Below are 576716 nucleotides of genomic sequence, written 5' to 3'. Positions count from 1 at the left end.
TGAATTGATTAATCTACATTATCAGCAACGTCGACAATAAAAAATTGCCAACAAATATTTTGGTTGTTGAATAGTCATTTGATCTTATATGACCAAACATAATTTGGTGCTGTAGCAAAAGACTGTAATTCAGCTCTCCTGGAATGAAATTCAAGAGAAGACACATACTCCGCAGCTGAACCTGATGCTGCTGAAATCAGAGTTTAAATGAATATGTAGATATGTGCTGTACACTTTCCTCTCAATAATGAAATAAACGCACAACAAAAAATTACAGAAGTGAGAAAACAGCAGTTAAGAAAGCATCTGATCATAGCAATGTGGATAAGTTTGCATCAGCCTGCAATTGGCAATCCAGTCACGTAACGTTTATTTATATATCGCTTTATACAACAGACTGATTTAAAGCACACAGCTTTACAGTATTAAACAAGAAAAAAACAGTCTCACAGTGTCAATTTGCATAGATTAAAGCTTGATCCAATTATTTATTTATTTATTTTTAATTTCTATTACACTATAAGGTGTTTTAAGAGAGCTAATGTTGGGATAAAAATTATTTATTGAAAATAAAATGTATTAGCACTTTTTATTTTGTTCCATATATGACTTACAAAAGGAGATGTTAAGCAGAATGATGCATCATTCAGTCAGTCGGTTACTTTTTCTCACAGTTAATTAAATGTTGAATGAGAAATCTCACTTTGTTTGCCAAATATATTTAATTGAATTGTAAAGAATTAGTGTAATTGAACGATAGTAACATAATTGTTTGACATTTGACATTCACTTCAAAGCTGAAGTGATTACCTTGTTTTATTTATTAGTTAGAATATTTGTAACCCAGTATCTTAGCTAATTGTAAAAGCAGAATAATAAAACAAAGTCCACTATTTCATTGAAATAGTCAATTAATCGTTGTAATAATAATTAGATATATAATAATCAATTATAAAAATATCATTTGTTGCAGCCCTTTTCTAAAAGTAGTTTGGTCCGTTTCCATCTGTTTTCCTTTAATGGATCCTAAGCCACATTGGAATTTTACTAGTGCTCATATCCAATGTTCAATAAAGTCTTATGAACTTCACAAATGCTCTTTTGCAGATCGCTGCTTTCTCTGCAGACTTGGTGCAGCTGTTGCTTGATTGTAAATGGCAGGTGAGACTCCAGAGGGCATGTAGGTACATAGAGTTTGTATTGTAGGAGCAGCTACACCCACATGCTTTCTTTTTCAAGTGCTCTGATGCGAATAATGCAGCGGTGGTATAAGTAGCCAAAGGCGATGACCTGAATGGATCGTAACAGGGCCCTGACTAGGCACATGCTTACATTTGCAGGGCCAGATCTCAAAGTTAATAGCACTCACATCCCCTCACCGAAACCCCTGCCATGAAACGGGCCACTTTTTACGACTAACTTATGTGCTGTGCTAGGAGTGATTATACAGGAGTGTCAACAAAACATTCACAGTATGTTCCTTATCGAATGAAGTGGAAGACCTGCTCTAAGCAAAATTACGAAAATTGATTCAGAGGTCAATCAAAGTCACAAACTTTTGGGCCGAATGCTAATGTAAGACCTCCACGTCTGAAGTTTGTACGTGTCTGATGGCTATGCACAAGGTAGGTGTCCTTGATACTAACATTGTTCTCCTGTTAGGAATACCATGTTATTTGCTCGCACTATCATTTAGGTTCTTTCGCGAGCATTTCTGTGTGTGCGTTTGTGCGTGGCGAATGCTCCGCTGAGTTAAGAACCACTGTGCGATAATTAGTGTTCAGTGCACACTTCCACTTGAACGAGGATAAGAGGACACCGTGATCATTGTCAGACATTGGAGTTCATTGGAGAGAACACTTTCGATAATGATTTTGAATTACCTTTGTGCTCTCGCTGTTAGTGGACGCAGATATAAAAAAAAAACGACGCCAAGTGGAGATCCAAGTTAAAATAGATGGATGATAGATAGATAGATAGATAGATAGATAGATAGATAGATGGATGGATGGATGGATGGATGGATGGATGGATGGATGGATGGATGGATGGATGGATGGATGGATGGATGGATGGATGGATGGATGGATGGATGGATGGATGGATGGATGGACGGACGGATTATAAATAGAAGACTTAAGAGGGGATGAGAATTTACTTCTTAAAGGAATGACCCATTAACATTCACTTGTCTCGTGCTGAAAACAAACCGATCTCAAGTAAATTCCCTGAAATGTTTGGGATTAACATGAGAGCATCTGATGTAGGTAGCCTGCATAATAGTGCATATTTCACAGCCCTCTCGTGCACCTGCATCACAGTCTTTCACTATGAGAAGGCATCTAAACGTCTGTGTTGTGTCTGCGCTCCACTTATGGTGCTCATCACTTGCCTCGACTCTAATAGCTCCGAACCATTTATGCAATAGCGAAATGGTTGTCCACAGAAAGAATGAAAGCAAGCCAAAGATGCCTGTTAAGTGGAGGGCACTTGAAGACATTTCCTAAAGTACACCTTTGTCCGTGTTTTCTTGGAAGTATAAAAATTGCATGCTTTTTGCCAAATGTCTCCGGTGAGTCATGGCAGAATTTAATGGCTAACGCCTCATTCTGTTCTTTTTCGCTCATGGTGCGATGAGAGGAATGTGAACCGTATTGTTGAAGTGCGCTGTCAAATCAAGTACTTTTGATTCTGAGCGATGTAACCTGTTGAAGACATCCATATATGAACAGAATATTTTTTAGAACCACTCTTGAGAGCATTATACCTTATAAAGCATTTATGCTAATCCAGGCCCTATAGTACTTCTGTTAAACATGAAGTCTTTCATTATTTCTACAGACAAGGAACAGTATGCGAGTTAAAAAAATAAGTATGTTATTTGTGTTTTCTTTGTAGCTAAATTAAAATATATACTAAATTATAATCTGTTTTACATAAGGCAGCCAGATTTATGACTGTATGTAGATTAATGTAGACTTGAAATAAAGATTAAAATGAAAATATGTGACAAAGTCCACATTGTTCATAGGTTGCTCTTTGATAGCTCAGGAGACATCATTGATCCTCAGACATTTCTCATAAAATTCATTACGAAAAATAAAATATGGACACACTTGCGCCAGGACTGGAATTGAGCATCACTGTTCTAGGAGAAACAAATGAGGCATCCCATTTCTGATTTATTTGACAGTTGTGTGGCAGTATCCTGATAAAATTCTGGAGTATAAGTAACAAACTTATTTTTAAATAAAATGAATGTGGTCAGCATAGCTTAGATCATTTGGCCTCGGAGGAATTAGAAATAAATGTTTGGGTTTATGTTGAGATTCCTGAATTTTAATTGCAGACTTTGGTATCTTGTCAAATCTGAGCATAGTCTGATATGTTGTTGAGCTCTCTGGAGGACACTAGGTGAGATTATAAGGTTGCCATATGAGGTTAGCTTGAAGAAATAACTCCGTCATCTAATTTGTAATATGTTTAAAAGCTGTGTCGAAGAAGCATAATGGTTTAAATAATATAACCATTAGAGTATCACCTCTCACCTCGTCTCATATGTTTCTCCCAAAATTCCCAAGGAGAATAGAGAATAGACACAAATGAGACAAGAGTACAGTGTATTGTGTAGCAAAGCTTAGGTAATTTGGTCTTGAATAAATTTGAAGAGAAATGCTTGAGATTATATTGAGAAATATGATTTCATGATTTCAAACGTGCATCTAGAGGAGATAAAGGTATTTCTCTTAGAAGAAACATCTGAGGAGCAGTGAAAAGTGATTTATTTAAAAGTTGTACAGCAGTAAGTTTAAATAATTGAGCTGGTGGTAATACCAAAGATTTAGGTTTGAATCAAGACTTCCATATCCCATCATGCCCTTGAGCAAGGCACAAGCGAGTACGGTTAATCCAGAGGGCGGCTGTGTCTGCAATTAAGGAACTGTGGGCAAGAAGTCGCAAAATGACAGGTAAATACATAAAGTTTCCATTATGCAGCACAATCATTTCACAAAAGGCTCTCATTGTAATGATTAATGTTTAAGATGATCCTAATTTTTCATGTGCCTGTGCAGAACCTCTGTCACTAGTTAGTTCATAAAAATTGCCAGAGGGTTTCCAGATGGAATTGAAAGCTGTATTGCAGCTTGGGAAGTCAGCTACCCAACTTTCAAATGAATCCATGATCATTAAAACATGGCTCTTGCAAATTATAAGTGCCATTTGTATAGAGCGAGGTCTGATGAGTTAATCTAGTCAGGTAGCCATCACAGCTGTCTTCAATAAATGTCTTCAAGCTTAGATTTCATTAAAACTCTAAGATTTAGCATGCTACTTCTCCATCTGCCCTTATACCTTTTCCATCCTGTCAAAAAGTGGGGCAATATTACCATCGTATGCAAATACGTGGCCTGATTTACATTCCTTTTTAATTGGAAAAGAAAAAAAGGTACATATGTGGGAAAAGGAATCATGCATCTGACTCTACTGCAATAGAAACTGCAGTTATTCTGCCGTTGAGACAACAACATAAACAGCAGCTCATATAACACATGCCCTTTAGTTGATATTCACTTCAAATTGTCATCTTTAATAAGGAAAACGAGGACGCAATCAATGGAAGTGCTCCAGCTATGAGAAGCTTTAGTTCCACTTCTTCATTACTGTGAAATGTTCAATAGATTTACACTGACATGATTCCCAAAAACCCAGTTGTCCAAGAGTCAGCTGGATTGTAAATTAGGCGATTTCTGTCATGCTATGGCCCCTGTGCAGCGAGGAGTTACTTCAGTGTCACATGATGCTTCAGAAATCATTCTAATATAAATTAGTAAAATGTTTGGTGCTCATGAAACATTAATTATTATTATAAATGTTGAAATGTAATATTGTATAAACAGTGATTTTTATTTTTTTATTTTTTGATGAATAGAAAGCATTTGTTTGAAATATTATTTTTGTAGCATTATAAATGTTGGGTTTCTAATCCAATTATGTGTGAAAAATATTCTAACTTTTTATAGTTTATGGTTATTTAATTGCATGGCCAGGGTAAATGCATTGTGTTGTGGGATATTTCACAATCACTAAATTAGCCCAGCAGATGTCAATCAATTTCTGACATTTCATCAGCTATTGTGAAGCTTTAAAATAAGACGAACAACTGCAGCTGTAATGTCACTCTATTAATGCAAATGTATTCAAAGCTGTCAGAAGCCAAAATGGCCTCGGAAGTTGTTCCTATTTTTTTTTTCTTCTTCATTAATCTCTTGATGATAAAAAAAAATCTCAATAATTAATTTGACATTTATCTAATTTTCCCAACTAACAATGGCAGAGCTCTATTCATATGCTGCGAAAATGCGTTATGTATTGGTCTCATCCTGAGCAAATTGAATTAGGGCCTGTAAATTAAGTTTAATTAATTAAGATGCTGGTTTTAATGATTGGGCTTTGTGTCCTCTGCATTGCCAGTCATCACTCATTTAGACAAAAGATCCTTCCCTCTCATACCTCCAGACTTACAGTACTCAACATTTAGATCTGGGACTGATTATGAGACTAATGTGTGTTTGCACTGCATTTTATGCACAGAATGGCTTGGTTTAACTGTGTGCATCAAGATTTGCCTCTCTCCCTTCCAAGGGCACACTTTTAAAATTGTATGGGTTTAAAAAAATGAATATTTAACTTCAGTTTCACTGTGGATTTTTATAGTGTCGCTTACCTGATGTTTCTAAAATTTTTCCGAATGTATTTCTGTGATGTTCTTTGTATATTCTGTTATTTTAAATTGTATTATACAGTGTTGGGAAGGTTATTTAGGAAATGTAATAGGTTACCGATTACAAGTTACCTTATTTAAAATGTAATAAGTAAGCTTCTGTAACTATTTTAAATACTTCATTAAAGTACTGTAATGTAGCTGATGAAATTGTGTTACTGATTTTTGATTTTGAAATTTTCAGCACTGGTAGCCGTTTTTATCATATGCCATGGTGGCAGCTCTCAGACAGGTTGTAGCCTATAGCTTTCGTCAGCAGTGTGTGGATTGATATAATTGGCAGACGTGGTATGCTGCTAATTAAACCAAGACAATCTAAAGCATCAGAATAGAACTGCTTTCCTAAACTGCCTTTAAATGGCAGGGGGCATTGTGCACATCAAAACAGGGAAAGCAACTAATTAATATTATTCAGCATATCCTAGCTTTTTAACACATAATATTCAGATGTTACCCCCTTTGAAATTACCATTTTCATAAGTAACTTTAATTACACAATTTTTCTCAGTAACTTTTAACTGATTAGTTACATTCATGTTGTAATTCAATTACATAACTCTGTTACATGTAACTAGTTCCTCTCCAACACTGATATTATATTAGTTTATATCATACTGTATATGTCAAACCTAATTTTTGTAATGGTTGTGGTGTTGTCTGCCCTAGCTTCCTCTAAATCTATTATAAAACGATGTGAAAATTTACTGTAACATTGTAATAGATAATAATGATGTCCTTTAGTATACAGGGTTTAGAGTGATGAGTAATGTGTTGCTACTGCTAACAGATGCTAGCAGTTTAATTCTTAACTAAGTTAACAAAGATTAAACTACAATAGTCTATTTAGAGATGAAACTGATCTGCACTTGAAGTCCTGAACAGGTCAGTAGTCTTGCCTCACTGCTCCACTTGGGTGCTTTCCATCTACTCTCGAGTATCTCGCATTGATTACTGTGACCGAAACCATTTGGCGGAGATGTGAAGTATGCATGAGAGCAGAAGCGTAACGTTGCCAGTCACAACTACTATTTCATGATTTAATGGAGATTTTTTAATTTTTTTTATCCAAAAGCGAATTCGAAAATAATTGTTTTAGTACATTTGACAGGCAATTATATACATAATTAGTTTGGATAGTTAGAACAGATAGTTTGGTTCCAAAACGCGATAAACGCCATTTTAAAAAAAATAAATGAGTTTCTGCCAAAATTAGTATTGTATCTGGTCAATTTTTTTTCTACAGAATACAATATACTGTATCTGCTCAACCAATCACAGTGCACCACTCCATGCGCTCTAGACAGTAATGAATACACCCGGCATCCTAGTTTTCATTATCTACTTTGTGCTTTTTGATAATCAAACAAGGGCTGAACAATAAATCGCATGTGATTGTCATGTGCATCTCATCAGTAAAGCCGGTTCTGTGATTAATAGTACTGGTAAATATCCATGTGCTTTCAGATGTAAACTATTCGGATGCATTTAATGCACAAAGCCGTAGCTCATTGACAAGCTACGCTATGTTGTGTTAATTAGATGAATCACATTTGATTATGAACGCGATATTACATAGCTTGTCAATGTTAGTGTATTTATTAATGCCACTTATGTATTTGTTAATACAGCGCACAGCACTAGTCAACTAAATGAATGTAACATGGCAAAGATGAATGTACTTTTGGAAGTTGAATGTAAGTAAATCTTTAAAATCAAAATCTGGATTTGAATTGTTTTGTTATTATTATTATATATATATATGATGAGTTTGGTTATATCACATAGCCATGTTTAGAAGCCCAAGTAGGCTTCATTTGTGCAGTCAAGAGCCTTATTTCAAGTTCATAGACCAGTCTTTGCTTGAGATTAAATGGTTTAATTTGTAGCATTCTCTGAAGATACTGTGTCCAAGATCACCTTAATGTGGTGGCAGAACCTGGGAGATTTATTAAACCAACAAGACAAGTAACTGCTCCTTCTGGTGAGATAAAACTTCCCGTTCAGTTGAGTTGTAGACTTCAGTCCACTACAGAGACGCAATGTATTTTAATTCTCTGTAAATGAGTCTCTATAAATTCCAGCCCGACAAGTTCAATGATTGAGCAGTGCTCCACTTGGACCTTTTCATTTGCTCTCTGCTACTTTGTTGCTTAACGCAGGATTTGCCATAAGTGGGGAAATGGAGGTATCAACACTCCACAATTAACTTCAGATATTATCAGGGTCAGCTTTCAGATTATGCATGCGGGTGATACTGATAAGTATGAGTTAAAAAGCTAAGAAAAGATGAAAAAAGTGAATGTTGGAACTCAGGGTTCGGAGGAAAGTTATACAAAAGTGGATTCGCACTCATGTTGTTGTTGTTGGCGTAGTTTGTTTTTGTCATTTTCTATTGCTAACCTCAGTGGAACGGTCACTCCATCCGGCGCTAATAAACTCATTATCGCAGAACACGGCATGGATTCATCGTCAGGCATTGAGGCATTGTGTGAATGAGTTTGGCATGCTTTGGAACGAAGAAATTGCATTGAAAAGCTTTGCAAATGAATTAAACTTGCATATAAATGAATGCCTCATCCCAGAGTCAGCCAAGATCTTGCACCAAGCCTGTCACTTGGGCATGTTTAGGGAAATAAATAAACAGGATCTCTGAATTCCTATGTTTTTCAGGCTTGGAGAAGGTCGGCAGGGACTCCACTTACGAGCAAGAGGGAAAGGTGCAGTTTGTGATGGACGCGGTGTATGCCATGGCCTATGCGCTGCACCGCATGCATCGGGACCTCTGCTCGGGATATCCAGGCCTTTGTCCACGCATGAGCAACATAGATGGCAAGGAGCTGCTGGGATACATCAGAAACGTCAGCTTTAATGGTGAGAACATCCGCTATTCTAACACATTATTCTGCGTCTAGGTTTAATTGGACTGCTGAAAAGCACACTTGAACCTCAACCCCAATTGTTTCATTGATTTGCATAATTTTGTAAAAGCCACTTTTGTTCCTAATCAGAAATGTTTGTACTTTGCCCCTGTTGTGTGAAGAGGAAAGTTTGTATACGTTTGTACAATGTCTTAATTAATATTTTTGATTTTATTAAAAAAATGTTAAAGTAAATTTGAAAGATAAAATAAAAATAATAAATAATATAAAATGTATAAACTAAAAAAAAAGAGATTAAAAAGTTTATTGAAATATCGAATTTGTCAGATAATAATTTATCAGAAATTTTAAACTTTGAAATCACACAGCCCTTATTGCATATGCATAATTTAAATAGTTCTTAATTACAATTGATTTATTTATTTTATATTAATTTACTTTAAATAATTATATAAATTTACCACTTTTCTGCTACTTAAAAATGTTAAAGTAAATTATAATAAAATAAAAAAACAAAGAAATTAAAACTTTAGAAATTCAGAAAATTCAACCATGATAACCGTGATTTATTAATTTTATTAAAACCGCCTTTGTCCATCACTTTTATTTAATTGTAATTAGTTCTTAATCATTTATGTTAAGGATTAGGAATCAGCCGGTTCCAATAAAAAATACTGTAATTGAATGATTTTTATGGTGTTTGTTTCCAACGGTCCTGGAATGTCTTCATCTACCGAAAAAAAATTGAAATAATAAAAAATTGCTGAATTTTATAATATAAACATGATGCAAGTCTCGCTTTCAATTGGATGTGATTTTCAAACATGTTATTGTTTTGTGTTTGTGTGTGATAAAAATCTATTTATATCTTTTCATGGCATTTACAGTATGCAAATTCACAGATATTCACAGACACAAAAAAATAATACAATGTGTACTTAAGAGAAATATCAAACACAGCAAAGTTACTTTACCTGATCAATTGAAATATATATTCTAATAACACAGCTAATTTTTGATTTGTTATTTCTGTTCTGTTAATGTGAATAAGGCTTCTAGGAACTGTTCTCCATATAGTGTTCATTCTTTTCTCATTCTTTTCTCTTGAAATGACTGAAATGAATTGTTCACAGAATCTTTGTTTAGTTCTTTGCAGTTGACTTCCGTACGGTCTCTCCACTCTTCTCTTACTCAGTTCTGCATTCTGATACTTCCTGTCTCCCTTACATGAACTCCTCACCTCAGCTCATCCACACACACTCACACACATCTCTTTATAGAAGATATTTTATGCTGACATATTTTGTTGCTTTTTTCAGTTCAACAACAGTTCCTCAGTACAGGTCTCCCTTCTCCTTTAAATCATTTTTGAGTGATCTTCTCCAAAACCACATTTCACACATTTTAAGTGATTTCAGCTCCAATCCCCCCTGCCCCCCTTAACATATATTTTTAGCCTCTTTTTATTGTAGATCAGAGGGATTTATGCATCATTGCTGATGGTGACGTGCCCACTTCCTCTGCTTTCTCATACAGTCTTGCTCCTTGAACTTTTCAAAGCATTTGCACCAGTGTTATATTATAATATGTGAATGAAATTTGAATAACATAGACTGTAAAGTTTAACAGCATGTACCAGCATTCACAACCCCTTTTATCTCTGTAATATGACACATTTGTATGTTAAAAAGTTTACTTGTGGCAACATTATTGTTATGGGTCTTGATCCATTGCAAGACTTTGGATATGAATGACTCATTGCAGGCATGAAAAATAGAATTTTCCCGCGTTCAATTCGCTGCAGAAGTTTAATGATTCCCACTATAGATGTTTTTTTTTTTTTTGTAGAGTCATTTGGTCAAACATTTATGGACACTACTCTATTCTGCTTCATTTACATTTCAATGACTAAAATGAATAAATTAATAGCCTGATTTGACCAGTTTCACATTTGCTTTTGGTACTGAATTCATTTGTACTTTGAAAATAGAACCAATTAATTAAATTACATCAATCAAATTAACAGTATTATTATAGAGATAATACACACACACACACACACACACACACACACATACACACACACACTGTTATAGTATACTGTTATAGTTTGTTAATATTTAGAATTGTAATTTTCTTTTTGTTTTCAATTTTTGTTTATTTCGTTATTTTTGTATTTCAGCCAGGGTTATAGTTAGCTGAGACTAAATTACAATCTAACTAACTCACACACACACACACACACATATATATATATATATATATATATATATATATGTTATTTCAGTGTCATCTTAGAATCAAGATACAATATTTACAATATTTTCTCACCTTTATTTAACCAGGAAAGTACTCGTTGAGATTAAAAATCTCTTTTTCAAGAGTGTCCTGGCCAAGATAGGCAGCAGTACAACCATACATACAACACAGAATACACAATAACATAAGACAACTAAAATAGCAGATACAACAACCACAAATCCTTAGCATATCATGCAGAACAACTACAGCCAGATGTGGCTGTTTCCAAGTCAGTTAATATCCTCTTAAAAGTAACCAATGAGACGAGCTTATTAAGTTTCAAATTTGTCTGTAACTTGTTCCATGCAAAAGGAGCAGCAAAGTTAAACGCCTTTTTCCCCAGCTCAGTTCTAACACTTGGTACAGACAAAAGAACAAGATCCTGGGACCGAAGATTGTAAGTCCCTATGTCTTTTACACTGATGTAGGTCAGAAGGTAGGATGGAAGAAGACCTAAAATAGCCTTATATATAAAAACATACCAGTGTTGAAGTCTCCGTGTTGACAAAGAAGACCATCCAACACGTTCATACAGTTCACAGTGGTGAGTGAGGACTTTAAGACCAGTGATGAACCTCAAAGCTCCATGGTATATAGTATCCAGTGCATGTAAACTTTGAGACGAAGCGTGCATATATAAAACATCACCATAGTCAATAATAGACATAAAAGTACCAGCAACTAACCTCTTTTTAGATTCGAATGAGAGACAGGATTTGATTCTGAAATAAAACCCTAGTTTAAGTTTTAATCTTTTTGCCAGCTGCTGAATATGTGAAGTAAAAGAAAGAGATTCATCTATTAAAATACCGAGATATCTGTATTTAGAAACACATTCAATCTTCTTACCCTGAGAAGTAATGATTGAAGGCAGATTTAATTTAGAATTTGTATTTGAAAAAAGCATTACTTTTGTTTTTTCAGCATTTAAAACAAGTTTCAGATCATAAATGTTTTTTTGAAGCATATTAAAATCAAATTGTAATTGGGAGAGGGCTTGGACTGCTGTAGGTGCTGAGCAATACAGTACAGTGTCATCTGCATAAAAATGAAAATTTCCTTTCACTATGTTATGATTCATGTCATTTATATATAGAATGAAAAGCAGTGGACCCAGAACTGATCCCTGTGGCACGCCTTTTGTTATTTTGTGATAGCTAGAGGTATTTCCCTCTGCCTGCACACACTGAGTTCTGTCTGTAAGGTAATTACCAAACCAACTTACAGTTTGTTCAGAAAGTCCTGCCCTCCACAGTCTGTGCTTAAGCACTGTGTGGTCCACTGTATCAAAAGCCTTAGAAAAGTCAATAAAAAGGGCTGCACAATGCTGCTTTTTATCTATGGATTCAATGAAGTCATTTAAAACCTTAAGAGCTGCAGATGTTGTACTATGCCTTTTTCTAAAACCGGATTGAAAGTCAGATAGAACATTTTTACTGTCAAAAAAATTCTTTAATTGATCACTGACAAGAGACTCTAAAACCTTGGCCAGGACAGACAATTTAGAAATCGGTCTATAGTTATTTAATATAGCAGGGTCACCCCCTTTTAACAGGGGAACCACAAAAGCTGTTTTCCAGATGGACGGAATGAAATTTGTGTTCAAGCACCGATTAAAAATATTAGTTAAAGGCACCGAAATAAAATTAGCTGCTAACTTTAAAAAGTAAGGATCCAATTTGTCAGGGCCTGCAGATTTTGTTGTGTCCAAGTGTTTGAGGGCTTTATCTACGTCTGAAACTGCAATAGGACTAAAACTAAAGCACTGAGTAGAAGGTTCGGAACCAACAGTCTCCACTATAGGTGAACACTTATGTTGAGTATTTAGTGACTCAAATAAAAATCCGGAGGCTATAAAATGTTCATTGAAACAATCAAGAATTTTGGTTTTGTCAGTAATTGTTTTAGAGTCTATCACAACTCTTGAAGGAAGCTCCTGACCTTTACTGTTTTCTGATAGTGATTTGATAGTTTTCCAAAATTTTGATGGGTTATTCAGGTTATGAGTAGTTTGAGAAAGAAAATAATCGGCCTTGGCTTTTCTAATTTTGAGAGTACATGCATTCCGCAGCTGCCTAAAAACCAGCCAGTCAGAGTTCTCATTAGATTTTCTGGCTTTTGCCCATGCCACATTGCGGTCATGGAGGATCTTTGCTAAATCCAGAGAAAACCAAGCATTGTTTCGTCCTTTAACTCTGTATTTCTTTAAAGGAGCGTGCTTATTAATTATATTTACAAAGCCTTCATGAAAGAGATTCCAGGCACTATCAACATCTGCACTGTTATAAATTTTTTCCCAGTCAAAATTAGATAAATCATGAAGAAAGTCTTGTTCTGAGAAGTGCTTCATATTACGCTTGACTATAATACATGGTTTGGTTTTTGATATTTTAGTATTTCTAACTGTAGCTATGACACAGTGGTCACTGATGTCGTTTGCAAATATGGAAGCAGTTGAATACTTATGAGGAACGTTAGTTAAAATTACATCTAATAGAGATGATTTTTCCGGGTTTTTAAAATTTGGCCGTGTGGGACTGTCAACAATCTGGAAGAGATTTAGTGAATCACAATTAGCTCTGAAGTCATCAGATATTGGTTGTAACCAATTCCAATTAAGGTCTCCGAAGGCTACTAATTCCTTAGAGTTAAAATCCGAAAGGAGTTGCATTAAGGAGGGCAGAGCACCGTTAACAGCTGAAGGAGTCCTGTAACAACCAATGACCGTTATACGAAGTGATTTAGAGATTTCAAGTTCCAATGCTAAAAATTCAAACTGTTTAACTAATGATATTGACCGCAATACATTAACATGATACTGATTTTTGATATAGATTGCTACACCCCCACCTCTATTAGGGCGGTCAGTCCTAAAAACATTATAACCGCTTATATTGATTACTTTATCTGAAACCGATTTACTTAACCAGGTTTCAGACAAGACAATTACATCGGAATCTGTAGAGTGAGCCCAGATACGCAACATGTCCATTTTAGGAACAAGACTGCGTACATTCAAGTGAAAGAAACCAAGACCTGATCTTTCTTTAAAATCTGCCGGGGTGTTAAAGCCTATAGGGGTGTCTGGGCCTGGGTTTGGCTGCACATTTCCTGACATCAACAGTAATAAAGCAATTAGACATTTTATCTTAACTGATTTCTTGTACGATTCATTGCTTCTACTTTTAAAATGGGAGTCATCATGGAGCACACAAGAGACAGTGGTAAAATTGTCATATAACGTCATGAGACTAGACAAACAAACCAAGTCAACGGTATCAGAAGGGAAGAATAGGCAACATGTGACATTTAGTGAACAGTCAAATGCACACGTTCCCTTTTGTGATTTACATGACATTGGGAACGCTGGACTGGAATATCCATTCCAGTAATATGTATCCCCAGAGATAGATAAGGACAATGAAAAAATAAAACAGAGAGAGGCAAGGAGCAACCACTTCTTTCTCTCCATATCCATAGCACCACTCAAACATATAAAAGACAAAATATTGCTTAAGAAACAGAACAAAAATAATAAAACAGTTCAGGTCAGCAATGAAGAAGTCCAATATGGGTTATCTGTTTTCTCTGCAGCGACCAATGATGTTACATGTTGTCACTTGTAAACAGGAAGCCCAGTGAATGAAGCAATGCTGCGGGTAAAAGAGTTTAATCAAAACCAGACGTCTCTATAACATCAAGCTATATCTTAAAAACCAGCAGTAAGAACAAAGAAGCACTTTCCTTTATTGTAGGGAGATCAAGCCCATCAAACTCAGTGACACGTCTGCACTCGAGCTCCAGTAGATAAGTAGGCTCCCGGCACCGACCAGTCAGCATGAAACAGATCCTCCAAAAGCAGTGCAGTTCTAGGTAGATTTCCGTGCCAGCTTGGTGGTTCAGACTGTGATTTTATGGATATTGTGTGTTTGCAGACAGCACTGCTAGCGTTAGCACAATGCCAGTACACTGAGGATATTAGACCTGATCGAAACTATACGGATTTGTGTCATCAAACAACCGTCGAGTATGTCCAATACCGACTCTACATTATAGTTATATTGTAAAAAAGCTCATAAAATGATCAATTTGCTATTTTCCCATAAACAAACAAATATCAATCACAGATAGAGAGACATGCTGCCATCTTGGAAGTAGGATATTTAAGTAGGATATTTAAGGTTTCATTAATTTTTTTATCTGTTTTAATATATTTTATTATTATTTCTTATATGGAATTTTACATTTTAAAGTTTTGTTTTCATAATTTGGGCAGAATATTTAATTTGTATTAATATTTTGTTATTTTTTTTACACCGTTTCTGTTTTATCATTTTAATTTTGGTGTTCATTTTAGTTATTTTTGAATTCAAGTTCATATTTATTATTAATAAATGTTTCCTCTGCAACTAACTGAAATATAATAAGTTTTTTATTTTTATTTTTATTTTATTTTGTTAATATTTGTTGTATTTCAAGTTTTTTTGTTTGTTTGTTTGTTTGTTTAAAATAATAGCCCTGCAAATAACTTGATATAATTACATCACTTGCTGATTAATTCATCAAATTAATATCATATCAAAGTTTGCTGAGAATTGAATGCATTATTAAAATAACAATAGTAATTACAATAGCCTAATATATTACATTGGCAGACCTGCACAAACAATTGTGTTGGAATGGACAAGTGCATGCTATTGGCTGGGCTCAGTCACGTGATGCTAAACTGTTGATGTTTACGTCCAGACAGATTCGTGAGTCAAATGTAATGTAATGTGAAATGTTTAATTTGTTTGACAAAATGCATTTCCAATGCAATTTTTGTGTTTTGCATTCATTAACATTCAAAGTGCGTTATATATACGTCTCACATGCATGAGTGTGTGTATTTGTGCACATATCGACCATCATGGGTGTTTAGGATCATTTTATGCACATTTGATGTTTCTATTCTGTGTTTTCATGTATGGAATGCTTGATCAAGGCAGTGAGGGATGTTTTTTTCCTCTGCGAAAGCAAGAGGAAGATTTCTAATCAAGTCAATGATAAAAGCAGCAGATCTGAGATCCAAGTCAAGCATCAACCCCACAAACTTTATCCCAGAGCTATGACGGCTACTGTGGCCAGCGGGCAATTGTCAAGTCAACTGCAACCAGATGCACTTCAGTGACTTCATTTATATGCCTATTTTTAGATATGTGTGTTGAGCAGAGCTACAAAATGGACATGTCTGTCATTATCACACCAAATCGACTGCGTGTATGTTGTGTGTGTTGCATGCTTGTGGTTTAGTGACCAACATATATGCAGGTATAGTTCTCAATTCTTATAGATTTATTCTCAAAAAATAAAAAAATAAAAATAGAGAGAGAACATAAATTTGCCAGTGATGTGAAAAAAAAAGAAATTAAATATATATTAAAAAGTTACCTATATAATATAATTTAATATAATAATTTAATTAATATTTTTGTTGTTGTCCATGTCTTTTTCATATAATTTTATTTTTGGTATTGTATTTGATCCCATATATATATATAAATATAATTATTTTTATTTTTATTTTTTTTTTTCATTGCTAACTTTTTTCTATTGTTAATTTTTTTATTTATCATTTTATTTCTCATGTTATTTTTTTCAGATTTTTTATTTTATTTAGTTTTATTTTTATATTATTTTTAATGCTAATGTTTATATTCTGCTAAGCTTTATTTGTTTATTTATTTATTTTAATTCTCAATCTTTAATTTTTTCTTTATTTTTAATTCTTTTTGTTTTATTTCATATTTTATTTTACTTTTCCTTGTTTAATTTTGTTTACACTTGTTAAAAATCTTTTTTTTCCAGTGTTAACTTTTATTTATTTATTTATTTATTTATTTATTATTATTATTATTGTTATACTTTCAATGCATTTTCCATTGTCTGCTTTTCCAGGTTTATATTGTATTCTTTATTTGTCAATGTGTTTTTGGTTTTGTGTGATGTTTGTGTGTTTTTTTAATTAATTTTTATCAGTTCATTTTAATTTGTTTATTGTTCTTGTTTTGTTTTTATCTTAAATCTCAAATCCCTTATATTTTCTATAGAATATATTCCCTATATGTCCATATCTTTAATTTATTTTACTAAAGGAACCTCAAGTTTCGACTTTTATGTTTGTCAATGTTTTTTATTCCTACTTTAATTGTATCCATATTTACATTGCTTTCCATATTTATTTTATCTAAAATTATTTCCATACTGAAGGAAATTCAAGTCCTGCAACATGACAGAGATGCTGTGAATGCATGCTGTTTTTAAGGTATATAATTAACAAATGTACATTAAGATAGCATTCAACATTTAGGAAGAATAAGAACTCTCTCGAGCTAGTCTTAGTGTCTTAATAGCGAGCGACGGATTAAAGAGCTGACCTGAAAAGATTTGATTTGTGCTTTCATCTCTACTATCGATGTATGGAGCCAAAAGAGTCTCAATAAAGATAAATGCACACACATGATTCATAAATACACACACAGGATAAACAAATGCGCACAAAATTCACAAATGCACAGACAAAATGTAAAAAGCACAGAAGATTCACAAATGCATTACAAATTCAGAAATGCACACAAAATTCAGAAATACATACACAATTCAGAAATGCAAACCACATTTACAAATGCACTCAAAATTCACAAATGCAGAGGACAAGATTCAGAAATGTATTTCTGATGCGCACACACATATATCTTGATTTACAAACTGCCTGGGGTCTGTGAACTTCACTGCATTTGTGTGTGAATTCTGAAACTCCAATCAGCGAACGACTCACTTTCCTCAGCGAACAACTCACTTACCTCAAGCAGCCGGCGACTCACTTTGCGCAGCAGGAGACTCACTTTCCGCAGCCGAAGAGTCACTTTCCTCATCGAACGATTCACTTCCCTCACGCAGCGAGCGACTCGCTTTGCGCAGCAGAAGAGTCACTTTCCTCTCACAGCGGACCACTGACTCTCTCTTCATGTAGGGATTGACCGAATATTATAATTTAAGTTGCTTCTATATTGCATCCAAAAGAATATTTAGATATATTTAAATATTCAAAAAGGTGTAAAACATTTTTTTACTTTCATTTCGGTGTTTTCTTGTGATTGGCTAAAAGAAGGGAGATATCTGATTGGTTGCTGATCATTCCCTGTTTAAAAAAAGGCATTTGTGTGTCGAGCCAAGTCAGGGGAGTCTCAGAATTCACACACAAATGCAGTGAAGTTCACAGACCGCAGGCAGTTTGTAAATCAAGATATATGTGTGTGTGCATCAGAAATACATTTCTGAATCTTGTCCTCTGCATTTGTGAATCTTGAATGCATTTGCAAATGTTGTTTGCATTTCTGAATTGTGTGTGTATTTCAGAATTTTGTGTGCATTTCTGAATTTTGTATGCATTTGTGAATCTTCTGTGCTTTTTACATTTTGTGTGTGCATTTGTAAATTTTGTGCGCATTTGTGTATCCTGTGTGTATTTATGAATCATGTGTGTGCATGTATGAATCATGTGTGTGCATATGTGAATGTAGTGTGTGCATTTATCTTTATTGAGACTCTTATGGCTCCATATCGATTGCCTCTTAGTTTCTCAGCAGCCAAGTGAAAACAGATTATTTAGTAGATGTATAATGGTTGAATAAATGGAGGACAGGGAAAGGACATGTGCGTGTCTGACGTGAGCATGTCGGCATCTAATTGTCTTTATAAAGAGGGGAGAAATCAATACAGAGTTCAATAAATAGTGGATTGTAGGTATCTATTTTTTTTCTTTAATATGTGATGCTTTATCTCAGTCTTGGAGAAGGGCATCACCACTTCACATCAGACAGCTGAATTAATTGAAGAATTAACCTGTCTGACATGAAGGTGCTCTGCTGTCAAAATCTGGCATGGGATCAAGATTATAATCGTTGGCCTGATTCCCATTGCCGAACACTGAGAGGGCATGTTTTTCTGCTGTGTGTGGAGCTGTAATGCTTAACCTGCATTTGAGGTTGTATTGGATATGGAGTTTAAGACTTGTGAAGTAGACAAAGTGTGTCCTCACAGTGTCCTCATTGCTTTCTCTCTCAGCTCACTTCAGCAGTTGTTCATCTGCATATTCTTGATCTCGACTTTGGGCAACTTATGTGTGTAAAGACCAAGCCTCAGGTAGTTCAAATCACATTAGCATAGATGGAAAGCACTCTAACCCAATTTAGTGAACCAGCTCAGATGTTTCGACTTTTGGCAAAAACGAAATGCTAGTGGTGAAGGTTTTTACTAATGTGGTGACAACAGTTGGCTGTGGTCCACGCCTGGTGGACGGTATTGGAGATGCACCGCACAGAGATGATCTTTTATGCTCTCCACATGACTGAATACCCTCCTTGGAGCGAAAACTGTCTTATTTACCATTTACTCAGGCTGTGTTTTAATGGCATGAGCGTTTTGAGCATTCAAATTCTGTTGATTAGGTTAGCACTTCCCGTAAGAGAGCTGGAAAACATACCACTTGAGCTCCATAAAATAGCTATTAGTATGAATCTCCTCTGAGTCCACGAGGTTGTCTAAGGCGTTTCCCTCACATGAAATGAATTGAGATGTAGCAGTTCAAAAGTAGCCTACTTCTGACACATGGCAATCATGTGTCTGGCCCAAATAATCGAGCCTGGGACTCCAGGGGTTTATGGAGCTGTTGATTTATCACATATGCCGTCATGATTCACAGTTTTGATTGATCTTCTGTGCCGAATGCTCATTTGAACTCATTTTGTTGGCCTTTGTTCTTTTTAAATACAGCACACTTGAGCTGATACATTGTTGATGCTGAATATTAGCCACGGTGTGTTATAATGAGATACATCTTCAGGCAGTGCCGAGGAGTGATTCACTCCACTGTGGATGATATTTGCAATGCATGTACTGTGAAAAGTAATGCCGAGATCAAGTTGAAACTTGTGCCTACATGCACACATAAATTATAGTGGAATATCTTGTTCGTTAAAAGTGTGTTCAATGTCTATTGTATGTGCTGCTTTCCACAGGCCACTTTGAATTAGTGCTGTGTTATTTCAAGTCTTGAGAATGAGGTCTAACCTGTGATTAAACCAAGACTTGGCTTAATCAAAACATCTCATCCACCCTTTAATCATTCCTTGTATATTGTCACAGTATTTGTACGAGGTGTTTGGATTGCACAACCGAGAGGCTGCAATCAAGTCAATGATTGGAGAATGGTCAGTGTCCTGCGTCAAGATGAAGAGGCTTACACCAACTTTGTTCTGGATTCATATTTTGCAACAAAAACAGAAGCAATGCACAGATAATATAGTTGAGGGAGAGTGTGTGATCCCTCTTCTGTCTGGGAAACAATTTCAGCACTATCTTGTTTTAAATAACTCTTAAACATTGAATTAAAAATAATATTAATTGTTTTGCATTGTATTCATATATTTGTCACATGTACAGGTGCATCTCAAAAAATTAGAATATCCTGGTAAAGTTCTTTATTTTTTGTAATTTAATAAAAATAAGCAAACTTTCTTATATTCTAGATTCATTGCACACAAACTGAAATATTTCAAGAGTTTTTATCTTAATTCTTATGGTTATGAATTAAATCTTAGGAAAAATGTTAAATTGAGTATCTCAAAAAAGTTGAATATTTTCTCAGATATCAATCAAAACATTTTTTACAAAAACAGGAATGTTCAAGATCTCCAAAGCAGGTTTCCAAATGCAGCGTGGCATTGAGGTGATCAGACTGTGGCACTGCTGAGGCGTTACTGAAGCCCAGGTTACTTTGTTAGTGGCCTTCAACTTCTCTGTATTGTTTGTCAGATGTTACTTATTCTCCTCTTCACAATACCCCATAGGTTCTCTGTGAGGTTCAGGTCAGGTTAGATGGCTGGCCAATCAAGCACAGTAATATCATGGTCCAATATCATGGTTGAAAGTGGTTTTGGCACTGAGGGCAGGTGCTAAAGTCCTGCTGCAAAATGAAATCAGCATCTCCATTAAGCTTGTCAGCAGATGGAAGCATAAAGTGCTCCAAAATCTCCTGGAAGATGGCTGCATTGACTTTGGACTTGATAAAACACAATGGACCGACACCAGCGGACATCTCGGCACCCAAATCATCACTGACTTCAGAAACCTCACACTGGACTTTGGATTGTGTCTCTCTGGTCTTCCTCCAGACCTTGATTTCTAAATTAAATGCTAAATTTACTTTCATTTGAAAAGAGGACTTTGGACCAGCGAGCAACAGTCAAGTTGTTTTTCTCCTTACCCCAGGTGAAATGCTTCTGACATTTTTTTCTGGTTCAGGAGTGGCTTGGTTCTAGGAATGTGACAGCTGTAGTCCTCTTCCTGAAGACGTTTGAGTGTGGTGACTCTTGATGCGATGACTCCGGCTTCATTCCACTCCTTGTGAAGCTCTGCCAAGTTCTTGAATCTTCCCTGACAATCTTCCCAAGGCTGTGGTCATCCCTGTTGCTTGTGCACCTTTTTCTACCAAACGTTTTCCTTCCAGTCAACTTTCTATGAATATATTTTGATACAGCACTCTGTGAACAGCCAGCCCTTTCAGCAATGACCTTCTGTGTCTTACACTCCTTGTGGAGGGTGTTGATGATCGTCTTCTGGACAACTGTCAAGTCAATAGTTTTTCCCATAATTGTGGTTGCATGTTCTAACCCAAGTGGTACCCAGTATTTATACTCCAAATGAATCAAACTAATTGTAGTGAGTTCGTGTGGCAAGGAAGAGGACAAAGGGGTCGGCTGGACTGCTGACGTATTTATTTGACCACAAACTAAACAAAGAACAAAGAAAATCACAACCACCCAAACGGGGACTCTTATTCTGACACTCCGTCAAACTTCCGGTTCACTCCTTCCGGTTCGGGTCAGCAGTCCGTCTCTCTCTCGCTTGCATCCGTTTCTCCCGGCGTTTTATACTCTCTCCACGCCAATTACTAGAACGAGAAACAGGTGATGATAATTTTTGCCCAAACCACTCACTTACCGCTCGTCTCCTGATTCTCTCTCCCGCTACAGACTTCGCTAAACCACGCCCCCCCTGCCACATACCCCCACCGCCCGACTCAGGCCGGGGAGCCATCCGGCCTGCAGCCCCCCCCCCCCCCCATTCCTGGAGAGGAAGTCGGCCACCGCCATCTGAACACCCGGCCTGTGGATCACCTTGAACTTAAAAGGCTGAAGAGCTAGATACCAACGAGTGATCCGCGCGTTGGTATCCTTCATGCGGTGGAGCCACTGCAGCGGAGCGTGGTCCGAACAGAGGGTGAACTCCCGTCCCAGGAGATAATAGCGGAGGGTGAGGACGGCCCATCTGATGGCAAGGCACTCTTTCTCGATGGTGCTGTACTTAGCCTCTCTCTTCGAGAGCTTCCGGCTAATGTACAGCACCGGCCGTTCCTCCCCCTCTATCTCCTGGGACAGGACTGCCCCCAGCCCCCTGTCCGATGCGTCTGTCTGCAACAGAAAAGGGAGAGAAAAATCAGGAGAGTGTAACAGCGGCCCGCCACACAGAGCAGCCTTGACCTGAGTAAAGGCCTGCTGACACGGCTCCGTCCACTGGACCGTATCTGGCACCTCCTTTTTAGTAAGGTCAGTCAAAGGGCTGGTGAGGTCCGAATAATTAGGAATAAACCGTCTATAATATCCCGCCAGCCCCAAGAACTGTCTTACCTCCTTTTTGGTCTTGGGTCGTGGGCAGGTCGCAATAGCGGCAGTCTTATCAATTTGGGGACGCACCTGCCCATGCCCCAAGTGGAAGCCCAGATACCTTACTTCCACACGCCCAATCGCACACTTCTTTGGGTTGGCCGTGAGCCCCGCTCCCCTCAGCGACCTCAGGACAGCCCTCAGATGCTGCATATGCCGCTGCCAGTCATTACTAAATATAATAATATCATCTAGGTAGGCAGCAGCATATGCAGCATGGGGCCGTAGAATCCGATCCATGAGGCGCTGGAAGGTAGCTGGGGCCCCGAACAAGCCAAACGGAAGGGTAACAAATTGGTGTAATCCGAACGGCGTTGTGAAAGCTGTCTTTTCTCTGGACAATGGAGACAAGGGGATCTGCCAATAGCCCTTTGTTAAGTCCAATGTCGAATAAAAGCGAGCCGTGCCTAGCCGATCAAGCAACTCGTCAACCCGCGGCATTGGATACGCGTCGAATTTCGACACAGCATTCACCTTGCGGTAATCTACACAGAATCGGACTGAGCCGTCCGTTTTCGGAACTAAAACTATCGGGCTCGCCCAGTTACTATTAGATTCTTCTATTACCCCCATGTCAAGCATAGCGCCCAATTCAGCCTGAACTACTTGTTTCTTGTGCTCAGGTAAACGATACGGCCGGCTGCGAACTACCACGCCCGGCTCGGTCTCGATATGGTGCTGAATTAGGTTAGTACGGCCCGGCAGGGGCGAGAAGACGTCGGCAAACTCTGCTTGTAATTTCGTTACATCAGTGAGTTGGGACGGCGAGAGGTGGTCTCCACCTGGAGCCAGAGCGAGGGATTGGGGTTTGATATTCGCCTCTGGCCCGAGATCATCCTCTCCGCCAATCACCGTTGCCAACATCACTGATTCCGCCTCATTCCATTTTTTAAGGAGGTTGAGGTGGTATATCTGACGGGACCCGTTCCTATCGGACCGTATTACCTCATAATCGAGATCTCCGACCTGTCGTGCGACCTCAAACGGTCCCTGCCACTTAGCCATTAATTTGGAGCTCGACGTTGGGAGTAATACAAGTACTTTCTCTCCCGGTGCAAATTTGCGTAACCTAGTTCCCCTGTTATACAGCTGGCTCTGGCGGTCCTGGGCTTGTAACAAATTCTCCATGGATAGCCGCCCCAATGTGTGGAGTTTTGTTCTCAAGTCCAGCACATACTGAATTTCGTTTTTGCCCTGAGACGGTCCCTCCTCCCAAGTTTCTCTCAGTACGTCGAGCACCCCCCGGGGCTGGCGTCCATAGAGAAGCTCGAAGGGGGAAAACCCCGTGGAGGCTTGTGGGACCTCTCGCACAGCAAATAACAAGGGCTCTAGCCACCTATCCCAATTTTTGGCGTCTTCGTGAACGAACTTACGAATCATGGATTTAAGTGTGCGATTAAATCGTTCGACCAGGCCGTCGGTTTGTGGGTGATAGACGCTAGTTCGAATCGATTTAATGCCCAACAATCCGTACAGTTCGCGTAGCGTACGTGACATAAACGCCGTGCCCTGATCGGTGAGGATTTCTTTTGGAACCCCCACCCGGGAGATAAGACGAAACAGGGCATCCGCAACACTTTTAGCGGAAATGTTGCGGAGGGCCACCGCTTCAGGATATCGTGTTGCATAATCAACTATGACTAATGCAAAGCGATGTCCTCGTGCCGATCGCTCTAATGGCCCGATGAGGTCCATGCCAATTCTCTCGAAGGGGACCTGCATTAAGGGAAGAGGGCGCAAAGGCGCTTTTGGGGCGGCCGGTGGGTTTACCAATTGACATTCCGGACAAGACGCGCACCACCTGCGCACGTTGTCATGAATGCCCGGCCAAAAGAAGCGGGCCATGAGGCGATTTAGTGTTGCGGCCTGTCCCAAATGGCCCGCCATAGGATTAGAATGAGCCGCCTGGAAAAGCATTTCCCGGCGGCTCTTTGGAATTAACAATTGGGTTGTATTCAATTTTGTCCGAGCGTCTTGGGTCACTCTATACAACCGGTCTTTTAAAATGGCAAAATACGGATAGGAGAGCGGGAGGGCAGGTTGGAGAGACTGGCCATCGATGGCGCGGACCTGTTGAAACGCATGTTTTAGTGTCTCATCCTGAGACTGCTCCAGAGGAAAGTCATCACGCTCCGAGAGAATTAGTCTCCCGATTTCGTTCAGTTCCCCTGAAGCAGACCACAGTGACCCTGGCTCAGTTTCTCCCACCTGTACCCGCACGGCCTCCTTCCGTGCCTTATTTCCCCAAGAGGCATCCGCACATAACGACCCCAATAAAACCGTAAACGCAGGCCAATTCGTTCCCAAAATTACCGGATGCCGGAGGTGGGGACTAACCGCCACCTCTACACTATGCTTTTGTCCCCGGAAATGAATGCTAATTGGGACAACCGGATACTCCACCACATCCCCGTGTACACACCGCACCTTAACCACGCGGCTTGTATCCAATGCCCCCGGTTGAATCAGGCTTTGATGGATTGAGGTTTGGTTACATCCCGAATCCACCAAGGCCGGATATGTACCCCCCTTGATACTCACGGGTATTTGGTACTCGCCAGCCTGACCGGGGGTGACCTGTGGGACATCCGGGACCCGGATCATTGTCCCCACCTCCATCGCTGGACACCTGTCCACGAAATGCTCCGGGTCCCCGCAACGCCAACAGGCCAGCCCAGACCTACCCGCCGCCCCAGTGGCAGGGAGTGGATTGGAGAATTGGCGCGGAGAGAGTGGAGAAAAGGAAGCACTGTCCCCCCCAGCAGGCACAATCCCTGCCCCCCTGGGCGGGGCCCTTGGGCTCCCGAAGTGTCCATGGTCGATCCTGTCCCGCCCCCGGGGCGGGACACGAGGAGGGCCGGGTGGACGGGACCTAGGGAGAGGGACAGGGCGAGAGAGAGAGGGGGGAGAGAGAGAAGGAGAGAGAGAGTTAGCAGGTGGGGGTGCGCCGACCCCTGGGCACGCCACCATGTGGTCCTCCGCCAGATGGATGGCCGAGTCCAGCGACGTGGGGCGGTGGCACTGGACCCACTCGGCCGTCTTCTTGGGAAGCCGAGCGATGAACTGCTCCAGCACCACCAGGTCGACGACATGCTCCACGTCACTTCCCTCGGCCAGTAGCCACTTGCGGCAGGAGTCCCGGAGCTGTTGGGCCATCGCGAAGGGCCGGCCGGCCTCGCCCAAATCCAGGGACCGGAAGCGCTGGCGATGTTGCTCTGGCGACCGGCCGACCCGCTGGATAATGGCCCTCTTGAGGTCGTCGAAGACCAGGAGGTTCGCCACCGGAAGTTGTTGCGCGGCCACCTGGGCCTCACCGGAGAGCAGGGGTATTAGGCGTACCGGCCACTGCTCGCGGGGCCACCCGCAGGCCTCCGCCGACTTTTCGAAGAGCTCCAGGAAGGCCTCCGGATCGTCCTGGGCCCCCATCTTGTGAAGCGGCAGGTGCATGGGGGCGGCGGGCGGCCCGGCGGCCTCGGCGCGAACCTCCCGATCCATCCAGCTCCGGAACCTCTCGCGGTCCTCCTGCTGGGCCTGAACGATGGCCTGGAATCGTCTCTCCTGATCGGTCCTCAGGTCCAGCAGGGCCTGATGTTGTTCTTGGTGCAGGACCGCGAGGGAAGCGATGATATCCGCAAGCGGCGTGGAGGACGGGCTTTGCATGGCGGCGGCGGTCCTTCTTCCTTCCCGGGTTTCGGCACCAGTGTAGTGAGTTCGTGTGGCAAGGAAGAGGACAAAGGGGTCGGCTGGACTGCTGACGTATTTATTTGACCACAAACTAAACAAAGAACAAAGAAAATCACAACCACCCAAACGGGGACTCTTATTCTGACACTCCGTCAAACTTCCGGTTCACTCCTTCCGGTTCGGGTCAGCAGTCCGTCTCTCTCTCGCTTGCATCCGTTTCTCCCGGCGTTTTATACTCTCTCCACGCCAATTACTAGAACGAGAAACAGGTGATGATAATTTTTGCCCAAACCACTCACTTACCGCTCGTCTCCTGATTCTCTCTCCCGCTACAGACTTCGCTAAACCACGCCCCCCCTGCCACACTAATCAAGCTCAAAATGGAATATTCTAATTTTTTGAGATGCCTAACTTTTTCATTTTCCTAAGCTGTAAGTCGTAACCATCAGAATAAAAAAAAAAAAATACTCTTGAAATACTTAAGTTTGTGTGCAATTATTCTAGAATACAAGAAAGTTTGCTATTTTAAATTAAATTACAAAAAATAAAGACCTTTTTCATGATTGACAATTTTTTGAGATGCACCCGTATGTTTCTCTTTAGTTCCTGTCTGCCCTTATTTGGTTCAGTTCCTGTTCTCATTTAGTTAATCATCATTCATTCAGATCACCTGTGTTATAGTATTCATCTTGTTTACATCTTAATTTGTCTGTCCGAATAAGCCCTCAGTTCCCTTTCAGTCGGTCACTCTCGATGCCATGTCGGTGACCGGCGCAAAATGGGAAGCGATATCCCATTTTGCGTCGGTCACCGACGTGGCGTCTCCGTTCCCTCCTTCAGGGAACGAGGGTTAGCATACGTAACAGAGACGTTTCTGTCCATACTTTGTGCTGGATTAATGTTATTTTTTAATAGTCAATGTGTCTTGATGTTTATTAAAAACACCTTCTAGGTCTACTCCTTCTTTGTGCGCCATTACTATAACCACAACCACATGACACTATTCTTGCTTTATTTTTATTAATTACATTTTTTACCTTAAATTGTGTTTTGTTTTATTGTGTTTTGCTTTTGTTTTGCTTTGTTGTAGTGTGTGTTTGTGTTGTTTTCTTGTATTGTATTTTGCTTTTTTTGTATTTGGTGTTTTATTGTGTTATGTTGTATTGTATTTCGCTTTTGTTTGTTTGTGTTTTCTTTGTTTTATGTTATTGTTTTGTTGTACCGTATTGTTTTTGTTTTGTTGTGCTCTTATTTTTCTGTTTTGCTTCTGTTTTTGTGGCATTTGTTGTGTTTTGGTTTTTGTTTTAGTTTGTCATGTAGTTCATTTATTTATTTTGTAGTGGTGTGTTAACTTTTATTGTTGTGTTTGCTGTGATGTTCTGATGTTTTTTTCTTTGTTTCTTTTTTGTATTGTTTTCTTTTGGTGATTTTTTTTTTGCTTTTTTTTTTTTGTTTATTTCATAAACTGATGTTTTTTTAACACCCCCCCCCCTTTTTTTGCAATACAAATGAACAGTTTTTGTCATACCACTACAGTACAATAAATTATGAAAACTGACCATTATCCTTCCACAGTCCCCAGAAATGTCACCTACAGTTTTTAGGAAGAACTTTTATTGTTCACTATTTTATCAGTCACATCACTTCACTTTTGCTCTAACCTTGTCAATGAATTGACTCACTTTGAATCACGCAGATGCACCTTAAAGATACTGTGTGTCCAGAGCGTGTGACTCTAAATTAGTTATCTGATTATTTTGTTGCTGGAGGTGTCTTAGCAGCAAGCAGCATTTCCTGTGGAATCCTCCAGGCCCACTCCACAGCTGACTGCATGCAGGTGTTTTAATAATGCATGATTCCCCATCTCGAGAGATCCTCGTTTGATACAAACTCTCCTTCCTCACGAGCTGCTCCATATGCCATTGAAATTGCTCATCTGAGACGACTACTGTAGGCCCGAGAAAACTCACCAGGGCTCGATAATGATGGAATGATTTTGTATAATAACAGATAACAAATGAAGAAGATCCTCTCATGCTTTGTTAGCAGTTCACTAAGTAGGTTTTTTTTTGTCAGTTTTTTCAGAATATGACCCAGATTTCATTGTTAGCTTATCACTGATTGTACTTTAATCATCTTGTTGATTGATTTTTTTTTTTTTTTTTTTTGCAGAAACACTGATGGTTTTATGTCTTAAGCATTATCTGATATGTTTACGGATTCATCTTGACCATGGGAAATTATGTAGCCTAGAGTGTCTGATTCAGGTTTGCACACGATAGGACAATCATAATGTTGTTTCATCTCTTTGGACAGGAAGTGCCAAGACCCTCGTTGTGTTTAATGAAAATGGAGATGCCCCTGGACGCTACGACATCTATCAGTATCAGATGACAAACAGGTCGGCGGAGTACAGAATCATCGGCCACTGGACGGATCAGCTGCATTTAAATGTAAGGAGTTCATCTACATTTCTTTTCAAGTGTACTTAAATGTTAGAGGCTGCCTGTAAAATAGTTACTTGCTTTGATAATAATGATTATGATGTAGTTGACTGTCAAATTGTTTATTGCAATTGCATTGTACAATTAGTGGTGTTGAATTAACACCTGTAATTCGGAATACATTTTTGCTCCATAGGTGTGAAATTAATTGTGTACTGTGTGTGCTGTCATTGATGATTTAAGGCCGTAATGTATAGAAATGTTTTGCTCAGACTGTTGTTCAGATTTGCCCTGATTTAAAGTCTTGAGAGGTCAACACTAGAACATTTGAGTTGACAGATTTCATAAAATAGGGAAGTATATGATGGTCACAGACTCTACAGACTACGAATGTATCAAAGTCTCTTTAATATCTAAAATCTTTGAAACGCTTCTCGGGCATGCAAGTGCAACTCCTATCTCTTTGAATGAAGACATATCAAGTTCTCCAAAACTGTTTACTAAGCTAAATTTTATATTTGAAATCACCAAAGAAATCTGGCAACAACTGTGTCATAAATGTTGTTTCTTTTGCTCAAATAGTGTTATAAAAAAGCATATTTTTCAGGCTAGATCAGCCAGTGCGTATGCGCAGTCGTAAGCGCATCTCAAAATGCTGACTGTTTCTATAGCAACCAGAACTTCTAACGGCAGCTGCGGTGATGCGCTAACTTTACCGATTAGCGATTGGCTCTTTCATTCAGAAGGCGGGATTTCCTGAAGTCTTTGAATGTATCTAGTCAGAGAATATCTAACATGTTTGATATTTTAAACCGATTTTATAACACATTTTGTTTTCAGTTGTCATGCATCTCTTAGCAACAAGGTGCACATTTAAAACGATTTTAAAGTCTGGTAGTGTGTTTTTCCAGCGTTTACAAAGTCGTAAAGTGTATGATGCATAGCATTTTAAAATCTGTTCAGATTTTAAAAGTCATGTAGTGTATTCCAGCCTTTATACTACTGTGTAAAAGTTTGGGGTCAGTATGATTTTTTATTCAAAAGAAATTAATACTTTTATTGAGCACAAATGCAGTAATATATATATATCTATATATATATAATTTATTTATTTTTTGAACTGTCTATTTATTAAAGAATCCTAAAGAAAAATGTTTCAGTTTCTGTAACTGTTTTTAACATTGATAAAAAATATGAAATATTTATTGTGCGGCAAATTAGCATATTAGAATGATTTCTGAAGGATCATGTGACACGGAAGACTGAAAGTTAATTTGAAAAATATTCAACTAGAAAACAATTCTTTTAAAATGTAATATGATTTTGCAATATTACTGTTTTCACTGTATAAGAATAAGAAATAAAATATTCTAAAACATTAAATAATCATAAAAACCACACATTTTTGAATAGTAGTGTATATTATATTATACAAATATTTATATTAAACAAATAAAATTAATTAACAGTTTGACTTATGTTCTGATTTTGTTTTATTTTCTCTGTCAAACAGGTCATTCCTACTACTGTTGACAAATATTCCATCTTTATATCTTAAATAATAATTAATGTTACTTTCATAATATGTTCCTTTGTTAAATTTGTTTTATTTTATTTTATTTATTTTACCAAACAAATCAATTTGAAGGAATCTGAAAATAAAACTTATACTTTTTGACATTTCCCAGAATAACTCTGACGTTGTTTGTCATCAGATGAATGCCATGCAGTGGGCGAGTGGGGACTCATTTGTGCCGGCGTCTGTATGCAGCCTGCCCTGTCAGACTGGCGAGAGGAAGAAGGTTGTGAAGGGGGTGCTGTGCTGCTGGCACTGCGAGCGATGCGAGGGCTACCATTACCAGGCCAGCGAGTTCACGTGCCAGCTTTGCCCGTATGAGCAACGACCAGATCAAAACCGCACAGGCTGCCAGCCAATCCCCATCATTAAGCTGGAGTGGCACTCGCCGTGGGCTGTAGCACCCGTCTCCATCGCCATCCTTGGAATTCTTGCCACAACCTTTGTGGTGGTGACTTTTGTGCGTCACAACGACACACCAATCGTACGGGCCTCTGGCAGGGAAATGAGTTACGTGCTGCTAACAGGAATTTTCCTATGCTACTTCACCACGTTTCCCATGATAGCGGCACCTGGATTGGCTGTCTGCTCCTTCCGCAGGATCTTTCTGGGTTTGGGCATGTGTTTCAGCTACGCCGCCTTGCTCACCAAGACCAACCGCATCCATCGGATCTTTGAGCAGGGCAAGAGGTCGGTCGCGGCGCCTCGGTTCATCAGCCCTGCCTCCCAGCTAGTCATTACCTTCAGCCTCATCTCGTTTCAGTTAATGGGAGTGTTTGTGTGGTTTGTGGCTGACCCGCCGCACACCTTTGTGGATTACGGTGAGCAGCGCACACAGGACCCTGAAAACGCACGCGGGGTGCTCAAGTGTGACATCTCAGACCTGTCACTCATCTGCTCACTGGGCTATAGCATCCTTTTGATGGTCACGTGCACTGTTTACGCAATCAAGACCAGAGGAGTGCCGGAGACCTTCAATGAGGCCAAGCCCATTGGATTTACCATGTACACCACCTGCATCATCTGGCTGGCCTTCATTCCCATCTTCTTTGGGACCGCACAATCTGCAGAGCGGGTAAGTCACAAACGTTCAAAAGCGTTTTTTTTTTTTCTCTTGTTGCTCACCAAGGCTGCAATTTTCTTTTATCAAAATACAGTAAAATCTTTAATATTTGGAAATTTAAAATAGCTGTTCTCTATTTTAATATATTTTAAAAAGTAATCTATTTCTGTGATGCAAAGCTGAATTTTCAGCATCATTACTCCAGTTTTCAGTCACATGATCCTTCAGAATTTATCCTCTCAATAAATATTTCTTGATGCTATAAATGTTAAATAATAACTTATATGCTACTATATATATATATATATATATATATATATATATATATATATATATATATATATATATATATAAAATCTGGATTCTTTGATGAATAGAAAAATCTTCATTTTAAATATGAATCTTTTGGAACATAATAAATATATTTACTGTTATTTCAATGCATCCTTGCTGAATAGAAGTATTCATTTCTTTAAAAAAGTAACTAATTAACATAGCAATGCCATGAACTTTGCTATATGTTTCAGTAGTGTGACAGTAGTTCAGCTTTTGAGTAACAAACTGAGAAGCAGTGATAAAACACAGAACTATTTTTATATTATATTATATTATATTATTGAACTGTCCTTCTATGTGGAGTTTTGAAAGTCCAATTCTCTCTATTGAATCAGTTATATATTATACAGAAGAGTTGCTTATACAGTGCAGTGCATATTATACAGTGCAGGTGCATCTGTATACAGCATTTTATAATATATATTGCTATTGTCATTACTGTCATTATCTTTCGTTGCATACCTCTCTCTTATTTTTGTGGCAACATCATGAATTCAACAGATGAGGATCGTCTACATCATCTCCTCATTGATTGCTCCGTCAGTACACAGTGAAGAGATGCTTCATTATCAGATAAATGGAGATGATCAAACTTGACCCAGAGTAGAATACAGAATAGTTCTGCTGCTGTTAATGGGCCACGAATAGAATGTGCTTCCTCTGTTGGTCCGGGCCAATGTGGGTCTTATAGCGTTGATGACTTCAGTGGTGGTCTGCAAACTGTAGACTGAACCCTCTGTTCTTTCTGCATCAGGAAGTATTTCTGTCAAGTGCTCATTAGTGCTGCCAAAAGAAGCCAGGATTACAAACACAGTCTTCTCTGCATGTATAATATCTGTGACATGTGTTGAGATTACTGCCTACAAAGATTTGCTGTCAGATATTAATGCCAAGTGTTATGTTAAAGGACAACTTGTGCAAAAACTGAGGATTGAAAGCAATTCTTATTAAGAATTCATCTTGAAGCTCGATAACATGATTTTCTCAAGATATAACATCTGGAGATGGAGTCGAACTTGGAGACCTAACTGCTTTCTGTTAGCATGGATATATATATATATATATATATATATATATATATATATATACACACATACATATTTGTTTTTGTGAAAAGTGGGGACATCCCATAGGCGTAATTGTTTTTATACTGTACAAACTGTATATTCTATGGCCCTACACCAACCCTACACCTAACCCTAACCCTCACAGGAAACTTTGTATAATATAAACGTTTTGAAAAATGGGGACATGGGTTATTTCCTCATAAGTCACCTTCTCCTTGTAATAGCTGTGTCATACTCATGTCATTGTCATACCCATGTCATACAGAGTTGAGTCCTGGTATGTCACAAAAGCAAGAGCACACACACACCCATTCATTTTTTATAGTCTTTATTTATAGTTTACCATGACATTTATATAAAAAATCTTGAAAAATAATCTTTCTCATCTCAACTATTGAACTTTATTGAACGATAAGACATTTCCAAGCATTCTTTCATTTCATGATTGTGTGTTTGGGTTTACAACATTTAGTAACCTTACACTTTTAATAACCTGTATTTTTAGACACCATTGCTGCAAGGTTCTAAATCTACCACTGAGCAGAGAACAGATTTTTGAAGGCAACACACCTGTTAAAAGCCTGTCATATCGAATCCAGTTGTTCATGGAACACTGAATTAGCTCTTGGAGCAATTCAATGTTGTAATTAGCAAAAGGGATTTGAAACACACTGACATTGAACAAACTGCCATTTTCCCACTTAAAATGTCCCCAGCATGTGACATTCATGAGGCTCATTACAATAGATTATCCCTTGGATAGTTTCCCTTGCGAGCAAAATACCTGCCAATCAACTCAATGGTCTGTAAACCATTGTGCCAACCCAGGGGGGCGGGGTTTCAAATTTTATTGAAGCATCCCTGGGCGCCGCCATTGGCTAGCAGACCCCCACCTGCTATTAGCATTCCATTGACTTCCATTCATTTTGACGTCATTTTGACAGTGAATAACTTTACATCTGAGGCGTTTAAAGACTCAATTTGTACATTCATTATTTATAAAGAAACACGAAAATGGATAAAAGGCTCCTTTACCTTGTATCCTACGTTATGGTCCCGTAGAAGCAGGTTTTGTAAAAATAGGCTAACGATTGTGTCATAACCAGCGACTCTCTGTCGCACAGTAGAGAAATTACCGTATGGACAGGAGGAGAAGCTCGCAGGCAATCTTTTACTGTCTATGAGGCTATCGGGGGGACATGGAGGCATGAAGTCAAGGGAGAAGCCCACAGAGAGTCCATAAAAGCAACAGGACAAAATTATTCAACAACGTCTGCAAGATACAGTGGGTGATTCAGATTTCTCTTGGCACAGCGATTAGAAGACTTACAATTGTCAGACAGGTTGCTCACGTGACATCTACGTCATCAAGCTCAGTTTGAGTCTGCGCAGTATGCTCGACCCCCAGGAAGTGCGTGCCTCTTATTGACTTCACTTGTCTCTGTTGAATTCAATGGGGTCGCTGTGTCCATTTCTTTTACCGTCTATGTGCCAGTCTCTTGAAAATGACTAGAGGGGGTCAGCGTTCAAATCCACCTCAATATGTGTTTTGTATGCAGCAAGTGCTAAACCTTTAGGTATCTCCTTTTTTTTTATCCTTGACACTAGAGAGCGTACAATATTTTAGTATGAAATCAAAGTTAATAATTGGCTCAGAGCATGTCATAGGGCAGACTTGAACCTTGGTTATTCGCATGAGCACCAAGACGCAATGCATCTGGACTGCATCACAAATCACCTCACCCTATTAACATTTAGATTGTTTCTTTAAAGGAATAGTTAACCGAAAATGAAATTTTCTTGATTATTTACTCACCCCCAAGCCAACAAAGAGGTGCATGACTTTCATTCTTCAGCCAAAGAGGTATTAATATTAATATAATTTACATAATCCACATGACCCCTGCAGATAAATTATGTTCTTCTCCAGTGAAACGATCAGTAATTTTCCGAAAAAAAAAATACAAATAATAATAATTATTATATATATATATATATATTCTCGCCTTTGTCCAGCTCAGTTTAGTTTATCGCCTCTCACATTTTGGGGAGGTCATGCATGATATAGGCGGCAACATCATTTACAGGGAGAACATGCAAAGACTACATATTGAGATAATTAAAATATAAATTAAAACTTAAATATCAAGGTGTGGTCACAGTTGGTGCTGTTCTGTGAATTTTCACAGGCAAAATACAGCAGGAACAATGCAATATTAAATAGTACAATACAATTACAATAGTAAATATTTCTCTCCGCATTGACCAACTGAAAGCTACTTGGTTTAAAAGTTACTTTCTTAGGGGTACGTGTACACAAAAACAATATACTAAAAATGGCACCAACAAAACATTTGTTTGTTTTTCTTTTAAGTTTTACGCACAGGCGACAATGTTGTCAAAACACAAATACATCTAAAAATCTGTAATAAATATGCATAAATAAAGTCCTGTAGTCTGCCATTTCTATTTTTATTTGTCAAGTACTTGTGTATATATATATATAGCGTAGAAATACACCTGCATGATGTCAGTGTTTTCACAAATGGGTGTTTTATTTTCTCAAGATATACTATATACGATAACTGCATAGTTGTAAAAAAATGTGCTCTTTTTGAATAAGGCTCCCAGAATGCTCTGAGTGAGATCTTACTGCTGCAGCAATTTTTATATTTCCTGTCTCTCAACCAAGGTTGTTGAGACTATTCTCCCAATCCAGAGCTCCCTTTACAAGGAAACTGTATGCCCTGAAGTGGAAGCTTTTTTACTTCTAGGTGCGGAGACCTCCAGCTCGACCCAGTTTACTGCCCAATTGGTACAGTGCTCGAGTTCCTGTAGGCCCGATACTCTGCAGGGTTGGCCAACTTAGCCTTTAAAGTCTACGGGTGGCAAGTCAGTGGCCAGACACCCCCTAGTTATATGTTTCCTCCACAGTGCGCTGAGGCAGGCCTCTGTCCAGAGAAGCTTATTCTAGGCAGTGGATCAGGATGCTTTTTCATAGTCTCGAGTCCTCTGATCTTCCCTCTGCTTTAGGGGTCAGATGAATATGGACCTACCCGCTGTCATCGCCACTCCTGGCTCCTTTCTCTAGCCTCATCTGTGCTCTTCTACACTAGGCAGGGATTTGTAAGTCTGGACAAGTGGGCATACTCATTCCCAAAGCGTTTTCAGACGCAGCTCGAGTTCCTGAAGGGGAACGTCTCCAGGGTACCTATGTAACCATGGTTCCAAAAGGGAACGAGACGATGCTGCATCTCAGTGTCATACTTCCAGCATTCCTGTGAGTGCTTGCTTCATTCCTAGACACCGGTTCCACCGCACATGCTTTTATAGCTTTCTGGTTGCAACATCACCCGCCCATGACGTCTCACCCATCTATTGGACTGATTTTTTGGACTATTTCTGTTGCAGCCTCTTGTTCCCTCCGGGAAACATGGTTACATACATAACCTGGAGATGTTTTTCATTGAGCTAAAGTATAATTTAACCTGATTTTACATAATGTTTTAGATAAGCAAAATAAGCAAATCAAGCTTTTAAGCCGATACATAGTACAAAATGTCAGCTCTCAGCTTTTCCAGTGTTTAATTATCATCTGCTGGATAGCATATCTCATTCAGATTAGCATAAGTGAGTTATGATAAGCTATTTTTACTCAAGTGAGGTGGCTTCAAATACACGAGGGATTAGCAGAACTGCAGAATTTAGCATAAAATCACTCTAGCATTCATTTTGAGAAACAAACACTATGAAAACAAATGTTGTGGTAAACGGCTGGCCCTCAGGGTGGTGTTCAATTAAAACTTACGTATAAAAGGGGAAATTGTTTCCCTCAGATAAGACCATTTTTCATTCCTCCATATGACAAGAGAGTCCAAATGGAATCCAGCGTATTTCCCGTTTCTCTTATCTCTCCCGGGCTTAATTCTTTCACCCCCACCGATGTTAAAAAGATTATTGCAATGAGCAACCGCAATATGATGACACAGATATAAGTATTTTATTGAGGCATGTCTTTCTTATTCACATCTCCTCACTCCGTGCTCATTAAAACTCTGAAAAGTTTCTCTACAACTGCATGGCGTGTAATTTGAACCTTGTGCGCGCCTCCTCATTTCTACTAATTTTCTGCATTAACGGTCCCATTTCTTGTACATTTCTTCATTGAAGGGAACTGATTGTACATTAGCATTGAGTTTGCTTGTGTTAAATGTCCTGGAGTGAGTGAAGGGACTATACCAGTTGGTTTTTCTGTCAGTACCCTCACTTTGCATTGCGGTACAGTTGAATAGAGGGGAACAGATGAAAAGATGAGGAAAGGATGCCTGCCGGGGGTAAGTTAGATGGAGTTAGATGAGTCATCTGCAGTTTTACAGAGATTTTGAATGAGTTCCAGTTTATATACAGTATACTGTAGTTGGTTGTGTTTATTCGTTCACCGCTCACATGCTGTGGCATTGATTTTTAAACCACTTAAGCCCCCCAAAGATCTTTAGTTAAATGGAGTTTACCGCTTCGTATGTTTTTTTGATAGTGTGTTTTCTCTTATCTCCTGCTGTTTTAATGCTTCTGACTGACACTGTGAATTACAATAGGCACAAAATAATATACAAACACTTTTCAGAAAACAGTACACTATAATGATATGCAGTATATCCTTGATGTATTTGGGCAAAGTTTTTTGCAGATATAAAATTAAGCAGCATTCATTATATTTTAATGTTTTTCTGTGGAGACTGCAAGGCTTTGATTTTATGCACCTGTTAGTATGGGTGTAGCTAAAATAAATTAGCATTTATTAATTTGGCAAGTGTTTTTATCCACAGCGACAAACAAAATGAGGAATACTTTGATAAAGTGTTTCTTCCTAGTGGTGCGCTAACATGGGAAGTATTGCAAAGCAAACTTCCAGATTTGATCAGACGAGTACAAATGAGTACTCTACAGATGAAGGTGAGACACTGTAAGAAACAGGACGGTATAAGAAAGGAGAATATTTGTTTTCAAGAGTCAAGCACAAAATGGCAACACTGCTTGTTGATTCTTAGTCAAAAATTAAATGGATGAAATGGAACAACGACAACAAACTACTGGAGATGGCAACAATAACAGATGCCTACGTTGACAACACACTGTGTGAAGGGGTTGAAAGATAAACGCAGCATTTGTATTGCTCATAATAAGCCAATGCGACTGACTGTAGAAGCATTTACTTCAAAGCTGAGGTATTCTTTGGGCTTAAAGGAACACTCCTCTATATGAAGGCTAATTTTCCAACTCCCCTAGAGTTAAACAGATGTGTTATACCGTTTTAGAATCCATAGCCTATTTTTTTTTTAAATAGTGGAGTATTCCTTTAAGAAAGAGTAGACTTTTTTTATGCAGCTAGCACAATGCTAATATGGTAGACCAAAGCTTGCTAATGGTTTACTGAAAACACAAAGAGAGGAAACTGTTTAACTGAACCATTTTTAGCTTCTAGAATCTTCTCAGTTTGTTTCTGCTACACTGTATGATGTGATACACAGTATATGAAGCCCCTAAGGGGACATAGTAATGAGAAAATAATGAGATATATTATATTATATTTCAATGTTTTTGAGTGTTCTGTCCAGAAAATGTTGTGTTCCTCTAAGAACTTTTCCATTCCTCCGAGAACCTTTGTTCCCTTCACAAAACTTTTGCGCTACCCCAAAAAGCAAACCTTTGCGACCCTCTGAGAAACTTTGCATTTCACTAACAAATCTTTTTTGATGGAAATAATATGAACAGAGATTATGCTATTGCGAGGAAACAATGTTTCTTGGGGGAATGCAATACTTTTGCAAGTGAACTCAAAAGCATTGAAATATCATTTTTCCTCCAGTCTCATATTCTTTCCATGTCCCCTTAGGGGCTCCATAGTTATATGACATTTGACATCACATGAAAAAATATCAAAGTCTTTTTGAAAGCAAGTCATTCAGCAGCCATTTAAACAACATCATCAGGCAGCTAGTTCCCCTCCAAAATCTGCTGCTTTAGCTTATATTTTACATGAATGACACTGTTGAAAAGGCCATCTTAAACCAAAGTTACTTTGCTGGTCTTAGCTGGTTTAGGATGATCACAGAGCTTGGCCAAGCTGGTTTGGCTGGTGTTCAGCCAATTTAGCTGGTCGTCAAGATAGTCTCCACATCTGAACATCTGAAAAGTTGCCAAAACCCCTTTAAAACCAGCCATCAGCCTTTTTTTAGCAGAGGGTCAAGCCAAAATACATAACCATTCTAGAGTCTTAGGGCAGTCATGGCCTAATGGTTAGAGAGTCGGACTTGTAACCCAAAGCTTGTGGATTTGAGTCTCAGTACTGGCAGGGATTGTAGGTGGGGTGAGTGAATATCCACTGCTCTCTCACTTCAGAATTACAACTGAGGTGAGACCCTTGAGCAAAGCACCAAACCCCCAACTGCTCTCTGGGCTCCGCAGCAATATGGTTGCCCACTGCTCTGGGTGTGTGTGTGTGTGTTCACTACTGTGTGTGTGCACTTGGATGGGTTAAATGTAGAGCACAAATTCTGAGTATGTGTCACCATATTTGGCCACACGTCATTTCACTTTTTTCTTCACATTAGAAGAAATACTAGAGAATATACAACTCCTTTGCTTGCTTTAATTAAAATGCATGTATTCCTTTGCCAATGCTAGTACAGTATGTGTCACTCCTTCTACTGTCTGGCAGTACTATGGAGACTTGAACAAAAGAGTGGTAGCAGGGTCACAAGGTTAGACCTGAATTAAATTACAACTCAAAGGGAGATTCAGCGAGTACTGTGCACAGTCAAATGTCCTTGACAGGATGGCAGCGCTCTGTTGTCTCGGAGAGACAGTACATGAAATCCTCTGCTGGTGTGTTTACCTCTTTGCCCACATCAGTACTAAGCAGTACAGTTAATATGACTTCAGTCTCATATAAGTAGTAGTAATCACCTCCTGTGGCGCTCTAGATTCCCTTTTCCTTAACCTAAAATCTTACGCTCATTCATTCTAAGCACCCCATTCCTCTTAATAAAAACATGAAGAGCTTTATCATCTGCTTTACCCACAGCAGGCATATGTTATCATTTACTGCTCATTAGCTCACTGATCACACTCTACTCAAGATAAGGAAAGCAGTAATATATTTGTAATTTATCCAACTTAAAGATGTGGGCAAGGATGAATCGACATCTTACTGTAAATTGTCTTGCTCGGGGCATGTGGTTACATCCTAGGTTCAAATTTTGTGAATTTGTAAACATTAGCATTATTGAAATCAGATTTGACTGGAGTGTGCCAAAATGGAGACAGACCTGATCTTGAGGTACATAATTCATCACTTGTTATCTAGGTACCTAGCTATATTAGCATAGAACAAATCCCTAACCCAAATTTCTTGCACAACTCTTCTCGTGCAAGTGATTCAAAAATGAATGATTAATTCTGTGGCTTGTTGGGAACAGGTGTGCCAGTGCCATTTAACAACTTTTTTGAATCTAGTGAACAATAAAACAAAATTCTCATAAGATTTACACTGAAGGAAGATCTTGATCCAGTTCTAGAAATTAGCATCTGGATTCATGAAAATCTTGTTAAGAAGGAAGTTATTATTCAAATTAATTCTAAGAGGTTAGTTATATATAAAATTAAGAATATGAATTCTTAAAAGTTTTTTTTTTTTAATTAAGAAAATAAGAAGTAGAAGTTAAGAATATTTGTAATGTTTAATTTATTCAACCATAGGACCTGAGGGTTTGCTCTTTTAACTAAAACTAACCATGTAGTGCTAAAAACAACCAACTAACACTAAAAACAATTGCCTAACAAATATAGAGCAGTAAGCAAATTAAAACATTCGTTTTGCAGTAGTGGCAAATGTGGACAAGCACCACTCATGTTTTCTTTAAAAAGATGTAAGAAGTCTAGTCACTGTGGCCTTGGTTACATGAGTAAAAGAAGAAAGTCACATCAGAGGTGGAGAAAGTTATTTCACTTTGATGAAAGATTAAGAAACTTTTTTATTGTTTTCTTTAGAGTAGCTCAGGGACCTTTATAAGAAAGAAAATGTGCGTGTGTTACATTAGAACATTTGACGCCAGTACAGCAGTGCTGTTTTGTTCAGTTTTTTACCAATACTCTAACCACTGATATCACCCTCTTCTCTTCTCTAGATGTACATTCAGACGGCCACACTGACCGTCTCTCTGAGCCTGAGTGCGTCAGTGTCTCTGGGGATGCTCTACATGCCCAAAGTCTACATCATTATTTTGCACCCCGAACAGAACGTGCCCAAACACAAGCGCAGCTTTAAGGCCATCGTCACCGCTGCCACCATGACAAACAAGCTCAGTCAGTTGGCCAGTGAACGGCCCAATGGAGAGGTGAAAACCGAACTCTGCGAGAGTGTGGACAATAGCAGTGAGTACAGTTTTATTCTCTATCACGCACACTGTTCATGTTAATATGGCACATGGGTCAATGATGTGATGCAGATTTTTTTTCTTGGTATATAAAAAATGTATGTTTCTGGGGGGGGGGGGTCTTAAAAGTCCCAATTTTTGTAAAGAAAACCTTTTGGCCTAATATTTTATTATCAGCGGTTCTCTTTGACTCCAGACTCTTCATTGTCCACAAGATGTTAAAAGATCCAACACTCCTAGTTTATGGAAATTGAAATTTCATGATTCCAGATGAGCTGAATGTACTTCAAGGTTTCCACTTTAATGAATGACTTTAAATGACTTTAATCATTCATAATTGACTGGATTAGAATTTTGTTCTTAAAAGATAAATCAATAAATACAATTTTTCACTCATAATTTCTACCTGGTAAAATATTTTAGAGCTTGTCATGAGTTTTAATGATTTTTCAAATTTACTTGACCCTGGTTATTCAAAAAAAAAAAAATATTCAAAGATTTTGACTTTTCCCCCCTCAATCTGGGTCAACCACTGTCTCAGATATACATACATACGTTTATTTTTATAAATTATATATTTTTAATTCAAAATACAGAATGACAATGTAAAATATAAATGCTATTTTAACTAGATCATTCATATATTTATGTAGTAAGTAATGTATCAATGGTGCACTTCCCTAAAAACTTTTATATTTATGAATTAATAATTCAACAAACTTGTAAATATACTTTTATTTTGAAATATTTTATCTACAAATGTAAATATTTATGAAAATATGTGTACACGCTAGTATTCAAGCTCTAAAAGTGTTATTACTTAGATGGTTACATTATATTATATTTTTAAGAGTCATTTACAAAAAAAAAAAAAAAAAAGTAGATTTCGTTTTTATTCTTTTCTCTTATATGTCATTGACCCACATATATATTTAACAATATAAACAGTATTTTGACCAGAAATGTAATTTTGTAATAATGGCTTGGTTCACATCTCATATCAAATTATGTCTGAGGGAGTCTGAATTACTGACTGCAAGCTCATGGCAACAGACTGTATTTCAGCAGCCAATGTGGTGTTGAAGGTGCAATAGCTGATTTTTTTGTTATACTGGTTGAAAGTCTCCTCACATCCCGATAGCAATCATAACGTTAAGTGGTTTAAATTTATTTATCTGTATTTTTATATTCTGTGGAAGGCGTGGGACCAAGAAATGTATGTCCAATCAAAATGCTCGGTCCGAGCATTTTAAAAAGCTTTCCTACCTGCCTGTCAACGCATGTATCTGCATACCTCTGCGCACATTGTTCACACATAATACGTCATTAGTGCATTCATGCACGCTGTGCAGACAGAGCTAGAATGGCTGACCAACATCAACAACCCGGTCTTCCTTTTTGGTATTGTAGTACTTTTAAAGTTTTATCGCTGGTTAATGACACATGATGTAGACCAGTGGTTCCCAATTCCAGTGCTCGCTCACATATTTTACATGTCTCGCTTAGCTAACACACTTGAGGGATCATTAATTGGGGCAAAAGCAGCATGCGCAGGTCCACATCTCTGTAAAAATGTACGCAAATGTTCAGACCCTCACTAATGTGCCGTGACCCTTCTGCTAAAGGGCTCTAACACTGGGCCAGTTCATTATAAGAGTCAAATGTGCCATGTATTAAATCAGTAGAGAAATCCCATTTGGAGGACAAACGTTTTGGTGTTTCTCAGTATGTTTAATTTATGTACTGTAAATGCTGCTTTATTCTGTCCATGTTAGTGAACAAAATGAAAATATTCTAATATGTGTTGTTGTCAGTGAGTTATGTACAGGTACTGAATTAATCATTAGTAAAAATATTGTTAGGAACAACTTCAGGTTAAATAAACAATGACAGGATTTTCATTTTTTGGTTCACCCAAATATGACCAAAAATCAGCATGATATTGTTCAAAAACCCTGAACTTTCTTTCTTGTGTGAAACACAAAGGCGAAAGTTTGAATAATGTGCTCTCATTTTATGAAGTTTCACTAAATGGGAACCAGAGATTTCAAGCTTAACAAATGCACCATAAAAGCTGTCCATATTACTAGTACAGTCCTAGTCATGTGGCAGCATTTTACATTAACAGAAATGAATCTTCCTTTTTTGTGAGCTGCTATCTGCTGTGACCAAATCGAGTTGAATTAAAAAACTCATTCAGAATGAAATAAATTAATAATTCAGAGTGGTTTCATTAACTGGTTCAAACAATGCATTGAAAAAGATTCAAAAGAACAATTTGTCCATGAAGTTTTTGTCACACAAAGCTGTCAGAAGACTTGAAATGTATTTTATGACTCATGGGCCAGTTGTACAAATTTTGCTTTAAAAAAAAAATTCATTTTAGAATGCCTGACAGCCATAGTTCTCATTCACTTTTTACTAATATTGTAAAAAAGTGACTGAGATATTCTTAAAAAAAAAATCTATTTTTTTAAAAAAGAAATTCATTTGGATTTGTGACAACATGAGGGTGAACGGTGCCAGAAGTTACAGGTGCATATTTTCTTTTTCTTTTTAATTGAGTGAATTATGTCTAAAATAAGTGTTCATTTAAATTTTATTTACATTTTATTTAATTGCCATGAATTATATTTTTAGAGTGACTTCTTGAGAATGACATGTCACATCCCATTTTTTTTATTTTTTATTTTTGGCAAAAAGCCACAAGATAAAGACATGACAAGAGAATGTTATTACTTTCTCAATTGTCCCTTCCTACTTTTAAATGAAAGCAAGAGAAAAATAATTTTAAATCCATGAAATGAAGTGAAAAAAATATTATTTTGATGATCAAACTGAATTAACTCAGCACAACACAAGTCTCTCATCTCTTGCTGTGATTTTGTGTTTTCTTGTTTACGATACACAGCTGTCTTTTTTAACTGGCTACTTGTTTTTTCAGCACCATCCACAAAAACAACCTACGTCAGCTACACCAATCATGCCATATGAGTGCACATCCAGAAAATGGTTTGGCATGGATCTGGCTGGCTCCGACAAAACAGGATCCAATGACTGAAATCCAAGCATGAGACATCAGTGTTGTTTGTGGACAAGAGGATGGACTCTTGGACTTTTTTTTCCTGGATATTTCATAAGAAAGCCTAGGCAGCCATCCAAAAAAAGGAGACGAAAGCTGGCATTTACGTGGGCAGCCAATAAACAGGACCCTGGCAAAAGGGTAAGAAAATACTGAGTTTAAAGAAACAGAACTATTATTGGAGTCGAACATGTTACATGTTGTTCTAATTGTAAGTATTTTGTGGATGTGAAAATTTTTCATTCTTGTCCCACAGTGTCAGACCGGCATTGGAAAATGTGTTTGTCTCTTGTACTGGCTACTCTGGTCTGTAATCTCGGGTTGTGAGTGTGCAAATGCCATGGTTGAAGCATGCCAATTCATTTTTTTATACAAATAATTTATTTATAATAAAGGAATGTTTTTGAAATGTGGAGGGTTCTTGGGTGTTTGGATGTAACAGAAGAAACATCTTTGGTTCCCAAAGAACCTTTCAGTGAAAAGTTATTTTCTTAGTGTGAAAATATTTTAAAGTTTGAGAACCTTTTTCTACTATAAAGAATCTTTTGTACGTTGGAAAGATTCCATGGATGTTAAACGTGCTTCATGGAACCATCAATGGCAGTAAAGAACAATTAATTTTAATAGTGTAGGGCTTTAACTAAAGATTTTTTTGATGAACGATAAATTGTTGATTATCTGTCATTTTTAAAATTATTTATTTAAAAGCTAAATTTAACAAATATTTCATTCAAATATTTTAGTCAACATTATTGTGCTTAATTTCTATGTTGCACCCTGTCAGTAATCAGTAATGGAATTCATTGTTGATTGTTTAAATCTTATGTTGTATCTAATTTTATCAATTCATTTTCATTAGGCATTAGAGATGTAAAAAATACTCTAAAATCTCATTTGCATATGTGCATATTCAAATTTTGTGCATCTTGATGTAATGTAAATAACATAAAACAGCATTGTTTTTTTAATGTCTAACAGCACTTTTTTTCTCCCATAACACATTGTTTCAGCAGGCTTGGAATATTGCATTTCGCAATATGTTATTTATTTATTATTTAAGCTGGACATTGATGACTGCTTTTATTGTAAAAGAGCAGCAGCGATGTTCTTTAAAATAGTATGTTAGTAATATGGATTTGGAAATGTAAATAATAACAAAATTAGAATATTATTTGAGTTAATTAATTCTACAGTTTGTAGAAGAATATTTGTCATACATGTGTTTTTTGTTCAGGAGAGTCTAGACATTTCCAGGTGAATCTAGCATATAAAACTGCAAAGCTGGCAAGTTGATATAATTTATGAGCTGAATATGAGTAGGTGTACTACAGTATGTTCCAAAAATAGCAAATGTTCTTTTTTTCCAGGGCAATACAAAATGAGTTATTTATTGCTGTACCGTGAAGCATTCCTTGAACCTTAAAGCCTAGTTTATTATGTAAGCAGCTTAGACTGTCCAACTTTCCTTACCCTAGGAAAAGAGGAGAGTGCCTATTAAGTGTTACACACAGCACTTTAAAAAGCCTTAACTGTCCACATAATTTCTTACACTTCCGTCAAAATAAACTTTCACGTCCACTATGCCTCTCACGATGTATTTCCAAGCATAACATTCACTTATAATATAAGACAGATGTTTTCAACCAGAGTGAGATATGGGAAGTAGTTCTATTTTAATTCAACTCTATATTTCCATTTATTTATTTGGCTATCCCATCTATTAAAGTATTTTTTTTCCTAATTCCAAAAAAAAGGAAATTGTGTCTACACCAATTTTTTTTATAATTTAAATTTTGTTGCCTTTGACCATATAAGGTTTATTCATTTACTTATACATATTAATTTGTTTGTTTTACAAACCACTAGTTGAGAATGACTGCAATAAGGTAGGTGTAATTTTTCAAGTTATAATCAATGTATACTAAATAATGATTTTCAAAGTTCTAAATAAAGATTATTGGATAACATTCTACAACTCAAGTCAATTCATCTTTATTTATATAGTGCTATATACAATACAGATTGTCAAAGCAACTTTAAAGTGTTAAAAAAGGAAAAAGGAGTGCTGATAATGCAGGAGGACAATAGAAAACAGTCATTATCAGTTGAAGTTCATCGATAAAAAGTTGATTGTTAATTCAGTGATGTCATTGTCCAGATCAGTTCAGTTATCTTTCAATAGTGTCTGTGCAATCAAGTCAACAATATTACCAGAAATTATGTCCCCAACTAAGCAAGACAAAGGCAACAGAGGCAAAAAAACAAAACTCCATCTGTGACAGAAATTGTGTAAAAACCTTAGGAGAAACCTTGGGGGGCCAGTTCTCATCTGGCCAGATGAAAACAGCATGGTGTGGTTTAATCCAGGCTGCAATGCACGTCAGAATGAGCAGAGGACTCATCTGGTTCTCGAGGTCTTGTACCAATGGAAGATGAGGTCTTCATAGGGGATCTGTCTCTGGGGCTCGTCTAGTTAACGCAAGCTGTGTCCCAATGTGAAGTGCACTGGACTCTAAAGTGTACCTTTTGAAGTGCGATTGCGTCACAGTGATCTGCGGACTCTGAAGTGCGCATTTTAAGTCAGATTGCGTCACAGCATCATGACGTAAGCTGTCCCAATTCAGGATGCACCCTCAGAGGACCGCATTCCAAGGCAGATTGCATCACCTTTACGCGACGAAGGCTGACATAAGTATTTTGAATGCATGTCTTGCTGTATCATATTTTCTAATGTTAAGATTGTAAACCTGTCTTTATATTTTTCATAAGTGTATCCGTTTTCTCTTGTTTTAGGACTATTCGGGAGAAAATTCGCCTGCTGGGGAGAGACTTAAAAAATACAAAGTAAGCAAGTAAATAAAGAGAGTTTTGTTTAAACTAATTGTGCTGTTGTTGTTAACAGGCATGGTTTATTTGCTCTGCCTTAGAAATGCAAGTGTCCTGGGACAGGTGAGGAGAAGCTGGTGGAGCTGCTCAGGGAGGACATCAAATTCCAGAGAGAGACTGAGGAGAAAAGAGCACAGGAGAGCAGGGGAGGAGTTTCTCTTCTTGAGAGAATGCTTAACAAATACATTATTTATTCATAACAAATTGTTCTATACGTTACAGGAAGTACTTTTGATCAACAACATAGCTAAGGTTTAACATCAACAACATCTATTTGGAGCCCAGCCCTGCCTCCATGTGTTCTGGGGTCTTCAGGAGGTCAATATCTTGGTGAATGACCAGTACCTCCTCAGCAACTCGGAGGACAATGCGGTGGACAGTGGAACGAGGCAGATGTCAAACACTCTGGAGACCACTCTGTATGATGTACCACTGGCAGACAGAAGAGAAATACCAGGGTCTGGATTGTGTCACCCAATCACTGTTGCCATTCACTTCTCAGAAGATCCAGCAGCACTGTGTGTCACAGTCATTAAAAAAACCTGTCCAGCGCTGCCACATTCAGCTCTATCCTGCAGTACAGGGGTCTGGTCTAATTTAAGGAAAGAAGGAAAAGAGAAATTGTTTAGAGCTATGACAACACAATTAGTAAAAGTAATATTGAGATACTTTAGCAAAGTACTTTTAGTAACTACTAATACCATATTGGGGGAAAGCTACTAGTAATATTTATGACCTTCGAAGTTTTTGGGTGAACTATGCTTTAAGTAAAAGTATTATCTTGCATACGCTAATATACTTAAGGAATTGAGTGCAAAAGTAAAGGTAGACAGTATTCTATATGTTCTTTTCTCTTCATTTTTGGTCACATGTAAGTGTGAATCTGCAGAGAGAAATGGCCACTCAATCACACCAAAATACACATATGATGGACAGGGATCATAGAGGATTATGAAAATACAGGATTTGACTGGAACTTGCTCTTCATTGCACTATTTCCAGTTTCTGTTTTGTTTTATTTCAAGTATTTATTTATGTTCAAAGTCAATTGTAATTCATTAATGTATTCTGCTAATAACTGTTGTTAGAGCACTGTCATTTTTGGTACAAATTCGCATGTCCTTAAAGCAAAAGTACCTAATTGACACGTCGTTGTTGTTTTTGTGTAAAACCCTAACAGACACTGCAAGATATTGTAATACCAAGCAGATAGAGGAGTAAAAAACAATATTAATAAATAATATATACAAATAATATTAATAATTATATAAATATGTTAATATACAAAAATTAATGAAAATAAACTCTCATTAAAAGGTTATTTATAACATCAATACGGTCCTATATAGCATTTTCAAAGCATGGTTCATTATGGAACCCTATGAAAAGGGTTCTATTTAGCACTAAAAAGGGTTCTGCTATAACGGGTTGACAGAGACGTGAGGCGATCCAGGTGCAAGGCTTTATTGAATGACATGGTCAAAACAGATAAGAATCAAACAACGGCAAACAGAGATATAGAAGGTGAGACTGAAGGGTAATCCGTAACAAGCGTGGGTCAAACGGGCAAGGGGTAAGCAGAGTAAGCAAGACGAGAGGATATCCAGAATACACAGGCAACACAAGTAAACAGGCAAGGCAGGGCAATGACTAGATAATGAAAACTAGACAGGCTCCATGGTGTAGCTATTGCTAGGAGAGAGATAACTGCTAGACAATACTTGGCAACTACAGCAGAGTGAGTGCTATATATGCTGTGTCCAAATTCAGGGTCTGCATCCTCCTTAGGATCCTTCCTACCCGGTTGAAGGAGGAGGGGTCCTCCGATGACCGCAAAAAGCGTAGAAGCGTTAAAAACAGCTTCAATCACTAACAAATTAGCTGTGTGTAAGGGGATATTCACACAGGCAGTAAGGAAGAAGCTAGTTTATGAAAGTAAAAGTTTTTTATTTACATATAAACGTACAAATGTAAAAAAATAATAATATTCTTAACGCTAAAACAAAATGCCTAACTAGACAACCACTGAAAATATATTTTTTTGAAAAGCCAGTTTTTAAAAATCTTCGAAACATCGAAAAGCATATTCCTCTCCCACTCCGTTACCGCTCGCTTCGTCCACCATTACGCTCTTCCGAAAAGAATAATGGGATCGGTAGGACGAGAAAGGATCCACCACACCCGTCCTTCCAATTCGGGGAAAAGGAGGATGTATTTGTGGGCCGCATTTGAAGGATCCTACGAATTTGGACAGCCTTCGTCGCGGCGCTGTGACGTAACATCCTTCAAATGAGTACTCCGAAGGATGTAAACCCTGAATTTGGACACAGATATAGTGTCTTATTGGATGCAGGTGAGTGCGCAATCAGTGCAGTGGAGCATGGGAGATGTAGTCCAGAGTGATGTGTGACAGTCTGTGTGGTGTGAGTGTCAAAATAGTGAGAGAGCGAACTCTTGTGTTCATCGGATGAAAGTCCATGGAATGGATTCATGACATCTGCTATTGTTACAAGCCGAAGAACCTTTATCTGGTACTGTTTACAAAAATGCATCATGTTGTAAAATACCATATTTTTGTAGTGCTGCTGTCCTGTGAGAGAGAGAGAAAAAAGAAAACGTAATACTTCATATTTGTTCGAGAAACTAAACGAATGTACTTCCTTACAGTCCACCTTTGATTATTTTGAAAACGAAAGTATCCACATTTTGTCAGAATGATATAACTATATCAAAGGCTGCATCTGAAGGATTCAGACTGGTCATGAAGAGCACTGTTCAGCTGTCACAGCTGCCACTGAACATTGAGCTGTACTCTGCTCTTTTTTATTATTTTTTTATATTCATATTTTATTATTTTTATAACAAGGCACTGAACCCACAATTGCTCCCGGTGTGTGTATTCCCTGCTCACTGCTGTGTGTGTTCACTTGGATGAGTTAAATGCAGAGCACCAATTCTGAGTATGGGTTACCATACATGGCAAATGTCATAACTTTTCACTTTTTTAGAGGTCGCCTCTAGGTGCTGATTCACCATCTGGACTGGATATGGACTAGATCCAGGTGACTGAAGTGACCATCTGATCTGGAATACGGACTGGATCTGGGTTGCTGCGGTGACCTCAGAATAAGAATACAACAGAATTAAAATAGCATAGATGACATTCTTTTTTAAGATGTAACAAGTACATCGGGTGTTATAATTAATGCAGCCTTACAATCCCTTAACGTATGTGAATTATAGAAAAGTGATAATTTTTTATGTGTATGCCAGGTAAAAGAGATGGGTCTGTAACCTAGATTACCTAGACCTAGACCTAGACTGCATCCCAAACAATACTAGGTAGACTGTTCAAGAGTTTAGGCACTAAATAGGAAAAGGATCTGCCGCCCGCAGTTGTTTTTGATATTCTAGGTATTATCAAAAAGACAAAGTTTCAAAAATGAGACAAAGACAAAGATCGCTATAATGCAATAAGAGTTCATACAAATACTGAGTACCTAAGCAATTCAGGGCTTTACAAGTAGTTAGCAAGATTTAAAAATGTATATGATGTTTAACAGGGAGCCAGTGCAATGTTGACAGAACCATGTATGGTCATACTTCCTGGTTCTAGCAAGAATTTTAGCCATGCGCAGAACAACCACCCAATGAAGCATTATAATCTAACCTTGAGATCATGAACGTATTAATTAACAGCTATGCATTTATCAATGAGAGCATACATGTAGGCATACATGTAGGTAGCAATTTAAATATATTTTTAAGATGGAAAAATGCAGTTTTACAAATGCTACAAATATGACTTTCAAAGGAAAGGTTGCTGTCAAAAAGCACACCTAGGTACCCTGCCCTCATCTCAGAAATTTAACCTGCTGTCATTAAGTCTGCTTTTTTAACTATGCCAACCCTAATTGGTTCACATGCGATGCGGGAGGCAAATTGATCACAGAATCTGATTCTTTAAAGCCTGAGAGCGAAGCGTGAGGGAGAATCTGGGTAAAGCCTTTTTTTTTCTTTATCTGCAGACTTTCTATGGGATCAATTTGCCTGACATTGACCTAGACAAAGAAGTCCCAGAAGGACTTTACTTTCTCCAACAACTGTAAGAGCTTTGCTCTGGTAAGGATATCTCGTTTGTTCATCTTTTCCTTTCTTCCTAAGCTTTCTTCCTTTCCTTTTAATTTATTCAGATCTATACTCTCAATAAGGATGAAGTAATGTGCTTCATTCAGCAATAATAAGCTGCTGCTGCTGTGCTGCCTTTTTCAGGCTCATAATTACGGAAAGTATAGACATTAATGACAACTTGCTATTTCAATTGGCCATTTACAGAGTGTTCTGGCACCATTTTATGAAATAGTGCAGGCAACAAACAAACAAAACATAGTTATGCATCATTAATATTTGGATTGAACAGCAATTTTTATATTCTTATATTAAAGGGGGGGGGGGGGAATGCTCGTTTTCACTCAATATCATGTTAATCTTGAGTACCTATAGAGTAGTACTGCATCCTTCATAACTACAAAAAGTATTTAGTTTTATTATATTCATAAGAGAAAGATAGTCTGTACCGATTTTTCCCGGAAAAACACGAGCGCCTGGAGGCGTGACGTGTGGGCGGAGCTAAAGAATCACGAGCGCCAGTTGCTTTGAGAGCGTTTGGAAGCTGTGACAGCTGTGAAGGCTGAAACTGAACGAGAGCAGCGGCAGCAACGACTCGCTCCGAGCGGGGCTCGAACCCAGGTCTCCGATGGGAGGCGGACGCACTAACAAGGAGGCAGAGATATTTTCAGCAGTTTTACTCACCGCCTGCGGTTCCAACACACAATCGTGACCCTTTTTCATTGGGATTGCATCATCCTTAAGAAAAAAACGATACGCAAATCCGGCGTCAAACTGGGCCTTGTTTTTAAAACAAGCATCTTCGAAATGCAGGGAACAAACACAAACACTTGCACAACTCCGTTGATGCTCTGTAAAAATAAAACTCCATCCACTGGTCCCTTAATGCTGTTTTTTCTTTTGTAATCTGTGCAGGGTTGTCTTGCCCTGGCAACCAAAAACACACTTCTTTTGTGACATTTCGCGACGCTCTCGCTCTGATCAGTGATTGTCTGTGCACAGCCTCTCTCTGCTCTGCTATATGGGAGCCCGCGCTCTTCCGGCAAACGTGCCCTCAGGACCCATATAAGGAAATTCCGCTCCATCTAACGTCACACAGAGCCATACTCGAAAAAAACTTTCCGAAACTTGTGACACACCGGAAGAGGTATTTTTGTAACAGAAATACTCCTTCAAACGTACAACTTAATTTTTGAAACTTTGTCCATGTTTAGCATGGGAATCCAACTCTTTAACAGTGTAAAAAACTCAGTATGCATGAAATAGCATTTCACCCCCCCTTTAAGCTTTGTTCGTCTTCGGAACACAATTTAAGATATTTTGGATGAAAGGAGGCTTGTGACTGTTCCGTTGACTGCCAAGTAAATACACTGTCAAGTTCCAGAGAAGTATGAAAGACATCGTCAGAATAGTCCATCAGTGGTTCAACCGTAATGTTATAAAGCGACGAGAACACTTTTTGTACGCGAAGAAAAAAAATAACAACTTTATTAAACAATTGTCTCCCCTCTCTCTGCATCACCGTAGCACCATTTTGGAGAATATCCGCTGAACGCAAACTGCATACACTCTTCTGTGTCATCCATGACATAAGGATACGTTTTTTACATTTATTTATGCTTTGATTTGAATGAAAACAGCGTATCCGTGGAAAAATATTTCGGCACAGGTGAGCTCTATTGTTAATCTTTCAATGCAATACTACTCAACCTTTGCTGGACAGGCTCCCATCAAAACAAAACTGAGATTTTACATTTGTCTTTATTTCAGAATAACCTTTCCGTTTGTGGTTACATGACTTTCAAAATCTTTCCGAAGTTTCCGAACAAAATCTCTTTATATCACTTCACCTTGGCTGAATCCATTAGTGGACTGCATTGGATTTTAAATGTGTCAGCACGTCTCCATAGTATCAGATCTACCGACTTCAGGGTAAGATTTCACCAAAGTTTACAGATATTTTTTTGTTATTGCAGTTTAGCAAAACTACACATTTTAAAAACAGGGGACAGAAAAATGTACTTCTTATAAAAGCTAATTATTACAACAAAAATATGCTTTACTTGAATATTTTACATTTTATGGGAAGAAATGAAGTCACACCTGAAATGTTTCATAATAAATTACAAATTTTAGAACTTTGCCCAAATGTCAACACAGATAATCTATGAAATATCGGAAAAATTAAGATTACACCCCAGAGAAGAAAAACTACTTGATACTGTTTTTCATGAGCTCAAATCTGAAATGAAAATTTCTACCCTGGACGGAGAGAACATTTGTTTATTTTGTATGTAATAACGCTGTGAGTTCATTGACTTCTGTCACATTGTTTAGAACATTGTGTTTGATGTTTGAAGTACAAAACATGCCCTGAAGGTGTCTGTGTTTTCTCATAAATATATTATTGAAAATGATTCGTTTTATTCTCCTAAGTGCAAACATTTTTTGTTTTCTAAAGGTTGCTAACAGTATTTGAGGTCGCCATCATTACTTGAGGTTTATTTAGTTCTACAGTCATGCCTTCAGTCTGTAATTCATAATGAGCTAAAGACATTGACTTGAAATTCTTCTTAGGGAATAAAGCATTCTCAGTCTGTTCATGAAGGCATTATGCTTTCTTTGGTGGTGAAGAAAGGGGGCACTAATATACTGTATACAAGCATGCAAGTTTTTGTCATATTGCGATATGCATTTAACAATATATTGGAGATGTGATGGTGTGTATAAAGAAAGCGAAATATCAGCAACATACCCATTCAAAAGTCAAAGCAGATTAATGTGAGCTTGTGGTATATTGTAAGAGTTTAAGTGTACTAAATGACTGGAGACATCCCGTGGTCACCATTCACTTTAATTTTATGTAAAAGAGCAACATGAACGTTCTGATAAACATCTCCATTTGTGTTAGGGCTGTAGTACTCGAGTCCGGTCTTGGACTCGAGTCCGGACTCGAGACATTTTTCTGTCGTCTCGGACTTGTCTCGGACTCGTTGAATTTGCACTCGGACTTGTCTCGGACTTGGCCATTGGACTCGCCAAGTCTTCTAGTTGGTCTCGACCGAGTCCAGCAAAAAAATAAAATAAAAAATTTCTCCTTCAAAACAAAACCACATTTGCATGATGTCGCGACTGAAAACCTGTGGAAAACGCTAGGAGCGCCGCTCTCCTTATTTCCAAAGCACTCTGTAATCTACGCTCGCGCTCCAGTGGCGTCTGCTGTTGCTGGGCAACCATGACCCACTCTCCATGATGACGCAGAAGTTTCAGCAAAGAATAAATGGAATTCCAGCACTTAAAATCACTTGCAGTAGCTCTGCTAATAGATTCATTTAAAAAATGGCTATCCTTGTACAACTATGATAATCTGTTTCTCCATCTTGCCTTAGCTTTCAGTATTGTTCCGGGAAAGGATGTGCATAACTAGTGGTGCACTTACTGCAACCTGAAAAGTTTAGATGTTTCTAATTTAATTTTCTACCTGTTAGATTGTGTTTTATTTACGTCTACACCTAGATAGCCTTTTTTTTTTTTTTATCAATGAACGCGTATTAATGTATAGCCTTATGCAACAATTACATATGTAAATTTTAAAAACTTTATATATGACATTACATATTTACATTTTCATGTAACAGCCAGTATTTGTATCTGTAACAATCACAAAATTTTTCCTATCTGCATTCGGATACAACATCGTACAGTTACTTGATAAGACTGTTATGACTTTTTATACATTTTTTCGTAGTTATCACTGAACAAGTATGTCGTGTTAAACTGAAATAATTATTAATTTCTAAAATAATATTTATCATGCAAGCATAGAGATGTCATGACAAACGTTTAGTGATCATTTGAACACGACTGAATCCATTCAATGCACACATTCTCATTACGCAGAACACTTTGAGCGAGTCTTAATGTTAATGAACTTCACTAAACAGATGTGTTTGTTCCGCGCAAACCAGCAAAAGGTAAATATGCAAACATGTAGGACAAGTAGACGATGTATCCGTATGGAAGCTGATTATTAGCCTACTCTTGAGAGAGAACTGATTTGGTTTTTGAGAGACTGAGACGCGCAGCGCGGCTGTTTGATTGGTGAGCTGTGCTTATTCCATTCATTCGTATCATATGGTAGCCTAAGCTTTCAATATTTGCCTTTTGACTTGACTTGACAGACTTTTATTGTCATTCAGTATACAACAAGTGTGTACAGAACAAAATTTCGTTTGCATAGGCCACAGTTTCAGTACAGTGTAAATGTCAATGCAACAAAGTGTTCTAAGTGTTCAACAGTCTGATGGCTTGGGGAAAAAAACTGTTATAGAACCTGGTGGTCCTACACCGCATGCTGCGGAACCTCTTTCCGGAGGCCAGCAGAATAAACAGACCATAATGGGGGTGAGAGGAGTCGCTACAGATTTTTCTGGCCCGAGATGCACAGCGGTTCTCTGCAATGTCCTGAATGGAGGGAAGAGAAGTGCCGATGATTCTCTCTGCTGTCCTCACCACTTTTCTCATATCCTTCTAGTCAGAGGCACTACAGCCTCCACACCACACTGAGATACAGCTGGTCAAGATGCTCTCTATGGTGCTTCTGTAAAATATGGTGAGGATAGGTGGGGGCAGATGGGCTCTTCTCATCCTCCGTAGGAAGTACATCCGCTGCTGTGCCCTCTTCACCAGTGATGCAGTGTTTACAGACCAGGTAAAATCGTTTGTGATAAGCACCCCCAGAAACTTTGTACTGCTAACCACTTTTAAATATATACAAATAATATAACGTGTAGCTATGATGTATTATTATAGGTAAAATTACTCTTGCAACGCTCTGATTTCTGAGAGATAAACAGAGAGGCGACAACAATGCGGTGTTTGATTTGCTCTCTTTTCACTCATAAAGTTTACATTCATTCACTTCTGGCGCTGATGCCCTGGCTCACCTGTTATCTAGCAAACACCAGACTCTGTCAGCTTTAGCCGAGTCTTCAGGCAGAATTATTCCTTGAGCTTTATTCATTTTTAAGCCATTATCCGTGCCATTCCAGGTGTTTTAAGGCCAGTTGGAGCTAAACTTTTCAGGACATTGGCCATCCAGGATGTAGTTTGGAGACCCCTGTCCTACAGAGTTGTTACTTTGCACATGCTTTTTGATCATTACAAATAATAATGTAAAATGATTTTCTTAGAATAGGAGATATGCTTTCTCTCGCATCACAAACATTATCATTAGTTAAGTATGTGGTCTTGAAGAGGACCCTTTTTTCTTTCATTTGGACTTGGTCTTGGACTTGGACTCGAAATTTTTGGACTTGGACTTGACTTGGACTCGAACCTCTTTGGACTCGGTCTTGACTCGGTCTCGACTAGTCCTGGACTTGGACTTGACTTGGACTCGACAAAGCCGGACTTGACTACAGCTCTAATTTGTGTTACACAAAAAGAAAGTCATACAGGTTTTCGGGCAAATTACACTTCTTCCAATTAGTTTATGTGTAAGTGAATACAAATATGAGATGTATATGCACACACCACTAAATATGCAAACAATACATAGAGAAGCATGCAGGCTATATTGTTTTCCCTGTTTGAGTTAGGACTGTAATTATCACTGTTTAGTCCCTGTAGACTGACAGTAAATGCGGCCTGGAGTGCTTGAATTAATGATTCTCAAAGCGGTGTCATGGCTAGATATCAGGTTTTCAGCTTTATCTTAGAGTGCTAAAGAAATGTCCTTTGAAATTCTGTCTCACTTTGGAATGCTGATGTGTTATGACTTCATAAACTTTTAAACTTTAGTTTTGGAGTTTTCGACGGTGCCAAATAATGTGGGTTATTTATCCGTTATCCGTTTCCCACCATGTATGCGCACTCACTTATCTCAAATGGCAATGACAAAATGAACCTTGCCGTTTTTAGAACCTAAATTGCCACACATTTATGGCCAGAGGAATTTGTTTGCACTAATTTGTCAACGTCGCCGTAGAGCAGGGACCATGTTGTCCCCATAAAGCAACCTAGGGTTAAGTTGCTTGCACAAGCACACAACAGTGACTATGTATCCCCACTTATGGGACTGAAATGTTTAAACTTTTGCTTACCAACCCAGATTTTCATCCACTAGCCCATAGTATTTGTTCCACGAAAATCATTGATTTTTTTCATTTAAAGCTGCCCGATGAAACAGAGCACGGTGCGGGACAAGATGCTGGTGCGAGTAGAGGAACTTGTGTGTCCGGGATGCGGGAGAATGAATCATGGGACTCCCACAAAATAGAAATATCTAAACATAAAATATCTAAAACAAATAAATTCTTATTCATCTATTTCACAAAAACAACATTAAATAAAATATAAATGATTAACAGGTGCAAACGTATTCAGAGTTTATATTTAGGCTATAACACGTATTTGCAGCTTTGAGCAATGCAGTGCTGAAATTTGCCTGCTCACAGATACTCTCATTATAAAACACTAATTTAAGACATTATGAAAGATTCAGTATATATTTATTGTGTTATAACAGAGATTTATGAGATTGCATTGAACTGAGATGTCTTTTAGAGAGAATAAATGCAGGGCTTTTTGCTGGCATTCTGCCATATATATAAACCATGCAAGCAGCAGCCACTTGCTTTAGTTAAAAATAAGTGTTCTGTGAATGCTGATGCTTTAATAAAAAATATTTATCAGGAGCTTGTTTGCTAGGATTTCATAAATGTCAAGTAACGTAACTAATTACTTTTGAAATAAAGTAATCAGAACATTAACGTGATTACTTTTAAAAGGAGTAATCAAGTAATTTGATTACATTTTCAGAGTAACTTGCCCAACACTGGTTATGTGGGTGGATTATTGCATTTGTCTAAACAAAAACAGACAGGATTATTGAACATGCACCTCATTCTCTGCCAGCAGGAAGCACTTTTGGAACATCAGAAATACGTCGGTATCCCCGGGAAATGTCTGTAAACAAAGCAGCGCTGACCATAAATGCTACTAAATCAGATAAAATTAAAATGCCACCAAAACAGGCAGGTAGACAGGCAGTTCCATTCAGAGATAGATTCATATAAAAACTTGAATTACGGAGCATGAGTAAAATATAGCCTATATTGAGGAGGAAATTCCACTGTTACCAGCAAAAGCCTGTGTGCCAAAGGCTGTCTAATTATAAACTTTCAAATACACTTATTTTAGTTATTTTAACTACAAATTTAAATGAAAAAGAAAAAATAATGAAATGGAAAATATGACTATACAAATGTACAAATAAGGACATTTTTAAAAAAGATAAATAAAGCAGCACAAGGCACATGGCAGATAAAGTGCAAACCAGTGAAATAAACAAATAGTGCAGATAAAATGATCATAGTGCAAAAGAGCTTATTCAGTCTGATTAAAGTGACAAAAAGCTTAGAGAGCTGTCAGAAGAGGTAGTTGAATCAGATCAGTTCGCTGAATGAGGTAGCGTGCAGACCAATCCTGTACAAAGTGATTGGTGCAGGTCACAGTGTGTTAGTGGGAGGGGGGAGTGGAAGGACCTGGGAATGTGCATTGATCCTGCTGAGGGATCTCCTCACGCTGTCCAGGGACAGCATTACCACATGGTCGCCTGTGCAGTGGTGATGTTTTGTGCCTCAAAGCGAGCAAAGAAGGCATTCAGCTCATTCAGCAGGGAGATGGTGCTGTCACAGGTCCGTGGTGGGTCTTGTAGTCCATAATGGTGTGTATCCCCTGCTACAGGCTCAGAGTGTTTCTGCTGTCACTGAGTTGATGGGCTATCCTCCTGGAGTACTGTCTTTTAGTCTAGATGCAGCATTGTGAGCCTTCAGGAGTCTGCAGACTCATCCATGGCTCCTGGTTGGCCCGGACAGTGATGGGCTTTGTGGGTGATGTAGGCAGTGACAGTCTCTGAGTACTCTTGGAGGTCCGTGGTGTTATTGTATGTGGCAGCCTGCTTAAACATATTCCAGTCAGTGGTGGTAAAACAGTCTTGAGCCACGTTTACACTGTCGAGCTTTAAGCGGGTGTGCTAGTACGTGCCAGGGCCAGTCAAAATTGTGTATTTATTTAGTAACATATTTTGTCTGTCATAAGTCTTGTCTCGAGAGTTTATCTCCACATAGCCTATCATAAAAATATAATAATATTTTTTGTTCGGGGGCATTTATAAAAATAGAGATATTATCATTCATTCTAAATGCGATGTATAGGCGATTGTGGTTACAAATAAACAGAAACAGACTCGACTGAATAAGCATGCTATTTTCATAAGCATTAAAAATAAATAAATAAATAAAATAGAAATACATTTATTTCTGTGTGATTAATTTTGAGTCCTGATAAATCAATTCATTATGCTCAATGTATCACTTATTCTATAGTAAAACATCGATGCTTTTGAATTTAAATATTTAACAAAGCATGCAAACAAACAGCTGCTTTTATTATGTTCATTTTGTGATCGCGCTAGTTCCAGTGACTTATTTCTTAGTTTTCTGATAACTTCTCTTTATTAGTGAAATGATGGGGATGCATGACGTTGTTTATGAGAGGCGTGTAAAGGGCGGGTTTTAGTGAAGCGGAGCTTCAGGCTCGTCTGTGGAAACGTTGTGCTATTCTGGCCTCGGTGCTACTGGCCCGAGGCTATTAGTCCCGCCCTGCCCATTTTAAGCCCTGGCTCGCAATGGCCCGACAGTGGAAATGCGGCTTTGGAGTACATTTGATGACCCTTCTGGCCACACTTGTATCTGTTTGTGAAATGGTTTGGTGACTTTAACGAGAGGTCTATATACAGGCATTAGCATGACAATGATGTGGGAACGAGGTAAGGGAAGGGTAAGGCCTTGTGAGCTCCTCTCTGGGTGGTGTAAACAAAGTCAAGAGTGTTGTTTCCCCCATGTCGGAAAGTCTTTGTGTTGGTGTATTTTTGGGAACACACTCTTCAAGTCTGCATGGCTGAAATCCCCAGCTAAGATGAGAAAAACATCAGGGTGGGGTATCTGCTGCTCTCTGATGTGCTGGTACAGTTCATTTAGTGTCTCGCTCCTGTCGCTGTTGTTAGTGCTGGGAGGAATGTATACAGCAAAGAGCAGTATGGCCCTATATTCCCTCGGTAGATAAACTGGCGGCACTTAATAATCATAAACTCAAGTGAACAGTGATTGAAGACCACAAAAGCATCGTGGCACCATGCATCATTGATGTTAACACAAAGTATGCCACCACGGGTCTTACCTCCCTCAATGACAACTCTGTCCGCTCGATAGCATGTTAGCTGGTCAAGCTGAGCCATGTTTCCATGAACACATAAACACAACAGTCCCTTACAGTACTCTGAGTTGAGAGTAGTAGAGTGTACATTAGCCAGTCAATGGTGGGGATTGCTGGCTTTGTGTGTTAGCTGTTAGCCTTGCTCGGATACCTCCGCATTTACCCCTCTTCTGCATCCTATCACACCGATTGTGGTGCCTCAGCTGTGGCCAAAGACTGTGATCCCGCAGCTCTTCGTCGTGTGCGGAGTTTAACCCTCTGGAGTTGATTCCCACGTATACGCATTATGAGGCATCTTCTCCTGATAACCCCGAAAATAATCTTTCAGTTTGAAAGACTTTCAGTTTTGATTGTACAGATAAGAGCAATACCTCAATCAAATCTGTAGGAGTAAGGGTCTACTTTTATTTGTATCCACACATAATAACAACAAAACTCTGTACATTTATAAAATAAAGAAAACAACAAGGTGTGCTGTCTGCAGCCTTGGTCTGCGATGATCTTCATTTAGAAACGTGTCAAACAACGTGATGTCCGTCTTTCACGTCTCCCTTCATTATATGTAATGCGACCACGCCCACGCGTTGAATGTGGTATTGATATTTAATTTTTCCACCTGAATTTTGTAATAAAGTTGACATAATTTGTAAGATGAGACTGCTCATTAAGTGCATTACAAATGTAGTGGCTGATGAAATCTTCCTACTGAGCTGAGATTGTGACATTCACAAGCTGCTGACCAGGCCTTCATCGATTCTGACACGTTTGTGAGGAAAAAAATATCTCAAGATCTTGCCAGAGGGATTGCTAGATAATTTATTGATTAAGATGACCTTGGTCGCAACCTCTTGAAAGTGCATGTGTTTTTACAAAACAAGCCATGGCTATATTGATCTGACTGGAGCTGGGGAGTTTCCTCTCTGAGATTTGCAAAAGATAGCTAGTCCATGAAAAGAAAGTGCAAACAACTGGCTTGAAGTTAATTATTTTCAGCAAGAAGATAATTGAGACCAGGCTTGAAATAACCAAACTATGTGCTGAATAAAGATAACGTTGCATTCAGAACAGCCTGTTTGTGCCCAGGGACATTTTTTTAATTGGAAGAATGGACTAATACTAAAGTAACAAGACTACTAGTTGACCATTAATGGTCTGTTACTATAGGTCAAATGCTATGAACTTCCCTTTTCACTAGAATCACTGTATGTGCAATGCGATCTCATGAATAATAAAATATATTTGAATATAACGTTTGTATGAAAACGTGTGAAAGTGTATGATAGAAAAAACATTTTCATATATTTAAGATACTGAAGCATACTGATAGCATCTACAACAAATTTAGATATATTGATTTTGTTGTTTTTAATCAATGATATTTAACATATTTTAGACTTTGATAACAGTTTATTTGTATATATAAGTTATTGAAAGATGATTGAAGATTTTGTGCAGAGTGTTCCTGCCAGACCTGAAACTCAAACCCGCAACCTTCAAATTACAAGTCAGATTCTCTAACCATTAAGTAGGGATGTCAAATTTCGATTATTTCCATGATCGATCGTCGTTTAAATTAACGATCAATTAATCGATTAATCGTTAACCATAATACTGCAAAATGCGTCTATTGCAGGCACGCAGTCAGCGGTATGACAGGATGTGCAAAAGCCACACACACACACAAAACGCTTTCTCACTTGAATTAAAGAGGTTTTAGTCTGAATAAAATGCTTGTAGCAGGATTATAAAATGAATAGATGCGATTATGATCATTTGATAAAATGAAGAGAGCGCGCCATACTTTTGAGGTCATTTTACTTTGTTGACAGTTTCCAATCCCGCACGGAGAACGCTGAACGCGCATCTTTAAATGGTTTTGTGGTGCTCGTTGTTGTATTTTAAAGCACAATTGCAATGTTTTCAACTGACATTATTGTATAAAATTATCCGAAATGTGGAGCGCGTGTGACTGCGCTGCACATTAAGTGAACTACATCGGCGCTGCTGCACCAAAACACAGTTGCTCACATTAATTTGATCCTGCTGGATTCTGTCCTAGAAAATGTCAGATTTTTAAAAATCCGGCATACAGCGCATTAGATCGTGACAGTGCATGCGTGCAGACGAGGATGAGCGAGCGCGGCTTTGGCTAGATTTATTTGGAGGTTATTGCTCATGTCTCATTCGGCACAAATCGAAATGTTTCCATATTCGCAATGTATTTGAATGTTAAACTATTATTTATAATGTAAACTAGGCTTGTACTTAACACGCATTCGCATATAGACGGAAAAGATGATCCTCTTCATATGAGCAAAAACGTCCTTGGCATAACAGCAGAGTGGACCGGTATACTACGGTCTATTTAAACTGAATGCTCCAGGAATGTGTCGGTCACAGCGCCTATTAATCGCTGTTTTGAATCCAGCAATTATTTATTTAGAAATGATAAGATCTGATTATGACAAGTGTGGTATAAAAGCTTTGTTTATTAGAGGAATAATAGGTTAACTGGAAAATGTTAGATCGCGACCATGCTTTTGGACCCCATAGTCTTCATTTACGCGGCTTTGTTCTGGTTTGCCGGTTGGTCACGAATTTCCACAAATTCAGTATATTTAGGCATTGTTTCTTTTCCTAAATCTTCATAGTCTAACCCTCTAATTTCCCAGGTTTATTTTATTATCTTTCGCTTTTAATAACTGTTTTCGCATCTCTTACTGTGGTAAACATGGGAAGGGAAATTAAAGATTTCATGAATTATGAATTGGTTCGATTTATTAATTTGTTCCCTTATTTCACTTAAATCATGGGTTATTTAGGGAACAAAATTAATGAAACATGGACAATTGCCACATTAATAATTCGTAGGAATGAATTAACAAGTTGTAGGAATGAATAGACTACCTGTCCTGTCACTGTGTCCCGCAGCCCTGCAAAGCGCACGATATAAAACAGTTATCTGATGAAATGATTAGTAACTACATTTCTATTGCATTTAATGTTGAAGAACTTTTATGTTGTTTCTATTTTAATGTACTTTAAAGTTTAAATCACATTAAAAGCTTAATTTGTACATTGTGAATGAATGATGATGCTTTTATATATCGTCACCGTCACTCACAGCCGCTCGCACGTGTTGAGTGCGCATGAGCCGCACGCAGCCCAACATTGAATCGGTTAACCGACCATCGATAGCCTTAATCGATTGCATCTCTTATCGACAATTAATCGATCATCGATTAATCGTTGACATCCCTACCATTAAGCCATGAAGTATAAGAGGGCCCCAACTGAACATGTCACCAACTTAGATGTCTGAAGGAGATATGGAAAAGGCATGGAAAAGGGACACAGAGTCTCTCAAATTCCCCTTCTAGGGGACTCACACTGCATCCTCTAGGGGACACAATGGGGAACGAAATGGCAACTATGCCCGGTCTTGGCACCTGCCTGTCCACCTGGTGAGGAGAACCAAGGAAGTGACAGACATACACCTTACCTTTCCTCAGAAAGGGGCCAAGCCACTGACTACAGGGGACAACTGTTTAAAAACCCTAGTAAGGGGAGTAGTCACTGAGCTATAAAACAGTCATACTCAGACAGCTATCTGCCAAAGATTCTAACTGAGGATTGCCAAGACACACAGAATGTGGGCTATCTACTTAACACCCTAACAGGATAAACAGCACAGGCAAGGGGCTCCAGAAGATCACTACTTAACCTTTTCAGTGGTGAGTTAAAAATATCTAGCGGTCCCCAGGATTTCTAGTCAGCATCATTTTGGACACAGATGAAAGTAGATCACATGAAAGCTCTAATTACAGATGAGGTCACCATGAAATACAGCATGAATCAAGCAGTGTTTATTCCCCTAATACACTGGTGAAAAAAATAAATGGTGTATAAACTATTTTTAACCAGAAATTGCTAAACTGCACAAACAGTTCCAAATAATATACTGAATTAAATGTTAAATTTGGAAGAAGAAAAATAGAATAGAATATAATTTTATTGTAAAACATACTCAAGTAAACATTGTTTTATTTAATACTTTGAAAAATACTTTTTATAAACATTATATTTTTAGATTTACATGTATACACTTCATATAAATCATGACTTACAAGTTTTTGCACTTAAATGATTTTTTTACATGCTGAATTTATTATTATTAATATTATAATTATAAATAATTAATAATATTTGTGCAATGTAACTGTTATTCAGCTAAATTTCAAAGCTAGAGTCCTTTTCAAGAATCACTTTCTTTGCATTTTGGTTTCAGGTGCTAACTCATGCTCTGAGAAATGCGAAAAAAGCAAAGTCCCTTCTCTTTCTTTCCTTATATGCAGCCCAATGCACATAGATATTTTGGGGAGGGAACAGAATAGTTGTCCCTTGTGTCTACTGGAAACAGAGTGAGGTGATATGATATCTCCTGCTGTGAGACGCACAGACCTGGGAGATCAGGATTATATCATAGCTGTGGGCCATTGCTTCCGAGTTTGCACAATCCTATAAGAAGGTTGTTTAGTCTACTATTACCAGCTATCTCCTTAAAGTCATAAGCTCTATTACAGAATCTAATGAGCTGCCTCTGTAGGCAGCATTTTGACACAAAGGCTGTTTCAAAAAGTGGCCAATTTAATTATGTTGTCTGCTATGATACCTTATTTCAGTCTCATTAAAGGCACCTCACATGTATTTTTTTTGTGGATAAGGTAAATCCCATAATGCACTGTGATAAATTCTGGATATAAGTATTTTAAGAAATATTGAATAATGTAAGGGATAAACTGTATATGGCCTACTGTTTTTATTTATTTATTTGTTTGTTTGTAAGTGAAATAGTATATTTTAGTAATAGTATATATTATATTTCTAAATTTCACATGATATATATATTATTATTATTATTATTACAAATAAACATTTTATTTTATTCACCAAGGACACATCAATTTGGTCAAATGTAACTGTAATGTATTATATTTATTTTAAATACATGCTGTTTGTTTGAACTTTCTATTCATCAAAGAATCCTTAAATGTATCACAAAAATATTAAGCAGCAAAAACTGTTTTTGATAATGACAATATAACCATTATTAATAATCGGAGCACTAATAATAATTGTTTTTAATTGAGCAGCAAATCAGCATGTTACAATTGCTGAAAAGGACGCTTTACCATCATAAACTACATTTTAAAATATAATAAAATAGAAATCAGTTACTTTTAATTGTAATAATATTGTGCAATATTACTGTTTTTATTGTATTTTCGATTAAATAAATGCATGTCAGTATGAGAGACCTCTTATAAAACCTTTGACTGCTAGCGCTACTAGCTGCTAATGAAAAATATAATTAAAAAATAAATAAATAAACAAATAACATTGACTATATTATACCCAACCTATATGGTTTTCTACATCAATAGCACAGTCTACTCTGATCTGTACTTTTTAGTGAACTTAACTGGGTCCACTTTTCCTCTTCAGCCCCAATGACAACATACTTCTTAATTGCCTTACCTCGGTTTGGGTCAGCAGAGTTCTTTAAATCTTACTACAATTGGGGAGGTTTTGAACTGAAGGAGGTCAGGCATAAAAGCACCCTGCTGAAGGATGAAATGAAGATTCGGCCTTTGAAGACCCTATAGATATAATGACCAATACTAGCTACCAGCTAGGATAAGCTCAGCCAGGCTGAAATATTTGCATGTTCATTTTTTTATCAATTTGGTTTCAGTGACATATTCACCTCAGCTTCACACCTGAGGTGTTTGTGTCTCACTTTGATGTATAAACACACTACTGATTCATAAATGGAAAAGCAGGAGACTTTGGATATGCAGTCTAGGTTATGAATAAGAAGCTGATGCTTATGGCAGAACTAGGTCATTTTTCCCTTTCCTCTGCTTTCAAACTCTTTTGTATGGTTTCAGTTTAGCTTTCTTTTAAATTTGGGGAGACCAGGACCTCTCTTGTTGGAGACTCAAACATTTTCAGTTGGAATTGTTTTCATGGCAGATGCTGGGTTTGAATATGGTCTGTGATGATTATTTCAAGATGATGCATAAGACGCAAAGCCAAGAAGTGCCAATGAGAACTGAATGCCAATGATCATGTACTGAAAAGACAAACAAATTCAGTGATCGGTTGGAGCCTTTGTACTTTTCCCCATAATTTAATCAAGGTGCATTTTTAAAAAGATGCTTTGGCTTAGTGTTAAGGTTAATGGAGAAAGATGTTATTTGCAGTCAGATCGTATAGTTACTACCAGCAGGGATTATTAGGGCCATACTAACCACTCAGACCTTGGCCTATTGGTGCCATCGAAGTCAAGACAGGGAGGTTGTGATCTATGTTTTGTTCACACACGTGAAGACAAAAGCAGGTGTGCAATGAGGGCCTGCTACAGTAAACCCAAAGGCATGACTCTTTTACACTTTTTAAGGTTGCACAACAAATATTTTGAGCCAGCTTTGTCCTTGCAGTCAGTGCACACATTATACCAATCTTTTAGGGGGTTTTATATTCAAAAGGAAGTTGGTTTTCAAAAATGCCTGGATGGCAATGCCAAGTTAGTACCTATAATTTGTAATTAATTAATTTATAATTTTTTTGTTGTATTTGCAACATGCAGCCAACAAGTGCAGGAAAATGATTAGGAAGCTATTTGTCCACAAGAAGGTGAGAATGTGTAATATTTGGGATGATTTTTTTAAATTAAAGAGTCCATGAAATCAAAAAGGGAGATTTTTTTTTTTTGTGAAAAAGTGCTTGTCTGTTAGTTTTGAGAACCTATAAAAACAAAATGGTTAAAACATACTTCAAAGTATCTATGTTCAGCAGTAGAAAAAAAATGTAATGACAGTAAGTAAAAATTTGAAGGGTATTTTTAACCCTTTTGTTGTGATTTAGACGTTCTGATCTAGAGAGGATTTGTTTTTTTTTTCTGAAAATGCAAATTAATGTTATCACATTGCACGGATTTTATTTATACATATAGAAATCCCATCTTGTCACACTTGGTTGTCCTGAGTCAAAATGATCAGCAAAAAAAAAAAATGCTTATACATTTCTTGTTATGCAATATTATTACTAAATACTGGATTTAGTCTTTTTATCAACTTGTTCTCTTTCAATTAGCACAGGTTTTGGATTTCTTTTTTAAATTGATTGATTGTCTCCCCCACTGATCTGAGTTTATGCACTTCAAATATATCCACAAATAATGCATTCACTCAAAAACAAAAAGTGCATAAGTTAAGATCAATGAGGCCTATGAGTAATCAATTCCAAATCATAATACAAAACCTGTGCTAACTGAAAGAACACAAGCTGAAAAAAAAAAAGATATTTGTTCAAATCCTCAAGTGTGCTTGTCTTATCAATCACTAGTTCCTATCAGCAGAGAACTGATTGCTGATCTATACTGCTGTATGGTGCATTAGTGCATGTTGATATTGATGCAACCGAACAACACATGTGGATGTTAGCCATTATTTGCCAAAAGCTGTGCATGAGATAAACAACAGATGGCCACGTTTGTATGCAGTCGCGCCTCACTTGTTTTATTTACCATTGAACACACCCCCGATCATCAGACTGTGCTTCCATAAAGTATTTATTCTCTCCTGAATGGTAAAGATGCACAACAAATTGTCCTCTAAAGACAGGGAGTTGGCATGTGGCAGTTCAAATGACATCCTGTTTATCTGTCTGCATTGCGAGTGTGAAGCTCAGTGCTTGGTAGAGGGACAGAACTGCTGTGATAAGCTGTTGAGGATGAAAGCGATTGGATGGTGCAGGTTTGGAATAGCTATCAATGATGGCATGGAATGGTTACAAGCCAGGTTTTTACTGTGTTGATATACTGTATTTAACATTGAAAAGGGTGAGATATGATGTACCGACATGCTTCTGAGTGCATGATAACATAAATTAATTCAAGTAAGTGAATGTTAAGGAGATAAAATGTATAAAAATACACTTATGAACTTACAAAGATGGTGGGATTTAATATATAGCTAAAGAATAGAATATCAGACTTGAATTTGGGCTCTTGGGCTGGTTAGTAACCACATAGCAACCGCCCATATCACCATAGTAACTGCATAGCAATGTACTAAAAGCTACTTGTGAACACATCTCAAAGTATCATGGTTAAATCTACTCTGAACATATTAGCAAACTCATAACAATGTGAGTTTGGAACATGTTAGCAACCTCAGAGCAGCAAACTACAATCTACACTAAACATTAACAACCGTAACATGCTAAAATCTATTCCGAACATATTAGCAACCTCATACCAAAGAGCTAAAATCTACACTACGTTAGCAACCTCACAGTATCACGTTAATATCGACTCCGAACATGTTAGCAAACCTCACCTTAGCAATGTGGTTAAAATCAACACAGAACACATTAGCAACGTCATAGAAACATGCCAAAATGCACTTTGAACACATTAGCAAACTTGTAGTAACGTGTTCAAAATCAGCACTGTATTTTTGTGTCAAATTATTGCTGTTAATTTATGTGTTGAAAAATAATAATAACCTGTACAAAACAACAATTTTGTTCTACTGTGTTTTTTGACTGGTAACTGGAGCGGGTCAAAACATGCGGTTCAATTTTTCATTCTTGTCATGACTGACAGGACTGTCTCAGGAACAGCACCAGGCCGGATAATCTTTCAAACCCTTGCTCACTTCCTGCCAGACAAGCTCGAGACCCAAAACAGTGGCAGTGAATGAGACAAATTGGACAACCAGCTGGGCTTCAAGAGAGCAGGATGTGTGTGTTGAAGAGAGGACAGCTGGGGAGGTACGCATGAAACTGGCAGCAGGGAATGTCATGAACTTGATTGGAGTGATAATTTCTTCCTTCATACCACAACATCCTGAATTCACATGGGATACATACCAATACAAACCACAGTATTTCTGTATAAACAGCAATTTATGTAATTGGAAATGATTTCAGCACATTTGTGTTCCTCCTCCAAACAAGCATCTAAATGGAAAAATTGATTATGGAAAATGCACAAATCAGATGATATTGGAAAGCACATTGGATGTTGTTGTTTATAAATGTCTCATTTGAACAACAGCTGAGCTAGGGCAGGAAATCCTCACTCAGCAACTATTCCAACCAATCACAAGGTCCAATCAGCATCTGACCAATCAGATTTGAGGATTAATTAAACTTCAAATTCCTGCTTAAAATAAGACAAATAAAAGTTGCTACAAAGTATATAAGTGTATTTCACCCAAAAATGGCAAACATTTACTCTCTCAAGTTGTTTGAAACCGTCATTGTCACATTATTAAGAATAAATTCTGCAGGAGACACGGTACAATTCTAAAACAGTGAATCTGTTCTGCCATATTAAGGATGTCCCACAGAGCACAAGGGCTCATTAACCAGACTCAGAATTCTTGAGGTGTAAGCTGCAGCCTTCTCATATTGGCCAGTGAGAGTCCCATGTGTAAGTATATGATGTTAAAAGTGGTTTATGGAGTAAAGAGAGGAAAACTGTTCATATGAAGAGCGCTTTATCTCTGAGGAGCAAGAGGACTACTCATGTGAGAAACATGACAATGTGTCTTTCTCTCCTTTTCCCTTCGTTTTCTAAAAATGATCCTTCTAACCTTCATGGAATTTGAAAGCTAGCCAGCGTAATTTAATCAATTTGCATTTATAATGGCGGAAAGCGGCTTTGATCTTAAAAGTGAGCAAGTCATGAGGTGCTCAGTGTTATTGTTGCTTGACTGAAGAATTCTGGTCTAGACACATAACATTAATGATATCAAAGCTTAAAGGTCCCATTTTTCGCACTTTTTTTGAAGCTTTGATTGTGTTTACAGTGTGCAATATAACATGTGTTCATGTTTCGCGTGTAAAAAAACAGTATTTTTCACACAATTCACCTATCTGTATACCGCTGTTTTCACTTTTCATAAAAACGGGCTGATGACTTCCTGAAGTCCCTCCTTCAGAAACACGTAACGAGTTCTGATTGGGCCAGTGGTTCCTTTGTTGTGATTCGACACCAGCTGAGCACAGGCTGCCCTGGAAACGCAATTGGAGAACGCGATTGGGCTAGTTTTGAGAAGCAAGTGGGCAGGAGCATGTGCTGGAGATGTACTTATAATCACAGGAGTGTTTTTACTGACGAGATGCGCATGAAAATCGCATTAGTTTTTTTGCACAGCCCTAACATCTAGTTAACAAAGCTAAACAGCGTTGCCCTTTGTGTAATAAGTTACAGAAACAGCACCAATTTAAATAGTAAAATACACTTACTGGTTGTGGTCCATAAACAACGCCTTCTCCAGACAAAGAGGGAACTGCTCCATCTTTCAAGAATAATCTTTGTGCGAATCCGGCATTAAACTGATTGAGATTGAGGAAGTTGTCCTCAGCAAAATGTGCTGCACATAGTTTTACATGTGGATTATAATTTTCGGGAACCATAAATTGTAACCATTAATCTCCAAGTACAGCGTCCCTGGCAAGGCCAAACAAAGATGATTGGACTCCGAGATAAAAAAAATGAAAGCGTTTCAACGACATGGGAAACACAAACACAGCTCTTCTTCTTCTCCGTCGGAGCGCAACAAGACCACGCCCCCTTTTTTGTGTATTCATGTGGGCAGAGGTTAGTCAAAAAACTGTTTTAGTGACGTCATTACTGCAGGAACAAGAGGGATGTAGTCCAAAAGGGTCGTTTTTTTATAGGCAAATTCTGTTAAATAAAATATCTCGCTTGGCATTGAACTTTGAGCTTTAGAATTTTACAGATATTATCTATACTCTAACAACAATATTACACACTAACTAAAGTTTAAAACATGGGATCACGAAGAAGGGGAACCTTTAAAAAAAAAAAATAATAATTCACACCCTGTTCATGATATGAATAACCGCTCTCTTCATTTTAGGAGGCAAGCACAGAAGGTTTTGTTATTGAAGGTTTTGGAGGGTTTTTTTTCCCTATTGTTTTGTTAACACTCCATGGATCTTCACTAGATTCCTCAGTTCATTTTCAGACTGCTGGTTAAAAGTTATTAAAAGACTTTTGATACCTCAAATTGTTTGCATGTAAAACATTGAAAATGTAATTGAGCTGAGGATGTATATTACGGCTGTCACTTTTAGTTCGAAAATCGATTGCACAATCGATCTGACCAACCAAAAAAAGTTTTGAAAATGAAAATGGGGAATCGATTTTAACCTAATATGTACACTGTTAATTTTAAAAGAATTAAACAATTTAAAAAAAAATGTAACAAAACTCACAAACAAGCAGAAAAAAATAAAGAATTCCGAAAGTGCAGTATGCATTGCAAAAGCTAGACAAAAAATACCAGCAATTTTACGCGCCTACAAGACCCAGTGACGTCGAAAGCGACCGCTCTGCGTTCACACCAAACGCGAATAGAGCGTCTGGCACGAATCATTTCAATGTTAAGGTCAGTTTCATAGTCAACGCATCTGTACGCATACGCATCCCCGAGGCTACGCATCGTTACGCTTCGGCCGCCATTATGCGTCGGTGAGTAGCCAAATGTGTCGTCCTAGTTTTTGATACGCAACACGCCGATGCACGCAATACTATGCATTGTCGGTGGGGGCGACATTGCAAGTATTGTACATTAATTCAAGTATACTGTGTTTACAGTAGAAGAAGGTTTTAATACAATGGCGGGCGAAGAGGAAAAATTATGCGAACTTATACATATTCATCCACATTTATCCCTGCGTTGCCTTTGTTGCCGCTGATGTAAAATCAGCAACAGAATACTCTCCTCTTCAGTTGCCATTGTGATCTGAATATCAAGGGACCCGACTCTACTAATATCACCCGACTCTACTACCCCCTGTTGTGTGAGCGGTGTATTGCATACATACAACACTCGTGACGCTTGCGTCCACTGTTTAGACTATGAAAGGGAGCGCACCGCTCGCGTTGACTATGAAACGGCCCTAAGTCAATGCAAAGGTGCGTTTACATGCGTCTGGAGGTCTCACGGCGCGAATGAGGCGTTTAGCGTGGCGCAGAAGACATTACAGTAGATTCTGAGTTATGAAAAGGACCGTTGCAAGCTGACAGCGACCGGCTTTTGTGGTGGAAAATTGGCAGTAATAACCCCACCTTGCGCAGCTGTACCCGAGTGTCCATTGGACATCAGGGCGGTCGGAGCGCGTATTCTCAACAGCTGGACATACAGTGAATAAAAAACGCTCTGCTCTGGACCCCGAAAATGTTGATCGACTTGTTTTCCTGTCCAATAAATTTGTAATGGTGTCGGTTACGTTCAATAAAAAAACACACATGGCCTGTTCTTAAGTCCATTTAAAGCTTCATTTTTTGAACAGTTGTTTGAAATGGATTGAATCATTATTTAAAATAATCTGGGAGATTTTTGAATTGCCTAAATCATAAATGCAGCCGGGTTGAAGCCTGCACTGATGTTTTTCTTTTGTTATGGCAGCCGTCCCCTCTGCACATATATTTTTTGCTCTTTGCTGTTTGTTATTCTGCACGAAAAAATTTTCGCTAGTAAAGGCTTAGCATAATCTTCAAAGTGAAAACCTTTTTAACCTTGCAATCTAAAATCTTTTTTTTTTTAGGCAGTGATGAAACAATTCCAATAAAAAGGTTTGAAAGAGTTTTGGTAGTAAAATGCTCATGTCTTAGGACTGTTTTACATACTATATGCTTTATGGTTAATTTTCAACACGTTCTTTGTCAGCTTCTGAGAGTGTTCTGGGGGCGCAGCACAACACTGCTCACATGTTCAGTGTGATATCGGCCTACAATTAAACTGGAAATGCAGAATGTGTGAGATGATGATCGTTTCTTTTCATTGAAAGACTTGGAGAGATTTTATCATCATTATTGCAACACACGTATTTGATTCACTTAAGACAGAACTTATTCACTTATACTATGTATTGTATATTCCGTACACAACTCTCCATGGTGTTTCCTAATGCTAATGAGTCCTAATATTTGTTTGAAACGGTTGCCCAGTTTTGATTGGTTGAACATCATTCTAATATGACACATCATTCATCTTTCTAGCAGTTTATCTTTTGCTGACGCATCAGGCTTCCAAACTGTTTCAAATAATTATGTTAAGAGCTTCAGTTCAGATAAATCTTGCACAAACGTTTCCTTGTACAACTGAGAACTTTTGTATTTTAGACCTGATGAGTATTCATTTTGTCATGTTTTTGCAGACCTTGGCTTTGATGTAATTTTTTTGTGCTTCTTTATCCATCATTTAAACCTGTGTAACCTTTTTACCACAGGGCACTTGGGAGAATTTGAAGATAAATGAAGACCCAGAGACATTTCAAGCTCTTGAGCACTATTGACTATAGATGATCCTTACATTAAAATGGGGCTTGAATGAGCTCATGTATTTCAATATCATATATAGAGAGGAAGAGAGACAGAATGGCATATGAGATGAGGTCTATTCTCACCCAAGGTAAAACTAATGGAAGCTGTTTTAAAGTTTGAAATGTTCTTAAATGGGGAAGTCGTACACTAGTGGTTAGGGAGTTTGACTCCTAACCCTAAGGTTGTGGGTTTGAGTCTCAGGCCGGCAATACCATGACTGAGGTGCCCTTGAGCAAGGCACCGATCCCCAACTGCTACCCATAAATGGCTGCCATCTGCTCCGGGTGTGTGTTCATGGTGTGAGTGTTCACTGCTGTGTGTGCACACTTTGGATGGGTTAAATGTAGAGCACAAATTCTGAGTATGGGTCACCATACTTGGCTGTATGTCACTTCACTTCACTATATGATGATCATTCTGTAATGGACCACATACAGATTTTTAGACCGCTGTGTATTCCTTCAATCAGCAATGGAGCTTTAGTTCCCCATGAAGAGATCACCTCAGGCAACCCCAAAACCAAAAGGTACATTGCTTTGAATGTAAAGGAGATGTGAGGTATAAAATCAGTCTTGAGCTTTTTCTTTAAATGTGAACACAAGAGGCACGAATTATTTTCAAACAGGTTAACTCCCCCATAACCCAGTTGATAACCCCGCCCCCAAACCCACACCATTGGTTGAGCTAGTGTAGCTATGCTGAACTAGACGGAAAAACAAACAGAGAAATGTATTGAAAACACCACAGAGACACTCTGTGCCCAAATATGTCTACTTTAAGTCTACTTCCCTACTATATATTACGTGAAAAACAGTAGTCTGACCAAATTCATAGTATTCATAAAACAGTAGGCAAAAAGTACCTGGATGACCTACTGTACTACTTCTTCCAACATTCAGAAGTGCACATCCAACAGACAACTTAATATCCCATGAGGCCTTGTTGTGAATGGCAGTGAAGCGATTCAACTGACACTGTAAGTCACATAACCTTTATTTATATAGTGCTTTAAACAAAATACATTGCGTCAAAGCACTGAACAACATTCATTTGGAAAACAGTATCTCAATAATGCAAAATGATAGTTAAAGGCAGTTCATCATTGAATTCAGTTATGTCATCTCTGTTCAGTTTAAATAGTTAAATAACAATGACAACACTGCAACTGTACATCTAAACTACATCCATACTATAAAGAACACATCAACTGTCACAAAATAAGTTCTTCATCAACTGTAGTACCTACTCATACAGTATATGCATTTTTGCATCTACAGTGTTTATACTTCTTGAGGAAATCAACCTACGTATAGTTATCCCAGCATATTACACTGTGAAAGGGAAACTTATTTTCATTTTAAAAAGGAAAGAAAGATGAGAGCTAATGTTAATTAGTGCAGCTTGCTTGCTTGTTTTCGCATCAGTCTTCACATTACCCAGAATCACACACCAAACATCATACGTTTTGATTATAATAAATGACTTCTTGTCTGCGCTTTGTGTTAGATCTAACTGTGCACTGGTACAGATATCCCGCGCTTGTCTGCCTTGCACTGCACCAAGAACCATTGTGAGCATGAGGAGAATACATTTGCATGAAATTAAACAATTGGAGGACAGATCAAAACATATTGCACTACAAGCGGTTAATGTGCGGTTATTACTTTCAAGAGGGTGGGAGGAGGATGGGGGGCACATGGCTATGCTTTTAATTTGAATGAGACTGATTAAGTTTCCATAAAATAAATTAAATGGCTTGTTTAATCATCTGTGCAGGGAGAACGTATCCATCACTGTCATCCCAGATGGTATTCAAACGTCACAGTAATAATTACAGATGCTGTACTTTACACAATAACATGAACCTTAGCTTACAGTGCTTAAAGTCAACATAAAATCACTTTCACAAAACCGAAGAGGTCAATAATATTTGAAGAAAGCAACCCACAGTCACTGGAAAAAAGTGCCTGTGGTGGCATTTCTGCAAAGTTATATTACACTGTTTCTTTTCAGTTTCATCTGAAACAGAGTCTGTCCATGATTTATCATGTTGGTTGTTGAATGCATCACGTGAGTTTGGAAATGGAATGTCCAGTGAGTGGCACTAAAATATTAATGCCCTATTGTATTTGAGAAAAAAAAAAAAGTCTAACCAACAGTGTTAAAAAAGCGTTTCACTGCTTGCATCACAAGTTCATTGCTGTACAAGTTGCGCCACCAAGCAAGTTTACCTCATCAGAAAAGTCACACATATATGGAACTGGTTGTATAATGCAAATCTCAAGTGTATTAGTTTACAGATCATACATCATACACAACGATGTCAGATGAACAAGAAAGTTGTTTCAGAGGTGGAGAAAGTGATTGCATTTTAACGAAAGATTGCTAAGACAGTTCTTGGAAATTCAGAATCGGACAAAGAATGTCAATATATATTTGATTTGATTTCACATTGACTTGAGTCATGATAAATAAGATACACAAAAATGGACAAAAAGCCATGGTGAAGCCAATTAAACCTTTTTTGGGGTGATATTAGGCATACTGCAGACCTCGCATTCATGATTACCACAGTCAAACAATATTATCCATGATGATATCTTCAGCATATTGTGATAAAACAGATTTATAGACACTGAATGTCATTAAAGCCCAACAACGTCTCACATGGAGAGCGCAAGTTAATTTTCCTTTGCAAATCGTGCAATAATGAAGTAGTCAGAGATCTTATGTTCCTGAGAGTGATGCTTCATATTGAGTCTGTCTAATGGGCTCCTGTTGCTGTGGAAACAACATTCGTTTTATCTGGATGAATGGAGTTCCATTGGTTAGTAAGTCCACCAACACCAAGAGAGAGGTTTTACAAAAAAAATAACAATAATAACAAAAGACAAATATGAATAAGGAATTGCAAGGTTGAATTCTTTTCTGCCTCACTAGCTAAGGCCAATGAAATATGTCAAAACAGGACTATAAAGCAAGAGCTACAAACTGAAAAAGACAAGGACAAAGAAAACAAGAAAAACAAGAACCTATTGAGCCATAAACGTCAAACAAATATAAAGCGCTACATGTGTCTATTTTTCAGAACCACTTTGTCGCCGGAGCAAAGGTGAGTGAATGTGTGGCCAGGGGTAAAACAGGTTTTATTTCAGAAATGAAAGGATAAAAGAGTATTTACTTTCTTTTTGTTCAGTACGCAGTCGTTTGAAGTTTCTCAAATCTCTGATGGGTCAACGGTAGTAAATCATTATCTGCTGCATAGGGTTATTTAATTGTTTAAATGTTTCTGTCGAATACAGGTTTGAGCAAAAGAAATACAGCTTGTGAGTCATTCATACATTAGGAAAATGATAATTCGCAGTCGACTGGCAGACTGTACATTAGCCCTCATATTGAACAGTTGCACAGCAGTTGCATTTGTATGAAATGAGAGTGTGAGTCCACGATTTTACAAGAGACATGATTTAATGCAGTTTCAGGTTGGTTCAAGGCTGGAAATGCATTACACAGAAAATCATGTTCACAGAATCATGTTCTTTATTACATTATTACAGTAAAAGAAGTGTAATGTTCCTTCAAATCTGTCTGGTCTTTAAGAACATTCTCAAAATGTTAGCGCACAAAGTATTGTTTCTACATTGGAATGTTTTTCGGAAACATTTTAGTTGGATGTTTCTAAGTAACATTACCATAATGTTCGCAAAATTATAAAATGGAACACTCCTTTAACCCCTTAAGCAATGAGAAATTATAACAAGCAAATTAAAACAACTTTAAGTGGTGTCTATTGAGGAAGTATTGAATATACATTTTAATCTAAATCCCAATAATGGTATTGTCTTGTTGCGCAAGTTGAATTTTATTTCCTGAAAGAAAAATGTGCTTGCACTGAAGAAAGCAATATTGTGGATAGAGGACTCATACAAACATGCAGCTTTCACTTCACAAGATGTTATAGTTGATGGACTGGAATAGTGTTGATTACTCTACATCTTGGATGACCTGAGGGTCTGTCTGTTTAGCTGATTTTCATTTTTGGGTGAACTACTCATTTAAGAGGCTCAAGCTAATTAAATATGTCTAATATATATATATATACAGTTGCTGGTCATGTAATTAGAATATAATCAAAAAGTTGATTTATTTCACTATTTACATTCAAAAAATGAAACTTGTATATTATATTCATTCATTTCACACAGACTGAAATTTTTCAAATGTTTATTTCTTTTAATTTTGATGTTTATAACTGACAACTAAGGAAATCCCAAATTCAATATCTCAAGAAAATTAGAATATTGTGAAAAGGTTCAATATTGAAGACACCTGGTGCCACACTCTAATCAGCTAATTAACTCAAAACACCTGCAAATAATTTTTATGGTCTCTCAGTCTAGTTCTGTAGGCTACACAATCATAGAGAAGACTGCTGACTTGACAGTTGTCCAAAAGACAACCATTGACACCTTGCACAAGGAGGGCAAGACACAAACGGTCATTGCAAAAGAGGCTGGATGTTCACAGAGCTCTGTGTCCAAGCAGATTAATAGAGACGGGAAGGGAAGGAAAAGATGTGGTAGAAAAAAAAGTGTACAAGCAATAGGTATAACTGGACCCTGGAAAGGATTGTGAAACAAAACCCATCCAAAAATGTGGGTGAGATTCACAAAGAGTGGACTGCACTCTTGAACAACAGACAGCGTCAGAAGCGTCTCGCTTCAAAAAGGACTGGACTGCTGTTGAGTGGTCCACAGTTATGTTCTCTGATTAAAGTAAATTTTGCATTTCGTTTGGAAATCAGGGTCCCAGAGTCTGGAGGAAGAGAGGAGAGGCACACAATCTACGTTGCTTGAGGTCCAGTGTAAAGTTTCCACAGTCAGTGATGGTTTGCGGTGCCATGTCATCTGCTGGTGTTGGTCCACTGTGTTTTCTGAGGTCCAAGTTCAACGCAGCCATTTACCAGGAAGTTTTAGAGCACTTCATGCTTCCTGCTGCTGACCAACTTTATGGAGATGCAGATTTCATTTTCCAACAGGACTTGGCACCTGCACACAGTGCCAAAGCTACCAGTACCTGGTTTAAGGACCATGGTATCCATACAGTAATATCAGTACATTGCTTATTAAAGTGCTGTACAGATAAACATCTGACGGCTTTTAATGATTATATTTCTTGGAAATTCAGGTTATTATGTGAAGGGCATAACAATAGTCAGCTGTACAGGTACATTGTTGCAGGGTCAGTGTGATGGGTTTGGTTCTGCAGGCTTAAGTAACATCAATAATTCAATTGAACGGGGTGAAGAGTTATACATTTTGCAGTGGTTAAACTTTTAGCTCATATAAAATATTTATGAAGCAGTATTTTAGGGTTTGGCTTATAAAGGATTTTCAGAAACCTCCTTAGTGCTTCTCATAAGGGAAAGCCTATCAATTACATTTATGATGAAAGGACTGGGGAATCAACAGGGACCATGAAAAGACTGGAATATATATTTCTATAACCTCTTTTTCTATGGTACATCATCATTAACAGAAATTCTATCATTCTTTTGCAGTGCTTATAGAAAAGAATCACCCCCCCCCCCCCCCTTTAAAATAATCACATTTTGTTGCTTTGCAGCCTGAAATTAAGACAAACACAGTTCTTGTTTTATCCAAGTGAAAGATATAACACCAACATTTGAGAAAAAAAAAAAAAAAAAAACAGAATCAGTTGAGTTGGAAAAAGGATCACCCTGCTGTAGTTCTCAGCCAGTTTCAGGCATGTCTCCAGAGGCGTCGCAGCCCGTTCCTCCTTAGCAAATCTTTCAAGCTCTTCCAGATTTGTTGGTCTCCTGGTGGTGCGCTCCGCAGATTTTCTGTTGGATTTAAGTCTGGGCTTCGTGCAGGCCAGTCAAGGACTTTCACTTTGCTCATTTGGAGGTATTTCTTCACCAGAAATAAGGTATGCTTTGGGTCGCTATCATGCTGGAAGATTGTCTGAGGTTGTCTTTCAAAATCTTCTCACAATCTTCCTTTTTCATGTTTCATTCAACTATGATGAAATTCCCAGTTTCAAACACACTGAGGCCCCGTCGACACGGAGACGCGTTTCTGTGAATACGCACAAATTTTTTATCAGATAGGCGTTTCGTCCACACGCATCCGGCGTATTCGTAAGGTGAAACCGCTATTTTTTGAAACCTGGTCCCAAAGTGGATAAATTTGAAAACGCCGTCTTTGCGTTTTCGTCTGGACGGCTAATCCGTATATTTTCAGAAACGATGACGTCATCAGCCCACATCTCCCCCCTAGTCAGACACCTCTACGTCACGTAACAGCAACAAAAACATGAACAAACACTGAACGATTGTCTTTTTATTAACTAACATTAACACAGATTAATAAATGTATTATTCCATGTTCGATTGTGTACCACGCGCAAGGTTTATGAGCATAGTCCAAGTCTTCTTCTTTGTTTTTAGTGTATCTCTGTGTCAGAATTACAGCGCCACATACTGGTCTGGCATGTATACTACATCATTTTGCGGTTTCGTGTGGACGCGGATATTTCTTGAGACGAGGAAAAAAAAGATTGGATTAGGGTAAACTCCTTCTCCGTGTGGACGGGGCCTGAAACATCCCAACAGCATTAAACTCCTACCACCATGTTTCATTTTGGGGACGTGTTTCTATAGGTTGAGTGACTCAACCTTCTTTCTCCAAACATAGGCAACATCTCTTTGGCCAAAGAGCTCTAGTTTTGTCTTATCTGACCAAAGGGTACATTTCCAGTATGCATCTTTTTTTGCCCTTGGCAAACTTCAGCCTAGCCTGGAGTTATCTCTTTTTCAGAAGTGCAGTTTTTCTCGATTCAGCAACCTTGCAGTCCATTCTTGTGCAGGGTTCTAGACGTCTTCATTGAGACATCAATCCCAAATTATTCACTAGTGTCTTGGCAGTTGTTCTTGGGTCTTTAGAAACCTTTATCACTAGTTTTCTTTACAAAGTTTTTGAAATGTTTTTTTTCCTGCCTCTGCCAGACTTATTTTCCACTGTGTGGGTCTCTTCAGACTTCTTGACACTTGAAAACGCTTTGATGAACATTATTATCCTTCTCCTCCTTTGTGAGCATTAACAACTCTTTATGCCACGATGACAGTACATATTTTTTACTAGTTGTTTTGCATTCCTATTCCCATTCCTCAGCTTAAAGCAAAATTTAAATGCTTCGAGTATAAATTAGTTTAATTAGGCAAGTTAGGTTAATTAAGCAAGTCACTGGACAACAGTGGTTTGTTCCGTACACAATCAAACGGATCATTTCTCAAGGGGACCAATAATATATCAGTTTGATTTGTTTTCTTTTGTTTTTTTGTTTTGATTTTTATCATTATTTAAGAAGTAAGGCTTTATCACTTATATCACTTTTATATAAAAAGCACTTGGGAAATATTTGAAAAAGAACTGAAATTTCATAGGGGGGCTAATCATTTTGTAGAGAGTAGAGAGGTTACAAAGTTTTTCTCTGGATTTACTATGTGTCCACTGACAATATTTCTCCCAGATTCCAAATGAAAATATTGCATTTAAAGCATGTATTATATATGTTTCAAGGTTGCGTGTGGCCTCCTGGTCAGGAATAAAGCATTTCTGAATTACGAGGGGATGTCTTCATGTAATAATTTCAGTAATTATCACAATTAAACATTTTCTCGTTCTGCTATCTTGCTAACGCATTGTACTTGAGATAATGATGAATTTAATAATGCCCTGCATAATTGTATATAATTATCAAAGAATTGAACATAAGAACTGGCGGAATTGACTCCATATGCCATCGATGACAGAAAATCATTCAAACTTCTTCCACCTTTCTAAACCACGTTTGTGTTAAGCTCAAGTATGGCTGATTAAACACCCTCAAACTTCATTGTTTAACTAAAGTGCACCACATTTTATTGTTAATTAGTAGCTGCAAATTAGCATATATTATATGCAAGCAGGTCAAATGGCTGACAAAATTAACATATTGTTTACTCTTCCCGCTTACTGTACATCTGTGTAGTAGTGTTGATTTCTCTCTCTGCATTATTAACGTTATCATTTTTATATGCTCAGAAGTTCTCTAGACTATATATAATTTGTGAAGCTAAACAGTTATATATATTGTAAGTTACACAAATTATATGTTTTACAAAAATAGCTGTGGGGTATAAAACCCCTGGTTGATGTGTCTAAAGATACTGCAGCCACACAAAAGCCTAGTCTGCATGAAATGGGTCATTATCACACCTTCCTTTCAAAATGGCTCTGATGTAGCAGATAATAACACATTGATTCAAATAAATTTGACAAACTAAATAAATATTGCAAATGCAACTCACTGCTTTCATTGAAGTCCTAATTAGTGCCACTGGAATAAACCATGTGCAGAACATGTAATTTCATAGTTTAATTAGGCTGTCACAGGGATTTGAATTTGCACTGTGAAGCCTATTTTAATGCATGGGGGACAAGGGGACAACATTGTTTAAAATTACTTTCTCAAGTGAAACAAAAAAAAAAGGTTGTGTGTGTGTGTGTGTGTCATATGGCAAGAAAGATAGCTGTACAAACATGTGTGTGTGTGTATCATTGTTATTTTAGTATCACTGATACATATGACTATACTTTTTGAATTATTTTTTAGATTACACTTTACTTTTAGTTAGTTTTAGTATTTTTTTTTTTGTTATTTTTTGTAGTTATTTGTTTTATAGTTTTAGCAATTTCTATTTATTACCTTTAGTTCATTTAGTTTGAGTTGTTTTAGAAAAGGTCTGAAATGAGAAATTTGTCCTACAATCGGATAAATTTAATTTTATATATAACATTTAATTTTATTTCACTTAACTTTTGTTTTATTTCAAGTAATGAAAATGTTTTATGGTCTGAGATTTACAGTAGTTGTGTCTATATCATTTCATACACTTTTATTTATTAGTTTATTTTTTGTTATGTTAAACTTCAAAACTAAATTTAAGTTTTAAAATATTTTATTTCAATGAATTTTATTATGGTTTTAGTTTTGGCATTGACTTTATAGTTTTAATACATTTTTATGTATTATTTTTTGTTTATTTAGGTTCAGTTATTTGAGTATTCAAGTTCAATTAGAAATGTTGCCTGAAATAAGTGTATGTTTTTAATATTTTATATTATTTAACATTTATTTTATTTTGTAACATTGGTTCCTCTTCGGGAACTCGAGCTGCACTCTGAATATCATGTGTAATCTGTCTTATGGAAGAGCGTGACTGTCATGATTCTGCCCTCGTGTCCTTGATTTTCCCTAGTCTTGAGGCAGGATCATGACAGATGCGTGTTTTGTGTACAAGCACATGGCCTTGTCTTTGGGCCATGTGCTTGTGTTGTCTCGTTCCCTTGCCCCGCCCCCCTTGTTATCCTAGTCTTGTCGTGATTGTCCTATCTGTGCCACCTGTTGTGTCTTGATTAGTTCCCCTATTTAGATCTCCTAGTGTGCTCTGTCTTTTGTCGGTTCATTGTTTCCTCAAACTGTTCCACATATTTGTTGCTTCCTGTCAGCCTCGTGAGTGAGTTAATCCTTGTCATCCCTGAAGAAGTCTTTGTAATACTGTGAGTGTTTGTTTATAGTTAGTGTTTAGTGTCTTTATCTGGTCAGCCCAGTCTTGTTTGGTTATTTAGTCTTTACCCTAGCTATTGTTTTCCCCCTCGTGGGTTTTGTTTTCCCCTTTTGTCATCAATAAACCCTTCGTGTTGAGAATCCTGTCTGCACTTGAGTTCCCCCCTTACCAAACCCTGACAGAATGAACCGACAAAAGACAGAGCACACTAGGAGATCTAAATAGGGGAACTAATCAAGACACGACAGGTGGCACAGATAGGACAATCACGACAAGACTAGGATAACAAGGGGGGCGGGGCAAGGGAACGAGACAACACAAGCACATGGCCCAAAGACAAGGCCATGTGCTTGTACACAAAACATGGGTCTGTCATGATCCTGCCTCAAGACTAGGGAAAATCAAGGACACGAGGGCAGAATCATGACAGTGACGTCACAGGCGGGGTGACATAAGCGACCAGGAAGCTATAAAGGCATGTACCGTGCAGCCGGCATCAGCTTCGCGTTTTTCAGCAAGCACTCTGTGTGTGCATTTCATTCTGTCTTGTCAGTCTTATTTATTGTTGTTTGTCACTATTAGCTCCTCAAAGAGTAAGCAATAGTCAAAGAGTAAAGATAAGAAGAGACATCTGAAAAGCGAATCTAGATTGCATTTCAGATTGTGTGTTCCTCGCTACATCACAAGTGGGGATACACACAGTCTGGGCCCCGTCTGCCTGAGATCAAAGCACGCTGTTTCGGCTCTTGAGATGGACCAATTGCTAGTATTCTATGGTCCCCCCAAAAGGGGCTTTTCTGCATCTAAGCAGACTATTGGTCGTTGGATAATCGAGACTGTCAATGCCACCTATGAGTCCTCTGGTCTTCCCCCGCTGTCGGGAGCCAAGGCTCACTCTACTCGGGGTATGGCGGCCTCCAAGACCTTCCTAGTAGGTGTGTCCATTCTGGACATCTGCAACGCTGAACCTTTGTAAGATTCTATGGCCTAGATATGCCAGTCACTCCAGGTGCTTCAGTTTTTTCGTCCTAAGCTGTGCTCTTTGGATACACACTAAGCAGGGATTTGGTAGTCTGGCAGCATGGACACCTCATTCCCCATAGCGTTTTCCGATGCAGCTCGAGTCCCCAAAGAGGAACATCTCTAGGTCACGGATGTAGCCATGGTTCCTCGAGGGAATGAGATTACAGTTACATGCGTAACCTTTGGGTTTTGTTTCATGTTTATTGTTTTCATTTGTTTTATTGCACAGTCCGGTCAGCGAGAGTTGCCGCTTACAGTCAGAGGTGAAACTGAAAATGGAGACGTCAAGTTGAACACTTTCTGCTCCCTGTAGTGATGCTTACGCAGTGTTTGCATACTCCATCACAAGTGAATTAAATGAAATATTTGTCAAATACACAGATGTTTCAGAAACATTTTCATGAAACAGAAACACTTTTCATATACTGCTTAATACCGCACCATCTGTTCAAAAATAAAGTTCAACATAAACATATACTATTTTAATACAAATAAAGTGCGTCTATATACACTTTTATCAGTGTTTTTTCATAAAGGTGAGTCAATATAACATTGCGACCACAGTAAAAGATATTTTACTGTTACTGTATACTTCTCAGCGCTGACAGATGCCTGGTTCTCCGGGCTCATTATGACCCTGTCCACCATTTAGTTAAATCCCATAAAACATGTGGCATTTCAGGAAAGAGCTGGAGGCAAAACCTCTGTCCAGGGCCTGTTTAAAATAGGTCTCCAAGGCCTCTTAGTGTTGATGCTGTTAGGAAACCCAGGACATGCCATGTGGTCGTGGCATGCGCGTAGGTTTGGTCTCAGCTTTGGTGGGGACACCCCCATACCCATAGGCTGAAGTTTGCCAAGGGAAACTTTGAGAAAAAAAGATGCATACTGGAAATGTACCCTTTGGTCAGATAAGACAAAACTAGAGCTCTTTTGCCAAAGAGATGTTGCCTATGTTTGGAGAAAGAAGGTTGAGGCACTCAACCTATAGAAACACGTCCCCACAATGAAACATGGTGGTAGGAGTTTAATGCTGTTGGGATGTTTCAGGCCCCGTCCACACGGAGAAGGAGTTTACCCTAATCCGATCTTTTTTTTCCTCGTCTCAAGAAATATCCGCGTCCACACGAAACCGCAAAATTATGTAGTATACATGCCAGACCAGTATGTGGTGCTGTAATTCTGACACAGAGATACACTAAAAACAGAGAATAAGACTTGGACTATGCTCATAAACCTTGCGCGTGGTACACAATCGAACATGGAATAATACATTTATTAATCTGTGTTAATGTTAGTTAATAAAAAGACAATCGTTCAGTGTTTGTTCATGTTTTTGTTGCTGTTACGTGACGTAGAGGTGTCTGACTAGGGGGGAGACGTGGGCTGATGACGTCATCGTTTCTGAAAATATACGGATTAGCCGTCCAGACGAAAATGCAAATACGGCGTTTTCAAATTTATCCACTTTGGGACCCGGTTTCACCTTACGAATGCACAGTGGACGAAACGCCTATCCCATAAAACATTTGTGCGTATTCACAGAAATGCGTCTCTGTGTGGACGGGGCCTCAGTGTGTTTGAAACTGGGAATTTCATCTTAGTTGAATGAAACATGAAAAAGGAAGAATACTATCACCAGTTAATACTATTTTCCACAGAAAATGCATTTGAAAGCCTGGTCAGTCACTACTGCTAGTTTATTTTTGTGGCGAGCTAGTTATTTTGCCTACTTACACTCTGACTCTCCTTTATGAAAAAGCTTCTTATGTCCCTTTTCTTCTTCTTGGGTGGCATCTACAAAGTACAAAAAGGGGCAAAAAAAACCCCGGAATATTAAAATGTTTTTACTCTGGCTTTTGTATGTGGCAGAGAGACAGCCCTTGTAACTTACCATCGGCATCGTCAACATGTGTGCGCACACAAACCACCCGCTCGCTGCTAGTGCAAGCACAAAAGTAGTCCCGGCCCGCACGTGTAGCCTGTCAGATACCCCGCCGCCAATCAAATTACGGCGTTTCTTGTCGTACTATCGTCGTCCTGGCCGTTAGAATCGATCCAAATAGCAGTGCAAAGATCCAAATAGCAGTTCAAAGGAGCTTGCTAAATATTGGTGGGGACAAATTTGTCATCTCAAAATATTGATAGGGACTAGTACATAGCGTCCCCCCCTAAACCTACGCCCATGGTTCGTGGAGTGACCCAAAATGACAAACTCTTCATTTATATTGTTTTTCGAGTATAGGACCTAAGGTCTGTCAGGTATTTTAATGTAAGTGGCAAGCTTTTATGTAGCCTTATTTTGCATATTTTTGAGTTATTCACCAGAGAGAGAATAACTCCTTCGGCTAATTGCTGTAACTGGAAGAATTTAAAGAAATTTCAACTCCTATATCACATTTATGTCAGACTCCACAAACCCTAACTCACATGTTCATTCTTTTCCTGAAAATGGCCCCTCGACACCCAGTAAAGAACATTCACCTGACAATTTTTATTGAATCATAAGTGAAAAGAAATTACTGGGGAATTCCTTGTCAACTGCATGTCTAAATAATCTAGCATTTGAGAAGAGAAAGCCCTATTTGCAAAAAAGACCAGGTGATATGCTGACATCTGTCCTTGTAAGGAACATCTATTTCCTCTGCGTTTTAATGCTACACATTAAAATGGGACAAACGAGGTTTAGTTAACACATAAGGTGTTTTTGTTTTCCACTGTGCTGTTTTTTTAATAGTTTTTATTTATCAAGTGACTTCCAGTGGGTGAGGTGAATACCACTGGGCCATAAAACCAGTCTTACCTTGTTAATAGTTATTACTATGTCCTTGCTGCAGTGGTAACCAGAGGTAGCCTGGTCTCTATCAGGTTGTTAGTTGTGGCTTCACATGCCAGCACCCAGTCCAGTTGTTGGATGAGGAGTCTGTTGGATTATTTGTTAAATATTAGTCCATGTGTTATAGCCTTATTTCCTTTAATGTCTCTTTTTAAAGAGTTTAGATGACACATTCATGTTGTCTTGCATATCGCTGCAATTTGAAAATGTACATCTTTCATTTAGCATGCATGCCTTGTCACAAAAAGGTGTAAATTACTAACACATCTGATGAAAAATTGAATTAGTGCTCTGGTAAAGTCTCTGGTTTGCACATTATTTTTGTCTCATTAATGGCAGCCCCTTGTGTCCATATCTAATAGGATAATTGTCCTGAGTCAGTCAAGGCTGCCAAGAATCTGATAGCATGCACTTATATAATCATAATTTAGTATTGAGCAGGCCGACATCCTGGAGTAAGATCTTTGAGAATATTGGCTCACTCATACCGGTATCCTGTCATAAGATCCTGTGGGATACAGAGGAACTTGAATTGGTATAAAGCAGGTGGGATGCTGGAGGGCGGGTGCTTCCTGGCTGACATTTTATAGGATTTCACAGTATCTTTTTGAGTTTCAATGCATCCATGCCAGGAAAGTAACCAGAGGTGCTATCATAGAGCAGTTTTAGAACAGGACTCAATTCTCCACGGTGATGTGCCAACAAATGCACTAAAACATGGTTAAATATGGAGATTCCTCAGAACAGATGAGCCTTAGATAAGTTACCTACATAATCATAAACAGATGAATTTGCCTGCATGTCTGAACTGATTGCACTGTATTTTATGTAACCTAAATTTGTCATGATTCTGCCCTCATGTCTTTGATTTTCCTCTAGTCTTGAGGCAGGATCATGACTGGCCCATGTTTTGTGTACAAGCACATGGCCTTGTCTTTGGGCAATGTGCTTGTGTTGTCTCATTTCCTTGCCCCGCCCCCCTTGTTATCCTAGTCTTGGTCATTATTGCTTTACCTGTGTCACCTGTTATGTTATGATTAGTCTCCCTATTTCTACCCCCTTGTGTTCACTGTCCTGCGCGGTTCATTGTTACACATTGAAGAGACGTTGTGAGTCCTGTGATTTGTTTTTCTGTCGTTAGAGTTCCAGAGTGAAGTGTCTTTTGTTTATTGTTTGTTTCTAGTCTTGTTAAGTTGCTTGTCTTTGCCCTAGTTGTTTTCCCTCTCGTGGGTTTTGTTTTCCATGTGCATCCTGTCTACGCTTGAGTTCATCCTTAACCTCCACGTGACAAAATTGACTGCAATGTCTTAAATTCATTAAAAATAAATTTTTAAATAATTTTCAAAGTTTTTAAATTCCTTGTTTTATTTTTGTGATTATTATTTTACTTTTATGTAAAGCACGTTGAAATACCATTGTGTACGAAATGTGCTATATAAATAAACTTGCCTTGCATTTGCTAACTGCATTGAGGCGTCTATTTATGATACATAAGATGCATTAAATGCCCCTGCAATCTCGGTAGACATTAATCGGAGACTAAGTTAAGTGATAAATGTTTACTGAAGTGCATTAAGTTAAGCGCAAATTATATTATTTCAGTTTGATGGCTCATGTAATATCGCTACCATTGACATTAATGGCAGCCGTTGTTCTGCATAAATGTCAGTGTATATCAACTCAATTACTTAAAGGCCAACAATCATCACAACTAAGCAACCTTTGCCTCGCCACTGATTTGGATAAAATAAAGTGAACTCTCTTTCTCTCTCTCTTTCTCAATTAAATTCAGTTACATTAAATTCAATTTGTGCCTTATTGGCATGGCAATTGTTACAATGTATTGCCAAAGCATCATCTCTCTCTCTCTCTTTCTCCGATTGTCATTATTGTTTAGTGTATGCCTGCATCTGTGCTGAATGTGCCTGAGTAGTTGATTTCTCTAACATTAGCTTTTGTGGTTTTTACACTCAAATATGTTCATTTAAACATGATAGAGGGCTGTAAATGTGTGGAAGGGTTGTTTGTCCAGGCCAGGGATATTTTAGTTATGCAGTGCTCCTATCTTTGGCCATTTTTACATAAGCACCCTAGGCTTGCAAGTCTACAACCAATTTTTGACTATCACAAAGAAGTTAAAAATAATGTATAAAAAACACAAGGCAACCAACTGCATTCAGCGAAACTTTTTATTATATTCCTTAAATGGGTAGTCGTCATTGAGACTCATTCAACCTCCTACAGGGAGAGAAAGATTGCAGAAAGACTAAAAACGTTAAAACACTGAAATGAATGGCTTTCAGTGCTGGAAGTGGAACTATTGGTTGTTTGGAACTAGTGGCTGCTCCATGACATGCTTTGCTTCCACATTCCTCAGTTCCTATGGAAGCCTATGGGAGTGTCGCAGTTTCTCAACGGCTCTGATATATTCCAAATTAGGTTGTATTAGCCAATCAGAGAAATGGAAAGCACTTGTCAATCATTTTAGCCATTTGGGTTTGCTGACATTGGGTTGAGTGATGTCTTTGGTAAGTACGCTTTATAATTTAAAAACACTAAAGACATTTTTAGCATTTTTACCTAAAATAAGCATATAAAGAATTTTAATACTGGATATTCCATTAATGTAATTAAACCTTTTGGTATTATAACAGTGTCTAGGCTTTATTTCATCCTCAAAAACATTTAATGGAAAAAAAAATCACTTGATTTGCAATAGATTGCCAGATTGGGTGTCATAACTTTGAAATATGTTTATACTTTTTATTTGTAGCATTTAGTAGAAAGTTAACTAGTTATCCATAAATGCATAATGAGTTATTGTGAAATAATCTGTACTTTAAGTTCAGCCAAGTGAAAATTACCCCATGATTTAGCTACTCATCCTCAAGCCATCCTATTGGATATGACTTTACTCTTTCAGACAAATACAATCGGAGTTATATATTTATATATATATAAATGTCCTGGACATTCCAAGCTTTATAATGGCAGTGAATGGGGGTTGAGATTCTGAAGGCCAAAAAAGTGCATCCATCCATCATAAAAAGTTCTCCACATGGCTCAGTGGTATGCGCGTTCACGAGAGAGTGGCGTTCCAGTGGATGAACTAGACATAGTGTAAGCTCCAGTGTGAAGTGACAAACATGGAAACGCAGAGGAGAGAGCAAAACAAAACCGGTGTCACAAATTAGAAATCCTAAGTGAGGATATGTAAAGCAAAATGTTGTAGGATTTCAATATAGACCAAGAGGAGAATGTTTTTCCTTTGCTGTAAACAAAACTTGGTTCTCACGAGACTAGCATATTCTCACCGGAACTTACGCTACGCCTACATCCTCCGCCCCATCCACTGGAACACCATTCTCAAATAAACATGAGTACGACAGTTAATGGAAGCAACAGTTTATGGTCTATAAAGTTTTAAATATGGATATTTTTCTTACACAAACGCATCGCTTCACTTCAGTAAGTCAAGGTTGAGAAATTTTAATGATGGATGGATGCGCTTTTTTGGGCTTCAAAATCTCGACCTCCATTCACTGCCATAATAAAGCTTGGAAGTGGACATTTTTAAATGTAACTCTAATTGTATTTATCTGCAAGAAGTAAGTCTTGTACATATAGGATGGCTTGAGGGTGAGTAAATCATGGAGTAATCATCATTTTTGGATGAACTATCCCTTTAATACCTATGCAGAGTTTCCTGTTCACTATTTGTCCAGTGTTTTCTTATTTAAAGATCATAACTTTTGTACAAATTTGGATTTTTTTATTTTATTTTGTATTCTATTTCAGATCAATGGATATCTAAATAGAAAGTATCAACAACATTAACTACAGTTTGTTACTGATCAGATGGATCTGCCTGACTAAGTAGGTGTTTTTTGGCAAGACTTCACTAGAACTCAATTGTTTCAGTAAATATTTCAGTAAAGGCAAACAGGTTTCTTTTGTCCAGCAAGCATGATCAGATTAGGTGATGTGTTACTGTGATGTTTGTGGTATAAAATGGTGTATTTACTTTGTGTGAGTGTTTCGAGGTTCTGATTTTGGAAAAGCAAGGGGGAAAAATAACGTGATGTCTGGGCTAATTAATTCTTGTTTGCAGTTGAGAAATCCCTTCGGGAATTAATTAGACACACAATGTATTGATTTTTCTTTCTTTTTCCTGAATTCTGTGCTTTTAACGGTAAAGCCTAATTCACTTTGTGCATGCTTAGTTCCTTTCCATTCCACTTTGGAGGTTTCAATTTCCTTTTTGAGTACCTGGGAGAAATGTGTAGGAATATTTATAAGTGCTAAAAAAACATCACTACGTTTCATCCTGATGCCCTGTGTAAGGATGTCTTCCGTACACCGAGTGAGGCGAATAGCACATCTAGATCAAAATGTGGAAGAAATATATCCGCAGTGCCAAGCCATCTAACTGCAAACATCAGTTCAGTCATCGCTGATTGTCATGCTTCTTTAGCTCTGAATGAAGGTGAGGAGACACATGACAGAGTTAATTTCATCTCTTTTAAACAACTCAAAATATATTAAGTTTACTAAGATCTGGTGGTCAGTATACATGTACACCGATTTGTAAAATTGATTGATGATTCCCAAGTTGTGACTATTCAGTGACATCTGAATGCTCACAGATTTACTAGACATATATTAAATTTAAAATTAACATACACAGATATTTTATTATTATTATTATTATTATTATTATTATATGTTTAGATATATTATTAATACTAATAATTTGCCACAATTGAAATTGGTCACAAATGTATTAGACAAATAAAATTATCAAAATGAACAATATTTAAGATTATATAATAATAACTTTATATATATATTGGTCTCCGTATAATTGTTACATAATATAAAAAGTTAAATAATTATAAAACAAAAAAAAAGATACATAGTTTGGGTGATATTACAAATGTTATATGCTTAATTTATAGTTATTTACAGTTATTGGACCACCTGTAGTTATCTTCTGGTGTTGATTATCTGCCAGTTTTTACATGTTGAACTGCATCTGCATGAACTACAGGTACATCATAGTTTTGAAAAAACTTATCAAGCCTGACAGATCTTTAATTTCTATGTAACAGCTTAAATTTTAAATCAGTTTACACATTTTTAATTTTCTTAAGGTTGCATGTTGAGGAAGTGGCGTAACTACTTGTAACTATAGCTATTCAGTTCTTAAGCGTTATTTCCTCTGAATAGAGTAGTTCACAAAGGTCCTGTGATATCCTGCTCACAGAAAGATGGCATTGAAATGCTTAGAGCAAAGATCAGAGGTGAGTTTCACCATTTGAATTTGAATTAAAAGCAATTTTTAAGCAACGACACTTACTGGCATTCACACCTCGCATGACTGTTTTTAAAGCAGCTCTGCCGCTTTGGGTTTTAAAAGATTTGTATAGAAAAATCTGCCATCCAGACTGCATGGATTTTCTCCATTAAAATGTTAACTAATACACCGCCACTGAATTTGATGCTGTTGGTGTATCTAGCGAAAAGAGGCACAATATGGGGCCAATTTGATTGCCTGGAGAGGCTTGTTTTTCAGACACTCACTCGTGTCTGTGATTTTTAGCTCTCAGCCCTGCAGATTTTGAGTCTTAAAATGAAAGCTGTAGCCGGTCTCACTCTGTCCTTTGCTGTTTTCTCTCTCTTTCTCAGAGGAGGACCCCCTTCAGAGAACCACTGAATATACATCAATCAACATCATTTTCTTTGGCACATTGGCCAAGGACTTCTCCCAGTCTGCCAGACAAGGGGTAAACTTCTATAAAGCCTTCAAATATTCATTTGAGTATTGGGGAAGTATATGTAGATGTACATATTTTTCAAGGCTTCAGGCTGTAAAACAGATGTAGGAGGAGGTCTGGGTGATACAGCTAAAGCAGATCTTGATGTTTCATGTCAACGTTTGTGTATTTGCTCTATTGGCTCACTTTTTTTCCCATCATTTTAACCCAACAACCTTTTTTTTTTTTTTTTTTTTTTTTTTTTTTTTGTTATGTTCCATAACTGTTAATATGTATGCAGTAAATGCCAATATTTATCTACAAATATTTTGAATCAAACATTTTAATACAGTTCATGACAAATGGCAAAAAAGTTTCTTATGCAAAAAGAAAAAACAAAAAACAGATTAATTTTGATTCTGTGCTTGTTCTGTCCAAATGCTCTTGAGGCAAAGCTGTCTAATGATGCTTATTATTCAAATAAAAAGGCATTTAAATCAGTATGAATATATACAAGTGTTTAATTCAAGATTCAAAATGCAGTTAGAAAGTTTTTTTTATAAAAATAAAGTCTCCATGCTGTTTTCACAAAATTGTAATTTATATGCAGCAGTTTAATGATCTATGTCTGAATGTGTGTGTGTATATATATATATATATATTTATATATATATTGTGACCAAAGCATTTTAATACATGTGCCACGCAAAGACTTACATGAAAAACTGTGAATAAGCTTATAAATTGATTGCTTTTAAAAATCTCTGTCCTAATTCTCTCGAGACAAAGATCACTAAATCTTCTATATAAAATAATTTAATCCAAGAAGCAAAATGCAGTCATTTTTGTTCAAAGTAACAACAAGGCATGTTTCCATGCTGTTTTTTCACTGAAACTGATCACACTCATGTGCACCAAAATACCGATATATATAAATGTCAGTACTTATTTACAAATATTTTGGCTAAAACATAAGGATAAAAAATGTTCTCAAGGATAAAAAATATTGCTAAGTCCAATGATTAGTAATAATTATAATAATTTGTCTAATGATGCTTAAGAGCCAAATAAAAAGTGCATTAAAATCATTATAGTTAGCAAAATCATTATGAATATACATCTGTAACATTTCAGTTAACTGCATTTTAAATTACTGCCACAGTTTATATTTTTGAAGCATTTTTTTTTTTGGAAAAATATAAACAAAGATTTTGGTGGTGTGACTTGGCACAACAATTTATCAACAAAATCCCACCATAATCGATTATGAAAATGATCAACAATGAACATGTGGCCTGTACCATGAATCCGGATTAGCCGGTTAGTCAAACAAGTTTCAGTTTAGTTTGCACGAATCCTGGGTTTTAGATACCATGAAAATTGTACACAGGAATTGTGTTCAAATTCCTCATTCTTCAATCTCAACCTTTAGCAAATGAGTTTTGAATCTCACTGAGTGAATCACACTTGCTCTGAGTTTCCAAGGCATGTTATTGGCTGTTCGCTTACTAATGTCACACATTTATGTGCACACACTCCACAAAACAAAAATAATGGTACCAACAGAGTTGGATTGGAGTGGTTTGGTTTTGTCACCTCGAAACTAATCCTGTAACTCTGAATTTGTTCAACTACCATCATGGTACAGGCCCCTGGTTATCGATTAATCTCTTCTGCACTTTATACACTAAAATCTGTATGTCACTCAACTGAGCGTCTGTTGGAAAAGTGCACAAGAAAAGTTGTCAAACATAAGAATAAGAAAAAAACATTTATAATAATAATAATACAATTATTTTTATACAATTGTTTGTTAAATAAAATAAATAATCAAAAGATTAATTTGTTATGAAAATAATTAATATTTGCCCCCTTGTGGTTATAATTCTGCACTTTAACACAGTAATTTCCAAGCATGATGTGGCAAATCACACCTCATCCATTTTAATAGGAGATTTGTCAAAATAATTTGGAACTGTGACAAATGATGCATGACAAGACAATTTTGTCAGGTTTCTTTTTTCTTTTCTTTTTTTCTTTTTTTTCACATTGTGTTAAGTAGCCTTGCCCACACTAACATGTTGTTGTTCTTAAATCTTGAAATCTTTTAAGGCTGCAGCTGGTTAATATACAAAGTAAGGCTACGGGTTCATAACCCCCCCCCCCCCCCCCCCCAAAAAAAAGCATAATCAAGAGCTACTACAATTGTTAATTTCTATAAGCATCTTCTAAGTGAATAACCAGTTTAAAAAGTTAATTTACAGTTAGAAATATTAAATATTCTCTTAAATACTGCTTATAAAGTAAATATATGTTTGTTTATAGAAGTAGATTTGTTTTTAATAGTATCAAAAAGAAGTGTAAAGAATCCAACTCCATAAAATCCCTGTCATATCTATGCAGCAGGTATTTCTGCCTGAGTCCAAAACACTGCAGTTGCGGAGCCTGTATTTTCCACCTTTCTCCTCCAGCAACACAAAGGTCACAGCTCCACACTGACAAACAATGGCTTTGAGAGAAAAAAACGGTTTTGAGAGGTGTGCCTTCAGTCAAATCTCTGCCATTACTCACCAAGCATCCTACTTTGTGTCACCCGCAAAATTATCTGTTGCTTGCTGAAAAAAAAAAGTGCTTTGTCATCACTCATATTTCAAGGAATGGTTTAAACTTCTGTTCTGAATCTTTCTGTTCTCAAAGATCAAAGGTCATGTACAACAGCAGTCGTTTCATTGTACAACAGCAACAAAAACTTATTTTTGTACTGCAGCATATAAACAATTTTTTTGACAAAACTACTTTTACTTTTCTTTGTTGTTGCCAGGATCTTTTTGGAAGACTGATTATAAAACTGTCATTTGGCATGGGTAACAGCGATTCTTAAAACAATGGCACAAGATAAAGCTTTGAATTGATGAGCTACTATGCTACTTGGCAGCTTCTATATAATGATAGGGCTTAACATTATCTGTCAAATCTTTGAATATCTGTGAGCAAGGATTAAGCTCTTAGATAAATTCTGTAAGTCAGCTTCATTTATCCAGAAGTCTGAATTGCTGAAAGCTAAAAATGGTCACAAGTTTGAAGATGTTCGTAAAGATTAAGGAAAGAGATGCCATTTGATTGGTTATTCCTTTCAACTCAAGGTCGTTGTTAGTGGTGTTTGCCATGGTATGAATGGCTGTTACTATCATTCATACTTAGGGTAGACATAACACATCATGAAACTATTACTTTTTTTCCCCCAATTGCTTCCAGTTGTGTGTGTTTGATAGGTATGTCCCTCAGCCAGGGGCGTAGCAGCCATTTTAAAAGTGGGGGGGACAGCTGTATGGTGATTTGACCCAAAGCTGATGTTCATAATAAATTCTAAATAGAATACCAATTGGCATTTTACTTTTTCAAATTTGGGAACATGACATGATAGCTTACAGGAACCTATTTTTGTTAAATCATACTCAAAATTTAAAAATACTGCAAGGACTTTGAGACCAATGGGAGACCATCTATAATTTTTTTTATTTTTTATGAAATAAAGATATTTTATGATATTTACAATATTTCAGTTGCACTACATTTGAACAATAACTTTTTTTTTTAACAGTTGGACAAAAACAGGTGTTAAATGAGTATACAGATTACATCTACAGTAATTTTATACAAACATACATTTTATGAAAAATATGAGACAGATGATCTGTGAAAAAATCAAGCTCCTCTGGCTCCTCCCAGTGCTCCTATTGCCATTTGCAGAAATACATCACTCCCGGTAAAAAACAACCAATCAGAGCTGCGGTCCGTAACTTTGTGTGTTTTCAAAATGTAGAAAAATGTATATAATAAGCGAGTACACCATGAATCCATTTTCCAAACCGTGTTTTTAGCTTGTCCTGAATCACTAGGGTGCACCTATAATAAGTGTTTATATTCGGACTATTTTAGATTGCTTCGGGGGTACCGCGGCGGAGTAACCCAGTACATTTGTGATTCTTCATAGACATAAACAGAGAGAAGTAGTTCCGGCTATGATGTTCTTCCGCAAGACGCAAGCAGTTCTGTTTATTAACCGCTAGAGCGTCAAAAGTTCCCTACCGCAGATTTAAGATAGTCAATCTGCTTTTTTTTATACAAATCTCACCTGTACACATTCTGGAGAGGTTGAGCAACTGACCCCTCTCTCTGCCAGTGACATCACAGCCTGCCTTTCCTACAGACTAGTTAGGACATAAAGTAACAGTTATGAATTAAAAGAATAAAATTTGATAATGTATTTTAAGATATTTGTTGCAAAACAAATATGATTTATTGTAAAATTATAATTTTACTCCGCGAGCAGCACGTAGACAAACAAAAGACAGCAGAAACCAATAATATTGTTACGTCTTATTTAGCAGACGCTTTTATCCAAAGTGACAATTAGGAGAGCATTTAACACACTGAATCCGGCGCGACGTGACGGGGTCCATACGGGTTCAATAGGTTAAATCATAACATGAAAACTTTATCGCGCGATTCGTGTCATCGCGACATACTGTAACATACTTACAGTGTGTGTTTGAAAAAAGGATGTAATCGTCCTTTGCTTTTTTCTGGGGTGCATTTTATCCCAGACGGCCTAATAGCAAAGTGAACGAACGAACGAAAATTCAGAAGAGCAACAAGAGATTTGAAGCTCATAGCAGACACACCCAGGAGATGATTCGCTCTGTGATTGGCTGAATGTTACTTCACTCAAATCTAAGTAACAAATCAGAGAACACTACAGGAAATATTCACGCTGGATCCTAAAAAAAAAAAAAAAAAAAAAAAAAATTAGCAGGGGTCAGAATCACCTGTTTCTAAAAGTGCGGGGGACGTCCCCCCCGGTTGCTACGCCCCTGCCCTCAGCTGTCCCCGTCCCAGGGTCCCACCAGTTCAGAGGTGCTGTATGCATTTCTTTAAATGACAGATCTCTCCCACTCTCCCAGTTTATCCCTCAGAGATCAAGGAGATTGTTTATCTAAATTGGCTTCTGTCTACTTGTCTCTGTCTGGTTGTGTGACTGGTTGTTCCTTCACTTGAGTACAGCGTCCTTTTTAATTTGCAAACTTCTTTTAAATTAGCTTGAGCCAGATCTAGTGCAGATCAAACAGCCTTTCCCCTCTAAAGGTTCAGGTCAGTGAATTTTCTTCATTTCAGCGAGGCTGTTATAGGCTCTTCCATTGTTATTTGAGCCAGAGGACAGATGACTTTCTAAATGACTTCAGGACCACTTTCGAAATAGATGTCAAAACAAAGAGAAAAACTCTAACGGATATCAGAATAGTTGAACTTTTCTCTCAGTGTATGTCACGGCAGAGACTTCTTCGAGGTAAGTTTCTACATTATTCTTTGCACTTTAGTGATCGAATAATATTTTAGAGGCAACCAAAACAAAACTGCGACCTTGGCTTGTACTGCTGACCGTGAACAATGAGGCTTGCTCTCTGCAGTGTTGGCATGAGATTATTTATCCCAGTTTTAGAATGCATCTGAAACAAACCAGTTATTGCCAAACTGCTCTCTTATGGTGCAGAACCATACTAACTTCATGCAGTTTGCCTATATACATTTTAGTTCATTGATCACGGCTTGGATTGTGACATGTCCTTGTGATAAAGTGGCAAAAATCAATCTATGGCACACTCAGTTGGCTTATTGAAGTATCCGTGTTTAGAAAAGTGGATAGAACGTAAACACCCATTCAGTGTAATCAGTGGAGGGAATTGTGCATCATGTACGAAAGGTGAACGATTGATCCTGGATCGATGCTCAGTGAGGCTGCAACTCCTATATATATATACTGACTTGTAGATTTTCTAGACATTTCTTAGACAAAAGCAGAAAACCTTTACTTAAATGATGTTTTTACAGCCAAAATTGTCACCAAAATAAAGAAAGTTGAGAATTATTTGTTTAATGAAATCAGAACATTCTGTAAGTGATTGTAAAAGGTTGATCCATTAGTGTGGCTACTTGTCTTTAGCAGTACAAGCAGTACTTTAAGACTTCTTTATATTTGGTCAATTGGCATAGTCACAAGCATATCACTCATGCTAGAGAGCAAAGGCATGATGTGGTTAACACCAATGGGAACGAATATAGTGGTCACATGATCTGCCTCCTGATAGGATTGGATACTGTAGTTGAATAGGAATGCTAGTGAGCAACAGCACAGCAACTTGCCAACCTCCAATGACTAAAGAGCTGTCGGTGTGAACACACCTTAAATGTTAAACATTGCAAAAAACATTGGTCAAATATAGTTCTAACATCGAATGAATGTTTTGGTGGCGTGTACAGTATTACAGTGATTTCTGTAGCGTCAGTCATTCTAAATTGTAAGGCTCTTGTTGACTGCCTCTGTCTCTTCCCATATCCTCCCAGGCTGAGATGTGGACTGGACACCTTTGTTATATAGATATGCAATATTATGTTGCCCATTTGTTGGAAAATGTGGTTTATAAGAGAAAACTTGGGTACACTTCCTGCAAGAAAGCCTGTACAAAAGCAGTAATCTCATTTGATCAGCCTACACCAAGTGTCCTCGGTGACGCTGTTACTATTAATGTCTGTTAGAACAGTCCAGCACAGGAGACCCACGTACCCACTCCAGCACCTTTAATGATGAATGATGTGTCAGGTAGGACTCTTGTGGGCACATCTTCTCATGGCTTACTTGGGAGGCGTTCACTCCTCTTCAGTCTATTGATTGCGTTTGCTGATCTCTGAAATCTGAATCTTGCCCTGCCTGTATCCGTTGCAAAAACCACCAAAATGTCCTCTCCAACTGATTGTCTTATAACGACTTTTGAAACATATAATCTCTAGAGCTTCTGGCAACATTTCTGCCGTCATCCTTTCTATTAATATTTAAACAGGAGCAGGGCTTTTAGGGTACTTTTTGAAGCTCCAGGTTCTTTCTTTTACTTTTTTGTTAATGTGTAGTTGTTCCCATGACAGTTGAATGACAAAAAAAAACAAAAAAAACCTTATTTGACACCTTCAATACACGATTAAAAGCACAATGAATCATTGTTGTTATTGTACAACTACAGTACATATTCGGTTCATTATTTCAACAGTTTAAATCAGTCGCTGATGTATGAATGTTAGTTTTTGTTTTAAGCAGAAAGCCGTTTTTGTTTGGCTCTCAGCATAATGGGTCTTTTGAACATGTACTGTCAAGAACACAGGTGGGTGGACTGAACTGAGTTTTCAAAAGAGGAAACGGCGTGTTGCTGGCTATTCAAGTTCTTGACGCTAGAGCTTCTGTTCAGCCATGTCCCCTACTGAATTCCTTCATTGTGTGTCTGTAATTAGGATACATAAAAAATCGATCTAATTACTTTCTTTACTATGAAGTTTCAGGGAATTGTTATCTTTAGTTTAAGATCTTGAGTTCTTCATATCGTTCCGCTGTATGTGCTGCCTCTCCTATACTGTGACAATGCAAAACAACAGGCTTATCCATCACCTGTTGGCCATGATGTTGATAAAGCATCTCTTCAGCCACAAACGATCAGTTAGATTGACAGAAAGAAAGATATCCCAATACATAATCTGCACTTACTTACAGATAAAGACCAAGGTCTTTGTAGACAGTTGGAGGATTTGCAATGAGATATATTTACGCCTGTGCCATCTCTTATTTATGATTTTTGCATGGATAAATGTTATTTCGTAGTGTCCATATCTGAGATAATATAAAAGTTTACTTTTGGACATTTGGCCTCCACTTTGCAGTTTATTCTTGCTAAGAACCACTAGTTTAGATATGTCTGAAAAAGATGCAAAGCATCTAACAGGTTGTTTCAAATCAGAAATTGATAAAGAATGCATTAGTATGGTATTCAATAATCAAAATATGAGTAAAATGCACTGATAACAAAAATGTTGAAGGAAATTACTGTTTTTGTATATGATAACGTAATACCCAGTGACCAGAAATGCAATTTATCTGCTAAAGATTGCATTGAGTCAGAATATTTCCCCACCATTATCAATATCCTGGGTCTTATCATCTCTAATATTGTGTGAAATTGTTTAAGCTCAGTGTTGAGGAGGGAGAAAAGGCGAATAAAGCCAGCCATTTGGATTAAGTGGTCTGAGAGAGATAGCTTTATGAGAGAGGAGAGAGAAGGCCAAATCAATACGGCTGTCACGGTGGACGAGGGCCTTCATTGTTGGCGTCTGCACACACACACTTTTTTGACTTCAACTTACAACATGTATAACTCACCCTATAGGTCTAGTGTGGCACACATTGAAGGAGACATAATCTATTACAAACCAGTGGGAAGTTCCATTTTAATGGCAATGAATTTGTGCTAGTTTGACTTTTTGTTCATCTTTTTATGTTGCATCAAGTTTAAAGGCCTATTTTAGTCTGTACTAGTGTTGCTGACATTGGTTATAGGGTGCTGGAATCTCTTGAGGCATCTCTAGGAACAACTCTTTCACCTCTTGGTTTTCCCTGTCTGTCTTGTGAAATTGTCTGTCGCATGCTTTTTGTGCCATTTGCATCATCTGAGTCCCAGGCCAGTTGCCAAATGCACTTGTGTCATCTCACTTATAAACTGGGGAATGGATGCCTCATGCAATAATAATAGAGATTTTAATAATAGAGAGAGAGTAGTGCCAGACGCCTGCATGTGTACAATATGGAGGACAAGAATCACTTTTACTTCAGGATTTATGAACTCCTTTATATTAAGTATAAAAATTCAGGACATAATTTTTCCTAAACCATTTGAACTACCTCTGAGTGTGCGTCTTGTTGAGAAGAGGTGAGCTATTATATTTCTTAGAGACATAAAACAGTTGAATAAATTAAACTGAAGGTGGGACCTGAGCCATTGGACCAGAATTTCATAAGCTCTCATGTACATTTGGTTTTAAGATTCATTTTGGTCGATTCCATAACAGGTGGTAATATGGATGTCAAACCCAGCTCCTCTGACCACTTGTGATCGGATTTCGAGCAATGGGTGTCCGATCTGATTAAAACATCCTAAATGCTTGAGCACCTGGAGCATGGCTTGAGCTGATGCAGTATACTGTGACACCCTGCCTCTATACACATGACTATCAATTATTCATAGTGAGAGAGAAATCAAGCACCTGGGTTAACTTAACTCCCAGACAGCCCCTGCCTGTAATCGCTTCAGACGGCCAGCATATGACACTTATCCACTGAGGATGTGTGTGTAAGAGGATGTGACTGAAATATGACTGTCATGGCTTTTTTATTTGTTTTGATGGCATCACAGGACATTTGTTCTGCAATAGGCTGAGACTAAATGTATGCAGTATGCAAATTCAACGAATCTGTGGGTTGCCTGCACCCTTAAAATATCATTGTTTTATTGGCATGGATGGTTCCATGAGGAATCTTTAGCATTCATGAAATCTTTCCATTGAACAAAATGTTCTTTATAGTGAAAAAAAGGTTTTTTTTAATATATATATATATATATATATATATATATATATATATATATATATATATATATATATATATATATGCAGTATTTGCTGACAAAACGCAGCATGTCTTTAAAAAGAGAAGCAAGCGCTGCAGAGTTACAGACTCTTCCAGAAATCTGCACAGCTAGTCTGTTTTTTAGAGGCTTGGGAGCCCATATTCATCCGAAATAAAAAACACAATACTTTTAGAAAGCAATAATAGATCATAATGCTCCTAAAGGAAAATTACAGGTGAAAGGCAAAAGGTTTGTGTTATCCAGTTACACACATTAACAAAGCTCTGGGTAATGGGATTTTCCATATAAGATAAGAGAGTTGAGGAACGTTACAGTTTTCCTGCTGCCCTTGCCGATACCGTCAGAGGAGTTTCACACCAGCTACAGCCCACCTGTGCCGAGCAGCCCGCTGTGTAACCATCCGTGCAGTGAACGTGAGTAGGAGAATATCAAGTATATGTAGATTGGTCTTCACTGATAGTTTCATGTTCTGAGCCATTTCTCAAGGAAAATGTTGCAAGCCTAATGTGCTGTAGGAATAGTTAAGCCAAAAACGAACTCATTGTCACGTCATTCTGAAACTATGACTTTTTCTGTGAAGATATAATTTCTCCTACACTCTTAGAAATAAAGGTTTTTATTTTCACATGTGGTCCATTGAAGAACCTGGAATCATTCCATTCCACAAAAGGTTTTTTATAGTGGATAAAGGTTTTAGATTATGAAAATGTTCTTCACACCAAGGAAAAATTTTGAAATTGTTACTGAAATAAAGTTCTTTGAGGACACAAAAATGGCTTTTCTGTGGAGCTTCTCTGTGAAAACCACCTTTTGGAACCTTTATTGAGCATAGAAGCTCTTTTTCCATATAATGAAAGTGAATTAGGAAGGGGCTTACAAATACCAAAATGATACCACAGAAGTATCATAAAAGTGGTTCATTCATGCACTGAGTTCCAATCATATCTTTGTCTGAGAAATGCACTTATACATCATATAGACTTAAATGGTACATCAACGCCATTTGGTTTTAATTGCATGTTCTGACCAATCACTGTTGACATTGATGATGAAACATATTTCAGTGAATACTTCTTAAATTTGGTCTGTTTGTTGTCATATGACTTGGGTGTTCTTGTAAAAGAATAATTAGTAACACTTTAGTTTAGGGACCAACTCTCACTCTTAACTAGTTACTTAGCTTGCATATTACTAGCATATTGGCTATTTATTAGTTCTTATGAAGCACATATTAATGCCTTATTCTGCATGTCCATATTTTAGATTCCTTAATTCCTTAAACTTACTATTAATAAGCAGCAAATTAGGAGTTTACTGTGGCAAAAGTTGTAGTTCACGAATGATGGAGGCACAGACTAGTATTGTGATATTCAGTTCTTGTCTGATTGTTTGTCCAGAGAAAGAAAGCACTGGTATATTGCCTGTTTGTGTTGCTGGATGTGATCATTGCTTTCAATGGATGCTGCCATATTTCTTCAAGGCCATTTTTATCATTCCAAGTTCTCTTTTTAGCTCCAATCTCATACCCCGGTTGCAGTCGTCAGCTTATTCTCAAGCAAGATGGTATAATGTGTAGAATCGAATTTGCACTCATGGAAAACAAACTCGTTTTTTTTATGTGCTATACCCACATTGTTCTGTTTATGGAATAAGTCTGTTTCAATCAAATATTGATGCTGAATAATTGATGCCAGCATTCAGTTTGTTTTGTTTGCACCTTCATAATGCCTTTTTAAGATGTGTAGAAGCCCTGTCTAGTGCCTGTGTCGCATCCAACCAGTTCTTGTGAATGCCAACACTTCGGCTGACTTTAAATCTCTGTACAAACAGTGCCTGGGGTGGTGAATTCAGGGGAAACAAAGACATAGCTTTTGCGCGATACCTCAAAGATTACATCAAAAGCATACAGCTCCCAGATTGTAAATGCAGAGCAGGAATCTGACTCTTATCGGTTTAGAGGTGTTTTGATATCATATCCTCTTCTTGTCTCTTAAAGACCATAATATGAAGACATTCATTAAGTGATTCCAGCTTTAGCTGTCTTCATGTGGCTCCGAGTGATCTCAAGGGACCAATATTTATTTTCTTACCATCTTACTGTAATGTTGAGACTCTGTTGCTCAACACTGATGCCATAGCGCCCCCTACTGATCTGATCATTGAACACCCATTAACATTTATTAATGTAGCAGACAATAGAATAACTCTAGAGTAGAGATGAAAGAAATTGTGAATCGATTTGTATTATATATATATATATATATATATATATATATATATATATATATATATATATATATATATTTGCTCTATATTTGTATTTCTTTCGGAATGGTTTAATATCTTGGTTGATATATCAGTTTGGAGAGGGTTGCAAATCCATTTCTGAGGTTCTTGGGCTCTGTTGAACTGCAGTGTTAACACAAAATGTAGAAAAGTAGTTTTCACCAGTGTTCAGTGACTAGGAAAAATGGACTTAATGGAAGAATAGAAAACCAGAAACCACATCAACACTGAATGACCTCCATGAACTTTGGGATCATATTCCAAGGACAGATGAGTTAAAAACTTTTTTCAGAGTAGACAAGTTGTCTTACAGTATATCTGGATTCTGGAGATCTGTAAATGTGAAACATATAGTAAACCATATTGGTGCTGCTTTGGGACCTTGATGACTTCTTATTGTTGAAGGAGGCGTGAGTTTTGCTTTATATGAGACTATTCTGAAGGATATTGTCCGAATATCTGTGCTCAAGCTTTAGTGTAATTGATTGATGCCAGACAACGATCCAAAACATGAACACTTTTCTATGTCTGAATGGCTAAAAAGAAACAAAATTAGTTTTAGGGTTGTCAGTTAAAGTCCTGACTTGAATCCTGTTGTGGCAGGATCTGAAAAAAAGCTGTTGTACTTGAAGACCTACCAAAAACAGATCTGCAAGGCAACTTGAACTTCTGTGTTCATCAGTCTTTAGGATTGAAAAAAGCTAAAGTTGTAATGAAAACATCTTAATGTTTGTGTTTGTATTTGTGTTCAGCCAGGAATATTCCAGAGGCTGTAGGTTGGTGGCACCTCTTTTGGTTTCATCTGTATGTGCTTATGTTTCCTTCTAGTCTTGCCAAATGATGAAGAAACAGGTATAGATATATTACTAGGCTTAAGATCTCCTCAAAGCATTTCTGCAACAGATGCATAAAAAGATAAATACGTTTTAATGATGAAATAATGTCATTGTTATTTCAGATGCAGATGTAGACACAGGTCCTCCTTTTACAGGTAAAACTAGTCATGTCTTATTCTACAGTAAAAGTAAAAAGTAAATCCACAATGTTGGATTCATATTTGGAGAAACAGCTATGGGAAACATGCACGTGCAAACCACTAAGCCACGGCTCTGACAAACTCTACTGTAAATAGTGTTATTGTAACATGTCTATAATGATTGTTCAGCACAGACATGTGAGCACAACACAGGCGGCTCACACTGGCCTGAGTGAAGTGCACCACAAAACTGCTGTCGTGTCACATCCGAGCTCGGTTGAACAAATACAAGCCTCAGCAGTTACACGAGTGCCTGAAACTCTTCTGCTTCAACTGTAAAACGATGTGAGTCTGACACTTTACACAACCCGCTCTTGACTCTCATTCATGGAAATAACTTTTTTTTATATATTGCTTATTGTTTACTCTTTTTTTAATTGTTTAACACTCATTATTTAAAGACAAATATTTAAATACAATTACATTTGTGATCTGTACTGGTTCTAGGGGGATTTTTAATTCATGGGTTTCAGTTTGATCTTAGATAATAATAAAAAAAGTTTCACTCAGACATGAGCCTCAGATTTATTATACTAGATTTGCTATATGTTTTATTTGCCACCTGGTGGCTATTAAGTTGAATATCTTTTTTTTTTTTTTTTTTATATATAACATACACAGCTTCACCTAATCTCATGTTAATCTTGAGAACCTATAGAGTAGTACTGCATCCATCATATATCCAAAAAAAATACAGCTTTCCGAAGAATCCGAGTTCCTGGAGCCGTCACTGAAATGACCAGAACACACAAACGCACTTGCTGCACTCCGTTGCTGCCCCCGGAAAACACAAACTGCATCCACTATTCGTGTAACTATTCCTGGGTTCCTTTGGAAGCTGAACACTGAAAACTTCCCCTTTTTTTTTTTATGGTATGTGACAGGAAAGATGTTCCCGATGACAGCAATGTTGCTAAAGTGTGGTCCTCTTGCACTTCATCAGCAAGTTCTAGAGATCCTGGCAGAACCATCTCAATGCACATATCCAGACACATGGTGGGGGGAAACACTCACATGCAGCTGATATTCGTTGAAGCTATCTCTGACCAAAAAGAGAAGCATTTTTATATTTACACAAATAATGCACTGTATCTACAGAGACAACGCTGAATGAGATTTGCATGATATCACGGGAATACAAAAACCTGGTTCCCGTGAGATCAGTGAATGGCTAGAAGACTGTTCTGGATCTCACAGCTCCCTTCCTGTTCTCTGGAGACAAAAGATATTATGGGTAAGAGGACAGGCCTACCTCATACATTGCAAAATCCCCTGTTGTTCAACATGTACATCTCTTATCACAAAAACAGCTTATGACAAACCCCAGGGAAGGATACGATCACGTCTGTATGTAGTTAAATGGATATTTGTGTGTGTCACTCTAAGGTGTAAGCAATGCCCTCTGAACACATTTCAAAACCTGTGTTTATAGGAGTTGCAGAAGGTGCTTTTAAAAAAATTAATAATTACATCATTCAATTTGACTATTTATGGTTATATTTTACCTGAGATGTAGAATTTGTATTTCTTAATTTATTTTGGATCGAACACAGTATCGCTGAGTTTTGTTTATGGTTTTAATTTAAATTTTAGCCAAATATAATAACCCTGTATTGAGTAAAAGTACATTATATTATAATTAAATATATATAGACTAAGAACAATTTTGTAGGTGCCACTCTAAATATAATGTTTCTATGTGCTAACATTCTTTATCACTTATTCACACAGAAAAATTACATTAATTATTAAATATTACAACATTTCTTTTTTTTTCTTTAATTATTTTATCTAATAAAAAAAGGGGAAAAGTGGTCACAAACAAGGACTTCAAAATCTGTGGATAGAGTCAAAATAATATGTCATGTGCATTTTCAAAAAATCCGACCCAGGCAGTGTTTCCTTTAAGGGTTTTTTTTTTTTTTTTTACTGACTTTGTAGAAGAGCGTTCATGGCTGGACCTTTGCCTCTCAGTCTACACAGTAAAGGACAACAACAGAAAAAAAAAGTTTGCTATCGTATCACTAACACAGAAAGAAGAATAGAGCAATGACATCATAGACGGCCACCTTCGATGAACAAGAAAAAAAAAAGAGTTGTTAGAAATGTTTTATGGAGCGAGTTTTGTGTCGTCTGAAGTGAAGAAACTGGTGAGCATCGACAGCCAGTGGTTGCTGCTAGAGACACATTGCAGGTTTTTATTAGTCCTCTAGGTGGCGCATTCACTGTGTTGTATCTGTGAAAGCGGCACCTCCCTGACAGAGCTTCATATCACAGAGCTGCACCAGGAGCCCATGAACGCCACTCAAGGAGAGATGCTGGAAGCTCCTGGCCCTATCATATACAAAACGAAACGCTAGTAAATATTTATGGGGTTCCTCATAACTAGTTTTTAATTGTTTGGTTAGTCACTTGTTTGAGCAAGTATTTCCTTTTTTTTTTTCCATCACAATTTTGCTGTTATAATATTACTCCTGGGATTAAAAAATGGAAACTGGAGATGTTCATCTAAACGAGAGACCAGCGAACGGGAAGAAGCTTGATGCTTGTTCTACAGCTTTGCCTTAACAATACTGGAATTATCCGAATTTTGATATTTTCCCAATGGAAATGCAATATTTAACTGTAGTATTTAGTTTGTTCGTTTGTTGTGAACTCTCAGTAGTTCTCGCGCTTAGCAATAATACGACATATTTCACGTCAAAGAACGCTTCATCATATAAAGTGCGTGAAATCAATACAGACGGACATGAACGACCAGTAACTTTAAATGAAATCAGTTATGGAACGGGTAAGAAACCCAAAGACGTGCTTTCATCGACCAGGACTACGATCAACTTAACGTCTGTGAATAGGAGCTATAAAACAATGGTAGGAGCGTTTTACAGGCAAAAGGATGAAATTACTTATCAAATGGACAAAAACAGGAAAACAAAATCATTTCTGAGGAAAATGAAAGGCGAAATTCGCGTAAACCGTCGTTATCGTCGACAGGAAAGAGTGACGGCGCGAAATGAGTCTGACTGGAATCGAACTATAAATGAATTTGAGCGCGTGGCGTCAATGCCGAAGCCTGTAGCGCAGATCCAGCCCACAGACTTTCCCACTGAGATCACGTCTATCCCTGAATGGGGCACCTCACCTGTGGAGGACTATGAGGAAGTCTTCACCCCGTTAATTCCCTTTAATACACAGTCAAAAACTCCAGGGGTTAAGAATCCTTTTTACCCCGTGACAGGTGAATCGTACGGTGCATATGCTGTCATGTGCATCTCCATCCTCATATTCACTGTGGGAATTGTTGGGAATATAGCAATCATGTGCATAGTGTGTCACAATTACTACATGAGAAGCATTTCAAACTCTTTGCTGGCCAACCTCGCCCTGTGGGATTTTGTCATCCTGTTTTTCTGCTTGCCACTTGTTGTATTCCATGAACTCACTAAGGACTGGCTCCTTGGGGAATTCTCCTGTAAAATCATTCCATACCTTGAGGTAAAACTGGTTGGTCACTTTTCATGGATGACTGAAATGCAGTCGTGTGTAATTGATGTGTGATATTCTTGTTATTAGACCTACAATGTGAAAATGAATATGCTAATGTTAGAGCAAGATGTAGGCTATTGATTCTGGTGAATGCATCTCATCTGCCTCATTCGTAAATGTACCTTTTAGCTTGTATTGTGTATCTGCATCAAAAGTGATAGCTTGATGTCGTTTAAATTGGAAATGAAAGAACATTTATGCCAGAGACACTTCTAGGTGTCAGCTAGTACCAAAGTGCAGTACTCAAGGGAGACGTTAAAGATTCCTTCAAATGTCTTTTCTGCTAAACCATAATGTGTTATTAGTCAAGTAAGTTGCAATGTACATATTGACTTAAACAACTTGAGCTTAGCACAATTTTTTGTCAAACTGTTTCTCTGCCATGAGTCATGACAGTTGTTAACCTGAAAGAGAAACTGAAAAATATATTTACACCAATACAGCTATAGCACCTTTTGTGGCAATGCTGAGATTGCAACACACTTGTACTGTGTTATTTCAGTCAACTGAAATAGTTTTGTTTACTTGGGTAAAAGCTAAAATGTTCAGTATGTGTCAAGTATTGGTTTTGCGCCAACTTCTTAACTTTGTGATTTGGCCTCTTAACAGACTTCTTAGGTCAAACAGCCTTAACTGCATTTTGTACACGTTCAAACTGCTAAACATATGACTTTGTTCTCATATAACATTTTTTATATTTTTTTGCAACATTCTTAAGCCAGGAAAAATATTCAGAGCTGATTTGTTGGCATTTTAAATTAACAAGAAGGCTATATGTGTGAAAGTGGATATGTAGATGACTGGATTTCAATGGGAAAAAAGTGTAGGTCAGAACAGACATCTTGGTGGTGTTTTGTCTTCCCAAGTAAGGGGGAGTGTCTCCTCTACAGACACAAAGAGATAGTGGTATTGCCCCTGGGGCAGCATTCAGAATGTATCATGTGTTTCTGAGGAATTGACCTGATTGGTACAATAGTTGTGGCTTTAATCTCCTGACACTACAGAATGCCAGACCTACACCCCAGATTCAGAACAACCCACTAACTTGATCAAAATGCTTCAACCTAATAATGAAGTTGATGGCCTTGAATTGAAAGGCTGTGGTTTTGATGCACATCTAGTGGGATTGAATTTCCTTTTTGTTCCAATGGCGCAGGTGTTCAATACAAGTTACTCTCAATCGACAGCCATTGTGGCTTAATGTTGATTACTAATTCATTAGTAACTTGTTGCTTGTTCCTTAGTATACTTGTACCATATTTTAGAGGATTCAAAAGCAGAAATGTTTATAATTTTATGAAAGCACATAAAATGAATGATTCTGTTAATTTATTTATTTAAAACATATGTGTAGTATTTGAGCTATATGCTTGTTCTTGACATTTAAGGTGTTACTGTATGCTGACATTTACATTTACACATTTAGCAGGCACTTTTATCCAGAGCAGCTTACATTGCATCCAAGGGACACATTTGTTACCTTCCCTGGGAATCAAACCCATTTCCTTAGTGTTGCTAGTGCCATGTTCTAGTGAACTTTTTTTTTGTGCAATAAAATCATGTTAATGCACATATTATTTATGTCTTGTGACTATACTATTGTCTGTTTAAAAGTTTATGAATTGGCCAGATTCACTCCCATTGTAAGTGCATTACTGTAAAGCCCAGATTACCTTTTTTTTAATGCATACATGTGACAAATGTTGTCATCAGAATATTATACTGTACACGCACTGCCAGTTTTGGTCGCACATGTGCATTGACTTGGTTTTGCATTAATCAGTTGTTCCAAAAGAGGCAACACTGACCCGGGCCGCTGATTCACAATAGAAAATGAAGCTAAAGAGCTTAAACAACAATAAAATAGGAGTCTGTAATAAAAACACTTGCCTGCATTGACAAGGGCTTGCGTAAGGGGGTTGTGAGATAGCAGCTACTTTAGCTTAAAAGAGTACTAAGATATATTTTTTTATTTTATTTTTTATTTTTTTGGTCATAACTTCTGGAGAAAAATAGAGCAGGCACTGGAAAAATATGAAGCTCTGTATAGCGCATGTATCGACTGCCTGCATTCACGTACACCTCAAATAGAGTATACTTTGAAAGGCTGCTCGTTCAGCTGTACAAAAATGAAGTATACTTTAGGTTTAACCCAGATTTTTGTATTGTCAATCAAGTCATAATTTACTCACACTTAAGTTGTTCCAAACCTGTATGAGTAATAATGTTTACTTGAGTGTTATGTTATGAGTAGTAACGGTATACTATGTTGATTTCCATAGTATATATATATATTTTTTACATTCAGTGGCTACAGTCAATTGCTTGATTACCAATATTCTTCAAGACATATTCTTTTTTGCTTATCAGAAGAAAGAAACTCATACAGGTTTGGAACAACTTGAGGGTGAGAGAATGATGACAGTGAACTATCCAGTAGAACTGTAATTAATGTTAATAGCACTTGGAATGTTCCTTGGTCTACCTTTTGTCCAGTTTTTTCAGTGAATGGATTTTCTAAAAGTTTATTTATAATGACCACGCATCTCCTTTACCTTGCAGGTGGCGTCTTTAGGAGTAACTACCTTCACTCTTTGTGCTTTGTGCATTGACCGTTTCCGTGCCGCGAGCAACGTCCAGCTGTACTACGAGATGATCGAGAACTGCATCTCCACTGCAGCCAAGCTAACCGTGATCTGGCTTGGTGCTCTGCTCCTCGCCCTGCCCGAGCTCCTCATCCGGCAACTGGTGAGAGAGGAGCGCGAGCCTCCAGAGGTGATACCGTGCGAACATTGTGTAATCCGAATCTCCACGGCTCTCCCGGACACGCTTTATGTGCTCGGACTCACCTACAACAGCGCTCGCCTATGGTGGTACTTTGGCTGCTACTTCTGCCTGCCCACCCTCTTCACCATCATCAGTTCGGTGGTAACCGCACGCAAAATCCGCAAGGCTGAGCGAACCAGCGTCCGAGGCAACCGCAAGCAGATCCAACTGGAAAGCCAAATGAACTGCATCGTGGTTGCTTTGGCTATACTGTACGGCTTTTGCATCATTCCGGAGAACATCAGCAACATCGTATCAGTGTACATGGCTACTGGCGTGCCACGGCGCACGCTAGATATCTTGCATCTGGTGAGTCAGATGATGCTGTTCTTCAAGTCCGCAGTTACACCTGTCCTGCTTCTGGTGCTCTGTCGGCCCTTCAGCAAAGCCTTCCTGGACTGCTGCTGCTGCTGTTTTGAGGAGTGCGGCCCACCAAAGTCCTCCGAGCCCAACAGTGATGGCAACGATCAGGACGGCACCACCGAGCTGGAGCTGTCACCCTACAGCACTGTAGCCCGCAGGGATCCATCTACCTTCCCAATAGCGGGAACGCACTGCTAAAGTTGTACCTTAAGGGCTAAACATTACCAAGGGCTTCGATTTATTTGGAATAAAAAAGTTGAGAGATATTGTTTTCACAGGCTGTGCAATTTTGTGCCGTTTCTGTTTTTACTCGACTTTGTTTTGGGAGAGATGCCCACAAACTGGATATTTTATCTTGTGAAAATAGGGACAAAGAGCCACACATTTATCACAGGCCACATGGTCTTAAAGATGCAACTGCCTATTGATGTTTACAAAAGAAGACGTGTACCATGAGTAATTTCTTGAAAGTTTATAGGAAGTCTAAAATAATTCTAAATTATACGTTTTCTTATACAATATATTTTTTCCCCATTTTAGTTTGGTTTATTTGGGTTTTTGTTCAAAGTGTCTTTGAACAAAAAAAGAGGCTTATGGATGGTAATAGAAAATGGTTGTTCGTAGTATGTTTTGGTGTTGTGGAAATTGGCGGCGAACTTGTGACGCTCTTCAGCCACTGGAAAGCACTGAAGAAGCTGTTTAGCCAAGACATGTCACTTTAATAAAAAATAAAAATAAAATAAAAAAAGCAACAACAAATTGGTAGCTCTTAAGAATTGTTTTTTCTTTTTTAATGTACAGATATTTTAGATAAACAAAAAAAAATTATGAAGTGGACTTTTACTGAAGACTTTTGAGAATTTTTTATTTTTATTCAGTTTGTGATGGTAAATTGAAGACTTGAATCCTAACAAATCAGTTTTCCTCCAGTGGTAAGTTCACAGGCCTGTGGGTCATCAATGGAATACAGTATTTTCCTAGCACACAGAGGCTATTGTTTAATGCTGTAGCTAGTTAAACATTAGGCATTCATACACAAGCGGATTCCATGACCTCATGGACAGAAGTGCGGACTGGATTGGGAACGTGGGGAAAGATGTAGGAAGCCTGTTTGGTTTAACAGGACAGCTGGAGTTTCGTTATTGTGGTCTGGTTGCTTACTGGCCATTTAGTGTAAAAGGAAAGTTGTACTTTTGCACTGCTTGAGGAATAAGCCCATCTCTTTTACTATACATTTAAGCTTACCACCAAAACCTGGTGAGCCACTTTGCTGGATGCTTCCTACACAGCTTGCTTGGATGGCAGCATCATAACAGAAATTAAATCTCAAGTGAGGGATTTTGGGAAGAATGCTTTCTGATGGATAATGTGACACTGAAGACTGGAGTTACTTTCTTCTGTGGAAGACAAAAGATATTTAGAAAAAATTACCAATGTTTTGGACCCCATTGACTGAATGGACAAAAACATTAGAATTTTTTTTATTCTTTTGTATTGCACGGAAGAGAGCCATAGAAGTTTGGAACAATGCAAATTTCCAGCATTGTCTCCATCTTCTCTTGTACCTTTGAATCGTGACTTTGTGTACCTGATCAAAATATGTTCAGATCATGAAGAAGATTATCTTGAATTTTATTTTAAGGTTCTCTGTTTATTGATGACATTCCCATGCATATTTAAATGGATTGCATCATTCAGACCCACTTCTGCCCAATAAATGATTCATAGGCACAAACAAACAGTCATTCTTTTGAACGGCACGTGTCATATTAATATTTCATGAATGATGAGGACGTCATGCCACTACAATGCATACTTGAGATGTTGTTGGGTCCTGCAAAGACTATATTCATTTTTTGTCTAATTTTTTAACCTTATATTACATATTATTAGGGCATCTCTTAATTTCTTATGCAAGATTTACGATGCCATTTCATTAACTTTGTGAGTTATGCACATCTTCTCAGATAGTGTTTACACTGATGGGAACATTTTTGGGTTTTAGGGCTGGGATTGTGCCCATGCTTATAATGGCTGTCCGGTTTTTGGCATATTTTCTAATTGGATCCATCTGATTGAGTGGATGCCATCCATGGAAATGAGGGGCTTAATTGTCTTGTTATTCCTTTTGTGGAATTCTCCCTCATTTCTAGGTCACCGCCTGTGATGGACGCTTGAATGCATTAATGAGTTCCCTGTAAACTATTCCCTGTGTGTGAGCGGCTCTTGTCTTTGTCACACACACACTGTACTATTTGCAGTCCCCCTCCTCAGCTGCCCTGAATGGGAATTATGTGATTGTTGGCACTGCCAAATTGCTGTTTGTTGTACGAGAACATGAAAACCTTTTAATTTGTTTTTGAAAAATGCAGTTGAGCTGTTTTGACGTTCACACAACGGAACAGCCCATGCACAGTCCCTTCTGTTTCATCAGCAGCAGCATTTGATTGCATTCAAAGGGAAATTGCAACAATTAATGTCAAAGTGAAATTCTGTTATAGCCATTACATTAATAGATCCAGCCTTTTTAATGTAAAATAAATATGATCTTTAGAAATGAGCTAATTAAAATGAACATATCTCACCGAATTTTATATTTTATTGCCTGTTCAAAATTGGATGATTATCCCAGACAAAAATGGGTCCCAAAACCTATGGGATTGTGTAATTGTGCACCACATGACAACGGATGGGAAATGACCTTTGCTCATTGCATAATAATGAGTGTCTTATAAATTTTTAAGCTCCTTTTGTCTCAACTTGGCAAAGTAATTTGCATGATGTTCTGGTGCTTCTCCTGCAATGATCTTAAAGGGGTGGTTTACTGGGTTTTTTCTAGGCTTGATTGTGTTTACGGGGTGCAGTCTAACGTGTGCATGCTTCGTTAAAAAAAAATGCATTATTCTTTACATAAATTACCTTTATTCCACACCTATCTGTTCCTTCTCGGACAAACGTCTCGATTTATTTACTGTTATAATGAAGCCCCTCGCTCAGAAATACACGATGGGCTGAGATCGGTCAGCTGGCTCAGTGTGTTGTGATTCGCTAAACCACCTCAAGTGCGTTTGAACATCCCGCCCCCTCTCATGCTCAGAGTGTGCTCCGGTTGTATTGTAAACAAAGATTGTTTTATTCTGATTAAAGCTTTAATACAGCACAGCAACCGTATGCGCGTCCATGTATAACGCTTCTCATTTCATCTAGAAATAAGTGTATTAATGGAACAGTTTGTTGGAGCTGATCTGACGATCAGGGGTGTGTTTCCCAAAAGTTTCTAACCTGTTAGCAACTTGTTTGGTTGGCAATGGGAAATTGCATTGCAACCAACAAAGTTGCTATCTTAGTTAGCACCTATGGTTTTGGGAAACGCACCCCTGAATGAGAGAGAGAGAGATGCAGAGCAGGGTGACACAAGGAACAGGACTGAGAACCGCTGCTTTAGTACATTGTTTTTGAAACTTGTGAATCCATTAGAATCTTTAGAAGACAGAATCACAATTCATATACAGTATACACAGATTTTCACGGTCACCCCTAGTTTTCTCTTCCTCTTCTCTAAGCAGCAGAACGTGGCCTCGCCTCCTTTGTTGCTTGTTCCAGGGGGCAGGGATTTCGTGATGTAACGGACCCAGGAAAAAGCTTGTTGTAGTCCCTTACCAGACGTTTTTGTAGGCATTAAACTGCCGGAATTGTAAAAGATGATATCTCTGTTTGCATTGAACTTTCAGCGCTGCAACTTTGCAGATATTGTTTGTGATTAGCAACATTACAAACTAACTAATGTTAAAAAAAGTGAAATTGCAATAAACTTTAATCTTAAAGGGGGGGGTGAAATGCTCGTTGTCACTCAATATCCTGTTAATCTTGAGTACCTATATAGTACTGCATCCTTCATAACTCCAAAAAGTCTTTATTTTTATTATATTTATAAGAGAAAGATAGTCTGTACCGATTTTTCCCGGAAAAACACGAGCGTCTAGAGGCGTGATGTGTGGGCGGAGCTAAAGAATCACGAGCGCCAGTAGGCTTTTGAGTTGAGAGCGTTTGGAAGCTGTGACACAGATCCAGAGGCTGAAATTTAACAAGAGCAGCATCAGCAAAGGCGGTATGTTATGTGGTATGTACTGAAACTGTATATATTTGCTTAGCGGTTTTGGAAAATGACTAAGTTCCACCTTATGTCGTCTTTTTTTTTTTTTTTTTTTAAGCTGTACATGTGGAAAGTGCAGTTTGATGACAACATTGCATGTTGTTTACTTGATGTGCTTACGCGCTGATAGCTAAGTTAACAACATAGAGATATTTGAAGCAGTTTTACTCACCGCATGTGGTTCCAACACACGATCGTGACCCTTTTCCGTTGGGACTGCATTATCCTTAAGAAATAAACGATGTGCAATCCGAAATGCAGGGAACAAACAAAAACACTTGCACAACTCCGTTGATGCTCTGTAAAAATAAACTCCATCCACTGGTCCCTTAATGCTGTTTCTTTTTTGGTAATCTGTGCAGGGTTGTCTTGCCCTGGCAACCAAAAACACACTTCTTTTGTGACTTTTCGCGACGCTCTCGCTCTGATCAGGCTGTGCCCAGCCTCTCAGTGCTCTGCTATACGGGAGCGCGCGCTCTTCCGGCAGAAGAGTGCGCACTTAGGACCCATATAAGGAAATTCCGCTCCATCTAACGTCACACAGAGCCATACTCGAAAAAAACTTTCCGAAACTTGTGACAAACCGGAAGAGTTTTTTTGGAACAAATATACTCCTTCAAACATACAACATAATTTTTGAAACTTTGTCCATGTTTAGCATGGGAATCCAACTCTTTAACAGTGTAAAAAACTCAGTATGCATGAAATAGCATTTCACCCCCCCTTTAAGGACCTACCCCTCCACAACAAGGATAGTTATCATCCTTGTTGAGAGTGGTCCTTAAGTCTGTATATATCAACTGAGTAAAAATGTATCATTTATACATTTGTAAAGTATCAAAATTAACTCGTTTTTAATCTTTTCATCTTCACCTCAGTGGATTGGATGGAAAGATGGAAAGATTCAGCCTCTTCAGGCTTGCAGCTCAGCAACATTTCCAAAAAATGGAAGACTTTCAGACATGATTGTAAGAAAACATACTATCGTCTTATCTGAAAAAAATCCAGAGCTCATATGTCAGATTTTTTTTTTTTTTTTTAGCATAGTGGCCTGCAGGACTGAACATGCACCCGGAGTAGATGTTAATCAGCAGCATTCTGAGTCACCAGTTGAACAGCCACCAGATAAAAATACTGTTTTTTAGGTGTTTAGCTATGTAGCGCTAATGCTAATGCTATACAGTACTTGTGCATAAAGCATTTAATAATCAAGAAAAAAATACTGTCAGTGCTCCCAAAGGGAATGTAGATACAGTTCAAGATTGGAAAAATCTGATGTTTCACAGTACAGATATATGGACCCAAGTGTAGGTTAAATGTGCATCAGCGCCCACTAACATAATAGTGCTTTACTGGGTGTATATGAACAATCTCATTATTGTTTTCCTCCCTCATTCTCTCTCTGAAATATAAAACAAATCCCTTTTCAACCATCTCTGTTCTTTAGTACTTGCGTGTCAATTTGGTTGTGGCATAAAAATAAAATAAAAAAAAAAGCTCTGTTTTCTTTAAGATTTGCAAATACAGAAAGTCTTTTTCATGATTGTGTTTTTCATTTTGATTCAGTTTCCATACAGTAGGCTATGTGTGTCTGTAAACCCTCAGGAGCTTCTCGAGGAACTAGAACACTTCGTTTCAGTGAATAAAACACATTCTGACGTGGACTTTTAGCAAAAAAATGTAATTAGCAAAAATTTGCAGAGTTTTCATTTGGACAAAGGAAACTGTTTACATCGCTGTTGCATTTGGGCCAAAAGGGAACAATCACTGCCCTATGTGGACTTTTTATGGCATGTGGGAGAAAGCCAAATGAGCATTACTGGCCTGCGACTCAGTGGTCACAAACAAAAGTACCGCAAGAGACACTGAGGTGTTACAATTCATTTTAGGCATTCAAGGGGCCATAATTCCAATAAACCAGGATGTGAAATATGTTTGCTTCGACACGCATTGATATCCAAAATTGTGACCGCTTTCTCTTCTGAGGAGAATCCATTTAAAAGTTGCCAATTTCCTAGATTTTGCTTGCTTGAGGTATTTTTTTTTCTTTTTTATTGGTTCTTTTAAACTTTTATGATGCAAAATTCTCTTCTTAAATACACCAGAGCTGTTTCCAAATTCCATCAGTGTGATAAAATCACAAAGTGTCTTTCTCAGTTCAGTGGGTGAAAAGATTCCGAATGCCACACACGTTGCAAAGGTCAATTTTATCCATAGCAGGTCTCACATGCTTACACATGTATTGTCGGTTGCAAGATAAACAGGGCAGCTTGCATTGTGGAGTTTCCAGAGGGAACTGTTATGGAAAGACATTAAAGGCGTTACTGCATACAATAAGAATAATAATGGTTTTGTCACTTTGATGGGGTCAGGAGACCTGAGATAAAGCACTTCTTTCCTAAACTGCAAGGTAGAAAAGGCCATGAAAATGTATATTTCCTCTAAGCATTTTGTATAACTCAAAATGTATATGCCTACTTTTGAAATATATATATAGGCAACTTTTTATTTTTCAATGTAATCAAATAAATTAAATTTAAAGAAAACTAATAAAATAATCTTTTAAAAAGTATAGCTAAAAATTACAGGTCTACTTTAGAAATAAATAAATTCAGTACATTTTGTATGATATAAGCAAAAATTAAATATGGATTTTTTTTATTTCTTTATTATTATTATTATTATTATTAACAATACATGTTATCAAAATCATATATTTAGCAAATAGGTGTTGTGACACATAGTCCAAAGGTCTGACATTCCAAATTTTAATTATATCAGAACAACAAAGGTTTGCTGTTTTTCATTGTAAGTAAATAAATAACTTTGTATAACTTGTCAATAACTTATGATAAATTAGATTTTTGGATTCCTGTAAAACCAAAGTAGTTATATTTTCTTCTATAATGCAGTATTTCCACATATATAATAACATGAATGTGTGCTATATAGAATGTCTGTGTTTTTTTATTTTTTTTTATACAGATAATTAAACTGTGATGCACTCTGAATTATGTGGAAGCGGATAGAGGAGGGACAGCTGCTTCTAACTCCTTTAACAAAAAGTCACATGAGGTTGAAGAAGAGGCAAAGGAGTGAAGAAAGTGGAGAGAGAATGATGCTGGATATCACCCATTTGTGCACCAGAACAACTAGGCATTACTTCTGGGCCGTGGCTGACAAATGAATTGAGTAATTGTCGATTGTGGCAGTCCTGTGCTAATGAGATTTAATTCTTGAGCACAGAGCCAATCTCTCCTCATGCATGATGGAGTTTAATTATGTGTATACACATAAATGAGCAAGATGTTTACCAGGATTTACCATGTCTTGGGCATGATGATGTTCTAAATGAACTTCTCATTCACTCACACTGTTGATGCCACTTTCATACCATGTTTCCTACACGCAGAACTTTTAAAGGTATAGTTCACCTTTAAATGCAATTTACTCCATGATTTAGTCACCCTCAAGCCATCCTGGGTGTATATGACTTTCTTCTTTCAGACAAATACAATCTGAGTTATATTAAAAATGTCCTGGCTCTTACAAGCTTTATAATGGCAGTGAATGGCTGTTGAGATTTTGTAGCCCTTCTGAAGCGAAGTGATGCACTGGGGTAAGAAAAATATCCGTCAGTGGGTGGTGCTGGCTTTATAAACGGCCACAAAGAGCTGAATGAGTTGATCTGTGTGAACACTGACAGGCTATTAGTTCTCAGATGCTCCATGTGGCTCACCTGTGCTATAAATCAAAAGAGTAATGATATCAGTATCATCCTAAACAACTAATATTCATCTTCAAATGACTGGAATGCAGTGTTCTGGTAACTGTTCTGGAAACTCAAGTCATTAGTCGATAGTCTGAATGTTTTGATTGGTTATGGGAACCTTTAAGAGAAGAAATAAAATATGAAAGGAGATTTGAGAATGTGGACTTCTCAAATGGAACCGAGAACGTCACACTGGAACTCCCTTAAAGTAGGTCAGCGTTAACCTTGTGTGTGATTAGTCAGAGGTGTTTTAGTCCACCGAAGCCCTCAGACATTTGTATTACAGGGATTATGAATCACATAACCCAAGGGCAAAACACTGACCATATGTCATCATTAATTTGTACGTTAGAGAATAGGTTAAAATTAATGTTACAGAAATGATATCAGGCCATCACAGACCTGCACTTAATTAAATTAATAAATACCTCCTTAACTCATAACGCTGACCCAATCCTTAAATTGGAGTGAGATGACTTTTTCTGAATTAAATTTTAATGTCTCCTTATTTGCTGCAATGTTTTGATCCACATAGGTCAAGGACAGCCTTAAAGGGATAGTTCACGCAAGAAATGTTATGTTTATCAGCTTACCCCCAGGGCATCCAAGATGCAGAAGACTTTGTTTCTTGAGCAGAACACAAACCATTTTTAACTCAAACCGTTGCAGTCTACCAGTCTTATAAAGTAAGTGGATGGGAATCACGGCTAAAACATACAATATAACTAAAAAGAAACATACACAAACAAAACCAAATTACTCTCTGTGGCTCGAGATGATACCTTGTATTTATATAGTTTTTTACCTCTGATTCACGCAATGTCCAAACTGTTAGAACTCTCCTGAGCGCGTCCTCAGCTGTAGGAGCGTGAGGCATCTTCTTGCTTTATAGCGGATCACATACTTATACCGCCACCTATCTCTCAAGTGGACCATCTACTTTTGTGTTTCACAGAGGAAGGTCATAACAGGTTTCGAAAAGCATGAATGTGAGTAAACAATTTTCTTTTTTGGGTGAAATATTCCTTTAATCTCGTGAGATATAGGCTGCATAGTCATGAGGGAATACACGTGTTTTGGGGAGGTTTAGTCTGACAGATGGTCTGAATGTCAGGGTTAAGAATCTATGTAGGTCAACATAAAGGGGAGCCATAAACACTAAAAATCCTTGTTAGAGCAATGACAGCCCCCACTTTGACCTGAGGCACTGATATATTCACAGACATCAGATAAATGTTGCATCAACAGCAAACTGACAATATCTTTTGGCAAAATCCTCAAAAAAGCAACTGTAAGAATGCATTCAAATTGTATCCATTCAACACACACACACACCATTTACCATCATGAGTTATCAGAAATCAAAGGTAGTTTGACTTGTAAATACATTATTGCACAAATTTAATGCATAAAAATATATATTTTTTGTATGCTATAATTTGCATGTTAATTTATAACCAGATATTTCCCAACAGCTGACTTGCATTTTCTCACCACTTCCTTTTAGCTGCATGTTTTCCTTTATTTTGTTGAGTCACTGTTGCAGTCTCTGTTTGGTTACTCAGTAGTAAAAGCTGTCTTTTGTCTGTCCAGGGACGTTTGCATCATGTGACCCCGTAGAAGCAGGGACCAGCCCCCCTTCACAGTCAGAACACTATGCCTGTCACAGGCGGTCACTGCAGGCTCTTTTGTTGATCATGTTGATGTTGCAGTTTCAGCTGAAAACATACATTTGATCTTACTGTATGGCACACACATTATAGATAAAAAAAATAAAAAAAATAAAAATTGGCCTGGGAATTCTACTAGGTTAGAAATATGAGGAGTGAATCGGAAACGTTACTGGTGGTGGCCTGTTCTTTGAGACTTATTTTTTCTTTAAAATACAATTCAGAAATCTCTGGGTAGCTCAAGATTAAAAAAAAACGAATCAATAAACAACTTTGATATCAGTACTAACGTGATTTATATGAGTGGACTAGCTGTATTGCTGTGATGCAACCACACTGCCATCTACAGTAGTATCTGTACAGTAATAATAATAATAACAGTACGAGTTTATATGTTATTCATATTTATAATGTTTTATAATATATTGTTTATTTGAATATTGTGAACATTCATAACTTAAACATTATCATAAAATGTTTCTTAAATTAAAAAAAGTTACAAGTTAAATAAAATAAAGTTAATTAAAATTAAATTTAACCTCTTTCGTATCAATAACCAATCATTGTCAAAGGTGAACTTTTAAGCCAATCAGCCTTTGCTATTAATCGAGTGTGTCATCAAACCTGCGTGTGGTAAACCCATAGGGTAAATCCTACCGATGAAAAGAAACTCTATCAATTTCGATATCGGTTAAATCCAAAATATTAGGATTTCATAATAAATACGGCTACAAGTCAGAAAGCTTAACTCAATAAGGAGCGGAGGATTAAGTGTATCGACACGGTAAGTAAATATTAACTTTTTTTTTTCATAAGAGCGGGCGCGGTCAAAAGTAAATTGAATGGGTCTTGCTTCCGAGATTTGCGGCCGCCATCTTGAACCGGTCGTACTCCTAGTTTCGTTGCGTAGCAGCAGTTAAGATGCCAGAGCACTGTGCAGCATTTTCCTGTTCTAATCGGCGGACCATCGCAAGTACGGCTCGGGATTACTTTTCACAAGTAAGATTTAACATTACTATTATTATTACTACTATTGTTATTTGTGTTTGCCATGTGATTTCAGGAAGTAATGTATATTAACCCTCTGATGGTCTTCGTTGCCTGTCCACACTCGTGTTTTTTGACAATAACATTTAATTTTGTAACAAGATAATATATATATTTTTTTACAAATGTAATTTTACTCTGTTTGTTAATGTTTTTACTCAACATTCGTGCAGTTTTTGGAGGATTTATGATATCTTCTAAATTTCTATAAATAAATAAATATTTATTTAAATAGGCTTTTTACGAAAAAAACCAGCATTTTATGTAAAATTCACTTTATAAAAGACACAGATTTCTAACTTTCATTCATGGGGATAACATGGATAATTTTAAATCATTTAATGTAACATTTATACCCATTTTTGGGAAAATGAAGTTTTAAAATAAAAAAAAAATCACTTTTAACCACTAGATGGCTATAGAGCTCTACTATATGCTATTTGCTAGTTGCTATTTGACTACTTGAAAGATATCTTTTCACAAGTTGGATTCAGTTGGATTAATGTCTAAATATTATAAAATTACAATTATAACAAAAATAAATAATAAAATTTGTCTCATCCTGTCATCTCACTCTCTCTCCCTCTTGGGTGGTTCTGCATTTTGCATGATTTTTTAAAAATAATTATAAGAGAGCAGTTGTCTTATAACCTCACAAGTGTGTGTGTGTGTGTGTGTGAGTGAGATGGAGAGAGAGGGAGAAGTTTGTGTGTGTGTGTGTGTGTGTGTGAGATGGAGAGAGAGAGAGAGAGTGTGAGGGAGAAGTGTGTGTGTGTGTGTGTGTGAGAGAGAGAGAGAGAGAGAACCAGAGAGAGTGTATACGTCACAAATTATAATAAATTGTTTCTTCAACTTATTAAAATATCTTATTTTACTGCAACTATCTGTTTCTGCTTCTCTATCATATTTATAGTGTGTGATTTATAAATATCCTACCTCACATATTTAGATTTTGGGCGTCTGGTCACTTATATATTATATCAGAATATTATATGTCACTGTATGCCTATTATGAATATTAAAATACGCCGAATCATGTGTCCTGTATCATAGCTGCATGAATGACCTTTGCAGCAAAAAACCCGCGTCAAAATCAGTTAGGTATTCAGTGAGATATGATTAATTTAATGCGCTGACAGCTCATTGCACCCGGCAAACAAGTTACACTGAGAGGAGCCGGCGACCGGTCCAAGATGGCGGCTCCACGGCTCGTTCGTGCAAATAGGCAGTAGCGTTCGATGGGGCGTCTATCTATATATGTCTATGGTTTTGCTGCTTGATTTTGCAAACTGATGTGTCTTACCACATTATTTTAATATATTGTCTTAATTATAAACAAACTGGGTTGTAGCTCAAAAAAATATATATTTTTTCCCTACTGTGGCTAATGAAACAGCTTACTTTCGCATTGAAAACATAAGGTGGGTAAAGGCACCTTGGCTTTTGAAGATTTCATATAGAAGCGATCTAGTGTGTATACAATGCAGAGCCAGCGACTCCTAGGGGTTGAAATCTGCAGACTCTTGGATAAAAACCCTAAAGGGATTAAGTGGAGGCGAAATACAGCTGCTTCTCGCTGCTTCTAGGCATGCACCTTAACATTCAGAAGAAGCTTTATGTCAAACCCCAACCCCATGCAGACTACAATGGACCACAGAAAGAAGGAGAAATTTGAAATGTGCTTAAACATAATTTTAAGATAGCTTGAAGATCTTATATATTCACTCAGTTTTTATTGAAGTAATGTAAATGAATTGCTCTATCTAAATACAGTAAATGTATAAATACAGTTTTTTGCGGACACAACATCCATTGCCTTGAAAGAGATTTTTGCTGTAGAGCCGCAGATGTGACATTGGCGATGTAGGGGTTTAAAGTATCAGACTGGTATGTAGACAAGGCTTCACATGAGGTCTGAAAGGAATGAGAATCATTAAAAATAATATAATTTAATCATAATATATATTCATATAATGTAATAAATATATAATTTAATTAAAAAAATTCCAAAAACATATGATTAAAAAAATTTTTTCCCCCACTATGGATCAGGTACTGGGTCTATTAAGCTTTGGAAATACAACATATCGCTGTAATAGTTGTCCATAAAACCTATGCACTATATTCAAAGTCTTCTGAAGACATGTTAAACATTTATGTTTTTCGGTGACAGTCCCATGAGTTGTAGCTTTTCACATTTAATTTGTTTTTGTGTACAATAAATATGGTGTTCATGTTGTGTAAGGTTTGGTATAAAAAACATTACATATTATGGATTTTTTTACCAGTTGTTAGGGTTGTAGTGATACACGTAGTTGTAGTGAAAATGTTAGTACGGGGCTGGTTGCATAAACTGCTTAGACTAGTCTTAAAAAGTTAGCAATCTAATTTGTTTTCTTCTAGACTGGTCATACCTGTTTCAAGTTAGTGACAAAAATGTAGATTGGCTCAATTTTAATTGGCTTCAAATAAATTGAATTGGTCAAACTAGTTCTTAAGGCTTAACATGTGCCGCGTTTCCACCGCTGGAACTGTACCCAGGAACTCAGGACTTTGGGCGAGTACTTGGTGTGTTTCCACCGCAGGAACCAGAATCTAAATAAAGTTCTGGGTAAAAAATTGCCCCTCAGAAAGTCCCTGCTGGCGAGGTAGTACTTTTTCAAAGGTCCAGAACTTTCAGGGGCGGGACTTGGGCACTAAACATCCTGATTGGTTGAGTTCACGCAGAATTGTATTTCAAACACTATTTACTCGTATCATTTTCAAAATATTACAGTTATTGTGTCATGAAATGTAATTTTAAAAGTGTTTCAGGTGAGAATGTAGTTGTTTTAAACTCAAATCTGCAGTTTATTTATAAAGACAGCGGCTATTTAAAAATGTGTTTTGCCGATTTCGGAGACGATCAGCTCCACGCGATCAGCGGGAGCTCAGTGCTAATGTTTACCGATAAGAGCAGTCTCGACTCTGCTTGTCTTTCTGACATTTCCCGCTGGCTCTGATGTCTCTTTATAGTGGTTAAACATAAAAAAATTGTTTGAGGTAAATCTAACAGGTAATCTTTGGTCTTTATTCAAAAGTAAGAAAATTTAAAAGGGGCAATACTGTTTTATATAATATTTAGTTTAATTTGTAATGTAGGCTATATAGGCCTACACATTTCCCTGAACTACATTTCTGCCACTATTAATATATTTAAAGGAAAGCAAAAAGAGGCAGTGGTGTTTGATATCATATTTAATCTTGTTAGAAATATACAGTGAGGGAAATTGCATTAGCCAAGGCTAGCTGACTGATGTTATTAAGTACTCTTGGTTTCGCTTGTAGCAAGAAGAAAATGTAGCTTGCTCAGGTTCCTGTTAAATATTAGCAGAGGTCAATGTTTAAAAACACAATACTGTGCTTGTATGTAACTGGAAAAAGCTTAGTGTATGTATAAAGGATCAATATGTTCTCAGGTTACTTTTAAAAACCATTTCCTTAACAACAATCACCTTAATCAACTTTATATTTAGTGTAATACCAAAACCAATATCACTTTTATGTTTGGATCATTATCTTATTCAAACTGGTAAAAGCAAATGACTTCTGTTTGAGATCAGACCCCTTTGAGACTCTTTAGGTCAAAACCTCTGCCCCAATAATGTAAAGGTGGAGGGGCCATTGGGGCTGCTTTGCTGTCTCAGGGCCCAGACAGCTTGCTATAATTGATGGCAAAATGAATTCCCAAGGTTATTGGGATGTTTTGCAGGAAAATATGATGCCAACTGTCTGCCAGTTGAAGTTCAACAGAAGTTGGGTAATGTGACCACAATAATCCAAAGAGGGAGGCTCGACAATTAATTAATTTAATTAATTCCTTACATTTGTATAGTGCATTTCTGGGCAATCAAATTGTTGAAGAAATCTGGGTTAAGACACAAAGGGTTTTCATAATCTTTCCTGTAAAATACATTTCAAGACAATTCTGACAATGAGAATCAAGACCAGGTTACAATCCTTTATTTGCAGTGCATCGTGAGTCAAGCAACATTTGTCTTCATTGAGTATTTAATTAATGGTATTGCTTAATGTATATAAAATAAAATAAAAATCAAGTAATGAATTACACATTGCTTAAACAACTGATTTTGAGATGAATAAAAAATAAACCTTTGGAAATATATTTGGAGTACTTCAGCACTGAGGTAAAAATACACTGATCAATAATGCTGGCTCTGATAATAGTGTCACATACGAACTACTGTCTACATGCTACAAAATGCTGCATTTTAGAAAAATTTGCATATTGAGTCCAAACGGGTCAGAAAATAGCATTAAAACATGGTCTGATTATCCTTCAACCTGAAATCTGTAGACCTCTATTACAATTTCTAACAAATCGCAGAATCTGCTAATTAAAAGTATTCAATGTACTGAAAGATGTTGAGGTATATTACCTTTCTTTGTTTTCAGTATCAATCATTCTGGCTTCATTCAATCAAGAACAAAAAAAGACACCGTTAAACGTACAATCGTAATGACTTTTGACACATCACAGCATTCTGTAGTTTAGCAAATGCAAACTTACACGTGTAAACATACATCTTCATAATCTTTGGTTTAACACACATTTCAGGAGTTTGGGGGAAAAACAATAAAATGAACTATTTTGTATTTTATAGAAGTTCAACTAGCTTCGATTCTGGTTGTGTCCTCTGAGTTTTCTCATCATTAATATAATGATTATAATGATTTATTCTAGTGTGCAATTTTGATAAAAGCTTAAAATATGATGAAAGATATAATGATTAATTGTTTAAAATGGTATAATGACAAACTTGTCATGCTGGCATTTGTACTGTATTTTATACATTTGAATGGCATGGTATAATGTATTTTACTAATGTACTTTATACAATGTTCAATAAGATGACAACATTAACATCTGAACATGTTTTGTGTATTATATCCGTTTTCCCTTTTTTGAGAATATTATAAACTGAGGCCAATAATATTTTATGATTTAAACCATTAGGCTAAGAATTATTTTCACCCTCTAGCACAAGTCACTTCAGATAATGATTATTTGATATAGTCTAATTCTTTTAAGTTTAGCTACTTGGTATTTAGCTATTTCGACAAATACAACATTTGGCCAGTTTAGATTTTATAGCTTGACATGTGTATATAATAAGTGGATCTTACCTCATTTAGGTAAATTTTGAATACCCAGCGCTCCCTGACTTTGAAGTGCTCTGATAGCAAGTATAGGTTTAAGTGATAAGCTTGCTAATATACTTCACAGGAAGCATCTGGGTGTCAGTGCTTTGTGAAAACAGAATGCATAGATTTAACCTTTCCTGTCAGAAAAAAAATTAAATGACAAGTTAACAATCATCGAGCATTCATTCAGAACTGACTGAAGATTGTGCAAACAAGCCTTACATCTAATCTGCATTAGCATACAGCACCGTTGTACCATTGTTACAATCTTCATTCTTCATTTTATGCAAATCATAAAATAAAAAAAAATGACTGATTGATGATGTGCCATCAAAGTGGCTCTTTATCCACTTTTCATTAAAGGTGAAGTGTGTCATTTTTCTAATGTGAGATTAGAATTTTTCTGGTTGGTCGGTAAGTGTCAGAAGTCTGTCTGAAGGACTTTTATTTTGAAAGTGCTAACTCCTGTTCTCTGTGTTCTCTGTTTACTGACTTTGTGTAACAGTTCAAGGAATATAGTATGCAGAAATTTTAAACCGAGTATTACAATAATTTTCTATCCTGTTCAAATTTTTTCATATTGATTCATTTTAAAACTAATAATTTCTAATTTAGTAAATATTGTGCAAAAATAAAAATTTTAAAGGATTAGTTATTTGGTATCTTTAAATCTAATTCTCATACATATTTATCAGCCATTGCCAACAGTGGCTTAACAAATTATGAGTTTGGGGCGGAGCTATCTGTTTTTTCAACCAATAAAAACAGGAAGATGTTTGGGAAATCTGTTTGAAAATGATTATTGTTGTTTTTTGGCAGTTCCATCTGATGTTAGTGTTGCAGAAAATACACACTTCACCTCTAAATAGAACTGAAGTTCAACAAGAGTAGAAGAGCAGTCAGGATGAAGGCGTTTTGTAAAGGCACAGCACTATCTCTTATGTCTTTGTAGACCTTTGATTCCTCCATTTTCTCCTCCTCTACATCCTCTTTTATCATGTTGTCCTCCTCTGTCTCCTCCGGCTCTATGCTATCACAGCGCTCTCCTTCATACCCCTGGTAACAGTGACAGCGGAACCTGTCAGTCAGCATCTGGCGCTCGTTCTTCGTTTGATCGAGGACGGTCACGGTGAAGGTGCCATTGCGATTAGACAGGATCCGATAGTTGCCGCGGCTCAGGTGCAGGTAGTGTGGTGCCTGTGGGTCTCTACGGACACAGCGGCCATTGTTCTGACACAGTAAGTGGCTACAAATTTCTGCTGCCTGCGTAACGTTAGTGATGTACTGACCCAGTCTATGGTTCAGAAAAGCCTTCACTTTGGAACAGTTGTGCTGGGGGGACACAGGAAGTTACAGTAAGTGAAAATTGTTGAATTAAACTACAGGAAGCTTAATGCAAACTTTGCTTTGTTTAGTAATGCACTCTGTATTGAACCAGAACTCAATGTGAATGTTACATAGTATTATGATTATTTTACCTGGTGTCATTTTGCTACAGAAAAAAAAAATCTATAATGGGTTTTCAATCATTTTTCTGATTCCATGTACCCCAAAATATGTTGGTCTCCTTAATACAGTGGTTCTCAGCCAGTGGGTTTTTATTGAAAAAAATGGTTCTTGTAACTTCTAGAATCACAAAATGAACTGTTTCAAGCAGCTACAATATGTCATAATTACAGCACAAGTGTCTAAATTATCTTAACCTCTATAGGGGCTTTCAAGTCAAAAGTCTTAGAACCACTACTTTACAATGTATCTCCTTGTAAAATTAGCTGTATATTTTGTTATTATTCCGATACACCTGCCTGCAATTTTCAATTCATCATGAACACCTTGATTACCTGGTTTAGGTGTGTGTGTGTGTGCGTGTGTGTGTGTGTGTGTGTGTGTGTGTGTCGGTGTGTGTCGGTGTGTGCGCTTATGAACAAATATCAAAATATTTCAGGTGTTAAAAATCTCACCCTTGAAGAAGTAAGGTTAAGATCTCCCCAAATGACGAATCCTGCAGCACCCAAAGCAGCACTTTCTCCTATTGTATGTATCAAGTCCTTCTGTCAAATGAAAAGAAAAAAAAAATTAATGTAAATATGTATCATTAAAATATTGTTTACTGACAAAGTTTTTTTTTTTTTTTTTTTAAAAAACATTAAATAGTTTTACTGAAATTATTATTATAAGTGTTTGTTTCTGGACCACAAGAGGGAGCTCTTGATTTTATGACTCACAGTTTGTGTGTAAAGTACAGGGGTGTAAGTACACCTGTTCCTGGAGGGCCACAGTCCTGCAGAAGTTATCTCCAACCCCAATTAAACACACCTGAACCAGCTAATCAAGGTCTTCAGGCACACTGAAAACTTCCAGGAAAGTGTTTTGGAGCTGGTTGGGGCTAAACTCTGCAGGACGTTGACCCTCCAGCAATGTAAAATTATGTAAGCGTTATTATCATTATTTGCTTTTGAACATTTAACACATAGAAAATTCAAACTGAGATTTTTCTTTGGGAAGGTCGAAAGCAAATTGTATTGGGGACATGTGCATGATTCCCCAAAGTACATCTTGTTATATTTAGATTTCTGATTGAATATATGTTCCTACCTGGGTCAGAAAAGTCATGGCCTCATCTCTATACCCCAAGCGTGTGTATACAAATGTAGGCAGCTCATAGGGCATTGAGGTAAGGGAGGCCAGTCGCAGAGACTCCAGTACCCTGTTCTGTGAGAAGTGCAGGTTGCGAATGCTGTCCATGTGGCCTTTGCGTATAGCGAGGGCTGGGAAGAAGGCAGTGCTGCTGTTCCACAACCAGAACAGCTGGTCATTACGATGGCTCTCCTGTAGGGGGCATGTGCCACTGTAGTTGTGTGCATGTACATTGTAATTGTGACAGTCAGGGTAGAGATAAAAACCCCAGAGTCCATGTGGACGAGTTTGTGTACCAAGCTTCAGCGTGCCCTGCATGAACTCCATGGCACTCTTCTCGAAGCGCAAGCGTGCCAGCTCTTCCACCTGTTCCTCGGTCACATTAAGGTAGGCCTGTGCAATCAGCTCTTGTGAACGCTGTCTGTAAATTTCTTTCTTGTGCCAGTTACGATTCCACTGTGGCCGCCAGAACTCCCAGTCGATCACAGCCAGGCCCCGGAAATCTTCAGAAGGGATGAAGTGTGCTATGTCTTTTCGGGCTTTGTGAAGATGTGCTTCAAGGCTGCTGTTCTGAGGTAGGCCTCCATTGATGGGAACCCCTTGCTCGTTGTAGAAAGGGTAGTAACCCAGGCGGTTGGCATAGAAGATGGTGACATTCTGGCCCGTGTGGACGGCTCGTGGACTACCGCTGATATGGAAAAGTTCAAGGCTGACATTGATATTGTACTTCAGCGTACACATATCCAGTGGAGCATTCCAGGCTGCCAGGAAAGGCTTGCGGCCCACCAGAGGCAGCTTTGCAGGTTTCTGGCAAAAGGCAGAATGGACCAGGATCAACAGCCAGGAACAGATAATGGCACAGGCTACGGGCACAGTGTGATGTTGCAAGGCCCCACGGGGCACACCGGGCATTCTGCTATGTGACTCAGCACCACCAACTGTCAATCATCCTGTGAGGGACAACAAAGAAGTAAGGTAAGTAGAACACAGGGTTATATAGTGTTTGCACAATAACTGGTACATTTACATTTAGCATTATTTATCCAATATCTATCCATGGTAGATATTTTATCAGTGCATGCACAACTTGAAACCATGAACTTGTTATCCATGATCTGCTGATTTAGCAGCTGGTTGCTCTTAAGTTAAACAATAGTTTAAAGTAAATATAAAATGTCATTCGTAAACAAATTAATTAATGTAGTGGCTGTAGTCAGAGTAAAACGGGATATTCAATTAATCAAGATAAAGGATGGGAGTCTGGACCTGATTTTTTTTATTTATTTTTTTTATTGGGAATTGATTTGGATTTTATACCAGTAATGAGCCAAACATGAATACAATTCAAAATAATACCTAATTAACTATTTGTTAAACAGTAGACACTGCAACCCATATTATTTAAATGAAAAAGTATTTTCAGAGACTAAATTATGAAAAACCTATTAGGACAAATGTTGTTTCTTAAGAATAACATGCACTGAATTGTTTGCAGTACTGAGTATTAAGAATGTACATCAGTTTCTAATTTCATGTTGACTTTAAAAGCTGTCATAAATGCATGTTAAAGCTAATTTTTATTTTATTCTGAGTTCTTAGCAAGGAAAAAGCGATAGTAAAATTTGGCAGTAGCTTGTAAAACTGAAAATTCTGAAAACTTTGAAACTGAATGAACATACAGTATAGACAGTGAAGAAATAAATCAAGACTCAGTAGAAATTGTGTTACATGGTTAAGGTTTTCATCTTTAAGATGGATGTGATGCCCTTTGTACAAAGTCTTAAGCCAAGTTAACTGAGCAAAGTAGGGAGAGGTCAAGCATAAACATAACATTTTGTTCTTCAGCTTGGTTTGATTATGAGTCAAATGTTACTTTGGGGGTTGCAGTCATCAGTCAAACCAGCAGTTAACCACAAGAGTAATGGCCAAATCCAGCCACATACTCTCACCAGTGTGGCGCCCACATAGCCATAATCATAGATGTCCTCGCCACATGCCCTATCTGCATGCTAGAGCATTAAAAGACAAGACCAAGGTAAAGGGTATGCATTTTGTTGCATTAGATATAACCAACTGGCATCTGCAAACAAATACTCTACAAATACTTTTCTAACAACTAACACTTTTCTGAGCTATGCAATGCTTTTTACCAGCTAGTGTCAAGGTGAATTTAAGTAGATGTCTTAAGTCAGATACTCTCAAGAGTCCAAAAACTCATCACTATGTTTTGAATTGGGAAAAATTAGAAAATTGTGGTCCAAATTTGTTTTAAAATGTTACAAGATGTTCTCTATTACTGGATAATCAGGAATTTCGGATTTGTCGTAGAATAAGGCATGGAACCATTCAGTAGTAACCATGGCAGTAACACATGTATTGGAAGGTCATTAATGCCTTAATGTGCTAAATCAGAGGTTGAAATATTAGGTATGTTTTGTGGAATGTTGCGGATTAAGGCAAACTGTGGAGCCCATTGGTGGTTGTGTTATTGAGTGGAAAGAGCCTGGCTGAGAGCGCTGTAGCTCCTTTTTCCCCTAGGACTGGCGCCTGGCCCGTACCATGAGGGGGAAGAATTAAACCACTTCCTGCATAATAAGACCTCTGCCTTGCAGAAAGCTTTACAGATGATCTTCACGGCATTTGTGTATAGAATACATTCAAACACTGATAATGTATAAAAGGCTTTGCTTATAATACTGTAATCCAGAACGGGCTTGTGACAGAGGTTGTTAAAAATGGAGAAGAGGAACTATCCCACATGTGATTATGTCTAAGTATGCAAGAGAATTCAAGTGGGGGGAATGAATAAAACTTTCCACAAAGCTTTAGGGTTAGCTGTCAGTGAAAACACTTTTTCTGAAGAATTGAAGTAATTGTGCCTTTACATTTATATTTATTTATTTATTTATGAGCTTCCTCAAACCCTCAGCCCTCTCTGGCAATAATTAAGAGACGTGGCTTAGTGAGAGTAGTTTTTATAGAAAACTTTTAGGCGACGACTTCAGAGAAACCACAAAAGGCATGGATAATACCTGATGCCTGGATTTCGATGCAACGTCATTCAGTCCCATCCAAATGTGAATTTGATCCAAATTGGAAACATAAATATGACTGAGCCAGATTTACAACAGGAGACGGAAAGGTTTCTTGAATCGCCATAAAGGAACCTCAGGGCTCCTCAGAAGATGTGGGGTTTAATATTTGTGGCTCTGAGGATGACGTGAGGCAAGTGTTTCAATTCAATCATTTGTTTGCCTCAAATGAAATAAGATGACATTCTTTGACATCCAGCTTTCATTGTCATTACTGATATTTTCCATTTGATCTTTTATCAAAGTCACTGGAATCCAAAGATCACACACCGACATCACAGATAAGAGGTCTAATTATTGCTGTGTTTGATGCTTGAATGGTAAACAAAACCTTAAAAAGAGAATCTTAATCACAGTGGAACCCAAACAGAGTTCTACGTCAGTTTAATCTGAGAGCATGTTTTGGTTTGAGATGGCTTGTTTTCTCTTAGGTGGTAAGGATAAGTGATCTCTTCAAGATCAAAGAGTTGTATTTTGGGCACTGCTAAAAACACTAAGCAACTTCTACAGCTACCTTTATGTAATGCTGACAATGAAATGGTATAACAACACTATGCTTTTAACATATACCAAAAGAGGCCTTCACAGGGATCATGGGCTCCGTTGACATTAGAGGCAGTCAATTTCTCCAGCATCATTGGCTGTCACCCAAGAAAAGCTTTTTATTCCGAAGTGTGTAATCTCACTTGATTAAATCACTTCAAAATATTTACAGAGCCACTGTTCAAAGACCTCAATGGTGCTACGCCACATTTCCTGAAAGTAAACTTTAAATTAAACCCTTTGAGGAACATGTATTTGGAATGAGCTAATTAGGTTTTTTTTAATTTGATTTCCTTTGCGGAGAGGTACTGCCATAAAAATTTCCCACTGTTGAAAATCCACTTTAGAATGCATTAATATTAAAATTCTGGTTGACAATTATTTTCATATTTTGACAGATAACCGATAACATCTCTATACTAATTTTATCTAAAAAATGTATTTAATGTATGTGTAAATTTACAAATTCTTACATCTATTTTGTATTAAATATATTTTTACTATATTAAAATGTGTGCGATTTTACACTGTTTTCAATTTAGCCATAATGTTTTGTTTGAAAAACTGACATTTTGAGATTTGGGTTTAACACTGATTTTAAACGGTTAGTGTTTTAAAATATTTACCTTACATAAGCATTAAATGACGGCAAATGTAAAAATAGAGAAATTGAGCATGATTAAATATTCAATGTTGATATCAATACATTTTAAAACCTCTAATATCGACTGATAAAACCAGATGGTACCCAAGTATTGTGCATCCGTATTTAAAGGTCTTTGAAACCCCATGTAAACATCTTTGCCTCTAGTTTCCTATCAAAAGAGGGCAAACATTGATCTTTGATAGCTTTATATTTCCAAGACACCGCATTTAAATATATATCACATTTTTATCAAACTTTGCAATGCTGTAACAGTCATTCAAAAACATTCACTGATGTCCGGAAACAAAGTTTGTGCAGGAAAGAAAACAATGAATTACAGAGTATACTCAACTGAGAACAACAGTCAACAATAAAAAAAAAATGCTATAAGAAGATGGAATGTGCCTACTTTTGTCATGCACTTTGTTTTGAAAATGTGTGCTGATGTCAACAGGGTCATATGAAGTGTGTGTGTGTATATATAAAATTTTGAGTCACAGTAATTAGAGGTCACTCACCTGTTGATCCCACGCCGCTGCTTCAGTCACATATGGCTGATGATGCACTACACACACCTCTCTAAATCTACAGTGCTCTAGCATAGTTTTCTCTGTCTGCTGAAAAGTGTACCCAGTGCTTACTTATATACACAGCCAAGAGAGAGAGAGACAGAGTTTTCTGAGAGGGAGGAGAAAATAACCACAGAGCCACAGCAAGAAAACCACAACACTGCGATTAGAGTAGAGAAGGAGGGAGGGGGGACTCCAGTCTAAATCTCATTGAGTGTGTGTGTATGTGTGTGAAAGGACATTTTCTTGAGTGTGTGTACACATTTGATCCTCCAGACACCCTGCACAGCATCTTACCCTCATCCACATTCAGCATTAGCCAAGTTCATCATCCTCCAATTACCTGGCTGTGTTCACAAGGGATTTTAATACACTAGACGCAACCAGGCCTTGTTGAAGCTCCAGGAGCATTTTTTTCTGCTTGAATTACTGTCCCTTGTGGCCTGTGATTGTCTTGTTTTTGTCTCTTAGTCACTGACTTTTGTTGCTGTTAAGTAGACAATTGCCAATAAATATAACTAGTGGCTGTAAATAAACACAAAACATTATACATACAGGGATTAAATGGGGGTGGGGAAAACTAAAATAGGCACAAAACAAGCAAGCAAGCAAATAAAAAGATTGAAAGAAAGTTTCCTCTTTCTCTTAAAGCCATCATCTATATTTCAATTATGTAAAAAAAAAAAAATATATATATATATATATATATATATATATGGTGATTCCTAAATTCAGCATTTTAATATTGGGAATCGAAATAATTATTTGCCTGAATTCTAATAACAATGCATCCTTAGAGAATGCATTTTCTAAACAGTGGTGGATAAAGCAAAAAATAAATAAATTGGCAATGGAGATAATTATTTGGCTGAATTCTAATAACAATGCATCCTTAGCGAATGCATTTATGTTCACGCATTTAAATTTTTTCCTAAATACACACATGACCCCAGTTTTGGTTGGAAACAGAATACAATCTAACTGCAAATATCCATGGTGTGATCTCTGGAAGCATTAGTTGCATTCCTATGGCAAACCGTTCTAAATTACCATGTGATTGTTATAGTCGCCAAACTTTGTTAGCACATTTTTTTCATAAATAAACAGGGGATGCTGAATATCTTTCTCAAACAAAGTCTGAATTCTCACTGAAACCATTATATCAGGTCTGGAATGGTACTTGGTTTTCTTAAATAAGTGTGACTATTCAGTTGGTGTCTGGAATCATGATAGAAACTTACTAGCTCTTGTAGCAATGTTGTGTTGTTATTCAAGCATGAGGAAGTGAGCTTAATGGAGCAGCTTGTTGACAGCCAACAGTCACCAAGTCATCTACAATGTAAGGCGTTCAGTATAATAACAGGGTCTAGGTCAGTGCGTAGGGGTAGTGGAGGCATGTTGTCTTGGTGTATACAATTTTCAAACTAAAGGCATTGCACTCTTCACTTGTGCATGGTCCCTTTTTTATATTTGGTTTCATAATAAAAGACACCAATAATGATTGGGTCTGTAATGTATAAGACAGTACAGGAAAAATCTAGCAGCAAATCTTAGAAATATACTCTACAATATTGTACTCGCGTTGGTTTCATATGCATTTGAAAACTTGTATACAGTTTTCAAGAAAAGTTTAATTTAATGGCTAATTGAATGATATTAAAAAAAATCACCTCAACCAATTAACAAAAGAGCAATATATTTTAGTTTGGACAGAAAACACCAGCACAATATGGTTTGACCTGGTCTTTATGTGGAAAAGCTAACAAAATCTACTTATTCTGGAAAATAAGTCATCATGACTACCCAGGACCACCAACACACTAAGAAAAGCTACTTTAGATCCATTGGGTGCCGGATGCTGTGTTCTGGATTGACTTTCTGCCACTGTCCGGCCTCCTCATAGTGCAATCAAAGTGAAAATAAATGTATTCAAGATGAGTTTATTCAGCGGCGGGAGATGCGGTGGAGGACGGCTGAGGAGGTTGGCGTGCTTCAATAGAAAACCACATTTCCACAGTTGAGGGAATGGGAACGTTGTGCTGAGCCAGCACTTTGGATCATTGCAGAGTGTGTTCATTTCCCTGACCTCTTGTGCCTCTAACAAACAGAGCAGATCTATTCCTATAGGGTATGACCAGCAGGCTGGTATAGTTTGACTTGCTGTTGTTGTTTTTTTGTGAAGCCAGACAAACAGATCTAAATGTGATTGTAGCTTGGTTTTGATAAGCAGGTTTGCATGTTAAAGGTACAATTTGTAAGATATTTGCAGAAATATATCCCAAAACCACTAGGCTAGTGTTATGTATTTTGTCCAGCTGATTACTAACAATATCTTTAATGTTTTCAACTATTTGCTAAATCATGAGAAAATTCCATAGACAGTAAAAGAAATGGACACAGCGACCCCATTTGATTCAACGGGGACAAGTGAAGTCAATTAGAAGCACGCACCTCCTGGTGGTCGAGTGTACTGCGCAGACTCAAACTAAGCTTGATGACTTAGATGTCACGTGAGCAACCTGTCTGACAATTGTAAGTCTTCTAATCGCTGTGCCAAGAGAAATCTGAATCACCCAATAATAATAATTTTGTCCCGTTGCTTTTATGGATTCTCTTTGGGCTTCTCCCTTGACTTCATGCCTCCACATCCCCCCGATAGCCTCATAGACCTACCAGCTTCTCCTCCTGTCCATACGGTAATTTCTCTACTGTGCGACAGAGAGTCGCAGGTTATGACACAATCGTTAGCCTATTTTTACAAAAACTGCTTCTATGGGGCCATAACGTAAAATACAAGGTAATGGGGCCTTTTATACATTTTTGTGTTTCTTTAGAAATAATGAATAGACCAATGTAAAGTTATTCGCTGTCAAAGCAACGGCAAAATGAATGGGAGTCAATGGAATGCTAACAGCAGGTGGGGGTCCGCTAACCAATGGCGGCGCCCAGGGATGCTTCAATAAAATATGAAACCCTGCCCCCTGGAAAATTCCCATTCTAAACAGTGACACGGGACAGTGCAGTCGCCTGTCAGTGACGTTAGTTACCCATTGTTACCGCCTTTACTGACGTAGAAACCACATGACAACAGCGGAAGTGGTGTCTAGCGTCAAGCAAACCACTAGCTTGCTTCAAGCAATTCCTTATTTACTTCTTGCATGTTTTATGGTGGATTGTGTTACTTTAATTATGGAACATAATTACTGTTTACCATCTGTCGCTGGTTCTGTCGACAAGTACAGCTCCCGGAAACTTAAGCATATGGGCCAACCAAACGACACAATAAGAGTTTGGGACAAGAGGAGAGAAAGAGCGAGGATCAATATCGGTGTTAGATTTTTTTAGATGGAGAGAGCTTCGCGACAAACTTCAACTAGCATCTAACATCTCGCTTGTGTTTTACTCGATAGGTGAGTTGTTTTGTTTCGTATCTTTACAGAAAACGTATGCTATTATAACGATCAACAAAATTAGTGTTATGGGGCATACATGCCAAACGTGGGGCATTGCAACTCTAGACCCGCGTGAGGACTTGTCTGATCCATAGTCTGATCGCGTCTTTGCATTGACTTTGTATGTAATCTACCTGTGCAAATCGTTGAACTCGCGTTTGCTATGTATGCCCAATTATTGTGCTTGAATGTACACGAGTGTATATATTTGTTGAACAAGTGGTAATCGTTTTCATATCATCTGAATAAACCGCAATCAATTAATTTGATAATTTAACGAAGACAACAAATCCCATCATTCCACCCTCCTTCTTAGCGTCATCAAACCACGCGATTGTTATTGTTTTGGTAGTGCGCCCTCTAGTGGCAGGTCCTACAACCTGTACCTTAATCAAACTACAGCTGGCCTCTCTGTTGTGCTAATTTTGATTCTTCAAATATTCAATGAGTTATTTTGTCATGTGTATACTTGAACAGACATGTGAAGACTGTAGCTCGACCAAGGAAAAAAAATGTAGCTTCATAATAACTGCAAGTGTCAACATACTAGTCCAAAAAGTTGCACTTTTTCTAACTATCTGGTCAAACTAAAGATTCAATGTGCTTCACTGGTGAAACCTTCTGTTTTTACACATTTACCTTCTCTTTTTCTGGTCTGGGTTTAATCTTTGTTAGCCTCTTTGTACAGTAAACCCAGTGATGTTTTAACATTGAAAATCTGAATCACCACATATGGCTATTAGATTAGCCTGAATGGTTTGATTTAGATCTAAATGTCTAGCTAATAAAAGGAGATGATCAAATTATGATTCTGCAAAGAGTGTTTGGGTGAATTAAAGCTGGAAAGCTGGGTTAATATTGATGCTGAACGAGTGGGAAGAAACCAGTGAGGTCTAGTCGAGCGCAGTCATCAGATTCCAGACCTCATGGCTGCTTGCCAGACTAAGTGGTCAGGGAGCTGTTTTTTTGGTGGTGTACCATTCAGGAACATACTCTTCAAGTTTCTCCCTCACACATTTGCTTTCTCTCTCCACATAAGAAAGAAAGCTTGCAAATGAGAACTTCGTACCTCAAGTTTTTCTCCTAGACAGCAATAAGTGAAGTAGAGCCACTATTTGATATTTGATTTATCTTTATCTGCTCAAGAGAGATCTAAAAAAGTGTGTCAAACTATTTTAGATGTGTCTGCAATCAAAAGTCAAGTCTTAATTTGCACTTTTTATCAAATCAATCTAAATTTTAAGATTATCTAAGACACTTTCATTCTATAGCTTATTGTCTCAATTGCATCTAATTGTGTCAATTGTAATATTTTGTTCATAATGTATGTAGTCAAGCTATAGTGCATGCTTATTTTAATTAAATTAAAGGAATAAATACACATTTCAAAGTAGTTTGTGCACAGCACTGAAGCCATGTTGTTGGATGAACCCAAGTTACAGTCCTAGGTTTGTAAGTCTGACTTTGCAAAAACTGGACTGATAATATTTCAGTCAAACTAAAGTGCTTGCATGATATTTAAAAAAAATAATTAATGCTGTGTTGTGAAAAAAAATGAACTTAGTGGCAGCTTTTCTTTCATATTGTGACATATTATATCCCAGTGACACGGATGATTGAAAGAAATATAAGAGACTTTGTGCCATCCATCGATTGTTGATTGGACGGAGGCAGATCTGAATGCAAGCTTGAGGTCGAATGTGAAAAAAGAGCTGGGTTTAAGCAGACAAACTGATTGGAAAACCAGCGTACATCACCAGACAGAACGGTGTCATTTCAGTGGTAAATCTGGTTACGATTTTGATTCCAATTTGGGGCCAAATCAAATTTTTTATAATAAGATTTATAACATGCATTTAGAAAAGAGATACATTTTAATTTCATGCACACTTTAAAGTGAATTTAAATGTAAACATGCTGAGTTTATGACCTGAACTCTGAAAGTGCATACTTTAAATAGTAAAATGTTCCTCTGGGAATGGCTGAATAGTATAAATAGAGTATTATCCTTAGAAGATTACAGTGAGAGAGCATAATGTCAGGCCAGTGAAACTGCAAATGTTCATCTGACATTGGCTTGTTACATTGCAGATGGGGAGACACCATGACAACAGTTGTGTTTTAGACATTATGGTTACATCGCATCCAAGATTGGGCTGTGAAACGTGCTAACAAATGGACTGTGTAATGATGATAAAGTGTTTTGTTGTTTTTCCAAGCCTTTCGAAGAGTTTTATTCAGACAGTAAGTACACTATGGTCAACTATAGCAACAATTAGCAATGACTGTGTGTGTATGTGTATGTGTGTGTGTGTGTGTGTGTGTGTGTGTGTGTGTGTGTGTGTGTGTGTGTGTGTGTGTGTGTGTGTGTGTGTGTGTGTGTGTGTGTGTGTGTGTGTTTGTGACATATCAGGACACAACTTTTTTATAATGATATGGGTATGACACAGGTTTTACAAGGAGAGGGTGACTTATGAGGACATAACCCATGTCCCCATTTTTCAAAATGCTTATGAATCATACAGAATGAGTTTTTTTTGTTTTGAGGAAATAAAAATGCACAAAGTTTCCTGTGAGGGTTAGGTGTAGGGTTGGTGTAGGGTGATAGAATATACAGTTTGTACAGTATAAAAACCATTACGCCTATGGGATGTCCCCACTTTTCACAAAAAAAAAAAAGATTACCTGGTTTGTGTGTGTGACACACCACGCTCTTGAAGAGTCATGGTAATGCGTACAGTGGAAATGTGCATGGGCTTATGAAAAATATGCAGTAGTTTTAGTTGGAGCTGTGACATACTGGTTTTTGCATGTGCTGAGGTAGTTTGGGTTTGAATTTGACCTGCACCATGTCATATTACCATTCCATATTTCCATTACAATTCCTGTCTAAACTGTCAAATAATATAAAGGCAAAACAGCCAAAATATAAAGCAGAAAAGTTTGAGTTTTGCACCAGTAACCTCCAAGTTGTAATATATTTATGTTATGATTGCATTAATATTATGATTGGAGTGTGATTATGTGAACACTGAACACCACATGTCCTTTGGTACAAAACCGCATTTCATCATTCAGACTGGGAGGTCCATTTTATTAAACCACAGCTTAGGAAATGCAACCCTACTGTTGATTTAACAGCACTTTTAAGTTTGTTGTATCATGAATCTAGTGTTTGGTTTGCTTGTTCAGATGGGGTAGTCTTTATGGTACAAATTTGCTGAGGATGAAGCGCTGTTTGAATTGCCCGTCTTAAGGGCAAGCAGGCTGGCTTGTGATCTGAACCTCTGCAATAAAAATAAAGATTTTTCCAATGCTCTCAATATGCCTCACAGAGTAGCTTTTGGCACAAGGAATTGAAGCATAATTGTATGGAAATATTTGATTTTCATTCTTCAAAAACATCATTAATGTAAACCAGGTCTCGAGTACAAGTTATGAATCATTTATGGAGTTGTCCTTCTAATGCACTTGGTGATTACTGGAAAACTTGTACAAATAATGTAATACAGATAGATATAACTTATTTTGAGTTTTTCAAAGTGATTTAAGTTGTTGCAAATGGGGAAATATACTTAACTGGACATTTCAAAACCCTTTACATAAGACAATAACTTTCACAGGGATTTTTTGACTCATAAAACCATCAATCAGGACAAATAGGTTTTAAAAAAATTACAAATCAGTAAGGTTAATATTGAAAATGAATGCATGCTCATTTCTTCTGTTTTTACATTTAGATTAATTTTGCCGCCATTTACTGTAACGCTCACTTAAAATCCATCTTTAAAAACAGAATACCAAAATGTGTTTACTGCAGTGACTTCATTTTGGTTTTACAATTTGCACATGAGTCATCTGAAAATACAGGCTCGGTAACATTTGGAACTTTAAAAAACTTTCTGCTTGTCAGCTTGAGTGATTTTGGTGATTTTATTTATTTATTTTTCAGAAGCGTTAAAGCTGAAATGTTTAATTTCTTCGCCGCTAGTGCCACCAAACAAAATTGCAGAACCAGTGACTGTTTTTATTCACATTTCTGAACACTTCTCATCTGACATTGTTTGAACAAACATATAGCCCCGCCCCAAACTCACACTATTGGTTGAGCCTGTTCCTGTATTGGGTTACTAAAACAGAACAATGTTTGACAGACAAAGCAGTGAATCAGACATACCAGCGGCAGAAGCAATAACGGGTGTCGTGGCAAGCGAATAAGGCAAACAGGAAAAGTTCAGGATCGTATTTCAGGTAACGCTGGTTTTGGTAGACGCACAAGAGTGTGATCTGTGAGAAGAGGAACATCTGGCATAGCAGGTAACACTACAGTTCCACAGTGACCAATTAACAGAGCATTTTAATGGCCTCCTATAGTTAGCTTTTAGAAGAACAATGTCAAAGCCATTCACACTCCCTTCTGAGCAACATGTCCAGACAATGAGCTCGTATTTTTAACCATGGGTCATAACAAATGAACCTTTGACTTGTAGAAAAGCAGTATTTTAACAGATGCTGCACTTTTTTTCTAAAGATTTATTCCTGGCCTGTGGCATCAATGAGTTGTGGATTTGACAACATTGTCTAGTTTTGGCAGTGACATAAATTTGGCAAAGTTTGCTGCTTCAGTATATGTAGATTCCCTGAACGCGTTCATATTTTCGCTGAACGCTGAACTGAACAAATCACTTTTCATACGATGAACATGAACGAGAGCAATGCTCACTCTGGCAGGAATGAACAGCACGCGCAGTTCACGTTCAAGCTAATTTGAAAAGTCAGGTTTTACCAGGGCTTAATTTGAGCCGGAACATGTTTCCGTCACCTCCGACATTGGATCCGGCACCTCCTGTGTCACTAAAATTAATTGCAATTAATTGTAAAAAAAAATTACTTTTTGTGTAGTTTTCAATGTTTGTGACACATGACTTGCGCGCTTGTTGTACTAGTTGAGATTGCTGTTAGCCTCGATCATTTCATGCAGGGGAAAAAATGTCAAAAAGACAGGAAAGTTTGCTTAACTTTTTCAAATATGCTGGACAGTCAGATCCCAAACAAGCAAAAATAGTTTCTGCTGATCAAAAAGGAGACCACGGTGAACACAGTAGCCTAGTATCGATATCTCGTTATTTCTACATAATAAGGGGACATTCTAATCTGCATTAAGCCACATTAAGCGTTCTTATAATGGTTTTCTATGGGAGGAAAATGCTTAACCGTTACATAGTTACTGCCGTTCAGAATATGCTGGATTTTTGTCAGTAGACTGATCTTTTCCCTATGAACCTGAATAAACTTTTTTTTTAAAGTCCTGGGTAATTTGGTTCATGCTGGCTAAATGAAAGTTTCACTGAACATACAGTATACCTTGACTGTACCTTGTATTTTCCAATTTCTACATATCATGATTACACATTATTTAAGGGGTAAATATATTCTCTATCTCAACATTATTTTTCTCCTGGCTATAATAATTGTCTCTTGTTTATTGGTACAATAATTTTGATTCGTTTTGGAGTGGCAGTGATTTGCAGCTGCAATGGATGGTAAAGAGGTTCTATTGAGTAAGATAGTGGCCTGTCTTAAAAAGAATTTAACAAATGAACGTGAACTAGTTCGTTTTTAGATATGTGAACTGAACTTTGAGCTCGTTCTTTTTAAGTATGAACTGGCACAACACTGCATGCTGGATATCAGTTACTAGTCCAAATCCTGACTGATGGCGGTCCATTATTGCGTTATTAGTAATCGGAGTTGATCAAAATTTGTGGGCTTCTGCTTGTCTCTTGCTTTTTGAAGACTGACCACTGAGTTGCCTGGCCAAGGATCCAAAATGTCAATTTAATGATCTTCCAGCCACTTCTTTTTCACTCATGCTTTGTGACATGGTGCTCCATCATGCTGAAAAAAAGCATGGATCATCACCAAAATGCATCTGATCACTCTACACAATAATCTAGAAACAATGGGAATGAACACCACAACAGCTTAAGCAGCATATTAACTTTAAATTTAGTTTATTATTAAATACATTTTAATAAATTCAGTTATTCAAGTTTTTATTCTAGAAGTTTACAACTGTAATTTTATTATGATTATTAACAGAGAAAACAGGCCTACTTGAATGAATAACATTTTTACACACAAGTTATTTTAGTGACGATGATGATTAAAAATAAGAATTGTGCAACAATCATTGCACTTTAATAGTACCTGCTTGAATGAATTTTAAAGCTCACTTACAGTAAAAGCTATAAAGACATTAATTTAGTTAATTATAATAATTATAACAGTAAAATAAGGACTGGGCAACAAAAGCATGACACTTTAATCGTGACTGCTTGAAAGAACTTTACTACTGACATATAGGTTTGACTGTTGCAAAAAAGTACTAAAAACATACATTTAAAGTCATTAAATTAACTCTGACCCATTTTTACATAAACAAAGACATATACAGTGGCAGTGGCAACAAATATTTAATGTAATACCTGTCAGTGGGTATAAGATTAATGCATGTGTGGCATATTTTAGCAACCCATGAACTGTTATTAGTGGTGGGAGAGTGGGGTAATGTAGACTGGTAGTTTGTGGAGAAATTATGGAAGGGAAAGATGACCTCACCATTGAGACCTCTTTCTTTCTCCTCTTCTGAGCTGAAGAGCGCATGCTGATATCTGTACTTCAGACTCACTCCTGTCTTTTAAAGACTGAATTGATCAGTCGATTAAAGTTAGAGGTGTGTGCAAATATTTTGTGTCTCTTATTTATGTACTACATCAATACTATAGTATTTTCCAAATACAACGTTAGTGAAGTTTATGTGCTATGGCATTTACAAGAGTTATTATAAAGTGAACTAAAAATTTAGCTGAAACTAAAATTTAAACCATTATAAAGAAGTGTTGCTTAAAACAATAAAATATAAAACCTTTATTGCTAACTTTGATGTTTTTTTTTTCATATTTAATTCTGCACTACAAAAAAAAAAAAAAAGTGACTTTTTTCAAAATATCTAGAAATGTTTTGCCCAAAATTATAGCATTTGAATTCTTAAGGAATGCTTAGCTAAACAATAAGCCTCGAGATCAAGGACAATTTCTTAATGAATGGTTCGGTGTACATTAATCATAGATAATAGGTATGAATATATGACTCGTTTGTCCTGTAGTTTAACCGTGTTATTTTTTTGTCATTCCTGCAGTTAGAAATGTATTCTGTACTTCTCAATGTACTTCTGCTTATTGCAGAATACACAAATACGCACCCACCTGCCTAAACACACTAACTGTACTGCTTTGATGTGGTCCCCATAGAGCACAAACTATGGAAAGGCACCGAATGACCCCACTCTCCCATACATACAGGGATTTTTTTCCCTCTTAACTTCCCGGCAAGGGGTCTGGAGGTGCTTGTGTTGGATTTGTCTGTCCCACCCTAAACTTCAGGAATTCCTCCATCTCTAGATCAGGTTCCAGGTCTGTGTTTGCGAGTGTATCCTTGGCTCGAACCAACAGATGTGAGGTGTGTCTCTGTTAATGCACGTCCTTGCTAGCCGAAAACCTTTCCTCACATTCCCGCTTCTTACGTGCGTAGCGATCCAGGTTCAACAAATAACATCAATTGCATACTATATAAATATTCAAATCCAGCCATGTGTTTTATATAAGATGCAGACTCGGTCTTTGAGTTGGAGCATGTTTGATTTCGGTAAATGTTGATTTAAAATTAAATTAACCCACCAAGTTCCATTTAGTAATGGATGAGATCGGAAAAAATGAAAAAAAAAATACATCTTACTGATTGTTTAGCTTATGTGCAAAACACATCCTCCTCTTCCATTTTTTTTTTTTTTGTGACTCATTTTACCCCAGACAAAATAAACAATGGTCTGCATGCACCACAAAGAAACTTTTTTTTTCCATGTAATGTGCAAAATTTGGATAAAGATGTATTTTTCCAACATCAAAATCTCAGATCCCTTAACCGATGATGGTTGCTACAAAAAAAAATTATAGGACTCTTTTTTCCCAGGTTTGCAAATGTATTGATAGTTTTTTGCTGACAAGCTAAATCACAATCTATGGAGACTTCAGTCCACACTGAGACATTTTGGTCAACCAACTTTGCCTCCCCTTACCAAAAAGTAGTATACTTCAAGTTTATTTTGTTAAGTATACTTAAGTAAAGTTCAAGTATACAAATATCAGTGTTCTAGTAGTATACTTGTAAGTATACCCACTTTCTAGTATATAAAAGTATACTTTTAAATATAACAGTCGCAAACTTTGAGTACACAACTAGTTTACCTCCATGTTTGTAGTTTGTACTACAATAATACTAAAAGTGAACTTATAGGTTTACTGATTTTATAGGTTTAATTATAGGTTTTCTAATTAAATACTTTGTACACTTAGAAGTTTAGTGTCAGTAAACTACTACTTTAGTAGTTTTATACTGCAAGTATACTCATACTCATTTTAAGTGAACTTTACGTCATACTTTAAGTATACTAGTATGTACCTGTTAAGGTTTTAATGTGTATATATTAAATGTATATGAACATACAAAACATACAAAGATCTTCATGCATTCTTTACACTTTAATGTGGGTAAATTTCATACAAATATAAAGAAATAACATTTTGAACAAAAAGCTGAAAAAAGACTATGACTTGGAATCAGAAGGAATAATCAAAACGTAGACGGAGTCGATCAACACCCAAAAACTTGACAGTAATTATTACCTCATCATCAGTCGACATTTTATTCCATAACGTTACAGTTTTGATGCTGTTTCATGTCAGATGATCGTGTTAGTTTACATGTGTTAGTATCTGTTGTTGTGTTTTTTCTTCTTCACTTTTTTTTATTTTTTATTCTGTGCAGATGTGTACTAGCGCCCTCTACTGTATAACAAAGAAAACATGGATTCTAAGAGTATAGATCAAATATATTTAGACTTTTGTAAGTGTTAAGTCAAGTATACTTAAATGTCATTTTAAAGGGATAGTTCACAGAAAAATAAAAATTATGTCATTAATGATTCACCCTCATGATCGTTCCAAACCCGTAAGACCTCCGTTTATCTTTGGAACACAGTTTAAGATATTTTAGATTTAGTCTGAGAGCTTTCTGTTCTTCCATTTAAACTGTGTGTACGGTTTACTGTCCATGTCCAGAAAGGTAAGAAAAACATAATTAAAGTAGTCCATGTGACATCAGAGGGTCAGTTACTTTATTCAGCATTGTCTTCTCCTCCGGATCTGTTGTGAGCGAGTTCAAAACACTGCAGTTTAGTGATATCCGGTTTGCGAACGAATCACTCGATGTACACTGACTGAACTGCTGTTAAGAGAAAACTGAAGATGAACACCGAGCCGAGCCAGATAACGAACGAATGATTGACTCATTCTCGAAACATAAAAAAAAAGTTAACATCATAAGTCATTTGTGGATTAATGCTTATTAGATACGTGAACCATTTCAAACGATTCAGTTCGATTTGGTGCATTGGGTCAAGAAGATCCGGTTACATCGAGTGATTCGTTCACAAACCGGATATCACTAAACTGCAGTGTTTTGAATGCGCTCACAACAGACCCGGAAGAAAATACCTAATTTTCATTTTTGGGTGAACTGTCCCTTTAAGTATATTTCTGAGGAGTACATAAATCCCATTTCTGAGAAGTACATACAAAGTAAACTAAAAGCATACTTTCCCATTTTTAGTTTAAAAGAAGTATACTAATAGCACACTTGAATAAACTTATTTTTCATAAGGGTCATTACACCATTCTGTTATGTCTCATTTCGGGGGAAATAGTTGAGAATATTCACCTCTGTTTTGGTAGGGAAGAAACCATTTGGAGTCCTTTTTAATAATTCCTGACGTTTTTGTGCATATAACACTAAACTCTGAAAACCCAAATGATAACATGAGAGTCTACTTATTACTTAAGATGTGTGTGTGACCGTTCAGCTGGTGTGCCTTAGTTGGCCACCAGATGTCACTGTGTTTGTTTGAGCAAATGGCTTGTTGTGTGTTTGTTGCTGCTCTCCTGTCTCTTGTCTGACCCTGCCTGTCTTAATACCTTGTTATTGTTTGAGTTAGTCCACCTGTGTCTCCCTTATTATCCTCCTCATTTGTTTCCCTATTTATACTCCTTGTGTATGCAGTCCATTGCTGTTTTGTTGTTTAATGTTTAATTCTGAGAGTAATTGTCATATGTGTGTATGTTCCCCTTGCTGTGCCTTGTCTTGGCCTGCCTGCCTGTCTTTCCCCCTAAGGGTAGTTTTTGATAGGTTTTTAATATAATTAAATGCTCATATCATCCTGCATTTGAGTCCTCAACCCATCGCTCTCCAGTTCCCTGATAGAGTCTATGTTTAAAAAGTAAAAGTAGCAAGTAAATCTTGTGCATTTCTGTACCTGTACTTGTATTTTTACATGTAGAAGCCACCGGGGCTAGTCCAGACAGGAACCACTTTGGCAAGTTTACTTGAGTTTATTAAACACAATTTATCTTTGGCGGTATGGTTCCTTATGGGGTCCCCCCCCCCCCCCCCCCCGAACCATGAATTTAGAAATAGATAACAAATAAGACTTTTAATAAGGTCTTTAAAGCAAACGGTGATAATCATGAAGATGTGGCAGTGGGACGCCTGTCCTGGAGCCTGGTTATGAAGATGGGTGTCTCTCAGCAGTGAGGTCCATGCCAGCTAAGTTTTTTGGAAGCCTTTTGCTGTATTCAAACCAAACGCGAATAGAACGTCAAATTCGCATCTACCGCGTCTAGTTTGCCCCTTGAACATTTTGAATGCATTCGCGCATAGAAAGCAAAAGTTTGAAGCAAAATTGACGCGCGTCTGAAGGGGCGGTCACACTAGACTTTAAATGTGCAAAATTATTTCGGACACCGCTGCGAATATGGGCGGGAGCAAGATAAAACGGTCTCTCTTCAATTATCACAATGTGGATTAATATGTGCTTGTACTGTGTCTTTTGCGACGGTGTCGAAAGCATCTTATTATATTTTACTCTCTGTATCTCTCTCTCTATAAATAATATATACACCCTAAGCAATAAAAAATTAAACAACATCCTCATTCAAATGTACCATCTGTTCCTGTTTCAACGGACACTGCGAGCCATGCAGCTGCTTTTTTTATTTTATAATCTTTTAAATATGTGTTATATAAAATAGGACGCTGCGCTACAGCTAAAGTTATATAGCGCTTCCTTCATTTTTGTATTAATGTACAGAGAGGTCACGCAGTGACGTATGGATCTTCTACTGGTCCCACATCTTCAAGTGATGCGAATTCGCAGGTCACAGTTCACCAAACTTGAACTTTGGAACGCAGCGAAATGCGAATTTTTTCGCATGAGTGTGCGTTTCCGGTCTGACGCATTCGCATGCGTATGAATGGAACTCAATGGAACAAAAAGTGCAGTGTGACCGCCCCATGAGGCGAAATCCGCTTCTTGTGGGAGGGGAAAGTGCTAGCAGTTGTCTGTTTGCAAGATGGCTGATGTTGATTGAGCACTCGGGTCTTTTCCATTTTTTCCTGCACACGTCCTCTGAATAAACGCATTATCTTGTTAGCGAAAAGTAGGGTATATTAGGGTGAAAATGGTTGTAAAAAGCAGGAAGGCAGCAGGTCAATAAACGTACGTGACTCAAAAGTTAAATGTGTATTACACACTCTTCCAAGCAGGCTCCTGACTCCTGAGCAGGCTCCTGATTGGTTAACGTGGCGCAAATTGACGCCAAAGTTAAAATTTTTCAACTCGGGCGGCAGATGCGAATTCGCGTCTTCTGCGCCACGCAAAATGCCTCATTCGCGCCACAAGACCTCCAGACGTGCGTAAATGCGCCTTTGCATTGACTTAACATTGAAATCATTCGTGCCAGACACTCTATTCGCATTTGGTGTGAACACAGCATAAGTGATCTGCTAACTTAGTTAGCAACTATGGTTTTTGGAAATGCACCCCTGCATGTTTTTGATTCAGTTAAAATAACCACAGTTCAAAAGAGTAATTTTTTCATGATTCAAACATCATACTGGTTGTTCTATATGCATTTGGTTCAATAAAAAGGAGACATTCATGGAGCTACAGCCCGGGTATACTGTTTATGCTTTATTTTGATTCATTAAAAATAACTGATTTGAAGGAGTCTTTTGCTCATGAATCATAAAAAAAAAAATTCAAAAGAGTCATTTGTTCATAAATCACATGTTACTGGTTGTTCTATATGCTTTTAAATCACTAAAAAGAAAATATTTAAAGGAGTAATTTGTACATGAAAGGAAAAACGGGTACACTGGTCACTCTGTACGGTTCTGATTTGTCAAAAATAACTGGTTTTAGAAGAGTCACTACTGCATGTTTTTGATTCAAGGATAGGAACCAGTTAAAAATAGTCATTTGCTTATGAATCACACACCATAGTTATATTCTCTGTTTTTGATTCACTAAAGAATTTATTTGCAAGAGTGCTTGATATGTGAATTGGACTAAATTGGTTGTGCTGTATGATTGTCTCAGATCCAATCAGATCAGTCTTCTATTTTAAGTATCCGTTTTAACAGAGAAAACGAGGTCACTTTAGATACAGCTACAATTAACTTTATTTCCTTGTCTTTTTTATTAAACAGATACAGTCCAAATCCCCATCTACACAGCACTTTACAGTATCAGACACTTAATAATGAGACACAGACCCAAGAACATGATGACAGACAGACAGGAGAAGTGAAGGGACAGGACCAGCAGTAGTTCTCCCAGGACGCTGTCTCTCGGGTGGGACGGGACAGGTTGTGCTGTCTGAGGCATTTCACAGTAGATTCCTGTCCAGCCCTGGTAACACTGACAGGTGAACTTTTGCTTCATGTCCAGGATATCGTGGTTGTTGAGGTGGCCGCTGACGTGGAAGCGTGGTCCACGGATGCTGCGGTTGAGGCGGATGCTGAAGAAGCGAGGATTGAGGTGCAGGTAGGCCCCAGAGTCCAGGCTCTTACGGATGCATTTGCCGTTCTTCTTGCACAAGGCCTTACTGCACAACTTAGCAGCTGAGGTCACATTGATCACATAGTGACCCAGTGGACCGTCAATGTACTTCTTGACTGTCAGGCAGTTTCTCTGCACAAAGACAAACTAATATTAGATATTATTATTTTATTTATTTATTTATTTATTTATTTATTTATTTATTTATTATTGATGTTGGTTGATGTCATTGTATTGAGTGTAACAGTGCCATATTGTTAACTAAAAAAATTTTATTCAAATAAAATAAAAAATATATATAAATATTAGATTAAAACTTTTCAGAATTAGAAAAGGTAGATCTAAAAATGAATGTTGCCTTGGCGACTTACTGAAATAAAACGTTTAAGTACTAAAGTTACTAAATATATAAATAAATAAAAAACGTATTTAAGTATCATTAATATACTATTACAGCATTCATATTTTAAATTATTTGTCATTTTTATATTTATATTTAGAAATTTTTTGTGGTGTGTTTCTGTCATTTTTATTAGTTTTTTCCTTTTAAAAAAGGTGTCTATATAGTTTTAATACATTTTTATTGTAGTTTTAGTTAAGATAAACAATCAACTTTTTGCATTGGCAATAAGCTGAAATCACATTTATTTTATTTTATTTCAGTTGATGCTTATTTCATTTCAAGTAACAGATGTTTTTTATGGATTTAGTTTTTTTACATTTAGATATTTTTTTCTCATGTAATGCTCATGTAAAGTTAATAATTTAATAACACTGTTAAATGTTATATTTGGAAAATCTGTATGATCTAGAATCTCTAAATTCACTTGTAGCATTTAAAATGATTGATTTTAGTTTTCTTTTTTTTTCTTCTTTTTTTTGTTGTTGATTTGTTAGAAAAAATAATATGAAAGACTGGACATCATCTTCATTTTTCTCATGATAAAGTGTGTTTCTATTGAACTCTACTTGTCCAAGCTCATTTACATGCGAGACAAATAAACATAATTCCCATTATGTCATTAATTGATATGTCCCTTTTGAAGATATGAATTGAGGATAGATAGTTTCCAGAGCTTCAAAGATGTTTAATATGTTAATACCATCAGCTCACACAGATGCTGATCACCTAATATTGTTGGTTATCATGGCTAATGCAATCAATCCAGTCAAGGAGATTTAATGGTTGCATAACATTGTTAGCATGTAGAGAATTATTGATTCATTCATTAAATTTGCTCTGTGTCTGATGTATATCACAGTAGGTAAACTTTTTAAAATAAGAAATTGAAACTGGAGGATCATGTGACACTGAAAGACTGGAGTTATGATGCTGAAAATCCAGCTGTGCATCACAGGAATAAATTACATTTAGGAATATCCTGAAATATGAAACAGTTATTTAAAATTGTAGTAATATTTTACAACATTTCTGTTCTACAATGTGTTTCGATCACATGAATGAAGCCTTGTGCACCAGAGACTATCAACATTTTTTTATAACAATCTTACAAGCCCTGAACTTTTGAACAGAACTGTAGATAATGAGTACCTGAGATCGGGCATATTCAGATGAGCCCCACAGGACCACCCCTGCGGCCCCCAGTGCTGCGCTCTCTCCTATAGTGTGGACCAGGTCACTCTGTTCAAGATTAATACAGTATTTCTTTTTGTTAATGCAGAAAAGCAAGAAATCGAGTTGCAGGCCTGGAGAATACATTTGTTACACAGTTACTATTGCTCTTTTGTAAGATTTGGCATTTGTACATCGGCCGTGAATGATACATCATGTGGCTTACTGAGGAGAGGTGTAAAACTAAACATTTGGTTTTCACCTGGTGGGAAATAAAACAATACAGTACACCCACCTGTATAAAGTTTGGTCTGTAGCTTGTACTATCACAATGAACATATGGAAGCTATCGGTTGTAACCTAAACTAGTCATAATAAGTACATTACGTTGTGATGTACCTCACTGTATAAAGGCGGGTGGTCCCATCAAACCGAAAACACGACTGCAGACCTACTGCAGAGGGAGATTTGGAACATTCCACTCATAACAAGCTGACAGATGAGTGTTAAAGCATATCTCTGGCATTTAAGATGCCGGGGTGAGGGTGATTTAGGGGGGTAAGTGATTAAAACAATGTGTGTTTGACGCCTAACCTGATTTTACCAAGTGAGACATGTTCCTGGGACAACTTCGTTGTTGACCCTGGAACAACATTGTGATTAACCAATCAGATTTGAAGAACCAGTTTATAGATTTTGTGAAGTTTATGCTTAAAATCAGTGTTTGGTGCTTGTACATCAGTGTCATTCATCTATCATTTCCTCTGATTTTAGGGATTACTCATGGTTAAGGTTAGGTTTAGGTGTAGGGATATGGTTAAGAATATATTTTTGGAGTAAAATGTTGTTCCAGGGTCAACAAAATATGTTGACCTAGGAACACATCGGACTTGGCAAAATCAGGACGTGCGTGTTTGACAGGTTCCTCTAGATGGCTGGAAAGAGTGCTAAGTAGTGAGTTGGTAATGAGCAAAGCAACTCAGTACCAGCTTTTTAAAAGACTGTTTTTTTGTTGTTGTTTTTTACCCTTTTTGTTTGTTAGTAGTTCAATTTCTTCATAAGTTTACTTTAGATACATTACAAACTCATCCCCTTTAAAACAAAAACAAAAAGCATATGCTGGTTAGGCGTGTTTCAAAGCATGGCCGCTGATTTGAGCTAGTTAAAGCTGGTCCTGAGCTGGCTATAAGTTGGCATCTAGCTCCTGCATGACCAGCTCATGACCAACTGGACCAGCTTAACCAGCTGTCATGCTTCAAAACATACCTAACCCCCATACTTGCATCCTGCATACTTGTTCCTCTAAGTTGTTATTGTTGTGGTGTGGACTTTTCTCTTCTAGTAAGAATTTAAATTATTAAATCTTCAAGCTTATCGCTACAGTTATTGTTCATAGTGTGAACAGGCCTTTATTTATTCGTAAGTTGATTTCCTGAGTATAAACAGTGTCCCTCTGTGGTATTTTGTTTTGTTTGTTTGAGAATCCCGACCAACTCAGCAAAGCAACATTGGCTCAACCAATGGCGTGCACTTTGGGATGGGGCTACCTGTTTAACTAACCAATGAAAAACAAGGGGAGTGTTTGAAGAAATTAGTTTGATAACGATTATTTTTGCTATTCTGTTTTTGACAGCAGTTGTGTAGATACTATAAACATCACTTTTAATATAATTTAAAGTTTTTCCCCTTCTTAAATGACAGAAAAAGAATTAAAAAAAAGAAATTACAGGAAATTTTTTGAATCCTCAAAATTGGTTGTCCACATTTCTCCATGTTTCAGCAAATCACAGCATATTTTTCAACTCCTGTACCATAGTTCAAACTTAATTATTTACCTTTTGCCCTATATTTAAATGTTTTACTCACCTCTGATAGGACAACAAATGTGTATGCATAGAAGGGTCTGGAATAAACAAAAACAGGCAATGTATAGTCATTCCTAGCAATAGAGGCAATCCGCATGGCCTCCTTGACACGATAGTGCACAAATTTGACAGTATTAGCTGAAGACTTGAGCTCATAGTCGAGATAGATGGAAGGATAGAGGGCTGTACTCTCTTTCCACAGCCACATTAGATGATCATTGCGCACAGGCTCTATATTAGGACACTCTCCTGTGTAACGCAATGGATGCTGCTTGTAGCCATAATTGTAACAGTCAGGAAACAGGTAAAACCCCCAAAGCCCATGTGGTCGTCGACTCTCAGCTAGCACCAGTGTTGAGTTCATGAATGCTTGTCCATCTCTCTCAAAGAGCTCCTTTGCTTCATTCTCTACCTTACTTTGTGGCCAATCAGGATGCAGTTTCCTTGTAAGCTCCTTGGATTTGTTCCGGTAGATGTCCTTCGATCCCCAATTGCGAACCCACTGTGGTCGCCAGTCTTCCCAGTCGATGACACCAAGCCCGTGGAAGTCCTTGAAAGGTATGAGCTTATCGATGTCTGCTCGAGCTTTGCTGAGGTGCTTGCTCAGGCTTTGGTTCTGAGGAAGGCCTCCGTTGATGGGAATGCCAGAGCTGGTGTAGTAAGGATAATATCCCAGGTGACTGTGGTAAAAGATGGTCACGTTGGGGCCGCTCAAGGTTTCGTTGTGGTTTGCAACAATGTCGAAGACGCTAAGGTCCAAATCAACCTTGCAAAAGAGACAGACAAGATATTATTCCCATCGTTTGGACCACACGCAACATTTGCTAGATTATTGACATGTTCAACCTTAAATCGAAGACGGCAGGATTCAGTAGGTGCATTCCACACCACCACAAATGGCCGATGGGGTAACAAAGGTGTCCGGGCGTGCTTCAGCTGATCCGCCCAAGCAACCAGCGATCCACACACTGCCACCACCAGAAAGCCAATCAGAGCCATCACCCAAATTCCCTCGTAGATCACTCAACCCACATGCCACAACCTGAAGAGAAACAGAATATGAAAAATCGCATCACTGCTGAAAAAATTATTACATCATAAGGGTCATTTGGCAAGGATCATCAAAGACATGGTTGAGTGACATACAAGCGAGGGCCATCGAGTGCTCATGTGGTGCTCCAGATTCCACAACACAATGATCCTCTGTATTAAACCCAATTAACTATCCCCTCATTTCAGTGCTCATTCAAGTAGGTTAGGCACACAGTACCACAGTACAGTAGTAATCTAGCAGAACTGGGTATTATTTACTAATTACTATAGTATTTATGAATATTTTGAATTGGCTTTTATTTTTACATTTTCAGTTTACATTTAGATTTTTAGTAATATTTTTATGTGCTTTTTTCACTTTTATTTATTTGTGTATGTCATTTAAATCTATTTAGAATTAATTTATTAAATTTTTAGGTTTCACACATATTAAGGTTAATTTCTCAGTCAATTTATAATTTTCGTTTAAATATTTTTTTTTCAATCAAATATATATATATATATAATTTCAGCTTTACTTCAGTTATTGAAAACTCTTTTAATGGTTTTAGTTAACAATATCAACACTGTCTAGCTGTAAATTACATACATTTCAATAAAAAAATATATATTTTAATGTACACATGTACAATTGTGCTGCCATCTGGCAGTAATAAATTGTTGTGCTTTAGATGATTCTTTGCTTTTTCTTTAACAGACTTTTAAAACTCATACAGATTTTTCCCCTTTCTTCCATCACTCTCAGAAATAAAGGTACAAAATCTGTCACTGGGGAGGTACCTTTTCAAAAGGTACACTATTGTACCTATTAGGTTCTAATATGAACACTTTAAGGTATAAAAATGTACCTTTTGAAAAGGTACCACCCCAGTGACAGCTTTATACCCAAGTTATTTCTGAGAGTATACAAAAATGTAATAGATCAATATATACAATGTATTTGCCTGAAAATTGCTGTTAAGATTTTGCTCAAAGGAGCAGTTTTACCCAACTAAAACAATTTTGTTGACAATGTCTAGATTTACAGGATTTATATAGACCCTTAAATAGCCCCTTGAATATTTAGAAACTTGGTAATTTTGGTTTAGATAACACAAGAAATCACGTTGAATGACATGTCATAAAGTTTTCATATCACTATTTCTATAATTTACAGGAGTATTGGAGTACTTCATTGTTATCTTATTTTTCCTCCTCTCTTGATTTGACATTTGAAAATGACATGTGTATTACATTAAAATTCCTTGCTAATCTCCGTCGGATTCCTCTCGTGGTTACGAGTGTGTACACTCAGGGGGCCTCGTAAAGAAAGCCGTCTTGAATGTGCCTGTTTCGGCTTATTTATTTTTCAAATAATTCTCTAGAATAAGTCTTGTTCAAAGAGAAAATTAAGACGTAGAAAGCATAAATATCAATTCACCATCTGAAGGGTTTCTCCTCAAAATATTTTTCATGGAAAACATCTCCTTCTCGTGGGTTTGTGGGAGTCTGTCAGACAAAATAAAAGGGATGATGTAGTTTACGGTACATGTGGAATATCTGCATTTCCTCTTCCAGTGAGATGGCAGTGAAACTTGCCGATCTAACCAAGAGTAACAACGTGGTGAAGTCACAGAGTCTTTTCATAAACCACAACCATCTGCACTGTCCAACCGCAAAAAAGACCCCCCAAAAAACCCGTCTGAGACATACTAGCACTGCTTTTTCCTCACAGACAGTGCTTGAGGGACAACCAACTGCTTTTTCTTTCTCTTTTTAGAGACTGGACTGACTGAATCCAGATGTCTTTGAAGCTGCACTTAATGCTGCAGCATTGAATTTAAACCTGAAAATAAAGATCAATAAAGGAAATTCTGGCTTTTGCTGCAATTGCAACTACAGTATCTGTTGTAACCTCCTAACTGTGACTTTACATTTCAAAACTGTAAATGTTTCTAACAGTGTAAAGTGTAGCTTTAATCTTAAAATTTTACAATTTGACTCACAATTGGAATTGCGATCTCAAAAAGGCAGTTCCAGTATTATAACTCCCAACTGCAACTTAATCTCACAATGTAACTGTCTCAGAATTTTGAGTTTGTTTCTCTGAATTGTGACTGTCTCAAATTTTGACTTATCTCATAGTGACTATCTCTCACAATTCTGACTTTAAATCTCAAAATGTGACTTATCTCTTCACGACTGTCTCACAGTTGCTGCTTTTTCTTGAAGTTACAGTGTTTCTCCCATCTGTCTTACAAGTCTGAGTTTGTTTCTCATAATTGTAACTTTATATCTCAAATTGCATAAGACTTATCTCATAGTGACTTTATCTCGCTACTTTATTTCTTACAATTTAAATATTAAAACTGTCAAATTATCTCACAATTATGAATATCTCATAATCTAAAACACAATCTAAGAAAAAACTTGTGAAATCTCCAGACTTTCTATATAATTGTGACTCTATGTCTTGCAGTTGCAATATTAAACCTCCCAAATATAACTCTGTCAAGAATTATAACTTTGTTTCACACAATTATGATTTTGTTTCTGATAATTACGATTTTATATCCTACAGTCCGTGTGACCAGAGTTTGACAATATTAAACCTTCCTAATATAACTTTATATCTCACAATTGTTTTCATAACTCTGATTTTGTCCCTCAAAGTGACTTAATATCTCAAATGTGAATTTGTTTCTCATAATTGTGACTTTATATCTCAAATTCAGACTTATCTCGTAAAGGCTGTATCTCACAATTGCTGCTTTACCTCCAGACTTTATATCTTGCAATATAACTTTGTCTCACAATTATTGTTGTGACATTGTATATTTCAATGGGACTACAAAACTCTGAAATCTCACAGCTTTAACCCTACTTTACAATTGTGAATTTATTTCTTATAATTGAGACTTCATATGATTTAATATGGCACAATTATATTTATTTTTTATTTTATTTTATTTTATTTTTATTTTTATTTTTAACCAGCACGCAGGAATAAATACAGTGGTCAGCTGCAATCAGAAAGCCTCATGCTGCAAACCTCTGAATCTTGTGTTCCCTAATTTGAAAAGTAATCTGGAAAAATGGAGACAGAGCAGAAAATAAATGGGGGCAAGCCCTCTGCTAAACCTAAAAGTGCAGAAACATCATGCTGCTTCCAATAATTTGGAAAAGACTGTCATTTCATAGAGATTTTCCAAGATTATTCTTGTAAAGTTTGCTACTGAGTAGTCTTGACCGTAACAAACAAATACTTTCCAAAACATTTCATGATGGCCTGTTTCTCCTATGAATTTGATATTTACCGCCTGTTTGAGCATAAGTGTGTATATGTGGGATACGTTACATGGGGTAAAGGATGAATGACTGCTTTGCTTTGCCTCAACAAGGAACAGAAGAAATGAGTCAGCAGATGAGTCTTTTGCCTGCTGCAGTATGTACAGTATTGTTCAAAATAATAGCAGTACAATGTGACTAACCAGAATAATCAAGGTTTTTCGTATATTTTTTTATTGCTACGTGGCAAACAAGTTACCAGTAGGTTCAGTAGATTCTCAGAAAACAAATGAGACCCAGCATTCATGATATGCACGCTCTTAAGGCTGTGCAATTGGGCAATTAGTTGAATTAGTTGAAAGGGGTGTGTTCAAAAAAATAGCAGTGTGGCATTCAATCACTGAGGTCATCAATTTTGTGAAGAAACAGGTGTGAATCAGGTGGCCCCTATTTAAGGATGAAGCCAACACTTGTTGAACATGCATTTGAAAGCTGAGGAAAATGGGTCGTTCAAGACATTGTTCAGAAGAACAGCGTACTTTGATTAAAAAGTTGATTAGAGAGGGGAAAACCTATAAAGAGGTGCAAAAAATGATAGGCTGTTCAGCTAAAATGATCTCCAATGCCTTAAAATGGAGAGCAAAACCAGAGAGACGTGGAAGAAAACGGAAGACAACCATCAAAATGGATAGAAGAATAACCAGAATGGCAAAGGCTCAGCCAATGATCACCTCCAGGATGATCAAAGACAGTCTGGAGTTACCTGTAAGTACTGTGACAGTTAGAAGACGTCTGTGTGAAGCTAATCTATTTTCAAGAATCCCCCGCAAAGTCCCTCTGTTAAAAAAAAGGCATATGCAGAAGAGGTTACAATTTGCCAAAGAACACATCAACTGGCCTAAAGAGAAATGGAGGAACATTTTGTGGACTGATGAGAGTAAAATTGTTCTTTTTGGGTCCAAGGGCCACAGGCAGTTTGTGAGACGACCCCCAAACTCTGAATTCAAGCCACAGTACACAGTGAAGACAGTGAAGCATGGAGGTGCAAGCATCATGATATGGGCATGTTTCTCCTACTATGGTGTTGGGCCTATTTATCGCATACCAGGGATCATGGATCAGTTTGCATATGTTAAAATACTTGAAGAGGTCATGTTGCCCTATGCTGAAGAGGACATGCCCTTGAAATGGTTGTTTCAACAAGACAATGACCCAAAACACACTAGTAAACGGGCAAAGTCTTGGTTCCAAACCAACAAAATTAATGTTATGGAGTGGCCAGCCCAATCTCCAGACCTTAATCCAATTGAGAACTTGTGGGGTGATATCAAAAATGCTGTTTCTGAAGCAAAACCAAGAAATGAGAATGAATTTCTGGAATGTTGTTAAAGAATCATGGAGTGGAATAACAGCTGAGAGGTGCCACAAGTTGGTTGACTCCATGCCACACAGATGTCAAGCAGTTTTAAAAAACTGTGGTCGTACAACTAAATATTAGTTTAGTGATTCACAGGATTGCTAAATCCCAGAAAAAAAAAATGTTTGTACAAAATAGTTTTGAGTTTGTACAGTCAAAGGTAGACACTGCTATTTTTTTGAACACACCCCTTTCAACTAATTGCCCAATTGCACAGCCTTAAGAGCGTGCATATCATGAATGCTGGGTCTTGATTGATTTCTGACAATCTACTGAACCTACTGGTAACTTGTTTGCCACGTAGCAATAAAAAATATACTAAAAACCTTGATTATTCTGGTTAGTCACATTGTACTGCTATTATTTTGAACAAAACTGTATATGGAAATATGTTTATAACCGCTGTTGGTCAGGTATACATTATAGAAAAAGGCTTGTAGGCAAAGTCCAATGTTAATACCTTTAAGCACCTAAAACGAGTAAAAATTGGCATGTAAAAAAAGCAGAGCATAGTTAACAATAGGTATATATACAGTATATTACAATTGTAATTTTATACCTCCTAACTCTAACTTTATATCTTGCATTGTGACTTTATATCTTTATAATTTTGACTATATCTCTTAGTCGCTACTTTCTTTCTCGCAATTGCAATTGTATAACTCCAAACTGTGAGTTTATGTAGTATCTCGCAATAGCTTTATATCTCACAAGTCACAATTCTGGGTTCCGGGTTCTTATAATGGCTATATTGCGTTTGCTCATCTCTGGCAAACTGTTTACCAGTCACGTTTCACAATCGGCAAAGCAGACTATGTTACGCGATTACCAACACATGGTGGGTAACTCGCAAAGCACAATGTTCCTTCCTCTTTTCCCAGCACGATACCATTAAAAGTATCAAGTTTTTTTAATGTAGCCTATATAAATACACACACACACACACACACACACATACACATGTTTGTTTGCTGTCTCTCTACAGTTGGACGGTTCGCATGAAGCAGGTTGTCCTCACAATGAATACACTGGTGTTGCTGAGGGAAGCAGCTATTGAAAGCCTCTCGAGTCGGTCTGCTGTGAACTTGTCCTGAGTCCAGTCCTAATTAGGAGGAACTTGCTCTACACACACACTTTACCACCAAAAAGCTCTTTTCACTTGCCTTGAACATTTTGGTATTACTTCTGGTCGGTTTCCATGTAAGAGTTTTAATGGTCATTAAGTCCACAACAAATAAGTGATTTCATATGCCAGCTCATTTCCTTTGTGAAGACTTATTATCCAGTGGCATGTTGACGTAATGTTTAATTTTTCAAAAAAAAAGTTGTTTTTAAGAAAGTTTTTTTTAAGCCTATTAATGATTTACATGTACTATAATAGTACCATACATTACTGGTAAAAAATTAGAGATTAAAAACAAAAATTGTTAATTTTCAACCATTCAATTTTTTTATATCAGTGCATTCTTGAAATCAACGAAAGCTGAAGATAATTTGACTTTCATAATAATTTGATTCCCATAACTTTGGTGTCCAAAGGGGGTCCGAAAATTGCAAGTTTTATAAAGCATATAAATATAAGCTTCAGTATCTGCTTTAGGACTTTGAATCCTATATTTTATTGAGCTTTGAATACATAACTGAAAACATGATAAAGACAGATAAACACTCTGCACTAACCTTTAGAGTCTGTTCTCAAAAACGAGATTTCCTCAGCAGCCGCTGGTTTCACATCCAGTGGAATTATCTTGTCTTTATAACGAATATCCAGCCGAGTTGTTTTGTTGTTCAGAGATATCACAGTTATCAGGGTTTGTTGAGTGGCACTGGCATTGGCGCACTCTTGCATTGTTTATTGATTTGGCTCCTCCTCATCAAGCTCCAAAATGAAATCAACTGCAATTAGTGATTACTAACATGCCAAAGCAGTGTGCGTCAAATCCGTTTATATGTATTTTATATATATGTATCTGTTTTATATATTTAAATAATAATAATAATGCATCATGAACAAGGTTCATGTTATTGAGCCATATAAAAAAGAGAGTTTCTAGCCTACAAAACCATCATGTATTGTGGATATGCTGAGCACGGCACTAAGAAACACTTGATATTCGTTCTTGTATTTAAACAGTTGTGAAAACACAATCGTCCTTCTTACAGTAATGCAATCTGATGGTTGTTATGGAGAGTAAATCCACTGCTGTTTCTGTAATGTCAGATAGATTAAGTTTTCAGACACAAATGTTTAGACTGCATGAAAAGGTGGGAGCCAGTATCTCTGGCACTTTCCCGGGACCACCTGCCATTTTCTTCATATCTTCCTAATGCGTATTTTCACACATTCATACAGCATTACTATTTCCTTTCAAATATGATGATAGTTTCTTTTTTCTTCGAGAGGACTTGGTTTGGCATGTCTAAATGTTCAATGGTGCATTCCTGTCAGTATTTATCTGATTTTGTTACCCACATAGGGGAAGCTACAAAGACCGAAGGAAATCCACCTTCTCAGCTCGCAAAACATGAAAATGCATACTTCAACAGTATTTGGTACCACAGACAGATCAAGGACTATGGGTAGGTTGCATATTCTTATGTAACAGTACCGGCCAGGTGGAGCGAGGGATTTGATCTCAGTCAGCAAAGTACAAATACAGTGTGAGGAGGTGTACAGTTACCAGTATATCCCCAGTGTTACATCTGAGAGCTTTGCAGGGAATATATATGGTTGGCCTAGACAGTATCCTCCAGGTCTGGCTCCATTCACAAGCTTGGCCCACTTCCCGAATTCTTCGGCCCACCCTGATGGTCCTATAAAAAAACTATGAACTAGTTTAGACGTCTGTTTCACAGCTTTATGTCTTGGAAAGGACAAAATTTGTGATGGTAGAACATCATAGATGGGGGAAAAAAGGACCAGGTTTCAGTAAATAACCTGATACAAAACAGTTTATTTAAAGGGATAGATCACAAAAAAAAAAAAAAAAATCTGTCATGTAATCATTCTTATGATTACTTTTGTTGTACATAAAATTAGATATTTACATTACATTTATTCATTTAGCTGACGCTTTTATCCAAAGCGAATTTCAATTGCTATGTATGTCAGAGGTCGCACGTCTCTGGCGCAACTAGGGGTTAAGTGTCTTGCTCAGGGACACATTGGTGTCGCACAGTGGATTTAACCCGGGTCTCTCACACCAAAGGCGTGTGTCTTATCCTCTGCGCGAACACCACCAGAATGTGCATATTTAGCAGAATGTGCAAGAATTTCTTAGGACTGAAGCAAAAGGAGACATCTTTAGAAGTAATTTGATCAGTTAATGTAAGAAACAACAAAACTGATTTGAAGTAGGCTAATTAAAATAAAGATCAAATAAAATCAAAATATTCAATAAAATATATATTTTTTTTTTACTTGCAATTGAAATGTTGCCTTGCCAACTTACTAAAAACAAGTAATTTTAAGTTCAAGTACTAAAATTACTAAAACTGAAAAAAAACAAGTTTTTTTTCGAAATTTTTAGGAACAAAAGTTAATAAAAATTAAACTTGAACTAAAATGCAAACTGCTAAAATACAAATAAATGATCATTCAAATATTTAAAAAATTTAAATATTACAATTTAAAACTATAATCCATATCAGAAAGAACTTTGTTGCCAAGTATGTTTGCACATACAAGGAATATGTTCTGGTAAAAAAAAAAGAAGCTTCCAGTGAAGAGACATGTATGTGGTATAAAGATGGAATAGAATAGAATTGTAGAATTGAATAGTGTAGTATAAAATAAATGAAGGTAGTATTGCATATCATTTTATTGAAATGACAGAGTCATTAGAGGTGCAGGTGTTGGTGTACAGGGAGAAGAGCAGTGGATAGAGCACACATCCCTGGGGGGCGCCAGTGCTGATGCTGTGGCTGTTTGACATGAATTTCCTCAGTCTCACAAGCTGTTGCCTCTCTATCAAAAAGCTGGTGATCCATCGACAGGCAGCGCTAGGAACAGAGAGCTGGGCTAGTTTGGTCTGGAGGAATGTTGGGATGATGGTCCACAAACAGGATCATCTCATAAGTCCCTGCTTTATCTAGATGTTGCAAGATGAAGTGCAGTCCCATGTTGACTGCGTGATCCACAGACCTATTTGCTTGATAAGCAGACAGCAGGGGTTCCAGTAATGTCCTTCAGATAAGCCAACACCAGTCTTTCAAATGACTTGACCACAGATAGGGCAACAGGATATAGGAAACTGATATGTAGCACTTCATTGACATCTAGTGCTCAGTTCATTGAACACACTTCACTGTTGTGACAAAAATATTGTGCTTTTTTTTCTCTCCATAGGTTGTGGTAAAAAAATTAAAAATAAAATAAAAAACCAACACAGGATTTAATTACAATTAAAACTGTATGGGCCATAATTCACCAGCTCATTCATGCTAACATTGTGGTTTTGGTATTTATTGTGAATTATCATATTTGAAACATCTTTTATAAGAGTATTCAGCCCCTAGATTTCACAGATTTAACCATACACTGTCCTTTTTCCAAAATGAAGGGGGTTATTTTATGATAATGACTGGCTGACTGTACATTATCCTGCTTATTACTTGTCTGCTTACCATTTCAAAGAAAATGTGGACATGAAATACTGATTTTAAAAATAATTTATTTTATTGGTAGATTATTAATTGTAATACAGTAATAATGAATTGCATTACTATTAAATAATTCATGCATTTTCTATCCTCACTGTATTTGATAAAGTATAGTTTTTTTGTAAACAGTTTTTGTAGTTCATTGTTAACAGGTTTCAAACTGCACAATCAACAAAAAAGATTAATAAATGTAACAGGACAAGCTGGTGTTCAAAATTCATATTGCACCACTCAGTTTCTCTCGGTCTTCCGATTAAGATCTAAAAACGTACCTCATCTTATTCAATCATATGCAGTTAGTACATACAAATTTTCAGTAGTTTCATATAGTTTTCCAACAAAGACCGCAAACCCCTGAATCTGAATTTCAGTCAGTTCAATATCAGTGCCTTTTGGAAAATGAATGAAACATCAGGTTTTCCAATTTGTAATTTTCTGCTGATGTTAAAATGGTTTAGTTGGTATAACTTTGGTATAAATCTTTAAAATCTTTAAAATGCATCTAGTTTCATTCAGTGCCATAGCCATTGATTTAAATTCCAAGGAAATCTAAAATTTGTAAAAATAAATATACATTTAAGAAAAATATCAGTATTTAAAAAAAAAAACAACACCACCTTAAATTAGATCAAATTGCAAGCCAGGTATGAAAATCTTCACCAGGACAAGTCAAGTTACAGAAAGTGACTGGACATGCATAGCTAAAATACATTTCAATTGTTTTTGTCATTGAGAAATCGAAATCTGAGCTTGAGCTCTTGAAGCAGCTTCGACTTTGCAGTTTCCCAGCTGTCTTCCCAGCCTAGAAATAAAAGAAGAAGAACTGTTTACTATGATTATAAATTTTAATAAAATGTAATTTAACATTTATAATGAACTATTTTTAACTACCATTCTAAAGCTGTGGGGTCAGTAATTATAAAAATAAAAGACATTTATTCAGTATGGATGCATTCAATTGATCAAATGTAACAGCAAAGATATTTAATAAAAATAAAAGCTTTTCTTTTTAACTTTCTGTACATCAAGGAAACCTAAAAATCTATCGAGGTTTCCACAAAAATATTAGCAGCACAACTGTTATCGACGTTGATATTAAAAAGAAATGAGCAGCAAATCAGCATATTAAACAGATTTCTGAAGGATCATGTGACACTGAAGACCGCAGTATTGATGCTGGAAATTCAGCTTTGCATCACAGGAATAAATTACATTTTTAAATATATTCAAATAGAAAACAGTTCTTTTACATTTTAATAATATTTCACATTATTACTGATTTACTCTATTTAACCATGAACTGTATTTGATCAAATAAATGCAGCCGTGGTGAGTATAAAATCCTTTTTTGTTTTCAGATGCATTACTAAATCTTACAGACTCCAAACTTTTCAACAGTACTGTATTTACAATGTATATATATATATATATATATATATATATATATATATATATATATATATATATATATATATATATATATATATAAATATAAAAAACATTAAATCTTTATTGAACATGTATTATCTATTGTGTTTATGAGCTCACCTGGACAGCAGCAGGTTAACTGAACAGAGAAAGTAGCCTTTGCTCCGAGCGCCTCTTCTGTGTCCTCAAACACTGGCTTAGGCAGATTCTGCTTTGTAAACCACACATCTAAACAGTTTCTAACAGATGCACTGTTATCTGGTGTAAAAAGTTCAGAATAGAATAATTAAATGATCATTTTCAAATCACGTGCATTAAGAAAGCCAATCTGTCTGGTCTTCAGTGGCTCTGACCTGTCTTTTCCCCCAGGAGACCCAGTATACGTTCACTCAGATGACTTCGAGCTGCTTTCTTGGAGCTTTGGCATGTGCACTTCATCGTATAGTTGCAGAAAGACAGCTGGATAGAGGCCTGTTCCACAGACTTCAGGTCAATGACAGGCTCTTTCTGTCCGGCCCCGTTCAGCATGGAGCTCAGCTGATTCTGCACCTCTTCAGGACTGTCAGCTCCAGGTACTGAAGCATAATCGAAGAGAGGTGATAGTGCACGTAAGGCGTTCTGGAGAGCCCGTAACTTGGCCTCACCTTCTGAGGACCCTAAAAAAGACCGTATTATATTTTAACATTCATACAGATATTACATGTATTCTGTTACATTTCTGCTCCCAGTTAAAAATGGAATATATTGCTTTAAGAAGGGGTGTACAATTAAAATAAATGAATTTGACTGTGTGTCAAGGTTCATGTTTTAAAATATCAACCAAAAAACAAAAACATAATGATATTTATGAATTATGATAAAAATAAGACTACAAATAGAATGGTATTTAAATGGTACAGTATTTTAATGTTATTGAAATAGGTCTCTTCTGGCCAATAAGGCTGCATTTATTTGATAGAAAAAAAAGTTGTAACAGTAATATTATTAAAATATTCTTAAAATGTAAAACTGTTTTCCAGTATATTAAATCTTCAACATCATTACTCTAGTCTGCAGTGTCACATGATCATTCAGAAATCATTTTAATATACTGGTTTATTACTCAAGAAACATTTCTTATTATCAGTGTTCAAAACACTTCATATTTTTGTGGAAACCGTGATATATTTTTAATAGAAAGTTCAAACAAACAGCATTTATCTGAAATAGACATTGTAACATTTCAATGTCTTTGAATTGAATGCATCCTTGGTGAATAAAAGTATTAATTTCTTTCCAAATATAAAATAAAATAAAATAAAATAAATAATTATTCAGAATGGTAGTGTACACTTCTTAAAAGATTTTAGATCTTTATTTAAAAAATAAAGATAAAAGATCTTTATTTTTGACACACTTAATCATCATTGACCCCCAAATTACACTTGTTTCTGTGCTAACTCTTGTTTCTTCAGACGCTCATACTAACCTTCTCCATAATACTTCACATCATAAGTTATGTTTTTAAGTGAGCAATAAAATGGCTTTACAGATCCTTCAACATCTTGCTGAGGATGAATAAGAGACCTCTGTGAAAAGTGCTGCTTCACCAGTGCACTGCACATTTTTTCATCTTGAATTAGACGTAAAGAAATCAGCATTAGTTTAAAAGCATAAATGTATTGGTATATTTATATATGAAGACATAAATATATACCTGTGCTGTGATCCAGAATTCCCACCGCGCAGCCGAATAACAGGTAGACTTTTCGAGTGGCTTCTTTCTTGGTGTCGTAGCCTTGTTTGTTGGCACACGTAAATGTTTCCAGGTTGACTGTCACAGTACATTTGACAATCTGATCATTTCTCATGTTCTGCACGTTCACGTGTGGTGGCTTGAGATTATATACAATCACCAGCTCATCGATTTCTGTGAAATACACAAAGATTTTCAAGTAGATGAGAGAACATTGCAACAACTAACTTAAACTTGTTTTATTTTAACAGTATACCACTAGCACCCCCTACTGGTGTCCCCTGCAACAGCACATCATCTTTCTTCCTACATGCTCCATTACCTGGACAATCAATCCTCTGTGAGGCTGGCGAGCTGGAGACTGAAGGAACAGGAACAAGGATTGTTTCCTGGCCTGATGTCAGCTGCGCTGATGTAGAGATGCTTTCAGGCTTCAGGTCTAATTGGTCTTTTACCGCTTTCTGATTTATAGATGCTACAGAAATAGTCCAGACAAAAAGAAAACCTTACTTTGCAAAATTTGATATGTAATAGAGTAGATACAATGATTTTTCTTTATTTCTTTCAAGTTAAACTAACAGTTTGAAAGCTTTGTGCTCATACCGCTGGTGACAGGCTCTTCACTGGCCTTTGCTTTATTCTCTTCTGTTTCATAGATAGGATTTTTGAGACCCAGCATCTCTAGACGCTCTTTCAGAAAACCTTTGAAGTTCTTCTCAGTGTCTGATATTGGACAGTTGAGGATCCCTGACAGATGCTGCAGAGCAACTTTAGCTGCCTGTTGCTCTGCCTGTTTCTTCTTGGTGGAGCCGTCTAAGAAATGAAAACACATAAATGGATGCACGCCACAATGAAAACTGAGTCATATTTCATCCCAAAATTAAAATAATATATATGACTTTTATATATATAAGGAAGTTATATTTTTGCATAAATATTTTTTTTTTTGGGGGGGGGGCATTATTTTCATGGCAGTTAACCAGATTTCCTTCAAAATTCTCATTATTGTAATGCAAAAGAAAAGGGGAAAAAATTCCATAGAGAGCTCCATCCAGTTAGGGGTGTTTATTTTTATTTTGTATTTTTTCTTGTGATAAAGAAAAGTAAGATCTTAAATTGGATTTAAAACAGACTGCATTTCTTTTGGGCATAATATCATTTTTTATTTGTTATGGGGGTGAAATATTCCCTAGAAATTCACCCAAATAGTGCTAAATAAATGAATGAAATGAAGTTACCTTTGTCATAAAATGTGAAAGGCCCGATGAGTTTGAGCTTGCAGACTGTTGTATTGTCATCTTCCAAAAACTCTTCTGTTGGTTTTTGTAAATCATGTATGTTGAAATATTCCATGATCCCTGTCCTGTATGTCTGACCTGCTGAAGCAAAAATTAAAACCAGGTTATGCTGGTCTGATAACCATTTTAACAAATTCTAACACATTCTTACATATTTGGCTTACAGTAGCACCAAAACAGTATTTTAGGTGTCGAGTGTAGGTGTAACACTTGTCAATATACTGGCATATGACTCAATATGAAATCTTTGAAATCGAACCTAAACTTTTCATACTTTACCTTCTGCTGGAGCAGAGATGTGAAAACGTTCTGACAAAACCTTATAAGCTGCTTCAGTCGCTTCCTCCTTTGAAGAGCATCTATCAGACTCGACTTCTCGGTTGAGATCCACAGTCACTTTACCAAAGAAAGTGATTCCTGAAATATCAAAAATATTTATTTTAATCACATTTCTTTGCTTATTAAATGTTTGATAAAGTGTTTATTTTGTCAGTAGATAAACTACTTTTTCAATCTTTCTTTTTTTCCAGGCTCTTTGTAATTTAAAGGAACCATAGAATGCTTTGATACAATATTTTAAATTGTTATCTGAGAGAGTGTAAGTTAAGTTTCATCTCAAAATACCCCACAGATAATTTTTTATAGCTTGTTGAAATTGTTTTTAGGGTATGAGCCAAAACGTGCTGTTTTTTTGTGTTTGTCCCCTTTAAATGAAATGCTGCTCCTGCCTCCCTTTTCAGACAAGTGCGGAGCTCAGTGTTGCCTAGTTTGCAGTTTTCCCGCAGGTTTAAGCGACCCCAATAACGTGAAATTTAGCCCCCTAAAATGCAAATTTTACAAGGGGGGGAATCCCACCAAAACATGTATTTTACCCCACCAGAATGCAATTTTTACCAGGGGATCCCCCTCAAAACATGATTGGGATAGTTTTGAGTAGCAATTGGGCGGCTTTTGTTTTGAAAACCTGGCAACCCTGGCAGAGCTTCAAGAGCTCATGCTCACTGACATACCAGTGTTACTGTTTAACTGATGGTGACCATGTTACTGACCTCACATTGCTTCCAAATGCAATTTTTAACTACCACATTCCTATCGATTTTTGCACAACTCCAGCGCTGAACTGACCCTAGTTTGTGAGGCAGTCCGGTGTAAAATGTTAGCACAAATGTATAGGACTTTTCCGTTTTTTCCCCCACGACATTTCCTTTGAAAATGAAATTTATTAACCATGTCCTCAGCGGTCTATGGAGACTCCTATGTTTGTTGGTGCATTGCAACACACAACACTTTTAATGGCTCTTTGGCTCTGACATTGTATCTAATAGCAAGAGAACAGTAATGGCAGACCGCAGTTTCTCACTCAAGGCTGTGTCTATACTAATTAGGCAGAGAGCATCACAAATGGGCGGGACTTTCCCCGACTATGTCATCATAGTTGTGAGAAACCTGGAACTGCTGGTGTGGAGAGACTGATTATGAATTATTGGGATTTTAAATCAATGAGAGAGCGGATTTTTACCATTATAGGCTGGTTGTTTTCACAATCTGCAGCCACACAACTGTGTCCAAACACCTTATAAAAGTGATTTTTGCATTCTGTGGCACCTTTAAATCATTTTGAAATCCAAATAAATGAATTGGGCAATAAAAAAAAAATAGATAAGATTGGTGCTGCAATAGCAATTTCTTCCTACATGCTCTTTTACCTGGACATTCACTCCTGGGCGTTTTCCTCTGTGAGGCTGGAGAGCTGGAGTCTGGAGGGTCCGGCTGCACAGGAACAGGAACACGGACTGACTCTCGGCATGAGGGAAATGATGAGATGATTTCAGACTCTGAAGGATCTTTCACTTCCTCCTTACTGATGGATACTGTAGGAGTTATAAGGTCTGAGCTGATGACAATGGGATCTTCACTGGCCTCTGCTTTATTATCAGTGTCGTATACAGGAGTTTTAAGACCCAGCGTCTCTAGACGCTCTTTCAGAAAACCTTTGCAGTTCTTCTCAGTGTCTGATATTGGAGCATAGTTGAGGATTCCTGACAGATGCTGCAGAGCAACTTTAGCTGCCTGTTGCTCTGCCTGTCTCTTCTTGGTGGAACCGTCTAAGAAATGTAAGAAATGCAAACTACATCAACGAACAATAGCTTGGAAATCAGCACAAAACTTTTGTGAGAGAAGATAAATGATGTTTAACAACTGACTAAGAGTAAGAGTGCAGTTACCTTTGTCATAAAAAGTGAAAAGCCCAACAAGTCTGAGCTTGCAGATGGTTGTGTTGTCATCAAAACCTTCCACTGGTTTTGGGAAGCCATTTGTGTTGAAATATTCCATCGTCACTGACTTATATGACTGACCTGTTGCAGTGAGAAAGAAAACCAGGTTTAGGGAGCTATTCCAAAAATCATTTTCATCATAAAATCCTAAATACTTCAGAGGCTATATGTCCAAACAACTTTTTGGACATGTTTTAAACTGGGTAAAATATTGTGAAAATGGGTCAACCTTAAACCTCTTTTAACCTTAAATATTTATCTCTGAGACATACAAAGTGTAAAATTGAAAATAGAAGTAATATGTTAATTGATGAAAATATCTTTTATGTGTTTTGAAAGGCAATAAACTCATTTTCAGATGTACAAACCCGATTCCCAAAAGGTAGGGACACTGTACAAATTGTGAGTAAAAAAGTAATGGAATGATTTACAAATCTCATAAACTTATATTTTATTCACAATAGAATATAGATAACATATCAAATGTTAAAAGTGAGACATTTTGAAATGTCATGCCAAATATTGGCTCATTTTGGATTTCATGAGAGCTACACATTCCAAAAAAGTTGGGACAGGTAGCAATAAGAGGCCGGAAAAGTTAAATGTACATATAAGGAACAGCTGAGGACCAATTTACAACTTATTAGGTCAACTGGCAACATGATTGGGTATAAAAAGAGCCTCAGAGTGGCAGTGTCTCTCAGAAGTCAAGAAGGGCAGAGGATCACCAATTGCCCCAATGTTGTGGCGAAAAATAGTGGAGCAATATCAGAAAGGAGCTTCTCAGAGAAAATTGCAAAGAATTTGAAGTTATCATCATCTACAGTAGTAATATCAACCAAAGATTCAGAGAATCTGGAACAATCTATGTGCTTTAAGGGCAAGGCCAGAAAACCATACTAGAAGAGGGGATGTCACACAGTGGTAAACATGGCCTTGGCCCAACTTTTTTGACATGTGTTGATGCCATGAAATTTTAAATCAACTTTTTTTCCCCATTAAAATCATTTTCAGTTTAATCATTTGATGTGTCATCTATGTTGTATTCTGAATAAAATATTGAAATTTGAAACTTCCACATCATTGCATTGTTTTTATACACATTTTGTACAGTTTGCTAACGTTTTTGGAATCGGTTTTGTATTTGAGGCAATTCTTGCCAATTAAAGAGTTAAAACTGCAAATTCATTGCACAAACCTGAAATGTCTTTATTTCCAACAACAATAAATGCAAACATATTTGTATGTATTTCACTGTAATACATAAATGCATACATAAAGCTCTTATTCATAAAGATTTAAACTAAATATTATTTTAAGGCTTAAAATCGATGAAACACTTAGATGCAAACTGAAATTGTTTGGCTTTCCATTACCTCTTTGATTTGTACTTTACCTTCAACTGGGGCACTGATGCGAAAACTTTCCCATAAAACCTTATAAGCTGCTTCAGTCGCTTCTTCCTTTGAAGAGCATGTATCAGACTCGACTTCTCGGTTGAGATCCACAGTCACTTTACCAAAGAAAGTGATTCCTGAAGGGTCAAAATATAAAATGAACTACTTTATCATACATTGATCTCAGTGTGCAATAGTTCAATTCTACAATTTTTTTGTTATATTTGACCTGAGGAAGATGAAGAGGAGGCATCAGGCTGTATGACTGAGCTTGGTGGTTCATCTGTGCTTTCTTCCTGTAATTTAAGCTGCTCGAGGGCAATGTATGCGACCTCCTGATGTGCAGCCTTTTTGTCATTAAATACTTTTCTCCCAATGAAACTTTGCCCATTCACTGTCACTTTACCTCTGTAACCTGTACAGAGGATGTGAACTTCATATGATTAACTGTTGAATCTAACCTAAACCCTTCTAGAATTGCATCCACTTTTCCTGTATGTCTAAAAAAAAATGTTTTATTTGTTTCTAAACAACTATCATGCAATTAACATTAATTGGATGGATGATGAATTTGTTACCCTGGGATTCTTGGTCCTCTGTAAATTCAGGAAATTTATTATGTGGCCATTTATTTGCCTGACAATATTCATAAAGATGATTCTTGTATCTAACCAGGTTGCCAGGAATAACTGGATCTGTGGATGGAGAAACACAAATGAGACCAAATCTGAATCCAGATGGACTCTTGCAAACTCAAAATGGCTCAAGTTGGGTTAAACTTGTGTCCTTTTTCTTAATAATTTGTTCTGTGTTAAAAACATGAGAAGAGGCTACTTAAGTGTACTTTAAAGTTTAGTTCACCCAAAAGTTTAGTTCACCTTTCGAGGCAAAGAATGAGGTATTTACGTTGCTGTCTATGCTGGGTCAGAAAGCTCTCGGATTTAATCCAAAAATATCTTAATATGTGTTCTGCAGATGAACAAAGGTCTTATGGGTCTGGAACGACATGAGGGTAGGTAATGACAGAGTTTTCATTTTGGGTGATCCATGCCTTTAAAGACAGTACACTTTCATGATTGTTTCACAACTGCAAAACTGCTTTCTGTCAAAATTTAATAAGGTTTGCTTTAAAGTATATTGTTAATTCATTATGTTTTCATTCACTGACTTATTTAAGCACATTACAACATTGCAACTTCATTATTATTAATGTGTAATTACAAATGTATTTAAATATATGGCAAATAAGTTCAATTCTAATTGCATTTAGGGCTGGGCGATATATCTAACGATATGATCACGCGCATCTAGCCAGTAAATCTGGTTCTGTGATTACTGCTAAATCGCCATCACCTGCTTTCAAATGGAGCGGCATTTAATAGACAGAGCCATAGATCACTGACAAGCTATGCAATAATGGAACCAGATTTACTGACTATATGTGCATGATCATATCGTAAGACATATCGCCCAGCCCTAATTGCATTTAATATAATTTAACTTAAATTTTCACACATCTGAAAACATTATTCAGTTCACACTTACAGTAAGTATATTCTTTTAAAGTATATTGCTGTTTTATATAACTGCTTTTAAGCGTATAATAACGTGTTTCTTTCTCACAATGGATCAGGCTCCTCTTAATCATAATCTCAACGTTTTTCAGTTTGTAATTTTTTAATGGGATATTATGTGTCACTAAACTTTCTCTGTGAGTTCACTTTTAAATCAAACATAAAAACGAACGGTATCGTATTCTTCTCAGCTCTCCGTTCTTCATACCATGTGTGACTTTCTCCAGTTCGTCCATTCTGCCTTTCAGTTCGTCGATCTGCTCCTCATGTTTATCTAATTTTTCCTTCATCTCTTTAAGTTTTTGGATTTCAGGACCCAGGTTCTCCAGGAGGTCTTTGTTTTGGTCCAGGAAGTCCATGAGACTCTTCATGTCCTAAACATAAAGTCATGTTTAAGAACAAATGTGAAGCAGTTCACACTTACCTACTTAACTGTTTAATGTTGATCTACTGTACTTTGACATTTTCATCTTGGTTCCCCTCAAAGCGTGAGAAAAAGTCTTCAATCCTGTCTTTAATGGCTTGCTGCTCACGGTCCAGAACTATCTGGCGTTCTTTCATGGTCTGCAGATCCTCCAGCTGGCCATCGACCTCACACGGGGCTTGGTTGAAATTCTTGTCCAAGGTGTTATGAAACTATACAGAAAATCGAAAAACTTTCCAGTTAAGTACTGAATTAAATTATAAATAATGCAATTATATTGAAGGGCAACATTACCCTAATTGTTATTAATAATAATAATAATAATAAAAAACTTCCATAATAACCAAGGTCTTTCCATTAATAATAATAATAATTTTCTATTCACCTGTGTTATCTTCTTTTCCAGGTCTTTCATTTCTGGGATATGAGGTTGGAGTGTCTCGGCCAACTGCAGCACCGTTTTGCGATGCTTTTTCATGTCCTCATTACTCACTTTGAAGTCAGGCGAATGCATCATTTTGTTCCGTACAGTTATTACCTGAATTGTTGAAAAGAAAAAAAGAAAATGTGTTATCTGGCTCAACATGAGAGCTACAGTATTTGACTATCCATACCGATACGGTTGTCATGGACTAAAGCAAGAGATGTTTACAAACATAGAGGTTCTGTATGAAAAAAAAAAAGAGAATTTGAAGGGAAAAACTGGATATTTGCTTTTCAGAATACTTACCTCAACCACAGATTTTCCTGGGATGTTTTTGAAATGTTTACAGGAAGACATTAAGTTCAGGATGGCAGCAATATCAAACTGGTCAAAATTGCGATGTGGTTTGTGCCCACGTGGCATATGTGCCTGTCATAAGAAATATGTGAAGCGTGCAGTCATTAATGTTAAAAATGTAATGCACATGGTTTTTTTAATTGCTGACATATCTAAATATAAACAAAACAATTTAACAGACAGCACTCAGAGGCAACACTCTATTAATGCAATAGTTATGAATTATGACAGCAACTTACTTTGGCAACTTCCCACTTATCTGTTGGCCATAGACGAGGTTGGCAGTTCTCCCAGTGTATACTGTTACCGTTCCCATTATGATTGGCAATGATTTCTTTCTTCCAGTGTTCACACGACTGGCAGACAGGCTGCGGGAAGAAGCGAAGCACAGTTTGAGAGACATGTACAGACACTCCCAGAAACTTTGATCTTAACTGACAGTCTTATGGTGTATTGCCATATTTCCTTTTATGTTTATACTCGTTTTATTTAATGTGGCAATGACATTACTGTCATTATAAATGTATTGTGTTAAGAAGGAATAATAGCATTTAGTAGGCCTATGTAGAAATGTAGCATAAATGCATCTGTATGGCAAACAGATGTTGTCTAAATGTATATATTTTATACAGTAGCCTATTACACTGGGTTCATTTAAAATGATGAAGGCTGTTCCCACTGTGTACTTTGACTTTACATTTTTAGCTAATTTACCTTATTTAACCAAATTTACCTTATTCGCAAGTTTGCAGTCTTTCGTACAGGTCAGACTATGGAGATGAGGTTTGTTTCGAAGAGAGTTGTGATAAGTTTCGGTTTCCTTTTCGATGAAGTCCTGAATGCGGTTCCTCAGTATGTAAAGACTCTCCGTTGTTTTGAGCCAGTTTTTGTAGTTTTCATCACTGAAGCGACTGTAAGACTGTGTGCTGCTCATGGTGTCTGTATAAAGCCGCAGGGATCGATGACTCTTTTGTTACAGTAGCGCTGCGATGTGACTCTACTGTCATCAGCAGGTCAGCTGACTCCTGGAGTTGCCAGATAATCGAAAAATCAACATCGCGCATTAATAAAGCAAAAGGGAATAATAACAACGTATTTGTTGGTATTATTCAGTACCGTGAAAACCGTGGATAATAAAGAAATATAGAATCTCCTTAATATTAGTATTATAAATATATTATATATTATACTAATTAAATATATAATACTAATATTAGTATATATAAATGTTAAATTAAAACGATCTTGTAAATATTTCTCCATTATTTATGTTTGCTGCTTTAAAAATATATCGTCCCAGATGCAGAGTTTATCTTAAAATCTAAATATATTCAATAGGAATACTCATTGTTACGTTTATTATTATCTACAGAGAGTGGAACAAATAAGAACCATTAATTTCTTTATTTCTTTATTCATGCCTTCATTCAAAAGTTAGTAGCTATAGGCGTACAGTTGTGTGAAGAGACCGCAAATGAAACATGACACGTGATATTTGAATAAACAAAAAATCAAGGTAAATATCACTTGCAATAATTTAAGGTAAAATATAATTTAAAAAAATGTGACAACAGTTAATAAAGAGATAAACATAAAAGAGCTGTTAGTCAATATCGCCATCTAGCGCGCGCGCACGCACACACACACACACACACACACACACACACACACATATATATATATATATATATATATACATACATACACACACAAATATATATACAAACAAACACACACACATATTTATATATGTATATTTATTTTACACAAGAAAAAAAATTAACGGTTTTATTTAAGGACAATTCAAGCATGAGTAGTCTAAGAGAGTATATGTCTAAAGTTCTCATCTTGTCTCAGTTTGTGTTGAACATGCAGTAGCAGAGTTTAACAGGAGGCCAGGTGTCCCCTGGCAGGGCTCCGCTTTCAAACAAGATCCTCCATCTGGCTCTTTTTTGCCTCTTCGTTCTTCTTTTTTTTTATCGGTAGGGAAGAACAAGGTGGACTCTTGTCCCTGATGCTGTTACATAATACTGGACAATTGTTAATCAGGCATTAAAAATAAAAGTATATTAAAAGGATGGCTCTACTTCTAGGATCTGTTGCTGGGGTTTATTTATTTATAAAAATGTTCAAAAAATACGAAAGAATAAGAAAACATCCCACACTAGTACAGATAGATAATTCTGTTGTTGTTAAATATATATATAATATAAATACACTATATATATATATATATATATATATATATATAAATAACACACTTATGTGTAGATGTGTGTGTGTGTGTGTGTGTGTGTAGTACTATATCAAAGCGTATCAAATATATCACTATATCAAATATATAATCAGTATAGATATGAGATAAAAGTGTGTGCATTTTTATGGTATTAAAATCTGATGACCATAGTTTTTATATTATTTTCATATTCTAATACCTTTCTATTATTATGTAATTATATATATATATATATATATATATATATATATATATATATATATATATATATATATATATATATATAATATTTTTATTTTATCGTCCAATTTTCCTAATAAATAATTTTAGAATGAATTGTAATATAAAATCAATATCACTTGCAATAAACATATTATATAAAGCAAATAAAAAAATAATATATATATAATTACAAAATTATAAGTGTTATCCTTCCACTAAAAAATATAGTTCCTTATAAAATGTTGCTATGTAACAGCTATGCAGCTGCGCAATAATACAATAAACATGTGTTTCTATCTCGTCATACCTAATACTATATTATGGATTTTAGGCTGTATATTTACCATTCAGAAGCCTGATTAGAAATGATCCGCTTTATGAAACAGTAGCATAGTTATCTTATCTTTAAAACAGAGCGTCAAAATACTGTAATCTCTTCTATCAATGACGGTGCTGTGCTCCACCCTCTGCCTCAGAGGCCCCGCCCATCCCGAGCGCATCCCGTCTGCATTCTGCAGGAGGCACGGGAAAACAGGGATAGACCATCCCAATAAACTAGAGGGGTTTAGTGATAATGGATCACTGTTTTAATTCGCATTCACTCGTGTTCAGACAAAACAACAGAATATTTTTTATTCCAAATGTAGGAATTTATAGCTAAATAACAACACATGGGTTTGTACAGAAAAGCTAACCGCTGGCCCCACCGAATTTCATTCTACCCTTTCCCAAACTGCGCTTTGAACTCTACCGCCCCGCTGCCATGTTGGATTGAAGGATCGTTATTGCTTTAGGAGTTCGGAATGAAAGTTTATATTATGCAGTCTGTCAAAAGTGAACGAGTTAAAGAATAAATAAGCCACAGGAGTTAACGAGTCGCACCTGCATCGCCCGCGCATTGAGGACAACACTACATCGGCTCTACATGTATGCGGAGTTCCTTACGGGATGAACGGATCGCAGGCCATGTTGATCTGTGATTGCACATAAAATAATCTAAAACGAGACAAACGCTCAAGTTCATCCGCCTCGTCCTTCAACATGAGCGGCCACCCGGCCCAGAGGAGGGTGGGAAACGTGGGCTCTCTGCTTCTGACCCCGCATGAGAACGAGTGTCTGTTCAACTACCTGGGCAGGAAATGCATCGTAAGTTATGTTTACTCTCACGGCAGGTCTGTAGTCCTCTAACCGCAGGTTCACATGCAAACCACCCTGCTTTTCTGATATCCAGCGATGCGATGCAAACGAACGCCGATAACTTCACAAGGACAGTTGTGTTTTAACGCGTTTGTGATGCGCATCAGGACGCACTGGGAACATCCTCCTCACTGTCAAGGCAAAATATACTTCTGTTATTGAAGTTAGACGTTGTAGTATAAGCTATTCGTATGATTATGAGTTGGTAGTTATATATTCCATGTGATTTCAGAGAAAATGGCAATAGGCCTCGAGTAAAAGCTGGGTCGTCAAAACCTAGTGAAGCTGCCTACGAAGACAGCATCATAAGTGTATTCTGAGTCAGCCAAATGATGCACGTGCAGATGATGACTAAATATGCTGTCTATGTAGGCAGCTCACTATAGTCTTAGTCTTTGAGTCACAGCTAATGTCTCCACCAAATGTGTCAGTAAACTATCTATCTATGTACATCTATCCTTCTAGCTATCTGTGAAGCTATCAATGTCTATCTGCATGTCTTTCTATCTGTTATTCTATCTGTCACTTCATTTATTTGGTACTAAATATAGCAAGACTCTGTTGTCTGTGTTCAATCTCAAGTAGCTGTCCATTTCTTCTCAAAGTGTTAATACGATTTATTTTATTTTATTTTTCATTTCTGGAAGCACCAAATTTGCATTGAAAGGAAACTTTCAGTTAGTTGTCCCTGCTAAATTAAAACCACACCTACATCCATGATTACATTGTCTAATTTATTTTTAAATTGTCAGAACTGAATACATTTGCTCTTTTCAAGTCTGTCCTACTTGGTGTTCCATAGTTATAATATGTCTTTATATACAAAATATAAATCCAAATGACATTTATGAAGTTATTTAATACACTTTTGTTTAATACACAAGTTTAATACACTTTTGGATCACAGCATTTTTCAGAGAGAAGTTTTAGGAGTGATAAAACAGTATATACATTAATCAACTTAAAGGGATAGTTCACCCAAAAAATGACAATTACCCCATGATTTACTCACTCTGAAGTTATTCTAGTTGTATATGACTTTCTTCTTTCAGACCAATACAATCAGAGTTACATAAAAAAATGTCCTGGCTCTTCCAAGCTTTATAATGGTAGTGAATGGCTGTTGAGATTTTGAAGTCCAATAAAGTGCATAAATCCATAATAAAAATTGTCCCACGCTGCTCCGGGGAGTTAATAAAGGCCTCTTGAAGCAAAGTGATGCATCTGTGTAAGAAATATATCCATATTTAAAACGTTATATACCGTTATCTCTTGCTTCAGCTAACTGTCGTACGCTTGTTCACGAGAGAGTGGCATTTTGAGTACGCCACTCTCATGTATGTTTTAGTTATCAAATTTTAGTGGAAAATGTTCATAGTTATTGTGATGAACTGCATCTCTGCTAGGTCACCTTTGTAAACTTGAACCTAGAAAACACCTTAACACCAGTTAGTTTAAAACAATCTAACGAAAGCTTTTATAGATTCAACTTTTTTTAAACGAGTTAAAACAGATTTCCAAATAATTAAATAAAAATGTCCAAATTCATTTTGGGGCCACTGTATGTAGGGCTGTAGCTATCGAATATTTTAGTAATCGAGTATTCTACCAAAAATACCATCGATTAATCAAGTAATCTGATAAAATTTGTTTTTGCTTAATCATATTGACGCGATATTGATGTGCGCATGCGCAGTAAACCCTGGTAGGAAAATCTGACGGTTAGGATACGATGTCAGGACACCAGACTTTTATTTGGATGGATAGACGTACCTTTACAGTTCTGTGTATGTGATGTGCTAGTTTTACTCAAATCAAACGGTCAAATGCTCATGAAGTGACTGTCAGAGCAGTTCTGGAGATGTAGTTCATGTGTTCACGTCCTTATTTAGTGAGACAGCAGACGCTGAAATTACCGCAAGCGTCACGTGCGCTTCAGTGTGTGCCGGTGCACTCTGGCTGCGTGGCGCGAGCATGGCCGTTTCTGCTGCGTGGAGGCTGCTTCGCGTTTTCTGTGTCTTTACACACCAGAATCGTGCCTGACGCGGCTTAATATTTACAGATAGTAGTCCATATCGTAATTTGATGTAAGTGCAATGACCTATTTTTGATTAATTCATTCAAAATTTGGCCAATTCCATGCCATTCCGTGTTAAACTGTAAATTTCATTTATATGACTGGATTCCACAATTCCCTCCATGTTTTCTGCATCACGGAAATCATAGGGCCCTAGTTGTGGTATGCCAGATCTTTGCAATGGACACACGCCACGACGTTCTCTTTAAGTTTGCCCGCGCCCTTAAATCAAAACACTGCTGACTCCTTGCAGTATGCGATTAGCGCTTGTGTCTCCTTCCACTTTGTGGGTGACGTAAACGCGTTGTCACATAAGATGATTTCATTGCGAAAGAACCTGACGTGAAATTTTAAATAAACTAAAAGCGGCTTCGAGGCAGAGGAATGTGCCTCAATCATTTTTTGTAATCAAGTTACTCGAGTTACTCGAGGAATCGTTTCAGCCCTAACTGTATGTTTCGAGTAAATTTTTTTTACAGTTTTCCTTGCTAGAAACGTCCTGTCTCTTGCCTTAAAAGGAAGTACTTGTTAGAAATGTTTCCTTATTTTTCCAAAATTCCTGTTGCTGCACAATCAGGTGACGAGTTACAATTTAAATACATCATGTTTTTGGTTCCTAATAGATTTCTGATGCATCAACAAGATTTTTTGATTGTAATATACTTTGATTGTCATTGGAAATCAGACTTGAAGTTGCATAAAAATTTTAGAAATGGTTAAGGGAAGGATTAAGATTGGCAAAACAACACAACAACTAGTTTCTGTGTTATGCATTTCATATGAAATCTGATTCACAAAAATGGTATTGTTTCCCATCAGAGCTACTTAAGTTGCTCATCCATGTCTAGGTGGAATCAACATGGATGCGAGCAGTGTCAGTCCAGTAACGGCAGCCAAGAGCCGGACCATAAAGTGGGCTTTCACTGGGAATGACTAAATATGAGACACGTTCTTTGGGGCCAAGCTCCAGCAGTCATGGGTTCATTCATCACTGTGTCCCGAACCGGCACCGAAAACTGAAGGCCGAGCGTGGACCGAGTCCAAATCACACAATAGTGAGGGTGGGTTGTGCGTGATCAGCAGTCTTTGAGGACAGGAAGTGAACTGATCTGCCTCCTATCCATGGAGATTTGAACTTTAATGAATAGAGCTGCTGAGCCAGTGCTGATCCAGAATCAGGTTTCCAAGCAAACCGAACCAAAGTCTGACATCAAGTCATGATCCTTATGAAAGTGGGGGAGATGTATGTCTTTAATGCGTATTTATGTTCTTGGCAATGTCTTAAGCAGACAGGAATGCCGCACGGATGCAGTTAACTAGGAAAAGCTTGGCAAATGTCCATCAGTTACCTCTTTTGGATGTTGTTTTCAGTATTTGTTGAGTGCGATTTAAACCTAGCTGATCGATCAAACGTATTGATTTACATATCAGCATGAGTGTGTTTGGCTGCTTTGAATCCAATGAGTGTGTGTTGTTTATGTCATACGGAAACCCGACTCTTTCTTGAACTTGCTGAACTCTGGATGCAGTAGTCGAAGGTTTAGTGATGTCCTTGAATCACTCGGCCCACCAAGACAAAACAAGTGTTCGTCTTCAAATGCTGAATGTGCAGTCTAGAGCACGAGGAAGCAGTTTTTCATCAGAAGAAATGAAGGGAAGTCTTCATTGATGCTTCTTTTACTGACGTGGCAGGTTCCCAATGAGTGGAGTAGTTACCCAGCATTCTCTTTTCCCTTGCCTCTCTCTCTGTTAAGTGTAGATGTTTTGTTATTACCTTTTTAAGATGAATGAATCCAAAGAATACTGGTTTATTATTTCGAGTCGTCGAAGTTCACAACAATATGTTCAACACTTAACACAACTAGTGTTTCTTTAGATAGTCAGGTTATTTTTTCATTGATTTATTGGAGAAATAATCAGTAGGTAATTGATTAAAAGTCAAAGTTTAAGAAATGTTTGATAAATTTAGACTTTCTATAATTTATTAATCAGTAAAGTATTTCTTCAATTCGATTACTTAGTTTTAAGAACCTTATTTCTTCAAGTGATTATCAATTATTTATTTGTTTATTTTTTAATTCCAGTCAATAAATCAAATTACTTTTACGAAACGTATGTATTCAATTGGTTATTGGTTAATTGATTTTATTAAAAATTTCAAGCATTTAATTAGAATTCTTTCGAGAAACATATTTATTCAACTGATTAATCCAGTTACTTTTATTAATGAGTTAATTTGCTTATTTCTGTTAATCAGATTGCTAATAGTCTAATTTAATTCAGTTGTTAAAAGAAATTCAAAGTTTATAATTCTTTTATAAAATTTTGACTTTATAATCTCTTAAACTCTGAATAATTTATTTTAATCTGATTAGAGAATTCTTTCATTTATGAAACCAATTAAACTACTGAATTGTTTATTGAATTCCTTTAATTTAAATTTTTTTATTGAATTACAAATTATATGATACATTTTTCTAATGCAAACTTTAAATTCAGAATATTTTTGATATTTGTTTAATCCGTTGGTTTATTTGTTCAATTATTCAGGGCTGTTGCAATCCTGCTGATGGACGGTTTCTTAAGTTATTGATGCGTTATTGCGAGGTCTGTATTGATTAGAGACTTCATTCAAATCTTTGTTCAATGGCTTGAATGCTTTCATCAGAAATGTTTCTGTCTAATGAGTGTTAAAGCACAGGACAAGGTTTCTTTGGTCTCCTGTAATTGCTCAGCATACGCCTGCATGTGTGTGAATGCCTGTGTTACTTGTCCATGGAAAATATTTCATCTTCTGTGAGATCTTGGCTGTCCTCCCTATGACAGTATTGCCAAGACACTGGCCTATTTTTCCTTTCGGTAACCCGTGTCCTGAAAAAGTGTTCGAAATGCTGCTTTGGGTCATGTGCGGAAAACGCAGACACTCTTCGATTAAGAGTCCCTGTGGAGAGAGAATAAAATGCCCCATCAAGTGTGTCTCCAAGTACTTTAAATCACTGCAGTATTTGATATCTGCAGAGGCTAGTGTGCAGCAAACAACATCAAGAAGAATTCATACAACGATTTCTATGCATTCTTCGATGTTTACAGTTTGTCCTAGATATTAATATGCAGTTCTGTCCAAAATACATCCCTGAAATTGAAAGGTTTATAAGAGGATGAACATGTCAGTGTTGGTGCATTGCCTTTTTAATTTGAACTTAAATTTAAATTTATGCATTTAGCAGATGCTTTTATCCAAAGTGACTTACAGTGCATTCAGGCTATCAATTTATACCTATCATGTGTTCCCGGGGAATCGAACCCCCAACCCTGCGCTTGCTCTACCAATTGAGCTACAGGAACATAACTTAAGGCAGTATCTAAGATAGTTGTTGTTTTATTATAATATATATATATATATATTTTAATACGTTTTAGGATTGGAAAAACTTTAGAATTTCCATTAATTGACATTTCACAATTATGAATAATTTATAAAGTGTTTTTTTTTTTTTTTTTGTGTATATATATATATATATATTTTTTTTTTTTGCAGTAGTAATTGTTTATATTTTATTCATACTAAAGTCTGTATTTTCTGAAGGGTTTCAAATATTTTTGGATGCTTTGATAGATCAAATTTATCAAAGGAATGATTCACCCAAACTGAAAGTGTTTTTATGTGAACAGATTTGGAGAAATTCAGCATCACATCACTTTCTCTCCAGTGGATCCTCTGCAGTGAATGGGTGCCGTCAGAATGAGAGTCTAAACAGCTGATAAAAACATCACAGAAAAAAAAAAACAATCCATCAAGGTGTTTTAACTTTATGGACTGGAGTGGTGTGGATTAGTTGTGGATTACTGTGATGTATGTGATGTATGAATGATTGGACTCTCATTCTGGTGGCACCCATTCACTGCAATGGCTTCCATTGGTGAGTAATTGACTTAATGCTACATCTCTACAAATCTGATCCGATGAAGAAACAAACTCCCCTAAATCTTGAATGAGCTGAGGTACATTTTCAGCAAAATATTTACATTTTTAGGTGAACTTTTCCCTTAATGAACTATTTTTTGAAAACCATTATCTAAATCTTGCTCTTAATTTTAGGATGATCAATAATTGTGTATTTTGCTTGTTTCATGAAGTTGATGATTATTTTTTTGTCTTTTTGCAGACCTTGTGCTCAGCGGTGGTCCAGGTGTACGGGGCAGACAGGGGCTCGTCCTGGTTCAAGAGGTGCTGTGGTGTGGCCTGTTTGGTCAAAGATAACCCTCAGAGGTCTTATTTTATCCGTGTCTTTGATATCAAGGTGAGTTCTCTGAGATTAAATAAACAGCAAAGATAAGCCGTTAGTGCATGTGCTGTGTAAAATATCTTGTTTCTCATTTTTTCAGGATGGAAAAGCAAAGTTTGAGCAGGAGCTCTACAATAATTTCACAGTCAGTTGTTCGAGAGCCTACTTCATTACCTTTGCCGGAGATGTGAGTTTTTTTTTTTCTTTATATACAGTATTTCACATTGTTGACCATTAGCAAGAAAGCAAACAGAGGAAACTAAACTTAATTTAGTTTGGGTAGTCTCTTTCTTCTAAAACTGCTTTTAGCATTAGGGGCTGTTCACATATCGCACCTAAAAAGTAAAAGTAAAAAGGCAGTTGCGCTCCCGAGGCGTCGGCCATTGCTAAGCTACCATATCCTGCTCTTTCCATGAAGACGCGGAAATTTCAGCAAAGGAAAAATGGATTTGCAGCTCTAAAAATCGCGTGCAGTAGCTCTGCTACTAAATTTATTTTAAAATGGCAATCCATATACAGCTATGATCAGCTGTTCATTAATCTTGGCTGAGCTTTCAACGTTGTTACGGGAAAGGATGAAGCTGATTGGCTAGTTCTTGTCACATGACTCGCGGTGCACTTGCGGCATTCTGAAAAGTTTTTAACTCTATGCGGTGCGGACGCGCCCGGAAAAAACGAGCGCATCGCATATTGTTCGTATTGCGACCACGCCGCTTCCATTATGAGCGCGCATACCGCACGCCTACTTTGGAAATAACAAAATTGAGCATGCAAAAGACGCGATATGTGAACGACCCCTTAGTTAGGATGTGATCTGGCTTTTTTTGATCATATGGTGTGTTTTGCTCTTTAGTCTTGTCAGATGGGCCTCAACTTTGCCAGTGAAGAAGAAGCCAAACGATTTCGGAGTGCACTCAACGAACTCCTCAACAGACGACAGAGGAAAACTGGTAAATGTGCTGGTTCTTATTTCTTTCCTTCGAAGGGATAATAGTTCACCAAAAAATTACAATTAGGCCTTTATTCAGTTACTCACCCATATGTTGTTCCAAGTCCAAGCCATATGACTTCCTTTTTCGGTCCCAAATCTATTTTTCCTTTTTTTATAATAGTTCACCCGAAAATTTGAATGATACATTTTCACTTATCCTCATTACAAACCATAGTACATAATGAGTTTGGCTTTCTTCTTTCTGCACACAGCTGTATATTGTTTAATTTAATTGATTCTTATTTTGATTCTGATATAGCTATAAATTAGGGATGTCCCCGACTAAGGATTTTCATAGCCGAATCGTAATTTTCGAATCTTGCTGATAGTCTAATCATATTTGGGGGTGGAGCAAAATACATTACGAATGTATTTAACTAAGGGAAAATGTGTAACGGAGGCCTCGCAGATTCAAACGAGGTACATAATGTTTTATGTTTTGATTAAAAGATAGTTAACATTAAACGTCAGAGAAACCTTGAGAGTTCCCAGCATTTTTTTTACAACTGTGCAATCTTTATAATGTTATGTGTAAGACAGTCCCAGTAATAGTTATTAATATTCTGCATTGTTGTTTGTCCTTCTCGCAATGCGCGCTGAAGAGATAATCTCCATACTATTATGATGTTTTTAATCCATGCCGGCAAGATGCCTCTCTGTCGGTAACAGATTATAAAAAGTTTAACTTTTCTATAGGGGTGGTTAGACTTTTTTTTTTACGCACGCTAAAATATTTATTTGTAGCGTCTTTCTTTTCATATTCTTATTTACAGCAATTATAATGGGCTGTATATTAAATTATTTGGGTGAAAACCAGTAGTTCTATGTGAAATTAGACATTGAGGACCGCCATATAGCCAAAATTATATCATAACACCTGCGAATATTCGACTGAGAGATTTGGAGTCGAGTCAGGCTCCTCGAATCGAAGCATCAAATCGTTGACTATTTGAAAGCTCCAGTCATCATTCATTGTAATTGCATGGAAAAGAGTGTCTAGCACATTATTTAAAATATCTCCTTTTGTGTTCCACAGTAGAAAGCAAGTCATATGGATTTGTAATAACATGTGGATGAGTTTTAAATTTTTGGGTGAACTTTTCCATCAACACGCACACTTATTAAGCTCGCATTTTCTTGTTAACCTGTTATTTGCTGTTTCCGGCTGCTCATTTGCAGTTGTGTTCATCTCTCCCCGTCTTTCCTCCTGTTCTTCTCAGTCTGTAGCAAGTGTGCTGGTTTTCTCTCCATAGGGTGTGTTGTAAAACCTCCACAGTGGGCCTTTTCTCCTCTTGTCTCTCTTGTAAACGCAGCAGTCTCTCTCCTCACTTCCTGGCTGGGTTCCAGTACTTCCTGCTCTGTTTTGCATGCTGGGCTTTGAAGTTTAGGCTTCTCTCTGTACTAACTGATTTTTAAAGAGGCCTTGGTGCCTTATACGCCTCCTATGTCTGCCTTGCCTGCATCTCTTTACGTTTAATTTGGTTTAATTCTGAACAAACATGTTGGATCACTTCTTGTGTATTTGATTGGATTTGTATACATCATTCAGTTATCTTCTGGGTGTTAAAGGTGAAGTGTGGAATATCTTGTTATTGGTGACACCAGATGGAATTTAAAATAGATGAAATAGATTTTTATTCTCCTTTGTTATTGGAAAATACTGTAAATATTTCAGTATTTTACAGTAATTGCTTCTGCCAGTGAGCAGTTTATTCACACACATGTTATATTTTTATTTTTTTTCTCAGTGAGGATACATCAAATTGATTAAAAGTACAGTGCAAACATGTATAATGTTATTAAAAAATTCTATATTTTAAATAAATGCTCTTCTTTTGAATTCTTTGTTCAAAGAATCATAAAAAAACAAATGCATCAGTTTCCAAAAAAACTAATTATATTTCAAAGGCAGTTGCCTTTACTTTTGTCACTTTTAAAAGCTGTGAAAACATAAATTATGCATTGATTTATTGTTATTAAATTATAGTGTGTGTATGTATATGTATATATGTGTGTGTATATATATATGTGTATATATATATATATATATATATATATATATATATATATATACACTATAAAATACACATAAAATGTGTTTGAGAGCTTTTAAAGATATGAAATTGCTGAACAACTGTCATTGAGATAAAAAGCAAGTCTTTTAACATTTTCACAGTAGAAGAATAGATAAAAACACTTCACCTTTAAGATCAATATTTTAAAATTATTATAAGTATGCATATGAACAAACCACAAATGTTGATGCTAAAAATGTGACGATAAACCTAGGACTGCCAGCTGATTTAAAAAATAAATAAGTAAACCTCAAATAAAACCATTAATTTGTGGATGTTAGTGTATTGTGAAAGGGCACAGAGCTCCGGGCACCTCTTTTTACCATCTTCCCTAACCTGTCTAACTAACCTAATTTAACCATTCCCTTCTCTTTGGGTGACCTACCAGCTCTTTTCCTCTCTGTTACTGACCTCACTAGTCTTTTAACTCGACCTCCACATTTTAACAATGTTAATTTTTGTTTTTGCAGAGAAAAGGCGTGATCCACCAAATGGTATGTGTCCTGGTACTTGCATTCACTCATGAATTTACTCTTAATGTTGTAATAGCTAATCAGTTTTTTTGTTGTTGTTGTTTTTTAAATCCCCATTTGACTGAATTATGCTGAACTACACATACACATAATGTATCTTCCTCAGAAATCAAAACCTATTCTTGTTTGAGCGTCGTCAGGCACAAGCGTATGCACACAAACACACATGACCTAGATGAGAGTAGCGTTCACCCCCTGACTTGAAGCCTGAGGTCAATCTGTGCACTGGGAGCCATATGTATGCCACATGCTCTCCCCAATTCAATTACATCAAAGAGACCATGTTTCCTCCTGTTACTTAGTTAGAATTTCTCATGGATGTTTATTAGGGTTATGGTGCTGGTTTGACATCCCTCAGAAGTTGACGTCCCTTGGTTGCTAGTTTCTAAATTATCTTGTTTGCTCCATGTCAGCAGCCTGTAACAGGAAATGTGTGACGCTACTTGCATATGACTTGCGTCTTATTTATTTTTATTTTATTTTATTATACTTCATTTAAAAAAAAAAAAGAATGCTACAGAAAATATCAAACCAAATTAAGTTGTGTGTATATATATATATATATATATATATATATATATATATATATATATATTATTATATATATATATTTTTTTTTTTATACATTTGTATTTATTGCAGAGTATTTCCTATTGAAGCAATAATTTGGCCCAAATTATATATATTATAATTTCCCAAATTATATGTATATGTATTTATTTTTACAACACACTGAACCAGAATTACTTACTATTGCTAGTCAGATACTGTTTTAATTATGATTTTATGAATAGATTTATATAGAGTTTTTCTAAATACATAATTTGTATTTATAATAATAAAATAAATAATGACATTTATTAATTACAAATACATAAAAAATAAAGTATAATTAAGAGAATTTTTTTTAATTTTCCTCACTTAGAAACACTGTACATTTAAATTGCTATTATAAGTTTGGATTTCTTGTGGTAATTAAATGTGAACTGTAATTTTGAACCATTAAAACATCAAACTGAAGTGTGGAAATAATCCTGAACACTCCTTAAGTCTGCCATTTGTTGACCAAACGGTTAGTCCCGCCCCTTAACTCACACTATTGGTTCAGCAAGTGTTGTAGGCAATTCAGTATTCACAAACAGAGCAGTGTTTTGATAACACCACGTTATTTACTTTTTTAGCATTACCAGCCAGTCAGAATCATTTCCAGTCTGAATTATCATCTGTGACCTTAAATCAACACATTTGTCCTAGTTTTGTTACTGCAGCTCTGGAGGCCAGTTCCAATTATTTTAGTTTTTTTTTTTTTCTCTTTCTCCAATCTGTTCTCATTTGAAATTCACATTCATGATTTATATCTGTTTGTCCAACCATATTGTGCCCTTCTTGACAACATTATGAAGAATGTTGTTCAAAACAGATTTATGCCACACGTCGTACCGTTCTCTAAGAACAGAATGTATTTCTGTTGTGTGTCCACTTGCAGAAAAAAAAAGCAAATGTAATCTTTCTCCAGCACATTTCCTTCCCTTCCGCTTCCTCGTTGTGTAACTAGATTGGTGGCTGATATCTGACTGAGCATGCTCCGTGTGCCTGCTCTATCTCTGATATAAAGGTGTTCTCAGTTTAGCATTGATGACTAGAGAAACGAATCCAAAATTAGGTGCAATTCTCCACTGAAACCTGCGAAACCTCTGTCAAACCAAGTCAAAATCACACTTGTGTATTATAAAAACTCTGTGGCTTTGCCAGCAGTTGAAGACTTACAAGTAATGCTTACAGCAAATTTCAGAGATTAAACTGGATTAGCAGTTCTTTACGTAATGTTCCGCATTCGTCATTTTTCAGGATTTGACTAGCATGAGAGGGATTGGTTTGGTGGGCGGCCAGATCACAAAACACTCACAAGTGGTTTAAAGAGCATCTCTGCTTTGAGGCTACGGTGAAATTAGCTAGCTACCATAGCTTCACGCCTTAATGCTGGGCCACAGATGAGATGATGTTCTGCACGACCTTCCTGTCCGCCCCATCCGAGGAGTTTTTAGAGAGCGTTTCGAGGCCAGACGGGAGCTTGGTGCCCCTGCAGTGCTTGGTGTTGTCAGGGGATGAACTGAACGCACCTATGCCTCGGCCTTGTCTTCATACACTGCTGAAATTCAGCTGCGACAGACCCTCCATCTCTACAGAGGACGTCCTCTCGGGAGGTGCTCTGGGTCACGCTGGAGGTCACCGGAAGCTCTTGGCTCTCGCCCAAGGTAGGGGTTTAGCAGCTCTGCTGTGGCTCCTCACCATTCTAGTGAAGAAGTGAGCGTGTGTTCGCGGATGTGAGGAAAGCATCTCTCGGGGGTCTTCAGAAATACTGACACTAGAGAAGATTCTTGAAACTCTTTAAGGAGTTCGTAGTGTGACGATCTTATTTAGTTTACACTCAACATTTTAAAGTTCTGTCCAGGGGGATTTCATTTAGTTTTATTTGTGCATTTGGTACGAAAAGTTGTTAGTCTACGTAACGTGAATTATTATTATTATTATTATTATTACTGCTCATTGTTAGACATGGTGTGGTTTCTAATCTTCTGGATTAGAGGATAATTTTTTAACAATAATTTGGGACAATTTTTTAATTCTATAAAAATCATCAATATAACTTTTTATTTTATTTCTTAATCATGCACAAATAATAATTACACTACATAAACTTACTATTATTATTATTTAGTCATTATAATGTTTATACATTTTTGACATGTAAACAGATTAAGAAAAACTTAAATATAATGATGATAATTGATTCTACTTAGACATTTTGATACATAAACAGAATTGTATAATAATAATAATAAAATTAAAGCTATTTACTTCATTATTATTATTTAATAATAATTCTTATGCATTTGATGTGAACTTTTTTTATGCACAGTTATTAATATTATTTAACAATAATATCTATATTTATGCATTTATACATCTTTTTTTTTTCAATGCATTAAAAATAAACGTGTGCGTGGATTGCTGTTAGGTAAGAATGGAATAATTAATGTAACAACTGAATTAGGTTAGTTTTCCATTCTGAATACAGAAATTTAAAGGTGTTATGGTGATTAATTTGTTGTTATTATTAAAAGATCATATCGTAGCATCATATAGACGTCGTCCATGGCTCTCTGGTGGAGATTGAAGTCTCCGGCTGTCTTGAAAGCTTGTGGTTTTGGGGAAAGTTTGACACGAAGCCTGTCGTTCCAGCAGCGTTTCTTTCCATGAAAGCTGCTTTTTATCGCCCACATCTTGCTGCGCTGAGAATCATGATGACATTGTATATGTTTCGTGATTCAGAGAGTTTCGCTTTTGGCCGTTTGGTCAGTCAGATATTTGTGTAGTGCGGCCATGTTAATTTGAATGAAACCAATTATTTTTCATTTATTTATCTTATCAGAGCAATCTGTATTAAGTTTTTATTGTACTACTGATACCAGACATTCTTTTTCACATTATTACTATGATATATTTGTTGTTGTTCTTCCCACCCCAGCATCATCTGAACTGTGAATACATGATCTTCCAGGAATGTGTGTGATTCATTCATTGTGCCGCCCCCTCTTCGCTTACACTGGACAGAATCAGCTGTTGTTGAAACACAGACTCCGAGCTCGGCCGGAGACCACTCCTGTCACTCTCACAGGGAAATGTGTGCAACGGGTTGGGGATTCTCAGGCAGCTGCTAATAGGTTTTGTCATGTGTCCAGGACCCACTCTCCTGATGGCAACGGTGGACATCAAGAATCCCGAGATCAACAACAAACTCAATGTGTCCCATAAGAATAACATGTTGCACAGCGGCCTTAACAAGAAGAAGAAGAAGGGCAAGGGCAGTCGGAAGCTGACGAAGGCTGACATTGGGACACCAAGCAACTTTCAGTGAGTCTTTAAGTATAGCAGTTTCAGTACTTCCTGTGTTGGGCAGGAAGTGACATCAGTAATGCATATTAAAATACCATCATGCTGCTAGTTATTTCTAATAAGGCTTTATTTTTATTCTCATGTCTTTTTCTATCTCTGCAACTTGTAATATTTGTAGTTTCTTTTACCATTTACACACAAAATGCTAGTTAATGTTAACAAATTGGACAAAAATGTACTTGGTTGGCTCTCACAGGGTGTAACAACTTTTTAGGATTTTTTCCCCCCTATTTGAAAAACTTGTTTTAAAATATACTATTTATCCGTTTTGCATAGAGTTGGTGTTGTCTTTGGTTTCCATAAACCATATGCCCTATAAGAGTTTTAAGCCTAGAATTAAAAAATCCTGTTAACTAACTTAAAATCATTGTTAGCTTCAAAAGTTCGCATTTAAATATATATGTGTTTAATGTGCTATATTAGTTTCTATGAAACGTATACCTTTAAAGAAATGTAAGGCAAAAGGTAAAAGTAAAAAACAAATCCCTATTAAATTACACCTAAAAACCTTTTTTTTCATTATCATCTAAGAAATGTTTCTTAAAATTAAAAAAAATTGTTTATTTTAGCCTTTAATGTTTTTGTTCCTGTAAACATTCTACTTTTAAAGAAATGTAAGATTAAAGTTTGAAATCCACTTGACTTTAAACTTGTTTGAAATTGATACAATTTTGCATTAATGTCATTTAGCATTATTATTATTATTATTATTATTATAAGTGGTAGTAGTATTTCAATAGTATTACTAAATATTGGATTAAGTCTGTCAGATAGTTTTCTTTTAACACAGTTTTTGTATTTCTTCTTGGAAACTATAGACCGTATGTCTATATTATAGACATTTAGTATTATTGAAATATATTTTATATATTGTGTATATTTTTAATTTAATTTGTAATATTTTTGATCCATTCAAATGTTAGTGAATTTTGTGTCAATTTATTTAATTCTATATTGTTTTTAGTTTTTTAGTTTTTTTTTTTGTGTTTTTTTTGTCAATATAGCTTTAATTTTTACTATTAGATTTTTAACTGCATTACCTATCAGAGAGACCTACAGCCAGTCAGTTTCTAGAGATATAAAAGAAATCAGTTACTAAAGAAATGCCAAACCTGTGCTCATTGAAAGAAAAGTTGATTTAAAAAAAAGAAAGAATGCAAGATTGATTAATAATATAACGTAAGAAGACTATTGTACAAACAAAATCCAAATTTAGGAAGGATTTTCAGCACAGCTCAAGGGTTAAGTTTATTCTCTTTCCTCGTGTTGTGTTTGTTGTTGTTCATGCCAGACTGATTGTGCTTAACGCAATATTTTCCAGGCACATCGGTCATGTAGGATGGGATCCGAACACAGGCTTCGATGTAAGTACACAACAATGACTAGCTCTGTAACCCCTCCAACACACTCACACACTCTCACTGTCATACACACTCTCACATACATATTGAAGAATCTCTCATAGGAAAACAATGCTGACCTGTGTAGTAATGGCATGATGAAATGCCTCAATAGGCTTGTGTTCATGCAGGCTGAAGCATCTGACGCTCGAGTATGCAGTCTGTCGCCCACAACACTACGCAGATTGCTTTTATACACAACAGTGTGCTATCTGTATATTTGCACTGTGTATATCTAAAATCATGTTTGTTATGGAAATAATGGAGATATTGCAACCTGCTGCCTTTTTATGAAGCAATTAGAAATCCAGGATACTGGTGCAATACAATTAGATGCTGTTGTTCTTGACTAACTGGAAAATATGTAAATGCTCTGAAGAAGCCTCATTTTAAGGTTTGCATTTTGCATGCAGCTGGAATGTTGAGCATGACATAATGGATGGATGGTTTGAGCAACGATGGTTAGCATTAGCAGTTTGTCCACAAGGTGACAGGATTGTGCTATATTTGAGAAGCAGCATGAACGCTGGGAAAATGATGTGTGGTGCTTGCAAGGCAGAATTGTTGATTTCTCTTAAGATTTTAATCATCATGATCTTGTTTTAAAATGAAAAAAAAAAAAATCCCCATTAACTGCCATTTTAAAGATTTTTATTTTATTTTATTGTAAAATGTTTTTTTTTAGGTTCTATAAACATACCTTTTAAAGTACATTTAAAATTATAGTTTGAAAATCCCTTTTTAATTTACACTTTTTAATATATATTTTAATTACACTTTTTAATTTAATTATTTCCTTTATGTTTTACTATTAGTTAAGTGTTTAGTTATTGATTTAAAGTAGAAAAATAAGATTTAGGGACTTACACTACTGTTCCTTTTTTTTTTTTTCAAAGTTTATATGAGCATTATACTTTAAAATTTAAGAATTAAATTCCCAATAATTTGCACCCTAAAAGGTTATCTTTAATAAATATTTATGTTTTAATTAATTTAATTTATTTTAGTTTTTTTTTTTTTTTTTTTTTTTGGTTTTTCTAAACATTTTAGCTTTATAGGTAAGATTAAAGTTTGAAAATCATTAAAGGTGCAGTTAACCCAAAAATGAAGTTTTGGTCATCATTACTCATCAAACCTGTATGAGTTTTTTTTTTTTTTGAAGGTTGAATGTTGGTGGCCAAACAGTTGACGGTAGCCATTGATTTCCATGGTATGGAAAAAAAATTACTATGAAAGTCAATGGCTAACGTCAACTGTTTGGCGACCAACATTTCTTCAAAATCTCTTTTGGATGAACTGTCCCTTTAACTTCAGTATTCAAAAACTAACCAGGCAGTGATGATGATATTTGCATACTTAGTTGCGATTTGCTGTCTTACATCTGTTTGCACACTGGAATGTGATTGGCCCTTTTCATTTTGCATCTGTTTACTCATCCCTTGACACATTATCATTAATATCTCTATCTCTCTTTTTCTTCTTCTGTCTATATTTAGTTGTGCTTACTAAGGCAAGCATCACTATTACTATTGCTCATACTTAAGGTTGGTGATCCGCACAACCCTCTAACCCTAAATAAAACATTCTGGACACTTATCTGCACGTTTTTGCTATAGGAATGAATGATACTTTAAATTATTTGGCACAGGCTAAAACAACACGTTTTCTTCAACAAATCTAAAAATTCGAGTTCTGCTTCAAACCTTATCTAATCTTTTGCTGCCTTGCAAGCACTTGTATTCATGTATGAAATGGTTCTAGTAGTAAATAAACAGTTCCGCTGAATTTCAGAACTTCAGTGTTGTTCAATATCTGAATATCTGAAGAAAAAAAGAAAGGTCTCAGGACTTGACCTTTTTGATTTTGCAGTTGAATAATTTGGACCCAGAGCTGAAGAACCTGTTCGACATGTGTGGCATCTCTGAGGCCCAGCTCAAAGACAAGGAGACGTCTAAGGTCATCTACGACTTCATTGAGAAGAAGGGTGGTGTAGAGGCTGTGAAGAATGAGCTGAGGAGACAAGGTGAGATTGATCGTTGTCACCTGCACATCATTACATTCACATGGCAGTCCATCAGCCGTCCGCTGTCATGAGTCTCGCCTTCATCAATAAAAACTGCCCAAAACTTCCCCTAACCACTTCTTTTTCAAGGAATTCTCTGTGCTGAAGCAGCAAAGCCAATATATCCTTCTTTATGACATTTAAATAGTGTGGCTATGACACATTTCTCAGAGGATTTTAGACTGTAGTTGGATGCATATATTATATTTGATAAGTATATGTGGTTTTCCTTCAGGTCCTCCCAGGTGGTGCGGTAGGTAGGATCTAGGATGTGTGTGTTTCTGAGTGAAACCTGATTAGATCTGCATGTGTAAGAGGTCTGAAGCTGTGCAGGTTGGCATGGGTTGTTTTGAATGATATTTTAACACTTAGAGGACAAATTTTAGATGTGGAAGTGTGGTTTTATCTACATGTAACTATAAAAAAGCATCTGTGCACATGTGGATATTTTACATGATTGTTGTAGATCTTTTAAAAACATGTTTGATTGCTTAAAACCATGACTTTTGTTGGTTTTTAGACCCCATGAAATAGATTGACACTTTTTTTCCTGTTTTCTTTTAACTTGTAAGTAAGAATTTCTACTTGGCTGTAGTTGAATGTGTAGTAATAATATATAGAATACATGGTAATGTGTAAAAATATTTTTAACTGTATCTGCAGTATATTCAACCATTAAGGTGACAGTTGGTGTTTTTTGGGGTTTTTTTTCGCTGATGTGTCTCCTCCTTTAGTCTTTAAATGGGATCTGTGTAGCTATTTTAAATAGTAATTTTTTGGTATTGTTTTTTTTTTATTGTTATAGATGACACATGATGCACATATCTGCTAAAAGTAATTTTTCCTCTATCTACAAGTATGCTAGCATACAGATGCTTCAAAGCTAATACCGTAGATAACTTTGGTTTCATGGGGTCTTTAAACCATGCTAATGGTGTGTTCAAGTCCTCATGGGAAGTTTGTTTTTCTGATTTGAGAAGTCGTAATTGCAATGTGAGATGTGTTCAAGTCACTTTGGTTGAAACAAGATAGGAATGTTAAACTATTGTTTCAAACAAAATGAATGAATTTGTGTAGTTTTGCTTTGTTTTTATTTAATTTCTAAAGTTAATATAAATTGAATCATGTAACGGTATTATTGTAAATCATTAATTTCAACAAATCTACCATCACTACATATATCCATTGCATCTGCCATATTTTCTCACTGACACACTCCCAACTCATGTTCATGTACATTAAACTTTATAAATAAGAATTTTCGGTCTTGACTTTGACTCCCCACAGTAGATGAATACATGGAGAGTCTGCATGTTTAATTCCGTTAATGCTAAAAAATATTTTTCTGCTCTTGCAGCACCCCCACCTCCACCCTCCCGGGGCGGCCCACCTCCCCCACCCCCTCCTCACACTTCTGGGCCCCCACCTCCACCACCCCCAGTGCGGGGACGAGGAGCGCCACCACCCCCCTCCACCTTCAAGGGCCCCGACGAGCGCTCCTCCTCCGCCTCCTCCATCCCGGCCTAACATGGGAGCGCCTCCACCGCCTCCTCCCAGCAGAGGGCATCCACCTCCCCCTCCACCTGCCCCCGCCTCCATGCCCCCTCCCCCGCCACCGCCTCCTCCATCCGGAGGAGCCGCCCCACCTCCACCTCCTCCTCCACCGCCGCCTCCTGGACCTCCTCCAGCTCCTGATGTGGACGGAGGCCACAGTGAATCAGTGCCCTCACCCATGGGCGGGAAGTCAGCTCTGCTGGAGCAAATCAAGGAGGGCGCTCAGTTAAAGAAAGTGGAGCAAAACAACAGGCCAGTGTCGTCCACGGGACGGGACGCACTACTCGACCAGATCCGACAGGGCATCCAGCTCAAAACGGTGAGGACCGTAAACGCTAACACAACCTGATGTGTCCCAGACAAAGGTGGAGGACGCCTGCTCACCTGTCAATCATCCTTTGAGTGAAAACTTGAGGAGAATCAAACCGTTTTTGTCACTACATAATTATTCATAGTTTTATAATTTTATTTAAAGGTTTATTGTATCATTTTATTATAAAACATTTGTATATTTGGAAAAAAGTGTGTGTGTGTGTGTGGCACGGTTCGGTGAAAAAAAAACGTTCAGTTCACCACAGACTGTTCGGCACGCGCTGGGACCACGGTTCAACTTAAATCTGACAAAGCATCTGTAATATGATTTGCTATAAATAACACGTAAAACAAACAGGGTTCAGCTAATATATGTTTCTGTTGATGCATGTGCATTCTGGCTTCCCAGACATTACAACAACAGCGATCAGAAAAAGAAAAAAAAAAACCCTGGACAAATCATTCGCTTTAGTTCAATGCTTCAATGTCATTTATTCCGTCATCACCCAGGTGCTCACAGATGAGATCTGAACAGCACACGTTAATATGTGTTCAAACTAAACTCATTTAAGCTTTGCCAGTTTAAACATTTAAGAGCCAGAGGACGCTCAGTGAGAAGATTTGTGATGCGTTCATCTGAAAGCACACAAATATTAAGCTTTCTCTGAAGTATTGTTTAAATGGACAAATTCAGACAAAAATTATATCAAAATGCTTGTCTTAGTAAGTATCCTATAGCAGACATAGCCGGCTGAACGTAGGCCTGCTGTATCAGTGCATTCTCTTAAAGTGACAGTCTTTATATTAATAGAAAAGCAACAATAAAGAAATCACTCACTGCTCTTGATTAAAAAGCTTTTGTAACTTTAATAAAGAATAATATTTAATTTATACAGTCCAACATGCAATGCTGTTTTACATTTGATTACTTTATTCAATTTCTGTACCTAAAAACGTATGCTAGATCTGCCTAAAAAAACAAAAAAACAAAACAAATTAGTTTATTGTTTGTATCTTTACTCTATTGTATTTATTTGTGCTGTTGCTTGTAGTTGGATAGAATATTCTTCTTTTTTCCTTTATTAGAAAGTATAGTTTTTCCATAAACATAGCACGTACCGAAACCATGACTCTAAAACCGTGAAACAAACCGAACCATGAAAAGGTTGAACCGTGCCACCTTGAGAATATATATATATATATATATATATATATAAAGTATTTGAGAAATACTTATTCCCATCATAAAAATGTATATATAAAATTACTGTCACCTTTTGATCAATTGAATGCATCTTTGAGAAAATAAAAATTGGAACAGTAGTGCAAGTCCCCAAATGCTTTCATAATATATCATCTAAATCGTTGTAGCATGCTCTATGAGCGGATGTTTGTTATGGTTGTCTGATAGCTCTCTCTTCTTGGATGTTCAGGTATCAGATAATGACTCAGGACCACCCACCCCTGCTCAGTCAGCAGGTATTGTTGGCGCTCTGATGGAGGTCATGCAAAAGAGGAGCAAAGCCATCCACTCCTCAGGTAAGTGCTTGTCTCACTCTCGCAAACCTTTGTTCAAAACAGGCCACTCATAGCTGCAATGTCTTTTTTTTTCTCCTCACTTGACCCAATGTGGATCCAACGCATTGACGTTACGTTTTAGAGATGATGTAACATGTCAAGTCCAACTAAAAGATTATTTTAGTAACATGACAGATAACATGACTTTTTCCTCTTCATTCCGAAGACACAACATCCCATTTACATCGATGTATTTTTAGCTTTCGTTCACTGACGCAGATAAACACTGATGTGTTGAGGCCACTTTTCATCCTCTAATATTCTTTGGTTCATTCGAGATTGAGCGTGAAAGCCTTTGTCAGTTAGTAATGAGTTATTTACGGTGGTTATGTTTTTTTTGTTTTTTTTTGGGGTCCCTAGATGAAGATGAGGATGATGAGGATGAAGAAGACTTTGAGGATGATGACGAATGGGATGATTAATCCTGCAACAGTAACCCCAACCAGTAGAGTAAATGATACTAAATTGTCACTTCCCCAAATCTTACGCTCATTCTGTGTATGTTTTTTTCTTTTCCAAATCGCTGTATATTTTTGTTGCTTTTTTTTTTCTTTTTTTAAATCTGTGCAATACCTCATGTAATCTGTAAAGTACTGTCATTTATCCTCTGTAAAATAATCTCCTGGAATAACCATGTGAAGTTTAATGCCAGGATTCATGATTTGTTGACCTGAATGTTTTTGTTCCCCTGTGAGTGGGGAAAGGGAGATAAACAGGACGCTCGATGTCCTTATTAATTGTTGATTAATGATTTAGATAACACTATTTTCATACCCTAGTTTTCTGTACCTCCGATTTTCTTATTCAAATCCTAGTTTAGCATTTTTAGATTTGGGTGAGAGGTTCTCCTGTCATAATGAGTATGTCCCCTGTATTGTTTCCCTTGTAAATGTAAACCAGGCTGATATATTGAGGCTATATATATTTTTGCACGAATAACAAAAGGAAATTCACTGCAGGATGAGAACACATTGGCTTTGAATATGATTTCTGTGGTAATCATGATCAGCATAACACTACGTTGCACGTCACAAAGTAGACCGTTCTGAGGTTTTGTTTTCACTTTATTAACAAGAAAATAATATACAGTAGATTCAAACCGGCAGAGTCTTGAGTACAGCTTGCTCCTGAATGTGAAAAACCATCAGTTCACGAATAGAATTTCAGTCATATCAAGCAAAAAAAATGAAAAAGCACTTCACATAAACACACACAATTTAAACTTCCATTTGTTACAAGCTTTTACAGGTCAATGCTTGACTTGACAACTACATTTAAGGTAATGGAAAACCGCAAACCTTTGTGTACAATTAATGCTGGTTTAACAGTATTGTCTGTCTGAATTGAATATGCTGTCCTTGTCCTGTAAGGATAGTGCTGAAGAAATTGTGTAATTGACATCAAATCTTGCAAGAGGGTTGGAATGTGGACTGAAAACACTAAATTCTATACTTAAATAAATGGTAATATTTACAAACCTGAGAGATTGTGCTTTTCTTTTTAGTAACCTGCATTTTTGCTATGCGTGTGTATTCTAACTTCTAGCTTTTCCAACTTCTATAAATACGTCTTGCATACGTGTACATCTTGGGTGGCTGAAATTACTGGATTAAATGGGATGAACCTCAACTAGTTGCATGACGGATACGTTGGAGTCTAAATTATGGCAGTCAGCTTTCAAAGTAAATCAGCTTTATTGTTTTTGGATTTGAAATTTCTCATATAAGTAAGTCATATTTATGTTTCTGAAGGTGTGTAAGGCGTAAAATGAGCTTACACTGTTAAGATCCAGCTATTATAAGCATCTTTGGCACTTTTTTGACACTTTAGAAAGTTAATAAAGTGGGAAGTTGCAGTTAAGGGGCAGTGATGTCTGCTTTATAACTAATTATTTTAACTATTTTTTTTTTAATTCATTTTCATTATCAATATCTGACAATACTGATTGCCGGCGCTTAAACTGACAGTACTTTAAAAAGCCCACAGACAATTATTGCTGACAGCAGACAACATTCGTGAAGACAAATCGTTATCAACACTAGTAAGAACGGATGCATTTAACATTAGTACACAGATCTGTAGCGCTAGTAGGTTACAAAATGAAATTAAATATGCAAACATTCGAACAGTAGTTAAATTTCCACAAAATCATGCTAAAAAAATCATAAGAGCACTAGACAAAGTTAACATCTGAATAGCAATGTTATTAATGAAACCTATAACCGCAATATGTATTGTTGCATGAATAAAATGATCCACCCCTAACTTATAGTAAAGTATGAACAATAAAAATGGTATGGTTTAACATTGTTCATCCCTCCAAAACAGAGAAAACATCTACATGTCTGTCTCTTTTAAAGTATTTAGTGTATATAACAAGTTGTATTTGTAGGGGTTATTAAAACACAATTCTTAAAAATTCTTTCCCACCCCAGACCTCACTCATTTTAAAACCCTGGTAACGGCCATGGTTCAAACTAAGAATTAAGAGACAAGAAAACAAAAGTTTGAATTTGTGTTATTTGTTTTAAAGATTAATTTTATATGAGCCTCTTATAGGCCTACCTCAGGAACGATGATTATTGGTGACCTGCAAGAAAAAAGAAGAAACCGTTATTACAATCGGTTCACATGGTTGGTGTTTACCAAAGCCTTAATTTGGAAGTATCTATACAGTTCAGTAATATTGTTTTGTGAATTACAAATTTGAGCACTGAATTTAAAGACTTACTTATTTTGTCATGTCCTGGACAAATGCTAAATGTCTTACCCTTCGTAGTGTACCAATGCTGCTTCTACGAATAGCTGCCAACAGATTATCACGGGTTGACCCCTGGGTGCCTTCCGGACTCTTTCTTTCATCTTTTCTTCTCCAAACTACTGTTTTTTCATTTTGAAAAATGCTCTTGCCATGGTTGTCCTCTGTGAGTTTGAGTCCTTTATTTGCATTAGTCTGGTTTCGAACAACGCTATCCATGGCTGTTTCTTCTTGTTTCTTGACCATTTCAGCGATTTCTCTAGATGGCACATTATTCACAACTTTTGGTTGACTGTGAGGATGTTTTGGTAAATGAGTAGAGACCAAGTGTTGCTTCCCTTGTGTAGGATCTTTGTCTGTTGAAATCTGGATCTGAAGAGTACTGTCCACAGTATCCCATGTCTTGGATTGTTCCTCACGTCTTTCTAGATTGTCTTGTTCTTTCCTTTGTTGCAGTCGCATTTGCCTCTGGCGGTCCTGGTTGCGGGTTAAAATCCCAGTTGCGCTCATCCTTGGACCAGGTAAGTCAAAGTGGTATCCCAGTTTCAACAGGGTGGTGTTGTCTCTTAGCAATTTGACCATTTCCATCTCCACTTGGCCTCCACAGATGTGCCGCTGGTTGTGGAATCGGAGCTCCACCAGTGTTGTGTTGTACTGAAGTGCACCAGTCAAAGCTAAGATACCTTTGCCTGAAATAAAGTTGGACTCAACATTAAGGTTGGTGATGCTGCAGTTCTTCTTTAGCATTTTGGCCAAGGCAAAAGCTACTTGGTCGTCCGCATGGGTGTTGGCAAGGCTGAAAACCTCAACGTAAGTGTTGGAGATTAATGCATCAGCAAAGCTCACCAAAACATCTTGGGATATGTTCTCAATGTTGTTGAGGTTGACTTCATTCATGGAGGTGTCGTTACTCAAAATGTTTTCCAAGGTCTTAACAATATCAGTGGGGTTACCACTTGGCCTCTCTGGTGTAACGTGATGATGAAGGGCACCTTTATGGATGGCTTTATGTTTTTGACCACTATTACCATGCCTCTTGCAATCTAATCTGGACAAGTCCACAAAATTCCTGTTGCTTGACCTAGCTTCTTTCTCCCCATCTCCCCCTGTTTTGAGCCCCCAATTTTCTTGCTCTCTCTCCTCTTCATTATCCTCAGGCTCTTCACTGCCACATTCCTCTTCGCTCTTATCTGTCTGGCACTCATCCATGCTGTCCTGTGTGTCGCCATAGAAAGGAAAACAAGACTGAGCTCTGGCATACCTCAAACAATGATTTTTAATTAAGAAAGATATCACCAGCTGAGAGAACTGAGACACAAGCAGAGCAATAACTAAGTTCGGTGGAAGCAATGTTGCAGTTACAGTCTTCTACCGAAGTCTCTTTGAAGAAACTGAATTTTAATTTGAAATAGTGTTATTTAATTTGAAACTAGAAATCTATTGTTGACTTCCAGTGTTCTTAAACTTCAACTTAAGCTAACCAGAACTATCCATAACTCAGGGTTGAGATAAACTCTTCAGGATAGTGGCCCTCCCTTAATTATACACTTAAATGAGGGATGACCAATCCTTATGGTGCATTTCATTCATACGTGGAAGTTGGAAATTCCAAGTTCCCAGAAGACACTTTTAACTGGAACACCCTGTTAAGTTGGAGTTCCGACTCGGAATCTCAGAGGAATCACAAAAACTCCAACTTCAGAATCCAATGTGGCTGCTCAGTGCATCAACAGAAGAGAAACAGTAGTAATATATTGTCTGTCTATATCTCAATGAACTCAATAAAGTGGTGCACATGGTATATTCTACTATCCAACCTCTATTTGTGGACATGATACTTTGGTGTTATCTGTGGAAAAATACACATTTTGTTGTGTGTTTTTAATCAACTGGTATTGCTAACAATGGACATGTCCATCTTGATTTTCTGACTTCTCCACTGGTACACAGTCCACTTGGGTGTTTCTGTATAGTTTAGCTCTAGTCTTAATTAAATACACCTGAACCAGGTAATCAATGGCTTCAGGAGTATAGTACTATAGTAAGGTGTGTTGGAGCAGGTAAAAGCTAAACTCTGCAAGGGAGTATTGGGCATGCCTGCCTCAAATGGACTACTCACAGACACTTTAGACTTAATTCTAAATTTAAAGAAATTTTAATCCCTTTATGAAGCTGGAGCCCATCTTGTTCCAAGCTGGGATCCTCCTTGTGGAGACCTCCCAAAGATTGGGACTTATTGTTTACCAAAAAATAAAAAGCCTAACCCCCACACAAATAAATACTACATTTTGCTCTTGGTTTGTGGATATTCCTAAACTTTCAGAATATCTTAAATCTTGAATCTTGTCACTTGAGCGGTACCCTATAAAGGTACACCTTTGTACCTTCATATTGGTACCTTTTAAGGGTACCACCCCAGTGACAATCTCAAGTGTTTGTGTCAAGAAAAAAAATGGAATGCAGCGAGTGCCCCAAAGTTTGGCATATCACTCAATTTCTGTGTGTACTCCCTACCTCGAGCATTCTGTGAGTCTCGTCCTCCCAGTACTTCAGCAGAGCCTCTCGGCAAAAAGTGCCTGTTGGCTGCTTGGCCGTCTGGTCCTCTTGCCTTAACCCAGTGGGTATGTTCGTATCAGGTTCTATTTCAGCCATAACCTTCTCCAGCTCCTGGATTTCTTCATTTGTCAGGGAGGCCAGAAGTTCATCTTCATCGATGTCCTCATACTTGCCAAGCTGTTTGTGGTACCCAAAGTTGCTCATACTTGTAACGCTATGTCTCCTTTGCGAGTATGAACTTTTACGCTGCCTCAATACTTGAAAGTGGGATTAGTGCAGGCATGTGGGTGTGTGTTAGATAGACTGTTAGTCTAATCTAGGAACCCGGTGGAGGAACTTAAGTGGAGGAGGGTACACAACAGAGGATCTACAAATGATGGTGTCTCTCTATGGGGACACCAAGATTAGGTTGCAAGAAGAATGAGAGTTCATTATGGAGTGGTGACACCTGTCAGCAACTGTTGGCCAAAAATGACATAGGAATTGCCCCCTTGGGGATACCACTAAAACTAATCTAATTTGTATTAAGTTACAAGATTCAAGATGCATTAAGATTCTCATGTAACACAGTTAAACCCCAATTAACGGCAACGGTTTTGAAGTTACTGCTGTGTTGTCCAAATACTTTGGTCGGCATAAAATATATATCCATATAGTGTTTGAAAAAAAATAAATATATGTATAATGTATAATTTCTTTTACATCAATCCAACTTGTTGTTCTTCCCAATTACACACTTGATTTATCCTATAATCATGAAAAAAAAATCTCTAAAATGAAAATCTTTACTTTTTTGTAGACGGGACTTATATACTGCTACCCTTTTATGCTCAGCTTGTCCTCCAAAGTATTTGTACAGATACCAGAACACCTCTGGCGCTAAAATCAGTATTTCATATTTGTGCAGTTAGTACTTTCCCAGTTTCTTTTCAAATCCACTAACTGTTGGAACGTTATCAGCATGCAATATTACATTTTGATTAGGAACCAATTATGGTGACGTAAACTTGACATTTCAGGGCCTCCAGAACTAATGATCCAAATCGAATTGAATATGTGTATAGCCTAACAAACATTACTCACTCACCCAACATTGCACTGTCATGATATACTCACATTTTTCGAAAGCTACCAATCTACAAACATCTTTATCAGGTGAAATAATCAAATGTACTTGAACAGGCACAGATAAGTATACAGTAAACAACAAATATGTCTAATGTTTCTGACAGTTTATCACAAGGTTAGGTGGTGAGTTTGTGATAATGCTGAAGTCAAATGTTTCTACTTGACAGGTTGCTGAACATGCTTGTTGATGTTAACAGGGTATAAAGCTATTAATAGATATGACATGTTTTAGTTACTTCAATTGTGATAATGCAGGTTATTCTAGAACCACAGTTTAGCAGCACTGAGGTGAGACATGCAATCTCATTTTCAATGTATGGACACAATAAACACCAGTTGTGTTCAGTATGTTATGTAAAAGTGCTGTATTAAAACGTAAAAGGATGACTTCATAGAACAGGCATCGATCCTGAACATGTTTTTTTTTTTTTTCAGGTACAACATTATTTTATTGCACAAATAGCACCAAGACATTGCTTTTTGGGGCAAAGTCCTTTGGAAGTGATGCAAAATTCACATTAGTGGTCAATGTGAAGTGTTTAAAATACCTAACATTCATATTTTGAAGTGTTTTGAACTCATGATGGACAACTAGCGAAACATCTGGTCATGTCAACCTCATGTTAATTTCTGAATAAAACTCAAAGTGCTTTCTCCTTAACTTTTACCCTGAGAGACCATCACTCCTGATACATGTTTCTTCCATACAAATCATATTCTTTGTACATCAAGTAGCTTTTAAGTCCTGGTGGGAATCCACCCAAGTTAATGAACTTTGGGTTGCCCAGTCTTCGTGGGGTCATCTCTCTCCTGATGACTAGTCTGCACAGGTGTTGCAGTGAACGAGGATTCCCTGGGAAAGTCAAATTTTTGTGATGTTTTGTTATCTTATGCTGTGACATTCATATTTTTGTGAGTAGAGCTAAGTGTCCATGCTAGAATTGTTTAGGCAACTCACCCAACATTTCTGAAATTTCAGTCCACTCCTTATGCCTCTTCAGAACCATTTTCAACTTGGAGCAGATGGGAACATGATTGACATAGTCAAGGAGAACCCGCACAGCTCTTCCAGAAAACTGCACTAGCCATGAGACGCTGATGAAATCACAAAACTAAATGCAACGGAAGATGAAAGTAAGATGTAAGTATAGATACATAGGCTATGCCATATATACAGATGAAAAAAAAAATATTTCAGAGGTAAGTTATCTTAAAATATAGGCCCCATTAGCACTGTAGTGTAAGATACTCCTAATGTCATACAACTAGGGCTCCAAGTGTACGGAAAATCAACTCACAATTGATTTTAAGAGTTTACTGATAGCATACTGCTAAGCTAATTTTATAGCACTTGAAGTAAAATACAAATAAACATTAAGTAAATGTTGGAACATTATAGAGAAATGAATGTAAATTGTGCAGGATACTCTACTCAGGATTGATTTCTTTCCTATTAGATTGGTTTCCTATTAGCATGATGCTAAGCTAATGCTGCAAAAGTAGCATAAAGTAATCTTAGCATAAAAATATAAATATAACTTAAAATAGTCCATTTTACTTGGATTAAAGTTTTTATTGATACTTTTACGTATTGAATGAATATACCCTCACGAAAAAAAATTAAAGGGGGGGTGAAATGCTATTTCATGCATACTGAGTTTTTTACACTGTTAAAGAGTTGGATTCCCATGCTTAACATGGACCAGGTTTCAAAAATTAATTTGTACGTTTGAAGGAGTATTTTTGTTCCAAAAATACTCCTCCCAGTTTGTCACAAGTTTCGGAAAGTTTTTTCAGAGTATGGCTCTGTGTGACGTTAGATGGAGCGGAATTTCCTTATATGGGTCCTAAGGGCACGTCTGCCGGAAGAGCGCGCGCTCCCGTATAGCAGAGCACTGAGAGGCTGAGCACAGACTCACTGATCAGAGCGAGAGCGTCGCGAAATGTCACAGAAGTGTGTTTTTGGTTGCCAGGGCAATACAACCATGCACAGATTACCAAAAAAAAAAAAAAAAAAACTGCATTAAGGGACCAGTGGATGGAGTTTATTTTTACAGAGCATCAACGGAGTTGTGCAAGTGTTTTTGTTTGTTCCCTGCATTTCAAAGATGCCGGATTTGCACATCGTTTATTTCTTAAGGATGATGCAGTCCCAACGAAAAAAGTGTCACGATCGTGTGTTGGAACCACATGCGGTGAGTAAAACAGCTTCTAATATCTCTGTGTTGTTAACTTAGCTATCAGCGTGTAAGCACATCAAGTAAACAACATGCGATGTTGTCATCAAACTGCACTTTCCACATGTACACCTTAAAAAAAAAAAAAAAAAAAAAAAGACGACATAAAGTGGAACTTAGTCATTTTCCAAAACCGCTAAGCAAATATATACAGTTTTATATCTACTCTATAGGTACTCAAGATTAACAGGATATTGAGTGAAAACGAGCATTTCACCCCTCCCTTTAAAATAAATAATCTTATTCTGTTTGCCATCTTGGGTTTTATACATTTGGGAATAAACAACTGGAGTGTGCATAGGTTGGCAACTTACTAGTGTTAAGACTCAGTTGTTGTGATGTGGTTCTGGTTGTTTTTTCGTTTGTTTTTTGTAGGTCCGATCAGTGACTAGTGCTCGACTCGAGTGCACCTGAATCTCATCATGGCACCGTATTTAAACAAAGAATAGCAGTTAGATGCTGCTGCTGCTAAATTGCTGCTTAAGCATTTTGTTATAGTCACGCTCCAGTTTTGATGCTTTTTTTTGTTGTGCGTCCACGCATTTGTTTTGACAACACTCAAAAGTATTCACTTATTCATTCACAGGTGTGACCCTAGGTTTTGGAACAGTGACATTAGCGGGGAACTTACTGGAACCTTCTCACTGGTATGTTCTGATGAGCGACACCATGTTGAGTCATGAGGACAACAGAAGCATTTTTCTGCATCATAACCATTGTTTAACAACAGTCGCATCATCATCTCATCCCTCAAGCAGTATTGTAAGGCAGTGGGAAACACTGTGTCATTGACCTCTGTGAAGTAACAGTTCACATCTGCTTGGCTGGCAAGGAGGATCCTGACAATCTCGTACCTCCCAGCTCTCACTGCCACTAGGAGGCACTGAAGGGGATCCAGATCCGTTTTGGCTCCTGCATTTATCAGCAACTCGGTGCCAGTCACATCTCCATTAGAGACCGCAAAGTACAAAGCGGTCTTTCGCATATCTCCATATTTTTCAGATACATGTGTGTCTAGAAGAGCATTGACATCAAATCCTTGGTCTACCAGGAACTCCATGCATTGAACATGGCCTCCATCTGCAGCTGAATGAATTGGGCTCTGGCCTGTGAGACAGAGGGCTCTCCAAGTGGTTACTGGGATTAACATTCTTAAGGCGCTGTCAAAGAGATCACACAACAAAATGTTTACATTTTCTGAAAAAAAAGGAGAGTGGTGGGAGTAGTTATTCATCAACATTCAATGCATAGATTAGGAAGTCAGTTCAAAAACTCTGTTGGTGAATTCTGATTAGATTTGTTGTGTCAAGGCGAATCATGCAAGGCTAATGCACTAGTCTCTAGTCGGATTTCAATTTCAAGTCCAGTTTAATTTTAGTTAGAGATAAGAATGACGAAACTAGCAAAGGATTGGCATATTACATCAAACTTACAGGTAATGCCCCTTGTACGCTGCACAGTGGATGGGAAGCTGTAAGGAAAGATTAGCGATGTTGGGATCGGCCCCATGTTGAATTAAAAGTTCAATGCAGTCAGGATTGCCAGAGCCAGCAGCATCATATAGCACACTGTCTCCATTTGGTGCCTGAGCATTTACATCGCCCCCTGTTGTTGTGGAGGACATCATGATTTAGTGTTAGTTTACTGGTTTAATGTATATATGTAAATGTATAATGTGTACTATTTTCTTTCTTCTGGAAACATTGGTCAACCAGTATTACCATAGTGAATAAGGATGTCCAGTGCCTCTGCTTGTCCGTACTCCGCAGCAATCCCCATGGGCGTCACTCCATGCTCGTCTGTCTCCAAGACATTTCCTCCATTTTGCAGCAGGAGCGTAAGAATGTCAGTGCAGCCCACCTTGGCTGCCTCATGAATAGCTGTCCAATTTTTAGGGCAGGCTTGGTTAACCGATGCCCCCCGTGAGATAAGTGTAAAGGCGATTTCAAATGAGTCTGTTCTTACAGCTCCAAAACAAAACATAAGAGCTTATTTAAAAAAAGGTTCTGAAGGCACTAAAGAAATTACAAATGCTACCTACCCAATAATAAAGGGGATTCATTTTTGCTGTTGATTCTGTTAGGTGAAGCGCCATTCTCAAGCAGAGTCCTAACAATCTCCACCAGCCCAGCCTGAGTCGCCAAAATCAATGGCGTCTCTCCATCTGCCGTTTCCTCCTCTAAGCTCAACCTGTAAGAACCTTTTCAACCAAACCACTGAGTGTATATCTGACTTGAAACTTGAACTTGATACAGTTAATATTAGTCATTATGTTTTGTTATTTTAGGAATGAAAAAAACAACTGTTATTGGTCCCTTATTAACAACTGTTATGAGTCCCTGAATCATTCACTCAACCAATTAGTTCAAAAAACATTAATTCAAGAACTAAACAAGTGACTTCTATGAGTCTTTGAATCATTCATGTAAATGATTCAGTCATGTGTTTTTCTGAGCCTTTCAATGGTTGATTCTGCTATGGCTTTGAGAAAATGGTCAATGGTCAAAATAACTTGTGATAGTGGTCAAAATAACTTACTCAAAATTAATTTCTTGCTTATTGAAATGTGTAAAACCGAACTCCCTTTTGCAAGTTACTGCAGTGGACTTTCTACTCTAGCTTACCGTAAAGTACCATCTCCAGCACCTGCACAGACTGCTGGACAGCAGCCCTGTGAATTGGGTACCACCCCTTGCTATCCACCTCAGTGAATGCGGCAGGATAGTCCGACAGCTCCTGCAGAGCAAAGAGGTCACCTGTGGGGCCAGATGAAACAATGTTGCACTTAGCAACACAGCTAATTATCCTCATTTAACATAATTCAGCCAAATGAAATGATTCACTTTACAATGCGAGTTTTCCAGTTAACATAATTATTTTACAGCAAGCATAAAATCTGGTTGGAAATTTCACCTCGGAATATTGCATCCAAGATCTTTTGATGTTCCACACTGGATTTATTTGCAGGATAGAAAAAGTGGATTGTAATATAATGTTTATTAAGATATGTTTGCTTTATTTCAAGATTCCCAAAGGGAACTTCTTATCTGAACATCGCACCTTCCGAGAGAGGCGATGTCTTTACACGATTCCTGAATGCTCAGTTGAACTGCAGCATCAAGAAGCTCATCTTCCTCATCTAGGTCATCTAATGGATCCATTTTCCTGGAGGTAAATAAAAGCTTTTATATGAACATGTGGAGAGTAATATAATATTTTTATTTGCATTGTTTGTGATATGTGTTATAAAAGTCTTAACCAAAACCAAATTCTCAGAATTCTTTAATAAGGCACTTTAGTCATACAATGGAAAGGTTGAAGTGACCAGTCAGTTTCTTTAAAGATGCTTCTGCTGTAGTTAAAAGGAATTCACGCAGTCTGTCTTTTTCAAAGAAGTTTGTGAAGTCCTCACAGCCAAAAAGGCAGATTTCAACACTTATACCCAGCTGGAAACCAACTTTGCGTTAGTTTCAAGGAAATGCTGAACTAAGGCATGCACTTCGTCCGTCACTTTCAATGAATCATTCACGCCTCACCGAACAGTAAACAAAAGCTCTAATCTCACCTTGTGAAAACAGTTCCAGTGAAATCACACGTCTCTCACAGCTGTGCCAGTACTTTAGCTGCACCCAATCTGAACTTGAGTGCCTCCCCTTCCCATGCTCAAAACAGCAACAGACACGCATCTAAATTTGGCATTCACATGCTCTGGTCTTTGCCATGCACACCATTAAAGTCAAATGACCACATAATCACTTGATCTTTTTTATGTGCATTAAAATATAGGATTTTAGTAGTTTTTTCAAGTTTATATACCAAATTACTGCAATTCCACCCATTTTCAGTGTTTGTATTCAGTATAAATTTTTATAGCCTTCTATAAATGTAACTGAGCCATAGAGAGTGCAGCTACTGATATACTGTATACAGTGCAGACATAACTTTGCAGCTGGGGGAATCCCAGAGTCACTGCATTATAGCCACCATGTGTTCAATGAATAGCTAGAGCAAATATAAAATCTTGGAAAATCTCAGTGGCTTGAGAAAATGCATCGATTGTCTTAATGTTTAATTTTTTACAAGTCTTGGGCAATGTGTTGGTTTTCGGTCTACTTGGTCAAAAGGAATGAAGGAATAAAAAATGGGACTTTATGAAGTTGGATTATGAAAGAATAACTATGACTGTATGCTTTAAAAATGTATAAAAAAATGCAGGGTGTTATAGAAAAACTGAGGTTTACAATAGAAAGAGTAGGATAATAGAAAACACCTTGAACGGAGAATAAAATATTTTTATTATGACTCAAAAGCATCTAGAAGATGTTTAGAAGATGAAACAAAGAATAAATTACAGCACAGCAGAAGAAACCTTGATAATAGCACACTGACTCTGTCAAACTGACATATGAAAGTGTACTTTATTTAGCATCGCAGACAGTTACAAAATCATTTTAATCACTGTAGGATTCGCCATGTTGCATGAATACAATTAACATTATATTATGCTATTGTGATCTAATACTTAATCTATTCAGCTCAAATTAGTATCCAAACAGTTATGATGTGTACAAAAATTGTTTTATCAATTAATATTTTATAACTGACAATAAGATAATACATTACATGTACAATATATAATATTCAGTGACAGAACATTTCAGACAAGAAAATTTAAATTTATTGTTACATTTGTACTGATCAAGTCAGATCTTATTCCTTGTACAGCAGGTAATTTTTAATCAGAGGTGGAAAAGAATCCATTATGATGGTATTACGGAGTCTTTTAATGGTCATGTGTCTTCTGATTTCCAGACGACAGAGGTGCTTCAGGGATCGTGGGTTGTCTGGAACAAATTCAGAAGCTTTAGTCTGCATTCCCTGAGACTAGAGAAACCATCGATCTGTTGCTAGACAACATCTCACATGCATTTGGTCAGTTTGAGACTGTGAGTTTGCAGACGTTTCTTCATTTGACCCAGAATGAGACTCACGTATATGTCATAAAAAGACCAGCTGAACAGATAAATGATTAACCGTGAACTCACTCAAGATGGTGCATATCTCTGCCCACTCCTTTTGCTTCTCCAGGATGGATATCAGCCGTGAGCAGAGGGGGACGCAGATGACATAGTCCAGCAGGATCAGCACCACTCGTCCAGACAGGCCAACCAGGCAGCACAAACTCATGAAGTCACAGAACTGTGATGCAATGGCAACATAAACATAGCAATTGAAATCCATAATATTCATAATTTAGGTATATAGACACAAAAGTTGCTGCTCCCTGTACCATTTTCTGTTGTCTCCTTGCATTTATAAGTAAACTGAATGCGCTTATTTCCCAATATTAGAGCGAAAGATAAAAAAAGACTCTGGGACACAAAAAAAAAAACCTGATTGGGACATCCCTAGTTCAAACCGAATGTAGTACCTATTCTATGCTGCTATTTGAAAAAGTCAGGACTGTGTCTATGTAGGCTGTGGAACAGAACCTTGTACCCAATAGTAATCATGCCCAAAACTCACAGGTATTTTGTCTTCGCCATCACAGATGACACAACATTGTTCATGTAGATGTATGTCATTCCAAACAACCCCCATGTTGAAATGGAAGTCATGGTGACAGTGGAAACATTTGTCTACATCATATCCATTATTCAGAAGTAATCGGATCATCTCCTCGTCCTTCAGGCAGTATTGTAAGGCAGTGGGAAACACGGTGTTGTTAACCTCAGTGAAGTAACAGTTCACATCTGCTCGGTTGGCCAGGAGAATCCTGACAATCTCGTACATCCCAGCTCTCACCGCAACTAGGAGGCACTGCAGGGGATCCAGATCAGGTTTGGCTCCAGCGTTCAACAGCATCTCTGTGCAAGTTACATCTCCATTTGAGACGGCAAAGTAAAGGGCGCTCCTACGCATGTCGCTGTAGTTGTCAGAGATGGTTTGGTCAAGTTGAGCGTTCACATCAAAACCACTATCAACCAGGAGCTGCAGGCACTGCGCATGACCTCCATCTGCAGCAAAGTGAACTGGACTCTGACCAGACTGTACGAGAGCCTTCTTGCTTGTGACAGATATCAGTATTTTTAATACACTGAAAATGGAATCGGTATGACGCAGGTTAGTATATGTGTGTAGGGTTGTTTTGATCACTTTTACTTTTTACTCTGACTCTTAACAGAGCTTGAACATACTTTTTGGTGAATATCAAATTAATCTTACTTGGAAACTTTATTTCTATGTCAGCATTTATTTTTAATTTTTTCCCCCAAATGCCTTTTTATGTAGATTTCCAAAAATACCATCATAAAACAAAAATGTAATTGTATGTATAAATCTATAATAATCTTACCATAGAGTGAAATGCACACATCTTAAAAACTTTGCCTTCCCCCAAGAAACTTTGTATTTACTCACAAAACTTTTGTGATGAAAATGTAAAAAAAAAATGAGGTGGGAGGAAAAATTTTATATTCTCACTATTGCAAAAGCAATTAAATATGAATTTTCCTCCCATCTTATTTTTTTCCATCACCATTTAGGGGCTCTGTATTTTCCAAAACAGCTAGAATTTCCCCTGTTAATATTATTATATTTATTTTAAGTAATTTAGTCACTGTTACTGATCTTGTTTACCAGAGCTTGAAGTAAAATGTATGAAATTATGTGAAGAATAAAAAGAAGAAAATCAAGCGGAACATCACAAAATGTTACATTATTTCCAGTCAAATTGTAATTTTGTCAAATTGTATAAAACATTTTTAATTATAATTTAATTGTCTGTATTTATAATACACTAAATGCTAGTTCTAATGCAAGCAGTCTGCAATTGTAATCCAAATATATTAAAAATGTGACAATTAAACAGTACATGATCAGAGATGTGGTGTAAATGACACTGTGGTGAGAAATTTCATTAATTAAAAAGAATTAATAAAAATGGATAGAATATCCAGTGATTTATACACACTGTCAGACATTGTTAGTAAACAAATTAAACTAGCGAGAGCATGAAAAAGTGCCAACTGTTAAAAAAAGGTTAAAAAGACCCAACTACCCTCACGTTAATGATATTTTAGTACTTTACACTTACAGGTAGTGGCCCTCGAAGGCTGCACGATGAATAGGAAGATGCCCGGTCAAACTGGGCAAGTTTGGTGAGGCTCCATGTTCAAGCAGAAGATCCACACAGTCTGGGTTTCCAGAACCAGCTGCATCCATCAACACACTTTCACCCTTACAGGACTGCGCATTCACATCAGCTCCTTGTCAAGATGGATGGAATAAAATCAATTACGACAAACCTTGTTTAATCTTGCTCTCATTTGCGAGATCAAAGGTTCTCACCAATATCGATGAGAACTTGGAGGACTTCAAGATTGGCCCATTCTGCTGCTACACTCAGCGGTGTCCCTCCGTTACAATCCCTCACTGACACTTGGCCGCCACGTCTCAGCAGCAGCATTAAGATGTCAACGCATCCCACCTGGGCTGCTTCATGCAGTGCCGTCCACCTCTTAGAACATACCTGATCCACTGCAGCTCCATGTGCAATGAGAGCGTACACCATTTGATAAGATCGGACTCTTACAGCTTGGGCAAAATATAGAAAGCTATAGTTATTATGGAAAGTACAAGCAGTTACCATCAACAGGGCAACTAATCAACAGGTAAGTTGCAATTCACCCAGCAGAAGTGGAGATTCATTTTTGCTGTTGGGGTTATGTGGATGTGCTCCGTGTTCCAAAAGGATCCTGACATTCTCCTCCAGTCCAGCTTGAACTGCTAAAGTCAAGGCAGTCTCTCCATTCCTACCTTTCTCCTCCAAGTTTGGCTTGATGAAGACTGTGGATCATATTATATCAAATATCTCAAATGTAAAGTATATATACAGTCTCAGTAACTTATTCAACCCTTCCATTTCTATCAAAATTGTCCATGTTTAGGACTCACCCAGAATTGTCTCCAGTACTTTCCCTGATGGTTGCATGGCGGCTTGGTGGAGTGGTAGAAATCCTCTACTGTCCACTTCCTTGAAGGCCATGGGAAACTGCCTAAGCTCACGTATGACCGCAGTATCACCTTTTGATCAGAGAACATAAATGGATTACAGATGTAATAGCTTTGTTCTAGACCAAGATTTCCTGTGTCCAATCCAACTTGGTTGTCCAATCCTGCTCCTCGAGGGCCACTTTCCTGCAGAGTTTAGCTCAACCCCAGTTAAACACACCTGAATTAAGGTAATCAAGGACTTCACGATTGTTTGGGAAAGTTGTAGCTGAACTCTACAGAATGTTGGCTCTCCAGGACCAAGTTTGGAAACCCAAGCAATGGGGTTTGTGAGGGACCTTTAGAAAAGTCCTGAGGTTCTCCAGGTGGTTCAGCAAGTGTCGCAATCTGAGGGACCTCAAGTATCTTTTCATGTATATGGTTATAGAACAGAATTTTTTATTTGAATATTGGGCGTTGATCCATTACCTGTCTCGATTGCTGCCAGCAGTTTCGAATTCTCATCACTGGTGAAGCTTCAAGAATACAACAATTTTCTGAGAGAATGTATTGCCTTTTGCTATTTGAACTATTCAGTTTCCATGAAAACATAAACATACAATAACAAAGAACCCATCAATCATTCAAACCAAAGTTTAAGTTTAGAAGATGCTATGTGAACGAACATACCCATTTTTCGATACTGCAAATGCCTCGTGACAAGACTCTTCAATGGTCAGCTGAATGAGATAATCTGTAAATTCATCTTCATCCATCCTGTCCAATATAAAATGCCCATCTAAAAACAAATATGTCCCATGAATCAGAGACCATGTAATAACAGCCTCAATGAAAGTTTGAGCTAATCAGAGCAAAGTCCAGCAAAATTATTTATATTTACAAACATGAACTTTTCAGTAAGCATAGCTGCAGGCTCACCTAGACTCATCAAGGTCAAGATTCTTACCCCCCAAGTGACATGAGCTTTTATATCCAAGCATGACCTGCTTTCATTGCCAATGAAATGCCATGGATTAAATGCCATTCCATTAGATAAAGTCTGTTTCTATTGTAGTCACTTTTAGGCAACACACACCTGATTAAAATATGTTGTCATACTCTTGGAAGTGATATCACATGAGAAAAATAACTTTTATTTACTTATTCTTTTATTATTATTATATAAAGTAGCCTATGATGATGCTATTACAAAGATCAGTTTTGTAAGGGTAATTGACCATAGTCGTTCCAATTTTTAAAGTTAATTTTAAATAAATTGCTAACAATATTAGACATTAATTACTCCTAAACTAAGTCATCCCGTTCAATTACAAACGCTTCCCGAATCGGTTCAACCGAATCTTAAAAAAGAATCGGCTCAAGAGAACAACTCACTCGCGAATCGGATATCAATAGTGGCACCCTGGTTACCATAGCATCGGCCAAACACTTTCAAGTCAGTGTAAACCTGTGCTCGACTGATTTACTTTGAACCTTAATAAACAATTTCGCCGTCAAATTTATTTCAAAATAAATCGTTTTGTGATTGAACTATATGTTTTAAGCGTTTAGGTGTAACAAACTCGCCATGTCAGAGCCGGAGAGTGAAACTGCGAGTCCTGAAGCCAGTTGCGCAGCGGAGCAAGAGAGGATACAAGAAGTGATTCAGACCGAGACTGAAGTTCATGAAGACTACGGTGACGTTGAATCCACGCACGAGATCAAAGTGGACGTCTGTACAGCCCCAGACATGCTTTTACAAGAAGAAAACCTCGCGAAATCAACTAAAGACCAGAGAGACCAAGACGAGATAAACCCACAAGGAAGTGAATCCAACCAGACACTTTCATCCAGTGATCTAGGAAGCTCAACAGCAACTGGTGAAACATCATTTACCTCAATAATACAAACTTACACACATATTGTGCTATTACCATGATTGTCTGGGGCATGGTAACGTTATTCTGGTAATACCAGGTTTTTGTTTGTTTGTTTTTTACAAGGTACCATCCTGTTTTGGTCATGAACCTAATTAAAATACTGTTTTTGGTCATGTACCATGGTAATATTCTAATATTCTTGGAGCAGGGTTATTATTGTTAACTAAACCTAGAACTATTAAAAGCATTTTGTTAATTAAAATAAAGCAGAAATAAAATATATGAAAAACTAAATTGATCTAATATGAATAACGTTACATACGAATTCTTAAGATAAATACAAATTTAAACTGAATAAAAAGTCATTTAAATAGAAATATAAAAAAAGTTTAAAAAAATATATCAAAATTAAAATAAGAAAATCTAAAAATAAATGTTCTTTCAAATAATAATAAAAACTATAATAATATGTAAACAAAACCCAAATAACACAGTTATAGGCACGGTGTTATAGAAATATGGTAGTCATTTAGTACCATAGTAAAACCAACAAACAAAAAAAATTATATTAGCATCCGAAACCATTAGAGTGTTTTGTTTTTGTTTTTTGCAACAAAAAATTTTTTTTATAAATATTAAGCACATTCTCTGTTTCATACCTTAATTCTTTTTCATATGAATATTTATATTTCTAATGCATTTGTGTTTCTTGTTCTTCCAGTTAAAATCTTGCTGATGCCAGAGAGGCACATGATAACGGTGGCCTTCACCATTGGCCTCACGATCCTGGATCTGAAAAAATACTTCAGCTTAGAGCTGAGGGTCCCATCTGACATTATACAAATCACTCTAGACGGTAAGATGCTAAAGATACTTGAAAGTGGCCTTCGTAGGAGAAACTGTGAAACATTCTGACGTTTCTGAGAATAAAAGAACATACTGTACATACTGTAGAGGTGAACTGAGGTAAATTAGGACAATTTTTTTCAGTTGAGCTGACAAAAAATAATCCAAACCTATAATGTTGCCAAAAGCGCATAAAATTCCCGCTGATCATTTTTTGTTATTTATTTCTAGAAAAAAGTGTGGGTGATGACCAGACGCTAATGGACATCGGTGTGCAGCCACATGAGATGATCCAATTTGAGATGAGTTCGCTAGACCCGGAGAATTACCTCCTGAGACCAGTCAAACCACAACAGGAGTACAACATGCCGGATGTCATCACTGTCAGAGTGCAAACAGGTACAAACCAAGTTACAGCTGACTAAAGCATCACAAGGACAGACAAGCCTTTGTGACAAGTCTCTCGCTTGAAGACACAGACTTGTATCAGGACGTGGTGGTAGAGATCGAGAGAGCCACTCAAGGGAAGGCGTTTCTGGGAGGATACCGTAACAAGGTGACCAAAGCAGAGTATCATCATGCTGCTGTACAGACGATGCCCAAGAAGAGGCCTGACAGGGGCGTTGAGATGTTCAGCAGGGATACACAGGTGTGCGCACACATACACACTATAAAATGGATCATTCCAGACTTGGATGCTGATTTCCACTATGAGTGAATGACAACTTACACACTAATAAAACACTTTAAATGGACGGAAATTTTATATCTTTGCCTTAATTTCATTAACACTGAATCGAAGGATCTGTCATTTAGTGGAAGAAAGGCATATAATGCATTTGCATTATAATAAACTTTTAATTATATAAAATATATTTTATATAAAATATGTATTATATATAATATTTCAAAATTTTGTATTGTAATACTATTATAAAAATTTTAATATTATATATTCAAATATTTATAAAAATGTGGTTGAATAAAAATAATCCCTTATATTTTAAAGGGGGGGTGAAATGCTCATTTTCACTCAATATCCTGTTAATCTTGAGTACCTATAGAGTAGTACTGCATCCTTCATAACTCCAAAAAGTATTTAGTTTTATTATATTTATAAGAGAAAAATAGTCTGTGCCGATTTATTTCGGAAAAACACGAGTGGCTGTAGGCGTGACGTGTGGGCGGAGCTTAAGAAACACGAGCGCAAGTAGGCTTTTGCATTGAGAGCGTTTGGAAGTTGTGACATTTCCGTGAGTAAAAAAAAACATAATCCAAAACAAACCATGGCTAACAGTCAGATTCAGCCGTTTATTTATGATCCAGAATCAGATCCCGAGGCTGAAACTGAACGAGAGCAGCAGCAGCAACGACTACAGCAGGACGTCTCTATGTGGTATGTAATGAAACTGTATATATTTGCTTAGCGGTTTTGGAAAATGACTAAGTTCCATTTTATGTCGTCTTTTTGTTTTCTTTAAAAGGTGTACAAGGTTTACTTGATGTGCTTAGTTAGCAACACAGAGATTTTTGAAGCAGTTTTACTCACCGCATGCGGTTCCAACACACGATCGTGACCCTTTTTCGTTGGGATTGCATCATCCTTAAGAAATAAACGATGTGCAAATCCGGCGTCAAACTGGGCCTTGTTTGTAAAACAAGCATCTTCAAAATGCAGGGAACAAACACAAACACTTGCACAACTTCGTCGATGCTCTGTAAAAATCAGTGGTGGACGAAGTACACAAATCAAGTACTTGAGTAAAAGTACAGATACATATGGTAAAATATTACTCCAGTAAAAGTAAAAGTACTCCTTTTTCAATTTTACTCAAGTGAAAGTACAAAAGTACTCAATTTTTTATGTACTTAAGTAAAAAAGTACTGCAAGATAGATGTTTGCAATTTTATATAGGCTACTTAATTGAATTTTATATTAGCACATTTTTTTATAATCCTACTGCTCAAAATACCTTGGATTTTTTCAAAATAACCACTATATGGAGTCAAGATATATTTTTGTTGTTGATATGGACTACGCTGATGAGAGTGATGTTCACTGTGAAGCTTACACTGTGATGTACCTGAGAGAAAACAGAGATGACCATCTGATCTTTACCAGTAAGAACAAAGTATTTTAGGGTTAGTTGTTTTACAGAACATCAAAGTTACAGTACAGACCAAAAGTTTGGACACACCTTCTCATTCAAAGAGTTTTCTTTATTTTCATGACTATGAAAATTGTAGAGTCACACTGAAGGCATCTAGGGCTATTTGACCAAGAAGGAGAGTGATGGGGTGCTGCGCCAGATGACCTGGCCTCCACAGTCACCGGACCTGAACCCAATCGAGATGGTTTAGGGGTGAGCTAGACCGCAGACAGAAGGCAAAAGGGCCAACAAGTGCTAAGCATCTCTCGGGGAACTCCTTCAAGACTGTTGGAAGACCATTTCAGGTGACTACCTCTTGAAGCTCATCAAGAGATCGCCAAGAGTGTGCAAAGCAGTAATCAAAGCAAAAGGTGGATACTTTGAAGAACCTACAATATGACATATTTTCAGTTGTTTCACACTTTTTTGTTATGTATATAATTCCATATATAATTCCACATGTGTTAATTCATAGTTTTGATGCCTTCAGTGTGAATCTACTATTTTCATAGTCATCAAAATAAAGAAAACTCTTTGAATGAGAAGGTGTCTCCAAACTTTTGGTCTGTACTGTAAATATGACATGATAATAAGGCCTGAAGTTAGAAAGAACATTTTAAGGAAAAAAATAATAAAAGAATTTTCATAATGATTTTTTCCTTCTCAAATCTTGTCTGTGGTTTAAAAACACCTATGGCCAAATAGGGTGCATCTCTTCACACTGATAATTACTGTAGTTACCATGTTCTGAACATCACATCCTTTGTTTTCGAACCAGATATATATATATATATATATATATATATATATATATATATATATATATATATATATATATAATTTATAAAAATTACATCAACTTAGCACCAACAAGCTTGTTAGCTAGACAGTTAGCATCAGCTAACAATATTTACTTATTTTCAATACGATGAACATTCATGTCTGTCTACTCGTCTAGTTAATCCAAACAATATACATATGTATAACGTTACTGTCGATAAACAATATAAAAAAAGACGTCACAAAGGACATTTTAATTAAACTGTTAACATTACGGCAGCGGTGAATTTGAACGTGCACAAGTTATTGTATTTAATCTGTGTTATTTTATAGGTTTTTTTGTTGTTGTTTTTTTTTTTACCTAGAATTGATGTGTCTGCATCGTCTGCACTCGAGCATTTGAGTGGGCTTAAATAGATCACTCTTTACAATGGATTTAGTTCCCAAACAACTGACAGTTTTGACCCAAATATGATTTTCAGTTACAATAATTAATCCAAAATTTCGATATTAATAACTTACTTTTAGCAACATCAGATGCACGCGCGCTCACAAGATCTCCCGGTTCTTACTTCTGTAGACTCGCACTAAACGGTTCATTTGAATCAGTGAGTGGTAGACTCCAGAACAGCTGCAATCGGATCATTCTAATTCATAAACGAATTGTTTGGTGTGATTCACGATCCGATTTAAAAGTTTATTTTGAAAAGATTCAGTTCGTTCATGATGAATCAGACACCGCTTCTGTGTGTCGGAGCACATGATATTATAGGGAGTAACGATATGTTTTATGAAATGTAGTGAAGTAAAAAGTACGATTTTATGCTTTGGAATGTAGTGAAGTAAAAGTAAAAGTTGCTCAAAATAAAACTACTCCAGTAAAGTACAGATATTTGAAAAATATTTGTACCTAAGTACAGTAACGAAGTAAAGCTACTCCGTTACTGTCCACCACTGGTAAAAATAAACTCCATCCACTGGTCCCTTAATGCTGTTTTTTTTTTTTTTTTTTGGTAATCTGTGCAGGGTTGTCTTGCCCTGGCAACCAAAAACACACTTCTTTTGTGACATTTCGCGATGCTCTCGCTCTGATCAGTGAATGTCTGTTGTGCTCTCAATGCTCTGCTATACTCTGCTTCCGGCAGACGTGCCCCTCAGCACCCATATAAGGAAATTCCGCTCCATCTAACGTCACACAGAGCCATACTCGAAAAAAACTTTCCGAAACTTGTTACAAACCGGAAGGAGTATTTTTGGAACAAAAATACTCCTTCAAACGTACAATTTAATTTTTGAAACTTTATCCATGTTTAGCATGGGAATCCAACTCTTTAACAGTGTAAAAAACTCAGTATGCATGAAATAGCATTTCACCCCCCCCCCCCCCTTTAACGATGTATACATAGTTTATTGTTTATAAAACACACACACATGCACACAGAGCGAATCTTTAAATAAAAATAAATAAATAAAAATAAATAAAATTGGTTTTTGTCATGATTTATAAAACATTGGTTCACTTTATAATGCCAAGACAATTGGATTTTTTTTTTTTTTTGTATATTATAACATTTTTCCAAAATCACTATATTATTATATTCTTTTATATTCCAAAACAGCTCTTACATATTTTAGTACATTGTTTAGTTATTTATTTATTAACCTTTGGATGAATACAATAAAATACAGGTTCCAATTATGCTATGTTTTTCACAAAATAAATAGAAGCAATATAACACTTTTTAAAATATATTAATAATTTTATTCATAATTTTCTTTTCCCTTTAAACAGACGGTTGAGTTGAAGAACCAGGATCAGCAGTGCTCCAAGAACGCCTCGACTCAGATGACCAAAATCGGCTGCTATGTGTCCAACATGGAGGACAAACTCATCACCCCGGGGACTTACATCACTGCAGGAGAGTATCACAGCAAGAGGCTGAGAGCTGTACGTGTGTTAGGAGCGCTTGAGAGGGAATAGAGTTCATTCTGTGCTTTCAGTGTTCATGACAAATGTTTGTATGTGTTTGTGTGTTTTCCTCAGGTCATTACACTACAGACATATGTCAGGCGTTGGCTAGCCAAGTGTTTCACTGACAGCTTGAGACAGGCTAAAGAGCAGCATCTAGCATGGCTAGAAAATGATAAGAGAAGGAAGAAAGAGGAGAAAGAACAGCAGATCAGAGATGAATACCACCGCAGGATGAATCCAGAGTCAAAGGCAGATTTTGATTTGCTTTATAATGCCTTGAAAAGTGAGTGTTTGTGTAGTAACTAACTACGACTAGCAATGATACTTACATTTGATAACTTAAAGGTGAAGAGTTTATTTTCTGCAACACCAGAATCACCCAATAGAATTGCAAATATTTCTTCCTGAAACTCCATGAATACACAGATAGTCAACATAATAATTATATTTGACTCTGCACATTAAGCTGTATTTTAACCTAGAAATAATATCAGCTTTAACTACATGTTTTAGTAGCATATTACTATCTTGGCTGCGTTCATAACAGTCTTTTACAAGCTTCTGCTTTTTCTAGTCATATTATACTGCATGTGTGTGTGCAGCTTTTTAGTCAATAGTTGGGTTCAGTCAGTTCATGCAAACGAACCGGTTATAATAACTCATTGACTGATTCATTTCAGTCCCTTTACAGACTGTCCTCATTTTGTGAAGAAAAATATATTTAAATACCATGTTTTTACTCTTTTACACTATTGTTCAAAAGTGTGTGGTTAAAAACATTTTTGAAGAAGTTAATATTTTTATTCAGCAAGGATACACTAAAAGGTCAAAAAAAAATGGTCAATTTCAGTGTCAAAGAAATGCTGTTCTTTTGAACTTTCTATTCATGTGTCAGGGTTTCCACGAAAATATTAAGCACAACTCTTTTAGACATTGCTAAGAAAAATGCTGCAAATTAGCACGTTAGTTTGATTTCTGAAGGATCATGTGACGGCTGCTCAAAAACTCAGAATTGCATGACAGATATAAATTACATTTTGAAAATATATTAAATAAGTTATATTAAAATATGATTGTAATAATATTTCCGGTATTATGGTTTGTACTGTATTTTTTATTAAATAAATACCACCTTGGTAAGCTTAAGACTTCTTAAAAAAACAAAACAATCTTACCCTAACTTTTGAATGGTCGTGTATAAAAATTGGATAAATTAGATTCAGTGGTAAATTTTTTCAGATCATTGTTTTAAAAGATTTAGTAATAGAATATCTTTGCTGTAGTTTACTGCCGTACATTGTAGTTGGTTTGAGATGGAGATATATGTGTTGTAGTGTGTGCAATGATTCGGATGTAAGCGAGTGTGATGGTTCTCATTCTTTATCTCTGTGTGTCAGAATGGAGGATAGAGGAAGAGGAACGCATCAGTGTCATCTTATCTGGTGCGGAGAGAAAGGCAGCGCTGTGTTCTCTACTGGAGCAAGAGACACAGTTCATCTCCTCCATCGAAAGGCACAGAATGGCTGCAGGCACGAGGAACCAGGACAAGGCCATACAAGCGTTCCTCAACAAGGTGTTCATCTTTGCTAATCGGCTGGCTCATTAGGAGCATGCAGTTTTGCTTTGGAGCAAAACCTTTTGTTTTTTCACAGTGCAATAAAGGATGCATTTCATTGTTAAGAAAATAGAACATAATTGTCACAATATTACTTTCAATAAATGTAAAATAACTATGTTTGCTTCATGACCCAGACCTTACATTGTAAATAAGTATGGAAAATGTTCTTGAAAGTAAACATTAGTTTATTAATTAGTTTACTACATTTTATATTAGGATAAACATGATATAATATAACCTTATAAATAATATGAATTAATATAAACATCTCTAAGCAAAAAATAAATAAATAATGGTAATGATAGTAATAAAAAGAATGATTGCGAAGATTATTGTGTTTGTCTTCTCCTAAGTGTGCAGAGCCAAAGAAGTGGCGTGCATTTGACGGGAAGGTGACGGAGATGGACACACGGTTTACTATCAGATCCAAAGAGCTGCGAGACCTATACAGTAGCATTACCCAGACTCAGTTCACAAAGGACGAACGTCTGGATGTGCTTCTCACTCTCAAACACACCATAAAGGTAAGCTGTAGTGCAAAATATAAACACTGTCCTAAAAGCATATACTGTTTTTGCTCATCTCATTTCTAAAATGTTATTGTGAACAGGAACATGATTGCAAGCTAACACAGGACATAGTGGACTTGATTGACAGGGAGGTGGACCTGCTGATGAGGGGCGTTAAAAAGAGCAACCTGGAGGGATTGAGGAAGAGGATTGCCACCCTCTTCCTCCAGTACATCAAAACTCCTGCATTCAACCCTCAGGTGTCCAAATTTCTGCGGGTATGTGGCTAAACCAGTGTTGTAGTCAAGACTAGTTCTTTCAAGTCAAGACAGAGACCGGAAGAAGGTTGAGTCCAAGGCAAGACCAAGTCCACATGCTCCCATTGTTATGTCCATGACAAAGAATTATGGTTGCGGTCTTGGTCATCATGTCCATATTTTCAAAGTCATGGTCTGGTTCCTTATTTTAATGATCCTGCTTTTTGAGTCCGAGTCGAAGATCATATTTTCATGGTCTTGGTCATGGTGTTGGTCCTTAAGACTGATTCCAAGACTATGTAGTCATGGTATTAGTCTTGGTCCTTGAGTCCATGTCCAAGAACATATTTTCATGTCTTGACTTGGACTCAAATGAGCCGGTTTCAACTGCAACAATGGGCGAAGTTCACCTTGTACTTCAAAATCACTGTCCGGTTGGCAATGCTGAAATAAAACTTGACAAGTTTCGGTTGGTTACAGTATCTCTCCTTGAAACCAACAATTATTTACCCTGCTCTCCACAGGTGCCTCGGGATCCTGCCGATCTGAAAAAGAGCATTTATTTGTGTCGTGGCTGTAATGAGTATCAGTCATCCACTGACTTTGCTCTGAAGACCAATGCGTCTGCGGTTGGCCTCTGTCGCCGCTGCATGGATTTAGACAACGAGGCCCGTCGGAGAGAAGACTTCTCTCTTTACAAGAACATTCTCAGATGCCTGCGTGACTCTGAGGCCGAGTGCGGCCAAGAAGCCAAAATCACTTACCTGCTGCAGGTAAAGTCTAATCATTCATGATTCATTTCAACTTTATACCAAAACCTTCCTTTTTTCCTCCACTTGTGAGTGACACATCGTCAGCATTGAAACATATGTATCTTTAAAGGTGCAGTATGTAATTTTGTGTTTACATTTAACTGACTGAAATTAGACTATTTAAACAGTTGATACATGTCTTAACACCTACTAGTGTGGAGGTATTATGCCTTTGATTTATTAATTTGTCAAAGACACTATTGGTCATGTGATTTTAAGATGGCCGCCACTATGAGAATAGACCACCCTAATGTAGAATTAAAAAAAAATACAAAATAATTTGAAGTTACTGAAATGACTACAGTTCTCTGTATCTCTGTACATTCTCACGTGAGTCTACATGATTTTAAACATAGTCTTAGTAGTTCTTTTGATTGAGAATACAGGTATAAAATAGCTTTTAGTTGAACAGAACACCAAGTTCATGCTGCGTTGAAGACACTTCCTGTTCTCATTAGGAGCAGGACCTGAGGTACCTGGTGGATGTGCTGTGGGGTGCTCAGTCTGCTTTGAGCGGCTGGAAAGACCTTCATGATTTACTGCTGGTGCGCTGGGAGAAGCATTTGGACTGGAGCCCATGGAACTGCATCCTCCTTACGAAGGACGAGGCAGCTGCACATCTCAAACTGGAGGACACTGAGAAGGTACTGCGGTCATTCTGCTCCGAATGTTTTTCTTCACACTGAAAGAAATGATTAAATGTTCAAACTCAACTCAAGGTATGATATAATATCAAATATTCAGGCATGATTGCATTAATCTAGGTACCAAGTAGAGCTACAGTACCAGCACATTGCAGAATAAAGAAAAATAATTATTGTAGTCATGCTTTAGTCAAAAAATATCAAGGTCAACGATTACATCTGCTAGAACTTTAAAATCATGAATATCAACCGTACACCTGGCAAAGCTCAGTTCTGGAGATGGTGTTAAGATGTAATGCCTATACAGAACACACTTGTCTCTGCCACCACTTGAGAGCAAAACCATTTGTTCCACAGTACGAATGGCTGCTGTTTTCACTTGCAGGCATACGATGTGGTAGTTATCCGTAATGTCAAGCAGAAACACGCATTGGCCAGGAAGTATTTTTCTCAGATCCCTGCGATGGCTGAATGTCTGCAGGACACGAAGATACAGCCTGCTGCCCTCAGCAACCTGCTGGTCTCCAAACCCATCACCAAGGCGACCAAGCAGAATCACTAAGAGGCTACCCACAATCCTGTGGGGCGCTTATGGTCTAATGTATCTTCGGTATTTGTGGACTTCAGACAGTAAAGTATAAAGATCTAAAACCCTCTACAAGATCATTTATTGAATTTGAATATTTTATATGTTAATTAAAACCGGGAGTCTTCTCCACGGCACTGTGCAATTCCATCTGATCATTAAAATCTTTTGCTTCTCTCTGCTTTGTTTTCCATTCATTAGGATCATTCATTAATGCTAATTACTTATCATTCGACAGTAATTGAGGAAGAAGTTTTATGATTTTATTTTTATTTTCAGCTTCATTGGTGTCTTGTAAAATACTAATTGGTAAAAAGTCTAGCGACACTACAATCCTGTTAAAAATGCAGCATTAGCATGCTTTTGAGTTAAGTATAAAGTAAACTGGATGAAAAACATTTCAGATTAGACTGACACAAAAGTAGATTATCCGTCCCTGATTACTCCATACAAGAATGTTTTGGAAAGTTATTTCTGAGAACACTTTAAGAGGTTTTAATTAGGCCTTTGCAAATGATATATAGCCTAGATCTAATCAAGAGGTGAGCAATCTAAGATCTGCAATTACAGGAAAAGGTCAAGAACCTCCTCCAGTGTCTCCTTTTGAACAAATGAGAACGAGACTGTAGACTGCTGATAACGTTTTATTTCTCTTCCTTCATTACCTGGGTTTCTAAGCGGTGCTTAATAAAATGGGTTTAACAGAGATTTGGCTTATGTTCTTTGGCACAGACTCTACCTCTGACATTCTGTGATCCCGTAATGAACATTAATGACACTTATACTTCAAAAATACAATATGATAAAAAAAATTGGTAATTGGTTTTTATCAGGTGACGTCACACTCACGAGAATCAAAGTGCATTATGGGTATCGCTGCTATGTGTAAGTTATCGACATTTTCATAAAGGTAAGTACGATTTTTAAGATATGCTTGTTTTCTATTCTCTGAAGGAGCTAACGTTATATCTACATTGTTTTGGATTATCAATGCTATAACACAACAGAGTAATCTGGTCTTGTTAATACCATCAAATGTCCTGCAATAGTCTTGCACAGGTGTAAAAGACTTGAATTATTTTACTTTACTACTGGTATTTAAATATGGTTTTGGGGGGTTGTATTTCATTAAACTGAATACTTCTACTAAAATACATTTCAAATGAAACTAATATGTGCGTAGAAGAAAACTGACTGCTGTGGCATAAACTCAATGAGGACAGGATGTCAGATAATTTTTTGGTGACAATGATCATAAAGTAAAGTACTATACAGGTATGCCAAACCTTTTATTGCAGACGTTGGTAGCATTGCAAAGAGTAGCAGTGATTATTGACTGTTGTAAGATTTTCACAGAGACACCATTCGTATAAAATTGTGCCCAAATGTCTTCTATTTACAAGCACCACTGCACTATTAAGTATTTGACAGCTCATCTGAGAAGGGTCTGACTGCAGACATGCACATGCACTCTCAGACTGCACTTCTGCAACTTCCGCAAACTTTTCTGTTATGTTTATTTATCTATTTTTAATCTCTCAGCATTTTACAACACTAGCCGGGTGGTTAAAAAAAACAAGAGAAACAAAATTACAATGTCACTTGCAATCGACACAAATCCTGTGTGTTGCCAATGAATATAAGATGCTGTGGTGGTTACATGATTAAAACTTCTTTAGCAATATAACGTACAGGGTCCTATAAGTCACCTGTAGGAGAGAAAGACAAGACCTGCAAATCCTCGGCCACAGAACAGCCAAAAATGATTGCAGTGTGCAAAGTCTCTCATTAAGCGTTAACGCTCATTTTAGGTTTAACCGAATAGTTAAAAAAAAAAAAAGGTAAATATTTTCAGTATTGCATAAACTTATCTCTGAACTACATTTGTTCATCATTTCGTAACAGTTTTATTAGTTTGCACATTTCGTGAAGCTGTCAATGACTGAATGATTGTAGTAATGAATGATTGTGTAAGGTTAGGATAAAGCACGGCAAACTTCAGCTAGTTCTATGCATTGATTTCAGTTCACTATTAGTTATCATTTGAGTGCAACAACTGAAATAAACTTGGATCTGTGGAAAAATTAGATTAATTTTAACTGTAAAAGATTGTAAAAAAAAAAAAAAAACAGATCTAATTTACAGTAAATTGCTGTTATTTGTACAGATTTAGAAGTTAAAAAAAAGAACAAATCAACATATAATTTACAATAAAAATCTGTAAACTGATATTCCCAGAATTCACTGCATGACAATCCACATTGAAAGTATTTTGTTTAAATAATCATGTCTCTTAATGGTTTGTCATGTTTGTTATCAGTTATGTACATGTGGGTTTATGTTACCGCTTCTGTTTTTCTGTATTTTTTAAGAATTTTGGCAATCACAGCTTGTATTAAGGTTCTTTGCTCATGTTCGCCAACTACATTTATTTGATTAAAAATAGTCAAAAAGTAATATTGTGACATGACATAAAAAAAATAAATTCCCTGTGATGTCAGATCTCAATTTCTCTTATCTTCAGTGTAACAAGATCCTTCAGAAATAATTTTAATATGCTGATTTGATGCTCAAGAATCATTTCTTATTATTATGACCATTGAAAATGGTTGTACTGCTTAATGTAGTGTGGAAACCATTATACACATACACTATACATAGAACAGCGTTTATGAAATAGAAATCTTTCGTTACATCATAAATGTCTTTACTGTCATTTTCATTCATTTAATACATTTTCAAATTATATGAATGAAGTATACATTTCTTGAAAAAAAATCATAGTAATCCTAAACATTTAAATAGTATTTTTTTTACATAATAAAAATAATTTAATAAAAACGCCCAGTTAAACCTTTGGAACCTAAAGCTAAAATAGGCCGTTTTCACTCATTTTGGTTTTTTGAGTATAAAATTATAACACAATGTGGTATCTTAAAGTGCAAGGTGTCTTTTTTTCCTGAAAATTATTGACTTTCTGTAAATTACAGTCATTGTACATTAGTGTGTGTGGTGAGCTGGTAAATAGAATTTAAATAGACAAATAAAAAAACAAGAAGAGCCTCCACTCACATTTGGAAAAATGTCTCCACTTGATATTTTCAGTCAATATTTCGACGGAGAGGTCATAAACACCTTGTGTGCAAACAAAAACAAGAATTTGGTGAGAAATCTGGAGAGGGGTAGGAAATTAACATGGGCTGATGTATACCCTGAAGAAATAAGTACGTAGTTCTACATGGGTGTGATGGATCTGCCCAAAATGAGGAAAATTTTCCAGCACTTCCTGGACATTGCAGTGACCAGCAGCTTCATTTTACACAAAGACATGCATGTACACTACACACACACACACACACACACACACACACATACATACATGCACTTTCACACATATACAGATATACAGTAAACACATACACATACACATTCACCTATAGACACAAACCTGCACATACAGTATACACACACACATACATACATGCACTTTCACACATATACAGATATACAGTAAACACATACACATACACACTCACCTATACACACAAACCTGCACATACAGTATACACATTCACACACACAAACATACAGATAAACATATGCACACATGCACCCACGTACACACACCAACACATGCACACGCACCTATACACACATAGATATGTGCATACACAAGCAAACATGAACGCATGCATGCACGCGTGTGCATAGAAACGCGCACATACACCACATAAGTGTGTGAATTATTGGTATTTCGAACTGAAACATGGAGTCTATCTATATCTCACATTTCTCATAGATTCATCAGAAGCAGCATAAACTTCACTTACCAATCAACATCTGGATCAATGCCAGCAGCATACGCCTCCTCAACGTCTGAATACACAGACTCTGGGTCCGAAGAGTCATGCTCAGCCTTATGGAGCCAAAAGAGTCTCAATAAAGATAAGTGCACACACTACATTCACATATGCACACACAGGATTCATACATGCACACACATGATTCATAAATACACACACAGGATACACAAATGTGCACAAAATTTACAAATACACACACACAAAATTTAAAAAGCACAGAAGATTCATAAATGCATACAAAATTCAGAAATGCACACAATATTCAGAAATACACAAACAATTCAGAAATGCAAACAACATTTACAAATGCACTCAAGATTCACAAATGCACAGGACAAGATTCAGAAATGTATTTCTGTTGAACACACACATATATCTTGATTTACAAACTGCTTGCGGTCTGTGAACTTCACTGCATGTGTGTGTGAATTTTGAGACTCCTCTGACTTGGCTCAACACACAAATGCTTTTTTTTTTTAAACATGGAATTATCAGCAACCAATCAGATATCTCCCTTGTTTTAGCCAATCACAAGAACGCACTCCACGTGGGGGATTGTTTACTTATAAGCCAATCACATGAAGGCGTTTACACAGCGCCATATGCCTGTGGTGCAGCATATTATAGCCTACTTACTTATGCAATTGTATGAAAATACAGATGTTTAGATTACAATTCAGTTTTTTTTTTTTTTTTTTATTTAAATGTAAAAATGTCTCAATACATATAGCCCAGTGACTGCAGAAAAAACAGTTAACCATGGATTCATAAATTTGCAATAGGCAATTATTTCATTTTATTGAAATATTTTAATGAAAGTAAAAAAAAAATTGAATATTTAAATATTTTTGAATATTTAAATATATCTAAATATTCTTTTGGATGCAATATAGAAGTCACATTAATTACAATATTCGGTCCCTACATGAAGAGAGAGTCAGTGGTCCGCTGTGAGAGGAAAGTGACTCTCCAGCTGGGCAAAATGGGTCTCCAGCTGCGTGAGGAAAGTGAGTCGTTCGCTTAGGAAAGTGAGTTGATTGCTTTGTGAGGAAAGTGAATCATTCGCTCAACTTCGCTGCGTGAGGAAAGTGTATCGTTCGCTGAGGAAAGTGAGTCGTTCGCCGCGTGACTCGTGAGGAAAGTGAATCGTTCGATGAGGAAAGTGAGTCGTTCGCTGAGGAAAGTGAGTCGTTAGCTGCGTGACTCGTGAGGAAAGTGAATCGTTCGCTGAGGAAAGTGAGTCGTTCGCTGCGAGATGAAAGTGACTCTCCGGCTGCGGAAAGTGAGTCTCCTGTTGCGCAAAGTGGGTGTCCGGCTGCGCAAAGTGGGTCGCCTGCTATGCAAAATGAGTCGCCAGCTGTGTGAGGTAAGTGAGTCATTCGCTGAGGAAAGTGAATTGTTCGCTGAGGAAAGTGAGTCATTCGCTGATTGGCTTATAAGTAAACAATCCCCCACGTGGGGTGCATTCTTGTGATTGGCTAAAACAAGGGAGATATCTGATTGGTTGCAGATCGTTCCCTGTTTAAAAAAATCATAGACAGTAAAAGAAATGGACACAGCGACCCCATTGGAACTCAATTGAGACAAATGAAGCCCAGTTTTAGCGTTTTTTAGCAGTTCCGTTTCTGACGCGCAGACTCAAACGAAGCTTGACGACGTCAGCAACCTGTCTGCCAGATGTAAATCTCCTAGTAGCTGTGCGTGCAAACTGCCATCGTTAATCTTGCAGAGACGGCGAGCTTGAGCGGGGAGTTCTTTGTCGTGAGTGAGCAGGAGTAAGTATTCTGATTAATTATTTTGTATAGTATTTTAAAATGTAATGCCAGTACGCCATATTAAGTTAATTGCATGCGAGCTTCTCCTCCTGTCTGTACGGTAATGCGACAGAGAGCCGAGTGGTTATGACGCAATCGTTAGCCTATTTTTTACAAAAACTGTTTATACGGGGCCATAATGTAACATAGAAGGTAATGGAGCCCTTTATACATTTTCGTGTATCTTTAGAAATAAATAATGGACAAACAGAGTCTTTAAACGCCTCAGATGTAAAGTTATTCGCTGTCAAAGTGACGCCAAAATGAATGGGAGTCAATGGGAATGCTAACGCAAGTGAAGTTCTGCTAAAAGATGGCAGCCCCCACCCGACTTCAACTTCCGCTCGAGTTCCTTGCCCCTTGAAAAAAATGCATTTGTGTGTTGAGCCAAGTCAGAGGAGTCTCAAAATTCACACACAAATGCAGTGAAGTTCACAGACCGCAAGCAGTTTTGTAAATCAAGATATATGTGTTTGTGCATCAGAAATACATTTCTGAATCTTGTCCTGTGCATTTGTGAATCTTGAGTGCATTTGTAAATGTTGTTTTCATTTCTGAATTGTGTTTGTATTTCTGAATTGTGTTTGTATTTCAGAATTTTGTGTGCATTTCTGAATTTTGTATGCATTTGTGAATGTTCTGTGCTTTTTAAATTTTGTGTGTGCATTTGTAAATTTTGTGCACATTTGTGTATCCTGTGTGTGTATTTATGAATCATGTGTGTGCATGTATGAATCCCGTGTGTGCATATGTGAATGTAGTGTGTGCATTTATCTTTATTGAGACTCTTTTGGCTCCATAAGATGAACACTTTACAGTATGTTTTATGAATGTGAGTCATTCTGTTCAAATGCTATTGAGCTTCAAATTATGGCATATTTTACATTTGAGCCCATTCGGTAACGAAAAGTAGCAATTGTTTACATATGATTTACAGTTTCTTTGAATAATTATGAAAAATAAGAATGGTGTGCATTATAGCTGACACCTAGATGAACACTTACAGTGTGTTTTATGAACGTGAGTCATTCTGTTCAAATGCTATTGAGCTTTAAATTTGTGCTTAAGTCCATTCAGTAAAGTAGCAATTGTTTTCCATATGATTTACAGTTTATTTTAATAATTATCAAATAATATAAAATGTGTGCATTATAGTTGACACCTGGATGAACAGTTAACAGTTGTTTTCATGACTGTAAGTCATTCTCCTTGCATGCTATTGACGTTAGAAAAGTGTATAGTAGTTTCGCATGTCACTTTAGAGACGGTCCCTAGATTTTATGACTGGGGCCATCGCCAGTGTTGCCAGATTGGATGGACTATTGCATTCAACAATTATTCACGTTTTGAGAGTTGAGTCACTCTACCACTCTTTAACTTATATTTAGACATTGTGATTACTTGAATATACTGTCAGTCAAAATCAGATACGTTATAACCTGGTTATAACTTATCACACTAAAAAACTTCATCAATAACGTCTGTCTGTTGAGCCCTTGTGATAAGCACGGCTATGAAGTTTTGGTGCAAAACAACTGAGCATCTGTGACAGTGGAATTTGTAGTTAGGGGTTAGGGTGTACCAATTTGAAGTCACAGATAAAAGTTGCAAACTTGTAGATTTGTTTTCCTATTCCACAAACCCAACACAATAGTTACACCACCTCGAAACCTTCACTGCAGGTGCACAAGTCACAAATTAAGAAACTCGTTCACACAATCTGCTACTATTGCTACAGTGAATATTGTCCCAATAAGGTGGCATCCATTTATTAATTTGATTTTAAAAAAATTACAATTTACACTCAATAAGTTAATATTACATACTGTTTTATAATACTGAGGTGCAGATAATTGCCACTATTTGTAATAAGTAATAAACTTAGTGTAAATAGCATCTATCGCTAAGAAAATATGCTGTTAGCATCTATAACACTTAATTAAGCCGCTGCCATAAATAAACAGAACGAATATACAAAAGTAACAATTCCAAACAGGGCGCTTTAAAACCCCAGCTATGGCCATGTGTATAGATCAGTGTAGAAAATTTTCATATATTACAGTTCCTGAAATCTTTGCTCAGATTGTCTCATATTGTATCTATTTGTTTGCTTCTGTTTCTCTAGTTTGATGATTTAACTGGTGCTTACTGTACCGCTCTGTACAGTTCACTGCCCAATGCAAATGGTTACAAAGAAAACAGTCCGGTTACTAATGTTACCTCGGTTCCCTGAGATAAGTGTATGAGCGTTCCGTTGACAGGCTTATTGGGATACTCCTGTTTACTCTGATACTGAAGCCTGATTTGTTCACATTAGTTTAGCTGCACAAACCAATGGCACTTCAATCCACCAAAAGTGGAGGAGCCAACCTCTATATATGTCTGCCATTTCATTAGAATATGGCAGAATAGGTAGACCAGTCTATTCCTGCAGGGCAGGGACGACAAAGTTATAAACCTGGTGAAGGTAGACAGTAATGAGACAGTCAGAATGGTTGGACTGTATATAAGCCACCCACTCGATCACAAATCTCAAGAGCGGTCTGTGATTGGGAGCTATCTAAGAAACAAAGCATCTTTCAGATCCACAGAAGAAGAAAAAAAAGTCCCTGGGGCATATTTGCACGATGATCTGCTGGTTAGTTAGCATCTTTAACGGGGCGATTCATGAGCACATGGTTCAGATGCCTGGGCCCAACCTCTGCCTGGACAATTACTAGGTCGGCTCCTCCACTTCTGGCAGCTTGAAATGCCTTTTGTTCGTGCCACTACACGAACATGAACAAACCAGGCTTCAGTATCAGAGAAAACAGGAGTTTCAACATAAGCGTGTCAATGCAATGGGAGAGACCATTAGAAAGGGAACACTTTTTTTTTGGTGAAATGAAGGTGTTATGATAAACTTGGTGGGCCCTGAGAGCAACATGAGATTGTTAATTGTTTGAACTTCCCATATGTGCATGAATAAAGTAAGTCAGTGGTAAATTTAATTTTCTCTATTATTTTTCCCACCAGTATTGTTCATTTTTTTTTGTAATCTTTGGACATTGGAAAAGGCTTTGCCCTTTATAATGCTCATATTGATATGCTGTGTACTGGATAAAGGAGGTCTTGCTTCTGTCTGTGACAGCACTTCTCCCTGCGCTTATTTTCCCTCTTTTTGGGATCATGAAGTCCTTGCAGCTACACTTTCCTGAACTAGTCACTTTACTCTTGGAGGACAATCCTATGGAAAGCTGATTACTATATTTCTGGACTAATAATGTGACTGACTGACTGACCATCTTTAGGTTGCATCTGTATATTTCAAAGACTTCCACTTGTTGGTTCTTGGTGTCATCTGTCTAGCAACATCCCCTGAGAAATGGGGTCTTCACCGGAGAATTGCCTTTAGACTGGTGGCTGGGCTTGGAGTCAATTCTGGCATGTAAGTCTGATCTATTTGATTAAGATTTGTGATGTGTTGTGATGAATCATAGTAGGATGGAGCAATGCAATGCAAACTGGTTCGCTTGTTTACTGTGAAATGCCTTTAACAGGTTGATGCTCGGGTTCATGGTTGGCTATGCTTTCCCTTTCTATCTGGGTTAGCCTCACCTCAACTGTGGAAATGGTAATGCCAATTGTGGAGGCAGTGATCCAGCAGGTTTTGAATGCAAGTGAAGAGACCAGCAAAGACCACAAGAGGGGCGTTAAATGGCATCTCCGACCCTGCTCTTCAGCTTGAAGGTAAGCTGGTGCAGCTTTCATTTAACATGAGCAATAAATTATAATTTTAACCATTAACCTTTTAGAGCTGTGCAGCATTTCGAGACCCAGTATGACCAGTCTGAGAATTTAAAAAGGTGAACGTGTAAAATTGCAATAAAGGACAAAAAACTTTGAGATGAGAAAAATCTAAATGAGATTTTTATTTTTGTACACTTATAGCATCTTAACAAGAATTATGGTGCCAGTTCAGAGCATGAGGAACCAGAAACTGTTAGGGTCAGTAAAACATACACAATCTGACATTAAAAAGCACAAAATCCTTCTCCTTGCCTTTCCAATAAACTGGGATTTTTTTAAAATATTTCATTAGGCGCCTGCACTTTATAATAGAAAGTACAGGATTCCTCATCCATTGGGGGTCTGACCACATTATCAGGAACATCCACAAACCTTATCTTTAAAGAATACATTTATCAGGGACAGGGAGTTTACAGTTTGGCTTCAACCTAAAGTATGGAACTATTTTAGTTTTAGTTGAATTAGTACGTACTGTTTCCCATTATTTTTAATACTATATATTATATGGTTTGGTCAGTCTATTCTTCTAAACTGTGATTTTTGTGACATTTCCTCAGGTACTGCCCCGAATGCACCATCATTAATTTTGGGAACTGGTTCGTGCTTTGTCTTCTGCATAATTATGCTGATTTTGTAAAGGATATTACTGCATTGGATGTACCTTGGGTCCAAGTGAGTGATTGTTATGTCTTCTGTTTAATAAGTCGTTCCCTGACCCCTCTCCGTTTCTCATTTTTACTCGTCATCTTTGGCTTTCATTTAAATTCATAATTTCAATTCAATGCTGCCATTTGCATTTTTCCCAACTCACCACTTCAGCTTCCTCTACATGTCTTCAATCTTCTACATCCTGGTCTGCATTTCACTCACTCACAACTTCCCATTAGCATCGCTCTAGAATAATCCTGTTTTATCTAGCAGCCTTCTTCATTTCACCCCTGTCAAGAATTTCTTCTATCCCTGATGAAGAATCACTCACAGAACATGGACACACGACGTTTTGACAGAGATGTGATTGTTCTCATGCTGAACTGAAAGGAATTTTTGGCATATGCAGATATTTCAGTCAATTTATCCACTCATCAAAATCAACTACTTGTGTGCATTGTAATAAAAGTGAATGAACTGAACAATAAAAGCATATCTGCTTTTCTATCCATTCCTGGCTTTCGCGCCCATCTGTGCTCCAGACAGCAAACCTTAAAAGGAAAAACACACTGCCAAAGTGCTCCGGGATCTGTACAACTCACTGGGGCCCATAAGGTTGGAACTCTTCTTTTAATTTCAAAGACTTTAAAGCACTTGAAAGTGTGAATTACTTACTTTTTCCCTGACGATTCTCATACATTGATCAATCAATCCTTTCACAAAGCTCATTGTTCTGAAAAGCGAGGTATGCACTGATTGGCTAGCTATCTTGTGCGTTGTAATTTGGTTGAATACCTCAAGAGATATACGGAAGTGTTATGCGCCTTCTCATACTGTGACGCGTGTCCCAGTACGACGAGACAAAACCAATAAAGCCCATTAGAAACTAGGCATTTGTTGCATCCAGTGGGTACATAATTACGATTATAATGACTTATACTTTTTTTTTTTTTACACGTTGCGTATCATGCCGCATAAACATAAAAACCATGTCTGTATTTGTAATTGGAGAAATGACAAACAACAAGCACTACTCTACACTGCTCAAAACTCACATTTGATCACCAGTGGCAAATTCTTTAAATATGAAAACGTACTTACAGACTGTGAGTCAGAAGCACCAGACTGTTTCTTCCAAAGTTGGAACTGCCCCACTTTATAGAAACTGCCTTTGTGCAGGAAACACTCCTCATAAAATGTGCTGCACACATCTGAATATTTGGGTTGAACTGTTCTGGATTTCTAGTTGTGACCTCTTTTGGAAGTCCAAACTAAGTAGTTTCGCTTTTCACAAAGAAACACACAGCGTCTCCACGACATGGCAGCGGTGGCAACAAGAATAAAAGTTACTTCTTCTTTCTTCCCATAAACATTTGGGTGATGTTATGCAAATCTTCCCACACAGTGATGTAGACATGTGTGGGCATGTTTAAATTAGGCATTTTGGGAGGAAGTAAAAAATACCTCTTTGGTTTTGAGACTTTAGTCTTTGCAACTTTAAGGATCTTATCTATTCAGAGCTTGTAACACTCCAAAGAGAAAGGAAAACTTGAAATGTTAAAGTCCATGCAAACTAGAAGTTGCTGCCGACTATACTTTAGTATTGTGACGACATTCCAACTGAAACACAATATTATATAGAGAGCTGGGTTTTATTTTAGCACACCTCCCCATAATACTTTCAAGTCATTTCAAAAACAGAAACTTATACATATACATATACGTTTGTATACAAACTTATGCATGGCAAACAGAAACAATAAGTATTCTGAAATCAGTTAAAAATATGTTTGATAATCCTCGGACTGGACAAAGTCTGTGCCCATCATACACTACACAAATGTCTTGTGACTATTTTTCAGCAGCTACTATTGAGAGAAAATAAGGGGGAAAGTTGTGTAGCGTATTCCAGTGTTTAGAACAATGAGATGAATTCATTTCTGATAATTTCTCTGTAACACTGTTTCTCTGCTGATCCAGCTGGCAGGAAATTATCACCATGATCATCTTCATTCTGATGGCAATTTTGTGGTTTACAAGAAACCCAGGTTTTTAATGCCTGGCTGGTCATCACTGTTTCCTGAGTGAGTGTATTCACATTTATCAACTTCTTTTAATGTAGATATAGGCCTACTACTACACTTCAGATAACGTCATTATTCTATTCAATAATTGCCTTTAGATTTCTAATTTATGCTTTGTATGTTGTTTTCTCTTCAGTTACCCAGGTTACACTATGGATGCCACTGTAGCGCCGTTGCTGGGTTTCACATTCTTCATCACTCCTGCGCACAAACCAAATGCAGAGCACTATGGTATGGCTTGTTCATTTCCTTTGTGCATGCGTGTAAACCTTCCAAATGATTAGAGGCTCACCATCAGCAGTTTTGTTGCTGATTAACATTGTCAATTCTTTTGACGATGGCCTTGATAACTGGAATGACTTCCAGGCCTGTGTGCCATGGGAGATCAGTCTGCTTGTGGGTGGCGGGTCTGCTTTGGCTGAAGGCACAAAGGTACAGTAGGATCATGATTTAATGGAAACCCAACTCTATCTGTGAGAGAGAGAAAAAAATTGTGAATAGAAAAGTACAAGGCCACATTAATAGATTAGTCAATTAATGGTCCATTTTAACATGCCTGGATCCAATTAAACAGGCCAGTCTAATTCACTAGTGACTTTGGACAGGCCTGGACTGCTCAATTGCACCCTTTACTCATAATCTTAAACATTAATTTCCTTTTAAAAGAAATAAATGAAAAGACGGATCACATCAAAGTCTCATAACAGCATGCAGCCCATTAATGTTGAGCAGAGAACAACAATTCCACAGGGCCACTCTCTGTCTGCTTTGGCGCTCCGTTCAAGCTAATTACATGCCTCCATTATGAGACTGGCACTGAAGCACATCGTTTCAGGATAACATGACTCCATAACTCCTTCCTCTTGTCAGTTGGAAAGGCTGGAAACAAGAGTGTCTACTTTTTAATATTCTCCTGGTGTAGGTAGGCTGGGTTGGGTGTTATCATCAATGCTCCAGTCCTGTTTTGATCCAGACACCCAAATGTCATGGCAAGTCCAGTCTTTAAAATCTTCAAAGCAGAAAGGGTGACTACTGTGCTGCATTCTCCATATGCAACATCAGGCTGTTTGGATGCCGTGTCTTGACAAACAGCTAAATTATGACTCCAGTGTCTGTTGACAAGCATACAAAGAGATGGTGGTACATTTATGAAACTGGGTTTGTTTGAGTTCATGAATATCTTGCCTGGACACTTTCACTTACAGTATTGTTCAAAATAATAGCAGTACAATGTGACTAACCAGAATAATCAAGGTTTTTCGTATTTTTTTTATTGCTACGTGGCAAACAAGTTACCAGTAGGTTCAGTAGATTCTCAGAAAACAAATGAGACCCAGCATTCATGATATGCCCGCTCTTAAGGCTGTGCAATTGGGCAATTAGTTGAATTAGTTGAAAGGGATGTGTTCAAAAAAATAGCAGTGTGGCATTCAATCACTGAGGTCATCAATTTTGTGAAGAAACAGGTGTGAATCAGGTGGCCCCTATTTAAGGATGAAGCCAACACTTGTTGAACATGCATTTGAAAGCTGAGGAAATGGGTCGTTCAAGACATTGTTCAGAAGAACAGCGTACTTTGATTAAAAAGTTGATTAGAGAGGGGAAAACCTATAAAGAGGTGCAAAAAATGATAGGCTGTTCAGCTAAAATGATCTCCAATGCCTTAAAATGGAGAGCAAAACCAGAGAGACGTGGAAGAAAACGGAAGACAACCATCAAAATGGATAGAAGAATAACCAGAATGGCAAAGGCTCAGCCAATGATCACCTCCAGGATGATCAAAGACAGTCTGGAGTTACCTGTAAGTACTGTGACAGTTATAAGACGTCTGTGTGAAGCTAATCTATTTTCAAGAATCCCCCGCAAAGTCCCTCTGTTAAAAAAAAGGCATGTGCAGAAGAGGTTACAATTTGCCAAAGAACACATCAACTGGCCTAAAGAGAAATGGAGGAACATTTTGTGGACTGATGAGAGTAAAATTGTTCTTTTTGGGTCCAAGGGCCACAGGCAGTTTGTGAGACGACCCCCAAACTCTGAATTCAAGCCACAGTACACAGTGAAGACAGTGAAGCATGGAGGTGCAAGCATCATGATATGGGCATGTTTCTCCTACTATGGTGTTGGGCCTATTTATCGCATACCAGGGATCATGGATCAGTTTGCATATGTTAAAATACTTGAAGAGGTCATGTTGCCCTATGCTGAAGAGGACATGCCCTTGAAATGGTTGTTTCAACAAGACAATGACCCAAAACACACTAGTAAACGGGCAAAGTCTTGGTTCCAAACCAACAAAATTAATGTTATGGAGTGGCCAGCCCAATCTCCAGACCTTAATCCAATTGAGAACTTGTGGGGTGATATCAAAAATGCTGTTTCTGAAGCAAAACCAAGAAATGTGAATGAATTGTGGAATGTTGTTAAAGAATCATGGAGTGGAATAACAGCTGAGAGGTGCCACAAGTTGGTTGACTCCATGCCACACAGATGTCAAGCAGTTTTAAAAAACTGTGGTCATACAACTAAATATTAGTTTAGTGATTCACAGGATTGCTAAATCCCAGAAAAAAAAAATGTTTGTACAAAATAGTTTTGAGTTTGTACAGTCAAAGGTAGACACTGCTATTTTTTTGAACACACCCCTTTCAACTAATTGCCCAATTGCACAGCCTTAAGAGCGTGCATATCATGAATGCTGGGTCTTGTTTGTTTTCTGACAATCTACTGAACCTACTGGTAACTTGTTTGCCACGTAGCAATAAAAAATATACTAAAAACCTTGATTATTCTGGTTAGTCACATTGTACTGCTATTATTTTGAACAATACTGTACCTTCTGTCTTTCAAAGATGATCTGAATTTTTTTTGGTTTTTACCCGACAGATTTCTGGTCTATCGACTCGGGATGCTGAATTGCTGACTCCCTTGGGAAGTCTTCCTCCTTTAGCCACTGTCAAAACTGCCTGCCTTATTGTCACCTCTATCACAGAGGTGGCCAGCAATGCTGCCACGATGACAGTCTTTTTGCCTATACTGGCGCCCTTGGTATGTCATTTCAATGTAGAATACTACTTTTACTTCACTTTTTTGGGCTGTTGTCATCAGAAACTATCTTTATTAGGCCGAGCCAATTGGAGTCAACCCTCTTCTAACGGCCCTATGTGTGTCCTTTTCATTCCTGCTTCCTCATGCAGTCATCATGTTCTAGCAGGAATTCAAACTGATTTTAATAAATAAAGCTTTGCAATCAGTATCTGTTGCTGTTTAGAGATCAGTAATGCACCTACACAGAAAAAATGTCTTAACAATAATTCCCTCACATTTTCATTAGAGGGAAGGACTGGAAAATAAAACGGTATAATAATTTAAATATATGACACTTTAATGCTGATGTAAAACAAAAGCAGAGGCTCTAATGTGCCATCTGAATGGGCTTGGGGTAATATTTGTTTTCAAAGTGAGGCAGTGATGAGAACTAATTCTCTAAACTCCCACTTTATAAAAATCATGCTTAGATCCTGCAGCCATTGTGATTCAAGGTCACTTTTCAGTTGAGGTAACATCCGCCTGTCTGAAGGGGTCTAATCTGATTATGTATTATTTAATACTTACTTTTTGTATACTTAATTATGGTGCAAGGACTGTTGAGTTTAACAATCTGGAATAGCTTTTCTCTAAGCATTATTGTGAGTCATTGGAGTCATATAATTTCTTCCTGGGTGCACAGGTCAGACAGATGAATATGAACCGTGGTTGGCTTTTATGGTTCAAAATTTTTTCAAATACATACATTTCTATTACTGCGACTATTATTGCGACTGGGTAAGGTGCCTTTATACATTTATGACCTCTGGATATAATTGAGGCAAATCGCCACGTACTGAAACAAGCAGGTGAAGGATAGATAGCTTGTAATGGGTTGTAATGTCTTTCACTTTACTGTTGTTCATACAGTTGATGGAATTTTTTTAAAATAGACTGTACATTTAACCCATGAGTCAACAAATCATAATTGTTGATTTTTCCCTTGAAATTGTAATTGCCATTATTAATTACGATTATCACAATTTACATCGCTGTTTATACCATTGTTTGATGCAACTGCATGCCATATTTTTATATGAAAATAAACAAGCGGAAAACACTCTAACTGAAAAACCTATAGTGCTTTTCTATAGTATTAAGCCTCAAATGTCAAATATACTTATTTTTTCTTCTTTTTTAAATTATAGAAAAAGTAAAAATATGAATTATTTATGATTTATGAAGGTATTATCATTTTATACTGAAACTAAAACTAGGAAAAATCCTTAATATAAAATAGAAAGAAAAAATAAGTGGACTTTGACGATTAATTGCCGCTTTGAATGATTACGTAATTTTGGCTTCCATAATTGTAATCACGATTAGAAATGTAAGTAATTGTGCAGGTCTACTTCAGAAACACCATTTGTCATTTGCTAAAAAATATATATGTCTGTCCTGATTAAGGTTTATTATGTCTTACTTAACAGAACTTAGAAAACTTAGAAAAGCTGTCGTTATGTCTTGAGTTGGATGTGTATCATTAAAATGTATGCACTGTCCCTTAAAGTGACCGCGCTTAAGTTACTAGCTGCTGTAATGTTAATCCAAGAAAAATTAAAGAAAGAAAATCACTGCTCTTGACTGAATTACTTTGTAATTTTAACAAGAATTAATCCTCAGTCAAACCAAAAAATTGGGGAAGCCGTGGCCTAGTGGTTAGAGAGTTTAATTCCTAACCCTAGGGTTGTGGGTTAGAGTCTCAGCCCGGCAATACCATGACTGAGGTGCCCTTGAGCAAGGCACTGAACCCCCAACTGCTTCCTGGGCGCTGCAGCATAAATAGTGGGTAAAGGACACTATAGTTCATTTATTTACACTGTGACATATTATACCCCAAAATTCTTCATACAGTGGAATACCAGTAAAATTTATATAATTTATAAAATAAAACTGGGACCAAAAATTATTCAGACACTTTAACCTGACCATGTTTTGCTCAATTGCTAATGCGATTAATACTATGCAGTGCTGTTGTACATTTGATTATTTGGTTTCTGTATCTGGACACCTACAAACCTGAAAAACTTAAACATTGTGTAAACAGCACAAATAAATAAATAGAATGAACATAACAAATTTTACAATTTCAAACAGGGCCCACTTGTACAACCTGCACTGGGGCCCCGCTGACCCCAGCTTTAGCCCTGCAACAACGGGCTAAATGGGCTAAAATTTGGGGTAAAAAGCGCCCCTGCTGGTGGGGCTAAAGGTGCACAGTAATTAACATGATAATTAATAGATGGCTGACTTTTCCATTTGTTGACCTGACATGGTTAGATTCAGATGGTAAATATATATTATGTTGGGTGTCCATATTATAGATAATCACCACGTGTAGAATGAAACCATAATATTTAAAAACATGATATGAATCATAATAAAATATCCCGTGTTGTTACTACTATATATATTCAAGTATTATTGGATCTCCTTCAATACTTTCAGAATCTTTACTTATTAAAATGATTTTGTTTCTGTATTTTAATATATATATATATATATATATATATATATATATATATATATATATATATATATATATATATATATATATATATATATATATAAACATATTTTAATGACGGTAGATTTATTGAACAAAAATTCTTATTTTTTTTTAAATAAGCAGAAAATAGCACAAACTTTGCTAAAGTGATTGTTTTTAACAAGTATTAACTTAGACATTATAAAAAATAAAAAATAAAAAAACTAAGTGGCACCTCATGCCACTCCATATATTTACAAGATTTTTTTAAACTAAATAAACAACCTTAATGAATGATTTATTAATGCCAGGACTCCATTAATGTCCAATACAACGTAGCCTATTTATTTTTTTAGGCACAGTGAACAGCACATTTTTTCTTAAGGTGGGCCTTTTGCCCCGTTGTACCCTACTACTTGTCTGTGGCATGGATTGGCATTGAATTTTGATAATAAAAATGAACAGGTGCAGTGCTAAATGTATCAATGCTTATTAATAGTGGTGTAAATGTAACATGAAAACATTAAAGTTGCATCGGAATCTGAAGACTACACCTTTAAGAAGGGAACCTCCCACGTGTTGCATGTTGTCCGTGCCACAGGTTGCCTACCTGTCTCGCATAACTGCACTAACCTCCTCACGCTCGCGCTCTCTTCTCAGGAGAGAAATAATGTGGTTCAATCCAGCCTTCTCCGAAACGCTCTCGGATTGACTCCGCCCTTAAAAGTCTCGCGACTGTCACATTTGACATTCTCTCAGGAAAATAAAAAACTCCGCTTTTGTGGTCGAGGTCCTCAGAAACCTCTCGGGTTTCCTCGCTTTTTCCTACAGCTGAGAGGAGTTGTCGCCTCCTGAGTGTCGACAATGCTGGACCCGTCCTCCAGCGATGAATCTGAGGGCGAACTACCACCTGAGGACGAACCGCCCGTTGAAACTGGGAAACCGGTTAAAAAGAGTCCCAAACCTGGAAAGACGTCGGACGCCCCGCGAACCCAAACCAAAGAACCGGTCCCTTCTCCCGCAGAGGCGGACAAAACCGACCAGGAGAGACTTAAGAAAGAAGAAGCTGAGAGGAAAATTAAACTTCAAATTTATGTGTTTGTTTTGAGATGTATCGCCTATCCGTTTAACGCCAAACAGCCCACAGATATGGCTCGCCGTCAGCAGAAGGTGAGTGACCGTTAAACCACATTTAGGAATATTTCGCGCTTTAAATGACTCTCATCTCAAGCCGTTGAATCCGGAATCCAAACCTGTTCTCTAAGGCAAACTTTGGTCTTTTTTTACACCAAGCGCATCGGTCAGGCGCTCAATGTTTGGGTTCAGTAGTTTGCAAACAATTTATTTACATGTTTTAAAGAAGAGGTGTAAGACTGTCAACTGCAAATTCTTTTTAAATGACTGCAAGGTGTTTGTTTACTGTGCTCATTCCTAGCAGCTAGCTGGAGCTTCAAGCTAAATTGCTTATCCATTGATAAAATAGTGCAAGTTAAGGTTAGTATCATCCTTATTTTGCAGATGTTATTAAGTTAGAAAATGTTTAATTGACTTTGTTTTGCAAAAGATAGACTTCTATATTCTCTATCATAATCTTTTGGTTTGTTGATTAAAAATAATTAGTGTTTATTTATTTAAGAATGGGTAGTAAGATTGAGATACTGTAATTGTAAACAATTGAGAAACTTGTTTTATTACCTGTAACCGTTTTTCTACTTTACAATAATAACTGCAATGTGGCAGTCTAATGGAATTCACTCCTACAATTTTACTTAAATGCACTTGAAATATGATGAATGCTAAAAAGGTAGATATTTTACTAATTAATAATAAAAAACAATTAGAAACAAATTCATAACAAGACATTTGCTATATGCATTCTGTAGTAGCTACATGTGTGAGATCTGCACAGGTAAGCTGTGTTTATTTCATTGTTTCACTGTTGATAGGCAAAAAACACATTTAAGCAATTCCTAATAGCATAAATAACAGTATACAGATATGTGAATTATTTATGAGAAAAAAAAAAATAATTAAAATAGCTTTTCTGAATGAAATTCTTTAGAGGAAAATGTATGCTTCATGCCACAAATTGATTTTAAAATGACCAGCAGGATGTAGCGTGACCAATAAAAACCCTAATAATTAACCAGTTTGTTGTCATAATATATGCATCGTGTTTAAAATGTTTTGTTGTCCTGAGGTAACATGATGCAACATCACTGTAAATATACAAAAATATGTTTTTTTTATTATTTTAGGCTCTGTTTGGGGTTCTCAGACTACCACACGGGTAGAACTCTTTGGAAAAACTCTAGACACCCATTTGAAAAAGGCAGTTCAACTTGCAACTTCTTGCAAGAACTCTTAAGATTGTCAACAATTCCCTCAGTAACCCCATCAGAAGAAAAAGGCTTTGAGGCACTTGAAACATATTTTGAACTTCTAAGAGTACACCATTTTTGAGGCACCTTCAGAAGGGTGCCTAGAGGCTCTGAAGAGGGGTCTACCAGTGTGGCAGCCTGAGGAACCCAAATGCTTCCTCAAGTCTTTTCATTTTTATGGTGAATATTGCTCCATGTTGCCTCAGGGTTATAAAGCACTTGTCTTCATTTCACAATTACTTGCAGATGAGATAAAATTAAAGCGGTGACTTTGGGAAGAAATGGTCTTGGTTACACTGCGTAATGTTCATTATAATATCTTTTTTTTTTTTTGGCATGGTACATTGTGCAGAGGGAATAGTTCATCCAGGGATGAAAATAGTCATCATTTGATCACCCTCCATGTTCTAAAACCACAAGTGCTTTCGTTCATCATTGGAATTCAAATTAAGATATTTTTAACATTCATAATATTTGAACACCAATTTACAGTATAGATAATCTACATTTCCAAGCTGTCAGATTGGAGGTGTCACTTGAGGGTGAGTATTGGTGACAAATTTTTCATTTTTGTGTGAACTGTTCCTTTTAAGTACGTAAGAGAACAAGAACTTGAATTGTCACCATTGAACAGCAGTTTTGTTTTGGAATTTTTCTCACCTCGTGGTATAGTCTAAATGTAGAAATACTTCTGAAAACAAGTGCATATGTTATTTTTACCAGCACGCACTCACTACTTCTATCATATACACCTTTTGGAATCAACCTATAAAGTGATTTTAGTTTTTGCTTAATGCATGTAATTATACTTCTAAAGCTGGAAATATCCTGAAAATAAGGATTGATGATAACCTGTTATCAACTTAATTACATTACAATTCCAGGTTACTAATCTCATCTTTGTTTTTGTTCTAAGAATTCACATTAAATATGTCTGAATTTTAATTTTATGCATAGGCTGCCCATTAACAACAGGTGGCAAATGAGAAAATAAAAGCTTTCCCCCAAAATTATGTATTCTTAGTGATTTGTTGAGGAGAACTGTACCTGAGAAAGCTATCTGTTAGCATTCTCATTCAGACTCAGGAAATGATGTCATGATGCTGATGTCACCATAAGTGGCTATCTTGAACTATGACGTGGGCAGCAGAAAGGTAAAACAAATAATTAAGGCATCTGGTACAATATAACAAAATTGCACATCAGATATAGTAACTCCTAAAACAGACGATTTTGAATGGAATTTATTGAGAAAGTTGTTTTTTGCAGCCAGACAATGTAGTTTTGGCATTTACCAACAGGGATTTGTATGGTAGTCTACACTATTTTTATTTTTTATTTAGTTACTTCATAAACTATGCTTGTGTAGATTTCAAGTATAGATGCATTAGAAAAATACCACCTTTCAGTTTAGTTTACTGGAATTTCTCTTCACATTAAGCAAATGTACACTGTAGGTAGAAATAGTAAAAGAAGAATTCCTGGGGATCTGCTGATTTGTACAGTACATTTTTATGTTTACATTAATTGTCAGAAGATTTACAAATTTCACAAATATGAGTCTATATGATCCTCCAAATCATATAGTGCAAAAGCAGAAAAAAAACTGAGTTATATGCATCCAATAAGACCCCATGACCTCCATTTAATTTATAAATATGGCCTATTGTTCAATCAAAATGCTTAAGGGCCCAACCATGGCCTCCCCATAAAAGTCAGAAGACCCAAGTATCACTCTTATTTACACACAAAATCGAGAATAAATAAATTTACCCTTAGTCTTGTTGAATAAATATTCTCAGTTGAAGGCAATCTTGACAGTGGCTAGGGGCAGATTATTGATTTTTCTGTCATGGCTCATAGAAATATCTTTGCTGCTTAAATGAGAAGTTAACCTTCTCGGCTTCCCAGATCTGATCAGGTGATACTCAAGTGTTCCTTGAGGCACTATTTTCCTCCTGGTTATGATGCAGGTAGTGAGAAGATTTCTTTACTGCACTGCATGTGATTAGCCATCCTTCACTTTTGATGTGCCACTTCACATGATAGAAGTCAGGCAGTGTAAGTATGCTGCCGGTTATCCTTTTACAGTCACTAGGGACACATACACACATCTTCTGTCTTTAGAGCTGTCCAGAGTGTCTGAATGACTTTGTTCAAGATCTTACGTGTGTGCTTATAACATATTGAACTTGAAGGCATTGCTCTGCATAATTTTACTGTGCTTCTTTAATCCCAGATACACTGTCAAGAAACACAAAGCCTTTTAGAGTCTGTGCTATGACAAGGTTTCTGATCATGAACAGTCATGCACTAGCATTGTAGTTTTGCCCTCTTTTGTTGTGACTTATCTTACAGTGTCTTTTCTTTCTTACAGTCTTCGTAATAAGTTGCTTTGGGCGCAAGGGAGACATTTATGTGTTTTTCTCAAAGCCACCATGCTGTCAAACCATTTTTTGTGTTATTCAAGTGTATTGCAGAGCTTTTATTTGGAGCACATGCTGAAATTCAGTGCAAATGAACAATGGATTTGAATGTGGGCACTTTGAATGTGTCGTTGAGCCTCATTTGGATTAAAACATGCACAATTATACCACATACAGTTTATAAGAACGCTTTGATTCTGGATTGGCTATTGTGCTAACTAGTGTTGGAAGTTTTTTTTATTTTTTTGCATTTTGGGACAAAGTGAGATTGTAATGACTATTTATATAGTCATATAGCTTATTCCAGGACAATTCTTTAGTGAGATAAGATATATGGGAAAGGGGTAACACACCTCTGAACTGCATTTTTGTATAGAACAAACATATGGCTTTTCCTCAATACAAAATGTCAATACGTTTTTTTAGAGTCCTGTGGGTAGGTGGAAATTTCAGTTTACCAGAACAATGAGTATAATACGTGTTTAAAGAAATATACACATTTTAACTGAAAGATTACTGTTTCACAGTAACAAAGTGTGTCCACATTGAATGTCTCTGCTTCCAATATACAGCAAATTATTTTACAATTATTTAAATAAGTTTACTGATGCTATTGCTAAAACTTTTGGAAAAAAGTTAGTAATTTGTTTCAGCAAGTATTTTATCTGTAATATTCTTTTTTTAAATTTCTTAATTTCTGCATGTTTAGTGATGATTACATGCTCCAGATATCAGCCTACATAAATCTGATGCAAGTGTAGCAAAAATGCAGCTATATTATTCTATTTTAGAGCCCGACTGATATATCATTTTTTTGAATTATTGGACGATATGAGCCAGTGGCAGATATATTGGTATCGGCATATAATGTATGCTGCTGATATGCCATCGATTAGATTTTTTTTTTTCAGAACATAAAATGCAGATAAAAAGCTTGTAAATGGTATAATAATGTAGTTTGCCAGCAGAGTGAGCTCCATTGTTTGCTACCGGTGATCTGGATGAAACGCTATAAAGTTTGTGTATGGAATACCATAGAAACTTTGAACAGCCATATCTCTGTAATGGCAGATCAGCACCAAATAGGTATTATTTTGAATGAGACCACTCCAGCATCGATAGCCCCCGGGGTCCGGGAGTTATGGGCGGTCAGAGTCTGAATGTATCCCCCGGACTTTGTTGGAGATCCGCCACTACGTTTGCGAGGGAAACCAGCCAACCCTTTCACTTCAGTAAGGACGTCTCTTGTTCTGGCAGCAGCATTCAAGCAGTATGTTCACTACTCTTGAGACAAACGTTGTCTTAATGGTAAGTTGCTACCTAATTTGCGCAGTGGTGGCTTGAGTCTGTTGAATGGTGATTTAGCCCTCATTGGTAAGATGCAATGCTATTAAACAGTGGTTCTTAATCCTGTTCCTTGCGACTGTTCTCTTATCACTTCAAAGGTTTGTTCTATTTGACCATACGTGCTTTGCTGACCATAAGTTGACTTACACAGGATATTCTGTCATGATTTCAGTTCGACGCGAACATACTTTACATTCCAAGGGCATTAAAGGGGGGGTGAAATGCTCGTTTTCACTCAATATCCTGTTAATCTTGAGTACATATAGAGTAGTACTGCATCCTTCATAAATCCAAAAAGTCTTTAGTTTTATTATATTCATAAGAGAAAGATAGTCTGTACCGATTTTTGCCGGAAAAACATGACCGACTGGAGGCGTGACGTGTGGGCGGAGCTAAAGAATCACGAGCGCGAATAGGCTTTTGCGTTGAGAGCATGTGGAAGCTGTGACATTACCGTGAGGGAAAACCCATCATCCAAAACAAACCATGGCTTACAGTCAGATTCAGCGTATATTTATGATCCAGAATCAGATCCCAAGGCTGAAACTGAACGAGAGCAGCAGCAGCAACGACGACTCGCTCCGAGCGGGGCTCCAACCCGGGTCTCTGGCATGGGAGGCGGATGTACTAACAAGGAGGCAGAGATATTTGAAGCAGTTTTACTCACCGCCTGCGGTTCCAACACACGATCGTGACCCTTTTTCCTTGGGATTGCATCATCCTTAAGAAATAAACGATACGCAAATCCGTCGTCAAACTGGGCCTTGTGAACAAGCATCTTCGAAATGCAGGGAACAAACAAAAACACTTGCACAACTCCGTTGATGCTCTGTAAAAATAAACTCCATCCACTGGTCCCTTAATGCTGTTTTTTTTTTTTTTGGTAATCTGTGCAGGGTTGTCTTGCCCTGGCAACCAAAAACACACTTCTTTTGTGACTTTTCGCGACGCTCTCGCTCTGATCAGTGAATCGCTCTGATCAGTGAATTGTCTGTGCTGCTCAGCCTCGCTGTATGGGAGCGCGCGCTCTTCCGGGAGAAGTGCGTCAGGACCCATATAAGGAAATTCTGCTCCATCTAACGTCACACAGAGCCATGCTCGAAAAAAACTTTCCGAAACTTGTGACAAACCGGAAGGAGTATTTTTGGAACAGAAATACTCCTTCAAACGTACAACTTAATTTTTGAAACTTTGTCCATGTTTAGCATGGGAATCCAACTCTTTAACAGTGTAAAAAACTCAGTATGCATGAAATAGCATTTCACCCCCCCTTTAAAGAGTTTAAGACGTGAACTTTAATAGTAGGTTATATATTTACAGAGGTATATTCTGTTTAGGGATGGGCGTTTTCCGCAAATATCACATTCGAATATTTGAGCTCACAAAAAACGAATATTCTAATATTCATTTATTTAAATTAAGTTTAATAAGAAAGACGTTATTTTTCAGCAACGTTTATTGTTTCCATCATTTTTGAACAAGCTTATACACAATAAGCTTGAACATTATGCTACATCGTGTTTTGTATCTGAAAACCTTTAACAATGTGTGCAAACAAACAAAAAAGTACAGATTAAAAGCAGAAAAAGAAAAGTGAACAAAGAAAAAACTTAAATAAAGCAGCCTGCAGCAATTAGGCTATTGTACAGAACGTAGCCTACATTTAACTTGGAAACTGGTGGAATCTGGTTGTAATACATGGCTCCAGCAAGAACTGTTCCCACTCGTCTCGGCTGGACTCTCTGTATAATCATCCCTGAAGAACTGGCTCAGCCTTTTCCCATGAGTGGGCATTGCCACATCCTCTTCATCGTTGGTGGTTGCGGCTGCATCTGCGCCACTCTGATAATGAAAATGCTCTGATAATGTTCAAAAACAATTTTTTTTTCTTACTTCTCTCATTTTTTCGTCGAGGAACCTGAGATGTTTGTGCCGAGGGTCTAGGGCGGACACGAGAAGAAGACTTTTCCCTGCATACTCCAAGTTAGCTGTGTTTATTCGTTGCTTGAGATATGCCGCAACAAAGTTCTTGAATTCGTTCTTTTTCTGTGATTCTCCACAGCATATTTCAAGCACTGTAAAAGACCGCAGTTCTTGTTCATTCATTCATTCATTCTTGTTCATCTGTTTGCTTACAGAAATCTTCAAATATGCGGTAGAGAATCACAGAAAGTGACCGAATTAGGTTTTATTGAGTATAAATAAAATACAAGAATACAAAAATACAAAATATAGCAAAATTCGAATATCTTTTTTTTTTTGAATAATTACAGCAGAACGAATATTCGAATGTTCGACTATCCGTGCACACCCCCAATTCTGTTACACTTCTCTAGTAAGTTTTGTTTGTGTGTGAAGACAGTGGCATAGCGCAAATCTTTGAATGAATGTTTCGAATTGAAATAAACTTCAGCTGAATAAAGATGGAATTGAATTTAAATAAAGTGAATAAACTTCAACTTCTTAGTTCAGTGCACTAATACCAGACTCATGTTAGGTAATAAAATGTATTGTTAAATGTCTAAATACCCTGCCTTCATTACATATCTTTGCCACATCAAATCATTATGTGTTTGATCATAAGATTTGAGTGATCATTGCAAAAAATGTGTAGCTTCAGTCTATTCCTTTTATCTGTATGTATCAGAGTGCACTCATTTTCTGAAAGTCATGGCCTTATATGTTGTTATATAACATCTTATGTTATCTTATGTTATCTTATATGTGGCTAATTCTGAAATGTGGAAGGTGTAATAAAGGTGTCAAGATGTGCTTCATCTGTAAATAAAACAGACATCGCTGTAGGCAGTATCGAACATTACTGTCTCATGGAAAAAATACGCTGTCATTAAATTTCAGTTTCAAACTTAATTATTATTCAAATTATTCAAATTATTAATGGAGAGGTGAAGGTAATCTGCCGTTAATCAGATTTTGTGTACTCATTCTTAATGGATTACTCACACGACTAAAAGTGTCAGCGAACTAGAAGGCGCCTCATGCACCTGTTCACGTCCTTGTTAACACATTTCAGGGATCTTCCAGTGATGTCAGTGTGGGAAATGTTTCATATAAAACTGTTGTGTAATAATTCACCCTGATGGTAAACAGTATTATGAAGTCAGAATTCTAATGCTACAACATGTTCAATTGTAACAACACATTTTCATAAAAAGAAACTGAAGAGAAATTGTTTTTCTGTTGTTACAGTTTTAGAGTGATAAAATGACCAGCTTGAGGCAACTTGAGCGATGTGACTACTAATGTGATAGATCCACTATATAGTGGAGCTTATACAGTTACAAACTGCATTTAGTGTGGTCTTTGGTAATTTTGTGCCCATACTACTGTTTAACCTGCAAGCATTTCTATAAGGTAAAGATCTGGGATTTGACATTCCCATTCCGTAACTCTCCATTTGTTTCCTTGAGCCATTCCTTTATGGATTTGATTGAGTGTTTTGAGCCATTGTATTGTTGCAGTCAAAACAGTTCAGCTTCAGCCCTTTGAAATAAGCCCTCACATTCTCCTTATAATGTGAAATTCATGGTTGAATCTTTGATGACATGCTGGTTAGAATCTGATCCAGACTTCTTTGTTTTTTTTTTTTGTCTATTTTGATTATAAAAAAATCACTCATTTTCTTGACAGGTTTCGTGAGAGTCTTAAGTCATTCATCTGCTTGCCAGTATACGACTAAACACTGCATAGCTAAAGCAAAATGAACACCAATCCAAGAGAGGTTATGTTGGATTATATTGATTATATCAAAATCAAATTTAGAATGCTGTTTAAATTCCAATTCAATTGTTAAAATTGAATTGATGTAGTAAACAAGATGCAGATTTGCAGTTAGAATTAAATGTAAGGAAGTAGAAAATTTTTAAGCCAAACATTAGAGACCTTATAGAAAGACAAAGAAATGATTAGATGGAAAGATGGATCTAAGAGCCACAAATAGAAATTAATATGTAGTTTACAGTTGCATCTTATTTAATACTTTTTGTGTGGCAGGGTGCAAGAAAACACCATATCACGTAAATACCTCTTCCTGCCATTCCAGTTCATATTCCACTTCAGTTTTTATGGGGCATGGCCAGTTCACTTCAGACTGAACTAATGGACTGAAAGTTAAATTCTTCATTTCAAAGTTTTGCTCAAACTCTCTGTATAGACTGATTTTTGTAGTAGATTTTGTAGCTTCACCATTTTTAGCATTGACATCTAGGTAAGTATAAAAACCGGAATGGCTACTCATACAGAATGTTTGAATAAAGCTAATATGAGTAGGAGTGTCTGCTGAATAACTAAATCTAAATGTGAATATCTGCCCACTGGGAGACTAATCTCTGTTTATGAGCCAGATTCTTTGCAGATGAGAGCTAGCTTCTGTCCCTGCAAATTGTTTGCTTTCCTGTGCTTTGCTCGGACTGTCAAGTGCGCTGAGGCTTTTTTCTCTAGCTGTCTTGTTCCATTTCTTTCATACCTTTTTCTCTCAGCATCCCTCCCTCTTCCTTTTTTTTCAGTCTCTTTTTGCCTTTTTTCCATTTTTTCATCTGTTCATTGTTTCTCAGTTTTCTGAAGTGAAGCCCCATATGTTTGCACTCATGTGCTCACAGTCATGATAGCTTATCCATTTCTTGATGGCGAACAGCAGCCTGGAAATCACTCATTCCTCCACATATGTCTAATCTCTTGGCACAGTCTTGTGCATAGTTTTTGGCATTTTTTCCTCTTCTGAATAACTATGATTTCGTTTATGTAAGCAGACTTGTCTCTGTTTCTCCACAGGAGATGAGTCCTTGACTCTGGCGGGTGAGATTGGCAGGCGGATGCCTCACTTGAGGCAGAGTCCCATCTTCTTTGTCACATTTTCCTTCCCTTGTCAGTTTTGCTCTCCATGAGATGCATATCTCCACACAGTGTTATGTAAGGCCATCTCCTTGCTGTGCAACGATAGGAAGTCACAGCAAGATTCAGCGGGTGCTTACCATGCTTTGCACCCTGCTCTAGGAGGCATGTTTAGGGCAAGTCCACTAGGACTGTGCGATATGGGGAAAATATCTAATTGCAATTTTTTTGACCAATATTATATTAAAAAAAAAATTCTTACAGTTTCATTACAAAATTCCTTTTTGTTTTTGCATTATTCCAATAGTAATTACTGTTGTTCTATCCAATACAATTCCTATTATAACCCTGAACTCCTTTCAATTGTGTTTTGGGAGAGTTCTATATATATATATATATACACATCACATTACAACACATTTTTTTTTTTAGCAGACAGGATTATAATGGTATAACTAATTCTATAGAATTAACTTAGTTACTAAATTTCACTGGAAATATATTTTTTTATATAAATAAAGAACTGGAAATTATTACATGTTACACTGTATTTGGGATTTTAAGAACAAGTGGAAAATGTTAGCAGGCAGTCAGTCTGAATTTACATTAGTTTTAAACGCCGAGCCAAGCGCGAGTCGACGCAGGTTGTGTGCGTGCGTCGAGCCTCATTCATACTGCCAGATGCGCTCGTGGAGATTTGCGGTGCAGGGCCGCACGGGAATATAACCAAGCATTACGAAACAGGCTGCGTGAGTGAAGCAAGTGTGAACGTGGGATTCGCTCCGCTTGGGGAAGAGAGGAGCGAGTATGAGAAGTATTCAGAGACACAGGCTGTGTGTGCGATCTTCTGAATTGTGAATAGCGAAAATTCAATAAGGGATGCTCTTGATATGCATTGTGACGCAGCTCTTGTAAAATTATCTTTTTTGTTCATTGTCTGTCTCTTCAAAGCTCAAGTTACATAACGTTTTTCTTTAGTGTTAATTTGGCTATTGACCTAACCCTGTTAGGGCTGTCACTTTTTATTCGGTATTCGAATATGCATTCGAACATGACGTGAAATATCCGTAATCGAACTATAAATAAAATATCCGTTTTTTAAAATAGTCACGTACAGTAGATCATACCTGTCAAGTATCCCGTTTTGGCCGGGAAAGTCACGTATTTTACCCTTCTTTCCCGCCGTCCTCCCGTATTAGTATTTTCCCGTAAGTCTCCCGTATTTTTATTATTTATTTTTTTTACCTGCGTTATTAATAAAATAATAATAATAAAAACATTCCCAATCTTAGCTCTGTCACTAGTCTCGCGATAACTCCCACCTGTAGTAGCCTGTCGCGAGGGGTGTGTGAGGTCAGATGACATGAGTTATAACGAGGGAAAAACAACAACAACAAAAGAAAAAACAGAGACGGATGATGGATGCTACAATAGAGAGTGAAGGCACACCTGCCAAAAAACCAAAACCCATGTGTAAATACCGTGATAAATGGGACAGCGAATTTACTTTTTTAAAGAATGCAAAGTCTGCAACAAATTGGTACAACAACTCACTAAAAGAGTAAAAGAAAAGTTATGTGAAATTAAAAGAAAAACTGTTAAAGAAAAGCAATATGAAATGAAAAGAATGTGTGGAATTAAAATAAAATGTAAATGTAAAGACAAGCAATGTTAAATTAACAGAAAATATGCAAATAAGCCTTTAAATAAATGCTCTTCATATATACCCTTTTGTGTTTTAATTTGGGCTATAACACCTGTCTTAAAATGTAAGGGATACTGGAGCTTTGTTGGGGTGGTGGGACTGCTCGCAATGGGCGCTGGAAAATTTCCCTTATTTTCAAATCCAAAACTTGACAGGTATGCAGTAGATATTCTAATAATTCGAATAAATTGCATGATATTCGATATCCGTTTGAATTAGATTTTTCTCAAAAGTGGCAGCCCTAAACCACTCTCTCCTGCTTTCGTGTTTTTTTTTTTTTGTTTGTTTGTTTTTTTAAATGGTGGGTCTTTACACACTTGGTTAGAGCAGTGCTGATTGAGGAGAACGGAGTTGCCCGTACTCTATTGGTTAGTAAGATTGTCACTCAAGGCTGACAGACATGCATATGCTCTGTTACATGTATATGTAATTTCGTGTCCACATCGCAGGCTTTTGCGATTAGCAAAGCACAAAGTCTCAAATCGCGATTTCGATTCGATTTCGATAAATCGCACAGTCTAAAAAAGTGCACTATATAAATGAAGTATTCAAATATTAACTGTTTGTGAGTCTGCAGGTAGGTAATGACCTTGTAGAAATATCAGCTTTGCCAGAATGTTTAGAGAACAGCAGGTGCATAATGAGGCCGTGTGGAGTGGCAACAACTGTGGAATACAATTGTTGTGCTTGCCGAAATCCCTTGCATAGGGTCATTTCATTACCCATCTACCCACATACTTAGCCGCCTCATGAAAAAGGTTTAGGCTTTGCCAGAATCCAAGCAAGAACATTGCAGTGTGGCAAATAGTGCTGCACGATATTGGAAAAAATTTACATTGCGATATTTTATTTTTCTGCGATATGAAATCTAATTTTTTCTTACAAACAAAAATGGGGTGAGCACACTTACATTCTCATTTTAAATGATTTAAACATTGACACCATCGTGTCAATTGATTAATATGCGCCAGGGAGAGAAAGCAAGACAGCGCGCGCGCTCTCTCTCTCTCAGGCCGGTGACAGGTGCAATATTTGAAAATGGATAATTATTAATTTATTTTTTTAATTACATTTATATCTGAATATATGTCAACCTATATAAGCGTCATGAATTAATATTTATCTGTGTACAAAATGACATATAAACATATTTTCCTATTCTATTTTGCCTTTGCGTGTCGCGTCAAAAATAGTCGTCGGTTCTATTTCTATCATGCACGCGTTTTCCGCGTGGCTTGAGCCGCGCCTGAGACGTGTGTCTCACACAGGCAGTCTGCAAGTTCTAACCTGTTAACATGGGAGCCGAATTAAAAACGGACACGCCACGCAGCTGAGACGCTTGCGCCACGCATCTAGTGTGTCACCGGCCACGCGCTCTCTCTCTCGCGCTCTCTGGTCCATACAGTTAATGAATAACGGATCAGCTATGACAGCCTACATCGCACATCCTGCAATGTGACTATTGTGGATTCGTACATCGCGATGCTTAAACAACACATCGTGCAGCCTTAGTGGCAAAAAAGCTTTGCTACTGTATCTGATCTCTATTGAGCTGCATTGTCATCAGTGATTTGTTTGTCCAGTATAAAATCCTATTTGGATATCCCTATGTCAGGTAGTGTTTTATGTGGATTCACAAGAATTTGGTTGATGGGATTCACATATGTTCAAGAATCAAGCCATTATTAGCTGAAATTCTCAATTTCTTTCTTGGTTATTTCACAGTTTAGGCCTATATACTGAATAAATCATGGATAAACAGCTGCAGCCAAAAAGCAAATGCTCATTAATAGGGAAACTGCTCTCAGTACACCTGCTGTCTCAAACCTGAATCTTTCCTACTGGTGGCTACATGTTTTTATGCCTTAAATATAGTGTTAATTTTGTCTGCTATTTTAAATTCAGTCTTGTGCTTCATCCCAATGTGCCTAATATGACCTTAAAGTATGTACTCTTTTGGTGAAAAAAAGAAAACACTTTTGAGTTTGCATAGTCAAGCTTTGGGACTTACTATCATGTCATACAAATGCGCCTTTAATGGACCACACTGTTGCATAGTTACACACACCCTGTCACTGTAAACTGGCCTGTCAGTCATCTTGTCACCGTTAACATCTTCTTCAAAGAAATATAACACGGATAACATTAAGTTTTCTTACCAGGTTAAATGTTGATTATTAGTAACTCAAAACCCTTTATTTAAACCTTAAACGACAGACGTGCACATTGACCATGTTTGTTGTTTTTTATTTATTCATGTTCGTTGTTCGGAACCGAGTCCTTCGCCAAACCACAAGAAATTTAAATTTTAGGCAATATTAGCCATTAGAGTATTCACTAAACTAAAAATCAAAAAATGAGACCAAAATCACAGAGTCTTGTTAGGCTATTTTGATTAGCCCATTTACATTCAGTGCTATTGCTATCATAAAGACTTACCTGTAGGATTTAAAATTCTACATGTCAGATTTATTGTCCAACTATAAATATTTCTATAACAAATTGGAATATGCACTTTCTCCACAGCAGCTCAGTCTGTGTCCTCCGCTATATTTTCATATGTGCTAGTATCAAATCACTGTATATCTATATAAACACTATTGCCTCATATCATGAGGAAAAAATTTATATATCATACAAACTCTATATGCCGCCCAGCCCTAAGTGTTAGTCTTGGCTTGCTGTCAAATGTTCTTTTTAGTTCTCATATTTAGTCAACCTTGTCATGTTTCTTTCAGCTAAATGTCTGAGCATTTTAGTATATGTACTGTATATTAGGGCTGCACAATTAAATTAAATTAAATCGCAAAGGCAATAGATCGCGATTAGGCAGAAGTTGTGGTTGTCATGTGTATTTTCAGTGAAGCGCTCCATCCAGAGGCCAGAGGACGCTCTTGTGTTGTGTTTTTCTTATCATAATAAAGTAATATAATTAATATATAGTATAAAGAAAGTATAATTAAATACCAATAGACATAGCCTTGATCAATACAATGAAATGCTGTGCTCCTTAATTATTCTAAGAAGACCCATCATATTAAAGAAGGATTTATTTTTAAGGAGTGTCTATTTAAACTGAGTGCAAATAGCCTGCCTTGTTGGCTGAAGCTATTTACACTAACTTTACATACCAATGTGTGATTGGTGATAGACAACACTACGAAAGACAACTGACAGTCATTAGCTTCAATGGCGCAGATGGTAAAACGTGTGTCGTGTTCATTTTGACGCGATCGACTTCGGTTCGAATCTACCTTTTGGGTCACTTTTTTTCTCCCATTTCAAATCACATCAGAAAAGCATTTATTTTTAATGAAAATGAGGAATATAAAGTATTTGGTAGGGTTAGGATAGGTGTACGGATGGCTTTATTGTCCCAACAAGGTGTCATCCATTTAATAATTTGAATTAAAATTACAATTTAAACTCAATTAGTTACTATTGTATACTGTTTTACATTTTACTACAATACTGAGGTGCAGATAATTGCCACTATTTGCAATAAGTAGCCAAATTTTCACATAGGGTAAATAGCCTCTATTGCTATTTACACTTCGTAAATAGCCTCTATTGCTATTTACACTTAGTAAATAGCCTCTATTGCTATTTACACTTAGTACAAATAGCCCTGCCTTTCTTTAAACACTCGACTGACGTTATAAAGTAAATTTGGAGTTAAAACGTTATTAAATGTGGTATTTTCACGTGCTCTCAGATGGAGCAGCATTTACTAACATTGCACAGAGCCATAGTTCATTGAGAAGATACGTAAAGCTGTCACTATCCCGTACGATTTCGTCAATTTCATAATCCTACAATTATACCAGCTACAATTATGAACTCGATTTTGCATAGCTTGTCAGAGAACTACAGCTCTGTGTAGTAAATGCAGTTGCACTTTCACCAATAAGCACAAACCAATAGGATAAGAACTCATACACATGGTTTATTTGACCTCATCTAGTGTACTTATATATTATAGCCTATTTAATATATTAATTCATATCAAATACTGAGATAATATAGGCTATTTATGCACTCTCTCTGTCTACATTATGAACAATGGTTAAAAAAATATATATATATAACAGTAAAATTACTAATAGTAATTCCAAATTGCAGTGATGTTTCTCTATAAAAACAACACCGGTTGAGTAAGTACATTTTATTCAGCAAACAACATAGTTGAGATCTTGTGTCTGAACACAGACTGGCTGAATTACACTTTCATTTAAGCTGAACATCTCACATGGAGATCACTAAAACGTTTCCACTATGAAGAGTGTGTGAGTGTGTGTGTGTGTGTGTGTGTGTGTGTGTGTGTGTGTGTGTGTGTGTGTGTGTGTGTCGGTTTCAACTACTGATTGAATAAACGGTGCTTGATTCAGTAGATATTTTTGTGTGAAATTGGGAATGACACCTTATATAAGCGATCATTCTGACTTTCATGCTTTATCCGTCAGTTTTCACTATACTCTGATTCAGTTTTGTATTTTACAGTGCGTGTTTTAAACTGTTTTTATGAACGGTTGTGCCAATAGGCAGATGCTTATTCACTTGCATGTGAGAAACTGTCAATGTCTCATTCAAATGCTGAAATTAATACTCAATTGATACTCAGAATAAATCATTTTTCAATCATTTCAAATATTGTTGCACATATTCAAACTGGGATCATCTCAAAATGGCCAAATGGTCAATAAAGGCTATATATATAGGGATGGGTATCGTTAAGGTTTTTACGGTATTACTACTCTTACCGGTACTGCTTAACGGTCCGGTACTTTAACGGTATTCTTATCGGTACTTTGTGTTGTGTGTGTGTGTGTGTTTTTTTTAAGAATTTGATTTGATTTATTTAATTATATCAAGAAAGCCTTACAGTAAACATAAAAACAAAAAGGCATCAGATACAATCGAGGATAAAAACACAAAGTCCAGGACTTATTTCCATTGTGGTCCTCAATAACAAGTTGAGAACAGAATTAACATTTCAAAATGGAAGGAGTGTTTAAGTCTAACATATAAAGCCACAACAAATGAAAATCTTAGATTGATTCAATATAAATTAATGACTAGAATTTATTATAGTAGAGACAAAATTCATAAGTTTGATGTATCTTCCCCCCCCCACCTGCTTAAAGTGCGGTAGCAGTGATTATCTTACTCATTCATTTTGGTATTGCAAAAAAATAAAGAAAACCTGGTTTGATATTGAGAGATGGCTCTCTAACATCTGTAAGCAGAAATTTGTATTTACACCAGAAGCCTGCTTACTCCAAAATGTAACAAAAATGAAATATCCTATGGGATGGCAATTAATATTTTCCTCATTAGTTTATAAAAAATTGTTGTTACAAAATTGGAAAAACGTAGATACCCCAGGGTTAGATAAATGGAAAAATGTAATGAAGTATTACCTAAATATTGAGAAAGCTCTGTCAGTGGATAAAAATAAACAAAAACAGTTTAATTTTGTGTGGAAACCAATTTTTGATGCTCTGTAATTAGCCCAATGCTAGTTCTGCTTAACTCAAATCTGTATTTTAATTTATAGGTTTGTAAATTTAATATGGTAATACTAACATTTCTTCTTTTTTTTTTTTCTCTCTCTCTTAACAGTTACTCGGAGCACCAGTAGTATAGTGTGTGTGTGTGTGTGTGTGTGTGTGTGTGTGTCTGAATGATTTATTATTATTATTATTATTATTAATGTTAGTGTGACTTGTCCTGTGTGTTGTAACTTATCTGGAATGTCTAAATAGTTGTCTGATGTGTCTTGTCTATTGTCATTTGTCTAATAAAAGAGAAAAGGAAAAAGAAAAGAGAGATGTTTGTATAAAGTGAAGGGGAGTGTTGACCTGACTTGTTGACCAGTCTTGTTGACCTGACTGCTTCTATTGTTCTCATTTGTAAGTCGCTTTGGATAAAAGCGTCTGCTAAATGATTAAATGTAAATGTAAATGTAAATGGAGTGTTCCTTGTGTTAATTTTTCCTTTTTTTTTCTCTCCCCTATTGTATAGAGGTTATTGTTAAGTACTGGTAAACATTTGAATGAACTTGGCTGGAAAACCAGGTTGTTTATTGTACTATCTCTCTGTTTTCTTTGTATTTGCATAATAAAAAACAATTATAAAAAAAAAAAAGAGAACAGAATTAACATTTCTTTATTTTTTTTTACTGTAAAATTAATAATGGGCTTGTCTTGGACCAGAGGTGTTAGGAGGAGTTGTTTGGTTCATAGTAGCTGCAGCTTTAAAAAAATTTATATATATATATATATATATATATATATTATATATATATATATATAAAATAAAAAGGTTGCAAAATGTGGCAATTGGCTATTTTGTAAACTAACTTGAGGTGCTGTGCATTTAAGTTAGCCAAATAAATGTTTACATTTACATACTGATTTTTCCTTATTTAGAATTTTAAAAACAAGAGAAATCAAGAAAATGTTGATTTCATTCTCATTTTCCCCAAAATAAATCAACAGAATTTCTATGTAAGGTTAGCAAACCAGGGAGATTTTACATTTATTTTAAATGACGTGAACGTAGATGGGGCAACAACCAGAGATGAGCTAGCTAGGCAGTCGATACACATAATGCACTTTTGAAAGATGCTTTGACAGATTGCTTGTGTTTCCGCCCTTACATGCAAATATTGTTTTGCACTTATGACAACGAGGGTTGTCAGCATTAACTCTAGTGAAGTATAACCACACTTTTGGTTAAATGTGCACGACAACATTATTAAGCAAAATACATAGTACATTATTTTTTTCCTCCAGTACCGAAAGCAGAACCGATACCATCAGATATATATATATATATATATATATATAATGTATGTATGTATATGTGTGTGTGTGTGTGTATATATATATATATATATATATATATATATATATATAATATTATTATTATTATTATTATTATTTTATTTTTTTACTATTGAATGATTATTTTCAGTCATGTTTCTAGCTAGTTGTGAGACCATCAAAACAAATATGAATTCAAGTCCTTTCCTTGTTTCTCCTTCACACCTAATACAGATTTCTTTGGTCATTGTAATGAAATGAAGTGGAGAGCCTTGAGTATCTAGATCTCAGATTGAGTAAAGAACTGGAAAATCAAGGCTTCATAGAGGGCTTGAGATCTGAGAGAAGAGTGCAGATCAGGAGATTGAGGGGTTGACTTGACCACTTTGAAGAGTGACAGAAGGTCGAGAGTAAGAGGAGAAAGAAGGGTTTGTCAAGGGACTTGGGTCAAAAGCATAATTGCAAGCTCCTTATCTGGGTAACTGTTCTCACACATTTTGCCTGAGGACGCCCCCGGAAGCTCCCTCTTCCCTCCAGCATCACGTTTTGTGTGACTTAGAATAATACCAGAAAGGGGGCTGAAAAAGGAAAGTGAGTAGGAGTGAAGAGATTGAGGAAGCGGATGCTGTTGAATGAGAGGAGGTGAAAGTGAGCAATCAGCCATTAAGGACATCTGTATGCAGATAAATGTGCCTCAGTCACCACCTACACACCCTTGAGAGACAGCATGCCAATATATCACTTCAACGAGTTACAATCTCTCGTACCGAGATGCTGAAAACCAATAAGCAGAGATTTGAATGCTGTCCACTCCAAAAAGGAATAGTGTACCCGGCTACAATGATTACATGTGTCCTGCTGGATTGACTAGACATAAACCCCTCAGTTAGAGTAGATGCTGTATCTAATTAGATTGCAACAAAAACAAGACAGGGTAGAAGTCTGGTTTATTGTCTTAAGGTGCCATCCCGTGTTTTGTTGTCCACTGGAACTGTCGGGATAACTTTGAATATCGACATCTAGGTACACAACACTACAAATTTGAACAGCCCGTACCTCTGTTTCTCACTACATTTTTTACACTTAAGTCAAATTGCACCTTAAAAACAATCAAAGAAGAAAGGGCAGAATCAAGTTTTCTTTCTGAACCCATTTGTGTGAAAAAGTACCTGGATAACAAAAACATAAACACGTGTCAAGCTTTCTGATGGGTTGTATCTGAGCTTCATGGTGTTATTCAAGGTGACTCTATCGCATCAGTCCAACAGACAAGCACAGAACTTTCAGAACACCTTGTTCACTTCCCTCAACAAGCTATGACACATTCTCAAAGCAATTTGAGGGTTCGAAAATGAGCAGAAAGAGCTGAAAACTTGGTGTGGGTGTATACACGTACACACGCAGACAGCATGCAGCTCTTTATCAGTGGTAAGCAGAGAGGAGCTTCAGGGCAAAGTGAGTCGTGACAGACCTGTAGGACAGCGAGCTGCACCGTGGTACCTCTCCCCTGGTGTTACCCACAGCGCCTTCGCTGTGAGTCCCCCATGGGAAAGGACCAGCGAGATCCAAACAAGACACAAGGAATCAGTGTTTTCTCCTTAGCAGATGGTGGAACACAATAGGAAGGGATAAACACTTTGCAAGAAGACTAGATCTTACCTAAAAAAGTAAACTTAAGCTACAGATAAAATGGGTTTGACTTAATGGCAGATGTACTGACACTGTTTGGATTTCTGGGGGAGTTTTCAAGCCAGCTTCAGTGCCAGTCTCAGCACATCATCTCCTGTCGGACTGTTAGTCAAGATAATTTTAGGACTGGCTCTATACCACTTTTTCAGAACCCATCCCGATCTGATACCTGACATTCTGAGTATCGACCGATATGATACCAGCACAGATGTTTTTGTTTTTGTTTTGTTTTTAATCCGTGTAGAATTCCTATACCTCAGTGTGTTCCCCTATTCATAACTTTTTTTTTTGTTAAACAGAACTTACCGCATATAGACAACTTAATTATAAAGAAAAACAACTATACTACTATAAACTAGATTAGTGGATAATTCAGTAGCAAAAGCTACTGTAGAAAAACCATGAGTGCACAATAATTTAGTAAAATCTTTTTTTTTTTTTTTTTTTTGAAAAAAAAAATTAGTGGGGTTAATGTAGCTCAAAATCTGGTAAAATGTTAAATATTGCTATTTGTATTGTTGTAAAGTACATTCATGAAAAACAAGTAATATATTTATATATTAATATACTATAAAATAAATACTTTTTTAAATCTATAGCACAGTAATGATTCAGCAACATATGATAGATAAGACAACCAGAAAGGCTCCTATACCGAGCTGCACAAAGCACTTATCCTGTGCACAGAATTATGCGCTTGAAGCAACACAGAGTCACAGTGCTCCGCATAGTGAAGTTCAAAGCACAAAGGGAAGAGATATTGATGCGTAAGGTATTATATCTGTGTTCATCTGATAGTTTATTGAAGCTTAAGTTTTAAATTTCAGTTACTGTGTGCATTAAGAACAATTCATAGTGCTCTCCACTCCGGTGTTGTGATTTAAGATGCTTTAGAAAGTAACATGCTTTAGAAACGGTACTAAACTCCAGCAAGATAGTCTTATTATTCAAAAAAATTGATCTTTATCTACAGATCATGTATAATAATAGGAACACTGAATCATCTTGTAGACAGTTTCATCGTCCTGACTGTCGTAACAGAGCGCAATGCGCAGTTTGAATGCTGAATGAAGGATTACTGACAACGACTTAATCTGTACTTCACATTGAACTATGGAACTGTATGGTGTTTTATAATGTTTTTGTGCCTTTCATGGAGCTTAATAATAACACAGAATAGTATATACTGAAAATCGGATTTGTATAGGCCTTGTCTGACCGATAGCCGATCCAACAGAAAATGACACTATATCAGAGTAATAACCAAAATTGAGTATCGGATCAGTGCACCTCTAGATGATTTGATGTGACATGACACCAATTTGTGAGTTATGACAGGTAGTACAAACAGTATATACCTGCTTAATAATTACTCATGGTGCTGCTTGTGAAAGGATTCTGGTACTTTCTTTCATGGTTATCCACCCACTACATTCTATCTGTTGAGCTATTTTCATTCAGGCATTTGTGTGGGCTCCTATTGTTTGAGTCTGGTTCTTATTGCTGGCCTGGAGTGCTATTCTGTTTCATGTAGTGTCTCCATCAACTGCAACCTAATTGTGCCACTACTTAAAAAACCTCTCATCTTTGAAAGAATAGCCATGGGGAGATGTTTTCCATTTTTCTTTTATTTTCCATCTTCAATATCATTCAGCCCATCGTTCGTCTTGTCTGAATGTCTGATCTTTGTCTTTGTTCCTTACTGTCTCTTTTTCTCTGTAAACGTCTTCAACTTTCTCTTCGCAAGTCACGCCCACCTATTCTTATTCTGAGTTCTGTCCTACTTGATTTATGAAAAGTCAATATGAAATCAGATTTGACTAGGGGTGCTCCGATCACGATCGGCCGATCGTTAATGCGCATCTCGTCAGTAAAGCCGGTTTTCTAATCAGCGGTTAATTCCATCAGGTGCGTGATTTCACATAGAGCAGCTGTTACTACACAGAGCCATTGTTAACTGAGAAGATGCGCCAAAAAACGCTGAAAATGAAGTGGATTTGCGCATCTTCTCTATTAACAATGGCTCTGTGTAGTAACAGCTGCTCTATGTGAAATTAGCAAATGCATTTGCTCTCATTTTTGCACCCATGGGCGTGCTGGTCTAAAAAAGAGGTGTGTTCAGGCGCATTGCTGGCGCAATGCTATTTTAAGGAGCTAAAAATAGACTGCGCCATAGACCAGCTCAAACCTGGTCTAAAGTGTGGCGCAATGTTTTTTCTTTGTTATTTAAAGAGCGTACACGCTGCTTATTAAACACAGGGATGCACCGCAGCACACAAACATGCCAAATATAAAACAATTTAAGGATTGCAATGCATAATGATTTTTTGTAGGCTAAATAAATAAATTATATAAAACAAATATCTATCTATCTATCTATCTATCTATCTATCTATCTATCTATCTATCTATCTATCTATCTATCTATCTATCTATGCCTACATGTCATATTGGATAGTCATCACATGTATCAGAATGAGGCTATTTTACCGAATTCCTCCGTGTAAATAGAAAATCTGTCATGGCACGAGCGCAACTGGCTCTTAAAAGGAATGGAAGATGAGACTCTGATTGGTTTATTGCATGTTATGTCCAAAAAACACCCATTACTCATTAAGAGAATAGGGACAACCCATTTAGACCATGCGCCCGGGGTGCGCCAACCGTTTCTCCATAGTTAAAAAAGCAAAAGTAGATTTGGACACGACCCGGGATGCGCACCCGGGTTCGACTGAAGTCAGAGTTTGGTTCGTTTGGATGATGTGAACGCTGTCTTCTGATCTCTGATGCGCACCTGCGAACCGTACCCAAATCCGCTTGAAAAGGGTGGGGTACGGTTCAAGTGAACTACAGTACGGTTCGCTGCTGATGTGAACGCAATCATAACAAAGCGTGGAAGTGAACTACTGTTAATTGTGTATTATTTGATAAAAATGTGTGTTTGTGTGCGTGTTTCACTCACTTTTCTGACAAGTTTGACTGACAAGCTGCAAACAGAGAGCTGTATGTCTCATTTCTGTTCGCCTTCGGTGTTCTTCAGATCATTTGCAGTACATTCGTAATACAGACGTCAGTGCCGTTATGTACCGAAGGTTTGTAAACAAAACTAACAATTCAAGTAATGGTGTTACTAAGCAACGGAGTAAACAGCTGCTGGCTTGATGACACAAAGGAACCGCAGTTCGGAACCAAATAACATAATATCATAGACAGTAAAAGAAATGGACACAGCGACCCCATTGGAACTCAACTGAGACAAATGAAGCCCATTTTTTGCGTTTTTTAGCACTTCCGTTTCTGACGCGCAGACTCAAACTAAGCTTGATGACGTAATGGAGCCCTTTATACATTGTCGTTTATCTTTAGAAATAAATAATGTCTTTAAACGCCTCAGTTGTGAAGTTATTCGCTGTCAAAGTGACGCCAAAATGAATCAATGGGTCAATGGGAATGCTAACGCGAGTGAAGTTCTGCTACAAGATGGCAGCACCTGGCCGACTTCAACTTCCGGTCGACTTCCTTGCCGGCTGCATAATATGAACGCAGTCCAGCGGGGGGAGGGGGGAGCAATCAAACTCTGGTGCAGACCAGGCAAGTGAACCAAGTGTGAAAGCACCCTAAGTTTTAGTCACATAGTCATCTGAATTATTGTAGTTTTAGTACATTTATTTGGCTGAAATGGAATGGGTTTAGTTAAATTTCCAAACTAATTATATATTCCTGAAGAAAACATCTATTAACCTAGGTTTGAACATGCAATATTGATGCGGGTTTTACTGCTGTGACACATAACATGCCTTTATAAAAATTATTAAAACCACTTATCATAAAGAAACAAGCTTTATGAGAAGTGCTTAGAATATTCTTCATTTTAAAACTTGATAGCATTAATGATTATTTAAATAAGCATTAATAATCAAAAGTGGCTCATGGTGGCTTTTTAGGAGGAAAGTAGTCTTCTACAATCCACTTTCAACTTTGTAGAAGGATCTGGAACCTCTTTTTCATGGGCCAATCATTTCCCATTAGATAAAATGTTTCTCCCAACATTTATTTTTTTCTTGTTTCACTTCTAAATACATCACACTACAGAGGTTAGAATGGTGTTTCATTTTGGCTTTAATCACCGAGAGGTACCAAATGAAGAGGTCCATTAAACAATGAAAGGAAATGGCTGAATAAACAGCAAGGATTTCCGAAAATTTCCTTCCTGGCCTAAGGTCCCTGAAAGAAAATGGTGCTGTAACTTTCGCTTCGTGAGCAATCATACAGACCTTTCAGAAAGTTTGGTTGTAGCCCTCAAATATTGAGGTTTCCAACACTTTACACCTGAATGTAGGCACGCTATGGTTTGAGTTTCTGTTTGGTGCCATTTGGAAATGCGTTTTCACTAATAGGCTTGCACAAAGGCTTATGGCAGAGACAGGAGCCATCGAGGTTGTTAGCGCTGCGTGTTGTTCTGTGATAAATGTCTGCAGTGTTTCTTCTCCATTAGCTCCCAATGGTGCCGTTGGGAATCACTGTCATATACACACACACACGTTCTTTCCCCACTTTTTATTGCTCTCTTTGTTTCTCTATCTCTCTCTCTTTCTCTTGCTCTGTTTTTGCGTGTTGATCCTGATAGAAATTGCTAGTGGTGGATGTTTGTTTAGGAAAAACTCAATCAAAGGTATACATGAATCTTCACAGACATAACCAAGTGTTTTTGTGACACTGTTTTTAACATGATAAACATGATCATCTGAACCGAAACCTATGTTTTTAGCAGGTATGAGCTGTAATGATGCAGCTCTATTCTGGAAAAAGGGGGCGGGGAGCAGCAGCTCATTTGCATTTAAAGAGACATGCACGAAAAACAGTGTGTTTCTGCTTCCACTCAAAATAGGCATTTTCAAAATGATATAATAAATGATCTGTGGGGTATTTTGAGCTGAAACCTTACAGAAACATTCTGGGGACACCAGAGACTTATATTACATAATGTAGAGAGGGGCATAATATGTCACCTTAATAAAAAAATAGTTGCTGGCAGGATGCTGTCTGTGAGTGTGGGACTTCTATTGAAGTATAATTTTAGAGTCTAACTTCCTAGATGTAATATTACCTCCTTGATCTGATGCTTGTATGGGTTGTTTTGCTTTTAATATTACATACTGGTGTTTCAGGGAAGAGACGCATTGAGGCATGTTTGTTGAAGGAGAGGTGAGTGTGTGTTTGATTAGGAGGAGTGTATGTTTTATCAAGGCTTGTGAGAAGAGTGCCGGCTGACACCTGTTCTCTGATGGCCTTGTGGACTTGCTCACATGAGCCTTATGACACTTGATATGTTGGAATCAATGAAAATGATTGATTAACATTTTTCTCCAAATATTAGCACGATTGCAAATTTGAAATTGATTTGATGAATAGCTCAATAAACAACAAATTAATATTAAGTGACTTACATTTTAGACACAAGTTCATTTTTGCTGTATCCTCTTGAGACCCTGTGGCCTCATATGAGGACATTATATTTTTGTGAATTTCTCTGAAACCATTCATGCCACAGTTTTAAGTCTGGATGTGGGCTTTTCAGAGATACCAAATGATTGGATATTTCACATGACCACTCCCTCTCCTTGGTCATCAAAATGTCTGAAATTAATTTAGTGACACTCGTATGGAAATGTGATAATATTTTGTAGTTATTTAAATCTGTCTAATTTTTTAATTATGTGTCATAAATCAAATCAAAATATGACTTTCTGTTACTAAACAGGGCATTGATTTCATACATGTCCTCACATGAGGACACCGGGTGCCTGAAGCAATATGTTTATGTAATAATGAAAACCAACTAATAAAGGAAAAGGACAGGATACTTTCAACAAATTAATTATAAAAAGACATGAGAATAACTATATATTATAAGAGTTAAGCTTCCTCAGCACAATCTTTTTATTGTGAATTTGTAATAATTGCATCTGTATTTTGATCAAACTTCAAATTATCAATAATCATTCCAAAATACTTAAATTCCTCCACTACATCCACCTGTGTCATTAATGACTACCCTGCAAGTGCAACTGTTTTCTTACTAAGATTGATGATCATCTCTTTAGTTTTTGACACATTCAGATCTGATTTCATCCTATTAGACCACGAAATAAAATCATACAAAACCGAACAATATGAAGAATACCAAAAGTTGTGGGAGTCAGCTTTTCATGGCAGTCTGAAACCTGCTGAATCACCAGCACAATAACATGCATAGCACAATATCGTCTAATTATCTTTATCAACAAAATTCCAGAATTTGCAGAGCTGATAATTCATTATTAGAACCACAAATCACTAAATTTTTGATTTCTGTCCTTCTCCAATGAATTACCTCTTCAGCAACCAGGATGTCCCAGGCTGATTTTACACTTGCTTTTGAAAAAAAGTCTTGTTGACTCTCCAACATAGTATATTTGGCCATAATAGTCATGTTGTAAAAATCTGATTTCTTGGCAACTGTATGACAGTTCTATTCCACTTTTTTGCAGTGTCTTATCAGTATATTCATCATATCATTTGGCTTTGATTTAAAAGGATAGTTCAATCAAAACTGAAAATTACCCCATGATTTAGTCCTGAGGTTAAGACTTTGGTCACCTTTGATTAAAGCTCTAATAGTGTCCGCAACAAAAAACATATTCCAGCTACAATATGTTTGAAGCATGGGTTCTGTTTGTATTAAGAAACAGATGTGTGCTAGAATGCTAATTCAAAGATTTCATGAGGCATAGCTTCAGATGTGCGACATATTCATGCCATCAAATTAAGGATGTCCCGTAGGTTGCTGCAACTCTGTGGGAATATTAGAATTTACAAATGGTTATAAAACGTAGCACATTAATGTCTGTTACTTTTGCCTGGGGACTCACTATGCATTCAACAGGAAGAAAAAAAAAGTCTAAGGTTGCTTTATGCTCTATTACAATGCATCTTGAATTAAAAAAAAAAAAAAAAAAAGTTATTATAATAGTATTTGAAATGACTGATTATGTCTGTTTATTTGATTTTTAATTACAGCAAGACTGTAATATTGTGAAATATTATTCAGATTTAAATCATTTAAATAGTTTTCTATTTTAATATATTTAAAAATTTAATTTATTCTTTTAATGCAAAGTTGAATTTTCAGCATCATTACTCCAGTCTTCAGTGTCCCATGATCTGTCAGAAATCATTCTGATATGCTGATTTGTTGCTCAAGAAACATTTCTAATTATCTGTGTTGAAAACAGTTGTGCTACATGCGGTTTTGTTTTGTTGGACAGTTACCCAACAGTTTCTTCCATTTCCAACACAAGACAAAGTTTCTGCCAAAGCCGGGTTTCAAAATGGCTATCCTGGATGTCAATTTATGATTAGTCATAACTATGATTATGAGTAAGAAAAGCAGTTAATAGTCCTGTTTTTATAAGCAGCCTTCTTTCATTCTCCCTGTGGGTAAATTTGATTGGAAATCACCCCCTCCAAACAACATCAAAGTGTATGACTAATGTTTTTTTGTTTTTTTTTTCAAGCAAAAAAAAAAATGTGTTTCTGTTCTGAATGAAGATGTTTTCCTCTAAAACATTACCGATGCATTTGTTCTGAAGTTCCTGCTGGTTTTCCATCAGCTTTGGAAGCGCATTAAAGGATGGGAAAATAATTGTGTTTTTCCACTCATTATTCATAACCAAAACATCAATAATACACGCTGAAAAACTACATTTATGAAGACAAAAGAGTAAAATAAGATGATTTGTACTTATGAAAAAGCCATTTTAATGTGCTTTACAAGTGAACTGCCGTTAAAGAATAACAAAAGAAAATGTCTTCTTTTTTTTTATTGACACATGCTCGACAGAATTGCGTTGCATACTAAGTGTTGCCAGAAAAGGTGCTACAGTGAGCATTATCATAAAGTCCAGATGCCACTGATAGATCTTCAGTTAACTCTAGTTTCTCTTTTCTACAGCTGAACAAGCAGCAGTTGCAGGTGGTAAAGGAGCGTTTCCAGGCCTTCCTGAAAGGAGAGATGCAGATCGTCGCAGATGAGGCTTTCTGCAACGCCGTGCGCAGTTACTATGAGGCAAGACTCTCTGATTTTCATTTCTATATCAAATAAACTTTCAAGATGTGGCCAAAATGTCTACAGCTGAAGTGACCTTACTGTCATTTGTCAAAATTGTCAGTTTTGATGAGGAATGAACTTCACAACCATTCAAAAATTGTAAAATCATCGTCAAAGTTGGACATAAAGCAAAGATTATTTGACTGTTTTACCAAAAAATATATATATATTTAGGTCCTTTTACGTACATTTAATTAAATGTTTTGCCATTTCTGTCAAATGCTCACTGAGAACTTTTTGGAAGTAGTAGTTTCTCCAGGTACTATCTGCCAACTATTGAATATTACCAAAGAATAAAAAAATAAAAAAACAAACAAACAAAAATATAAACATCATGCACAATAAACATCTCTAAATTCCAGATTTTTTATGGTGAGATTATAAATGGTGGCTGAAGGAAAGTTTCAAAAGAGTAAAACTCGTTAGCGTCTCTCATCTCATAGCCGTTGAACTAACAACATTAAAAAAAATACAGATCCAAGAAGAAACACCTGAAGCTTTGTGCTTTGGTCAGCTGATAAATTATTGAAAATTGATTGGCTGTATTTTTTGTGTGGAAGTGGGCTTTCTTCAGTTGCTTTACCTACCTCCACACTGCTTTTTCCCTTTCACACACTCAGTTTTTATGTTTATTCTTGCCTTTCATGTTCATTTAATGGTACGATGAAGCATGCAACTTTCAGAGAATAACGAACAGGCAAAACAGATGGTCATCAAACAAGCCAGTCACCCTCTTTCTTGCTTTCATCACTTCTCTCTCTCTTAATTTCTTTTTCTCTTAGAACAGGACATGCCTATCAAGTCCTAATAGGATCATCATATCATATCAGTTGGCTCTCCGCTCTATTAATTGCACTGGATGGGAAACCGCTCTTTGAAGTTGGGTCTGATAGTCGCTCTTACACATGTGGAGGACTCTGGGTTGGCTGATCAAAGATCCATATTGTCATTCACTGGCCATCGTGCACATATCAAAGCATCCCTTTGGGTTCTGTGGGGGATTGCAGGATTTTTTGTAGCATACGCTAGGGACTCGTGGACACTGTAGGAGTTTTGATTGTGGTTCTACAGTGATGTCAGTCATTGTTTGGAAGATAAATAGAAAAGCAATAAATGTCTGAAAGGGGTTGCTCTAGTAGTCAACTACTTGGTTAGTTTATCACTAGTTTTGTTGTATTCTAGTTTTATCACATAGCATCACTTTCAGTGCAAAAAGTACAAATGTGTATTCATACCACCTGTATGGATTGTGTAAGTGTTTGTAAATGTTTTCAGCAGTCTTGATTCCAGAAGTTTATTTTCCCATAGGGATAAAAATAAAATAAATAAAAAAGTCTTTGTTAATGAGTTATAAGCTATGAACCAAACCTACCCTCTGTGAGGTGAATCACAACATTGCAAACTTTGGTTAGAAGCAAAAACGTATTTGAAAATTAAACTAAAATACTTTAATTTACTAAAACCCCATGAAGCATTGTGAAAGTCTTTCTGGTGTTAAACACGAAAAAAAAAAATGAAATAGGTGAAATAATGCAGGCTGATTGCTTTAACAAAAGCATATACCATTGATTAATACACTAGGTCTATCCTTTTAAAAGTTAATGTTAAAAATTGATTGCCTGTTGAGAATGTTTTTCCCCAGACCTTCACTGTTAAAGTCTATTGTATGAGGAACATATTTAATGTCCCGAAAGCTTTTGTACACTTTCAAGTAGTGCACTTGCAGACACAGACACAATAGAAGAAGAAAAAAGGATTCAATCTAAATTATTATGCTTTTTATCAAACAGAACCCAAAAGCCACCCTTTTACACCATATGTGTTATTTGATTCATATTCTTGTTCCACATTGATTCATTTTCCTTTCCCTTATTTACAATTTTGACATGCAGAATGTAGGCGGCTACATAAATTACAGATTAATTTTGAATTAACATTTCGCCAATGGTTGACACATATTTCACACCTAGAAAGAAATGGGTTTATCCTTCTGAAATACAGCCGTGCTTTATCATCTGCTGTATGAATCCAAGGCATATAGACCATCTAAACATCTTTTTCCACTTCTCGCACTTTCGGGTCAAACAGAGTTTTGCTTTTTCCCGTCTCTCTTAAATTTTTGGAAATGTTTGTAATTTCTGTTCAATCTTTGAGGTCCAGCTCAGCTTCATTGGGCTCCAGAGATCTTCATTACTGGTCTGTCATAGTTGAATATTTCAGATTGTTTAAGTGCTCAACTAGTTGATATTATATTAAAAAGGTTTCATGTGTATTTTTGCACATAAGGAACTTTGAAATTGACCAATCAGCATCCAGGACCACAAATATCAATTTTAGAATATAATAATTTCAGATAAATTTCCTGTAACCTTAAAGATTTGATATTAAATGATAGTGTTGTCAAATCAAATGTTAGTTTTTAATAATTATGTAATAATATAGTATTTTATATGTTAGTTGGTTGTTTTTCTGTATTTGTGTTCCTGTAGCTCAACTGGTAGAGCACTGCGTTAGCAAGCAAGCAAGCGCAGGGTTGGGGGTTCGATTCCCCGGGAACACATGATATGTAAAAACTGATAGCCTGAATGCACTGTAAGTCGCTTTGGATAAAAGCGTCTGCTAAATGCATAAATTTAACTTTTTTTAATTTGATCATTCAAGATTCAGATGACACTATATGTAATGGCTCATTTCCACTGAGTGGTACGGTACAGTACAGTATGATTCGGTTGGGTTACCCTGATCAGGCTTGTTTCCACTGCCAATAGTACCCTTACTTGGTAGGCGTGGTGTATAACAGAAGGTAGCAATAGACAATAAACCGCGACAATAAGCACAACTCAGCAAAACAGCCATTATAAAAGTATAACTAAAGTATAAGAGGCTTATAAAGACAATAGCATACGGTTAATTCAAACATATGCAACAATGTCAACACTGTACTACGGTAAAATTCAAATTAAATATATAAAGTTATAATACATAACTTTGTGCTCAGCCAAAATTATATGATCAGGAACAAATAACAGATTCATGACAACCACGAATGCCTGTTAAATGTAGCCAACCCAAAATAAATTGTATCTCATGTATTATCACTGCAGAGACATCAGAGCCAGCGGCAAACACCAGAAGCACTGGCCGAGCTACAAGAGCACTGAGCAAAGCAAATTTTCAAATAGGCGCTATCTTTATAAATAAACCGCAGATCTGAGTTTTAAATAATTACATTCACGCCTGAAAAACTCTTCAAACTACATTTCTTGACACAATAACATTAATATTTAGAAAATTACTCTGGTTTTTGGGCAATGACATTTCACAAGTCTACAAGAACAGACAAGAACGCATATTGAGAAACCGCTATTGTCTGTGTGAAATTATAAAAAACACGGTTATATTTTTTTTGTGTTTTTGTGCACTGATGTTAATAAGCCTAACACTCACAGCAGAGCAGAACGAGTGAAGGAGAAGCTTTATCCCCTTGTATCACGCAAAAGTGACGATTCTAAGTCAACCAATCAATGTTCTACTGTGAGTTTAGCTCCACCCTTTTGATAGCCTTTGCTGTGCTAGGTACCCCAACAGAAGGGTACCAAAATAGTTGTATGGTACTGTTCGCTACTTTGGTACTATTCACAACTTCTGACAGTGGAAATGGAAATAATTGCTTACCGTATTGTACCGAACCGTACCGCTCAGTGGTATCAGACATCTCGCTTTATTTGCATTTGTGCATTAGCTACAGTATTTGGTACATACATACAAAAAAGCAATTGAACATTTTCAATTTATCAGATCATCAATATTTAATCAACATTTAATAACTGAATGAGCAAATGCATAATTTTGCCATTTATTTAATTATAGAGCTACTATAATTTTATGACAATTTTCTTCTGTGTTTAAAATTTTAATAGTCAACACTTCATTGTGAGGGGACTGGACTCAAATTAAATCATTTGGATATTCTTTAATTCAGCTCTCTGAAACAGTTGTGTAACCTTTACTGAAGCAACAGACTACAGCACTCATTCGCAATCAATTAGCGTAACCCCTGTCTATTGCCAAGCAGGACTGAGGTCAACTCATCACACACACACACGGACCACAGCCTTTTATAAGGATAGGCCAGGTTACCAAGCAACTTGTTTGTATCTTAAGAGCTTTCACACAAACATGTGTTTAAATATTAGAGTGTGTCCCCTGAATTATTGTTTCGTGTGTGTGTGGAAAACTGTAGTTACTTTGGTTTTTGGTGCAAAGTGAGATTTTGTGGATCGTGAAGGATCACTTGCTTTGTGTGGTGACCAGTACAGTAAAACTCTAATAAAATACTCAAAAGAGGATCTAAACTCTTTCTTAAGAGTGATTAAAAATGCAGTTTCTGACAAAAAAAATAGCTCTCATCTTCACGGTGTAGTCATAACTCTCATTAGGGCATCAGTCAAGCAGGATCTGCCTGCTACTGCTTTCATTGATTATGACAGAATGTGCTGTGAATAAATGATGTAAGATTAGTCCATGCCTATATATATATATATATATATATATATATATATATATATATATATTAGGGCTGGGCAATATATATAAAAAAAAGATATCTCGATATTGTCAAAATTTTTACGATATTCAATATATATCTCGATATGTTTGCATTTGCTTTTCAATAATAAGAAAACATGATTTTCTTTTGGCCATAAAAAAAAAAAAAACTTTGTCAACTGTCTGTGGCTTTAAGAGAAGCTCTGTGGCACGAAACTATGTTTCCTACTGACACTAAAAACCCTCTTAGATGGAGAGCTAGTTGCTGAAGCACATAGCTATTTCTTATATATAAATATATATAAATGAAGACCAAAGACTTTTGCATTCTCTCTGTCTATATTATGGAAACTGGTAAACATATCAGTGAAATTCCCCAATAGAAATTCCAAATGGCCATAGCCTATGTTTCTCTATTCAATCATCAGCGGTCGAGTAAGTGCATTTATTTTGCGATCACAAATGCAAACAATACAGTTGAGATCTCACGACAGAACACAGACGGGCTGAATGACGCTTTCATTAGATCGCTCAATTCCAGCTTGTTAGTGTTTTCAGATTATTGTCGGCGGCTCTTCCGCAGAGGAGTGAGCATATTCAAATTTTACATCGTCCTCAAAATTATTCCGATATTATCGCCAATGTTCGATATATCGCCCAGCGATATATATATATATTATATATTATATATTAGGGCTGGGCGATATATCGATAATATAATAATATACTGTATATATACACAGTACAGATCAAAAGTTTGGACACACCTTCTCATTCAAAGAGTTTTCTTTATTTTCATGACTATGAAAATTGTAGAGTCACACTGAAGGCATCAAGGGCTATTTGACCAAGAAGGAGAGTGATGGGGTGCTGCGCCAGATGACCTGGCCTCCACAGTCACCAGACCTGAACCCAGTCGAGATGGTTTAGGGGTGAGCTAGACCGCAGACAGAAGGCAAAAGGGCCAACAAGTGCTAAGCATCTCTCGGGGAACTCCTTCAAGACTGTTGGAAGACCATTTCAGGTGACTACCTCTTGAAGCTCATCAAGAGATCGCCAAGAGTGTGCAAAGCAGTAATCAAAGCAAAAGGTGGATACTTTGAAGAACATAGAATATGACATAATTTCAGTTATTCCACACTTTTTTGTTATGTATATAATTCCATATATAATTCCACATGTGTTAATTCATAGTTTTTATGCCTTCAGTGTGAATCTACAATTTTCATAGTCATGAAAATAAAGAAAACTCTTTGAATGAGAAGGTGTGTCCAAACTTTTGGTCTCTACTGTATATATATACACAGGGATGTAGTGGAGGCTAAACGCACGTAAACGCGGTTTACGCACCTCCCAAAATTCGGAAATAGCGTTTACCCACCTCCAAAGTGTGTTTATCCACCTCTAAATTGAGCTTATCCACCTCTAAATAGCCTACAGTTCCTATTTTAAATTAAACTTATGTCGTTTTAGTTTCATATTGTTCATTATTAGTTTCATAGGTTGTTTGTTGTTAAAGATGAAGTCTTTCATATTGCGCTGCAACTTGTCAGTGTTGACCAATTGCTTGCGGTGTTGACAGTAGTGGGAAGTTCGGATCTTTGAGTGTCATTCAGCAAAATGAACTAATTTTTTCTATTCCCGTCTCTATGGGACTGACAGGAAGAATAAAAGACTCGGACCTCACCTGTCGATTCAAAACCCATATGTTGTGTAATGCGCATGTGCGGTCAACACAAAATGAACGAATCATTCTCCGAGACAACTCGGTAGTCCTGAGTCATATTAAAGATTCGTTCAAAATGAACGACACACAACAGACAGCATCAAGATTCAAAAATGGATATCAGACAATTAATAATAATACTACTACTAATAATAATAATAACGTTCGTTATTTTGAATAGAAATCATCACTCATACAGCAGCCATTCATCTCATCTCCGGTTTGTGTTCGTTTACATACAATATCCACGATCTGCATATAGTCCAATGGTGCGCACATTTGAAGAGATAATAATTTTATGACATGTTTGTAAAATATTTCGTCATACAGAATAACATTTCTATTCATTTTACACTGATTTATGCGATCTAAAGAACTAAAACAGCTAACTAGCGATTACTCTCCTCTTATTGATTCGCGTCAGCTAGGACATCAGGGCAATATCATTAGTTTGTAAAGCTGTCAATCATCTCACGTGAACCACGTGACCAAAAGGATGTCCTTCTGCAATGAAGCTGTCTGTGTCATTGCAGTCTGTGTCATTGATAAAATATATGAAAGACAAAAGTAAAAAAAATATTTGATTCCAGCTTGTTAAATGTGAATATGTTCTAGTGTCTTCTCTCCTCTGTGACAGTCAACTGAATATCTTTGAGTTGTGGACAAAACGAGAGGACCATTTGAGGACCATTCCTGGGCTTTTGGGGAAACACTGATCCACATTTTTCTGACATATTATAGACCAAACAACTAACCGATTAATTAAGAAAATATTCAACAGATTAATCCACTATTAAAATAATCCCAAATCCCTAATCATTACGTACAAGTGCATTGCATTGGAACCTCTGGATATAAGCCTCCCTCACTATTCCTCTTTAAAAAAAAATAGTTCTCTCTGTTTTGTCATTTAGTAAACTTTATAGATTTCAACCTTATTATTTCTTCTTGAGTCTCTTTAACAAGAACTTAGATGAATGTATGAATTGAATAGTGATTGTGTGACCTATATGAGGGAATAACCAGTGATACCTTGGTAGTAATATCAAATGATAGCCTATAACGATGTCATCAGGATACACATACACCCACCTTACCGTGACCACGATGTGGTCACCCAGAATTTATAGTTTACCCACCTCTTTTTTTACCACTTCACCTCTGTATATATATATATATATATATATATATATATATATATATCTCATACACACGTTTATTAATTAATTTTATTATAAACAAATAAACCAATTGTAAGCAAGACTAGTCTACCATAAAACAGGCCTGTAAGAATAAATGCAAAAATTAATTACAAAAAACTTTGTATAAATGTATCCTTTTTTTTATATAGGGTAATAAATACAATGTCAGAGTAAATAAATGTACAAATAAATGAACATACAAATAAAACTAAGTAATGTGAATAAATAAATACATTGTAATACAAAAATAAATATAGGACTACATTTAAACTAATTGTGTTTGTTTACGTGTACATTTATTTATGTATTTATTTACTTTTTTTTATTTCTGCAGGTTTGGGCTTCTCTTTGCTTTAAATTATTTTTATTTTAATATTAGTTTGATTATTTTGATGGTACCCTTTAGACAGCTGTTGATAAGTAACTCTGCATCTACATGTCGACTAGCGGTCATTAGAGTCTGCTACTGTAAATATGTGCTAACACTTTATTTTGATGGTCAACCAACAGATAAACTGACTATACTTCAGTTTATTCTACCATACTAGAGTCTATCATTGATTGACTAAGGGGACCATCAAAATAAAATGTAACCATATAAAGCATTGCATTTGTTTCAGTTGGGGTATTAAGCTCACATCAATTAATTAACATTAGCTCCAAAGAAACACTCAAATAACACTCAACATCTAACCACTCACAAGCTGTAGTAAGATACTGTGCAGATCTTAAATAAACAAGATATGATTCAGTCCATTTTACTATAAATGAAGTAGATATAATATGGTGTTCATTGAGTGTTATAAATAATCCTCTTAAACTTATAACCACAAATACGTAAGTATTATGATGTATTATAATTGTTGTTATGATTATTCATGAATTAATAGAATATATTATGAGTTTTTTCATAATGTATTATGCATTCATTATAATGCTTTAAGAATTCCCTTATAATGTATTATAAATACAGGCTTCATAGAAAGTGTTACCAAATATTGTCGTTTTAAATTTTTTAGACATCCTTTTTTTTGTCCATCTAACATATTACCTCTAGCCTGTTTATTATTACCCACAATCTTCCATCCTTCTTAACAACCTGCTTTTACAGATTCTGCATGTTGTTTGTGTTTGATAAAGGACTGATAAGAGGCTGTTCAGTGCTTTCTTTTTCCAAGTTTAGCTGCTCTGTACAGACACTAAGCTCCGAAACGCAGTGATTCAGAACACACTTCCTTTTATTACACTCTGAGGACCTGTCAAATCATCTTCAATTATAATAATAGAGTTATTGTGTGTGAACAGAAGAGCTGGCATTTTCCTCCTCTGTCCTCAATCTTTGCCATTTATTCACTGTGGCAGCTTTTCATTGTGCACGGCATTAATATGTTGCCTATAGACTTATTTTGATCAATGATGACATCAACCTTCCCATTAATGCCTAATAAAATTGAAAAGCCATGATTTGGCACCGTATGGGTGGTGGAAGCCTGATTGTTAAAGTTCACATAATAATTATATGTCAGATTTCTGGGAGCGGTGACCTGTAAATTAGTGCCCAAGAGACATTTGACCTCAGGTCACCCCCCAGAGCAGCCATTTCTATTACTACTGACTCAATTTGTTTTGCAGATTCATACAAACCCTTAAACCTAATCTAAGCTTGCATTTTAGGGCACATCTCATCGCTGCTCCATTGGCACTTCAGACATGAATGATGCATCAAATCATACAGCTTGTTGAAGGTGTGCTATTACTTTCCACCTTTGAGGAGAAGTGTGCTATTACTTTTCTTTCGATAATATAAAATTCTATTTTTACCGATTGTCTGACTGATAAATGACAAGCCAAGCCAAGTTTTATTGACTTGGATGCTTATTGGAAATAACATTCGCTGGGGGAAATTTGTTAGAAAGGAGATGGGTTCAGTTTTTGTATCACTGATGTCACTGATTTCGCTAAGATGCTCTTCTCAGAAATGATTTGTCAATAAGAACCCTTGTAGCTTGATGAAATCAGTTTCACATGACGAAAAATAATGTTGAAGTAATCTTCAATTCGCAAACACAGTTCAGTCCAAATGGATTTAGAGATTCAAACAGCACTCTCGGCTCTAAGAAGAGGCTCTAAATGATTAATGTGGCTATATCTAGTCTGAACCACTCGCACCAGCTGACTAACAGTCTAATAGCCAGACCTTTGACTGAACTAGCGTCCGGTACATATTGCAGCTTATTCTGGCCAAAAACAGGCCCACGTGTACATGTAAAGCGGTGAGTTATGGTTTGTTTTGATTTGACATGTTGTTTTAAAGGTAATTCACTATTAAAGCCTGTTTCTGCCATGGAGTAAAACAAACAAGGTCATTGCAACTAGGGATGCAATGATACCATTTTTTCAGAACCGATCCGATCCGATACTGAAAATTCTGAGTATCTGCCAATACTGATCCAATCCAATACCAGCTCAGTTTTTTTTTAAAATCAATGTAGAAGATACTCTAGATTCTAGAAAAATCACAGGTGCACAATAATTTTATAAAATCTAGTGAAATATTTTTTTTACAAATAAAAGTGAATAAGTCTAAAATCTGGTAAATTGTTAATTTGTAATGTTGTAAAATACGTTCATAAAAAACAACAACACTGAGTCACAGTGTGCAAGGCTGTTCAGCCTTCCGAGTCCACATAGAACAGTTAGTATAACACACAAGCTGCTCGGCTCGGTGTTCATCTTCAGTTCTCTCTTCACAGCAGTTCAGTCAGAGTACTGTTTGAGTAAATGAATTACTCCGGGATATTGGTTAATTTCGACTTAGAGGGAGTGTTAGCCACATTAAAAAAGTAAATAACTTAATTAGTGGATTAATGCTCACTGGAGACGCAAACTGTTTCAAACGATTCTGTCCGATCTGGTGAACTGGTTCAACTGGTTCACGAAGAAGAATCGGTTAAATCAAATGATTCGTACGCGAACCGGACATCACTAGTACAAAGTTAAGAGATATTAATATGTAGTGTATTAAATCTGTGAACAGTTTTAAACCTCAGTTACTGTGCACTCTTGAAGAGTTTTTCATGGTTTTGACTGTAATAACCAAACGCGACACGCAGTTTGATTGTTGAATGGAGGACGACAGACAGCTGCAGCAGAAAGAAGACTAACTAATATCACTAATTGTTTATATCTCAACATTCTGACTTTTCTTCTCATAATTGAGTTTTTATCTCACAATAAAAAATTAATGTCTGACTTTTTTTCTCAAAATTGCCAGTAATGCTGCGTATGTTGCAAAATTGTTCTTTTTTCAAGAGATTAAAGAATTCTGACTCACTTTCTAGCAATTAAAAAAGAAAAGAATTGTGTGGTGGAAAAATTTTATAATTGAAAAAAACTGAGTATAACCTGAGTTGTGAGGCTATTGTCTATCTATACACTGAACAAAATTATAAATGCACACTTTTGTTTTTGCCCGCATTTTTCTCTCAAAGATCTAAGACTTTTTCTATGCACACATAAGGCCAATTTCTCTCAAATATTGTTCACAAATCTGTCTAAATCTGTGTTAGTGTGCACTTCTCTTTTGCCGAGAAAATCCATCCACCTCATAGGTATGGCATTAGACAGCATGATTATTGCACAGTGGTGTGCCTTAGGCTGGCCACAACAAAAGGCCACTCTAAAATGTGCAGTTTTACTGTATTGTGGGGTCGGGGGGTTCCAAAAACCAGTCAATATCTGGTTTGACCCCCCATTTTCCTCACACAGTGGAACACATCTCCTTCGCATAGAGTTGATCAGGTTGTTGATTGTGGCCTGTGGGATGTTGGTCCACTCCTCTTCAATGGCTGTGTGAAGTTGCTGGATATTGGCAGGAACTGGAACACACTGTTGTATACGCCGATCCAGAGCATCCCAAACATGCTCAATGGGTGACATGTCCAGAGAGTATGCTGGCCATGCAAGAACTGGGATTTTTTTTCAACTTCCAGGAATTGTGTACAGCGCCTTGCAACATGTGGCCATCCATTACCATGCTGCAACATGAGGTGATGACCTTGGATGAATGGCACAACAATTGGCCTCAGGATCTCGTCACTGTATCTCTGTGCATTCAAAATGCCATCAATAAAATGCACCTGTGTTCGTTGTCCATAGCATATGCCTGTCCATACCATAACCACACCGCCACCATGGGCCACTTCATCCACTATGTTGACATCAGCGATTTGACGATTGTGAGCATTTGTCCACTCAAGTCGGTTACAGTGATGAAGTGCAGTCAAGTCGAGACCCAGATGAGGACGACGAGCATGCAGATGAGCTTCCCTGAGATGGTTTCTGACAGTTTGTGCAGACATTCTTTGGTTATGCAAACCAATTGTTGCAGCAGATGTCTGGTTGGCTGGTCTCAGACGATCTTGAAGGTGAAGATGTGCTAAATGTGGAGGTCCTGGGCTGGTGTGGTTACACGTGGTCTGCGGATGTGAGGCTGGTTGTATGTACTGCCAAATTCTCTGAAACACCTTTGGAGACGGCTTATGGTAGAGAAATTAACATTCAATTCATGGGAACAGCTCTGGTGGACATTATTTCAGTCAGCATGCCAATTGCTAGCCTGACTACGTCAGACTCCGTACTTCTGCTCAATTTCAGTTAGCTTCTGTACTCAGTCTGAGATAGCAAACCATCTCCCAATTTTCCTCTGGCTCCAAAACAACCGGCCAATCAACGAACAGAGGGCGGGCTGAGAGCCCTCCCCCTTGGTTCCTCTCATGCAGGATCAGGTTAAAGAGGCAGCGTAACTTGCTCGATGGTTTTGTTTTTGCAGCATACTTGTCTACAGTGGAAGTTTGAGGCGGCTAAGCCGGCGCATAACACACGTCATAACCAAACGTTATGTGTTTGGCTTACGGGTACACCAATGATTTGCGTTTATAATTTTGTTTGGTGTATATTTGATCTGTCCAGGTCATAGCAGTACTTTGCAGTTCAGTTTTGCATGCAGCAGGTCAGAGGACAGACTGTGAGACTAGTTGACTTGTGACTACATGCTGGACATATACATGGTAGAGCTGAAGAAACTAGGTGCCAGATATATAGATAAAGAGGTGAGAATCAAATCCTGGGGTGCATTATTTGCCGTATGACCTTTTACTTAAATTTTATCTAGAGTTGTGAAGTTTTGCATAAGTTAAGATGCCTGTATTGTTCAGGTGCTCCAGTAATGTTTAATTGCTATTTCTGAAAAGTTGGCTTAATTGCATTTTCTCTCATTTCACTCCTGAAGTGGTAATTTAAATTTAAATTGGACATGGTAAGCACATCAATTAAAAAACTAACTTAAAATCACCTTGAAAAAGAAATTGTATCAAATAAATTTGAACACTTCTTCAAAGAATAAAGGTTCCATTAGGTCATTGTGAACTTTATTTTAAATGCTTTTGGGTCCATTCAGGCTAACTTGTCTACTTCAGAGCCCACCACCAACAGTAATAAAATACCTTCACAAGTTCAACCTTCAGCCTCCCTCTATTGTTACGGAAAAAACAGCTAATCATGCCAAGCAAGGGCTGTATTCGTGTCCCCGCAGGTTAGATTGCTTATTTTCTCAATGCTATATTTATGAAAATGATTTCAGCTGTGCTTGATGATGGCAGGAAATTAGAGTTGAGCGGCTGTAGGACTTGCTGTATTGTAGTGATTAGGCAATGAAGTCAGTACTCTAGCCATATAGACAGGCTTTCTGAGTCACCTGAAGACCTTAACCAGTGGTTATGAGTTATGTTAAAATAAGACCCATTTTATAGATGTGTTATGTGTCACAGTGGTCTGTCATTTTTGAGCTTGTGTCGTGCAGAAATCCTGCACCCCTTGGCCCGAATGTATAATCCACCTCCTAAATACAATCATTATTTACCAGCGTTTTAATGAGGATAATGTTGTTTAACCCCTTACTAGAGACAGAAATGACATACCCAAAATAAAAAGGTTTCTGCTCATGATTCTTTCTGACTAGATACATAATCAACCTTTGTTCACAAAGCTGACACTTTAAAGTTTACTGTTCAGGAATCAGAATCACTCAGACTGTTATGATAATAGAGATATATAAGCTCAAACATAAAAACAAAAATAAAAATATTAAAAACATATGTTTTAAATGTATTTAAAAAATTGTTGATGTAGGATATGAGTTTGAAAACACAGTGTAGCTAAGGCCACAAGTCTTCCAAAACTTCATAAAAAATGTCATAATCGAATCTGTAAAACTGTGAATTTTATGAAATATTTTCTAAGGCCATGTCATGTGTGTTTTTAGAGAAGGCTAATCAGATTGATTTATGGCCCTTGTCATCTCTGTAAGATCTCACATGTAAACACTGATGTGTGTTTTATATGTGTGTTTGGCTGTGAAAACTGCCCGTTTCATGATTGTATTGTTCTCACCAAACGAGTCTTTCACACCTCCGCCAGGTACGACACATTATCCGCATTATTCTTTTATCATTATTCTTTTGTTTTTATTCCACCTTTATTAGCCTTGATTGTGGTTTTTCAGGCTTTACAAAGCAACAAAGCAGCGATCTCACTTCAGTCTCTCTTTGCATTTAGCCCTTATTTATCAAAAGTCTTAATATAAAAATACAACAAAACATTTTCTTACGACATTGACGTGAATTATTGAGACAAAAATGCATTATGAAGAAGAAAAGCACCTGCTATTAGTAGCATTGGTGCTAATGTTAGCATCAAGCTACATCAGACAATTTATGAAATTATTAGTACACTTTTATAAAAAAACTCACTTTAAACCCCGATCGAGTGTTTATAATAACTTCCTTTAGCGATCAGGGATGGAATTTGGTCGTTTACTGTTGTAAAAATATATTATATGTAGCCTTTTTCATCGCTGCACAAGTTAGCATTTCCCATGTACATTTTCGATTTTTTTTATAAAAACGCCCCAGATCTCAAGAAATTCTCATACCAAGCTTTACTATCGTAATCGCGGGTTTATTATTTGGATATTTCATGTGTACAGAGGTGTTTCAGTGTTGTTTTGGCCAGATAACTACCAGGAAGTGTGCAGGAAGCATGTGACACGATGTGGCGGTGTCCATATATGACACTGTAAGATTGACACTTGCAAGGCCCAATCAGAGTCTGAGTCACACACGAGCTGACACCACTGCGCACACACAGATCGCTGGGAGAGGCTGTTTATCATCAGATCGCGTAAATCCGTGGAAAATGAATAGAAATGACGATTCTGTCTGAAGAAATATGAAGTAAACATCAGTAAATATATCCATATATCTCCGCAGATATGCATCTTTTGTCTATAAATCCTTATTGACGCTGTTCAGTGAGTCTATGTGAACACAAATAAACCGCTTTTGACGTGACTGAATATGAGTGAGTGATTAATTTCTATTCAAAATGTGGCATAATACGGATTTATTATTTTGCACTTCTGACATAAATCACTAAATATCTGTCACTGCAACAATGTTTTATCAAAATATTGGTCAAATATCGAAACTAGAGTCTTTAAACTTTCAATTGATGCACAGTTTGTCCAGATGAAGTAAGACAGTGATGTTTAATGTGCTGTGAAAGTGAAACAATAATAAACTGGGGCCGTCGGCGATGTTCGCACGTAAAGGGGTTAATATTAGTCTGGATTTTAAACTGAATTATAGGTTACACTTCGAAAGAAGGTAAAATTTGTTAACATTAGTAAATGCATTAAATAACGTGAACTACCAGTGAACTTTTTTTTTGTTGTTGCTGATTGAAATTAATAATAAAAAATAAAAAAAAATGTTAGTTACTCTATTAACTAATGTTTACACACTGAACCTTATTGTTGTGTTAAAGGGGGGGGGGGGGGGGGGGGGTGAAATGCTATTTCATGCATACTGAGTTTTTTACACTGTTAAAGAGTTGGATTCCCATGCTAAACATGGACAAAGTTTCAAAAATTAAGTTGTACGTTTGAAGGAGTATTTCTGTTCCAAAAATACTCCTTCCGGTTTGTCACAAGTTTCGGAAAGTTTTTTTCGAGTATGGCTCTGTGTGACGTTAGATGGAGCGGAATTTCCTTATATGGGTCCTAGGGCACGTCTGCCGGAAGAGCGCGCGCTCCCGTATAGCAGAGCACTGAGAGCACAACAGACATTCACTGATCAGAGCGAGAGCGAAAAGTCACAAAAGGAGTGTGTTTTTGGTTGCCAGGGCAAGACAACCCTGCACAGATTACCAAAGAAAAAACAGCATTAAGGGACCAGTGGATGGAGTTTATTTTTACAGAGCATCAATGGAGTTGTGCAAGTGTTTGTGTTTGTTCCCTGCATTTCTAAAATGCTTGTTTTACAAACAAAGCCCAGTTTGACGACGGATTTGCGTATCGCTTATTTCTTAAGGATGATGCAATCCCAACGAAAAAGGGTCACGATTGTGTGTTGGAACCGCAGGCGGTGAGTAAAACTGCTTAAAATATCTCTGCCTCCTTGTTAGTGCGTCCGCCTCCCATGCGGAGACCCGGGTTTGAGCCCCGCTCGGAGCGAGTCGTTGCTGCTGCTGCTCTCGTTCAGTTTCAGCCTTCACAGCTGTCACAGCTTCCAAACGCTCTCAACGCAAAAGCTTACTCGCGCTCGTGATTCTTTAGCTCAGCCCACACGTCACGCCTCCAGGCGCTCGTGTTTTCCGGGAAAAATCGGTACAGACTATCTTTCTCTTATGAATATAATAAAACTAAATACTTTTTGGAGTTATGAAGGATGCAGTACTACTCTATAGGTACTCAAGATTAACAGGATATTGAGTGAAAACAAGCATTTCACCCCCCTTTAAAGTCTGAAATAGTACCTTAAATATTAATAATCATATCTTTAAAAAAAATTTACATCATGGGATTTCAAGAGAAAATAGTGATTGAGAACATATGTAAGTACATAAAGAAAACTGTATAGAAGACTTATGAAACATAGCTCAGACAGAGTTGGTTAATGTGGTGAAATCCTTTGTGAAATCTGTATGGGAAATTCTTTCGCTCTTATGCGAAATTCCTGATCATATATAAGTCATATGACTATATTTCAAATTCACAGAACAATTGAAATATGACGATACCTTTATATAAAAACAAAACATAGGTCGTGGATACCATTTAATGTTCATAGTGAAACTGTAGGATTTCAAGCAAAAGGTTGTGAATAGATACCCCCAAAACATTTCCTTCAACCAATGAAATCATTATGAATGCAGGAAAGAAAAGATTTTACACAATCGCACCAAAATGAAGCACACCTGTGGCTGATTTATCATTGTGTTTGAGTTTTGCTCTTCACATTTTGACCAGCACCTCTGCTTCTGACATTTTCAGAAGTGTCTTGAGGCATCAACAAGGCTTTTCCTTTAAACACATTCCTAGCACAAACACACAAGACAACAGACAAGAGTCCCAATGTGTTTGTTTTGTTACGAGTAGTCTGCCCTTTAGCCAGGACTGAATCATTTCTCTACACATTCAGCCTGAGGTTGTCGTGATCTGTTTTTTATTTTTTTTTAGTTTCCTCAACATTCTCAATCTCTCTCTCCCTCGATCTCACATTTGTTTCTTACTCTTCTCCCATGTGTTTACCACCCTGTGGTCCTCAATTGGATTACTGTTTGACAGCATTGCATACAGAATCGCTGCAGGCGCTGACTTTGAAGGCCGTCAGAAACATGAGTATAGGGTTTTTTACCCTCTTTCTTTTTCCCATTCTCATTTTACATTTCCTTCAGACACTCATTTGCACTGTTGCTCTGCTTTTTTCCTTGAAACTAATGTAAATCTCCCTACATCCCCTACTTTTCTGTCTTTCTCTTTTCGGCTCTAGATTCATACATTACTTCATCAGTTTCTTTGCATTCAGTGTCACAGCAAACACTGAAAAGATACTCCGATCAAACTCAGTATACTGTAGGTCTGATTAGTATTATGAGGGTTGACTAGAGAGGATCTAATTATAGAGCTGACTCTGACTGGTTTATGTCCAGACATCATCCTGTACCGCTCATTACCTCCAGTCCCTCTCATTTGGTCCCTTACTTCTTTTTCTGCATGAAACTTTCCAGAGCGGTATTGTGTGTTGCCAAACTGTCATTAGGTCTCTTTCTGTTACCAATAGAAACTTGCATTATATGTCTTCGAAATCGCATCAACGGTGCACAAAACATCACTTCCTCAGGTTTGAGGTGATTTCCCCATCATATATTTTTCTTTCTCCTAGGATGATTGAGGCTAAAATAGAAGCACAGATTTCTATTCAGATGCGAGTAATTGGACTGCCAGGAGTGAGTCCAAGAGCAGAGCTTGAGTTCACAGGAAACCCGATAAGAAGAAAGATTGAGCTTATTTGTGAAAAGGGACAAACACAGTAGAGACATAACTGGAGCAGGTTTTTCACCAGCGGGAGACGTGACTCAGCATTCATATTCATATAAATACACATGTAAGAGGATTGCTTATTGCTGTGAGATCAAACAAAAGGACTCGAATCAGTGCTCTGAAAGTGAAATGAGCAACTCTTGACTCTTCAGCAATGAGTCTAGATTTCAAAAAAGGGGGTGAGAAAGCAAAAGAGAAAGTTTTAATGTTTTTGATTTTTCATGCCGCCCAGTGTGAAAAACAGCAATGTTTTATTCATGGAGGAGTGTATTATATGGTCTGCCACACTCAAGACTTTATGAGACGGATTTATAAACAATCTTTAACTTTTATGAAAGATAACTTCAGGAATGAATTGCAGCCCCCAGGCTTAGTTTGGCTGGCTTAGTATTTGTTCAAATTTGATAGCAAACGAATGGTTTCACATTGCCACGCACTTTATTTGTGTTTTGGCATAGGAGAGAGTTGTGTTAGGCGTCCATATCCTTTGTTCGAGATCAAGACTCTTATATGAGCTCATTTTTTTAAAGGTTAGTGAGCTGCCTTGCTGTCTGTTGCATGATTTGAAAAATGTATTTTCTATTCTTGACAATTATTATTTATTGTTCCTTTTAATAAAAATATTAAAAGATGAATTAAACTATTTTAAATATGGTTATTTATTCACTTATTTAACAAAAAGAGATTCTCTTTGATTTTTATTCCTTCATATGATGCTTCGCTTAAGATATTTTTTTAATATTTGAACATTTGTGACCCTGGAGCACAAAAATGTAATTGCTGGGGCATATTTTTAGCAATAGCCAAAAAAAAAAAAAAAAATTACAAAAATAACAAAATAAATTATTTTTCTTTTATGCCAAAAAAACCTTAGGATATTAAGTAAAGATCATGTTCCATGAAGATATTTTGTAAATTTCCCACTGTAAATATATCAAAACGTAATTTTTGATTAGTAATATGCATTGCTAAGAATTCATCTGGACAACTTCAAAAGCAATTTTCTCAGTATTTAGATTTTTTTATTCCCGCAGTTTTCCAGATTTTCAAACAGCTGTATCTCAGCCAAATATTGTCCGATCCTAATAAACCATACATCAATGGAAAGCTTGTTTATTGATGATGTATAAATCTCAGTTTCGAAAAGATGACATGTAAGACAACTTAAGACCAGGACCAGGTTTTGTGGTCCAGGGTCACATTTATTAAGTATCTTTATATTACCTGTATGTAAACTGCTTTATTAAAATAATTAATAAATAAAAACAATTCATTATACCTGCGAGAATGAAACCTATTAAATTCATTAATTAATTATTATTTGTGTGTGTGTGTGTGTGTGTGTGTGTCAGTGTTTCAGACTTAGTTTGACTTTCATTGTTTGGACAAATATGTTTGTTCCACCAAACAAAGTCAAACAGGTTTGGAAACGACATGAGGATGAGTGAATAATAACACTTTAAAGTTGTCACTTTGCATGTCATCCCTCATTCTTCTGCCAGCATTAATTCCTCATATTAGCTTTAATTACACAAATGGTTCTGTATCTTATTAATCTTTTCACTGAAGACGGAGGACAGTTCTGCACACTGTTGGTTATAAATAATTGAATGAGATTTTAAACCGCCAATTAAGTCAAGCAGCAGGGAGAGAGGAAATCCTTTGGTGGCTGATTCATTAGTAATAATGTTTGACATTTACACCACCACCAAATGGAGACTTTATAGACACCATTGGCAGGTTTCAACTGTCTGTAGAGGCATATGTCATATAAGTGCTTGCCATCTAATGTACAAATCATTCTGGTGGTACAGGTTGGACAGCTGCGTATGAGGGAGGTAAGAAAATAAAACTGTCTGAAACACTGAGTTTGCTCTAAGGATTTCCTTCATTTAAAGTAGCACCAAGTGCTCAAGGTCTTTTTTAGGTTTTGCCTGTCAGTCAACATGAATTTAGAATTGATTTTCCTGTAAATCAGTGAATATGGAATTTATTGGTTATCACTGTAATTTATACAGAAGCAAGGGGATTCGAACGGCCTTGAATTCCTTATTGCTTTAATAAAACGGTTAGGTTTTAATATTATAAACATATATTTATTATAACATTATTAAATATTCAAGTAAAATATAAAAAATAGAGGAAGCATTAATTAATTAATTAATTAAAAAAACATTGTGTTTTGAAATAGGCAAATAAATAGACATATATTTTTTTTAATTAATCTTATATAATAAATCACTCATCAATCAAATAATATATGTATATATATATATATATACATATACATATATATATATATATATATATATATATATATATATATATATATATATATATATATATATATATTTAACTCCATTAGTAAATTGATAAATACAAGAATTTGCCAAAAAGAAAAAAGTGTGATTAATTGTGATTAATCACAGAAAAAGAGTGTGATTAATTAGATAAAAAATTTAAACCGATTGACAGCCCTAAAAATAATGCATAGTGCCCAGTATACGTAGCAGACTAATACAGCACATGCTGTCTTGCATTTTGGTCTCAATTTTTCTTTGATCACTTTTATAGTTTTAGGCTATAAAAAAATAAAATAAAAAGGAAAGGGAATGCAGGGATAATTGCATAAATTAACACATAATTGGACTCTTACCACAATGTCTTTATAACATACAATGAGAGAGATTAACGGAAAGAAACTAAATTACGTCTGAGTCCAGCCTCATCAGAATGGTTTTTGACCGCTTCAGAGAAAACGAGCAGTCCCGTGTCCTCTCAGCATGACCGCCTGTCTGTCACTTCACCTGCGTGTGCTTTTTGAGGCCGAAGGTACTGTTCATTTTCTCTACGGGAAAGTAAGCCTCATGCTCACTGACTCATTAAAGTACTAAGAAGCACTGCAAGATATCCAGTTTCATTGTTTTTGCCATTGTTTGAAAGGGCTTTTAATGGAGCTGAACTGTTCAAACAAACAAGTAGCTACACTTAAAATTTTCAAGAAGGAGATCTCAAGGCTTTTCTCTGTATTGTATTTACCAAGCTGAGTTGAATATCTTTGTATTGCATGCAATTGTTTTTTTTTTTAGACACATTGAATGGACCTTTTATGTTTAAAATTGTGTTTTAAAATGAACATATTCTTCAAATCAAAAAATAAGTCAAATTAAATCTTTGTAAATCTCTACAGGTGTCCCAAGTAAAAGCAATTTGAGTGGAATTTCCATCTGTTAGAACTGCCTCCTGTTGCACTCCAATCTCTGTCTTCTTACCCGATCATGGCAGTTTCGACACAGATATATTCCACCGCCTCCTTGAGACGAGGCAGCTCAAGTATCTTGGTTCTGCTCCATTACTCGCGGTTAGGAGTCGTGATTCGTTTCCATCTGCTGCTTCTGTCATGTCTCACCAACTTTGGTTTCCCCCAGACACGGTCACCGAATATAAAAAATGAAATGAGTGTTTTCATGGTCTTCTGTGCAGATTTGCCACTCTCTCAGTGGGGCATTTCCTCTCTCTTATGAATCATTGTTTTCTAAAACTGCGCTGCTCCACCGCTTTGCAGATTTAAGGGGAGTTTTGGCTTGTTACGTAAATTTGTGTATCTTTGGTCTGTAATGATGATTGAATGGAACTACTTGTTAAGAGAGAGGCTGCGTTTACAAAATGCATTAATAAAAAAAGAAATTAAAGGTGCTGTAAATGAGGTAAGCCATCCAGGAACCTCCACTAAACCTGGACGTGACCCGTCTTTACAAAACCCACCGTACCATTGAGACTGTTATAATAAGAGTGTCTACAATAATCATTATATTTTCAAAAACATTTTCAGAAATCTGTAAGAAAAAATTATTTTTCTATCATTTCATTTTATAATTTTCATTAATTAATTTTAAGAGACTTATTGAGCTTGACATACTGACCAGTCATTACTGAGAAATAATAATAAGAGTAATAATATAAAAGCAAAACTACTCAATGTTAAGGTTTTTGTGTAAACATCTTTTTTTTTGATGTGGCTCTTTTTCTTTTTAATAGGACAGTTGTATTACCCTAAAATATATATATATATATATATGTCCTTCTTGTATTTACCAATTACCTAACTATAAATACAGAATTCATTCATAAATGAATAACACTTTCTTCATATAAGAGATGTATTCAAGTGCATTCATTTAATGTATAAACTAAACTTCTAATGTAATGATGAGTAAAAAATTATAAATGTTATATCACTGACCCGAATCATCTCAGTACCTCAGTATCACATAGTATCTCTTAGCTGTATGTGATATGAAAAACTTACTTGTTCATCGTAATGTACCGATGTATTGACTCCAGCCCTGCTTCTTCCATCAGGGCTTCTTGAAGAGCGAGCGAGTGGCACGCATGGTTCAGAGCGGGGGCTGTTCTGCCAGTGACTTCCGTGAGGTCTTCAAGAAGAACATTGAGCGCCGCGTGCGCAGCCTGCCTGAGATCGATGGCCTGAGCAAAGAGACTGTCCTCAGCTCCTGGATCACTAAGTATGACGCCATCTACAAAGGAGAAGAGGACCAGCGGCGGCCGCAAGGACGCATGCCCTTCAGCGCTGTATCTGAACTCATCCTCAGTAAAGAGCAGCTGTATGAGATGTTCCAGCAGATCCTGGGAATCAAGAAGTTTGAACATCAGCTGCTCTACAATGCCCTGCAGGTCAGTGCTAGCTACGGTTTAGGTTTATTTTTTTGTCCTAAAGTAAGTGTGCCGCTGTAGTTTTACACTTGAGCAGGTCATTATCCACTGGTTTTCAGCGTCTCAGAGCGACTTGGTTCACAACAAATGCTGCTCTACAAACTCCATCTCTGTACCTTTGATCTCTGTTTGAGTAGCTTTAATGTGAATTAGTAAGGAATGCAAAATGCACCAACCATTTTCCCACACTGAGAAGTGCTTATTAACAAAAGAGAAGTTTTAGGTTTCTTGTGATTTTACACCAGAATAAAAGTTTGCATCTATGAGCTAACAAAGACAAAAAAAAAACAATTCTAATGGTGAGACCAGAGTTGCAATTACCTTTTACAAGCACAGCATACGTAATTGATTTAAGATGCAAGATCTGCTTAATATTGAATAAAAGAACATTTGCTGAGGAAAATCTGTGGACTTCTGCAGAACTAGAAAGAGATCCAAAGAGAAAGTTCATCCAAAATTTCTAATTCAAAACCCAAGTCGTTCCAAACCCATCACCATTCATTCATCTTTGGAACACAAATTAAGATATTTTTAATGAAATCCAAGACCTTTCTAACTCTGCATAAACAGAGTCTGGTAAATGAAACAAAACATTTACAAACATTATAAACACATTATGCATTTGAATTCATCACTGCACAACAAATCCTTTACATATAATGTTATTCAGAAAAGAACAGGAATGAAAAAAGTATAAAACAAGCGTAAATTATAATGGCATTCATTAAAAACATAATTTATTATAAACGCCAAGCCTAATCTGATTTATTTTAAGTGATATTGCTTTGTGGGAAATATGCTCTACAAATAAACTTGGGCTCATGTAACTCTCTCATTAGGTGTAAATCCAAATGTCACTTTGCAATGTAAGCCAAAACACGTTTCAGATTATAAACATTTGATTTATATTCAAGAAAATCCCATTACATTACAATCACATGCTATAAAAAGGTTAGAATTTGCTCGAAACTACATATAATTGCCCCTGCATTTTTTATGCTATAAGTCACTTATGATATTTCTCAACTTAATGGCAACCAAGGGCTTTTCTTATTGAATTGAATGAGACTTTTTACAATTACAAGTTGTGTTGAGTGTTTTTCCTAATCGTGGTAAGCGGTTTAGTTCCTGTAATCTTTTGCCCTTTACCCAGTGGTGGAAATGGCCGAAATTCAATGTGGTATAGTGAAATAGAAAACTTAATAAGTGAAATTAAAGAATAATTTAATAAAAAATTAGAATGATTTTTTAGTAATTGTCTCTAATTGACTCCGACTTTTAAACGAGACTCAGTTGAATAGATCTGAATTCATGATAACAATGTTATGAGATTTATGTTTTCCATATAAAGTTTTGAATAGGCCTGGGCAAGTTAACGCCTTATTGTCGTGTTAACGCATTAATTGATTAACGCTGACAATTATTTTATCGCGCATTAACACCGTTTTTTATTATTATGAAAGTCCGTTGCTCACTTACCTCTGAATACACATAGCCCTACAGACAAATCATGAGTCACAGGAGGGGATGCTCCCGATCAGATTATTTAGGCTAAGCATCAACATTAACAAAACACTGTGCACTGTTATTTTACCAGAAAAGAATGCGACAATCGCAGACAATAATGCGATTAATTGTGATAAAACAATTTTGATCATTGGCCAGCACAGATATGTTCAAAAATGCTGATTCATTCATAAATGAAACATTTACTTAAAAGATGGCAGCAGCTCGGCTGTAACTTTGGAACTATCTCCATTGACGAAATAGAGTACAAACAGACAACTGTGCTCTAAAATGGAAGTCACTTAATTAGAATTTTTTTTATAAAATCCCAAAATGTATAAAACTTGTATAAATTCAATATCACATTTGCAAACTCCTTTTATAATCATGAAAAAGCTGTCACTCGTTTTAGTTCATCACGATCTCAGTAACTTCCATTATAATTATAATGAAGCTCTCTACATTGCATACGTAATCTATTATTTACATCTACAATTTGCTTACTATAATGAGAAGATCTGAGCTTACACTAAACACAAACTGCAGTTTGTTTCACGATCTGTGCTGTGAGGAGCAGGACGCGCACTTGCGCAGCTAACCATAGACACACATATCCAGTTTATAGTATTATTGCATATGTTTTTATGTGCAGACCTGGAATCACTTTCATAGTTTTTGAATGGATAAAAAATAGAAATAACTTTAATTTCCCCAAAAAACAAGCAGTTGCTACTGGAACCCTGTCCCCTATCAAAATTCACTCATGTGATTTCCAGCCCTGCCTTTACCTTAATCAGCTTAGAACAGGTGTCTTTAGCCCATCATCAGCTGCTTTGAAGATATCACAGAAAGGTCAGGGGGTTGATGGCAAATTGGCCAACTGGCTTGCCCTCATGTTATCTGTCACTAGCCTTTCCCCAGGGGACAGGAGAGTAAAAGAGATGTGGTGGGTGGTCTTTACGGATGGCCCTTTTCATCACTTGTGCACAGATTAGTGCAATTAGGCGGCTTGAGCCCAACATTAATTGGCACGTTTGGCATCTAACTGAGATCTTATGGTGGACTGAATATTATGCTCAAGATGCCATCTTCCGTTTATCCATGATGTGGTTCCATTAGACCTCCATTATTGTAAGACAATTTTCCTTGCTTTTACAAACTGAGGGATAAATATGAAATTATTTTCAGTGGTAATCAACAGCATATCACAGATGCTTTTAATGCTATTAACTCTGAAAATTCCTTTGAAGTAAAATGATCGTGCAAGTAACACTTCCTAAAATAAAGAAAATTTTGATTTCTTTCGGTTTAAATGGGAAGTTCATTTGTTTTTGTTGAGGGTTCATTTCATCTGCATATGTCAGAGCTGTTGCACAGCATTACTTTTTAACTGCACAGCTACAACCCAGAAGGCTGCACGTTGTTTTCTGAAGTCTTGAATCTTTTGCATAATGGTTTACAGATGCACACAGATAACACGTACGTTTCCTTTTGTAGCTGTACGTTGTTGTAGACTAATGAGGTGAAGTTGCACTACGGTTACTGATCCTGATCTCTCTCTGCGCTTATTAAGAATTCACACACCTGTGTGCATGTTATTGATCTGTGTTTCAGCTTGCATTTAAAAGGTTGTTTGCTTTGCATGTTAGATTTTGCATTAGCTGGTAGCTCAGCATTCGATAAATCACTCATGCGCATATGTTTAAAGGGGAAAGAAGTGTCAATTTAGGAGTGTTGTTATAAAAATAAAAAAATACGGGAAATACTGTACAGCAAAGCAAATAGACTGGGAGATAATGACCACTACCAAAGTAGAGATGTAAAAATAGTATTTTCAGATTGATGTCTTTTAAAAAATGCCAAAATATTTATTACAAAATGTTAGAAAAGAAATTATGAAAAAATGTCTTCAGATTTATATTTGGATTTGGTAACTTTTTTTTTTCTTTATGCACTGCTGCATAAAAATCTAGATGAACGGCACATGTAGTCAGTCTCACTAGTCGTGCAGGGGTGCAGATGACTATTAAATATAAAAAGCAGAAATGAGCGGATATCGGGAAGTGGGGTGGGGGGGCAGAGAGCTATTATTGGATTTTTCCATTCTCGGCCGTTTCCTTCATTGATTATTATCTTCCACTCCTGCACACTAACTCACCAGCTTGCTGTTAATTTTCTACATTCAGACTTACTACTATGTCAGTATGTCCATTTAAAGAGCATGGATCCCTGCACATGACATGCAGGGAAAAAAAAATTTGGCCACAAAATAAGAATCTGTTCCCATGACTCAATTTCATTCCCTCGTTTTAGCAAATCATTACCTTGTTTTGATTAAATCAGTTTGTACATCATTCATGATTTCCTAAAATGAGGTAATGGGTTAATAAGTTGTGGAATACATTCTAAATTGTGGCCAGAATTTATCTAAAATGAGGAATGAATAGTAAACCATTGCTTATGTAAATAAAATAAGGGAACCAATTAATTAAATGAGGGAATTAATTCTTAAATCATGGCCATGATAAATATATTTTTGTGCACGTCATGCAGGATTCTGTAAAAGAGTGACAAAGTTTTAACATTTATGTGGAAGAATACTTATTAATAAAAAATAATAATGGTAAGACATGAGTTTAAAAAAAAATTAAATATAAAAAAATGGATATATCAAAATTTTATAACGAAGTTTTTGGCATTTTGTTATATATATGTGTGTGTGTGTATGTGTATATGACTACATGCGCAGTTACTTGAATTTTGGTAGAAGCAACTACTCCTTTTAGTCATAAAGATAATCAGAATTGTAAAATGTTTGCCTTTATTTGTATACATTGACTATAAAAACAAATTTTTGTGCTTTTGTAAAATAAGCCTGAAGAAAAAATAGGATGAACCAAAACTCTGCATACTAGGCTACTTGTTGCACAGTTTTTCTTTCATTTTCTAGAAAACTTTCATTTTCTATAATAAGGCTTATACGAGAAATATATATTTTTATGGGTCACAGACACTTATCCTTTCTAATATATATATATATATATATATATATATATATATATATATATATATATATATATATATATATATGAATGTAGCTAGCAAAATTCGGTTTAAAATAGTTTTAGATAAACTATAGCATACTAGTATCACACCACGTGACATATCAGTTTTTCAAAAGTATTTCCTTTCACATCTACTTGTATATCAGTGTTTTATGTTGTCAATCTTTTCCCTGCCAAATACGTATTTAACAAGTGCTCCTTTGTTCATTTAGCTTGATCCCTCTTTAAATGACAAGTATTTTTCTCTGATAGCTGCTCCACCCACTGTCATATTCTTTTATGGAGTGAATGCCGAGGGAAGAGAATGAGGGAAGCAGAAAGAGACTGTAAGCATGACAATTGAAATGTCAGTAAGTGGAGGGTGTCACACAAAGAAAGAGAAAGATCTATAACAGGACTAGGAGGCAGTGACAGATGAGTGCAGAGAAGTGACAGACCGTGAGGGAATGTTTGAGTAGAGGTAAAGGAGGTTGAAGACAGTCAAGGTCCAAGAAACAACAAAGAATAATAACACAAAAGAGAGGAAACAGATAAAGTGAGATTGTCTGATATAATGTAGATACAGACAATGACAAACTACAGGGAATGAGAAGGAAATAATTAAGGATATGCAATAGTAGTTTAGAATGTGTTTTTAGATGCAAGAACATTTAACCCTTAAAAAAAATGTAACAGGTTAAATACACCCATGGCCTATACTGTTGGTTAATATAGATAGCAGGCATGCAGCACCACTAATTGTTTTCAATGTATAAACATACATTTACATGTATTAGCTTGGCAATTGTGGAATAAAATGCTTACACTCAAACTTTTTGTGCAAAGTTATCCAATATTTCAGCTCATGTCCTGACCAGGTAAAATGTAAAACTGGTCATTTTCTGCTTGGATTCTGATAGGAATTGCTATGTAAACCCAGTACTTGAAAGTTACATAAAAACAATAATTAGCTAGACATTTTCCTACTTGTATTAATTCTTCACAAGTAAATCCAGTTGCAGCCACACTGAACCATACTAAAAAGCTATTTTTTTATTTCAAGTTGCTACTGGATTTACTTGAGAAAATTAAATGTTGTAATTAGTTATAGCATTGTTTTTGCCAGTACTATACCTCTTATATATACCTACATACATACATACATACATACATACATACATATATATACATACTAGGGCTGGGCAAGTTAACGCGTTTTTATCGCGTTAACGCATTAATTAATTAACGCCGACAATTAGTTTATCGCGCGTTAACGTACTTTTTATTTTGAAAGTCCGTTACTCACTGCGTTTCAATACACATAGCTAGACTGTAATAAAACAACCGAATACAACAGAAACCATGGGTCACAGGAGGGGTGGGATGTTTATCAGTAGGCTACTTGCTGCTTGGTATGAGCTACAGCGCAAAACAGAAAATCATGTCCAGAGTCGAATTCCATCTGGTTGCAATGTCTTGTATAAGCGACTCCTTCTTTTGTCCAAGTTCAATTTGTTTTTGTTCTAATTCTGCAGCACTCGCTGCACTGTGCTTAAAATGGCCCACAACCTTTCTGCATTTGGCCAGGACGTTGTCAAATGCGCTGTTGTGCAGAGATACTATGACAGAACGCTGGAGACTGCGCGCGACGCAGGGGACGTGTTCAAAAGGCAGATGTCTTGCAGCAGCGATCATATTTCTTGCACTATCTGTGCTAAGTGTGCTGACTTTATTTGAAATGTCCCACTGCTGTGCAACATGAATAAAATGTTTAGCGCACGTTTCAGCAAAATGTCTCTCTTTATCATCTGAAAATGTGAATAACCTTGTGTGTCTTAGCAACTGGCTAGGTGCAGATGAGTAAGTAAATGTAAAGTTGGAAGAATGGATAAATTAAGTTAATTTTGTCCACTCAACCTGCATCACTGAAAGATTTTTTTTTTTTTTTTTTTTTTTTTTTGGACTGAGATTCTTAGTCTCTTAAAGGAGATTGATGTTGTTGCTCGGAAGTGGCCAGTTAAAATGTTATGATCGAGGTTCTGGACATAATTTTATTTTTTTTACAAACTAAATAAAACTTTAATGTTTTATTTAATAAAACATTAATGTTTTAATGTTTTATTTATATGTTAATGTTATATTCAATTTGATTACATTAATGTTTAAGTTAAGATTTACAAGAAATGTTAGCTGCTACTAACTTTTAACTGCTGTAAAAAAGCACTTTATTTTGTTTAAAGTTTTGACAAACAACATTTTATTGCACTTTTATTCATACAGCAGAACTTTGAAAGAATAAAATTACACAATACACTACTTTTGATTTCATTATTGAATTTTGCGCATGCTGCGATTAATCATGATTAATCGCAGAAAATCATGCGTTTAATCGCGATTAAAATATTTAATCGTTGCCCAGCACTAATACATACACATACGTGAAGACGACTTGCTGAAGTTCAAACCAAGGGAAAATGGGGAAAAGGGGGATTTCAGTGGCTTTGAAAGTGGCATGGTTGTTGGTGCCAGACAGGCTGGTCTGAGTATTTCAAAAACTGCTGATCTACTGGGGTTTTCATGCACAACTATCTCTAGGCTTTACAGAGAATGGTCAGAAAAAGAGAAAATATCCAATGTGTGGCAGTTGTGTGGACAAAAATGCCTTGTTGATGTCAGAGGTCAGAGGAGAATGAGCAGACTGGTTAGAGATGATAGAAAGGCAACAGTAACTCAAATAACCACTCATTACAACCAAGGTAAGCAGAATACCATCTCTGAACACACAACACGTCGAACCCTGAAGCAGATGGGCTACAGCATCAAAAGACCACACCGGGTGCCGCTCCTTTCAGCTAAGAACAGGAAACGGAGGCTACAATTCGCACAGGCTCACCAAAATTGAACAATAGAAGATTGGAAAAACGTTGTCTGGTCTGATAAGTCTCGATTTCTGCTGCGACATTCAGATGGTAGGGTCAGAATTTGGTGTAAAGAACATGAAAGCATGGATCCATCCTGCCTTGTCTCAATGGTTCCTGCTGCTGCTGGTGTTGTAATGTTGTAGGGGATATTTTCTTGGCACACTTTGGGCCCTTTAGTACCAGTTGAGCATCGTTTAAACCACCACAGGCTACCTGAGTATTGTTGCTTACCATGTCCATCCCTTTATGACTACAGTGTACACATCTTCTGATGGCTACATGGATAATGTACCATGTCACAAAGCTCAAATCATCTCAGACTGGTTTCTTGAACATGACAGTGAGTTCACTTTACTCAGATGGCCTCCACAGTCACCAGATCTCAATCCAATAGAGCAACTTTGAAATGTGGTGGAACGGGAGCTTCGCATCATGGATGTGCATCCCACAAATCTGCAGCAACTGCATGATGCTATCATGTCAATATGGACCAAAATCTCTGAGGAATGTTTCCAACACCTTGTTGAATCTATGCCATGAAGAATTAAGGCAGTTCTGAAGGCAAAAAGGGGTCCAATGTGGTACTAGCAAGGTGTACCTAATAAAGTGGGCAGTGAGTGTATAAACCATACTGATTTTTGCATCCTTAATATGTAAGAACCAATATTTACTTAATGTTCTAGTTAAGTTTTTGTTCAATTTCATCTTCACATCACAACACACCTAGCCTGTTTGTCTTTCATATTTTTATAACAAAAATATCAGTGGGTAAAATAAAATGACTAGGGATGCACGATATTGGATTTTGGCCGATATTCGATATGCCGATATTTTCTAAATAATTTTGGCCGATGCCGATACCGATATCGATATATATACAAATATATACTGATATATTTAAACTTTAATTTTACTGAAGAGAAATCCATGTATCTCTTCTGTACTGATTCTACCATCAATTTATTATTTTACAAATGTAGACAGACATTCACATCTGAAAAACAGGTCAATTATTTCACTTGGAGAATATCGGTTTGGCTCATCGGCAGAAATATTCATATCGGCCGATACCGATAATTGTCATTTTAAGCTTTTATCGGCCGATACCGATGTTGTGCCGATATTATCGTGCATCCCTAAAAATGACATATTCTAATGTTTTCAAATTGGAGAACAAATGAATGACAAGGGAATCTATCAACTTTGCAAAAATGTAATCGTTTGTAACTTTTGTACCTTGCAGTCCAGACATCTGTTAGACCACAATTTTGCATTTCAACACTTCATTATGATTCGATATTTAAAATTTGTATTAAATCACTTAAAACATTTTAAATAGATCTTATTGTGAACACTGCATCCATGTGTTTGTTGAATTTTTTCCCTCTAAGCAAAATCTTCCAGTGATAATATCTGTATCACTCTAATATACACCACAGTACAGAAGAAAAGATCTTTTGCTTTGTGAGTACAATTGATTTCTTTGCTACTTTATTTTCTCTTAAATGCTTAACTGCTAGGTGTGGATTTTATCCTATAATATTCTGTAACAACCTTTAGTGAAAGACAGAAAAGTATAGGAAATCATTAGAAACTAATCTTTTAAATTCCATAATCTCATGGTCAACCATAGACCCATTAAATCAGTCTGTTGAATAATAATTAAAGCCCCCCCCCCGTGAGGTGTGGAACATCTGGCTGGGTGTACAGGCAGGCGGGTCATGTCTCAGGTGGACATGCTGTGCCCTTCTGATCAGAGAGGCCAGTCGCTGGAGCTCAGCCTCCCTGTTCTCCTCTCAGCACCTGTCATCCTCTTCCTAATGAACACATTCAGCCTCGCCTCTCATCTTTCGTTAGCGTGCCGCGGCAGGGCCGGAGGGCGCACCGTGCAGGTGAGCCACCAAGAATGACTGCCTCTGATGGCACAGTGATACTCATATACTCATAAGTCTGACAGGGTCAAGGCGGACCATCGAGGCGGTGCATCCCAGTGACACTTTCTGGCTTAAGGCTAAAAAGTATTAATAAAGGTTGTTAAAGTTTTAAAGGGTTTTACTTCCATTTAATATTTCAATTAGAATTATTTTGTATTATATGCATCAATATATATTATAAATACAAAGTATTAAAGAAGATTTTGTAACACTTGAAGTCTTTATATACACTCTTAAAAAAAAGGTGCTTTACGATGCCATAGAAGAACCTGTTTTTCTAAATGGTTCCATAAAGAACCTTTAACATCTGAAGAACCTTTCTGTTTCACAAATTGTTCTTTGTGGCAAAAGATGGATCTCCAGATTATACAAAGGTGAGAAAGAGATGGTTCGTTAAAGAACCTTTGACCGAATGGTTCTTTGTGAAACCAAAAATGGTTCTTCTATAGCATCGCTTGAAGAACCTTTTGAAGCACCTTTATTTTTTAAGAGTGTATAATGCATTATAAAAGTTTTTTTAATGCATTAATTATGCCTTGTAATGCACCTTATAATGACTGCATGATTTTACTGCAGTTGTAATACATTATAATACTTAACTATTAATTGCTTCACAAAAAATATGCATTAAACCACAACAAACAACAAATTTCAGATATATACAAAAATTGCCATATAATTTACAATTTTGTTATTTCTATGAAAATATATAATACACAAAAATCTACATTATGAATACATTGTTAATGCATTATAAAGGATTCAAGTGTTACAGAAGATTTTTACTGAAACATTGAAATGTTTAAATTCCACATGGTGACTCAATTTTGAGTGATGACAAACGAGTCTTTAACATAGACAGGGTGGCCGCGGGTCCTTAAAAAGTCTTAAATACAGTTTTCCTTATAAAAGGCCTATAAAAAGTCTTAAAAAGCCTTAAATTCAGATTCGATAGGTCTTAAATATTTTTGGTGACTTTACGATGGGGGGAAAAATCTTCAATCGGACGGACCAAATGACTTTACGATCATTGGACTAGACTTTTTTTCCTGCGGTAACATAAGTTATTACATCATCAGAGAGACGTACCAGTACATGGCTTAATGGCTGTCTCCAGGACGTTAGGTAGCAGGTCGAACTGAAATAGCGGCAATGGGTAAATGTAAGTTCAATAAGAAATGGCTCGAGAATGAAGAATTTTCATGGTGGTTGAAGCCGGTGCATGAAAATGTATGCAAGGCAAATTGCGGCATATATTGAAGACATTTTAAACTGGGTACAATGGCATCAAAGCAGTGGAATCACACATGCAGAGCGGAAGGCACCTGGAGTTTGCGAGAGCCTGCGAGAGCCTGCGAGAAGAGTTCACTTGAAGGTTTCTGTTCCACTTTTCTGACTACCAAAGATGTCACCACGGATGTTGAGAATTCCCAGACCATCATCTGACCTACGTCTATTTTCTGGCTCTACGCCAACACTAAGAGCTGAGGTTATTTGGGTGCTGAGGACGGATAAAAAAATATAGGAAATTAATCAGTAGAACAACCATTGCCTTTATCTTCCCTACCTTCCAGACGATTTCTGTTCCACATTTCACATGAAACTGTAAGCCAAATATATGTACAAAGTAGACATAATAGAAATACAATCCAGAACAAAAATCTACCTGTTATTGAGAGCTGGTTAATAATAGTAATTAATGTTGTACAATGGCTTCTTTGCAGTTAAACAGCTGCTGAAATTGTTTATATTTTTTTAGTTCTTGGATATTGTCTGTGAAAAGCTCACCGTGTATTGTAATAAAATATTATTGCTGTAACAAATGCTATTTATTTTGTGTTTTCTTTGTTGTTGTTGTGTGTTTATAGGTATATTTATGTGTGTGCGTTTTCATTGCAGGTTTAGTGGTCTTAATTTCCATCAGTATTAAAAAGGTCTTAAAAAGTCTTAAATTTAACTCGTTAAACTCTGTAGACACCCTAATAGAGTTTTTTAAAAAACAAATCATTACAGTTTAAACTGATTCATGAACAATGCATGGAAATGAATCAAATTGACACTTGGTGACAAATTTTTTTGTACAATTTTGAGTGATTTAGATTAATCTTAGTGCTGGGTGGTAAACCGGTTCATTCAGAAAACTGGTGTAAATTTTCGTTACGATATAAATTTTTAATATACCATCATAGCGATTATATTTAATTACTCAACGTTTGGAACAAACGTTATGCCACGCGACACATTTCATTTATTCATTTAGCTGACATATTTTTATGCACCAATGTTAACGGATTTCAGCATTCATACTGCACGAGGTTACGGTCCGTCAGTGTATTCAAGGATCAGTGCGTCTGCAGCAGTGCAGCGATTGTTTATGTACCGAGTCTATTTTTGCTGTGCTGAAGGCGCTGAAGTAAAGTGAAAGCGTATTGTTTGTAGGAAAATTTAACATGGATCAGTAGCGGACTGCAAACGCGTCCTGTGTGAAAGCACAATGAGTCCGTGCTGTGGACTGCATATGCACTGCAGGCAGAGTATGGGAAGATGTATGCTGCAGAACTAGTAGGACAAAAAGAGGAGCCAGGTCTGTTGTTTGGAAGTTTTTTGGTTCCAAAAATCCGACGTTGACCAAACAACCATTTTATGCAAGTGCTGTCGGGCGTAAAGCATGTCTTGGAATATCAACCAGCAGAAAATGCATCTGATTATGCATGAAAAAAAAAAAAAAAAAAGTCATAAACCGGGAAACTGGCATAATTTAGAAAAAAAAACATGATATAACAAACTAAAAGTCAATGATAATGACAGTAGCCAAACAGAACTGTCTAAGTTCTTTGATCTTGAATGGACAGCAAAAGCATTATTTCGTTATTATGAATATTCAATAAAGCACCTGAGCTTAGTATAGAAAGACAACCATACTTTTTTTCAGTTCCTTGTGAGAATAAAGCTGGTGACTGGAGGCGGCTGGTCTTAAATTGGTCTGCTAATTTAGATGAGGGGGTAAAAAAAGCTGAGGAAGATTAGAGCGTGACAGCAGCATGCTTTTCTCCAGGCTGGTGATGTCTTTCATTAGGGCGCTCCTAAGGCTTGTTGTCATAGAAATAGTTGCCAAACTAACCAAAATAGAGCAGCTAAAGAAAAGCGAACAAGTTGGTAACACGGCAACAGAAAAGAATCTGATGTGCATATGTGTGAGGTTGTTCTCCTCAAAGAAAGCCACATTCAAGCCATTTTAGTGCATTGAAACCCGCTGCGCTGTAGCGCTGGCATATTTCAGTGGGATGTCAATGCCGCTGTCCGTGTTTTGGCAGTTTTATTTAGCCACTGTATGTGTCGTTGGGCTGGGAAATGGCTGACGTGGTTATTCTGACAGTCAAAACCAGAGATTCATGACCTAGCCGGCTAGGGACATCTCAAACTGCCAATCATAATAGATTTCCATAGCTTACTACATAAAAACAAGGAAAACTTCAGTTTGTCAGCTTTCGGACTTGAGACTATTATATTATATTATATTATATTATATTATATTATATTATATTATATTATATTATATTAAAAGTAAAATCTTTTTTAAATTAAATGGATTAAAATTATTTAAATACAATTATGAAAATTACAATTATTATTATAAACAGTCATAATCATTACTTTTACAGTCGTAATTAATTGTACTATTATATTGTAATTATTTCACGTTATACATTTTAAATGTATCATTTCACAACAAATTATTATTGTTATTTGTATTATTTATTTTTATGGCTGTAGAAAACATTTCCCACCCCCGAGTTATCACAGACTTTTTCTTCAAGGTTTATTGCAACTCAAATTAATTTTCTTGCACATTTATTAAGAGCAAATCATTAAGGAAATTAATTGCATTAGCAGACCTTGAAAATAATTAGGTTAGAAATTAAATGCATCTTGTGGTATTTTCTGAGAGTACAGATGGGTAAATTTAGCAGAACTTTTTTGTAATTCACGAGTGCAACAAGTGAAGCCGTAGCACAGTCTGATTGGCCCTGATCCTGACTACAGATCCAACCTTATCTTAATTAAATGTCACAGATTTTGGGGCGTGCATTCAAACATATATCTCAGTCTAAATAGCACACTGACAGCAAACACGAGAGTTATTAGATGCTAATTAGTTATAAATAAGCTCTGAATGTTGATTATCTGCTGTTGCACAGGCCTTAATTACCTGTCAGATACTGAAATAGATGCCACTGTTAATTCTTAATTAGTGGCCGGTATCATAATGCGCGTTTCATTCGCTTCCCATAGAATGTTCTTATAATTTTCCACTTCTGCCATAATGCTTGTTAAATGAAAAATATTCTTCAAGCCAAGCAGATTTGAGAACCACTGCGGTGAAGTCAAACCTGTGAAAGATATAATTTCCAAAGCGGAAATGTTATTCACATTTCCCAGCTGAGAAGAAAACCGCAAGGATTATTATATGATCATTTGATCATGTCCCACCCTGACCTTGACCTCCTGTTGTTGCTGGGGTCATTAGGTATATTATTAGTGGATACCAGCGGCTTTCATCCCTGTGATGTTCTTGTTACTTCCTGTGTGTTTCAGAGGTGCGCTTCCTTTAACACCTATTGGCCTCTTTCCATCTGCCTAGATGTGGCAAACTGCATCATTAAGGCCTCCCACGTATGACCAGACTAACGCCGGGCTTACGAGAGGCCTTCGTCAGCTCTGCTTTCTCCTACACGCTCCTTCTGTGAGATTTTGAGGTGTTAGTGGATTTGCATCTGTTAATAGAATGAGTCGATAATGAAGGTTGATGTGATGGGGTAAAGCAAGGCAGACATTAGCCGGCCTCATTACAGATGCCAGCACACTGCTGCACTCTCAAACAGTCTTTCCATGTTCTTCTGATTAGAGAACCAGGAAAGGTTCATATAGAATGTTGTGTTACACAGCAGATGGATTGTGGAATCGTGATTAAACACAAGCAGATATTTACGTTTTAAGAAGATGTGTTTTATTTTAGAGATGTCCCGATCAGGTTTTTTTGTGCCCAATCCGATCCGAGTCATTGAATATTGAGTATCTGCAGATACCGAGTCCCGATCCAATACTTACGTTTTCCTAGCGCTTGGTGCACACTCCAAGTGCATTCAAATTATTAAAGTTATTGAAAGCATTCCAGTTTATCGTTATGGTAATTTGTAAAATAACAAAAAAATAAATAAACTAGGTGGTTACTATGTGGTTGCTAGGGTTTTATGGGTAGTTAGGTGGTTGCTAGGGTGTTTTTAGTGTGTCCTGGTCGGTTACTAGGTGATTGCTGTGGTGGTGTGTGGGGGTGGGCAATATAACCAAAGTCTCAGTAACAATATGTATCACAATGCAGTTATGTTTGCTTTAAATAAAAGCTTATGATACCAAAATTTTGGATATTATAGACATTTCATAATTCTTGTCACCAGTGTCAATTTCACAAAAATTCTAGCCTAAACTAAAAAAAAAAAGCTCACTGAAGACAAGTAAACAGTCAGCAAAAGAGTAATATAGTGTTTGGACCAACATGAGGGTGAGTAAATAATGACAGAACGATCATTTAAAGGCAGACTCACACATGTGTGATCTCAGTTGTCAGTAATGTCAGACTTTATGACAATCAAGGCGTGTTAAAAATGGGTGCGTGCAAGAAAACTTGTCCGGAGTTCTACATTATCAACCCATACAGGTTCAGTGACTGCGAGCTGTATCACATGCGGGGCTGTAATGTTGGCTGTCATTAAAAGTATATGAATGCAGTATATGCAGAATAGTGCAAGCAGCAGTACACACCCACATGAAACAGCAGCGCAACCGGTGTTTATCATAGCAGAGGCAACAAATCATATGAATTCTGTGAGCGGTGGATGAAGAAGTTCATCAAGAGCTAAAAATTTGTCACAATGGCCATTAGTCGGCTGTCGGGGAAGTTTTTCAAAACTTGTCTCAGATGACCATGGTGGCCAAAATCGGACAGTGTGAGCCGGGCTTAAGAAGAGCTATCCCTTAAATACTCAGAATGTGTCTTTTGTCAATATAACCATAAATGTAAGGATTAATTTTCTTACATGCACAAAATACATATATATGTATAAAAAATAAAAGCATTAAATGTAACACCCCTTCCCAGCCTGTTAATATACAAAACAGTAACATAACTCGAAATCAGGCCAAAACTAAGTTCATTTTGGGAGTTTGAAAACTGCTTGCCGAAGCAAACCTCCTGAAAAGTTTATTCTGGCTACAAAACATCTTGATATTACTCTGACCTGTGACACTCATGTTATAGGTGTGTGCTGAGGTTCCACCTTCTTTCACGTGGAACTCTGTTCTGGCTCATTTCATCTGTTGAATCCGAATGAGATGCAAACATGAACACACTGGAGAGCTTTTATAGTAGAAAATGAAGTTGTGCTTCTAATAAAAAGAGCCACTGACCCTGATTTTACTGTTTGATACTGTAAAGCTGCTTGCTTTAAAATGCCTTATAAATAAACATCTATAAATCATTTGACATTTTAATAGTATTCTAATTTGCAAATCTAATTTGTCCACACGCCAGCTATATACAAATTATTAGGGCTGGGTAAAAAATATTAACATCTCTAGTAATCAATTCTCTTTTTTTATGGAACGATATCGATTCTTAAATCCCAGTATTTCTGGGTGCTTACTAGGTTGCTGCTAGTGTAGTCTAGGTGCAGTCTAGGTGGCATCTATGATGTTCAGGTTGGTTTATAAAGTATGGTTTCTAGGGTCTTCTGTGTGGTTGCTGTTCACCAGCTAAAGGATTCTGGGTGGTTGGTATCATATTATTGATTGTTGCTAGGGTGCTCTGGGTGATTACTACTGTAGGTGTATTTTGTTTGTTTTTTGTTTGTTTTGCCAAAGATATGTATTTATAGGTAGATTCCACAGTTGACCACTCAAGACACATCAAAGCATCCACCATTGGCCAACATATTGTCACTCACAGTAAAAATCAACGAGTTCAAGATTCCACAACTCTGTGCAGCCTCTGGATGTGAAAACTGCTGAATTAAGAAAAGGGATAATCTTCAAGTTTTAAGGGAAAATCACAGTTTTTTATGTTGTGTTAGCTAGCACCTTAATTTTGTGTTAGTTTAGCAAAATCAACTGCTGAAGCCAATAAAGATATTCAAGCGTGCGAATAACTTTGTGAGTGAGCTAGTATGGTGCAGCAATAGTTCAGCGTGAAATGGGAGCGGAGTCCATCCTACTGCTGCCGAAGGGAAAAGAGCTTATCAAGTGGAAACAGTGCTCCAGTGGGGGTGGTGTGTGTGTCTGTGTGTGTGTGCTCATGATACAGAGAGATTTCCCACTCATGGAGAGGAAACCCTGTGTTGACAACATGCAAGTGCTGTGTGGGTGTGTTTGTGTGTCACTTTGTATGGGTGTGTTTCACGCACCAAAAATGTTGAATTTGAGGGATGCCAGAACCGCTCAGTAAACAGATAAAGAAATGTTTATGATCTCATATCTTCTCAGTATGGCCTGTCCAATTACCACTGCTGTTTCACGAGGCTCAAAAGAGATTATGTGATTAATAATAGTAGTTATTAAGCTCATCTTCACTGTCTTTTTACAGCGGCCAGGTTTGATCTATCTAGATCTACCTGTGGGTAATGGGTTTAGTAAGCTGTGTCAATTAGATAAGCTTTGTCTCCTGTTCTCCGTGCAGCTGGACAATGTGGACGAGCAGGCAGCACAGATTCGTAGAGAGCTGGACGGACGACTGCAGCTGGCTGAGAAAATAGCCAGAGTAAGAAACCTTCACCTGTTTCTGTCTTTATGGTAAAAACATCTACACAATGCTGTTAAAAAATGGGACCAGATATGACAAGTTTGTTTTTCTGACAGCTTTATGGGTGGACTAAGTGTATAACTTTTGTTTGTGTGCGTCACGTTAGTGTTTCCTTCACACATGACTCACGGACAAATGACTCGAATGAAGCAGTTCTTTTTTGATTCGTTTGTCAAAAAGTTTCACAAAAGTCTCAAACTCACAGTTGAGTTAACGGTTTAAAATCGGACTTTGATCCATCACGGTGTAAATAACATACAATAACAACTAAGACAAAAAAATTGCAATTATAATAATTTGCAATAAAATGTATATATTATTGGTTTGTCTACATTTTTCATTCGGAGACAATAATAAGTAAATAAATAATGTCTAAATATATATAGAATAAATTAATATGAATAAAAAAATTATTTAAAAAACATTTCTTTTTTAAAATTATATTGCAAAATAGATTGTTGGTTTGACTATTTTTTTACATTATTATAAATGTTTTTGCTAAGTCAGTCATATTGTGGACTCATTCAGAAATTAAATAAACATGAAAATCTTTAAACATAAAACTGAGTAAGAAAACAAATAAGAATAAAAAAATAAATTACAAAATTCAGCCTTTTTCTTCAAAATATTTTTGAAGAAAACATTTTTAGCACATTACAAAAATAGTATTTTTTTGTGTATTGTTGATTAATCTGTCAAAATGCATGAGGGAATATATATATTTTTTTTTTATAGAACACATTTCCCCCATAAAATATTAATCTTAGCATTAATATATGTCAAAAATTAGTTTTTGACTAATTGTAAGGTTGAATCAAGTCTATGGGTACCTGAAAGTCACAGTGTCCATCCTGTTTCCTGCTTTGTCTGATAGGACAGGAAGTTTCCAAAGTTTATTTCCAAAGACATGGAGATGATGTATGTGGAGGAGCTAAGGTCATCTGTTAACCTGCTGATGGCAAATCTGGAGAGCCAGCCTGTGGCCAAAGACTTCAAGCCCAAAATCAAGCCCAAAATCACACCCATGAACAACTTCCTGGACATCGGCGATGAGAACGACTTGCCTCTCTCCAAATCTGACGTTGTGCTGACGTTTTCTCTGGAGGTAGATTTATAAAGATGCAAGCTTTGCTTTACAGTTCTTCATAACCTTGATGGTTGTGATGGTTTTCATTTGATCTATTATTCATTTTATAATAGATTAGTCAGTGGCTTGTCTAAACAGCTAGTTGCCAAAAAGCACTTTCACAAAAATAAGAAATCTAAATTGCTGCTTTTTGGATGCTTTACAAATGTCATGTGAAGTCCAGTCATGTGGTCTTGTTCCTTTTGCTCAGATTGTGATCATTGAGGTGCAGGGGCTGAAATCTGTTGCTCCTAACCGGATCGTGTACTGCACCATGGAGGTGGAGGGAGGAGAGAAGCTCCAAACGGATCAAGCTGAGGCCTCCAGACCACAGTGAGTACAGTGATTACAACGATATAATACAAGAGCCCTTAAAGAGCACCTATCATGGAATTTTGAAATGTACCTTTCATGTAGTGTGTAACATAGACTTAAGTGAACAAAAACATCCTGCAAAGTTTGAAATATGACAGTGCACCGTATATAAAGTTATTGTCTTTCAAAAGTAAGAGTCGACTCAGAGTCATTTTTATGAATCGTTAGAAGCTTTTTCTCTGACTAGATGACGTCAACTTGTCAAGTTATTTGAATACGATACGCCCATTTATTGCGCTCCAAGACGCCAGTGAAAACTAGAAAACATCATGGCGACGAGACGCTGTGTTCTGAAGTGCGACTCCAAAGCAAACTTTTTTCATCTGCCCAAGGACGAGCATTTGAAGACTAAGTGGCAACAATTCATATATACAGCTGTACCACAGAAGTATAGTCCGAGCCTTGTGCTTTGTTCACGCCATTTTGAAGACGATTGCTTTACCAACTTAAATGCAATCAAACTTGGGTTCGCGAGCCGGCTGATATTGAAGGAAGGTTCAGTTCCAAGTGTATTTGCATCAGCTTCCTCATCCGTATCACAACCTGTAAGTGTTATTAATAATTGTTGCTTTTATGTTTTATGTAGCATGCTTAATAGTTGTTTGGTTTGTTGTGTAAGCACCGTTTAGCTTCTAGGTCTTCAATGACAATTGTATTGAGACATGTGAATTGTTTTCGGAGTTTTCTTTAAGAATAGAGTCATACCTTGTAGTAACTTAATGTTACTGCCATTTTTTTTTTTTTTTTTTGGTAAAAACGTTATGTTTATGCATCGAGTTAACGCAAACAAAGAATTTGTGATTGAGCTTTTACAATATGAACCCTGGGCTATACTCGCTAACGTCACGTAAAGGCGGGGTTTTGAAAAGTGAATCACTAAACGAATCATTTGAGAATTGCTGTCAAAACAGGTAAAAATAAATGCACATTATAAGAAAACTAAAGTCTTTTTTTGTCATTGCATGCAATGACTGTTGTTGGGGACTTCTTAAACAATATTTGGAACATTTTAAATGCCATAATAGGTGCTCTTTAACATGATATACAGTGGTGTTATATACACACACTACCGCACAAAAAGTTTGGGGCCAGTAAGATGTTATTTAAAGGAATTAATACTTTTATTCAGTAAGAACACATTAAATTGATCAAATGTTGCAAACAAATTCTATTTCAAATAAATGCTGTTCTTGTGAACTTTCCAAAACTATTAATAATTCTGACCAACCTGAGACTTTCAAAAATTCTAACTTTTTAAAGTAAGGTAAGCTGGAAGGTAAGGTTAGCAAATCTAAAGGTCAATCCTCAAACAGGGTCATACAATGTCAATAAAAAGAGTCAAAAATCGAATATCATATCCAGTATTATACCATAAACAGAGCCTAAAATGAACACTCACGAAGTCACCAAATCGCCAGTTTTTGCCACTTTTACGAATTATAACAATGCAATGAAGTGAAAACAACAGCCAGTTTTAAAGAGATTCGCTGTTTCTGACATAAGCTAATAAAATAATCTTTTCCGAAGACAAGATCATCGTGATTGGTTAGCTTTTCTGTCATAAGCGACAAGAGCGAAGCGACAGAAAAGGTCAGAGCAGTGATGGCCAGCTTTTACCTGAGAAGATATTGCTGCTTCATTTCAGAAGATTACCTTTTCCCTTCTATAGTCTGAAAGGCTGCATGTTTGGCTGTTAGACATAAGCTGAGCCGCTTCTTACAGCACACCAGTAGCATTTCAACAGACTAAAATACACACAACTATGTCAAAATAAAAAAAAAAACGGTTTTGGCAAGTTACCTTATAAACGTAGTCTTAAATGAGTTATAAAGTCTGAAATGACCATAAGGAGAAAATACGATATGTGTCAGATCAGCATCATATGCATCAGGTTTTAAAGAGACAGCGCTGATTTTAAAGTGAAACCTGCTGAAGTCTGTCATTGATGTAACTCAAAGAACAAAAGAAAAAGAAAAATCCTTGGGACTGTCCTAGTTGCCGATTAAAAGTTAACTTTAATTTCAATTCAAATTTCTTATATGTTTCAGACCCTGTTAAATGTTAAAACTAATGGCTTTCAATTATTCTGTAATGTTGAATGGCTATAAAAATGGGTCAAATTGAGGGAAAATGTACAAGCAGGGTATAAAAGCAATTAAAAAATATTGTAAATATATTTAGTTATTGTAATAGTACTAACTGCTAGTTTTTACAAAAAGATTTTCATTGCCGGTAAAAAAAAAATTTTGGCCAGTAAATTTTATTATGTCATCGGCCAATGGCAAGTGTGGCAAAAAGTGATTTTTAGGCCTAGACCATAAATGAAAAATAAAGGTCTAAAACAAAACTACATGAAGAGCGGCAGCTTTATATCTCACGGTGGCATAGTTGTTTTAACTCTCGTAAATGTCACAATGTGAGATGTATTTCTTTATTTCTTATATTTTATTCATTAACTTTATCTCACCATCAACTATTATGTGTGGAAAAAGTGGAAAAGGGGAAAAAGCGTGAAACCACACATTAGATGGCAAAGGCTCTCCCTGGTGATCATGTTTAACAGATTACATCTTCTACAAAATGTTTCTCCATATCTTAAAAATAGTGTATGTGTATATATATATATATATATATATATATATAGGTTAACTGTAGATTAAGTAGTTTTTTTTTTAGTTAAAAGCATTTCCTATACAATCATTTTTATTATTTAGATATGTACACAACTTGCCAATCTCTTTATCCTTTTTAAGGTCACTGTTTTATTTTAATTCTATAGTACACTGACTTGCAAATCTGCTGGGAACAACTCCCACTTGCTTTTTATCTTCGAACCTGGTGCATGAATTTGCTTTTATGTCATCAGCTCCCCATTATAGTAGTGACTTGTTTTGACTGCAGATACATTGAAAAAATGTCAGCTGCGCAGCTCTAAAGTGCAATTTCTGCTGGACCCAGAATGACACTCTTTATGTGTGAGACAGACAAATGTGAAGAGGTCATCATTGGCTCCAGTGTGTTTTGTAATGTTAAAGGAATCCCTGGGTACCTCTGAGTCCATAGCATATCTGTAATAATGATGCATCTGACCTGAACTGACTAGCATGTCAAAGTTATAATATTTATTAAGTAGACAGTGAGCTCGGAAACATGATCATTGGAATCACAGTTATCTAGAATCATGTTTGTGTAGGGTTTTTGCTTGTGTTGATTAGGAATGTGTCTCATTGTGCTCCCTACTTAACTATGGATGCAGTCATATTAGAGAAATTACAGCCGGTCATTTTTTGCAGGTGAAACCGTTCCATTGTGTAATAGCTTCATACTTTTAAACAAAGCAGCATTCTTTTGGTCAACGCAGCAAATTACTTGAACCCGAAACCTGCAGAATTCCTGATCGCATGGATTCCTTTGACTAGATTTTGACTGCAAATATTCGTAGAACTATCCAAAAATCATGTACCTTATGTAATGAATTTGGACACTAGGATTGGCCCACTGCTGATTCATATAACCTGCAACATGAATTTTAGCTGGTAAAAAGTTCTATGCTATTACAAAATATGCATGTCTTGCATGTTTTCAGTAATCAAAACTTTTCAAATAAAATTTGGGATTGCTGTATAAAGTTTGCAACATTTTTTTCAATCAGTGCACATTAGAGATGAGAGATAACTTGGAGACAAAATCCCTTTTGAAGACTGATTATGCTTTGTCTTCATACATCTACATATTCACTTGTCCTCGCGACACTTGGGACACGACTGAACAACATTTCCGCTAGTTTAAATAGTTGATTTTTACTGTTTAAGGTGCATTCTAGGAATTAGTAGGAAGCAAATAATTCTGACCATTGAACAGCCCTAGAAGTTGTAGACCAAAACATGGGTCTGTTTTGCTATGAAAACCAAAACTGTATATAATTGTGTGTGTGTGTGTTTGTGTGAATATAGATGATTAATAGTTAGATTTTTAATTATTTAATAATTTTTCATGGCCATTTTAGTGCAACCCTTCTTTGACTCGATAGTTTTTTTTTGTTACCATGTCTTTAAGAGATAGATCCAATGTAAAGTCCTTTTGGTCTGGATTGTTTGGTGAAAGTTACAGTATGATTTCATTGAGCACAAACGGATGATAGTACTCAAAGATCAGGAACAATTAGCTTCCTCCTGTTATGGCTTCTGTAATACATTTCTTAACTCAAACCTTGCATAGTATTGGCAAATTTGTATTGTGCACTTATATTAAGGAAGCCCATTTTTATTTTACATTTCTAAGACAGCTATTATTCCCATTTTTCTCCAGCAGACACTCGAGATTAAAATATCACTTTTAATCTCATCGAGGTGAATCAGTGGCATGTGAGATGATTTCAGTGTGTTTATTGTGCCGTCACCTGCTGGAAATCATGTGGTTCAATCCGATAACGCTCACCTTTGACCTCACAGTATGATGTTAATTAGCACATAGGAAGCAGATCTTGCGGATTCCAAGATACATGCATGTGACTTATTAAAGGGGCCTATCATGAAAAGCATACTGAAAAATGTCTCAGACTTGTGTTAAATTATTTTTTAATCATGTAAAACTAAATAACAATATTGCCTAAAATTCTAAAAGGGGTACAATATTTATTTATTGTTTTTTTTTATTTTTATATACCCACTTCTTCAGTGTAATGAGTATTGCCAAGTGAAAATTCCTATCGAATATATGTCAGACATACAGTATGTGATTAACACTATAGTAAAATTACACTATAATCTAGCCAGTGATGTCATTTCCTGGAAATGTGGTTACAGGGAAGGCAGCAAAGTATTATAGGAAGGAATTAGACATTGTTAAAAAGTATTTTATTGGCTTTGTGCACATTACCTACAAATGAAAGCATAATGACACACATTTTTTTGAAGGTGTTTATACCTATTTATTGTATTTTTGTTTTAATACTTTGAATGCTGCTTCATTTTTCCTTGCACTGCAAATCTCCTGAGGCCTTTTAGGGATGATGATTATTATTATTCCCAAATAATGGCAGTGTCTGGTTCTGTCAACATTAGCATGTTGCAAACAAACAAATGTGAGTAGATTTAGAAAATAGTTTTCACTGTGAATAAGGTATTGCATCATTGTACTGATTTTATTAGATGCTAGGCTCTGTTGTTTTGTTGCCTTGGTAACAGTTTGCTTAATAAATAGTCCTCCCTACTTGTTTTGGGGGTTCAGACAGCCTCTAGGTGGTGAGAGGTCAGTTTTATCCCAGACCTCCCAAAATATCCATACACTGGTGAAGCTCCCCAAGGCAGATTTGGGCTCTAGACAGTGTCAGTCAGAGTGAAGACTGAAGGATCTTTTCTGGCTGTGTCACTGTCAACAGCTGTAGCTGAAACTCAGGGTTGGGTAGGGTTGCAGCAGCTGTTCATAAGTGAACCGTTCTTTCTTTAATTTAGATGTGAAGTTCACACCATGGGCTTAGAATCTACTAGCTAGTTTGTTACTAACTCAGTACTTAATTTGTTTGCACTGTTCTTAAGGCAGAGTGTAATTTGAAGCTTGTAACCTCTCCATAAATACTATTAATACCCTCTGTGATTTTATTGTGTGCCTCATATACAGTAACTAATCGTAAAAAAAAAAATAAGCGTCCATTAAAATATGATACTTGGCTAGTCATGAAAAACATTTAATAGGTGTTTTTGTATGTAGGTGACATTCAGAAACCCAATTTGAAATGATTAAGAAGAAATAAAAAAAAAGCAACAAAAAAGAACACAAAGATCGGGTTTGTGTTGAAGATCTGCAGGTCATTTGTTCACATAATGTTCTCTCTCTTGAAATGTAAACAAGTGTAAAGTCAACATTATCATATGTCGAAAGGATTGAAGTTTGTCAGGTGCAACATGAGCTTATTGATGCAATTCAGTCAATCTGCTGTTTTATTCAGTTTATTCTGATGCTCGTGGTCTGAGGCTTCTGTTAACATTTACGTTTAGCGTTTATATTTAGAGTTGTTTCAACTAAGTTTATAGTGTTATGAAACCCCTGTTTTGAAAAAGAATCCAGAAATGTGTGTGCAAAGCGGTGGGAGTGTAGAGGGAAGGAAGAGTGGAAAAACAACCAATAAAACACAGCTCTACAACACACTCATTATACAGACAAATTAATATTAAAATATGAGCAGAGAAAAATATCAAATAAATCACAATGGAGAATAGGGGCCAACTTGATGTATTTTAAAGAATATAATAATAATGACAACAAAATCTTATCATTAGAGACGACTAACAACTTTCATAAACAAATCCTATAAAAAAGTTTTTATTAATTATTTGAAATTAAGAAATCAGCAGAGATATTGGTCTATATAAAAATTGAAGAAGAATATTTAAAAGTTGTAATAATATTTTCACATTTACCAGTACCGAAGGGTCTGAACAAATGACATGCACCAGTTTAAAACAGACAGAAAAAAGGCATAGTTACTTTATTTTTTACTCTTCTATGAATTTTCGGTCTGTCATTGTCTGTCACTGTGTATCACAATAATCTGTTGTGACATCGCGTTCATGATCTGACGTTCCACTGTATCATTGCCCCCTTATTAACTCATATTTCATACACAGTGCTGGTTCATGTTTGGAGCACAAGAGAAGATGAAATATGTTTACGGTCATGTTTACAGTGTTCCTGTGGTTCAGTGGTAGAGCACTGTATTAGCAGCGCAAAAGGTTGTGGGTTCAATTCCCAGGGAACACAAATACTGATTTAAAAAAAAAAAATAGCCTGAATGCACTGCAAGTCACTTTGGATAAAAGCATCTGCTAAATGCATAAATGTAAATGTACAGTGGTGAACTGTCAGGACAGAAACTTTTTCATGAGATTTTATATTCTCTGCTGTAATACGACCTCATACATAATACAGCACAGTGTTTGGATCATAAGAGTTTCTGTTTGAGTACACAGTAAAAAAAAAACACCCAACTGTAGCTTGCATTTTTCTTAAAATTCTGTAATTTCATTCATTCTTAGAGAAAAGAAAGGAAAATTGAGACTTAAAATTAGTTAAACTTAAACTGTAAGTTCTCCTGTTTATAACTATATATGGCACTTGATGCTGACCGCTAGAATAGGTCTCAAAAACAAAGAAAAGTGCAGGTGTGTCAGGCGCCCCAAAAACGTTCTAGGTCTTTAAGGGTTAATACACATAGTTTTTATATTCAGAATAGTAAGAAAGTCCTGCTTTGATTTCAGTTTGTAGTTCAGCAGTCCTGATTTCGGTTTCTCTTTATGAATAATTAATATGAACTAGTGCCACTTGCTGCAATAGACAGGTATTTCCTTTCATGCAGGTGCAAAACATGTTTTGCTCTAGTATTTGCAGTGTGTTCAAGCATGAATTTTAAGCCCAGGCACATGCAAGGTGACAACATGGTTGGCTTTCGTCACCACCAGTTTTTCATTGCCAGTTTGGTGTGTCGACCTCAAGGGATCAAGGTTTGGCTGGTTACCATGAGCCCCCCTGCTGGTAGATCCAGTAACTATGGCTGCAAAGAGCATATTTCTCCATTGGTGTCTTTTATTCTGTCTAAAGCCCATTGAGATGAATGGGAATGCTATCAGATCTTCAGATATTGCACACCTCCTTGGTAACATCATAAGGCTGATGGACACAGGATTCACACAGAGGCTCAGACACCAAAGAGGGTATAACCAGAGAGTGATTCAGCATTGTGACTCAGTGTCTGTTGTAGACACAGTCTAGATTAGCTGTGAAAAGATGTGTGATTGAGTCTATGTGCTGGATCATGATTAAGGAATTTATTGATTAAATTGATTCAAGAGATTCATTGGTTCCAGCTTTTGTTCTGCTGAAGCATGCATCTTCATCAGTTCGTACAGATCTCATATGTTATAAGCTCAACCAAGTGTACATACTGTACAGTTAACTCAGTCTAGTTCTTTTACTATAGAGGAAACATACTTGGCTTGCCATATGACATTCAAAACACTGTCTGGGGGCTTTATTGCTTTAGAAAGCAAAAGAACTGAATTAGATGTGGGAGCCGACTCCTACAGTCAATTTTCCTCAAGCTAATGTTGGCCCGCTTGAGCGAGAGAGAGAGAGAGTTACTCAGCTATAGATATATATATACAGGTGCTCTCAATAAATTAGAATGTCATGGAAAGTTCTTTTTTTTTTTCAATAATTCAACTCGAATTGTGAAACTTGTGTATTAAATAAATTAAATGCACAGAGACTGAAGTAGTTTAAGCTTTTGGTTCTTTTAATTGTGATGATTTTGGGTCACATATTTAACAAAAACCCACCAATAAACTATCTCAACAAATGAGAATATGGTGACATGCTAATCAGCTCAAAACACCTGCAAAGGTTCCCTGAGCTTTTCAAAATGGTCTCTCAGTTTGGTTCACTCTGCTACACAATCATGGGGAAGACTGCTGATCTGACAGTTGTCCAGAAGACAATCATTGACACCCTTCACAAGGAGGGTAAGCCACAAACATTCATTGCCAAAGAAGCTGGCTGTTTACTGAGTGCTGTATCCAAGCATTTTAATAAAAAGTTGAGTGGAAGGAAAAACTGTGGAAGAAAAAGATGCACAACCAACCGAGAGTCAAGTCATGTTTTGAAGTCAGAAATCTACTTTTGTGTCCAGTTTTGCAATTTTTAGTCTTTCTTTTGGGATTTAGGTTGTGTTTTTACATATTATTTGGCTGGAGGGGAGTAAACTTTTTATTGTTGTTGTTGTTTTTTTTGGCTTTTGGAGTCAGAGTTGAGTTTTAAGCCTTGTTTTTGAAATCAGGTCGTGTTTTTAGTTTTAGTTTTGTATTTGTATTTTGTACTGTTTTTTTTTTTTAGTCTAATTTTTTTGACTTTTTGAGTTTTTTGACTTTTTTTAACTTCAGACCACCCCTCAAGTTGTTACATAGGCTGTTTTGAAATTTGAAACAGGAATATAAGTATAAAACAATAATTTTTTGTGTTTAATTTGAGCTTTATGAATAGTTTAATAATACAAAAAAAGAACAAACACAAGACAACAAAAGCAAAGTCTTATGAAAGCAAATAGATACGTTACCATCCCACACACTAATTTGATCAAACAAGTACAGGAAATATTCAGCAGTTACTTCATCATGAGTCTGAAGAAGTGGGGAATGCAAAATGAAGTCTCCTAATGTGACGGCTGATTTGTTTTCTTCTTTTACAGGTGGGGCACACAAGGAGATTTCACCACCACACACCCCCTGCCAGCGGTCAAAGTCAAACTCTTCACTGAAAGCACTGGAGTCCTGGCTCTGGAGGACAAGGAGCTGGGAAGGGTGAGATGAGAGTCTGTCCTTCCATCCACCGCTGAGATTTACAGAAATCCTCCTCTGTGTTGGATCTGCACAATGTGCTCAATTATTGGCTGATGTTGCAGGAACAGATGTTCTGCACACAGTGTGTGACCTTGATGTGCGTGCACATGTGTTTGTATGTGTGCGAGGGGAAAGTGAACTACAGGCGAGGAAATCTTTAGTCATTAGGGCTTACACTCCCGGAGTAACAGATGGAGACTCCCCATTAGAGACTCGCACCAAACAGACTGCACCTCCTCCATCTATTTTTTTCTCTCTCTGTTCATCAGTCTAACCCTCTTTTTCTCTCATCTCCAATCATCTCTTTCACACCTATCTCTCCAGCTGCCCATCCAGGTGTATCGGTCCTAATAATGTGTTTCTCTCTTATTTTCTCTCGTTCGGTCCAGGTGGTCCTTCACCCCACAACAAACGGGCCCAAAACGGCAGAGTTGCATAAGATGGTAGTGCCTAAGAACAGCCAAGACGTGGATCTGAAAATCAAACTGGCGGTCCGCATGGACAAACCCCCCAACATGAAGCACAGCGGGTACGTCTGTAATGATGCTCACAACCTGACCTCCAGGATCCGAATACATCCTCACACTTGTTATTAATAGAAATAGAACATAGTGCAATAGTAGCAATAGTTACAAGAAGAAATTCCATGGATAAATTCATTTTATTGAATAATAGATGGGTAATTTTTCACAATAGGAAATCATGATTATATAATTATTATATAAATATAGAATAAATCTTATAAGAAGAAGGAATACCCCATTCAGCTAGAAGGAAGTTTACATAAATGAGGTGCATTGAAAAAAGTGTGGTTCTAGTGCCACCTTGTGTTCGATTATTATTCTTGTGAGTCTCCTCATGTCACACATTAAGTTTCCTTGGACTTTCAGGAGCCCCTCAGAAAACACTGGCTCTGTGTATTACATCTCTTATTTATTTATTTATTTATTATGAACGAATAAAAAAAAGGACAATTCAAATAAATAGCAGCATTAAATAACTTAGAAAATTGCAACATTAAATAGAAGTAATATATATATAGTGTGTAAAAACCTTTTATAAATAATTTAAATAATTTATAGTCAAGTTGGGATATTTTCTAAGCAAAGTAATTTTGTAATTACATTACAAGGGATGATAAAATGACTAATTCAAAATTAAATAATGAACATTCAAATAAATAGCAACATTTAAAAAAAAAAAAAGTTGGCCAATATGGGTAAACAAAAACTTTAAATATTTTAAAAAGTGTATTTATTTTTAATTTTCTGTTCAAGAATTCCGTTTTGGTGTGTTGGAATTTGCGGCAATGTTGGCTCAAGCAACAAAATCACAAGAGACAAAAAACATATTACAAATGTAAAAGTAAAACGAACATTCAGATAAATTGCAAAATTAAAAACATTAAATACAAATCTGGCACCATTAAATAAGTAAATAAAATAATTAAAAGGACGCATTATAACATATTCGCTTTTTTTATTTGTTTGCTGTTAAAGAAATCAGATTTGGTCTTTTTGAATCAATAAAATAAGGAGGGAGGAAAAACAGATCCAGCTCCTTCTGACGGTCTGGATTTACTCATTCAGAACGAGCCCTGTCAGTAAATGCAGCAGTGAAGATGTGCAGGACCAGCTGCTGGGGTGCTTCCCTCAGCGGGGCAGGGTCAAGGGTCACATCACTACCATCAGCCTGCTAATTACACAGAGGCCCTGTGCGATTCCTCTATAGAGCGCCTCCCTGAGAGGCCTGCTCTAATTGGCAGAAAACCTCTTCAACCTGGAATTACCTTTTTAACGGACCTCACAAGACCACGTACACACTCAGACTGACACAAACTTACTCAGACATTTTTTTATTAGCCCTAAAATAAAAATGTTTTCATTTTCTCACCCTTTTCTGTTTGTGTTTTCAAAACTCTTCTATTTTCTATTTGAAAATAGTGGTTTGGTGCATTCAAGTCATGCTGGAAAGATTGCATTTCTGCGTTGAATGCAAATGAATGCCATACAATTCATAACAACTTTCTTTAAGCCCTGAGGTTCAGAGTCGATGATGTATATGTGAAAAAACAAGTTGGATGCAATGGATGCAAGGGCCTTTATTAATTGTTAACGTTAATTAATGCATTAACTAACAATGAGCAAGACATGTACATGTAAAGTATCTATTCATCCTTGTTAATGTTCATTTAAAAAAATACATTGTTCTTATTAGTTGAAGTCGATACAGTAATATTAACAGATACATATAAACTTCCCAGGAGGCCCAGAATGCACCATATTCCAAATCCTCTAAAGCCACATTTGTGTGAGGAACAGGCTGAAATTTGTGATGCCTTTTGGTCTTATGATACTCATTTGAGATTTGTAAGACTAAAATCATACCGTTTTAGTCTTAGGTTTTGTCCAATTACTTATATACCCACACACATCTACAAAAACAAACACCTGATGACTGTCCCTGTGCATGGGAAGAGAGAGAGCGATCGGTGGGGAGCTTTTCAGGTTGATTGCACCCCATTAAAAGAAGCCATCTGTTTATCAGCAGAGCGACTGAAGAATTGGGAGCCATTCAGTTTTGTGGAGTGACCCCACTGTGGCCCTGAGAGAGAGAGCTGCCAGCTCCAGTCTGATCAGTCTGTCTCTGTCTCACTTATGCCCACTGGCTCTTTCTTTCTCTACCATGCTCCTTTTTTACTTCTTTTTGTATCCCCTTAAAACCAGCTTTGCCCTCTTTCATTTGAGAGCCTGGGCACACATTAAAGCCCTTTTTACACGTTTGCATTTTTAAGATCTCTTTTAACCTCCACCTTCGGTTACAGCCATACTTTGCATTCATGACTCATTTATTTGTGTTATTGCATGCAATATTTTATACTACCTAAGAAAATATAGCAATTTAATGGGAATTTAAAACTGAGTCCTAGTATGTTTTTTCTACAGTTATAGTATGTATTAATGTTTTGATTTTTTTTTTTTTTTTTTTTTAAGATTTATTTTCTGCTTAGTTTTTATTTCAGTTTTAGTTTTAGTACTATAATTTTATTTCTTAAAAATATTTAAGTGAATTGCCAAGGCAATTTTTTTTCAGCTTGTTTTAATAGATTTATTTTTAGTTATCAATAACTATACTGGTTTAAGTAACAATGTATTGAAAAATACAAGAATACATTTCTATGCAAATCATTTGTGAATCAGTTTTTACATAAGGCACTAAACTGGATCTTAATTTAATAATAGCATTATTTAAAAACCTCAGAGAAATCAGTACTGCTTGTTTTTCACCAATAAGGCCCAATGAAAATATGCTTTCTGCCATACTGCCGTTCGACCACATGGGGGCACTGCATCCATTATAATAACACTTAAAATGAACATGTAATGCCACTTTTTCTCAAGGTGATCTCTTAATGTTTTATTTGACTTTTACAGTCATATTGACATACATTGTGAGGTTAGCATTTGTATAGTGTTTTAAAGCTCAATGCAGTATCATAACTTGCATTGTAGAGCGATAATCCTATTGACTTTTCAGGGATGTTAACAAATGCTGAGAAGAACTGGTTATATGTAAATTAAGTCTTTATGTAAACTGGTTGAGTGCTTTTTACTAGAAGAATTAATAAATTATATTAGCTTAAGATAATGAGTCTGACTCCATATTTCAGAGACCTAAAGATGTCGTATTTAGTCAGTGTTATGGATTTTGTTATGATTTGTGATTTCTTCCTATCAAATTTTCTGATATATTTAAAAAAAAAATCCTGAAATGAAATATTACTTGTATTTCATAATTAATTATATCAAACGTTTTAAAATGCTATTATTGTGACTCTACAGATCCAGCATTTTTCTTTCCACCAAAACTACTTCCAAGAAACCTTAAAGACATAGAAGACAAAATTTAGTTTATCTTCAGAAGATTATTGTTATTACTATTATTATTATTATTATTATAGTTATTATCCCGGCTCAGACTGAGCTGAAGTCGACTGGAAAGTGCCCGCGGCGCGCCCGATCACCCAGAGGTCGTCTCGCCTGCCATCAGCCGGCCATTGTTGCCATCTAAATGGGATCATGTGTATCAGAAAGGTGTCGGAGAGTGAGCTGAAAATCACTTTCACAAGTGGATGATTACCTCTGCCACATGTTAACCCAGACTGGCCCGCTTCCATGCACTCATTGCTCCCTCAACCTTGACTGGAGCTTTTCCCCCCACGGGCGCTGTGTGTCCATTTATGAAGAATTGATTTCACCTCACCCATATTTCTGCACAGATCCTTTTTTGTTGTTCTTGTTGTTTTTGTCATTTTTAAGGATGTGTGCTTAATCAGTAGCCTAAGATGTGTTTTTTTTTTCTTCTCTGTCATGGAGTGGACATGACAGAATTCAGCCGTTTGAGGAATTAACGAATGACAGTCCTTAAGCTACATGGGGTTTACACCTAGGCTTTATGAATATAGTGTTTTGTTTTTAATCATGTCCGTAAATGAAAATATCAAGGGAGCTTTCAGCTGTCAATTTGATTCTTCCATGACACTCATCGTAATGTTTTTTTTCTCTGTAGGTATCTTTACGCATTAGGCCAGAGAGTCTGGAAGCGATGGAAGAGGAGATATTATGTGCTTGTTCAGGTGAGCAGATTTCCCAATCACAACTTTATATATTAGTGTCATTTAGATTTTTGTCAAAATTAATATACATATGCTTTTTTGTATGTCTCATGCATTTTGTGTTTGCATGTGTGTTTTTTGTTGTTTTTCTGAAGGAAAAAGTTTTTTTTGTTTGTTTTTTTTTTTTGCGTAAAAGAGTGTTGAACCATTATCGGTTTAATTAAAAAGTAAATTAATTAATTTATTAATTACTATCCTAAATAACTAATAGTCTCCTGAAATAACGGTATCATTTTTGTGTTAAATATTTTACGAGAAAAAATACAGTTTTAAATAACGGTTTATAATTTGACTTGCGACTTCTGAATGTAAAGTGGAATCATAAGAATCAGCTGGTTCTCGTTTAATTCAATGTGTAACACACACACATATAAATCAATAACAAAAAATATGGCTGACCATTCACAAAACATTAAGACATAATTATTTTTAATTGGTAAATTTGAGTAAAACCCCACAGTAAATCCTTGCATAAAACGTCAAAATTCCTTGTTTTAATTTGGAGTTACCTGTATTTGTACTGTATTTATGACGTAATTTACACAGTTTAGATATCAATTGTACATTTTTGTCCATCAAAAGGCTATGGATCTCACACAAATGTAGGATTTTTAGGAGTGTGTGTTAAGATGATCTCCTCTCTTTTCTGCTGTTCAGGTGAGTCAGTACACGTTTGCCATGTGCAGTTACCGGGAGAAGAAGTCCGAGCCGCAGGAGCTGATGCAGCTGGACGGTTATACAGTAGATTACTCCGATCCGCAGCCAGGTACACGCACGCTTCAACACTAAAGGCTTATTTAGTCACTCAGTCAAATGCTCATGTGAGCGTTTAGATTTTATTTCAAAATTAAATGAATAATCATAGTTCAAATGAATTTCAGCTGACCTCTGTCTTGAATTAGAATTTAGCATTTGCCGCTTTTGAAAGAGATGCACACGTTATGAGCTTGAAATGAAAAGTGGGAATGAAGTATTCGGAAAACCAGAATCTATTCAATTACAGTAAACCAAATGATATGGTAATAAAATATGAAGATTCATTATATTCTGCATTAATAATGATAATAATAATAATGAAATGCAGTGCAGTTTTTTGAAATATTTTTATATATGTTATAAAATTTACATATAATAGGAAATTAATTATGAATATCTACTGTAAAAAAAGAAAATTAATTATATACTTTTTATATTCAATTATTTATAAAACTAATAAAATGTATATTTAATGTAATATGTAAATTCTAAAAAATATTATTTTGTATTATATTTATACTCTTATAAACTTGAAGGTATTAATCTCAACAGCAGACCATTCTTTATGTGAGACAATCCCGTTCAAATAATAATGGATGGTTGTATGAAAAGTAAAAAGGGAAATGAACTGGCTGATGTGGATTCATGTGATAAAACAACATCTCTGCAGGTCTTCAGGGAGGCAGAGCCTTCTTCAGTGCTGTCCGAGAGGGTGATCTGGTGGTATTCGCCAGCAATGATGAACAGGACCGTGCTCTTTGGGTCCAGGCCATGTACCGTGCCACAGGCCAATCTTATAAACCAGTAGCGCCCGCCCAGAACCAGCAGAACTGCATAGGAGGGAATGTGCAAAAAGATGCCCCTGTGTCCTTACTCAGTATGTACCTTTTATCCATCTTATATGATCCTAATAACTAAGCATTTAAACTTTTTTTTGCAATGCATTGTGTTTTTCTTGATTTCATACACAATGTTTTTAATGTTAAACCTTAAACCTTCAAAGGTTGCCAAACAAATCTGTAAAAACAATGAGAAAGTTTTTCTGCCACCTTCAGCTGTCCCCTCTTGAATGGACTTAGAAATCGCAGGTTGTGGTGGCCAGCCATCGATCCATTGGGCCGCAGCACAGACACAGTCTAAACAAACGTCAGCGGGGGGCTTGAATAACCCAAATACTGCTGCTGAGTGAAAGGAAGAACACTTACACAACTGAAATGCTACAGTTTGCTCACTTTCAACAAACGGAGAGTGAGCCGATTGAGGTTGATACCATTATCGCTTCAGAAGAGCCGTTCTGAGAGCTACAGGGCATTCATTTAGTGCAGAACCTGAAATGAAAACACTAGCATTTCGGTTTATAAATCTGGTAGTATATGAAATTACGATAAAGCTGCTTTTTTGAGCATTGATGGTCATTGTCAACATAAAAACTGGCTTCTATGAGTTAATAATCACTCGACTTCACAAGCACCGCCATTTGACTTTCAGAAAACATTTTTCAAGGCCTCTCTCCTCTTGTCTTACTGGACCTCAAACACAATCATTTTTTGATGCATCTTTTCATACCTCCGAGGTTCAATGCAAAAGCCACCTTGAATATTGGCAAATTGTATGACTACGAGCATGGAAAAGTCTCTGATTGCCTGTTGGATCAAGAAAACCGCATGAATGTCTGGAATATCATCGCAGCCACTGATAACCATGGTATTCGGCCAATTAAAAGGTCAGGCATTCTTTCAGAAATACTTCATACGGATTGAATTTTATCAAGCGCATTTCAAAACGCCACTAAATGAATCCCAGAAATTCTGTCCCGTTTGATGCCTGTTAACAAAATCCACCACGTTTCAGCGAGCCGATGAAGTTATTAACTCGTCCTGACATTGGACTTCCCATCATTGATTGATTCGCACGGCTCTGTCTCACCGCCTTATCCTCAACACTAACTGGCGTCTTCTCGTAGCCCGATCTGTGTTTCTTGTCAAAAGCTCGGGTTTCATATTCTGAAGGAACACCGATATCCTGTCTTGCCTCATTAGTCTTTCTGACTCCGGCTGGTTTCACTTGAAGCGACCCGCCGGGCCGTACCTGCGATATCGCCCCTGCTGCCATGTTGATACCTGTCATAAAGCTCCCATCCACCTTGTGGAGAGTTGTCAGATGGATGTGACTGCTGGCGTGACCGCCTGCCTCTCCTTCAGCTGGGATTAAAGACGACACACCCCCTCCGCACTGACTCCGTCCGCTTGTCCATGGATAATAGCGGCAACTTTAAGTTGACACGGATCAATGTGCTGCTCCTGTCAAACCCGATCCGTCAGACTCACAACGTGGATCAATACCACGCCTCGCTCCTCTTCATCCCCCTTTGTCTCTTTTCTATCTATCACGTCCCCTTTCTCCATATAATGAATGTAAAATGACCTACATCGAATTAAAAGAACAGACAATGGGCCGACTCTCGGGAGATCGTACTTCTGCGCACCCAACAAGTGATGTTTTTGGGGGGAACCCACAAATGCTCACTGCTTCCAGGCAAGAACGGGGCTTTTCACCGTCAATACCAAGTCGTTGGCATGCCAGAAATGGCAGCGTTAATAAAAGCAATCACTAATGCTCGTCTCAAGAAGGTGCCGCTGGCCATGGAGGCGTCAGGAGATGTGTCTCAAAAGCCTTGGTCTTTTGTGGTCCTTAAGAAGCGAAGGCCCTCGCTCCGCATATGTGGGCTCTCAACACGCCCGCCAGCGAGTGTTAGGCTTTTCACAGACCTCCCATTAGCCCATTTTGAGGACGTTTGTGAAAGGACTGGAAATGAACTTGGGCACACTTTTAGTGCTTTCTCTTGCTTTTTCTGCTCGCGTCTTTCTCTCGGCTCCCTCTTTCTCTGACTTGCCCTGACCTCTCGGCCTCTTTGCATCATGCCGAACATGTCAGGGTTTTTTTCTTTTCTTCCCCTTCCCGCATTCAATTTCTCCACCCAAGCCGTGTCGGGAAGTCTGAATGTGCACGGGAGAGACCGTTGGCCAACGTGTGCACGCGTTCGTCCTAATTACAGCGCTCGCACAAAGGTGCGCTCCTTTTACTCAAGGTCGAGACTCAATCAGCGTGGTCTGAACGCGTGACATCACTTTTATACAACTCACCTGTCTTCACCAGCCGCCGAAAATTGCTTTAAGTGCTTTGAAGTCACACATTATTTTGTATATTTTGTTTCCACACATCGGCGTTTTAAGCGTTTAATGCGCTAGAGATCAGAACGTTCAGCCCGTCGCAGCTTAGCGAAGGGCACAGAGTGTTTTTTAGCCAGACCTGGCCTTTATTTTAAAAGGCTGAATGCTGGTTTGAATGCGAGAGGTGGTCGATTGGGAAATTAGAGCACTTTGGTGCCGATATTTATGTGGGCATGTGGGCAAAGTGCTAATATTTTACAGCAGTTTACAGCCATGCTTCGCTAACGTTTCAGAGCGCCTGCCAGCTTTTGCAGCAGAAATGTGGAGTTTCACAGCATAGCTTTGGCCAAAAGAGGTGAAATGCAAACACTCAGGCTGTGTGCGAAGACGGGGAGTGTGTAACCAAACACAGATTTCTGACTTTTACACAGCGTTTCAAGGTGTGAACCACACTTATGTTCTACCACGGTGGCCTCATTTGAATAGTTGTAGTAGTACATCAAAAATAGTTCATAATATACATTTACCATTCAATGTGAAGCTAGGAATGCTATCAAAGATGATTTTGACAATAATAAAATCTTTGTTTCCTTTGCCCTAATTGATGTCTTCATGTATTTACAGCAAAAACAAGCATTAACTGGCCATCTCTCATGGTGGGGATGGGATTTTCAGCACAAAATGATCCTGTATGCCATATTTCTGAATGTGTGTGTTTCTGGTGCAGGTCTGGAGAAGACTCAGAGACAGGGAGTGGAGGAGCTCATCTCTGCCATGCCCTGCAACTTCAGCCACGCCAGCTTGTTCATCACCCTGCAGAAACACACACTCGTACACCGCATGAACGACTCCTTTTCCTGCCTGGTGAGAACACACACGTGTGCTGGGATGGAGAAGATTGTTCTTGTTATCTGAATAATCACACATATTAGATAAAACATGTTTTTATTCAGCTAGCTAGCGATTCTTCTGAACAGTTCTGGTCCTCAACTGTTTTTTTTTTTACTTTTGAGAAATAATTATTTGGGAAAGAAAGTGGAGATATAATTGTCTGGACTACATTGGTTGCACTATAGTTTTGATTTACTAAAAGTAACTGATTTATACGAATCATATTTTTGATTCATTAAAAAGAACTGGCTCATAAGAATCATTCATTTGAGAATCACTGTTGTTGTTGTTGTTGATGTTTTTTAAGAATAATTTGTTGAGGAACTGGTTGGACTGCATTGGCTGCACTGTATGGTTTAAAATGAGTGAAAATAACTTATTAATACAAAACATTCAGAATCATCCGGGAGTTGGACTAGACTGGTTGTGCTATATGTTTGCATTCACTAAAAAGAACCAGATCAGAGTAATTCATTCTCGAATCAGTTGGACTTACACTGGTCGCATGAATGCTTTTAATTCCCTAAATCATATCATTCTTTCAGAATTGGTTTAGACTGCAATGGCTGTGCTGCATGGTGTTGACTGACTTTGATTCTTCGTTAGAATTGTTTATTAGGTAATAATTAGGCTCTATATGCATGTTAGGCACTGTATGTTTTTAAATGATTATTATTTTAAAATGTATTCCCAAAATTAGTATGATAAGTCTGTCGATCACACCCAGGTCTCCTCATGAGTGAGCGTGTTATGTGTTGGTGAAAGTATTAAATATGGGGAGGGGTCTGTATGACTGGAGGGGAGGGATGTAGCCCTCCGGCTGAGTCAGGGCTCATGGTTAAGACGAGGGATAAACGCTTCCAATCAATACAACCCAAATAGGAAAACCATCCGCTTCCATCCCGTCTTCTCCATTTACTGCCTCGAATAAAAGATCCCTGCTGTGGACTGAGTTAGTGTGTTTGTGTCTGTGCGTGTGATGAAATTGGAGCAGTCGTGAGGCACATACATGGGTGAATTGTCCCTGATTGGAGGTAGCAAACACAGCTAACGGTGCAAATCCAAATCTTAGTTTTTGTATAACTCGGCACACAATATACAGTTACATATAAGCGTTATATTTTTCACCGTTTGCTGTTAACACCCTCAGTTGTTTTTTTTCCCCTCTGTCTTTTCGTCCCCTTTGTCACTTCGTACCTGCTCTGAGTGAGCACCTTCTGTTGTCCATTCAGCTTCTGAATGACTCTGTCTGTGTTGGGCTCTTTGTGAAGGCTCTACAGCCTTTGTTCAAACTTCTGTGTTCGCCTAAGAGAGAGCCACAAAAGCCACCTGAATGTGCTGCTTTTCCCATGCCTTCTGGGATGTGACATCTGTGGGGGAGTGGGCCTGTTTTCAAGCAAACGAATGGAGGGGGAATGGGATTTTTCAGCAGACTACATAAATACTATATGATTGCCTACAATCTCTATCTTATATCTTATAGAGTGTGGGTCGCTAGTGCAATCTCTGCACTAAATAAAATAAACATCCTGAGACCTTCCAAAAGTAATTTCAGTACATTTGATGAAGCTAATGAATCAAAAGTGTCAGTGGCTCGTTAATCCGCTAGTTTTACACTTTTTAATGATAATCATTTTGTTTGTGTGATTTTTGTATGAGGTTACAAACAGGTTACAAAAAACATTTAACATTTAGGATCATATTTACACAGAATTGAATATTCGATATATGTAATGCATAAACATGCTGTTTTTAATGTATATTATAATGCATAAATTAGTAATAATATTGTAAAAATATATATTTTTATATTATATATTTATTATAATATATATAATTTCAGTACAGGTTTTTCAATTTCAGGCTTTTCTTATCGTTTGTCATTTTATATATACTGTATATGTGTTTCTGTATCTCTCTCTCTCTCTCTCTCTCTATATATATATATATGTATATGTATGTGTATATATAGATATGTATATATACATATATGTATATACATATATTTGTGTGTGATAAAAAATTCTTATTTCAACATAAAATAAAATTAGATAATATATATACAATAAATGCAATTTTTTAACAAAGCATTCAAGTCTCAGATTTTCAAACCCACTCTTAAAAACTCAATCAATACATGCAGCCTCAAGGAAAATCAATAAGTGGTGCTGTTGTTTTTTTGTTATTTTTTTGCGTCAGCTGTCGTTTGATACAGGGATTAGGCTCAGTGAGCTGTTGGTGATTCAAAGACCAATATTTGGATTTTTTTTTTTTTTTCTTGACAACAGGGAATGTGTACACTGGTGTCATTGGACTGTGTGTGCATCTTCAGAAGCAATTAAAAAAAAACTATATTTTTGCAATCAAAAAGTTCAGGCTGTGAATGTGTTTTCAAATTAGGGGCAGTGATGACCAGTCATGCTTCAAACTTAATGAAATTACTCGCATCCCCTTCACCCTCCATCCCATAATCACACATTCTCCCTGTGACACACTCCTCCACATTCACCCTTATTAACAACCATAATGGCCTCTAGATGGGACATAAAAAAGCTTTCTATTACCGTCAGTTACTGGTGGAAATAAAGTGATTCAGGACTTGACCACATAAGAGACACTCATGAAACTAGCAGGCTAACAGGAGCGACTGACACTTTTGTCTCATTAGCTCGGTTCGTCAATTATACTGAAATAAAAGTTAAGTCTAATGTTTGGTAGGTCTCCGGTGCAAAATTGTATGGTGTTTTAGTGCAAAAACCAACATCTAATGCACTAGCAACCCATAGTCCAGTTTAATCGAGTGCTGTTTTCAGTGCAAACATCCTGCTTTTTATGTTTATATATATATTTTATGAGGATATTTTATATAATATGTTAACTTATTTATTTATTTACTCCGACAACAGTAAATTCCTATATATTTTATATAGTTGTATAATAAATACTAATAATGTAATTATTATTATTATTATTATTTTATTATAGAGAACCTAAGTTTGTTTCTATTAGTAAACGTTCATTGTATAATATGTATTAAGCCAAAAAATACCAAATAGGTTTTGTCATCCACAAGCAAGGTTTTGTCCTCCGTCTCTCCTTCTGTGTGTGAGATTTTCTGTTTTCGACGAGGAGAGCCAGACCGGGCCGTGTTGGTTAGGATGATGCTGCTGTCGTCTCAGTCGGTCGTTAGCGGTTAATTGAGCGCGAGGAGCCAAGACACGAGCGGGCCATCTGTTTGCCAGAGTGGAACATCTTGTGGCACTCGGCTCGGCGCTGGGCCACCGTTCCTCAGCCCTGAATGGTGCAATATTAATAGATCTGACCAAGAAGAGAAGAGATGTTCTGTGACAGAAGAAAGTTGTAGGGGAAAAGTGGAAAGAAGGGCAGTAGCTCAGGCCTCAATGTTTTTTATTTGTTTTTTTGCTGGCCAAGTTGGCCAAGTAGTTTAAATATACTGTTAAAGATACTGTTTTATTTAGCATTTTTAAATGTTTATAACTCATTCCTTTTAGCATGTTACAAAGGAATATTATAATTTTAATATAATTAATATGAATAATTAATAGAATTTATAACCACAAGGTTTTTACCCAAAAATATCTGGGAATTATCTATTTTATGTCCCTCCATAACAACAATAAATGTATAAGGTTGTTATATTTGTTTATAATTTTTGTGCATCTCAAGTTATTGTAAAGCCCTGTGGATGTCAGAGATTGATTGAAAACAAGATGCAAGTGCTCAAAGCTAACTTTTTTAATTAATTAACTTTAGTTTGCATAATTTTTTTGTTGTGCATTGTTCATATGACCTATTGTATATAAGGTTTTGGGTTTTCCCCTCATTTTCATTTGAGATGCTTAATATTTCACTGTATAAATAAATACATAAAAGATTTTTTGAACTTGGAAATTATACAAAGATTATTTGAGTCTAGAACCATTTCTGGAAATAGTACATTTTCTGATATTTAGTTTAAGAAAAATCATATTTAATTTTAGAATAATATTTAGAGTACTATTTCGGTCTTTCTACTTCAAAATTTCCCATTTAATCCTGCCGAGTATTTAATTCTTCATTAAAGTGTTAGTTTGCTTAGCTTTAGTTCGTTTAAGTGAAAATTGTTTCTTCACCAAATTTTTTTTCAGCGTAGAAATATTCCACATGTGGTTCTGGAGGGAATTTCTTTTTTTGGACATCCCAGAAAAACCATCTTTAGTAGATGATGTTTGTTTGTCTAAAAGGTTACAGCCAACTGGTGAGAAACTCCTTTTATTACTCACCCAAGCCAATATTTACTTAAAGGATTAATTCACTTCCAGAATAAATAAATAAAAAAAAATCCAGATAATTTACTCACCCACATGTCATCCAAGATGACTGTTTTTCTGTCTTCAGATGCAAAGAAACTTTCTTTTCACCTTCATTTGTAAACACTGGGTCGGTACTTCCACCAGCGTCACCCGTGACCTCTCCAACGTGACTATATAATGCGTGAAGTCGAGCTAGTGCAAGATAAACATTTGTGGTTAAAAAGTATATATATATGTTTATTTGCGACTGAAGAAAGAAAGAAAGACATGAACATCTTGGATGACTTGGGGGTGAATAAATGATTGAGAAATGTTTGTGGAAGTGAACTAATCCTTTGAAGATGAGTGTTTATTTTGAACCCTTTATATGAGTGTGAGACACTTGCTTTGAGATTAAAAGGTTGGATGTTTTTTGTGTACCATATCATATGCACATTCATGTATGGAGCCAGAAGAGTCTCAATAAAGATAAATGCACACACTACAGTCACATATGCACACATAGGATTCATACATGCACACACATAATTCATAAATACACACACAGGATACACAAATGCACACAAAATTCACAAATTTTGTGCACACACAAAATTTAAAAAGCACAGAAGATTCACAAATGCATACAAAATTCAGAAATGCACACAAAATTCAGAAATACACACACAATTTAGAAATGCAAACAACATTTACAAATGCACTCAAGATTCACAAATGCACAGGACAAGATTCAGAAATTTATTTCTGATGCACACACACATATATCTTGATTCACAAACTGCTTGCGGTCTGTGAACTTCACTGCATTTGTGTGTGAATTTTGAGACTCCCTTGACTTGGCTCGACACACAAATGCCTTTTTTTAAACAGGGAATGATCTGCAACCAATCAGATATCTCCCTTGTTTTAGCCAATCACAAGAATGCACCCCACGTGGGGGATTGTTTACTTATAAGCCAATCAGCGAACGACTCACTTTCCTCACGCAGCGAACGACTCACTTTCCTCAGCGAACGACTCACTTACCTCACACAGCCAGCGACCCACTTTGCGCAGCGAACGACTCACTTTCCTCACCCAGCGAGCGACTCACTTTCCTCACGAGTCACGCAGCGAACAACTCACTTTCCTCACCCAGCGAGCAACTCACTTTCCTCAGCGAACGATTCACTTTCCTCAAGCAGCGAAGTTGAGCGAACGATTCACTTTCCTCACGCAGCGATCAACTCACTTTCCTAAGCGAACGACAGCCGGAGACCCACTTTTCGCAGCCAGAGAGCCACTTTCCTCTCGCAGCGGACCACTGACTCTCTCTTCATGTAGGGACTGAATATTATAAGTAAAGTGACTTCTATATTGCATCCAAAATAATATTTAGATATATTTAAATATTCAAAAAGGTTTAAAAATTTTTTTTTTTTTTACTTTCATTAAAATATTTCAATAAAATGAAATAATTGCCTATTGCAAATTTGTGAATCCATGGTTAACTTTTTTTCTGCAGCTATATGTATTGAGACATTTTTTAATTTATATTTAGTAAAAAATAATAAAAAATAAACCTGAATTGTAATCTAAACATCTGTATTTTCATACAATTTAATACAATTGCTGTATGAACACGTTCATGTGATTGGCTTATAAGTAAACAATCCCCCCACATGGGGTGCATTCTTGTGATTGGCTAAAAGAAGGGAGATATCTGATTGGTTGCTGATCATTCCCTGTTTAAAAAAAAGCATTTGTGTGTCGAGCCAAGTCAGGGGAGTCTCAAAATTCACACACAAATGCAGTGAAGTTCACAGACCGCAAGCAGTTTGTGAATCAAGATATATGTGTGTGTGCATCAGAAATACATTTCTGAATCTTGTCCTGTGCATTTGTGAATCTTGTCCTGTGCATTTGTGAATCTTGAGTGCATTTGTAAATGTTGTTTGCATTTCTGAATTGTGTGTGTATTTCTGATTTTTGTGTGCATTTCTGAATTTTGTATGCATTTGTGAATCTTCTGTGCTTTTTAAATTTTGTGTGTGCATTTGTGAATTTTGTGCGCATTTGTGCATCTTGTGTGTGTATTTATGAATCATGTGTGTGCATTTATGAATCCTGTGTGTGCATATGTGACTGTAGTGTGTGCATTTATCTTTATTGAGACTCTTCTGGCTCCATATTCATGTAGTATCAGTAAATATTTAAGAGCTTGATTGGCGTCTGACTCTAAATAGTAGAACTGGTTTGCGTAGATCAGACAGATCTTTTGATGAAAGGAGGGCCACGGAAGTACAGTATCTCAAAATATACCGCGCATCAGCTTTGTTCAAATCAGCGTTGGACTTTAATGAAGCTTTCTGTCTTTGCTCCTGCATGAAGGTTGTGGGGTCTCGGTATCTCGGCTGCTGCTCAGTGCCGTGAGCGCCGGTCCCTCGTGACTATCAGTCTCCTGCGAACGTCTGAGACACATCGCAGTTCTCCTGATTCGCGGCCCTCCGCACTGTCGTGGGCGAGCGGCCCCCTCAAAGTGTTAATTTGCTAACGTTCCTTCAGAGAAGGCGTCTTAATTAAGTTTGTAAGATTCGTGCCTAATTTAGTTATTATGTGAAGGATGAATGAGCTAATGATTGCAACAGGAGCCTCGCGGCAATCTCCACTCACCCGCATTATGTGTGACTTTTCTGCCTATGAATTAATTGTTTGCACTTAACCTTGCACTCGTTTGTTTAAATGTTGGAAATAGACGGGGTGTTTTTAACAATATTTTTTGGAAGAGCTCATCTCGCACGCTGCGGTTTTGTTTTTTTGTGTGTCTTGGCGTGAAATGAGAGGCGTGCTGAAATTAGACACTTCGTGTTCAATTAGCGTAGCAGTGTTGTTGAGGAGAAACTACGGTAGGTGCGCATGGTAAATGTCGCGACATCATAGAGGTCCTGCAGAGGTCACGCAGAGGCAGCGGCGTTTGAAAAACTTTTTCTTCGCTGTTTGCTGTGGTACTTGTTGCTTTTGGCCTTGAGATACAGAACGTGTATGTTTCATATCTTTATTAAGCGACATGTATTCAAGGTCCAAAATAAGCGCCAAATGCAAGTTAAAAATAGAATACATTTTTTTTTATTACAAGAATGACGCTGATTTAAGTGACGTGAGAAAATCAAATCAAAGACATACCGTATAAACATTTATTAAAGGTTGTAACTGACATGTTTTTACCAGAGTAAATGATATACAGTTTGATATCTACGAGCCTTAGAGAGAATGAACATATATGAGCTAGTATTTTTTGGAAGTAACTATACTTAATTGCTTATTCACTAAGTATTTTAATATGCTTATTTATAATTAGCTACTTATTTACAATTAGTTTCAACAGCTCAAATTGTGTTTAGATAGCTTAAATATTCAACTTAACTGAATTTATCTAACTTGTCAAGTATGAACACTTAATTTTAAGTCGAAAGAAACAACAAATTATTACTTATTCTTATGCTGAATTTTAAGTTGTGATAACTAATCGCACATTGTATAATTTGTATATACACTATAATAGTATACACTAGGGTATTTTATGTTTTTAAATTAATTATTTATGCTCACCAAGGCTCTGTTTACTTAATCAACAATATAGTTAAAACGGTAATATTCTGAAATATTATTAAACCCTAAAATAGCTGTTAAAATAGCTCTTAATGTTTCTGTCTTTTTGAAAATTAAAAGAACCGCATTTATTTGAAATCTATATCTTTTGTAGAATTATATATTTCTTTACTGTTATTTGAATCAATATTGTTTTATAGTATAGTCGAGTATAAATAGTGCAGAGAATTTATTCTGATCTTGTTGTTGTGTTTCAGGGTTGGTTCAGCCCAGGCCAGGTGTTTGTTCTGGATGAGTACTGCGCTCGATATGGGGTGAGGGGCTGTCATCGTCACCTCTGCTACCTGAAAGACCTGATGGATTTTACAGATAACAACATCCTGGTGGACCCGACCCTCCTACACTACAGCTATGCCTTCTGTGCCTCACATGTCCACGGAAACAGGTTTACGAGCACAGGGTTATTTTGTACAACTTTTCACTGACATAAAATTTACATTTATGCACTTAGAATATGCTTTTATCCAAAGTACCTTCCACTGCATTCAGGGTACACTGCATTTTTTTTTTTTATCAGCCCTTGCTTTTCCTGGGAATTGAACTCATGACCTTGGCAATGCTAGTGCCGTGCTCTGCTGTTTAAGCTAAAGAAAGGGTCTAGAATCAAATTAATCTATAAAAAAAAAAAAAAAAAATTTTTAAATAGTGTTGCATTTTTACACACAATTTTAAGTGACAGTGATATATTATTCGTATTATACACACACACACAGATATATATGTGTTTCTATAAATTAATCTGTGAGTATTTGATATTAGATTTTTATTAGATTTTTGTTTTGTTTTTTGATTCGTTATACAATTAGCATTTCAATTGGATAGTGCAAAAAATAATTTATTTAGATTTTGTAGTGTATAAATTTTATTGAGAGCAACATTTTATGTGTTCATTACGGGAAAGATAGAAAGATATTTAAAAAAATATAATGTAAGCACCTGACATGCAAAAAAGATTTATGTGTAAATTTATGCATAAAAACAAACACTTTAGCAACGCCCTAGTGCCCTTTCAAATAGCAAGGAACATTTGCTTTCCATGGAGGTTGTGCATTTTGAATTCTCACTTATTAAGTGTTTGAAATCAAGGATTTCATTTATGTTGGACAAATGAGAAGTCCCACATGTTTGATAGATCACAAAAAGAAAAAAGAAAAAAACACTTCGAATGGCTTTTGTCCACACATAATGGGTGAGTATACAAAAGGAACGACAAGACAGAAGAATTTCTTTAATCACTCGGGAGGCGCTCAGCATGGCTGACATGTTCCCGCTTCACTCAAAGAAAGACAGAGAGCGTCTGCTTGGCAAATTAATTAATGGCTCTCCATTATCTCAAAACACAAAGCAATTAAACTGTAATTACTTAGTCCGTTTGTGCTGCTTGTACATTTTTTCTTTCATAAGGCCTCCGAGGATATGATTTTCATATAACAGGCTTGTTTTCTGTAAGTGATTGTGTGAATTATTGATGGTTTGACATTACTTAAAGACGGAAATGTGCTTTACGTTAGCAGTGAGAGGACAGAATGCGGCTCGGGTATGAGCAGTGTCCCTTGTCCACTTGTTGGTGAAGTCCTTTGTGTTTAGCGTATACTGAAAGCTGTTCGCTTTCTACTTACCTCGAATCAACCGCCAATTGACTTATTAGATGTTAAATACACACGGATGTGCTCACTCTCTTTGATGGCTTATTTAATCAATTAGGAACAGTAATGATTAGCCTCTCTAGCTAATCACCAGCTACAATTGAGGAAAATTGGCACGAGTTGCTTTTTGTTGGAGGAGGTGTCATTTGAATAATGACAGTTCAGCTGTGAAGCCCAAAGAGAGTGTTCTTGGGAACATATATAGGGGGAATTCAGATGTCAGAAAGAGAAAAGGCACAAAAAGTGAAGTAAATAAAAATAATTAACTCTTACTCACTCTGCTTGATATCCATTATAGTGCACATCTTCCAAAGACATTTTTAGCCAGTCAAGATGATGTTATTATGGTTCAAAATGAGTTTATAGCATAAATTCAACACATTGCACAAAGTATCACTGTAAAATTATTCATAAAATGTTTGTGTGTGTGTGTTTAAGAATAGTCATTTTTATATAAAAAAAATTGGTCTTAATTGTTTCTGCCACAGAATACACACAAAAAAAAGATTGTTGTTACTTTTTAACTGATTATTCACTATTTCGAACTCACTTTTCACAATTTTGAGTTTATATCTCACAGTTCTGAATTATTCTCAGAATTGCATGTGCCATGATATTCTTCCATAAACATGATCAGACAAAGGTAGATCCCTGTTCTCTTAATAAAACAGTCATCTCACTGACTGAAAACACCTCTGAACAGATGGACTCTTAATTTCAAATTAATTCTTCAAATTAACAGCTAATCCTGGAGTTTCCCATACTTTTGCCACTCACAGATAAGTAATATCTGTAATATATTATTTTTTCTGTAATATATGCATATGTATATATATATATATATGTGTGTGTGTGTGTAAGGGCTGGGTAAGTTCATGTGGTGTTATATTTTATATTTATATGTTATATTTTATCGCGCATTAACACCATTTTCTATTATTATGAAAGTCCTTTGCTGACTGGCTCTGAATACACATACAGACAAATCATGAGTCACAGGAGGGGATGCTCTCAATCAGATTATTTAGGCTAAGCTTCAACATTAACAAAACACTGTGCACTGTTATTTTAACAGAAAAGAATGCAACAAGCTCGTAATCATGACTTCACAAGTTGTTAATAGGACGTTTTCCGATAGCACGTGAAGACTGCAGAGAAGCGCTTGCTCAGCACAGTGGAGTGAATAGTTTTTTTAACTTTGTGGTTTATTATTTTGAGTCGTATGGGACGCGGTAACACACATCCCTCTCACAATATATTGCTTTACACATCTATCGCTTTTGCCGCTCAGAAATATTCACGCAATCATGCAGCACGTATCAGAAGATCTGCGCTCCGGTGCGGTTAGCACTCACAATCACCGATCTATATATAACTGGACCCACTCTTGCCCTTCTCTTCCGACCGAGGCAGAGACTGCTAAACGGAGCAATCACACTAGTCAAGCAAACCAGGCTTTGAGGGTTAAGATTGCCTAGTATGAGCATACCCTAATTATTCATACCCTTATAATTAATCGTGCAGGTCTATACTCGGAAGGTGACTGTTCTAATGTTATGATCGAGGCTCTGGACTTTTTCTATAACAAACTATAAAATATTTTCTATAAAAGTGTTAATGTCCTGGCAGTGATAAATGGCTTGTTTTATATTTAATTAAATTACATTAATGTTATAAGTTGAGATTTAGGCTACAATAAACTTTTTAACCGCTACTATGTAAAAGGAACTGCTGTAAAAAGCACTTTATTTGTTTAAAGTGTTTGCAAACCAAATGTTATTACACTTTTGTTCATATAGCAGTATGCCTAAATGAAAAAAAGTGCACAATTCACTACTTTTGAATGCATTATTAGTTTTGTGTGCAACAATGCAATTAATTGCGATTAATCGCAGACAATAATGCGATTAATCACAAGTTGCCCAGCTCTAATATATATATATATATATATATATATATATATATATATATATATATATATATATATATATATATACATACATACATACATACATACATACATACATATATATATATATATATATATATATATATATATATATATATATATATATATATATATATATATATATATATATATATATTAGGGCTGTCAAAAATAGCGCGTTAACGACGTTAATTAGTTGTTTGTTGTTAATTACGTCAAATTTTTTTTACGCATTTCACGCATGCTCAGTGTGACAAATTATTCAGGTCAGGAAAGTCTCGTCGATCTCTGTATTCTCAAGATAGTAAAAAACAGCGGCAAACGCCGCGACGAAAACACCGAAGAAGCTTAAGGTTTTACCACAGTTACTCTCAAATACATTCATGCCAAGCTCGATAAACAGAGACGACTTTGGTAGTTGATACGCTGGAGCTTCTTCCTGTTATAGCATTCTGTGTTTCACACTGCGCATGTGCAGAACGCCTACATGCAATGCAGCGAAAGTTACAGCTGTTTGGAAAAGCATTTGCAATTTTTACTTGGTTTTACTGGCACTTGAAGCCTTCAGAACGTGAAAATATCGATCCGTATTGTGGCAGAGCAAATGAACACCTCCCAAAAACAAGAGTGCCCAGAGTGCTGCTTATGTGATGGTGGCGCATGTTTGTGTTTGTGTAAATGTTAAACTTTTGAAATTCAGAAAAAAGAACCACATATTGATGAATCAATACATGAAAATTATGTATATGTGTCCTGTTATTTATCTTTTGGTATGCATTTCAGAAAAAAATGGTTAGGATTCAGGTGTAATTGCAAATAGTGATTCATCCTGATTAATCCACTGAAATTCTGATTAATTTGATTAAAAATTTTAATCATTTGACAGCCCTAATATATATATTACTTTAGATTAAAGTCCGCAAATAACACCATTTTAATCAAGGAGCATCAAGGCTTTTTGACTCAACACCTGCCTCAAACCTTGTCCACACAACCTCGAATCTTCAGTTCAGATGAGAATGCATCCACTCAACTGATCTAACACATCAATCAATAGCTAAGTGAGTGCTAGTGACAGTGCGGCCTTGCTCACAGTGAGTGTGCAGCTTCAAACCTGGGGAGAAAAATGTCTTATAGTTGCCATCTTTATCTTTATCTTCATTTCATGACCACTTTATTTCTGATCTTCCACCCACTGACTCTAGTAGAGCACAACAGAGAGCAGACACTTGGTTCCAGGAATTCATTTTCTTCTGAGGGATTTCAAAAAATGTATTAGTAAAGGGTTGTAAGCCATATGTACTCAGTGTATTTGAACTACAATCACATAAACTATGAAAATGTATGGAATTAAATTTAAAAATCACATTATTTATATATTAAAATGTTTTTAAAATAGTTTTTTTTAACAATACTGTTACACATTATTTATTATATTATTATATTTATTACATTTTAGAACATTTATTTCAAATAATCAGTCAATTTAAAAAAAAATGATTTCAAGGTAGTATTTTTAAGACTGTTTTACAATATTCATATTTATATTTATTTACTATGTGTATAAATAGAGAGAGAGAGGGAGAGAGAGAGATAGATGTGTTAAACATTCAAGAATAAATGTAGAAAAATAAAAAAAATTATTTAATGTTAAATTCTTATAAACACTAATAATTTAGTAAAAATATACATTAAAAAAAATGATTGGTGAATCTCTCTCTTTTCGAAGTGAAGTTTGACTAATAAACTGACATAATTTTTATCATAAATTACCAATATATATGGAGAAAATTAAGATTTTACTTTGAGAAAACAGCTGTTGTGCTCAATAGTGATGTGAAACTGAACCATTGATTCTGTAAATGCCTTCCCAGAATTCAGACTTAAGACTAAAGTGTGCTTCACTTTAAGTGGACGCGAGGGTCGCACACACCACCCTATTTTTGTAACCGCTACAACAACTGTACGCATATGCTAGCATACACTTACAAAAACCAAGTACACTTTTGGCTTTAGGTTTTAGTTGGAGGCGCTACAGCTTCTGAACGATGAAGGGTGTGTGAACAGAGACTTCTTTCAGACATGTTTGTCAGTGCAGACATCCTCGTGGCACATTTCAGTCAGTGTTGCCTGCGTTTGACTGACAGATGCACCCTGGGCTCGACGAGGCTTGAGACTGAGAAGCAAGTACGCGTGAGGAAACGGACAGGTGCGGCTTCATGTGATATGAACTGGCGAAGACGGACTGACAGCCACCAGCCCTCGCTCAGAGTGACAGTAATCACAGTCTAACCTCTTTCTCACCTGTCAGTCTTGCTCCAGCCCCGCTCTCGCCTGTCCATCATGCTTGGCTGCCCTGTGTGACGAGAGTATTTACCAATCTGCACACTTACTTACTCACTGTAAACATGACATACATCCAGAGCGGGACCCCTTGGATTCTAACTTGAGGTCTTCATATGATCGGATACACACCAACCCAATCTGTCAGAGAGGATGGAGGGTGTCGTTTCCATTTGTAGAGGCCTTGCAAACGCACAGTTTGAACCTCTCAACCATCTTCCTGGACAGTTCGGCACAGCCAGACTTTCCTGAGACTCCCGCCGTGGTTTGACCCTCGTTGACTGGCCCTTGATGGGTCAACATTTCACTCGTCTCAAACACTCTCGCTTCACCAGGCGAAAACAATAAGTCAGACCCCCAACAGGCCACCCGATTGCACCCACTCCCTACGGGCCAGCACTGCGTGAGGTGGAGGGAACCACACTCCGCAAGATTTTTCTGCACATTTGAGGTCCTCTGCTTTGAATTGAATTGTTGTTGTTTTTTTATTATTGGTTAACATTCTCTCCCTCTATCTCTCTCAAAAGTTTCATTAAAAATATATATTTTCTGTTTTCAAATATTAAAATTGTTTGTACTTTTTGTACTTTTGAAACTTTGTTTTAAAAAAATTATATGTTGATTTTAGAATTTTACATTTCTTTTAATGTTTAATTTAACATTTCTACTATTTTACATTAGAAATTTTGCCTCACATACATTTATTTATTATACTTTTTTACAAAAAAATAATAAAATACCGTAATTGATTTTATGTTTAATATTTATTTTCATATCTTACATTTTATATTTGAAAATATAAAATAAATTTACATATAAAAAATATTTGTTATTTTTACATTTATTATTTAATGTTTATTTTAATATTTTTATTTTGGATATTTAATTATATAACAATTATTGGAAGTAGTAGTATATTATTATTATTATTATTATTATTATTATTATTTGTAATGTCATATTTTATTTAAATAAATTGTATATCATTTGCTATTATGTTTTTTCCCAAACTCATTCAGTTTTTATTGTCATTCATGTAGTTTCGACAAAACTTAATCTATGTTAGCCAACAAGATTACAACCAAACAGAATTTACAACCAAATGTCACCAAAATTTCAATGCTTATGCTTTTAAATGTATAAAACCACATACTCATGATCAACAAATTTAATACACAGTGACCGTTCCATCAACTGGCCCCAAACTCTGAATAATGATAGCAAAAGTGATTTCTTCCTTAGCAGACACCACCAGTAATGTTGTGTTATGTAAGGAAGAACTGGATGTGTTTCAAGGTTTGAAGAATTCATTTAGCATTAGTCAAATCATTGGGAGGATGTGTGAATTGTGACAGACTTAATTACTGTCTAAAGTTGTAAGGCTTTGTAGTGGTAGGTTTGCTGATGTACTGGGAGCCACAAACGAGGATGGACTCGACACTATAGAGCGATTCTCCCTCGTGCTAACAGTTCAATTCCCAGGCCTCTTGTTAGAAGCAGTTAAACTAAGAGGCCTTCCTTCAGAACTAATGAGCCTACACAGAACCACAGACAAAGACGCAGAGATTAAAGGGTCGATGTCGAGTTTATACACTCCTTAGCCTTTACCATAATGCAAAAAGGAGATTTTTTTTTTCCTTTTCATTTGCAGACGCTGATCTCTTGCTCCCCCCTGCTCGCTCATACATACACGTCTTCTGCCGCTCTTCACACCCCCTCTTTGTGTTCTCTCGGGATTAGCTGGCTCTTGTCAAAAAGAAAAGGCGGATTGCATTTAATGGAGAGAGGCATTTGAAGAACAGACAGGTTTACAAGTTTTCTTTACCTCTGCTTGGAAGGAAAGAGCTCTCTCTACAGCGCTAAGCTGTGCCATTCAGAAAGTGTGCAGGGTTTGGATAGCGAGGCACAATGGCTTCTAACTAAACTGCCCATTGTAGACGGTAAAAACTAACCTTAGAATGATTACTCTTAAAGTGCAATTGTGCAATGCTTATTGGTTGAACATGTGCTGGCTACATTTGATTGTTATAGTTACATGGTATTGTGAGATGCCATTTAGTTTAAATATGTCATCGTTTTATTTCATTTTTGAGTGTGTGTATGAAATATATATATATATATATATATATATATATATATATATATATATATATATATATATATATATATATATATATATATATATTAGTGCTGTCAATCGATTAAAAAAATTAACTAATTAATCGCACAATTTTTTAAAATTAATCGCGATTAATCGCAATTAAAAGACTGAAACTTTTTGGATATGTAAATGTAAAATGTAAATAATTAATGTAAACTCAAGATAAAGAAACTATTTAAATTCAAAATATGATTGTTTATTGGAATTTTTGTTTAACTTGTAACACAGATTTTCTCATGTAAACAACATACCTGCAATAAACCATCAATATCCTCCAAATTAACTGTTGGCTTGAAAGCCATATTTATTACAGAAATAAAAACACAGGCATGTAAGTACCATTTGAATTTCAAAACAATCAATGCCAATAAAAAACAAAAATGATTTCCATGTTGAATTCTAAGTGGACTGCAAAAAAATTCCAAAGTATAGTCATTGCCAGTGCTTTAAGTGGGCCGGTATGCACCAGTACTCAGTACCGCCACTTCCAAATATAGCTCTTGAGCGTACCGCCACCTCTCCGTGCGCCCAGAACGTGCTTTTAGCGTACCGGTACGCTCATTTGGACATCTGTTTTAATAGAGGTTTTAATCGTTTACCTGCACTGCCGATTTTCAGAGCGCCCTTCATAATGCAAGCTTCCTAATTCATCCCACCCAGAGCAGAAACTACATTACCCATTCACCATAGCGCATGTGTCGCTTTTCCCACTGTTAAGTGTCAACAACTCAACGTGGCCGGAGAAGGTGTGTGAAACTCGTTGTGAGTTATACTAAAGCAAAATCTTGAGTATTTATTGTCTGATAAACATTAAAAACTGTCTGCGGAGGTTGAGTCGTCCTGCAGCTCCCGCTGGCTGCTCATTGGCTGCAGCATCTTTTTTCTAAGTTCTAAAAAAATACCGTAGACGGCAAGGCACAAATTTAGATATTCATTTATCTAATTAATCTATAGCCTATGCACAAAGACAATATGATCTTTTTGTCCCCTTTTTATTTTAAAGCTTGATGAAGAGAGAGAGCGCAAGTTGCTGCAGCTGAGGAGGACAGTAATGCACGCGTACAGGAGAGATAGACAGTTCGCGGCACTGTGTACAAAAAATACTCGGCTACACAATTATTTCTTTATTTTCGTTTAAGCTTATTAACGTTAGCGTTACAGAAAGGTCTGATTTACGCACTGTTACAGTCATTGTTTTTTTTGTTTTTTAAACAATGACATTTGAGTTCATGATTTTAATGTTGCTGTTTCTTGTGGCAGACTAAATGAAAAGTAATGTTTCTTGTGGCAGACTGAAGAGTAATCCGGCAGAGTTTTATACTGAAACTTTCCATCTAAAAGTCCTTCCTTGGTCTAATCCATATTTCTTTGCACGTTGAACACACATAGGCCACAACTGGAAATAAAAAAAACTGCAACTGCGTTAATTGCGTTATTTTTTTTAACGCGTTAAATATTTCAAATTAATCGAATGCGTTAACGCGCTAATTTTGACAGCACTAATATATATATATATCATCAAGGCTGCATTTATTTGATCAAAAATACAGCGATATTGTGAAATATTATTGTATGTAAATATTAATATGCTGATCTATTCTCAATATTGGAAACAGTTTTGCTGCTTAATATTTTTTTGGAACTTGTGATCTCCTGTAGAGAGCTCGACTTGCGAACTTTTCTCAGGATTCTTTGATGAATAAAATGTAAAAAAAAAAACAGCGTTTATTCAAAATAGAAATCTTTTGTAACAATATACCCTACCGTTCAAAAGGTTTGGGTCAGTAATTTTTTATTTATTTATTTTTTTTGAAGGAAAGAAAGAAATTGATGTGTTAAGAGATGTGTTAAAATGATTAAAAAAAAATGATGATAAAGAATTATATTGTTAGAAAAAAACTATATTTTAAACAAATGTTGTTCATTTCAATTTTATTTATCAAATAATCCTGAAAAATGTATCGCAGGTTCCAAAAACATATTAAGCAGCACAAATGTTCCCAGACTTATAATAAATCGGCATATTAGAATGATTTCTGAAGGATCATGTGACACTGAAGACTGGAGTAATGATGCTGATAAATCAGCTTTGCATCACAGAAATAAATTATATTTTAAAGTATGTTACATTACATTATTACTTTACATTTTACAATATTATAGTTTATTTCTGGATTTTTGGTCAAATAAATGCAGCCATGATGAGCAGAAGAGACTTCATTAAAACCAGTGTTGGGAACGTTACTTTTAAAAAGTAATTAGTTATAGTTACTCACTACTTTTTCCAGAGTTAGTAAATGAATTAATCTATAATAAAAGTAACTCGTTACCAGGGAAAGTAACTATTTGCGTTACTGTAAAAAAAGAAAAGAAAAAAAAAAGTTGCTACATTTTTTTTGCAGTTTTTTTTTTTTTTTGCAGTTTTCACAAGTCATTTGAAATGAGTAGAACAGACAGGTACATAACTTTCGATATTTATTGCACGTCAACAGACAGCAAGAGTTTTATCCTGCACTTCAAGTATTATCTTTGTAAGAAAGGGTGTTTTTGGCCACTAGCTTTGTAGATGCGTGTCACACATTGCATGTACACATTACATGCACGTTCTTGCCTTTGACCACATTTAATTTGAAGTAGTGCTTATATCTTCACCTTGAAAATGCCAAATTTTCATCGGATTGCTCCTGACTCGCCATCTCTGCTGCGAATCTCTGTGTAGCTGTTGCATGTGTGTGTGTGTGTGTGTGTGTGTGTGTGTGTTTGGCGCCGCTGGCACTGCCGTGTGTGCTGGCATGTGTGTAAAAACACTGTCTCTGATTAGCTACCATGAACACATGACTCTGCCTTAGCCAATCACAACCGCTTATCTCGTCATTAACCCACCTCCACACTCGCTGTGTGAGCCAGGGGGTGCGTTCGGATTGCATAGTTTATTAAATCAATGCATAGTAACGCACCGCATTTAACGTTCAGTAACGTTAACGGCGTTGTAACGACGGCAAAAGTAATTAGTTAGATTACCACGTTACTGACAAAATAACGTCGTTACCTAAGACCGTTCTTTTAAACGCCGTTATTCCAAACACTGATTAAAACACATTTAGAATCTTACAGATCCCAAACTTTTGAATAGCAGTGTATAAATACGTATATTTATATACGTATATTTATATATGTATATTTATATACTCACTATAAATAGTGTGTTTGTGTGGGTGTAATCGGATTTTAAAAATTTTTATATCTTCTGATAATGTGAAACAAGTTAAATGAAAATATATATTTGAGACTGCAAATTATTCAAATAATTGCTTTCAAAATAAAAATAACATATTTAGGAGATTAGAAATAAGAAGTTAATTCAAGTCAATTTATTAAATTTTTTTCAATATTAGTTTTTTTTATTTCATTTAATTAAATTTTATTTTATTTCATTAGTTGTAAAATGATTTGTCTATTTTATTTTGAACAAATGTCTTCTGTCTTTAACATTATTCAAACAAATATTAATGAATTCATTTTGAAAAGAGACTGCAAATTATGTATTTGTATGTATTATTCAAAATAAATGAAATATTTAAGATATAAGACATTATTTAAATAAAAAAGTTTAAAGTTTAATATTTTTTGTTTATTATGAAGAATATATATATATATATATATATATATATATATATATATATATATATATATATATATATATATATATATGTATTTAATTTATAAATGAATAAAAATCATATAAAATAGTACTTTATTTGAATAATTTATTGAATCTTATTTTTAAGATATTTCCAATCGCTTCTCATCTTGCATTACCTTAATGTGACAAAGATACATTTATTTAGATATTCTTCTATTTAAGGGTTTGGGATTTTGAAACCTTTCAATGAGAGTCGGAGCATTGTTCAGTTCTGCTGGAATATTTGTGAAACTTAACAATTATCTTTGAAAAAATCTTTTGATTATGTAGTTGAAGCACAGTATTCAAGGGCAGCTGGAATTAATGAACAGGTGTTGTGAAGAATAAAGCAGTTGAATGTTTCCTTTTGCTTTGGCAGACCGGACGGTATGGGCACAGTGACAGAACAGGAGATGGAGGAGTTTGAGGAGATCAGGAGCAGACTGCTGACTTTACTGGAGAAGCAGATCACACATTTCAGGTAAAACAAGCTCCCATGCCCATTTCTGTGTTGAAATAGAGGAATAACAAAAGAAAAAAAGTCCCATTTTTTTTTTATTCAATATAGATGATTTCAAAGCAGCTTGTTTTAAAATGTTGCCGAGTTCATCAATAATGAAATTAATAGTATTCAGCTATAATGCAACTCTACAGACAATTGTCAGTTTCCAGCTCAATTCGTTTTTTTTGTTTGTTTTTTTATTTAATAGTGTTATTACAGTCAATTTGATAGTATTACTGAAGATTAAAGGAATAGTTCACCCAAAAATGAAACTATGCTGAAAACATGTTTACCTTGGGCTGTCCAAAATGTAGATGAGTTTGTTTCTATACTGGAGCAAATTTGCAGAAATGTAGCATTGCATCACTTGCTCATCAATGGATTCTCTGCAGTGAATGGGTGCCGTCAGAATGAGAGTCCAAAAAACTGATAAAAGCATCACAATAATCTGCAAGTAACCCACACCACTCCAGTCCATCAGTTAATGTCTGGTGAAGCGAAACGCCACGTGTTTATAATAAAGAAGACCATCATTAAGACATTTTTACTTCAATATTTCTGGTTAAAATATGAGTCCTCTGTCCATTAAATCGTTCTCCAGTGTAAAAATGGTCTCATCTGAATCAGGAGAGAAAACAGATCAAGCACTGTTTTCAAGAACTGTTGAGTTTCCCGGTTTACAAAACTGTTCTAAATAAAATGTTGGATTTTGATGTAAGAGGACAACAGGCTTTTTCACTTGAGGAAGCGTTAAAATGGATTTTGGACTAGTATTTTGGCAGGAAGCAATGGTTTAAAGTTAAAACGCCTATACAAACATGCATCTTTTTATTTCACTAGATGTTGATGGGTGTGAATTATTGTGATCTTTTTATCTTTAAAAGTTTAGAACTTAGTTTGGACTCTCATTCTGACGGCACCCATTCATTGCAGAAGATCCATTGTAAGAAAGTGATGTAATGCTAAATTTCTCCATATCTGTTCTGATGAAGAGACTCATCTCAACTCATCTAAATCTTGGATTGCTTGACTGTGACTACATTTTCAGCATATGTTCATTTGTGGGTGAACTTTTCCTTTAACCATTGTCTGAAACCATCAATCTTGTAATGACAATGTAATAATAATATAATAACTGGTTCCTTAGTCCAAACCAGTTGATTACCACTGCATAATATCTCAGTTTACAGTTTATTTACCACACCCCCTCCTCTTGGGTCTTAATTTTGAGCCGACCTCCCGCTGGCCCTCCTGTAGAGAGCTGGAAACACTAGTAAAGAGGGTTTTAGCCTTGCGGTTGCAGCGACACCTAATAACCAGCTAAAACCACTCAAACAAAAGCTACGAACAACATCTTGGATTATGCAAATGGTCGGCAGACAGAGGCAAGGCCGGTTTGGGGCGTGCCGGGGATTAAGGACGGACCCCAACCCTAGCTGATTAGAGCTTGTTGAGTCACTTGGTAAGTGTGCCTCCTGCCCACACGCTTGAAAAACACGTTGTGGGCCATTCACGCGTAACTTTCACACCTGTGGTGTGAGGCCTCCATGAGAAGCACTTCCCTTTGGCCTTCATTCTTCCCGCCCGGCATTGTCCGTATGCACGCTGACACCTGTCCCTCCTCAACAGGCTTGGGAAAACATCTCTATTTAAGAGATGTAATTATTATTCCATGATAGCTGCGAAACAGCGGTTTGTGGTTGACTCCTTCAGCTTGTGCTCAGCCTCTGCTAGTATTCTTTCTTTTTAAGCCTTCAGTTTTTACTACTTGAGTTTTACTTTTGTCTTCTTGCCCGTAGGTATTGTTTCCCCTTCGGGCGACCAGAGGGGGCTCTTAAAGCCACACTCTCTCTTTTGGAAAGGGTGAGTATCTGCCAATTAACATCATATATCCATATCTTGAGTGTACCAGCTTGTGATAAAACAGCTTAAAGTGTAATAAGGAAGTCATTTCTTAGGTTCTGATGAAAGACATCACCACGCCGGTCCCACCTGAGGAGATGCGTAAGATAGTTCAGAAGTGTCTGGAAAAAGCTGCACTCATCAATTACTCCCAGCTGACCGAATACGCCCAGATCGAAGGTTTCTCACAGAATACTTTTCAGGGCTCAACAATAAGTTTTTTTTTTTCTTCTTCTTTTTTGGGACCCTGTTGTGCCGGTTGTTCAGACATGTAAATGAAAATGCAGTGGAACACCTTCCAGTGTTTTTAATGGTTCCAGCACATAAACTTCCACTAATGTTTAAAATAAATACTTTTATTTAGAAAGGATGCAATAAATATATTAAAAGTTACAGCAATTACATTTATAATGTTAAAAAAAAAGGTTTTTATCATAGTATCCAAATAAATATTATGCAGCACAGATATTTTCAACTTTGATTAAAATTTGACATGTTTCTTGAGCAGCAAATCAGCACATTAGTAATATTTCTGGAGACCGGAGTAATAATGCTGAAAATTCAGCTTCACATCACTGGAATAAATTTCATTTTTAAATATATTACAATACAAAACAACTACTTTCAATTTTATAATTTAGGACCTTATACCTTGACATGTCTTGTATTTTGATAATTGACATTTGAGTCCATGTTCCTCTTGTAGTTTTGTTTGTGGTCTTTGTAGTTCCTTTGTTCTTACTAATTAGGGTCTGGTGTTTCTTGTTTTCTGATTAGTTCTTTTAGTTTTTCAACCTAGTTGTTCATTCTTGCCTTTGCAAATTATTGTTTGTATGTACCCGTTATGGTCCATTGCTGTGGCTAGAGAGGGATCCAAGGGTTTCGAAGACACCAAGGCTGCTGAGAGCAATAGCACAGAGAATGTGAGAGCTGAGGCTGCTGAGAGTGAGAGCGTTGAGAATGAGAGTACCGAGGCTGCTGAGAGTGAGAGCATCGGGACGGAGAGTACCGAGGCCGCTGAGAGTGAGAGCGTTGAGAATGAGAGTACCGAGGCCGCTGAGAGTGAGAGCATCGAGACTGAGAGTACCGAGGCCGCTGAGAGTGAGAGCATCGAGACTGAGAGTACCGAGGCCGCTGAGAGTGAGAGCATTGAGAATGAGAGTACAGAGGCCGTTGAGAGTGAGAGCATTGAGAATGAGAGTACCGAGGCCGCTGAGAGTGAGAGCATCGAGACTGAGAGTACCGAGGCCGCTGAGAGTCAGAGCATTGAGAATGAGAGTACCGAGGCTGCTGAGAGTGAGAGCGTGGAGAATGAGAGTACCGAGGCCGCTGAGAGTGAGAGCATCGGGACTGAGAGTACCGAGGCTGCTGAGTGTGAGAGCGTTGAGAATGAGAGTACCGAGGCCGCTGAGAGTGAGAGCATTGAGAATGAGAGTACCGAGGCTGCTGAGAGTGAGAGCATTGAGAATGAGAGTACCGAGGCTGCTGAGAGTGAGAGCATTGAGAATGAGAGTACCGAGGCCGCTGAGAGTGAGAGCATCGGGACTGAGAGTACCGAGGCCGCTGAGAGTGAGAGCATCGGGACTGAGAGTACCGAGGCCGCTGAGAGTGAGAGCGTTGAGAATGAGAGTACAGAGGCCGTTGAGAGTGAGAGCATTGAGAATGAGAATACCGAGGCTGCTGAGAGTGAGAGCGTTGAGAATGAGAGTACCGATGCCTCTGAGAGCCTTGAGAGTGAGAGTACCGTGGCCGCTGAGAGTGAGAGCGTTGAGAATGAGAATACCGAGGCCGCTGAGAGTGAGAGCATCGGGACTGAGAGTACCGAGGCCGCTGAGAGTGAGAGCGTTGAGAATGAGAGTACAGAGGCCGTTGAGAGTGAGAGCATTGAGAATGAGAGTACCGAGGCTGCTGAGAGTGAGAGCATTGAGAATGAGAGTACCGATGCCGCTGAGAGCCTTGAGAGTGAGAGTACCGTGGCCGCTGAGAGTGAGAGCGTTGAGAATGAGAGTACCGAGGCTGCTGAGAGTGAGAGCGTGGAGAATGAGAGTACCGAGGCCGCTGAGAGTGAGAGCATCGGGACTGAGAGTACCGAGGCTGCTGAGTGTGAGAGCGTTGAGAATGAGAGTACCGAGGCCGCTGAGAGTGAGAGCATTGAGAATGAGAGTACCGAGGCTGCTGAGAGTGAGAGCATTGAGAATGAGAGTACCGAGGCTGCTGAGAGTGAGAGCATTGAGAATGAGAGTACCGAGGCCGCTGAGAGTGAGAGCATCGGGACTGAGAGTACCGAGGCCGCTGAGAGTGAGAGCATCGGGACTGAGAGTACCGAGGCCGCTGAGAGTGAGAGCGTTGAGAATGAGAGTACAGAGGCCGTTGAGAGTGAGAGCATTGAGAATGAGAATACCGAGGCTGCTGAGAGTGAGAGCGTTGAGAATGAGAGTACCGATGCCGCTGAGAGCCTTGAGAGTGAGAGTACCGTGGCCGCTGAGAGTGAGAGCGTTGAGAATGAGAATACCGAGGCCGCTGAGAGTTAGAGCATCGGGACTGAGAGTACCGAGGCCGCTGAGAGTGAGAGTGTTGAGAATGAGAGTACAGAGGCCGTTGAGAGTGAGAGCATTGAGAATGAGAATACCGAGGCTGCTGAGAGTGAGAGCGTTGAGAATGAGAGTACCGATGCCGCTGAGAGCCTTGAGAGTGAGAGTACCGTGGCCGCTGAGAGTGAGAGCGTTGAGAATGAGAATACCGAGGCTGCTGAGAGTGAGAGCGTTGAGAATGAGAGTACCGATGCCGCTGAGAGCCTTGAGAGTGAGAGTACCGTGGCCGCTGAGAGTGAGAGCGTTGAGAATGAGAATACCGAGGCCGCTGAGAGTGAGAGCATCGGGACTGAGAGTACCGAGGCCGCTGAAAGTGAGAGCGTTGAGAATGAGAGTACAGAAGCCGTTGAGAGTGAGAGCATTGAGAATGAGAATACCGAGGCTGCTGAGAGTGAGAGCGTTGAGAATGAGAGTACCGATGCCGCTGAGAGCCTTGAGAGTGAGAGTACTGAGGCCGCTGAAAGTGAGAGCGTTGAGAGTGAGAGCGTTGAGAATGAGAATACCGAGGCCACTGAGAGTGAGAGCGTTGAGAGTGAGAGCGTTGAGAGTGAGAGTACAGAGGCCGCTGAGAGCGTTGAGAGTGAGAGCGTTGAGAATGAGAATACAGAGGCCACTGAGAGTGAGAGCGTTGAGAGTGAGAGCGTTGAGAATGAGAATACAGAGGCCACTGAGAGTGAGAGCGTTGAGAGTGAGAGCGTTGAGAATGAGAATACCGAGGCTGCTGAGAGTGAGAGCGTTGAGAGTGAGAGCGTTGAGAATGAGAATACCGAGGCTGCTGAGAGTGAGAGCGTTGAGAGTGAGAGCGGTGAGAATGAGAATACCGAGGCTGCTGAGAGTGAGAGCGTTGAGAGTGAGAGTACAGAGCTCTTCCGATTCAACCCCCATTCAAGGTACTCTGTTGTCACACAATATATTTCTTCTGTTGTTTTGTAAGGCATTGATTTACAAAATAAAGGAAATTGGAGGAATGCTGCCAGTTAAATAGGGTTTGTCATATAATTAAGGAAGTTAGCACCAGGTTAACACAAATATCCTGGAGGTATCTGTAATTGTTCCCTGATTTTGGTCATTTTTCGAAGATCTCTTTTTTTTTTTTTTTTTATATTATATTATAAATATTATTTTAATTTAAAATATTTTAATGAACATCTACATGGCAAGATGTACTACCAAGAATATCACAAGTGATCTTAGGTGTACATCAGTGATGCACGGGTCAATGTATAAACAACCCGCACCCGACCGATGTTTTCAACAAACCCGCCCGCAACTCAGACCGCAAAAAAAAAGTTACCGTGGCCGCTGAGAGTGAGAGCGTTGAGAATGAGAATACCGAGGCCGCTGAGAGTGAGAGCATCGGGACTGAGAGTACCGAGGCCGCTGAGAGTGAGAGTGTTGAGAATGAGAGTACAGAGGCCGTTGAGAGTGAGAGCATTGAGAATGAGAATACCGAGGCTGCTGAGAGTGAGAGCGTTGAGAATGAGAGTACCGATGCCGCTGAGAGCCTTGAGAGTGAGAGTACCGTGGCCGCTGAGAGTGAGAGCGTTGAGAATGAGAATACCGAGGCTGCTGAGAGTGAGAGCGTTGAGAATGAGAGTACCGATGCCGCTGAGAGCCTTGAGAGTGAGAGTACCGTGACCGCTGAGAGTGAGAGCGTTGAGAATGAGAATACAGAGGCCACTGAGAGTGAGAGCGTTGAGAATGAGAATACCGAGGCTGCTGAGAGTGAGAGCGTTGAGAATGAGAGTACCGATGCCGCTGAGAGCCTTGAGAGTGAGAGTACCGTGGCCGCTGAGAGTGAGAGCGTTGAGAATGAGAATACCGAGGCTGCTGAGAGTGAGAGCGTTGAGAATGAGAGTACCGATGCCGCTGAGAGCCTTGAGAGTGAGAGTACCGTGGCCGCTGAGAGTGAGAGCGTTGAGAATGAGAATACCGAGGCCGCTGAGTGAGAGCATCGGGACTGAGAGTACCGAGGCCGCTGAAAGTGAGAGCGTTGAGAATGAGAGTACAGAAGCCGTTGAGAGTGAGAGCATTGAGAATGAGAATACCGAGGCTGCTGAGAGTGAGAGCGTTGAGAATGAGAGTACCGATGCCGCTGAGAGCCTTGAGAGTGAGAGTACTGAGGCCGCTGAAAGTGAGAGCGTTGAGAGTGAGAGCGTTGAGAATGAGAATACCGAGGCCACTGAGAGTGAGAGCGTTGAGAGTGAGAGCGTTGAGAGTGAGAGTACAGAGGCCGCTGAGAGCGTTGAGAGTGAGAGCGTTGAGAATGAGAATACAGAGGCCACTGAGAGTGAGAGCGTTGAGAGTGAGAGCGTTGAGAATGAGAATACAGAGGCCACTGAGAGTGAGAGCGTTGAGAGTGAGAGCGTTGAGAATGAGAATACCGAGGCTGCTGAGAGTGAGAGCGTTGAGAGTGAGAGCGTTGAGAATGAGAATACTGAGGCTGCTGAGAGTGAGAGCGTTGAGAGTGAGAGCGTTGAGAATGAGAATACCGAGGCTGCTGAGAGTGAGAGCGTTGAGAGTGAGAGCGGTGAGAATGAGAATACCGAGGCTGCTGAGAGTGAGAGCGTTGAGAGTGAGAGTACAGAGCTCTTCCGATTCAACCCCCATTCAAGGTACTCTGTTGTCACACAATATATTTCTTCTGTTGTTTTGTAAGGCATTGATTTACAAAATAAAGGAAATTGGAGGAATGCTGCCAGTTAAATAGGGTTTGTCATATAATTAAGGAAGTTAGCACCAGGTTAACACAAATATCCTGGAGGTATCTGTAATTGTTCCCTGATTTTGGTCATTTTTCGAAGATCTCTTTTTTTTTTTTTTTTATATTATATTATAAATATTATTTTAATTTAAAATATTTTAATGAACATCTACATGGCAAGATGTACTACCAAGAATATCACAAGTGATCTTAGGTGTACATCAGTGATGCACGGGTCAATGTATAAACAACCCGCACCCGACCGATGTTTTCAACAAACCCGCCCGCAACTCAGACCGCAAAAAAAGAAAAAGAAAATATTGTACCCGACCCGCTTCCTGACCCGCATTTTTTTAAAGTAGTAAATGCGTCGCCCCTTTATATTAATTTAATTACTTAAATAGGCTATAGCCTACAGGATAATAAGCGTTATGACCGCACACATAAGGCTTGCCACAAATAACCAGTTAAAGTAATGATTATGAATGCAAATTAATAAATTTGCAAGGACTCATTAATTGTTTAGTAATAAACTGGTGTTTTCTGTGTCGCAGCTAAGATGAAGTTGAAGAAGCGGACTCGCCATGAACGCCAGAGAGAAAGGCACATTTCATATTGATTACATAATCAGAGATTAGCCTAATTATTTTGGTTTGAATATTTCCGTTTAAAAGTAGACATTTCAAGCTTTCTGTAATATATTGCCTATATTTATTTTTAAATGCACAGACTAAAAGATTAAGACACCGCCTGACCCAAAATATCACCCAAAGTTTCTACAGCTTTTTCCTTAGCTATTTCAGAATCTGGAAAAATGACTGGGGCTAACTTGTTACTGCAGTCGGTAGAGCGATATGAATGTGTGTGATGTACGGCATGATAAATGCTCGTCACTTCCGCTGCCCAAACTTTGTCAGCCTGTGGGTCATTTGGTTTATTGAAAAACGATTGCACCGATTTGCATGTTTCTTGATGATGTGCTTTTTTTCTGTGGTACTCATGCACCATGTTGCTTCACGTCGTATTCTCCACCATGTCCCACAGAAAAACTGCTTTTGCACAAAATGCAAAAAGCTCTCTCCGCTTTGACATCTACAGGTCTTAACCAAGAGTATGTTGCGGTCCATTCCCTATTAAAAGTGCATCTTCTCCTTTTTGTGGCCACGGCTGCTTAACCTGACCGAACAGTGTGCGCGCGCTCTAATTTGAGATTGTTGACAATGTTAAGGAGGCGTTTATGCACCAGTCAACAGTTTGATTGACGTACGACTCAGCTTATCAACTACCGCTTTTATTTCTCTCCTCTGAACTATTGGACATAAGTTAACAGTACGCCTATGGACGTATCCGTGTATTTATTAGGCAGGTTCGAATGAAAAGTGGGACAGATGCTGAATTTGCGTGAGGTGGGACAAAGGGTAAAATTGCTGTACAGTACAATGTAAAGCGGGACAGGTGGTCACTCTATAATCGCGCCAGTTATTCAGCCAATAAATTGTAGGCCAATGTATTTCAAAATTGTGTCTAGTACTATATAAATTCAAAGGTTTAAATGGCATCTTTATTTCAAACGACCCGACCGACCGCAACACGAATATCATTAAAAATATTTTTGGATTACTCGTAACCGTGGGTGACCGCAGGCACACGCTCATTTTGGATCAACTCAGCATGTACACCATCACTGGTGTACATGCCAACTCAAAAATCTGAAGTTTAGTCAACTTGAATTTGTTGACAACTTGGATATTTGAGATATTGAGATATCTCAGCAAGTTATATCCAGGGATGTTTTAAACCTAAACTCAAAATTGTTAGATTCCACAATCATTTCTTACAGTGTAGCTGACCAAATCCTTATTGTTGAGCCCTTTTTATACCGTGTTTTCAGATCTTACTCAAACTATGAACAGTCTGGAGTGGTTGACATCTCGTGTGAATCTTCTGATGTCTGTATTTCAGCAGATAGCAGTCAGGCGTCTCCAGAGAAAAGGCTGGAGGACATGATAAGACTAGGAGAGCTGTGTATGGAGGTCTTACAACAGAATGACGAGCATCACTCTGAGGTAAACACACAGGACATATCTTGAGAAAGACTTGTTAGTGATTTTGAAGATCAGCCAGTGGCATGTTGTATCTGTCTAACCTATTTCCTGCTGAGAAAGCCTTCATTTATTTTCCTTACATCTTTGTATCAATGCTTTTTCTTCCTTTTTTTCTTATATTCAATATTCAATGCAATATTCAAGCACCAGCAACATGGTGAATTTGCCATTGATCTTGTGATGTCTCTTCTAGTCCTTTTACAACATATGTTCAAAGAAGCCCATAGTCACGTAGACAGAGAATCAGTCTTTGTTTATCATCGGCCTTTTGGCGTTGCATGTTGCTCCAGAAGGTATTGCATGATCATTTCAGAGCAGACTTGTGATCATTTACCGTCTCGCTGTCCATTTACTTTGCCACGCTGCCATAACAGCTGTTAGCGAATGACAGCTTACCCGTCCAATGCCAGCTCATGGTAGCGGTGCAGGAAAACAACGCCCACGGCCCATCTGCACAGGGCCAGCGCCCGCTAACACTCTCACATCAACATTAAAAAAACATAAAAGATCGAAGGAAACCGATCAATCCTAGGTGTTCAGGCTTTGTTCACAGAGATGCTGATCATTTTACTAAATCAAAATGTGAATCTAGACATCTGCTTGCGAGCTATTGAGCTATTTTTAGTCCGCAAGCTTCCAACAGCTGTCATAAACGACAGAGACAATGATGCCAAAACGCTTGTCTAACAAGACAGATGTCCCACATGCTGTCACTAAGGAAACATCAAGGTGTGTGTGCGTTCTGCGTTCAGATCTACATTAGAGAAATCATGTTCAGTCTCACAATTTGTACAGTGAAAGCAAGGAGTAAAACATTGTCTAATATATTGTGTACAGTGTGTCAGTGTTCACTATGCATAGGATTGCATATGTGGAATAATTGGAAGAAAACAATGTTTGTCTGTCTAATATTTTTTTTCTCTCTTTCTTTCTACCACTCCTATGTTTGTAAATGCATTAGGGAAGAGAGGTAAGTATCATCTATTTCACTCTCGTGTTATGTTGTGCTATTATTAGCAAGAAATACACTATCGGCCACCTTCATTTTATCGTTCATGCTTTTAGAAGCAGATTGGATATTAAGATTGGATGTAAATGTAATATTTTATTATTTGAAAAAAATCCTAAAATTAATACTTTCTAATACATTTATAAAGCAAGAATGCATTAAATTGCTAGAGTAAAGACATTCAAGTGTTATAAAAAATTTCCATTTCAAATAAACTTTCCATTCATGAAGGAATCTTGAGGAAAAATATTCAGAATAAGAAATTTTACTTGAAATATTAGAATGATTTCTGCAGGATCACTGAAGACTGGAGAAATGATGCTGAAAATTCAGCATGACATCACAGGAATAAATTACATTTTATAATGTATTCAAATACAAAACCATTATTTTAAATTGCTATAATATTTAATATTTTTACTGTATTTTTGATCAAATAAAAAAAATCTCTTTCCTACCTGAATATAAAGTCTGATATTTTATAATTTGATATGAATGAATACCATAGGGGCTCATCTCCTGTTTCCAAAATGCATCACAAAGTGCTTTGAGAAAGCTGTAAACTAATTCCACATTGCACAAGGCGCAAACAACCTTACGCCTGTTTCACACATACACCATCTGCAGTGCGTATGCGTTTCGTATTTTTTATGCAACCATGTTAACGTATTCCAGCGCTCACGCGGTTGCGGTCTGTCAGTGCGTTCCAGGAGCGGTGCGTCTGCAGCAGTGCAGCGATTGTTCACTGTAATAATAAAATCTCCATATTCATCCGGAAGAAGGAGGCGGGAACCGGCGCACAATTAAAATGAAACTTTAATGACAAAAATAAACACAAAACAGCGCACCAGCCCCTCACGGACGACTGGTGCGCATAAATAAAAAGCAAAACATAAAATAATGTCCCAGGCCTGGACCTCTCTCGTCCTTCACGGTCGTCGCTCCAGTTTTATATCCTTCCATCTCCTACGTGTGGCTCGAGACCGGTGGTGGGGCGCAGGTGCAGCTCATCTCCAATCACTACACCTGGCCTCCCTCCTCGTTCCCACGTCTCTCGGCCCCGCCCCAGTCGTCACATTCACGTACCGAGTAGCGGACTGCAAACGTGTCCTGTGTTAAAGCACAATGAGTATGAGTCCGTGCTGCTTCTGCACCGCATATGGAATGCACAAGGACTGCAAACGCACTGCAGACGGAGTAACTTATGTGTGGAACAGGCGTGCGTCTTGTAGAGGTTTCCATTGGGAAGCTTCTCTAAAAAAAAAAAAAATCCCTGGAGCAAACCCGGCTGCTTCAGCTGCATCCATGTTAGCATGTCACGTTTGATGTGGTAATTTCACAGTAGACATACACACAGGTTTAAAGACTCGTTCTCGCCCCCTACAGATTCGGCTAGGTGTACATCCGCTCTAAAATATCAAATATATATTAGTTATTTTATATTTTCAAAATATTTTTATTCGTAGGTTATGCAATATTTATATTTAATATAAATATTAAGTAATGCTGCATATAAATGCACCAAATCATATGCATTTTTAAGAAAGCCTTTATATTGAGATGGTTTGTGTGTGTATTATGCTAATTATCAACTATAGAAATTATAACTAGGATAAGAACTGATGTGTGTCTGCACATGTTGTGGATCTGGTTTCAAGTTTATTGGAGAACCTTTCTGCAAACATAAATCAATTTGAACATTTGTGCACAATGATTATAAATGAGACCTACTATCTCATTTATTTTTTTATTGTAACTTCTTGAAAGGACATTTTGAGATAACATATCGATCTGTAATGTCAGTTACTTGATGAAATAAGGCAGAAAGCTAAGTAAGAATGTGCAAAACATATTTTTCAGTTTGACTAGTTTAACTCACTAGCCAACAATCCAGACCCATTCACAGAAGCAACAAAAAAGAGCCCAGTCTAGTTATTAAAAATATATTTTTTAAGTTTAATGGTGAAAGGAGTTTTCGAGTATGTTTTAAATTGAAACACATACAGCGGTGAACGGCTTGTTTTTCTGCATGCCAGCTCTATGCTGTTCAAAACCTGCCTCTGAAAGCCCTGAAGACAAGCTCCCTCAAGGCCAGCGACTGTAAAACATGAAGTCAGACAAGATTGACGTTCACACACACACACACACACTCCGATATCCATACACAATAGCACTCTTCAATAAGTCAGCATTCTCCTCATCACCACATATTCTTCACCGTGACTGATTGCACTTTTATCCCTATTGCTCAACGCTGACTGCTTTGGACAGAAAGTTCTTGGCTCGCACCCAGAGTAAAGAATACAAGACAACATGGAGTGGCTTTCTTTGACGGGCACTCAATTAAGTTAGCTGCAGCCATCCCCAGGAATCAGCCTGTGGAAGAATGCAAAGAGAGAAATGCATTGATAGACTTGGATCTTTTCAGAAGGGCCTTCAGTGCACATACTGGCAGACAATAAAGAGCTCGACACAATGTAGGTTGACTGCAATGAATTTTTCCCTTTTCTCAGGAGAATTCAGCAGGATTTATCAGCTCTGGTCTGCTGCAGTCGACCATAAAAGACACGTGGATGGCTAATTGTCCTTTTTTGAACTTTAGCCTTTTCAATAGCAGTATTCAGCTACTTTCTGCTTTCTATAGTAGCCTTTTACAAAAGTGGAATGGTTTAAAAATATACATACTTGATTTTATATGCATGTTATTGTTACCTTCCACATTTAAATATGTTGAATGTTTATGTATGTAAAAGAGGTTGAAATTGATAGTCGGATGTCATTTCCAGTTCATAAGGTGGTCTTAACCATCTGTTTCCCATAGTATAAACTACACTGGGTGGGTGGGGATGAGGATTAAAAAAAAATTGCTAGTAATTACAAAAATGTAATGATTTTATCAATTATATTATATTATATTATCCTAAATATGGATAATACCTTCTTTAGTGGAAAATTGCATTCAAATTTAAAGTTGCTCTGCAGTATTTTGCAGGTGAAGTCCAGTCATTTACCTACCTCTCATTCCGTCCTGATGAGCCGACGGTAGCTATTCGCATCTCACCTTGTCTAATAGACATTTCTTCCTGGATGATGGACCATCACCTTCAACTCAACCTTATCAAGACAGAACTGCTTGTGATTCCAGTAAACCCTTCGTTCCATCACAATTTCACCATCCAGTTAGGCACTCCAACCATAACTCCTTCAAAAACAGCTATAAGCCTTGGAGTTATGATTGATGATCAGCTGACTTTCTCAGACCACATTGCTAAAACTGTCCGATCCTGCAGATTTGCTTTATTCAACATCAAGAAGATCAAGCCCTTTCTTTGGGAACATGCTGCACAACTCCTTGTTCAAGCTCTTGTTCTGTCCAGGCTGGACTATTGCAATGGTCTTGGCAGGTCTTCCAGCCAATTCTATCAAGCCTTTACAATAAATTCAGAACGCGGCAGCAAGATTAATTTTTAATGAGCCAAAGGGAATACACGTCACACCTCTGTTTATCAATTTGCACTGGCTTCCAATAGCTGCTCGCATAAAATTCAAGGCATTGATGTTTGTTTTACTTCAGACTTATGTGTCCTCTAGAAGCTTGCGTTCTGCAAGTGAACGTCGCTTGATTGTGCCATCCCAAAGAAGCACAAAGTCACTTTTACGGACTTTTAAATAAATGTTCCCTTCTGGTGGAATGAACTCCCCAACTCAATCCGAGCAGCTGAGTCCTTAGCCATCTTCAAGAATCGGCTTAAAACACATCTCTTCCATCTTTATTTGACCTTCTAACTTTATCACTCACTATTCTAATTCTATTCTTTAAAAAAATCTAACTACCTTTCTAATCTTTTTGTATTCTATTTTCTTTTCATTTATTATGCAATTGTATGTGTGTGTGTGTAAAGACCTCTAACACTAGCTTGCTCTATTCTTTTTTTATATTCTATCTGTTTTCTTTGTTATATTATTTAAAATCCCATGCTATGTGTACTGTATTAACCTAACTGAGACTTGTTATAGCACTTATATATCATTGCTCTTTTTGTTGTTTTTGATTGCTTCCACTGTCCTCATCTGTAAGTCACTTTGGATGAAAGCGTCTGCTAAATGAATAAATGTAATGTAAATGTCATTTCAGAAATGTAATGCAAGAACGAAAAATTTCCCCCTGCTGATTACAAATCAGGTTAAAGATGGTCTTGTGAATTTGCAGCATTGACCAATAGAAAGCTGCTTGGATTTTAAGTGATTGCTACACTATTGATAGTAGACATGAGATTTCTGTGAAAATTTAATAATGTAATTTCTGCATCTATTTGGCATGTACACTATAAAGAATAATTTTTTAAAGTTGTAAAATAAATTTTTACATCAGAATTTGATGTCATTGCCATTTCTTTGTAATTGTTCAATTTAATACCAATTTCAAAGTGAAAAATGTATTCAAAGTAAATGATAAACCACTTTTTTTTCAGTGTGCCAAGTGATAACTGGGGGGGGGGGGGCTGCTTAGAAAAGTGCTAGCAAAACTTTCCTTTTTTTTTTTCTTTTTTTCTTATCTTTAGCACAAATAATGTTTGATCAAACACAGAAGTATAGTACTTAAAGTTAGGGGTTTTTTTTTTTCCAAACTTGTTCATAGAGTGTTTAAAAGCAACACTTTAAGCAAGCATGTAGGCACAGATCAACCTTCTGTTCTCACTGTATTTATCTCGATCTTTGTGTGCTTGTTTTCAAGGTCCCGTCATTGTATTGCTTGACTTCTGCTGGCTTTAGTTTGATCATTTCCATGTTTCATTGAGCTTTGTTTTCAGTATCCATGTATACCATGTTTAGCTCTCAGTATTGTCTCTGTTATAACATTATTGTTTGTGATCGTGTGTTTGCACATGCATAGAATGTGTAGCATATTTCTAGCATTTTTCAGGTAGTAATATGTGATTCTGTTCTTATTAGAAGAGCCTTTATATCTATTAGGATGATTTTAAGAAAGAATCCATTTATAAAAAACATTTCAGTTTTTACATTTATTCACTAATTTATTTCTATGTCTCTTTAATATTTCTTGATTATTAGAGATGATTAAAAGGTTACATTTTTACAAGTTTCCTCCATTCAGACATTGTAATTTCCCTTCTATAATAAATGTATAAAAATATTACAATCAGGAAAAGTTTCTTCTTTGCACAAAAAAAAGAAAAGAAAAAGTGAGAGCTTATAATTATATATTTCAATTAATTTTGTGATTTGTGTATAATTTGATTGTACCCAATAGAGAAATTTAACTTTTTATTTTTATTTTTATCAAATGTTAATTGACAGCTCTCTTGTGGTTTTCACAAGTCAAAGACTTTACCAGTTTTTGCTAAAAATTGGAAGGAAAAAAAATGATGCCCAATTAAAGCAGGATCAGATCTTTGTTCCAGGGAGAGTTATAATTGTTAACTTAAACTAAAATCATTAAAAATAATTAAATACATCTTTGTAAAATTATAAATTGAAATAAAGTATCCAAATAAATTAACATTTATATTATATCTCTTAATTGCCTGGGTAGCATTTCTCAATTTTATTTAGTTTCACATGAAATACTAATATAACTCAAACTAATAAATGAATATTAATGAACAAATCAAAATGACAAACAAAATTACTAAAACATTCTCTAAAACGTATGCATCGCCGTTTTCACAGAAATATTAAGCAGCACAACTGCTTTCAATATTGATGATATAATAAATGTTTCTTGAGCACCAAATCAGCATATTAGGTTGATTTCTGAAGGATCATTTGACATTTTCTGACAACAGAATGTATAAAAATAAAATCAATTAACTAGAATAATAAAACTATAATAGCATATCAATGATCCTAAAATAACCTGATAAAACAATCCAAGGCGTCCTAACTGAAGAATCACTCTAATATAACACACATACTGTACCTGTTCATGTGTGTGTGTATTTGGCAGGCCTTCTCCTGGTGGCCAGAGGCGATGGGGGAGCACGCCGAGACCTTCCTGTCTCTGTACACGGTGGACATGGACACAGCGTTGGCCGTCCAGCCGCAGGACTCCTGGGACAGTTTCCCCCTCTTTCAGCTGCTCAACAACTTCCTCCGAACTGACCGTGTGTACTGTCAATCTTTCTTTCTCCCCCCTTCCGCTCGCATTTGTCCAAAGTTCTGCTCACATGTTCTCACTACTAAGCGTGCTCATTAACACCAGTGTCGCTTTGGCGAGCAGGTTAACATGCTGTGCTCTGTTATCCTCAACACACTAATTAGATATACAGTGGGACCGGTAGTGGCAATGGAGGGTAAATTATCTCAATTTCTCCAGGCCAAATACCTGAATCCGTTTCTGCAAATCCCAGAGTGTCTGACATATCCTCAGCACTGCTATCTCTCGTAAATAATAAGACGTTTTCTGTATAACAGTTTCGAGTACTTCACAACATGAAGTTAATTATGCTTTTGGTCTATTGATAGAACAGCAGCTAGAGCCAAGTTGAAGTTATAAAGTTTGTTTTGCATGACACTTGCGACGCTGATACAGAGACTTGCTTTACCGTCTCGTTGAAACAGCAGTTGATTTGGAATAGATACGGTCGGTTATCTAGAGAGCATGACAATGGAAATGGCAGCCTGTAATAACACAGACAGTTGGCAAAAAGATATAGAGAACTCCCACACTGTTTCATATATGAACTTGCTTGTAGAAGATCCAGTCGTATCGCTTCCCTCTGCCCTGTTCTCATTAAATTAATCTCCGTAAATGAAGCTCTTTTAATCGCAAAGGTAGAATTGTAATGGAAAAAAATATTTTACATTTGTCTGTTTAAATTGGCAAAGTATTAAAGGAATAATTCACCCAGAAATTCCTATTTTGTCATCATTTACTCAAACTTATGGTGTTTCATGGACCTCCAAATGGGAGATTTGAAGGATCATGTGATACTGAAGACTGGAGTACTGATATATATATATATATATATATATATATATATATATATATATATATAAAGCATTATTACTGTGTTTTTGAACAAATAAATCCAGCCTTGGTGAGTTTTTTTAGTGAATAATGAAAGAATAATGAATAATTTCTATGGTTCATAATGACAGTGTCATTATTAGGAGGGTATCTAATAATTGTTCATGAAGTACACATGAAATGTTTCTGAAATATTAGACACAAAAGTAAAAAATGTTCATTGAGCAATATAAAAAGGAATTACATTTTTATCCAAACAATTAGAGACTTAATGTGATGAATTTCTTTAGCTGAATGAGATGTTTTGAATTGAGTGGATGATCAAATTCAGATCGGCGGAATAAAGTGGCATTATTTGGGACAATTAAAATAGATGTTGCGAAAATGCAAAAATCTCAAGTTTTTAAACTTTTCTTAACAATTCTTTTATTTGGAGTGTATACTGTACGTCTTAATTAGGTGCTTAATTCATCAGATGTTATTTCAAAGCATTAGAGCAACCAAATGAGGTTGTTAGTTAGCATATTTACGGATAAAATCTCAAATGTTTCTGATTTCAGACAGGGATTTATTTCAGTTGTGCATGCTTTTTACAGATTTTGGTGTGTGCACATGACAAAAAAATGAATGTGACATTGACACTAAATGCTCAAATGAGTTTCATCATTGTTAAATGGTTGGGAAATGAGCTCAAACACCCATGAGAGTAAAAAGACTAGTGTTAATGATGAAGAACAGAGAGAGGGGAATTACACTTAATGATGCCTGAGGAGACATGCATCTATCTCTCTCTCTCTTTCTGTCAGACCCCTGTTTCCTTCTGTGTGCTTTAATTACATTGAGTGCATTTACTTGTACAGGAGAGTGGGGTAAGATGTGCCACTCTTTATAGACAGTATGTTGTCTTTCCTCACTGTGGAAAGATGAGAGGTAAACTTGCACAACTAATTATTTTTCAGGCTGTATGCAATTAACTTGAAATGAGAAGGAAGTGCCAGTAACATAGGGCCATAGAAATATGATTTCACAAATAAGAAAAGTGATAAATTAATATGAATGAAGAAACATATTTTTTTGTTTTTTAATTAAAAAAATAATAATGTACAGTTATAATGCCATACCTCAGTATTAAATTACAGAAAACTAGCTCATTATTAACTGTTTTTAAAAAATCAGGGAGTGACAGTACATTTCTTTCATCGTTCTCTCTTCTGACCAACTTAATCATAACTCTTTTCTCTTTTGGAAAGTCATAGAAATGCTATTGTGGATTATATATATATATATATATATATATAAACCAGTTTGGTCATAATTAAGATAATACATTAAAATAATATATGATAAACCAGAAGCCAGACGCATTAAATTTAAAATTGGCCTCGTCTGACATGAAGAATAAGGTGGATGGCATTGCTCACAATATTTTGCATATGCAATAAGTTGCACATCAGTCAATATATTGTAAATCTTCATTTGTCCCTCATGTTCTCCAGCTCACCTGTGCAATGGAACGTTCCATAAGCACCTCCAGGACCTGTACATCCCTCTGGTGGTGCGCTACATTGACCTGATGGAGTCGTCGATAGCTCAGTCCATTCATCGAGGCTTTGAGCAGGAGACGTGGCAGTCTGTGAAGTAAGAGCACATTTAATGTCAAGCCATTGGAGTACAATGTCATTTTGATAAGTATGTCTTCTTGTTGATTGCTTCTTCTTGAATTTAGGCGAATACAGTGTCGTGTTTGTTTCTAGCAAATCAATTAAATTGTTCATGTTTCAGAAACTGGAAAGATGATGGAGGAGAGGTGAAAAAATAAAGCCTCGAAGATTGTCCTCATCCTTTTCCATTAATGCTTTGTACTTCTCTGATTCACTTCACAGTTGTCTGTTGATTCTCATTTTATTTAATTTGATGTGAATGAAAACAAGGCAGTGAACGTGTGGTCCTGTACCTGGGTCGTGATCATCCCATGGACTAATCAATTTCCTGTGGATGCAAAACTTAAGAAAACATTGGCTGTGATTATTAGACGTTACATAAGATCGTATGATCATGTTCTAATGAGAATGACTTTACTGTTTTTCTGTTTGGAATCCCAATGTCCCCTGTGATTTAATGTAAAAAGTCATAGTAATAATCATAATAATAATTTGCCTTTAATTTCCTCTGACCTAATCAAAACGATATAGGGTTTCTTTTTCTTAATAATAATAATAATTACCTATTTATTTTTGTAATTATTATTATAGTTCTAACATCTATAGTTCTTCTTATTATTACTTTATTATTATTGTAAGTAAAATGTAAATATTAATAATTTATAATCTAAATAATAATACAAATAATTACTAATAATAATAATGAGCTTTTGTGTTTAATTATTACTGACATTTTAACACTTATCCCCTTACTAGTAACCCCCCTTTTTTGGCATGGAGACCGAAATTACATACCCAAAATAAAAAGGTTTCTGCTCATGATTCTTTCTGACTAGATACATAATCAACCTTTGTTCACAAAGCTGACACTTTAAAGTTTACTGTTCAGGAATCAGAATCACTCAGACTGTTATGATAATAGAGATATATAAGCTCAAACATAAAAACAAAAATAAAAATATTAAAAACATATGTTTTAAATGTATTTTAAAAAATGTTGATGTAGGAAATGAGTTTGAAAACACAGTGTAGCTAAGGCCACAAGTCTTCCAAGACTTCATAAAAAATTTCATAATCGAATCTGTAAAACTGTGAATTTTATGAAATATTTTCTAAGGCCATGTCATGTGTGTTTTTAGAGAAGGCTAATCAGATTGATTTATGGCCCTTGTCATCTCTGTAAGATCTCACATGTAAACTTTCCTGTGCTCTTTGTGTGTATGTTTCACTGTTGAAAACTGCCCGAATCATGATTGTATTGTTCTCACCAAACGGTTCTTTCACACCTCCGCCAAGTATGACACATTATCCGCATTATTCTTTTATCATTATTCTTTTGTTTTTATTCCACCTTTATTAGCCTTGATTGTGGTTTTTCAGGCTTTACAAAGCAACAAAGCAGCGATCTCACTTCAGTCTCTCTTTGCATTTAGCCCTTATTTATCAAAAGTCTTACTATAAAAATACAACAAAACATTTTCTTACGACCTTACGTGAATTATTGAGACAAAAATGCATTATGAAGAAGAAAAGCACCTGCTATTAGTAGCATTGGTGCTAACGTTAGCATCAAGCTACATCTGACAATTTATGAAATTATTAGTACACTTTTACTCAAAACTCACTTTAAACCCCGATCGAGTGTTTATAATAACTTCCTTTAGCGATCAGGGGTGGAATTTGGTCGTTTACTGTTGTAAAAATATGTTATTTGTAGCCTTTTTCATCGCTGCACAAGTTAGCATTTCCGATGTACATTTTCGATTTTTTTTATAAAAACGCCCCAGATCTCAAGAAATTCTCATACCAAGCTTTACTATCGTAATCGCGGGTTTATTATTCGGATATTTTGTGTGTACAGAGGTGTTTCAGTGTTGTTTTGGCCAGATAACTACCAGGAAGTGTGCAGGAAGCATGTGACATGATGGGGCGGTGTCCAGATATGAAACTCTAAGATTGACATTTGAAAGACCCAATCAGAGTCTGAGTCACACACCGCACGAGCTGTGACTACTGCACGCACACAGAGATCGCTGGGAGAGGCTGTTTATCATCTGATCGCGTAAATCCGTGGAAAATGAATAGAAATGACGATTCTGTCTGAAGAAATATGAAGTAAACATCAGTAAATATATCCATATATCTCCGCAGATATGCATCTTTGGTCTGTAAATCCTTATTGACGCTGTTCAGTGAGTCTATGTGAACACAAATAAACCGCTCGACGTGACTGAATATGAGTGAGTTGTGAATTTCTATTCAAAATGTGGCATAATACGGATTTATTATTTTGCACTCCTGACATAAATCACTAAATATCTGTCACTGCAACAATGTTTTATCAAAATATTGGTCAAATATCGAAGCTTGAGTCTTTAAACTTTCCATTGATGCACAGTTTGTCCAGATGAAGTAAGACAGTGATGTTTAATGTGCTGTGAAAGTGAAACAATAATAAACTGGGGCCGTCAGCGATGTTTGCACGCAAAGGGGTTATAATCATTTGTAAGCAATAAAAATAATAATAATACATAATTACATAATAATAATAGGTGTTATTGTTTTTGTTTTTATCATATATTAGTATTACTGAAGCTTTAACTCTTGAATAATCATTTGTAAGCAATTAAAATAATAATAATATTATATAATAAGATTAATATTAATAGTTAATTTTATATATATATATATATATATATATATATATATATATATATATATATATATATATATATATATATATATATATATATATATATATATATATATATATATTAGTGGTGGGCCGTTATCGGCGTTAATGTGCTGCGTTAACGTGAGACTCTTATCGGGCGATTAAAAAAATATTTTCGTTAATCTATTCTAGATAATCTATAACTATCTACTCTAGTTGGGTTGAGAGCTGGGTCTAGGCGAGCTATGATGACTTTGACCTTGATATTTTATATAACCGACTGGCTGAGCCAGCCTAAAAAGATGCTCAGGACAGTTGACGGGCCACTGCTGCTGTCACGGACAGCGACACTGAACCGAGCTCTCTTCTGCGAAGTTCTCCTCGAAGTCCCTCCTGCACCTGAACGAACAAATACAAATCGCAGTTTGAACAAACAACAAGATGTGAAAGAGCCCAATTCTGTACTCACGGTGTTCTGGTGTTCAGGGCTCACGCAGAGAAAGAAGTCTCAAAACACTTGAACATCGAATTTGCTTATTCATTATTCATTTGATTTTGCTCTTGTACCAACAAATACATACAAAATATGTCAAAATATCCACCTTGGAAATTATGCTCGAAAAAACTGTCAGTTATTTCTTAAGTGAAAGTAAACAGTTGAAGAAAAAAATCATCATTGTCTCTTAAAGTGACCACGCCTAATTTAGGCACTGGCTGCTGTAATGTTAATCCAAGAAAATGAAACTGACCCCAGCTACAGCCCTGCTCACGTCTGTTTCACACATACTCCGTCTGCAGTGCGTATACAGTCCGTGTGTGTTACGTATGTGGTGCAGCAAGGACTCGATGTGCTTTCACACAGGATGCGTTTGCAGTCTACTACTCGGTGCGTAAATGATCGCTGCACTGCTGCAGACGCAACGCTCCTGGAACGCAACTGGAATCCGTTAACATGGGTGCGTTAAAAAATACACACTGCAGACGGAGTATGTGTGAAACAGGCGTAAGGTTGTTTTCACCTTGTGCAATGTGGAATTAGTTTACAGTTATCTCAAGAACTTTGTGATGCATTTTGGAAACTGGAGAAGCTTGATAAACCCCTTCTCAAAGACTTACTGTTTGTCAATTTTATTTGGGTAACACACATATTCTGAATGCCTTTGGCAGAATTCGAATGAGCCATTTTAATCTAGATTAATTTCAAGATCACAGTGAGATTAATCTAGATTTTAAAAAATTAATCTATGCCCACCACTAATATATATGTCAAACCTGGTGAAAATTTTTGTCTGATATAGGATTCAGAAGAGGGTGTGGCAAAATGGCTCAACAGCGCCACCTATACTAAGAAAATCAACATCCTTCCAGCTATGTTTCACGTACATGCACAGAAATTGGCACACATATGTAACACACCAATACCTACAAAAAAGACTCTTGGAGCGAAATTCTAAACCCAACAGGAAGTCGGTTATTTTTAATATTGTGAGCAAATTTTGTGTAATTTTGGTCATTTCCATGTGTTGAATTTTAATGAACTCCTCCTAGAGAGTTCTTCAAATCAACACCAAATTTGGTATGCCTAATCTAAAGGCCTTTGCGATGTTAAATTGCAAAGATCTTGAGTTTTCGTTGAAGGGCGTGTCCGTGGCGGCCGGGCGAATTTCGATGATTCGCCATGAAAAATGAAGTTGCTATAACTCAGACATACAATGTCCAATCTGCCCCAAACTTCACATGTTTGATGAGACTCCGAACCTGAACAGATTGACATGCGCATATTCAGTTATAGTCATAGCGCCACCTATTGGCAACAGGAAGTGACATATTTTATACTGCGACGAACTACTCCTAGAAATTTTATGACATCAGTGTCTTTTTTGTGGTCAGTCTAATCTAAAGGCCTGTGCGATGTAAAATTGTGAAGATCTTGAGTTTTCGTTAAAAGGCATTTCCATGGCACCGTTCCATCGGGTGTGGCAAAATGGCTCGATAGCGCCACCTATACACTTTCAACAGAGTGCGCCTCGAGCTATTTTTCACATACATGTACAAAAATTGGTACACAAATGTAACACACCAATACCTACAAAAAAGTCTATTGGTATGAAATCCGAATCCCAACAGGAAGTCGGTTATTTAGAATTTTCTCTGCAAAATTTGCGTTGTTTTTGCCATTTTCAGGGGTGGTACTTTAACAAACTCCTCCTAGAGATTTATTCAGACCAACACCAAACTTGGTCAGTTAAATCTAAAGGCCTTTGCGATGTTAAATTGCGAAGATCTTGAGGTTTCGTTAAAGGGCGTGTCCATGGCGGCCTGACAAATTTCGATGTTTCGCCATGAAAAAGGAAGTTGCTGTAACTCAGACATACAATGTACAATCTGCCCCAAACTTCACATGTTAGATAAGACTTCTGCCCTTAACAGATCTACATGCCCATATTCAGTTATAGTCATAGCGCCACCTGCTGGCAACAGGAAGTGACATGTTTTACGCTGCGACAAACTATTTCTAGAAATCTTATGAAATCAATGTCTTTTTTATGGTCGGTCTAATCTAAAGGCCTGTGCAATGTTCAGTTATGAAGATCTTGAGTTTTCGTTAAGGGGCGTGTCCATAACGGCATGACAAAATTTGATGTCTCACCACAGCAGGAGAAGTTGTTGTAACTCAGGCATAAAATGTTCAATCTTCCACAAACTTCACATGTTCGATAAAAGTCCTGCCCTGAACACACATGAAGGCCAGTATTCCATTATAATGATAGCGCCACCTGCTGGCAACAGGAAGATTGGCACATATATGGAATAAACATTAATATATTCTACTTATATTTATGAGTTTAAACGCATATTTCTCACCGTTCACCTATTTACTAAAGCCACTCGCTGCCGGTGAGCCTGGGTGCGAGGGCCTGTTCATCCCTGCTTGCAGCTTTAATTATAATTGTTTTTTTTAATTGAAGCTTTAACTCTACTTTTCTTTTACAACAAAGTAGACATGAACTTTTCAGAGTGTTAGCTGCTATCTATTCTAGTAATGTTTTTACATATTGAAAGAAAAAGAAAAAATTATTTTATATCTAGGGTTTCTATATCTGGCGGCTCAAAACTGAACATGACGCTTCCAACATGACATTGGACTGACTGTATGCCCGTCTTCATTTGCGTCTCATTAGACATGCCATCTTCTCCAGCTAAGGTGGATTTCTTTCCTGTCAGTGAGCGTCCGACGCCTCAGAATGATTCATCAGTCAGCTGTTGGTTATTCTGCTCTCTTGTCTTATTGTCAGCTTCCTCTCAGGGCTTTCTGCTCTTTTGCTCTCTGATCTCTGGCAGGACCATCACCAACAATCTGCCAAGTGTTCCACTGCCCAGGGTTCCCAACCTGCCTCTGAACCTCCCTCAGATGCCCAGCTTCTCAGCCCCTTCCTGGATGGGGCCGCAGTGTGACAGCACGTGTGTATGGGCCAGCTGGGCACCATCACTGCTTACTGCTCTTGACACATGCTTATTATAGCCACAAAACATACGCAAAGCGAGCCTTACAACTATTCAAATATATTTAAATCATGGGAAGATAGTGTGGGATATGTATTTGTAATGTAGCCTATTGGTAAATAAGCCAAATGATCCTTTCAGTTGTTGGTCTGATGAAGCTCAGTTATTGCTATAATAAGCATTTGTGAGTTAAATGTAATTCATTACATAATAATTTTTAGCTCAATCAGTCACACTTCCAATTTCAGAACCTATAAACTGCATCCATTGCATGACTGTTATGATGTGTTTCCTGTCTGTCGGCTTGGGTTGGGAATCAAATAGCTGTTTTATAAAATACCAATCTGATCTTAATACTTCAGGGGCCATAAATTGATCCACTTATATGATAAAATACGATAATAAAACAGTTGTTTGTGATTCTCATGAGTTAGTTATTTTTAAAGTAGTCATGTTTAGTCTAGACCAAGTGAGTGAATTGTATGAATTTGCTACTTGTTTTACCTCATTTCTACTGAAATTGCTACTTATTGTGTTAAGTGCTTAAAATTGGTACTTGAATAAAAAAAAAATGCTAATTTGTTTTTATTTTATATAGCTAAGGCCATTTATAAGACATTGGGCTCTTCCAAAAGCTCAAAAGAATCATTCTTGGGACCAGAATCATTTGTTTAGAATCTGAATCACTAAATTGCTTAGGATTCCCATCCCCATCAGAGTGTATTGATCCCGTCTGTGACGTGATTGCTTGAAAATGTTTGTGTTGTGTTGATCATTTTACTGCGTTTTGTGCCAAAGTGGCTTGGTAACTGATCATTTTTGGGAGCTGCTCTTTGGCTTTTTGTTGTGCGTTTCATTGGTTAAATTGAACACCGTTATGCTTTTGGACAAGGCATTCATTTGCCAGATATTTTGTGAGCAAAATTGGTGTTGTGTTTGTATTATGACAGACAGACAAATACATAGAAACCTGTTTGAAAAGATGATTCACATGGACAGCCCAGTCTCCATAAACTCATTTTTCTCTTACACGCGGAGCACCCAGGTATCACTGGTTCAATCTGTGAGCGTTTAAACCCGCTGTGAGCATGCGACGATAAACACAACACTATTTTCTCTCTACCATCGGGGGTTATCAGGGTAACGCTGTAGTATAGTGGCCTCATACACCGTCTCAAACACCTTTATCCGGGCGGAGATGTAAACAGACTCGCTCGACAAGAGAACGTCTGACAGCTACGAGAGCCTAAATAATGTCGGAAAGTTAAATTACATCCATCTCAATTAGCCTAAAGAGTGTGAACTGTAAAAGCACACCAGCTTTCAGGCCTGAAACAGTGTCTGTAGTGGGTGTAGTCCTGTGGGTGTCTGTCAGAGGGGACTCTGTGGTTAGCTGCTTGTTAGATTCGGCGAGAACTTTGTGTTCCTCCCCGGGGGAGTCTCTTCATCAGGCGAGAAACTCGTCCATTTGTTCACCCTGCCTCTTTCCTTTGCTCACTCGAGCTTGAGGCGGAGGCGCGGACCCCCGAGGGGGCCCTTACGGACCATACCGCCACTAATTAATCAAGTGGGAGCTTGTGCTCGCCCCTTTTAATTGCACAGTGGACTTTGCCAAACGATTTATTTTCCCGGACCGCCACTTGTGAAGGTAACAGTCTTTTAACAGCGAGTGGAACGAGTGGCCTTTTTTAGGTGTGCTGCTTGCGGCTGCACGTTGCTATGTCGACTAGTTTACACAGCAGTGCCACTCCATCTGTCTCGATCGGCTAAGATCTCCTGAGTCCATTAGAACCCAGCGGAGTCGCACACAACATCAGTGGAAATTGCTGTCAATCTCGACTTCCTGTAGCTTTGGAACAACCGCTCTTAGACAGACAGTCATGTCTGATGCACTTCAGTCAGCTTAGTGCAAGAGAACCTGACTTCCACAGCACCTCTCTCGCATGATTAGTCATTTGACTGTGCATTTTGCAATTTAGGGACTTAACTGCTCATTGCCAATAAAAGGTGTTTTTACATACAGTAGAAGTCCTCCGTCCCCTTTTCGAGTCTCTGAACCCTTTAGAAATTGCATTTATATGAATCGATTTATCAGACATTTGTATGCAAGTGAGAAATATGTAGGGGTTACAGTAATGTGACATGTGAAATCATGTAAAATATTAATATTAATGTCAAATATATATTAATTACAAAATGTTCATTTTATAGAATATATTAAATTTAATATCTAAAATATGTGAATAAGTATTCAAATTTAATATTTCAGTATGTTATAATAATATGATAATTCTAAAATAGAATTTTGTTAGAATGATTTTAATAATTATAATAATATAAAGAAAATTTGATATTAATATATTAATTATAAGACTAATATCAATATACTTACAATGTATTATACATAAGATTTCAAATTAATATATTAGCTATTTGAGACTAAATATATTAATATATTACTATTTCAAATATAAAACATTATTTTTATTTAAAGTATTATAAATAATTGTTTATAATTATGAACTTCATCAATTATAATATTTATATAATGCTATTTTATAAGCTATATAATAACTGCAATTTTATAATTCTATAATAACTTTGACGATTCAAATAAATCACACACCTGAAATGAATCAAATGTTGAAAGACCTAAAGATTAATGTTTCTGGCCAGCTGTATTCATTACTTTTGGTCTGTCTGTCTGTCATCATGTAATCTTTTAAGTAAGACAAACAATATGTTAAATAATGCAATCACAGTCTTTTGTCTACAGTACTTTGACCTTGGCATTCATACCTTAGTTTTGCATGTTTCTTTTCTCCTTTAAAGATTTGTAATGTATTTGCTGTGGGAAATGCGGCTTTTAATTCAAGCATGTGCTGACATGTCACTATTTCTGTCTTCCTCAGTAACGGCTCGGCCACATCAGAAGATCTATTCTGGAAGCTGGATGCTCTTCAGATGTTCGTGATGGACCTGCACTGGCCAGAGCCGGAGTTCGCCAAACATCTGGAGCAGAGGCTCAAACTGATGGCTAGTGATATGATGGAGGCTTGTGTCAAAAGGTCAGCTGTTTAAGGACTAAAAAATGACATTTTAAAGACAGGGGCTTCATGTAACTGATTTCTCCATCTCTGATGTCTAGGACCAAAGCTGCCTTTGACTCTAAAATGCAGAAATCTTGCAAGTCGACTGATTTCCGCATCCCCTTGTCTGTGTGCACAATGTTCAATGTTCTCATGGATGCCAAGAAGCAGTGCTCCAAGCTCTGTGTTCTTGACCAAGGTCAGGAGGTACGTCACAAACCTATCAGGGTTCGTCTGTACAGACACATTCATCTTCACCTTAGTAGATGTTTTTTATGAGACGTATGGTGTTCATAAAAACATCAAGTCTCTGTTCAATTAGCAGTTGGGAGTTGAAAACAAGATGGAGAACATTGAATTACGCGACTCTAATCACCCATTTGAATAGCTGTCAAACTGGCAAAGGTCTATTTATCAGTTTCTCCTTTCTCAAACTTGCTTTTGAGTTGAACTTGCGCAGGTGTTAATGGTTAGTGTGAAGCATTTTGTGCTTCCTTTCTGTGGGCGATATTATTACCAGCTCTTCTTCTGCCTAGAGAGAAGTCTCGACCAGAAAGTCCTTGTGCTCCAGAGACCTTGTACAAACCACAGCCAAACCCGACACCCAGAGCTGCCTTTTTAATTTCAAACAAGCCAAATCATTATACAGGCTTCTCATTTTTATGAAAACCATGCTCCTGTTATGTCTAGATATCTAATTTTCTGTTTTTGTGTGAACATTTCACATAGCAATGTGTAGAAAGAGTAGTTTCTTCTATAAAAAAAAAAACTGTAGTGAACTGATTTCAGAAATGCACCTCTTTCAAAAAATTGTTCTGTCAGCTTCTGACCAGAGAGCAAAATATATTTTAATATCCTTGAAAGATCTCAATTGGATAATTATGAATCAGAGTACAGTTAGGGCTCACTTAAAATGTGTTCACACTAGAGACAACTCCCAATTGGTTTTTAAATTCAGATTAAATGTCACAGTTCAGTATGAGGTAAACAAACAAGAGGATTTAGACACAGTTATAGATATCACACATTTTATATGACATTACATGCATCCCATAATGAACAATGAAGAAAACTCAATTAAATCTGAATTAGCCATTCACACTGATTTCAAACTGCATTTTCAAATTGTGAATGTGGTTTAAATTGTGTTTAATATGTTTATATTTATTTGTTTGCTTGTTTATTTTGGTACCCAGGTCACAAAAAAATTATATATTTTTGCTATGAATAAGGATAACATTTTGGTACCTTATAGTTTACATTTTAGTAGTTTCTATTTTTGTTTTGCTTTAATAATTGACTGTTTTAGCTTTTAGCTAATTAATGATCATAATTGTACATCTGATGGCTGTCCATTAACCAACTCTTAGATTACTTTTCAATCAATATGTTTTTTTTTTTTTTTGTCTTTTTGTTCATTGTCTTTCTTCGACTCATCCCTGCATGTCCTGCACGTTATTGCATGAACCCAAGGTTGAACAACAGTGGGTAAGTGTCCCCTCTACCGTCTCATCTCTGTGTGAACAGATAGAACTCATTGTGTGCAATTAACTCTTAACGGGATAGTTCATCCTTAAAATAAAAGTGTCATCATTTACTCATGTCTTATTTGGGAACCAAATAACATGGATTTCCATTGTATGAACAAATACTCAGTAAAACATTTTCAGAATGTCAAAAATGAGTGGAACCTCTTGTAAACACACTTGTGTTATTTGAATTTGAAATGATTTTGGTTATAGAAACAACCTCAGATTTGATCACTGCTGTCTCTTTCTCTTCTTCATATTCAGTGCACATGTAGATGTATGAAAGCTTCTGAAATACCAGTAAACTATTTGTTTTTGTTAAACTAATTATTTTCTGAATTGTGCTGTCTTAGTCAATACTACTCTTTTCCAGCCCTAAAAAAAAAAATCAGGCACTAACTTTACGAAAAAAAAAAAAGATTCATTTTCTCCAACAGTAACACTTAAAGTATGTGGCCTTGTGCGGCGAGATAGTCACACGGCTGCGAGAAACCGCCACTTTTAATTCCACTTACTTCTTAGTATTGGGTTAAAAGGTATTTCTCAACACTCAACTGATTTTCCTTCACACAGGATTGAATTTAATGGCCAACAGTGTGTGTTTGTGAAAGACTTTATTTAAAAACAATGAAAAGATTATTTTACCCGAGTTTGCCTGCCGCTTTATTTTCTAAATACAAGGTTATGCTTTATAAGCTGCCATCTCGCTGAAGTGACTCTGAAGTGGATGACTACCAGATAAACGTTGTCAAAAGAAATTATTGTTCTTTTGGTTTTCACACACATGGCAAAGACCTCCCTATTTAATCGGCACTAATGCAAAAAATAAGAGCCCTCGCCGTTTAGCCGTATAAAAAGCAAACATGGAAGTGTTAATTGAGGTAAAAAGTCCTCAAGATTCTCCTAAAATGCCATTTATGAAAAAGCTGCCATTTTGCACGCAGGGAAAAAAGGGTGAAAAGAAAATTAGGGCTGCTGACAGTGACCTCTTAGCACCCTCAATTTGTCACCGATCTGCACGCATTGTTGATTGAAATTTTTAATTTGGGTGTCCTTTAGATTCACCATGAATGGCCATTGTTGGCGGAGATGAACTCCTGCTTGCAGCGCATGCAGGCGAAGGCATCTATTCAACGCGCCCAAATGGATGCGCTCTCTCTCTCTCACACACCCCCAAGCCCTCGCTTTCTCCTTCCTACTCTCCCTCTCGCCTCTTTTCCACAAAATAGGTGAATAAGACTTATCAGACATGAAATGGCGGATAAATTGAATGTAGTGTGAGCCTTTGGTCGCCGCAGCTGGACGGGTTCTTTAGAAAAACACAAGGCTGCCCTAATTGTGGCCGCACAAAAATTCCTTTGCCCTAAACGAGAGCAGGAATGCCATTCACAGGCATAATGGGCCTAATAGCTGCTTAACTCAGCCCTGTTACACAGGGAGGATTTTTCCCTCTGCCGAAATACGTCTTTGTGAACATGTTGTTCTTTTAGGATGCCTCGCGATCCGTGCGTTTCCTGTCATGCCTGTTGTATTTGTTGATGTTTCTCCTCCTCTTCTTGTCCTACAGCAGCAGTACCACTCAAAAATCGATGTCTTGATCGATGAGGCCTTTAAGGAAATGATCTCCTCCTTGGTCTCAAAGGTACTCCGAAAAAGCCATTGTCTCAGCTTCTTTTAAGCCTTTTTGCCTTCTTTTGGCTTTTCCCCATTCGTTTCAGCTGGCCTTCACTGCAAGCAACTCGAAAATCATCAATGTTTCGGGAAACGTTATATCTGTTGTACCTTTTCAGCGAATGCTACTTTGTCCTAAATTGCTAATTGTTGCTTGTGCTAAAGGCGTATGTGCTTGTCACGCAAACATACTTCTTTGCTTTCACAGTTTGCAGCTGTTCTGGATGGGGTGTTGTCCAAAATCTCACGATATGATGAGGGAACATTCTTCTCCTCCATCCTGTCTTTCACAGTGAGTATTTTCACATTTATCCCACCCACACCCCTTTCCAGGATCTCATTTCATACTGAACATTAAATGAGCCAAAGATATTCAGCAGGTATTTTGTTTTAAAGGTAAAAGCAGCAGCCAAATATGTGGATGTCCCAGTAAGTGTCATTTTGGACATAAATGTGCACGATACCCGCATGCCCCATGTGGATATTTTTGCATGCTGCTTTGCATTTTTGTTTGTGTGTGTGTGTGTGTGTTTTATTATTTACTAACAGATTCTCTATTCAGCTTTGCCAAGCATTTCCATCTTGCTTTGTTTTTAATATTTAAAAAGGCTTAATGTGTATTATTACTTAACACAATTATATATTTTTTTATCATTTGCGATTCATGGCCAAATTAAAGCAGGATTGGAGCGTCTATCAGAGCTGGCTGAGCAAGACTAATTAGCAACCCGATTGGCTTAAAATCGGTCTCACGATCTGCCACAGTGTTGACAATGGGCCGTCACAAGCAGAAAAAGATGCTAATGAATCACCGGGAACCAGCACTTGTTCAGAGCGCAGACAGTGAGCAAGCAGAAAGAAACTAACACAGGGTGAGGGAAAGACTGAGTAATCACATGACCTCCTGAACCGCGACCACAGTATTACAGAAGGGCTTTCTGAATAAAAACATTACCAACTAATCATTCCAGTTAGTTCCGTGACTAATATCAGACTAGATTTTGTGTTCATACATACGCCACTGTTCAGAAACTTGAGGAGACATTTCTAAAAGCAATCTGTCATGCTCACAAAGGGTGTCACATGAAATGTATAAATGTCATTTCTTTAGATGATAGAAACCCTAATTTAAAAATACACACACACACACATATATATGAATGATACCTTTTCTCAAAACTACCTCTTCTAGACTCTTTGAACAAGAACTAGACCTGGATTAAATTTGCAGACGTTTTTTTAGTGCTGGTTTTGGGGGGGAGTGTGTGGAATGAAATTTAAACATTGTAAAATGTTCAACAGGGCTGAGAGAACTATATTTTTTGGCAGATGAAAGCATTATCAAATAAGCCAAAATACTTAATATGCAAACAGACAAAGGCCAGGAATGTTTGGATTTCCACAGAATTGGAACACCCGTTATTAAAGGTTTTTCTGTGGCATTTTGTGAATGCAGAGTCCATGATGGCCAAAGCTTAATCAAAGAGTGATTTTAGTGGATGTATGAAGTCATGAGCTGAGAAATCAAAATTTCCTTGATGTTTTGACATCATTGTACTATACAAACATCCTGTAAGTTTCAGAACTCAAAACTTTCTTATTAGTCTAAAAACAGCATATATTGAAGCCAATCTGCGAAAATGACTGCTTGCCACTTTATGACGTAATAGTGTGGCTAAACCCCACCTCCAAAGAAGATCAACGCCTGCTTCTACATCGCTGCTTGTTTAGCCCCGCCCACCAATTTGCTCATGTAGTGTAAATAACGAGAGAAGCAAACACAGGTCTACACAGAAACCAAACGATAAAAGATGCTCCAAAAACCACAAGATGTCCTTCTGATCTCAACGTTAGAAAAGAGCAGATGCAGTTTCAGATCACGTCAGTAAGAACCTGGTCCTTTGCTGACTTAATTTTACCATGGATTTGTTTACAAACAAGGCAAAATTAGACACAGGTTTTTCCGAAAGATTGAAACTAAAAGACAATGCTGTGCCAAATATATTGGATCCGAAAGTAATATTGCACCACACAAGTGTGAGTAACTTTTTATTACATGTTCACAATTGCTTTTGATATGTACTGACTTTTTTAAATGTTCAAACTTGTTTTGGTATTTTATCATGTGAAATAACATTCATACATACAGTTATTTAAGTGCGACTTGTGTGTCTACTTGATTTTGCAACTTTAAAAGTTTCACTTTTGTTTTATCATTTGCAACTTCAAAAATCTTTCAAAACTTTACACTTTTTAAAATGTGTTTGCTATTTCTCTTGAAAAAGATTACAATTAATTTTATATTTTATCTAATGCGATAATATGCATAGATATTTATGTGCGACTTAAGTGTCTAAATTCATTGTGTTGATTTTGAACCGGTTTCCTGTCACTTTATAATTTGCATCTTAATTTTTTTAAACCTAAAAGTTTTACTTTAAAAGTGTGCTAGTGCTGTATTTCTTTTAAAACATTACTCTTGATATGATATTTTGTCTAATGCATTAACATTCATTAATATTTACATATGACCTAAGTGACTAAATACATTTTGTTTTGATTTTAAACAGTTTATCTTTTGTTTTGTCATTGGCAAAAAAAAAAAAAAAAAAAAAAACGTAAAAATTCAAAAGTTTAAAAGTGTGCTTGTTCTATATTTCATTAAAAATATTAAAGTTGTTTAAATGGTTTCTATAATGCATTTATAACATTTATACATATTTACAAGTGACTTACATGCCTGAATATACGCTTTGTCTTGATTTTGAACTGTTTAACTGTTTTCATATAATTAGCAACTTTAAAAAATATACATTATTTAAACTTCAAAAGTATGTTTGTGCTATGAAACCAACGCAGTGGCATTCATATATAAATAGAATTTCTAAATGCTTTTTTACTTAATTTTTTACGTTTACTCATTCATTTCAAACGTAACAATGTCTAACACGCTTGTTATTGTTATTCTTCTTTCAAATTAATGATACTCTGTGTGATATTTTGTATTTACTGGTTTTCAGGCGTGACTTAAGTGTGCAAATACTTTTTGGGACCACTGTACAAAGCACACCGACAAAATTAAGAACAGAAAAGTCAGTCAAACCCTACACATCCACACCCCATCGCTCCACCCGAGCTCTTGGCTTTAGCTCCCCGAGGTGTGCAGCGAGTGAACACCCCATCTCCCCATCAGATTATAACGTAACCACCACCTTGCGCTTTTGTGCAGAAGGAACGCTGCTCCAAGTAAGCCCTTTTCTCAGCTCCTGCTGAAGCTGGAGGTGGGGGGGAGAGAACCTGGCTATGGTCTGGCCTTTGGCACTGAACATTTCTGGACTCTTGTCACGAAAGGTTAAGCTCCTCTTCTCCTTTGTGAAGGCTGCCATTCAAGCGTCTGGGCTTTCTGGCGAGACGCCCTCCCGATAGCGCTCTGTTAACACACTCATTCACACATTCACACCCACGGCTCGAATCTGCACTCACATTAGTGTTACCACAACAAAGTATTTACTCAAAACTTGCACAAACGCACTTCACATGCTCTCTACTTTGGTACCGCACACACACACGCGCTCCCACACACCTGCACCTGGACAGTGAATGAGGCAGTGGCAGGAAGCCAGGATAGCAGCTCTGTGTAATTACTGCACATTTTGTCTCCCCTTCCCTTTCTCCTCTGTTTGCCATCCACGCCATTTATCCACTTAGCTTAACCAGTCATTAACCTGGCCTTAATCGCACCGTCCCATACCTCTCTATTTATTCATTCACACTCTGCCCACACCCAACCGTCATGGCATTGTCTGGTCTGACGGATCGGGCCTGTCCCTTGGTCCTCCGGTTGGATTTTGTGAGAGAAGATCGTGTTTTTGTCTGCTTATCAGTCCATCACAGGCTTTGTCATCCTGTCAGAGAGATGGAAGGAAGGGCATTGGGTTAAAAAGACCCTGTCTTGTTTCCACCCAAGTGCCTTTTATGGGGTCGCAGGTGATTGCCATGATACATCAGCAATTATGTGCTTGGTTCCGCACAGGAAGTGGCAGGTTTCTGCCCTTCATGATAATATAATATTTCTGTGAAGACCTCTGAAGCCCTCTTGCTCAACATGACATGAAGTCCTCTTGAGATCCCAGTTGTATTTGATCAACTGCTGTTTGTCTGGATCTCAGCCGACTGTGGATGCAGTCAGGAGGTTATAATGTATAGTCCAATAAGTGTTGAATGAAACGTTTGAATGTGTTGCTGTCCAGTATTGGGGAGTTGATATCTTCCTACAATTAAGGACGTTACTACATAGACTAACTTGTATTAGTAGCATGACAGTTTTCCACTATTACAGGAAACGTTTTTACATCAAGTTGCATGGGCAAATTTACAACAGAGTGATGGAATAATAAGGTCCTCGTATATAATGTCCAGTTCATTGTAGAGAATCAGTTCAAAACCAGATTGGATCCCTTGTTGAGTCCTTGTACAGACGTCCATTCACATTGCGTTTGACCGCTTAATTAGCTGTATGTCACGTCACAATTGTTTTAAGTGTTTTTGGTTTTATTAGTATTGAGTCTGTTCAATTCAATGATTATCCTGATGTTGTTAGATAAATATATATTGGAATATATCAAATCATATACACATTGCCAATCAAGTTTGGGGTCAGTAAGATTTTTGGTAAGGTTTTGAAACCCCAGATTGGGAAGTTTCACAGTTTCAAAGTAGCTTCAGCACACTGGTTCTGTCACATCATTGGACCTTCATTCTGTCATGTGACCAACACACAAACTCACAAGAAGAGAGGCCTGACAAGAACAGGAGGTTGACGTTTAGGTGTCTCTTTGCTCTCTAATGGGCCCCATAATAAAAAGGGGGTTTTCCAGCAATCAAGCCCTCAAGCTATATCAGCCCTTGAGTCATGGGTGGGAAACATGTCACAGCAATTACAGCACCAATAGGACACAGGGTTTAACAGCCACAGTGTGAATAGAAATATTTTTCCACAGGTAAAAGGATTGCTTGTAATGGGGTATAAGTGTCGCAGATGCTTTTTGGTACTAGTTTTTATAAATATTTAACGTTTACAAGTGTTTTTATTTTTTAAACATCATTCAGCAGGCAGAGATGGTGGTCGTGAAAGCAGCATCATATAAAAGCAAAGAATTTTAGTTAACAATGTGTACTAACAGAAATACCAACTCTTATTTATTTATAATAATAATAATTGTCATCATATTTTTTAAATGTCTCTCTTCTTCAATTCACAAACGAATATATAATAAAGGCCAATTCACATCAAGTATAACAATAATGATATTTATAGTAGCATAAACATTATACGCAACTGCTGCAGTTATTGGTATAATAAGAATAAAGTATTAGAATAATCTGGTCTTGTGATCTCAAAGTGGCTGTGACCATGAGGTGACCCGCTCCTATGTAGAATAAAACAGCTTTTACTCTGCCACTGATCTGACTGATGTTTTGTCCAAAATATTACACATTTCTTTAGATTCAAAATGTTTTACTTAGTCCACCTTTATGAAAATAAAGTTTGAATGGCTCAGTATAAATCATTGGCATGTTTTCTGGCAAAATTTGCTTTGCATCAAAAAACAAATGAAGACTCAGGATGAATTAATCAATGCTAACTTTGAATCCATCGCCTTCAACAGAAACCCGGTATGGATCTAGCAGATACCTACATCACCTTTGTACGACAGAATCAGGATATTCTGCGAGACCGTGTGAACGACGAGATGTACACTGAAAAGATATTTGACGTAAGTTCCTGGCAGTCACAGAACACACTATACATGAGATTCAGTTTCGCCCAACTGCTTTCAGACACCATAGACACAGAAATGTTTCATTGTAAGTCTAAAGATCAATGCAAAGCCAGCAGAATTACTTCAAACAAGTCATGAATGGACATTCCAACATTGCATTCTGTTCCTTTATTAATCGGTCTCGGTTCTTTTCCAACTGCGTTCCCACCCCATTTCCTCAGCTGTGGGTATTGTAAAGCCAAGGCCATTGGAGGTGAGAAGGGGTGGGGAAAGTTTTTGTAGGAAGAGGCAATGAGGCCTCACCAAGAGCACTCATCAGCCTACTGTGACCACTTCCAGTGCCTGAGCACTCACCCGGGGCGCCTGTTGACCTGTTTACTCTCAAACAACATTGAGAGAGAGCTAGAAGGCGCAAATGCATACGTCTCGCTCCTTAATTTTGTTTAGAACACACTGCTCATCCTTCCAATCTGCTTTCAGAGACACCAGATCTATATAACGGCGCAAACACTCAAGAGGTTGTACACACAACCCTCCCGCCCCTATAAATCCTGAGCAGATTGCCTTCGAAAATGTCCTATTCCGAGCCAGATTGGAGAGAAGCAGTGTTTGATGTCTTCTCTTGATTTATTAGACCTTTGCTGGGGCTGCCGATAGAGACAGGCAGGCGGGATAGAGGTGCCCTGCACACCAGCCGCCCCTAATGTGTGTCACACGCACACAGTCATGCCCCAAGAGCGAGCCGAGAGAATGGCCGCCGTGTGTCACCGCAGAAACTTCCTCATCAACCTGAGCCTGTGTGTGCGGTGCATCTCAAGTCTTAAGAATCCATCGGTTTCAAAACATTTAATCTAACTTGTGTCTCTGGACAACTAAAGGTTTGGACGTGAATATATTTGAGTGTTTCTTCTTAAGGACGAGCCGCTGCACCATTCAGTGTTGTGTTGCGAAGGCACTCAAGGAAATAAGAAAATCAGTCTCCGCATGCCCTTGCAGGCTGTGGTCTGTTTGTCCAGGGCGCTAAATCACTGTGATTAGCGGAGCGAGGAGGTTTGCACGGCGAGGGGCCGCGGCCCTCAGCCTGGTCACAGGTGTGGAGGCTGCCCTCCCCTGCCTCCCTAATGAACCAGACAAGTGGACACTTACGCGTGTGATTACCAACGGAGATTCGTCTGATATGAAGAAATGCCTTGCCATTCTTTCACCTCCAACAATTAGAGCACAGTCATCTGTTTCCCAACCAGCCTAAGTACTTTAATTAAGTGGCGTCTCATCTTTCCGTTTTGCCCGCTTTTTGTTAACGGCTGGAGCGGACTTTGCTGATTATTTGACTGGTGTTTGGATTCATTTACGCTCCCGTCACAAATTTGGACGTGTTAAAGTAAAGCCTGACTTTAAATTACATGGGAAGCTCAATAACAACGGGTCTAAGTGTTGTATTTCACCAGTAAACATGAATCTGTCATCATGCACTTGTGCGATTGCATGAAATAATATAGTAAGCACCTGCTGCACAATAAAATCTCAGTCTCTTTAAGTTTTTGACCACGTGAGCTAATGATTTCCAAAATGAAATTACCAGGCTGAACGCAAACACAAGCTGGTGTCAGAGGTTCTCGCGAAAAACTGATTCACAGTCTGAACGCCGCCGATTAAGGAACCGGCTTCATTCATAGAAAAGACCAGTAATTATATAAGGTGTCCCCGTGTGAAGTAATATGTGATCTAAAGGTTTAAGGTGACCCCTTTATATGCAGATTCAAGTGTTAGCTCTGTAATTAGTAGATTCGGTATCTTTAAGTTTGTTATTATGTGCAAACACGACCTCAGATGATACTTGGGGCACCAGAAGATACTTCTTGTAAGTTCAGTAATGACAAATTAAGTAATGAATATTTAATACGCTGAATAGGTAGCCAACGGTTTCTTGCAGGTTCTTTGCTAAAAAAAAAAAATGTATGTGAAGCTTGAGTTTTAAAAGAAATAATTTTTGAGGACTGCAAAATACAGAGCACGGATGTGAAATTCATGCACCGTGTTTCTTTTTATTTGCTTAAAGTACTGAGGGTTTTTTGCATCACATTTCTATCCGCACCAAGGTTTATCTCTGTCTTTCTCTCATGCACAGCAATGGTACTGCTCTTTGATGAAGGCGGTGTGCGCCTGGCTGACGGACAGACTCGACCAGCAGCTGCATGTTTACCAACTCAAAACTCTCATCAAGATTGTCAAGGTAAAAAAAAAAAAGAATACAGCGTGAAGTTTTTGTTCGAAACACTGTTGATGCTAATTGACCGTGACAAGAGTGTCAAGTTCAGCTTGGCTGCACAACGAATTCCATTACCATGAGAATGAGAGATTAATTAGTACACAAGTGCCATTTCAGGCGAATCCTGATGTATGAGAAGTCAAAAAGTAAAAATGTACGTGTCCTTAAACTACTTCATTGTTCTCCGTCTTTATTTTTGTCGTACAGAAGTCGTACCGTGACTTTAGGCTGCAGGGCGTGTTGGACACCACATTGAACAACAAGACCTACGAGACCGTTTACAACCGGCTCACTATCGAGGAAGCCACGGCGGCCGTGTCGGCCACAGACGGTCTGCAGGGCATTACCATGAGGGACAGTGATGAAGAGGAGGGTTAACATCCCATCTGCTGGACAGTCATAAACTTGATATGAAGAGGTCTGATTCCAGCTCTCCTGATTGGAGATCACGCTTCATGCTCCCTAGCCAGTGCTGCACTGCCCTCTTGTCTAAGCCGATGTCACCATGCTTGTATAAAACTATCATTGGCCACTTTACAGACAGCTAAAGTGTCTCCGTCGTTCTGTATTTGATGTGCAGTGATACGGTGGCTCATCCCAAGGCAAGCTCGAATAGCGGGAAGCACTTGTAGGCACAAAATTCCCCACAAAGAACCAGGCGATGATTTGTAAGTGTATCGTGGACATTTTGTACCACAGTGAAAACTATAAATACAGAGCGTGAGGGAAGTAGTGTCTGCTTATATGCTTTTTTTTTTTCTTGCATCAGCTTCAGATCCTCAGGCCAAAGCTCTAAATATGATGGATGAAATGCTAGTTGTTCACTGTAGTAAAGTCGTGACACTGTTCCACTCAATAGCTATGAATTCACATTCAGATTCTTCTGTTGAAATAACCGCCGAGTCTGTCATGTATAGTATGCTGTCGATGTCCAACTATGTTTCAGATGAAAGAAAATGACACTGGATTTTAATGAGAGCTGTATATTTCTAGTCCTTGTGCACCTGAGATTGCCCAGGTGTCTTTAAGTGTTAGGCTACAATAAAAGTGTTTTTAATGTCACTTCTCTGGTCTTTTTTGTTTTGCATGAAATTATATGACACACATAAAGGCTAAGTAGCCTCGAAATGAAACATTTAAAAATGTATTTAAACAACATAAAGCTTTTTAAGGGTAATAAAAAATCATTTTTATATTTACATTATACATTTGGAAAAAAAATTAAAAACTTTAAATGCAATTTTAGTTTGTTTATTCAAGCATTATACATTTATTAATGCTTGAATGTGATCTTCTTACATATTCAACATTTGATTTTATTTAGATCTCGTTTCAGTCACTATTATTAAAAGTTAGCCCAATTTACTGGTCTCGGGTCTCAAACCCATTTAGTGTGCGGTTTACTATATGTTCTTTTCAGCATCACCTTAATTAAATGGCCCTTTTCTTTGTTGTGCATTATATTAAACAAACAAATCAGAAAGAAAGAAATGGAATTCTATTCATAGGAATCTATTACTAGAATAGCTTACTACAATCCTGTTCATTCTAGACGTCTACACTAAATAAGACGGGTCACGAGTTAACATAATTAGTAAATTCTGGGTTTGCTAAATAAAACGTCGAATGAAATATAAAAATAGACTGTTTAAGCTAAAATATGAAACATTTACCTAGTGTAACGGTTTCACTTGCTGTTTGAGTCGGGTACATGAGACGTTTTATTTAAACTGCATTTAAAATGATTTCAGCTTTATATGTAGTGTTATGGTCGGGGTGGGGGGTGAATAAAGATAATGGGATAAAATAAATGCTTTTATTATTATTATTATTAATTTTCAAATATGATATTATAAATGTCTAGTCTTCACTGTCAGAATTTCTGTAATCCAATCATATTGTATTTATTATCCTACTGAAATTAGCTTTGCATGTAGCTTTAGCAAATGCAACGAACAAATTAAATGCATATCATCATTTACCGTCATATCAAATAACTATTAATTTGACTTTCAATAAAAATGTAACTCTCTCGAAATGAGCTAAACCGAGTTTTATCGACACATATAACCTATATATTTCTCATTTTCAGATTACTGCTTGATTGAACGTATTTTTGTATTTAAGGGTGACGAAAAAAACATTACAAACGTTAAGCAAAACGAAACAAACAATAAGATGTATTTGTGCCGTGATATGATTACAGAGGATTTCTTTTCTCGTTTCGCCTTCGCCCAGCTGAAGAAATCTGAGGAGCAGCCCATGACAACAGTGAGGCGCCTGCTTATTATGTGAAAAAAAGCTCCAAATTGCTAGTTATTCGACACCCATCTGCTTCCAATTGAACAGCACTCAAAATTAGCAATGTTCTAAAGTCGCCCTGAAAACACAAACATTTTAGCGCATTTATTTTACCGCCGAGCGTCAATATCCATTGTATAAAATCTGTATTATGTAGGCCTAGCCTATATTTGAGAATAAATATGCCTACTAATAAACATAAAATGTTTTAAAGCCACGACTTGTCATCGACGCACTCATTTTGCATTTATATGTTACCTTTAAACAGAATAATCCTTCACGAAAAATGTCTTCGCATCAAATGAGTGTCAAATGGGTTTCACACCGAGCTTCCGCTTCTGATCTCTCCTTGTGCGCGCGGAGTGACTGTGGCGCGCGCCTCTCTCACTCTCTCTCGTGGCATGATCTCAGCTCTTTGGAGGCGTTTTGCTGTTAATACCTCTCGTTTGGCGCACAATTCCCAGATGAATTTCCTCACGAGTTTGCGTTTGAAAACGAAGGTCGTCTGATGCGAAATTTCGCTTTTTATAATGCTTTTTTTTCTGTGCGTGTGAGGTGGCGCGCGATGGCAAATCTATGGTCGTGTGAAGTTTCACTAATGAGACGCAAAAGCATAACAAATAATTATTTCTTATAATTTACATTAAATTATTTGTACACACAATAGGGGAACACTGTGAATTCACTGTAGGCTCGATCAGATAACAGCTGTTGCTGGAATCAGCGCTTAAACACTGAAGACTGTTGTGACACGAACACCAACAGTTTAACCAATTAAATATTAACTACAGGGGGACAACTACGATCATACATGGCCAACAGCCCCCTGAGGTCACATTATAAGACTTCATATAAAAATAGAAATTAACAGAACAATATACACTCGCCTAAATTTACTTCAATGGGCTAGTGTTAAAAGGCTATTAGTATTTGTTTCGATTTTTATCATTAGCCTTTTTTTATTAATTATTCCTATCTAATATAGTCTATCCAATATATTTTCTTAAATATTTTCTATTTTTTTTTTACATTTAAATATAGTTTAACAAGTAAACGTAATTACCACAACATATTGCAAAAAAACAAAAACAAATTCTGCTATAGTAGGCTATTACAAATCACAGTTTTATGGTTTCTAGCAACAGTTTTAGGAAAACGTTGTAGATTTTAAAATTAATTTACAATTGAAAAATATGAGATTATTACATCCAGAAAACACTGACGTTTAAACAAAATCGCCAAATCCAAATATCGTGTCCGTTCAGTGTATTTCAGTCTTAATATGCGTTCGCTTTAATTCAAATAAAACATTTTTTATAAATAAACAAACAAACAAAAAGTAAACAGTCCTGAATAAAGTATGTGCTATTATAATATCGTCTTCCAGTCCAAAAAAAAAAAAAAAACCTGTGAATGCGGTTTCAGCTCATGTAATTCGGGAGTTTTCATATGTCAGATGTTGACAAACATGATGCATGCGCGCGCCTGTCATCTTGTGCGATGTAATGATGTCACAGCGCGGCGCGAGGGGACCGGAGATTCGCCCAGCGCTTTACATTGCTAATAAAGAGCACCTTCTTGAGTTAGTCACCCACAGCAGTGTGTAGGACAAGTGCAGGGAGAGAGAGAGGAGGAGAGAGAGAGAGAGCCGCTGTAGTGATTGATATAGCTCTAACTAAATCGAGCATCTGAGCTGCTTTGCGTGTCTTTGACGTGCGCGCGTGGTGAGCCCTGAGTTACGCTATTGACAAAACACTCTTTATTGAGCAATCCGGGGCGGACATAAGTGCTGATTGTCCGCAATTGACAAGCAGCGGAGCAGCCGGGGGGCCTTGCGCTTGATGATGTCTTTCCTCGCGGGTCACTGAGAGGAATCAAACTTATCTACAAAAGGACGACACGGGTACAGGTGCTGTGCTCGAGTCATGGACAGCGCACTGTACCACTCACCGGGAATATTCGGCGCCCCTTCGGCTTCGACGGGAGGAAGCATGATCGCGAGCTCCAAACCTCTCGCGTTTTCGATCGAAAGGATTATGGCCAGGACGCCCGAGCCAAAGTCGATACCGTTCCCCAACTTGTTCCACGCTCCCGCGGGGAAAGCGGAGCCCAAGCAGTCTCCCGCGCCGCTGCACTGCATGATCCCCCTCGTGCCGCTCGCCTGCGAGCCGCCTCATAAACTTCACGTCAATGGATTAGACCACCCTGACGCGGTTTCCTACAACGCAAACGAGCTGCTGAGCATCGGGTTGAATTACAAGAACGAGCAGCAAGACGCGACCCCGGCCATCGGACAGTACAAACTCTTTCGGCCGCGCGTGGTCAACCAGTCGTCATTCCACGCCATGGGCGCCGCCGTCTGTTACCTGAACTGCGGGGAAAGCGCGTGTCCGCCTCACGCGGGTCTGATGAACCTGCACCCCATGGCGTCGTACCTCCTCAACGCGCCGCTGCACGCGCGCCAGAAGAGCCTGTTCTCCTCGGAGAAGAGCAAACCGGGCGCCGCTGCGGACAGGTGTCCCCCTCCCGGCGTGTCTTTTAAGGAGCTTTCTCACTCTCACCTGCACCATTACATGAAGGAGAGCGCGCACATCTTGTCGGAGAAGTTGTTCAAGAACTCCGTGGCCAAATTAAACAGCGGCTCTGCTCAAACCAAACCAAAGGTGTTCACCTGTGAAGTTTGTGGCAAGGTGAGACAAGTGAGATCGATCTTCTAGTTTGGCACAGATTGCATCCTCTTTTTTTAACACAATTTGCAATTTTCAGGTGTTCAACGCGCACTATAATTTAACGCGTCACATGCCGGTTCACACGGGCGCCAGACCGTTTGTCTGTAAAGTGTGCGGCAAAGGATTCAGACAAGCGAGCACTCTGTGTCGCCATAAAATCATCCACACTCAGGTAACCATGTGCATGATTTTACAAATAACATTTAAAATCATACTACTGCTGCCGGTGTATCTCAAATCAATTTATTCACCTACCCTGAATAAGCTGTAGGTGTAGAAACAATTTCCATTTGCTCAAAAAATTTCACAATTATCCTACAAAGAAGCATAGCACTAAATGTGAAATTTCGAAGTAGAAAAAAACTGAAATGGCATTTTCTTGTAAAACATAGCCTACTCTAGTAGCTGTTTTATTTACATCTTTGAAAAATCAGTGTACTGCTAATTTGCAATCTCTGTTATGTTTTATGGGTAAATAATCCTACATGTAAATTAAAAATTAAATTAAATGTATGCATTCAGCAGATGCTTTTTCCAAAGCCACTTACAGTGCATTCAGGCTAACAGTTTTTACCTAACATGTAATAATTGTATTGTTATTAGTAGTAGCAGTAGTATATAAAAAGAGAATTATAGCTTAATTCATTCGTTATGCAAAATTCAAGTAAAAAAAATAATAATAAAATCATGGAATAAAATGAGGCATTTTGTATTTTCTCTCTCTCTATTAGAATATTTATTTCTTCAGACGTTTTTGCATTTAAAAAAATCAGATAATAGTTTAAGATTAATGAATTATGATAATAGATAATGGTTTAAGATTTAAAAAATTATTAATGATATAATAACGGAAAAATTTGCAAGCATTTTATTATTAAGAATAATAATACAAATAATTATCAACAACAACAACATCAAATTATAATAATAATGAAATATCATTTCGGACTCAGTTCCGTTTATCAGTATATTGTAGGCAAGCAGAAATGAACCAGTTTATCATAATATCATAGAAATATCTCGTAAAAGTCAAATATTTTTCACTCAGTCGTTAGCTTTATTGTGCGCCATAACGTTTCTTGTGTTTGCAGGAAAAACCGCATAAATGCAACCAATGTGGCAAAGCTTTCAACCGAAGCTCAACTCTCAACACTCACACACGAATCCACGCGGGATACAAACCCTTCATCTGTGAATTCTGCGGCAAAGGATTTCATCAGAAAGGTAGTTGTTCTAAAGTGCGTTTTCTATTTATCGTGTAATCATATTTAAACATGCGATTTATTTAATATTTGTTTGAATATTTATTGTTTTTTGTTTTTTTTAATTGGATTCTCACATCTAGTGTTTTGTTTTCAAGGAAACTACAAGAACCACAAACTGACCCACAGCGGAGAAAAACAGTTCAAGTGCAATATCTGCAACAAAGCTTTCCACCAGGTGTACAACCTCACGTTTCACATGCACACGCACAACGACAAGAAGCCTTTCACCTGTCCGACATGCGGCAAGGGTTTCTGCAGGAACTTTGATCTTAAGAAACACATTAGGAAACTGCACGACACTTCCCCAGGACCCCGCTCCCCATCGACACCCCCCGCGAGCCTGGAGGCGCACTGAACCTCCTCTGCGTCCCGCGGGAAAATGCTCCGAGAAAAAAGAAAATCTAACCGCGCATGCAACGTTTTATTTTTTTAAACGTATTTTTATTATTATTTGTATCATTCTGAGCGACCGTCATTTTGTTGAAGCTTGTCTGTGGATGGTAGATGATTACATGATTCTTTTTACTCTCAGGGTAACGACAGTCTTATTTATTTGAAACTGTACTGTTGTCATTAACTTAAAGAGAGTAATTAAACCCGTATATGGAACATTAATTCTCGTGACCGCTGTGTATTTTAAACCCCATTTTATATGTTTATTATTTATACAGTTCTTTGTATTAGCTATACTGTTTGCCAACTGTAAACGTTTTGTTAAATCAATGTGAATATATATGCAAGGTTTGTTGTACATTTCCAATGGCATCTGATCTGTCAAAAAGATTATAAAGCATATGATAAGGGGGCTAGGGAATCAAAATAAATAAAACATATCTTATGCTATATATTTTTTCTCTCTCTCTATGAATACGCATGTATGACGCGTGTTATAAAGAAGACTGGGAATAATAGATAATTTCTAAAAAAAGATCGACGATAAATTATGCGAACGGAGAGTTTAAGTGTCCTTTCTTGTCAAGCAATATTCATTAAGGTCTATGTGATGACGGATATGCATGCCATAATCAGTGGTACTCTTAACTGGCACTAACTGAACTGCAGCAGTGTATCTGTAGAGACTGTATTATAAAGAGAGATGTATTATGAAGAGAGAATGCCCCCTCTAGTGGACAGAACTAAAAAGGGAAATATTCTCTAAAATATATAGCCTAGTGGTATACAACCGGTCAATTTTAATTTACCGTATGGGAATGCCATTTCAATAATAATGTTACTAAACATGTGCTGAGAATATTCTGTCAAAACCATGACAAAGCTCAGGGGCAACTGGTCAGATTTAAAAAGGTTGCTTGTACAATTATTTTTTTTTTTTACATTTCACCTATAAATTAATTTTTATAAGCTTGTATAAGTGAGGATTTATTGCAGTATGGATGCCAATGATTTGGTTTAATTATTTTAATAAATAGATCTCGAGGCATGGGCATGGGGTAGGGCCATGAACTACTTCAGCAGCACGAGACTGAACAGCTCCCAATATTATATGATCTAAATGCTAAAATATCCCTATTATATCTGATGTGAGGGACTTGCAAAGCAGCACGGTATCCAAACTCCTCTTTGTATTCTTCAACAAATATGTATATTCATATTCAATTCAAACTTTTTGTACGTTTTTGTAAAACTTCAGTTTCTATTATTATCAGGATTCTTATGTTTTTTTTAACTCCCATCCCAAAAAGAATTATTTAAAAAATGTCTTGCGTTTATTTGCGTAGCCTACTTTTGATTATTTTTATTTTTGTCCTAATCAATTTCTATTTCCTACTCGGTGTCGAGTTGATTATCGTTCATAAGAGCGTTCAAAATTAATGTAAAAATTGTGTTTACACCGAACAAAGGACAAAAACTTTAAGAATATAAGGGGGGAAACTGATTTGTTGTTCTTTACGCCCAGCCAAACTGGTTTCTGATCGGCAAGATGATCTCTTAGCCTGGCCTGTTTAAAATGACCAAAACCCCTGTAAAACCAGCAAGTCAGACCAGTTTGGTAGGCCAGTTAAAACAACGTTAGTTTGTCTTGAACATATGAGTATTAAGACTCATTTTCTTCAGGAACTTCAAATCTTGTCAACATCGCGGGGTATTTTTTATGAAGTTGAAGAAAGAAGAAACAAACTAAGCTCATCTCTCCTTGCAACCACAGCATTTATAGCAGCTACGAAAGAAAGAAAGAAAGGAAGGAAGCGAGGAAGGAAGTAGGAAGGAAGGAAGGGGAGGGGCCTGTGTTTCCTCACGCTGACGCTACTTGGTCATCAAGCTGCGACGCGACGTCAAGGGCACGCTAGGAGGCAGATCCGCGCTCTGAGTCGGGATTGGCGGGAGCTAATCCAGGGCTCAGATTACTTCGCCGAAGCGGAGACGCATTCCAGGCAGGAACAAATGTATGTGCTGTAATATATACCGCATGGATAGCTTTAGTTAGCGCCACACTATTTGCCTGAAGTTTTGAAACAGGTCAATCCCGTGGCGTTGTTCATGTTGACGCGACACAGTCGCACAGAAGAGCTGCTGCGACAGTTTCTATATAAACCTCCTGTGCATTTCACACCACGTTATTGTGATTATTCAGCTGGTGCCACGTTAAAGGTGCTAGGAAACTGCTGAAATCGAAAAGGTACAGGTAGGTGATGATATGTATCAGCTGAATTCAACATGCACTCTGACACTTGTTGCTTATAAACAGCAGGAAGTCAACCAGGTGTCTGCGTGTTTGGTTCTCACAGTGGTTTTCAAGGTTGCTTTCGAATTTAACAGTGAAAGGACTTTTAACTGAAAGGATCTGGTTGGGTTGTCACCATAGACTGTAAAGAAGTTTATATGTTTGAGTTTCATTAAGTCGTTTAATGTTATTTTAAATCACTATATTTGTTTTTATCTATTTTAAATGCATTTATATTAGATATATCTGAAAATGGTATTCTTCTTGATGCAAGTTCCCGTTGTGACATCTTAGTGTGACAACATGCCCCACTGGCCAATAACAGTGGATATGTTCAGTAGCTGCTTTTTATTGATTGATTCATTCATTGATGTACAGTTCAGTGTGTTCAGACTTTAAAAAAAAATAAATAACCTCACTCTGAGAAATATTCACTCAGTAAATATTCAGTAAAAAGTGTGACAACTAGCCCCGGTTTATTTACATGCATGTTTTACTGACAGCTTAGTGTGCAATGCATTGCAGTCATTTTTTCCTAAAGAATGCAAAGCACATTTGCAGGTGCTGTCAGTTGACTGCTGGTTTCATAGGACATATGCTACTCTTTGTACAGTATGGACAGAAATGGAGCATTAGTTGTAGCTAGTTTTGTATAATTAAACAGCTGGAAGAGCCAGGGTTAAGAGTGGAATTATTGCTGAACTCTATTTATTTAATAATTTTATAATAACATATATTTGAATAATGTCAGATATTAAGAAGTTAAGTCAGTTTCATTTGTTCATTTTTTTTAATTTTCAGTTTATTTATTTATTTTATTAATTATTATTTATTATAATTAATAATAATAATAGTGATTAATAATAATTTGAAAAGTTGTATGAAAGTAAAACGGACTTGATTTGGTTCAAATGCGGTCCTCTCCTTTGCAAACCATAGGCTGGGTTTCTGGGGTAACTTTTCTGGTTGTGCCTCTGTCACTCTCAGCATTGCTCAAGTGTGATTTTCAGATGTGTGTAGTTGTTGTAACATTGTGTGTTTTGGAAACTGGTCCAGTCATGCTGCGTCTCGTGAGGAGCCAGGGCCGAGGCTTTAGGGGCTGTGTGTGCTGTCAGCGGAGGTTTCAGCATCACCATCTCCACCAGCAGAATCACAAGAGCGTCATAGCCATCCGCCGCGAGGATGTCAACGTGTGGGAGAGACGCGCTCCTCTGGCACCGCGACACGTCAGGGAGATCACAGCAGCTGGACACAAGGTGCTCGTGCAGCCCTCCAACAGACGGGCCATCCACGAAAAAGTGAGTCACTTTCTAAATATGTAGAGAGCCTGGCATTCTTTCACGGGGCTTTTTAAATTTTTTATTATTGGATATTATTATTATTTATTGGTCGGATGCATTAAATTGACCTAAAGTGACAGGAAAGACATTTACAGTAGATGTTTCAAAAGAGCTCTACTTAAAATAACGTTTTCCGTTTCCACAAAAAAAAAAAATTAATAATAAGAAATGTTTTTTGAGTAACAAATCAGCATATATTATGATTTCTGAAGGATCATTTGACACTGAAAACTGGAGTAATGATGCTGAATATTCAGCATTGCATCACAGGAATAAATTAGAATTTCACTTGCATTCAAATGGAAGACAATTATTGCAGATTGTAATAATATTTTACAATATTAACGGTTTACTGGGAGGGGGGTGATATCAAATAAACGCAGCCTTGGTGAGCATAAGATACTTTTTTGTTTTGTTTTTCCAAAAATGTAAAAAAAAAAAAATGTTTAATGACCCAAAGTTAAATATATTTAATTAATTAATATACCGGTATATTTTATTTTTCACAAATCTTTTAGTTCTTTGTTGTTGTTGTTGTGAAGAAAAAAAAAATAATAATATATATGTGTGTGTGTGTGTGTGTGTGTGTGTGTGTGTGTGTGTGTGTGTGTGTGTGTGTGTGTGTGTGTGTGTATATATATATATATATATATATATATATATATATATATATATATATATATATATATATATATATATATATATATATATATTATATTTTTTTTCATGGTCAGGGTCACATTTTATCAAATGAACGCATTTATTGTGTTGCTTATTTAACAAAAGAAATCATGTAATAGATAATGGAGAAATAAATAAAAATGGTCAATTAAAATGTAATCAGTAATCAAAGGAACTTGTAACTGTCCTTTTTAATCAATTTCTATTCTTGTTCCCCCACATTTGGTGCTTTTAAAGTGTTCTTTTCCCTCTTGATATTTCTGGTAGTTGCATGAATGAAAATCTAGACTGTTTCTGTTTTCAGTACTATGAAAAAGCAGGGGCGGTCATCCAGGAGGACATCTCAGAGGCGTCGCTCATCATCGGGGTGAAAAGGCCCCCGGAGGAAAAGGTGTACCCCAACAAGACCTATGCCTTCTTCTCTCACACCATTAAAGCACAAGAGGCAAACATGGGGCTACTAGACGACCTTCTTAAAAAGGTGAAAGTCTCTTTACAGAACGCAAACGATCTAGAGAATATTTAAACTGAAAGCCTCTCTCTAGCGTCATAACCAGTATTTGGAAATATTTACTCAGGACAAGCGGCTTTCACAATATTCTCATGGGTCATCATCTCCCTCCCTTTTTAGAAAGTTCGACTCATTGATTATGAGAAAATGGTGGACCCCAATGGCTACAGAATTGTGGCGTTTGGACAGTGGGCTGGTGTTGCTGGTATGGGACCTTTTCCACGGTGTCAACATAATGTACAATATCATCCAAAAAGATCGTTCACCCAGAATTGAATCGCCCTCATGTAGTTCCAATCTATGATTATTTAAAACAAAACAACAAAATCTTAGCAACTATGAACGGTAGTGCATGTCTTTAAATGGTTCCCCTGCTGTTAGTTGAACATGTTTTCTGTATTCTGTACAGGAATGATTAACATTTTACACGGTCTGGGCCTGCGTTTTCTTGCACTTGGACATCACACCCCATTTATGGTATTCGTTTTAAAATTACACAACTATTATAATGCCTACTTTTGAATTTCCACTTGCAATATCATGTGTGGTACTCCATTATTGGCTCTTCAATATTTAGTAAATAGATTTTTTTTAAATAAATAGCTGTTGTCATATTTGTCACTTGACAGCACATTGGTATGGCGCACAACTATAGAAACGTCAGCCAGGCCATCCAGGCGGTGAGGGATTGTGGGTATGAAATATCCTTAGGTCTGATGCCCAAGTCCATTGGTCCTCTCACATTTGTGTTCACTGGCACCGGCAATGTGTCCAAGGTAAGTGTGCACTTATTGTTGTGTAAAGTGGTTTATGAGATGCTTTAAGAGCCTTAAAACTTGTCAGCGCATGTTTACACTGAAAAACAGAGAAGTAGGAGAAGGAGTGATTTGTGTTCTAAAAGTGCTGCTTCTCCAGGGCGCCCAAGACATCTTCAACGAGCTCCCCTGTGAGTATGTGGAGCCTCACGAGTTGAAAGAAGTGTCAGAGAGTGGAGGTATTTCTTGTATTTCCTGTTTTTTATGGTTACACTTAAGGCAGTTTTTGTTGTGCAAGCAAGTTGACCAATCTGCTTTACAGAAATGACCAAAGTGTACGGCACAGTGATCAGCAGACACCACCACCTGATACGAAAGAGTGACGGACTCTACGACCCCCTGGAGTATGAAATCCATCCAGAGCTTTACACGTCCCACTTCAGGGACACTGTGAGTAAATATACCAGGCAGCTGATTGGTTCGCCCTCTGGCTGCCACTTAAAGGAATAGTTCACCCACAAATGTAAATGTGTTGAAAATTTAACCACCCTTAATCCAGCAGGGATGCAGATGAGTTTGTTTCTTCATTGGAACTGATTTGGAGAAATGTAGCATTACATCACTAATGGATCCTCTGCAGTGAATGGGTGCCGTCAGTGTCCAAACAGCTGATAAAAACATCACAAAAATCGACATTACTCCAGTGCATCAATTAACATCTTGTGAAATGAAAAAGTGCATGTTTGTATGAAGCAAATCTATTATTAAGATGTTTTTAATTTTTAATGTTGCTTCTAGCTAAAAGACAAGCTTCTCTCCGATATTGTTTTCACCAGTGAAAAAGTCATCTCATCCGCATCAGGAGAGAAATATACACACTGAACTGTTTACAAATGAAAAGAGTCCAGAACAGTTGTGGGTAGATTTTAATGTGAGAGACAAAAGAGGATGGACTTTATCATTGGAGGAATTTGTGTTATGGATTATAGACTGGTAATTAAATAAGAAGTGGTTTAAAGTTAAAACACCTTAATAATGCGTCTGTTTCTTACAACCAAGCAGCTTTACACTTCGTCATGATAACTAATGGACTGGAGTCGTGTGGATTATTGTGATGTTTTTATCAGCTGTTTGGACTTCTCATTCTGACGGCACCCATTCACTGCAGAGGAGGTGAACAAGTGATGCAATGCAAAGTTTCTGCAAATCTGTTACAATGAAAAGACAAACTCATCTACATCTTGGCTGGCGTGGGAGTGAGTACATTTTCAACAAGTCTTTCAACGAAACTATAACTTTAAGGTACGATTGCACTTACCTCCATCACAGGCAAAATCCAGTCGTTTCATCAGAAATCCACTTGGTCTGGAATTTTCTCCATGGTTCATGAGTAGTTCATTGCAATAATTTTTACTTAATGGACCCTTTTGCCAAGTTTCACCAAAATGTCTTTAACGTGACTGCACCATTATTGACTGCATTGTGTGAAAAGCTAAAGTGACTGTGATGCATTATTGTGTTTGCACAGGTGGCCCCATACACAACCTGCCTGATAAACGGCATATACTGGGACCCTCACACACCCAGACTGCTGCGGCGACTGGACGCCCAGCGACTGATTAGACCCGTTATAACTGCATCATCATCACCTGATCTCGGCTGCCCTGCACTTCCCTACAAGTGAGCTTCTACACTTATCATTGGTCTCCAAAATGACAAAAAACTACATATAGTATCATAATAACCATTCCTTCTAAAGTCGTATGATTTGTTTGGGAGACCGCCTTGTCTGATCCTCTGTGAATTCCAGGTTCTTGGCCATCTGTGACATCTCTGCTGACACGGGCGGCTCCATCGAGTTCATGACTGAGTGCACCACTATTGAGAAGCCCTTCTGCATGTATGATGCCAACCAGCATATTGACAATGACAGGTGTGCACCACTTCCTCCAAACTCTAGCAGATTAGGGGTCCTCAGTTTGAAGCGAAAGCAGAACCATTTTAATGCTTAATAGAACACTTTTTATGAGGTTCTATAATGAACTGTGCTTTGGCAAGTCCTATATCCAACCTTCAGGGTGTTATAATAAATGATAGTTTATTCATTATTATTATTATGGTGTATTATTTAATAATTTTTTTATTATGTGTTTTTTTTTGTCTCCTCTATGTCCCTGGTCTTATATTACTGGTCTTGCAAAGCTGTCAGCAAGTTGTGTCATTTAGGTACTTCTATTTTTAGTGGAGAAAAGGAGAAAAGTATCCTCAAATAACTCGAGCTGGTCACACTTACATGTTCTGTTCAGATTCTGAAACCAAAAAAGAACATAATTTGAACAATTTGAGTGTTTTAACCTCACATTTTTTGTATGTGTTTTGAAGAATATAACGTACCTGTTGAGAATGTGTAGACAGCATGTGTAGTGTGTGGATGAGCTCTAAAAAATCAATAATGAGGTGGGATTAAAAAGGATATTACAGGTACAGATAAAAAAAAAGGCAGAAATAAAGAACCCAATTCATTAACACAAAGGACCATTTCAGCATAAAGGAACCAATCTCCCATCCGCACTGTAGAAACCACTCGACTCAAAACCCCACAGCATTTCCCTGCCAACACTCAGGCATCATCTCACATGTGCATTATCAAATATAGTTTTTATACATCCTCTGGTTTTTCTGTGCAGTGTGGAAGGTAATGGCATTCTCATGTGCTCCATCGATAACCTGCCTGCCCAGATGCCCATTGAGGCGACTGAGTATTTCGGGGACCGGCTGTTCCCTTACATCTGGGAGATGGTAAGATATGACACGGGGTGGTGAGTAATGAGATGCTTTGCTCTGGAGAGGATCGCTCTGAAATCTGGTGTGCTCATGACTGACTTCTTGGTTTGTTGAATTGAATATGTGATGGATACTGCTGTTGATGATTTGAGCAGATTTATAATAATAGTCTTCATCCCACAGCTCCCATCGGACGCTACCAGATCACTAGAGGAAGAGGACTTCTCTCCACAAGTCAGAGATGTAAGTGTATCAAGAGGGTGACTTTACAACTTTCCTTTTTAGGTTTTTTTGTTTTTTTGCTCTTTCAACATGGGAGAAATGCTTCCTCTGAGTCGTGTTTTTGTGCGGTCTAGTACTTCTGCACAGAAGGCAGACTCAGAAATGTGTGGTAAAACTTGAATCAGAGCTAAATGGGCGGCGTTTCAGCTGGAGCCCATCCACACATCCATTGATTTTCAGTGTGGAACTAAAGCTGAGAAATCTGAAATACACATTTCTGTTTACTTCGAGGTAAGGGGCAGCATCTTAGATCAGTACAGAGATTTAAAGTTCAATGTAGCGCCGAATGGAATTGCAAAAATAATGTATCTTTTCCACACATACACTATCGGTCAAACATTTGGGGTCTGTAAGATTTCTATAGTGTTTTTGAAAGTAGTCTCTTTTGCTTACCAGGGCTGCATTAATAAAAAAAAAAATACACCGTTATAAACAGAAATAGTCAGTTCTGAATGGTACTTAACCTTGCATCTTATCCATGTGGCCATATTTCAGGAGCCAGGTGCTTGGTGCAGATCTAAACCAAAATGCCACTTTTTGTTAGAAAAATGTGTTTCTATTTAGTGCATATTGCAGTAGCAATATTTGTATTAAATGCATTGTTTTTCTCAATCTAGGCTGTGATTACATCCAATGGGAAGTTGACGCCTAAATTTGAATACATCCAGAAACTTCGAGAAAGGAGGTAAGGGATGCTATTTATTTCAGTGAAGTCCATTCATTCCAGAGCGCTTTAAGGGTTTGAGTCTGTTTTGTCCGGTTGGACATATGTCCGTAATGTTGTTTAAATGTTGCATTGGATCGTATGCTTGCATGCTGAGGATGATGTGCTCATTCTGAAGATTTCTTCAAAGGTTGAAAGACAGGTAAAAACACTGCCATATACGAGCTCCCAACAGCCTTGATATGCGCTCTTATCACTGTAAATGAAACTGTTACGCCTGAATGTAGACACTGCTTATACAGTATGCAAAAAATAAGAACGCAAGGCTCATATATCAGAAACTACACTCAGTATAAATATTAGTGTGGCGGTGGAAAGAGAACACGGTTGCAATTACAAACAGAATTACATTTGCACACATCTTAGGATATATTTAAAAAAAACTAATGCAAGTTTCCGCACACTGTATTTCTGTAATATTTTAGACTAATTTGAAAATACCCAATGAAACCAGTATGAAAGCAAGCCTGTTTAGCTCAGTTTTGTGAGGCTAATGAATTCCCCAGAGTTTGAAACATTAAATCTTATTAAGTTCACACACTGCAGAATTGAAGAGAAAAACAAGTTGACCGTGTTTGTTTTGTTCAGACAGAGGTTTGGGTTCCTGTGCATCCTCCTGCGCTCCCTTTAAACCTTGCTTGGCTAGAGCACACGTCCCGAGTGCATTCTCTCGTGGGTAGACAATCTTACTCTCTCACCGCTGCCACAGTCTCTCCCACTCGCTCTTTTTCTTGGGATTTTTTGCATGCCAGAAAAATAAATCAGTGCACCAGTTCTTTTAAGTTTCTTAAGTCCAATTATTCTCCAAGGTAAGCTTCTTTTTCCCGAGCCAATTCATGGCCATTAATTGATTATATCATGTTTTCAAATTATTTTCATTTAAATGGAATAACGCATTCCTTTCATTTTTGCTTTCTCATTCAAGACATAATCAAAGCTTCCTTTGTCAGCACGACTTTCTCGAAACACTCTTAATAGAGCTCTTTTGTGCCATCTCTGTCTCATTCATTGATGAGGAACCAGGTTGACAAAACATTACACTGAATTTGCAAGTCTGTTTGTGTCCATTTGTGCTCTGTGCTTAATGGAGCCGCCCACACGCCAGCATTGACCTTCATTTAGTCAATGGAAAGCTTTAAAGAACCACCATTTGACTTGTTTTGATTTACTTGTTCTTGTCCTGAATGAAGAGAGCCTTTGTCTCTGATCTAAGGTCATCGGATTATGAGATGCAATATAGACAAAATGATTGTATTATTAGTTTGTTTAAAATTAATACTTTTTTTATATTAAATGCGTAGTTAAAAGCAATATTATATTCGATGTTATAAAATTGTTATATTAGTTATTATTATTATTATTTCAATGTTATTACATTTTAGCAATGTATTTTATTTAAAAATATTTATTCTTAATTTTCTTTTCTTTTTTAATGGTGAAAAATTTATTTTAAATGCTATTACATTTTAAAACTAAAATGTATTTTTTCTACCACTAAATATATAAATGAATTATATCAACATTTATTTTAGAACCATATAATAAAAATAAAAAACATTTTAAAAATATTCAAATTATTATAAAATAAAATAATACAATTATAATTATTTAAAAATAAGAAATTATAGTTTTGGACATTCATGTAATAAATTGTCTTTTATCATTTGGCTGTTGGTGCTGATTAATAATATCCACTGTAGCAATATATAAGCACAGCTCACACAGCTTTCCATTAGCCCCTGCAGCAAATCCATGTGACCAACTTGTGAAAGTGGATTGAGATGACTGGATTTTACCTGTTCAAATTTGCCAGACAACAGTAATGTGTGCACATTTACAGTGCTTTTTAAAAAAAAAAAAATTTGTTTCGGGGTTTCATGCTCTTTAACACCCTTTAACTGTCGTAAAAATGACAGTTAAGGCCAAGCCAAAACTTCCTATTTGATATGAAAGTGTTCCATATTATGAACTAATGCACCTAATTATAAGAGTTTTTAGATATAGCATTAATAGCAGTAAAACCCTGATCTAAAAGACATTTAGTGGTTCTGCATGTCTAGTTTAATGATATTTTGAAAAAGGCATGCAGGTGGTTGGGGGTTAAGTGTTACATTTTTTTTTTTCTCATGTGCCGCATCAGATCCAATTAGACTGAGCGACGGGGTGCTTGGATCACGTGTCTCCCAGTAGACTTGCGGAGCGAAACGTTGATTCAACAGCCCTCTTAAACTGCTTTAATTATATAAGTACTTTAGATCTGTATGTTTTCCTTCCATTTATCCGGCACCCTCTCTGCTCCTGAAGTGCCTTTGATCATTTCTGTGTGTTTTTGATAGTTTACTCTTGTCGTAAAAAATGAAAAAAAATTTTTTGGTGTTTTTTTTATTCCATTAATCTCATCTCCAAGACAATTCTACAAGATCTTCCCGTGTTCTTTTGTGGGTTTTGCATCCCTTTCAATCGGTTTAAGATCACTATCCAGCAGGATATGCTTTGTGATTTCACAGATTGCTTGGCTAGTGAGAGAGATAGTGTGTGTGTGTGTTAGTAGTAATGGCTGTACCATCTGGCAAACAGGGAGTCGGAGCAGATCTTAAAGAAAGGAGGAATGAAGCGGGTGCTTTTGCTGGGCTCAGGCTATGTGTCTGGGCCAGTTATCGAGTATCTCACCAGGGAGGCTGGCACTCAGGTCACAGTGGGTAGGTTCCCATCGCAAAATCCATCTGGAATACGGTTTTACTGCAGTGTAGAATTTACAGTCGCAATTCTTTAAAACAAATCTTGTGTGATCTTTGCATCTTTGCATTGCAGCATCAAATCTGTTGAATCAGGCAGAGGACATGGCAGCCAGGTATCCCAACACCATCGCTGTGATGCTGGACATCACCCGCCAGGAAGGCCACCTCGAGTCTCTGATCAAAGACCACGACATCGTCATCAGGCATAATCATAAACTTCATTCACTGAATTATCTACTTTAACATACTTTTAAAGCTAATTTTCTCATTTCTTGTTGTTTTTGTTTATCTAGCATGCTGCCATATGCGTTTCATCCACATGTAGCTAAGCAATGCATTAAAATGAAGGTAAACATGGTGACCGCCAGTTACTTGAGCCCAGCCATGAAGGAGCTTCAGAAGAGGTGAGAAACTCAGTTTCTTAGAACAATATTTAATATTAAAGTTTAATTTTAACTTCAACCTGAAATGAAAGTTCTGTCATTTTTTTCTTCTTCATGTTGAGGGAGAAGGAAATCCTGTTTTTATTTTGGTTCTTGTTGTTTTTGTTTTTTTGGTTTGCTTTTGTTTTGTTTTGTTTTGCTTTGTTGTGGGTTTGTTTTGCTTTGCTTTAAATTACTTTAGTTTTGGGTTTTTTGTTTGTTTTGTTTTAGTGCATGTTGCACCAGTTTAATTTTGTTTGTCTTTGATCTTGATTTTGAGAACAAACACTTGTCAGATATTAATATAAGCATTGAAACAGTTTTGTTCAAATACTATTTTTAATAATATATATATATATATATATATATATATATATATATATATATATATATATATATATATATATTTAAGAAATAACAACGATTATTATTACTATATTATAACTGCTTAAAGATGGAGGATTTTTCTTAATTATGAAAAATAATTTTCAGGACAGTTGACTTTATGGTTCCCAAAAAATATAAAAATTAATTGTAATGCATTAAAACATGCTCATCGTAAAAATGCATGTCTTAAATTGATATTACAAAAAATTTGCATCATGACGTTGATGCAACTGCTGCAAACAAATTGAGATGGTGAGTTTTGTGAGTGAATCATTCAGACTTTTTTCAGTTTTGTCAACTTTTATCAATTTTTTTATGTTTTGGAGAACTGTCACGTAAGTTCAAAACAGTGATTGAAAGTATCTTTCTCTGACCTTGTTGGATTTGAACTGGCACTGGTTGACATCATTCATATATGCACGTGGCTTCACCATGATTGGCTGTTGTTTCCCAAGTGCCGAGGAAGCTGGCATCACCATCGTCAATGAGATTGGTCTGGACCCTGGCATTGATCACATGTTGGCCATGGAGTGCATCGACAAGGCCAAGGCAGACGGTTGCACTGTAGGTATTGCATGCATGCATTCATGTTTGTTTACCCCTTGGATGTGTTGATTGGTATTTGCGATAGAATGACATACTGTCGCACCATTGGTGCACTTTTCACCACGTCTGCAAGACATATTGACAGACCTCAACAAACGTTCATGGCATCTTGAATGTTCATTTTTGCTTAGTTAGCAGTCAGGCAGAACATGGTCTTCGTGAACATGGTCTTCAAATCACTTAGTTCTCGTAATTACTCCAAATTTTAACCACTGTTTCTTGACAGGTGGAATCGTACAGCTCTTTTTGTGGTGGTCTTCCTGCCCCAGAGTGCTCCGACAACCCACTGCGATACAAGTTCAGCTGGAGTCCGTACGGCGTCCTGCTCAACACCATCAGTCCAGCCATCTATCTGAAAGACAATCAGGTGATACGCGCTCACTACAGAAATCATGTTCAGTCTACATGATTTCAGCCTGATTTTGAGAAATATGGTTTTGTTTGTTCAGGTGATCAGTGTTCCTCCTGGCGGGGCTCTCCTGGATGTCACAAAGCCCATGGACTTCATGCCTGGTTTCAACCTGGAGGGCTTCCCCAACCGGGACAGCACCAAATACGCGGAGCCGTACGGAATTGAGTCCGCTCGCACGCTCATCAGAGGAACTCTGCGCTTCAGGGTATTCATGCTAATGAGATGTAAAGATGAGTGTAAGCTCAGTGTTGCTCCCATGTTTGTCCATCATCATGTACTGTGTGTGTCTGCAGGGCTTCTCCTCTGCAATGAGTGGCTTCGTCAAACTGGGACTCATCAGCACCGAGCCCTGTCCGCTGCTGGGACACACGGCTTCTCCTGTCTCATGGGTGTGGATTTATGGATCTTTTTCCAATATACTCATGAAATTTAGTTGCCTTAATGAAATTATATACTTTTAATACAAAATAATAATAATATAAATGTCATTGTGTCACAGAAAGAGCTTCTCTGTAAGCAGATTGGCTTGTCCACATCTGTGAGCAGCCGTGTCTTCGAGGATGCCATTTATGAGCGGATTGGACAAGACGACTTCAGAATGCAGAGTCTCAAATGGTGGGTCAAGGAATTGACTAACAGTACTTTACAGACCTCCATCACAGTGGCTCCTGATATATAGTGCTTGGGAGTAACTGATTACCGTATTTTCCGGACTATAGGTCGCACTTTTTTCATAGTTTGGCTGGTCCTGCGACTTATAGTCAGGTGCGACTTATTTATCAAATTATTTTGACATGAACTAAGAGACATGAACCAAGAGAAAACATTACCGTCTAGAGGGCGCTCTATGCTGCTCAGTGCTCCTGTAGTCTACACTAAGCAGCATAGAGCGCCCTCTCGTGGCTGTAGACGGTAATGTTTTCTCTTGGTTCTAAATAAATGCGACTTATAGTCCGGTGCGACTTATATATGTTTTATTCCTCATCATGACGTATTTTTGGACTGATGCGACTTATACTCAGGTGCGACTTATAGTCCGAAAAATAAGGTACATGTTCTCTGGAGTCCATGATCAGATTCCAAAAAAGTTTCACTTGTAATTAGATTATATTACATTTTAAAATGCTCATAAATCACATTAGTTATTTTTTTTGCATTACATGATTACAAATTTGATTCTCCCTTGCTCTTCTTTTTTCCCCTCTGTTAAGTTTTACGCTCTAAAAAAACACTTTTGTATGTCTTTTCTAATACAGAGAGTATTCACAAGTTTCTCAGTCAACTCCACCACATATGAGACGCTACTGAACTCTGCCAATGTACAAACTGACCGAAATATTTACAAACCTAGAAGACTTTGATCTTGTCATTGCTGTTTAATGTTTGTTTACGTGATGCAGGGATTTCTAAATGTTTGTTTATCAGACCTCTTTGATGTTTACTTAAGGTCCAGATCAGTTTTGAAGCTATTAATTCAGTAGTGTAACAACAAATTTGTGTTCGTCTTTTATTTGATTTTATTTCTCTTTTAGTTTTTTGGTTTGTTTGTTTCTTAAAAAATGATTAATAATGTTATTTATTTAATTAATGTAGTAAACATCACTTAGAACAACCCAGCAACAGCATAGCAATGCCATACCAACCACCTAGCAACTTTAAAACAAAAAACACTATACATACTCCAACAGATACAATATTACATAAATCATATTATTAGCTCCTATAATACTTTATTTTAATTATTAATAATGTCCTTGTAATGTCTTCATATTTCTGAAAGTGTATTTGTAAATATGAATTTTTAAGTAAGAGTATATCTGACTGACTGGATGACTCCCATCAGGCTCGGGATGCTCAGTGAAGAGCCGGTTCCTCACGCCGAAACCATCTTAGCAGCAGTTGCTAAGCATCTGGAGGCTAAACTGTCGTTCAGTAAGTTCTCATGCCATTCTGTCTTACGTAATGAGCTTAAGTCTCTTAAACTGAACCTGAAGTCCAGCTGCACATAAATTGATGTTGTTTTTGGATCGTTCTGTCTGGTGCAGCTAAAGGTGAGCGCGATATGGTCATAATGAGGAACGATGTCGGTATCAGACACCCAACGGGCGAGCTGGAGACCAAACACCTCAGTCTGGTTGTTTACGGGGATCCCAATGGATACTCAGCCATGGCTAAAACCGTGGGCTACCCAGCAGCCATTGCAGCCCGTATGGTGCTCAACGGTCAGTGAAACTCGACTTGAATATGCAAATCTAACAGCACGTTACAAAAATATAAAAATGTATTTTATTTAGAGATGCACCAATATTCAAAGCTGGGCCAATACAGATTATCCTCAAGTAGTGATATTTTGGCCAATATTATATAAAAAAAAATTAAGATCTCTCTGTGAATCAAATGAATCTATTTCTTTTTAAGTTCTATTTTTTACCAATTTATTTGAGCTTTTTTTTTTTCAGCTGAAAATCGTTTTCGCTCACAAACATAAGCCTGCTAATGTCCAACTTTTATTTCTAAACTTTATTTATTTCTAAAAGGTTACATGGAAAATATAACTTACAAATATAACACAATGCATTTTGTATTTTAATTTAAAAAAACATTTTTTTTCATTTGATGACAGGTAATGTGAGGTCCCATGATCATTCGGCTATAATATTTTGCCTTAAATCTAGAACTCTATCTTAAATATACCTGTTTTACTTATTGGACCAAAACCAATAACATTTATAAAGTCACAGTTAGTTTCTAATACTGATATATCATGCATCCTGAGTTTAATTCTACTGTAATTACATCAGTAGTTCATATTCTGTTCTTAATTATTAAAATATTAAAGTAATAACAGATTTCCTGGATGTAATTTCACACAATGCCTAGACACTGCTCTTATAACGTCTCTTTGACTTGATGTGAATGTGTGACACCGCAGGTGAACTGACCACTAAAGGCCTGGTGGTGCCGATGACGAAGAACATCTACAGTCCGGTGCTGAAGAGACTGCAGGAGGAGGGTCTCCAGTGCATCACCACGAGCACCATCTCAGAGTAACCACACACCTGAAGAGCTCATCTCTGTGCCACGTGTGTGTAATGAAACCCAAACATCCATTACTGCTCATATCCCACAATGAACGGTTGCGATCTTTGACTCCAATTCAGAGTGATCCAACGGTTAGTACTTAGTTTCTAAAATAGAGTTACACAGTCTGTAGATGTTCGTATTAATTGACAATTACTGTTCCTTTTTATCAGTGTTGTCATAAATTAGGAGTGTACTGTAAATGAGCTCCCACAAATCACTTTGACACAGAACCATCCCAATTCCACTTCCTGGCATTGAAAAATAACTAAAGACGGTCATTATTTTCTTACCCTTGTACGAAAAGGGTTTAAACATGAACTTCTGCCTCGGTTCAAAACAAGCAGTAACATCATATTTATGCAAAACATGATGTCATGTTGAGTACTACTGATAAAATTGTCAATTTTCTGTAAAGCTATAGCATCCTGTCAACTGAATATTTCTTAAATGTGAATCTTGGCTAAGGGTTAGGGTTAGGGTTCACTATAGTGAATTATAAAATAAAAAAAAAAGCATAAACTTGAATTGGCATTAAAATAATCTCCAGACCATTTTAAGCATACCATGTCCAAAGAGTTGTTTTATAATTAGCTTTTCTCCAATAAAACATTTTTCGTTTTCTTTCTTTGTTTTATATTTCTTGTTTTTCTTCTAAAATTTATAAAATATAGTTGTTGTTTTTTCATCTTCAGTAGACGGAAATTACACTTTAAACCCCTCTTTTAGGACATAATAAAGTATGTGTGTGTGTGTGTGTATACATTAGTTATATATATTCGAAATTAATACTTTATTTACCAAGGATGCATTAAATTGATCAAAAACGACAGGAAAGACATCTAAATATTTCCATTTCAAATGAATACTGTTTGTTTGTTTTAAAACCAGCTTTTATCCAAACTTTTGTGTTTTCTTTCATTGTTTTATATTCTTTGTTTTGTTTAAATAAACGTCTAAAATATCGTCATAAGAGGTAATCTTTTGTAATCTAATTTGTGTTTGTTTGTTGTTGTTTAAAAATGACCTTTCTCCCGTCTCTTTGGCCCTTGTTGAGCGCCCGGTGGCAGCCAGAAACACAGTCTGCATTGTTGGTGGTGTGGGGCCATCAGTGCGCTCACTATAAAGTAGGCCACCAAGCGCAGGATAATTGGTTATGTGCTTATTAGAAGTTAAAAATGCAAATGAAGGTACCAGTAGCCCCTCAAGACCATGTCTGGCCATTTGACCCATATTTACATACTTATTTTTGTGTAAATGACCTTTTGCTCTTAAGACTGGATTAGAATTGAGGAATAATTACAAGCGATTCTTCAAAGAGATTATTCCATAACTCATGTAGCTGTCATCTTCGTCACCAAACCCTTAAGCCGTGGACTTATAATAATCGGTTCCTGAAGATGCAGTGGCTTAAGGAATGATCTGATCGTTGTCAGAACAGAAACACTGTCTCGGAGGCTTAAGCCAAGATGAATTTGAGGGCTGAAGCAGAAGTTAACTGAAAAACAACCCTATTTGTGAAGATCCTTAAGGAAGCCTGTCTTTGTTCTGGGTTACTGAGCCCTGGGCCAGATGGAGAACTGAAGGACTGTTGGTTGGTCTTGGTCTCGGTGGTTTGGCAGTCAGGATGCTGAGGTAGCAAGAAAAGCAAGTTCAGAATTAACAGCTGACACGAGGCAAGCGGCTGCTGTCTGGAGACTGTAATCAACACGAGTCTGTCCTGAGGGCAGATGAAAACTAGAATATTAGACAATATCAAGAGAATTACGGAGAGACTTTAAAGATCTTTGTTCCTAAAAAAAAATGCTCAACGCTATACGAAAACGCTACAAATAATGGTCTGAGATCATTATAAGATTTTGACTTGTCTCTTGTTTTATTTTTTTGTTTATTTTTAAAATACAGTGAGAAACTTAAAATGAAAGTGTATGGGCTTTCTTCTAAATGCAGAAATTTGAAGCTTGTTTGTTTTTATTTTATAACGCCCTTACATTAATATTTAACATTTTAATATTTAATATAAATTTTTATTATATAATGTACATAAAATATATATATAATATGTCATTTATGGAGCTCTCTCTTGCTCTCTATCTCTAGATTGTGTCAGTTTTATAAATGTAATTAAATATATATAATCTTATATTTAAATATATTAGTTGAGGGCTAAGGGTCAGATTTCTTCAAATCAATTAATAATTTTATTCAACATGAATGCTAAAATTTGATATATATTTTCATTTCAAATTAATGCCGTTCTTTTGAACTTTTTATTAATTAAATAATCCTGAAAAAATATATATATCAGTTTCACAGAAAAAAAAATCAATGAGTGTTTTTAACATGAAGCATGTTAATATGTTCTGTCTACATTTATTGAAACGGTAACAGATTTAACGTTTTCAAATTGTCCTCTTTTTTTTTTTTTTTTTTTTTTAAGAGTCTTGCTGATTTACTTTATTAGTTTAAAGAAGAAAACAAACTATTCCTTAAAAATATATTGTAAAAAAAAAAACAAGAATTATAAAGTCCCAGCATAAACAGACCAGTCTCCTTGTGTGCTTTCTGGTTTCGTTTAATCCTACAAACAGACAAAAACATCTTGTACAGCTAAACAGTGTCATTTACATCAATAACAAAACAGAGAGGCATCAAAAAAATTAAAACATTTCAAATGTGACTAAATTATTCAAACGCAACCATGTCTTGTAAAGTACTAGTGCCTCAAATATAAAATTCTAGACATAAATAGAAATTTGGTCCATCGACATGGTTGCTGTAATATTATTTACACATTAGAATATTATTTCCTGCCCTTTATCCATGACTGATTTTGCCACTTTTTTGTATATCTGTATGAAAACACTGTGGCTGAAATTCTAAAAATAGACTAATATAAAACAGTTTAGGGAATGTTCCATTTAAACAAGCTTTTAAGCAAATAAATATGACACTATGAGAAGACATTAGTACGTAAGACATTAGCACAAGGTGGCGATTTAAGAGAGAAACAGGGAATAAAAATGTGGAGTGTACAAAGGCACACATTTAATGACAGTGCTGCACCCAGCAGAGCGTGGTCAGTCCAGAGATGGACCGCGGGAAACAAGAGCATTCTTAGCTAGAAAAAACAAGTCTTTTTCCTGTGCCGGCTCGTCTCTATGGTTACACCAAAGATTCCAGACTCTCGGCCGCACTCGAGATGCCTCCTGGGACCGTGCCGTTGTTGTCGGAAGACTGAAACGCTTGCTCGTCTTCTTGGGTGCTGACCAAACTCAGGATGGCTTTGTAAAGGAACTGATACTGATCCTATCCCACCAAAAAAAAAAAATTACAAATTAAAAAAAAAAAACAAGAACATGTATGCCACTCAAAATGCTACGTTTCTCTGGTGGATTGGAGTTAATTCCACCTCAGGGCAGGATTATTCATGACTGACTTTTCTGCCATCTCTACATAGATGGAAAAAACATTTTGGTCTAAATGCCAATAGTCTACAGACACGTGGAAAACACTGAAGTTACAAAAAATAAATATCATTAAATATAAAAGAGCACATACATACTATAAAAACTTAAAAGTAAAAAAAAATAAAAAAATAAAAATAAAATCTTATTGGGTCTATAAATTTAAACATATTTAATACATTCATAAAAATAAAAAATTACATATTATATATAATTATAATCTATCAAAATACATGTAAATAGGGTAAAATTGATATAAAAATTGATAGCCTGAATGCACTGTAAGTAGCTTTGAATAAAAGCGTCTGTTAAATGCATACATTTTGTGTATTTAATGTATGTGTAAACAATATACATATATATATATATATATATATATATATATATATATATATATATATATATATATATATATGTATATGTATATATATGTGTGTATATATATATATCTCAATGTACATATATATCTCAATGTACATATATATTATATTAAATATAAAATAAATGTACATTTTATGTCAAAAATTTGCAATTTGATGTATTTTTCCATTATTAGTAAGCATTAAATATAGTATTTATGCATGAGCTATTTTATATTTGAAGATTTAAATAGTGTAAATATCATAACTTGTAATTGATGTATTTAGTCTGTTTGATTGTGTAATAACAAGTGGGGGGGCAGGTTGTCTTGAATGAGAGCAGGCAGATGAACCCTCACAATGTCAGTGAAGACTCCAGGTCTCATGAGGTTGATCATCTTGGCCACCATGTAGACGTTCACCACGCTCTCGGCCTCAAGCTGTTGCAGAAGAGTGAACAGCGCACAGAAGGTTCCAGCAGTCACACCACCACACCTGCAGACACAGCACAAAATCATCAAGACGCAGAGATTATTAGACAAATCCATCATAGAGCATGTTCAGTTCTTAACCCTAGCAAGCCGCCCACCTAAACATCATTATTAGGCATCACAGAATTGTATTATTAATAAATGCTTTACATACTTAAATACAAAAAATCTTACATACTTTAAAACTTTTACTCAGGTAATATTCTAAATGGTGACTTCTACCAAAGTCATTTTGTGGTAAGATATCTGTGCTTTTACTTAAGTGTGGATTTCAAGCACTTTAATCCACCACTGCAGACAGCAGACAGTGAGGCGGCTCACTAGTTTCTGGAACAGACATAACATGTCTTTTCCAAGACGCAGTGTGCATCTCCTTCAGAGCCAAGATGCAACTCACTCGTCATGTACGACCAGGGGTCCATCTTTGGAGCCGGACTCTTTTTGGACAATGTTGATCAGCTCAAAGACATTACTGATGGGACTGTCTGGATTTGGCCAGCGTGGAGCCCGGTAATGCTTCACTTCTAAAACAAAATCATCCTGAAAAAAAGAGAGAAAAGAAGTTATAATAAATAAATCCATCATTAAGATGATTCTAACTACAAACCGTTGCTTCCAGGTAAAATACAAGTCCGTATTGAAACTTTCTCCAGTGAAAAGTCGTCTCGTCTGAATCAGGAGAGAAATATGCAGAGAACATGCACTGTTTACAAGGAAAAACAGTCTAAAAAAATATGTCGGTGGATTTTGATGTAAGAGTAGAACAGTGGATGGACTTTTTCACTGGAGGAAGCATTAATATGGATTATGGACTGTTATTTTGAAGTGACTTTTTTTTAAGTTAAAACTAAATTTAATGATGCATCTGTTTATTACAAACGCAGCTTTTCGCTTCACAAGACATTAATTGATGGACTGGATTTGTGTGGATTATTGTGATGTTTTTATCAGCTGTTTGGACTCTGATTCTGACGGCACCCATTCACTGCAGAGGATCCACTGGTGAGCAAGTGATGTTATTCTAAAGTTCATCAAATCTGCTTTGATGAAGAAAAGTTTTTTTTATGTGTATATGCGTATTTATGATCAATATGCTTCAGCAGATAAAAATGATTTAATGCCAAGTGTGTGAAAAGTACCAGATGTGTTTTTTTTTAACAGACTCTGCTCTCGCTTTCGTCAGCAACCATTTGCTCCTCCTAATATTTTCCACAATCATACTGCATGGCACCAGCTGCGATCTTCAAAACAGATGCCTGTGTCCGTGTTTTTGAATGATTTCGGAGAAATGACGCAAAGAAATCATTAATTTACAGCTCCGTGAATCAATTATCTCAGCTTTAGTATGTTACCTTCCTTTCAGTGCATTATGGGTAAAATCTCTAATCCTCTTAATGTTGCTAATGTTAACGGTTTAATCTGATTGGCTTTACGGCAGATATGATGATGTTACCTGTGTGGCCTCTAGAATGTAATCCTGCACTATCAACATGTCTTCATTGGACAGGCACACATGGCCCTCCCCTCTTAACGATACAGAGAACGTCTCGTAGCTGATTGGCTGATCTCTCACAGGCCAGAATATAATTGGTTCGCTGTCTTCTGTCTGGGAATGGAATAAAGAAATGACAGAGGAAGGAAAAAAAGTGAATGAGAGATTAATGAAGGTATTATCTGTTTCATTCAGCACAAGATTGACAGGAAATGCAGGAAATAGGTATGATGCTATAAAGCAGTTAAAAGCTGTACTGACCGTGCTACTCGTGTCTGGCAATGAAACAATAACCTGGGCGTTGTGATCCCACACCATCCTCCACATGTCCTTCATTGTGCTGGTCAAAGGTTTCTGGGTAATGATGAACTCTTTGTTCTGCCGATAGCCCTGATATGAATGCATGAATGAGTCTTAATATCAATTTAAATACAGTTATAAATAGAGCATTGGCTGGAGAAACATTGAATGTCTCACCATGACAAATGAGGCATTGATGTAGTCAGACGTCTCTCCTGCTGATGTGGACAAAAACACTCTGGATTTCTCCACTGCAAAACACACAACAATCACATGAGAGAACTGAATATCTATATGTCTGTCCGTCCAACATCAGTCTGTCCGACCGTCAATCCAACATCAGTCTTGTCTGTCTGGGTCCATCCAACATCAGTCTGTCCATCCATCCATTCATCTATCCATCAGTCTATTTGTCTGTCTGTCCATCCATCCGTCCAACACCAGTCTGTTTATCTGTCCGTCTGTCTGTCTTTCCATCCAACATCAGTCTTGTCTGTCTATCTGTCTGTCCATCCAACATCAGTCTTGTCTGTCTATCTGTCTGTCTCTCTGTCCGTCCAACATTAGTCTTGTCTGTCTGTCTGTCCGTCCAACATCAGTCTTGTCTGTCTGTCCGTCCATCCGTCCAACACCAGTCTGTCTATCTGTCCGTCTGTCTGTTTCCATCCAACATCAGTCTTGTCTGTCTATCTGTCTGTCTCTCTGTCCATCCAACATTAGTCTTGTCTGTCTGTCTGTCCGTCCAACATCAGTCTTGTCTGTCTGTCTTTCCATCCAACATCAGTCTTGTCTGTCTGTCCGCCCGTCCGTCCAACATCAGTCTTGTCTGTCTGTCTGTCTCTCTGTCTGTCCAACATTAGTCTTGTCTTGCCTGTCTGTCTGTCCAACATTAGTCTTGTCTTGCCTGTCTGTCTGTCCAACATTAGTCTTGTCTGTCTATCTGTCCGCCCATCTATCCAACACCAGTCTTGTCTATTCTCTCCGTCCATCTGTCCAACATCAGTCTTGTCTGTCTGTCTGTCCATCCGTCCATCCAACATCAGTCTTGTCTGTCTGTCTGTCCAACATTAGTCTTGTATGTCTTTCAGTCTTTCCATCCAACATCAGTCTTGTCTGTCTGTCTGTCCAACATCAGTCTGTACATCCGTCCATCCAACATCAGTCTTGTCTCTCTGTCTGTCCATCCGTCCATCCAACATCAGTCTTGTCTGTCTGTCTGTCCATCCGTCCATCCAACATCAGTCTTGTCTGTCTCTGTCCATCCGTCCATCCAACATCAGTCTTGTCTATCTGTCTGTCTGTCTGTCTCTTTTCATCTGTTCATCCTTGCATCCATCTATCTAACATAAAATAATGAATAGATAATGAAGAATAACAATAAACACACCAGGAATCAGAGAGCAGCTCCTGTTCTTTGTTCTATTGCAGTCACTCAGGGCACTGCTGTAATCATTCTGTTTGGCATTCGACTGGCACACCAGCTGCAACAACAAGGTCATTGTCATGAATGTAAAGTTACATTATTCAACTAAATGGTCCTGATACAAATACTGCCAGCTGTGCTCTTCAGAAATCACTAAAGAACTGAGAGCACACTTACTTTAAACTGCTTTTCCAGCCGTGTCTTGCATGAGGCCCCTGGGGTTAGGAGGTTGTTAACATACTGATGAATATGGCTTGATTGCACCTCTGTCTCTTGACTCAAAATGGCCTCTACTAGAGCATCATGGGTAAATATGTATTGCTCCTGTAAGGGTGCCAGAACAGCTGATGTCAAAGTCCAACTTTGAGTGTAAATTCTAAGCAACACTAAAGATTGATCAAACGTTAAATAATGTATAATTTTTATTTGTAAAACAAGTACTGCACACCAGCATGAGATTTGACTCGCTGTTCGCTCACCTCTGTTTGAACAAGATAGTTCCGTTGTGTACGAATGTGTTTAAGGAAACCCATAATGTTGACTGTCCTCTGCCCTTTAATCTGTTTTAACATGCTGTCCAACACTATGTAGGTCCCTGTTCGTCCCACTCCAGCACTAAACACACACAAACACATGTCAGAAGTGTCAAATATACAAAATGACACTTTATACATTTAAAGAGTCCTGTAGCCCACCTGCAGTGTACAATCATTGGCCCCATGTGGTCTGTTTGAGCTCTAGAGGACTTGTAGATGAATGAAAGCACAGGCAGGACGTACTCGGGTACGCCCATGTCTGGCCACTGTGTGTAGTGGAACTGAATTACCGTCTTCTCATTACTGTGACCTCTCTGAGAACCCTGATAAAAATAAATGAATAAAAAATCATAAACATGATCACAGTATAGTACATCTGATCTTTAAACAAAAGTTAATGCAATCCTGATTGTTTTAAAAAAAAAAATTTTTATATTTAATTAATTCAATTAATATTAACAATTTTATATTACAAATATTAAAATCCATAATGAAAGCGAATCTAGGCATTACATCATGATGCTGCACAGTATTAAACATTAAAAGTCATTTTGAGATTTGCTAAAGATTCTGTTTTTACAGTGTTTATAAATTCAATGTTTTTAAATGTTTACTTTAAGTGAGTTTTAGATGACAAAAGATCATATAAATGCAAAAATAGAGGGGGAAAAAAACATATCCAACATCAACAACTGAAAACTAGAAAACTATTTCAACCCTTAACTACTATTGTTCCAATATATTGTGTATCCCTACTTGATACCTTCTTTATGCTGGTATTTCTGATGGTGAAGGTTCTCTGGGTGTAGTATGCAAGGACGTTTGTGTTCTTAACAGTAACCAGAAAGCATCCATATTCTTCCTGGTTCTCCAGAGGCCAGTACTGGTCACACTTCCTCTGAGAAATGGATAAACGTTGCATTCTGGCTGAATAAATTTGTTATTGTCTTGTCACCCCAAAATACATTTTTTAGAATTTACTCATTCTCATCCTCTTCTATATATACTATTATCCTCTTCTATATATACCTTATATATATATATATATATATATATATATATAAATAACCTGCACTAAAATGGCTCACCCTTCCTTTCTCCGTGAGGTTTGTGATCATAACAATCACTCCCACGTTCTGCTCCCACACCATCCGCCAGAAATCCACTGTGCTGGAGTTTAAGGGCCCTTGTGTTGCAATGTAGGCTTTCTGTTTGTTAAAACCCTTGTGTAAAACAGAAAGGAGAAACAAATAAAGCTACAGGAAGGAGGGAAGAACAAATACTCTTAGTTTAAACTTTGAAAGAACATCTCAGGTAACACAATATTACAACAACGTCCCCAGACACTTTCTCACGCTCAAAGTGCCACCATGCCTGACCTTTCTATGAGCAAATCAATAGCAAAGCAGCAGTGCTTTTTATCACTTGTGCTAGTTTAAATGGTTACACTTTGAGGTAGTCATGCCTTACTGATTAAATAATGATATAATCATCATGATTTGCCTGGCAACATTTCTGAATTCAGTTAAAGTCTCTCACGTCGACATAGTTGGCATTTATGTAGTCCCCTCCACTTCTCCCATCTTTGTCGTTTAGTGGTGCGAGTCGCACTCTGCTGTGGTCATCTAAAGGATGTAATTGAAGATATTACCATTTTATCAGTCACAGAAATGTGCATGTACTACTTGTATTTATTTGTGTCAGTGGTTCTCACAGGCTAAAATGTTGGCGTAACGGTTCTTGTTCTTATTGTCTGGATGGCTGGAACAGTCCGTTGTTGTTCCGAGGTCCACGGAGCACGTCTGAATTTCCTTCAAAACACAAACAACCCTCTGTTACAACAAGTCTGCCACAAAGTCACGACACTAAAGACACAGTCAAAGACTTTTCACAAGTGCAGACAAGTGAGGGTGACAAATTCATGCTAAAGCTATCAAAAGCAAAGAAATCAAATGGAGATGTGGCTTACATCCAAATACTCTTTCAATATCTATGGGGGGGGGGGTGAGAATGCAAAAAGCAATGAAATACAGTAACAAACCATGCACCAGAAATACAGAACAAAGCAAAAGCACTGACAGCCTGGGTTGGATTCTGCTCATTTCAAGTGTATTAACTTTTAAGTTTTAGGATGCTGACTGGTCAGTAAAGCAAGAAATTAAGTTACATTTTGAGATGATGAGTAACATTGTGAAGTATAAAGTCACAATTATGAGAAATAAAGTCAAAATTAGAATGAAATAAAGTTGGAATTGGTAAATATAAAGAGAGAGAACTTCTATGAGAACTAGTCACAGCTGTGAGATATGAAGTCACAATTTTGAGAAAGCTGCAATTGTAACATAAAGACAACATTTTTATATATAAATTCACAATTACAAGAAATAAAGTCACAATTGTGAAAAAAGATGTAATTGTGAGATGTAGTCGCAATTAGAAGAAAATATATAAAACTAAGATATCTTAATTCTAAGATATGCTATAAATTCGCAATTCTAAGAAATAACTGCAATTGTTAAATAAAGTGCCTATATTACGAGCAATCAAATCGAAATTTTTAGATATAGTAACAATCACGTAAGGTTGCTATTGTGAGATATAGTTGAAATTATGGGATGTGAAATCAATAGAAATAATTGCAATGTAAAAAAAAATAAATGTAGTTGCAATTATAAGAAATACTTGCAACTATGAAACATAAAATTGTAATTGTGAAGGAAAGCTGCAGTGACAAGAAATAAAGTTCAAATTTCAGGCTTCCATGCAAACTTTATTTCTTAAATATTTTTATTATATTTTTCTTTAATCATAATAAAATAAAAAATGGAAATATATCCAAATATATAATTATCTGATGACTTCAGATATGCTGAAGTTTCAATTGAGTTTTTGGTTGAATCCAGTTAATGATCCATGCATTTCTTTAATAAAGTCAAAATAATAAACTAATACCAGTAAATTTTCAGGAACCTTTTCACTGCTTTATGAATGAACTCAGTCACAAATATTAACTATGATCAATTAAAATGGACAGAATCCAAAGACCTGCTTTCGTGGATTGAACAGAACATGCATTCAAACTCTACCAACTGTATCAGTGCAGGTGTTTAACGTAACTAGCATGCCACAGAACACATTTCACTAAAATAACACATGACACAAAAAGCAACACAGCTCTCAAACAGAAACTTCTGAAACATATCCATTACTTTTTCATAGTTAGCACTTATGACAAGAACTAATAAATTAGGTTTACTGTCGCGTTTGTGTCCAATTAATGCTTGCTTGATTTTTGCATGATCTAATGAAGTGTGAATAATTGAATGTTATGGTGAGAATCTACAATCTGACACTGATTGATGTTAATGAAGCTGTAACTGGGTCTTTCTGTGCACCTGACTGGAACATAGAGCTGAGTGCATTACTGACCTAATTATATCTCAAATATATTATCAACAACCTGTGTTCACGCGTGAATGGATAGAGAACGAATACGCGTGCCTGAATGAACCAAACAATTCATTTATAAGACATGTCTTAATGACATGTTGATCTTCTACATCAAGGCTCGTATGAGACAGCTGTCCCTTGAAGAGTGTCAAAAGAGAGGGGGATGATAGGATACCAACCTCAAACTCTCTAGAAAATGAGTTGGTGTTGTGAAGCTCAGCCACGTGCTTCACAAATTGCTTTACTGACTGGGAATGGTGTTCACCTGGAAGTGTAAAAGACATGTCTGATAACCAAAACAGCAGAGAAATGCAGTTTTAATTATATGTCATGTGGTTTAACCATCAAGTAAAAGGTATTAACATATATTCCTTACAATTTTAATCATTATACTTTGTATTTAATGTTTTTTCAAGGTGTGTGTATATATATATTTATATATATACAGTATGTGTGTATGTAGTGTGTTATGAATTTAAAATTCATAGATCTCATCATGTTTTAGGGAGTTGCACCACATGACACTGATCTGTTATTTTAAAGGACTTTTTGATCTTGACACAAGAGGGTCCGCACAGGTTCCTTTTTTTATTTCACTATTGTTTGTCCACATTGTTTTTTTTCTTTCTTTCTTTTAAACAAGTTGGTCGCACCACAATGACAGTATTTTAAAATATTAAAAGCAGTTTTGTTGAAATAATTTTATATGGTAAATTAGAATAGTAATAAGTTATGCATACTTTTAAACTACTTTTAAGGTCTTCTTTTCTAGGCTTCATTATAATATCAGGATAATTTTTTTTTTTTTATGCACCCCCAAAAATGTCAAAATTAGTTTTAATTCAGAAAATAAAAAATATCGTCACCATAGACAAGGTGTATTCAAATTATTTAGTATATAAATTGTATTTTAATGTTTTCATTTTAGGCAAATTAAAAAAAATAACAAATTATTGACACAAATATCATTGGTATCAATGAAAACTCTCTATTATGATTATGAAAAAGTGTGTGTTACCTGTAGGGCTCAGCATTGGCGAGTAGGATATAACCCTGGGTGATGTGCTGTCTTCAATGTAGAAATGAGCAGTCTGAAAACATGTCCTGTAACGGCATTAAACACTTTTTCTACTCTTTATGTAACAGCATGTAAGGCAGATGTACTACACGAATTACATTCACACAAATATAACAAAAACACATAGAAAAATGAACAGTTCTATCACACAAGCTTTGATTATTTGTATGTTGTTGTCTTATCCACATACTGTATGAGCTTGAGATTGAACTCTTAAGCTTAAAAAATAAACTCAAAAACCATATTCAATCTAATCCACCAAACGTTTTTAACAGGATCACCAAGAGGACTTTCTTAACTGTATTGTCTAAAACAGTAACTTCTTGGACTGGATTAGTGACCACAATGATAAGTGACACAGATTTAATGCTAATGTTTCAAGATGTCCCATTAAGTGCTCATCTGTCTGTTCTCTAAATGAGCACCATGTAGCTACAGATGGACAAGCAATCTAACATGTTCTGCTGAGATCGAACCACCCACGGCTGCACTAACAAGACATGAACATGACTTGGTCGTGTTGAACATAATCACGTGGAGGTTCTTTCTCCAGCCTGGCAGCATGTGTTCCCTGTAGGCCCACAAACAACAGATCAGCATAGCGGAGATTTAATCACCGGCTCCAAGATTACCGATTTAATCTCCTCGCAATCTTCATGGTGTAACAACAAAAAGTCAAACATGAGCAATATGTTGAAGGGGCAAGCGGCACGTTGGAATGAGAAATGTACAGTCTTGTGCCACTAAACTGTTTACACATCTGAGACGTGTTCTTGATGGGATTGCCAAAGGGATCGCTTATTTCACGGTTGGGAATATCTGATGGTAAACAGGATTTCAGACTTCCATCCTGGTGTGGAAGGACCATTTTTACGGTTTCACACACACACACACACACACACACACAGAGCAAGACCACCACAACATCATGGCTTGTTTATCTTGCTTCCTTTTGAGGTGGTACCTCACCCGGTGGGTGTGAGATTGGGTCTGTGCCCAAGATTAGACCCCCATCTCAGACAGACAACACGCTCCTCATGGGGCCACACCACTCCCCCTTCTCCTCCTTATCGACTATTGTTATGATTATGGATTAGTAACAATATGATTGAAATCATGAGCAGCTGCCTCAGAGGAAGTATATTTTTGTTTTCCATTCATCCTGTCTGACTATGCAAGACAAATGCCATAACAGAGTTAAATGCACAGTAAAAAATAAAATAAAATAACCTTGCTTGAGTAACATATAAACTAACTGCCTTTATTGGTGTCAAAATATGATGTAAATATTATATAATTAAATTAATTTTTAATGGTCAGCAAGAGTAAGCAATATAGAAATAATTAAAAAAATAACAAAGTATATGTTAATTAAAAAAGGAATTTTGTTTTAAATTTGTATTAAAGATGCAATTCTATATTAAATAAGATGCGGTTACCCATTGGACTTACCTCCAGTAGATAAAAATGCCAATCAAAATGATGATACCCAGAAAAGTGAGGGTGGAGACCACAACCAGAGGAATCACAGCCTTCTTCTGGCGCTCAATGCTGCTCGCCAGGCCCACTCGCGATTCATGACTGCTGTTACCAGCGTCTATGGGTTAAAAAAACACCCTACTCAGATCAGAGCATCATTAGTAATAATCAATTTTCTTGATGGGAAATGCAGGATCCTATTAGATATAATTAAACAATAAAAAAACACTGCAAACTAACTCACCTTATAAAATGCTTTTTTTTTTTTCAAGTCAAGTGGAATTATGACACTTTACATAACTTGTAACACAAATCAAGGCTGATCTTACTATAGTACTAAAGTGACATCACTTGCAAAGCAGTAGGCCTTAAGACTTGCAAGACAGACATTTTTTTTATATTAAACACATTAAAAAAGAAGCAAAAATGGCTTAAAACAATGACTGAATATCTACAGAATGTAGACGCAATAACAGTACAATCAATGCAGTGGATATTAACAACAATAAATAAGCCGTTTTTGGTAAATGTGCTAATTTGAACTTGAAATCATCTTTAAACAACTAAAAAACGCCCTTTAACATATCAAACTATCAGATACAGGTTACTGACTCTTTTATATTGTTTCTCGTTGATTCTTAAAAACCTTGTAATCAGTATTTCATCCATGAGGATTGGTATGGAACCATTTACTCTATACCATCAGAAATGTGTTTTGAGTTGGTCTGACACTAAGAAGCTAAAGAGTTCACAGGTCATGATTGACTGCAGACAGACACGTTAGAGAGATTAAGACCTGGCCTAGGACTGTCTGAGATGACCTTGGCATCCCAGCCAAAACAATGCTGCACTGCCAGCTGTCACCTACTAGTGACCAAACAAAAGAGATGTGCTGCTCTCTGCTGGACAAAAAGTGAAATGACCAAGTTATCCCATGGTAGAATAATCAAGCTGTGCTAACATAGCTAAGCCAAATCTTAGCTCAACTGTTAGGCCTCCATGCAGTTAAAATTGCTATACAGATATTCTACCATATAACACTGGACAAATCTACAAATTGAGCCCATATTTAGTAATTAGTAAAAATATAACAAGGTATCTTGGATTTGAAATATGGAAAACATGCTGTTGGTATATTTCTGACGACAGATGTGAGCATGCTAATTCACATTTTAGCAAATAATCACATGAAGAACATGCAACACAAATCAGAACACACAGGAATCACATGGGACTAGGAATTAGATGCATATTGTGATGATGGGATTTTCTAATTAAGATGATGGTTCTTTAGTAGCCTAACTTGTCAGAAGATTTGATGTATACGTTAATTATGGACAATGCAGTGAGCTCTTCAATCTTATCTTCCCAGTGAACTACCTTCTACAGAATATTTTCTGGATGAGATTTTAGTTGTATAGGTGACATTTGTGGATGTTTAGGGCATTCATAATTTAGAATGGATTAGATGTCCTTGCAGCAAGAGCTTTCAGATACTTCAAGACTCTTCACTGATGATTCACTGATCAAGCTTTACTGAGCATATCTAAATCAAGAAGCACCTTCAGGAATGGACGTCAACAACCAAGAGCTTTACCTTCCACTGGTTCCTCCTCTGAATCCCTCTCAGTGCGTTCTGGAATACTGAAGTCTGAAGATGTCTCATTATCTGTGGGATTTTCACCTGATCCGCTCTCCTCTTCCCCGCTTCCTCTTAGAGTCCAGGATGGACTGGGGCGCAGAGTGACTCTGAACTCGGTAGATTCACTATCTTTCACATTCTCACTCTCAAAGAAGAAGGAGGAAGAGTGCTCCTCGTTCCCATCATCCTTCTCTTCAGGAGGTACCTCTGTAGGAGTGGCAGTGGTGATATATGGGACAATACTCTCATCTCCTGATGCTGAGCTCTTGTCCCAATCTAAGTCAAAAGCCAAGCCCGAGGCACTGTTCTCCAGCTGTCCATCTGCAGAGTGTGTAGGAATGGAACTGGACTCTGGAGCAGGGGAATGTGCAATGGTTGGGGGCACCACAGGAGTAACCACAGCGATAGATTCTTGGACAGAGGTTGACGCAACAGTTGGGGGAACCACTGGAGTAGGTATGAATATGAATTCTGCAGTAGAGGTTGGCGCAATAGTTGAAGACCTTACTGGAGCAGGTGTTGCCTTGGAATGTCCAGTTGGACTTTGTGCAATGCTGCTGATGGTGGCTGAAACAGAAATGCTGAGGTCGTTAGAAGGCATGGTGGAAATGGAAAGAGATGACAAAAGAACCTCAGTGTGGAGGTCCAAATCTGCATCTCTGCACAGAAGAGTACCGGCGCTGAAGGTGGGCAGGAAAGAATGGTGTTCTACAGGACTAGATGGGTCACCCAAGAGACCACTACACGGAGACAGTCTCGAAGTAGAGGAGGGTGGCAGGAAGTTAGAAGAGGCATGCAGAGAAATTTCAGCAGATGCACCATTGTCTTGACTAAAGGTAGGAGCTACTATTGAAGAATCTACCCACTGCATTAGGAGTCTAGAGTCCTCAACGCTACCTGAGAGAGAAGAGTCAGAGTCAAGGGTTGTCATCATCAGAGAGTAGTCATTAGAGACTGGAACCGAAGGCTGGAGATATGCTAGAGAGCTCAGCATGGAGACAATACTGGGGGACCCAGAAAGGTTATGTCCAGAGCTTGGCTGCATGGAGACCACAGAAGCAGTCACTTTTGGTAACGTTTGAAGGGGATGAGTACTTCTACACTCGGGGTCAGCTGAGATGGACCCAGACAAAATATCATCATCACCATCATCATCAATACCACCAGCACTAGAGACAGGCTCCATGTCTAAATAAGACATAGAGCCAGTGAGAAATAGGGTAGGGTAGGAAGGGGAAGGGGTGATAGACTGGGCAACACCATTCACCAGCATGGAAACAGTGTATGGGATGTCCCAGTCAGGGATGTGCTCAGACAACACACTGCTTAAGGAATAGGGGGACACAGGACTTGCATGCACGTAGGACAAAGTGTCAGATACAGAGGGGGCATATGAAGCACTCTCACCATTAAACACTGGCTGGGTGGTCTGCGACAGAACAGTGCTGAAAGCTGCAGTGGTTGGAAAAGGCAAGCTAGCAGTTGTAGGCCACAGAGGGACCTTTAGGAGGAAGGTAGAGGAAGTTGATTCCATTGGGATTTCAGGCAATGGGGCTACGGTCACTGAACTCTCCCCATAGCTATGTGAGTCAGTTACAATTTGAGTCACTTCCTCAACCTCTGAAATATCTATTAAAAGTGATGTTACAAAAGTTTTAAGGGTTACACTTGTTTCAAGGGTTCTGCTTTTTTCAGGAGTGACACTTGTTTCAGAGATGATTCTTGTTTCAGGGGTGACGCTTGTTTCAGAGATGACTCTTGTTTCAGGGGTGACGCTTGTTTCAGAGATGACTCTTGTTTCAGGGGTGACGCTTGTTTCAGAGATGACTCTTGTTTCAGGGGTGACGCTTGTTTGGGGGGTGACACTTGTTTCAGGGGTGACGCTTGTTTCGGGGGTGACACTTGTTTCAGAGATGACTCTTGTTTCAGGGGTGACGCTTGTTTCAGAGATGACTCTTGTTTCAGGGGTGACGCTTGTTTGGGGGGTGACACTTGTTTCAGGGGTGACGCTTGTTTCGGGGGTGACACTTGTTTCAGAGATGACTCTTGTTTCAGGGGTGACGCTTGTTTCGGGGGTGACACTTGTTTCAGGGGTGACGCTTGTTTCGGGGGTGACTCTTGTTTCAGGGGTGACGCTTGTTTCAGAGATGACTCTTGTTTCAGAGGTGACGCTTGTTTCAGGGGTGACACTTGTTTCGGGGGTGACGCTTGTTTCAGGGGTGACACTTGTTTCGGGGGTGACGCTTGTTTCGGGGGTGATGCTTGTTTCGGGGGTGATGCTTGTTTCAGAGATACTTCTTGTTTCAGGGGTGACACTTGTTTCAGGGGTGACATTTTTTTCAGGGCTGATGCTTGTTTCAGGGAAGACACTTGTTTTAGGGGTGACGCTTGTTTCGGGGGTGATGCTTGTTTCAGAGATGACTCTTGTTTCAGGGGTGACGCTTGTTTCAGAGGTGACACTTGTTTCAGAGATGACTCTTGTTTCGGGGGTGATGCTTGTTTCAGAGATGACTCTTGTTTCAGGGGTGACGCTTGTTTCAGAGGTGACACTTGTTTCAGAGATGACTCTTGTTTCAGAGATGAATCTTGTTTCAGAGATGATTCTTGTTTCAGGGGTGACACTTGTTTCAGAGATGATTCTTGTTTCAGGGGTGACACTTGTTTCAGGGGACACATGTGTTTCAAGAGTGACAGTTGTTTCAGGGGAAACACTTGTTTCAGGGGGGATGCTTGTTTCAGAGATGACTGTTGTTTCAGGGCTGATGCTTGTTTCAGGGGAGATACGTGTTTCAGGAGTGACAATTTGTTCAGGGAAGACACTTGTTTCAGCTGTGACTCTTGCTTCAGGGGTGACACTTGTTTCAGGGGAAACACTTGTTTTGGGGGTGATGCTTGTTGGAGATGTGAAGGTACTGCTTTGGCCATCAGACTCTGAGGATACACCTTCTACAATGCTAGAACCATCTGGTCTAGTGGTATGTACTTCCACAACAAAACGGGTGGCTATGGTTGATATGATAGGTTTATCTGTGTATTTCACAGTAGGTTTATCTGTGTATACTGCTGGGAAATAACGATCATGAGTCTTCTGGGAGCCTTCTACTGAGAGTCTTCTTTCATGAGTCCTTGGTGTTGTCTTAATTACTGTATGGACCGAGTGTTCTGTTGTAGCAATTCTTGGGCTAATTGTGGTGGTTTGGAAGGGATATGGTAGCTGATTTGTGCCAGGTCTGATCAAAAAGGGATTGATGTGATGGTCTTCCTGTAATAGAAGAAAGAGATGGACAGAGAAAGAAGACGTGTTTAGTTCTGTTGTAGAAAAAAGTCTCTAAAGTAACTATAAACCATAGTAACATTGACAGTTACCTCTTCATCATACTCAAATGAGTCAGAGTCATTGTCTGTTTCTGAAAATTAACCAGACATAAAAGAGTTAATACAACTGTACGAGTAAAAGATTCATATGTCAGCTACAGATAAATATGTTATGTATGCTCTTTACATTTTTATAACAATGTCCATGACATAATAAAATAATTCTGAAAACAGTTCAGAGCAACATGTACACAAACACACCTCAGATACATTTGAAAACCAATCTGCTTATAATTTTATCCATAATGAACAAAGAAAGGTTCATATTTGAGGAACAAAACTCAAAAACACAAATTGGTTTTCAATGTGTATTCAGTGACAAACCACATGCTTTAAAGGGACTTTTTTGTCATTTGGCATTATCTGTTGCTGTAGAGAGTAGTGAGGTTGAGAAGGAAGGAAAGGTAAACCAGACCACCACCAAATAGGATTTGTTTAGATCATTCTTCAATAAAAGGAAACATAAATGAGCAAAATTTTGTTTAGAGGGTCAGTTTTTGATCACATACATTATATCAAACGACAGGAGAGTTTGGACACCTTCATGCATTTAAAGCCTCCCATCACACAGAGAAAGAGAAAGCTTTTGATCTTTTGCAGGCTCTTACCTGTCATGGGATCAAACTCAGTGACATAAAATGATGAAAAAGACCCCAGAGATTTCGAGACAAGATCGATTTGTGAAGCATGGAAAAATTAAAAGGTAGAAAATGTATGATTTTATCAGATAGACAGACCCCACTTCACTGATGTAAACCCAATCAACTCACACATGTTGTGACTTGTTTGATTGGAAAATTACAGCACATATAGACACTGAAATATGATGACAGCGATTCTCAGAGAAACAAATGAGTTTATTATAAATCAGTAAGCAAAATACAGAACCAACATTCCAATTAATTATAAAATAACACAAAAATCACAAAAATGATCTATTGAGAGAAAGAAATCTTAGTAAATAGAGGTAAATTCAAAATGCAAATACTGACAACAAAGTATAAGATAGACAGAGAATAAAAGAAAAATCCTTCAAGACAAGATGTATAAGAATACTGACAAAGACAAAATGTCTACCTAAAACCAGAAGCTGTGAGCAATTTTAGATTTCCCTTTAGTTCAAATTAATGAAAATAAATAAAATAAATTAAAAAAATAGTTTGAGCAAATACATTAACATAAATGTTTCTAGTTATCCAAATGCAAGTTTGTGTGTCAGAAAGGTCCTTAATAGCTGGAAGAAACTGTCCGTTAGCACAAACTGTATGTTCAGTAGGACACATGCTCTTACATTAATGACGTACTGTGATCCAAATTCAGTCTAAGTTCAGTCTAAAACCTATAAAACTCTCAAGGATTGTGTCCATTTCTTCATAAGTCTTAAGAGACACCAAACCATTTTCTATACATGGTAACTAGTTTGCAAAGGATTAGTCTACAGTCTGAAGCGTTTGGTTTTCATCTAACATTTACAGTAAAACTGTAAAACTATGTGGGGCATGAGTGTTATTTTAAACTCATTCTCTACGGATGCGAGGGCGAGGGCGGCGGGCGTGATTGGTCTTACCAGGATCATCCAGGGGCATGTCCACTGCCAGCTGGTCACTCACTCTGCCATACAGACCGTTAGTGCACACGGCAACTACCTGCACCATGTAACTAGTGTTGGCCACCAGGTCCTGAATGATCGCCCCCTAGTGGTAACCAAACAACAACAAACTAAATGGATCACAAGAGATTGTCAGAACCTGCAATGTTATCAAACTTCTAGAAGGTAAAACATGGACTTTACAATGTTGGCCTGATTTTCAAGATGTGTTCATTAATATCTGATGTTTATGACAAAAAGTTTACCACATCCTGGTCTCCATCAGTCAAGTACTCTGAGGCCGATTCATCATCGCCGTGGGCCGGCCGGTAGGTGACTGAGTATCTCTCTATGCTCGAGTCATATACAGCTCTTGGTCTCTCCCAGGTCACAAGCATACTGGTGTGATTATGAGGGTTGACTTGCACATTCTCTGGCTCGGAACTGCAAACTATTTGACAGCAAACACACACACACAAACATGCTTTTAAAATTATTCACTCGGGAACTTTTCTTCCATTAAAAAACAATGAATAGGTTTTCTTAATAATAAACGTTGTATACATGGTCTCCACTGGTTTCGCTACTGCATTCATTTTTTTGCATTCATAAGTCTCTTGTATTCACCAAAGCATACTGATGTGTAATGTTTTTGGTTAACGCCAACCATCAACTTCTAACACAAGAGGGCAGAAATCACCCGAAGATGAAACCATCTGTTTACTATCAGGGTCCTTAAATTACAGGGTACTTAGAGGGGTTTTAGTGTGTACCTGCAAATAATTTCTTTGCCAACCCTATAATAAAAAAACAATCATTAAAAAAGCCTTTATTATAATGTTTTTCTTACTATTTTGCTTTATTGTCATCTCATTTAGTGTAGTTCTTCATTGGATCCCTCCCATACTTCTCTATACTGATGTAATTCCATTTGGCAATGAGCACATGTGAATTTACAGGTCATGTCTTGCAATCATTTCAAACAACTTCTATGGACTTTTATGATCAAACTGCTAATTATTAAAATTGCAAGTGACACAGACCACTTTCAATTAACACAATGGTGATAATAAATAACAAGAAAAAAGTAAAGTCAATTAAAAAAAACACTTACATACACAAACACTCTGCATGCATGCTTTCAGTTGACACTAACATAAATTTTGGTATATTAGGTGTGGACAGCTTGAACTGAATTCAACCTGTGCAAGTGAGGGGGCAAACAGAAAGAGACAGTTTCCTAGCAACTCAAAACTGTTTTGATACGTGACCCAGAGAGAGAGAGACTGAATAGTGGAGAGTAAACATTATTAATAATGTAAGCACAGAGAAGGAGAGGTTAAGCAAATCTGTTTTTTTCTCGCTACATTTGGCTTAGCATTTCCTTATTATGTTATTCTGAGATTGCACCAGTCATTCAGAGAATGAATGTATATATATATATATATATATATATATATATATATATATATACACACACACACTTACAGGAAACTGCAAATCCCAAAAAGATTATCAATAATCCAAACTGATAAGCGTTAATTTTGGCCCTGAAATCTTTTTCAGCATATTGCCACCCTCACATTTCATATTTCATAAGGTTTAAATGAAGTCATAAGCAATCAGTCAGTCTTTACAAAGTAATAATGCTGCATTAAGGTTGTAAATGACATTCCCCAGGCTCTGATTTAAGCTCAGACACAGGTTGGAGCATATCTGTGTTTGAAAGGACACAAGTGGGGCATTTTCCATTGCCTATGGCCCATGTAAAAACAACTCCCACATGCCAACCGTGCCAGTTCACCCTGTAGCAGAGGAAACTGAAATGGGGGCATCGATGTTCCACCAACGATCTGCTAAAGTGGAATATATGACAACAGAGCAAACCATTTTGAATCTGTAAGTGGTTCTTTCAGATGAAGAGGTCAGAATGAGTTATTGATTTGTGAAGCATGAACTTTGTAATCACATTACACATCATTTCTGTAATCACATTACAGTCCCATGCACCAATATTTTTAAAGAGGCACGATGACTAATATTATTGTCAAATATATATATATATATATATATATATATATATATATATATATATAGTTTTTTAATGTAGAATATTAATTTGGAATAATTTAGACACTTCATTTTTTAACTTGTGCAGCTTAAATAATAATTAATGTTAATTTAGAAATTAAGTTGCCTCCAAAAAATCTTGTGGGTGACAATTTAATACATTTATCACTAAAAAAAGCAATGATTAATTAAGTAGCCTTTTGTTGGGTTTTTAAAATCTTTATGTTATAATTTATATACAGTAGAACTTCCGGGAAATGAGTGGGAATCATCCATAAAGGGTCATGAAAGCATTGCGTTTGGTGAAAAATGGGCCAAATGTCTGTCTATATTTATAAATAGAAAGTAGGAAAATGTCTGGAGGGCTTTGTCATAAAAAATAGAAACCTTATTTAATTGAGAAGCAGTTGTTTGGGATTAGAATCATGTTCGAGGCTAATTGGATCCATGACCCTCAAACTGCCTGACTGCTTTAAGACCTAAAGAATGAATGTTTCCAGACACATGCTACCTTAGTTTGAAGTACGTACTAGGAGTGCGGACCTCCTCGACGCCAGTGTAGGATGAGAAGACTTGTCCCATAAATTGTTCCTGCTGCTCTCTGTAGTTATTCTGCAGGTAGTCCATTAACATGACGTATCCAGCCTGCTGCATGGTCATCACCTCACAGAACATCTCCAGCTGTGGACACATATGGCAATGCAGATTAGACCAACAAAACCGAAAGCAACTGTTCCTGTGTTTTAAAGGGTCCAAAAGAGAAAAGCAGCTAGCATTATTATCATATAAAATAAATACTCCACATAATATCTTCTTCAGTCTGACTTTTAAGTAGGCTATACCACACACATACAAGTGTAGTTGGTCTGAATGTCCACCATGTTGATATCCAGACCAAGAGTATGATTGCAACTATGATATTGCTTCTATATAACAGTTTAACAAACAAGAAATTCCACTGTTCTCTGTGTAGACTTGCACTAGACATGTGTTTGACTTTTCGCACACGCTGTTCTTAAAAATTTAAACTTTTTTTTTTTTAAACGGGTAACACACTTTTGTGATTCTGAATGAAATTGTTTTTGAACTAATTGGTTAAGTGAATGTTTTAATGACTCACTCATAAAGAGACAGACTTGTCCATTGCTGAATGAATCAATGTTACTGAACAAATTGGTTGAGTGAATGATTCAGTGATTCACTCACAAAGACAGAGTTGTTCATTCCTGAATAAATCCAATTTGCATACCCTCCACCCTAAATAATGTTCAAGGTTACTAATCTTGAATACCATTTAGGCTGGTTGGTATGCAAATTGTGATGCAGGTGTTTTTTTAACAAATATCGGTTGAGTTAATTATTCAATGATTCTCTCATAAGTATATACTTTTCTGTTCCTGAATAAATCTGTGTTTTTGAACAAAGTGTGGATGATTCAGTTTGCATACTATACAATTCAAGAATAATATTCTCAAATACAATTTAGGACAGTATTAAGACAGTATGCAAAAACAAAAAATGCCCAGATGATTTTTAATGGACTGATTAGGGATTGATTCAGTGACTCACTCATAAAGACAGTCACTTCGCACCACATACCGGCATATTGATGTAACCTGGAGAAAAACTCACTTAAAATCCCTGCTACTAATGCACAGACTAATAATATAGTTATAATCAATTTAATATAAGTTAATAGTATAAACTATATTTACATAGGCAAAGATGATGCAGCTTACAGGTGATGATAAACTGCTATGATACTACAAGGATTAAACCTAGCTTCCTAAAACATATCTTTTTAATGTCTGTATAACCACAAAAACTACACACCGTACAAACACAGTGTAGCCCAGCGGCGAGAAGTCCACTATTGTGTTCAGACATAGAAGCTGCTCTTTAATGCGAGTCAATGTCATTCCCACTGTGACGTCAACAGGTGTGGGTTTGTTACCCTGCGGTCAAACTCCTGCTTTCACCATGTGCTTCAACTGTAACTTGTATTGACTTGCAAGTCACTCGAGGGCAACAGTCCCAGAATGAATGACACAACACAAAAGCCGTGTTTAAGCTTTTACAGTCTTTTGTGATGTGTAACTCTACGCTTGCTCCCTCTAATTCCATTTAATGACAGCTTGCTTTTAAATGTGTTGCATCCAATATTACAACCATTCCTCTTTTGGAGGGAGTCTGCTTCCTTTTTGTGTGAACCTTACCATTTATTATTTTTCCAACTTATCATTGGACATGACTTAACAGATTTCTAAGAAATCAAATGTCAAATCAATGTAAAAACATACACAGAAAACTAAAATGATCTATCGTCAACTTGCGATTGATATTTGTATGATCATGTTTGGGCATGTCTGCCATTTCTAGCTAATTGTGTGTGTCACAGAGTCAGTGCATCACAGCAGATGCCAAATGACAAATAGATATGAGTCCAGATGGCCTCAGGGTTTTTTTAGGAAGGAAAACAGCAGAATTCCTTTTGGCTGTGAAATTCCAGTGTGAGGTTTTGAATTATTAATTTACCGTGTACCAGACAAAACAAGGTAATTTTCATCATTTATGGATGAAGTGTGTTTGCTAATATTAAGCAATTGTTATCAGCAGTGTTTTCTTTTTTTAGCTCATCTTTCAATCTGTCAGCACATGGAGCTGGAAATTGGAAATCAAATGGAAAGTTTAATTTAATGTGCTTGCAACTCTTTTCCAAGCAGTTGTAATACAACTGAAAACCCAAAATAAAAGATGCTTCAAGATGCCTTCAGAAGACCTGTAATACAGTGCATGAACCACTTTAATGATGCTTTTGTCCATTAAATAATGACAGACTGTTCATTTTTGGGTGAAAATTCCCTCTAAATCTGTATATAGCACATGCAATTCCAGAAATATATGCTAGCAGGTCACTGCTCTAAAACTGTCCATTATACTGACCTGAACCTCTGAGATGGTCACTGTGTTTTTAAAGACGATCCATTCCACAGTCTCAGAGCAGGGAGGGGTGGTCAGAGAGCCGTTATAGATGAAGTACTTCTCTGTGGATTTGGGCAGGAGACCTTGCAGAGTGAAGGGAGAGACAGGGCCGCTCTTTCCTGACCAGAGAATACAGGAATAGTTCAAATGAAAATCAAAACTGTTCATGTTGTTCCAAACCTGTATGACTTTCTATCTTCCGTAGAGAAAGGAATTTTAGTCCGCTCATCAAAGAAAGCTACCTTATGCCTTCAGAAGGACACAAATACAGACATAAGAAAGTGTATAAGTGTATAGGAATATAGAGCATAAATCGTATAGACAACTTTCATGGTGCTTTTTCCCATTTGTTATAATTTTAATGTAAAGTGATAAACATCGTCAGAATTAGATGAACTGTCACTTTAAGGGCCTTTGGACATGAAAGCTTAAAGGGGCCTCATCGAAAACAGGATTTTCATATAATATTTAGCAAATGTGTAGAATATGACACTTTTAAATGTAGAGTATGAAGACCGCACATACCATAACGGCTGACACTGTTGACTGCGTCAATGATGGCCGTGTAGTTTTCATTATCCTCAGTGCTTATCTTCAGATAGAACCATAAAAAAAATGTAAATAAAAATGGATGACTCACATTTTAACCACAAATATATGCTTTCAAAATATGACATATTCATACAAGCCACACTCTCAAAACATGCAGTTATTGCACATGAAGTATACCAGCGTATTCTCAGGGAAAAGCCGACATATTACAAAGATATAGCAACACATGGTTATGTCCTGTCAGTCTTCAGCATCAAAACGTCCGTGTGAAGATGAGGATTTCTGAAAATGCTCTGTACCTCAGGCTAAATGCTGGGTGTGGGAGTGGTGAGGTTTTGATGTCTGTCTAAGTTCATTCATTTGATGGAGTGAGGACATTCAATAAAGCAAGTTGTGAAGAAACAGCAACACCAATATATATATTTATATATATATTGATTTTTTTTATTTTTTATTTTTCTTTATTTATTTATTTATTTTTTTTCATTACTGATTCCAAATTACATGAGGAAAATTGCAGTTATTAACGTAATCCATTACATTACACATTTTAGGTAATATAATCTGTTTAATTTTTGATCACTTTTGACCAAACTCATTTATCACACTGATTTGAATAGAATAATCTTGTACCATATTGATATAAAAATACAAAGATAAAGAAAATATATTCCATTCTTTGTTATTAACATAATAAAGTGAACTTCACAATTTTCAGATAAATGTCTATATCCCATTAAATGCTAATGCAATGTAGTGTTCCAATGAAAATGAAATAAAGACAACAATCATAATAAAATGCTTACCAAAAATATTTGTATCTTTTATTTGTTTTTCTATAACAAACTATAACATATTTTCTATAAAAATGTTAATGTCCTGGCAGTGACAAATAGCTTGTTTTATATTTAATTTAATTGCATTAATGTTAGGCTATAAGTTAAGATTTACAATAAATATTTTAACTGCTACTATATAAAAAGGAATACTGCTGTAAAAAAAAAAAGCCCCTTAGTGTTTGCAAACCAAATGTTATTACACTTTTGTTCATATAGCAGTACTTTTAAATGAAACAAGCACAATACACTACTTTAGAATGCATTATTAGTTTTGTGCATTACAATGCGATTAATTGCGATATATATATAAAGCTGCCACAGTTACCTCAAACAGCACGGCCAATGCTGTGATCTTTCCTGCTTCTCTGAGGGCCTCATCAAGGCCACTGAAAGCATCTGCCTCATAACAGTATATCTGCATCTGCACCAGAAACAAATAATATCTAATCTAGTAATGTATACAGTCACACTTCCAGTGAAAAATAAAAGATAAGGTGCAGTCGGAAAATTGGAAAATAAGCCCCCACTTCATGATGAAGAAAATGACCAGCTGACTGTACATTATCCTGTTTATTATGCAGTGATTTAATGAATAATCAAAATAAAAATAACAATAAAACAAATGAAATAAATATATTAAATAAAGAAATAACATAATTTAATAATTATATAAAAAGAAACATACTAGAGAATAAATAAATTAGAAATAAATACATAAAATACTCAAATAAATATTTTTGAATTGAAGTTATATTATTATGTGAAATACCTCCAGGGGGAATTTTTCATCATTGAGACCATGCTCCGACCCATCAGAGGAGGCATTGCACAGGCCCCAGTGGAAAGTGATGCGTCCCACCTTAAACTTGGACCTGAGTCCCCCTCCACTCACGAAAAAATCTCCTCCCACATCAATGGCCACTGGGAACAACACATTACAGTCTGAATTTTCTAATGTTTTTAGCTCTGAAACAATGCACATCTTCCAAATGGTTAATATTAAAAATCGAGTTGTTCTCACCCGTTTTCCCATCATTCTTTACTGTAGTGGAGTCTGATGTCTTTTCAGCCCATCCCTCTAATCTCAGCTTCTGGAACTGAATCTTGACCTGCGCCAGGCTCTCCTCAATGTTTATAGGTGATTGTTTGGCATTGTTGCAAGACGGATATTTCTTAGCCCAGTTATTTTGGTTTAGAGTTCCTGTGGGAAATGGAGTTTAATTGGATAGATAAATTAACCTCTCAAAATCATTCATAAATGTCAGAGGATGATCTCCTGTGCTTCAGTACAAATTCACAGACACACAGGTGCATCATTAGATACGTAGTGGCTTTCTTGTGGGTTAATCAGAGTCCTCTCTCTGAAGGTCCCTACAGCACAAAAACAAAGCCCATGAACCAGGTCACCAGCAGTTCTAGGTCACTTCAATTAGCATATCAATAGCTGCATTACACCCCCAGCTAAGTCATAAACACTGGTGTACAGTAGAGTACAGTACAGTTGAGCCAAATAGAGTAGAATATACACAATGCATGAATGAAGAGATAAAAGCTTTTGTTAGGCACAAACAAAGTGAAGTTTTAAAGTCTTAAATGGCTTATTGGTTAGTTTAAGCATTTAAAACAATTTTCTTCTTCTTCTTCTTCTTATTCTTCTTCTTATTATTATTATTATTATTATTACAAATTAATTGAAACATTTTCTCTAAATATATACTATTTATTTTAATAGCCTAGATGTAAATTGGTTACAGTTGATTTACATTTAAACTGTTGCATGGGAAATAAATAAATAAATAGATATTCTCTAAGTTAAAAAAAATATATATATATAAATCACAATTTTCCATCAAGTAATAATAGCCTAAATGTAGACTGTTTATGGTTGATTTACAGTTCAAATGATTTGCAACAAGTAAAAAAATCAATCAATCAATCGTTCTGTTTGGCAAATCTTTTTTATTGTTATATTTTAGCCTGAAATTCCAGATTTCCAGAATCTAGAAAATTTTCAGTATCAAACCTCTAGTGAACATTTCCTTTTAAACCTTATAATAGCACATACATTTTTTTATATCAGTTTGTGACTATTATTGTATTAAATTAGGGCTGGGCAAAAAATAAGTTTTTCGATTTATCATTTATTTAAAGCTGCAGTAGGTAACTTTTGTAAAAATATATTTTTTAACATTTTTTTAAACCTGTCATTATGTCCTGACAGTAGAATATGAGACAGATAATCTGTGAAAAAAATCAAGCTCCTCTGGCTCCTCCCAGTGGTCCGATTGCCCTTTGCAGAAAGTCATCCGCTCCCGGTAAGAAACAACCAATCAGAGCTGCGGCCCGTAACTTTGTTTGTGTTCAGAATGTAGAAAAATGTATATAATAAGCGAGTACATCATGAATCCATTTTCCAAACCATGTTTTTAGCTTGTCCTGAATCACTAGGGTGCACCTATAATAAGTGTTTATATTCAGACTATTTTAGATTGCTTCGGGGATACCGCGGCGGAGTAACCCAGTACCTTTGTGATTCTTCATAGACATAAACAGAGAGAAGTAGCTCCGGCTACGATGTTCTTCCGCAAGACGCAAGCAGTTCTGTTTATTAACCGCTAGAGCGTCAAAAGTTCCCTACTGCAGTTTTAAATGACATCGATTCAATATCGATTGTCAAATCGTGAATCGATCTTTTCATCTGAATCGATACCCAGTCCTATATTCAATTATATAATAATAGACTTTATGAAGGTAAAACAGTAGCAAAATATGGATGTGAGAACTGTTTAATATAATGAGTTTTGCTATATGAGCAAAAATAGCTATTAAATATTGCTATTTAATATATGAGTTTCGCTACAGGAATATCGCGAAATCTGGGGGTCAGGTGGGGGGATCCCACAATGATTATAGCCTGGTGGTTTGGGCCAGAGGTTTAGAAACAACATTCATGTGAGGCCCTATTTCAACGATCTAAGCACAGTCTAAAGTCTAAAGTCTAAAGTGCACGGCGCAGGTGCACTCAGGGCATGTCCAAATCCACTTTTGCGAGTTTAATGATGGGACGGTCTAAATGGGTTGTCCCTATTCTCTTAATGAATAATGGGTGTTTTTTGGGCGTAACATGCAATAAACCAATCCCAATTCCTTTAAAAGCCAGTTGCCCTAGCCCCATGGTGGGTTCGGTTTTTACCTGGTGGAATGTCATTTTTAATTTTTAAAAAATGTTTGTGTGCTGCTGTGCGTCCCAAAACTATAACACAAAAATTCATTAAATAAAAATTAAATAATGAAACATTCCATTAATGAATTTTTGTGCTATAGTTTTGGGAATGTTATTAAAAACCAACATTCTATTACCACTACTGGAAGTATGTTTGTTCAGAACTTTGAGAGAACCTAACCAGAACGTAGCCAAAGTTCTGAGAGCATTCTCTATTAGCTGGGCTTTTGATGTGCTGTAAAGATATAGGCTACTTTAATGCAAAAGTGCATGAAATTCATCCTCAGTGCATGAAAACTAAAATGCCAAACTGCTACATGCTGATCGTGTACAAATGGTAATTGTACTGACATCACAACCTTCAACACACTAAACTACAACTCTCCAGATTTACAGAGACTTACCCTGTGTGTTCACTCATTTCAAAGGCAATCACAACGGGTCATTTGCATAAAGTCTTAAAAGTGTGTCATCAAGAACGGCCCAAACAGAATCAGAGAAAGTCCCGGAAATTATGTAAAACTAAATTACTACAACAAAAAGTGAACAATATGCCCCATAAAGAGTCTAAAAATTAATAAATCGTCTCTAAATTTATACTTTCAAACACTATATTATAAAGACACTTAAACTGTCATATTTCTATTCCAATTAATTCAGGCTTTCCATGGAAATACTGGGATTAGTCAGCTTCAGCAGAGATGAACAACACAACGGAGCATCAAACTTGGAGTTATAGTGCATGAAAGCCCAAACTCACCCTCTAAACTTTGAAATGCACTGTCTGGGCGAGATCAGACGGGGCTTGTAATTTAGGCCACATTAACCCTGAAAGCCCAGTTAGATACGGATGAGCTTAATCTGTGGAATTAAAACCTGCATGCTTAGACAAAGTTAAAAAACCTAAACCTGAGCTGGCATGGGGGAAGGATGCCACCAGTGCTTCAGTTCAAAATGTGCATCTTTAGAAATTCTGGCAGGCCCTTTACACAAACTGAAGTCTAATCACTATGATCACTATTATATACAGAGATGATAAACACAATGTAAGTACAGTTAGAATTCAATACTCACCCGCATACGACCACTCTATGTTCTCTGAGAGTTTTTTCTGTGATCTGAATCCATATGCTTCTGATACATCCGCTGGAAAAGAAAAGCAATATCAGTTTATTCCATCAAAGTTAATAAATATGTTTGCTCAATAAAAATGTTTAACGGGATACAAATCGTCAAAAGGGCTACTTTGCATTATACCAACAGTAAAACAATTGGAATTGTTTCACGCATTTTGTATAACACTTTTCATAAAAAGCATTATTTCAAAGCAGCTTATAATGCATTTAGCAGAATAGAGCTGGGTGATTATAGAGCTCAGGAATGCCACTGTATATTCATTGCAGTAGGAAAATACTTGCTGATTTTAAGCCAAGAAAAACCTGACATATTTAAAACCCTTCTTTAACCTACATAAAACCTCATGCATCTTTAGATTTAAAATGTGGCAATATGTTTTTTTATTTTTTTTATTGGCTTACAAATATTAGTTAAAATCTCCTAAAAACAGCAATAAAGCAGGATGGTTGTTTCAAAAAGAGAGGTCAATCTTTAAAATTCCTCTTGCAGCAGTTAATTCATGGTTAATGGTTTGATACTGCAGTTAGGTTGTAATCCACCACACAAATCTATTAGGAGAGTGACAGTGCCAAAATCAAATGGCATAATTATTTTATTAAAGTAAGTATGCATCATATTGTAAAAACAATATGTGAATAATAGAGAATGTGAGTTCAGGAGGAGATGCGCGGAAAGGCAACCTCTATTGTTCTCTTTGTTCAGTCTTTTGCATGGTGGTTTCATTCAGTTGACTAAAAAAAAAAGTCTCTTAATTGTCAGAAGGTCATCACCAAGGACTTTAAGGTCATGCAGTTCTTCCTCATAATCATCCCACTCTTTCAAAACATTGGGCTCCTGCTGATCAGCAAGCTTTGGTCATTTTATATATAAAAGAGAAGCAAAATTTTCATTATTCACCTTGTGACTCTCTTATTATGTAAAACAAAAAATAGTTATTATTATTCCATTTGTGTTCCTTAAAAGTCAAATGGGCCTGGAACATAAATTAACTTTTTGAATATACTTTGTATTCGCTTAATCCTCCTAAACTGACTTCTAGTAAATAAACAGAGAAACCGATGCAGTGGGAGAGACTTTCCGCCAGTGCTGTAATTAGCACATAATTAGCATGCATGCCTATTGCATGTGGGTCGGACCTCTGATCCATAACTGTCCATAACTCGATCTGTGCCAGCCTCATCACTGCAGACTGACCAACAAAAACAGAACAAAATTGACATATAGGACGTCATAGGAAAGCAGTGAATTAAAACATATACAGAGACTTTGTCTTTTTCTGACAGAGCTGGTTTACTCTAAAATGTGCATCCAATTACCTTGATCAGCCTGAAAAAAGTCTAATATTTCTGAGTGATTTAAGTTAATAAAGAAATATTGATGAGCATTGTATAGGGTCATTCTAAAAATATGGTGACAAACATGTCCATTGATTTTTCAGTTCATATAAACTTCATATAAAAGGCATAATTGTAAATATGAAATGGTGTAGACTTAATATTATTATATCATATTTGTAGTTTTTTAAATTTGTAAAATGTGCTGAAAAAGTTATGTTATTTGCATATTTTTTATTTTTCATAATTTATTGCTTTTAGACTGATCACTGTTTTGACATTATATTAAAAACATCTTAGAAAATAATTTTCATGAGAATTTGTCCCTGTTGTAAAATAAAATAAAATAAAATATTGTTTAAATTTGTTTAAAAAAATGTAAATACAATTTTTTATTAAGTATATTATAATTTTATTTTATTTTATATAATTTTATTTAGTTTAAAGAGATTTTTCATTTAAAACAAAAAAAAATGAAATTAATAAAATGAAATGAAATTAAATTAAATTAAGCTATTTTTAATGATTATTAATAATGTCAAGATGTTAATTAATACTTCTCATCAGTTTTTATGGGAAAAAATAAACCTTTCTTGAGAATGACCTTGGGTGTCCGATTTGAATAACGGTCTATTGCCAAACTCAACCATGTTAATTCTTTTAAAAGAAGAAAGAAACCTCCCTAAAGAGAGCCCTGTCCCTTGGGAGAAAGGCCATAATACAAACAACAATGGCTTTGACATGAAACACCTTTACACCTTTAGCTAGGATACCCTACACTGAATGGGTTTGCTGAGGGAAACTGCCCGCCTATCCACTAGCAGCAGAAGTAAAGTCTTGGCTCATCTTTCTATTAGCTTTTGTCTGTCTGTCTACACATTGGTTTTGGTCTTTTCAAGACTGTCTGTGCACCTGTTATGCCATACAAACGTCTGCACACTATCACAGTGTATCAGAGCGTCACGTCTAGTCATATATGCTAATTATAGCTCACTGAGGGTAGCTTTTCTGAGCTAATTTAGCACGCTCTGGGAGTATTGACAACATCGAAGTGTATTTTGTTTCTTTATGACTAGACGTGACGCTAGATTACCCTAACAAAAATGACCATGGCAACCACAATTTTTGCCAAAATACAGTTGATAAAGTTACTGATATTGTTATGTAACTATTTCTTCCATTGTGAAAAAAATATATATCTATTTTGGCATACTTTTAAAAAGAACACTTATCACTGAAATGATTTACTCAATGGGAACTAATGAAAAATATTTTCGAGCACATAAATGCATCTAATTTGTGTTTAACTGAAGATGTATTATTAAAAAAATGGTAAATGTACCTTCAGTTAGCAATCTTGTTAGCATATAGTCAGTGCTAACTAATTTTGAAAAGGACTGAATGGAATAGCTATTAGCAGACTGCCCTTACTATTTCTGCCAGCTCAACCCTTATGATAATTAACCATTTTTTATTATAGTAAAAGTAAACCATGTTGTTGTTGTTTGTTTGTTTTTTTTGTTTTTTGGGGGGGGGGGCTGTATTCATTAACATTTGTACTTCCACAGTTTGATTACAAATACCATGATTAAAATGATGTGAACGAGTCAGTCTATTGTTCGTTATCTGGCTCGGCTCTGTGTTCATCACAGTAGTTCAGTCAGTGTACTGTTTGAGTACATGAATTACTATTGGTTATACTATTGGTTATTGGTTACTAATATTGGTTTGTTTGAACTCAGAGGGAGTGTCAGCCACATTAAAAAAGTTAACAGCTTAAGTCATTTGTGGATTGATGCATATTAGAGATGCGAACCGTTTAAAACGATTCAGTTCGATTTGGTGAACTGAATGATTCGTTCGCAAACCGGAAATCCAGCTGCTTTGATTTGAACTCTCTCTCACACAGACACAGAAGAGAAGACGATGCTGAATAAAGTCGTCGTTTTTGCTATTTTTGGACCAAAATGTATTTTCGATGCTTCCAAAAATTCCAACGGACCCTCTGATGTCACATGGACTACTTTCTTACCTTTCTGGACATGGACAGTATACCGTTCACACAGCTTCAATGGAGGGACTGAGAGCTCTCGGACTAAATCTAAAACATCTTAAACTGTGTTCCGAAGATAAATGGAGGTCTTACATGTTTGGAACAGCATAAGGGTGAGTTATTAATGACATAATTTTCATTTTTGGGCGAACAAACCCTTTAAGTTCTAATTGGTTGTTAATGTTTTTATTGTTCATCAGCTTAAAAAAAAAAAAAAGTTCTTAAAGTGATTCCTACAATATTGCTCCTCTGTGTTTTTATCAGTATAGCTATGTTGTGGCCAGAGGAGAACTGGCTCCTGGGTTGAACCTGGTTTATCCCAAGGTTTTTTTCCACCATTTTGACTGATTGCACAGACACTATTAATCTATTAAAAGAGAGCTGAACTGGATGATGACGTCACTGAATCATCAATGAACTGACTTAAGATGGAAAATGTCTCTGTTATTGTCCTCCTGCATTATTGACAAACTATTTTCCTGTTTAACACTGTAAAGCTGCTTTAACACAGTATCAGTATTGCGTAAATCAGTATTGCGTAAAGCGCTATATAAATAAAGGCGACTTGCCTTGACAATATTCTTAGGACAGTTATTAAAACTTCATAGACTCCTTCAGGTTAGCGGGCCTTAAATATTCAAAATACATCTCACAATACATTATGTAAAAAAATAAAATAAAATAAAAAGTTGTCCCCGTAAAGCTTAAGAATGTGAACACATTTGCCTAAAACTAAATAAGCTTGTTTTCTTGCATTGGAATTTGTCAAAAATGCAGTTCAAAATGCAATGCAAGCTAACTTTGCATTCTCAATGTCCACACAAGAGACTCTATAGCGAGCATTTACAGAAACTGACTTCTTCTATGGTCAGTTTTTTCTTTTTATATAATATTGTCATGGCAGAGCAAGTATGTCAACATATAGCAATTTCAACATATTTATGGCAAAAAAAAAACATTGAATTAAATATTCCATTTTCTTCGTGTTTTCAGTTGGCCTTAACAAGTTTTAATAAGCTAACAGCTTAGCATGATAACTGTTTACGAAAAGCAACAAGCTTTTAATAAACAGTTCGTGCTATGCTAAACATTTAGCTTGACAAAAAAGGTATCATAATAACATGCTACATTTATAATCAGGCAATGATGAAAATGGATAGAATTATGCTAAATGATAATAGCTATTTTAACATCTCAGTGTCGCCACATGGGGCAAGCAAGTAGTTATCGCAACTGACTTCCAGTTATGGAGAAATAGTTTAATAAACACAACCGCTTACTCACTTCAACTATCAACATTGTTAAAGCTATTTCATCATATTTCTGACAAAAAAAAAAAAAATCTTGATTTAGTAAAGACATTCGAAGGTAACGAAGGTAAGAAATAGGTCACCCATAAATTAAAATTCAGTAATTTTTACTAACCCTCATGATGTTTCAAATATGTACGACTTTCTTTTTTCTGTAGAACATAAAAACAAAACATCTTGTCTCAAGACTTTTAGGTTCCATAAGAACCAGCAAAAGGATGTGAAATTACTTTAAAGAGGAAGAGCAACCAAGACCAGACAGAGAGGTATCAAGAGGGTAATGTAAGGGAGGTGACCCTTTGTTCCTCACCACTCTAATGTATTAGGGACGAGAGAACACAACCACTTCTTAAAGACATGTGTCAGAAGAGGACACTTCAAGCCTCAACTGTTATTAGTGATATTAAAGGTGTACAACCACATAAAAGAGTCATCTCGAAATAGGAGACAGAAGAGAGCAGCACTCAAGATTAATCCCAGTCAACATGAGGCAAATTCTCACTTCAAGTTGAAATGAAAAGTTGGCAGCCCTGTAATATACTGTATATTAATTGCTCTAAATATCAGTATCTGCCAAGCTCATTGAAAAATCTCTGTTGTTCACTAATTAACAAAACCAACAAAGAATGATGGAGCCCTATAACACAATGTTTTTCTAATAAATGTCCAATAATATCAGAACTTGATATCATCTACAGTATATGTATGCTAGCACCACAGTTGAATAAATAATCATGTAAGCAACAGCACATAGCTATGATTAGCACGTAGTGTTGGCTGAATTGGATATAGTGTACTAACATAGGTACTATTCATACAAAGACAAATCATAGATTCCCTTTTCTTTTTGTTTTCAGGTAGCCTTTGTTTAACAAGCTAACAGCTTAGCATAGTGCTAACCGCTAATGTAATACTCTTTGCTAAGCTATTAGTTTGCTAACAACATTTCATGATAATGCTTCATTTATATCATGCATTGATGAAGAGGGACATAATTATGCTAAAGGCTCATAGCTATTTTACCATAAAACTCTCCTCAAGAAGTTTTGCTTCAACTTTCAGTGAGAAAACATAGAAAATGTGTCAAGACAAGGTCAGAGTTTTTTTTTTTTTTGTTTTTTTTTTTAGGAATAGCATGCAACCTTTTACGCTCCTAATCATGTAATAATTACTCATGATATAAAATACTGAGTATTGTACTGTGCACTCTGAATGGAAATCGATAGCAATAATGCCCTCAGCAAGCGAGCAAACGGTTTGTTGCCAGAGTAAGCAGATGAAGCTTACAGGTGTGTGAGTGTGTGTAGGATACACAGAATCTCTGTTTGAGTGAAGTGTGTGTGGGTAGAGGATGTGCTTTTAATTGCACTGTAAACTTGCTCGGGTGCTTTCCAGCATCAACCCTGCTGTGCCACCTGATAAGACTGATGGCGACCGGGTTCATCAAAGACAGGACATTGGTTGTAAGTGTGATTTATTTCTAATCGTGCTGTAGTCAACTAGCATTGCATTAGGCGTCATGTTTAGTAATGTTAAAATCCAAAAACATCACCAAAAAAATTATAATAATTTGCTCACACTTTATTTTAAGGTCCAATTCTTGCTATTAATAAACCATTAACTATGACTTTTGCATCAATAAAATGCTAATTTGCTGATTATAAATAGTTAGTAAGATAGTTGTTCGGTTTAGGTGTTACATGTTTAAAGGGGGGGTGAAATGCTATTTCATGCATACTGAGTTTTTTACACTGTTAAAGAGTTGGATTCCCATGCTAAAAATGGACAAAGTTTCAAAAATTAAGTTGTATGTTTGAAGGAGTATTTTTGTTCCCAAAATACTCCTTCCGGTTTGTCACAAGTTTCGGAAAGTTTTTTTCGAGTATGGGTCTGTGTGACGTTAGATGGAGCGGAATTTCCTTATATGGGTCCTGAGGGCACTTCTGCCGGAAGAGGGCGCGCTCCCGTATAGCAGAGCACTGAGAGGCTGAGCACAGACAATCACTGATCAGAGCGAGAGGGTCGCAAAATGTCCCAAAAGAAGTGTGTTTTTGGTTGCCAGGGCAAGACAACCCTGCACAGATTACCAAAAAAAAAAAACAGCATTAAGGGACCAGTGGATGGAGTTTATTTTTACAGAGCATCAACGGAGTTGTGCAAGTGTTTTTGTTTGTTCCCTGCATTTCGAAGATGCTTGTTTTACAAACAAGGCCCAGTTTGACGACGGATTTGCGTATCGTTTATTTCTTAAGGATGATGCAATCCCAACGAAAAAGGGTCACGATCGTGTGTTGGAACCGCAGGCGGTGAGTAAAACTGCCTAAAATATCTCTGCCTCCTTGTAAGTGCGTCCCCTCCCATGCCGGAGACCCGGGTTCGAGCCCCGCTCGGAGCGAGTCGTTGCTGCTGCTGCTCTCGTTCAGTTTCAGCCTCTGGATCTGATTCTGGATCATAAATATACGCTGAATCTGACTGTAAGCCATGGTTTGTTTTGGATGATGGTTTTTTCCACACAGTAATGTCACAGTTTCCACATGCTCTCTACGCAAAAGCTTACTCGCGCTCGTGATTCTTTAGCTCCGCCCACACGTCACCCCTCCAGTCGGTCGTGTTTTTCCGGGAAAAATCGGTACAGACTATCTTTCTCTTATGAATATAATAAAACTAAAGACTTTTTGGAGTTATGAAGGATGCAGTACTACTCTATAGGTACTCAAGATTAACAGGATATTGAGTGAAAACGAGCATTTCACCCCCCCCCCCCCCCCCCCCCCCTTTAAAGAGTTGGATTCACATGCTAAAAATGGACAAAGTTTCAAAAATTAAGTTGTACGTTTGAAGGAGTATTTCTGTTCCAAAAATATTACTTCCGGTTTGTCACAAGTTTCGGAAAGTTTTTTTCGAGTACGAAACCAATCAAAATTACTTGTTCATGAATCTGACTAATTCGGTTCAATTTACTAAAAACAATTGGTAGCATTCGGTCAACCTCACAGCTCATTCTTTAAAATGTATCCTTTCCATACAATATGGAAGTGAATAAATTATGGCACAATCTTCATTTTTGGGAGAACTATCCCTTTAACAAAACTATACCAAACCTGATCAAAGCTTGTTATCCTGGCCAAAGAGCTGTTTTAGCCAATCAGCATGCAGGAAACGTTTTTGCTACTACTCCGGAAAAACAAATGGACCTTGGGCCAAATCACACCCATCCCCATGAACACAGTTTCACAGTTTCTTTCACTAAGAATTGCCTGAAGTTACGAGTTTACTAATGTTTGTCTTTACTGAGTGAGCTCAAACTCTTGAAGTGACTACATAACAAAGTTCTGAGTCAAAAATGGCAAAGTGGAGTTTGCCACTCAATTCTGCCTCAAATGTGAAACAGCAGTAAACATTTACAGTTGGATTTGGCTTTGTTTAAAATATGGGGTCCATCTGAGCCTTCTGTTTATAGACAAAGAGAGCTTTGATGGCATCAAAAAGGGACTCAGAGAGTCAAAAAAGATGCACTGACAAACCCTAAGAGCAAAAAAAGAAAACAAGAACAAACTGGAATGAAAATGAAAGCAAATGAGGATGCCGCACTCTAACAGACATGTCTGAAGACATCTTCAAATTAAATATCCTTGTTTTTGCTGTTTGGATTGATATTCAAAATGAAGAGAAATCATATCAAATAGGAGTGATCAAGTTGTGGTCCAGATACAAACTCAAATCTCCCATATGAGCACCACAGCTCAATGTTTACTAAGCCACGGTTCCAAACACTTTTTTTTAACTACCCTTTGTGCAACATGAGAGTAACTGTAGCTGTAGATGGCCACAGATATATTATTATTATTATAATTCAATACACTGAAAATACCTTTAATATTTTTGTTCAAGAATAACCATCATTTAACCATGATTTTAAAATGTGGTATATCCAACTAGTGACTAAAGCACTTAATTGGTGATTAAAGGTCTTGAATGTTATTAGAAGCGAACTGACTCAAGTTGTGTTTCTGAGAAGCCGTCAAGCAAGAACAACATCCTGAGAAATGATCAACACAGATGCACACAGTATACACAGCCATTCTCTCAGTGCAGAAAGAGCGCTGTACATCTGAGATGAATCTTTTCAACCAGATCTCCACATGCTTAGAGACCTCATGAGGAACATAAGAAGTCTCTGATTTGGCACAAGCCAGCCTAGACGAAAATAAATGTAATCAAGGGCCCACCAGCATTCAGTAAGGCCCAAACCATGAACAGGGAAATGAATTAGCATTATTAAACATCAATAAGAGCATAAAGGTTTGGACTTCTTGAAACATTTTAGCTTTTTGTTACACTTTTTTTTTAAGCATTATTGCCATCAGCAAACCATCAGAACAGATCTGAAATCAATTTTTGGGTCACAACCCACATGTTGTGAAGCACTGCTACAGGATGTTTCATAATATGAAGCAAAGAGCTCCAAATACTCTTTGAAGTCGGTATGAGAGTATTTTATACAGTGAGTTATAAAGCAGTTTAATATGATGAATCTTGCTAATTGGCCGGAGCAATGGGAGCTCCAAGAAGTGTGAGAAGCTCTCCGATGTGTCTCCTCCTCTCATTCAAACCAGAGATTACCCACTCAGCCTTGTACAAATTCAGAATGCATTACTACAGGTTGAATGAAAAAGGAGGGAGGATTTTCTAATTCTTCTTTCACCTGCATTGGGCCCCAGAGGTTCCCCCTGGCACATATGGTGCAGGCGGGGTGAACTGGATTAACAAGAATCAGCCCTAATTAAGAGACTCTGAAGATCTCCTATTATTTCTTTGATGGCCTGGAGGACCCATGCGAGGAGCTATTTGGAGTGGTATCCTAATTGAAAAAGGGCATTAATTCTCAAATGGGGGAAGACTGTCCTTGAGTGACACTGAAACATTTTCATTTAAAATCGCAACTTTAATAGGCATCTATGGAGTCATTGTCTGACTAATGGGGATGTGTATGCAATTTGTTAAGTGTTGGCAAGTGTTTTTACTAACTTGACACACATCCCAATGCAGAGTGAATTCTGAAAATGCACTTATACATTTCTTGAAAATACTATATATTTACAAATTACTTTTTTTACACATACAAATATATTAATGCAAAATAAATATATGATTTTTTAGTCACTTCCCTAGTCAGGATCACTCTTACCACACAAACTCACATTCTGGCAAGGTTCTCCCCAAGTCCTTGCAGTAACATTAATAGAACGTTTGTTCAAAGTTGACAGGTTTTTAATCATATTCAAAATATCAAAATAGTAGTAATACTAAGTAACAGATTTCAACATTAAGATTTCAGATTAAACAGTAAAAGATTTCAACGTTGAAAGTGACGTTATACCATAATGTTTGCAAAATGATAAAATGGAATGTTTCCTGAACGACAGAATGCGCACATTTTTGATTTTGAATGATTTTGAAAGAAATTACATTTTTATAACTTAACAGGAATATTAGCAAACTTTCTTATAATATATTTTTGTTAGCTCTGTAAATGCTGTTTCATGGATGAAAAATGTTTAATTTTTGAGTAAAGTATTTATTTAAAAAAATCTAGAATTGCAGCCCTCAGAGAACATCATAAGGGGCAAGTAACTCCTCAATGTCAAATGCACTTGTACATCTGATAAGAGCCTTGATTGTGAGATAAGCTCTTGCCCTGGTCTTTGTCCCATTTGAGTCCAATCTGGGGAAGATCAGCAAACCACCCACAGCTCATCCACCAGCTGTCTCCTCCTAAACCCGATGTGGATCTCTGTCATCTGCTTGTGGAAGAGGAGACTTTCAGTGTTTGCGTGATCTGATGAGGATGTTTACATGATCAAAACTATTCGGCTAGTATCAAAGTCAACATGTCCATTCAGTCCTCAGCAGCGTATACATTGTTTGTGATCAGTTCAGTTTGCAATTAACCTTTGAAAGCCGACCCTTTCATCAGACTCGCAGCCAGCACTCTGACATATAGCATAGTTGTGCTCTGGGCAAACCAAGTTCAACTCTTGATGAGACAGACAGACAGACAGATAGATAGATATATATAATTGAAACTACTCCAAGAACAAAAGTGATTTAAGCAGAAAACACAAGCAGCTTTGATTGTCCTCTTTTTGGGGGCTCACAGTGACCCCAGACTTTATACTCACACAGTGTCAGAGACCAAGCGACTATATCATAGTGTCCAAACTTTACTTTGATTTGTATTCAGCATCTTCTCCAAGGTCCATTGAATGAGAGCAGAGATCTAGACCACACACCTCTAGCCTGGAAAAGAACAGGAAGGGATCTCAAAGCATCTTAAGCTAGCACTCAACAGACCTGCTCTTGTTTTCTCCAGTGGTAGACGGGAGCAGCTCTTTCAGTAGCATGACAGCAAACCCTAGTCGGCTGTCATTAATTAAGTGGCAAGTCAGGGATACTAACCCAACCGGCAGAGAGCCATTGGGGCCCCGGCAGAGCCTGTCAATCTACATGCACTGAGATGAAGACGCTGAGATTCTCCACGGACACAGAAAGAGAGACAGACTTTCAATGGATGGAGAAATAAAGGAAGATCTGAAGAGATGAAATAACATATAAAAGAGCTGAATTAGAGTTTTACATTTTATGAAGAAAAGACAAGACAAGTGTAAGTGGGTCTTGTCTTATGATGATAAACACAATGAATTTAAATTTGTTTGGATGAAATATAGCTCTTAATGAATACACACAGCAGTGATCCACATAGGTGTTTGCAATAAAAGAGCGCAAAGAGGAAAGCCTCAGTTCAAGTTCACTCCTCCCTCCAACATAGACACACAAAAGTACCCCAACTCGCTCATCCATCCTTTGTGACATGGGAGCACCACCACTGGGACAAATCAGGGCCCCACCTGAATGTCACACTCACATGCCACATACAAAAAGACCCCCTTTCAAGTCCAGACACCCTACGTTGTTGCATGTCCATGAGCACCGGTCACTTCTTTCCAGCCAGGCACAAAAAAATCGAGCAGCTGACAGCATAATTCACTAAGCGGGACTGGCCCAAGGCCATGGGCAGGATGGTGCAGAGATTTGGCTCACCACTGAAGCCCCCCTCGCCACCGCCCCAGTCCATTCACGCTTGGCCCCTCCACTGTCTTGGGAAGGAGAGAAAAGACAGGACTCTGAGGCATGCCTGACTGAATGTGCTTGAGCCTAATGCCGAATTATCTGTTCATCAAATGCCCCCGCTGCCGCTTAGGGGAAATGTGCTCCTGTTTTCACAAGCAGATTCGGACAGGGAGTCTGGATGCCAGGCTGCCCCAATTGCCCCCACCAAAGAGCAAAAAAAGAAAAAAAAAACACAGACAAAAAAGTTCTGGCCACAAACAGCGTTAAACTAAGCAGTTCTATCAACCAATTAATAGTGAGTGATTTACATTTTGGAAAAAAAAATATGGCTAGTTATTCTGTCTCTTTTTGTGCCACTGCTGAAAATAGTCCCAAATGAAGCTGAGAAATTAATCTTGTTTAAGAAATTAAAAGTGGGAAGGGGAAGTCTTGGCCTAGTGGTAAGAGAGATTGACTCCTAACCCTAGGGTTGTGGGTTTGAGTCTCGGGCTGGCAATAACACGACTGAGGTGCCCTTGAGCAAGGCACAAGCCCCAAACTGCTCCCTGGGCACCGCAGCATAAATGGCTGCCCACTGCTCCGGGTGTGTGTTCACAGTGTGTGTGTGTGTGTTCACTGCTCTGTGTGTGTGCACTTTGGATGGGTTAAATGCAGAGCACAAATTCTGAGTATGGGTCACCATACTTGGCTGAATGTATATATATATATATAGTGACGAGTGGGGTGGGGCCGAGAGCCATGGGAACGAGGCCGGTGGAGTGATTGGGAAATGAGCGACACCTGCTCCACTCACCGGGTTAGAGTATCACAGAGAAGATTGGAAGGATACAAAAGAGGAGCGACAACAGTGAAGGACGAGAGAGGACCAGGCCTGGGTTTTATTTTGTGTTTTAGTTTTGTTTGTCGCAATGTTTTGTGTTTATTTTGTAATTAAACTTTGATTTGAATGTTCGCCCGCTCTCGCCTCCTTCTTCCCGTGATTATGAAGTTTGTACTCCGTTACACACACATATATATAAGGGTAAATGATTTAATTCAATTGCTTGCTTTATTCCAGAATAAAACAGTGTTCTTGAACAAACAGGTTGACTGAATAATTCAATGACTCATTCTTGAAAACAGTAGCTGAATTATATTACAAATTATTTCAGTTATTGAATGAATTAGTGTTTTGAATAAATGGGGAAATTATTTGATGACTGCTGAATAAATCAGTGATCTTGAATGAATTTTTTGACTGAATGATACACTGACTCCATTTTAAAACAGCTGTTTAATTCAGCTATGCTATTTACAGCATTTTAACAAGATATATAAAAAAAACTGTACAATAGTATTGTATGGTAGATAACAGTCTGGTATTGTATATGGTAGTACGTTATTTTAATTCAATCAGTCACTTTCATTTGTTTCATTTCCTAAATGAATCATTGTTTTGAATGACTCCGTTGACTGAACGATTCTGTGACTCACTCATTAAGACACTTTTCTCTTTCCGGAGCAAATCTGTGTTTTGAAATGAATCTGCTGATTTAACGATTTTATGACACACTAATAAATCGATTCACTCGTTTAATTTCTGAATGATACATAATTTTTTTTAAAAATTGGATGGGTGAATGATGTGGTGACTCACACATGAAGAGAGCCATTTGTTTCAATCCTGAACAAATCAGTATTTTTGAATGAATCATTTAAAATGAATCACTTGTTTCTTTCATGAATGATTCAGTTTTTTGAATGAAACGGTTGAGTGAATCATTTTGTGGCTCACTTATAAATCATGTTTTGTTTTCAGAATAAATCAGTGTTTTTAAACAAATCATTTGAGCAAACAGTTCAGTGACTTACTCTTAATTTTCGCCATATACTGGTTTGATGATGTAACCTGCTGAAAAAGTCACTGAAGAATCTACTTTAATAATGTACAGACTCACAGTGAAAACAGATGAGCAAATCAACTTTTCTTTTCTGCTGACATCACTGAGGCCACATAGGCTATTGAATAATGTAGTCAAACAGCTATTTAGTTAGCATTTTAACAGACTTGCATTCAGTCTGTATCACCCACCCTTCACAATCCAATCCAATCCTGATGAATCAAATACAGTTATTTTCCCCGTTATATATCCTGCTTTACTCTGGGAGAGATGGATGTATTTAAACATAGAAAAATAGCAAACTTCTCCTTTAAGCCTAAATGGTTATTCTGCTTGGACACACAACTAATTGGAGCATGTAGAGACACACAGTACCACACGTCCCTCACAGGTGGACACACATGAGGCATGTGGCAGAGGAGGGGCCACGTGGACCCCGGACTGACAGCTTTACAGTTCGCTACTACCATCTGTCACAAACCCAAGACCCGACAAACAACACAGGGACTTTCTCAGAGGAAAAACAGAGATGTGCCAAAAAAGTGTAGAAGGGAAAAAAAACTTGTTAGCTATAGTACAACACTTGGGAAGACAGATGGTGAGAGAGAGAGAGGTTTCATTCACTAGATCGCTTCCTAAAGTTTGAGCCCTTCTTTTGTGCCACACATTTCATCACAGCATCATTTAGAACACCGAACAGAAAAGAAGAAAAGTAGTAAGGGATTTTTTTTAGCAGGTACCGACTATACCCGGTTCACTAGCTGACTTACAAAAGGGCTTTTCCAAGTCCTTGTAAAATGCCTTTGGTCAACTCTTAGAGGCTTTGTCTCAGACGCCATCCAAAAGATTAATTCTGGCATATCAGTCGCTTCTTGGCACTTCGTAACAAATAGCAGACAAAATAATGAGCCTAGGATTGAAGTCTGAGTTTGTATAAGCATTTGTCACTTTCTGCTGAACTGGGCATGGGATGATTTGAACAATGGTGGCATATGTTAACTTTGAGCCAAGCAACACTTTTTTCTCACAGGGTACTTGCACTGTATAACAAATAAAAATAGTAGACACTAAAGAAAATAGCCACAATAGCCACATTTTCCTGCAGTCTTTTGCTTTTTATCTCTCCCTGATTTCTGTAATTTTTCTTTCCGTTTAGACTAACAAGTCATTTTAAAGGTAAGATAAACTAGAAATACCTCCTTAGACGTGAACTCAATACGTTTTTTGTGCTCTTGATGGTCCCAGTATTTTGTCATTGGGTTCTAGACTATACTGACACCTACTGGTCTGGATGAATGAAGTTTACAAACTGCTGCTGCTTTTTATTGAAGCTGCTTATCTTCTCTTATTCTTCATTTATTATCATACTTATAGTAGACATTCTTGGATTCAATCTCAACAAATTTTAGAAGTAGTAACTCAGCCAATTGCGTACCACCGTTGGTACATATGGCAGCGCCCATAAATGAGAACCCACTCCATGTAAAACTGTATTCAAGTATTCATACTATTCATTACTTTACGTGTAAATCCTTAAATTGCGAACATTGCAATTGCACTTGAGACAACTGCACATTTCAGATTTTACACTGCACTTAGGTCACTAAGGTATAACCTCATTAGATTTTTCATGTTCAAAAATAAAATCTGTTCTCTGAATGATTCATTTACTGTAAAACTCCTCATATGAATGTCTGCATGTATAATTCAGTTTAGACAGTTTGCAAGAATGCTAATGTTTTATTATTATTTTTCCTATGTAACTTCCATTTACTAGGTAAAGTAAGACCACACTAAAATATTAAAATCATAATATTAATTTTTACTTGATTTTGTTCCTCAGTATTACATTTAAAGAGATAGAAACTGTACATGAACTTAGCAGTGTTGTGACTTGGGCAGAACAAAAATATAAAGCAGAAATTCAACTCCAGTTCCCAGTTTTAATGGGTTGAAATTGCAGAAAAAAAGCATTACTTTATGATCTTATGATCATGAATTTAAAGGCGGTATGTAAAGCATATGCTCAGACAGACTCTCTGTTCAAACAATGTTCCATGTTCTCTTGTACAGTACTGACTGCAATACAATACAGCAGACACAGCAGACAAAAACTAAATATTTGAATTGCCATGATATGACTCATTATGAAAGAAAGACTTGAAATTTTGGGCACAGATCACGTTTAGCTAGAAATAAATCATGTTTAAGTGTGAACCCCAAGTTCAATAAAAATAAGCTTGATTTGGAAACCATGACATCCAGCACTTCCCGCACCTGTTCATCAGCATTATACACACTACACTCATCTATAAACCCATTATTGAAGGATTTATTAAAAACAGATAAAGTAAACTAGAGATGCATGCTTTACATACCTGTTTTACTGAAGAGTGCGATCTGCGCAAGAAACAGTGCGCATCTTGTCGTGAGCGCTTCCATTATTCTCTGAATGTGAAGAAATATTGCTGTTAAGAGCAAACAAGGTGAGGACAGTCGAGACGACAGAGGAACACCTCTCCCGAAGAGCCGGATGGTATCACATTGGTTGGGTAACGGGAGGAGATAACCCCTTCAGCGGTCAGATCCACTCCGCTCTCCGCTGCATGGATGTGCGCGCGTCCGGACGAAGCGCCTCGCTTCGCGCACCGTGAGTTCAGCTGGAAGTGCGCGCGCCACCCACAGACCGCTACACACACAAAAAAGTTTGGTAACGCTTTCTATGGAGACTTTATATATAACTCATTATAATTGTACAATAGCCTATATAAATAGTATTTTCAGAAATAATTCTAACCACAGTTTTATAACCATGTGGATGTTAAAAATGGCAGCACTTAATTTTGCATTTACTAATAATTAGCATTAATCTTATGATAAATTCTCACTGCATTACAATACACACTGTAAAAAATACACACTGTAATGCAATAATTGCTATATTGTTTTCATTGATAATTAACGACAGTTTCATAACATAACATCATCATGACTTTAATATAGCCTACCATACATTTGGCTGCTTATACTAAATCTCATCAGCTAAGATGTGATGACGCGTGTGCTATTACAACTCAATAAATAAGCTATTAAAGTTGAGTGACTTACATTTCAGGCAAAACTTCCACTCTAGTTAAACTTCAAAAAGCTAGTTCGTGTATTTCTTTTCTATCGATGAAATTTGTTCCAAAAGAAGGTTCACTCGTCTGGAATCTTTCAGTCTGGAGCGGAGCGGAGAGACAGGCTCAAAGCGTTCCGCGATCACTCCTCTCCAGCTCCACTCCGGGTTTTCCATTTCCACTCCTGGAGCGAGAGAAAAACTCTTCGACTTTCCAAAAAACTGCGCATCCCGCTCCGTTCTCACTCCGCATCCACACATCTGATTTTAAACTCAGTGGCCACAGACAAGTGGAGTAAGGTTACAGATATCTGAAAAAAATATCTCATATGTGAAATATGAGACCATTTTTAGTTCACTGGTGTCAGGTTCTTGGTAAGGGAGGAACTCAGGTGCAGACAGGGATTCTCAAACAAAGGGTTTATTAAATACAAAACGGGGAAAACAAAACCCACGAGGGGGAAAACAATAGCTAGGGAAAAGACTAAATAACCAAACAAGACTGGGCAGACAAGATCAAGACACAAAACACCAACTATAAACAAACACTCACGGTATACAAAGACTTCTTGAGGAACAATCACAAGTGATGAACACATAAGTAGTACATAAGTAACACAATGAACCGACGCAAGACAGAGCACACTAGGAGATCTAAATAGGGGGAACAATTAAGACACGACAGGTGACACAGATAGGGCAATCACGACACGACTAGGATAACAAGGGGGGCGGGGCAAGGGAACGAGACAACACAAGCACATGGCCCAAAGACAAGGCCATGCGCTTGTACACAAAACAAGGGTCTGTCATGATCCTGCCTCAAGACTAGGAAAAATCAAGGACACGAGGGCAGGATCATGACAGAACCCCTCCCTTAAGGAGCGGCTTCCAGACGCTCCTCAAGGGAACATCAAACACGGGACATGACTGACATGACAGACTGGGACACAGACACAAACCAACAGGACATGACAAATAACAACAAAGGCAAACATGAGTACACAACGGCAGGGTTGGGGTGACAAATCAAAAAAAACAAACAGGGAAGGGGAGGGGGCGGGACCACAAAGTTCATGGGGGACAGACCAGGGCGGGTGGGAGGGGTAGGAATCCTAGGAGGACAGGACGAAGGCTGACGACGGGGGGTACGGGCAGGTCTGGGTGGTGAGGGACGGGGAGGGGTCTCGGGACAACTGACAGGGGACATGACAGGACCAGACAAGGGACGCGGGACAACACTTACGGGACGCGGGGAGACGACATCTACTGGACACGGGGGGACCACAGGACACGGGGCCACATCGGCTGGACACGGGGAGACAACGGCTGGACACGGGGGGACAACATCTACGGGACACGGGGGGACAACATCTACGGGACACGGGGGGACCACAGGACACGGGGGGACATCAACGGGACACGGGGCCACATCAACGGGACACGGGGCCACATCAACGGGACACGGGGCCACATCAACGGGACACGGGGAGACAACGGCTGGACATCTGGGACTTCTGGGGACAGGGTCAGGGGACAAGACAGGACTGACGGGGATTTCTAAAATTTGGACAAGACGGGACAAATAATCAGAAAAAGCTTTAGCAGCTAGGATAATAGGCAGCTCCTTCTGGGATGAGACCGACTGTACAAGAGTCTTTGCTGCAGAGTCGGCCGCGGCTCTCTCCTCCGCTCTCACGACTGCAGCTCTCTTCTTTGCCGGCTCGGGCACGCTCACCGTTGCTGGCTCGGGCACGCTCACCGTTGCTGGCTCGGGCACGCTCACCGCTGCTGGCTCGGGCACGCCCACCGCTGCTGGCTCGGGCACGCCCACCGCTGCTGGCTCGGGCACGCCAGCTCTCTCCGCTGCTGGCACGGGCACGCCAGCTCTCTCCGCTGCTGGCACGGGCACGCCAGCTCTCTCCGCTGCTGGCACGGGCACGCCAGCTCTCTCCGCTGCTGGCACGGGCACGCCAGCTCTCTCCGCTGCTGGCACGGGCACGCCAGCGCTCACCGCTGCTGGCACGGGCACGCCAGCTCTCTCCGCTGCTGGCTTGGGCACGCTCACCGCTGCTGGCACGGGCACGCCAGCTCTCTCCGCTGCTGGCACGGGCACGCCAGCTCTCTCCGCTGCTGGCACAGGCACGCCAGCTCTCTCCGCTGCTGGCACAGGCACGCCAGCGCTCACCGCTGCTGGCTCAGGCACGCTCACCGCTGCTGACTCGGGAGGAGACAGGGTCACAGGACCGGCAGGCCCCTTCTTCTTCCTCTTCCTCCTCGGGCGCGGTGCAGAGGCTACAGCTGGGTCAGAGGCGGGTTGGGGGAGTTTGGTCTCGGACAGGGCAGACTCGGACGCCGAAGACTCTGAAGCCGACTCCCATGAAAACCGTCTCCCTCGTTTCATGGGGAGACTGCTGGCTGAGGAGGGCACCTCAGGACTCTGGGAGGGGCTTGCCTGACCCCCCAGGGTTGCCACGGCCAGGACACGACCCTCAGGGATCGTTGGCAGCTGGGTAGGTGGAGGGGACCTCTGTGGCTCCTCCTGGGAGATGCTTTCCCACAGCCGGGCATAATTACGGAGGACCCATTCCCCCTCAGGCGAGTATGGGAGGGTGACCCCCTTCCTGTCGGCGGGGGACGACGTCCAGCACAGCCTCCGGAACTCCGCCTGACGCTGAAGCTCAGAGGCCCTCCTGCCTGCTGAGTTCCTTGGTGGTCGGTTCATTCTGTCAGGTATTGGTAAGGGAGGAACTCAGGTGCAGACAGGAATCGGGTACACACAGGATTTATTTGACAAAAAGGGAAAACAAAAACCCACGAGGGGGAAAACACTGACTAGGAAAATGACTAAATAACAAAACAAGACTGGGCAGACAAGATAAAGACACTTAACACGAACTATAAACAAACACTCACGGTATTACAAAGACTTCTTCAGGGATGACAATCACAAATCACAAATGTGGAACAGTTAGATGAAACAGTCACAAATCACAGATTACAAATCTCAATGACAATGAACCGACGCAAGACAGAGCACACTAGGAGATCTAAATAGGGGTACTAATCAAGACACGACAGGTGTTACAGATAGGACAATCAAGACACGACTAGGTTAACAAGGGGGGCGGGGCAAGGGAACGAGACAACACAAGCACATGGCCCAAAGACAAGGCCATGCGCTTGTACACAAAACACGGGTCTGTCATGATCCTGCCTCAAGACTAGGAAAAATCAAGGACACGAGGGCAGAATCATGACAACTGGTCAATATATTACTGAAATTTCCAATTTCCTAGTATCTGTGAAATTAAAAATGTAGATATATCCGATTTTTTTTTTTTTATAGCACATGTAGTGCGATGATAAATTAGGCTACGGTACAGGCTATCATACAAATTCCACTGCTTCAAATTATATTTTTATTCACTAATATGAACTATAAATAGGTTTAACAGGAATAGTAATACCAGTCAATTTTGACCGTGTGAGGACTTATTAATATTATTATTATTTTTAATCCCGAATAGGAAAACATCTTATAAATCATACAGAATTAAGTCTTTTGAAAATACAGTTACTGTAGTACAGTATAAAAACCAACACACCTATGGCCACTGCCTGATTTTATGTCCCAATAAAACATGGTAACCCAACATGTGTGTTGTTGTTGTTGTTGTTATTGTTGTGTTGTATTGTTTGTTTCTTTTTTTCCTTTTAAATGATGAATTAGGAAATAACTACACCTTAATGCATAAATATGATTCATTTTGTGAAATAATAACTGCATAAAGCAACAACCACAAAAGACCAAGGTGTTCGCCAATATCAGTGCCCTCTTAACTTGAGAGAATGAATATTGGTTAAGCAAAAGAGTAGCTAATACATCACCAGCTACCCTGAAAACAGGATGTTATATGCATATGTGCACCCTTTTACGAACATGCACCCCTGGGGATGCTCACATTCTTGTCTTGGTTTGAAAACAATCCTCAAAGAAATGCTCTTGCACAGCATTTAAGATACTTTCCAATGCAAGGAGATTACCGAAGTGCGATTATCAGATTTCTAAAGGTCGGGTACATATTTGCTTTTGAGAAAGAGAGGTGTAACTGCTTGAATAAGATATATATTATCTACTCTTTAGGGATCCGCAGGTTCCTTGATTCATTTGTATGAACAGGTTTAGTTTGGAGCATCTGATTCAAAAGCAAAGAATGAGTCAAGTTGACTCTCTTAGCATAAACTAGGATAGTTAGAGTGAGCAAAAACAGCAGACCAAACAAGCAGGTTATCGCTAAAGGCTGTTGAGGAAAACTTGGCTCAATTTAATAAGAAGCACAACTCTATAGACACAATGAGCTCAGCATCACACAAAAAAAGTGGAGAAAGATCAAATACTGAAACTTTCAAAAGCATCTTCAATCAGTGCATAATATATGGAGTGCTTTTCTTTTCAGTATTGTGCATCGTTTGGAGACTCACATTCATGTAAAGGGGCATATGTGGTTTACGGTTCAACTTGATACAAAGAATAGGGTCCCAAAACTAGTAATATACTACCCATGTTACGCATGCAGAGACCATGCGAATACATTAACATAATTTACCAAGGATTAACTTTAATTTATGCAGGGTCTGTTCTTCAGTTGTAAACCTGCATGTTTGAAGGGGGCCCACTAAAACTGCATTTACATCCTTGGAGCAGTCATTGTTTTGTATTTATGGGTGTATAATTACTTAATCTAATCTAGTAGAAATTAAAATAATAAATAAATCAGTATGAAACAAACAAATCAACAAACATCCTGATGTCCTTAAATGACCTTTTCATTAGTGTTTCTAGGTTCTACTCTTAAGATTATTTTGATGTTTAATGCTTTTAAGATACTAGAAAAAAGACTAATGCAAAAATATGAATAATAATAATACATACATACAATTTTAGCTTAAACTAAAAAAAAAAAAAAATCTGTACAATATGAATAATACATCTAAATGCCTAAAATGTGGTACAATGTTGGTATTCTGTTTGCCATTCAGAATGAAAATATCTTCTGCAGTATGATGAGTCCAGTAAATTGCCGATGGCCAAATATGAATAAGTTTAAACATGCCTTGATGTTCCCAAGAAAACAGGATTCCACATTCCTGAAAGTTTAGTGCTCCATAGTGACAAGACTGCTAACATCCCTGAAAGCTAACAAATCTTTCAAAGGATTATTGCCTTTGCTGAACTTTGTGCAGTTCTCCACAGTTCAGTGCATGCATTGGGAGCAAGAGATCAGTGTGACTGGCTTTGATGACTTTTTTACATTTTCGACTCTTCTTTATTGATTATCAACTATGTCTCTTTTTTCATTTTTACATTTAACACGCAAGTATAACAAAATGCATGCATTATTAATAAATCTAACATTTATTAAGTATTTAGCAGTCAGAATATGTAAAAGCTGGGATATAGTTCTAGATTTGTTTTCATAGTTCACATTTGAGACTTCTTATCTCACAGTTGCAACTTCACATTTCACGAGATTGCAACTTTATAGCTCACAATGGCAACTTTATCTCCAATTTGTGACTTTATGACTATATCCCATATTTGCAACCATTTTTACAACTTTACAATTTCAATGCAACTTCATATCTTACATTTACGACTTCAAATATCATATTTGCAACTTTATCACATTTGCACATTATTTCATATTTTAAAATATCTCACAATAAACTTTTTGATCTTTTACTTTTGATAGTAGTTTTGCTAAATGATTGTTGTCAAAATAAATGAGGACTGCAGTGACATAATATTTTATTGGAATACTTTAACTTTGGTGTTTCAACTGTAGGAAATAAAATTTTTATTTTATTTTTATTTATTTAACATATTACGTATGCCAGGCCAATAGTTGGCGCTGTCACCTTTACTGTTAGTAAACAGTGCCTGTAGGGAAGTGTTGACTATGCATTGTACATGATGCGTCTCTGCTGTTGGTTGTAATATTAGTGAAGTAAATACACACTTTTCTAAAGAAGCGTTAGCAAACTCTAGAGCAGCAACAACAGTACCATGTAATCGGCAATTGTTGTGGATGTATGTTTGTTCACACTTGCCTTTAAAATCAACATGTACTCCGCATGTTGACATAGTTAACACGTACTACGCATGCACATCACCGTTTCAGATTCCCGTACATGGTGTTTACACAGAAACAATAATGGTATCGTACACCAGCCCCACTGTGTGCCCAAATTTTCAACAATACAGCTGGGAAAATCAACCAATGATACACCAATCTGCAAGAATCACAATCGATGTGTTGACCTGCCACTTTTACTCTCACGGCACCTTCAGAGTCAGTCTGAATGTTAATGGAGTAACTTGCATAATGGCAAGTTAGATATGGAGGACAACAGTATTTTGTCACTGAGCCAATGTGAGGTTAAATGCTGGGAAAGCTGTTGATTAGGAAGCTCTGTGTAGGGGGTTGGACCAAGCTCTTCAAAGGCCACAATGCCCGATATGTTTTGGACGCAGTTGTTAAGCTTTCCTGCCACCACAGACCGTGGAGTTTCCTCAAACCGCCATTGTCATCTCCCACAATAATTTGGAAATTGCTTGGGTGCTAATCCAGTACCCATGCTTTCAGAGTTTTTGATGCAGCATCAGCATTGGAAATCCCGGAGGGCCATTGTCAGTTTACAGACCCATGGTTACCATTCACACTTTATAAAGATTAACCGTCATTGTGAAACCAGAATGCAACAAGGCCAGTGTGTGTACAAGTGTGAGTCCCATTTCCCAAACTCATTTTCTCCAGGTCCAGAGTTGTGTCCACTGCAGCGTGGAGCTCTCTACATACCAGCAGCAGAACAAAACGCTCCTTCACAAGCTCGAAGAGAGGCTTTAAATCAAAGTGCTTCCAAATGACATCAGGTTCCTGGATCCCTGTGAGAGAAAAGAGGAGAGGGAGCAGTGAGTGCCTTTTATCTGAGCTTCAGTGGCACATCCAAACCCAGACTCACGTCTCAGCCTCCCGATGGGGGACAGACGACGCATACACAGTCACACACAAACATCACATCTCAGCAATATGGGGATGGAAGAAAGGCGATGCGAGACATAGACACTTCGACTCCATGCCTACCTCGCTTTTATCTGTCTCTCTCTCTGTCACTGCTGTCTTTATGTTGCTCGCTCGCTCTACTCAATCTTTATTTTCACTGCTTTAACTGGTGTTCGGAACACATTACAACAGAACTAGAGTTTGTTAAACCATTTATTCATTTTCTGCTACATAAATGAGTATTTTAATACTGACAAACAGTGACAGAAAAGAACAGATTTTGTGAAAAAATCTCATCCAGTTAACATTAAAAGGACTTTTTTAGTATAGTTTCCCTTTCATATGCAGATAAGTTAAATGATACATTTTGAACTTCTTTTGGATGTTTTCAACTCAAAATCAACAAATTAAGTCATATTAATATTAGGGCCGGGACTTTAACGCGTTAATTGAGATTAATTAATTACACAAAAAATAATGCGTTAACTAAGATTAATTAATTACAGAAAAAAAATTCCCGCATTTTTAATAACTTATTTTTGCACCGCGGAACGTTTCTCACTGGATGAGTTTCGGCAGACCGATTATACTGGAGCACCAACTAGCGTTCGCCGCAGCACATCGAGCCTCAAGGATCACCTCAACGCAAAACATATAGCAGCTAGCCTGGACTTTACACTTTATGTTGAACTATGTATTATTTTGTTGGTGCAACAGTTTATGTTAAACTCTTTATTGTTTTGGCCAAGGTTATTGAGAGTTGGACTTAGTATGTTATGGCCTCTGAAGCAACAGAGAGATGTTTTCTAATAGTCAGTGTTTCCAATGTTCTGAATGTAATTGACAGTATTGTGTTTTACTTAAAAAAACACTTTACAGAAGGTTCCAGCACCTATAAGCTTCCTGAATTTCTGAAATGTACTATTTCTAAATTGTTTCTAAATATGCTATTGCTACACTTCATGGCAAAAATTGCACTGGTCTGCTAGACTTGGTTGAACAAAAATAAACAATATTTTGTCGCTTAAGCTTATGTATTCAGTCATTATTCAATGGTATACTATAAATCCATGTGAAAAAAAATGACTTCTCACTGTTCTCAGGTCAAATATTTATCTGCGATTAAAATGCGATTAATTTCGATTAATTAATTACATAGCCTCTAATTAATTAGATTAATTTTTTTTTATCGAGTCCCGGCCCTAATTAATATACCTTTTTTTTCCAGAATTTGCAGGGCTGTGTGATATATACATATAAATTATATACATTTATATGTAAAATATAATATTTATATCATGTAAAATATATATAATTTAAATAAACATAATACATAGTATAAAAAATTATATAATAATAAAATAATAATATTTTAATAAACATATCACAATTTTAAAACCAATACTTGTTTTGGTATGTTTTTCAATCAATCAAATTATATTTATATAGCACTTTCCCAAACAAATCAATGCAGTGTCAAAGTGCTTTACAGGCCAGAAACAAACTATTCACACTAGAATTGTCATAATAATTCAAAATAGACAACAATAAGTATGACATTTAGGACATTTAACATTCTATTCATTTAAATAAAATAATCCATTTTTTTTTTTACTTTTTCGTATTGCATCTAAAATAAAATTCAAATAATCAGAAACTATGAGTAAAATTAACTTTTTTATTAAAAATAAAAATCATTAATCAAATCATTATAATAAAATAGTGCAAAACTCTGTCTGTTCAGTCACACTGAATGGCTAATTTTGGTTACAGTGGCACAGAATGGCAGCTGACTGAACAGGTAAAAGCACAAACCATCCGTAAAAAGCCTACAAAGGCATCTGAATGAGAAAAGAAGCCTGTTGTGCAGCAATGAGAAAGGTTACATCTAGCTCTTACAGATGTGACATGCATCGAGCGTCTAAGTCCTTCAATTAAACGCACTTAGCGGCTCAAATGAGATGTTGACTCTGTTCTCATATCACAACAAAGCCACTAGGCAGGCGAGGCGGTGAGCAGTACGACCCTGACAAACAGCAAACAAAGTATTCAAAGCGCTAATTGTTTTCCTCTCATATGTAAGCTGCCTTCAATTAAAGGAAAATGTGGCGAGTGGAGTAGACCTTAAAAAGGAAAGGAACTCAAGCGCTGCTCGAGGGTTTCCTAGCAACAGGAGAACGGTGAGGTAAAGGCCAGTTGTTGCATTCCTCTTGATTCAGCACTGGAGGGAAGAAACTGGCGAATCAGGAGAGTTTCACATTTGGAACATTTCAACAATCCCAGCTGAAGTGCTTTGGAAACTTCAGTCCATTTGCACAGTGTACAAAAACTGGGGAAAGGCTAGAGAGTTCGCAACAAAGGACCTCAAAACAAAAGTACAACTTGTGCATAAACATAAGCATATCCAATACAATGAAATGGCATTTGTAATTATGCCCTAGCCTCTCCACCCCTAATTTCTGAATCTTCAAAGCTGCCCAATGGTTTTGTTTTCCCTGGTTATGGCTGTTTCCGACGCCATTCACCCCATTCAGCTCTCTGAGGCCGAGCAGAAGCATCTGCAGACAATGGCTCCGGGCTCCCTCTTTCTCAGGGTGTCCAGCTACACAATGGATTTCTTTAGCTAGAGAACAAAAAAGGCTTGCGCGTGAAAAAAAAGGTTCAAATTCAATGGCATTCCTCTTCACAATCAGTACCGACACATGCACTCTTACACTCACTTGCTCAGGGATGGGTAAAGTTTTATGGTAAGTAAGACCCTTGGTCTAAAACAAATGCAAGTAATGCAATGAAAAAAAAAACATGGACAAAAGTCACCATTACACCAACAGGGTCTTCAATGACATTGCATTCTAAATACATAGACATTAATATAGAGTTGGTCCACCCTTTGCAGCTATAATAGCTTCCACTTTTAGGTGATCCTGCTCTGTGACTTTATGTGGTCTTCTGTCTCATGGCTGAGTTGCTGCTGTTCCTAAATCCTTCAAATAATACCACTAACAGTTGACCATGGAATATCTAGCAAGGATAACATTTCCCAAAAATGATTTATTGCAAAGTTGGCATCCTATCACAGTTTTGACCCATGTTTCTATTTGTATATATACTGGTGTGGAACTTTGATGCAGTTCATCCTAGATTTGATCATGCCATGGATGAAATACATCTAAACAAACCAAAAACAGGATATGATGTCACAGGATGTGACCCTAAAAAGGACAAAATTCTGAAGCAAACCTGGTCAAAGGCCATTACAGTTCAGCTTAGGCATCAGAACCACGGTCTCACGTTGTGACCATATCCTTATATCTTTAGGTTCAACCAGAACTAAATGTGTCATTTCTTTCTTTGGTCCAGACCAAAGGAACCAAGAAAAAACGAACTGAAAACACTTGTAGCACTGTAGGTTTTGTGTTGTAGGATTAGTAGCAGTGTTGCAGCAGTGTGTGAATAAGTAATGCAGAAAGCTCAGTCAGAAAGGCAATTCATTATTATTATTATTATTAATGTATGCCAAGTGAAAACCGTAAGAATAATCTGTTGAAAAATAGCACCAAATTCAAGTCCAATAACAAAGAGTAAAGGCTCATTCACATCAAGAGTGATAACTATAAAGATCAACAGGAACAAACAATAACGTTCTGCATCATAACTGTGCGCTGCAGTTATGTCGTCTTCCACTTTTAATGCTTGAGCTCTTCAAAATCGGTGGTTTCTGATTGGCTGCCAATGATTTTATCATTCATCAACTGAATTTTTTTTTTTATTTCAACAATATTGGTCATCTGTGTTGCTATAGGAGTGTAATTCTCAAATTTGTCGCAAAGTATGTCGATTCACCATTCGGATTGTGTTCAATGCTGTTTCCGTTGTGCAAATCACAACAGACATTATTTAAAACATATTTCAATGCTGAATGTTGGTCATATGTTGGCTGGGTTTTCTCATATAATGAGAATGATTATTAAAACTTTATATTTATTGTTATAGCTCCTTGGTGTGTACAGTCAAAGCATGATAGGCTACTTACAGGTACTTTTGTTATTTGAAAGCTATTAAAATATAACCATAAATCGCTACCCAGTATGCACTGAGTTTGAGTTCTACATGTTAAATAAACAAGAATTGGCTTCCCTTTCTTCTCCTCTTACACCCAAGGCCTTCACCAAGAGGGTGCATTAGCTCCCCTATCACATCCTCTGTCTGGGCCCAGAGAGCTCTATTGTCACCCTACACAACAGCCCCTTTGGCACCCCGGCTGCTTAACACCCTAAGGCTCCTCAGGCTCAATGACCGGGGCTTCCAGTAGGCAAAAAGGGCCTGGGCGTATGTCACCTAGCGAACCGCCTAATCTTCTTGCCCTGTGCTTTTCCACCAGCTATTCTATGGCACAAATCAAAAGCCACCTTGCTAAATAGAGCCCTCCATCCTTTTAAAGAAGTGATCTCTGTCTCCAAATGTATAGAAATAAAGTCAATAAAATGCACGCTGTCTCAAGGATGCTTTGGAAAGCTGTTCTTTAGTTTAAGTCTAAGAGTCTATTTACAAGCAGAAAAGCACTTGAGAGCATGTGTGAAAGCCAATGCAGTAAATTTATACACGCCATCTAAAGCTGTGTTTTGTGACCTCTGGCATTGAGGACTTGCATTTGAAATGATTTCTAATGTATGGCCTGTAATCTAGAAATCAGACTAAAACAAGCAACTTTTAGCATTTGTCACTGGAGTTTTTTGCAAAGTATTTTTTGTCTGCGAGTGGTTTTTTGCCATGAGAATCCCAATTTCACCACATTGCATTTAATTAATTCAGAATATTTGTTGTGCATCCAAGATTCACACATAATATTATGACCCAGAGAGACCTGGGGCCTGTACCATGAAGCTAGATTAGCTGGCTAGCCAGGTAAGTTTCAGGTTAGTTTGCACCAATCCTGGGTTTAAGGGACTGTACAACTTAAGTGGCTTGGCTTTTAACTGCATTCATTGCCATAGTAACTTACGTACACTCCATGGCTAACCTGCTCCGGGTCAGGTTATGTTCTGGGTTAGAGATCTCAAACTGAAGTTGGACCAATCAGATGTGAGAGAAGTAAATCAAACTTGCTTTGTGTTGCAAGGCTCGTGATTGGCTGTTTGCCAGTGATGTCACACATTCATGTACATCCCACAAACTCAGGATCAAAGCCTGAGTTGACATCAAAAGATGAACGGCATCATGGTACCAACAAAGCCGGATTGGAGAGGTTTGGTTTTGTCAACTCAAAACTAATCCTGTAACTCTGAATTTGTTCAGCTACCATCATGGTACAGGCCCCAGATTTGATTCCAATTAAACAATTGAAAAAATGACCAAAATTAACCCAAGAAACTCTCTCAAACTCTTTAATGCATGAATATATAGCTTTTCAAAATATACTATGCACTTTTCTTTGTATTTTTGTCTTGTTTTCCAGTACAAATATCTAAATAATCTTGTTTTCTGAAAATGTATAAAAATTAAGTTACTTCATGCTTAAAACAAGATTTTATTTTATTATTTTTTATTATTTTTGCCGTGCTGCAACTACTAAAAGTATGAATAAATACGATTTTTTTTTTAATGTTGAGAAAAGTTTTAGACTTACGATGCATCTATTTAAAATAACTGTTTTTTATATAAAATGCAATTTATTCATTTGATTGTTTGTTTAATCCTACACAAGCTTTACACTACTGTTTTATCTTGCCAATTTAAATAGTGCCCTCTAGAGGAATAATTCCTGGATTACAAAACGCAGCTCAAATACACTGAAGTTAGTTATTTCAAGAAATAAATAAAAATATGTATTAAAAAAAAAAAAACATATACAACACAAATTTACTACCATATAATTTTGTTGCACAAGTTTAAATAAACAGGAACACACCAGTTTTCATCATAAAAAATAATAAGAATGTGTGTGAACTGAAAGAAGTCCAAAAGTTGTTTCATTTGTTCATATGTATAAGGCAAATCACAAAACTCTTGTATGGATCCATGGCAACCAAACTGTGGCCTCATTCACAGATACACCACACAAGGTCTGTATTCTCTCTTCCCACTTTCCTTCCTCTTTTCAGTATAGCTCTGCTAGCTCTGGACTCCATTCACGCCCAGTCAGCGCCACCAGTCTGCTCTTTTCTCCACTCATATAATTGGTGAGCTCAGGCAGAAATATTCAACCCCAGCACACCGTAGCCATCCAGAACAGAGAGTATGTGATGCTGTAATGGTCTCAGGCCAAAGACCCCTAATACATTCAAATACACTTTCCACAGAAATTCAGTGACCAGATTTCAAATCACCACAATTATCACAATGATCGACAAATTAACCTAATTTCGTATCAAACTGGAGAAAATTTAAAAACTATTATATTATTTACTATATATTATATGGATTATTTTAATTAGATTTTTTTTACAAATTCTAATTAAATTTAAATAAATTAAACACTTTTTTAAAATTTTCTCTTTTGATCGAACTGAACAAATTCAGCATCAAAATAAGAGACAATAATAAATATAATAATTATAATTTATTATTGTGCCCTTTGATTAAATCGAACCAATTCAACATCAAAATGGACAAAATGGACAAACAGATATTCATCTTATATTTATTTATATAATAATGTATATGTATTTATATAAATAAATAAGCACACACATATACATACATACATACATAAATGCATGCATATAAAATATATAATATTTTATATGATAATTTGTAAATAAATATGATATTTTCTTTATTCAAACAGCTACTTAAACAACAAATTGGATAAAAATAAGCAAATAAATAAATATTATTCCTTATGTATTATATTATTTTCTGTCTTGAATGTAAATTAACCCGAATGAACATCAAATAAACACATATGATATATTTATTCATTTTCTTTTTTATTTAATTAATGTAATTACACATCAAACTGGAGAAAAAAAATCTATAAATATGTATTATATTTATTGTTTTCAGATTGAAATTAGCCAGTTCAACATAGAAAATATTATTTTCTCTTTTTCATTAAAATTAACCAATTCAACATCAACATGGTGAAACTTACAAATCTGATAATATTATTATTATTAATAATAATAATAATAATAACAACACATCCCTTATCCTAGCTAAAAAAAAAACAGACAAAGATGGGACTGGGATTTTGCATTTCACATGCTGACTAATTTGACACTGCCTCTTGACCACCTCTCACAGTGGGGTGTTATACACTAGCAGCACCTTGTGTGCTTAAAAGTTTAATTATCTTATTTGCCATCACCATGCTGATACATACTTGTGAAATGGATTTGAGAGTCATATCATTAGGTCCTTCAGCTTCACACCATTTGAATAAATAAACAAGCATAAAAAGTACAGGCCCAACTCCCCAAGGGTTCGGGACGGCTGCTCCTAATATTAAAAGCTGGAACCTGGCTTCATAAAACATCTTTAAATCATTATACAACTGATGCTTTCAATGTGTCCTTTCAAAACCTAATAAACGTGCTTTTCGCCATATGGCATGCTCTTCGCCGGTTCTCTGAAAACATTCATTATCAAAGTATGTCTCACATCTCTGAAACCTCTTTCATCATCAGTGCTCCCGTGTGCTTCTCCACGTCATCCTTCTTAATGAGATTTGAAGAACAACGAAGTTCAATATATTAGTGAAGAGTGGCATCCCTTAAGCATTACCCAGAAGCCTCAGTCATGAGACACGGCGTGATTTCACAAGTTTGTGAGGAATTGCTGGTCTGGCTCTCTGGTAACGGAGATGGAGCTCCAGCACTGTCTGAATCTCACTTCCACAGGAAGATCTCTAGAAGCAGCATGTCGCCCATAGATGCTTTTGATACACATGATAGCCACCTCTCTCATGGGATCTGCACGTCTTCATATCCCCGGACAATCACCAAGCCGCGCAAGGCACGTAAGAAGCTGCAGGTGATCATTTGTGTACTCTTCGTGGAGCTTTTTGAGAGGTTCACCTTCTTTGGGATTGTTTGCAATATGATCCTGTTCTGCACCATCAAGCTGGGATACAGCAGTTACCAAGCAGCCATGGTGAACACGTGCTTTGTGGGAGCCAGCGTACTTACACCGGTTCTTGTGGGATGGTTTGCCGAGACGTGCTTGGGGAGGACAACAGTTCTCTGTTTATGTGCACTCCTTCATTTCTTCGGTTAGTGGTTGCCATTGTAGTGAATCCTTGGTACACTATAATCTAATCTTTAGCATCTTGCTCAAAGCCATTGGTTTTGTTCAGGATTTTAGCCTAATGTAACTTCCTGGCACTCATTTGGAGGTGCACTAGAACAGCGTAGAGAGAGAAGTGTTGTCTTTGTGTGTATTACTGTTCCATGTTAAGACATCTGAAGTTGAAGGACAATGTGCTCTAAATAAAACATATTTTTCTATGAAAGATCAAACAGTTGTAAAGATCTAAATATTCAAGTTCTGAAAGTTGTGCATCAGAGAATTAATCATAGTTAACTATTTATTAACAGAAACTCAGATATATTAAAATACGTTTGAAAACAAGCAGTTTTGCCTTTAGTATTAGAAGAGATATCGTATACGTTGAATAATTGGTTGGACCTTGGAATAAAAAAAGGTTGAAAACCACTGCTATAAGAAAAGCCTTAACCTTAAATGCTTTTTTATACTGGTCTAGACTGGTTAAGGCCAGTTTGGTCCTGGTCTAGCAACAATCTGCTGGTCTTTTCAGAAGGGCATGTAAAGTTGCCATCAAGTGTCTATAACACCTAGATAACTGACTTCCTGTTGTTGGTCCATTTTTTATAGGAACCGCCTTGCTTCCTGTGGTCGCATTCCCTTTTGAGGATTTCTATATAAACACACATAATATTGTGCATCGACTTGAACCTCATGAGCAGCACATACTATTCTACACGGGGCTGGTTGCAGTGGCCCTTGGCATTGGTGGCATCCGTGCCATCCTCTGCCCAATGGCAGCCTATCACCTTCAAGGCTGTGATCAACACCAGCTCCTGTCCTTCTTCAACTGGTAAGAAGCTAAATTACCACAGCACAGAATTTGCTCTACAGCCATCTTGTTCTTGTACTATTGACACCTAGTTGTATGGATGTAAAAAGCAAAAGTTTGCAGTTTACATTGTAGAAATGTGCTAATCACCATAAATCATTTATTTTCATTGGAAAAGTGTCTAAAAACATGTTTACTGAGATAAAGTGTGATCTTAATATGGCGGCGTCCATTGGACTACTGTTATGACTCAAGTACTTGATAATAATTTGAAACGTTTTTTTCTAAACTACTTTAAATCTCTTGAGAATTTAAAAGGTTTTACATTACAAGGTTTCCAGAATCACTTTGTACACCAGGTTCAAATGCTGAAGCTATGTACAATCCACAGGTTTTACTGGCTGGTCAACCTGAACTCAACTGTTGTTTTTTTGGGGATTGCCTACATTCAGCAGTCGATTGCCAAAAACCTGTGCTTTCTCATCCCTTTCACCTCTGTTCTGCTCGCCCTCGTCGCCATTCACATGGTGCACAACAAGCTAACTTTCCGTCCAAAAAAAGGTAAAAATGCCATTCATGATACATATACACAGAAATACATGTCTTGTCCGATAATTTTTTCTGAGAAATTAAATTAAAAATAACTGACAATGGTGAATTGTTCATTTGTTTCTGACTTCTGTTCCTTAACAACTTTGGATTTTCTCTAACAGGCAGTTCCTTGCTAACTACGCTGGGAGTGTTCCTCAATTCTCTGAAAATGTGCTGCCTCCATTATCGCCATTTAAGCGGAGACGTTGCCAGCTGGCTAGACCGTGCTAAGGAAAACAACGGGGGTCGTTACAGCGAGACCAGTGTGGAAAACGTCAAGGTCCTAGTCAAACTTTTCCCTCTCTATGGACTTCAGCTTTTATATCGAGCTTGCATTACCCAGGTGAATTTGTAACAGCTTCATTTTTAGTTGAATCTATACTTTTGTTCAGCAATTAGCTTCTGTAATATCTTTTATTTCACTTCTTTTAATAGATCCCATCGGGCTATTATCTACAGACGATGCATTCCAACTTAAAACTCAATGGCTTTCTCCTGCCAGTAGCAGTGATGAAGGTCATCAGTATCCTGCCGGTGCTGATCTTAGCCCCACTGCTGGAGCTTCTGAACACCTGCTACCAGTCTCCAAAGAAAATGCTGCCCTCACCAGCCACATTCATAAGTGAGCATCCTTACTACAATGAATGAACTGCTTGTTCAGCTTATCCTGCCTTCGTGTGCTACTGGAAATGTCCCACTTTGGGAATATTTTTCCAAGAGTTTGCACTTTGTAAATATGACTTGAGAAACCGATCATGTCCAATATCCAAATGGGAAACTCATATATACCTTAATCATGACAGCATGTGAATCCTCACATGGGATTGTAAAGTGTCTATCAAATGAGCCGAAGTATTAGGAGTTGATTCAGCAGTAGGGGTGTAACGGTACGCAAAAATCACGGTTCAGTACGTACCTCGGTTTTAAAGTCACGGTTCGGTTCATTTTCGGTACAGTAAGGGAAAGAAATTCAAACATTAAACTGCAGGTTGTTTATTACTTTAAACTTTTTTTAACAATTTGTTTGTCTTTTTTTTAAACACTTTAATTATATATATATATATATATATATATATATATATATATATATATATATATATATAAAATAAAAAATTAATAAGAAATAAGAAATAAAATAATGCTGCAGTTGCTTTAAGTTCTCCACTAAATAAAATACTCTGTCTCAAACCAATATCACATAATAAAATATAATGAAAAATATAAATAAATATGATTTCAGTGCAGCATTACCAATCCCAGCTTTGTAGGCCTGCTCATATAATATATATATATATATATATATATATATATATATATATATATAACTTTTCCAAAGTGTAAAGTGCAGCAACAACAATTTCAGTTTTTAGACCTGCTCAGATTTCGTTATTGCGTTGGACCGATCGGAATTAAGAGCAAAGGTCTGTTTAAATGCCGACGGGAGCTGCGTTTGAATTACAATCGTTTTTTTCCTAGTTGTAGTGATGTTCACACTCGCGTGATGCCTTTTGAAAACTTTAGAATCAGCTGCAGGGCGGGATTTGCGCTGAACGCAGAGACTTCCACAATTTAATATGTTCGTGTGGAAAAACAAAAATGTATCTATGTTCCGCACAAAAAATATTGCATTCGGTCATTCGGTGCACACTTGCAATGTACCGAAAGCCCTGTACCGAAACGGTCCGGTACGAATACACGTACCATTACACCCCTATTCAGCAGTGGCACTTATACTGATACCTAAAGGCCTAGTACTTTTGAAATGCTATAATAGCAATTTATATGTACATTTTATACATATAAAACCTAATGCTTTACTGTTATATAAACTACTTTTCCTTACAGCTATGGGTCATGCCTGTGCAGCTCTCTCAGCACTACTGGCAGGGATATCCGAAATCCACAGGAAGGACCGCCCACAAGTGGAGCAGACATTATCAGGAAAGGTCCTGCATGTGTCCTCTATGACCTGTTTCCAGCTTACGCCCCAGTACATTTTACTGGGAGTGGCAGAAGCCTTTGTGACACCAGCATGTATGAATTCTCAATATATACATTTTCAACATATTGATTCAATCCCAAAATTCAGCCATGTGACCATCATGAAATCCCCCTCTTCTCCTGTTCCTCTGCTCAGGTTCACTCATATCCTTCTGTCTGACTCCCAGCAACCTTAGAGGTGTCTCCTTACATTTCCTAACCCTCTCATATGGAGGAGGCTGCTTTCTAGGGGCTTTCCTCATTCACGTCCTTTATTTTGTGTCAGGAGGTAAACATACTTCACTCTTGAAAGTGTTGAACTTGTTCTTGTGGCGCAATGTCAAGTCTCAGAACATGAGCTCAATATTGTGTTTAATGATTACAGGAAACTTCTATCCTAATAACCTCAGCAGCGGCAACATGGAGAGGTTTTTCTTTACACTGGCCACATTAATGGCTATAAACACTCTGGCGTTCTGGAGAATATCACAAAGGTAAGGTTCAAGCTTATAGACGTAATGAATAATTGGAGTGTTGAATACCGACAGAGGAATCTTTATGATGTTTTAGCAGGTACACAGATCTGAGCGTGGATCTGAGTAGCGGGGCAGGACACAGTCACCTGTATGAGAAACTCCTGCAGTACAAGACCTGTCTGCGTTTTTATGACACGTTTGATCGTTCGGACACCTTGACGTCTATGGAAACGGTCTTGTAAATCAATTGTACATATTAACCCTGTAATGCTGGCATTACACAAAAGACTTTGAACTGACGGATTTTCATCGTTTGGAACTAGAGCAATGTAGATGTAAATAATGCAATTTAAATGTATAAAAAAAATAAAGTTATATTATGATATTACTATAATGAGTCCAAAATTTGTCATAAGATGTTGTTGATTTGATGAATGTTAAAACTGAGTTTCTGCAACATTGTGAAAATGAAACTAACTTATAATGTGGAAAAAACTACAACATCTTAAAGGGTTACTCCATCGCAAAATATAATTTTTCTCATTAATCACTTACCCCCGTGTGGTTCCAAACCCACAAAAGCTTTGTTTGTCTTCGAAACACAATTTAATATATTTTAGATAAAAACCGGTAGGCTTGTGACTGTCCGCTGCCAAATAAATAACAGTGTCAAAGTCCAGGAAAGTATGAAAAGCATTGTAAGAATAGTCCAACTCCCGTCAGTATTTCAATGTTAACGTTATGAAGCGACGACAATGTTTTTTGTACACAAAGAAAAAAAAATAACGACTTTATTTAACAATTCCTCTCCTCTGTGAATTACTTAAATAATTCCTGCCAGGGCATTGCTATACAGCTGCAAAGGTGCCCTAGTATTATTATGCCACTTTACACTTCCACTGTAAAATGTAATTTGTAACTTACCTCTCACTGAAATTTTTTTCTGAAAGTTTCTTTCTGTCAGACAAAGCCAAATTATGAATATGTCGTCTATGTGGTCACAATTCAGTGTTTTTATTATTTTGGTAAGGTATACAAAAATAAATTGTAATTTGTAAAGGAAAGAAAACATATTTCATAACTACTAACCCCCCAAAAAGCATACGGTATGTATCAGCATGTCAAGGCTACCTGTTTGACAAAAATTACAATCCCACCCATATCCTGTATATATATATATATATATATATATATATATATATATATATATATATATATATATATATATATATATATATATATATATATCTCATAGCATATGCGTGTGGTTAAATATGCTCTGTGAATGACTTTGAAGTGAAAATTTTGTGATTAAGATTTGTGATTGTATGGACTGTATTATGTATCAATATTGTGTCCCAATAAACTATTATAGGGGGTCAGATCTGATAACCACGCTCTAGCTATAAAGAGATTATCGGCATTAAGTTTTGAAAAGCAAAGGTAAAAATAAGAAACAATTCCAGTGGTTGGTTCATTGTGAATCCTGTTCACTACTAAGTGAATTTGAAGATTTGTACCCCATGGTAAAAAGACATACCTTTTATTTCTTGGTGAGGTCTGTAATCAGGGTAGGGGGGTATTGTGTATGGTTGGTTTGGTATAGTCAGGGATCTTTCTCTGGAGGCTGGTACAGACGGACATCTTTTCTGACCTCCAATAGCTAGGGTCTGTGCCCCTGGGGGGCTGATGAGGTAGCATGCTGATATGTTTTATGTCCAGAAGCAACAGGATCTGGAATAAACAGGGTTTGTTTCTGTTAGCAAAAATGATTTGATGGTCACTGCCCGACAATGTCAATTATCCTAAATATGAATCCAGAAGGGTTACCTTTTCTGGTCTGTCATCCCATAGATCTACAACATTTTCTACAACACCAATGTGAATGGTGGGATGAGGGATCCAAGACCACACTGTCTGACTCGCCCTTACCGGACACAACATCTACACAGCATAGAGAATGACACTTTTCATTATCCATTTCTTTTATATTGTTGTTACACCCCTTTTACTGTTTTTGCTGATAATTTTGGAGTAAACTCGCATAAAGAATTACCTTTTGTTTTTTAGTGTCCTTCACAAAACGTATAGTTTTCTCTTGGATTCTCATTTTTGACCACTTCTTTATTTGAGGGTACAGGGTCCTTAAGAAATGTATACAGATATAATGAATATGCTTGTAAATTAAACCTTACACTTACTTTTAAATAGAATTTACATAACATTTGAAATAAACTATTTAAAAACTTTCTAAAATAAATGTAAAAATCTAAATATATTGATATATTGAGTATTTTGCAGATTTAAGATCATGATCTTTAAGTAATAACCTATAAAAATGTATATTTAGTAAGACCTACCAAATGTTTGATGTTCCTTTGAATAATTTTGGTCTGTTTCTTTCTTTGCGGCTTCTTAGGTGTTTTTTCTCACCCTGCATTTGTTATAGAAACCACAGAACATTAAGGAAAATTGAGTAAAATCTTAAAGATGTCACAGAGATGGTTTTGCTCCATAATGAACCTGGTTTGCAGCATTTAGAAGATGAACAGAAAGTCCATCTGATTCAGTGCTGTTTGATCCACTTGTGCTGCACAGAATATCAACATTGTGAAATAATCTGACAAGCAGTTCATATGCTCACAGGATGTTTTTCAAACATATCTGAATGGAATGTTTTTATTTGACTGTATTCTTACCTGGACTCGATGTCAATGTCAGACAGATCCTTTAAAGAGTCCTCTTCTCTTCCCAGCTTCTGTCTGACCTGTTGTCTCAATAACAGCCCTAACTCCTCCAGACAATGTTGCTCCATTTAAAATATATTTAAAATATATATTTGTCAGTTATATGACACTGACAAATTGACAAATCAAATGATAACTGAACCTCAAAGTTATATGTTGAGAAATCACTGAATATTGGTACCTGTTCGCTGCCATCCTTCCCCCTTCAGCCAGGCAGGGTGTTCAGAATAGAGCATTCGGGCACTATACAAACCTCTGGCCTTCATCAGGTTGATGATGGTGAAGTGGTAGGTGATGCCTTCCCTTATGTTCCTCACCCAGAATATAGATATAGTCTCCTCATGATGGTTGGCTCAAGACGTGGCACTTTTAATGGGTCCTCTGCTCCCAGTCCCATCCACACGAGAGTAGATTAAGCAGATTGTTTTTGTGGCTAAATGGTGTGGTGAACCAACAGGTGAGGATATAAAACCAAAGTTTGGAAGTAGCTACAGATTTTTACACTATTTTCTTACCTGGGTCTGTGCAGTAGACAGTGCTTCCTCACACGAGCTGGTTCATCACCTGCTGGCTGATTGAATCTTTTATAAAGACCATGAATTTCAAATAGGAACGAGATGCTCAGACTCAAGTGTAACATATTATGTGACAACTAGAAAGAACTTGAGACAAATGCAAAAATATCAATAATTATGTTATCACTGGTAGTGATTTGTTGCAAGATACAGTATGGCATCTTTACATGGGATCAAGCCTATTTAGGTCTCATAAACTACAATATTTTAACTGACATATCATGCTTCACCATGGGAGCCAATATCCACCACACAAGAAAAAAAAGTTTGCTTTGATGGATACTAATTATGACTTTAAAAAGTCTGAATTAGGAAATAAGAATTCAAAATAACAACTGATAATTATAAGAAAAAAGTTATGAAATGAGAATTCTGACAATTAAATCAAAAATTGTATGTCTTAATTGTGACTTAATCATTATTTTTAGCATTTGTTTATTACTGATTTATTTTAATAATGTGAATATTTTTTCTATTTGACATCATAACATGCTATATTATGGAAGCGCATTTCTACCAGATAAGAAAGAAAGAAAAGCATGCTTAATTATGGAATTAAAAAGTCATAATTACGAAAGAAGAATTCTAAATTCTGACATTATGAAGTAAAAGTCATAGTTATGACATACGAAGTCTTAGTAATGAGAAGTCAAATTTAAATTGTCATATTTTCATAATTATGTGATTTAAAAAAAAAAACAATTCTGGGATAAAAGATGACAAAAAAAAAAAAATGTAATTGACCAAAAAGTCATAATGTCATAAGTCGTAATTATGAAAAAATAATGTCATGTATAATGTCAAGAGTAAAAGTCTAAATTCTCAAATAAAATTTAAAATGATTATATAAAAGTCATAATTATGGAACATACATTAAGATAATTAAAGGTATGCCTTATTACTTAATTACTGTGTTTTAATGACTTCTTATTTCATAATTTCAACTTTTGGTGCCACAACTGTGATTTAACAAAGCATGTTTTTTTCTAATATGGCAAAAAGGGTTTCCATACTTCACATCACTGTCAACAGACCCAGATCCAAGAGCTTTACATATTTAACTGACTTTGACATGGCTTGGGTTCCTCCTGCTCCTCTTCTAAGTTAGAGTCTTTGCTCTCAGATGGTGAGTTGAGCAGGTCTGAAGCAGTGGAAGCTTAGTTGCCCTCCCATTCTCTTTTGATGGGGACACCTGAATGTACAGAAGAGCCATTCTCTACGAATATAGTAACAAAATGTAAGCATAATATGTAATGCTGGAATAGAAGACATAGAAAATCCATAGTCAAACGATGTTAAACCCATCCAAAGGCTGACTCGAATAACTTAACCAAGAGAAATCCATTATGCTGAAGACATACCAAAATAAATATCTCGTATGGATCAACTAATTTTATTTTATTCAACGGCATAAGAGAACAAAAAGTTCAAGCAAAGGGGCAAAAGGTTAACAGGCATTGACTATGTTAACCCACATGGTAATATTAGACTGTAATCTGCAAAGCAGCAGTCAATTTTGTGCAATCACTCACCTGAATTCCCAAACCTCAATGCATGCAACTCCGTATTACTTTTTCCTTTTGGATTTCGGTTAATTTTTTAGAGAGTCATAAACGTACATGACAAATGTTGCCTGAAATATTCATACATTAATTGTAAGTTTAGATGTAGACATGTTAGCATTAAACATCTTATTTTAATTATTCACTTTATTTCACTAAATGTTTCAATAGCTTTGATAATAGTAACAACTGAATTTAATTTTTACATCCAAAAATAAATAAAGAGTTCAAAAAAAGTGGCTTAAACCAAATATTTGTAGAATTTTTTATTATTTACAATGTAGAAAACGGTGAATATCTCTACATACCCAGTTCAGGGAACATTTACAATGAACATCGATTTTTTTCGATTTAAAAAGACATTTAGTGAAAAATGTTCATTAATATTACAGAGAGAAAAAAAGAAGTTGGCACATGAGTTGACTATCACAACATCATCAGTGGAAAAAAATGATATAGTTCACATATGAAGCATACTTTAAAGTGCAAAGGACATGGTAGTCTCAACTATGATTTTAGAAGCATGGCTGAAACTCTTGTTAACAGTGGTCAGTTGATCTGATCCAAGACTGACGTTTCCATTTTTATATATATGTGTGTGTGTGTGTGTAACTGATATTGAAGCTTAGCTTATAAATCATTGGTAGCTGGATACGCAGGTACAGCATTTTTTTAAGCAATGTCACCCAGGACTGCGCATAGCTCACTGTACAGCTGATAGTTCGCACTCTTGACATTGTACAAAACATGTTTTTTGTTCGTTTTTTTTCTGAGAAACTAAGAACAGCTCTGAGAAACCTAAGAAATGGAACAGTCTTTTAATATCGATTTCTTTACGTTTTAATTTAAAGATAGATTGTGCACAGGTTTCATGGTTGGAGTAATAAAAAATAAAAAAAATGCTGTACGTTTAACCTCTTTTCAGTTCCACGGCATCTTTAAAATAACTTCTGGACATTAGAGGCTGTTTTATTTGATAACATCCTATAAAAAAACTATACCTTTAGACACAAAATGATGCATTTGAATTTAACAGCACAGCTGACGTAAGATAGGCTCTGACCAAAGATGTTTGTGTATAAAAAAAAGAAACATTCGTTCAAATTTTGCCCAACTAAGTCCACTGAAGCTGAGCAAGTAGGACACAAATCCAAAACACAGTCCAGTCCAACTCTTCCAGAGGCTCTTGTTTAGTGTTTAAGACTTTTATGAACTCTTCATCATCTTTCTTTTCTTAAGCAGTCTTTCCCTCCAGTCTTCAGGAAGTGCTTCAAAGTTAGCATTTTTCCCAGACTTCCCTCTGCAAATGGAGAAGAAAACCGACAAGCATTTGAACAATCTGTATTTTTTCCTCAAACGTATACTGATCATCTTTGTAATGGCGTCTTCAAACTTACGATGCGAACTGTTGCTGTTTCCATTCCTCAATGCGTTTGATGTTGACCTGTTCTCGGTCTTCATCACTGGAGCTCGACTTCTCCTCTTCATCTAGCTCTTTCTGAATGCTCTGCCACTTCTTTACCAGGGACGGCATCTTAGTCTTGCTCTTCTTTGTCTTAAAAAAATATTAAATGACGGCGTTTAAATTATTTTCTTTCTAAATTAAAGTGGACATTGGATGCAAAATTAACTTGTACATGTTTGCATATAAGTGAGTTTTCGCAGTGTGTGGACAAAAGCTCCCTGCAATGATTGAAATCCATTCACACCATTTTTTAATTCCCAAAAAACCTAAAGTCTCTCAATTATCAAGCCATTTTGTATTATGAAGTCATATTGCTCACGACCGCTGACGGACTGTCCCGCATTAGCATATTTCCGCCCGCAGCCAGTTGAAGGTCAGCAATTTTCTTTGTGCTCAATCAGCTGTGGTGACATGTTTCATTGGCAATAGTGCGTCAACTAATGTGGCTCACTCTGCCAAGGCACTGGATCTGAATCCAGGGTGGTTAATGTTAGGGGAAGTCATGGCCTAGTGGTTATAGAGTTTGACTCCTAACCCTAGGGTTGTGAGTTCGAATCCCGGGCCGGCAATAACACGACTTAGGTGCCCTTGAGCAAGCCATCGAACCCCCAACTGCTCTCCGGGCACCGCAGCATAAATGGCTGCCCACTGCTCCGGGTGTGTGTTCACAATGTGTGTGTGTGTGTGTGTTCACTGCTCTGTGTGTGTGCACTTTGGATGGGTTAAATGCAGAGCACAAAGTCTGAGTATGGGTCATACTTGGCTGAATGTCACGTCACTTTCACTTTCCCTTCCAATGCAGATATTCTGATGTGATGTGTGGCCAAGTATGGTGAAACGTACCTGGAATTTGTGCTCTGAATTTAACCCATGCAAGTGCACACAAATACACACACAGTCAGTTCAGTGAACCGCCATATTGCTGAGGCACCCAGGGAACCTTATCCTTGTAACCTTTCGGGTCTTACCATTAGACCACAATTGCCCCACTTTTACATTTGACATGGAAAAATGGGTTCAACAACATTACATGGCCAAAACACATATTAGAACACAATTCGGTCGGTGCCTAAAAAGTATCAAACTCGATACCCTGCGATACCGAATACACACAAACAAACAAAGAAAGTTGGAAGAAAAGGGTGGGTGAGCAGTAACTCATTATCATTTAAAGATACATGGACCTTTGACGAGGTAAAAAGGGTGTTGTTTTGCATGACCATTGAGGAAATTTATCCGAAGTATGTTGCAGGCATTTCATGAAGACCCTAAAGAATCATACCAACTTGTGGAAAACAGGCATCCAATGTTTCTAAACATTTAATATTTTATGAAAAAAAAGAATAAAACAAATCCAGCAATACAAACCCAAGAACCAAAACAAACTGCAAAACAAAACACACCAAACCTTGAAGCAAAAAATAAAGACAAATTAAAGAAAAAAAAAATGCAAAATACTAAAAAATAAATAAATAAATAAAAAAGGCCACACAAAACAAAAAGCAACAACAAAACAACAAGAACAAAATAAAAACAAAAAAACACCCACCTTCTCTTTCTTTAGTTTCTTTGTTTTATCTGTGAGGGCTTTGCTCATTGGCTCCAGGGCGCTGGGAGGTTGAGGAGCAGGAGGGGGTGGCTGGGGCGGCAGAGCTGGCATTGGTGGGACTATGCTCTCTGTAGGCAGAGGAGGTGCAGCTGCAGTTGTCATCCCCCAGTAAGCACTTTCAACTAGAAGTGGGGCTGTGAATGAACGAGAGGAACATGAGAAACAACATCTTGCCACAAGAAAGGATGCTCTATGAAAATACTGATGTGTGTAAAAGCAGTTTATTCTCACCAGCAGCAGCAATGGGTTGAGCGTAAAGAATGGGGCAGCTGCCAATGGTGACTGTTTTGGGCAGCGGGACTGAGCCTGGGGCTTTGCGTTTCTGGCCTTTAGCCTCAAGCGCCAAAGATGCAGCTGCCTCTGCCGCCTGAGAAAAGGACATCAAAACATATGGCTTTCAAGATACACTAAAGCGTAATAAACTAAATCTTAACTCTCCAGACTAAAAAGTGACCTTGAACTCTTCTGTTCCAGGAGCCGGAGGCTCTGACTCCTCATCCTCCATCTCCACTTCCTCAATCTCTCCATCATCCTCGAAGGGTGGTGGAGGGGGTGGAGGAGGAGATTCCGGTGGTGGAGGGGGTGGCGGTGGTTGCTCTGTAGGTGGAGGGGGCGGATCCTCTGGAGGAAGTGGAGGCAATGGTGGCTGAGGAGGCTGGGGAACCAACCAATAAGATTGCACATCTCCTAACGAAGCTCCTGTTGAAAAACAAATTAATAAAATAAAAAAAACATTTTATCACAAGTCATGGATGTGTATTGTTACATGGCCATAATGGTTACAAAAAAAAAAAAAAAAAGAGAATTTTTTTTTATATTAAACCCCTTTGTTAACAATCATGAATTAATCCTTCATAAATAGCAATATTTTTGGAAGGATTACCATGACCAAAAAAACAAAACAAAAAACAAGTAGGTTTGCTGTGCTTGTCTGAAGGACTGCACAAAGATCTGGCAAACAATTTTATGATGATTACTATGGCAATTGACAGATATATTCCTTATTATTCTTATGAAATACGAGCGATTACAAATGCGTTATTACTCTGTAAACTATATTAAGAAATGTATACTGAAAACTGAGATCTGAGATACTGAAAACTCTAGATCATGAGCTGTTCACTTATAAATGAACACAGTGCCACACATTGTGACTCAAAAAATACTAAAATAAATTCTTCATACAGAATTTTTTTGCAGGAAGGAGCTCAATTGAGAAGACACAATCTTTTCTAATATTTTAGACATAAATGGAAGATTTATGGGCCTCTAATTTGCCAGTTCACTAGGATCTATTTGTGGTTTCTTAATAAGAGACTTAATAACCGCCAGCTTGAATGGTTTTTTGATATGACCTAAAGATAACAACGAGTTAAAATTATTGAGAAGCAGTTCTTCTGCTACAGGTAACAACTCTTTTAGTAATTTAGTGGGTACAGGATCTAATAAACGTTGTTGGTTTAGATAAAGTGATAAGTTTATTTAGCTCTTCCTGTCCTATGGTTGTAAAGCACTGCAGTTTATCTTTGGGTGCGATGGATGAAACTGAAGTGTTAGGCGCTGTAGAATCTACATTCGATATTGTATTTCTGATGCTATCCATTTTATCATTGAAGAAACCATAAAGTCATTACTATTAAATGTTGGTGGAATATTTGAATCCGGTGGCATCTGGTTATTTGTTAATTTAGCCACTGTGCTAAATAATATGTTTCGGGTTTTTTCAATGAGTTTTTGGATATGCTCGACCCTGGCAGTTTTTAGGGCCTGTCTATAGCTGGACATACTGGTTTTCCACGCCATCCAAAGTTCATGGAAAGGAAAATGACACACCATAAAATATTTTTCTTTATTTTGCAAAAGCTTTACAGTTGACATTTTTTTCAAACCTTACGTTTTGAATGTTTTGCTTCTATCCATTTAAGCCACCAGCGTTGGTATGATCATATTCCGCTGGCGTCTCACGCGCACACAGACACGACATATTTTACAACATTGCAAAATGTTTATTATCAAAATAAAATACAGTTAAAGAAACAAAAAGTTGCACTGCTCCATTGGACGATGTCAAACCCTAGTACAAGTACAAAGCCTATTACATAATAAATAAATATTTTAACATCCAGATACGTCACAAATGCGGAAACTTTTGGATTTGTACCAAATTGAGGTAGGCATCGGTTTCAAATTAAATAAATTTTAAGATGTCATTACCCACAACCCTTACCTGTTACAGCGCCAGTGGCTTCTGCAGATGGTTGGCTAGTGTCTCCGAGGCCAGAAGTGGGCGACAGGGGCGGCTTGGCTTCCTCGTTCTCCTCCACAACTGGAAACTCCCACTGGGAAGCGTTGGTCCTCTCGTTCACATAAAAGTACCGTCTGTGCTCTCTAGAGGTGGAGAAACAAACACACAGAAGTGTCTTAGCAGCTGTTCCCTCAACTGATTTTAAGGTCATGAGATCATTGGAGAGTCGAAGGAAAGTGGGGCTCTAGTTCCCTGATGAGGGAATGTTGAATTGGGCTTCACTGGGAGCCCAGAGGAGAAGCCAGATTAGAAAGGGTGCACTGATAATGAACCCACCTTATTCTCTAAGAAAAAACATGGCAAAAAATAAATCTCCAATCCTGAAAAGCTTACAGGCATTATTACAAATCACAATTGTCATGGCAATACTCACTGACAGTGACAAAACCCCTCCGCTAGATGCCTTAAGGCAGGCATCTTCAACAGAGGGTGAAAGACAACATTTTTAATGAACAGTCATCGATAGTGTGCATGGAAAAAGAAATGCAGTAAAACAATGAAATAGATTGGTCTGACCTTCAGGCTCCGAGGGTAAGGCATCGTCTTCCTTTACTGATTCTTGTGACACGCTGCTTCCATGTGGTCACTCTGTGTCACTCATTTCTCCCATCATTTTGGGGCCAGTCCTGTAAAGTTCAAAGCTCTCGCACGCGCAACCACCTTCCTAACACTTTAGACTGACTTTGAGGGGATAAGATGGGGCCCAAATCTTTGGTGGTCAGGCTGGCTCTTTAGAGACGCTCCCTTATCAGGATTACCTTCTGTCTTAATCCGTGCATGTAAACACTCCCCAGTAATACAACCAAGGGCAAATCAGTCGCGCGTTTGTCATAGCAGCGGAGGCGGTGTCAATCGTCACATGAGGAGGGGGACTTTTTGGGAGGGGGAGTGATAAGGATGTGAAAGGTAAGGAGCGCGTACCTGTCCCAGTGGCAGGACCAGCCTTTGGGAGTGGCGTTAAGTTCGTAATGTTTTATGTGCTCGGCAGCTTCCTGTAGCCTGCGCCGGAGATAGTTTCCGTTCAGAGCACCCTCTCGCCAGTCTGAGATCCGCGTCTGGTGGAAGGGAAATATTTACAGCGCAAATATTATATACAGATATATATACACACATACAACCTTGATATTTGTTTTATTTATTTAGCATGAACCACTACACTTATGATCTTTATATCAGTGTTTTCTCACCTCTGTTTGCAGCAACAGCAGTTGAAAGTTCGAGATGGCTTTCTTGTCAATTCCCAAAAACTCCATTTTGTTGGTGAGTGTGTTAGCAAGCTCTCCGATCTGAAACTAAAGGAGGCAAGATTTTTAATCTTTTATCGATCACAAAACATTTCATATTACCATATTATTAACTTAAGAGGTATACATGAAGTTCAATATATAGAATACGAAAAACGCTCTTTGCTGCTCATTTTATTTCTGTAATCGTGACCATTTTAATCGCACTGAAATAAGAAAGTCAAAGGAAAACAGGTAAAATAAGACTAGTTTTTTGATTTTAGATTTATATACTGTGAGCACTAGAGCAGTACAAAAGCAATAAAAGCAGAAGCGTGTATTGGAGTAAAAATGGTCAAATTTTTGATTACACTGACTTCAATACATTTAAATTACCTTGAGGTCCTCTTCTTCCTTATGAAGAGTTTTGGATACGGACTTCTCCTTTTCATCTTCCTCTCCTAGCTTCTCAGCTGTTTTGGAATGTGCTTGAAACACAAAATGCTCAATAAGTCATTCATTCCCGGTGCACAAAAACATTTTGAAGCACTCATGTTATTACTGCCAATCTTTACCATTGTCTGGGTGCTCTGGAGTGGCCCATCCTGCCTTGTCTGAACCCCGGCTGTTTGAGTCAGGACTCGGCGCACGGAGGAAAGACGTCTTCCATTTGTTCTTCAAAAGTAAATTACGAGGCCCATCCTGACTTGCTTCGGAACAGGGGCTTGAGCCACCAGCACTGCCGTCCCCTTCCTCCAAGGCACGAAGCTCAGCCTGCAGAACAACAAACACTTACAATACCACCATTTCACAAAAGAAACCAGATATAATTTTTATGAAAGATCCATTCATTTACAATATTTGCTTACTTAGGCATGAAATGAGACTAAGATGATGATTGCATATATATATTTTATTTCCAATGAAGCAACTCACTTTTTTCCTCTCTAGTGCTAGTTCTAGTTCCATGGTGTCCTCTTCAGCCTCCTCCTCCCTGTCAGAGGACTCTGCGGAGTGGTTCCTGCTCCGCTGGTTACTCTGGCTGTCCGTATCTCGGTGTGCTGGGGAGTCCACAGATGGAGTGCCTCCGCCTTCTACTTCCTGCGACCCTTCTACAGTCTCCTCCATTGCCAGCACCTTCTTTCTCCACTTCTCCTCTGCCTCCTTAACCTCTTCTGGGATAAGAGGAGCTAGGAGAGTAGCTGCCACCCCTCTCCTCTCTTCTTCCTCGTTGGTCAAAGCCACAACACTCTCAATTACGTCCTGTGTGGGCAGAGGATGCAGAGTTTTACTAATGACTAAAGAAGTTAATTCCAAGTAGTTTTCCCAACTCATGCAGTTAAGGGTGAAGTCAAAATAATTATTGCCTTCTTTTTGGTTTCCTTTTTAGATCCAGTAGCAGCTGCAACAGACAGCTGTTCAGTATAACTGCTATGATGTGCCACACCATTGCCATTTACAGACGAACTGTGGAAAATATCAAAGACAGAGAAGTATATCAAATACAGAAATATACATTATAAATTATAATATAGCAGAATGTGTTAATATTAATACAATTAGAAAAATATAAAAGTGATTATATATTATTGGATCATATTAAGCATTCTATAAAATATCCTTTTTTAAATAAAATATACAATGTAAAATATTCTATTTACTGACAATTTCCAACTAGTAAAACTAATTTAAAACTGACTTCTGACTGCCAGCAAAATGTCCCTTTTCCTGGCCTCATGTTTCCAACTCACCTGTCCGTGTGATGTAGACTTTGCATCTGGTTTGCCAGGTAATGCGGGAGCTCCCAGGCTACCTCATTGGTCTGAGTATTCCAGTAGTAATAACAGCCGGTATTTTCATCCCACACCTCCTGCCAATCACCCATCTCCAACCCAGCTACAACATCCCCAAACGAGAGAATGCAAGTATTAACATCCACATTCTTTCATTTAGTTTGGGATTTATGTCCAAAACAGAACCAGCCGACTAGAAAGCTCACCTCCTGCGAGGGAGTACTGCGTGTCGTATTGAAATTCCTGTGCGGGTCCGTTCTGATCATGAGTCTGCTGGTCTGGTTTGGGTTCGGGGCGAGGAGGAGTTGGGGCTGGTGCACTCAGCTCTGTCTCAGATTCACTTGTCTGGGTTGGTTGGGTCGTAATAGCATCAATTTCCTTTACGGAAGACATACGATAACCCATATCAAAACTACAGACAGATTTTTAGTATAAACTATGCACATATCAATATGTCTGGTCTTAAGTACCTCATGATTTCACTTACCGCCATAAAATTGGCAAGCGTGCTGTCAATGTCTGCAGACTGGTTATGCTTTGCCTTCGTGACAGTCGATGTGTTTTCTGCTGCATCTTCGTCTTCACTGTCTTCATACGCACCAAGCAGAGATAAACCCTCTACAAAGAAAATACAAGGTCTAATTTAATCAAATGTAGTACAGATGACATTCTTTAAACTAAGCATATTTTCAAATTACATGCATATCTAAAGATAACACAAACTTATTACACAAATGCACTTCAAAAGGAACAATAATTTATATACCAGAAATTATTGTCAGGCACGTTTAGAACAAGAATCATCAGATGTCATTTAAAAACTATTTAAGGATCACAGTGCAGCCCCCAAAATACTAACTGATCATCACCAATCTTTTTTAATTGTTTAAAATAATAGGTCAAATTAAGCATGTTGTTTCATTTTTGAAATCTCTGTTACGCTGAATGATGATGTTCATGGAACAAAATAAAAATAGCAATAAAGTTAAAAATAAGTTTACAAATACATATAAACTTTCTATTCATGAATGAATTGCTGAACTTTATATTCTATTTGAAATGCATCAGTTTCCACAAAAATAAGTGAATAACTTTCAAATTGTACGATAATTAAAAGTAATACAAATATAAAGTGTATATATATATACACTTTATATTTGTAACACACATACACACACTGACTCATTTATTACACATGTTATAAATTACGTTATACAGCATAAATTATTAGGTAGTGCTAGCAATCTGGTATAACTTACGTGTGGCCTTCACAGCTGGTGTCTTCATTACTACATTAACTTCTCTCTGGCCATCGGAGTTACCCTCGGGTTCGTCTCCTAAATTAAACAGACAGTTTGTAAAGTTTTTAAAACACGACGTTATAACAAAGTTATCCTTGTTCTTCCGGTGCGGGTGAATTAGCATGTTTAGCTAACGCTTTGTCTGTAGCACAGTGAAGCCGTGCTGCTAACTCCAAATTGTAGCTTATACATGATTAAAATAACACATTTCTATGTAATATATAAGAGTAAATCATTATGGGTGATTTTATATTTTTTACGTCATAACCAGTTTGACAAACTATATCAGCACGCACATTCCTCGGTTGCTAACGCTAAACTTGACAAACGGCGCTTCAAAACGTATTAACTGAACCACACAGTCTGTATCTGTTTATTAAAACACCTTAATTTATAACAAAAACGAAATAAATTAATAGTTTTATTATGATTAGCCAAATATCACCACTGACTAGCAAATTTACTGAGCAAACTGATTTGCTCTCGCTGTCTTGCTCCATAATACTAGCGACGCGTCTTTCTCTCTCTCTGTCTGTCTCTCTCTCTCATTCTCTCACCTTCGGACCCCGAACCCACACCGTCCTCTCTGGCTGCTCCTGGAGCGCTGCGGGTCGGTCCCGGCGGTGAAAGCTGTAATATGGTTCTCCTGCCGGTACCTGTGCGAGTCTTTTTCCCCATCACGGATGTTAATATCGGAGCTCCGCTCTCAATCACAGCCCTGCGTCAACAATCGCTCCTTGCACTTTCCAAATGGCTGATTTCTGACTTCTTCTTCTTCTTCTTCTTCTTGTGTGATATGTGCAGCTTCATTGACGTATTACTGCCCTCCTCGGTTCAGCTGAAGAACTCCATCTCATATATTAAATCCTCAAATAAAGACCAGTGTGGAGTAGAGCTGTAATCGGGCCTTAAAAGTTAGGCCCGACAGGTTTCGGCCCGAGCCCGACAAGTACATTTTGATTGACAGCTTTTTTAAAGCCCGAACCCGTTTACAGCCCGACATTATTCAAATGTGCGCACACACACAGCTCTTTTGCCTTTTGCCAACAATGAGCAATTTATTCATGTTTTAACATAATTTACTCATAACTAACGTAGACTAGACCACTTGGAATTTGGAATAAAGAAATAAAATAAGTCCTCTGTGACATCGTAACATCTCAGCATTCTAGACATAGGCTCATTTAACCTATAAATAGACCAACGCACCAATAAAAACGAGTCATTTAAAAAAAAAAAAATTAAGATAATTTTTAAATTAAGATGGGTATTTGGCAATAACGAAATTAAGATAAAGGCTCCGCCGGATTTGCTTTATTTAATAAAAGAATAATGCCAACATTAGCGTAAATACTCTGTCAACATTATGCATTTAAGACTCAATGAATATTTAGTTATCATTTGAAAAACCTTTACTCACAGAGATTAGGCTAGGTCTACATGTTTTTGTGGAGGAGAATGAATGAATCCACTGTAGATGTCTTCAGCGCGCTCCTGCGCTCACTGATGGTGCGTTATTCACTCATTATTCTCATTATAAACACGGTCAAAACTTTTCCACACCTCAGAGTTTGCTTTAGTTGCTGGTGCAACCAAAACGTAATCACCAGAGGCAAGCCTCCGTTACACCTGCTCAGCATTCATTTTCGCATCTTTCTCGCGCTAATCGAAACACATCACATGACCGCTCGTTTACCTCGCAAACTGGAGCGCAAGCCCGAGCCCGGCCCGAGCCCGAGTAAGATGATAGAAATTCTATTACAAATGTTGTAACAGCGGGATACAGTGAAAGTGTATTTAATCCTGAGCTCCTAAGATCGTATCTTGTATCTTAATGTATCCTTAAGTAGTATTTAAAGGAAAATAAGGACTTGAAATCTGTAAAGTTGTGCAAATCTGCTAAACATTCTAAACAATTATTTAAATTATAATTATTATTGTTGTTGTTGTTATACATTAGTGGTTTGATATGGTCTTTTAAATTCTTTAAAATTAGTTTTATACTATACTCTTTTATTTTCTTAATAATAATAATAATAATAATAATAATTTATAAAACTTCTCTGAGTTTTTGATTGATTTGTTCTTTTATATTTTATAAATATCATGGTTTTATACTTTTATTATTTTGTTCATAATTGTGATAATAATATAGTTTGTGGGATACATTGAAATTATTTTCACGTATGTTCATTTACTATTAATTTATGTTTTATGTTACACTTATAAAGTGTGGCTCATGTATTTACGAAGTTTATATGCTAGCAAAATTTTTACATAATTTTACATAATTTCTGTACATAATTTTAAGCTAAATTTGTTTGCTTCTAATTATACTTGTTCAATATAATGACCTCAGTATTTCCCCAGTCGTCCTCTGCAGTACAAAAACTCATCAGTATCAGCATGCTCTTTGTATAACAGCTTGATCTACTGTTCTTGACTGATCTTCTTCACTCGTTCTCTTCCAGTGATCCCTGTGCCTCCTCCAGTCACTCGAGCTCAGCTGGTAATCTATGTAGCTGATTGTATCCCAAATGCATGGTCTTGATGTTGGGAAGCTCACATATTACTGGAGGAAACTTGGTGTAGAAATAGGTCTCCAGCCACAAGGTTTCAAGCTCGGTGAGTTGCCATAGTTCCTTCGGCAGTCTGTACAGTCAGTTATTACCGAGATAGAGGATGTTTAGCTGAAAGAAGCTGCATACGACCAGAGGAAGCTCCTCGAAAAAATTGAAGTCCAAGGCTAGAAGCTGGAGTTTCTGCAGGTTTTGCAGTTCTGGTGGCAGGTTGCTCAGATGGTTGTCACTCAGGAAGAGTTTGACCAGTTCATCGAAAGCAGAAGCTCTGCCTAGAAGGAGACGTAACTACTCAGGTCTAGAGTACGATCAAGGGACATCTCCTTCAAGTCTCCTGCTAAGAAACGATGACATCTCTCTGAGTGCACGAAGGTGACAGCACCTCACACAACATTTCCCATCTTCTCTGTTCACATACATGTTCTCTTCAGAAACAAAATAAAGGTTCATAAAATAAGGGTACATGGGACCATATATGTCTTATGAATAGCACATTGAAAAGAAAAGATAAAAAACTTGAATGTTCCTTTCGGCCTACCAGGTTGCAGAAAACGTAGATCTTCATTTACTATCAAGCATTTTTGCCACAATGAATGAGACGATGGGTGGGAGTGTGGTGTTTCATGCTCCTGTGTTCAACTGACACCTCTGCCCTGCCAGTCTCAGAAAGCAGCAGACATGACATCCCGCACACTCCTCCCCATTCAGGCTGAATGATTTCTTCCAGCTCTGTAAGGAGGAGCTGACCAAGAGCTGTGATAAGACTAAAGTTGTTGTGTGATTAAGGAATTTGAGGGTCATCTGAGACCTTCTATTTAAGCACTTATCTCAGTTAGGACCCTCTGCATAACAGAGACCACTCGAGTGCACCACCCCAAAGACAAGACTTGACCAGCAGAGGCTGTCAATATCACATGTCACACCACAGTATTTGGATTTAGGATGTTTAGTAGGGATGAGAAATAAATAATATAATATAAACATAAAAATATAATAATATTTATGATTTTAGAATTAAAAAATATATATATATATATATGGAACATGGGTGGAACAGTACACTGTTCGGTATGTACCTCGGTTCAGAGGTCATGGTTCGATACTATTTTGGTACAGCAGGGGAAAAAAGCTAATCTACTATGCTTGGTTTCTTTTAAATTATTTTGAACACACAGTAGTACAAATTAAATTTTTCCCCCTGTGAAAATATTTAACATGATAACATTATTACATAAATAATCTGCAGTATGTATATACATAGAAGGAATCAATTCTTGAAATATATTTGATTTAGTTTACAAATAACTCAAATGGCAGAAAGTGACATCCTATTTGTATTCTTTATTTTACAGAAGCACAATGATTTGTTTTTATTGTAAGTGTACACAAATAAAAGCAGACCTTTATACAGTAACGCATTTTTAATAAGACAATAAGTGCTTAAAGTTGATTCTGCTGGTATAAGGAAACAGTTGAAGTGATCACGATGGCGCCCGTGCACACACATCAGCTCCATTATTGCTAACTTGACAGAGCAATTGGTACTCGATCAAATATGAACGTGTTTATGTGTTTATTTTTGTTCTCAGTATTTTATTTAATGATTATGAACAATTAATAATTACAAAACAAATTAATAATGTACCATATATGAAACCTTTATTATAAAATATTTGTTGTAAGGCCTCATGCACCAAACCAAGATGTCTGTACCGTGAATACATGTGAATACGTTCGGTACGAATACATGTATCGTTCCACCTCTAATATACTTATATATTAAGACTGCACAATTAAACAGAATTTGTAGTTAAAATATGTTATTAAATGTGGTATTTTCACGTGCTCTCAGATGGAGCAGCTTTTACTATACAGAGCCGTATTCACTTTGAAGATACGCAAACAGCTGTCATTATCGAGAACAATTTCGTAGCATAGCTTGTCAGAGAACTGTGGCTCTGTGCAGTTAATGCTGCTCTACCTGAAAGCAGCTGATGGAGATTTACTGCTAATCACAGAACCGTCTTTACTAACTAAATGCTCATGACAATCGCGATTAATCACGTTCAATTAATCATGCAGCCCTATATATAAATATAGTTCTAGTTTCACCATTGAGATCAAACCAGACTTGAAGTTGTTTTTTGAACATTTTCTACACTTAAGATATAATTTTTCTCCCTATAAAAAAAGAATATGGTTCTTTAGTCCAAAAGTCGTAAATCACTTCTATGGGTAAATGCAACACTTAATGATATTGCACTCCAAGACTTAGCTAGTAGTCTATTAAAGGTCTCCAGTGATTTAGACTATAACTGAGGACCCTCAAGTGCTGTCTGAAAGGCCTGAGTACCACTTCACATAGGACACAGACAGAAAGTAGGAAATGGGATCAAGTCATTTAACAACCACAGCTAAATGTGATTTAAAATCTAAACATTCGACATAAACCTCTGAGGGCTATTTAACCATTTATTTGAGGTTCTAAGGGGTTGAGGTATAATATACATTAGAAATAGGAACCAAAACTTCAAACTGTGAACAGCTTAAATCTGGATACAGGCAGATTTGCTGAATGGTTTGTATTTGTGAGTCTTGTATTGCGTGTGGAACTGACAGATCTTTCATAGATATTGTTCACTCTAGATTTGTATGTTGTTACATAAAAGCATATTTTACAAAAGATTATGAAATAAATATAGCATTATCATGCATACTGACCATATTTTCTGTTAGAAAATTTAAGATCATCACGAAATGCTACTAGCATGCTACTTGTGGCTTTGGATTTATGACTAAAATATGGTCTTAGGTTAACATTATTCTAGGAAACCCCTTTAATGTGATGCAAGATCACCCAATCTGGCATTATTCTGTGATAATCACTGGCTAAATATATGTTATCAGTTATTTTTTTCAAGCTGCAGTTGAGTGTAAGTGTAACATAGACCTAAACAGGCCATAGACTCATCAGCAAAATGTTTTACATCTCAATCTAAAAAACCCTTTTGTGTCAGACACTTCAAATTATTGTGCAAATGTATGAATGCTTAATCAATGTGTCAGCTGCATTTGGCTGCAGAATCGCAGATGTAAAATATATATTATAAATATTATGTATGATTGATTATAAGATAATCTGTATTCTAAGCAGGGTTTTTTAAATGATTGATTACAAAACATTATTATAAAATATTATAATTACAAAATATCAGCTACTGAAACTGTGTGCCAATGATGTTGCAGATATAAAAAGAGTGACTGCAATCTGTTTTATCCCAATATAACATAATCAAAATCTCACAAGTGTCCTTTTGAGTGTCTAATACACATCAGACAGTGCCCAGCACAATTTTCAGTCTAGTATGAAATAAACTGAAGGTCAAGGGGTCAGAGGGTAAAGGCTATTCCCCCAGCATTCTCGCATGTAGGATACACAGCCATCTTGGATCTGCGAGGAGAGAGTAAATTAATGCGGTTAGTCAATTCCTTTTTCAACAAAAATATATGCTTTGCATCGCATATACAGGGCCAGCTGGACATTTGCAGCGTTATGCGCATATCCAAGCAGATATGAAGTCGTTGAATGAAGGCATTGACATGTTTGCACGGCTTTACTGGTTTCTGTTTTTGTTCGAGGCCAGAGTTAGCCGACTAGCGTTGAGCGCTAACAAAAACAGACAGCCGAAACTCAGGCCTAAGCCATTTAAACAGATAGATACATGTATTATGCATGGACAGACATCTGTTATAAACCTAAAACACCACGGCTAGTATAGATTCGATGTTTCAGTGTGTTCTGGTTTCTATTAAAACCTTTGTTTATGCCGAAAATGTGTTATTTTGAGCAGCTAAGTCACACAGCTAACGTCAAAGCTAACTAGCTTTATATAACGTTAAATGAGAATATTTCGCGATATGCTGTTATTTCTTTTATTTATTTCTGCTTGTAATTATGTTCATAACATGTAGGAACCAGTTTTAGTATTATTAGTAATGTCGCGGCATATGGAAATGGGACTTTGTTGAAGTATCTGGCTAACGTTAATAATTTATGTTTCTTCGTGGATTTAGCTGGTAAATTAAATCCGTTTTTGTGAGTGTTGTCAGGTGTCAGTTTGCAAAGCGATATTTGTATGTTTTCCAACCATACGGCAAATATCTGCTTTGTTTTGAAATGGATGAATACATTATTTATTTAACATCATACCGCCACAGCAGGATTAAATGTTCTTTTAGCATGAAACTAGTCGACTAGTTTCATCTAATTGTAATATTTAGGTGTAAATTGGGTTGACAAAATAGTCTGAACCTTTTTATAATGCCTTTTTATAATCCTTGGTTCTTGTTCTGCAGTGGTAATTCATTATTTATTACAAGTTCTCAGTTGCACTGTATAGAAGAACTTGTTAATGATAGGTCTACTAGGTGTGTGGAAAGATAGTCAAGTGTGATTTTGGGTCAGGAATTAAATATCTTGGTTTTAACCATCTCCTGTTTTCTGTAGGTGACAAACGGAATGTTCAGTGCAAGAAAGAAGTTTGGGGAGGGGGTCGAAAGTGACTTCCCTGATGAGGGCTTGTACTATACCCAGCAGTCAATGTTCCCGCATCGATCGGAGAAAGACGTAAGTTGATATTAGTTAAATGATGATGGTTATGTTGTGTCGAATGCTTTTGTGGACTGGAGGTTTGATAGACTGACAAATATTGGCTTAATAATATATAATATTTTATATATTTCGGGTTTCAGGTTGGGACGGGTAAAGAAGTTGTCACTTTTGGGGCGGTAATACATTTTTAAATCCATGTATGTTGTGTGCAATTCCTTATAGCCTATATTAAATATTTGGAATATCTATTTTCATATTTCATTAGGTATTTTGATAAGGTTACAGTATGAAGGCCTACGTAGCAACATAACTTGCGTGATGTCTCCGATGCATGGGTCAGGTTGGGGTGGGTAAAGAAATGTTTTTTTATTTACAGGGTGGGCTGGAGCAGGCCAAATAATTTCATAAGAGCAGGACCCGCGGGTTGGAAAAAAACCGACCCTATGCGGTGGTGGCTTGAATCTGTTGAATGGTGATTTAACGCTACGTTGTCACCTAGTTGGAGAGAGTCAATGCTAAGTAAATAAACAACAAGGTCCCCATCTTTTACTTTCACAATGAGCTTATCATATTCGTTTGCTACATTAGTAGGGCCCTTTCCATGATTCTGATATATATATAGAGAGAGAGAGAGAGAGAGAGAGAGACTTTGTCTGTAAATATGAAACTGAAAAAAATATATATATTATTATTTATTAATTTTAGATGTTTACATTTGAAAAAGCTGTGCTTTCTGCATAAACCTGCTGGTTTGCCCTACAGTTACCTTGTTTCAGGCAGTTATTACTATTACAATAACTAAATGTATTTACAATGGTTTTAATTTGTCCTACTGGTGCATTTTACCTCAATTTGACCCATTAATTATAGCCATTCAACATTACAGAATAATTGAAAGCCATTATTTTTAACATTTAATAGGCTCTGAAATATATAACAACTTTTAATTCAAGTGATTTTAAAGCAAACTTTACATAAACTATATTCTGCATAAACTATACAGATTAATCTTTATTGAAGCTATAAAAGTTAATCGGCAACTAGGACAGTCCAAGGATTTTTCTTTTCTTTTGTTCTTTGAGTTACATCAATGACAGACTTCAGCAGGTTTCACTTTAAAATCAGCGCTGTCTCTTTAAAACCTGATGCATATGATGCTGATCTGACACGTATCTGATTTTCTCCCAACTCCTTATGGTCATTTAAGACTTGCACTCGCCAAAACCGCACATTTTGAGACAATTGTGTGTTTAGTCTGTTGAAATGCTACTGGTGTGCTGTAAGAAGCGGCTCAGCTTATGTCTAACAGTCAAACATGCAGCCTTTCAGACTATACTTCACTTTAGTGTTTAGGCAGCGTAACCCCAGGTGTGTGTCGCTGCATTCTCGGGTTATAAAGAAGTGAAAAGTTGAACTTCCAAAGTGAAGCAGCAAAATCTTCTCAGGTACAAGTTATTAGAACCATGTCAAAGGTCAAGCTGGCCAACACTGCTCTGACCTTTTCAGTCTGTTTGTATCCTATTATTCGCTTTGCTCTTGTGGTTTATGACAGAACAGCTAATAACTATGATCTTGTTTTTGGAAAAGATAATTTTATTAAATTATGTCACAAACAGAATCTCTTTAAAAAGTTGTTTTCACTTCATTGCATTGTTATAATTCGTAAAAGTTGTACCCAACAACTGGCGACTGACACTGTTACACTTACTCGCCAACACTGATTTGTACTCTCATTTGGCGCTTGTGAGTGTTAATTTTAGGTCCTGAATATATATATTTTTTTTGTAAGCTATATACAGTACCAGTCAAAAGTTTGGACACATGAATGGGTGCCGTTTTATGAGGAGAACTGAACTGCAAGTTGTGATGAACTGAATTTCGTCTCATCCATGGCATCATTACAGTGATAAAATAAACAGATGAAGCAAATACACATCATTTGTCTTTAATTGTTGCATTAGCTAAAAAAAAAAAGTGTTTTGTCAGTAAGTGAAATATTGAGAGATAAATGTTTCTGAGACATATACAGTACTCTCCAATTTTTTTTAAAGAAAATGTTTTAATTCTGAAAGATTGTATTAAGTTGATCCATATTGTCAGTAAAGATACTGTTCTTTTAAACACTGTTCTTTTTATTCATTAAATAGTGAAAAGAAATCACAGTTTACACAAAAATATTAAACAGCACAGCTGTTTTCAACTTTTATAATAATAATAAGTGTTTTCTTGAGCTCCAAATCAGTATATTAGAATGATTTCTGAAGGATCATGTGACACTGGAGACTGGAGGAATAATGCTGAAAATGTAGCTTTGCATCACAGGAATAAATTATATTTTAAAATATATTAAAATAGAAAATGTTTTATTTAAATAATAATAATAATAATGTTTAATGATATTACTGTATTTTTGATCAAATAAATTCTGACTGGGTGATCATAAACTATATTCAGAAACATGGGAAAAACTCTTACTGACCACAAACATTTGAGTTGTAATCTATATGTAAATATAAATGTGTAAATGTAAATGTCTTTCTAATGTCTGTGTCTAATTTGTTTCCACATAATGTTTGCCAAGCATGCCAATTCAAGTGAGATGTTTTATCTTCTCTGTTTTCAGATGCTGCCATCTCCCTCGCCGTCATCGTCAGGTCAATTGTCACAGCTTGGTGCGAGTTTGTACGGTCCTCAAAGTGAGTACAAGTCTTCAGCCCAGTTTATAGTACTGAAAAGTTTTTATACTGCTAATAAAAACACAATATACTCTGATTATAAGCACCATTCGATCCGTGTTTCTCTGCCCGACTCGTTTTGTAGGTGCACTAGGTTTCTCAATACGAGGCATGAGCAACAACAACCCTCAATTAAACCGGAGTTTAACACAAGGCACTCAGTTACCGAGCCATAGCACCCCAACAACAGGCGTCCCAACAATGTCCCTTCACACACCACCTTCGCCGAACAGGTACGCCATCTCCTCTGCATGATATATGTTGATATATGATGTGATCTGCTTAATCCCGGCTTTGCTTTTGTTCCGCAGAGGCATCCTGCCTATGAACTCCAGGAACATGATGAGTTCGCAGGTAGGGCAGGGCATGGGCATGAGCGGCAGGACCAACAGCATGGGCAGTTCTGGCCTGGGTAGCCCTAACCGCAGCTCTCCTAGCATTATCTGCATGCCTAAGCAGCAGCCAGCACGCCAGCCATTCACCATCAACAGGTAAGACTGGCCAAACGAGAGCGAGTAAACACTGGTAAGGCTTTTTACAACTTAAGAGTTGGGCTAGTAGTTTTTGAACAGCCCCAAAATATAATATAATAAACATTACAGTTATATGAATGTAATTGTATGCTTATTTTACCAATTTAAATGTATACTGTTATGTATTTTAAAATTGATTAAATTTTTTATTTGCAATAATTGCTGAAAGTTGTGCTGTTATCATTATACAGGAAGCTCAAGAACAGAAAAAAATAGTGATAATTTATGATTGGTTTGTACATTTTGCCAATTCTTATACAACCAAGACTGTCACAAGTCGTTCTGTGTCAGCAAAATTAAAAAGTTTACAAGTAGAATTCATAAATGTCATAGAAAACCAAATGTTTAAGTCTGCAAAGCATTAAAATGCATGTATGTAGTTAAAAAAAAAGTAAGATATATGAACCCCAAGCTTTAGACTTTAGTGGAAGATTTGTTATGTTTTTGAAAGAAGTCTCTTATGCTCACCAAAGCTGCATTTATTTGAACAAAAATACAGTCAAACTGCAATATTGTGAAATATTATTACAATTTAAAATAACTGTTTTTTGTTAGAATATATTTGAAGATGCATTACGGTTTGTGACATTTTATAAGTTTCTTTTTTTTTTTTTTTCAACATTATGGCTTGTGCACACTGAAAGCTTGTTAATTGTTCAAATTAAAGATGATGTTAAAAAGTGGCTTCTCATAATCTTAAATACATATAATGTATTTTAATTAACTTTCACCTTAGACCAAGATAAGGCCAAACGAGACAGATTAAGAGTGACCTTAACAAAAGGGTCAAATCCTCATGTGTGTCGTTGTAGTATGTCAGGATTTGGAATGGGCCGGAGCCAGGGGTTTGGCATGAACTCCTTACCCAATAACATCTTCAACGGGACAGGTGAGTGCTGTATGGAGCGTGCTTTGTGATGATACACCGTGAAGGGAACCATGACGCTTAAATTGTGTTCTGGAGAGAGAAAGAACTCATCATTTTATTCTTTCCACTATTGTGGTAGATGGGAGTGAAAATGTGACCGGAATAGACCTCTCAGAATTCCCAGCACTTGCAGACAGAAGTCGGAGGGAGGGAAACGGCAACCCTACACCGTTGCATAATCCGCTGGCTGGAAGGGCACCCTATGGTACGAGTTCATTTTACACAGTCGCATTACTCAGCTGAAACCCAAACCCTCTTAGACTTTGATTAAGCACGCTTTTTCTTCACATGATGATGTGTTGTAAATGCATGACAAGGTTACTGGTTTTATTTCGATTTCCTCACAATAACCCACAAACCTTTGTTAAAATGCATCTCTCCATAGTTGGAATGGTCACAAAGCCATCGAACGAGCAGTCGCAGGACTTTTCCATTCACAACGAAGACTTCCCAGCCCTGCCCGGGCCCAACTACAAGGACCCAACATTGAGCACGGATGAAAGCAAATCAGTCAGTATTGCCTGAATTTGATCTTTCATAAGCTTCAGAGAACCATTGCTTAAATAACATGTGACATTGTTTTGCAGGATGGGTAAGGATGTGCGGCTGTTAAAATTTAAGGGATGATTGCTTGACCGTTAACTCATTGTGGTGTCTCCACAGAGCTTGAACTCTTCAGGAAAGGGCAGCTCAAGTGCAGATGGACCCAAGTTTCCCGGCGACAAGACATCATCAGCACAGAATAACAACCAGCAAAAGAAGGGGATCCAGGTGTTGCCTGATGGTGAGGCTCTCTAGCAACATACACCACTGTATTTTAGACAACTGCCAAAAACATGCCTGCTGAATAAAACCAACCATGTGCAAGTTTTCTTAATCAAGAATCTGTTCAAGAAGTATTCCCAACAGTCAGGGTTCCCAGTTCAGGGTATATTTACAGGAGACATAATGCACACATTTTCACCAATCTCATGTTAATCTGGAGTACCTATGTATTAGTATTGCATCCTTCATATCTCCGAAGAGTCTTTAATTTTATCAGATTTATAAAAGAAAGATACAGCTTTATAATTCTTTCTGAAAATAGCCGAGCTCCTGGAGGTGTGCCGTGTGCGGATCATAAGAGTCACGGACCAATTGGCAACAAAACCCAGAAGTTTGATGCAGTTTTACTCGTCGCTTCATTCCAGCTCATGACCTTGTTTTTTTTTTCACTGGGACTGCTCTATCTTTCAGTATCAAACAATCTGCAAATCCAGCATCTAACTGGGCCTTGTTTATAAAACATTTGTCACTGAAAAACAGGAACAGACAGGTGTGAAACTGTTGCTGTCCCGGAAAAATAAACTTCATTGACTGTTCCCTTAATGCTGGGTTCTTTGGGAAGCTGAACAAAGTTATCTTTCCCTTACATCTAAAATCACACATCTTTGGAGCCATTCTTCTTGAGCAAGTCCTGTGTAGCGCTGCCGACGTCTCCCTTAGCCCTAATCAAGCATGTTGATGGGTGCGCACACTATTCCGGAAGAAGTGCCCATACAAGGAGTTCTGCTCTCTTTCACATTATAAAGAGCCATGCTCGAAAAAAACTTTCAGATACTTATTCAAACCCAGAAATACTCCGTCATACGTCCAAATCGTTTTTTGAAACTGGCCATCTTTAGCATGAGAATGCAACTCTAACCGTGTAAATAACTCAGAATACATGAAATAGTATTAGGACCCACCTTAAGAAAAATAATAATGATAATAATAATTCCAACCCCAATGGAAATCCTTCCATCATTAAGTAATGGACATTTTTATTATAAATCAAAATAACTTACTACATAATATATTTTTATATAAAATAATTTCAATTAAAATGTTAATAAATTATAAAGTAAAAAAAATACATCGTTCCTTATTTTTAAAATAATCAGTAGTTTTTATTGTGACCAAAACCATTGTGTATAAATAGGCCTGTAATATATGTACAATAATATGATATACAAATATATAATATTTGTAGGTAGCTATGTTAAGAGTAACTCAAATAAAATTACACTAGAATCCGAATATTTAATCTGACCAGAAACAGTTATTTTTTGGACCATTGGGATAATATATTTTTATTAATATTTTGAATTTGAGGGTTTTAGTTTAAGTTTTAGGAATTTCATTATTTGTTTTTGTTATTTTTTTTAATTATTTTTTTTTGTTTTATTCCTTTTTTCATTCAGTTTTATTTATGAAGTTGACTGACTGAGTGATTGACCTTGGCAACTAGCTGAAATAAAATATGTGAAATAAGTGTTTATATATATATATATAAAATTTCTGTTAAAGTTTTATTTTATTTCCATAACTAAACCAGTTTTATGGTTTTGGTTAACTATAATAGCCTTGATTAGACAATCCTTTTTGCACAAAAAATAAATAAAAATTCTGCTGGGAAATTCATGGAAATGATTTGATCGAACACTCAATCACATTTGACATTTATTCTCTTCTTTTCTAGGCAAGGTAACAAACATTCCCTCAGGAATGGTGACGGATCAGTTTGGGATGATTGGACTCCTGACATTCATCCGGGCAGCTGAGACGGACCCTGGGATGGTTCACCTGGCTTTAGGAAGCGACCTAACAACACTAGGACTCAACCTCAACTCTCCAGAGTGAGATATTTTCTTTTGTTCCAAATGAATGATTACTTGTCATTATTCTCTTTTTGTCCACACATTAATTTCATTTTGACGTGTAGGAATCTGTATCCTAAGTTTGCATCTCCCTGGGCTTCAGCTCCATGTCGACCACAAGACATCGGTAAGACTTCATTTGACCTAATCTCGAGATGACCAACTCATTTTGGCTCTTCAGTAATAAATGTAATTGTTTTTTAGACTTCCATGTTCCCTCAGAGTACTTAACCAACATTCACATAAGGGACAAGGTGAGGTGATATACACGTCAATAAAACCGCGCTGAAATTGTTATATGTGGATCTCGCTGACCTCATAATGTGCTCTATACAGCTGGCTGCAATAAAACTGGGACGATACGGTGAAGACCTGCTGTTTTACCTCTACTACATGAACGGAGGAGACCTCTTACAACTCCTCGCTGCTGTTGAGCTGTACGTCCTGTTGATCAAGTCGTTCAGGGAATCTTTGTCCGGACAGTTTTGCTGGTAACCAACCACAGGCTTAGGTCGAGAGGTTAAAGGGAACATTTTGTTTGTTTGCAGCTTCAACCGGGACTGGCGGTACCATAAAGAAGAAAGGGTTTGGATCACAAGAGCACCTGGCATGGAGCCCACGCTAAAGACCAACACCTACGAGAGAGGAACATACTACTTCTTTGATTGTCATAACTGGAGGAAGGTCGCTAAGGTAAAGATACTGAATTCAGTGTCCTCCTTCAGCTACAGACACTTGCTCACATGGGTAAATTAAACCTGACATCAGGTTTGTGCAGCAGAAAAACTATTCTAGGAATGACATGCAATGTTAATAATAGTGCTGAACAACACAAGTTTATAAATGATATGATGCAAGCTATCTCAAGATACAATATCTAGAGAGCAGGATGCTCCATATAATGATTAAATAAACACGATACAAAATAATAAAAGCAAATGATATGTTCATCCATTTGTAAAATGTTCATTTCGAGAATCTATTTTTAAACATGATCATTTTTATCTTGAAAATTGTAGACTTTTTCAGAGATTATCATTAGTATTATGTGTTATAATTGAGAAATTTTGGATATTACATTATATTTTATTATTATATTTTATTATTATAAAAATGTGCATTTTTCTCTGAAGATGTGTACAATGTACTGTGGAGATGACAAGTCAACATTGTTAACATCGTGTTTGCAGCCACACTGACCCAGAAAACACTAGTTTATTAATAAATAATTACAAAATCTCCTTACTATTTTTTCAGGCACATTCATAGTCATTACTTTTGCAGGTGCTTTGCGGCAAGCTTTAAATGGCTGCGCTTGAGCGTGCGATAGGCTATCTATTAAAGGCTTATATATAAGTTATTAAATTAACATAAATGTGATTAGTCGACTAATCGCTTGAATGACTATTGGTTGTGTGTGTGTATTTATATCTCACTGAATATTGAAATAAAGTTTGTTTGTATATAAGTGTAGATGAACATCAGTTTTGTGGTTTTCTGTGGTCTCAGGAGTTTCACCTGGAATACGACAAGCTAGAGGAGCGGCCTCACGTGCCAACCACCTTCAACTACAATCCGGCCCAGCAGGCCTTCTGAAGCAGAGTCCGTCAGCGGCAACAGACAGCCAGCCGACCTGCCTGACCACAAAAACCTGGTTTTATTCCTCAACTGTCTGGACTAGGACTGCGGGAGGGGGAGGGGGGTGGCGGGGGTCTCCACCTTGAGAACTCGGGGGAGGGGCCCTGCTTTACAAATTATGTGCTGCCCAAACACAAAACCTCTTTATGTTTTCATTCTGTTTTTAAATTCCCCTCTTACGTTTTTTTTTTTTCTTCTTCTTCTCCCTCCATTTCATTTCGAGCAGGGTCAATGTTTTGTTTACTCCTCTGATGGAAAGTCCCTTTTGGTGTTTGCCTGGAGTCTTTGAAGTTGCAGTACAGCACACAAACACATCCATTGGTATTAAAGAAAACGCAGTTCGCGCTTTGTTTTCCGAAGCGCGCTGCGCTAACAAACAGGACAGACACAAAGACAAATCCAATACATGTGAATACACAAGGGCAAAAGAAAATGCAATGTTCATTGTTGCACTATTTAGTAATAAAAGAACACAAAAATTGTTTTCTGTTTTTTTGTTTTTGTTTTTTTTTGGTGGGAAACTTGCTTCTCTCCCGTCGTCGTTTGGAAGGACGTGCAGCTCTGTCATTAACATCGAGGAGGTGCTTTTTTCATTTCCCCCGTTTTCTTTTATCATTTCCCATTTCTTTTTCTCCATCCACCTGCGTTGCTCATCCGGTGAGCGGTTTCCTGCTTAGCTTCAATAAATCCCGATCAGACTATTTCAGTGAAAGTTGTTGGGCACAACCCGTGGACCAGGCGGTTGTGAGCTTACCGAGAAACATTGTTCCAGAATGAATACGAAACCTTTTCAGTCTTTGTTACGATTTTGTAATAAACGTGTACATTTTTTTAATTTTTTTGACATCACATGAATAAAGATATGTATGTATGAATGTGTATATATATGATATATATAGATAGATGTATCTATATATATATACATGGCGTCTATTTTGGAAGAAGTAACTATGCTTGACCTCATTTTTAGGAGGTGAACAGAAATGGCATTATGTGGTAGAAACAAAACAAAAAAGGCAAAAAGACACAAAAAAAAATTAGTGACCAGTATGTTGAGCTGCCAGACGTGGAATCACGTGTGTTACCCTGTGCACTTAAGACCAATTAAACGAAATGGATAAAGGTGACATGGAAGGCCTGAGCAAGGACATCTGTATTGTGGGGAAAAAAAACAAGGGGGTGGATATATTTCAGCTGCAGCTATTTGAATAGAAGCATTTCATAGGAAAGGGAAAACCCATAGTACGAAAAACAGACCAATATTGTATTTTCTGACCACCTTTAAAGCTCCCTTTCTTTGTAATAAACCAGAACGGCTTTCCTGAACCAGTGTTTGGACTCTGTCTGGGCAGGGGGTGTGTGGGTGAAACCGCACTTTCGGTACGAGTGTATGTGTGTGTGTGTGAGGCTGTAATGCATGATTAATCCTAACACTGTGTTTTTTCCTGTTCACGTGAACAGACGTGCATTATTCAAGTCTTTTGATAAAGATGCCATGAGGTTAATGATTAAGACGCACAAATTACTTGCAAATGTCAGAAAAATCAGATGGATTGTAACTGATGTGAAGAAACTGCTGTGTTATTTGTTATTCAATCACTGAATACTGTAAGACTGCAGCAGCTTTAAGGCAAGTGCAATTCAACTTCCTCCATCACAGTGAGCAAGGACAAATTTTTACTGTCGGACACATTGCAATATATTTTAGGCAGCACAAATAGACTAAACAGAATATGTTAGTGTGCTACATTTTATAAAAATGACGGTGTTGAATGAGTTTTGGCCAGAAAATCATTGGTTAATTAAAACTTTTGACACAAGAAAATAGTTTCACATTATTCAACTTTAAAAGAAAAGATCAAGCAAAAACTAAGTGTCTGTTTACTCACCCTTTTTTCATTCAAAATCTAAAATGTTCCTTCCGAGCAACATAAAAAATGATTCTTTTGAAGAACTGTTTTTGTCAGAATAATTCAAGTCAATGCGGTCCAAACTAACCCTTTTGGTTCCCATAGAATGGAACAATAAATTATTTTAAAAATCCTATAGGTTTGAAATGACATGACAGAATTTCCATTCTTGTGTGAAATATAATCAGTTCTTTGGATTTCTTTTAAATGTAATTATCTAAAAAGAAAAAAAAAAATCTAAAACAATTTCTTTATCTAAATAAAAATATATTCTAAGGACCAGTTCCATCATATAAAAATATCTGTGCCCAACAATCAACATTGTTAAGAGAGAGAGAGAAAATAAAAAAATACAGATGCCTTCATCTACTAATCACATCTCTTGAATTTACATGACCGCATATAATGCTTGACAAAACGGCGGTTGAATGTCATTGTCGATACATAAAACAATCATGGTCTAAAACCGAAGCATTGATCCAAATCCACAGTCAGTTCCAGTCGAACGAGTGCAGGTGGCATAATGCCAAAATGATTTCAAGACGCTGTACAGACTCCAACAGAAGAATAGTGGCTGGAGGGTCAATGTTTATAACCTCCTCTGGAGTGAGTCCATGCTGTTGAAGTGATTTATATCGTCCAAGCTGCTCTGTAGTTTCACTTGGTGCTGGTTTCCCCAGGAGAACCCTCAATCGTTGAGGAACTAAGACCAGTTTTGGCAACTTTGTCTGAAAAAAGATGAAATGAGTGTTTGTGGTGCTAAATGTCACCATAAAATGTTCTAGCGATCATGAATCCATCAACCAACCTCCGTCCTTCTTCTCCTGGGTCTCCTCGGCTGCCGTTTTATCAGCTCTGAAGAAGATCGGAGCGCTGCTCAGAGAGAAATAGAGCAGCTCGAACTCCTACAAATGGAGAGAAGATGTGAATAAACAAAGCCATTGGCCATTGTTGATGAAGATAATGAAGATGCTCCCATACCTGCAGTTATATGTCCAGTCTCTTCTGGGTCAGGTTCATGGTCTGCATGAGCTTATCATCTTGGCTGGTGGACTGAATGTTCTGCTCCTTCTCATAATATATACATAATAAATATAGGCTACACAGCACACACACATATATCATGTAAAGAAAAACGTTTATTTTGGATGCGATTAATCGCGATTAATTATTTGACAGCACTAATATATATATATAGCTATTTTTTTATTAAATTAAATTAAACATTTTTATAGAATTTTTTATTAGTCATGTTTATGCTATATTAATGGCATGGGAATCTATGGCATTAACATTTAATACTATAAAGAGAATAATTTAAAAGGACTGAGCCTTGGATACACTCGTCAATTAAACTGATTATCATTTTTGCATTAAAATAAATCCAATCCTCCACTGCAATGATGTCGAACCTCTTTCAAATGAAACTGAAAAACTTCCTTATCAATTTTCTTTTTACTTGTTTTCTTTTTATTTGTGAAATCAATTAAGACCACCAGAGTTGGGTGTAACGCGTTACATAGTAACTGTATTCTAATTACTTTTCGTGATAACGCAGTAATGTAACTCATTACATTTAAAATAAATGTAATTTGATTACAGTTACTGATGTCAATAAAATTACGTTACTTGCGTTACAAATGTATTGGTAAGAAAAAATATTAAAGTAAATAAATTAAAATGCATTTCTAATCACGTTTTGGGGCGGCTGCGTCAGTTATTGAGCATGCGCTTTAATGAATTACCGGAGAACTCGTGCTGTTAAAATGTACGGAGATTTTTGTTCAAGATCGGGAGGGAAGGTAACTTCTGGACAGGTGAAGAGAGCTGTAGCAGCGTGTGTGGTGGAGGAAATGCTGCGCTTGTCGACTGCGGAATCGCAGTCATTTAGAGACTTGCTTACGATGATAGTGACGGACAGCTCTGTACCCTTGCAGGACCGAAAGACATTTGCAAGGTATCTAGATAAATGCTATGCGGATGGAGGGCTGTCACTTTTGTGTAAAAAGCTTTTTCGATTTTTAAGACATAAGTGTTCACTGAATTGATTGTAAAATCGATTTTCCATGTCTAAAAAAAATACGTTTCCTTTTTTTTCAACGCCACATAGAGCGCTTGGAAACGCACAAGTCAGCAATATTTCTTATTTATTGGCATTAGAGCTTTAATCGGGCCTTAAAAGTTAGGCCCGACAGGACCGAGCTCGACAGGTTTCGGCCCGAGCCCGAGAAGTATTACATTTTGATTGACAGCTTTTTAAAAGCCCGAACCCGTGTGCAGCGCAGCCCGACATTCAGATATGCGCATACACACACAGCTCTTTTGCCTTTTGTCAACAATGAGTCATTTATACATGTTTTAACATAATTTATTCATAACTAACTAGGCCATAACATAACTAGGCCACTTGGAAGTTGGAATAAAGAAATAAAATAAGTCCTCTGTAACATCGTAACATCTCAGCACTCTAAATAGACATAGACTCATTTAGCCTATAAATAAAAAAAAACGCACCAATAAAAACGAGTCTTTTTTAACAGATTAAATTGAGATAAATTTTTAATTAAGATGGGTATTTGGCAATAACGAAATTAAGATAAAGGCTCCGCCGGGTTTGCTTCTCCACATATCAGCTGACATTTAATAATAGAATAATGCCAACATTAGCGTAAATACTCAGTCCACATTATGCATTTAAGCCTTAATGAATATATAGTTATCATTTGAAAAACCTTTACACACAGAGATTAGGCTAGGTCTACATGTTTTTGTGAAGGAAAATGATTGAATCCACTGTGGATGTCTTCAATGTGTTCCATGCGCTCACTGATGGTGCGCCATTATTCACTCATTATTCTCATTATAAACACGATCAAAACTTTTCCACACCTCAGAACTTTGCTTTAGCTGCTGATGCAACCAAAACGTATTTTCGACAGAGGCAAGCCTCCGTTGCATCTACTCAGCATCCATTTCACATCTTTCTCGCGCTAATCGAAACACATCACATTCATTTACCTCACAAACTGGAGCGCAATTCCGAGCCAGCGTAACATGATATAAAGTAAGCCATAACACAAGTTTTTTACATCTATATTTTTTTAATTGTTTAATTATTTTTAAATAAATCGATAATTATTTCAAAATCGATTCCCTATTTTCATTTTCGAAACTTTTTTTGTTTGGTCCGATCGATTGTGCAATCGATTTTCGAACGAAAAGTGACAGCCCTATGCGGATATGGAGTATGTACTTAAAAAAAACATTCGATCGTTTGGAATATGTCTCCACAACCGCAGACATCTGGACTTGTAATAATAGAAGCTTCCTTGGAATGACACCCATGTAGTTAAGACATACTGTAGATACATTTAAAAAGACTACAGTTTTCATTGTTATGCAAGTTTATGTTAAGAATGTTAAGTTATAGAAATGCATTGCATTTTTAATTCAAGTTGCTGTTTTCATATTTCTCTAATATTTTTCAGTCAATATTAAATTACGGAAAGAACTGAGTTTCACTTTGTTTGTAGTTTTTTTCCTTGTATGTTTAATAGGTTTTCAAAGTAACTTGAAAGTAAAGTAATTAGTAATCTGATTACTTTTTACATGCAGTAATCAGTAATGTAATCAAATTACAATTTTAGAGCAGTAATTAGTAATTTGTAGTGGATTACTTTTTTTGAGTAACTTACCCAACACTGAAGACCACACATACTTATCTAACCAGGGTGCTTGAACTTGGTCACTTTCCCTGGTCATCTGACAGCTATCTAACATTACTCGGCTAGCTGCAGGACCTATACATCTTTTAAGTTACACTTAAAAACAAAAAACAAATTAACGATACCAACAGTATTCCAATTAGACGCTTTACTGATTTTGTGATCCATCATTAAAGCGGTCAAACTCCCAATCCGGACATAATGAATCCACAGCCATCCCGACAGAGACTCTTTAGTCAGTTTGGGGTTTGCTGCTCAGAGAGGGGAGGGGCTTCTGTGCTGGGAGTCACATGATCCGCACAGCAACCCAAACGCATAGACAGTAAAAGAACGTCAGGAACGTCAATTTTCTAAAAGCACGTAATAATGTATTTTTATTATATATAGATATAATTAAAGAGACGAGAAATATTGTATTTGAGTTAATGTATCTTCTCTGATAAATTAAAAAAAATATAAATGAATGGTTTTATCTCGCATATCTCGTGACTTTTGACTTGCAGTTATCACTCTGTCCTTCACATCAACGACACAAGTTATGGTACAACCTTTTTAAGTCTAATTGTGCAAATGAATGCATTATTATCTACCAGTAGCCGCAAAAGCCTGAAGGCTGCATTCATAACCTTATACATCCCTATTTGAGTCTGTCCTCTGTTTTCTAATGAGAAACGGGTGCCAAATGAATTTATGGGCATTTGTGAGCTCAGCACAAAGAGTGGCTTCACAAACCTGCATTGACTCCACTGCCACAGTCAGTCTGCTAGTAATGTGTGTGAGGCTGAATGAGAGAGAAGAGAGTGAAAAAGAGCTCGACAACCACCACATGTTCAGCTTTTTCAGCTTTTTGGTTTTAGGACTTTGCTGCTTGGAGGTAAGGTACATTTGTGTAAACACTGACTTTATAATTAAAAAATAATAATACTGCTTTCAGTATAATTATTAAATGATCATAGATATAAACATCTTATTAAATATTGAGCATTTTATTTTATTATATTTTTCTTTTTGTATCTTAAGTTAATTTTTTTGTAATTTTTTTTATATGTCTGCTAGTTAATATTTTTCATTTCAGATTTAGTTATTTTATTACATAAAATTAAACGAAAGAAGTTTTAGTTCAACTAAAATAACCCCGGTTTGATGGGGGTCGTTTTTGTATTGTTATTCTTGACTCTTTGCTGAAGTGTTTCATGTGTTTCAGGTGAGATGTCAAGCAACTTTCTCATCAAACTCACTCAAATCAATCATACTAATTTAATCCAAAATTCATCTATACACACAATCTAAGATTCATTATATCAAGTACCTTTACATGATTTGTTTGCAACAAACAACTCTTGGTATTTTGAATTTAAACTCGTTTATTTTTTTAATTCGGTTGTGTGATGACAATGGCATCCCTCACTGAAGAAAAACAGAAAGAGTGTCAGCTGACCTCAGCTCGCCTGTCATCCGGAGAAAATGGCCATCAGTTTATTCCAGAGACCAGAAGACCCGACCGAACGTCAAGCTTCAGCAGTAAGGAATTTTCAGAGTCGGATCCCTTATTTCACAATGAGTTTTACGGGACAGCATTGGCCTCTGGCACCATATCGGAAATTCATGGCCAGGCGATGCCGAGCGAGTCGGTCCGGGCCTTGGTGATACAGATTTTGTTTCCATTCCTCCTATCCGGTTTTGGGACAGTTCTGGCAGGGATGTTGCTGGATGTAGTGCAGGTGAGTAGGGAGATGATGATGATGATGATGATGATAGGGTTGATTTTGATTAAGCGGACAATAAATGGTTCTTCTTTGTGTTGATGAATCAGCACTGGGACGTTTTCCGTAATGTGACTGAGATCTTCATCCTTGTCCCACCTCTACTGGGCCTAAAGGGGAACCTGGAGATGACAATGGCATCAAGACTTTCCACTGCTGTAAGTTTACTGTGTCATACCTGTGAAACCCAGCTTTATTTATTTTCAGGCTGGTTTATGTTAGTAATTTATGTCAGTCCAAAAGCCAGGCTGTCCCCCAGAAAAGATATGGGGATGCACAATTGTAACTTTTTTCCCTGTAAAAATTTGAGGTTTATTTATTGTTATAATTAGATTTTTTTGGGGGGGGGGTATTAGCTGAGATTGGATATTCAGTTCTGCTTGCTTTTTTTCCTATTTTCCTGTTTCCATTTCAGTTACCTTTGTCGTCATAATGCTCAATAAAAGATCATCTTTAGAAAATAAATGAATAATACTTTTAAATGTAATCTTTTGCCAATCTCAAAATGAATATCCAATTTTCATACAGTACTTTATATTTAATGTTAGTATTACATATTTTTTTACTCTTCAAATAACTAATGTTGTAATTCAGGGAATTTTAAAATGGCTGCATTGCATGTTTTGATCTGCGCATCTGAGACATATTATAGTGCCGTTTAGCCATGCATGCTCACAGACACACGAGGATGCTCTCATTTTGAAGAAAACAACCTAATCTAAAAGCTGATATAGGATTTTAGGCTAGTATGTGAGCACAGATGTAGTTATCAGCGCAGAAATATGACGCATACGTTTGCTTGTTCACATAAGTAATTTCAGTTTTCGTGATTCTTTTGAAAATTATTATTTGTTATGTCACTGTAATGTATAAGATCGGTGAAATAATAGTACACAGTGACATTCCTGAGAGTGAGAGCTTTCATTTGATGTGTGACTTGTCCATGTTTGGTGAGTTTGTGTGCTATAAATATGAAATATGAACATTATTCATCTGATTTTCTCAAGGGGGGGTGGTTGTGGAAGAACGAATTTATACCTTATTATTTTCTTTTATGTAAAATTAATGCAAATACCATGGGACTTGCAAGAAAGCAGAGGTTCTACGCTTTCAAAAAATACCATATATGACTAGTTTTGTGCTTCACAGTTTATAGATTTTTAAAAAATAGTATTATGACCTCCCCGCGGACCCACCGGTGGGTCCTAGGGCGTGGCCAGAGTTCAAGAGGTTAAATATTGAGCATTTTATTTTATTATATTTTTCTTTTTGTATCTTAAGTTAATTTTTTTGTAATTTTTTTTATATGTCTGCTAGTCAATGGCATCAAGACTTTCCACTGCTGTAAGTTTACTGTGTCATACCTGTGAAACCCAGCTTTATTTATTTTCAGGCTGGTTTATGTTAGTAATTTATGTCAGTCCAAAAGCCAGGCTGTCCCCCAGAAAAGATATGGGGATGCACAATTGTAACTTTTTTCCCTGTAAAAATTTGAGGTTTATTTATTGTTATAATTAGATTTTTTTGGGGGGGGTATTAGCTGAGATTGGATATTCAGTTCTGCTTGCTTTTTTTCCTATTTTCCTGTTTCCTTTTCAGTTACCTTTGTCGTCATAATGCTCAATAAAAGATCATCTTTAGAAAATAAATGAATAATACTTTTAAATGTAATCTTTTGCCAATCTCAAAATGAATATCCAATTTTCATACAGTACTTTATATTTAATGTTAGTATTACATATTTTTTTACTCTTCAAATAACTAATGTTGTAATTCAGGGAATTTTAAAATGGGAATAATAATAATAGCAACAATTAAAATATTTAATAAATATCTTTCACAATGGATTAATCAATGGTATTATTTTTTTCTTAAATTAAAACAATATTTAAAAACTAGTGTTTTATTGTAAATAAATACCAATTTTTCTTGTTGTGCATAGCCAAAAAAATAAATAAATAATCAAAGAATTCAATCTATTTAAAAACAAATCTTCATGAAGGACTAGAAGGGAAATCATTGTTTGAAATGTGTAAGAAGTGCACTCCATCCCATCTCAAATGATCTACTTCTTCTGCTGTATTGTATCGATGTTGTGTTCTTTCCCTTTCATCACATTGTTTGTCATGGTGAGGAATTTCACACCCCACTGTGAAGAAAACAGCCCTCAGGGTTATACTTTAATGTTTCAGTTTGAACAAAATCAAAGGGTTTATTGAATCTTTGTTTTATTGCTTTATATTGCCTTAAGTAAATGAATAAACAGTAATTCGGTGCTTCAGTGAATATCTGTACTGCAGGTGAATGTTGGCAGAATTGACTCTTCAAGCGAGAAATGGAACCTGATCATTGGAAATCTCGCCCTCAAACAGGTTAATCCAGCTCATTCGATGCTTGCTTGGTGAAATTCTGTTCTTCTTTGAACTCCGCTTGTCTCTTCAGGTACAGGCTACAGTTTTGGGCTTCCTGGCTGCTCTGGTAGCTTCGGCTCTTGGTTGGATCCTGCAGGAGGAGCTCATTGTGAATCATGTAGCTCTGCTTTGCTGTTGCAGCACTGTGACAGCATTCACAGCATCTCTGCTGCAGGGTTTGCATCCAGCTTTTGTTCCTGACCAATTTTCATCTACTTAAAATAGACCATTTATAATCTTTAAATACTTCATGGGCATCAAATACGGAGGACATCATTTTTGCGGGTGTTGATCATGAGGTTATTCTCACTTGAATGACTCGTGGCTTGTGATCTTGGCCGTGCAAACCCATTTTCCACACAGGGCTTGAATATAGAGCAAACATCCTCAGGCCACATAGCTCACATTATCAGCATTTGGGATAAATTGATAAGATTGTCAGTATGATTAATGGAGGCAGATCCTTTGAGATGACAAACAAGGTTGAAATCAAAATGAATTGAAAGAATATAATTTATTGTATTGTAGCATTATAAGTGTTTTAACTGTCACTTTTAATCAATTTAATGCATAGAAAGAAGTAATAATTTCTTTCAAAAACTGGTTGAATGGTAATGTACATAAAAAATGCATGTTTAAATTCTGAATGGATTTGATTTATGCAAATCTCTCTCTAGGCATCGTAATGGTTGGTGTGATTGTTGGATCCAAGAAGGTGGGCGTGAACCCTGACAACATAGCCACGCCCACCGCTGCCAGTTTAGGTGACATCATCACACTTGGACTGCTGGCTGTCATCAGTCAAGGCTTCTTTTACTGCATGGGTGAGAATGGAAGACCAGTAACTGGTCAAAGGCTTTTTTTGTTCCACCTAAGAGGTGTGGGTTTTTACTCTCTTTAATCCCCTTTAACTCTCTCTGTTTGTAGAGCCATACCCTTATATTACATACCTGGTGTGTGTGTTTTTCCTGTGCCTGACACCAATGTGGGTAATTCTTTCATTTCGGCATCCTGAAAGCCAAAAACTGCTGTTTTCCAGCTGGGAGCCAGTAATAACTGCAATGTTGATCAGCAGGTAAATGTGTCCGACTCGATTCATCAAAATAAGTCTAGCATGGACCTTTTTGTGATGGTGCAGCTGGACCAATTGTGTTTGTACAACCAGCTTATGTCGGTTTTTGTTTCATAACTCCAGTCTTGGAGGACTGATTCTGGACCATACCATCACTGATCCAAAGCTTGAAGGAGTTGTTCTCTACAGTCCTGTTATAAATGGTGGGTCAGACTGAACTGATATACTATGTTCTGATTAAGCGACTGTTTGTTTCAACTTCCAATATCAACCTATATCCTCAAAGGGATTGTTTACTCAAAAGGGAAAATTCCCATCATTTCCTCCCCCTCTTGTCATTCTAAACCTGTGTGGCTTACTTTGGAACACAAAAGAAGATATCCAAAGAATGTTGGTAACCGAAACCGTTTCGGAACCTGAAAACGTTTGGCTACCAACATTCTTCAAAATACTTCCAAGATATTTTATTCCTATTCTATGGAAGTCAAAGGGACCCGGAATCATTTTGTTACCAGCATTCTTCAAAATATCTTCTTTTCTTATGATGACAGAATTTTCCTTTTTGTGTGGACCGTCCCTTTAAGGTGTTGGTGGTAATCTGGTTTCCATCCAGGCTAGTCGTATAGCCACCTATCTTCATTTTCACTGTCCGCTGGGCGAGCTTCCAGGTGACGTTAAAGGATGTTACTCCCAATGCTGCAGCTTTTGCACCACAGGTAACAGATTTTCGTCAATCTTTATCCACCAAGTTCCTCATTTCTGGCAGAGTTGAACTAGAAACCCTGATTAAATTCACCTGCCTGTAACTTTTAGTGATCATGAAGACCATGATCAGGTATGTTTTATTAGGGATGGATCTCGAGAGCAAGCGCTGAGAACCCCTGGGTTAAGATTTCAGAACAAAAACATTCAAAACCCTTTGCATTACTTCTGACAGGACCGAATGGGAGATCAGCGCAGGTGCTGCTCACGTTGGCCATCCCAGGTCACCTGGTTTTCCTCTACACTATTTACCTAATACAAGGCAGCCCGGATCCGCCCACTCCAGTCTTCATTTTCTTCTATTTAACAGCTGCTTCCACACAGGCAAGTGAAAGAGATGTTCAAATATGTCTTATTGAGGAGCCTATGTCTTATTGATTTTATTCTGAAACTTCATTCATTCAGGTGTTTCTTCTGCTGGGCATTGTTGATGTGATGGTTCATTGCTTGTGGAAGTGCGGCAGGGATCCCGATAGCTTCTCCATCCCGTATCTTACAGCTCTGGCGGATCTTTTGGGTACTGGCTTTCTGACACTGTGTTTTCTTCTAATGTCACTGGTGACATAAACATTACAATTACATTGTCGAATTTACATTTTAATTAGGTCTGATCTATGACCACTCACTGATGTGCTGGTCTATTATTTTATATTTGCCATTTCTCTGCAGTTCAGCCAGTTGAATATTATTAAAAATATCAGCCTCTGCCAGTCAAATCCATGTGTGTTATTAATTGAGTCGCACAAGCTGCCTCATGTGACAATAGCACTTCTCCAAGTCACGCAGCTGTCTTCACTGAATAAAGAACTGCTGTTGTCGGTTTCCAAATGTTGTAATGTTAAATGTGTCTCTGATTTGCACTTATCTTCCTGGATCAGTATTCTTTCTGTATAGTACAACATTTCAGATTTGGTTCTAAAATATGTTAATTATGTTATTATGTTTCAGAAATGTGCATTCAGTGACAGGACATCGTATGGTCTTAATTTCCAAATATTTGCATTGGGCAGCCTTATACAATTTAACTATGCATGTGGATTTTTTTTGTTTATTAATTATTTATCTTCAGGATGTTTTAAGGAGAATAAACACGATAATGTCTCAGTAATGATAGCTTTTTATTATTATTATTATTAAATCACCTACAATAGTTTGGTTTATGTTTTTTTACTGTAAAAAACAACAAAAATCAATTCATTCATGTTTACTTCAAATGTTAATATAAGAGAATAATTGACTGAAGTTTATAAAGATTTGTACAAATCATTTGCATAGAAATCATCTGAACAATCCTTGGATTACCGCTTCAATTATATTTGCAGCTATTTGACGATATTCAGTATCCAGTTTAATAAATTCCATATTTTTTATGTATTTTTTTTAGACCTTTTATCATTGAGATCTGCATGCTATTATAAAAGGACAACATATATTAGTTTTTTTTTCTGGGAAAACTCTTTTATTTCATTCAGTGGTCAAATATTTTGACTGTAATGAAATAAAATGGAAACAAAAACTTTATTGACTTAAATGTTTATTTGTGTATAAAACATACGTCACAGAAACAAACAAACACACTTGTGAAGCTCCGGGGCCTTGGAAGATCCCCTTTTCTTATTGTTTAATGAATGTATTAAAAAACAGGATTTGGTCACAACTATGAAACAAGGTTTAATCTGTTTGATTCCGAAACCAGATAAAGATGCCCAAAATAAAGACAATTGGAGACCTATCACTCTACTAAATATAGACTATAAATTGTTTGCACTAGTATATGCAAAAAGATTAAAATCTGGATTAAATGAAATCATTAATGAGACTCAAACAGGTTTTATGAAAAATAGGCACATTAGTAACAACATTCGCCTTATAATTGACCTTTTAGACTATTCTGATCAAATTGATTCAGGGGCTCTTATTGTGTTGTTAGATTTTTGTAAAGCCTTTGACACCATCGAACACGGCTTCTTACTCCACTCACTGAAAGTTTTTGGTTTTGGCAATAATTTCATTGATGTCATTAAAATGTTTTATAAAGATATTAATAGCTCTATTATTCTTAATATGGGAACCTCTAAAAGATTTGGGATTCATCGTGGCATACGACAAGGCTGTCCAATCTCTCCCTTTCTGTTTTTATTAGTGGCTGAACTTCTTTCTATTTACATTTTGAATAATCATAACATTCTGGGACTGAAAATATTTGATAGAGAAATCAAGATTTCTCAAATGGCAGATGACACTGCTTTATTTCTGAGAGATAAAAAGCAAGTTAAAACAGCCCTGGAATGTATTTCCAAATTTTCCAGTTCCTCTGGTTTAATGTTAAACCTTAGGAAATGTGAAATACTATTTATACACGATTCTATAGATCTATTCGTTGAAAGCATACCAGTAAAGGACTCCGTTAAATACCTTGGCATTCATATTTCTAAAAATAAACACACGCGTGAACAATTGAATTTTGTGCCTAAAATTAATAAAACTAAAAAAATCTTTAACAACTGGTTACAAAGGGATTTGACCTTGTTTGGGAGAGTTTTGCTTTCCAAAGCTGAGGGTCTTTCCAGATTTGTTTACCCAGCTCTCTCTCTCTTTACGTCAGTGATAAAACTTCCAAAGAAATTAATAAAACCTTTCTCGACTTTATTTGGAAAAATAAACCTTGCAAGTTAAAAAAGGACATTATATCAGGTGGCTTAGAGATGTTAGATTTTTTTGATATTAACAATACCTTTAAACTTAATTGGTTAAGAAACTGTCAAAGAAATGAAAATTCACTATGGTTCTTTATCCCCCAGTCCATCTTTAACAAGCTTGGAGGCTTATCTTTTATATTGAGATGTAACTATCTGCCTGGGAAATTACCAGTTATTCTATCCAAATTTCACCAGCAAATGTTATTAGCTTGGAAAATTGGTTTCCATCACAACTTTTCTCCACACAAAATGCTTCTCTGGAACAATTGTCTTATTACCTCTAGGAATAAATCTTTATTTTTACGGAAATGGTTTGAAAAAAATATATATTTTGTCATGGATTTGTTTGATGAAAATGGAAATGTTTTGTCTTATGAAGATTTTATGTTTATTTACAATTTCCCCCTTTCCATTTAAAGAGTTTCAGCAAGTTGTTAAAGCTATTCCCAATGGGTTAAAACATCTGATGAAAAGTCACCTTACTTTTGGAAGTAACGAAAGGAAACTTCCTGAGTTAATAATTGATGGTATCAAAATATTTTCTCATTCCTGTAAGAATAAAAATATCAGATTAATTTTTCAATCCAAACATAAAATTTCTCCTAGAGGGAAATTTTTTTGGAATGCACAAATTGATGATATTCGTTGGAAAGAAACATGGTTAAATCCAAACAAATTTTGTATGCTAAATAAAGTTAAAGAGGTACACTTTAAAATACTTCACAAAATCTAACCCATTTAAAGCTTTGTTATCAAAATTCATGGACATTGACAGCAAGTGTATTTTTTGTAATGTACACGAGGAAGACTTGGCTCATTTGTTTTACAATTGTGATGTGTCTTAAAAATTTTGGTCTGACGTTAGTTTTTTTCTTTTTGCCCCAAGAAAGGTGAATTATAAATTATCTCTAAAAGATGTTATATGTTCTTTCACACATAGAAGCAAAATGTTTGAATATGTGGTGAACTTTTATATCCTGCATGGTAAATATTACATCCATAAACAAAAATTTGCAAAATGCATACCTAAATGTAGTATATTCTTAATCGAGATGGAATCGCTAAAGAAATCGTTAAAGTTAGTTAAAAATAAAAAGAACGAAATTTTGTTAAAATTTATGGAGAAATTTTTGATACTGTAATGTCCCCATTGTGTTCTCAAAAATGTATATATATATATATATATATATATATATATATATATATATATATATATATATATATATATATATATATAATGAATGTCTAATTAGGAAAAAGGAGGTAATATGCTGTTTGCTTTTTCTTTTTTCTTTTTTTTCTTTTTTTACTCATTTATTTTATTTTATTTTATTTATTTTTTATTTTTTGCTGTTGTTATGATTTGTCATCTTGTCTAAAGGTGTGATATTTGTCTTGTGAAATATTGCAGTTGTATGTTGATTTGTTGGAATTAATGTTTGTAAGTCATTTATCTAAATAAAAAAAAATAAAAAAAAAATAAAAAAGAAGCTCCGGGGCCCCTGAGCGCTAAGATTTGCGGCCGCCATCTTGAACCGGTCATAGTTTCGTTGCGTAGCAGCAGTTAAGATGCCAGAGCACTGTGCGGCATTTTCCTGTTCCAATCGGCGGACCATCGCAAGTAGGGGTCGGGGGATAACTTTTCACAAGTAAGATTTAACATTACTATCGTAATATTGGCTGTATTTTGTCCTTAAATCCAGAGAATTGAGAAGGAGCAAGGATCTTTGATAGTACTGTACTGAAATCGTAGCTAGCTAACGTTAGCTAGGCTATGTATCTCCCTCCCTCAACTCAGTGTTTCCCACATAATTTAACGTTACTATTCAGTTCAGAAAGAAGTTAGAAAGCACTTGTTAGATGCACGAAACTTATTTTAGCGTTAGGTAACGTTAAGTGCCTATTAGCAACTCAATCCAATCTGAAGTTAATACATACATTGTTCGACCAGACATTATAACTTATTTGTGTTTGCGCACGTGATATCAGGAAGCAGTGTATACACACATGACATTACATTATTACATTATTTATATATATATATATATATATATATATATATATATATATATATATATATATATATATATACATACACACACACACATTACATTATTACTCCATTTTCCCATGTAAAGTTAATCTCCCTTTAGATTACAATGGACACAAGAATGCTATGTAGAAATAAAACAATTATTATTGGTATAACATTGGCCAGAGAAATTAGTATTTTGTTGTTCGCTTCACTATTTACTGAATCAAGTAAGTTTTCAGTAGTCCTATTTCAAAATAGGAGTTTTGTTGAAGAAAGGTTCTAAGAAATGTGAAGGAAGAAAATAAGCTTGACCTCCTCTGTGAAATGTTTTTGTGTAGACCCTCCTAAATCTTCACTTTTTCATTTTGAAGGTTTCCCAAGGACAAAGATGTGAGGAAGAAGTGGGAAGTGGCTTTGAAGAGAGAAGGATTCCATGCAAGTGATACATCAGTACTTTGCTCTCATCATTTTAAGGAAGGGGATTTTGATAGGACGGGTCAGACTGTCCGACTCCGAGATGGTGTTATTCCATCCGTCTTCAGCTTCCCGGTTCACCTCCAAAGAGTAGGTGTATCCTCATAAGACTATTAGCATTCATAAATGTAAATGTTCTTAAATGTAAATTATCAATCACAGGGCAGGGTCAGATGCTTATCCCTTCAAATATATTGTATTATGTATTATGCTTCTTCATTTTAGTTGGAAAAGGGCAGGGTTACATCTACCTCCAGAAGAGCTGAAGAAAGCCTGTCCATGGCCTCTCAGGATTCCCAGGAAATGGCAACCTCAAGCCCACAACCTCAGCCTAATGATGTGAATATTTCTACTTCAAAAATCATATCATAATGTTCCCTGGACATATTAAAATATTATCCCTTGTTTGCTTCCACTCATATTAAACACGCTCACAAATAAATCCATACAAACACAATTTAAGACTTGTTGAACATGCATTACTGGTGCACACACACACACACACACACACACACACACACACACACACACACACAGTGCTGGCAGTGGCTTTGACATGTGATGACTATAAGAAAGAATGTGGGCCATAAACTAGTGGTGTCAAAATAAGGTTTGTGAAGTGAAACATTACTCAAACCGTTTTAAAACTCTTTCCTTTAGGATCATGGCTATGCCTTGCCTGCTTCTCCTACCGCTCTTAAGACCAGACTCAACGAAGCCTTGGCAAGAGTGGAACGTCTAGAGCGAGAGAAAAAGAATTCCATTGCCAGAGAAAAGAGGGCAAAAACCGCAGTGAAGAGTCTTCTGGGGGATTTGAGAGAAAAGGACCTCATTAATGAAGAGCTCAAAAGAGAAGCTTGAATTCTACTCTGGTAAAATAAAATCAGCATTTTTAAATTCATGTATATGTTATTCTTACTCTCTTATTAAACTCCTTATTTATTATCTGAAGGGGACTTACTCTTTTTAAATCATAACATTTCAGATCTTCAGCAAAGCAAGGCCACGAGTACACAAAGGGCTACAGAGAGTTTGCGCTCACGCTCCATCTACATGGTCCAAAGGCATACAAATACCTCAGAGAGACTCAACATTTTCCCCTCCCACATCCACATACAACACAAAAGGTAGGCTTAATGTTGTCCGAATTTAATTTTTGGAAATTACTGATGCAAACACGCTGAAAAGCTTCTTAATTTTTTATTTTTTTTACAGGTGGCTGCGTTCTGTGGCGTGTGTGTGAGAGAAAGAGAGAGAGAGAGCGAGAGAGAGAGGAGTGTGTGTGTGTGTGTGTGAGAGAGAGCGTGTGTATGTCACAAATCATTATAAATTGTTTCTTCAACTTATTAAAATATTTTATTTTACTGCAACCATCTGTTTCTGCTTCTTTATCATATTTATAGTGTGTGATTTATAAATTACCTTATCACATATTTTGATTTTGGACGTCTGGTCACTTTATATCTTATATCAGAATATTATATAACTGTTAAGCCTAGTATGAATATTAAAATACGCTGAACCATGTGTCCTGTATCATAGCTACATGAATGACCTTTGCAGCAAAAAAAAAAAAATGCGTCAAAATCAGTTAGGTATTCAGTGAGATATGATTAATTAAATGCGCTGACAGCTCATTGCATCTGGCAAACAAGTTACACTGAGTGGAGCTGGCGACCGATCCAAGATAGCGGCTCCACGTGGGTGTACCAACCACTCCCAGTAGAAGGCGCTATTTCGACAGCATTGCGCTATTCGTTTAAAACAGAAAGGCTGTAGCGCCACCTAGTGTCCGAGTGAGACTCGTCCTCCAGCGCTGTTCAGCCCTGCGCAGGGACTGGCTCTCGCGCAGCCATTTTCTGTCCAACCAAACGGCCGAGCTGAGACGAGAACCAACCAGGGCTTCATCGCAGGTTAGTGCGCGGCTCCGGCCAATGATTGTAACCCATATTTCGTTACATCGAATGGAAATCTCCGCGCGCGAGTGTTTTATTATTAGTTGGTGGGGAGAAAGAGAAATTAAGCGCGCTTTATGAAAAGCAGCTCGCTGTTGTAGGAATAATTGTTAACAGCTCGTGACCGTGCACGGCCCTTTTGTTTACAACGAGCGGATCCGAGTCTGCCTTGTTCTCTGCCCTCTTCTGCTGTTTAATTCATCCATCAGTTATAATAACTCATTTGACAAGTTAATCTGAATTGATTCAGTGGGCAAGAGTGGTTTGTGTTATTTAGCGCCTGTGAACATTGCTTGCTAGCACCGGCGAACTCTTTAATAACCAATAAAATACACCAATGTGTTCTGCTGTCAAAATCTCGACATAATATACCCTGTTATTTCTCATTTGATTCATTTTTATTAGTTATCAAATTTCATATTTAGCCTTCACAGACCGTCTTATTGATTATTTAAATATAAGCAAGCGTGTGCTGGTCTTTGAGGGGAGTTTGTTTGAATCTTTTAAATGAAAAATGTATGTTTATGTGACTCACTGAAAGATGACAATTATGAACGTTTATTACTGAATTAAATAAAGGTTCAGTTCATATTAGGGGCTTTGTAATTAAACGTCTATGGTGATGAAATGTCTCAATTTTTCGTTTATACATGTTTAGTAGTGCACTGCAATGGCCAAAAAAATACTGTTTAGGTAGGCAAATAACTTGGCTTTGAAATACAATCAGTAATTTACAGCTGTAATACAATTTAATTCATGTTTCAGATGGACGGAGACAGTTCAACCACAGATGCCTCCCAACTTGGCATAACTGGAGAATATATGGCCGGTAGTCACTTTGTTCTAGCTCAAGCTCAAGAAGGTAAGAGAAGCTGAAGACGTTATTACAAATGATTTAATTAATTGATTAATGCATTATAAAAAGCTGCTGCAATTATTATGTAACATGTTATATAATTAAATAATAACAGATTAAAATAATGAATAAATCATTTGACTACAATGTTTAAATTTTTTATAATTTTATATAAGAAATATATATAGAATCTTGTGTTTATTAAATGTAAAATTTTAATTATTAAAAAAATATATTTATTCATAAATTACTCTCCTGGTCAAAAGTTTGGAATCATTAAGATTTTTAATAGTTTTTATTATAATTATTATTTTTATTATTGGCTTCTATATTCAGCATTGCTGCATTTATTTGATCAAATGTACAGTAAAAACAGGAACACTGTGAAATATTAGTAACATTTAAAATTACTGTTATTTTTATATAGTTATATATATTTTATATATTCAGCATTGTTTCTCCAGTCTTCAGTTGCACGTGACATGATCCTTCAGAAATCATTCTGATATGCAAATTAAATGCTTAACAAACATTTATTATTATTCATTTATTTTTTATAAAGATGAAGGCGATGAGGGTCTCAATGACCACGAGGATGGCAATGGAAGCAAAGATAACCTACGTGAACAAGACATCTATCTCCCCATCGCCAACGTTGCCCGAATCATGAAAAATGCAATACCACAAACTGGAAAAGTAAGTCAATTTTAAGGGAAGCCAGTATGATTTGGGACCCTTTTTTATTTGGTTTATGCATAAAAAGATGCGCTTTGATCACATCTCTGTTTATTTGCTCAGAGCTTTTTTTTTTTTAAATACCTTTTATTCTGCTAAAAGCAAGTGAAACTTTAGCATGAACGTTATTCAGAAGACTTTCTCTCCATCACCTCAGATAGCAAAGGACGCCAAGGAGTGTGTGCAGGAGTGTGTGAGCGAGTTCATCAGCTTCATCACTTCAGAAGCCAGCGAGAGATGCCATCAGGAGAAACGCAAGACGATAAACGGCGAAGACATCCTGTTCGCAATGTCCACGCTGGGTTTCGACATGTATGTGGAGCCTCTGAAGCTCTACCTGCAGAAGTTCAGAGAGGTAACATCGACATTTACGCTTTAATAGCATCATCGTACATCATTGAAGTCAAAAGGCTTATTCATTTCATGCAGTATAAGTAAGACTTTGCACAGCTGTCAGGGATGTGGATTCCTCCTCTTGATGGGTTGAGCTCTTTTGATTGACGAGACATTTGTGTGAATGTTCTCAGGCCATGAAAGGAGAGAAAGGCATAAGCTCTGTCACTGTAACCGAAGGCATGGGAGAGGAGCTGACCGACGAGACTTTCAGTAAGTTACTGATTAGAGTACAGATGGTGCATACAACCAAACTTGAATTGAATTTATTAGTATTTTTTGTGTACAGTCTAATATATACTACTGTATTAACAATTTGTTAATTATTGTTTGTATACTGTTGTAGTATTTATTATGTGTGTGTGTGTGTGTGTGTGTGTGTGTGTGTGTATATATATATATATATATATATATATATATATATATATATATATATATATATATATATATATATATATATATATATGCCATTATTATTTTCAGTTTCAGTTATTTTGTTATTTTTTAAAAATATTTCTATGTAACTTTAATTAATTAATTCACTTATTTATTTATTTATTATTCATTCATTTTTATTTTAGTATTTTTTTTATTCATTGAAAAAAAAAAGGAAGATTTTGTGTATGTTTTTTCATATTCTACTTCAACAAACCCGTTTTATTTCAGGTAGTTGCCAAAGCAGCATTTAATAATTTATCTTTTTACAAGCAACATTAAAAGCAATAAGTTAACAGCAAATTTGTCAAACATATTGTAGAAAAATAACCTATATAAATAAATATGCAGTTTGACTTTAAATTTATTTACAGATAATAACAACATTTATTTAATTTGTATTTAAATTAAATTATTTTAATATTCAGGTTGTGTACAGTATTTTTTCCTGCATGGTTTGTATTAATAATTAATTGATCAATTAAATGTCATTTTAATTACGTTGATTTTGAAAATAGACATGATAATTAGAATAGTTATTATTATACAGTAATTATTAATAATACCAATACTTTTTATGCATACTTGGATACTCTCTCTCTCTCCATATATAATTTTATTTTATATATAATGTTGATCAGTCCATCAAAATCTTTTTCTTTCCCAGCAAATCCTCTACCTGCAGGAATCATAACAGCTGATGGACAGCAACAAAATGTGATGGTGTACACCACCTCCTATCAGCAGGTCAGAATCACACACACATACACGTCATTTAAAGATGGCACAATTCAGTCTACACTTTTGAGCATTTTAAGTGAATATTTAAATTTCATTTAATCTGATGCAGATCCCAGGTGTGCAACAGCTCCAGTTCTCCTGAAGATGTGCGGAAATCATCACCTAACATCACGAATCAGACCTCCACACTTCTGTTACGGAGGTCTTTAGCAGACTCCCACAGGTCACAGAGCTGGACTTCTATGTTTGTTTAGCTTGTTTTCGTGTGTGCTTTGTGTGTGTCTGTTCACACACATTATGATTTTACGTGACTAGTCTGTGGGTTGTTTTTTAGTTTGTTTTTCATCACACATTTAAAGGATTGGGGTAAAAGGGGTCCTGAGGGCTTTCAAAACTAACTCACCCCTCTGTCAAAGCAATAAAATAGAGCAAATGTGAATTTACCTGCGTCTTAGTGGAACGAGTGTTTTACTCCTTTTTATATAGATGAAAAATCATGCTGCATGTGTAATTTCAGTTTGATGAGACGTTAACACTCAAAATAAAATATGGTCCTTTTTGTAAATAGTTCATATTTTGTGTGTATGTTTTTTTTCCTTTAATGTTTTCATGAATTTGTATTGATGCATTTCATTCAACATGAAGAAGCAATCAGCATTTCTTAGTCAAGCCCCAAAATAAATCTAAATGATTTCTTTAGTGTGGCCCATTTTAAAGTCAGTGACTTTCTTTGGAAGAGTTTATATTCAATTCTAGCTGAATTTCATTTTGTTTTTATGTTCTTATTAATTTACATTGAAACTGTGCTTTAAAACAAATAAGGATATATCTGTTACCTCATGAACACTTAAAATGGCATTTAAAAACCATCATAACAATTAATTGTTTAATGAAATAAAGCTGTAAATAAATAGTCTAATTATAAATTTTATATGGGACTTATTAATTATTTGTAATATATTTTAAGCGACAAATACTGCCTGACTCTCCTCGCTGGTGAAGTCATTTCTGTTTAGCATTGTCAGCAATCGGAGCAGGGTTATTAACAAACAGTAAAACCATAAAAGAGCTTTTGTTACTTGAAAAAAAGTAAATATAAAAATTAGTTCAAATGATAATAATTAGTGCTATCTCAAACACTGGTTGCGAGTGGAAAAGATGCAAGAAGAACACAAAAATTAATTAATAAATGAATATATTAATATATAACAATATGATCTAAAAGAAGATTTGTTATCAATGGGAAGCCTGGCAGCGAGTGCTGTCTCTCATCCTGCTGAGAGCAGTTACATGACAAAGACACGGTCTGAAAGACATCACACCTCCAGGGCGACTTCCTGTCGCTTTACCCACCTCCACCTAGCCAGACTGTCTGATGGGGCGGTTCACACTTTAACACCTCTGATTGTGTCCTGACTCAGGCGAGGAGCGGGGGTTCTGCTGCAGTTTCAGAGAGAAGGAGAATCAATCAAATCGTGTGTCAATGATGAATGAAAGAAGTGGCTGAAGTTTTGATCTCGGTGGAAATACTCGATTTGTGCATGTTATTAGAGATATCTTGCTATCTAGCCATGTCAATAGGTTTTGTCTAAATTTTTATTATCTGTCAATCATATTTTATTAGAGCACACTGTGACATGCATTTGAGGATACACACACACACACACACGTTTTAGCCATATACACAAGAGAAATACTGAAGGCCAACACCTGTGCAAACAGAACATGGAAAATAGAGAATAAAGAAAAATTTCCATCTTACATGTTAACTGTTTTGAATATGTTTTCTTATATTAAGCTTTTTGCGTATTATTTCAAAACTGTTTTGAGCTGTGAAAAAAGTTGAAATGAAAAAAGATTGACAAGTGTCAGAGCAGTCGATCAAATTTTGACAGGGAGGAGAGGAGGATAATAAATCCTAGGTCACATGAATGCATAAATCAGCCTCATATCAATCGTGGTGATGACAAAGTGTATGTTTATGTAAATGTAAATGTATCTTATGCATTATGAAATGTTTTATTAAATATTTTGATATGTAATCCTATTAAGGCATGAACCAGGGTGTTATGTAGGCTAATAAAATATGTTTAATGGGACTGACTTTGTATTTCATGTGATTACAATTTAATTAAAACATTAGAAATGTATAATTATTTAACGTTTCCAATAAATTACACAGCCGACAGAAAGTGACATTATAACTAACTTTGCTCTAACCAGAATTTAAGAACTCTCTTTCTCAAAAAACAAAAACCTGTCGTTATAATCACTGAAGCTGCCTTCACTGCGAAATGAACCTCTTACTTACACATAAAGCATTAATTACGACTAAAATATGTACAAATTGAAAAATAATAATGTAACTATCCATTGCTTTCATGCACTTACTTTCATTTCCTATACAATCATCACGTATTAGATCAATTTGAGGTCGTGCAAATGAATTTATATTTTCAGCCCGAGTCTGATTTTAAAACCGTCATATCCTCCGGGTTTGAATGCAGTGCCTGGATAGCATTATATTGTAAACAAGATTGGAAATTAAGAATGGCGCAACAATAAAAACAATTCATTTAATAAAATAAAGCCGGTGTATATATTTCGAATATTCCTCAACAGTAACGTGAGCAGGCGGGAATATTTTCGCTACTCGCTCGAGTCCAGATTTGACCACACGCAGACTTTTGTTTTGAAAAAGGTCAGGCTTTTTCACATGTTGCCAGATCAACCTTAAATTAGCGAAAAACTGGCTCATTTGTATCAATTGTGGAGAAACTGAGTATGAAGTATAAAATATACATTTGAAAGAATTATGATTTTATTGTTTAAATAATACATGGTTTCCTAGTTCAATAACACAGACACACACACACGATCAAAAACTGCTCCTCGTCGACCTAAAAAACAGACCTGGCAACATGGGCTATAACGGTCCCGCCCCTCCTGCATTTTCAGAGGCCTATGAGGAGATTCCTCATGTTGAGATTTTGGTGAAAGTAGCTAAAGAAAGCGCTGAAGAAAACGCATTCATCACAGACGGAGGAGGGTTTCTTACACTCATGATCAGTAAGTTGTTCAGTATTTACGTGGAATTACGATTTGTTTCCATCGTTTATAATCTGGCCGTGATGATTTTGCAGGCTATGCTTGAAAAAGGTTTCTAGGTTAATGTTAGAGTTTGTGAGCGCTCTTTCTGGTTTGCTTAAACGATAACTTGGAGAGCCAAACAAAGCCAAGACTGTACATTTAAAGGCTTCTTAAAATACTTATTCGATTAAAGATGACATTCTTCATGGAACGTATTTAAACGCTATTTCCTGTAAATGCTGTTATAGCAGCCCGCGGGATTGTGCTGTTGTGACCGTTAAATGTGACGATTCTTGAATTCTTCAATTTTGGTGCATAGGTCCAGTGATAAAGCTACGTAACATGTATGTATTTAATTTATATTTAATTTATGACAATCATCTAAGTTAGTCAAGGACAATAGGTGTGGAAGCTAATTGCTACTTTTTTATCCCACAAATTCACATTCAGACGATTTTCTTGCAAGATGGTCAAAAAATAAACAAACTCGGAATTCTGAGGGAAAAAGTCTGAATTGAAATAGCAAGATATAGGATCAGTTGCATAAATTTGGTTTCTGTGTTAGATAGTATTAATATTAGTAATAGTATATGGTAGTTATTGCTATTGTAATACACCTGCACTCTAAAATAAATATAAACGAACAATGAATATTTTATAGCACGTATATTAATCAGCTTTACAATAATATACTTTTATCTCAATTTCTTAAATTTCAAGAGCTAAACCCTTGAGCCGTTCAATCCTACATATTGTGAAAAGTAGTATCAGTTTTGGTTAATTTTGTTTTAAAAGTGATGAAGGCAGTTTGCTTCTTTTAGCAGAGCCGGGTGAATTAATTTTACTCTGTGCATATGGTTGTGTGGTTTAAAAGTTTTTGGACCTATCTTTTGGAATTTATTTCAGGACCATTTGGACAAGATGGTGCCTTTGTTTTTAAATGCGGAGTTTAAAAAAGAAGGGAGCTGTGAGGTTTAGATTACTGATGGAGGAAATGGTGAGAACCAGCAGAGGTAGAGATGAGAGAAATGACTAGAATTGACTAGAACTTGTTTTGGTGTTAAAAGTGTTCTCATTTGGAGCCTACTTAGTTTTTTTTACGAACCCATTTCCAGTTGCTAATATAATTTCAAGACATTACTCCCTGTTCTGTTTGGTATGTACTTTCTGTCATCTACTTTTCACACATTGTGTTGAGCTCTTTAGGGTGAGGAACTGAAATCAGCTCTGGACAGACACTTGCATGCACCTCTCACTTGCATTTCGCACCTAATGATTATAGTGCTCTCTATGCATGTAGAGGGTAATGTTTCATTCAGCAATGGTCTGACTTCAGTTTTGTGATACTACATAAAACATCTGAACTAGAGCTGTAATCGGGCCTTAAAAGTTAGGCCCGACAGGACCCGAGCCCCAAAAGTGCATTTTGATTGACAGCTTTTTAAAAGCCCAAACCCGTTTACAGCATGAGATTATTCAAATGTGCGCCCACACACCGCTCTTTTGCCTTTTGTAAAGAATGAGCCATTTATACATAATTTATTCATAACTAACATAGACTAGGCCCCTCGGAAGTTGGAACAAAGAAATAAGTCCTAAAATAAGATGAATCGCCTTCGATAATGAACGCGATATTGTGTAGCTTGTCAGGGAAATACAGCTCTGTCTATTAAATGCCGCTTCATTTGAAAGCAGGTGATGGCGATTTAGCATGATCATATCATTAGATATATTGCCCAGCCCTAATACATGTTTGTATTAAAGGTGCTGTAGGGAACTTTTGTAAAAAAAATATTTTTTACATATTTATTAAACCTGTCATTATATGCTGACAGTAGAATATGAGACAGATAATCTGTGAAAAAAATCAAGCTCCTCTGGCTCCTCCCAGTGGTCCTATTGCCATTTGCAGAAAGCCATCTGCTCCCGGTAAGAAACAACCAATCAGAGCTGCGGTCCGTAACTTGAATGAACATAATAAGCGAGTACACCATGAATCCATTTTCCAAATCGTGTTTTTAGCTTGTCCTGAATCACTAGGGTGCACCTATAATAAGTGTTTATATTCGGACTATTTTAGATTGCTTCGGGGGTACCGCGGCGGAGTAACCCAGTACCTTTGTGATTCTTCATAGACATAAACAGAGAGAAGTAGTTCCGGCTACGATGTTCTTCCGCTAGAGCGTCAAAAGTTCCCTACTGCAGCTTTAAAGTAAAAGTGGATTGAGAAATACACCTTTCGTATGGAAAGTATATCAAAGTTTTTGCTGGGAATTTCATGTCCTTTAATATATATATTTTTAGTAATGTTTATTTATCTTCATTGTTACTAACGTTACCTTATGCACTTCAAGTGTTTTCAGATGGAATATTTGACCTGGAAATGGTCTCTATATATAAGCCAGGGCTCGACATTTAACGCTTGTCCAGGACAAGTGGATTTTGTGAAGGGGCAAGTGAAAGAGATTTGTACTTGCCTGAACGGACAAGTAACCTAATCAAACTTTTAATAACAAACAATAACTAGGGCACCACCGAAATTTTTAAGAGAATGATTCTGATTTTATTACTTTCAGTGTAAACGGTGACTAATAACAGATAATGTATTGACAGTATCAAGGTCGCGTCAGTTGAGGCTCTTGCAGTCTGTCTGACTCGCAGAGAAATAAAAACTATAAGAACAGCACACACAAAGAAACACTGCGGTTGAAAAAAAATATAAATATTCCGTATAATATGTGCAACATCACACGACCAGGAGTGATGTTTTTCTGACTTTCAGCTCAATTGCAAATGTGAAATTTATTTTATACATCTTCAGTTAAATAAACAAGTAATATTAACTGACTTACATTTTAGACACATTAAGGGTCATTTTTGTTCCATTTCAATCAAAAAATAATTCTAAGCAAAGCCAAAGCAGAACAATCGCGCATCTGAGAGCAAGAGTCTTTCGTTCTAGCCAATGATTCAATGAACCATTCATAAAAACGTTTACTTGCTAACTGAATATATGTGTTATCAAATAAGGGTTAGCACAAATGTAATCCAAAAGTAATCAGATTACGTTACCAAAAATGTGTAATCTAAGAAATTATATTACTGATTACTATTTTTTCATTTAATCTGTAATCAGTAACTGATTACAATTCATAAGTAATCTCCCCATCTCTGTTCCCACAAGGGGAGTCGTGAGGTTTCCAAGGTGATGAGTGTCTCCAGGGAATTGCAAGTTAAGAGAAGACCACTTTTTGGGCGTGGATAAGGTTTTACATTTACATTTACATTTAATCATTTAGCAGACGCTTTTATCCAAAGCGACTTACAAATGAGAACAATAGAAGCAGTCAGGTCAACAAGAGAACAACAACAGAATACAAGTGCCATGACAAGTCTCATTTAGTCTAGTATAGAACGCATAGCCAGGTGTATAAAATATTGTATATATGTTTTTTTTTTTTTTTCTAATTAAATGAAAAAGACAAGAAAAGGAAAAGTACTGGTGTTAGTAGGTTAAGTGCAGGCGAAAAAGATGAGTCTTTAGATGTTTCTTGAAAATGAGTAAAGACTCCGCTGTATGAATTGAGATTGGGAGGTCATTCCACCAGCTGGGCACAGTCCAGGAAAAGGTCCGTGAGAGTGATTTTGAATTTCTTTGGGATGGCACCACAAGGCGTTGTTCACTTGCAGAGCGCAAGCTTCTGGAGGGCACATAGGATTTAACCAGTGAGTTTAGGTAAGTTGGTGCCGTGCTAGTGGTTGTCTTGTAGGCAAGCATCAGTACCTTGAATTTGATGCGAGCAGCTACTGGTAGCCAGTGTAACCTGATGAGGAGAGGAGTAACATGAGCTTTTTTTGGCTCATTGAAGACAACCCTCGCTGCTGCATTCTGGATCATTTGCAGAGGCTTGACAGTACATGCAGGAAGGCCGGCCAGGAGAGCATTACAATAGTCCAGTCTGGAGAGAACAAGAGCTTGGACAAGAAGTTGGGTTGCTTGCTCTGACAGGAAGGGTCTAATCTTCCTAATGTTGTATAAGGCAAACCTGCAGGACCGGGTCGTTGTAGCAATGTGGTCAGTGAAGCTTAATTGATGATCCATCACAACTCCTAGGTTTCTGGCTGTCCTCGAAGGAGTTATGGTTGACGAGCCCAGCTGTATAGAGAAGTTGTGATGAATCAATGGGTTAGCTGGAATCACCAGTAGTTCAGTCTTTGTAAGGTTAAGCTGAAGGTGATGGTCATTCATCCAGCTAGAAATGTCACTCAGACAGGCAGTTTTATCTGGTTTTCCTGTAACACTTGTACTCGTTAAAATGCCTCGTTACCAAATGCCAATACCACACAGCACGTGATAAGTGCCATATTCAGACAAAGAAATACAGACAACAGAACAACAGAAAGCAAAACTAACTTATTAGACATAAAGGTTGTCTACGTAGGATATCTATGCAATGAATATAATGTTAAACACTCAGTATTAATGTCTGTATAGCTGACGTGCACGAGCTGATAAAGCACACTGAGTGGATTGAGTGTGCGGCATCGGAGATGTGCAAACTTGTCTAGTGAAATACATTTTATCACTGGAAAGTTTGCAATTCATTTGGACATGTCAAAAACAAGTAAAACAATGCATAGGTTACTTAACGGTAGGGAGAGAGAGGGGACGCTCACTCGTGCACTTCTATTGTCATGATCTTTGATGTTCCCTCACTTAGCACACGCATTTGGATTAAAACTAAATCGTAAAAAGAGACAATTTATAGGGGCATTCACTATAAAAAATAATTTATTTTCAACCTAAGGCATAGATGACTTTCTGGCTAAAGTGAATCTAGCCGACTGTGTGTACATTACTACTGTCCCTCTCATTCTGAACCAGTACAAATACATGCATGTGTTGTGTGTGTTTTGCTAGCTTGAGTGTTTCTGCATTCTATGAGTGGCTTTGGAATCTAAATTGCAGCACGTTTCAGATAAAAAAAAAAAAAAGTGACTACAGTTTTTGAAAAATATCGCAGGAGACTTATAACATGTGGTTCCCTTCATTATTACGGCAAAAGCTTGTCATTACAGTACTAAGTCGTTGCAATGGATCAGCTCTAATTCTATTAAATTACAGATGATGAACGGAGCAAAAAAAATAACAAAGAAAGTAACAAAATCTTGTAACATATATTTTAATGGGCACAATTAAGTGTGAAAATAACTGAAGGATATAACCAAAAATTATATATAGACCAGATATATTTTTTTCACTAGTGGGTGCCAAATGTAAACAAAAATGCAATAGTAGCCTATTTATCTATATGTTCACATACACAAATATAAAGCCCTGGAAGTGACGGTGGAAACGCGACTGGCCCTGGCACGCACTAGCACACCCGGTTTAAGCTCGACAGTGGAAACGCGGCTAATGATCAGCCGCCTGCTTGAACAGAGGTGGCCTTTGACTGCAACACTTTCCGATCCTGATGTCACACCATGGGGGAAGTGCTTCATGGATTTAAAACATGTTCAGTGGAGCTTACTTGAGGAAGTGGAACAACTCCTGAGGCCTTCGAGTGTGCTGCTGTTTTCTTGAGTGGAGAGTCCTATGTGACTGGTTCCGCTCTAACTCCCCTTGTAAAGGGCCTCCAGAAATCCATACAGAGCACAATTTTCGAGACCGTAGCAGCCAAGGCTTTCCAAAGTGTTGCTGCACAGGAGATGACATTAAGATGGGAGCGGGAAACTAAATTCAGAGATGATGGAGAAAATATATGTCTTATTGCTGCAGCCCTGGACCCCAGATTCCGCAAACTAAAATTCCTGCCAGCAGAGGACAGTTTAAAAGTTCACCTCAAGGTTCAATCTCTTGTTCTTGAAGAAAAAAAAAGATACGAGGAGCAAACACATCAACATCAGTGTGAGGAACAGGTTCAGTCAGCCAATGCAGACATGAAATTTTCAGAGAAGAGGCAAGTGTCTCTGTTGGACACTTTGCTCGGTTCAGATTCGGATGACCACAGTAATGGTGAGGATGACACTGGTCACATCCAAGATGAAGAAAGTCACAGTGAAGTTGTGAGAAATTAAATACACATGTACTTTAGTGAGCAGGCTATTCCAAAGGAAGAAAATCTGCTGAAATGTTATAAGGCAAATGAAGTGAGGTTTCCCATCTTGGCAATGCTGGCAAAGAGTTACTTGTCTAAGCCTGCAACATCAACCCCATCTGAAAGGCTTTTCTCAGTTGCTGGCAACATTGTGACTAAAAAAATAGCCAGCCTAACTTCAGAGCATGTCGATATGCTAACCTTCCTCCATTGCAATGCTATATAATTAGTAACACGGGCCCCCAACCTTTTGCACTGTTTGTGTTGGGCTGTATTTATGTTGGACCTCTTTAAACTACAAGATGCCTCCAGGTAATCACTGCACTGTATTGGCTGCCTTTTTTGCACAGTTTTGAGCTGTGCTTTTGTCAGACAGCTCTCAGGCTTTTAATGTCAGGTGGACTTCTAGATGTTCCGTGTTGGTTTCAAGAGAGGGAGCGGAAGGTTGCCGCTTGAAGAAACTGCAGGGGAATCCCTCTCTTAGTTGACTAGAGGGGAGTGTGTGTGTGGGGGAGGGTCATTTTTGGACTTCTGTTTTATTATCTCACTTAAATGTTTGTTCCAGTCTATGGTTTGTTCAGTCAGTGTATTTGTTTTTATAATGGTATAGTCTAATTAATTAGCACAGTATATTACATACAGCACAAGGAAATTGTAAACTTTTTTTTAATATTCATGTAATTTACATTAATACTTACCAAGATGGACATTTCGTATGCAGGATTCAAGAAATGATCTGTTCATGTTACGGAGGAAAGCACTGTTCATGAGGGGGTGTGGCCTCAATAGCCCTGCAATAAGCAGTGTGCATGTGATTGAGCAATGTGTAGGGTAGAAATTAAACTGAAATTGGATTAAATAAGGTTGTTTTAACCCAAGATTATGTTGCAAGATTTTTTCTCAACTACATTTAAACCCCCAGTTCCAGCAGTTTAGCAAATTTCCAGTTTATTTCCATTAATTCCCATGGAAAGTTTCCAAAATTCCCAGAATTTTGCAACCCTAATTTTCTGGAATTTCTTTGTGAAAGAGGATTGTGTCTGCTCATTCTTTCTCCCAGGCCTCGGTTGTAATGAAAAACCACTGGGGTTTGCTGATACAATAAGTAATAGATATAATAAACTTCCAAAGAATTACTCTAACTCTAATGATCGTTGTGTGCATCTCGTCAGTAAAGCTGGTTCTCTAGTCAGCTGTAAATTCCCTCAGGTGCGTGATTTCACAAAGAGCAGCTGTGACTACACAGAGCCTTTGTTAACTGCGAAGCTTCACAAATCCACGTTCATTTTCAGTGTTTATTTGAGCATCTTCTCAGTCAACAACGGCTCTGTTTAGTAACCGCTGCTCTATGTGAAATCACGCACCTGATGGAATTTACCGCTGATTTGAGAACCGGCTTTACTGCCCATAACGATCGGCCGATCGTGATTGGAGCACCCCTTGTATTTTAACTTTGAAAGTATTTTGTTACCTTGACTCTTTGCTTGTCTTTTTTTCCAGGCATGTGATTATTCCACTCCTACATTTCTGTCTGGAGTTACAATTGAGCATTCAGTAGAATGCAAGCCAATTCACAACATTCTGGACAACTGCAAAATTTGCATGGAAAAGGAGCTACATCTGGAGATGGGACAGGCCAAAACTTTTACCAGCTATGGTTACCACCTCACACTGTAAGTCCCTCATATCCTGGACAAAGTGACACTGGAAGTTACTTCACCTGCACAATCCAACCGGCAACCAGTGACCAGATTTTGACTAGTAGCGTTCAAGCTACCAATGACAAAAAGCTTGCTCAACAAAATATGCTTAATTTAAAACATGCATTGCCAACAGGAAAACAGGACTCCCAAATGATTCTGTGGAACATGCCCTCTAATTGCCAGATAATCCTACCTGTTAGCAACATAAATTTACAAGGTGCTCCCAACATGCAGCAGCAAACTACCTCCTCAGCAGTTGGCCCACATAATTCACAACAGTTTAAAGCAGTGAACACTACAAGTTTAAACGAAGCTACAAAAAATGTGAACACTAGCAACTTGTATAGCAGGCAGCAACATGCGAATGCGCCTACTAATTTGCCAAAAGACTCCTCGGAAACAAGGCAGAGCTTGCCATCTGATCTTAAATATTGTCCCTTAACAGAAAACACATGTTATGGTCAGAGTAGTTTGTTTGGTGGGTACCCTTACCAGTTGTTGATTGCTGAGATGTCAAATGCTAACGCAAAAACGTTTTCTACATGTGTGCAGAACCTGCAACCGAATAATGCTACTCAGAGAGCTGTTGCTGTTGTCACGCCATTGTCTCCTATAGGAACAGCACCTGTTAATGTTTCTGACAAATCTGCTAATATGAAAATGAATGTAATGCCTGTACAAGCGACTGTACACCATCATCCAAATATTCCACATCATCTGGTGGCCAACGCTAATCTGAAAAACCAAACTAGAGAACCAAACAATCCAAGAAGCCAGCATCAAAGACCTAAGTCGGCCGAGCCAAGGCTGAATGATGGACTTTGCAATGTAGTTGGAGCCAAAAGTCCAGTTTTGGCTGATGAATCAACTGGCCAAAGTTGCTGCGCAAAATTGCTGAAGCTGAAAAATGTGGTTGCAGAACAAAAGGAGTCTGTTCAAACTCTAATGCAAAGTGAACTAGCTGAAAAGACAAATAAAAACTGCACCATCACAGACAAGAAAAGTGTTGAACCGGACATTGTTCATTTTATTGAATGGCCATTAGATCGATTGCAGGCCTTAATTGCAGTGATTCAGCAAATGGAAAATGGGGATCAGATGAAAATCCACAAAACTGATCCTTGGAAGGACATCTTAAAGATTTACTGGAACGAGGATTATTTCAAGTTTAATGAAGCTGTGCAAAGTGGCATATATCAAAGCATAATGAAAGAAGTTTCTGTTTACTCTTCAATGAAAGAATCTGTGATACTGAGGCAAATTGTAAATGATGCACGTAGCAAAGTCAACGAGGATTTTCATGTTTTAAAACACAACGAAGAGCCACCGAAGATGATGTACAAGTCGTCTTGGTTGAATCTTAATGAAAACGTTGATGACATCGACAAGGAATGTGGTTACTCTTGGTTTTATAAGTCTTTTCAAAACGTCTCTGTTCACGAAGCTCAAAACTTGGAATGTGAAACACCAAGCAAATTGCAAGAAGCCACTGAAAAGCCAATATTGATTAGGTGCAAACAGGTACCTTCAGAGGTGGAGAACAAAGTATCAGCAGACAAACCATCATCAAACAATGAGAGTCTACATGAAAACATGCCCATTTCGTTTAATGGGCAATCTATATCTGTGCCTGACATCAGCAGCTCACCAAAGCATAACTGTCAGGTTACAGAATTGACCAACAGTCAACCAATTATTACAAATTCTCTGGAGGCCATGATTACTCTTGTGAAGGATTTGGATAAACAAAGTGTATCGACTGGAATGTCCAGATTGGAAGACCAATTTAATAACAATGTTGGAGCCAAAAGTGCTGTGTCGCCCAAATCAACTGGCCAAAGTAACCGTACAAACTCGCCAAAGCCCATACATGTGGTTACGGAAGAAGAGGTGATGGCATTATCTTCTCAAATGCAAGTTCCATTCAGTGAAAAAATTCATAACAATGGTTGTGCTGAGACCTTGTCAAAACAGAGTCAAGAACTTGGTGTGCACATGAATGAAGAGGAGACCGAAAATAAGTATGCTTCAGCCACAAAGTTGATAGAACAAAAAGTCATTGCTGCATTACTAGAAAAGCACAGGGAGTCTTTGTTAAACACACCCCAAGGACTTGACACAATATCAATAGAAGAACAAGCAAGCAGGGAGAGGCTAAAGGAGAAAAACAAATATCCAGCATCTACATTTCTAAGGACATTGCTATCAGCTCCTTATAAGCCATCTTTAACCGAACGTAGTCAGGGTGCAACGGAAATAACGGACAAAGTAAATGAAGAAGAACACATGTCCTCAGAGAAAAGTAGGTATGATAAGAGTTGTGAAAAATCTCCTGTTCCCTCGAATGCTCCCTCTCCACCATTGATTGATAATTTCTCTCCGAAACTTAATGAACAAGAACGCAGTTGTCAACCAAATACTGTTATTCCGCTGAAGGGCATGACCGATCTGGTGACGAAATTGAAAAAGTGGGATCTTTCATTAAAGTATCAAAACTTCATTGAAAAACGTGGTGGTTTAAAAAGAAAGCAGAAACCGTTATCTAGAACATCAAAACTGGACAACAGTTTTTGTAATCGTGTTGGAGCCAAAAGTCCCATGATGACTGATGAATCTTCCAGCCAGAGTGACTGCTCAAATCCACTGACACCTAGTCCTGTAACGTTTGAGCCATTAACTCAAACGCAATATGAATCCAGTGAAATTATGCCTAACAGTGACTTTGATAAGGCAGTGAGATATGAGACTGATCCAAAACCTTGTCAAGAACTTTCTGTACAAACAAATGAAGAGAATACTGTTGAGATGGACGTTTCATCTTCTGTTAAGATTGTTGTTCTCACTCATGAAGTGGCTAAACAGTACTTTGCTGAAAATAAAGACATTGCTTCAAAACCAAATGGATTAACCAGCGATATTGACTATGCCAGTCCACCAAAACTTTATCCTGTTTTCGCAGGACCATCTCAAATACAAATAAAGTCCAGTGAAGAAATGCCTGAAATTGACTGCATGCTCACAGATGAGAGTGTGAGATACGAGACTGATACAAAACCCAGTCAAGAACCTCCTGTGCAAATGAATGGAGAAGATATTGTCAAGTTGGACACTTCAGCTTGTATGAAGATTAATGTTCTCCCTCATGAAGTGGCTAAGCAATGCTTTGCTGGTCAAATAATGGAAAATAAAGACATTTCTGCACCACCAGCGACAATACACAAGACCTGCTTGTTGAATTCACCACAAGACATAGTATCAACAAAAGAACAGATAAACATGGGGAGGTTGAAAGAAACTTATGGAGCTGGTAGTCCAGGGTTGACTGATGGATCAACGAGCAAAAGTATCTCTGAAACTCCACCGAAACTTTATCCTGTGATCACAGAACAATCTCAAATACAAATAAAGTCCAGTGAAGAAATGCCTGAAATTGACTGCATGCTCACAGATGAGAGTGTGAGATACGAGACTGATCCAAAACCTAGTCAAGAACGTCATGTGGACATGAATGAAGAGGAGACTGAGAAGATTGACCATTTAAACTCTACTAAGATCAGTGTTCTCCCACATGAAATGGCTGAGCTATGGTTTGGCAGTGAGATGGAAGATAAAGACTTGCGGAAAGATATTGCAGTTCACATTTCCACTGAAGACAAGGTGAAAGTTCAAGTCCTGGAACTCAAATCTGAAAAAGGACTGCTCCTAAAAGATGTGAAGCCAAAAGAGTGGAAATCTCAAAGTTCTGGTGGTGAAAACTTGGAGTCTTACTGTTGTGTTGCTAAATGGTTTCAAACTTTAGACTCTGGAAATGGCTCAGTGTGCATGTGCCAGATAAAAGCTGAATTGAGAGAAAAGGAGATTAAAACCCATAGCACAAGTTTAGAGGTGCAGACTAAAAAAGACAGTCCACGTGAATGTGAACGAGTGGAAATGGATAAAGCTGCTCTTGAAAGAACAGATGATTCTGAAATCACAGATGATTCTGAGGACGAATACCCATTGCTGCACAATCCTTCTATGGACAAAGCAAAGATTGCAAAGGACATTTCAAGTTCCGAAGAAGTCTGTAAGGTAGAGACTGAAACTTCAGATCAGAAAAGAAATGAATCACCCACAGAATGTGCAGCAAACCTGAATCTTATGAATGAGATTGAGCAAGACATCCCGGCTCCAAATTTGAAGAGCAAAACTAATACAGTATATCTTGCACTGTATGGGTCGTCTTCTGAAAAAAGAAACAAACTAAAGCGAACTAAAAGATCCAAAGAAAAGAGAAGTTGTGAAGAACCCCCCAAAACTATTCAAGTAACCATAAGCTCTCACCAGGGGGTTAAAGAGATGGATGAATCAAAAAAGGGCAAATGTGTGGAAACACAAGATGAAGATGCCATGGATGGTCGAGAAAGAATACGAAGGGCAGTCTTGCAAAAAATGGTTCAGCATAAAATCTTCCCCTTGCGTCCCACTTTTGCACTCTGCAAAAATGGACTTTCAGACAGTGAACTTCTCAGTCCAAGTGCTGTTGTGAAAAGTGACGCCCATTTGGCTGAAGGAAATACACGAAAGAGAATATGTAATAATGCAACACAACAAATGTCTATAAATAAATATATCATCAGAGGGAAAACTGTGCCATCCAAATTATTTAATTCACCCGAGAATGGGACGAAAAGTAAATATGAGTTGGGGAACCCTGTTTTGATGCCATTGGATGAGGGTCCTGCTTTGGAATTCAGAGTATTGCCAGAATCTTTTAACTTTGAAGATGGAGCTGAACTTAGTTGCGCTCAAGGAGACACGTCGCAGAGTACGCAAAATGGTAACTGTTGAGAATATTTAATATTTCAATTTATATATATATATATGTATATGTATATATATATGTATATGTATATGTACACATATATATATATATATATATATATATATATAATTTATTATTATTATTATTATTATTATTATTATATTTTTTATGCCGTACCTAATACTTTTTTTTTTTTCTTTTTTATCAGGGATGTCAGGCCCAGAAGAAAAAGCTAAAAGGATGAAAACTAGTCATGTGCCAACCCAAGGTATTGGACACAATATTAATTTGAACTGTAACCATATGCTATGCATAGGCTAAAGCAAACTTGCAGTGTACCATTTTTGAATACTGATAAATGAAAATAATGATAATGCAGGTTAAAAAAAACAGTGACTTTTTAAAGCTTAAGAAGGGAGTCTGAATTGAATCCTGTTATCTACCCATCACATAACTTTGTTTGGCAGGTAGTTTAACACTCATCTAAATGGCTTTGTACTTATCTACAGGTGTTTGGAGTTTAAGTCCCTTGAAGAAAAAGCAAACTCAATCCATCCAGTCCACCGATGACTCTGGTTCATGTAGCCTCTTCCAAGAATTCAAGAAGAAATATCAAAAAAGAAGAACATCGCCATCAAGCAGAACTTGAATTCCAGTGAAATTTTTATTAACATTAAAGCGAATGGGTCATATGTTTACTTCCTGTGAATGATAAAACTCAACAGATGCATATCCAAGTGTACAAATACATTGTTTACTGTTTAATTATACTTGATTATTTGCATTATAGTATAAATGCATCGTTTGCACATTGGTCATCCAATTCAACAGCTGCTATTAACCAAGTCATCCAGTATTTTGTGTACAAGTTTTATATTTTACATTTTCAAGAAACGTGTTTGTCATTATTTTGTCATTATGTATATTGTGGTAAAATCATTTGGATTCCACTGGTTTGTAAAAAAATCTATTTTTGTTTTTATAAGACCTTTTTAATAAAAACATTTGGTTACAAATGCAGTTAATTTTGCTCCTGGCGTTTAAGTTCTGCTAAACCATGATTCCTTGAAGACTGTGGTAAAACAAGTAGACATTATTTTAAAAATTGTAATCCTTCAGAGAACACCAAGTGAAATTGTGAGCGGGAAAGTGCATAATATTTCAAGAAACCCTTTGGCAATAGGCTAGATAGATTCCCAGACACAGGCATTACCATTACCAGTAAACGTACTGATAAAATATTTGTTTTGAAGCTCTAGCGTTTTTACACTGCTTTTGTAGAATCATTTTAAGATAAGTATTAAACATAAGAAATAAATGCAAAACAGAATTTAAAATAAAAAATATGGATTGTGGTGAGTGGGGCGGGGCCGAGAGATGTGGGAACAAGGAGTGAGGCCAGGTGTAGTGATTGGAGATGAGCTACACCTGCGCCCCACCACCCGTCTCGAGCCCAATGTAGGAGATGGAAGGATATAAAACTGGAGCGACGACCGTGAAGGACGAGAGAGGACCAGGCCTGGGCAATATTTTATGTTTGCTTTTTATTTTGTGTGCACCAGTCGTCCGTGAGGGGCTGGTGCACTGTTTTGTGTTTATTTTTGTCATTAAAGTTTCATTTTGATTTGATTTAAAAACATAAACAATTGAATTATTCCAAACCTTTGATGAGTAGTGTATATACCAAAATCATAATGCTTCTCTAACTCATGTTTTAATAAATTGCAAACATTTTGCTTGCACACATTATTGATAATGATTTTTCATGATTTTTTATATTGACAATGATTATATTGATATTATTATTGACTTGGGAAGTCAATATTATTATTTATAAGTATTATTTTGATTATTTAATATTACAGGAGTTACAGATGATATGATGTCGCAATTTGACTGGATGACTGACTTGGATGACTTAGATGTCTCCTGATTACATGTAGTCACATGGTCCCTGACATAAAATGCAACATATATTTTGTTGTTCAAAAACGATGTTTCTGTACATCTATGTGTCTCCTTTAGAAAGATCAAGGGAGGCGCTCAAAAACTTTACTGGCCCCAACAAAATCCAAGATGTCTTGGACTGTGCACAGATCACACTGTTGACTGAGACTATGAACCATCTTCAAAACATCAACTCTATTGTCGTAAATGCAATGCAGTTATCAAGCAAGATAAATGACAATCATCCTTGTCAAATTTACTAAGCAACGCGTCAGTGTTTGATGAAAAAAAGATAAAATCAATGCATTTTCTTAGTAATGTAATTCAATATTTCAGACTATATTTATGTAAAAATTGTTGTTTACCACCTTTCATTTTCTGTCTGATCTAAACATGTCCCATTATAAGATTTCTTACAAAGTTAGTCACTTACTGATTTTTTATCTGTTGGTATTTGATAGAATCAAAGATGCCATTTGTCTGAACAAGACGTCCAGGACCTCCAGCAAAAATATAGGCCCACAACATAAAAAAAATACAGCAGTATATTTCATTGTACACATGGGGTACTTGTTATCCCTGTGTTCACCAAAAAAAAGCTAAAAAGCTAATTGTTTAGTTTCATCTGACCATAGAAGGCAGTCCCATTTGAAGTTCCAGTCACTTATAACTGAATATGCTTTAGTTTGTTTTTGGATGAGCTAGGAGAATTTCGGTAGCACTTTATTTTACAGTCCTGTTCCTCGTGTACATACTATGTACTTATAGTAATTACAATAACTATGTAATAACTAGGTACTAACCCTGAACTTACCCCTAAACCTAACTATACCCAATGTAGTTACCTTGTATTACCAGAACTTTCTTAGATAAATACACTGTAAGTACACTATAAGTACATGTACATGTACTGTAAAATAAAGTGCAACCAGAATTTTTCTTGAAACCCTCCCAAACAACATGTGGTGATGTAAGTACTGTTTGACCATTTTTTAAAGGTTTTCTGACCCTGACACTCAACTATTTTCTCCAGCTTTCGTCTTTTGAGAGTCTTTAGACACTCAACTCTCCTCCTCACCGTTGTAAGAATAAATTGTATATTGTTGCCTTCGAGATCACAAATATTATTTTGGTTCAGGTTGGGTTATCTGAGCAGAGAAGAGCAGGTACCCGGGAACAAAGAATGAGTCACACAAGTGGTGCAGGTCATTCTAAGCTCAACTTTATTGTACAAGGGGTGTTACTTTTATAGGGAAATGAAGCAATGGAATGTCTGGCAAATATTTCGATGATCAAGCATAACACACTGCATTGGGTAATACCATGAATCTAGAGTAAAGTTAAAATAAATACATCATACTTTTCATCACACAATGTCCTTTATCACAAGATGTTCACGTACACGAGCAGAACACAGTTACTGGTTTAAGATCATTAATGGGGCTATTTAATTTTAATCGGGTTATATTCCTGATTTTTCTGATTTGGCTGAACCTCTAACCGAGGCTCTTAAGGGAGGCCTTCCGGGTGCTTCCCCTCTAAAGTGGACAGCAGACATGGCTGAGTCTTTCACTCTTCTCAAATCCGCACTAGCCTCTCTCCTGTTAAATGACCAAAACCGCTCCACATTTGGACACATGTAGGCCCGAATGCTTACAACTGCATGCTGGGACAGCATAAAGGTGACAAAAGTTTTGGAAATGTTGGATATTATTCAATTGTGATTCCCTCTTCTATGAAAGGACAGATGCCGTGCTTGATGGCGTTGGACTGTGCAGAGTGGGCACTGAAGGTCACCGAGCACATCGTCGGCTACAACCAGACTATTTTACATACCCCACATTGCTTTTTACGTTTGCTATCTGAAACAAAGGTGAAATCGATCTCCAATCAGCGACCTGCTAAGTGGGAAACTGCTCTAATGAGTCCTCAGCTTACTGTCGTTGCAGATATCCGGACGAACCCTGCCTCCCTGATGGAGAACGAAGGGAGTGCACATGACTGTGCTGCGGTGGTTATTTGTGACAGAGGACATTTCGTCAGAAATGAGACATCTGTATGTCATGGACATGTTCGTGGATGGCAGCAGCTTTATGAGGGGGAAACACGCTACACAGGTTGGGCGGTAGTAGAGGGGAGGACGGGCGAAGTCTTGGCTGAAGGGTCGCTACGGGGAGGAAGTGCTCAGATCGCTGAACTGCATGCTTTGAAAGCTGCTTTAAATTTTACACTTAAATTAACTGCAAGCGAAAATAGCTCCATTTATGTGAATATTTTTACTGACAATGCCTACAGTTATCATGTAGTGCGGAGTTATGGCCCTGTCTGGAAACGTCGCGGTTATCTGACCACCGCCGGTACGCCAATAAGTCATCAAACCATTATTAAAGAAATTCTTGAAACATGCGAGAAAATTTCACCTAACAGTGCAGCGGTTTGCAAGGTTACAGGTCACAGTACTTTCAATGATTGGTGGGCAAAAGGAAACTCGCTAGCTGATAAGGCTGTGAGAGAGGCGGCCAGGGGTGCATCACTTGGAGAGGTAACTGCAATTTTCCCTGTTCATCCAAATTGTGCAGGATCAGAAACTCTATCTAAACTGTACACAAATGAAGATAATGAAATATGTCAAACAGGTTAGGAGCTATTTTAAATGAAGAAGGAATTTATGCTCTAAATGAAAAGGGTGTTCCGCCTAGCGGATATTAATTGATCTATACCACAGGATTGCACACCAAGGGGTTCATAAAACTAATACTATGTTATAACAAACATGGTTTTGACCAGAGGTGTTACAAACTGTGAGGGATAGACTGTCCAGATATATCCATCATTTACAAACAAAGCCACGATTATGAAGAGGTATGATATCAATTAGCCACAGTCCTCGCCTGCGAGGACCTTTTACACATTGACAGGTAGATTTTATTTTTGTACCCTCTGATCATGGGTACACATTATGTGCATTTAAGGATGCCCATTCAGTGCCCTCAGCATCCAAAATGCTGGAGACTTAAAGACTGCTGCATTTAATTTAACGGCTAAAATCCTGTACAAGTAAGGGTTCAGAAAATAGGGGATTTAGGTCTTCCAGGTATGAAGGTCCTTACTCAGTGTTGCTGACTACTCCAACTTCTCTCTACTCATTGAAATCGAGCCAGGCTTGACTCGATGGAAGCATCTTGCACAAGTGAAGCCCCGGTTGCAGCTTGCTTATACTAACAATATCTCTCAATGCACAATAGATTTTCTTTTTATAGATTAAGGGTACCCTTTCTAAAATTAAGGTTGTAATCAATGTTTGTTTCCAACCTCTGTGAGGTGACTGAGGGTCTGACTTATGTCAGGAGTGTAACCGTGATTATTCACTTGCTTCCAGAGAATCAAAATTAACCAAAATTCACCATATCTGTTCCTTAGGTTTGTTAATGATACCGTTTTCACTGTGAATTTGTCCAACAGGTGTAAACTCTATCAGACGGATTGCTGCTAAGGACGAACAATGATTAATGATTAATTGTTTACTTCTCTCCAGGTTTCCAATGCTGAGTTCCCCTGGATCTGATGTATTTATTTGTTTATGAAATGATGAAATGAAACTGAAAACCATGATGTTTACATGTAACAATTGTAATTAATGTGTTTTATCTTTCTTGTTGTGTCCTTGTTGTGTGTGTGTGTCAAAATGTTATATGTTTGTCGCTTCGCTTTGGCATTATATGTGTGTGTGTGTTTGTGTGTGTGTTTGTGTTTGTGTTCTTTTTGTTTCCACATATTTCTGTTCCTACTACTCTAAAACTTAACAGGTATGAGTGCATGCTGATACGGACCTATCCTGCGTACATTTACCACACGACTGGTTCTAAGGGTGACCCTTTGGTGTGACTTCTGCAACAGTGCAGCTCATGGACGATTCGGGAGAGGTTGCTGTGCTCGTAGCTGGACATCAGTGTTTGATCCCAAGAACTGGACGTCATCACATCGCACGCTAACTCTACATCATCTGAGAGACTTGTGCTTTAATCTACCAGCTTATATATAGATTTACAAATCCCTACATCAAGATGCCTCACAAGATTATTGATCAAAAAGATTCTTTTACTCCTATTGCTATCAGCAGTGATGAAGAAATGTATGAATTAGAGGTGAAGGGTAAGGAAAGATACGAGATGTTGAAAAAGATCAACGAAAGTTTGGAAATTTGCGACATGATACCCCAATCTGATAAGGACAAATATCTTAAGAAATTACCCATTAAGAAGAGAAAGTACGATGATAAGTTTAGAGATGGAAAGAAGGGTATGCTGTAGTAAGTCCTCGACCCAGCAAAAGTCCAGGTGAGGTCAGGGGTCGGATGCTTTTAGTGCTCCTCGTCTGATCAGCTTGGTGAAGAATTCCTGTCAACTTTAACGTGGCTGGGGTTAAAGAGGTATCTACAGTCTATCTGAAAAGATTTATTCACTTTTTCTATATCTCCTTTATGCTTACACGGTTAAGTGCTTATCTGAAATGTTTCATTTACTCATTTTTCTGCATATGTATTTGTTTCTTTTGAATATTATGTATTTTATTTTTAGGGGAAAGAAATTTGGTTGCGAGTCTTTTGTTAAGACTCGAGTGGGGGACTGGTGTAACCAAAATTTTGACTTCTGTCATGTGTACATTTGCTACGTGCTTAAAAGTACAGGACAGTCTGTTCTGATGGCCTCAGCTGAACTTAAGACTTTAGAAGACTTCTGTATTAATATAGAAATAGAAAAACAAAAAGATGTAGATTTCCATCTAGTCTCACAGAACGTATATGTTTTGCGCTTATGACGCTGTTTGTCTGAGTTTTGGCTTCACAAGTCTGTATTTTGAGTTATTTTTGATCCTTGTGGGTTTTTGATAAGGGAGACAATACAGCCAATCTCCCGAGGTCTTTGCAACCCTGCATATAGCTGAGCAACACCCAAAGGCAGCAGCTATCTGTTGATCTTCTAAAATGTGGAAGTGAAACTGGACTGCAAGACTCATCTGGTATCTTTATATGGACCAGAGGCATATGACCAATGTCTTTCTATCTATTTGAGACATGACTTCATTTCTGGATCACGAGACTCTTTGCTTGAAGGGACTACATAAAGAGGTGCAAACCCCTCCTTCCTCAGCACAGACTGAGTTCAGCCTAGACCCTTCTAGCTGGACTTAGCCTTTTCTCACCTTCTTCTTTATCTTGATTCCGGGCTCACTTGAATACTTCGAACTTCTCTCAGGTTTATTCATCTCAGATATGATTATTATTATATTATTTGTTATTATATGAATATTATTATAACTTTTGACTTTTGATATACAAGTATTGTTGTATACTTTGTATTATTATTTGTAACATCTTGATTACTTTTGAATATTATAATGCATTTTGTATTAATCTTAATTGGGCAACATCCATCATATATTGATTGATTTTAAAACTATATTGATTTTGGGATTTGTATTTTCTATATTTGAAGCTGATTTATTACTTACTAATCTGTTTGTAAGTTATGAGTTGTATTCTCATTTCCTTTATTCTTTGAATAAATTTGCATACTAAAATACCAACCCACCGTCTGACATGGATTGAAAGTAAATTTTTTGCATCACTTGGTTTGGACATTTTTTTTTCCCCTTTGGCTCACGTACCCTCTCTGTTTCCCCAGGTGGCGCTCCTCCCCCGTAAATAGAAGAACTGCTGAAGCACCTCCAGCAGCAAATTATGGAGCACATGGCCTTCCGGCAAGGGGAAACCGAACGTGAGTTCGCGGCACTCCGCATTGCCACTGCCCAGCAAACTCTACTACCTCACCCCCATGTCCAGGCGACGCAGTTGCTGCCGAAAATGTCGGCGTATGATGACGCAGCACTGTATCTCCAGATATTCGAAACCGTTGCTGCGCGGGAGGCTTTGCCCAAGGAGGAGTGGGCATGGATTGGGGCACCGATCTTAACGGGAGAGGCGCAACGGGCCTACTTTGCACTGACACCGGAGCGAGATGCTTCCTATGAGGAGTAGAGGAAGGAGATCCTGGGACGAGTAGTGCCCACCGAAGTACCCCGCTATCCTGGACGACCTTGTCTGGCAGGCTACGCCATGCACACGGAAAACAAGCCGCGGGTGGAAGTGAAAATAAATGGCCGCCGGTTCCTTGTCCTTCTGGACTCCGGCAGCGTGATTAGCCTGGTCAAAACATCTGTCCTGCCCCCGCGAGCTGAAACCAAGGTGAAGCTGCCCATCACCTGTATGCACGGTGACACCCGAGAAGTATCGGTGCAACAGGTCCAGCAGCGAAACTACAACCAGGCGGCCCAACCACGGGATTTCCAGCGAGGAGACCATGTACTGGTTCTGGTCCCTATGGCTGCCTGCAAATCTTGGCCACCTGGCAGGGGCTGTACAGGTTGGGACGCGGTCGGACCTGGCCCCAGCTCTTGAACACCACGTCCGCAACCCCACTTGGGGACATCATCCGGGAGCAGCCTTATCGTGTCCTGGAGGCTCGGCGACAAGCCATCGAGGAAGAGGTACAGGAGATGATGAAGTAAAGGGTAATCGAACCATCAAGCAGCCCATGGTCCAGCCCCATCATCATGGTTCCAAAGCCCGACGGCACCTTCCACTTCTGTAACGACTTCCGCCGCCTTAATTAAGTCTCCGAGTTCGACAGCTACCCGATTCCCCTGGGCCAACGAGTTGGTGGACCGCTTGGGAAGGGCCCGGTTTATTTTGACCCTCGACCTCGCCAAGGGCTACTGGCAGGTCCCCTTAACGGAACAGGCCAAACCGAAGACGGCCTTCTCAACCCCAAGTGGCCATTGGCAGTACCGGGTCCTTCCCTTCGGCCTACATGGGGCCCCAGCCACCTTCCAGCGACTGATGGACGTGCTCCTGCGGCCACACCAAGCATACACGGCTGACTACCTCAATGATGTCATCATCCACTTGGAGACTTGGGAAGACCATCTGGAGCGGCTGCGCAAGGTACTGTTGAAACTATGCCGGGCTGACCTGATCGCCAACCCCCGGAAGTGTCACCTGGCCCTCGCCGAAGTGAAGTACCTGGGTTACCAGGTGGGTCGAGGCCTGATAAGACTGCAAGAGAAGAAGGTGGCAGATATGCTCTCCGCACTGCGGCCTGCCTCCAAGACTCAGGTACGGGCCTTTTTGGTGTTGGTGGGTTACTACCTCTGCTATATCCCTAACTTTTCCTCCTTAGCTCCTCCCCTGACAGACCTGAACAGGAAGGGGCAACTGGAGAAGATCCCTTGGACAGATCATTTTCCTTTCTACCACAGGGATCAAGATCTGAAGAACCTGGAGATACAGATGATAACAGAGAACGCAGAGGCTCAGATGAAGATATCTGCCCTGGAGCTGGGGGTACAATGACAGCCATGGTGTTAAGTCGTCTACTTCTTTGCCTCGCCACAATATAATGATCCTTAATGGAGCTTAATGATCCTTTATGGAACAATAAACTATGCAAAAGGTTTCAAGTCATCAGATCATTTTCCTTTCTACCACAGGGATCAAGATCTGAAGAACCTGGAAATACAGATGATAACAGAGAACGCAGTGGCTCAGATCAAGATATCTGCCCTGGAGCTGGGGATACAATGACAGCCATGGCGTTAAAAGTTTCTCACAGCAGAACAGATTCATCCGAAGAGGTTTCAGTATCACACGTCTTTGTGCCTCTTACCTCAATTTTTGGACATAAAGGACAGGGAGTGGTCAGTGAATGCAGTCCTGAGGACTTAGTGTCACTGAAGGCAATGTTAGAAGGTATTTCCTCATGCTAATATTGAGTAAAGGCCAAAAATGTATCATACTGTTGGGGAATGTACAGTTAAAACCCAAGGACCAGATATGATGAATGAAGACCAGGAGTCAGAGATGTGTTCAATTAAGGAAAGATTTACTGAAGAACATGGTTTGCAGTTTCATAAGCAGAAGTCAGCTTCAGTACTCTCGATTGAGTTCGTAGGCCGCTCTGAATACAATTCAAAATCAACAACAATTATACCCTGACAGAGGAGACTTATTGCATCAATGCATAAGTCAACAAAATTCTGATTGGTTTCTAAACCTAGATAAACTTAGACAGTTTACATATATGGACGTAAATGATTCAAACATATCTTCCGACAACTATTTTGGTGATAAGTGATCCGAGGTCAGACACAATACATTTTTCCAGAGACATATATCTGATATGCTGGACATCGGCAGTTGAACATTTGTCCTGGGACTGTCTGAGCTTCTCCCTGTACAGAGAGATACTAACACACATACACAGAGAACTTATCAGAACTTCAAGGCTGCCTGGCCCTAGCTAGAATTTTATCAGTATGGTTCATTACACACACACTATGAAGTCATCATCTTAGAGAGTAGAAGTACAGCATAAAGCAGGATTCTTTAATATCTCATAAGCACACAAAAGGTTACACATTTCACTCTTGCCATAACTTGATTAATAGTCAAACAAAAAATAATGTAATAATATAATTAATATCAATATGTAGGATATAGCAACTCTGCATCCACTCCTTCAGTCCCCCGTTTTAGACCAATGTCTTTTCCTCAGGGTGTGATCCCCTGGCATAGTTGCATCAAGTTGTGGACACTTGTCACAACAAGCCATCAAGGAATGCGTTTGCTGGTGATCAGGTCTGAAGGAGCTCACATTTTTGAGGCAGATTGCTGTACTTACCTACAATTCCCCTTTTAATGATGCTCTAGGCCTATCAAGCATCTGCTCAACTCCACTGCTATCTCACATATCACACCTCCCTTCTGGGCAGGTGCCCAGTGGTGGTGACCAGTGCCCGGTTGCATGAAACTCCTTAAGCTAAGAAATCCCTTAGATATAAGGTTAAGGGTACCCTTAGTGAAACTTGGGTTGCATGAAAAAACCCTAAGGGTTTCCTTAAGGAACTTGAGGCTGTTATTAAGTTTTTCCCCTTAATTATCTAAGTGTTCCCTTAAGCGTTGCTACAAAGTCCTTAGTGACCATTTCACCTTAATAAATTTAAGGGACCAAAACAGCTCCCTTAAGTCAACTTAAACACAAAATACGATGGCTGATTTAGTGTTGTAACGGATATGCAGATCATCGATTCATGTGTTTAATTCAGATTTTCCAAATGAAACCCTTTTTGCACTAAATGCCTGGGCCTGGCGCCAGCCTGGCTGGACTTAAATTATTTACGATACCCATGCGAGCTTCAAAGGAGACCTGAAAACCCCCCCAAATTCCTCAAACACACTGGAGACAAAGGAAACCTTTCGTAAAGTTCCTTACTTTTGTAAGTCCTTATTAATATGTATTTTTAATGTTTGTGTATTGCATAAAAATGGTTAATCCTGGGTAAATGGTTATAAAGTGCTGACTTATAAGTGGAAATGTTCTCCTCAGCCTAACTCTTTCTCAAATAGTCATGTGTATGTAACCCCCACCTTTGCAGGTCGTAAAACTTTACGACCACCCTGGACAACAGGAGAGGAGAGAAGCCAAATCACTGGTTTCTTCTCCCCAATGCATTCTATGGAATGTATTCATTACCTTTTTGTTTTTATGTTTTATAAATGTATTACGTATTCCTTTTTGGTACATTAGATGTTTCCCATATAAATTGGGACTATCGGGGTTTTAGCAGTGTGTGTTAATCTTTAATGTGTGTAATTCTGCATTTAAAGGTACCTTCGTGTTTCTATCTGTTGTACTGTTTGGTGTTCTTCGAATCGTCATGTTGTGACCGACCCATTTATCTAGAGCAAAGTAATGAAAAATGTATTTTAATCTGGAATTACGAACTTGCTAGAATAATCCCTGGAAATTGGACAAGCCCTAGATCACCAGGGGGTTGTCTCCACAGAGACAAAGGAACTTTTCCCTCCGCTTCAGATCGCGGACGTTCATTGGCTGTTCCCTCGAAAAAGGGGCGTGAACCATTTCAAGCTATAAGAATCGACCGAACAAGGTCCGCCCTCTCTTCCTCTCTTCTTCTCGTTCTTGGTCCTCGGACACGCTGCTCTCCTGTGCGACCCTCTGCGCGGCCTCATTTCAGCCCCCCCCTCAGCACGGGGGCTGAGAGAAAAAGCCATTTTAATGGCTCCTTTGGAAGCTTTCGTTTTTGTTGTTTCTTTTCTTTACTAAGTTTATTCGACTATTCGCCTCTCCACACAAGGAAGAAGAATTCTGGAACATTGTTTGTTGAACCTTTCAAATACCGCGCGAGGACAGAACAAAGGACCACGTGCTCCACGCTCACGCCAAGATCCAGCGCAGCGTGCACGCGCGTCACATGGCCTCCGGCACACGCCCGCTGTTTTCAAAAGGACAAGCGCGCAAAGCTCACACGCGCGACGCCGATCTCACGCCACGCACACTGGGCCATGCAAGTATCTTTCTCTATGGAGATTTAAATGCTGCTTTAAAGTGTTGCTATGATCAGATTGTTGTTGGCTTCCAAAAGTTACTGACTGTGATTTCCATACCTGAGCTCCTTATGCGATCTCATTCTATTTTCTCTCTCTCGCTCTCTCTCTCTCGCTTTCTCTCTCTCTCTCTCTCTCTCTCTCTCTCTCTCTCTTTTATTTGGATTCCATTATGTCTTGTATAAAGCTTACTGTTTGTAGTGTCGTACGCATATTTACTCTGTGTGATGTGTAGTTTGATGTATTACTAGTTGATTTGTTAAAAACCCATATACTGACAATTGGCTTGGACTCCACCCCACTTACATTACGAGTCACTGAGATGTCTGATCTTTAGCTACAAGCTTTAAATTTAGAAACTAAATTTATCATAAGGATAGGATAATGTTTTCATGGCCAGAGAATATTTTTCCTTGAATTATAAGGCGTGATAACTTTATTGAAAATTGATAGGTCAACAGTGGTTTGCTGGACAAACCACTCTTTGATTTGCAGTAATTTACAGTAAGAGATATCACAATAATTGGTATGAAGAATGGAATATTGACATATTAATGAGTAAGTTACAGTGCCCTGTGATTATTTATTGGTATAGGCAATTGAGCTATTTTTCATAATCAATCAAATTTAATGTAACTGTCATCTGAGATATAAATTAATCATATTCCTGATTAATTAATCAAATTCCCTATATATCATTTGAGTTAATTATTCTGTAAGACTCATTGTTGTTACAGTGTTAATTGAAGAGGAGGATATACCAAGGCGTGTATTTAATGATCGTAATAATCCCTTGGAGACGATGAATGGTTGATGAAAGGATGAAAATATTATTATTATTATTATTATAACCACTTGCGAAAACAATAATTGCCTTTTCGTCCTCTTTCCAGTTTGGTTTATGTTTTTTTTTTCTGTTATGTTTGTACTCTCCATATCAAAAATATATTAGTACAATTGTGATTTTAGTAAGGGTTTGGCTTTGTGGTTCGTTATGTTCTGTTTACTGTTAGAGGTAGTAACTATAGCAACCGTGGCGATCTTTGCCGTATGTTGTCAGAAACTACTGTGAAACGCTTAGTATAAATAGGTAAGGGTGACAGTTAAGAGGTTTCTTGCAACACTCTTAATGAAATCCCTTACCTCAGGGATTTTTTCTCCCTCAGGGAAACCTCACTTAAGGAATTTCATGCAACCGGGCACAGGGTTCTAAATTAACACCCGCCAACCCAGTTTGGCTGGTGATGCATGACATGAGGCTCTGTTCTCGGTCATCCCCCTGGCAGCACTTCCTACATTTCCCATGAACACTGTGCTGTAATGCTACGTGATGACGTTTCATATGCCCATTGGCTGCACGCAGTTTGCAGTGAAACCAGCGCGAAAAAAACATGGAAAGGAATAGGAGCGTCCATCAGAAAACACAAGGAAGAAAAACGAATGGAGCCAGAGAATGGAGCATAGACTGAAAGAGGAGGGAGTTAGCTATTAAAGAAAAAAATTAAGATTAAACTAAATGCGGCGGTGATTGGGACAGATTTCTGGGGGCGAAAAGAGGAACGAAGCAGGGGATGAGGATATTACGGAGCCCTGCACGTCACCTGTAGGAGAAAAAAAATCAATCCGTGACGACGGTTTTGCAATCCGTCCCCTCAGTTTATAAACCGTACTCACGAAATCATAAACTGTTCCCTCGGTTTAACAAATCGTACCCACGGATTAACAAACCGTGCCGACGAATTCCCAATCCGTGCGCTCAGATTTTGTAAACCCTACCCTCGGTTTTTGAATCCGTACCCACGAATTCATATTAATCCGTGCGCACGCTTTCGCAATCCGTTCCCTCGGATTTGTAAACTGACGCGCATTTGTAGCTCCGCCCCCACCGGCAGATTCATTTCTGTTTATTAAACATTATTTTTCATAGTATCCAATGAGTCTTTGAGAGTTTATTTTACATTAATCACCAATAGGATAAGACACAGCCGCCTGTGTTTTATGGCCAAAAAAATAAACGCTAAAAAGAAGAAGAAAATAAGGGTAAAAACAAAACAAATAATATTCCGGTTATGTTTTCATTCCTTTTCTCTCTAACTTAATGCAATGTTATTTTTGGCCTCATTATTTAATAATAACATTAACAGTGAAACTTGCATCTAACTCAGGCAGGTGGGGTGGATGGAGCTTAGTATAATAAAATCACAAAAATAAGTCTTCATGCATATTAAGAAAGAATTGTACACAAGCATTTACAAAACTGTCAAAGTTTATTTAAAAATAAAGCAATTCATGAATTATTTTCTTGTACTCATTTATTTAGCCTACAAATTAAAATTATAAAAATAACTTTATTTTTATCAATAATATATATTATTATACAGGTTATGCATAAGAATCTTTTATCCAAAACAATTTACAACCGAGGAAAAAATTACTCCAGAGTTAGTCACAATGGCAGGTTTATTGTACAATAATAATCAAGTGCTATTATAAGATTATTCTTTTATTATTATTAAACCTATTCCACATAATAATATTCAATAAAACTGTGTGTTAACTGGAGCTTGCTGCATGAATCCGTGAGTACGGTTTACAGATCCGTGGGAACGGATTGCGAAAGCATGCGCATGGATTATGAATTTGTGGGTACGGATTCAAAAACCGAGTGTACGGTTTACAAAATCTGTGCGCACGGATTGGAAATTCGTGGGCACGATTTGTTAAACCCAGGGAACAGTTTATAAATTTGTGAGTACGGTTTATAAACTGAGGGGATGGATTGCAAAACCGTCGCCACGGATTGATTTTTTTTTCTCCTACAGGAGACGTGCGGGGCTCTATGATATCGACAGAGAAACAAAGAAAATAAAATGTAATACCAAATGGCTGACGGGTCATGAATGGCTTGTGTTTGATCACAAGAATGTCGTAATGCTTTGTCAGGATTGCCGCATGTAAGTTACGCGAAAGAAAAAAAACAAAACAAGCAATTTCGTGGTGGGAACTAATAATTTTAAATTTGAGTAAGTGTATATTTTGTTGTATGCATTGTACTTTATATGTGTTTTTCTTGCCAACAATGTTAATAAAATGGTCAAATTCATTCAGTGGCACTCATCATTTGTTATTTTTACCGAAAAAAAAAATGGCTAGTGGAAATTCTGATTGGCTGGTAACTTTAGAAAGTTACCAGCCACATTGGCTGGTGATCAAAAAAGTTAATTTAGAACCCTGGTGGTGACCCCCTTCCTGAGGTTGTCCCCTACTAGCCAAAAGAGTATCTTACCTGTCATTGAGAAATTACCTCATGCACAATGGTAACTGCTCTTTCCCGTTGCAACATCCTCAACAGTTTTCTTCCAGAATCCAGTATTTCCTGCAGCTTAGGAAAGGTGCACTCAAGAACCATGAGAGCAACTGATACCACCTACTTGTGTTAAAACATTGAAACAGGTTAATCAAACTAATATTTAATCACTACAATCAGTTGGATATCTTCAAACTATCATGCTGAATTTATTCAGTGAATTTATATTTCACACCAATTCATTCAGTGTATTTTTCTGTTGCCTCTGTAGCTGCAGCCATCAATATTAATAGAACACAAAAGTCCCTAGATATACAAGCTCAATATTTTACTTGTTTTTGTGTTCCAAAATGTGTCAGAGTTCAAAAACACAGCGCAAGTATAGGATTTACACTCTAGGCTCTCTGGAGTATTAGCATTAGCATCTGCTGTAAAGGTGGCGCAGTAGTTTGAAACTAAAATAAATTGAAACTGTTGACCTCATAGACAGTAAAAGAAATGGACACAGCGACCCCATTGGAACTCAATTGAGACAAATGAAGCCCAGTTTTAGCGTTTTTTAGCACTTCCGTTTCTGACGCGCAGACTCAAATGAAGCTTGACGACGTCAGCAACCTGTCTGACAGATGTAAATCTTCTAAGTAGCTGTGCGTGCAAACTGCCATCGTTAATCTTGCAGAGACGGCGAGCTTGAGCGGGGAGTTCTTTGGCGTGAGTGAGCAGGAGTAAGTATTCTGATTAATTATTTTGTATAGTATTTTAAAATGTAACGCCAGTACGCCATATTAAGTCAATTGCCTGCGAGCTTCTCCTCCTGTCTGTACGGTAATGCGACAGAGAGTCGAGTGGTGATGACGCAATCGTTAGCCTATTTTTTACAAAAACTGTTTATACGGGGCCATAATGTAACATAGAAGGTAATGGAGCCCTTTATATATTGTCGTGTATCTTTAGAAATAAATAATGGACAAACAGAGCCTTTAAACGCCTCAGATGTAAAGTTATTCGCTGTCAAAGTGACGCCAAAATGAATGGGAGTCAATGGGAATGCTAACGCAAGTGAAGTTCTGCTAAAAGATGGCAGCCCCCACCTGACTTCAACTTCCGGTCGAGTTCCTTGCCCCTTGGTTGACCTGTGTATAGCTAGCTACCAGAATACGGTTTAAAAGCACAGCCGTTTGTAGGTGACTCTATTGCCCTCTTGTGTATCGGGGAAATATTTCTGCCAATGCAACTGAAGAACACACGTTTTGTAGGGAACGTATTAGCCATGCGTTCATGTGTATCTTTCAACTTGGTTTTTATGTTTTAGCTCCAGAAAGCAAAAGGTGAGCAGAAATGAGCTTGAGAAGGAGAGAGACCAAGCCTTACAGAAACTGCATGATCTTGAACCTCCCCAGCAGGTAGCCTATTGAACATATTTTTTATAGTTATTTTATTACATCAGTTTAAGCTAAATGAACAAATGTTTCCTCTGCAATTTGCTGAAATATTTATTTAAATAGATATGTCGTTTTTTTATATATATAGTTTTAGTTAACTACAGTAACCCTGCTCCTAACTCTTACTCAGTAGATCTGCATGAATCTTGGCTCAGAGAGGGGGTGGAAATGCTGGAATTTTCCCAGTGTCATAATTCACATTTGACAGGAGTGGGCATTAAAACGCACCTTAAAGAGAAGGCCGTAAATCAAGTTTTATTGACATTTGTAAAAAAAGTTTGGCCACATGCAGGAGGGGGGTGCAGAACAACTAACCAGCCTAAAGAACCACAGCAAGACATATGACATATGACGATGAAAAAAATTAAGTAAAAAATTATGGTAAAAACCTACACAAAACCTGCCCTACCATTGTTACAATTGTAACTTTGTTTCTAGCATAGTTAGCATAGTTAGTCTAGCATAATCATATGACTAAAATCTGTGATATCTAAGAAAGGGAACTTTACAAAACAAAACTCTTAGACTCTAACTGGAGTGTCCTGATCTCACATTTTGCTGGGATGAAGGGGCACATAAGCAGCTTTTAGTGTTGCAGGAGGGCGTCTGCAGAGATGTGATCAGAATCAGGGATAAAACACAACAGAAACCCTGTATTGAATGAAATGTCTAATGTTGTGTAGTTTTATTTAATTTTGTATCCTTACAGCACTTAGAGTAGAACTACAATGGGATAAACGGCTTTAGTGCTGTGGTGCAATATTATTAAAATCAGTGAACCTTATCTAATCTGTGGTGATAAAAAAAAAAAAAAAAACATTGAAATGTCACACACTTACTTCACAGATGTCAGCAGTGAGAGATGCAATGGAAAATATAAAAGACAAATTAAAATCAGGGACCAATTTGTTTGAGCAATTTTAGTTTCTCAGAATGCTAGCAGTCATCTATTGTGGTGTAATTGTGTTTCTTTTCAGTCTTGCTGGTCCAGCCAAAGTGATATCTCCTCAACCAAACTTACAACAGGACAAATTTCCCCTGGGCTGCTATGATGGAACATTCCTTGTGAGGCAGATTGATGTTTGTGACTCAGATTTGGAAGACACGGAAGGGTCCATTTGAGGAGGAGAGGGGAGCCAGCTTCTGGAGTGATCATTATCCACTGTGAAAATCCATACTGCACTGACTTAATAAACTTTAATAAATGCACCTTAATCACCATTTATTATGAATTATACAGTACGACTAAGATTTTAAAAATGAAACAAATTTTCATAAGCATGTTGCCAAATTTTCAGATATTATTTAAAGATGTTCATGTTCCAAAACAGTCAAAATGTCTTCTTACATAGAATACACAATGGCAGTATAATAAAGGTCATTAATATTTGATTGATTTGAGATCATGTCAACTTTCCATTTTGCACTTCTGGTTCAATAACAAGATGTTGCACAGTTTCTGCGTGACTCGTGCTACACAGTGAATCTATCCCTCTTCATTGGCTTCTAAACCAACAAGAATATGCCCAATGAAACCAAGTAGGTGCATATCTGCCAGAAAAAAAGAATGAAATGTTCAATAAAATATGCATTATAAAAAATAAAATCACCCAACCATTATGGACACATTAGTCTATTAAAAACATGTACATGATCCATATAATATTATTTGCTAAGGTTATTTCATCTTTCTCTATACTTAAATATCAAAACCAGTGTTAATACGTAGTTGTACAACAAATGTTACACCATAATTTCTTATGCGTTATCTATGGAGATAAATTCTTAGTAAATGACCTTATGGCTGTGGCCCCCCTTTACTGAGATTTGAGCAGGTCTGAAATGAAAGGGTTTCGGACTGCTGCCTGAAAGATTGAAGAGAGAGGGAGATTAAACTACAGTGTCATTAAAATAGGCTCATCTACTGTGGCTCTTGCCTCTCGTAAAACAAGCATTTAATCCCAAACATTAAAAGCAAACATTTAGGCTTAGTTTATGATGGATAAATCCTTTAGCTTTTACATAACAGTCATGTAAGCTAGAACTACCATATTCATATGGCAGATGTGCTGTCATGACAAATCTGTTCATTTACCTGATAGGAGGGATTTGTGGTGCAATATGCTTTCCTGCACTCTCAGGACATTAAACTGTTTTCTGGGAACTATTTTGCACTGTATCAGGACAATATGGCACCTCTTGACATTTTAAGCTTTGGGTAATGTTTTTGTGTGAAATTTGGTTAATTCAGAATTTAAAACTGGAAGAGGAAAGTAGTGTTTTATGAGAAGGACATCAAGTATGAAAGTGAATTATTTGCTTATGAAGTCTGCCCCCATTTGTTCAGTATGTTGGATATACAGTCTTGTTCAAAATAATAGCAGTACAATGTGACTAACCAGAATAATCAAGGTTTTTAGTATATTTTTTATTGCTACGTGGCAAACAAGTTACCAGTAGGTTCAGTAGATTCTCAGAAAACAAATGAGACCCAGCATTCATGATATGCACGCTCTTAAGGCTGTGCAATTGGGCAATTAGTTGAATTAGTTGAAAGGGGTGTGTTCAAAA

At 37.1% G+C, this 576716-nt stretch overlaps 22 protein-coding genes, 3 long non-coding RNA genes and 3 pseudogenes across 47 annotated transcripts in view; 17 read left to right on the top strand and 11 right to left on the bottom strand.

The window, feature by feature from the left end:
• LOC127947010 (metabotropic glutamate receptor 8-like) overlaps positions 1 to 45362 on the top strand; it is a 142628-nt gene extending 97266 nt beyond the window's left edge. Inside the window, exons 7-11 of the mRNA XM_052543898.1 lie at positions 8453 to 8653; positions 28728 to 28864; positions 30571 to 31506; positions 41084 to 41330; positions 44277 to 45362. Of these exons, the coding sequence (XP_052399858.1) occupies positions 8453 to 8653; positions 28728 to 28864; positions 30571 to 31506; positions 41084 to 41330; positions 44277 to 44326 (1571 nt within the window). The 3' untranslated portion in view covers positions 44327 to 45362. The remainder of the gene's footprint in view (positions 1 to 8452; positions 8654 to 28727; positions 28865 to 30570; positions 31507 to 41083; positions 41331 to 44276) is intronic.
• LOC127947012 (uncharacterized) lies at positions 21738 to 26772 on the bottom strand. The gene is made up of 2 exons (XM_052543905.1): positions 25269 to 26772; positions 21738 to 21955 (listed from the first exon to the last, which is right to left on the bottom strand). Exons 1-2 carry the CDS (start codon positions 26385 to 26387, stop codon positions 21953 to 21955), a joined length of 1122 nt encoding a protein of 373 aa, XP_052399865.1. The 5' UTR covers positions 26388 to 26772; the 3' UTR covers positions 21738 to 21952.
• Positions 45363 to 108535: 63173 nt separating the features above from the next.
• On the top strand, positions 108536 to 113726 carry LOC127946823 (prosaposin receptor GPR37-like). The gene is made up of 2 exons (XM_052543596.1): positions 108536 to 109720; positions 112334 to 113726. Exons 1-2 carry the CDS (start codon positions 108830 to 108832, stop codon positions 113156 to 113158), a joined length of 1716 nt encoding a protein of 571 aa, XP_052399556.1. The 5' UTR covers positions 108536 to 108829; the 3' UTR covers positions 113159 to 113726.
• A 13856-nt stretch (positions 113727 to 127582) lies between these two features.
• LOC127946796 (hyaluronidase-4-like) lies at positions 127583 to 136355 on the bottom strand. The gene is made up of 4 exons (XM_052543560.1): positions 136244 to 136355; positions 131403 to 132394; positions 130769 to 130858; positions 127583 to 130139 (listed from the first exon to the last, which is right to left on the bottom strand). The coding sequence occupies exons 2-4, from the start codon at positions 132354 to 132356 to the stop codon at positions 129669 to 129671; spliced, it is 1515 nt and encodes a 504-aa protein (XP_052399520.1). The 5' UTR covers positions 132357 to 132394; positions 136244 to 136355; the 3' UTR covers positions 127583 to 129668.
• A 7548-nt stretch (positions 136356 to 143903) lies between these two features.
• On the top strand, positions 143904 to 170128 carry LOC127946801 (uncharacterized). Its single transcript, XR_008151173.1, has 4 exons — positions 143904 to 144063; positions 152410 to 152554; positions 152651 to 152746; positions 170013 to 170128. It is a non-coding gene; the product is annotated as an uncharacterized LOC127946801 (long non-coding RNA).
• On the bottom strand, positions 152365 to 163778 carry LOC127946799 (hyaluronidase-like). Its single transcript, XM_052543564.1, has 5 exons — positions 163617 to 163778; positions 157046 to 157241; positions 156201 to 156965; positions 154314 to 154403; positions 152365 to 152893 (listed from the first exon to the last, which is right to left on the bottom strand). Exons 2-5 carry the CDS (start codon positions 157196 to 157198, stop codon positions 152441 to 152443), a joined length of 1461 nt encoding a protein of 486 aa, XP_052399524.1. The 5' UTR covers positions 157199 to 157241; positions 163617 to 163778; the 3' UTR covers positions 152365 to 152440.
• On the bottom strand, positions 166590 to 178541 carry LOC127946790 (uncharacterized). Of its 7 annotated transcripts, none has more exons than XM_052543549.1 (20): positions 178245 to 178541; positions 177751 to 177879; positions 177461 to 177583; positions 177116 to 177268; positions 176763 to 176942; positions 176515 to 176680; positions 175311 to 175427; positions 174962 to 175147; positions 174732 to 174869; positions 173285 to 173416; positions 172766 to 173164; positions 171339 to 171476; positions 171000 to 171140; positions 170365 to 170574; positions 170084 to 170236; positions 169723 to 169935; positions 169495 to 169638; positions 168380 to 168682; positions 168147 to 168284; positions 166590 to 167400 (listed from the first exon to the last, which is right to left on the bottom strand). In XM_052543549.1, the coding sequence occupies exons 1-20, from the start codon at positions 178443 to 178445 to the stop codon at positions 167312 to 167314; spliced, it is 3453 nt and encodes a 1150-aa protein (XP_052399509.1). In that variant the 5' UTR covers positions 178446 to 178541; the 3' UTR covers positions 166590 to 167311. The 7 variants fall into 7 exon arrangements, with proteins under 7 accessions (XP_052399509.1, XP_052399510.1, XP_052399514.1 ...); XM_052543550.1 differs by having other exon boundaries at positions 171000 to 171137; XM_052543554.1 differs by lacking the exons at positions 171000 to 171140; positions 171339 to 171476 and having other exon boundaries at positions 170365 to 170463; positions 173051 to 173164.
• A 1971-nt stretch (positions 178542 to 180512) lies between these two features.
• On the top strand, positions 180513 to 203468 carry LOC127946797 (actin nucleation-promoting factor WASL-like; annotated as a pseudogene).
• Positions 203467 to 207519, bottom strand: LOC127946798 (leiomodin-2-like). 2 transcript variants are annotated; one of them, XM_052543562.1, is made up of 3 exons: positions 207264 to 207519; positions 204762 to 205964; positions 203467 to 204581 (listed from the first exon to the last, which is right to left on the bottom strand). In XM_052543562.1, the coding sequence occupies exons 1-3, from the start codon at positions 207507 to 207509 to the stop codon at positions 204558 to 204560; spliced, it is 1473 nt and encodes a 490-aa protein (XP_052399522.1). In that variant the 5' UTR covers positions 207510 to 207519; the 3' UTR covers positions 203467 to 204557. The 2 variants fall into 2 exon arrangements, with proteins under 2 accessions (XP_052399522.1, XP_052399521.1); XM_052543561.1 differs by having other exon boundaries at positions 203467 to 205964.
• A 1333-nt stretch (positions 207520 to 208852) lies between these two features.
• Positions 208853 to 214329, bottom strand: LOC127946793 (ankyrin repeat and SOCS box protein 15-like). Its single transcript, XM_052543558.1, has 10 exons — positions 214236 to 214329; positions 213731 to 213835; positions 213584 to 213621; positions 213295 to 213426; positions 212712 to 212870; positions 212392 to 212637; positions 212104 to 212275; positions 211302 to 211830; positions 209392 to 209545; positions 208853 to 209286 (listed from the first exon to the last, which is right to left on the bottom strand). The coding sequence occupies exons 2-10, from the start codon at positions 213829 to 213831 to the stop codon at positions 209114 to 209116; spliced, it is 1704 nt and encodes a 567-aa protein (XP_052399518.1). The 5' UTR covers positions 213832 to 213835; positions 214236 to 214329; the 3' UTR covers positions 208853 to 209113.
• LOC127946800 (uncharacterized) lies at positions 212169 to 217910 on the top strand. The gene is made up of 6 exons (XR_008151172.1): positions 212169 to 212862; positions 213696 to 213841; positions 215483 to 215616; positions 215759 to 215927; positions 216222 to 216793; positions 217769 to 217910. It is a non-coding gene; the product is annotated as an uncharacterized LOC127946800 (long non-coding RNA).
• LOC127946794 (ankyrin repeat and SOCS box protein 15) lies at positions 214942 to 220142 on the bottom strand. The gene is made up of 9 exons (XM_052543559.1): positions 219353 to 220142; positions 219152 to 219198; positions 218627 to 218755; positions 218360 to 218518; positions 218021 to 218266; positions 217767 to 217938; positions 216197 to 216767; positions 215716 to 215869; positions 214942 to 215514 (listed from the first exon to the last, which is right to left on the bottom strand). Exons 1-9 carry the CDS (start codon positions 219436 to 219438, stop codon positions 215381 to 215383), a joined length of 1698 nt encoding a protein of 565 aa, XP_052399519.1. The 5' UTR covers positions 219439 to 220142; the 3' UTR covers positions 214942 to 215380.
• Positions 220143 to 220250: 108 nt separating this feature from the next.
• Positions 220251 to 231417, top strand: LOC127946792 (IQ and ubiquitin-like domain-containing protein). 2 transcript variants are annotated; one of them, XM_052543557.1, is made up of 12 exons: positions 220251 to 220542; positions 221264 to 221398; positions 221620 to 221787; positions 221868 to 222037; positions 226111 to 226266; positions 226363 to 226573; positions 227688 to 227863; positions 228262 to 228432; positions 228519 to 228695; positions 229199 to 229447; positions 229945 to 230130; positions 230516 to 231417. In XM_052543557.1, the coding sequence occupies exons 1-12, from the start codon at positions 220251 to 220253 to the stop codon at positions 230690 to 230692; spliced, it is 2268 nt and encodes a 755-aa protein (XP_052399517.1). In that variant the 3' UTR covers positions 230693 to 231417. The 2 variants fall into 2 exon arrangements, with proteins under 2 accessions (XP_052399517.1, XP_052399516.1); XM_052543556.1 differs by having other exon boundaries at positions 221862 to 222037.
• An 8922-nt stretch (positions 231418 to 240339) lies between these two features.
• On the top strand, positions 240340 to 246198 carry LOC127946897 (solute carrier family 13 member 1-like; annotated as a pseudogene).
• Positions 246199 to 249088: 2890 nt separating this feature from the next.
• LOC127947096 (calcium-dependent secretion activator 2) lies at positions 249089 to 398938 on the top strand. Of its 8 annotated transcripts, none has more exons than XM_052544033.1 (29): positions 249089 to 249656; positions 277706 to 277819; positions 300141 to 300473; positions 317647 to 317727; positions 318644 to 318874; positions 319107 to 319228; positions 328509 to 328620; positions 329049 to 329188; positions 333229 to 333295; positions 333992 to 334100; positions 334761 to 334967; positions 337988 to 338124; positions 346310 to 346497; positions 358272 to 358373; positions 360194 to 360257; positions 360353 to 360476; positions 367557 to 367657; positions 374674 to 374830; positions 377193 to 377334; positions 383374 to 383493; positions 386448 to 386603; positions 386684 to 386831; positions 388098 to 388112; positions 389721 to 389795; positions 390033 to 390116; positions 390221 to 390253; positions 395494 to 395601; positions 397736 to 397840; positions 398084 to 398938. In XM_052544033.1, the coding sequence occupies exons 1-29, from the start codon at positions 249351 to 249353 to the stop codon at positions 398252 to 398254; spliced, it is 3852 nt and encodes a 1283-aa protein (XP_052399993.1). In that variant the 5' UTR covers positions 249089 to 249350; the 3' UTR covers positions 398255 to 398938. The 8 variants fall into 8 exon arrangements, with proteins under 8 accessions (XP_052399993.1, XP_052399994.1, XP_052399992.1 ...); XM_052544034.1 differs by having other exon boundaries at positions 367554 to 367657; positions 389724 to 389795; XM_052544032.1 differs by having other exon boundaries at positions 367554 to 367657.
• A 2901-nt stretch (positions 398939 to 401839) lies between these two features.
• On the top strand, positions 401840 to 404995 carry LOC127947383 (fez family zinc finger protein 1). The gene is made up of 4 exons (XM_052544473.1): positions 401840 to 402867; positions 402944 to 403078; positions 403998 to 404130; positions 404267 to 404995. Exons 1-4 carry the CDS (start codon positions 402103 to 402105, stop codon positions 404524 to 404526), a joined length of 1293 nt encoding a protein of 430 aa, XP_052400433.1. The 5' UTR covers positions 401840 to 402102; the 3' UTR covers positions 404527 to 404995.
• Positions 404996 to 406553: 1558 nt separating this feature from the next.
• On the top strand, positions 406554 to 422550 carry aass (aminoadipate-semialdehyde synthase). 3 transcript variants are annotated; one of them, XM_052544030.1, is made up of 24 exons: positions 406554 to 406809; positions 407911 to 408152; positions 409180 to 409356; positions 409507 to 409591; positions 409796 to 409863; positions 410016 to 410162; positions 410302 to 410380; positions 410464 to 410591; positions 411670 to 411821; positions 411952 to 412074; positions 412829 to 412940; positions 413109 to 413168; positions 413825 to 413892; positions 416509 to 416630; positions 416743 to 416872; positions 416963 to 417073; positions 417934 to 418042; positions 418311 to 418451; positions 418534 to 418701; positions 418790 to 418885; positions 418996 to 419111; positions 420340 to 420428; positions 420542 to 420718; positions 421429 to 422550. In XM_052544030.1, exons 2-24 carry the CDS (start codon positions 407913 to 407915, stop codon positions 421545 to 421547), a joined length of 2817 nt encoding a protein of 938 aa, XP_052399990.1. In that variant the 5' UTR covers positions 406554 to 406809; positions 407911 to 407912; the 3' UTR covers positions 421548 to 422550. The 3 variants fall into 3 exon arrangements, with proteins under 3 accessions (XP_052399990.1, XP_052399991.1, XP_052399989.1); XM_052544031.1 differs by having other exon boundaries at positions 406555 to 406576; XM_052544029.1 differs by having other exon boundaries at positions 406562 to 406815.
• A 1508-nt stretch (positions 422551 to 424058) lies between these two features.
• LOC127946643 (receptor-type tyrosine-protein phosphatase zeta-like) lies at positions 424059 to 469422 on the bottom strand. 3 transcript variants are annotated; one of them, XM_052543335.1, is made up of 30 exons: positions 469147 to 469421; positions 452998 to 453069; positions 449722 to 449901; positions 449470 to 449621; positions 449026 to 449121; positions 447835 to 447901; positions 447271 to 447428; positions 444858 to 445008; positions 442524 to 442708; positions 442237 to 442363; positions 440661 to 440701; positions 438192 to 440556; positions 437250 to 437861; positions 435626 to 435770; positions 434114 to 434199; positions 433275 to 433360; positions 431360 to 431456; positions 431185 to 431270; positions 430734 to 430868; positions 430409 to 430543; positions 429805 to 429968; positions 429589 to 429724; positions 429287 to 429433; positions 429074 to 429167; positions 427864 to 427937; positions 427648 to 427776; positions 427348 to 427500; positions 426292 to 426434; positions 425763 to 425898; positions 424059 to 424886 (listed from the first exon to the last, which is right to left on the bottom strand). In XM_052543335.1, the coding sequence occupies exons 1-30, from the start codon at positions 469208 to 469210 to the stop codon at positions 424743 to 424745; spliced, it is 6360 nt and encodes a 2119-aa protein (XP_052399295.1). In that variant the 5' UTR covers positions 469211 to 469421; the 3' UTR covers positions 424059 to 424742. The 3 variants fall into 3 exon arrangements, with proteins under 3 accessions (XP_052399295.1, XP_052399294.1, XP_052399296.1); XM_052543334.1 differs by having other exon boundaries at positions 437250 to 440556; positions 469147 to 469422; XM_052543336.1 differs by lacking the exon at positions 437250 to 437861 and having other exon boundaries at positions 438702 to 440556; positions 469147 to 469420.
• A 15169-nt stretch (positions 469423 to 484591) lies between these two features.
• Positions 484592 to 489371, top strand: slc15a5 (solute carrier family 15 member 5). Its single transcript, XM_052543315.1, has 9 exons — positions 484592 to 485165; positions 485789 to 486011; positions 486382 to 486551; positions 486704 to 486924; positions 487017 to 487203; positions 488427 to 488615; positions 488719 to 488850; positions 488947 to 489055; positions 489135 to 489371. Exons 1-9 carry the CDS (start codon positions 484694 to 484696, stop codon positions 489277 to 489279), a joined length of 1848 nt encoding a protein of 615 aa, XP_052399275.1. The 5' UTR covers positions 484592 to 484693; the 3' UTR covers positions 489280 to 489371.
• A 4801-nt stretch (positions 489372 to 494172) lies between these two features.
• LOC127947013 (formin-binding protein 4) lies at positions 494173 to 504392 on the bottom strand. Its single transcript, XM_052543906.1, has 17 exons — positions 504175 to 504392; positions 503576 to 503653; positions 502804 to 502934; positions 502523 to 502694; positions 502275 to 502419; positions 501891 to 501990; positions 501460 to 501786; positions 501099 to 501297; positions 500920 to 501011; positions 500488 to 500592; positions 500222 to 500355; positions 499223 to 499383; positions 497450 to 497694; positions 497227 to 497362; positions 496936 to 497129; positions 495319 to 495476; positions 494173 to 495221 (listed from the first exon to the last, which is right to left on the bottom strand). The coding sequence occupies exons 1-17, from the start codon at positions 504293 to 504295 to the stop codon at positions 495128 to 495130; spliced, it is 2592 nt and encodes an 863-aa protein (XP_052399866.1). The 5' UTR covers positions 504296 to 504392; the 3' UTR covers positions 494173 to 495127.
• A 1678-nt stretch (positions 504393 to 506070) lies between these two features.
• LOC127946896 (leucine-rich repeat-containing protein 10-like) lies at positions 506071 to 506597 on the bottom strand (annotated as a pseudogene).
• Positions 506598 to 509571: 2974 nt separating this feature from the next.
• On the top strand, positions 509572 to 519802 carry LOC127947361 (CCR4-NOT transcription complex subunit 2-like). Its single transcript, XM_052544446.1, has 15 exons — positions 509572 to 509673; positions 510704 to 510823; positions 513432 to 513504; positions 513629 to 513776; positions 513855 to 514034; positions 514889 to 514965; positions 515084 to 515209; positions 515390 to 515514; positions 515668 to 515788; positions 517505 to 517661; positions 517748 to 517809; positions 517887 to 517936; positions 518019 to 518119; positions 518231 to 518375; positions 519192 to 519802. Exons 2-15 carry the CDS (start codon positions 510716 to 510718, stop codon positions 519276 to 519278), a joined length of 1560 nt encoding a protein of 519 aa, XP_052400406.1. The 5' UTR covers positions 509572 to 509673; positions 510704 to 510715; the 3' UTR covers positions 519279 to 519802.
• A 1043-nt stretch (positions 519803 to 520845) lies between these two features.
• LOC127947362 (uncharacterized) lies at positions 520846 to 522306 on the bottom strand. Its single transcript, XR_008151278.1, has 3 exons — positions 522212 to 522306; positions 522039 to 522135; positions 520846 to 521958 (listed from the first exon to the last, which is right to left on the bottom strand). It is a non-coding gene; the product is annotated as an uncharacterized LOC127947362 (long non-coding RNA).
• A 3873-nt stretch (positions 522307 to 526179) lies between these two features.
• slc41a2a (solute carrier family 41 member 2a) lies at positions 526180 to 532294 on the top strand. Its single transcript, XM_052544595.1, has 10 exons — positions 526180 to 526676; positions 526769 to 526876; positions 529019 to 529090; positions 529161 to 529305; positions 529807 to 529953; positions 530057 to 530204; positions 530325 to 530404; positions 530786 to 530917; positions 531139 to 531287; positions 531369 to 532294. The coding sequence occupies exons 1-10, from the start codon at positions 526344 to 526346 to the stop codon at positions 531528 to 531530; spliced, it is 1476 nt and encodes a 491-aa protein (XP_052400555.1). The 5' UTR covers positions 526180 to 526343; the 3' UTR covers positions 531531 to 532294.
• A 2886-nt stretch (positions 532295 to 535180) lies between these two features.
• Positions 535181 to 537541, top strand: LOC127947460 (THAP domain-containing protein 6). Of its 2 annotated transcripts, none has more exons than XM_052544598.1 (6): positions 535181 to 535311; positions 536069 to 536261; positions 536406 to 536510; positions 536832 to 537043; positions 537157 to 537298; positions 537387 to 537541. In XM_052544598.1, exons 1-4 carry the CDS (start codon positions 535232 to 535234, stop codon positions 537030 to 537032), a joined length of 579 nt encoding a protein of 192 aa, XP_052400558.1. In that variant the 5' UTR covers positions 535181 to 535231; the 3' UTR covers positions 537033 to 537043; positions 537157 to 537298; positions 537387 to 537541. The 2 variants fall into 2 exon arrangements, with proteins under 2 accessions (XP_052400558.1, XP_052400557.1); XM_052544597.1 differs by having other exon boundaries at positions 536397 to 536510.
• A 413-nt stretch (positions 537542 to 537954) lies between these two features.
• On the top strand, positions 537955 to 541858 carry LOC127947459 (nuclear transcription factor Y subunit beta-like). The gene is made up of 7 exons (XM_052544596.1): positions 537955 to 538084; positions 538892 to 538988; positions 539545 to 539678; positions 539875 to 540072; positions 540245 to 540323; positions 541213 to 541292; positions 541396 to 541858. Exons 2-7 carry the CDS (start codon positions 538892 to 538894, stop codon positions 541426 to 541428), a joined length of 621 nt encoding a protein of 206 aa, XP_052400556.1. The 5' UTR covers positions 537955 to 538084; the 3' UTR covers positions 541429 to 541858.
• Positions 541859 to 544225: 2367 nt separating this feature from the next.
• On the top strand, positions 544226 to 558004 carry LOC127947329 (uncharacterized). The gene is made up of 4 exons (XM_052544371.1): positions 544226 to 544355; positions 551978 to 556999; positions 557193 to 557252; positions 557494 to 558004. Exons 2-4 carry the CDS (start codon positions 552037 to 552039, stop codon positions 557631 to 557633), a joined length of 5163 nt encoding a protein of 1720 aa, XP_052400331.1. The 5' UTR covers positions 544226 to 544355; positions 551978 to 552036; the 3' UTR covers positions 557634 to 558004.
• Positions 558005 to 560383: 2379 nt separating this feature from the next.
• LOC127947248 (uncharacterized) lies at positions 560384 to 575546 on the top strand. 3 transcript variants are annotated; one of them, XM_052544237.1, is made up of 4 exons: positions 560384 to 564186; positions 564616 to 566105; positions 566249 to 574106; positions 575137 to 575546. In XM_052544237.1, the coding sequence occupies exon 1, from the start codon at positions 560595 to 560597 to the stop codon at positions 561570 to 561572; it is 978 nt and encodes a 325-aa protein (XP_052400197.1). In that variant the 5' UTR covers positions 560384 to 560594; the 3' UTR covers positions 561573 to 564186; positions 564616 to 566105; positions 566249 to 574106; positions 575137 to 575546. The 3 variants fall into 3 exon arrangements, with proteins under 3 accessions (XP_052400197.1, XP_052400196.1, XP_052400198.1); XM_052544236.1 differs by having other exon boundaries at positions 564616 to 574106; XM_052544238.1 differs by having other exon boundaries at positions 564616 to 574106; positions 575123 to 575546.
• The last annotated feature ends 1170 nt before the right edge of the window (positions 575547 to 576716 follow it).

Source organism: Carassius gibelio, chromosome A25, assembly GCF_023724105.1.
Source record: "Carassius gibelio isolate Cgi1373 ecotype wild population from Czech Republic chromosome A25, carGib1.2-hapl.c, whole genome shotgun sequence".
NCBI classification, from domain to species: domain Eukaryota; kingdom Metazoa; phylum Chordata; class Actinopteri; order Cypriniformes; family Cyprinidae; genus Carassius; species Carassius gibelio.
This window is presented reverse-complemented; position numbering and strand designations above follow the sequence as displayed.

Bases quoted from the DNA above. Each gene is read 5' to 3' on its own strand.
- slc15a5 (XM_052543315.1), top strand. From the start codon at position 484,694: ATGAGACACGGCGTGATTTCACAAGTTTGTGAGGAATTGCTGGTCTGG. The intron at 487,204-488,426 runs GTGAGCATCCTT...TTTTCCTTACAG, and splicing joins CTCACCAGCCACATTCATAA to CTATGGGTCATGCCTGTGCA. The intron at 488,616-488,718 runs GTATGAATTCTC...TCCTCTGCTCAG, and splicing joins AGCCTTTGTGACACCAGCAT to GTTCACTCATATCCTTCTGT.
- LOC127947013 (XM_052543906.1), bottom strand. From the start codon at position 504,295: ATGGGGAAAAAGACTCGCACAGGTACCGGCAGGAGAACCATATTACAG. The intron at 497,363-497,449 runs GTCACTTTTTAG...TCCTTTTCTCAG, and splicing joins CTGGAACAGAAGAGTTCAAG to GCGGCAGAGGCAGCTGCATC. The intron at 495,222-495,318 runs GTAAGTTTGAAG...CTCCATTTGCAG, and splicing joins AAACAGCAACAGTTCGCATC to AGGGAAGTCTGGGAAAAATG.
- LOC127946823 (XM_052543596.1), top strand. From the start codon at position 108,830: ATGGAAATGCAATATTTAACTGTAGTATTTAGTTTGTTCGTTTGTTGT. The intron at 109,721-112,333 runs GTAAAACTGGTT...TTTACCTTGCAG, and splicing joins AAATCATTCCATACCTTGAG to GTGGCGTCTTTAGGAGTAAC.
- LOC127946798 (XM_052543561.1), bottom strand. From the start codon at position 207,509: ATGAGCAACTTTGGGTACCACAAACAGCTTGGCAAGTATGAGGACATC. The intron at 205,965-207,263 runs GTAGGGAGTACA...GGCGACACACAG, and splicing joins AGACTCACAGAATGCTCGAG to GACAGCATGGATGAGTGCCA.
- LOC127947248 (XM_052544237.1), top strand. From the start codon at position 560,595: ATGCTGGGACAGCATAAAGGTGACAAAAGTTTTGGAAATGTTGGATAT.
- LOC127946793 (XM_052543558.1), bottom strand. From the start codon at position 213,831: ATGGATCCATTAGATGACCTAGATGAGGAAGATGAGCTTCTTGATGCT. The intron at 212,871-213,294 runs GTAAGCTAGAGT...TTGGTTGAAAAG, and splicing joins GCTGGAGATGGTACTTTACG to GTTCTTACAGGTTGAGCTTA. The intron at 212,638-212,711 runs GTAGGTAGCATT...TTTGTTTTGGAG, and splicing joins TGAATCCCCTTTATTATTGG to CTGTAAGAACAGACTCATTT.
- slc41a2a (XM_052544595.1), top strand. From the start codon at position 526,344: ATGACAATGGCATCCCTCACTGAAGAAAAACAGAAAGAGTGTCAGCTG. The intron at 530,205-530,324 runs GTAAATGTGTCC...TCATAACTCCAG, and splicing joins ACTGCAATGTTGATCAGCAG to TCTTGGAGGACTGATTCTGG. The intron at 530,918-531,138 runs GTAACAGATTTT...TACTTCTGACAG, and splicing joins CTGCAGCTTTTGCACCACAG to GACCGAATGGGAGATCAGCG.
- LOC127946794 (XM_052543559.1), bottom strand. From the start codon at position 219,438: ATGGATGAAGATGAATTTACAGATTATCTCATTCAGCTGACCATTGAA. The intron at 218,756-219,151 runs GTAATGGATCAA...TCTGATCAAAAG, and splicing joins GCTGGCAGCAATCGAGACAG to GTGATACTGCGGTCATACGT. The intron at 217,939-218,020 runs GTGAGAACCTTT...CATCTTGACAAG, and splicing joins CCAAGTTCTCATCGATATTG to GAGCTGATGTGAATGCGCAG.
- LOC127947460 (XM_052544597.1), top strand. From the start codon at position 535,232: ATGCCAGAGCACTGTGCGGCATTTTCCTGTTCCAATCGGCGGACCATC. The intron at 535,312-536,068 runs GTAAGATTTAAC...TTCATTTTGAAG, and splicing joins CGGGGGATAACTTTTCACAA to GTTTCCCAAGGACAAAGATG. The intron at 536,262-536,396 runs GTAGGTGTATCC...TCTTCATTTTAG, and splicing joins TCCCGGTTCACCTCCAAAGA to TTGGAAAAGGGCAGGGTTAC.
- LOC127946792 (XM_052543556.1), top strand. From the start codon at position 220,251: ATGTCAGAGCCGGAGAGTGAAACTGCGAGTCCTGAAGCCAGTTGCGCA. The intron at 226,574-227,687 runs GTGAGTGTTTGT...TCTGTGTGTCAG, and splicing joins GCTTTATAATGCCTTGAAAA to AATGGAGGATAGAGGAAGAG. The intron at 227,864-228,261 runs GTGTTCATCTTT...TCTTCTCCTAAG, and splicing joins TACAAGCGTTCCTCAACAAG to TGTGCAGAGCCAAAGAAGTG.
- LOC127947012 (XM_052543905.1), bottom strand. From the start codon at position 26,387: ATGCAAAGCCCGTCCTCCACGCCGCTTGCGGATATCATCGCTTCCCTC.
- LOC127947459 (XM_052544596.1), top strand. From the start codon at position 538,892: ATGGACGGAGACAGTTCAACCACAGATGCCTCCCAACTTGGCATAACT. The intron at 540,324-541,212 runs GTAAGTTACTGA...TTTCTTTCCCAG, and splicing joins GCTGACCGACGAGACTTTCA to CAAATCCTCTACCTGCAGGA. The intron at 541,293-541,395 runs GTCAGAATCACA...AATCTGATGCAG, and splicing joins ACACCACCTCCTATCAGCAG to ATCCCAGGTGTGCAACAGCT.
- aass (XM_052544030.1), top strand. From the start codon at position 407,913: ATGCTGCGTCTCGTGAGGAGCCAGGGCCGAGGCTTTAGGGGCTGTGTG. The intron at 416,631-416,742 runs GTAGGTTCCCAT...TTTGCATTGCAG, and splicing joins TGGCACTCAGGTCACAGTGG to CATCAAATCTGTTGAATCAG. The intron at 420,719-421,428 runs GTCAGTGAAACT...GTGACACCGCAG, and splicing joins AGCCCGTATGGTGCTCAACG to GTGAACTGACCACTAAAGGC.
- LOC127946643 (XM_052543334.1), bottom strand. From the start codon at position 469,210: ATGGAAGCGCTCACGACAAGATGCGCACTGTTTCTTGCGCAGATCGCA. The intron at 434,200-435,625 runs GTAAGTCCAATG...ATGCCGTTACAG, and splicing joins GGCATTTTTATCTACTGGAG to GACATGTTTTCAGACTGCTC. The intron at 430,544-430,733 runs GTGAGCCATTTT...TCCATTTCTCAG, and splicing joins ACCTCACGGAGAAAGGAAGG to AGGAAGTGTGACCAGTACTG.
- LOC127947361 (XM_052544446.1), top strand. From the start codon at position 510,716: ATGTTCAGTGCAAGAAAGAAGTTTGGGGAGGGGGTCGAAAGTGACTTC. The intron at 517,937-518,018 runs GTGAGGTGATAT...TGCTCTATACAG, and splicing joins ACATTCACATAAGGGACAAG to CTGGCTGCAATAAAACTGGG. The intron at 518,120-518,230 runs GTACGTCCTGTT...GTTTGTTTGCAG, and splicing joins CTCCTCGCTGCTGTTGAGCT to CTTCAACCGGGACTGGCGGT.
- LOC127946790 (XM_052543549.1), bottom strand. From the start codon at position 178,445: ATGAGCAGCACACAGTCTTACAGTCGCTTCAGTGATGAAAACTACAAA. The intron at 177,269-177,460 runs GTAAGTATTCTG...TCAACAATTCAG, and splicing joins CAGGAAAATCTGTGGTTGAG to GTAATAACTGTACGGAACAA. The intron at 175,428-176,514 runs GTATGAAGAACG...CTCCATCCACAG, and splicing joins ACTGGAGAAAGTCACACATG to ATCCAGTTATTCCTGGCAAC.
- LOC127947383 (XM_052544473.1), top strand. From the start codon at position 402,103: ATGGACAGCGCACTGTACCACTCACCGGGAATATTCGGCGCCCCTTCG. The intron at 402,868-402,943 runs GTGAGACAAGTG...TGCAATTTTCAG, and splicing joins CCTGTGAAGTTTGTGGCAAG to GTGTTCAACGCGCACTATAA. The intron at 403,079-403,997 runs GTAACCATGTGC...TTGTGTTTGCAG, and splicing joins ATAAAATCATCCACACTCAG to GAAAAACCGCATAAATGCAA.
- LOC127946799 (XM_052543564.1), bottom strand. From the start codon at position 157,198: ATGGCTCTGATTGGCTTTCTGGTGGTGGCAGTGTGTGGATCGCTGGTT. The intron at 156,966-157,045 runs GTTGAACATGTC...CTCTTTTGCAAG, and splicing joins CCTGCCGTCTTCGATTTAAG to GTTGATTTGGACCTTAGCGT. The intron at 154,404-156,200 runs GTGAGTAAAACA...AATCTTGAACAG, and splicing joins CATTTGTTGTCCTATCAGAG to AGTGACCTGGTCCACACTAT.
- LOC127947096 (XM_052544032.1), top strand. From the start codon at position 249,351: ATGCTGGACCCGTCCTCCAGCGATGAATCTGAGGGCGAACTACCACCT. The intron at 249,657-277,705 runs GTGAGTGACCGT...TCTTTTCTACAG, and splicing joins TGGCTCGCCGTCAGCAGAAG to CTGAACAAGCAGCAGTTGCA. The intron at 317,728-318,643 runs GTAAGAAACCTT...TTTGTCTGATAG, and splicing joins TGGCTGAGAAAATAGCCAGA to GACAGGAAGTTTCCAAAGTT.
- LOC127946796 (XM_052543560.1), bottom strand. From the start codon at position 132,356: ATGCCCGGTGTGCCCCGTGGGGCCTTGCAACATCACACTGTGCCCGTA. The intron at 130,859-131,402 runs GTAGGAACATAT...TTCATTTGACAG, and splicing joins CCATGACTTTTCTGACCCAG to AAGGACTTGATACATACAAT. The intron at 130,140-130,768 runs GTGAGATTTTTA...GTGTCCCCCCAG, and splicing joins TTAACCTTACTTCTTCAAGG to CACAACTGTTCCAAAGTGAA.
- LOC127947329 (XM_052544371.1), top strand. From the start codon at position 552,037: ATGCAAGCCAATTCACAACATTCTGGACAACTGCAAAATTTGCATGGA. The intron at 557,000-557,192 runs GTAACTGTTGAG...CTTTTTTATCAG, and splicing joins GTCGCAGAGTACGCAAAATG to GGATGTCAGGCCCAGAAGAA. The intron at 557,253-557,493 runs GTATTGGACACA...ACTTATCTACAG, and splicing joins TAGTCATGTGCCAACCCAAG to GTGTTTGGAGTTTAAGTCCC.